General features: G+C 43.0%; 3 protein-coding genes and 2 non-coding genes across 10 annotated transcripts; 2 read left to right on the plus strand and 3 right to left on the minus strand.

Moving 5' to 3' along the window:
- Positions 1–28,738: 28,738 nt before the first annotated feature.
- On the minus strand, positions 28,739–386,441 carry BABAM2 (BRISC and BRCA1 A complex member 2). 2 transcript variants are annotated; one of them, XM_036335009.1, is made up of 12 exons: positions 386,419–386,441; positions 379,294–379,445; positions 357,404–357,480; positions 314,559–314,653; positions 275,249–275,443; positions 265,290–265,364; positions 199,190–199,299; positions 112,698–112,797; positions 109,301–109,371; positions 106,696–106,778; positions 59,115–59,268; positions 28,739–29,061 (listed from the first exon to the last, which is right to left on the minus strand). In XM_036335009.1, the coding sequence occupies exons 2-12, from the start codon at positions 379,419–379,421 to the stop codon at positions 28,998–29,000; spliced, it is 1,152 nt and encodes a 383-aa protein (XP_036190902.1). In that variant the 5' UTR covers positions 379,422–379,445; positions 386,419–386,441; the 3' UTR covers positions 28,739–28,997. The 2 variants fall into 2 exon arrangements, with proteins under 2 accessions (XP_036190902.1, XP_036190901.1); XM_036335008.1 differs by lacking the exon at positions 386,419–386,441 and adding an exon at positions 383,144–383,383.
- Positions 293,070–293,173, minus strand: LOC118669602. The gene has a single exon (XR_004972054.1). It is a non-coding gene; the product is annotated as a U6 spliceosomal RNA (small nuclear RNA).
- RBKS (ribokinase) lies at positions 383,530–457,480 on the plus strand. Of its 5 annotated transcripts, none has more exons than XM_036335012.1 (9): positions 383,530–383,718; positions 401,032–401,164; positions 412,104–412,167; positions 413,261–413,323; positions 418,478–418,642; positions 425,895–425,986; positions 428,861–429,049; positions 429,848–429,915; positions 457,254–457,423. In XM_036335012.1, the coding sequence occupies exons 1-9, from the start codon at positions 383,630–383,632 to the stop codon at positions 457,273–457,275; spliced, it is 885 nt and encodes a 294-aa protein (XP_036190905.1). In that variant the 5' UTR covers positions 383,530–383,629; the 3' UTR covers positions 457,276–457,423. The 5 variants fall into 5 exon arrangements, with proteins under 5 accessions (XP_036190905.1, XP_036190904.1, XP_036190906.1 ...); XM_036335011.1 differs by lacking the exon at positions 457,254–457,423 and adding an exon at positions 432,050–432,841; XM_036335013.1 differs by lacking the exons at positions 429,848–429,915; positions 457,254–457,423 and adding an exon at positions 432,050–432,840 and having other exon boundaries at positions 383,532–383,718.
- On the plus strand, positions 439,416–439,551 carry LOC118669555. Its single transcript, XR_004972023.1, has one exon. It is a non-coding gene; the product is annotated as a small nucleolar RNA SNORA21 (small nucleolar RNA).
- Positions 457,481–459,066: 1,586 nt separating the features above from the next.
- Positions 459,067–468,551, minus strand: MRPL33 (mitochondrial ribosomal protein L33). Its single transcript, XM_036335016.1, has 4 exons — positions 468,441–468,551; positions 467,620–467,638; positions 465,688–465,794; positions 459,067–459,373 (listed from the first exon to the last, which is right to left on the minus strand). The coding sequence occupies exons 1-4, from the start codon at positions 468,460–468,462 to the stop codon at positions 459,324–459,326; spliced, it is 198 nt and encodes a 65-aa protein (XP_036190909.1). The 5' UTR covers positions 468,463–468,551; the 3' UTR covers positions 459,067–459,323.
- Positions 468,552–520,095: the final 51,544 nt, after the last annotated feature.

Raw genomic sequence — 520,095 nt, forward strand, 5'->3', positions numbered from 1 at the left:
TTCCCTTCACCTGTGACGCAGGCAGGGCCAGGAGTGACCTCAGAGGCCTCTGGCTGCCCCTCGCTGCCTGGAGACGCGCTGGGAGGGGTGGCTGCGCTGAGTCCCGGCTGAGCGCCCAGCGGGCAGCCCTGTGCACAGAGCCGCGGCCACGGACTGTGGCCCGAGCTGCGGTCTGCGCTGCGCACGAGGAAGGCTGAGGAGAAGTGGGCTGCTTCCTGGCTCAACCACTGACTGTTGCTTTGAACAACCAGCTTCCTCTCTCGGAGTCTTGCTGTCTCATCTGATAAGAGGGAGTTGCATGGCTTCTCCGGAGGGGCTGAGCCGAGGCCACACAGGCCCTGGGCCGGGAGCCTGCACCGGGGGCCCCTGTTTGGGGCTGGGACATGGGGGCACCGCAGCTCAGGAAAGCTGCCTGGGAGGCAGGGAAGATTCAAGAAAGGAGGTCTTACAGGCTTGGCCAGCCTCCAGACTTGACCCTACATGTGAAGAAATGCACATAAGAAAGGAAGAGAATTTTATAGCACTCAGAGCCTAAAGAGAAGCAATTGAAGTGGTTGGCCACAGCACCCTGGTCTTTTGTCACTGACCTGGACCTACTCAGTGCCAGGCATCGGGCAAGGCCACACCACCAGTCACAGCCAGCCTGACTACATCCGCCAGCCCCTAGTGGTGTTTCCATCATGCCCTGAGCTCCCCCCGCTCCCCCCCTACCCCGGAGCCCCCTTCTAAAGGGCTCCATCAACTCCGACCCTGGGCCACCTGACCGTGCACCCATCTGCCTCGGGACTTGAATGAATGAGTGAGTGAATGAATGTTTTCAACAATGAATGGGTTACTGGGTGCCAGACTCCGAGTTATGCCCTGAGTAGAGTGGGCCCTGTGATGGCCAACCCAGGTCCCTTTTGGTGAAGGGCTTGTGGCCCCAGCTGCTGGGGGCCCAGTCGCTTTTGCCCCTTCAGGGACGGCTGCAGCCCAGGGAGCCTCCTCTCCCAAGATCTCACGTTTCCCGGGCAGCCCAGATGCAGGGACGGGTGGATGGGAACGTGTAGAGGCCCAGCGTGGAGTGGCTCTGGAGAGCAGTTCTTGTTCCAGAGCTCCTGTGGGGCTGGCAGAGGCTGCGGTTGGGCATCCCTGCTGGGGTCCCTCTGCTCAGGCCTGTGCACTTGACGTCTTGTCCAAGAGGCTTGATTGGAAGGCCGCTCCCTAAGGAACGTGCTGCGTGCTAGCCCTGCCTCCGAGCCTGCTTCTGGATCCCAGCCCACGACGCAGACTAAAGAGAGTGGCCCTCGGTCTTGAGAGCACTCAGTCTAGCTGTGAATAGGAACAACATCATCAATAATAGATGACAGCGTTTCCCGCTGGCTGGCCACTGTGTCACGCATCCTACGTCCGTTATCGCTCCGTGAGTCAGGTCTCTCAGCTGAGAGAGGCACAGATTCAGCTGAAGCGGCTTACGTAAAATCGGGGCGGAATTGGCTCATGGAACGAAGTCGACCTCTTGCTTCAGCCAGTGCTGGATCCAAGCGTTGGCGCAGCTCCCAGAGCCCACGTCTGTGGCCCCGATTCCCACAGCGCCGGCTGCCGTCTCAGGCACAGGCTCTCCGCTTGGTGGCTGAATTCGTTTCCTGTGACTGCGTAACAAGTGGCCACAGACTCGGGTGACGGACACCACTGAAACTTCCTCATGCACACGCACAGAGGCCAGAGTCTGCAATCACGGTGCTGGCAGGGCCAGCCCCTCGGCGGCCGCGAGGGAGAAGCGTCCCCGCCTCAGTCCCAGCTCCCCGGGCTGCTGGCAGTGCTCGGGGCTCCTTGGCTTAAGATGCAGCACTCCCACCCCTGCCTCTGTCATCGTGTAGCTTGTTCCCAGGGTGTCTCTGTGTCCAAATTTCCCTCTTTCTAATAAGCCATTGGATTCGGGGCTAACCTGATAGAATGTAGCTTCATCTTAACTGGCTCAACATCTGAAAACATCCTAGTTCCCAATACAATCGCATTTGGAGGGGGTTAGGACTTGAGTGGGGGGAACACACAATTCAACTCCCAACAGCTTTTCTTCTATCAGCCTGGCAACTATGATGGGAAGAAAGTCTCAGTGGCTCTTGCTAAAGTCCCAAGTATGATTTCCACGGGCCTGGCTTGAGTCTCCTGGCCATCCTTGCGACTCTGTGGAATAGTCTCACTGGCCAGGCCTCACACAGATACCAGAGAGTGAGGTCAGCCCCAGCTGGACTGCACAGCCTTCAGAAACCCCAGGTGATATCATCACCAAAAAGATGAATGGACACGGGGGAGGCCAAACCAACAGATGGCCCTCAGCCTCCAGCTCTCCAGGCACCTGCAGGGAGGGCTGATTCCCATGGACTGAGCGGGAGGCAGAAGCTCAGAAAAGGGACTTGCAACTAACCCGGGAGACACTAACCCGGGCTTATCTGGCTCCAAAATTGGGTTCTTTCCCAACAAATGAAGGCCAATGTTCAGAGAATGTCCTAGGACAGAACAAACTTTTTGACTCGAGGGCCACAATGGGTTCTTAAACTGGACCGGAGGGCCGGAACAAAAGCATGGATGGAGTGTTTGTGTGAACTAATATAAATTCAAAGTAAACATCATTACATAAAAGGGTACGGTCTTTTTTTCTTAGTTTTATTCATTTCAAATGGGCCAGATCCGGCCCTCGGGCTGTAGTTTGCCCACGGCTGTCCTAGGACCTAGGTCGTGATGGGGCAGTCGGCAAAGCCCTGAGGAGGAGGTGGGATTTGGGCTGTGCCTTAAAGGGAGGTAGAGGCCTGGGGCCCAAGAGCCCAGGCACAGCGCAGTCGAAGCCGCGGTAGGGAATGTCCGGTCCGCGGGCCGTACAAGGCCCGTGAAACCATTTGGTCTGGCCCTGCCGAGGCAATAAGGGTGAGTTAATTGTTTGAGCAAACGTAGCAGCTAATTCTTCAGTTGATACTTTTGTATGGCCCGGGATGATGTTATAAACATCCAAATAGCCCCTGGCAGAAAAAGGGCTCCCCACGTTGGCTGAGCAACCCTTCAGGAAGCAACGTGGCACAGGCAGGAGGATTGATAGGAGGGCGAGGCCTGGGCAGGGAGGCCTGCGAGGAGGCGATGGCCACGGTCCAGGTAAGAGGTGACAAGGACTAAGTGGGGCTGGAGAGGGGGGGCTGGCAACTCCACCTACCACCCCTGTCCCAACTCAGGCCCCTCCATTGCTTCCTGCCTTGGTCCAAGCAGGTCCAAGAACCGGCTGGGACTTCCCCCTCACTCTCATCTGGCATCAGACTTCCATGTCGGGGATCGTCACACCCTGGCCGGTTGCATTCTGCTGCCAGAGGCACTTCCCAACCCAGCAGGGGCGCTCTGGGGCTGGTTCCTTTGCTGCCCGCAGCTGACTCGGGAGCAGGGTGGGGGTGATGGGGGGAGCTAAATCGAGGAGCAGGGACAGAGTGATGGGGGGCACCGGCACCCCAGGGCCCCAGTGACCGGTGGACCTAGGAGTGGGAGCACATGGCAGTGGCCTCCTCTCCTGCTCTCTGCAGTGAGGAACACAGGCTGGGGTCCCTCCCTCCTCACCAAGGCCACAGCTAAGGAAGGGGGCCCATGGACTGCTGGGAAAACCCCCGGGACCCTGGATTAGGCAGGGAGTCAGGGGGTCGCTCAGGTGGAATCCTCAAGCTAAGAGGCGAGCGTGACTTGGGGACTCGTGAGTCTTACAAAAATGAGGAAAATGAGGCAGAGCCTCCCAGGAAAACAAAGAGGTTCCCATTGTCCCTGAACTGGGCGGTGGCGGCAGCCAGTGATCCCAGGCCACCCCTCGAACCACATCCCGTCAGGGGTCCTGGAGGATAGAATGAGACCCCCCAGACCCCTGATCTTCCTAGTGACTCGGTGCAGGCGCCTCCTCGCTCTCCCTGGCCATGAAGGGATCCTCCTGCGCTGAGAAGGGGAAGTGTGTGGGCAGTGCTGGGATTCCAGTGGCTGTCGCGGGCCCCTCCGGGGCATTTGCTTTGTGAGATGCTGGGAAGCAGCCCTGCGAGGAGCTGACTGCATCAGTGGGAAGGCCCCACGAGGCGAGCGGAGTCTCAGTGACTCGACTTTTCCCAGACTTCCCACTGGCGCTGGAAGCTGCCAGCTCTGTCTGCACCTTCTCCTGGGACCAGCTGAGGGCGTTGCTTTGGGGCAGCAGTCTGGCTCCCCAGTCCTGTCCTCTAGGGTGGGGAGCGGAGAAGGATGAAGAGGAGACCCGAGCTCCTCAGGGGTTGGCCGAGAAAGATGAGAGCAGGGAGGTGAGGGGGAGGCCCTGCCCCCTGCATTGTCTAATGTCATGGAACCGTTTGAGCCACAGAATTGTGCATTGTCCTTCCTGAAAGGTGGTCGCTTCCTTTGAGCAGAAAAGGAGGCCTGATACCAACCGCACTGCCTCTGGACACAACCGTCTCCTCCTCAAGCCTAGCCTTGTATTCTTTTTATTTTTTAAAAAATTAAATCTTTATTGTAGAAAGTATTACATCTGCCCCCCTTTTACCTCCCATGGACACCTTCTAGCCCACCCCCACCCCCTGCCCCAGGCCTCACCACCCTGTTGTCTGTGTCCATGGGTGACGCATACATGTTCTCTGGTGGATCACTTCCCACACACCCCGACCTCCCTCTGAGATTCCAGTCTGTTCCATGCGTCCATGTCTCTGGGTCCACTTGGTCCAACCGTTTATTTAGTTCATTAGATTCCACATCTGAGTGAGATCATGTGATACGTGTCTTTCTCTGACTTAGCCTTGTGTTCTCTTAGCCTTACTTTACGGGCCATCGTATTGTTTTCCACTGTGAGTCACAGCCAGTCTTTTTGGAAACGGGCAGGATAGAATGAGTGAATGAGTGAATGAGTGAGTGAGTGAGTGAGTGAGTGAGTGAGTGAGTGAATGAGTGAGTGAGTGAGTGAGTGAGTGAGTGAATGAGTGAGTGAGTGAGTGAATGAGTGAGTGAGTGAATGAGTGAATGAGTGAGTGAGTGAGTGAGTGAGTGAATGAGTGAGTGAGTGAGTGAGTGAGTGAATGAGTGAGTGAGTGAGTGAATGAGTGAGTGAATGAGTGAGTGAGTGAGTGAGTGAGTGAATGAGTGAGTGAGTGAGTGAATGAGTGAGTGAATGAGTGAGTGAGTGAGTGAATGAGTGAGTGAATGAGTGAGTGAGTGAGTGAGTGATGAGTGAGTGAGTGAGTGAATGAGTGAGTGAATGAGTGAGTGAGTGAGTGAATGAGTGAGTGAATGAGTGAGTGAGTGAGTGAGTGAGTGAGTGAATGAGTGAGTGAATGAGTGAGTGAGTGAGTGAGTGAATGAGTGAGTGAGTGAGTGAATGAGTGAGTGAATGAGTGAGTGAGTGAGTGAATGAGTGAGTGAGTGAGTGAGTGAGTGAGTGAGTGAGTGAGTGAGTGAATGAGTGAGTGAATGAGTGAGTGAGTGAGTGAATGAGTGAGTGAATGAGTGAGTGAGTGAGTGAATGAGTGAGTGAATGAGTGAGTGAGTGAGTGAGTGAGTGAATGAGTGAGTGAGTGAGTGAATGAGTGAGTGAATGAGTGAGTGAGTGAGTGAAGTGAGTGAGTGAATGAGTGAGTGAGTGAGTGAGTGAATGAGTGAGTGAGTGAATGAGTGAGTGAATGAGTGAGTGAGTGAGTGAATGAGTGAGTGAATGAGTGAGTGAGTGAGTGAGTGAATGAGTGAGTGAGTGAATGAGTGAGTGAATGAGTGAGTGAGTGAGTGAATGAGTGAGTGAATGAGTGAGTGAGTGAATGAGTGAGTGAGTGAATGAGTGAGTGAGTGAGTGAGTAGTGAGTGAATGAGTGAGTGAGTGAGTGAGTGAGTGAGTGAGTGAGTGAGTGAATGAGTGAGTGAGTGAATGAGTGAGGATGAGTGAAGGAGTGAGTGAGTGAGTGAGTGAATGAGTGAGTGAGTGAGTGAATGAGTGAGTGAGTGAATGAGTGAGTGAGTGAATGAGTGAGTGAGTGAATGAGTGACTGAGTGAGTGAATGAGTGAGTGAATGAGTGAATGAGTGAGTGAGTGAGTGAGTGAGTGAGTGAGTGAATGAGTGAGTGAGTGAGTGAGTGAGTGAGTGAATGAGTGAGTGAATGTAGCCTTTACTCACTATGTGCCAGGCCTGCTCTCAGCCCTTCCCAGGATAGACTCCCTTCAGCCTCCCAACAACCTTATGAGACGACATTACCAGCCATTTTACAGCCACGGGAGGAAGCAGGTGAGAACAGGCAGGCAGGCTGTCTGGATCCAGCATCCTCCTTCTCACGGGCCGACGCTGCCTCTGAAGACGGGGAGTGGGAAAGGCCGCCCAACACCGAGGAGGAGGGACGAGCGAGCCGATGCCGATGCTGAGGCACTGGGGCCTCCCGCCGGCTGTCGCCAGCGCTCCCAGGCGGCTGATCCGGTTGCTGTGGCCGTGGGTATGGTCCTTGTCCTCCCCTGGCCTCACTCTGTTCACTGGGAGACAGTGGGATGCAGGATCTGGGAGGCCTTTCAGTGTAGACACGTGGTGGCTCTTCTTTCTGCCTGAGCCTGGCCCCAGTGAGCCCACGGGCAGGAGAGGGCAGGTGGGGGGCTCCAGGCGCTGGCAGCTCTTGGGGCTCGAAGCGGGCACAGGCCTCCAGCCCAAACGACCCTGTCCTCCCGAGAACCGCTGAGGCAGAACCCGGCTCTCAGAGCTGGGGAGAAACCGAGACACCGTCTGACCTGACCTTTCACTTTACAGACATTTTACACCCCCCTTCCGGCCCCCGGCTGGCCCCCGGCACATGCAGGGCTGGAGCCGGGCGCCTCACAGCCTGACCTTCCACTGCCCGCGGCTCTCTTTCCTTAAAGTCCCAGCCGTCAGGCAAAGGGGCTGCAGGCAAGAGAGACCCCAGAGAATCCGGCGCCATCGGGGTCTCTGCCTGGTCCCACAGGGCTTTCCGTGTCCTGGGCCATGAGTCAGAAACGCATCACTGGGGCACCTACTCCGTGAACTATGCCTTTTGGGGTCACACAGCCGCATGACTAATTCTCACACACAAGGTGCTGAGTGGGCCCTGGGAAAGTGGCGAGAGGTTAGGTCAGTGGTCGGCAAACTCATTAGTGAACAGAGCCAACGATCAACAGTACAACGATTGACATTTCTCTGGAGAGCCAAATTTTTTAAACTTAAACTATATAGGTAGGTACGTTGTTATTAACTTAATTAGGGTACTCCTAAGGCTTAGGAAGAGCCACACTCAAGGGGCCAAAGAGCCGCATGTGGCTCGCGAGCCGCAGTTTGCCAACCACTGGGTCAGGTCTTTCGTGGCAGCTGGCCCTGGACCTGGGCTGCTCACCCGCCCACCTGCCCCTCCCCCCCGGGCTGCCCTCTGCTCGCAGCTGGTGGCATCTTGGAAAGGGTCCGATGGGCAATTCCTATTAGACTGACAGCTGTGCCGGGGCGGGCAAACCCTCTGAGGCAGGACCCCTGGCTTCCTGCTCCTCACGGCCACCAGCTCGGGGTGCCGTCGGGACAAATGCTCGCCCTCCTCCGTGAGGGGAGAGGTTGGTGCTGGTGTCTGTGCATCCCTCTCGGAGGGGCTGTCGCCCCCTTGGGGGACTGACACGATAAAGGAAAAGAGCTGAAAAGGCTGGGCCTCAGCCAAGCAGCTGGAGGGGAGGCGCGGGGCCAACTCTCCCACTGCGGCCTCTGTTCCCTCCCTGCGGCGCGTCCCTGCAGGCTCTCGGGGCCGCTCAGAGCCGGACTTGAGGCCCTGCTGTGCAGGAGCAGGCCCTGGGAAAGGTGGGTGCACATGCCAGTCGTGGCCATAAAATCAGGGATCTCCCCCTTCCCCGTGGGCAGCACACCTACCCTTACACTCGCACCAGACGCCCCAGACACACTGAGAGCTTCCTGTAGGCACCCCCCGCCCCATTCAGCCCTGCAGTGTGAGGGCCCTGAGAAGAGCGAGGCCCCTCCTGGTCTCCCCAGACAGCTCTCTCCCCCTCAAGCTGCCCATGGCCCCCACCCCACCCACTGTCCACCAGGACCACTGCCAGGCCGATGCAATGAAGCCACTTTCTCCAGAGAAACCTGCTCACAGCACAACAAGGAACGATATAAGAACAGGCTCACTGTATGGTTCTCTCCTGTGAGGCAGGATGCTGGACGAGAAACCTGCTCACAGAGGGGAACACGACGGGGGGCTGGGCTTGAACCTGGGGGCCCTGCACCCAGGCCTCGAGGCGGCGGACACCCAGCCTGTCGGGGAAACAGCGTGTGGGTCTGAGGCTGAGGCACATGCCGAGGCCCCACAACCTGCTGCCACCCACCTGTGCGTGGATCCTGCCCACCCCACAGCGCCCGACCTCATGGGCCTGCCGAGAGCTAACAGGACGCACATGAACGGTACCTATTGTCAATGTCAGTGTTGCTATCGGCACTCACGGGGCCACCACAGTAACCACACCCCAGCACCTCAGGAGCCAAGGCCGGGACCTTGGGAGCCACCAGCACAGAGGCCCGCTCAGCGGGGCCCCCCAACGCCCCCAGGAAGCTCCCCCCCCCCCCCCCCCCCCGGCCTCTGACGTCCGTCCTCTCTGGCGGCCTCTCCTTTCCTGTGGTTCCAGGTTTGAAAATCTCCCTCGCCTTCCCAGCCTCCTCTGCCCAGAACGCCTCGGGCTCCCGGCCCCTCCGTGCACACGAGTGACTGTTGCTGGAAAGCAAACATCACGGGGACACCCAGCCTCGTGGTTTCAGGCCGTGCGGTTTACCTCATGACGTCACGTTCCTTCCTCCCTTCCTCCAGATAAACCAGAAGAGGCTCACAGCCGAGTTCCAGCTGGTCCCGGGAAGGCACCCGCACCGACTTCTCAGCGAGGACAGCGGGTGGGGGGCTGGCAGGGGGCGTCCCGGCTCAGCCGAGGGCAGGCTGACCTGGGATGGCTGGCGGGGTTCTCTGTCCCGAGGACGCAGGCAGCAAGGCTCGGCCAGGGCTCCCTAAGTGTGGAAATCATCACAGGCTGGGGCTGCGGCCTCCTCTGGGCGTCCCTCCCCACCCTTTCCCCGGGGCCGACCTCCTGGGCCGCAGGTGATGGGGGGGGGGCGGCGGCCTTGAGCCACCTTCCAGGCAGCACAGGGAGACCCCGCCTCAGGCCAGGGTGCCCCCTCCCCCGCTCTCCTTGCTGCCAGCCAGACAAGGATGGGGTTTGCCAGGGAAGGGGCGGGGAAGAGGCGGCTGACATCGCTGAACACCCACCTGATCCCAGGTTCTACCATCGTCTCATTGAATGTCCCCACGACCCTTTGAAGTGGCTGATTTACAGAGTGCTCAGCGCACAAATGACAGACCCACGGCTCAGAGAGCTTCAGGGCTTGCCCATGGCCCAGCTCGCAAAGGGCCTGGAACATGGACACGGTCAGCACTCAGGAATGTTGGCTGCCATGGGAGGAGCCAAGATGCTACCTCTCTTCAGAGACACAGAGGACTCACAGGGCTCACCACTTCCCTCCTGGACCCACTGGGCTGGCGGCCGGTCCGGGGCCTCCTAGGAAGGAGCTGGCTGTCAGGCGGGAGCCGGGTGGCAGCGGAACAGTTACCGGTTCACACCGTCCCCGGCCGGGAGCATGATGCCCGCAGAGCCCCGTTTCCTTCCACTGGACACAAATTCTGATTGGGCCCCGGCCCGGAGCCAGTCCCGCGCACCCTGCAGGGCCTGTGGGAAAGGAGACCCCTCAGGGCACCCACACTCTGTTCAGGGATAAGGACAGGAGCCGTGCTCACAGCCACGGCATTTCCCCAGCATCACCGCATGCCAGCCCCAGACAAAGTGTGTCACACACATGGCTGACTCGATCCCTGTGAGAAAACAACCTGTGGAGTGGCCATTATTCCCATTTTATAGATGAGGCCACTGAGCTCAGCCTCTTGCCCACGGTCACCAGGTGGGAGGTGGCAGACTGGGACTGGAATCTGGGACCGTTGGGCTGGAGGACCGCAGTCCTGACCCCAGCACGCCAACACTCAGGCTCAAGGCAGAAGAACCCGTTCCAGGAAGATGTGCTGTGTGTGCACGGGCGGGGGCTCGGGTGCCAGCCTTGGACGGGCAGGCGTGAGGGCGGGGCCTCCCAGGAGGCTCCTGGTGCGGGTGTGAGGGGCAGCAGAGAGCCCTGGGACGGAGACAGGCTGGGAAGGAAGTGTTGCTACAGGGAAAACGGGTGCTGGTGTCAGCCCCACCCTGGTTCAGGCCAGGGCTCCTCCCAGCAGGCTGTGTCCTCCAGGTCAAAGGCCAGTCCAGGTGGGAGCTCCTCCTCCCCCTCCTCCTCTCAGCATCACCCTCCTGAATCCCTCCCCGAGGTCCAGAGGCCTTCCCGGGGCAGCTGTGGGAGAAAGCAGTCCCAGAGGGGAAGGCTGACAGCTCGGGGAGGCGGGTCTGTGGGCTGAGTGGAGATCTGGAGGCTGAGACTAACAGGAGCTGATACCCCTGTGTGGGTGGTCTCTGGGAGCCTGGGAGGGAGCCAGGCAGGGCAGCTCTGTCTGTGGCCTGGGCTCCTGGAGCTCAGCTGGAACAGGAGTGGTGGCCGCGCCGTCGGCTGGGCTGGCTGCAGGGCCCCCAGACCCCGACACTGGCCCCAAGGTCACGGCTAGGCATCAGGCGTCACTCCTCGGTGGCCCCAGCTGCCGGCCTGCCTGCTCTGCTGGGGCTCCCAGAAGTGGGGCAAGGGAGACCTTCCTGCACTCCTGGGCATCCCCTCGGTGCCCCGGGCCCTCGGCCACCCTCTTCTCTAGTCACCCGTCCTCTGCTCCTTTATTAGAAGGAGTTGGGCCTTAGCTAAGTGGCTCTTTGGGTGGACGGCAGGTCCAAGGGCGCCTGGAGGTGGAGAAGGGGAGGATCAAAGGCAGCAGTCCTGAGCCAAAGCTGTCTGAGCCCTGCTCTCCCTGCTCACGCTCCTGGCAGGAGGCCCGGCTGGGAGCTGGCCTCACAGGCAGATTCGTGACTAAGGAGCTGCCCCCTGGGCCCTGCTCCGCGTGGGAGGGGCCTGGGAAAGTCAAGGCGCTGGGCCTCCTCGCCCGTGGGGCCGGCCAGGCTGTGGGTGGCGGCTGGGAGGCATGCAGAGCCGTTTTCTCCACGAAGCATCTGGTGGTTGAAGGGAACGGCAGGAATGCTTTTCCAATTACCCAGACTTGGGCGGGCAGCTGGGCCCAGGACAAGCCCCTTCAGCCCTTAGAGCAGTGCCTCTCAACCTTCCAAATGCCGCGACCCTTTAATACCGTTCCTCATGTTGTGGTGACCCCCCCAACCATAAAATTATTTTCGTTGCTACTTCATAACTGTAATTTTGCTGCTGTTATGAATCGTAATGTAAATATCTGATATGCAGGATGTATTTCCATTGTTACAAATTGAACATAATTAAAGCATAGTGATTAATCACAAAAACAATATGTAGTTATATATGTGTTTTCCGATGGTCTTAGGTGACCCCTGTGAAAGGGTCGTTGGACCCCCACGTTGAGAGCCGCTGCCTTAGAGGCTCCTGCTCTCCCTCCTGCTGGAAGTGAACTGAGACTGCTGGGCGGCGGCGGTGGCAGCATTTTCCCATCCTGCCCTGCCATCAGGGGCGCAGCCCTTGACCCTGGAACCCAGGAGGGGCAAGGCCCACAGGACACAGCTGCCGTCCCCACAGGGGGCTGGGTGATGCCCGCACACGGGCCAAGCTGGGGTGACACGGGCAACGCCCAGCCTCTGGGCTCCTGGAAGCCACCCCGCCCAGTGCCCTGCACCTCGGCAGGACTGCCGCTCAAGATCTGCCCTCAGAGCACAGTGCCAGGCGGGCCCCGGCCCGGGCACAGCTCTCTGCCGCAGCGTCCCCCTCCCGTCCTGGGAGCTGGAGCCTGGGCCTTGTCGTCACCTCATCGGCCTCCCCACAGTCGGGCTGAGTGTCCATTTGCTGACCTATTGCCCCCGCCTGCTGTGTGGCCTGGCACAGACCGGGGTAGAGTGGGCAGTGCAGGGACTGATGGGGCAGAGGGTGACCCAGGAGTCCATGCGGGAGCTGCTGGGCCAGTGAGGTGAGCAAGACAGGACTGAATGGGGTCAGAGAGGTTGGGGCTGCAGGCCAGTGGCTGGCAAACCACGGCTCGCGAGCCACATGCGGCTCTTTGGCCCCTTGTGTGTGGCTCTTCCACAAAATACCACATGCAGGTACGCATATACAGTGTGACTGAAACTTCATGGCCCATGCGCAGAAGTCGGTTTTCGGAAAGGAGATAGGCGAAACAAGTATACAAGACGAGTGTGGATGGGAGAGTTGGAAGGGGTCGACCTCAGCGAACGTACCTCAATCATATTGAGGACGTTTTTAGCAAAGGCCAGCTTAGGAGGACCCTCATTAAGTCAATAACAACGTACCTACCTATATAGTTTAAGATTAAAAAATTTGGCTCTCCAAAGGAATATCAATCGTTGTACTGTTGATATTTGGCTCTGTTGACTAATGACTTTGCCGACCACTGCTCTAGGCGGATGTGAGAGAGATTTGGGAGGTAGGATAAACAGGACCAGGGACTGGTCAGATGTGGAGAGTCCAGAGAGTGGGAATTTGGGGTGCCGTGTGCCCTCCTCCCGACTCCAGAGGGCCCCAACCCGTCCAGCTCCTATGTGGTGAGTGAGTCTGTCTGCCCAGCACAATCGCTCCAGGTCAGTGATGGAGAAACTCACACCTGCCACTAAAACCATGGAGAAGCCCCCACCACACACACACACACACACACACAGGGGAGAAAGGAGTACAGGGCCCGTCAGCCTGCCCATCAGTCTCCTCCTAAGGCTTCGCCCTGAGTCAGGGGCCCGTCCACAGGGGACAGGGACAGGCTCTGCCCCCACGGACACCGACATGGACCTTGCTCAGGGCACTTCCCTGTGGCCACTGCCAGGAGAGGAGTCCCCCAGACCAGCCTGGGTCCGGGAGGACACGAAGTCCCCTCCCGCCTCCCAGATCCCCAGGATCAACCTACGGCCGTGGTCAGCAAACCACGGCTCGCGAGCCACATGCGGCTCTCTGGCCCCTTGAGTGTGGCTCTTCCACAAAATACCACATGCGGGCGCGCACGTACAGTGCAATTGAAACTTCGTGGCCCATGCGCAGAAGTCGGTATTTTGTGGAAGAGCCACACTCAAGGGGTCAAGAGCCGCATGTGGCTCGCGAGCCACGGTTTGCCGAGCCGCAGTTTGCCGACCACTGACCTACGGGGCTGGGAGGCCCTTTAATGGGCCATGTCTCCCTCGGGCCCCTTGGTCGCCATGTGCTGCCCTCGGTGTGCCTGCTGGAGCAACCAGACCTGTTCCCTGCCCTGAAACACCCCTTCCCCCTCCCTTCAGGGCTGCACATCCCCTCCTCTGGGCAGCCCTCCCTGACCAGCCTGGGGTCACGCCTGTTCCCCAGCATGACCCCCTGGCCCTGTCACAGATGACCATCGGTATGTCGGGGGCTTTCTGAAGGGCAGGGCTGTGTCTGTCCTCGGCCAGCCTCCGCATCGGGGACGTTCTGTGTGTTGGCTGTACGACTCTGGGTGCAAATCGAGGAGGGAATTCGTGGGAGACGGGTCAGTGGGGGAGCCTGTGGGGATGGGGAAGGCGCTGCAAGAGTCCACCCATCTTCAGAAACTGAAACCAGATGGAACCAGCGAAAGTGCTGGGATGCTTCTCTCCTGGCGGGAAGGGGGGCTTCTGCCCCTTCCCATCAGCTCGGGCCCGACCTGTCCAGTGCCTGTGTCGGGGCCTGTCTGAACCCCAGGGCGGTCTCCCGCCCAGAAGCAGGCTGGGAGCAGGCCTGGGGAACTCGGCCCATGCCCAGACCCCGCGCCTGCTGCTGGGGCCTGTGTGCACAGGGTCATCTGGTTTCAATACAGTGAAATCTTAAAACTTTCCACGGGAACATCTTCTCCCTTAAATGCCTCCCGATGGGCCGGGCAAAGTCAGCCAGGAAGGCTGTTACTCCTGGACGGTTGCTGGGGGACTTGCCACCTCCCCTCCTGCCTCGGCCCACAATCAGGGGTGCGACCCAGACCTCACTGGATTATATGTGATACTGGGATATGCATTATATTCCCTTTCTAAAAAAGCAATAACAAACTCGTGTTGGCCAAAGGTTTCAGATAAGAAACTATGGGTCTGTGATAACCAGCACTTAGTACAGGCCTTGCGATAGCAGGAGCAGGCGGGGCGGGGACTCCGGGCCCCAGGCCCAGCTCCGCCTCGGATTTGCTGGATGACCCTGAGTAAGTCCCCTCGTCCTCCTGGGTACCGTCTCCTCCTCTATACAGTGGAGGGTGAAGAGCAAGAAGTCAGGCTGTCTGGGTTCAAATCCAGACACCACCCCTTAGTTAACTCCACGACTTTGGCAAAGTTCCTCAACCTCCTGGGCTTTAAGTTTTTCATCTATAAAATGGAAGTGAGTTGATTTGTTGAGATTACAGTTGGCAACTCCATACCTGCAGGTTTCACATCTGTGGATTCAACCAACTGCAAACTAAAAATAAAATAAAAATCTTAGAACGTTCCATAAAGCAAAACTTGAATGTGCCCTGTTCTGAGCTTTATGATGAATCCATGCAAATAATAAGATGTATAGGCACACCCAGCTGCAGCCCATATGCAAATATGGATTATATGCAAATACTATGTCATTTACATAAGGGACGTGAGCTGCAGATTTGGGTATCTGCTGGGTTCCTAGGACCCGCCCCCCTGGGGGTGCGTTCCCCTGTGGGGCACAACTGTACAGGACACAGTGCCTGTGAAGGGCTGAGCAGAGGGCCTGGGCTATCCCACTAAGTGCTGGTTATCACAGATCCATAGTTTCTCATCTGGAACCTTTGGCCATAGTGTTGCAGAGTTTGTTATTGCTTTTACAGGAAGGGATACTATGCATATCCCAGTATCGCATATAACCCAGGGGGGTCTGGGTCGCATCCCGCGATCACACACATGAGCATTTCCTCATTAACGCCTGGGCCTGTTCACCCCGGGTGGGAAATGAAGGTTGTAGGCAGCTGCCCATTTGGTGAAGCCAGGTGTTGCTGCCAAATAAGTTATTAGAAAAACTTTGGGTTTTCAGGGCTTTGGGGAGTTTGGGGAACTTGATGCTGAGATGTTTTCCATTGCTCTGGGGTGGCGTGGGCAGAAGGCAAGGCAAGCAGATGGTGGGCCGGTGGCTGGGCACCTCCTGGCGTGGGAGCAGGCGGGTGTCCAGTGGACACCAGGGACCGACCTGGGTAGGAATTAGGATGAAGCGCCCCTCCCTGAAGACAGCAACCTCGTGCAGAGGAAGGCAGCCCTTCCCTGGGTAGGCCAGCCCCACACCAGCAAAGCACAGCCTGACCGGCGGCCCCGCAGCCATGGGCCCGGTGGGACGGAGCACCCTCACCCCGTGTGGACTCGCTCTGAAGACCCGCCTGTGTCCGAAGGGTCATGAATAACAGGCTGTCCCTGGGTGGAGCTCTGGAAGAGGCCCTGCAGGCCAGGCCATCTGCCCAGGGGCCCCCGAGGCTGACTTCTAACCCATCTCCCTCCACCCTCCGCTCTGCCACTGGGACCTCAGGGCGCGGGCGCAGGCTGTGGGGAGGAGGAGAGGAGCTCTCTTCATCTCAGAATCCAAGTGAGAACTCTAGGCTGGCGTCCCCACAGGGTCCCCTCTTCCAACCCCTCCTGCAGGCAGGTGCGATGCCCAATGCCCAGATGCCAGGCCAGTTACACAGAACATTAGCCCTTACAGAGCACCTGAGACGCTGATGTGATATTCATGGGAGTCTCTACCCTCGCCCACCCCATTGCATGTCTCAATAAAACCAGGTTCAGAGGCAGAGACTGGCCCAAGGCCACACGGCTGTGGTCGGCAGAGCGCAGCTTCCCACCCCCCTTTAATGTTCTCTTCACCCCGCAGCTCCCTCGCCTCTGGGTCCACCGCCTCTCAGCTCGCCCTGCACTGCCGTGGTGCTGCAGACGGACACCTGGCCAGAGACAGGTCACGGGGAGGAGAGGGGTCCTCCTCCGCCCGCCCCACGGCTGGCTCGGGGAACTCCCCCGGGACGGTGCCTCCACTTATAACAAAATACAGAGCAAACAAGACAACAGCGGTGGGGCAGGAGATGCATGCCCTCAGCTTATAACAAAATACAGAGCCAACAAGACAACAGCGGTGGGGCAGGAGATACGTGCTTATAAGTGTCTGGGGCCCTGGAAGAAAGGAGACACCACGAACAAAGCTGCACCCCCCAGCCTCAGGCCATGGTCAGGTGGCCCTGAGCCTCTTCGGCCTCATAGCGTCCACACTCATGGTCCTGGGAGGAAGGGGAGGACGAACGGAGGGGGTGGGGGTTGGGGAGGTGGGGAAAGGACTCGGCACCACCAGGACTGGAGGGGATGGTTGTACCCCAGGTCACGGGGTCTGAAAGGCGGAGGCAGGTGAGAAAGCACTGAACTCCCAGCCACCTGTGGCCCGTGGATGTGGGGCTGGGACACGACGCACGCACACAGCATGGTGGGGAGACTGCCAGCCCCTGGGGCCACAGCCCACTGTGGCTGAAGAGGGTGGACCCACACAGAGAGTAAGGGCAGCCCCACAGGCTCTGTGTGGGCCAGGGGCCAGGGTGGGAAGAGGCCGGGCCCCAAAGCAGGTGGCCGTGGCCCCAGCAGGAATGGACACACTGTGAGGAGACCGTCCCCAGGGCCAGACCAGCCTCTGAAAGCAGAAGCCAGATCTCAGCTCCCAGGCTGGGCAGGAGGAATGAGGAGATCGGCCCAGGCCAGCGTGGCTGCCATGGCCCTTCCTGTCTTCCCAGGGGCGGAGGGCTCCTGCTGCGAACACTTTGCCCAGACGGGGCAGGTGATGCAAGTGAGGGGCCGCGGGCTCTACAGGGCCTGCAGGCCAATTGGAAAAAGGTGGGCCCCTGGGCAGGTGCGGCCCAGGCTGGTGTTGCTAAGTGGATGGGGGCTGGGGCTATGCTTTCATCTCCCCTCCGCAGCCCCCACAGGGTACGGTGCCTGTCCCCCTCCTCACTGTGCGAGGTGGGCCTGACCCCGAATGTCTCCTGCAGACCCAGGACCGCCCAGCCTTCAGGGGGCCTCTCCTCCTCACCCCACGCGCCACCCCCACGGCGACGGGCCACCCTGCCTGGTCCCTGCCTCCAGGGCAGAGGCAGGTGAGAAAGCACTGAACTCCCAGGCGCATGGGGTTTAACCTTGGGTCTGAGACCTGCCCCTTTATGCCTCAGTTTGCCCACCTGTGTTATTGTTGGACCAGTGGCCTTGGTGGCCCTTGGAGGCCCAGACACTGGGTGACCCGTTGGACAGTGCCAGAAGGAGGCTGCCCACTGACCTGGCTGAGGCTCCCTGGGCCTGCCTTTCCCACAGACTGAGGCCCGGGGAACCCAGCATGGTCAGGAGAGGCAGGGGGGCTCAGGGGGTGGGGAGCAGGGGGAGGGCTCCAGGCTTCCCCTGCACCCTGGCCTGCATCTCCTTGGTCCCAGGAAGATGCCTCAGAAGGGACTCGTGCTGGGGACACCGTGGCCTGTCCAGAGTAGACAAGGACCCTGGGTTGTGTGTGTGCGTGCCCCCTCACCACCCCCCATCCCACTCCCCGGCTCAGGCCCAGCCCCTCACACAGGCCCAGCCCAGCATCACGAAGCTCAGGGCTGCTGACCGAGTCCCAGCCCTGGCAATGCCTGCTATGAACAGTGTGGTCATTCTCTGGGGTCTCTGTGGTCTTATCTGTAAAATGGGACTATCCTTTTAGGGTCGTTGTGAGATACCAGATGACATGGGTCAGAGTCTTGGCCCAGGGCTGGCACAGGCTGGAATGCTCAACAGATGCAACAATTGAGCGCCATCAGCCGCCACTGGGCCAGGTACCACCCCCAACGGGCCCAGGCTCCCACAGTCAGAGCCCCCATGGCAGCAAGTGCCCCTCCCCAGTTACATTTGCTGATCGCCCATTTCAAGAGCCCCTTGTACCTTCGCCATCTTGTACCCTCTTCCCGACATCCTCGGACTGTGGGCCCCGGGGCAGGCCAGGTCCGCTGTCTCTGGAGGTGGTTTCTCAGTGCCTGGCACACAGCCTGGCACACAGTGGGCGTTCTAGGAGAGAGTGTGGAATGCCCGGCACTGAGGCCGCCGCTGGGGCCTGCGCAGGGCAGCCCAGGGAAGCCTCGGCAATGTGGTGGGCGTGGGGATGGTGCCCTGGCCCTGAGCGAGCCAGGCCTGCCGCCTCCCCAGCCGGCCAGGTGGGCCTAAGCTTCTTAATCACTAACAATGGTAACAGCTCCCATCCCCTGCTCCTCATTACGTCCATTATCTCGCCCCAAAGGCACACCAGCCTGTTAGGTATGTGCCATTATCATCCCATTTTATAGACAAAGAAATCGAGGTGTGGAGAGGTGAAGGTCAGGTAGCCTGTGACTGGCTTAGAGAGGATTTTCATTTCCTTGGCTCCGGACCTGGGCTCAGAACCCTGACTGCCTCCTGCCTTCCTCCAGCCTGGGGGCCTGGGTCAGGCCGAGCCCTCTGTGCCTCCCTCCGCCCTGGCTGGCAGACGAGGGCAGCCCCACCGTTCTCCGAGACTCGAAACCGTCCCCTCCCACCTTCATGCCCACACCTGTCTGCACAGACCCAGGTCTCAGGCCTGCCCCCATGTCAACTCTCCTGCGGCTTCCATTCCCTGGGTCTTGCAGACTCCCCCCACCCTGCTCCCCGCTCCCTGCTGCATCCTTTGGGGAGGGGGGAGGGTGAGCGGCCAGCTCCTGCTCTGTGCCCACTGGTCTCAAGGCTTGAGGAAGCGTCTTCAAATGTTTTCTCACTTCCATCTCTTCCTGTTCACTCCCTTCTAGTACCTTCTTCTGTCCAGGGGCCCCGCCCGCCCCACCTCAAGCTGTGGTTCCTTCGGAAGTTGCCAGCCTAGGTTCCCTCTGCCTTTGCTGGCGGGCCTCAGCCACCACACTGGTGAGCCGTCCTTACTCCTCACTCTGGTCCTGTCCCTCCCCTCAGGGCTCCCCATTTCCTCCTGCAGCAGCGAGGCCTTGGCCTTCGTAAGCCAACGTTTTCACTTCTCCTCCCTCCCCACCCGCAGCTCAGCCTGGAAGTGCAACACCCTCTCATTGTGTCACTGAAGACACCCACCTCAGTGCTTCCTCCACCGCCGGCCGAATATTCCAGCACATTCTCCCCTTTCCCCTGCTCCGAAGTCTGAGGCATGACCTGCACCTGCCCACACGCTCATCTTCCCTGCTGTTTGCTGAGTGACTGCCTTGTCTCTGTCTTGCCCAAGGGCCACTCCTAAGTAGGTTATAAGAAATTATTTAGAGCACCGATTCTCAACCTTGGCTGCACAGTACAATCACCTGGGACTCTTTAAAATCCTGATTTCTGGGCCTCATCCTCTGGAAATTCTGTGTCTTTGTTATGGGGTGGGGCCACAACATTAGTAACAAACAGAATTTCTGGAGGATGAGGCCCAGAAATCAGGATTTTAAAAAGAGTCCCAGGTGATTCTAATGTGCAGCCAAGGTTGAGAACCACTGATTCAGGGATTTATTTGTAATAGGGAAAATCAAGAAATGATTCCAATGGCCAAATAGAAGAGCAGTGGTGTGTGAACAATGAGGAAACATGAGGTGCTTCTCTAGACTAGCCTGATGGCAAACCCAGTGACCTGGTGTCAGTGAAACCCGTTCGGAGGACGGGTCGTGGGGCAGTTCTGTTCCCTGCTCCTTTCCCGGTGGGAAGACGCCACTGGTAACAGTTTTGATGGGAGTGACGTGGGAGGCTGGGCAACTAGTTCTGGCTGTGACCTCTGTCCAGGTGCCCACCTTCCAGGTCCCGCCCACCTGGGCTGACCAGGACCCCCAAAACAGCTTTCAGGCAGCACCCACTGCGGGCCCTGCTCAGGCCCCATCGGCCGCCTCAGGCTCTCTAGGGCTGAGTGAGAGGAGAGGTGGCCGCCACGGGCACACCTGCTCCCTGTTCTCCCCTCCTCCTGGCAGGTCGGTGCCAGGGCAGCTCCAGGGGCGGGCTGGGCCGGGGAGCGCAGGCAGGATGGGCGTCAGCACCCACGTTTCCTTTGCAGTTCGCGGTATTTTCACCGCGTCCTCAGGGCACCTCCACCAGGCCCTGCCCTGGCTGCAGGGACTCTGGGCTAAGTGGTGGCAGTGGCAATCTGCCTGGGTGGCTGTGACATTTCACGGTTCCCAGCGCATCCCCAAGCCTGATCTGCCTTATTCTCACCACTGGCCTGTGAACAGGGCTCATTACAGATGAGGGACCCGAGGGAGGCTCAGAGAGTTAGCGTCCCGTGGTCAGCGAGTGGCAGCCAGGACTTGGCCCAGTCTTCCTGCTTCTCTCTGGGTGTCTGGATTCAGGGGCTGACTCACTGGGTGGGTTCCTGGGTGGGGGAGGAGGCAAGCCCACACGGGGGCCTCGAGGTGGGGCAGGTTTGGGGAGGAGGAGGCACCGCCCTGGTCACCCTGGTTAAAAGTGCATGCTCCCCGCTCCCTGCTTTGTTTTTCTTCTCCGTCCTTACCTTCTCATGCACTGTGCACCTGGCTACGCATCTCGTCCCTGCTCTCTCCCCCAATGGGAATGGAGGCTCCACAAGGGCAGGACTTGCTATGCTTTATTCGCTGCTTTATGTCCAGTGTCTAGAGCAGTGCCTGGCACCGAGTAGATGCTCAATAAATACTGGGATCCATGAGAACGAGGCCTCACGTGCTCCTCAGCCCAGTGAGAGGCCTTCAGGAAGCCACACACTACAATGAGGCCAAGGGTAGAACATGGTGGGACAGGAGGCTGGCTCTGTGCCCAGCTGGCCCCTCCCCAGGAAGCCCTACCTACCTCCCGGGCCCCCTCCGTTAGCCAGGGTGTGTGCCCATTTTATCCGCCTGCTTCTCCGGGGCAGGGCTATCATCTGCACACCCCCAGGGCCAGGAACAGAGGGGCGCTCCCCAGCTGTCTGTCAAATGCATTAATGGGATTCCATTTCTGCTTCTCCCTGGAAGCAGCTCCCACCCCCAAGCACAGAGAAAGTGCTCGATAAATTCGCATAGGCTGAATGAAGGCCTGCCTGGCTCCTCGCTGCTTTTCTCTTCTTTATGTCTGTTCAGTCCATCCTAACCCATCTGAGCCCCGACTCGTAGGCTCACCCGTGTCCTGCCCACGCGTGTGCTGTTCACCCGTGTCTGTTCGCCCATGTCCTGCTCACCTGTGTCCTGCCCACCTGTGTCCTGCCCACCCGTGTCCTGCCCACCTGTGTCCTGCCCACCCGTGTCCTGCTCACCTGTGTCCTGCCCACCCGTGTCCTGCCCACCTGTGTCCTGCCCACCTGTGTCCTGCTCACCCGTGTCCTGCCCACGCATGTCCTGCCCACCCGTGTCCTGCCCACCTGTGTCCTGCTCACCCGTGTCCTGCCCACGCGTGTCCTGCCCACGCGTGTCCTGCCCACGCGTGTCCTGCTCACCCGTGTGCTGTTCACCCGTGTCTGTTCGCCCATGTCCTGCCCACCTGTGTCCTGTTCACCTGTGTCCTCCTTCCCCGAGGCCCCTCTCAGTCAAGGCCGCTGGCTCCAGGACGGCCCTAGCACCATCTCTACAGCCCCTGAGGGACTGGCCGCCGATCCCTGGGTGTGGGCACTCCTCAAGGTTTCCGATGGTTTTCTCCTGCCCTGGGAACCTGATTGTGTCAGGACCAGCACAGCTGTTGCTGAGTGGGGAGGGTGCTGGAGGCTCTTGTCTCCGGCAGCTGCGGTGGTCAGGCTGCTATTTCCGGCTTCTCCAGGCTGTGGGCCCGGCGGGGCCGACCAGGCTTTCCAACCAGAGTTTGGGGTCTGGGAGGCAGTCAGGGCCCGGGACTGCCAGGCGAGAGTGGAAGGAGGGCTGATGCTTGCTGTGTGTTTACCAGGGAGAAGGCCCCGGCTAATAGAGTGTTCTAGTTTTGGCTGGAGCCTTGCCACCCAGTGAGGTAACTTCCAGTCTTCAGCACTCACTGGAGTCCCTAGCAAGCAAGCATGCAGTCTCTGGTTAAAGGGGAGAAATAAATGCTTACTTACACATACAGTTCAATAACCCAAACTTTTGAAACCAGGCACCGAGCAGCTTGAGGGAAGTGAGGAGTTGGGAGCCCCAGGCCACGCTGTTCTGCACAGGCTCACGGAGGGACTCGGGGGGATGGGGTCGCATTGTAAGAGGACTGGCATCTGCATGATGCTAAGGCAGGGCCAAAAGAGAGGTTTTTTGTTCAGTTGAAGCTTAAGGGCAGGAACACGAAACGTAAGGGAGGAATAAAAGGGGGCGAGGGGCAAGCTGTGAAAAAAGCAAGGCAAGAACACGGCGGAGCCTTTCGAGGACTGACTATGTGCTCACAGTGGCTGACTACGTGTCAGCGCCGCTCTAAGCGTTCCACAGGTCCCAGCTGCCCGTGCCCTCCTGCAGCAGAGGGTAGGCAGCGAGCCATTTCTCAGAAGAGGAAACAGGACAGGTGACTTGCTCAAGTTCACACCGCTATTAAGTGGTGGAGGTGGGGCTTGACTCGGGCGGGCTGGCTCCGGAACCCACGGGCCTCAGCTTCCACAACAAGCCAGGCGAGGCTTCACGGGGGAGTGGACCCCGTCTGGACTCAGTTCTGTGAAGGGGTTGCTCCCTGGGGCCACTGATGGGTGAAAGAGGGAGGGCCACCGAGCCTGGGTGGCTGGGCAACAGCAGGTGAGGCAGAGGAGGTGCCCCAGAGGGCAGCCGGGGTGTCGCTGCGGGTGGGAGAAGGCAGGGGAGACAGGTGGAGGCGGCCGGCTGGGTGGTGCAACCCAGCAGCCCACGCAGGCCCAGAGCCCGAGGGTGGGGTCAGGGGAGGAGTCCGTCTGACCCTGGGCCTGAGCGGGAATCCTGGGAGAGGGCACTGAGGCAGGACAGGCCATCAGTCACCTGGAGCCCGGGTGTGGGTGGTGTGTGAGTGCGGGTGTGGTGCGCTCAGGGAAGGAATGACCTTTGAGGAGTCACACCCCGCCCCTCAGGGCACTCTGGCCATGGTAGGCTGACCCTTGGCCCAGACCTCAGGTCCCCAGACACCAGCACCCAGCTGGGCTATGAAATGAGTCCAAGGTAAAAATCTGTCCACAACCTCCTTGAATTTATGCACCCAAACGACTACTTCAAAGTCGTCCCGGGGAGGTGACACTTATCCTGCCGACAGTGTCTTACGCAGATGGCGTTTGGCCTACAGTCCTGATACCTTCCTTCGGCTCCAGTGGTGGCCTGTGCCAGTTCTCTGAGGACCAAGAAGGCAATGGATGCCAGGGACTGGGCACAGGGCCTGGCATGCACGGTGCTGCAGGGCGGCCGTCACTAACACCCACCCTCCACCTCATTTCCAGAGGCACCTGGCGCTCTCCTGCTTCCACTCCGGTGCACCTGTCCAAACAGCCAAAGGTCAGCAGGAGCTGGGAGCTCCATATCGATGCACAAGTGTGATCCTGGAGTTGAAAGGGACGGGTTTTCCTGGGTGGTTTCTAAACTGTCCTGAAGGGTATGCTCCAAACAGGGTCTCTGGAATGAGGAGACCTCTGTGAAGTGGGGGAGGGGGGGCTGCTTGGGGGGGGACGGGTGTCTGTCACATGCTGTCCCAAGTGGTGCAGAGGCAGCTGGCCCGCAGCAGGGTCGGTCATGCTGGCCGTTCCTGGGTTGCTGTGGGGCTTTTATTGCCATGATTGGTCATGATTTCTCATGACCCCAAGCATGACCTCTCAGGCTTGTAAAGTGTGGTTCTTCCAGAGGAATCTGAGAAGAATGAAGGCGCCAATGTGGGAACCCTGGAGGACAGCCTGAGCTCGGTTAGGAAACAACCCTCGGGGCTATTTCATATTTAACCTGGAGCCCGTTCCTGGGGCCTGCTGTTGTTATTAAAACCTTGGTCATTTTCTTTCATAATTGCAACTATTTTCATCTTGTTTTCCTCAGATAATGGGCTATTATTTCAACCAAATGTGATATGGACTTTAACCTGAGAATACGACACAAGCTTTGAAGTCAGACTTTTTCTAACTGTGGGCTGGTCCTGGCTCAACCATCTGAAAAGCAGTCCGTATTTATATCTATTTGCATAGCCATATAGGAGACATCTGCATACACCAGGCTGCTTCAAAGCTGGTCTTCGTGGGTGCAGGTGGGCACACGAAGCCCCTGTGGTGAGGTCTGGCCTTGGGCCCAGCACACACACCTGGGCCTGCCTCCCGCTGACACCTGGTCTCAGCCAGGCCCAACCATTGCAAGACCCTCTCCTCCCGTGGAGATAACACAAGCAGGCAGAAGTCTCACTCAGGGCCCTGCGCGCAGGACACGCTCCAGAGCCGCCTCTTCACCTGGGAAGCAGGGCAAGGCCAGTGCGAGGAACACAGGACCTGCCTCCACTTCCTTCATGTAATAAAGATGGGGGGGGAGGGGGCGGGGAGGAGGGGAGGAGGGAGGAAGAAGGGAGAGAATAGATGAAGAAGTAAGTAAACGCCCGCTGCAGGCCTCCGGTAAGTTATCTAACCTCTTTATCTCAGGTTCTTTATCTGTAAAAGGGGGATGATAACACTCACCCTCACCCTGGCTGGGGCACATACACAATCAACCAATGAATGCATAAATAAGTGAAACAACAAATTGATGTTTCTTCTTCTCTCCCTCTTCCCCTTCCTCTCTCTCGAATAGCAATAATAAAAAAGAGATAACACCTGCCCTCATTTAGTTGTTTTTGAGCAGGGGTCCTCAAACTACGGCCCACGGGCCACATGCAAATACAAATATTGTATTTGTTCCCGTTTTGTTTTTTTTACTTCAAAATAAGATATGTGCAGTGTGCATAGGAATTTGTTCATAGTTTTTTTTAAACTACAGTCCGGCCCTCCAACGGTCTGAGGGACAGTGAACTGGCCCCCTGTTTAAAAAGCTTGAGGACCCCTGTTTTTGAGGATAAAAAAGACAACACATACACGGACAGCAGCTAGTATGGAACATCCTTCCTTCATAGCTTAATGAGAGCAGCACTCACCAATACCACCCGCCCACCTCCCTCTTTCCATTTGACATCTGGTCCCCTCTCCGAACGTGTACTCTACTGGCACTGTACGCAGCCCCATAGATGCATAAACAACGTGGACGTTCCTTCTCGTTTTCACTTTAAAAAGCACCAATGAATTAATTATGATGCCATTAATAGAATCCAATGCCATCTTACCATGCTAAGAATGGTGGGACCAGCCTGTCCCTAGGAACTGGGTCAGGATTGGGGCTAGTTCTATTTATAGGCCCAGGCAAGAGGCACTCTGAATGTGGTTGTTTCCCTGGCAAGGCTGTGACCCCAAAACAAGAGTTTGTAGCCACCAGGAACTGAAACTGAGTCAGAAGCAAAAGTGACCTGCACTGCTCTGGTTGTCCTGCCGTGGGAAAGCACGGGCCGGGTGAACAAGCAGGTCAGTGGGTTGTTTGTTCTGAGTGTTAGAGCAGGACCAGGGTGTGTGTGTGGCAGGGGGGCGCGGGGGGGGAGGGTCTGGGAACTCCCACAGACACGTCTAATCTCTCATTCGCTAACATCACGATGACTCATCGTTTTGTCTTCCTAGTAATCCAGAAAGGGTCACTGGCAGGACTTTCTAACAGGGGCATTCTGACTTTTTAGATGAAGGCCAAAGTCAACATCAGAAAATCCTTTTTCTGGTCTGCAGTGACAGCCACTGCTCAGCCAGCATTTCTGTGTGCAAGCACCCTGCTTGGCGCTTTATGTACTTTCCTTGCATGCATAAAGCAGCATTATTGGCTCCCATTTTATCGGTGAGGAAAACAACACTCAGGTTCAGGAAAGACCCACACTGGAGCCCACTCACCCGGCGAGGCCGCCTGCGTCCGGCGACCTCACACTCCGGGCCCCAGTCGGCACGGTGGGAGTGTTTACACTTGGGGAATTGCCAAACAGTACAAATCAGGGCCCTCCTGCATAAACTGCTCAGGAACTGCTTGTGAAGTATTTACCAGGCACGGAATGGGCAGAGGCAGGATTCAAACAGAAGCTCTCTCCTCCTCACGCGCATCCTCTTCCCAGCTGTGCCGCCGCCGCCGCCCCCGCCCCGATGGGCCTCTCTAATCAGCACGCCTGCCTGCAGGTGGTGGGTCCCCAGGAAGCCAGCTGAGCGGCAGGGAGCAGGCTGACCTCGGGCCACCAGGGCTCCTGTGCCTCCTGCCCCGGGCCCAGGAGATGCCCTGGTCACTCGGGGTATTATTAGTAAACATATCCGAGTCCTTTTCCTGGTCTGTGTGAGCTAAAGATTCGCTGAGATGAGAGGGCTAGGTAAGTCGCAGGCAGGATTTAGGTGGTAATAATAATGCGCTCTCCTATACCGCACTTTTCATCTTCAAAGCACGTTGTAGCCGTTTGCTAATTAGTCCTGGGCTGCGCCCCGTGCGCAGTGCAACGCTCTGTGACAGGCCGGACTAGAAAGAAGTGTTTAAACAGATACAGGTGGCTGTCACCCATTTACAAGCGCCACCTGCTTCTGTTGCTGGGGGTGGGGGAAGAGATAAAATCTCGTAAGTGCTGGTTTGAATCCCAGGCGCTGGAAATACGAAGTTGCTATTATCACCTCCTGCTGTTTGGTTCCCCGAACCCTCCCCCTGTGCTTCGGGGGCGGAAAGTCTTTTTAAAAATCGCATTGTATCCACACTCAAGCTTATCCGTAGTACACCCTCCGTTACTGGGAAAGATAAAATAAGCCTCGGTTTACTAGAGAGTCGTGGACGTAGGTGAAAAATGACTGGATCGCCAGCCAGGAAGGAGCCTGGGTTGAGTCTGACCTGGCAGGGCTGGCTGGGGGTCGTGGGTAACTCACTCAACCTCTCTGCGCCGTTTCCTCCCCGGCTGCCTCACAGGTCGGCCGTGGGGCTGTGCTGAGATGCAGTGAGCGGCAGCACTTCCGAGTGAGGATGTGCGCGCTTGGCAGACGTGCTGGCGTCATTAACAACAGGCCAGCCTGAGCTTCCGTGGACCCCCGAGGCTGGCAGGGGTTGGAGGGCCACTCCCAGATCACACTGCCCACTGCTGACTGCTGTTGCAACTGACTGGCAATTGAAATGCAAGGGGCCAGGCTGCCCACCTCCCACCGCTGCCTCTGCAGATCTGGAGTGGGACCCCTCCTGGGTCCGAGGAAACCCTGACTCAGCTCTCGGCTCTGCGGGCAGTGAGCCCCTCCAAGCCCCGCCACGTGGGGAGGGCGGCCCCAGCAAACCTAAGTGTTATGGAGCAGAGAGAGGGGAGCTTGGCACACAGATGCGCTGCAGTAGAGGGACAGTCCGCTGGCTGAGGGGTCATGACCCTAACTCAGCACCATCGCCTGGGAGTGCTATCAAATCCAGGGGCCTGGGCCTGGAGAGCGAGCTCCCATTCCGCACCCTGCGGGGGCCCAGAGCAAGTCTCTAAAGGCTCCCGGGCGAGTCGGGTGAGCTGAGTCCTTGTAGAACAGGGAGAAGGGACTTCCTTAAGGTCACCCAGCCAGCTAATGGCAGAGTGGGGGGTGGACCCTGGACTCTTCTGTCATGGGAATTCCCGAGGTTTCAGGGCCGGGGCAAAGTACGCAGTAAAGGATCCAAGCCGGGCAGCTGTCCAGCTGGTGGCCGAGCCGGAGTCTGTCAGCTCCGCTCCGGCCTCTGAGAACATTCCTGGTGCCGAGAATCCAGGAGGGAGAGCCAGTCCCCACCGAGGACTGCGTTGATCCCGTGCAGGCTCCCGGGGAAGCTGGGCTCCCAGGTAAAAGCACATGCAGCCTGCACAGGTGGGGCCGCTTCACCTCCCCCCCGGGAGGCAGGTGGTGTAAGGAAGAGCCGGGGAGCCGGGCAGCGCTTGTCCCTCGCCTCTGTGTGCAGGTCCTGCTTCCTTTCGTGAGAGCCTTCGGGCGGAAGAATGCTCTGCTGAGCTGCGACTCTTGTAAAGCTGCCAAGCGGGCTGTAGTCAGCTGGTGTGAGGAGGGGAGCTGTGACGAGTAGTGAGGCCTGGCTCCCAGCTCCCAGCTCTGCTGCTGATCTGGGAGACTCTCCACAGCTCGGGGCTCAGTTCTCTGCTCTGTACACTAGGGAGCCGCAGGGGGAGGGCCTGGGGTGCAAACAAGATGATTCCTGAGACCCTGTCCTGCTCCGATAAGTCACACACTTAGGACAGATGGTCCTTGGCTCTGCTCCTGGACAGTGCAGAGCTGCCAGGTCTGAGCCCGGGTCACAGACCTGCCAGAGGTAACCCCCGAGACCCCACTTTCAGGTTTAATTCCCACAGTGCTACAGGTGCCCCAAGAGCTCTCCCATCAGCTGAGGGAGGCGGGGGGAGAGGGACACACTCATCACACATTCAGCAAACTTGAACCACAGCCTCGGGGTCAGGAGGGGCTGTGCACACGGAGCTGTAGGGGTGGGGAGGGTGTTGGTGCTGGACCCAGTGGCTCTGAGCTGCAGCCTGGGCCTGGCTGAGTGGACGGCTGAAACCGTGCAGGCTGGTCAGTTTGGTTCGGGCAGCGCCTCTTCCAGTGGAGGACTGCCCCAGTGGGAAATGGTGGGAAATGTAAACCACACACACGCACGCACACACACACGGTTTAATCTTAACACTTACAAGAGGTCTTAGGGACAAAGAATAAGGGTGTGTGCATTTATGATGTCTTACTTTCCCTGGAAAAATATTGCATCATGATTTTTGTGACTTTATTTCTTCCAAGTCAGGACTACACTGAAGGAAACAAAGAGAGAAGCGAGGGGGGAATGGGTGGTGGCTCGAGGAGCTCACCGCAGCCAGCCCCAGCGTGGGCTCCAGGCGGGCTCGCGAAGCTGCTATGTGGGGTGAAAACGCTGCCTGAAGACGGTCCAAGTGGCTTCCAGGAAGCAGCACATGTGCTGACACGCATGTGGACAGAGCAGTCTGGCTGGCCACCGCTCCAGACTGGTGTTTCCTAGAGCTTTCCATTGGCAAACGCTGCCTCCTGGAACTGAGGGACAAAGGTTCTGAAATAAGCCCTGGTGGGAAAGAGGGGAGAGGAGCTGTGTTAGCACAAACAACTCGGCAAAGGGCAACGCGGAGCTCCCCACCTAACGCAGGACAGTTGTTATTTATTGTTCAGGCATCTTGGGCTGGATTTTCCTTCCGATGCAAAGCCTCTGGCTTTTTCCTAGGGAGCTGCATGCACTTCACGATTGTTCTGTCTGCACGGAAAATAAAGGGCCTGGGCACAGACCTCCTATGAGACATCAGTACTCAGGTCTGTCTGCCGTTTCCCAGCCCAAAGGCAAGGCCTGTCCAAGCGACAAGCCAGAGACTGACCACCCAACCACCCGCCTTTCTCGTCGTCTGAAACATAAAGAGGTTGCACTTTTCACTCAGTTGGACCATTAACTTCATGCAGACAGAGGGTCTAATTAAAAGGATTTCTAAGTCATCCCGGTCTCCACTTATTCCCAACCATATATATAGCTTGGTCTCCTGGAAATAAAGCCAGGCTGGGCATCAAGAGGACCCTCCCTCCCTGTCAGTCAAAGCCTCCTGCCTGGAGGGGCACACCTTCTGCCGTTGCCTCTCTGGCACCCAGATTGGAATCTGTAGAAACGGGCCTATGCTGTACATCAGGCATGGGCACTGGAGTTGTGAGATGACACAGATATGGCACCTGCCACACAGGAGGTCTCAGTGTAGAGGAGACAGACACATAGGTAACACCAACTGAGGTGGGAAGGGCCCTTGTGGAGGTGCCAGGAGGCACCCACCTGGGGTGATCAGTGCCGGCGGAGGGGGAGCAGGCATTACAGGGGTGCCCGGGAAAGACAGCAGGGGCAGTGGCTTAGGGGCAGGGGACGACTTGCTGCGAGCTGGGAACCAAACGCAGTAAGTGGAGGGAGAGGAAGCTAGACAGGTTGGGTGGGCACCCCATGCTTGGTCACCCAGGCTTGCCTCCTACCTCTCTCTCCCACCCCTCACTCTTGTATGAGCAGAGAAGTCACGCCGTACTTATCCGGAAGTGGCTCTCCCAGAACTGCAGTGTGAACTAGAGAGAGCCACCAAGCAGACTCGGCACCAGGACTGCAGAGGCCTCATGCACCTCCCCTATGGGAGCCCGCAGTCCATTTATTTAGGGTGCAGTTCTAACCCACGTGGCACTGCAGATCCCAGAAAAACTCAGGGATCCTCCTGCAGGGGCGGGGCCCTCCCTGATCACAGCCCAGTGCAGTTATGGGTGGCCCCTGCCTGCCCCCCAGCACCAAGTCAACCCAAGCCCTCTGCAATGTCACGGCTTTGCTCTGCCCTCAGTGCCACCTCCGTAGCCTCTGCAGCACTTAACCAGTGGACCCCCCCGCTCCCCCCACCACCTCTTTCTCTCTTTCGAGGAGGCATTAGCACCACAGAGCTCCCACTCCCAGACCAGCTCTCCCCTGGGGTCTCCTCCATCCTGGCCTGCTTTCCATGCCCCAGGCTCTGCCTGCCGACACCACCGGCAGCAGAGACCCACCCAGTCTGGGTCTCCAGCCCCATTCCTTGCCCAAACTGCCAGTCCCGGGGCCTGCTGTCTCTCTGCCATTCAGCGTGTTTGTCCCCAAAGAAGTGCTCCCCATGCTTTGGTACTTGAAAGTGCTCTGGCCCATTTGCACTTCTGTTCCCACCTCTCCCCAGGCCCTGGGGTGGACTCACCCTGCAGGTCCTCCCTCTTCCTCCCGAATGTCCCCTCCTTCCTGATACCCTCTGGCTCTCGGTCTTGTTACCTTTCAACAAAACCACTGCAGGAGCGGTTTCTCGCTGGACACAGGCCTCCCTCCCCTCTGTCACCACCGACCGACAATCTTCACGCCCCAAACTCCCAGCCGCACTCAATGGTTTCCACTCTGGCTCCACAACACTCTAAAGAAGGTCCCCCCGACCTCCGTTACAGTTTTGGGATCTTGTCCGCCGCCGCCGCCCTCCCCCCCCCCCCCCCCCCCCCCCCCCCCGAGAAGCTAAGAAAGCTAAGGGTCCTCTCCCAGAAAAGCTGCAGGTGAGTCTCCCCACTGTGATGTCTCATGTAGCTGGGGATACCGGGCCCTGGGAAGCCCATCACAGTCCTGGGTGTGACCTCCGCACTCCCACCCAGCCATTGCTCTCCCCTCACATGGGGCATTTTCCACAGGCCAAAGGCCCTGCTCCCAGCAAGTCCTCCCCCTGCACGTGGACACTGTGCCTCTCCCAGGGCGTCAGTCACCTGCGCGCACGTCTCACCTGCTGGGCTGCCTGCCAGCCCTAGGAAGCGAGAGCACGTCCCTTCCCGGTGACCCCACACCTGCCACTGCGCGCTCAGCAGGCCCGTGGTGGCTGTCGTTAAGGTGACGACTGAGGGCCGCCCATTTGCAAGCAGTTCAGGCGTGTCCACTACATGCTGTTTAAGAAGGTGAGAGACGGCCCCCAGAAGCACATGAATGTTAATACTCAGGTACTGAAGAAGAAAATGTCGTCCACTCTCCACCTTGAAACTGCCAGCAATTGGTGAGAAAGAAAGATCAAGCCCCTCCTTCATCCTCATCTTGCTAACACGGTCCGAACAGTCACCTTCTCTGAGACTTCAGACCCTACGCGCTTACCCACCCCTGCACACGCCTCTCCTGGTCCTCAGGGGGGCCGGGATGAAGCAGAGGAGACGCCCCCTGGTGAGGAGGGGACAGGCCAAGAGACAGCGTGGAGGAGGAAAGAGCAGCCCTGGTTTTCTTGGGGAACTTCTGGGGGAAGGGGCTGCTCCTTGTGGTCAAGAGGGAGCACGCCTGACAGCAAGCTCCTTCCTGCTTCAGACAGCTCTGCAGGCTCCTGTTCTGCCCCGGGCTTTCCCGCAGCCCTACTGCGTGCCCTGGAGGGAAGAGCCTGGAGAAGGTTACTCACAGGCACGAGACCACCAGCTTGCAGTGCCGCTCGCTCAGCGACCGTGAGGTCGGTTACGGGCGGGGAAATGACAACGGCTCCCAGCCACAGATAGATTTTTTTAAAGCACTGTTTTCATTTATTTCACGTTTTTATTGGAGAAAATGGAGAGCTGCCAAGTATATATTGCTATCAGCACTAGTTATGTGTCACCTTTAAAAACCTCTTTAACCCAGAGACAAAGTGTACGGCAAGCTCTGAAAGTGCTGCAGGGTCAGCAGGGCAGGCCTCGCCTCCCCATCGGTGGCAGAGACTGCAGGCAGGAAAGGGACTCGGGCCCTCGTTCTCCTCACACTGGAGTTTATTTTTAGATGAACTGGAGCTCAACATGCCTTAGGACGAGGGAAGGTTCTGATCCTTTGTTTATCCCAGGCCCTTTGCACCCGGTTTTACAAAATCAGAACTCAGTGCAAGGCCAGGGTCTGAGGCTAGGAGAGTAAATGGAGGGTTTTCCAGGATTTGGAGCAGGTCTGGCTCCTGGCTCAGGTCTCAGCTCGCAGGCACAGCAGGGGCCGAGCAGACAGGCTGTGGAGCAGGGGTCGGGGAACTGAGATGCTCAGAGGGTCTACTCTTCTGAATCTTGGGTCCAGGGTTAAAGCTCTTCTCTGGGCTCATCTACAAAGCAGGGAGCCGAGCCTGGTGACCTCCGGGGCCCTGCGGATGGCAGGCTGTGATGGACGGGCAGTGTGTGTGGGCTCTGGAGCCCGCCACACCTGCTCCTTACTGGCAGAACCTCTTGGGCAAGAGACCCCCCTTTTCAGTTTTAGTTTCATTTCCTACAAAAGAGAGGGATAATGCCCACCTTAAAGGGCAATGCTCAGGGGGAGTGAGGCCTAGCCTGGTGCTGTCATAACAGATGGTCAATAGATGCCAACTGTTACCGAGGGACCGAGCTGGGTCTGAGAGGAAGAGGCCGTGCGTCTGTGGGGACAGTCGGACCCTGTGTGGTGAGGTCCCAGGGTCACTGCCCTCAGCTCGTCATTCCCTGCACTGTTCACTGTCACACCGGGCTGGCAGGTGGAGGCATGGAGATGGCGGCCTCAGGGTGAACATCCAGCAGAGTCGCTGGGACACTGCATCTCCAATCCAGTGCAGAGCTGCTGGTGACACACGTGGCTTCTCAGGATTAGCCCTGCAGTGGAGGCGTCTGCTGGCCCTGCTGGCTCCTGCCACCCTGCTGGGTGCGCCTGTGAGGGGCTCTGGTCAAAGGCTTGGCCAGGGGGAATTGACACTGTGGACTGGAAGGCGTTTAAGAATCATGGGGCTCTGACTGCCCATGGTGGGGGCATCGAAGCTGGCCTCCAATTGACCGTTTTCTGGTCAGGATAGTATGCATCACGAAGGGGAGACAGTGGGGAAGTGGAAAAAGCACTGAACCACAAGGCAGAAGACATGGGTTCTGGTCCCCACCCCGGCTTGTTGGTCACTGGAAACTGGGACTCACTTTCTTCAGCTGTAACAAGATTTGTACTTGATGGTCTCTACGTGCCCTCCAGCTGTGGCTCTAGGACAGTGGTCGGCAAACCGCGGCTCGCGAGCCACATGCGGCTCTTTGGCCCCTCGTGTGTGGCTCTTCCACAAAATACCACGTCCGGGCGCGCACGTACAGTGCGATTGAAACTTCGTGGCCCATGCGCAGAAGTCGGTTTTCGGAAAGGAGATAGACGAAACAAGTATACAAAATGAGTGTGGATGGGAGAGTTGGAAGGGGTCGACCTCAGCGAACGTACCTCAGTCAGATTGAGGATGTTTTTAGCAAAGGCCAGCTTAGGAGTACCCTAATTAAGTTAATAACAATGTATATACCTATGTAGTTTAAGTTTAAAAAACTTGGCTCTCAAAAGAAATTTCAATCGTTGTACTGTTGATATTTGGCTCTGTTGACTAATGAGTTTGCCGACCACTGCTCTAGGATATCCACGTGACCTTGTGTAAGCCACGTGACCTCACTGTGTCTTGATTCTTCCTCTGTTAAATCAGGGCACTAGCCAAGCCCAGGGTCCGATGTGTCGTAAGTGGTGGCCGTGTGCGCGGTGGGGTGGTGGTTATCGCCATCATCAGGGATACTTCTGCACAAATGGGGCGGGGTTAGTGATGGGCACTGCAGAGCCCTGAGCAGAAGGTGGTGGTACCCCAGGCAGTTCCTGTGAGGGATGGAAGGCCTGGGCCAGCCCACTGCCCTCCCATGAGAGGAGGCCTGGAGTGAGGAAACCGGAGTGAGTTGATAGGGGAAACAACGCATAAGACAGTCAATAGTCCCCGTGTCTGGGGAAGGCGCTCTGGGCCCCTACAGAGAGTTACAGGGAGCCGCCAGGAGCATCCTCAGAGACCTTGGGGGAGGCAGTTAGGAATTTTTGTTCAACAAGGTCTCAGCAGCAGGGTTTTCCCTACTGTAGTTAGTTTTTAATTTTTTAAATGAACCTTTTCAAAAGAACAAAAGTCCATGAAGTCAACATCTGAAAATCTGAATCAGTACAGCTTTAAGGAAGTGAAAATAAAAACAGGCTATAAAGCCCAAGGAGGTGGACTCTGGGAAGGGAAGGAGCCGCAGGAAGCGGCTGCGCGGGCCCGGCTGCCACTCACACCAGCTCCCACCTGCCAGTGGGAAACAAGCTTAGCAGGTTCGCCGAGATGCCTGCCCGATGCCACTCCGACCCCAGGGCCCCCCCGAGCACCTCTCAAAGGAGCACGGCCACGTGGAGGGTGCTGTGGTCTTGCCGCCTTTAGCCTCGCTCACATAGGACCTGTTATTCTGCAAGGGCCTAAACAATTGCCTTCTTCCAAAACAGGACCAAAAGTAGACTCTCTGGAAATCAAAAACACTTTTCTCTGGACAATCATAGATGAGCCGTATGATGTTGGCCAGAGTCGGGTCAATGTGGTGGCGGGGCAGGCAGGAGGAGTGGTTCGGGAACACGACCCTCATTGTCAGGAAACCAAGAACATATTAATCAAGTCAGAATTCATTTTGGCAAACAGAGGCAAGTTCCCAAACATCCAAGGCTCATTTCTTTTTCCAGTTTTCTTCTGCAGCGGTGACTTAACTGGCACATGTTTTCAATCAGTCATATGAAGACTGATTGCGGTCTGCAAATCAAAGCAGTCCTGTAAATAGTGAATGACAAGTCCCGCTAATCATGTCTCGTGGTCTAGTCCTCATTGTCATGAATGGCCACTGCAAATACTGACTCACTTGGGGTTCCTCTCCCCATGTCAAAAGGGGTCATCCTTATAACAGGTCTCTACAGAGAGATTGGTTCTACTTCAGGGCCCTTCACCCCAAACCCCCCGAAAGGCCCTTGTGCAGACTGCCCACCACCTCTGGGCGGCCTGGTGAGCCAGTGCCTGGCGCAATGGGCGCTTTTTTGCAGCCATGCCCTGGGCGATGTCAGCCTGGTACTGTAGTGTGGGCTTGAGGAACAAACAAGTGCTTGTAATGAGCACATGCCCACAGCCTCCCTAAATGTGCCAACCTCTGAGCAGGCCGGGTTCATGTTCAGGGTCCAAACTTTCAAATCAAGAACATGGACACGCAACGCAAAGGCTTGGTCTCATACTGAGGAGAAAATACCCCAAGCTCGGGGTCCGGCGGTGCCCTGGTCCTGAGCTGGAACCGACCTCCCCTCTGCTGGATTCCAGGCACGTGGCCCCCAACCTCAGCCCAGACGGTCTGCTCTGACCTGAGAAGTAGAGACTGGTGTCTAGACTACGTCTTATGCAGCTCGGGCTCCTCGCCGGCCATATGGCTGCGACTGAAGTCTCAGTATGTGTTGAATTAAATCAAGAGCTGTTTAGGAGAACTTCAATAAACAACCAACTGGGATCCAATCTAGACATCAAAGAATTGGGATGAAATCTGGCTCCTTCTAAATCATAGGGTATTTTTAAATGCTTTTCTAAACTGGTCAGATTACCCAGTAGTTCTCTCTCCTGAGGCACTCCACGGAGTCTCCCGAGCCCAGCCAGTTCCTTGGGATACAGCAGCCTGCGCCCACTTCCTCAGCAGCAGGGCCAGGCCTCGCTCCCGGGCATCCCTGGTGCAGTGTAAGAGCAGGAGAGGAGGGCAGAGAGGGCCAGCCGGCCACGGGACAGCGAGGGGCAGGGGAGTCCTCCTCTCAGGCTCCTGAGCCTCCCCCAGCCACGGGGCTGCTCCTTGCTGTGGGCTCCGTCTCTGTGCACACGTCTGCCATCCCAACCATTCTCCCACACCCAGGAGAAGCTCCCTGATGGCAAGACCGTGTCATATCCATCCATCTTTGCACCCCAGCTTCACGAATACTACCCAACACACAACCGCTCAATAACTATTTCTCAAACGAACGTAAACATTTGGATCATTTAAAGACGAATGTAGAATTATAGAATTTTGTAAAAAAAAAAAGAAAACTCAGAGTTCATATTGTCCAATCAGTACAGGGAAGGGAAAACTGAATATGGCTCGTAACAGTGACAGCTGTTAGCACAGGTCCCCTCGTGGGCACCTGAGGCAGAGTGTGGGGCCGATTCAGCCTTGGAGCCCCATGCTCACCTTCCTTAGGGCTTCCCAGCAGGTGAATGTCAATTTGGTGTATGAATGAATGAATGGATAAATGAACGAATGTCCCAGGGCTGACTGAAGGCCCCAGAGCTAGTAGGCACAGTCTGAGCCAGTCCTCTAGTCTCCTGACTTTCAGGCTGATGCTGTTTCCATCAAGAACCTACCAGATGAGAGGCTGAGAGGAGGGGGTGACAATGTGGCCACTGAGAAAGGTTGGACCTGGATGTGTGTGTGGGGGGGTCAGCTAAGATGATGGCATGCACCTGGCTGGGCTGAGGCCAGGTAGTGGGTACAGGGGACTAAGGAACATGGTCATGCTGCCTGGGTCAGGGAACCCAGAGCAGAGGGGCAGCCTATGCTCATTTTGTCTCCCCATCTGCGCCTCCCAGGTGTGCCTCCAGTGGCAGGTAGGTTGGCAGTGGGCACCTCAAGTCCTCTGCTCAGTCTTCCCAGGGCTGTACGAGCAGGAGCTCAGCATAGGTTCCTGCTGACGGCCACACATATGCCCGGGCAGGATGCCTGGTCACTGCACAGGCCTGGCCGGGAGAAGGGCTCCTCCGCAGGCCACCTGTGCTGGACCGTGAGGGAGAAGCTGCCGCCTGTCCAGTGGTGGTGAGTCACGGCCACGATCACAAATTACCCTTGCCGTCTTAGTCAGCAACAGGGGAAAAACCAAAGGATGAGCCTCAAAGAGGAAGTGTTAGGGTCCCAGCAGAGCTGACCATGCAGAGTGTGAGTCCCGACCACTGTGGGGTCCAGGGCCCAAGTCACACTCTGGCGGGAGGTGCCCAAGGCCTCTGCTCAGTCTTGCCAGGCACCTGCCTCCACGGAAGGGCCAGGCCCCCCAAGGGCTGATGGAACACGGAGGAGACCATCTCTTCGGGGCACGAAACCACCCTCTCCTTCCCTGAGAGCCTCTCTGGCTTCTGTGTTGTTTGCTGGCTGTCCCTTGGTCTCTCCCCTGGACTCTCAGCATCCAGAGGCTGTAGCTCATGCCGCCCGCAGCGCCTCGGGCCCCACCTGCGGTCTTTTGGGCACAGCGTTTGGTCACTCCAGCACTCTGGGTACTCGCCCTCCTAGCTGGGTGCTCACAGATACCCTGAAGGTCTCAGGGAGGGGCACAGGATGGCATGGTCCCTCTTCTTTTCACTGTAATCCCCCGCCTGGCAGCTGAAACAACCTCTCCAGATGCCTGGCTCTGGGGCTTACAGGTGGAAAAGCAGCAACTCCAGATAAAGAAACTGCCAGCGGCTGCCCTCCCTGCTGGCGTCCCGGCCCCTGGGGGCCGGCTGGGTGGTGTTCCACGGCAGGCTGGCAGGAGGGCAGGACTTGGGCAGGTGGAGGGCCCGTATGCCAGTTACAGAGAGAGGGGGCAGGAAGGAAGGACAGAAAGGAAAGGAGGATCATACATCCACGATGGGAAAGTGATATCTGCACCTGGTATCAACCAGGCCTGTGCAAATGACGGGTGTAACCCACAAGTGCTGTGAAATCGACTTAGTGGGTCCTGAACAGCATTGAAATCGAGTCAAACAGGAGCAGAGTACATCACATGTGGCAAGGAGAAATGTTTTTGTGTGAAATGTTTGTTTCCGTTATAGAAAATAAATGTCTTACTGTGGATCGTGGTAAAAGTCTGGATGCTGGGAGCATAAAGGAGGGGAGGTGCCTGCTACTCACCAGCTGTCGCTGCCACCAGTGAGGTATTACTGGCTTTCTTTTTGCCAAGGAGCAATCTGTGATTCAGAGATGCAGGTAACTCGGCGAGGGTCGCACACCGGGTGGTGGCAGTGCTATCTGTGACCCAGCGCTGCTGGGCTTAACGCGCACCTCCCTCCTCACAGCCAGGATCTCCATGGAGGGAGCTCGGGAGTGAGCGGGATCCACACGGAATCACGCCGCTGCTTGCGCATCCGCACAAGGGAGGGACGGACATAGGTGGTATCTAATTTTTTTTTATTTGGTGACCCTCCCCCTCCCAAACAACATCTTAGCTTGTTTTTAGTTTCCTCTATTAGATCTGGAATTACCAACAGCCTGGGAGTGAATTTCGAGAGCTGTTTACTGTCAACTCCTGTTACACCCACACTTGCTCTTACAACCCCTTCTACATGGTCCTCCCTCTTGTAGGTTTGCGTGTCGGAAGTGGTGACGGGTGTCTTGATCCCTCTCTAGGAACCTGGGTTGGGTGGCTTTTCAGTAGAATTACGACTGTAGTAACAATGGACCAAAGGGATGAACCTGACTCCCTCTCTCTCGCTTGCCCATCTGGTTCCAGAGGCACTAAGGCACCTGGAAGAATGAGCCTCCGAGGGCCGGGGACAGGGGAGAAAGAGCAGGACAGGCAGCGCAATTCACCGGCGCACGGAGGCACCGTGTGTGCCCTCCAAATGCTGGGCCCCAGAAGGTCCTTTACATGGAGTCATGTGGCATCGCAAGACTCTCCAGGTTGCTGAGCTCTACTACATCGTCAAGTGCTTTAAAATAAAAGGTACTGTTATCCCACGGCACTGAGCTGTGGCCTAGAACTGGGGGGGGCCTGACTTGTGCTTCTGGCCCACTTGTTACCCCTATGTGACCTGGTGAGTATTCACCTCGCCGTGTCCCAGAGGGATGGCTCCCTAGGTCACTGCCAGGTCTAATATACTATTATCCTTATTCTAATTATTGCTGTGGTATCAATCCAACCACTTTAGCCAGAGACAGTTCCTAAGTGGAAGCAATAATTAATAATGACCTCTTCGCTGTGCTTTGCTAAAGGTGTTCCCTCAAGAGTGTTAATAAGCATCGTCAAAGACATTGCACTTGTGTGAGGTTTCCATCCCTCTCCCCTTTGTCTCCAGATAGGACCCCAAGAATAGATGGCCAACATCCATCCTGGCCATTTTCCTTCCACCCTTCAGACCAGCGACAACCACTCACTCACTCATTCATGCTTAGCTCCTGTGCCAGTAAAGGGCTGGCTCCTGCAGGGGCCAAGGAGTGAACCCAAGCAGGGCCTGCCCTCAGAGGACACATACGCCTGACTCCCAGATCAGGAAGCTCCTGCTAACCCTGGCCAGGAGTCGGGGGTTCACTTTCAGTCATGGGCCAGCCCCTCGCCAGCTCCTTCTCACCACCATTGCTCTGAAAACCAGAGCAAACTTTCTGCCCGGGGTTCACTTTCTTTTCTGCTCAGAGCTAAACCAGGGCATTATCCAGCAGGCCAGACGTCTAGCACCTTTAATGACAATAATAATAATTTGCATTTATACAAGGCCTTTCATCGGGGGATCTTAACATGCATCACAAACAATAATTAATTCCCTTTTGCAACTTGGGGAACCAGCTAAGTAGGAGTCCCTTCACTTTGCAGGTAAAGGGTACTTTCCTGAACCATGCAACATGCTGGGGGGCTCCCTACCTACCCCAAACCTACCCACCCTCACGGCCTGGCAGGAGCGCAGCAGGCCCTCCACAGAGCCTGCCAACCCCAGCCCGCAGTCCTTTGTCCTGCCTCTGAAGCTCCATGGCGTGACCTGCTGAGCCACTCATTTTGTACGAATGGGAGACCTCACCGTGAGAAGAGATCTCAGGACCTTGTCCAGGACAGGACTTGCCCCAACAGCACTGCTGAGGGGACCTCCGGCCTCTGCCTGTGGATCCTTTGTAAGGGACAGCTCATTACTCACAGGCATTTCTAGGTTATAAAGTTCTTCCTTCTCCTGAACTGAAACCTGTTCCCCGGAAACCCCCACCCATGGGCCTCCCTTTGCCTTCTTGAACAAACAATCCTACCTAAATTGCCTGCGGTTGCTGGTCCATTTCTCTTGTATACACACTGTTGACTTCTGCGATCAGCCTTGGGCGGAGGTTCGGTGGGGCCCTGTGAACTGAATGTGTGTGGGGGCAGCTGGGCCTCCATCACATGCTCTGGGCTCCAAGGCCAGGCTGCCTCCGAGCCATGGGCAGGTGCTCACCGAGTGCTGCTGCTCTGGGCCCCTGGAGCCCAGCGTTGAATGTAGTTCAGTAGATTCCAGAGGCTTCTGTGTTCCTCTCTGGGGGCTGCACCTCAGCACCACAGCAATCCCCCAATTTTCTGCTGATGGACTGACTAAATGAATAACTAACCTTCTTTCTTTCCTAAATCTGTTCTTAACCAGGCAATGACTGGTTGCAGGGGCCCGTTTTGGCGGCTAAGCCAGACATAACTTCTTCGGTTCTTTTTTCTTTTTGTACCCTTTATTAGGATAAATTCTTGGTGCTAAGCCTCAGAGGGATGCATTGATGCTGAGCCGAGAACCAACATGAGGACAAGAGCTCCATGATCTTCTCCAAGGAGCTAGAGGCAATGGAGGCCTCGGGATTGGGGCAGGCCAGAGGACAAATGAAATCCTTTGTACTTTTATTTCAAAAAGCCAGATCTCTTGAGGAAACCAACAACTCCTTGAATGAGTCTGGGTCCTTGCTAGTGGCTTTATGCCTCTGAAAGACACCGCCCTCCCTCTGCCAGGAGTCCTTGGTTCGGGAGAGACTTTTCTCAAGTGGCTGACCTTGGAAGGAATTCCCAGTGTGCACGAGAGGCTAATGTCTTCCTAAACCTTGTGCCTTGGGAGCATGGGGTCTGGCTTGCTTTGATTTCACATGATTCCTGCTTTCTGGCTTAGAATCAGGAGTGATCATTTTTGGCTTAGATTTGGTCTGGATCATTGATCTTGGGGATCCTTGGGAGGAGAAAGATAGAGTAGAGAGGGAGCCTGCCGGGGGTCATTCTGTGGCAAGGAGAACGCCCTGCAACCATTCCCACCCAATTCCGAGGGAGGGGCATGACTTTGGAGTCCGAGAGAACTGAATTCCAGTTCGGCTCTGTCACTTACGACCTGTGTGTCCTGGAAAGTTGCTCCCTGAGTCTCCATATGTTCCTCTCCAATGGATCCAGAGGACCCATGGGGTATTTATGGTGAGGCAACAGGCCAGGCACATGGTAAGAACTCAAACCACATTCGTTTCCTTTCCTCCCATCTGCCACTCCCGCCTCATAGCTACATCAGCACACTCTGAGGAACTCCCACGTCACATTAACTCAGCGAACATCTATATGATACCTCCTGTTTACGAGGGAGGCCTGGGACACTGGGACCACTGCCTGACCCAGTGCCTGTACCTAGTAAGCATTCAGTAGTTGTTGAATGAGTAAATGAATTAACTTCATACTTCGTATTTCATAATATGCTTTTAAAATTACCTCGTTTTAATTCAAGCAACAATCTTTCTATGAAAGAGGCATGTGGTAAAGGCCGAGTGGGGCCTGGATCCGAGCTAGTGCCCAGCGATAGCACATGTCTGCCCTGAAGGGTCTTCTATGCCTTCTGTGGCCACAGGCTTGGAGCAGAAAGGGCTTGGCTCTGGGGTTCCCATGTTCCACTAGAAGGGCCCTGGGACCCCCACATTCCACTAGAAGGGCTCTGGGGCCCCCACATTCCACTAGAAGGGCTCTGGGGCCCCCATGTTCTACTAGAAGGGCTCTGGGGCCCCTATGTTCTACTAGAAGGGCTCTGGGGCCCTCACATTCCACTAGAAGGGCTCTGGGGCCCCCATGTTCCACTAGAAGGGCCCTGGGGCACCCATGTTCTACTAGAAGGGCCCTGCTGAGTCCTGCTCCTAACCCCCTGTTAGGCTGTAGCATCTGTAGCTAAAAGTGAGGGGCATATTATGAGTTTGGTGACTCAGAATGGTAAGTTTTTAAAATAGAAAACATATGCTAACCGGGGGATTTCTTTTCCTCAGGCCTGGGCCCCTGGTGCCCCGCTAGTGTTCAGGGCTAATCCCCATGTGGACTCCACTGGGCTCCCACCAGCTTTCCCCACACGGTGCAGCTGCACTGATGCCTACATCCCACCCTCCAGCCTCCCTCTCCTATCTTTTAGGGCACAGCGAGAAGTGCTTTTGTCCATAGGACTCTCACTGCTCCTTAGCATGATGCCTGCACATAAATTTTAGGGGCTCAAAGCCATGGCAAACTACATTCCCTCTTGTTCCCTGTAGCCTTTCAGAACCAAGAAAGGGGACTGGAAGCAATGTTGACTCCTTGGCTCCCATGGGCTCCCAGCCTCTCTTTCTTCCCAATTCTCCAGCCTCTGAACTGCTGGGAACCGCTGATAGATGCAGAATGAAAAGGGTTGGTTTAGGAGTCTTTCAAAATGTGCCCACATGGCTGGCCCCAGTACAGTTTCCAATGTGATTTGAAAGGTGGAAATCAGATCTGACCACAAAGCCATCTCACCCACGGAGAGTTCATAACAGCCTTCTCAAAACCGCTCTGACAACACAGCCTGCCGAGCGGGGTGTCCCGGCAGAATGTCGTCACTGCACACGCTGGGCAGCGGGTAACCCAATGCCTCAGAAGTGAGGTCAGTCCCACCACTGTGAGCTTGTCTATTCTGGACCTCTTAAAACATAGTTCTTTGTGCTGCTAGCATGTCACCTTTGAGATATAACTGTGTGGAAAATCATGTGCACTCCTTAAGCTGAGCCAGTTTGAGGTCAGAAGTTGGCAGAGGAAAGCCAGGCCCTAAGCTAGATCAGGGCCCATGGTGACTGCTGGGAGAGGCCCAAGTCTCTGTGATCCCGGCCATGGGCACTGCCTTCCAGCCCGAGACTCTGAGCCAACCTCCTGCTGCCGCGCTACCGAGGGGGACCAGCCCAGGCGGCCGTGGTCTCAAAACCCAAGGCCAAGCAGCGTTAACCTGCTGTTGGCCAGCAAGGCCCCTGTGAGAAGACCCACAGGCTTCCGGGATCCGAGGGGTCGGGAGTAGCTGCTGCATTTGGGGGTGCAGCTGCTGCTCCGAGAACTAGCCCTGCTCCACTCGCTAAGCTTGTGCTCTCCCAGGGCTGTGTGCCCATCGGAAGAGACAGGGTGTTCTTACCCAAGATACCAGTGGAACTCTGCACCAACTACAGGGGCGCCTTGTACTAGTTTGCACAAATGCTCGCTATAGGCCAGGGTGCCCTGATAAGAGGACTGTTCAAGTCTGCACTCCAGCTTCCCTCTAAGTATCTGCAATGTGGGTCTGGGATGCCTGTAGCTGGGATGCACATTTTATAAATTAGAAGATTAGAAAGATTAGTTCTTTCCTAGTCTGTGTTTCTAAGGCATCTTCAGGACCCCTTCTTGCATTTCTTTTTTAAATATATTTTAACTGATTTCAGAGAGGAAGGGAGAGTGAGAGACAGAAACATCAATGATGAGAGCAAATCATTGATCAGCTGCCTCCTGCACGCCCCACACTGGGGATCGAGCCCACAACCCAGGCATGGGATTTGGGCAGCCATACAAGTTCTCAAGGCAGCATTTCCTGTCATGGGCAACAAGCAGACAAATGAGCGCTTTCTTCCATGTAGATACAAATGTCCCACCCTGAACCATGCCACTGAATGCAGTAAGACCTACACAGCCGGGCGCCTTTTTTCAAAACTGGCAGACACCACGGATACAGTCATCAGGCCAATAAACAAATACAGACATGCAGCAAAACAAGCCCCCACCCTTCATGGATTCCTACAATCTGAAAGCATGCTTGGATTGTAACTGCCACGAGGAAGAGAGCACCCCTTTTATTTGGCCCCTTAGTCACTTCAGGAGCTCTGGTGGTAAAAGAACTGCCACAGGTCACAGAAAGCTGGCTTTGAAAACACCAAAGATTCTCTAATCCAGGGATCAGCAAACTTTCCGTAGAGAACCAGATCATAGGCATTTCTAGCTTATTGTCAGAGCGATTTCGAGAAGGCCGTATACTGCCTCTACAATTCTCCCTTGTAGTGATAGCAGCCATGCTCCATAAGTAAGAGAACAGGTGTGGCCATGCTCCAATAAAACTTTATTTATAAAAACAGGCAGCTGGTTATATGTCCTTAGGCTACTGTTCACCAATTCTATCTTGTCCAACCCTCTATTTGCAGAGGAGTGAGGTGATCCCTTCACTTCAGGATGCAGCCAAGACCATCCGAGACCAAGCCCTGCATGGCTGGGCAGGAGCAGCAGAGAAGCTGCGGGGGGCTGGAGCCTCAGTGCGGAAGGTCAGCCCAGCCACGGGCTCACTGCAGGTGGAAAACCTCAGGCTAACACCCCACAGGATCGGGAAAGACAACCACCGAGACGCAGCCATGGGTGACATCCTCCTCAGTATGTGCTGCTGCCGCTCACTCACCAGTCAGACCAGACAGTCTTACCATGTCCCTGCGGAGGCTGGGGCAAGGGAAGCGAGGCCTGGGAAGCGCTGGCACCTGCCTTGAACAGTGTGAGAAGAAACAGCACATTCATTCTTTCCGGTCAGCAGCCAGCCAAACCCCGAACAGTGCATGAGCGGTCAGAGAGGACGCGTGCTCTCATCCAGGTTGAGAACAGGTTGTTTTGGCTATCCAGCATTTCCAAAACAAGTTTTCTTGGTCTCATGACAGGTTGTGGCAAGAACAAGAAAATAAAGAGTGGAAGATCCCATGATCGCTGCTCCGGGCTCCCACGTGGCTGGCGCTGCTGCGCAGCAGGCTTGCCTTCAGAGTGTGCAGATAAAGCCGGTCTTAGGGCTGATGCCTCTTCGCTAGTGATACCATTCACAAAGTGATTCCCCCAAGAATAATCATTCTAGTCTGGGAGGAATAGGTCAAAGTCACTCTTAAGCCCAGGGGCGCCATTCTGCTCACACTTACACCCTGCTTTGTTTTCATTTTCACCTCATGTAATGTGGCCAATTATGCCTCTGAAACGGAGGTTACAAGCCATCTGCTCTGAAGTGGATTTTTCCATCTCAACCACTGAACGCTGGGTCAGGTTGAGGCAGAGATCAGCAAGGAAGCACTGGGGAGGACCAGGATCAAGCTGCCTTAGAAAGTGCCCTGAAGCCCCGCTGCAGTGATCGCGCCCTCGGGGGCTTAACCAACTCTGCCTGCAGGAGAGGAGGAGTCAAGCACAAACTGCACGTGGCAGTGCCAAGGACACGCAGGCAAGTGGAGATCTGGAAACCACGGCTACACGTAATCCAGAGAAAAGGTTCAGAATCACCCGAACAAGTGTGCTGGGAATTCTCAGACACGCCAAATTATTCCCGAAAACCCAGACTCAAGTTCAGACTCGAATTCTGAATCGCTGTGTGACCTTGGGCACAGACATTCCTTCTTTGCGTCTTTGTTTTCATTTCCAAAGTGAGGCTGCGGGACTGTCCTTCTAGCTCCAATACTGTGATCCTCAGACTCACCAGAGCAGAGAGCATTTGGTCAGCTACCTTCATGCCTCTGTGGCTGTTGCAAGTCACTCCCACCACAAGGGGCAGTTGAAGAAACCCTATGAGAGGGGCCTTGCTCTTATTCCATGACACAAGTCATCCTCAGACCCCGAAGCATGTCTCCATTCTGCCACCTGTCTGAATGCTCTGAAGAAAGAGGGCCAGGAATACGTGACCACTGGTAAGAAACATCCAACGCCTCTTTCCCTGCCCCAACACACACATGGATGGGTCCCATCCGCATTTAATGTCGCTACCCAGGAAGTGACCCGAAGGCACTGCTGGAGTCTGCTATCAGGCCTTCACACCTGAGAGAGAGGCTAGGAAATGAATGAGTCTCCCTTCCCTGTACAGTCAGACAGACTGTCCTACTGATTCTAGAACTGCTCTCCGTGCCGGATGTCACCTTAAACTTCAGATAAACAACAACTGATGTTTCAGTATAAGTATGTCCTAAACACTGCATGAGATATGCTTATACTAAATTATTGGTTGTTTATCTGAAATTTAATACAACCGGGCATCTGGTATTTTTAATTCCTAAAACTGGCAATCCTAGCTCTGGAGAACAGAGTGGGTTCTTAAAGTGCAGGGCACTGAGGTGGCAAAAAAGGGGAAAGGGCCCAGGACAAACATTCTTTGATAGAGTTCTACAGGCGTGACCAGAGAACTCAGTTTTTACTGCCTTTTTTAATATTTCCAACGCCAAGAGGACCTGTTATGATTTATGTATCTCCACCAAGGCAGATCACTGTATCAACACATAATTTGTTAAGAAAAACCTTATTGTCTCCATTTAAAAAAAGGATAGAATCTCTTAGCGTGGCAGTTAATAACAATAGTTACTGTTAATTGAACACCAACAAACTGCCAGGCATTTTAGAATCATTTTTGCATCTAACACCCACAACCCCTATGAGAGAGGACTGTTACTAGCGTCTATGAGGTAACAAACTACTACTAGAAAGTGGTAGGACCTGGGCGGAGTTCTGGCTGGTTTGATCCAGAGCATGTTCCCTCTACTCTTCAGTGTATCCCGGCCTCAAGGCCCTCTGATCTCCTGGGCAGGAGTCTCCTCCCTCCATTGCTGCACATCAAATCCAACCCATCCTCCATGTCAGCTTCCTTCATTTCAGAAACAGACATCATCTCCTTCCCTCAGGACTTCTATGTGCTTCACCCGCACTTTGCACACACTGCTGCCTTAAGAAAGAGAGTTACTTAACAGAATCTTCATCCCACCTGTGCTGCAGCGAAGGCAGGGACTATGTCCAAGACATCACTGAGCATGGCCCTAATGCCTTCTATGAATTCCAGAAGCATCTGCTTCATGAAAGAATGAATGAATGGGAAAGCGCTGTGACCTGGGCAGAGACTAATCAGATCCACACCGGAGCACACCGAACCCAAGTGTCAGCCGAGGCAGGGAGCCCAGAAACTCCAGCTCTAAACAGACAGCTGGGCTCAAGGGCTGGCGAATTTGGGATAACTTCCTCAATCTGAGGAAGAGAGGGCATTATGAGAGCAGAATGCCAGTCTAAAGGTTAGGAAACCCGATGTGTATTCTCAGTTCCTGTGCTGAGTTACTCTGTGATGTGGACATGCCACTTCACTCTGGGGGCCTCAGCTTCATAATGTAAAATCGGTGGACGGCAGGACCTATTTCATGGGCTGTTGTGAGGATCCCAGGAGGTAAACCATGTGTAGCATTTACAGCCGTGCTGGTGCAGTATAAGTGCACTATTATTTTTTATTACCATCTGTAAGAAGGTCAGGAGGGACTGGCCAGGATGCTCCATTATCATTTATTTTGAGAAAAACAACATAATCTTGCCTTTACATGTATGTTTCCACAAATGTCATTATCTGGACAATTGGAAAAATGACAGGTTAAGGATGATCAGATCCCTAAGGTAATCAATAATGGAAACTTCTGGTTTTCTACCTTTTGATTTTGGGGTTAGAAGAGTCACAGAGCTTCCTGCTCTGCAACTGACTTGCACTCAGTGGGCGGAGTAGTTAATGCTGTGGTCTCTCCACCAGGATGGACCATCCAAAGTCAATCACAGCCTTTGCAGGGGGGCTCTTCAAAACGAGTGGGTGTTAGCACCTGGAGGGCAGCGACCGCGGTGTGTGCGCGTCTGTGCGTGTCTGTGTGTGTGTGGTGGTTCCCAGTGCTTTACACATACTTTGTACACAGTGTATATCACTCTAACATGTTTGCAGAATGAATTACTAGCAATAACAGCACTGCAGACACCACTGTCACAACTGATTCCTATAATCACGACTGTCCTCAACCCTCTTCTCCCAGTGGCCACGGCATCTGCTGGCGGCTCAGCCCTGACCAGCAGGGCACACGAGCAGATCACGCTTCTCCCCAGAGGTGACTGGATTAATGACTACCCTAGACCTGTCCAGCCTCACTTCTGCTTTCTTGGCTTCCATTTTCCATTAGGCGTGACTAAGTGCCAGGACTCTGTCTGTCTGGGCACAGGAGTCACTGGAATATTTTGTCCTCTTCTCCGTGTGAGCCTCCCTGCTGGTGTGGCGCAGCTGGGAGCAGCATCTTTCTTCTGGTTGCTTCACTACAACACCCTTTCTTCCTCTGCCCACCGATTCTAGCAATAAGTCCCCACAGGAATGCTCACCTTCCCGTAAAGGTATTCAGGGCCAGGTCTTTATTCTCTCAGAAGGGCTATTTCTGTTCAAGAATACCCTGGGCTTTCCCCATGGCCGCAGCAGCCACCAGAAAGAAGGCTCCCAGGCCAGGCCCCTCCATGGGTAGGGGGATTGGTGTGTGCAAGCAGAAATGCCAACCTCCAGCCCTGCCTCCACTGTGCTGATCCGTGAGCAAAGGAGCAGGAAACAGGCTTAATGAAAGGAAGAGGTCAGAGGGAGCTTGGGCTGGGCCCTGGACCAGTGATCAGGTACTGACTGTCTGGCCTTGGACAGGTCTTCCAGGAAATGAAAATGATGAATGGAGTGTCAAGTCTGTGCTAATCATGATACGAAGGGTTTCATGCCAAGCACTCCATTAAATGTGCACCACACGGTTAATGCTCAGCATACTCAGTCTTGCTGCACTAGACAATCTGTACGGTCCTTCATGTTCCATGTCCTGAAGTGGGCCCTCAGTGTCACACTTACACTCTAGATGCGTTCCTGCTTGGCCATCCAACTCAGCTCTGTGTTGGCTGTGGACTTTGTAGGTTACTTCTGGTTGTGCTCACCTCTATAAAGCTTCTATTTTAAAAAGTCATGAATTCACCTCATTTTCACAGGTGGCCCCTGTGCTGAGTGATCTGACCACAGACAAGACAGAATCCCACTTCGGCAGAGCAAGGCCTCTAGCTGCACAGTGATGTGCACAGAATGGATGGTCTTGATTGTTCTCTGATGCTTCCTTTTTATATCTAGAACTCATGCCTTAATGCGAAGAGATAGAAACAGACACGTGGCCCTTCTGTCTTGGCTGGACTCCATGTCACACATGGCAGCCCCGGCAGCCCTGGCTGCACCTGTCAGAACCCAGCACACACATCGGAACAGTCAGGCCTAATTCCCGAGAAGCTGTTTTAACTTGACATCTGAAAATGTATTACATCCAGAATGATTTTACTGGGTGTGTGCTCAGGGCATATGTGTGCATGTTCCGCAACTGGAGTGTTCTATAAATATCAGACACGGGTTGTTCAAAAAGGCATCACGTACATAGTGTACTTAATTCCATTTAGTGATGTTTTCAATTTGTGTCTGACCTCTGGCAACAGAGATGGAATTTTCTCAACATGAATAAAAAAAGTATGCTAAGCTATCTTAAACACAATTTTCTCTTAAAATGTCAGAAATAAATCAGAACGTAGTGATCACCCGCTAATAGCCCAGTGCTTTCAGATGAGAGCACTGAGGCCCAGAAAGGTCAAGAGTCTTTCCCAAGATCACAGAGGAAATTAGTATCGGGCCCAGACGAGACCCAGGTCTCCTAAACCCAGGCCACCATTCTTAGGACTTTCTTTATTTACTGTTTGCTTCTTCTTCCAACAGTTCAAAGGCATCTCTGGTTCCTTTAATAAGGGATGTGTCTACTTTGGGAAATTATCAAAATCCAACTCCTCTACCCTTTCCTTTCTGACTCTCGAAGATGTCTATTTTTCCAACAAAGAAAATAGATGACCATAACTCACAAACAAGGAAGTGGCCACACTTAGTTATCACACATTTTTCCAGTGGCAGAGGAGTAATCGGAGCCCGCGGCTCAGCTGAGCTAATTTCCCTACAAAGGTGGGCTGGCTTTCCAGTTATTCCTTCCATGTGCAGCTTCTTCTGGTTCCAGGACCGAGACAGTGACCCTAGCCTTGTGTCTCACTGAGAAAGCGTGATGGACAGAGGCGGGGTTGTCCTTAAAACAGGCCTCAGAGGGGCCAAGGAAAGAACTCAAAGGACGCCAGGAACACAGCCGAGGGGCCGGGACCAGGTCTGGGGGTCCTGCCAGGGGGCGAGGAGGCCGGGCGGGCTGTGGACGCGCTCTGTGCCTGGTACAGCCTGAAGGGACAGTGTGCAGCTCAGCCTGGGATAAGGGCTGTGTGAGCATAATTGATGGCCGTGCTTTTCAGTGGAGCTTATCTCACAGCAACAGATGTCAGGTTCTAATAAATAACATGTTCTCTCTGACCTACGCAGTTGGGAGAGGATGCCTGGACGCCAGGCAGATCTGGATTCCTCCCCATCTCTGTTACCCTCTCTTCTGAAAGGAAAAATAAACCAATTCCTTGAAGATACTTTTCAAAGGATTTTCTTTGAGAGTTCAAGGATCACCAAATGCCACGCAATTGATTTGCTTCATTTCTCTCTTCACAGTTTCTGTATTTCCAAACCTCAGGAGGGTGGGTGAGCTGCCCATGCAGGAGCCCCGGGCATGCAGGTGAATGGAAGGCTTTGGTGACCTTGACCTTCCTCAGTTCCTCGGTACTCCTGATCTCCCAGGGTCTGCTGGCCTGGGCCTGGAAAATTCCCTCTTCTCTCCTGAGGGGAGTTTAGCTAAGATGAAGTTGGGATTTTTTTAAAAAGGAACTATTCCTTGGTAACTCAAGGCAAAACAAAAGACAAAAGAAAACCCATGAATCATAGCAGCAGTTGAGCCTGGAGTTTCTGTCACTAAGGTGACCCCGATGGGCCCTGTGGCAGAGCTTGCTGGGAGCCCAGCCCTGGTGGCTCTGTCTCCCTCGGCACTGTCCCTGCTGCGTTCCCCCTCCTGCCCAGAGCAGCTCAGATTCGCAGCTGCTCCCCCTTGCAGAGGGTGTGTGGGCACGGGCAGTCACAATGACCACAGTCTCACCTTCCTGGTCATCCCCGACCCTTGGTGCCAGAAATAGAGATATAAAGGGGACAGATGCTGGGGGGGAGGGGAGGGGGACGGGTAGCTGTCCAGGGCGAGGGAGAGGGTTGTTGCAAAGTTCCCACCTGGGTTTTCCTGACACTGAGTGTGGTCTGGATACCCGCTGGCCAGCTTACCAAGCACAGGGACTGCCTGATCTGGCAACTAAACCTCCACAGAAACAAAGCACAGTTCGAGCTTCCTTAAGGAGCTGCCAACAAAGGAGTGGAGAAGTGAGACACTAATTTCTAGAGAAACAAACACATAAATAGGCTCACATTAAAACCACTTACACTTCATGAACACCCCTCCCCAGCCCAACCCAGTTCCCAAAGAACTGCCGGGCCTCAGGGCTCCTGTGGCTGCACTGGGAAGTACCCGCTTGGAACTACCATTCCACACTGGCGCTCTAGAGGTCCAGAGGGCTCAGAGGCCACACAAAGGGGTGGGGAGGGGTGCAAACCAAGTGGGGACATTTACCTCCCCCGGAATCAAGGAGAAATCTATTTTTTGTTGTTGTTGTTGTTAATCCTCACCTGAGGATATTTTTCCATTAATTTTTAGAAAGAGTGGATGGAAAGGGAGAGACAGAGAGAAACATTGATATGAGAGAGACACATTGATTGGTTGCCTCCCACACGCACCCCAACCAAGGCCACAGATCGAGCTTGCAACCCAGGTACGTGCCTTTAACCAGAATCGAACCCGGGACCCTCAGTCTGCAGGCCGACGCTCTATCCACTGAGCCAAACTGGCTAGGGTGAGAGATATATTTTTATTTGTTTTATTTAGAGGACTGGATTGGAGCTTTTGACAGCTAATGAGAAGTTTGAAGAAAACAGTATCTTTGAGAATACTAAGGTATCAACAATGAAACATAATTGAAATAGTTCAGAATATACCATTAAAAAGCTTATTGAAAGAGAAAGTTATTCTGCAAAGACAATTGGCTGACAAATAGTACAAGCACACATGGTGAAGAGCACATATAGGCCACCATGGACAGCTTGGCAACACTAGGATAGGTTTCTAAATCAGAAAATAATATCTTTCTGACCTTGGGGCAAGGAGGGAAACAACATGTGATTTTAGGAGGTAAATGATGAATTACGCCCATGTGTTGACTGAGAAGATATTTTTCAAATATTCTTTAGTAATTCTATTTATGTCATGAATTTAATGTGTGACAAGCCATTGAGTGGGTGGTTTCCCCAAATTAAATTAAATTCTATTCTACGAAATGACTTAGTTCTTTAGGATCGACCTGTACTTTGTATGATGAAATTCATGGAAAACTTACTCTGTGTATCCATTGATTTATCAGAGTACAAAGAATTACAAAACATCACCGATTCATTCTTCTAGATATAGCTAAAGCTATATACAAGTTAGCAAGTAGGTAACTAGTGGGTTCATTTTTTTAAAGTGATAGTTGGGTTTATGTGGATTAAATAACTGAAGGATAGATTTTTCTCACTTCCAAGCTGGCTGTGCTGCCACCATTAGTTACGATCACAGGGAACAGCAGCCATGGATGGGCAGCCTAGAACATAAGAATCCCTGGCCAAGTCACTGAGGCTGGAGGATTGTTTACTGGGCGCCTGTGAAAACAGCCATGTTGGCTCTGTTACCTTTTTATAAAAAGATAGCAGCATTCCCCCAGGCATGCTGCTGCTGAGAGTTAACATTACTGAATGCTCACCATGCCAGACCCTAGGCTGGGCAATTCGCCTACATATTGCCATGTACTAGGCAGAATTCCAAGATACCCCTCAAGATTCAGCACCCTTGGTTTACACTCCCTGTATAATCTCCAGGGCTGTGACAGTGATGGACTTCATTTCTGGAGCCCTCAGGGGATGTCCGACTGATGGCTTAGCATGGGGAGCGGGCCTAAGCCATCAGTTGGACATCCTTAGCGCTGTCATGGAGGCAGGAGAGGCTCCTGCCACTGCTGCTGCGTTCACCAGCCGTGAGCCCAGCTCAGGGCTTCTGGCTGAGCAGTGCTCCCCCTGTGGGAGCGCACTGACCACCAGGGGGAAGCTCCTGCATTGAGCATCTGCTCCCTGGTGGTCAGTGCACATCCTAGCAAGTGGTTGAGTGGCCTTAGCATATCATTAGCATATTATGCTTTGATTGGTTGAACAGCCAACTGGATGACCTGACACTTAGCATATTAGGCTTTTATTACATAGAATTATATAGGATGGGACAGATGTCTTTAAGAAAGGCAGGTTAACTGGCAGGCCTGACCTTATCAAAGGAACCCTTTAAATCTGGGTGCAGAGGTCAGAGACAGAGAAGTCAGAAACATGAGAAAGATCTGAGCACCACTCACTGCTGACTTGACAACAGTGGGGACCACATGGCAAGGAATGGCTTCCAGTTGACAGCCAGCAAGAAAACAGGGACCTCAGTCCTATAACTATAAGAAACTGAATGCTGCCAACAACCTGAATGAGCGGGTTGAGGCCCTAAGCCTCAGATGAGGCTTGATTTTAGTCATAGGAGACCCTGAACAGAGAACCCAGGCATGCTGTCCTGGACTCCTGACCACAGAAACTGAAAGATAATAACTTGTGCTATTTCAGCTGTTAAATTTGTGGCAATTTCTTAACCAAAAACAGAAATCACCCCCATTTGATACTCATAAGAGCCCTCCAAACTAGCTTCACCATTTTATAAGCAGACAGCCTCAGGGAAATTAGAAGTTAGCTGTGTGCCCTTAGGTAAGTCATTTAGTCACTCTGTGAAGGGCAGACAGTTTCTGCACTGTACCCCTCAGGGCTGCAGGGATGATCCCGTGACAGGATGGTAGGGCCACCGTAAAAGGTGAAGTCCATAGGGAAGGCAGAGGGGCCTGGGTGTCATGTAAATACAGTGTTCTTTTCTTAATGGTGAGTCTGTGTCCTCTGTATATAGGTTGAACATAGTCTCTTTGAAGGCTTGCTCCAAAGTAGATTTTTAAAAATAAGAGGGTTTTCTTTTTTTTTGGGGGGGGGGGGGGGGTTGGGGGGGAGGGGAAGGAAATGATTCTCCATTATCTTTATTTGAAATTACAAAATAAAATGGAATGCATTTTTTTCTTTCATTCCTTAAAGTCTTTATAAATTAACTGAATATTAAAAGCCAAAGTAATAACAATGTATTGTGGGACTCATAAAATATGTATAAGTGAAATATATAAGAGCACAAAGGATAGTAGTAGAAAATATAAGGAGAATTATACTGTTTCAGGTTTTCATATTATACTTGAAGTGTTATATTAATTCATACTATACTATGATATAAGGAAGTATTTTAGTGTATTAATAACTAAAATATGATATAAAGAGCTATACATAAAAAGACAACAGAAGAGAGAATGGTATACTAAAAAATATTCAAATAAATCAAAGGGAAAATTTGGAAGGAAAGAACAAAGAAATAAATAATAAATACATAAATAAATAAAACAAATAGTAAATTGTTAGACATAAACTGAATCAGCTCATTAATTATATGAAATGTAAATAAACCAAATACTCCAATTAAAAGGCAAAGATTACCAGACTAGATTAAAAAAATTTACAATATAAAGGCATACATAGGATGAAACAAAAGGATATACCATGTAAAAAATAAGCATAAGAAAGCAAATGCAACTATATAAATATCTGACAAAGATTTCAGGTCAATAAATGTTATCAGAAATGGTCATTTCATAATGATAGAAAGGCCAATTGATCAAGACATAACAATTCTAAATATGTGGGTACCTAAACAGCAAAAATTTAAAATATGAAAAGCATAAATTGACAGAACTAAAAGAAGAAATACACAAATCTAAAATCACAAGTGGAAAATTTTACACCTTGTTTCAGTAGTTGATATAATAATAATCATAAAAAATAACAGTAATGATACAGAAGCTTTGAATAACACTAACAAGTAATTTGGCTAAATATGTATATATAATATTAAATGTGTGCCCTTATTATACTCAAAATACTATGCTATACCTCAAAACTGTTGAACACACATTCTTTTCAATTTCACATGAACTAATTACCAAGATGGATCATATGTTGAGCCATAAAACAAATCTCAACAGATTTCAAAGGATTAAAATTTTACAGATTATGATCTCTGACAAAAACAGAAATCAATAAGATATCTAGAAAAATCCTCAAAGACTTAAAGTTCAAGGAGCACAATTATAAATAACCCATGACTCAAAAAGAAATCACAAGGGAATTTAGAAAATATTTCTAACAAAATAATAATGAAAACATATCAAAATTTGTGGGATGCAGTTAAAGCAAACTGTAGAAAGTTTTAAATCTTAAAGGCTTATATCAACAAGGTCAAAGTTGCTTCTTTGAAAAGATCAGTAAAACTGATAACCCCCCAGCTAGATTGTTTAAAAAAACAAAAAAGGAGAGAAAAAGAAATACAAATTTTCACTATAAGGAATGAAAGAGGTTATATCACTATTGTTCTATGGATAGTAAAAGAAAAAATGAGGAAATATTACAAACAATTATGCAAAAACTTAGGATAGATAAATTCCTTAAAAAAGCAAACACACACGTCCAGCTGGCTGGCGTGGCTCAGTGGTTGAATGTATTACCCTGTGAACCAGGATGTCGGGGTTTGATTCCCGGTCAGGGCACAGTGTGGGGCATGCAGGAGGCAGCCAATTAATGATTCTCTCTCATCACTGATGCTTCTCTCTCTCCCTCTCCCTTCCTCTCTCTGAAATTGATAAAAATATATTTTAAAAAATATACACAACTTGCTAAAATGAACACAAGAAGACATTTTAAAAATCTGGACTCTCTATATTTAATAAAGACATTAAATTTCTTCCCACAAATAAAACTCAATAAAACACTTAGAAAAAAATAGCACCCAACCTACACAAACTCCTTCAGAGAAGAGAGGATGAAGGAAAACAATTCATTTTACAAAACTAGCATTGTGCTGTTATCAAAATATGACAAGCACAAGACAAAGAAAATAAATTTCAGACTAGTATCATTAATGAACATAGACATAAAAATCTTGACACAATTTTAGCAAATCAAATCTAATAATATAAGAAAGGATAAAATCTCTGACTGAGAAAGGTTTGTTTATCCTTGGGATGCATGGTTGGTCTAACATCCAAAAACTAATTAATGCAATTCAGTTTAACAGCATAAAGAAAAACCATAGGATCATGTCAACAGATGCAGGAAAAACATTCTACAGAATTCAACACCCATTTGTGATAAACACTCTTAGCAAAGTAGGAAAAGGGAATTTATTCAATGTGATAAAGACATCTATGTAAAACCTACTGCTAACATCAGCCTTAATGTGTAAATACAAGGCCAGATGTCTGCTCTCATCATTGTATACAACATCGTCCTGGAGGTCCCAGTTAGTTCAAGTAAGAAAAAGAAACTTAAAAAATATAGAGTATAGAGATTAGAAAGAAAGAAGTAATGCTGTTAACGGATGATATAACTGTCTATGTGAAAAAATGCTAAGAAAAGGGGAAATAGCTGCCATAAGGAAGAAGGTTGAATAAGGAGTAGATTTGAAGGGGCAGAAAGAGGGTGGGAGCAAAGGAGTGAGCAAAGACAAAGCACAAGCTAAACTCAGGGGTCCCTCATAGGTTCTCTCATTGATTGACCCTTCATTTCAAGCCCCCCCCCCCCAGCCCCCACCACCACTAGAGAGGAATACAGACTGAAATAGAGAGGAATTACAGACTTGCTTCACAGAATGGAGTTCAAGAGGTAAACAGCCCTGCCCAGGCTATGGAGCACATGGGACTGGACCTCACGAGAGGAACTGGGCATGCATGGCCTCAAAGCCTGTGCTCACCCGACAGAGGGGATTTCACTTGTGAGGACAGCATTTGCTGGACCACCATGAGCAAGAAGCACAAGTCATGGGAAAAGCCCTAGTCAATGCCAACAAGTTTCCTTTCTGAGTTCGCATGTTTAGAATTTGCTCTATAGGAGGGAATAAACAGCCGACTCCACTCAAAGGCTCTACTGTTGTTCAGAAACTGTGAGAGTGTTTATGTCACGGGCAGAGCTCGCAAAGTGAATTATGGCCTTTTATGCACTGTGTACATACAATATTTTCACAGGACAAAGAACCAGGGTGTGGAGGGAGTGCTGTGGTTGACCTTTCCTCCTGTCCTTTCTCTCCAACCTCCACCAGTCTCAAGTCTGTACTGCAGGACAGTGCCCTGGTTGTGTTTATTCATTGCCCAGCCTCCTGTAGCCCCAGGGAAGCCACTCTGTTCGATTCAGGAAGGCGCTTTTACTCTATGTCTTCTTCCGAACATGAGCTGCTGACTTTTTCCTTTATTACACTTAAAATGGATCCTCCTAACTACAGTAGAAAGCAGATTTTTTTCAACATTACTTCACATGTTTTCTTTAGACTGGTGTTAACATAAAGCAAATGTCTCTTGCAACTCTGTGTACTGATCTGTTAAGATAAACAAGCTTCACTTACAATATTCCCATACTGAAATCATAGGCTTGTGGTCCGCAACTCCTTAAAGACTCAATTCATATACATGCTAAATGGCTACTTAACACACACACACACACACACACACACACACACACACACACACACACCAAGATAGCTTTGCCATGGAAACCACAAAGACACATCTGGTTCAGACTCCACAGCACATACCACAAATAACAGCCCATCTTCTAGGGGCAGATCCTATGTATATACAGGGAAAGCCCAGAGAATTAAACAATTGCAATGCCTCAAACATGAAAACTTACTTTATAATCCCCTTTCGAGTCTGTTTCAAGGTATGCAAGTCTTAATCACTGTTATAAGTTACATTTGCATATGCTTGTCTTTTACCTTAAATAGAATTTCAGACTTGGGTATCACGGTAAAAAGGGCCACTACAGGGAGAAAGGGCACACTGACGTTTCAGATAACAGCAGCTCTAGATTCCTCAGGTGAGTCTGGGGAGGTCTGGATTCCCAGAGGAAGCCACTCTATCATTACTTAAGAGTCCCGATCCATCCTGCTGGAAGTGAAGGCCTTGTGCTAGAGAAAGTATAGGAGATGCCAACAGGTACCCTGGGAGGAAGCGAGGTCTCGGGGAGGGGGTGGCATGAGCAAGGAGTCCTGCTAACCAAGAGCATTCTAGGTCTGGAAGGCCAGGTTTTGTCAGCAGGAACCTGAAAGCTGTTAGAAGTGTGGTGTGATGGAGGCTTTGATCTCTCTTGCTGGGCTATAGATCCCCAGAGGACATGGACAATTGCTTATCACTGTACCCCAGCACGGAGCACACGGTATGGAACATGGTAGTTGCTCAGTAAATATTGAGTGAGCAAATGAAGAAGACACCTAATAGATAATTCTTCATTTGTGTGATTCAAAGTGATAAGGTGCTAACCATCTGCCACTGAATCAAATTGCCAACCGACATCCATAGGGATTTTAATAGTTCTAAGCTACTTGTGTAGCTACTTATTTAATCAAGGAAAATGCAGCCCTACTTGAAGCTGCAGAAAGTATTTTTAAAAAAATGAAAGCAGCTGTCAACATTTCCATCATTGACACCATTTATCCACAACTCTAATATCTATCTAGTACTTCTCTAAGTAGAGAGGTAGATTTCTGATACATCCCATAATCCATTAAAAACAACAACATGGTCATCTGATGAGGTTAGACAAGGGGTTGGCAAGCTTTTTCTGTATAGGGCCAAACAGCAATTTTTGGCTTTTCAGGCTATATTCTGTCTGTTTCCAAGACAAACTCTGCCACTGTAGCATGGGAATAGCCAGAGAGAATAAGTAAAGATATGGGTGTGGCTGTATGTCAATAAACCTTTATTTACAAAAACAGGCACAGGGCAGGCTTTGGCCTGTGGGCAACAGCTTGCCAACCCCTAAACTAGATAACACGTTCTCACCTGTGGGAAATAACAATGGATTCACTTACTTTGCTCTTTTGGCCATTTCATTTCCATCCCATCTGGGGCTGTATGGGTAATTTTTTTGGGCCTGGGAATAAAGCTGTCCACTGTTGGTAAAGTGGTAGACGGACTGAAATGTCAGAGTCGGCTGGTCTCGAGGGAAAAACAGGGGCAGGTCAACTGCAAACACAGTAAAAAGGAAAAGAAAGTTAGGGTTAAGTGCATCTTAATTACAATTTTTTGGATAAATCTGAATGTTGGGTACAAAACTCGATTTACACCATAAATACAGGTTGAGGCTTAGGTAAAAAGTGTGGAGAGAGGGACCAAGAAATACGAGGTGCCCTTCCTGCCTTCCAGGAGTTTACAATCTAGGTAGAGGCAAATCACACGAAAATGAAACTTGAACCGATCTGAGGCATGGTGTGTAGGTGCTGAAGGAATGCCATCTGAACTCTCCTGTGGCTCATGCCTTGCCCAGTATTCTACGGAGCTGGTTGTACGCCTATTTTAAGTCTCTGTTATACCATAAACTCTTCACAGGTTGGCAGTGTCTTCCTCACCTACAATCTGATGGGGTGGAGGGTGTCCTTCGATAATGAATTCAGAAAGGGGATCACCAAGAGGGCGGACGATAATCTTTCTGTCTTAAAGGACATGGCAGCTGGAACCCCAGAAAAAATAAAGTTACCCCTTTATTTCCAGCCAAGCAGGATACTCAGCAGTTCCAAGCTTTTCTGTCTGCTTTACTACATCCATCCCCTAAGCCACGGGTCCTCAAACTTTTTAAACAGGGGGCCAGTTCACTGTCCCTCAGACCGTTGGAGGGCCGGACTATAGTTTACAAAAAAAAACTATGAACAAATTCCTATGCACACTGCACATATCTTATTTTGAAGTAAAAAAACAAAACGGGAACAAATACAATATTTGTATTTGCATGTGGTCCGCGGGCCGTAGTTTGAGGACCCCTGCCCTAAGCCGTGGGAGCTCCTGAATGGAATGCAACAGGAGCAGATCTGAGCGCCACATGTGTCTACTGTTGCAGTGCACAATGAGTCTAATCTTTGTTGTTAACATCATCTGCTCAATTGGAGTTCTTTAACTCCCTTTTTAAAAAGAAAATGACACTGTTTTTAGTTGAGGCAAACCATCATTAAAAAATACAGACTGTTTCAATAGCACAGTCCTCAAGGTATATAATGTATATTTGTGTGAACGTTATCCACTTCCAGGACAAAGAACAGGCACATTAATACATCAAAAACAACAAGAAAAATGTGTACTTTACAGAGTACTTCTACATACTTCATCTAATTTGAAAGATATAACTACATGAAGCAGACGCTGTTTTTGCCGCCTGCCTTTAACAGACGAAAAAACTTGAGCCTCCAACAGGTTTACTACCTCGCTCATGCCATAGCTGGGCAGGGGCAGGACTCAGATCTCGTCTCATGATTTAAATCCGAAGCTCCTTCCAGGGGCCGCGCTGCCTTCTGCTCTCATGGATGTTGGCATGACCTGCTCACCACACGCTCCCTATGTCACAATTACTATTCAGTAAGTTCAAGTGTCTGCTATGAAGGATATACAAGGTTCATCTTTTTGGTGACATAAGACAAATATGTGAAAAAAAGAAACCCCACATACTCTATTGTTATGCCAGTTTAGGCTGACATTTGACTTGGACTAGGTCCTCTTAGGACCCACTATGATTTCTTGAAAAAAAAATTAGGTCTGCAAGAAACTTAAACACACACACACACACACACACACACAAACAAAACAAAAAAACAAGAAATATAATAAGAGGCCCAGTGGTTAGGCCTCTTAGCGCCCGGAGTGGACCTGCCTCTGACTCAGGGTGTGGGGCTTTCTGCCTCTGAATCACACCACAACCAAAGAAGAGTGGCGAGAGTCTGCATGTCCACTCTTTAGTCACATTTTCCGCCTCAGTGCAGTCTCAATGTCCATTTGTGCCAATGCAGAGATTTAGTAACATATAGGAACAATACCAAATAGGAAAAACAGACTGATTCAAATTATAAATAATTCGATCCAGAAAGCCCCTTTGAGTCCCTTATATTACAAAGCATGATCAGTAACATCTTCAGTCATTTTGAATAAAAACTGCTTTCTAAAATAAGTTAATGTTTTTCCTAATTACTCATTTTATTTCTTCAGATTAATTTTAGAAACGATGCCTATTCACATGTTACTTAAATTAGGTTTACATTATGGATAAGTTTCCAAATATAAAACAAGATTTGGATTAACCCTGAAAACAATCACCAATAGCATGGTTGAAAAGTACACGTAGTAATCTCCCATTCAAAAAAGCCAGTTTTAAATAATGGAATTCAATGGCAAGAATGGACTAATTTAAAGCATAACACTGTCACCATTCAGTATCAAAGTAATACAGATAATACCATAGGCTTCATGATTCTCAAGCAATCCATTTTTTTGGACTATGGAATGCATCATAATTTTTGTTCCTTTTTTTTTTTGTTGTTTTGTTGTTGTTGTTGAAAATGAATTGCTGGTATTTTGATATGCTGAAAAAAATGATTTTCCCACCTAGTTTTGAACCATCTACTCTGTTCCCCTAAATGCCCAATTAGCATCAGAAATAATTCAAAATGTGAATGTAAATGTATTTACTTAAGGAAGTGAGTTGTTCTGATTTTTTTTTTTTAAATTGCTATCCAGCTATATGCTAATAGGTACCATGATCCCACAAAAGCATTGGTTACATGATTATTTCTCCATGGAGATTTTTTTCTAAAAAAGTATAGTTGAAGCCAACATTAAAATCTGAACACAAGGGCTAGACTGTTAGGGGGCAGGAATGGTCAGAGTATTTCAGAGAGAAAATCAGTAATCCACATACTAATTCACGGAGGAGAAAATTAGAAAAATATCTGGCTCTACCTGGCTAACTTGTATCCTGCAGTCAATAAAGGACTGGCTTCTTTAAAAATGTTCTCAGCATATAAAGGAGTTAATGAAAATATTTATGAGAAATACTTTGCATTCTTCTTGTAAGAATGATTTGAATGGTACAAATTAGTCAGAACTAAAGAAAAACAAAACCTGTTTTCCTTATCCCTGATGCTCGTGTCTCTTACCATTTGCCTATAGGCTACCTCATGACTTTCTGATGCGCAGTAAATTGTGACTCTACACCAGTGGTTCCCAATGTGGGGCACATGCCCCACAGGGGGGCAACTTGATTTTAAGGGGGGGGGGGCAATTCGAGAATGAGTTATTAACAGTGGATTTTTGGTATTTCTTATGGTTCTAAGGGCCTCCTATACAGTATATAAATATATGTTGTGACATATTTATGCATTTCAGTTCTCTATTATGTTTTGAAACTTTATTTGCTATTTTTTCATATTCATATTATTATTATTTTTTAACAATTTATTAGTGATTTCTTCCTCAGTACTTCAACTGTCCTTTTGTTCTTTAATTTTTCTCTTCCATGGACACCATGTCCTTTGGAAGCTTGTTTAGACCAAGTTAACGGCCTTTTAGGCTTCCTCCGCGTGAATAGGAGCTCACTTTTTCAATAATAAGAATTACATGTCACCGGGGGACATCAGGAGTTTAGAGATGCTTAGGTGGGGCACGGCCAACAAGAGCTGGGAACCACTGCTCTCGGCCCTCATTCACACAGCTGACTGGCTCTGAAGGAACGCCCAGCTTCTAAGGAGCTTGAGCACAGAGTTTCAGCTTTATCAAAATTAAACACTTTAACCATTTGTTTCCTCAGCACCCACCCCCCACCCACTGGCTCATGTCTGATTCCCGGAGCAGAATCATTCCATTTGGGTCAGTTACTCACTGTCAGGGTTATTTTGACAACTGCTTTCTATTTCCTTCTTCCTGTACACAGAGACTGGGTTTTGGTCAGCTCTCTGTCCACAGAAGGGATGGTCCTCACTTGCTCAGTATAATCCCAGTAACCATTTTCAAAGCATAACTTTCTTCAAGAGCCTGTTGAAACAAGTCACACCCCCACACTCTAACTCTGCACCGCCTGGAGCTCACAGGGCTCCGTCCCGGACCGCTAGTCCCATCCGGGAGCCCAGAGTGCCCAGAGCCACTGGCCAGCCGCGCTGAGAGGGAGCCAAGTGCACAGCTGCCTCTCAGCCATGCTGCGTTCAGATGGACAGACGGACGCAGCCTCGCCTTCTCTATAAACAAGCTTACCTGCCCCAAAGATTCCTCCTCTCACCAAGCAGTATGGAGGTGCACAAGGCTCTCTAGAAACCTCACTACTCCAAAACCTCAACAATGGAAATGACCCTGAACCACCAAAAGAAACCAGACAGTGTGTGTCTGATCCACAGGACAGCTATCAGATACTCAGAACATTTCAGACGTAATTCTAACAAGTTTGAGGATATGGTTTTTCCAGAAAAAAATCTCCTTATGGCAAGATGAGGGCAAGGCACTTGAATAGTGAGTAGTGATAACTAGCAGTCTGAGGAAGGAGAGAGAATAAATCAAAGCAGACTTAGGAAATAAAAAAGGACCCAATCTGGGGCCACTTAGTGTAGGAATAAAAAGCTCAATGATCTGTCCAGTTACAGCCACACAGTACGTGATGTTCACCCCCGTCCTGGAAACCACGGCACACTCCTGGGTGCCTACCCACAGCCACTCGCCATCCTTCCTTAGGCAGCTCCCCCCACCGCCCGCCCCCACTCCAAAGGCCCAAGAGCTGGCTATCCACTCTCTCCACCTTCCCAGGAGCCAGGCAGGGAATGGTGACTCAGTCCCACTGACGGGACCCAGGGGAAGTCGGCTGGGGGTCTTCTGAGAAATATTTCCCTCTCTGATTGAAGACACGCGTAAGGAGAAGCCCTCATCCTGTTCGGCCTTAGATCTTGGCGTGTGAGATGCTGAGGCCGGGAGCTGCGCACCCATCTCGTGACCACGGGAGTCAGCTGATACCACTGAGGCACCGACTTCGTCACCCTTGGAATTGCCAGCTCTGAGGGTTTTCTTATGTGAGGCAATTACAAGTCCTAACTGCTTAAACCTCTTTGAATCAGGTCTTCTCAGACTTTCAATCAAAGGCATCTCAGGAAATGTTATTTCTTGCAGCTCCTGTTCAAGAAGGCAGGATAATTGTATAATCTATTTCAGAAATATTTCCACCAAGCATGGTTAAAAAACACTCAGGGCACATAAATAGGAAAGTTTTAGCTGTCTGGAAAATTCAGTTATGTGGGGCAGTTCAATCCTTGAAAATGCCAAACAAATGAGGGGTTAACCATAATTGCTTCCCTGGGAGTCACATCATCACATATTTTCATCATTATTCACCAGTCGGCCATTATTTCATTTCTCCAGCCCTCACACTGTACATTCCCCTGCTTCCTCCCTGTGCTCTCGGTTAGTAGGGAGGACACTTGGTGGTGGTTATGGTTATGCTCCCATTTCCAGGCCTTAGGTTCCTTGAAGCCTCGGAGGAGACAGTTTTAGCCCCAGGGGCTTGCTGTACCACCACCACCAACCCCCCAACACCCCCCCCACCCCCCCCCCCCGCCCCGTGTCTTCCCGAGCAGTATGTACAGCTGATTTCAGGCTACCACTCATGGGTACACAACCATTAGGGGAGTCGGCCACCTCCTTAATAACCACCCCATCCTTCTAACGCTAACCCTTTGAGACACATGGGGTCTCACATAGAAAGTTAAAGGCCACGTATCCAAAATACTCGCCTACAAGAAATACAAAGTTTCCAGTTCAGAAGTAGCCCTAATCAAGACACCAAACATCTCCTTTTACCAGCACCACTGCCTTTCGTTAAGGAGACTGGAGACTAAATATTAACCAGGTTTTGTTAAAGTGGTTTCAAACTTTCACTATCTGTTGTGTGATTTAATTGTGTAAACAGGTTACCTTTGGGGTTTTACTATCATCAAACTGAAGCCTGGAGTTTCTTGAATTTTGCTCTAAATTCTAAAGTGGGAGGAGACAGCACGGTATAGTGGGTAAATGTACAGCCTTCGGAGTCAGATAAAAAGGGTTCAAATCCCAGCACCATCGTCTATGAATCTTGATGTTCTCATCTGCAACATGAGGGTGAGAACTCTTACCTGGTTGTGTTGTTGAAAGGACTGAACAAAAACCGAGCAGGTACTAAATAGATATGCGTCCCCTTTTCTTTAGTTTCTCTTCTTAATAGGCTTTATAAGTGAAATTTCAGATGTGTGAAATTTCTGAAAATGAGAGCATAAGCTTTCATGGTGCTTAAATTTTAAGTATTTTGATGGAGATCTTTCCAAACTTGGAACATACCTGCACATCTCAGTAAATATTCTGGAAAAAAGCTAACCTTCTCAATGATGGAGAACACACCACCCAGTGTTAAGGGAGACTGAGCCTGCCCTTCCACAAACATCCCCTAAGAGCCGCACTCCCACGCTGTCCACTGATCTGAGCTGATGTACCTTCAGTGTGAAACCTTGAGGTCCCAGGGTTCATGGGGAGTGACAGGCTGTTTGTCCCGACCACACATATTCTCTACTTTATTCTGTTTTCTGTTTCTACCCAGCTTCTTCTTCCTTCGTCACTTGTCACCAAGGCCAACTCTGTCTCAAAATCCTCTCTTTTTCTGCCTCTTCTCTTTTCTTTTGTCTGTCACCGACATGTCTCAGCTCCTGCAGTCAGGGACGCTGACTGTCCATCTAGACCAGAGCCTGGCACGGAGCAGGTGCTGCGCCAACGTGAAGAGATGCAGTGTGAGCTCTGGGCTGTTGTCCTCAGTTCAGTGACCGACCCCTCCAACCCCTACCCCTCTTCCAACCCTTCTCTTTCCCCTCCTCCTCCTTTGGTGGTTGTTTGCTGTTTCCTTCCAGGTTTATAGCTGTCCCAGATAGTTGAAATTGTAGGAAACCAGCCCCTGCTTGTATTTTGTTTAGCAATTGCTTTTGAGGTACTTTATAGACACAAATTAATCATTCCAACACCCAGTAAGCCATTCACATAAAAATGCAAGAAGAGCCTGTAATGAAAGGCAAGCCACCGAGGTGGCCCAGGAAGAGCAGGTGTCTCTCCCTGCCACACAAACAGACTGGATCAGCTAGGCTTCTCCTCCCATGCGATCAGAGGTTCTCAACAGGGGTGAGCATCAGCATGGCCATGGAATGAACATGCAGACGCCTGGCCCCACCTCAGACCTCTGACCTCTGCAAATGCACCTTAGGAGCTCAGATATGCCTCCCAGGTACGACTTGCTGTGAAGACTGTGAGCTCCTAGGGTAGGGACCATAAATTAGTTATTTTAATATGTCTACTATTCATATAGTACAGGACACATGAGAAATAATAAATGCTTATTGAACTAAATAAAGAAAAGAGAAGACAAATGCAAACTAAAACCTTAATGAGATTCAATTTCATATCCATTAGATTGACAAACATTTATAAACCCAGCAATACTCATGTTGTCAAGGCTGTAGAATGTGTGTGTGTGTGTGTGTGTGTGTGTATTTCAAATAAATATTACTTTTAAAAATGAGAGCATTTATAAAACTAAGCGGGTCAGGGAAGCTGAATGGTCTTCATGAAAAAAAAAAATACACACACCGAAGTTGTGAAGAGAATAAAAAGGTGCATGAAACCTGGAATACAGGTGCCTAAAAGAGGTATGTTTTCTCCTGAGAATACTCAGTTTGGCAAAATCAGCTGGTCAGATGGGTCCCTCCTGTCTGTCCCTTCTTTTCCTCCCAAATTTACCAACTGGAAGAGAGAGTGCCAAGAAGAATGAAGGTGGACACGCCCTTGAGCTCATGGGCTGGAGGAGGAAACCTGAAATGGCGAGTAAGCGATTCCAGTTCAGCGTTAATGTGACGGATGAAGTGCATACATGGTGTACATGCTTGAGGAGAGCTCTGCAAAGGAGATGAGCTCTGAGTTGGTTCCAGAAGGTTAAAAGCTGAATCAGAATTGGAGTCTGGGGAATAGTCCATACAGAGGGAAGAAGTCAATAAACTTTGTGCAAACATAATTTTCTACTTTTTACTTGGCTCTTTTGTTATATTCAATTCAGAAAAGCCACAAACTGTCTATTTTACAACCCCCTTATCCCCCCTCACTGCCACTCCTTGCACACGAGGAGAGCAATGGGTGGCACAGAGGAGGCGGAAGCCGATGCTGCTCTGGGAAGCTCCCGGCCAAGCTGCTCTCCCGCCTGGAGGGCCCTTTCTCTTCCTGGTTTCTCTCATCAAGACTCCGTTTGTACCAGGAAATGCCTCTGTCCTAGAACTCTGCTTGCTTCCAACTCCTACTCCCAAACACGGCCCCCAGGCGGGTCCTCAGGATCAAAGCAGGGTACTAGAGGCAGAGCCTGGACCACAGGAACCCTGCCTCGCCCCAACTTCTCTGTCTGCATCCCATGGTTCATCGCCCCCTCCCACGTTCAGTGAGCATATTCCTAGTGGCAGGCCCTATGCTAGAGCTGAGGACCCACATCCTAGAGGCGGATGCCTGTGGCTCTCTGCACTTCCCGCCTTGCGATGGGCTGTGTCCTCTGGGGGTGCTTCCCGTCTGGATCCTGGCATTTCCTCGGGCCTGGCTCCTTGCTCTGTCCCTGCAACCTGCTCTTGTTTCTGGGACCTGGTCCCAGCCCCACCTTCTTCCAGGAAGGCCTTCGTGCCTGCTCTGTCACTCAGGGATTTCCTCGTCCTCCGTGTCCACATAATCCAGTCCTGGCTGGACTGCTAACAAGAGTACTTGTCGTTACTATATTCTCGCCTGTGTTCCACTGGATGGGACGCACAGCAGGTGGCCATGTGTGTAGTGATGACTGGCACAGACCATCCAAGTGAGGACATACTGACTACACTAGGCATGTGAAAAAGGAGACAGGCTTTAGGAGATGCAGAAAGGAACACAGCAGGAGAGAACACCATAAATAGCATTTAGTACTGTTTCAACTTCTATCTTTAACATAATTTAGTCACAGTAAATAAACTCCTAGCCTGGAGAGATTAAAAAAGAAATCTGGCTAAATTAGGGAATAATTTTATTAAAAGAACCCTTAAATAAGTTAAAATATATTCAAATGCAAAAATTTTTGGCACTTAAAAACTGGGCCACGTCTTTAAAGAGTCATAAGCTTTTAATTTAACAAATCCATGGACAGTGTACCAAATGCAGATGGTTAGAAGAAAAGAACAAGTTTAAAATCGTTAAGTAGGGGACTGGCACTGGTCCGTTTGAATTCGTCTTGAGAAACTAGAACATCCTGCCAGGTACAAATGTGCAACTATCCTGACTCCTCCGAAGTGAAGGATGACTAACGTGGCTTTCGGAAGGAAAAGTCTGTAACTCATCTGGTTGTTGTTGTTTTCAAGGAGTTGGTGATGAGCTTTATGTTTTAGAGAAAACAGCAACAAATATGCAATTTGACAAACATTCGTGGCGCGCTACGAGCCGCTCCAGGGAAGCGAGCCGGCAGCCCTGTGCTCCTCCTCACGGTGCAGCATGAGCTTGGCCTGCCCTCCTTCCACGGGAGAGGATGGTGAGGTGGTAGCAGAGCCAGTACCCGCAGGGGCACAGGGTAGAAAGACAATCCACCCAAGGGCTTCCAGGAGGCTTGCTGGACAAGCAGGGTCTTAGGATTCTGACAGGCGGCTAAGTGGAAGGTTATGGCTGGGAAGGGAGGGAGGAAGGTGAGGGAATTCCAGGCAGAGGAACGGCATTGACAACCACAGGAGAAGAGTGAGGACTGCCAGTGACCAGGGTGCAAGGGACACAGGCCAAGGGGTTGGGATGCTGGTGCAGAGGGGCTCTGGATAAGGAGGCCAAACTGTGGAGAGTTGTGAACACAAAGCAAAGGAGCATGGACATTTCTATGTGAGCGGTGTTATCCTTAAACGTTTCTAGGGGAAACGTCCCATTCCATCCACTCTGGAGGGCAGACATGTTCCCACAATTTAAATATCCTCTAAATTCTCTAGAATGGAGGATGTTTGGGAAGTATGATGCACAAATCAAAACTAAGTTATTTATTATTAAAGGAGAGCAGACATTCACTTCTCAGTGTGGAAACTGATTCCTCTTACAAAACATCTCCAACAGCTCCAACTTCCTATGTGGACCAGCCATATAGAAGGGTCTGGGATTTGGGTTTAGGGGTAAGATTGGGGTGGGGCATCATTTAAGCCTAACCTCGGGCAGTGTCTGGAATCCGTACCCCTCCAGGGTGACAGGACAGGGTTAGGAGCCCGGGTCACCATGCATTCCCCTATGCAGAAACCTTTATTTTTTTATTTGTGGATGATACTGTCCAAGCATTCTCCATTCTAGGTTTATACTGCTCTGGGGTATTAACATTATAGGGAACTCTCTGACTCACTAGATTAGGAGGTATGGGATATTTTCCTTGGGAACATTCAAAGATAAGCACTCCATTCTCTGGTTACTTTGGGTTAAGTTCCGTCAGGGGAGGCAGACAGGAAGTAGCTGGTCTGGTGACGCTGAATGTTTGAGTGGTGACGTGTGCTACGGAGGTGGTAACCCAGGATCTACTGAGCGGCTGTCTAACTTTGGTGATTAACTGACCTCTCTGAGCCTCTTTTCTTATCCATAAAGTAGAAAAACTCTAGCCTCCAGGTTGAAAATAAAGCATGGGGACAGTGTCTGGTGCATAGCAAGTGCCAGATAGACACAGTGAAGGCCTATGGGAATGTACGAGCAGGATGGTGCTGTGGAAAAAAACATGATCTGTGGACTTGACGGATCTGGGCTTGAGTCCCACTCTGCCAGTTACTACCTGGGTGACCTCAGGCAATTTACTGAACTCTCTGAGTCTAGGTTTTCTCATCTTTAAAATGGGATAATTCCTACCTTGCGAGGCTATTGAGTGGTTCACATGATATAATGAATATCTGTACAACACTTGGCACATAGGAAACATCCATAAGGATACCTATTATTATCCGCTTTTCTCTTAGAAGCAATTAAATACATAAACCTGAGGCTATATTATTTCTTCTCCCAACCTGACTTCCAGCTCAGAAAATACAGGCCATAGTCAGAAAGTAACTATGTTCTTTTTTTTTTTTTTTTTTTTTTTTATAATACAAACCTCTTTTTTATTATTTTTTAAATATTTTTATTGATTTTTTACAGAGAGGAAGGGAGAAGGATAGAGAGTTAGAAAGAGAAACATCGATCAGCTGCCTCTTGCACTCCCCCCACTGGGGATGTGCCCGCAACCAAGGTACATGCCCTTGACTGGAATCGAACCTGGGACCTTTCAGTCCGCAGGCCACCGCTCTATCCACTGAGCCAAACCAGTCAGGGCAAAAAGTAACTATGTTCTTTCAATTAAGCTTCCAACTTAGTTTCGCTCGTTTTAGAATTTGAGGCCAATGTCTTCACTTTTAATTCTACAATCTTCTTCCCTTAAAAAAATCACAGCTCTGGAGACGCCAAGATCAAACGAGGTTTTGCAGCAAAGGCTGACCACAGACCAGGAAGCATGTGAACAGAGGAACCTGATGAAAACTTGGCCGGCTATTTTCTTTTGTGCTTGTGTACCGCGATATTCTCCCCATTCTCACACGTGTCTCCTTTAAGGCAAAGGCTTTACGTTTTTTGCTAAACTACTTATTTGTGAATGATTTTGTTCTTTGAAACAAGAAGACCAGAAGTGTAATCAATCTTTGTATATCTAAAGATGAGCTAGTTGGTGGGTGAACTATCCAAGTTTCTGTCTGGTTATTACTGCTTGTTTGGCCAGCTCCTTGGTCATTATTTCTTCTATGAGCATCGGCGGGAGACGCAGTCGGGAAATGGACATTAATTCATGGTCTTCTTTGACAGAAATTTCAATTTGAAATCTTATTTGAATGAAGGTAGGATTGCTCTCTAAAATGATGTTTTTAAATAGTCATATTCTCGTATTTAAGAAACTGGAATTAAAGAGCATAAACTGTGTAAACAGAAGGTGATCATGTTGAGGCAAGCCCTTGACCTAAATGAGCTGTTGGATTTGCACATCCAAATTCAAAAGAATAAGACCATGTTCAAGCAAAGGTACTGGGTCCGTGTTACCCAACAAAGCATATTCACACCCAAAACTGAGGATCTGTTCTGGGAAGCTCCAAAACTATTTTTCTTTTTGTTGTTTTTGATAGAAATCTTTCTACAGTGAACTTCCTACTTATTTCTAAATGACTCAAAGTCAAAATGACAAATATTGCCCTAACCGGTTTGGCTCAGTGGATAAAGCATCGACTTGCCAACTCAAGGGTCCCAGGTTCGATTCCAGTCAAGGGCATGGTGTGCAGGAGGCAGCTGATCGATGTTTCTCTCTCATCAATGTTTCTAATTCTCTATCCCTCTCCCTTCCTCTCTGTAAAAAATCAATAATATATATATTTTTAAATGACAAATATTAATTTAGAGTGGGCCACACAGTCATGGCACTGGTGAGGCCTGCCAGCCCTACACTGGTCGGCATCTGTGGCCTGTAGTTTCCAGGTCACCCTCACCCCCAGCTACCAGCCCAGGCTGTTGGGTCGGCACACCTGTCTACTGCAGACCTGCTCTGGGGCGTCGAGCTGCTTGGGACTTGGGAACTAGTGCACCAAGCTTATTGTTCGGGTCAGGCCTGGAGGGCTCCACGCAGACTCTGTGACCCTCCTTCATCAACTCCCTTCCTTTTGGCTGAGTTTTGACAGGTGTGCTTATAGGGCTGGGCTGGGCTGAGCTGAGCTGCACATAGGAGAGATATTTCCTTAAAAATCTCCATGTCTGGTCACAACGGAGGACACGCCTAAACCACAGTTCAGAAAGGGCCTTGGAGATCGTGTGCCACTTGGTAATGAGGAGCCTGTGGCAGGAGGTGTGCTGCCTGGGCCGTGCACAGAGAGCCCCAGGCCCTGGCCCCAGCCTGTGAGGACACCGCCCGCTGCCGTCACCCAGCAAGTCTCCCTGCAGCAGCAGCCACCACAGCCACCACCGCTGCTGTCGCTTAGTGAGTGTGGTTCTTCATCCACCCAAACCTGAAAACCTCTGATTACAGACAGAGCGAGGATGGATTTCTGGCTTTGTGCTTCATTCTAATAAATCATGTTTTTAAATGCTAAGAAAAAGAAAGAAAATTAATATTTATTAACATCTACAAAGTGCGGGGTGCTTTCTGCAACACGAGTGTCTCTTACCCCTTTCTATTAGGGAACGTGCCTTCCCAGGGAAGCCCGACACCGTCCTTGCAGCCCTGAAGGAGACAGACCAGGATCAGCCTGCCCACTTGGGGCCGGAGCCCCTGTGCTTTTCACGCAGGTGCTACGATTTAGATGATGGCTTGTTTCTGACCTTCTGGAAGGAGCTCTGCTCAGGGACATTTTGGCTCGTCTGCCACCTGAGCCAGGGCTGCTATGGGCAGGCAGTTCTCTGTCATTGATGAAGAAAGTGCACAAAAGTCTGAGACAGACACGTACAGTCCTAACCGACGGGAAGGAGGCCTGTAATGTTTGTCTTTCAGATCTTGTAAGTTACACTCAAGGGTACAATGATCCCAGACTTTTAAGAATTTTTATTTTTGATGTTTCAATTTCCTCGTTTTCTTACTTTTGATTTGGAAAGTATTTTATGGCCATATCTACGGGGTTTTAATGGCATTTGACACTGTTGCTCACTCCTGCTCTTCTCCCATGGTTTCCATAACACTGTATTGATCTGCTGCTTCCTTTTCTTTTAAAATGTTTACTGCCTTCTTTCCTCCATCTGATTAACAGCCTCTCTCCTCAAAGCTCAGTTGAGGGACTTATTAACCCGGAAGGCTTGGCCCTCAGCTTTCCTCCTGTAGAAAGTCCCATCTATCAATATCCTGCAATGACTCCATAGCCTCCCTGACTATCTACCTGGCTTCAGCCTGATAATTCCAGAGGCCTGGTGACTGTCATTCACATAAGTTTATGGCTTAAAAATGCTCTCCCATATACTGTTTCACCTGTAATTTTCTAGGTGGGCATGTCACCCCATTTACAGGCAAGAACACTGGATCTCAAGGCAGGGAAGCAGCTCGTTTAGACTTACAGTTGTACGACAGAGCTGGGCCTACACACTACCACCAGCCTAACTACCTTAGTTCTACCTCTTGTCCTAATCCACAGGGCCAACCCAGGTCTCCCGGATCAAGGAGAGTGCTGAAACACTGGGCAGCTCTGGGGAGGCCCTTCTAGCGTTCCTTCCACAGAAGGTGTGGCACAGCCCATCTGTCTCCAGAGAAAAGGCTAAGACTTAAATGCTGAAGTCCAAGTTCACATACAGAGTGCATTCAAGGGCAGATGAAAAAAATCAGATTAGGAGTTAAAAAGAGAAGGAAGTCCCAAAGGGCTTTAAAATAAAGTACCTAAACCAGGTCACACCTCTGCAGAGCCTGCTGTGGACTCAGCACTGAATCTTCTCATTCAGCCTGCACGCCGCTCTCCACCAAACAGCGGTTCTCCCTGCTCCACCTCGTGCATGACCTGCCAATACTCTCTGTGACGAAAACCTTTATTTCTATAAGCTTCAACAGTTCACTTCCGGTAGATCATTAATTGGTTCCACGGAAAAACAGGTTTGATTCTTTAAATGTTCAACTTGCTAAGTCATCACTCAACCTTAGGTCAAGGAGAGGTGTAGAAACCCCAGGTCTACAGAAAGGTGTTACCAAGTGGGTCCCCTATTTTATATGCATACATACACCTGTGTGTGTGTGTGTGTGTGTGTGTATTTGGCTTAAGGAGCAGAGAAGACAGACTTGTACAAAAAGAGAAGAGAGAGCTGCCTGTCTGAAACTCAAGGGTGGCCATGAGCATTCCTGACCAGGGACTCTTGACGGTGAGAATGAAGGCTTCTTTCAGCATCACACAGAATGGCCTCTGGGGTTTTACCTATTGAAAATCAGTTATGATTTGGTAGGACAGTAGGGCCAAATGCATTATTAGAAGTCAAGTGAGAAAAGAGTATGTGAGTTGTAGATTCGTCCTCTGAGCTGCCCTACCTGCACTAACCCCCTGCTAAGGGTCGGGGATTTTGAGATGAAGCAAAATGAACTCTGCCCTAAGGGCTCATCATTGGGGAGTGTCAGTAATCAGAATAATCACAATGCAGGGTGAGAAGGACAAAAGCAGGAGGCACACTGGATGGACTGAGGCTCAGAGGAGAGCCCGACTGGCTGCTGTGCAGCGTTTTTTCCTTCTGCTCTGCTTCCTAATGTGCCCTTTTCTTTGCACACAATAACAAGTAGACAGTAAGACCCAGGCCTTGCTCTGTCCTTAGATTCCTGGCTGACTAAGCCTTGGCCCAGGGGCAGCTCTACTCTGCCTCCCACGCTGCCTGTGCACCTGGTGGTAGCATTCAAAGCGCCCACTGCACGGTGTCCACAGCGGCTCCGGTGGCCGCTCAGGGCAGCCCGTCAGTGACACTAGCTGAGGGTCCATGCTCTTCCATGGTTTGCTCACGAGGGGCTGAACTCGGTGGCCAGGGAACACTGGTTGGACAGACTGTGAGCGTCGCAGGGGCCACAAGACAGAGCAGGTGACAGGCCACTGGGCCGGCTCTGAGGAGCAGGTGTTTCCATGTCAAGGCCTCAGGCTGAGGGCTTGTAAACTGTGAGGCGAAGGACCAGTTTTGTTTTGTTTTGATTCCCAATCTGCCACTGACTTTAAAGTAAAACTGAATGACTGAAACCCCTGTTATGTGCTTAAGCTGCCCTAGCAGCAGCAAACTGCTATAGTATTTCTGGGTGTTTACTCTCAATTTCTGTGTGTGTCTCTCATAGGCAGGTAACAGGCAACACTCTGCAGCCCACAGACTGAGGAGCACTGAAGAACAGTTATGGTCAGCGTAGCTGCGAGATGTGCCTGGTGGATCTGGAGCCAGGATAGTCCAGGCCTCTGGAGTCCTCTCCCAGACCACGTGCGTTTGTTGGGGAGGTGCGGGGCAACCTGACCGCCAGGCTCACTGTACTTTCTGAGCTCTGTAACAGGTTTCCCAGCAGGACTCTCTGTTGCGAGAGCTGCCTTCTTGCCCACTGCCTCTGTGCAGACCCTTAGAGACCTCTTTCCGCACCACCGCCTTCCTCCCTAATCAGTCTCTCATGTCAGTGAGGCTCATCTTCCATCTCTACACACATCTGTCCTCCTGACTCTTCCCAATGCCCTCCGTCACTTGGGCTCCCCTCAGGACAAACACCTAGTAACACCCCCCCCCCCCCCCCCCCGGCTGCCTCTGCTCCTATTCCAGTAGCCGCCTTCCCCTTCTCCTCAGAATGCCACCTCCTTGTCTCAGGTGAAACCCGGCTTTCTCCCTAGGCCACCCCCCTGAGTAGAAGCCACTTATTTCACTTATTTCCCCAGACCTGCCTACACCTTCACACTTGCCCCTGCAAAGAAAGTATCTCATTGACGCTCAGACCATTTGGCTAGGTCACCTCTGTTGGTCATTTTCGCGGTCATCTACTCAGCCTCCTGGTTGCACACTAATGTTCTTGAGAACATCCACACCTGCTTCAGGTCTTCGTCTCCATCCTGACTTCTCGGCATTTACAAGGCAACCCATCCAGCACCCACTTCCCTGTGGCCACACCCTGAACCTTCTCATCATCTACTCACGCCCCAGCTGGAAAACAGTGTCTCCTAAAATCCTCCTCTCTGACAATTTTAAAATCCATTCATTCAGAGACATTTTTGAGTGCTGACTATACTCCAGGCACTGTCAGGTGCTGGTAACAGAGAGATAATTAAACAATTGAAATTTTGTTCACACTGATGACTATTCCAAAACTTCCCATCTCTTTACAATTCCTAAATCCATCCTGACACCTTCACTCAGGAAACAATCCTGCTTCTAACTTCTTAGGGAAAATGGACGCTCAAGGGCAAATATCTCCATTTCCTGGCCCTCCCTCTCCACACCTCTTATCACTCTCTGTCTGCACCCTCTCTTCCTGTCTCAGAGGAGGCCGAGTTCCTCGTGTTAAAACTTCCTCCTTGACCTGCAGCCCAGCTTCCACACTAGGCCTCCTCCAGGATTTGCTCTCTCCATGATCTCCCTCTTTTCCCTCTAAAGTTCGTCCCCCTCCCGACTGGTTCCTTCTCACCATGCTGGAGAACCTCTTATCCCTCCAAGGACCCGTCTGGACCACCCCTCTATTAGCCACAACTCATTCACTTTTCCTTCAATCCCCAACTCTTGAAAGAAGACTGGCTCATGCCCTCACCAGTTTGGCTCAGTGGATAGAGCTTCCGCCTGCGGACTGAAAGGTCCCAGGTTCGATTCCGGCCAAGGGCATGTACCTTGGTTGCGGGCACATCCCCCAGTACGGGGCGTGCAGGAGGCAGCTGATTGATGTTTCTCTCTCATTGATGTTTCTAACTCTCTATCCCTCTCCCTTCCTCTCTGTGAAAATCAATAAAAATATATTAAAAAAAAAAAAAGATTGGCTCAGCTTCTTCTCTGTCAATCAATGTGTCACCCATGAACACCTGGCTCCCACCAGAATGCAGGGATGTTTCTTTCACTCCTCCAATGCGCACACAATGACCATTAATTACCAACACAAATGCCTTTCCTTTTCACCTCCCTTCCCACTCCTGCCTTCCGGTGTGCCCCTCTCTCCTGGATCTCATCTTACCTCTGCCGCTTATTAGCCACCCTCCAGGACCAGCTGTTGCCCTCCCTGGAGTTGTTTCCAGGGCTCTCACATTACAGGCAAGTCCTGTGCTGTCCCACCAGCCCCACGCTATGTGCTCTGTGGATCACAATCTGCATCAATCAGGATGGTTCTTCTAAGCTCAGTGTCACATTTCTGGCCACTTACTGAATACCTCCACCAGCGTATCACATAAACTCCTCAAACTCAGTATGTTCAAACTCATTATCTTTTCCCCCAATTCCGGTCCCCTTCTTAAATTTCTGCTCTCTACTCACCCATCCCAGTAATCTGCAATTCCTCCCTCTTCCCCCGGCTCCTCATCTGAATAGGCTCGAAGGCCTGCTGATTCCACCTTCTCAGGATTTCTAGAATCTGTCCCACCCCTCCCACTGTTTTAGCACCTTGTATTATTTTTTCTGGACCAATTAGTTACCCCAAATGGTTTTCCTACCCCTGCCTTCTTCCCACGTGAATTCAACCTCAGCCCTGCCATCAGATGTATGACATAAGGGAGATAATGTCACCGTCCTGTTTAAAATCTTCCCATGGCTTCCCATCAGTACGAGGACATACTTTAAACTCCCTACATATAAAACTCTTTATAACCAGGCCCATTTCTTTCCTGCCTCATCTTCTAGTACTCCCTTCACTCATGTATCCTAAAGATTCCATTTTATGAATTATTCCCAATCTTCTAAATTGCACCATATCAGTTCATGAGCACACGGTTCTCTCTGTCTGGGACATCCTTTCCTAGTTATCTACACAGCACATTTCTATTTGCACTTAAAGACCCAACCCTAAGACATCTTTATAAACCCCGTAGAAGCTGACCTAACACACCTGTGTTATACATCTGAACTATAGCATTTCCAACACAGTAGCCCTGCATGTACCTGCATATTTGCCCCCCCCCCCCCCCGAACTCCTTAGAGCACCGACTGTTTCTGTGAGCACAGGGCCTATCTCAGGGCTCAGTCCGCCGAGCTGACTTGTCTACACAGGACAGCAGACCTCTGACAGCAGACCAAGTGCTTAGCCTCTGCGGGTCCTGACCTTCTCAGCAATGGTGCCAGACACAGCAGGTGAGGAAGAAAATAGTAACAGGTAAATGCCAGTCGCAGAAGTGGTTAAAAGTGACTGACGATGGGCAGGCATGGGGCCGAGTACTTTTGCTTTTCATATTTCTTTCAGAGATATTTGCCTTTGTAACCAAGTCATGTTTCCTTGATAGAAACAGTAAATCTAAAATTCCTGGTTGGTTATGAGTAATCTATTGATATGTCTACAAACTGCAAAGGGCCATTTTCGGTATATTTCAAAGGACAGGTCATGTCCTGGGAGCTTAACTGAACGGGCTGTGTAGTCAGCGTGTGTCCACCACAAGTCGAGCATGAGGCTGCACCTCCAGGCCACACGGCCAGCAGAGCTGCGCCTGACGACAAAGTGGCATCTTGTAGAGACGTTGGCTTTGACAAGTGGGCCTATGTATAGAGAGTAGTCTTATCAATGTGTGCACATTAAACACATTTTTTAAAACACAAGAATATGTTTTACAAATATATTACTTTATTTCTCTAATCTTTGACATGGGCACAGTGTGGAGGGAAGCAGATTTGAAAACTAGAATTTTAATGTGTCCGGCTGGAGATTTTCTCACACACACACACACACACACACACACACACTGGGTTAAAGAAAGGAAGAAAGTGGGCCCCTGAGGCTGAGCTTTTCACTGCGGACAGATGGGCACTAGGGTCGAAGACCCACACATGAGAAGGGGCGCTGTGAGATACAGTAGCAGACTGGGCACAGTAGCCAGCATGGGTCACAAACAGATCTGTCCAGAGGTCAGAGATGAAGATAACTTCATCCTGGCTAAAATCATCTGATGGCTGCATGGTACAAAGGCATATTTTGCTCTGGTACATAATTTCCTCAGGACCTGACTACAAAAGTGTATCAGAATTGAATTCTAGTGCTCGTTCTAATGGGAGCTGAGTCACCGGTACCTCAGTGCTGTGTCTGCAATCTAAAGTGGGTGACTCACGCCCGTAAAATTCTGAGAGAAAGTACCAACAGACCCGCTGCTTAGTCATCTTTTGCATGGATGCTGGGTTCATGAGCTCTGTAAACTATAATGAGCCACCTAGCCTTTTGCCATCTCTTTATTCTTTTCTAAACAGTACAAATTACATCTCTAAAAATAACTTCATCTACGCAAGTGAGTCACCTTGACCTGACAAGCTTCCACAAGCTACCCAGCTCAACTGTAATATTTACCTGTGAAGGTACAAATCTCAGTCATATTAGCTCCATTTTTTTAAAATCAAAATTTGGAAAACTTGGGGAAGGAAGGAGGGTTTCATCAGATGTTTTCATGAAACTATGGTTTACTCCTAACCTTCGACATGGGCGGAGGTTTGGAATGGGGATGAGGGAAGAAATCCTCTGAAAGCTATCTCTAAGACCTTAAGAAAACTGGAATTGTAATATCTCAGGTTAAAGATTAATGAAAACTCTGCCCTTTTCTTTGGTTAGGGCTGCTTATTGGCTGTTGAAAGAGAAATACCAATAAGCTTATTTACATTAAAATCCTGAACTGTGAGGTTATCACATTTTTGACAAAAGACCCGGCCACGCCAATAAAGGCACATGTATTTAACGCTGATCTTGGCTCTCCAATAGCTGATCCCCTCACCACACCCTGGATTCTTTAGCCACACAACCAAGCTCTGAACTCCACCCGTTTGCTGGGTAGTGGTCAGCCCTTCGGCCTCCTGCCTTTCTGAGCCTGGAGTGCCAGCTCTCTCTCACCAGCCTCACCCAGGCCCGTCCCATTTGGGCAATCTGTACAATGAATTCATCGGGAGGCAGGGCAGGTTACCCACAAGGAGCTTACACCTTCATACATTAGGCAGCGACACTGGAATATCAAAGCTCTGTTGATCTACACTCTGGCTGAAGCCAGAGGAGAATGAGTTTCTCATCAGTGTCTGTTCAGAAAATTACCGATGCCTCTGGCCTAGGACGTTGCCACTGCTGTTCAGGCTTCTACCTAAGAGATCAGACCGCTTGGCCTGATTGGATGGCCACGTGAGCAATATCACCCAGGGCCCGGGGTGCTAAAGAACAGAAAGATGAAATCAACTGGTCCATTTGAAAATTCCGCAGGAAGTGGCTTGCAAGGCCACTGCCTGGCTCCAGCGAGGGGAGAGGCTGAATCCCTCCTGACCCTGGTTCACCTGGCTTGTCCTAAGGAGGCCCACAGAGCTCCTGGGCCCCGTTCTTCCCCTGGAGAGCAGCCGCCCTGCTGTGGTGCCTACGGCAGCAGGTCAGGGCTGGTTGCTTTTGCTGGGTCCTCAGGAATTCAGCCTCAGTCCCAAGACCCCCACCTTGGCCTGTGTACTGCCTGCATTTCACCCCACCAATGGGCTCTGCCACACTCTGCTCCTCTAGGACACAGTGCCCCATCTCCCTTTCATTCCTGTACCTTTGATGTTACTTAACCTTTCTAGGCCTCTCTTTTCTCATTTGCAAAATGGGGAGAATAGCCATCTACCTCTCAAGTTGACTGTGAGAAGATACCCTTTCAATTGAAGTGCTTTCTAGACTGCTGATGTGCTCTGACCCGCCCCCAACACGTGGTTGGTGAACCCCTGCTGTGTGCCTAACACTGTGCATAATTCTATCATAATTGAAAATATCACATTAATCAGAATAATCAAGCAAATACACAAGGCAAGTAAAGAATCATCCGAGACAATATAGGTTAAAGTCTCAGAATTACGTTAGCAAGGACTATGAGATGCGGGTGATCAGATTAGAGAGAAAACTGGAGACAGGTTTTAAATAGTGAGAAAGGAAGGTCAAGGAGAGGAGCAAGGATGGCAACCAGGCAGCCAAGGCCGAGTGAGAGAGCAAGCCTCCAGGCAAGGTGACCTGCTGAGGGAGGCCGTGGGCGCTTCCACGCAGTAAAGAAACAAAATGAAAAGTGGGGCTCCTACGCCAGTACTGTGGTGGCGGGCACAGGGGTGGCAGACAAACCAGTTGGCCAACGGAGTATTCCTGGAGTGACTGATATATACAAACTGGGGTGACCACCTTACATTTCTACAGCACATCATGGTTTCAATGTGCTGTCCTGTGATTCAGTCCTCATAAGCCCCTGTGCAGTGGCAGGGTAAGCATCGTTCCCATTTCACAGATGAGAAGTTCGGGCCAGTGTGTGATGATGCCGGGAGCCTGACCCAGGTTTTCTGGCCTTGAGGTGAGTGTTTTTCCTCCTGTCTGTGTAGTTCTCAAGACTAGCTACACAGCAGACCTACCTATGATGCTGTTTTAAAAATATGTGAGTTCAGCAACCAGCCCCACCCCCAGTTCTGCTGCAGTGATGGAGGGAGGGCAGGGAGGGCAGGAGGCAGGCGGGTGTTCAGGCGCCAGACCTTTCCAGGTGTTGAGGGGTCTGGGGGAGGCTGCAGGCACAATATACTGTGCTGTGCACGTGGGCCAGAGAGACAGAGGGGCTCAGAGAAGGAGACGGCCAGCACTCCAAGGCCGAGCCTCCTTCACATGTTCAGTCCAGGGAATCCGGTAAAACCGGTCTCCTAGGCTGGGATGTCCTGTCGGCTCCAGGTGCCTGGATTCACTCCTCTCCTATCTGTTCTATCTTCACCAGCCGGAGTGAAAAAAGTCCACAGCATTCCAGACTGGCTGAGGGCAGCGGCTGAGGAGACACGTTCCTGTGACGAGGGGTTACATTCCCCGCCTGGAGCGGGAACTGGTGCTGCGGGCCCTCCGGTCTCCCCTCTCCACAGCTCTCAGCCACTTCAGCCTGTGGCCCCCTCACACGGTGCCTCTGTGCAGCCTTCCCCAGCTTCCTCAGAATCGTCTTCGGTTCCACAAAACTCTGGAAGTCCCTGTCCCACTGTGGGCTCTCTTGGTGTCAGACTTTCCTTAGACAATGAGTAACTGAAGGGCAGCCACCACCTCACATGGCCTGTGCCTCTGACCTGGGAGAGGCTCAGAAACTGTTTCCTCTGTGTGGTGTCCACTGAATCTGTCCAATAAGCCTCGGCCCAGTTTCCAGCTTCTGCTACCCCTACAGCCCCCCTGGAACACATGTCAACTTCTATCAAACCACAGCTTCATCTGACTGTTCTAACAAACACTTGATTTGGGCCAACCTGGCCCCCCCTTCTCTTTGAGCCTTTGCCGAAGCAATAGGTTGGCCCTTTTATTGTATGGGGTTCATCTTCCACTCTCTTTCCCTCCCCAAAGCTACAAGTTTTAAAAGGTTTTGCCTTAATGACTATTTCCCCAGGAGATATCCACATTACTAAACCAAGCTGACACAATTCTAAACCAAGCAAAAAAACTTGATACTTCATTTAGCTGGTACAACTTTCGCCTGGATAGGGATCTGGTTTTTACCAGGCTTTTTGATTTGCATCTCTGAACATAGTTCAATCATGGACCTCCATTGCTGCCTCTGTGAATAGTAAACTGAAAGACGCTTTGTCTCCTGTTTATCATACCTCCTTACCCCACCTTCAAAGTAGAATCGTAAACCTCTTGGATGCTTTCTCAAAAGAATTCTCCCAACTGTGTAGCAGCTAACATACCCCTCTCTCCTCCCCACCTCTTAGCATGTATTTGTATCCATCGTACCTGGCCTCTCTCTCTCCACACGTTGCCTGTGAATGCCCCGACAGTAGGAACCACCTCTAAGGTCTATGTGCCCAGAACTAGATGAGTGGTCATCTGAAATTGTTACATGTTACTTATTAGCATAAATGGCATAAGCTAGGCATCATTACCAAGCTTGAGCACACAGTTGTGAAACTTGAAAACCCATTTTAAACCTACCATTTTCAAGCTGATAGGCAGAGTCTTCCAATATTATATCATACAGTGAAGCTGCATGCCTGGCCCTTTGATCTGGGGTGACACATGCTTTCTGTATTTATCTGAAACCCTTTCTGGTACCATGGGATTGCCTCCGTTTCTATATGCAAATGGACCCCTTGCTGTAAAGGGCAGACTTTTACCATGCTACCCAAAGTGGTCTACGGCTACAATGCAATTCCCATTGAAATCCCAACAGCATTCTTTACAGACATTTTTTTAATTCTAAAATTCATATGAAGTAAATAAAAAAGACACTGAATAGCCAAAGCAATCTTGAGTAAGAAGAACAGAGCTGGAGGCATCACATTTCCTGGCTTCAAAATATGTTAAAATGCTACAGCAATCTAATCAGTATGATACTGGCATAACTGGACATATAGACCAATGAAACAGAAAAGAGAACCCAGAAGTATATCCATGCATTTACGGACAACTGATCTGTGACAAAGTTACCAAGGACACACAGTGGAAAAGGGACTGTTTCTTCAATAAATGATGCTGGGAAAACTGGATATCCAAATGCAGAAGAATAAAATCGGACCCTTATCTCACACCATATACACAATTCACACATTAAAGACTTGGAGGTGAGGCTGTAAAACTACTAAAAGAAAACATAAAAAAAGCTTTCTGATATTGGTCTAGGCCAGTGGCCGGCAAACTGCGGCTCGCGAGCTGTGGTTTGCCGACCATGGGTACAGGCAATAATATTTTTGAATATGATACCAAAAGCACAGGTAACAAAAGCAAAAAACAAGTGTGGTTGCTTACACTAAAAAGCTGCATAGCCAAGGAAGCAATCAAGAGAATAAAAAGGCAACCTATGAAATGGGAGAAATATCTACAAACCATATATCTGATAAGGCCTTAATATCCTAAAGAACTCACACAACAATCAGTGGCCAAAACCCAAATAACCCAATTAAAAAATGGCCAAGGACTTGAACAGACATTTTTCCAAAGAAGACATACAAATGGCCAACAGGTACATAAAAAGGTACTCAACATTGCTAATCATCAGGGAAATGCAAATCGAAACTACATTGAGGTATGATCTCATACCAATTAAGATGAATATCATCAAAAGACAAGACATAAGTGTTGGCAAGGATGTGGAGAAAAGGGAACCCTCATGCACTGTTGGTGGGAATGTAAACTGGTACAGCTACTATGGAAAACAGTACGGCGGTACCTCAAAAAATTAAAATGGAACTACCATATGACCCAGCAATCCCACTTCTGGGCATTAATCAGAAGGAAATGAAATCAGTATCTTGAAGAGATAGCTGCACTCCCGTGTTCATTGCAGCCTTATTCACAATAGCCAAGATATGGGAACAATCTAAGGGTCCGTCAGTGGATAAATGAATCAAGAAAATGTGGTATGTATGTACAAAGGAATATTATTCCATCTTTAAATAGAAGGAAATCCTGCCATTTGTGATAAAATGGATGAACATGGAGGACATTTTGCTAAGTGAAATAAGCCAGCCACAGAAAGACAAATACTGCATAATCTTACTTATATGTGGAATTTAAAACAGTCAAACTCATAGAGGCAGAGAGGAGAATGGTTGCCAGAGTCTGGGGAGGGGGAAGTTAGGAGATAAGTCAAAGGGCACAAAGTTTCAGTTATGCAAGATGAATAGGTCTGAGATGTAATATACAGCATGGTGACTACAGTCAACAAGACTGTATTGTATACTTGACATTTGCTAAGAGGTAGATTTTTTTAAAACATATTTTTATTGATTTTAGAGAGGAAAGGACAGGGGGAGAGAGATAGAAACAGCAATGATAAGAATCATTAATCAGCTGTTTCCTACACACCCCCTACTAGGGATCGAGCCCACAACCTGGATGTGTGCCCTTGCCCGGAATCAAAACCGGGACCCTTCAGTCCACAGACCAACGCTCTATCCACTGAGCCAAACCAGCTAGGGCAGAGGTAGCTCTTAAGTGTTCTCACACACACACACACACACACACACACACACACACACACACACGAGGCAACTATGTGAGGTAATGGATATGTTAATTAGCTTGACGGTGATCATTTCATAGTACATACATCAAGTTGGACCCACCAGTGTTGTCAGTGATTAAGCATCGACCTATGAACCAGGAGGTCATGGTTCAATTCTTGGTCAGGGCACATGCCTAGGTTTTGGGCTCGCCCAATCAATTTTTCTCGTCATTGATGTTTCTATCTGTCTCTTCCTCTCTAAAATCAATAAAGATATATTTTTGAAAAACAACAACAATAACAAAACCCATCAAGTTGTATACCTCACATAAAGATGAAAAAAAGGGACATGGACAATTAAGAGGCTTGTTTCCTTCAGAATGTGTTGACAGATTGGCATCTCAAAATTTCTTTCTTTGAAGAAGAAACCCAGGAACTATTTGGAGACTGGCCGAGTCATGTCACTGCGGCGGCAGCACATGGCTGTGAGGGCACCTGTTGCAAGGAGAGGAGGTCAAGCTGGTTCACTACCTGGGTGGTGAGACCTTGGAGGAACAATTCCCGGTGCAGCAGGAAGCGGCCCTGGTGGCAGGTGGTGGCCCTGGTCCAGCTTGAGGCCCAACCAAATCAAACACACACAACCAACTTGCATTTACAAAACCCTCCTCTGTATGGCTGATGTGGGTGAAAACGCTAAGACCCTGGTCTGCGCTCTGAAGAATTCCCCACATTTGAAGCAGCTACCTCCTTTGATCCCTAACACTGCCAGATGAATAAAAAATGCCACTCAGATCTAGCTGTGTGTTTGTGGACAGCCATCTTCTAAACTGGGAAAACCAAATAAGACACGTCCGAGGTTCTGGAACACAACCTGCATGTGTCAATCTGGTGCTCAGGAACCCCCTGCATAACTAACTCCCGACTCCCACGGAAATGGAGCAAGATCACGTCACTGTAAGAATCGAGGAATAACAGCACTGCATTGTTGAGTGCACAAGGCAGAGCTGGAAAGACTAAGAATGAATATGGACTTTTGGGACCTGACTTACATCGTTCTGCATTTACCTGTCAGTTTTTAGGCAAATTTACAGAGCCTCTCTGCTTTCTATCTTTCCATTTGTAGAAGAGCAACTGTGATTTCTATCCTGCAGGACTACTGTAAGGCTACACGCCATAATGCACGTACTGTATCTAGCACAGTTACAGTAAATGTTTTGTAAGTGACAACTATTCATGTGATTTGGATCGAGGGCTGAGACACTTTCTCCTCCATAGAAGTAACAGAATTCAACAGACTGAAGGGATGGCCATGCCACATGGTTACCCTTGGTTCAGGCGTGAGAAGGAGAAGGTGGTATCTGGTTCAGGTGTAATCAAATACATGACAGTAGCAGCAGTGGCCCAAACCCTCTCTAAAGCATCAAGGCCAAGAAGTGGGACTGTAGGTACCAGACACCACCACACAGAGAGCTTTTCACAAATCTGGTCCTTTTTTCTTAAGAGTCAATGTTAGTATTATTTTCTAAAACTATAGGATATAGCCCTGGCCAGTTTGGCTCAGTGGATAGAGTGTCGGCCTGGGGACTCAAGGGTCCCGGGTTTGATTCTGGCCAAGGGCATGTACCTTGGTTGCGGGCACATCCCCAGTAGGGAGTGTGCAGGAGGCAGCTGATTGATGTTTCTCTCTCATCGATGTTTCTGACTCTCTGTCTCTCTCCCTTCCTCTCTGTAAAAAATCAATAAAAAATATATTAAAAAATAAAAAAATAAAACTATAGGATATAATGATGATTTTCTGATTTTAAATTCCATGAGGGATCATATCTTTATTTATTTTTTTTTTTTATTTTGTTTTACTTACAAAAATTTAATGTTTGAGGATTTTCATCAAAGAGCAAATGACAAAAATTAGGAAAGCAAACAAATAGATAATTTGTAGCAAAGGAAAGAAAATTAGTACACATGGCAACAATACTCACCCCACAGGTTATTTACACAATACTAGTTAAATAACAATGAAGTGCCATTTTATAACTAGTAAGTTATAAGTATTAAAATTAACAGCCTTGCTGACTAGGCTGTGGCCAACAGGTATACTATATTGTGACAGTGTAAACTGTTTTGGCAAATAATTTGCAATGCATTTGAGAGAAAATAAAAATTTTCTCATGTCTGTTCTATGTGATATTGGGCTTCCTGTAACTCAGCATTTACTAGTACTCCCCTAGCCTCCCACAGTAGTCAGGACTAATTCCAGATTCAATCCTTTTCAAGGTATCCCATAATATCAGTTACCTGAGTGCTATCTGACATCCTCACATATGTATAAAAATGAAGAATGAAAAATATTAAACCCATGACCAAGAAGTATCAGCATATATTAGGGAAAGGAAAAACAAAGGAATTAGAACTGAAATATGAAGGGATGTGGGATCAAAATAATATACCCAAGATCAGATGAGATCATGTCAGAGATTTCAAGATTCAGAGTTTGGAGACACTGGTGATAATATACCTATAGACACTAAGAAACAATCAAATTTTGAGTTCTTTTGGTTAAACAGATGGATCTAATTTACTTACAAATATCTTAGACTGAAGAAAAAGGTAAATTTTATTTGGTATGTTGGCTTCTACATTCACACCCAACAACAGATTGTTATTGATTAGATTGACAGAAGTATTGGGAGACTTCAGATAAACTTGCACCAGAGAGCAGCAAGCAACATACCTTTCTCCTAAACTCCTACAGAAATATTTATAAATTTTTTAAAAATGTACGCATGTACAGATCAATTACTGAGCATCTAGAAACATGATATTCAAACATCACAAAATGGGAAATAGGTCTTGATTTCTGTCATTTGAGTCTGAATCAGGGATCTAGCATTGTGTTCTCAAGATACTAACCACAAATAACTCAGAATGTGCCTAACACCTTGCTCTGTGTTCCTGTTGTTGGTCCAGCTCCTTGCTTTTTTATTCTTCCTTACCTAATGACTTTATTAGCAATAGAAAATACATTAATATTATCTTAGGAATTAAACTAAAAGCTGATTATCAGCTATATTTATCCCATAATCTAATTTTACCTGTTTCTTTGTATTTTTGCTTTTACAAACGGAATTTCCCACCAAACAGGTATCTCAGGCTCCCTACTCTACAAGACTTGTGTAAGAAAAATAATTGATGACATGCATAAAATCACAATCACAGTAATTGGGCCATAGTTAAACTAAGAAAAGAGAAATCATATTCATTTATAAGTGATTATATAAGGGAAGAGAAAATATGGATCAAGTAATAAAAAACATTAAATCTTTATATAAACAAATGAGATAAATCTCAGGTTCTTTAAAAGTCTGTTTAAAAAGCAGGTCAAGGTGAAGAAGTAAATTCATACTTTAAACTTCCACATGTGATCACTTGGGTCCTTTTGCCTTGGCCTTGGTTTCCTTTGGGACCTTTCCATTCTGACACTGAGTAAATCTGGCTACTGTAGAAACACCATCCACAAACTTGGTTTTGAAAAGGACGTTTGCATTGTTGAACATACCTTCCTTTAGGGACACCACAATGAACTGAGAATGTGTGAAATGAGTACGCAGCATCTGCCCAATGTTCTGGGTGTGAGAAAGATCCAGGGCTGCATCGACCTCATCCAGGATGTAAATTGGAGCAGGTTTGAAGAGGAGCATGGACAATATTAATGACAAAGCCACCAATGACCTCTGACCACCACTAAGTTCAGTTAGGTTTTCTTTCCAAGTATTTCCTAAGGCAACCTTGAACTCCAGACCATCCAACACGGTTTGCCCCAATGAGGGATCATATCTTATTCATGTATCTGATACAGTGCCTGGCCCAGAAGAGGGGTTCAACAAATAATGTTAATGTTTTTATTGATTTTAGAGAGAGGGAAGGGAGAGGGAGAGAGAGATAGAAACATCAATGATGAGAGAGAATCACTGATCGGCATCTCCTGCACACTCCACACTGGGGATGGAGCCCACAGCCTGGCATGCGCCCTCACTAGGAATCAAACCAGCGACCTCCTGGTTCATGGGTCAATGCTCAAACCTCTGAGCCACACCAGTTGGGCCAACAAATAATTTTTAACTGAATTATAATAATGGACCAAACCCTGTTTCCCAGGGCAGAATAATAGGAAATAGCACACGTGCCATAAACATGCCACGGCCACTTTCTTTCCACTATTTACCTAACATGTATACAGTTAGCCAAGTATTGCTAAGTACTACTAGTCAAGTACTATTTGAGCCTCTGATGTGATCTTGTCAAAAAAAGACAAGAACAAAATCCAAAATCTCTAAAGGGGTATTCTTATGGAAGAGCCTGGGTTTGGTTTTAATCTTTCCACAGTCCTTGTTCACATCTGTGGCCTCCCTTTATGGGCTCTGGAGCTATAAATCTAAAAGAAGACAGATAAGGTAGAAACCTTGTTAAACAAAATCCCCACCAAAATGACAAACATTCACACAGGAGTGGCCGCCTTTATCTCATCACCACCCTGTTTTTGACGGAGCCTGTTTCCTTTTTACAAAGGGTTGGCTGTCTGAGAAACGAACATTTTACCCCAGGAACCAGTCACTCCCCAGCTAGGTATTTCCCAAAGGAGCTGGACTGCGTGCTCCAGAGCAAGGCTGCGGAGCTGACTCCCTGGGTGGCTGTAAATGCTTTGATTTTTATCTATGGTGGACAGATCGGGTTTTCTGATAACTTCAGTCCATTTTCCTGGAAATGCGGGGATGTAGCCACATGCTGACTCACTCCAGGCCGGGCGCAGAGAGCGCAGGATGCCCCAGGAGGGTGGAGACTACAAAGGCTAAGGCTTGGGATAAAGAGGAGAATGGGCAGGAGTGGGAAGGAGACAATGAGACCATGGAGGACTGTGCTGGATTGATTATTCACAGACAGTTTGCCTGCACCAGATAAGAGAGGGATCCTGGCTGGCAACTATTACTGGGGTGCTTCCTTTAGGTCTTTCACTTTAAGATAAAGAGGATCTTACTTGTGTATTAAGTGATTTGGTTGCCCTGGAAGTTGGGCACGTACATACCCATGGTGATAACTGTATAGTAATTGCTCCTGTTTGTTACAAGTCTCAGCTTTTGTTTGCTGAAATGCTAGATGTGGTTGTATCTTTCTAGGTATGATATGCCTTTAAAGGGACTGTATTTCGTAAATGTAGATGTATAAAATGTAAATGTAAATGTAGATTTATAAAACTCGCCTTTCATTGGGAAGGATCACAACATAATTCTGCAGGGAACAATCTCTACAGTAGAGTACGCAGAGGACAGGTCACTGGCTGCGGGGGACTGAGAGAATGCACGGGAAACTCAGGAAAACCGCAGAGAACCAGACAGGCTTGTGACCAGAGCACCGGGCTGGTCAAAACAAGGGGGCCAGCAACGCTGTGCACGTAGGTGGACCCAGCCCCCAGTGGGTCACTGTCCCACATCAGCAACACCAATTAATACGTCACCTCTTCCAGTGACGGCCTGCTCCTGGTCACATTCTTGTAACTAATATTTATTGTTACTATTACTAATTGTAGTGTTTCAGTTCATTCTTTTAAAAATTACTGCAATATGTGATACACATCAAAGAATACTTGTAACACACAACTCAGTCCTGTAACACAGCGAACTACACTCCCTCTCAGAACAAAGACACCGCCCACCCCCCTGGGCCCCTCGATAGGAATCTTCCTGCCTCTCTCCTCGAAAAGAACCACTTTCTCAAATACCCATCAATCATTCTTTTGTTTCTTTAAAAACATGGTTTTAATACCTGTTCTGGCATCTCTAAATAACATAATGCCTTGTTCTGTTTTGTTTTTGGGCTTTTTATATAAAAATTCTCCCGTGACTTGCATTTTTCAGTCAACATTAGGTTTTTCAAAATATTTCTTTTTTTTAAATATATTTTTTATTGTTGATGGTATTATAGATATCTCCCATTTTCCCCCTTAAAATATTTCATCTTTATTGTTTGTAGATAGAGGTTTGTCATTTTCACAACTGCATAATATTCCATGGGGCGAATTTAACACTTTGTTTATCATTCCCTCAGCAGTAAGCATTTGGTTTTCCCCTAGTTTTTCCCACAACTAACAATACTACCATGACTAGTCTTGTTTACGTGCTCTTCAAACGCTTTTCCTCCGGGTACAGCCAAACAGATGGCTCAGCTTTCCTGCAGCAAGATGCAGCCGAACGACTGCATCCTGGCCAATGGGCTATGGATGGGAGGAGTAAATGTGTCATCCAGGCCTGGCCCTCCCAACCTCTGACCTGCTGGCCTGGGCAGCAGGTGCAGGGGAGGCTGCTGAGCCCACAGGGGATGTAGAGAGGAAGAAGCCAGGTCCTAGAATGCCTCAGGGAGCAGAGCTTTCCTCCCACTGGTGGCCACCACTGAACTGATTTCGCAAAAAATAAACCCTCGCTGTGTTCGCTTCAGAGACTGGGGTTGCTTGTCACAGCAATGTGTCCATGTCAGCATCCTGGCTGTTGACATTGTACTATACGATGTAACCACTGGAGGAAACAGGATCTCTCTGCTTATACTTACATGTGAATATACAATTATCTCAAGAAGTTTTTTAAAAACCATGAAAGACTGTATGGTAAATATGGAGAAGTATGAACAAAACTACGGGAGGCAGTCTCCCCCCGTTTTTGGAAAACAAAAGTAAAGTGGCATTAGGTACGGAGGACAGACCTTAGACCCAGATGAGTGACCCAACCCAAAACCCTTCACCCCCGATTTCATCACCTGAGAAACAAGGACAATGCCTGCCTTTCTAACCTCAGGGGAGCTTTGGAGATTCAATGAAATGAGGTGATAAGTGGGAAAGTACTCTGAACCACTGGAAAGCCTTATACTGGAGACTGAAGAGACATTTCTAATAACAACCTGGAATGACGGAGCATAACGTAAGTCCCACCTGCATTTATACGAGCTGGGAAGCTGCAGGTCTGAGCCCTTGATTAACTCAGTAACCAAGATAAGGAGAGGTTAGGAATTGCACATCCATAGTAACAAGGCGTCAAAAATACTTGCTCCAGGCACTGATAGGGTGTATACTATGCTACTTTTCTCCTAAGAAATGAGAAAATGAAGAATATGTACTTGTATTAGTTTTATACACATAAAGAAACTGTTGGCTGAATTTTAAAAAAACTAATCAAAGTGACAAGAAGAGGAACAGGGTGGACCAAGTGGGGCTGAGCATGAGACTTTTCAGAGTGTATTTTTCAAGCTAGATGAATACACTGCCTATTCAATAAATAAAATAAAATAAAATAAAATATTAAAGGAACATTTCTTAGGGAGGGTTCCTGTGTGTGTGTGTGTGTGTGAGTGTGTTGGGGGAGGAACAGTTACCCTTTGTTTTTCTCAAAGCCTGAGATTCTAGGAGTGTGCAGTTAGCTAAGTGTTATCGCTGAGGGGTGTGTGTGTGTGTGTGTGTGTGTGTGTGAGAGAGAGAGAGAGAGAGAGAGAGAGAGAGAGAGAGAGAGAGAGAGAGAGAGAGAAAGAACAAGCCTGCACATGCTGGAGAATTCTGGCCAAGCCCTACCTCCTCTCTGTCCCTCCAAATTGAAATACTCATGGAAGGAGGATGGGGGGGGGGGGGGGCTTGCTGTAGCAGCTATCCCTGCTTTTCCATTTTCTGCCCCTTAGTTTACTTTAAGAATATCAATGGATTCAATTGTATCATTGCCTTAAACTGAGGCTGACCTAACTCACCTGACAGGACAAAATGAGATTGGAAATAGAAGCTGAGGTCTTTACTCCCACTTCTGCGCTATAACCACTAGTCTGTACCTCTTTGGGTCATACATGGCTTAAAAAATGAGTGCTCTCAGGGTCCCAAAGTTAAACCTGGGTTGCTTCAAAGGACTTTCAAGTTGTTAAAAGAATCTAACTTGCAAGGCTGAAATCGAGAAGCAGTTCTGACCATGGTTTTCTGCAGCCCCAGGATCTCCGGAACAGCGAACACAATGCACGATGTTGGCATAAACTGTCTTTGAACATCAGAGTGAGTCTCTTTCTGTTTACCCTTTGTGGAGTCCACTGAGCCTGCAATCCCGGCTGTTCACCTCCCAGAAGAATGGGTCTTTTAACGTAGTCTGTCTGTCCTCTTGGTTCGAGGCCAACTGCACATGTTTCATCTTCTTATAAACACAGTGTTCAAGCCCTGTCCCATTCAGATGGTTCTGCCTCCTTGTTGACTGACTGTGGTGGAACAGTTTGGACTAGGGTTTGGGCCCACTCCATTCTTCCAACATAAAATAAAGCTATGCCATTTGGAGATGCTTTCTTGAGACCACATTTCATTTCTGAGGCCCCAATCAAACAAGAGCTTAAGGATAAACTCTGTAAATTATTTTAATTTGTCTGACACAGGAGACAGTTTACAATACATATGAGGTTTCCAAGCTACAGCCAAATGAAAACTAAGAAATATTAGCATAGCCAAAGAGATTTACAACAAGAGGACAGCGTTCATTGGTGAAAGCCTCAGGGAATCTGAGTATAACATAGCGTGTGTTCCTCTGGAAAAGGAACATGTCCCAGTCAGCCCCGTGTCTTTAGCATTCAGTATAATGCCTGGCACAAAGAATGGGCTTAAATGTTCATGGAGTTAAATTCACATGCGACCTGGGAGTACATAAAAGTAAACCCCATTTCTACAAATCTTTAGGTTTATGAAGCTAAATAAGACTCCATGTCTAACCGGAAAGACTAACTGGGAAAATGCATGAAACTAAACTTGTATCTTTATTGGGAAACAGATTGAGTAGAGACAAGGTTTCACTCCGAGATTGCTGGGTGGTTGGCATTTAAAATGTGAATGTAATCACTAGTTCCCTCACCTCAATCACACTGATAGAGTCCCCTTTGCAATTATCTTCACTAGGCTCACCTGCATGCAAAGTTTGCTGATCAATGGCAGGTACTATGGTTTCCTTGGAGACAGGGAACCCTTAATCCACCTTTTCAACACTGAGGAGAGTTCAAAAGACTCAGAGTACAAAGAAACAGATTCATAGCTGGGGCATCATAAGTAATCCTGGGGAACCCTGTGGACCTCATCTGCAGAAAGGAAACCCATCATAGAGACTGGGGTTGGGACTCTCTTGACCATGTACATATCTAGGGTCCTCCAATAATTATAGAACAGGCAATATTGTGTTGTACTGCACTCCCCTGCCTCTTTCAAATTATGGCATGTACTCAGAAAAATGGTATGATTTCATGGCACACTGGGAAAATGTGTGAAGCTAGCAGAAGTCACTGACCATGGGGTCCAGCTCCCCTAAGGACTGAAGTCAGCAGTAGCCTATCTGTAGCCTACCCCTAACCTATGGTGTGCCCAGCACATAGATTGGGAAGCTTTAGTGAACTGCTGAGAGAAAGAGTTCTGGAATCTAAAGGTCTTAGTTCAAATGCTGTTTCTTTCAACTACTAGCTATGGGAGTTCTGGAAAGTTACTGCATTGCTAAGTGTTCTAGTTTCCACTAAAGTAAAGCGGGGTAAGTAGCCAGAATATAGGACTATTGAGACAATTACATGGAATTATGAATGTAATGTACTTAGCACAGTACTTGCATATAGTTAGCACTCAATAAATGATATTATTTATACAAAACAATGGCATCACTGGAGATCACTTCTTATCCCCTCCAATCCAACCTCTGATTGAAAGTGGATTAGAGCACTGGCCAATGTGGCTCAGCTGGCTGTAGCATTGTCCCATACACCAAGCGGTGGCAGACTCAATCTCCAGTCAGGGCGTGTGTGGGAGGCAAGCAATCAGTGTTTCGTTCTCTTTCTCCTTTCCTCTTTCTAAAAAAATCAACAAAAATTTTTTTTAAAAAAAATGGATTAGAGAAAAAATATCAGGATGACTGAGACTGAAGAAAGTGGGTCAATATAAGGACTGCCTACTAACGAATTATTTTTTAATTATTTCATTTTCAAAGTTGTGGTAAAATATACATAACACATAACCATTTTAAGTGTACAGTTCAGAGGCAGTAAGTACATTCGCCACCATCAACCTCCGGAACACTGTGCAGCATCCCAAACTGGTGAAGCTGTCCCTGTCAAACAACCCCTCCCTCCCACTCCTGGCCTCCCTGGTTCCTGGGAACCTCTATTCTACTCTGTCTCTATGAATTTGACTACTCGAGGAACCTCAGATAAGTGGAGTCAGACAGTACTGCCATTTTATGAGATGACTTGTGTTTTGACATTCCCTTCACCCTCAGCTGCCTGAAGGCAAGGGTTACATTTAGCCAAGGGTCATTCTCAGTCCAGAGGTTACTCCCAATAGCCTCTTTCCCTACACCCCATCTCAAGAATTGGACCATTTCTTTGGGAGGAAGTATTTTCAACAAGGTTTCAAGTTTTAACCAGATCCTGTCCAGTGGGAAGTATGACTGAATCCTGTTGTCAAGGCTTTAGTCAGGCCAAATAGTTCTGAATCATCCAAACTGGGGATGACCAGGGGTTTCAAGGCTGGAATGAAGTCCAGGCTACGCTGGTCAGAGCCTCCACCACACACCTGTTATGTGTGAATGTTCACACATTCACTCTCCACCTGGATTATCCAGCGGCTCATACAAGTCAACATATCCCAAACTGGGCTCAACATTTCCACATCTGCTCCTCCTAACAGAATCCCTGCTTCAGATGTGGGCATCTTCAGCTACCTAGATGCCTAAGAAAGAAACCTGTGAATCATCCCAAGTTCTTCTTAGTCTTTTACCTTATTGGGATCAATCAGCAAGTTCTGCATGTTTCATTTCCAAAATTGTCGTGCAACGTTTTCTTCTCCTCCATCCCTAATATGGCTGCTCTAGTTCAGGGCTAATCATCTCTTTAGGTTTCCTGGTTCCATTACAAATCATTTTCTATGTAATACCAAACAGTCACTTTTTGAAAAGCAACTATATGCCACTTCTCTACTGAGCCCTCTGCAGTGAGTCCTTGCTGTCCTCAGAATGAAGTCCATATTCATCAGCCCATATAATGCTGAGTTCTGGGCTCTGGCTGCCTCTTTAGCTCACCCTCTCACCACTCCTCAGGGCCCACTATGCATTTAAGAAATTCTAAACTTATAATTCCTGGCACGTATTCTGTTTCTCCCCTAGTGCCTTTGTTTGTACTAGCCTCTCTACCTGATAAGCTCTTACGGCCCTCCCATCCTACTGGGTCCATTTTTAAACAATTTCACTCTGCATTTTCTGAACTCAATTTTGTGGAAGGAAAATGGGTGGCAATAACCATTATTTGGGTCCACATCTCTTCTACAAAAAGATTTTCAACATTCATGTGTCCTGAATTGCTTGGATTCTGATTTGAACAAACCAACTATAAAAAAAAAATGTTTGCGATAAATAGGTAAATTTGAACAAATACTGGTATCACATGATATTAAAGAATTAGATGTAATGATGTTATATTGGATACATCTTTTGTTAAATCCTTATCTGTCAGAGATACACACTGAAGTATTTATAGGTAAAATAAAATTTCACATTTGCTTCAAAATATTACAGATGATTTTTAAAAATTAAATTAACAAGGAGGGAGGGATTGATGAAATAAGGTAGACAAAACTGCAATAGGGGTGATATGGGGGTTCATTATATTTTTCTCTCTACTTCTGTATTTGTTTGAAATTTTTATAACATAAAGTGTTTTGTTTTTTAAAAAAGATTCATGGGCCATCAGGACAGATCCAGCCCACAGAAATGTTTGGATTATACTGTTTGCTGTTGTTTTAAATCAAAACCATGTAAAGGGGCATGCAGTTTGCCACAGTTCCTACCACTCCCTCTTGTCCTAGAACCTGGGGTACTCTTGCATCTGCACTGCCCAGTTGGCTCAGGTAGCATTTGATTTTGTAAGTCTGCATGCACTTGTATAATGAATCATTACGTCTAAACAGGTTCAGTCTAGTTTTTGATCATCAGTAGCTAGTTATTTTTTTAATTAAGCCACTTAGTTTTGCTCTTCCTATGGTCACAGAGTAATCCCCACAAGAGCCAATATTTTTGTGCTACAGGGTGGGAATTAGAGCTGGACAGCCTGTCCCCACCACTGAAAAATGAGGCCAGCTCCATGCTTGCTGCCTTCAGATCAGCAATGTCTTTAGAGATGTCCACTCTGTTCCTGAGAGATGAGACAGTCTGCACGTATCTCCGATTGCTAGTGTCAGATGCAGTCTATGGGTATGTTTACAAGGAGTACATTAATATAGGATAAGATAATTGTTTTTCTTAAAACAAAAAACAAGTAGAGGGACACTGACCCTCTACTTTTGTTCCTGGGGCTCCCAGGCTCTCTGAAGCTCCAAAGACTTTCCACACTGATCACGCACCAGGGTGGGGGGGCGAAGGGGGGGATACCACCCACTGTGATGTGAGGAGCGCAGTAACGTAGGGAAGCACAGGGCTCTGGAATCAGTTCCTCACTGAACCAAGCTCTGTCACAGTGACTATATGCACTCTTTCTAAGCCAAAGTTTTGTCATTTGTTAATGGGGCACTACTAGGAATTACCCTAAGAAGGATGTTTTGAGGATTAAATAACACAAATACATGCAAAGTACTGAGAGCAGTGTCTGGAGCATGGTGTTTACCAATACCCATTAGCTGTTACTACTATAACTATTATCTTCAACAACAGCAAAATTTTGCGCCAAAATAATGCCTATGTTTCACCAATGTAAACAATACTTCAAAGTTAATTTTAAGAAAAGGTTAGACTGAATAGATCAATACTATACAAGTTACTTTCTTTCACTGAGTTAGATGCCGTCTTGGGTTACAATTTATTAGTTTTCATGCAGCTGCATAAACTTTTAAGTTAAAATCACGGAGTTTTCATGCCATTTCTTTGATCAGATAAACTGTTTTAGCAATTACTTTAATCCACTGATTACAGCTGAAAAGAATCATATAACAAACATAAAAGGTACAGGGAGAAATCATCACATGGTAACGTGCATCTGACCTACAGCCTCTTCCCTCACAAGAAGTCCTATAAGGTCATTACAAAGGTGTCACATAAATCCAAGGTATTAGAATGAGGAGAATATTCTCAGTGAAGATGAATGAAATAAATTCTCAAATCAGTATCAGAAGTTACAAAAAAAAAAAAAAAGGCTTTCTGGAAATAGACTCTAAAGAGAAAACCCAAGTTTCAATCTGAGTCAAATGGTGACAGTGGCTGCCGAGGGACCAGGTCTGAGCTGTGAACTGTGGAAGGGTGTGTTGGTCGTGTGTTTGCTGGAAAGATGAACATCGCTGTGCGAGCAGAGCTAACAGCCCCTTCCAAGGAAGTCCAGGATAAACATTAACCAAAATGCTTACAGCATCTAAAGGACCCAATGGGTCTCATAATCAAAGCAAAAGGCTTTTACTAAGTAAATTTTCTCTTATCTTTTCCCGTATCCTTTTATCATTTGGAACAATATAGAGAACTGGTTGGTTTCACTTTTTTGTTCATAATCAATTTTAGTTCCAACTACTCTGATAGCTATTATTATTAACAGGAATAATAAAATTAAACCACAAACGTTTATATTTGCCTAATCTGAGGTAAACACATTAATTCTAAAATAATGTTACACTTTTTATAGATTTGATTTGAAATGAATTCTAATACATAACATTATCGTCTCAAATTTTAATCAGTTTATCAACTCTGACTTGTGCTTCAAATCTATTTCTAGAAAAATATGATATGTACCCCAAAGAATGCAAGTTTTGAGAAACCCTGCAGTGTTGGTTTATCTGAATGATCTTGCAGCCATCTTGCTTGTGGCTGCTTATTATCTCACAGGCCATTGTTTCTGTGGCAATGAGATAAGTCCACACCACTTGCTCAGGAACTGAGTGGCTACTCCTAAGACAGCTTTGCCTCTGAGTGGTCAAATGATAGTGCTTCATCAATGCAAATCATTTCCATGGTTATACCAGCAATCTTATGGCTAAGAAAATCAGAGCATGGAAGGGGCATTCGTCATAATACACAGAAGCCCCTGATTTTCACTTAAAATTTCAAAAGCTGCCCTAATTTCTAACTTATTGGCCTTGATTACAGACTTATGAAGAATCATTTAAATGACTAACAGATTAGTCTGCAATTGTCAATTTCCTCTAGCTTAGGGAAACCGAGCTTTCCTAAAAAATGAAGTAACTGTTTTCTGGACTTAATCTAAGCATAAAACTAATGAACAAATGAATGAATGAATGAACGAATGAATGAATGAATGAAAAGATAATGACAATACCAAAAGAGAAATATGAATAAATCTAAATTTAAAATACAGAAAAAAAAGAATAAAAAACTCATCATCCACTAGACAAAATAAACCCCTCCCTCTGCATCCACTTTAACAACTATGAAATGCAGGAACAGAGCAACCAACATCCTGAGTATTAACATGCCCATTCCAAAGACACTCTGGACATAATGGACAGAGAAAATACAAAGAGCTGGGGCAGACTGGGAAGTGTAGTTCTCTAGCTCATAGTTTTTTTATTCTTTTAATTTATTTTGAAAGTATAAGATTGTTTATAGCAAAAATAGCAAAAGCTATATTGTTGTGTTTACATTATAACATGTAGGTGTAATAAATGACAATAATAGCACAAAGGAGGTGGAAAAAAGGAGCAAAGTTGTTATATTTTATCAGAATTAAGTCACTAGTAATCTGAAGTAGGCTGTGTTAAACTGAACATGCATATTGCAATCTCTAAACAAGTCATTAAGAAAATAACTCAAAAAAGTAGCTAAAAATATCAACAGAGGAATTAAAGTGGCACATTAAAATCATCCATCTGACATAAAGTAAGGTAATCAAAAAGGAACAAAAATGGAACTGGAAAAACAGAAAACAACTATCAAAATGACAAGCCCAAATCCAATCATATCAATAATTAAACTCTCTAATAATAAACAGAAGAATTGTTAAAATGTCGACAAAAGCAAAGCCCAACCATGTGCTGTCTACAAGAGACACACTTTAAAGAAAGAAAGAAGAAAAAAAGCAGCAGATGGAAAAAGATACACCAAGAAAACATAAGAGAACTGGGATGAGTATATCAACACCAGATGCAATAGACTTTAAGAGAAGAAATATCACTAGCTCCATTACTCTACTGAAGGCCCCCCTGACCTCCTGCCAGGAAACCCTTTCCTGCAGCTACAGTTACAGCTCTTTCCAGCTTCCGGTAACCATGCTCTCCTCGCACCCAAGCAGGCCTAGAGAAGGTAATGACTCCCTGTCCACACCTTTGAACACAGTCCTGCCACTGAATTCTCCTTAGTTAGTATGTGATGTGTCATCTGTTTCCTGATGGGACCTTGACCTAGACAAAGTCCACACTCCTTGCCTTGGTTTGAAAGAGACTAGTAGTTGCTTATTAAATATCCATTCTCTTTCACTCAAAGAACTTCCATTTTTAGTTGGGCATTTGCTGCCCAAGCTAAAGAACTACACTTCCCAGTCTGCCTAGCTCATATGCTGAGGCCACATGAACTACTAGGTGTACTAGATAATAATGCGGATTTTTTTCAATAGATGGAGTTACACATATGTTTATATATATGCAATTTGATATGTATGCTATTTTGTTGTATTGACAGCAGGCTTCAAAACTTCATATGTCAAATTTGCTGATGGTGTTAACATAGATATTTTTACGCTTAAAAATGTCGAATTTTGTGCCAAAAAAAACATTTGCAGGAAGTTTTAATTCATTACTTTATTTTGAAGAACAGCGCTGCTGAAAGTTATTGTATACTTCGGGAAGCTTATGGTGAACATGCTCCATCTCAAGATACTTGTGAACGCTGGTTTAAACGCTTTAAAAGTGATGATTTCTATGTGAAAGACAAAGAACGTCCAGGTCAACCAAAAAAGTTTGAAGACCAACAATTACAAGCATTATTGGATGAAGATGCGTGTCAAACTCAAAAACAACTTGCAGAAAGATTAAACGTTGCTCAGCAAACAATTGCCGATCATTTACAAGCAATGGGAAAGATTTTAAAGGAAGGAAAATGGGTGCCATATCAACTGAACGAAAGACAAATGAAAAACCGAAAAGTCATCAGTAAAATGTTGCTTCAACGGCATGAAAAAAAGTATTTTTTGCATTGAATGTGACTGGCGATGAAAAGTGGATTTAGTTTGAGAATCCCACACACAAAAAATCATGGGTTGACCTATGTCAACCATCAACATTGACTGCAAAGCCAAATCGCTTCAGAAAGAAGACAATGCTCTGCGTTTGGTTGGACAAGGAAGGTGTGGTGTATTATGAGCTACTAAAACCAAGTGAAACCGTCAATACTGATCGCTATCAACAACAAATAATCAATTTGAACCATGCTTTGATCGTGAAATGACCAGAATGTGTCAGAAGACACGGCAAAGTAATTTTGCTTCATGATAACACACCATCACACACTTCAAAACTAGTTAAAGACACGTTAAAAGATCTTGCCTGGGAAGTATTAACCCACCCACCGTATTCACCAGATCTTGCTCCTTCAGATTACCACTTGTTCTGATTAATGGCACACACACTTTCTGAGCAGCACTTCAAAATGTACGAAGAAGTAGAAAAGTGGGTCTCTGAATGGTTTGCCTCAAAACAAGAATAGTTCTATTGGGACGGTACCCACAAATTACCTGAAAGATGGCTAGTGATGGACATTACTTTGAATAAAACACTTTTGATGTTTCTCTTAAAATTATTGTGTTTTCTTTGATTACAAAATCCACCACTATTAATCAGTACACTTAGTAAGTTCTGGAGCAATGAGATGTAATTGGAAGTGGTGCATGAGACTTCTTCGAAGTCTTAGTAAATGAAGTTTGTACCCTTCTTCCAGCTTTTTTCTATTCTGTTACTCAATGTGTGAATGGGATGGCTAGAGCTCCAATAGCTTTCTTGGACTGTAAGCAAGAAAGCCACACCCAAAGGATGGTGGAGTAAAAAGCTGGAAGGAACCTGGGTCCAATGTGACCTTTGGATCTGTCATTTCAGCCCTAGACTGCCTACCTATAGAGAAGTGAGAAATAAACTTCTACTTGCTTTAAATCATCGTTTTTCAATGTTTATTACTACTTAATCCTAACTGATACACATGTCCTATGAGGTCCTAGTTGATCTTGCTCTGACTTCCGTTTTAACCTCACAATTCTTTCCTTGCTCACTGAACTCCAGCCACACTCACTCATGCAGACTGCTTTGCTGCCTTCAGCAGCTCTTCACACAGCTGACTTCTTTCCCTGGAACTCCTCCCTTGACTCTCTAGGCTGCTCATTAAGGTCTCAGCGGAAATGTCACCTCTTCTGAGCGGTCTTCCCTGACCACCCTAAAAGTAACCCCCTCCTCAGTCTCTTTCCTTCAGAGCGCTCTGCTTTGTCTCATCATCGTATTTGTCATTTGAAATCTATATATTTGTTAGTTTATTTCTTTTTTGTCTGTATCTCATTAGGCGTCATTAAGGAGGGTCTCTCTCCCTCTCTTCCTCCCTCTCATGAGAGTATATCATATAAAGTCATCTCTGCCATATATCACTTTGTGCCTTGCATATAGTAGGCAGGCTCACAAAATATTTGTTTAAAAAATACACACCATTGTACTTCACTTTTATCCGACCTCTTTTCTCATCAATTAAACCAGGGCCTTGGCAAGTTTTTTTGTAAAAGGTCAAAGAGTAAATATTTTAGGCTTTACCATCCCTGTTACATAGTTTTTGTCCTTGTATTTTTTTTTTTCTAACAATCCTTTAAAAACATAAAATCCAGCTTAGCTCAAGGGCCATATGAAAACCGGCTGAGGATGGGATTTGGCCCACAGGCGGCAATCTGCCAACCCTTGGCCCAGACTCCAAGTGTCTTAAGATCAAGCCTGAGTTATCTACATATATATAAAAGGCTAAATTGACTCGCGCATGCGCGATACATATAAAGCTCTCGCTGGCGCCAATCGCACGCGTGTGTTTCGATCTGTCATTGTTGATTGTGAATTTGGTTGACACTTCTATTATAGAGAAAGGGCGAATAGCAATATTAAAATATTTCTTCTAATTAATTTCCTTTCAATGTGCATGAATCTGTGCACGGGGACACTAGTTTTCTTATATCCCCGGGGTCCCTGGCACAGTACTGAGCACACAGTAAGTTCTCAGTAAACTCAGAACTCTGCTAAGTTAATCAGGGTAGGGGCAGAGAAGAGGAAAAATGAAATGGAACAGACAAAATGGTCAAATAGGTATTTTACCAGGGGAATATGGTCAATGGTCCAGGTTGGATGTCACAAAGGGACATTTACCACAAACTTACAGGTAACTACAGAAGATAGCCCCTCACATCGTCACAGACTCTCCTGCATAAGAAGTCACAGATCTCAAAACCCCTCCTTTCTAAGAGCACTATTGCCTTAGGCAGCTCCCCTTGTATATGGTGCAGCTGCTAATGTTACCCAGTGGTTGCCTTTGTTGTTTCTGTGCCTTGCTGCCTGGTTCTCTCGTCACCCAGCATTCTGAAAAGCTGCTGGCTTACAGAAACATCTACCTCTAGAGGAGAAACAGCACAGCAAATTCAGAATTATTACATAACTGATACCAATAGGTCTTACGTGAGGGCCAGGAACCCGTCCGGAAAACTGTTTCTGGATGGAGCAAGTCCCTGATCCCACTGTGGCTCCAAGTCCTGTGATCCACTGATAATGGATGGAAGAAGGAATAATAAATGGCTAAAAAGGCTCCACGGCCATAATCACAGCCACAGACCCTGCTCCTGGAATCACGGGATGCCAGGACATTGCAGAATCTCCTGAGAGACCCAAGTAAGCATCCTGTTTCCCTGAGCGCATGGCTGCTTCCACACACTCTGGGGTCCGAGCCGCCTCTCTCTGGAGAGCAGAACCTCTTTCCTCACCATTCACATCTCCAAATTATTGCCAGCACCTGCCCTCTTGACAGCACTCTTCCAGGGCCTGGGTGGAATGGGGTAAAGGAGGAGCAGGGCTGTTATCTGGGGTCCTGCCAGGTCTCCAACCTCACGGAGTAGTGGAGCCAGCCACTTCCTTCTTCCTTTGCACATTCTTGAGCTCTCAGAATAACTCCCTGCATAGACTGTTCTATCATTACGTCTCTGCCACCCCATATTCACATCCCCATCATCATGGAAAAAAACGGGAACAAGTGGTCCCTAGGGTGTTGTAACCAAACAAGCAGATGCTTCCAAAGGAAGGTAAGTGTCAGATGCCTAACTGCATGACTGAATTAAACACACTATCCAACTGAGCTTCGCTTGGATTAGCAAGTCCTGGTGTAAGAAAGAAGCAAAAAGGAGGAAACAAGTTATTTAAAGACAGGCTGTGAGTTAATGATGGAGCAGGAGCAGCATCCACGTCCCCTGATTCAGAGATGAGGTCTCATCTGCCCGAAGAGCCCAACATGGGCAGTGACGCCGAGACGAGAAGTGAACGCCGGGGAGGGAGGGACTGCAGTCTCAGGAAGCACTTGGTGAAGTCAACTAAACGAATCCAAGGTCCCTGTCGCTGCTCTCATGAGCGCCTGGGGGTTCTATGTTTCTGAATAAGAGAATCAATACTTAGTGAAAATATGACCGTGGGACTTGATTTTGCATAGACGTCTGACTTGGAGAAGCTAAGGCAGGGAGGCGGAGAGGAACTGGGAGAAGTACTGGACAGATGGCACCACAGGGAAATGCTCTGGGAAAAGAGCTTCCGAAGGAAGGGAAGGAGTGGTGACCCTGGAGGCTCAGAGAGAAAGCTGGCAGGAGGTGAGCGATGCATGCTCTTTCCTCCCTGAACTCCACTCGTGCTGGACGCCCCTGAGCTGCGTGTAAAAAACACAGGTTAGAGCAAGCAATGCCAAGGACATCTTTTTCCCTTATATCTGATATAATCTGACATCCAATTCTTTGAAAGTAGAACCATAGATAGGAACCAGGGAAGAATTGAGATTTCATGCCACTTTGGGATAAAGAAACTAGCTGAAGCATCCATCTCATTTAATGTTTGTGGCTGTCCTTCCCCGTGTCCCTCTCCCACAGCCACTCTGCGAGAACTGGACTGTTGCCACCACCATTGGATGCAGGGTACAGACCCCTCTTGCTGAGCTGGACGAGGGGAATCACACCAGACTGATCACCCAGGCAACCATCCAGAGTCATGAGAGACTAACTGAGGATGCAAACAGGATCTGGGGCTGGGTTAACAGACTAGAAACAGAATCACTGGGATCAGATGGCGGGGTGAGTGGATATGGCAAATAGGAAGTGAGATCTCACCAAGGAATCATTGCTCAGAAGGCAAATCAAAGCAGGGACACAGAGGCAGAATCAAACGTGGGGCTGGACGTGCCCGTACGGCTACGGAAGATGGTGAGCAAAGGGGTGACTGCAGGAGGCGTGGACTGTGAGGCTCTCTCTCCCACAGGGCCCTGCGTGGTAGGTTAAGCTTTAAATGCCGACGTCTCCACAGGACTGAACAACCAGATCCCCAGTGTCTGTATGGGAAAGCGAAAGTAGAGGGAGGCTCGTCCGAGTGCTTTGAAAGTCATGTAATAAATTGGAGGTAGACCCGAGATTAAAATCCTCACCCCTCCAACTCTGTTTATCTGTGCACATTATGAACACAAAGTGGCAACGCTGACATTCTCCAGGTGCGTGGAAAAGGTGGTCCCCGTGCGTGGCTAGCTATAGGCAGGAGCTCCATGCAGAGCGCTGCGCAGCAAGGTGGTTACCCTGGCAAACGCTCAAAGGCAGGGAGAACCCACTCCTGACAACCACAGCCAATTCTCAGTCATCTTCCAGGCTTTCCTCCCTCCGCCCTACAGACATTTTAGTGCTTCTTCCCTTACTATCTGTCGGTGTGAAGTCAGGTGAGACAAACTAGTTTAAGAACCATTTCAGCCTAAGCAAATCAAACCAGAAGGTCAATCTGCTGGGGAAGGAACATCTCCCCAACCCAGTATCTTTATACGATCAGAGGGCCTGGCTACATAGGACCAAGCTTTTTTCTTCCTGAGAGTTTACTAAGGTGTAGGGCAGTTGTAGCTACTGAGTGAAGTCAACCCAAACCCACTGCTGTTCTATAACTTGACTTGAAAGAGCTGGAACTTATTTGCCTTGAGCTTAAAGACTGAGCGGTTTGCACACCAAATTAATAAAGAATAAAGGTCTTGATTACTTGCAACTTGAACCTGGCACCGTGGGTCACTGGTTCTTATAAAACAAAGAAATAAACAAAAGAGACTCCAAATTATCCATCAAGAGAAAGTTCGACCAACACTTACTGACTAGCTGATTAATGTAATACAACAAACACTGAAATACACCTACTCTGTGCAATAAAACTGAAAAGCAAGGTTGGGACTACATTAAAACATTGTTTCACCTTTAAGATATGTATTATATATTATCCAAGTTGTAGACTCTTAACTCAATAAGGATGATAACCAAATGATCAAAGCAAGTGTGTTCTGAGTAATCCTGAAAGATGTGAGGCCTGATACTGGAAAGATTCTGTGAAACAGAAATCTGTCTTGGGAAGAGTTGCTTAAATTCAGCACTATTGATATTTTGCACACAATGATTTTTTGGGGGTTGTTTTTTAGGTGTGGGAGAACTGCCCTGTGCATTGTAGGATGTTTAGCAATATCCTTTACCTCTATCATCTAAAGGCCAGTAGCAACAACAACCTCCCCCGACACCCCTCTCCCAAATCATGACAATCCAAAATGTCTTCAGAAAAATGTCTCCTAAGGGGATAATTACATCTGGTTGAGAACCGCCGGTCTAGAGATATTTCTCTTTCAAACCATGCAGTGAATATACTAAAGTAAAAGAAACCAGATCAGGACACTAAAGGTTCTCACACTCATTACTGCATGTGGTTAAGCACATTTTCAAATGCATGCTGACATGCTAATAGCAAAAGTATACTCACTGTGTACAAGAAAACAAAAATCTTTCCACATCAGCAGCAGGGTGAGTTTTGTAAAGCCTTCTGCATCATATTCCACGACACCTCTAAGTAATAAAAAACATACACACACACACAAACAAAAACTCTTATAAAAATAAGGTATAAAAGAAAATAGAACCAAGTAAAGAACATATTCATGAAGTCAGGGTTACTGAATCTGAGATGCATTAGGGTGAGTGAGTGCTACCATGGAAGGATGCAGATTTGGAATGACAGCAGCCTGTTTAAGTGACAGCTTTGCCATTGATTATCTATTATGATTGCAGGCAAATCACTTAACCTTTGGAGCCTCAGTTTCCTCATCTGTAAAACAAACATAAGAATATTTCCAAAGTTCTTTGCAGGGCTGTGAAAACCAAACAAGCTAAACCATAGAGTGCTATGCAAATGTCTGTTGCTAGTGGTGAGTTAAGGACAGACTGGGATCAGGGCAGGAGGAACACCACCGTCCTACAGTGGTCGTGAGTCCCACTTCCACCTAGGCACTGAGCAGCAGTGAGCAATGGCAGTGCTACTCCGTTCAGGGTTATAGGTCATTTTCTTCCAAGGCACTTGGAATCCTTCACTTGTGCCCCTGCCCTCCTCACCGGGCGCAGGACAAAGTGGCAATGCTGGCTGGGTAGACACTGGGCTCAGGTGGGAGAGCAGCTCCTGACTGCGGAGGGTCCTGGCAGGGTTTGGTGGGCTCACCTGGCCATTTCCTCCAGAGCTGAGAGCGTGGGGAATGTCACACCATGACAGCACTACCCACACACCCAGACAGGATCGATGTTCTCTCCCACACACAGAAGGCCTCTGCTGTCCTCAGAGAAGCCTTTTCCTGGCTGAGTCAGGCCAATCAGACCATTAATACTGATGGCCGCCCCGTCTAAGTACAAACATGAAGGAACAGCTGCACCCACTGTAAAGCTAAAGGAACTCAGACACTGAAGGCTATGTGATGAGCTCAAAGACCATGTGCCTATCATTCAGATTTTCTGACTTAATCAACAATCTTATTCACCAGTTTATACTTTTTTTCATGAACTTATAACTACTCATTATGTTACAACACTGATATTTAAACTTTTTAGGTCCTACATCCCGTAAGCAAAAACCAACAGAGACGCCTCTTCATCATGTAACATGGTGGGGCAAAAGTAGGTTTATAGTTGTTCATATGGAAAATAATACAAAAATTAATACATAATAATAAAGAACAAATTCTGTGTTTCATGTACTCACAACTGTAAATCTACCTTTTCACCACCCTATATAGTCCAGTATTACAGTAAAATCTATATGTAATTTAGTAGTTTTATACAAGTATTACTGTATTATATGCATAATAAAACATATGCAAAAATGTACATTTAAAAGGATAAGATTTAAAAACAAATGTAAATGCAATTTTCATATTTTTCTTGTACAACAATGGAGTGAGGTGGGGCATGCAACCTGGGACACGTGCACTTTAGAGGTCTGTGCTGGCTTCTACATTTTCAATTATATATACTAAAGATGATCTTACTCACAAACCAATAGTCATTTATTAACTACTGTTTGTATCATAAGTACTTTCTCAAAATCCTCACAAATAAAGTTGAAAAAAATCTTAAGAATTAAAGACTCATGGGATGGCCAACCTTATTTCATTTACTCTTTCCTATTCCCACTTCCCTTTTGTCCCAGTTTCTTCATTTACTTGTTTAAAATTTTAATTTTGTGCTACTGTATTTTCATGTATTTATAAACCTTCTCTGGAATATGGTGGGCTGTACCCAGACTAGGAAACTCTAGCGCTCCATCTCCCCCAAATGGGTAGAACGAGGCATCGTCAGAGCATGCAGGGACGCAGATGACGGAGCTGCACAGCACACGGCCCCCGGGCCATGAAGGAAGGAAGGGGTGAACACAGGGCAGCAGCGGGACAGGCCCGCCCTGTCCCTGCAGTTCCATGCTGCCCCTCTGCCCTCCAGTGCCTTCTTCTGACTCTAACCCCAAGTGGGAGTCAGCCGTGTGGCACGGTCGGGAGTGGGGTCCTGCCGGGAGACACGACCCTGAGAAGCCGGGTCCCACCCTGGGTCTCTCCCGCTGTGTGACTCCTGCTGGGTTGCTAGACTTCTCAGAGCTGCAGGGTTTATCAGTAAGATGTGTCACTCCCCCTGCCCGGTTCGCCTCCTCACGCCCATGAGCTGAGGGAGGTGACAGTGCTCTGCAAGCTGGAAAGGGCTCTGCAGGAGCGTGTAGGCTGCACCCTTCCTGCTGTGTGCGGGGCTGGCCCTGCTGCTGCGTCAGGGAAGATATTTCATTTTGTTATCTGCTAAAGACGCTAAAAAAATCTTCCTGGAAGTTTTAGTGGAAGCAACATACCAAAAAAGAATAAAATATATGAGCAATTTCTTTTAATAGCCGTGTGCTGGTTAATTTAAACTGAAAAGGAAATCTCCATGAAAGTTCTGGAAATTATTTCTGGATTGACGTTGTGTCTTAGCTCTTAGAGCAGTGATTTTTGACTGCAGCTCACATCAGGGCCATCAGAACACGAGGGCACTGCTGACATAGGGTGCAACAAAGGAGGACTCACGTGCCGAAGTGGCTGAGGAAAGCAGCAATATATTCTCTTCTCTTGTGGTATCCCTGGATCACATACTGCACCTGGAAAAGGAACCCAAAGCTGACACACTGTACTGCTTTATTAGGAAAAGTCTCAAAGATTCAGAGAAGTAAAAAAATAGTGAAATGAACACCCATAGTCCCGCCACATATATTCAGCAACTGTGAATATTTTGTCTTCTTGCTTCATCTAGCCATCTACCTGCCTATCAATCTATCAATCAATGTTGCTGAAACATTTCAAAGAAAATTAGAAACAGCATGATAGTTCGCCATAATACTTCAACATGCATCTCTAAAAGACAAGACATTTTCCTGCATAACCACAATATCATTATCATACCCAACAAATTCAGCAATCATTCTTTGAATTCATGTGGAATCCTGTCCATCTTCAAAAGTTCCCAGTTGTCCCCAAAACATTTTGTTAAAGCCGGGAATCAGTTGATTTAAAAAGGCTTTTCATTTAGAATAGTGCCTGCTAGGGGTGCGGCCATGTGTCGTGTGTGTGTACCTACACATGCATACTAGTATATGACAATGGCTTTCCAAAGCGATTGGGCAAGTTGTGTTGTAGAACATTCTGCATTCTAGATTCTCTAGTTCTTTCCTTTTCCCACTACCCTCTGTATTTCCTATAAATTGAAAGTTAGAGCTAGCCCTAGCCAGTTTGGCTCAGTAGATAGAGCGTTGGCCTGCGGACTGAAGGATCCCAGGTTCGATTCCGTCCAAGGGCATATGCCCAGGTTGCGGGCTCGATCCCCACTAGGGGGTGTGCAGGAGGCAGCCAATCAATGATTCTCTCTCATCATTGATGTTTCTATCTCTATCTCCCTCTCCTTTCCTCTCTAAAATCAATTAAGATACATATTTTTTTAAAAAAAGAAAGTTAGAGCTAAAGATGTGATTAGATTCAGGTTAAATATTTTTGGCAAGAAAATTAATACTGGGTTTGATCACTGGTTCAGGTGATGACAGCCAGATTATCACAGTGAGTAATCTATGGGTATACCTCTTGAAGCTTGTGAAGATCTAGTTCCCCATAACTTTTCACTCATGGTTTCAGTATCTGTTGGAGATGCTAATCTGAATCAATTCTTTCATTAGGGCCTGAAAAAATGGTGATTTTTGAATTCTGTCATTTCTTCTGCATTTTATCAGCTGGAACTCTCAGTTTCTTACCAAATAAAATAATTTGGTTATCCTGAACTATACCTCCTATTGAAAAGGCAGGATAATGCTTAATTCTTTTTTTTTAAATCCTAATATCCAGAATAAGGAATTTATTTTACCTTTTCATTTTTCCTTGTTATCCCCAGATGACAGTTTCTATTAAAAATTGTGATAAACCAAAGAAATTACACACTTATATGCACAGCTCATGGACACAGGCAATAAGGTAGTGAAGACCCGGGGGGGGGGGGGGGAGGTAAGGGGAAATGGGAGATATCTGTAATACTATCAACAATAAAAAATATATTTAAAAAATGAAAAACAAAACAAAACCACACCTGTGAACTCAGAAAGCTAGGCATCTATCTGAAAGTTAATTATTTACCCATAAGCTTCTAACACAAAAATACGTTCCCTCTAATGGCTGCAAGAAACAGTGGGAGAAAGGGACCCCCCAAATTGTTTATACTGGCTGTGGCCACAATGTGTTTCCATGGCTCACAAAAGCTTGAGATAAAGTGCTTGAAATAACCTTGACACAATTGGTACTGATAGCCATGTTGTACCCTTTAAAAGTAAAACAGTTCTATTTATATAATGGGGGTTTATGTCAATTTATAAAAACAGTGCTTACTCTGCAGGATCAGAAATGTTATTTTGGGAAAAGAAAAACAGATGATAAGTTTGCTTAAGTGGCTTTGTTTAGAAAGGGGATGAAAACAGTTCTGTACACTTGATTTTAAAAACAGAAAACCATTTTAACAGAAACCCACAACAAAACTGGCTATAAAGATAGATTCCAACGTAATTATGGAAATTCATTAGAAGAGATTGTTTCTAAAAGCAGCCATGCTGTCCTCGTTAGTAGCAGGCAGAAGAACATCAATTTTAAAAGACAAGTAAAATTAATGAAAGGAAACCAAATAAGAAAAACAAACTGATTCTTGTATTTCTGGGGAAATGTATTATATTTTTTTTTTTTTTGAGAAAAATGTATGACTAGAAATTAATCTCAATTGGAGAGCTTTAAAAAGGCTTTCTACTCAGTTTGGAAGACCAAGTTTGCATTCTTCTCCGTAATCCTGGGACACAGGTTGGGAGGCAGTGCAAAGTCCCACAGTGTAAGTAAGAAGGCTGTCTGCTGATCAGCTCCATAGGAGGGTAGAGGCTGGGAATTTGGTCCAATGAAAAGCAGCCACTCAATGAGAGTTAAATACCCTGGAATCCGTGCCAAGCCCACAGACTGCAGAGTTGCCAGGTTTTCATTTCTCTGACATTTAAAAAATAATATTGAAGCCTTTGAAATATTATGTACTACTCTTAAGATATTTTCTATGTAGAGATGAGCTTTTTTCTTTTTTTAGCTGAGTTATCTTTTGAATGAAAGACAAACAAGAGATTTATTTTTCAAGGCAATGTGAACCAACCAATAGGAGCAAAGAAAACAACACTTTGGGAATTAAGCAAACGGAGTCAGTCCACGTAGGGGGAGAAAGTCAGTATTCCTTGTGGATTAACATCTCCAGTTTTTAGCTACATACACTGGCTGGACATACTTCCTGAAGATATCTGACAACAACCATTAATGCAAACACAGCTACTTGTAATGGCTCATTAATGCAGCTAACAGAAAGCTTTAGATAATCTGATGAGCCTGGCCACAGCCCAGCTGACCTGAAAACCTTGCCTCTAGGATCAGGAATCTGGCAAATGGCTCTGAGACATGACAGGGAGAATCAAGAACTGGCTATGAACATGTGAAGTACAGAAAAGCAGCAGGAGATGAAGGCAGCTCCATAGAATTACCCAAATATTAACCGGTGACAAACACACACACAAATACATACTCACATGCACGCATGGACTACAAGAAAATGAAGGAGTTCAACAATTTTAAGCCATTGAGGAGGTGTGGATTTAGCAAATAATTAGGACATAAAGGAAATTCAAGAAAGGGGAGATACAAATTTAAAAGCTAAAGAGTGGAACAGGAGGTCAGAATCCCTAGAAAAGGAAGAAAGGGGGTAAAGAAATAGTGAGAGAAACCAATAAATCGTAACTCAAAGTAGGAAAGGCCGCTGTTAGATGGAGGTGGAAATTAAGAAGATGGGGTGAAGAGGGTGGTGCCTGCTCAGTGGGATGGTGCTGGGTGCGGGCTACCCTGGAGGAGGGCCTCACAAGGGGGTTACCTTTACCTTGTTGGTGAGCAGGTGGCATACTTGAGGGACGTAATCAATGAGACATCCTCCTCCTGGAAAAGCTGGAATGTGAAGAGCTGAGGAGCCTCCAAGTGCACTGAAAGGATAAGAGCACAGTGGGCACTCTTTTTAGGGCTCAAGCCATTGAAGAAGTGATACCCCAAACAGACTTGGCTTCTCTTATCAAGGTCTGCCCACCAACTGCCTGAATTAACGATGGTGGGAATACGGGCTTTGTTTTATGATTGCACTAGAGGCCCGACGCACGAAATTCGTGCAAGGGGCTCGGCCCCTGCAGTCCTGGCTTCGTCAGGAAGGTCGTCCGGACAGTCATTCCGCTGTTTGGCTGTCCAGTCTAATTAGCATATTATGTTTTTTTTATTATAGATTTGTATCTCAATCCATTTTGTTAAATCAGCATGCTCATGTTATACATGACTAAAACTAATGATTAATAACAACTAATGATCCTATCACACAACAGTAAGAATTAGCAAATTTTAATTGGCATGGATAAATGTCTTACCAACATTAATGGGTTGAACCCATTACTGAAACATAGACTTTTATACTCTTCATTATGCCTAATTCAGTGCTGGGCAAAGGTAAGTCATCCATTAAACACCTGAAGGGCACTAAACTGAACTAATGCAACATCATGACACTGCACTGAAGGCGCCGATTCTGCGGTGACCAGCTTTGTTGCCTTGGGCAGCCTCATTTGGGCTTTACTTTCCTCATTTTTAGTGTGAGGCAGGCGGTCTAGGGCAGGCGATGCAAACTCCAGGGTCTACCCAGCCCAGGCAGCAGATGTAAGTGAGTGGAAAGGGCTCTCTACCACTCAACTCCAGCTGATCTCAGACATGTAGGAACATGAGCCTGGTCTGACCATATCCTAATTTTTCAAGTGAAGCCAGCAATCCAGATGATTTAATCTCTCAATTTGTGCCAACTAATTAAACATTTTCTGAAATACTGTGCTACCTGGTCCCATGTCTGTGGGCCAACAAGGGTAGGAAGTTTGCAACTAGTTCAAATAAATGTTGATATTCAATTCATCTATACAAGAAGGTACAATTAAAACATCACCTATCTAAAAAAAGAAAAACAAAACAATAACAAACAGAGAAAAATCACTGATCTAAGAACTAAGACCCAGCGGTGATCCAGTAATAGTTCCCATGGACTTTCATGAAGATTCCTTTCCAGTTTAAATTAACCAGCATACGATGATTAAAAAAAAAATTGTTCAGAGCCTTACAGCATGCATTTCATATAGCCTTCACCTTGATTTCATCTTTCCTACTCTTACTTTCCTTTGGTCTTAATTTGTTTTTCTTATTTGAATTTTATTTTAATGTACTATATGTTTCTATAACCCCTAAACCCTCTCTATAATACTATGGAATACAAAAAGACCCCTAAAATCCCTTCATGCTGTGATTATTCATTACTCAGGTCCCCACAACTACAAGATTGTAAATGAGCCCAGCTGGTGTGGTTCAGTGGTTGAGCATCAACCTATGAACCAGGAGGTGGGGGTTCAATTCCTGGTCAGGGCACATGCCCAGGTTGTAGGTTTAATCCCCAGTGTGGGATGCAGGAGGCAGCCAATCAATGATTCTCTCTCATCATTGATGTTTCTATCTCTCTTTCCCTCTCCCTTCTTCTCTGAAATACATTATTAAAAAATGATTGCAAGTGGAAGCAAAACAGTTCACAGTAACAGTCTAGAACAGTGGTTCTCAACCTTCTGGACCTTTAAATACAGTTCCTCATGTTGTGACCCAACGAATTGTTTTCGTTGCTACTTCATAACTGTAATGTTGCTACTGTTATGAATCCTAATGTAAATATCTGGTATGCAGGATGGTCTTAGGCGACCCCTTTGAAAGGGTCGTTGGACCGCCAAAGGGGTCGAGACCCACAGGTTGAGAACTGCTGGTCTAGAAACTTGTCCCTATGTAGTCTGGAGCCGACAGGCTCAGTCTAGAGTTTATGACACCGGAAACAATCCACATAACTACTGAAAGGGCTCCAGACCAGCTTGTCTTCCGGCTGACTACAAACTTCTGAAATTAATCTTTCTGGTAAAAATGAGCATTATTTTTGTTTGTTTATGGGGATGAAAACCCACAAACACATAAAATTCCAGGTGATGTGAGGAGTCAAGATGGAGTAGAACCATCCGCCATCGCCTTTTTCTACTCAGATGATACCTGAAAAGCACAACTCTGACAACTGAGGGAGCGATGACAGCACTGGACTAAGTGTGACATTAATGAGTCACCCACTCTGCCACTGCACAGAACCAGTAAGAGCATCGCTCCCATTTGCCTCTCGCAGAGGAGACACTGGGTAAGGTTTAGCCTAGACTCTGACGAGGGCAGGAAGACTCCTGTGACTTCTTGAGGATTGGAAAAAAGGCTTTGTAGCCTGTCTTTTGCATTAAAAAGTACACAGAGGGCACACATGTAACCAGGGATGAAAAACCAATTAAGAAGAAAATTCTATAGAACAAGAAAAAGAAATTCAATATTTACATCCTATAGTTACTGGTGAAATATTTGTATGACATAGAGAATACCAAGACCCAGGCTTCTTGCAGTTTACTCAGAGCAACAATCCTGAACAAACTAAAATTCCAAGAAAATAAAAAACTTGGACAATTCCCTAGAATTAATTGTGATGGACTTTGACCTGCATAAAATATTACAGGATAAGTTCTTAAGTACTCATTAAACTGAGTATACAAGTAAGGATTGAAATAGTCTGTAGGTAATCCTCAAAACGGGAAACTCTCTCTGCTTTGGAAATACAGCCATTAACCAAACATGACCTGTAATGACAGACAGAAGCAGAGGTGCAGAGAAGCCCCGAGACCAGGCCCATCTCTCTGTAGTCCGCTTTTGTGATGATCAAGATTAACACTTGTTCCTAGGTGCTTTCCATAATCTAATTTAATCCTCCCCACAATTCAATGACACAGGAATTATCACTATAATTTTATAGGTAAAGATATCGAGGCTCAGCGAGCAGAAGAAATTCCCCTGGGTTCGCACAACTAGAACATGGTAAGCTGAGATCTGAACCCAGGCCTGCCTGTTGCCAGGGTCACGCTGTGACTGCCGAATCACCTGCCTCCCCGAGAGCGAGGGAGTTTTCATCTACAAAGGGCCACAGTGAGCTGGGCTGGGATCCCAATGAGACTACGGGCTTCCAGCAGCCCTCGGACCATCACTAGCGCAGGCACTGTGATGGGCAGCCCATCTCCCCTGTTTTCCAGAGGGCAGCAGAGCAAGCTTTCCTCTCCCATTCGTTCAGCTCTGCAACCCAACCATCAAACCACTGGATCCACCGAATCTTGGATGTGAGGGACCAACCGCTCTGTCCTGTCTAGCTCTGATGAGTGACTGTGAATGACTTTGATGGCTATGCAGGGTAAACCTCAATGTGTGAAGCGCTTTAGATACTGTAAAGCAAGCGTGACAAACTCGCGGTCCTCAGATATTTTTGTGGCCCAGCCAATAGAACAGTATGTAAGAAACGTTTTAATAAAATTTTGTAACTTAATTTTTACAATATCCTGTTATACATAATTATTAATAACAAACTACATTCGCTAATAATGACTGATTGCTATAATCGTGTTGCATTCACTTCCCTTACACATCTTAACGCAGGTGCACATTTCTCTCCACTAATACTAGCAGCAAATATTTTAGTAGCCAATTGCCACGTCATTAGTCTTGGACTGACTTGTTTGGTGTGCACAACAGGAAATATTTCGCTTTCAGAGAACAAGAAAAATAGGTTTATTTGCTTTACGCTTATTAATTTGTGCAGTTATTCAGTGCCTGGTAAGTAAATGTTCAAGAAAAAAATATTAATTTTTATTAAAATGGGCACAAGCGTCCACTAGCCCCCAAGTAACATAATTTTATGTTAACGATTACTCGTTTATTTTAGCCTTTTGTATTCAGCATGTCTCTATTGAAATAAACCTATGTTTCTATGAAAATTGAAGCTTTTGTTTTTTTGTGGCCCACATACACTTAAACCGTGTTTATTTGTCCCATGTTAGCCTTTGAGTTTGACATGCTTGCTGTAAAGGATATTTTAAGCGAAAGTGTCTTTTTAAAGGACACCTTTTGCCCTGTATGGAACTCGGTGCGGTAGTTCCTTGGCTTGTGAGGGTATTGAACCTGACTTCCAGCGTCACACGCTGATAACTGCTGCTGATTCATGTATAAATATCCGCCTCGCGGGTAAATATTTAACAGCTCGCTACAGCCTGGATGCTGCCCTGATCACGCTGAATAAACAGAGTTAAGTGCCATAAAATAAAGGAGCTATTATGTTTTTAAAGGGTACAAGATGGAGGTGAGACCTTGTGATCTCTAATTATTCAATATTCGTGCATCAAAATACATGGGGCTGAGCATGTACAACTGACGACTCTCTCCGAGCAGAGATTCCGGGTTCACTGGGCTATCCCCAGGAAGCAGGGCTGATCCTGACTTACCCATCAGGGGCTGGCCTGGGGCTGGGGAGGGGCAGGAGGAGATGAAAGGGACCACTTGCTCTAGATTCCTCTGATCTCTAGAGCGGTGCAGTGGGAAAGCGGGTAAAGGTGAGGAAAAGTCCATTGGTGTGGCAGTCGCAGGCTGAACTTGGGAGGAGAAAGTGGGGAAAAGGGTTGTTTTGAGAAAGTACTATCTCTTTCTGGACTGAAATGAAATAGGAAATTAGCTGATAATCCTTGGAACTGAAACTGTAGCTATGCATCAGAAGGACAAAGCCAGAGTTTGAGAAGCCTTTCCAACAGTGGGGTTAAATAGACCAAAAGGTAACCAGAAAAACACTCCCCGTCTCATTGGCTCTAAAAGCCAAATATAAGAACTGTCTGTTATACAGCGAACGCAGCCCTTTGTGAACCTTGCTCTGTTTGCAAATAGAGCATCTCTGATACTGAAGACGCCTTGGCTGCAGTGAGGCAGCAGAAAGGAAATGTTTTTTTAGCATTTGGACATGAAAACGACATGGAGTCAGCCTGTCTGAAAGCCTGACTTGGGACAACGGGGTTTTGATTTTGACAGCAATTCTCTCCTCCCTGAGCGGGGTTCTAACCTTGCTGGCCAAATCAAGCAAACCAGAGTTGGCAAACCTGAGGGCAGTGATTCTCAATTACAGTTCTTGCTTCTGCCAAGTGTGCCCTTTGGTTCTACTCAACTTTCTTGTCAGGGCAGTAGGGATAACACCATTCTCAAAGACCCATCTCTCTTAGGGGGTTAAAGGGTTAGAGTAACAGTTAGAGTCACATTAGTATTCAAATAGCACCAGCACTCGGAGCGAGCCTTTACTCTAACATGCCTCTGGTTTGAGTGCTCCACGTCAAGGGTGATGTGAAGGCGCTGTCAGAGACACTGACCAGCCTTAGTGTCCTGCTTGGCCTCAGAATCGGGTCTGAGTTGTCTCCTCCACAGTATGACTCAGGGGAGTGTTGGAGGCTGAAGCATGGGAACAGGGAAATTCCAGGTGGTAGACGGGCACAAGCGTCCACTAGCCCCCAAGTTAAGAGAAATCCTAAGGAAAAGCGAGCCTTCAATTCAACAAGCGCTAACTGCATGCCTAATTCTGTTTAAGGTCTCGAGTTTCCCAGTCTGAACTAGGGCACCACTGTTAATTCCCCGCAAGGCAGAAGAATGCCAGGCCTTCAAGAATCTGGGCAACTCTACAACGTCAGCGTGTGCTTCCTGGTGGCCTGCCAGGAGAGCCATTACAGTAAAACAAAAGTCACTGTTAATTTATTGAGGATCCACTTTGCCAGGCACTCTAATGGGCATTTCATTATTTCTAAACCTCATAACAACTCTGCCAAATAGACTTAATTAGCCCAATTTACAGATGAAGAAACTGAGGTTCTAAGAATCTAAGTATCTTTTCCAAGATTACTCAACAAGTTGCAGGGATGGGACTGAATCACTGTCTTTCTGGTTCCAAAGCCTCTGTCCTTTTCCAAGTGAAACTCGACGAGAGGTTCCCTGAAGCATGGATGTAGGCCTGGCTATATTAGGTCTGTATTTCTACTAAACATACTCATGGCACAGGCCACGTCTTCGGTTAGAGTGGTCTACCACCAGGTCTACTCGGCAGTGGAGTACTGTATTCATGTCTTGTTTCCAGTTTTTAGAGGGACATATAAATATGAAAATGTTCTGAGACAACAATAAATATGATTAAACACTCAGAAAATGTTCCTCTGGAACAAAGTCTAAAGAAGTTGAAATTGCTAAGTTAAATTACTTACAAGGTCATGGAATTATTAAATAGAGTAATTTAAAAATGTGAATGCATACTATATGAATAATTCAAATCTTCTCTTTGCTTAGGCACAATATACATGAAAAGAGTTTAAAAGACAATATGAGGAATTTAGCTGGAAAATGACATTCCCACAGAACGGAGCAGTGAATAATGGCTCCATTTTCAGAGCACTATGGACAGCCACTGTACTAGGTGCTTTGCCTATACAATATCATCTCTTCTTCACACACATCTATGAGAAAGGTGTGGACCCATTTTACAGATGAGAAGGCCGGAGCTTAGAGAAACAACACAACCTCCCTAAGGTCACGTAGGTGGTAAATGGTGGAGAGGCATCAAAATCCAGGTCTCTCTGACCTAAATCTACCCACTGTCAGGTCTTCAGTTACACTTTTGTGACTTCTGAGTCCTGGTCAGGCCCTGCCATCTGGTCCCACATGTACCAATTCATCCGTCTCCTTCCAGCTTGGGTGTTTCAGGCAGATGCCTGGGCTGACTGAGCGCCCGAGGCTGCCTCCAGAAACATTTATTCAACTTATTTAGGTACCTGAACTGAATGATTGGAGCCTTTTTCATTCCAGGCAAGTGAACCACTGGAAACCTGGAAGAACCCTGAGGGCCAGAGGACCACGTTCCAACAGAGAGGAAGTGGAATGAAAGCAAGGAAGCTACACTGAAAGCAATTCACAAGATGGGAATATTGTAATTGCAAACAGAATACATCTAATGACACGAACACTAACCAAGCTTTTGCTCAGATATGTGTATTTTAAGTTTGTTAACATCTCAAAAAAGCCTTTAAGGGACAGTATTCTTAACAGATGTCCACCAGCAGAATTGTTAGCATGTGGAAAGCATTTAAAGTAAGCTCCCTAAAACAACAATCTTAGCAGATGTTCTACTAGGATTTGGTATTAACTATTTATAATGGTACCCGGCCACGCAAGATGAACAGGCTAAGAAAGAAAAAAGCCTTTTTCCTCTTGTTGTATTAAAAAAATTTTTTTAAATTTATTTCAGAGAGAGAGAGTGAGAGAGAGGGATGGAGAGAGAGAGAGAGAGAGAGAGAGAGAGAGAGAGAGAGAGAGAGAGAACGAACAACTGATTTGTTGCTCCATATTTATACATGCATCGGTTGTTTCCTGTATGTGCCCTTACTGGGGATTGAACCCACAACCTTGGGAAGGAGGTCCCCAGCAGGGCCCTTCTTGTTGCATTTTGATCCTTGGCCTATTACTTAAAGTTGATTCCATCACAACTTCTTTAAGAAGTGGAACTATTTCAAAACCAGTCAAGGCTGAGGCTCCAAATGAATGACTTCACTGCTCTGCTATTAACATGTAGAGGTTACTTTTCCTAGGAATTACCTTTAAAACATGTTTACTGAAAACGATCAACACATACATATATCAAATCATCAGGCACATTTTTTTTTTAAATATATTTTATTGATTTTTTTACAGAGAGGAAGGGAGAGAGATAGAGAGTTAGAAACATCGATGAGAGAGAAACATCGATCAGCTGCCTCCTGCACATCTCCCACTGGGGATATGCCCGCAACCCAGGTACATGCCCTTGACCGGAATCGAACCTGGGACCTCTCAGTCCGCAGGCCAACGCTCTATCCACTGAGCCAAACCGGTTTCGGCAATCAGGCACATTTTAAATATCCTACAATTTTGTAAATTTTACTTCAATAAAGCTGGAACAAAACAATGCCTATAATAGTTACCAGACTAAACCCATAAGCATTTTTCTAACTTCTGTCTCCTCATTGCACACAGGTTTTAATGGTGGTCAAAGGAAGATGCAGAGAATTGGAAACATCCCTCAGCCTGACTAGTACAGAGAAGGGTACCCACCTGATTCCTGCTCACTGATACCACTGACATTACTGTCTAATGCTGTTTATGGTCTCTCTGCTCAATGAGCTAATACGTAGGGAGCTGGAGCTGGGCTTGCACGCATGCATGTGTACACACACACACACACACACACACACACAGAGGATGTACTGGTACACAGGACTTGACAATTTGTTTCCAAAGTGCTATTCAGTTGGCTTTTTATAATAGCCTTACAAAGTAGGTAGCAGGTGTCAATATACTCATTGTAGAGATGAGAAGACTGAGGCCTGAGATTGATAACTTCCCCAAGGTTTTAAAACTAGAAACAGTAAAACTGGGATTGTAAATTATTTTCTGCATTAGCAGTTTTCACGATTGCATAAGAATAATCTAGGGGGACTGGGAATGAGGGAGGGTGTGTTTAAAGCAAATGTTTCCCATCCCAAAGGCATTAGGTCACTGACTATTTGAGAGGGATTATGGACAACAGGAAGGTAAAAAAACCCCAAAAAAACCAATGCTCTTCAGGAGTCTAATTCCTAGTATGGGACATTTATGGAAACAACCAGAAAAAAGGGTGACCACTGCTAAGTGTAGACATGGACAGAAGGAAGTACACAGTTACATGCTGGTAACCAGAAGGCAGGGCAAAGAAACTGTTAAGTCAACATGGGCTGGAGTGAGGGGGACACAGAGACTACTTAACAGGCCCAGCACTGGATCAACTGTTGGGAACTCGATGAACAGCAGACCAATGATAAAAGCGCATTTCATACTCCACGCTGCCCAAGATATCTTTTCTGAAATAGTCACTGTGAAAAGGAAGGTTTTAAGGGTGTAGAATAGGAGTTGGGAAAACTTTTTCAGTAAAGAGCCAGGTAGTAAGTGTTGCTGGCTTTATGGCCATAAGGTCTGTCGCAACTGCTCTGATGCTATAGCACAAAAACTGCCACAGACAACATCTAAACAAATGAGCACATCTGTGTTTCAATAAAATTTTATTATGAACACTGAAATATGAATTTCACATAATTTTTACGAGTCACAAAGTATTATTCTTTATATGTTTTTCTAATTGTATAAAAATGTGGAAAGCAGCCTGGCCAGCATGGCTCAGTGGGTGAGTGTCAACCCATGAACTAGGAGGTCATAGTTCAATTCCCGGTTAGGGCACATGCCCAGGTTGCGGGCTCGATCCCCAGTGGGGGCATACAGGAGGCAGTGGATCGATGATTCTCTCATCATTATGTTGCTTTCTGTGTCTCTCTCCCTCTCCCTTTCTCTCTCTGAAATCAATAAAAACACATTTTTAAAAATGTGAAAAGCATTCTTAGCTTGCAGGACACACGAAGCAGGCTGTAGCTGATTGGGCTACCATGCTGTAGTTTGCTGACTTGATCTAGGATGATAGGATCAGTTCTACAGATGCTGAAGGTAGGGGAAAATACCCAGTGAGAAACATGGGTACAAAGGCCTACATTAGTTAACAAAAATGAAAAGCAGGTAGGTTGAGGTGAATAGGAGGCAATCTCACGGACTGACTGTGGGAGATCGCGTAACACAGGATTGGAACTCCAAGAAAGAGCTATTTATATGATTTCGAATGAAGCTTAAGGCATATTCTGGTGCTTTCTACTTCTATGTTAGGTGAAAAAGCTGCCTACAAAAGTCTTCCTCCCACCCAAAATACTAGCTGCTAGCTAGTGACTGATCCTCAGAAATATTAAGATGAATCATATATGCTCTTTTCACAGTGCAAAAAAATATCATTTTAAAACTCCGAAAATGTCACTTTGGGTAGTCACCAACCGCACAACAGGAAAGCTGGCCAGCCTGAAAATTGTAAATAAATCCAAGCCTGTACCCGCACGGAAACCTTCTTCCTCATTTAGATTCCAATGCTCCTTTGAGGACTCCAAGGTTGGCTGGTGTTAAAACGTGTTGGGCCCCATAATCTGACGGTGGAAGGCAACCTTCATTCTCCGCCCCTTTGCCCTGGGGCCCTGGCTGTTCTTGGTGACCCCCAGGCTCAGCCTTGCTGTTCTCTGGCAGCTGCTGGAGCCACCTCAGGCAGCTGTGGCCTCCCTGCCTGTGAGCGCAGCCTGCCTGTTGGCCTGCAAGGGCCGGCTGGTGGCAGGCTCAGGCTTTACCCGGCACAGCACCACAGCACGGGGGAGAGGAGCCCTGTGTCTACTTCTTCCTGCCTGCAGAAACAGGTACCTTTGTCTTTGATCCTTAAGCTCTGTTTTCTTTCTCTTGTTACTAAACAGTTCACTCCCTATCTCCCCCTGGCCCATCCCTCCCCCCTTTTTGCAACTTCATCATTTTTCCACATTGCACCGTTTGGCACAGGAGAAGGAGGGAACCACATCAAATAAAGGAATGTAACCACAAAAGCTGCCTTGAGAAGCAAGGCCCCCAGGATTTTTTTTTTTTTTTTTTTTTTTTGTCAATTTACCGTTTTTAGATGTGCTCTCCCATAATCAAATCCTCCCTATCATGTTAACAATGTGGTGGTGTGTCAATACATTGGAATTCTGCTTCAATCAGCAATCCAGAGTTTAATAGGAAAATTAAGCAACAAAATGTTGGTCTTACTGTTAACCTTGAATTAGGCCTGTACTTAGGGTGGGATGCTGACTTCTAGATGGTTTGCAGGCCAAGCCTTCAGAGTTTTGTGGGAGCTCAGGGCTGTCAGCAGAGGCCTAAAGTGGGGTCTCCAGCATTACGCACGTCTGCCACTGCAAGAGGGACCACCACTCCAAGTAGCACAGACTGAAGCACCCCCATTTTAGTAAGCCAGAGAAAGTTTAGATTGAATTCGCTTTCAGAAACATAAAGTTCACATTCAGCTCACTTACTGGCAGCAGTTCCCGGGTTTGGCTCTGTGACACCCAAGTTATCACAAAAGGGCTGCGTAAAGTTCAAGTGGGTTTTGAAAAATTAAAAACATGTGTCAACATATAAACCATTTAGGGACAACAATAAGGTGCCACAATTCCAACCGTAGGGAAGTCACCCTCCGTGTCCTCGGGATATGTGTTATAGTTAATGTTTAACAACAGCTGGCTAATATTCATCGCAGATGAAAACACCAGTTAGAGGGCGAGCCCTTTTGATGTTGTGATTTTATCTTTTGTGACTAACCTGGAAGTATTTTTGTTGTTGTTTGGGTTTGGTTCACATGGAGCAGTCACATGCCTTTCTGGCTAATGATGGAAATCCGCGTGCTGTTGAACAGCATCTATAGCCGATATAAGCAGTCACCACACAGCCACTAGGCAGTGCTTCCCCACCTCCATCTGCCCCAGCAGACCCAAGGAACATGGTATCTCTCCCAAGAGTCTCAGGGAGAAGGGGAGGGAGAGAAAAAGAAATATCTCTTTTCCCATCCCCGTTCTAGGGTAGCGTGTTAGAATCTCAAGATAGAGAAATGTGCGATTTGGGGGGAAAAAATGAAAAACCAAAACCCAATAGCTGGTTGTGATATGAACCATCAGGATAGATTTTGCAACTGCCCCCACCCCAGCATGAGAATCACTGTGTCAAACATACAGAAGGAGTCTTGTATCCTAGAGGTCGAAGCCCTTCTCAACACCCTAATAGGAAACTGCTGTCAGTTTTGGCAATATTCCGCCTGCCCGAGCTCCACCTCTCAGGTTAATCACCTGTGTCCAGTTGCCCATTGGTCTTCCTGCCCCTGTTCAGGCTCCTCCTCCCTGCCCCTCACCACAGCAGCCCAACAGGACAGGGTGTGATGCAGGCAAGGCAGCGGGCGATGAGGGGAAGTGGGACTGCAGGCAGGAGCTTGCTTAGAGGCACTCCCGCTCTTCTTTCTGCCGATAGAGCTGAGCTGCCTGGCCCTGCCGCAGCTACTGCCCCAGGAAACGTCCACAAATGTGCGCACAGGACGTCAGCAGTCTACAGATCAGGACCCCAATACTGATGGGGGTGCAGCTCCCATCACATACCACCAGCCATCCAGGTAGTAAGCTCCCAACGCCCCCTGAACAGGAGCATGAAGGGGAGAGGGGACTTGGTGAGGAAAAGGATGTCTGGAGCTCTGAAGAGGTGAGGGATGGAGGAGGCTATCTGCACAATCAGAATTTTTAAAAAATGCCATGGATTCAGTAGATCCCTGTCATTTAAAAACATTATCTTACTAAATAAACTGTTTACTTACTAATGGAGAAAGTGGAGCTCAGTTCTGTTAATACCCATCTGTTCGAAATTGGGAGCCTGTATCTAAACAGCATAATTTATTTACCTGTATCTTTTATTTAAAAAAAAATCCATAGATTTAAATACTATTTTTATCAAATTCTCTAAAATAGATGATTCAAAACAGTCATGACAGTAAGCGAGGGCCAGGGCGACCTGCGGAGAAGCAGCAGGAGGCCCCGTCGCCCAGGAGGAGTGGAGGGTCGGCAGCTCAGGGGAACCTGTGTTAGTGGGGAACTTGATAATCCAGAAGTCAGAGGTGCTTGTTTTCTATAACCCAGTGGCACGGATGCAACAGAAGAAGAAAGGTTTAGTCAGGAAGGGATCAGGTTCTGTAAACGTAGTCAAGACAATGCCAATTGAACGGGCTAACTGTAATTGAGGTTGGCTTAAAACCACACTTTCTTAGTTGCCCCAGAATTTTGATTTTCTTAAGCTTTCAAAACCAAAACACTCAAAATTTATTAACAGAGCAACATAAACGGCACAGAGAGGAATGGGAACACAATCTACTGAAAAAGCTGCCTGGCTGCTGACTGCTGACTGCAGTGTGAATGCGTCAATACCGCATCAGCGGCACCGATGGACCTGCAGTAAGTAATCTCACCCACGCTCACGCACAGGAACAGGCTGCAGGGACCTCTTGGTGTAAGATTCGGTGCAAGACACTCTTAACGCTCAGAAATGCTGGTACTCCCCCAAAACAATCCCAGAGAAGTCCAGGTGGATATTTAGTCTTTGAGGAGAAAGGCAGGGAGGGACCCACAATTTCTGGGCCACCTGGCAAACCCTGAGCAAAGGTGCAGGGCCCAGTCATCCACCAAAGAGCTTCTGGCCCTCAGGAGTGCCCCGGGCTCCTGTCAGTACCTCTCTTTTCCAATCAACCAAGACTGCTCAACATGGCTGCAGTGAACCCAGGGAAATTCACATTTCTGGGTGCTAACTCATTTCTCTACGAACCGACCCCAGATCAGGGTTACTTCAGAGCAGGGGGAGCCCTTAAGCTCACTTACATCACATCCTTGAACTATTAAGCTACAGCCATGTTCATAGCCTGAGCAGAACCACACCAACTGACCCCTACACTCAACATACAGATCAGGCGTATTCTAGAGAGGGGAACCACCTCAGAAGGGTGAGGACTGACACCAAATGCTAGACAGATAAATGGCAAGCTCATACGGGTAGGACCAAAAGACAAATGTAAACAAATTTCAAACAACTGAAATAGCTGCTGATTGAAGAGTGGAATCCACTAGAGTGGAACCTCCCAATGGAGGATCATGCAGCCAAGAGAAAGAACGAGAGTGACCTATAGGTCCTGATTTAGAATAATGCAGAGAGAAAAAGAGAGTTGCAGAATAGTATGTAATATATCATACCATTTTTATGGTAAAAACCCAAACTGGGTGAACAGGGACAACACTGTGAAAACGCTAAATCTACATACCCGGCATTTGCAGCAAATCATACTTCCCCTGCCTTCTCATGGAGGTGAAGACTTGAGGCTTCTTGTGCTGAGGAAGAGGGTGTACCACCCAAGTCAGAGAAGCCCCAGCACAGGAAAGAAAGATACGGCACAGAAGAGCACCCTGCCCCCAAAGGAATGGAAACAAACTGGCAGAAGGGGGAGATCCAGAGAGAACAGGGCTGCCTGGGTGTCTCACAGACCTTCCGTGCGCCTCAGTGGAGGGAGGGAGATAGGCAGGTAGACATGCAGTGGTGGTGAAAGGATAGTTCTAGATTATCTGAGGAAAATCCAAATGGAGAGGGGTTTTAATTCCCACTTGCAATGAAGAGACCATGTTGTGGAATAACTTCTAGAGTTAGAGGGAGCATCAGTAACACAAAAGGATGGCATTTTACCTTGTACACTCTGCTCTTTGGTGGTACTGGAATTGGGGTGGGTACAATGAGCACATACTACTTTTGTAGGAGAGGCATAAGTGAATGCAAAGAACAGAAGGTGCTGAACTTGGTGAGTGAAGGCGTAATGGAAAGGGCAATGACCAAATGAAGGAAGTGCCTGAGCGATGTGCAGACTATTTTATAGTTTGGTTTGGTTCTGCGGTTGGGAACCTAAAATTCCCACGGGTTTTGGGATTCCATATTACTGATCTGAATTCTACTATTTAGAAGACCAGTAACAACAGTTAACACATATCGAACACTTTCTATGAGCCAGGCATTGTATCGAAAGCTTTCACTTATTAGCTATGATCAATCCTTACAAAAGCTCTGTGAGGTTGAGATATTTTACAGATAAACAATAAGGCTTGGCAGGTTAAGTAACGGACTCAATGAATTCATCCGGTAAATGATGGACACTGGGTTGAACCAGGCCACTGAATTCCAGAAGCCACGTGTTTCACCACCGCTCCACACCCTGCCCCTGCCACAACATCTGGCTGTGGGGACTTTAGCACCCAATTAGCTTTTCTGGTGTCCAGTTTCCTTATGTGCACAATGAGGATGGGACCAAGTAACTCTCAAGTATATTTTAGTTCCATCATTCTACTCTGGCCTAATGCAGTACTGTGGACAGGAAGGTAGCTATTTGGATTCTGAAAGCCAAGAGTATATTTTATTAAAGAAAGCCTTAAAAGAACTCCTATAACAATGTACACACTTTTCTAGCACAATGTAACAATCTTAATGTACACACTTTCCTAGCACAAAGTTAAGAACCGGTGGGTAGTGGTGAAAGCATATTATTCAGAAGCAGAGGTCTAGGTGCTGGGAAAGGGAGGGTACGAAATTCGGGGAAAAGCAGGAACACAGCCAGGACTGTCCAGTGTGATTTTTCTCATCAGCCCTGGATGCACGGAAGTCCCTGCTGCCAGTAGCAACAGAGTTTCATTTTGTAACAGGGGCACTTGGTCATTAAGCCCTTCATGCTTGCTTAGCTCCTCAACAGGTTGCCCAGCCCTTCAGCACTGTCGTCCATCCTGTTACTACTACATACCCTTCTTAGCCCTCCTCTTGACCACAAGCCTTTTCCATTTAGCTAAACATGACACCATCTCTCACTGAATGGTTTCTTTGCTTGCAATCCTCTGCCTGTCTTCTCTGATTAAATAAAGGTAAGCTCCCCGCAAATGACTTATCAATTACAAAGACAGAATTAGTAATGTCATTGTAAAGAAACCTCATGGACACCGCTAAACCAAGTGCTCCTGGTTGGCATCCTCAATCCTGGGACAAACTGCCAGCCTGGGCCCCTTGGTCTGATGCCCTCAGTACACACAGCATGTCTGCAGCACTGCTGCCCCAAACTCATCACCTGAATCTCAACACGAGGGAGCATCAAGTGAACCCCAACCAAGGAACACAATAACTGATCTGTGTGCTTCAAAACTATCAAGATCAAGAAAGAGGAAGAAACATGGAGAAACTGTTCCAGACTAAAAAAATAAAATAAAGAGACATGATGACTAAAGACAATGTGTGATCCTGGACCGGATCCTGGACCAGGGTGAAAATAGCTAAAAGGGTATTATTGGAACAACCGACAATCAGAGCACAGACTGTGGATGAGCTGACAGTACTGCCAAGGATACGTTTCCTGATTTGATAGCTGCACTGTGGCTAGGTAACAGAATGTCCGGGTGCTTAGGAAACATTCTGAAGCATTTAGGGTAAAGGGCATCATGTCCCCAACTTTCTCTCACATGGCTGAGTTAAAAGATAATCATAATATCCTATCTAATAAAAGAGAAACATGGTAATTAGCCGTACCTCCACTACCCTTCCCATTGGCTAATCAGGGCGATATGCAAATTAACTGCCAGCCAAGATGGCGGCCAGCAGCCAGGCAGCTTGAAGCAAACATGAGGCTTGCTTGCTTCAGTGACAGAGGACTCCAACATTCCCCGCCTGCTGCTGCCGGCCTCTGAGCTTGCAGTTTGAAACATTGTTACAAATACAGAAGCTAAACAAAACCCCAGAAACCTGCTTTCAGGTGGCCAGGATCTCAGAGCTGGAGTCGCAACAAAGTTTCAAATACAGAAGGTAAACAAAGTCCAGAAACCTGCTTTCAGCAGCCGAGGCCTCAGAGCTGGAGCCAAGCCTCAGAGCTAAAGCTGGCCCAGAATAAAAGAAGAAGAAAAAAAGGAGCAGTTGGGAGCTTCAGTCACCCGCCAGCCTGAAAACAGCCCTCAGCCCCTCACCCAGACTGGCCAGGCACCCCAGTGGGGACCCCCACCCTGAAGGGGGTGTGACCAGCTGCAAACAGCCATCATCCCCTCACCCAGGCTGGCCAGGCACCCAAGCGGGACCCCCACCCTGATCCAGGACACCCTTCAGGGCAAACCAGCCGGCCCCCACCCGTGCACCAGGCCTCTATCCTATATAGTAAAAGGGTAATATGCCTCCCAGCACCGGGATCAGCGAAGCTGAGAGGCCTCCCGGCACCGGGATCAGCGTGACAGGGGGCAGCGCCCAAACCCCCTGATCGCCCTGCGGCTTTGTGTGTGACAGGGGACGGGGCCACAACCTCCCTATCCGCACTGCTCTGTTCGTGACAGGGGAAGGCGCCCCAACCCCCTGATCAGCCCTGCTCTGTGCCTGATAGGGGGGAGCTCCCCAACCCCCTGATCGCCCTGCGGCTCTGTGTGTGACAGGGTGCGGCGCCCCAAACTCCCCCCCCCCCCCCCCCGCCACGGGCCCTGCTCTGGGTGTGACGGGGTAGAGCCATAACCTCCCCATCGGCCCTGCCCTGAGTGTGACAGTGGCAGCGCCCCAACCCCCTGATCCACCCTGCTCTGTGTGTGACAGGGGGCAGTGCCCCAACTCCCCTATCGGCCCTACTCTGTGAGTGACAGGGGGGAGCTCCTCAACCCCCTGATCGGCCCTGCTCTGTGTGTGACGGGGGGAGCTCCCCAACCCCCTGATCGACCCTGCTCTGTGCGTGACAGGGTACGGAGCCCCAACCCCCCTGATGGGCCCGGCTCTGTGAGAGACAGGGGGCAGCGCCCCAACCCGATTGGCCCTGCTCTGTGCGTGACAGGGGGTGGCGCCGCAACCTCCCCATTGACCCTGCCTTGAATGTGACGGGGGCGGTGCCCCAACCCCCCAATCGGCCCTACCCTGAGCATGACTGAGGGTGGCATCGCAACCTCCCAATCCGCCCTGCTCTGTTCGTGACAGGGGGCGGCGCCCCAACTCCCCAATCAGCCCTTTTCTGAGCCCGACCAGGGGCTGCACCTAGGGATTGGGCCTGTCCTCTTCCACCCGGGAGCAGGCCTAAGCCAGCAGGTCGTTATCTCCCGAGGGGTCCCAGACTGCGAGAGGGCACAAGCCGGGCTGAGGGACCCTCCCCTCCCACCCCACCCCACCCTCGAGTGCACAAATTTTTGTGCACCAGGCCTCTAGTAGAAATATAAATACATAGGAGGCTAAGGTGAATGGGACAAATATAAACAACTGGTGAAACTGGATAAAAGATATAAGGCAGCTCCTCATTCTCTTCTTGTAACTTTTTCTCTTAAGTTTAAATATGGACAGAAAAAAAATCATCCCCAAAAGAACCTATACATTATCTTTCAATTCTCATACTTATATTAGATCCACTGTTATATGAAACACAAAGAGAATATTATTGGGGGGAAGAAAACATAAGTTCAATGAGGTTAATTTCTTCTAATATAAATGCAATATACAGCTGGTTAGGTGCTTTTCAACGCATGCTGCTAATATGTGATATAATACCTTGAATATAGTAAGTTAGCAATAAGTATCTGTGGGCTGAGCATCAAGCAATTTATTTTTAGAAGGAAAGTCAGCATTCCAAGTAAAAGCATGAAGATACATAACATGATATGAAATAAGAACTTTAAACAAAAAAGCTTAAAGTATAAACAACCCATAAAAATGAGGGGTTAGGAGCCCTTGCTCTGGAATGAGACGGGCTACGAGGATCTGAAATCCACTTTGGCCACGTAGTATATTGACCATGGGGCAAGTTGTTTCAAACTTCCCTGAGCCTCAGTTTGCTCACTTGTGAAATGGGGATAATAAAGATCACAGGGCTACTGTCAAAATGAATTAAAGATTCATAGAAGGTATTCAACGAGTACCTCACTCATAGTTTTAAATGTTGTTATTATCATTGAGTTCTAACACTCAGGTACCTTTGTTTCTTTTAAAAAAGAATCAACATTTAAACCAAAGTAAAAAAATTAATTCATTTAGTGGGTATCTACTAAAATGCTTGAAAAAACACACACTTTTAATGAACTTAAGAAATCAATGCTCTGGAGGAAAGTGCAGCTAAAGGGTTCCTTCTAAATTTTCTAGGTCACTAGTGTAATGGGCCCCTCCTTCTCCCTCCCCCACCCAAGACTCCACAACTTTAGTCATGTTTCCTCAAATAGAGACTTGCTTAAGCACGTAAGGCTTCCTGCTTCCCCTACTGTAGGCCCACTGTCTATTTTCTAGCATGGCCACCTGTATCTTTCTGGTCAAACTAAACCTGTTTCTTTAAGATTCTAAATTCCATCTATCCAGCCTCATTCTTGCTCACACTACAGTTCAGCTGGGCATGAAAAAGGCTCTGACTGAACAAAGGATTATTGACCTCCACATAGCACTTTTGAATATAGATCATTTCTCACACATAAAATGCCTTCTGGCCATTATCTCTGCCCAACCATCTCCATCTCTATCATCTTTTCCAAAATACTTACATGGGTGCCAGTACATGAAGCCTTTTTTTTCCTCCTCATTTTAATCACTTTTTTTCCAGTAATACATTTATTTTTTTTTGGCCTTGTTAGAGAACTGCACAATAAGCAAGTGATTTGCTATTAATCTATTTAAAATAGACAAGGATAATTGAAAAGAAATTATGATCTATCAATTGCTGAGCACCAAAGCTGACCTGAAGCCTTTCTTGATCACTATAAAATTTATCACTCTTTTCTTCATTCATTCCAGAAATAATAATAGGCATGGTAGAGAACGAGATTATGTAAGACACAACACAATAATAAAATAATACTAAAAATGACAGAAGAGAATAGAAAGCACTAAGAAGAAAATAAAATATAATGTCAAAGAGCATAACTGTATGCGGGAAGGTATTGGGAGGGAGCTTCAGGGAACGCCTCCCAGGAAATTAATTTAAACAGACCAAATGATAAAGTGGAACGAAACAAGTAAACATCTGGGGGAAAAGAGTCTTTCTGGAAGTGGGAACAGTAAGTGCAAAAGCCTAAAGGTGGCAATGGGCCCAGAGTGCTTGAAGCACAGAACGAGGCCAATGTAGCCACAGCAGAGGGCACCAGGGGGGCATGGAGGAGAAGGTCACATGTGCTGTTAGGGGCTGGATCATGAAAGTGATGGTACGATGTTTGGGTTTTATCCTTAATCCTTGAGAGGGTTTCATATTGCTTCTCTATTCTTATGGTAGACTAGAGGCCCGGTGCACGAAATTTGTGCACAGGTAGGGTCCCCAGGCCTGGCCTGCAATCAGGGCCGATTGGGGGCTTCCTTCGTTCTGCGCTGCCCCCTGGTGGTCAGCACACATCATAGTGAGCAATCGAACTCCCAGTCTCCGGGTCGAAATCCCGAGGGGACACTTTGCATATTAGCCTTTTATATATATATAGTTTATGGGTTTATATAAGTGCTTCACATAAAAGTAGGTGCTTAATAGATGCTTGTTGGGGCATCAATTGGAAAAGAAGCTAGGAGAAAAATGGAGCCAATGCTGTAAGATCTTAGATGACAGGTTTCTGTCACCAACACGTACATGTGCTTCATCAACCTTAACTTGAGGTCAATAGGTCTGTTATATCGCATGAAAACAGAGTTGTCATGGCAACTCTAATTAGATGGTTTTCTTTCCAAGGAGGATGAACCAAATACCGTACTTACAGGCTGGTTTGGTTCTCTAAAATACCTGCAAGGGCTGCAATCCTCTACAAGTTGAAACATTTAGTACAGGGAGCGCCCCATTACCAACAGAGTAGGTTCCCAGAGCTGGCTTGTTTGTGAGGAGTTTAGGGAATGCATTTTCCTTTAGAAACAATGTTGTCAAGGAGGCTAGACTCTTAGGCCAATCCACTAAAGCTTTTAAAAATTCACAAAGTGGCAGATATACTGTAAATCTGCATTGAGAAAATAACAGAAATGCATTCTTTTGAAATGAAGCAATTAAACAAAAATTAAGCTGGTGCTTTTAATTTCTCTTGATGCTGTTATCTGAGGAAAAGGAGGTTTAATTAGAATAAAATGAGAAGATAAGTGGAATATTTAGTGGAGATTCTATTAAGGAATTCTGGGCACCATCAAGGCTTTTAGAGGTTAATGTCACTAATTTTTTTTATTATTATGACTTTTAATTCAGGTGACTCTCATATAGCTTAGTCATGATCATAATAGCTTTAGGCTCATAAGTACTTGAGTACATCATTAGGAAAGGCTGTCCTGAGGTTGCTGGCCTGTGCTGAGGTTGTCTATGGAAGTAGAAGATATTAAAGAGAAAGATGGCTTGAAACAGAATTAGGAGACCTATGAGAAACTGAAAAAGTAAAATGAAAGAAAGAGAAAGAGGAAATGCATTCAAGAGCAGGCAAGATTGGTGGGGTAGAAACTGGTTCACCTAGGACAGCTGGATTGTTACCAAAAAACTGGAAGGAAACGAGAAGAGAGAGGAAAGAGGGAGGGAGGGAGGGAGGGAGGGAGGAAGGGAGGACCAGAGACTGACTGGTCTTGGATGGGTAGAAGTTTCCATTCATTTATTAAAACACTAGAAGCCCGGTGCACAAAATTCGTGCACAGGGGGCGGGTGGGGGTGTCCCTCAGCCCGGTCTGCACCCTCTCCAATCCGGTACCCCTCGGGGGACATGCCTATCACAATCTGGGACTGCTGGCTCTTAACTGTTCATCTGCCTGCCTGCCTGCCTGACTGCCCCTAACCCCTCTGTCTGCCTGCCTGACCACTCCTAACCACCTCTGCCTGCCTGATCGCCCCTAAGCACCTCTGCCTGCTTGCTTGATTGCCCCTAACCACCTCTGCCTTGGCCCCGCACCCGGGACCCAGGATTCCCTCCCTCTGGCTGGCTGCAGGCACCCAGGACCTGGGCTGGCTTTGCCCAGGCCGGTCACAGCCGCGGGGCGGGTGGCTTTTCTCCCTCTCCCCAGCTACAGCCGCAGGCACTGGCGCCTGGGACCGCAGGGCAGGCAGCTTTTCTTCCTCTCCCGGACCATAGCCGCTGCCGCCTGGGACCACAGGTGGGCAGCTTCTCTCGGGCTCGGCTTTTTCAGGAAGGAGGTCTGGATGATCATCCGGAAGACGTCTGATCTAATTAGCATATTACCCTTTTATTAGTATAGATATGGGATGTTTGAAAATTAAACGGCACCCTTCTAACATTGAATCTGCACTTCATATAATTCTGTCTCATTCCAAATGCTCAGCACAGCGCTTAAAATATGAGTTTAATAACTTATCGTGAAATATGTGAATGCTGCAACAAGAATAGCTAACACTTATTAAATGCCTAAAATGTGTTAAGCATTATATATATTAACTCATTTAATCCTCACAACATGAGATAATTATTAGCCCCATGCATAGATAAGGAAACTGAGGCTTAGACAGGTAGTTTGCTTGAAGAAACACATAGCTAGAAAATGATGAAGGCCACATTAGAACAAAGTCTGAGTCCAAAAATGCCTGCTCTTAACCTCTCTGCTCTATATCTACCTCAAAGGCCAGGCATTCAGCAAGTATCTGGTCAATTCCTCTTGACATATATCAATGGAGAATTAGTAGTAACATGAATATTCCAAATTGCTTTCTCTGGAATCTTCCTTTTTTTTAGGTTACCATATATACATTTTTTAAAACATTCATAATCTGGTCATGACGACTCAAAGTTCAAGCTCTTTTATATATATTTTATTGATTTCAGAGAATACTCATTGTTCAGCTGCCTCCTGCACGCCCCCAACTGGGGACTGACCCCACAACTCGGGCGTGTGTCCTGGCAAGGAATGGAACCGTGACCTCCTGGTTCATAAGTCAACGCTAAATAACTGAGCCACACCGTCCAGGCTAGGTTGCCATATTTCACTATTGGCAATATGAAGCCTGCAATGAGCACTTGGGGAAAGCAGCAGTTACAGGATAGATTTAATTTGCCTTTCACTTGCCAAATTATATAAGCAAATCAGTAAATGCAGACAAAACATTTGACTCATGATAAAGACTATCCAGCAAACTAGGAATAAAGGAGAACTTCCTCAAATTGATAAAGAACATCTACAAAAATCCTATAGCAAACATTGTATTTAATGGTAAAAGCCTGAATGCTGCCCCACCTAGGATCAGGAAAAAGGCAAAATGTCTGCATGCACTACTCTTATTCAACATAGCACTGGAAGTCCTAGCCAATGCAATAGGGCACAAAGATAAAATGAAAGGCATACAGATCAAAAAGGAAAGATAAAATTGTCCTTATTTGCAGATGACATGATTATATATGTAGAAAATCCCAAGGAATCTGCAAAAAGCTCACAGAACTAATGCACAAATTCAGCAAAGTTGTAGGATACAAGATCACCACACAAAAATTAATCATACTACTATATACTTGCAATGAATATTGAAATCAAGATTAAAAGCACAATTTATAATTGCTCTCCAAAATTAAATCAATACATAAATACATACCTACCTAAGTGTAATGCTAATACAAAACGCACAAAAGAGTTCTTTTGTGGTGATGTAACAGCTCTAGGTCATGACTGTCATAATGGTCACATAAAACTATACATCAGATAAAGTTGCATACACACACAAATGAATGCAGGGTAAAAAGATGATGAAGAGAGGATAGATGGAGGAAATTATGACAAAAATGTTAAATATGGAGGATGACTATCTGGAGTCCATATTATGTTCTCTGGTTTTGTGTATGCTTGAAAACTTTCTTTAAAAAATTGTTTTTAAGTTCCAACCTAATTCAGCATAAAGATAGTGGTTGATCTCTTGAAGTTCTCCAAACCAACCTTATTACTATCTTTTTTTGTGACCACAGGAAATTCAGATAACATTAGAATGAAATTCTGTAGTACCCTCTGAAAGTTTTGGCCACTATTTGCTCAGGAAATACAAACTCATTTTATTATCAATCCAAGAAAAGTATGGTAAACCTGGAGAACCAAATCATATAGATTTCATTCTTAAAACAGATTTAAAATATTTGAATTGTCTTTACTACCATTGTCCTTCATTTGCATAATAAATTAAGGGTTAATACTGAGATGAAATCACTTTATATCTCTCTCTCCAAAATGTTCTGCTTAAATGTTTAAAACGTTGTGTTTAGGAGAAATATAATCATTTTAAGAAATCTGCTCTGAGAAAGTACTATATTATCTATCATTTTTGGAGATTCCTTTTTAAGGGATGGCCAAAAGTATTTAATGACTAAGCTTTGCTACTGTACTTCAGTTTCATGGAACACCTAACCCAGGAGCTTCAGTTGACACTATTAGGAGGAGGGATGCTTGCTTGCCCTTGCTTTTCCTTTCTCTTACATTTTATAATGCTCTAATGGTAAAAACAGAAAATCCTTTTTCATTGAAAAAAAAAGTCACTAGAGCAGATGCTTTTAGCATCTTTCTCTTTTCTCAAGCTACAAAGGTAAAACTATCTTCTGCTACCACCTTTGCTGCCTGGCAAATTCCAAGGCCTTCTTTAATACCTAGCTCAAATCATCATCAAGTCTCATGCTTCCCCACAATCTGACCCTGTAGTTATTATAATACTAGAGGCCCAGTGCACAAATTTGTGCACAGGTGGGGTCCAGCAGGCCCGCCCTGGTGGGGGCCAATCCGGCCAGGCTGGCGGGGATGAGGGGCGATCTGAGGTTGGCCAGCTGGTCCCGCCCACGATTGGGGGGGGGGGGGGCGATAGGGCCTGGGCTGGCTGGGGGAGGGGCCACAGAAGGTTGGGAGGGGGGACTGATTGGGGCCCCGATCAGGCTGGTTGGCTGCCACAGTGCACGTCATAGTGACTGGTCGTTCCGGTCGTTCTGGTCATTCCATTGTTCTGGTCGCTTGGCTTTTATATATATAGATTATTGACTATATCCCCTAACTAGCACTCTCTTTTATTCTTCTAGTGTTCTTTGTTCATAACTCAAAACATAGCACTTTCTACAGCGTAGCATAATTTACTATTTCAAATGTTGTTCTCCCTCCCTAGGCTCTGAGTACCTCAAGGGTGGAAACACATATTTCTTATTTATCTTTGTAACTACAGGACCTGGCTCCATTCCAGACATAAAATAGGCACTGAATACCTTATAAATGAATGAAAGGCAGGAAATTGGGGGAGGAAAACCAGAAAAGAGAGGCTCTCTCCTCCCCAACTCCCCCTGCAAGCTTTTCTCAAGAGGGTGAAGTGTTAAAGAGATGAAAGGACATAATGGGAAGCCACGGAGCCAGTGCCATGTATAAGCCCAGAGACGACCACATGTAAGGACGAAGTGTAAGAACAGAATGGAAAGTTCCTCTTTTAGATACTATGGAAACAGGACCTCCTGATTAACAATTAAAACAGTGAAACCTATGTAAATAAGGTACTTAATTTATCTAGACTTCTGTTTTCTTTTGCATTTCTCTCTGTATCAATTACTTTAAAATACAGATAACCAGCCTTGAAGTTTAAAGTTATTTTAAGAAACAATTTTATGTCTAAAAAGGAAAATCACATTAGAATCTCAGGTAAATCATGTTTATATTTTGATCCCTAGATTAATTGATTATGTAAATGATTTTAAAACACTACCTCCTAATGGCAGGAAACCCTAACTGCAGGTCAAATGTCTAAGAAAAAAACATTCCTCAGTACTGGCCCTGAAGAATAATGAGCCCTCAGTGGCTGGACAAATATCTGACACATGGCTGTTCAATTAATGTATGCTGAGTGAGTAATGTGTCAACAATAACACAATTACAGCACATACATCACCTTCGACTAATCTGGCAGGCCTTCTCTCTTCTCTCTCAGTTGGCAATCCTTATAATTCAGTCTAGAAACTTAAAACTTTTTCCTGTTTCTTATCAAGGTAACCATTTTCCCTCAGGCACACCTTTTACAGGGAATCTGAAGATCAGGCTAAAGTCCAAAGTTTCTATTATTAGCAAAGTCCCCACCCCTACTTTGTGGGATGCCAATCCTAGCTGATTGCTAATAGGTAATCAGAACCTTCTCCACCCAGTGCAGCTACTTACAGAAAACAACTCTGCCTCGAGAGATAAAGTAGTCATCACCCCAACTCCACCTCCTCCCGAAGGAAGAATCAGGAGAGACAGCTGTTGACTTCCTGCTATGGACACACACAGCCAGGGTCCCCACAGTTAGCCAGTAGAGGATTATTGATCTGTGGAAATAGGATGTGACAGCAACTACGACCAACTCAGTTGGCTGTAAATATTGAAGCTTATTATTGAAAATAATTTATCAGGGAACCTCAGACCTAATTTAGCCTGATTTGTACATTTCAGGAAAGCGAGAGCTAGACACATTAAAAGACTGAGAACACAGAGCCGGAGAAGGCAGAGTTGTGACTAGAACCACTGCCCATGTACCAAAGAGCACAGAAGAAAGAAGAATGAAACCTAGAACCAGTTCATTGGGAACTGATGTACTAGACACGCTTTGTTAGAGGTTGCTGTCCCATCACCCCACCTGTCAACTCCAGAGCCCTGCTCACCAGGTACATTTGCCAAATGCTATGCAAATACTTGACACATGGATAAAACTGTTAATAGGACATTAACTTCTTAGGAAATTACAGAATGGTCTGAAAAGGGTGAGTACACGAACACATATGCAAAAAAAAGAAACCAAAATTGTATGAAAGGAACAATGAAAGAAGAATGTGTTTAGACGACAGTGCCTCAGGGGGCCCCTCTTGGACATCACAAAGAAAGTCCCACCAGGCCAGGTTCTGATTCTTAGTTGTGCAGATTGGTGTTGGAAAGGGGGGCATTCCTGCTAACTTGAAATTTCCTACTGAGTGACAATTCAGACAGAGAGAATATAAGGACCATCCCTGCACTCACCCGGGCATTTGAAAGGACCCTGCTCCTTAGTCGGCTAAGAGAAGACACTGCAGAGAGCCAGTTCGATCCCACAGCTGGCTCAAGCATGCGCACACTGGGGTGACTGTTGAGCCTCCCGTGTTTTTGTCTCTGGAAAGTTCTGAGGAAATGCACTCTGCACACTGCTGCAGCTCAGAGGTCAAAGTGGTTTTTGAATTCTCTAAGGTCTTGGCCTAAACACCCTAATTTTCAGACCCTCTACTGCAAATCTCTAATTCAATGCAGATAAAAAATACATTTTCCCCAGAAAGGTACAAAAATTTAAGCAGAATAAAAAAGGATTTCCATTCAAGGATGAACCTAACAGGCAAAATGAACAGATAGGCAACTCACGGGAAGAAGGTAATGGCAAAGGCTAAAACAAGGCATCAATATCTAAAAGATATAAGGAACTCCAGTAAATAAGAATGTTAAAGTGGGCAAAAATATGAATAGGTGTTTCACAGAAGGGGAAACTTAACATGGGTAAAGCAAATAAACTGATCAACATACTAGTAATCAGAGAAATAAAAAATTTAAAGCCAGATGTCATAAAGAATGGCAAAAATTATAAATTGTAAATTCATGTCCTACTAAGTGTGGGGTGGGTGTGAGAAAGCGAGCACCCTCAAGCACTGCTGGGGAGATGCTAAAGGGGAACAGCCTTTCAGGAAGGATGATCGGGAAGGGCCTTTCACACGGACGCCATGCACCTGAGCTGGCTATCACTAAGGGGATGGGAAGAAAAATGTGGTGGGTGCCTGGGACAGACCTTACATGGCAATCAGGTTCAACCACCTAAACATTTAAGGAAACACCTTAAAAGCATAAAGCCTGGTGAGTGTAAGAAGTAGAATGGGAACCTTAGTGTACCACCCATGAAATAAAACGCATCACTCATGGGAAGTCCACAAAACAACACTGTATGTTTTTAAGGGCATACCAAGAACATTATTTTGTTGTTGTTAATCCTCACCCGAGGATATTTTTCCATTGACTCTTTTTTTTGGAGAAAAAGAGCAAGTGGAAGAAGGGAGGAGAGATAGAGAGAGAGAAACATCAATGTGAGAGAAATACATTGATTGGTTGCCTCCCACAAGCACCCTTACCAGGGTTGGGGATCAAGCCTGCAACTCAGGTATGTTCCCTTGACTGAAATTGAACCTCAGACCCTACAGTCTGTGGGCCAATGCTCTATCCACTGAGCAAAACTGGCTAGAGCATATCAATAACATTACTAATGGGAATGGAAATAGAATGGAGATGAAGGTGGGGGGGGGAGTGATCAAGTAAAAAAAAAAAAAAAATAGCAAAAGCAAGGCCTTGCACATGCTGGTGGTGCTGACAATACTAACTAACCAGTACAATGAATTCAACTCTCTACCCTGAGGTTCCATCGATACTCACACCCACACAAAAAAGTAGAAAATCATTGGCAGGCATTAGTTGATACTCATCCATGATGTTTGGCCTAAAATTACTGATTGATGTATGTAGATAACTGGAATAAAATAGACTATGGGGTGATGAGGATCTGAATAGAAAAGAATTTAACACAAATAAAAAATACTGATGTTGTTACTTGCTTTTTAACTGCTAGAGTGAATCAAAATTGTTTCACAGCAGCCTTCACAAGTGAGCCCCTTTCTTTCAAAAAAATGTTTTGCAACGAGAAACCCAGATCCTAAGATATAAGGTCCCTAGTGGGATATAAATGTCCCTAGTGGAACATTTTCACAGAGGCTTAAATAAAGTGAATTCATTATAAAGGTCAAAGTACAACCTGTCACCTTAGCTCACTCTGACACTCATTTTTCCCTCCCTAATTCTGGTATGTGTTAATTTTGGCACATCATTAGCCTATATAGGAGTCAGGAAGCGTCCACAATGATTCATCAATAACAATGTATTCTTTCTGTGGGGGTGTGTAAGGACACAGGTGAGGCCAAGGTACAAAATACATGCTGATACTTTGCTATAATCAACTACACTGAAAAATGGGAGGAATTTTTTTCCCATGTTTGAAGCACTAAAGGTATATATATTGTTTTATAGGCTTTACTTTGTATTACCTGTTAAAAATTTTTATTATATTTGTCTTTTTTTTTTTTTACTTTTTTCTTGTATTTTCCCTCCCTCAGTCTCTTTTGTTATATCTAAAAAAAGAACAGAATTTTGATTATTTGTACTCAGAGGTTCAATTTTTTTTGGCATACTTAAAGATAATGTTATGGACAAGTTATATAATGCCATGCCTTACTCTTCCCCAGCTGCATGTATTCAATTAACAAAAGCCCCAAAATAAAATGTCCCTATCACATAAGCCAGAGAACATGACTAAGTCCAGCTTTGGCAAATCCAGTTCACCCTACTATCTCTGAAGAACTAGATGCTGGACTTAAAGTAGAATTTCTATCCTCTGAGGAACTGCTTACTCAATATTGATAAAGCTACTGAAAGAAAAGCTACATCTTAAATCAGAGGAGGAGATGGGACAGAGACAGAAAGGGGGAAAGAAAGGGAAGAAGGGGGGCAAAAAGGGAAAGGAAGGAGGGAGCAGGAAGCGAGGAATGGTGGGGTGAGTGAAGAGACAGGGAGGGGGACAGGAGGGTCAAAGTTGAGGCAGACGAACAGAGCTCCAACATGAGGAACACAGTTAAGTAGCCTGGTCACAAATTGTACTCCATAAAGGAGTACTTAACCAAATCTTTCTGGCATCTTCCCCAGGATTTATCTTCATTCTCTGACCCAGGAGTGCCTTTGCAGTGGGTCTCACACTGCTTATCAGATGGGGGTGTGAACTGCACCTGGAGGTGGTTCCGAGACCTTTGAGCACTCTCGGCTCTAAAGGCTTTTACTTCCTCTGGCAAAGGATGCCTCTGGCCTGCTGCTCTCAGTCGCTCCCTGGCTCACCCCACAAGCTCCCCAAATGCAGGAACAGCCCCTCTCTGCATCTGGAGGGTGACCACAGTGATCTTGCACCACTCGGACTGTAGCCCCGTCTGTGGCCTGGCCTCCGGAATCCTCTGCTTCTTGCCAGGGGCTTTGTCTTCATTTTGCAACCTGTTCCTGCTGATGCACTGCAGTTTCTTGCCAGCGTCTCCGTAAGTATCAAGACTTAAGAAATCCCTGGCAAGAAGCTGTGGAGGATTAGTTGAGGCTACAAAATAGAGATGAAACTCCTGAGAGAGCCAAATCCTAAGAGTTTGGCCACACTTGTTCTTGATTTTTTTCCCCTTCCCTTCACATTAAAAATCTGCCTAAATACAATAGAAGAGCTTTTAAGCAAAATTAACCGTAGTCTCTTAGTGACAACCAAAGTCACGAACCAAAGGCTGCTCCTTGCGCACACGAGATTTAGAGCCTCACGGAACACCTAGGCCAGCATCACATCCTCTCTGAGTGGGCACTGGCTTCCTCAGAAATATCATCTCTCTTGGCATCCCACTCGGAGCTCCATATATATAAAAAGAAATATAAATGAAAATGTGTGCATAAGGCAGCAAACAAATGTTGAGGAGATTGGGTCCACATTAGCCATATGGTATTTTTGGGTAAAAACAACCATTATGTGATATTAGAACCAAAGAATATGAAATTCAAATTCATCTCTAAAATCTGGCATCTTGCTTATTTCTGCTATCATGTTGTATACTAGGAACTCTTTCCTTATAGTTAAATCCTCAACAACAACAACAACAACAAAGGACACTATGTACAGAACAGCATACTGCTTTTTAAAATGGAATACAGGCCATAGCTCCTTAGTTTTTACTGAAACTTACTACCACTCCTCCCTGTCCTGCCCTCCCCCCACTATGGAAAACACAGAAAAACTTGGTAAACTTGTAAGTAGCCTAGAGTTTTTAACAACAAAAGACAAATTTTGTAGTTTCCGTCTATTTTTGGAAAGGTCAATGATGCTATCTATTCTTTGAGTTTCATTGGCTGTTCAGTCAAGTGAGCAAGAAGAAGAAGTTATTTAAACTATTATTTATAGATGATGAGGTCAATTAATTGCTTCAGCAAACTCCCAGCTGTCTACTAATATGCACTTGACCCGTCTGGCTAATTGAGTGTGTGCATAGTATGGTTGTAAATGGATAGCCTATGGTCCTTTCTTCCATCTGAAATGATATACTGCTTTTATTAACAGGGAGTGAAGAAGAGGGTTAGTATCTATAGATAACATTATATTTCACTTGCTTCTCGAACAAATTAGCCTTTGTAGCCTTCCATTAGTAGAGGATAATAAGGTACAAACATACTCAACAGAGAGACACTTGGACTTCCTGAGAGGCAAATTGCAAACGATGATCCGTGAAAAATGAATACAGGAGACTCAGCAATGACTAATGAGGGAAAGGAATTTGGTGAGAAGATCCAGTCTTTGTCCTGCCATCTTCTTTTAGTGTTGTTCACTGTCAATAGCCTAACAGATAGGACAGGTTGCTTGGAAAGTACATTCTAAATCAACTATGACAAAGGTAAACAAAGGTGAAACATGTATTTCCCTAGAAGGCACATTTCACACATTTAGTAGAGAAGAAACAGTGCTAACTGTGATTAGCAGTGCACCTTTATTAACACATACAGAATGAACAGGGATTTCCTAATATTTACTTTACAAAACAACAGGGTGTTAAGTTAAACTGCCCAGCTCTACCCATACTCTTATTTAGCTCTTATTATCCGGGGTATTTTGTCCTATTCTGGCTGACAATGGCTCCCAAATTTTGTCCAGACACCCACCTGCCTGCAGGCTCTTCAACTGTTGCACACCGCCACCTTCCTGGAACCCGATCTGGTAACTCTGACCCAGAACACTGGTTGGTTCTCTACACCATACCTGCCTTATTGCCAACTACAGGGACAGCACAACTCCTGAAGTCTTCTTCAGCCTGGCTTAGGACACTAGTACCCAGCCAATCTTACCTCCTTCATCTCAGTTTTACCTTCTGGACTTTCACTGCCGTCTAACAAAATAATAATTCATTCAAAAAACTGACTAAGTGCTTACTATTTGCCATGCAGAATTCTAGGAGTTGGTGCATAGACATGAACAAAGTCACTTGTGACTTTTCAAAATTTAGAAGCAAAGACTGTAATCTGCTAGAAAACCCCACAGCCACAAAACAGCCAATACAGGCTGGGGACAGGAAGAGCTGAAGCCCTGACCTGTGCCCGTGGAGCCAAGAAGATGCACGTAAAACACGCAGCTTGCTGCAAGCCCGTAATGAAAGAGCAGAGGCTGTGTGTGAGCCAAGAAGTCAATTCGGCGTGTAATGTAACACATGCCACCTTGCTTCTGGGATTACACCAACTGGCACAATACTGCTAACATCCATTGTGTGCCCTCAATGCTGACCCAGCAAAGGGATTAGCACTGCACTGTAAGAACATCCAAGAAACACAAAAGCAAGGAAGGCACTAAAAGATATGCTGGGACAGAACCATGGTAACAGATATACAAATTCAAGCCAACAAGCCCCAAATTCTACCTTTGAAAATTCTTACCTAAACAGTAGGTAGTCCTGAGCCTATATTCCCAGGGTGCTCAGTGCGAGTGGCCCTGTGGGGACCCCAAGGCCCAGGCACCTACTTTCTCCTGGTCAGAATGCTCCCTCGCTTTCCTGTTGCCAAAATTACCACACTCGTAACCCTTACCCCCTGGCCTCTATCCCTAAAGCTCACAAAGCACCTCCTTTAGAGTTGTTCGGGGGTTGGGAGGGGTTTGTTATTGTTAGAAATGATTTCTAATATAGTTAGAGCATAAAAGAGCTCTCTTCATTTCTATCTTTTCCCCCCTTCCCACTTGTATCCTTCAGGGCAAAACCAAAGACTGTGAATGCCACTGAGGCTCTCTGCTTACCTAAAGGCCTGAGGTAAGATGGATATTAACTAAGAATATTTCAGCCAACTAGAAACTCATATCTAAAGGTCAAAAGAAGACCCAGTCTCATGTTTTCCGGGTATTCAGTTACTGGAGCTAAAGGCAAAGAAGGCAAGGAGGGGCATGTGCTTCGGATATAGAGCAGGAAGGCAGCTTGGCTACCAACAATCGAAAACAACGTTAAAGAATGCTTTTGGTTGAAGGTTTTCAGAACCTCTGACTATAAATTTGGGCTGCAAACTTGTTTGAAGGCTGCCTGTGGTTGTGAATTCTCAGGAGAATTCTATCCAACATCAAGGTCAAGGCTAACATGTTTCCTTGCTGTCCTCTTCTGTAGTACAGGTTCCTGTCTAATTTATCCTTACATGGAGGGTGTTGCACTGTGGGGTTCCGCTTTTATATGGATTCCTCACCTGGAACAAACCTTGGATTTGGCTCATGTCCTCTACATCTAGTGAGTTATCAGGACCTTAGCCCAAGGACATCATCATTAGGTAGATGTCTTAAGGCTGAAAGCCGACTTCAGTGCTAACTCACTCCACTGGATTCCTGCTTAAACATTATTCCTGGCCTTTAAGGTTATGTTACTGTATCTTTAAAAAATTCAGTTTTTACTTTATCTTATTTCATTTCCAGAGTGTTCAGTCAGAGTGTTGTTCAGGTACTTCATCTTACATACTGAGAGAAAAAAAGTTGGAACATCTATTTTTCATCAGAAAGTTCCCCACGTGCTCTTAACAATGGATGCAGTAGACGTAATTCCTGATTCCTTCTAACAAAAGCAGCAATTACCTAGTTGACCTCTTTTACCCCATTTCCCCTCCCATCTAGGTTTAAGGGTAGGACACGTAAACTATAAAGAGGAAATATTCCAATAGGAAAGGGAGAGAAGCACATTCTTCTGTGTGTGTTTATTTTACTTCTTTCCCCTAGTAAGTTAAGCATTACTAGCTGTGTTTTTACCAATAAAAAACCAGGTCAGAGAGGCTAACTAAACTGGTCAAGGACATCTATGCGCTGAAGCTGTGCTTTGAACCAAGAGTCAGTGTGATTCAAAAGGACATTTTCTCCTCTACCCACACCACCTTCTCAGAAGTGTCAAGTACAGTCTCATGTCCTCCGGGACTTTCATTGTCGCTGGTAAACTGGTGTGCCAATTCGGAGGGGAAGAAACCGAGGTTTAAAAACGGCAGTGACGCCCAGCTGGTGTGACTCGGGATAGAATCGGCCTGCGGGCTGAAGGGTCCTGGGTTCAATTCCAGTCAAGGGCATGTGCCTCGGTTGCAGGCATGATTCCTGGCAGGGGCGCATGTGGAAAGCCACGGATCCATGTGTCTCTCTCACACCGATGTTTCTGTCTGTCTCTCCCTTTCCCTTCCACTCTCTCTCAAAAAAAGAAAAAAAAATCAATGGAAAAATGTCCTCGGGTGAGGATTAAAAACAACAACAACAGTCGGTGACAAGCTCACAGACAGAGGTCAGATTAATGGCAGGGTGGGCAGAGTGAGCATGCTTAGCCTTATTTATTTTTATTTTTTATTTTTGTGTGAAAAAGCCTTAACTTTGGGTTAATTGGGCATTACAGTGAAACATACAGCGCTCACTATGGTTGATTCTTGCTCAGAAAGTATGGCAGCTCACAACGTACCCTATTCCAACTTGTGAAGCACCAGGGTACCTCTGGGATTCAGCACAGGATACTGTTTTGGGCTTGCTCAAACTAATATTTTATGTGTGCTTTAGACTTAGCCAAAGCTACTTCCATATTAGACAGACTTGAATTTTCAACTATTTTGTGTGAAAAATGTGTTATGTTCAACTTGGCACTCTTGCTTCTGCCGGAAAGTTGACTAATGGCCTGTGTCAAATATGCTTACTGAGCCCTTGTGTCTAAGGACAGGCACTTGTACAGAGACAAGCCATGTTCACGTCTGGACTGCACTGTACATGTATGTACACGCTCTACATGCATATGTACAGGTGAGGCAAAAGTAGGTTTACAGCTGTGAGTACACGAAACAGAGTTTATTCTTGTATTATTATTGATTATTGTATTATTTTCCATACAAACAACTGCAAACTTACTTTTGCCCCACCCTGTATACAGATACATATCCCAACACCAATATTTTTTTTCAATGATGAGTCACAGGAGTGCCTGAAGGCTCTGGCCTTCGTGATAGACTCCCCACTCCCAAAGGGATGGAAACTACGTTCACTCAGTTGCTGACAGGACCCATGCCTGAAATTGTCATATCACAGGGTTTTTTTCCCCAGGTAGACATCTGAATATTAAAAACAAATAGACAATAAACTATCCTGACACCTGGGGAAAATTCTATAAAGATTATATATTATTATTATCTGTAAGACAGACCAAGGAATCTGAAAAGTATAGTAAGAGACCCTGTCCAAAGAAACCTAAAGCTATGAAATAGAAAGATAGAAGGAAGACCAACACAAGTACAAATAAGCAAAAAGTGAAGGCGCATTCTTCATCATATTCTTGAGGCCGGCAAAAGCACTAAGAGCGCCTTCCCCCGAGGGTTTTAAAATGTCAATGTGACACCTAGGAGAAGTGAAGCAGAAATGAACTGTCCTCCTGTTTAAAACAGTCTCATTGCAGGTGACCTCAGAGAGCTTCCCTGTGTTCAGCTCTCCCCTGGTCTTCTCTGCTGGCGCAGTTTCCTTTCTGGTATAGGATTCCCAAGCAAAATGTCTATGTTGCAACCACAGAATGAATTGTGAGGGAAACATTGAAAAGTATGGTTTTACTAAACAGCATAAGTGATACTCACTGTTTATTTGGAGACGTTTCTGTTTTCTTGGCAGAAAAACAACGTAAACAAAGTCAGTTTGGTCACCATAAGCCAAGTTGTATCCAAGAAAACCTCGCCTAGACAGAGGTCACCAGCTTCTTAATCTTGAGACCACCAACAGGACTCACAAGGAGCATGGGGAGCTGTGAGCAGGAAGCCTACTGCGGAGACAGGGAGCTGCAAATCGTCCCATGTGGCTCTCTGCTGCTCTGACCATGGCTCTCAAGGCCCCCAAATGATCTTTCCCCAGGAAACACCCTCATCCCACCTCCCTCTGGCTCGCCTTCTACACTCATCTCGTCATACGACACCTCTGACATGCTGTCCTTTGACTGGAACACTCTTTCCTATTCTGTGCATGGCTAATCCGTACTTATGCTCAGGTCTCAATTTAGAGCTCCCTTCCCCTGACTCCCAAATCTGGGCCATGGGTCCTCCCAGGTACTCTGAGCACCCCCAATTTTCCCTCTCCTAGCACTTATCAAACTGCACCACAACTTCCCACTGGAATGCAGCTTCTCAAAGGCAGTGACTCATGTGTTTTCGTCCTTGACTTATTTCAACTGCCTACAGGACCTGACACCTGGCAGGTGCTTAGAAAACACCTGTTGACTGACTGAATGAAGCAAAATGAGGAAGAAGAGGAGGGAAGAGAAAAATGGGAAGCGAGAGCGCTGCTTTTGAAGGAGCAGGGTGGAGTGTCCATGGCAACAGTAACATACGTTTTAGTGACATCATCTGTTTCTAAAAAGAACTTAAATCATGACATAGCCTTCGTTTCCTTTTTGTAAACTGCAAAGATTGCATACCTTTGTTTTCTTGAGCAATGGATAAGCACCTGCAACAACGGATGAATCTCTAAATAATCACGCTGGTAAGATAACAACAGAAGTAACACTAACCCATTGCTTCAGCTTTTAAAAAGTGGTCATATGACTCATGTCCATTCTGGGAGGCAGGCAGAACAGGTGTTATTATTACTCTCATTTTACATGTGAGGAAACTGGGGCTCTGCGACACATGACTTGCCAATCCCATGCATCTATTAAGTGGCAAAGCCTCAGCCCGAGACCAGGCCTCGGAATCCTGTTCAGGGTTGACTTGGGTCCACTGATCACAATGTATATTTCCAGCATCTTGCCTGGCACCAGAGGAACAGGGGCTCAAGTGTAGAATTATTAGCATCTATCTAGAGCAAATTAAAATCTAATCAAAATTTAATTTTATAATTTGCCTAGTTTATTCTCTATAGGTACTGTAAACAGAACTATCGTTCAAGAGCAGTTTCTTTGAAATAAATGCAAACACAAGCTAAAAACAGGAGATAGAAGCCCAGCCAAGTTAATACAGCCCCACAAATTGTGATTGCTTTAGCTTTCCTACCTGGCTTAATGTATAATCTCCTGCCAACACCAATGGGACACTGAGTTCCTGTTAAAAATATCTTTTTGATTGAATATCAAATGAAAATGACCATATTAAGCAATCAGTTTTGTGTGTTTTTTTACAGCTCTGAGGAGTAACTGGCACACAATAAATTTCCAAGTTTACAATGTTAATGACTTTTGACATATGTATGCACCCAAGAAATCATCACCACAATCAAGATAATGAGCATATCCATCATCCCCCAAAAGTTTCCCCTTGTACTGTGTAATCTCTCTCCCGCAACTACACCACTCCTATCCCCAGGCAACCACTGACCTGCTTTCTGTCACTATAGATTAGTTTGCATTCTCTAGAATGTTATATATATGGAGTCATACAATATGTACTCTCCTTTGCCTACTTTCTTTCACTCAGCATGATTATTTAGAGATTCATCCCCTGTTGCAGGTATCAACAGTACATTCATTTTTTTGCTGAGTAGTAGTCCACTGTTTCTGTACCCCACAAGTTACTTATCCAATCACCTATTATTTGGGTTGTTTCCACCTTTTGGCTATGATAAATCTGCTATGAAAATTCATCTGCAAAATTTGTGTGTATACATGTTTTCATTTCTTTTGGCCAAGTACCTGGGAGTAGAATGACTGGGTCACATGGTAGGTGTGTGTTTAAGTTTGTCAGAAGCTGCCAAACTGCTTTTCCAAAGTAGATACTCCATTTTATATGCCCATGGAAGTTCCAGTTCCTCCATCCTTGCTCACACTTGGTTGGGTCAGTCTGTTTAATTTTTACCCATCATAGTGGGTGTATTGTGTTATCTCATTGCGGTTTTAACTTGCATTTCCCTAATGACTGTGTTATCTGTTCAAATCTTCTTTGTCTATATTTTACTGAGCTGTTTGTCTTCTTATTCATATGTTGTAGGAGTTCTTTGTGTACATGAATAAAGTTCTTTGTCAGATATATATTTTGAATTTTTTTCTCCAGTCAGTTGGCCTGCCATTTTATTTTCATAACTATGCCTTTGAAAAGCAAACATTTTATTTTGATGAAGTCCAATTTATTGATTTTTTTAATCTTTCATGTTCTTTTGTGTACCATACTTAACAAATCTTTGCCAAACCCAAAATCACTTAGATTTTTTCCTTATTTTTTCTTCTAGATGTTTTGTCTAGTTTTAGCTCTTACATTTAGGTCTATAATACATTTATATATGGGTTGAGGAAAAAACTGAAGTTCATCTTTTTGCTTATGGCCCAATTGTTCCAACATCATTTATTAAAATTATTATCCTTTCATTGTTGAATTACCTTAGCACCTTTGTAAAAAATCAATTGCCCATATATGCTTGGGTCTGCTTCTGACTGAATGTTCTGCTTCATTTAGCTATTTTTAACTTTTTATATCAATATCACACTATCGTGGTTATTATAACATTATAGTAAATCTTGAAATCAGGTAGTGTAAGTCTTTCCTCTGACTATGCTCTTCTTTTTTTAAAAATTAGAATGGCTATTCCTGGTCCTTTGCATTTACATACACATTTTAGGACCAGCTTGTCAATTCCTACAAAAAGCCTGCTGAGATTTTGACTGGGATTGCTTTGATTCTCCAGATCAATTTGAGAAGAAATGATATTTTAATATTAACCTTATGATCCATGGACAGTATATTTTATTTTCCACTTATTTAGGTCTTCTTTAATTTCTCTTTTACAGTTTTCAGTATATAGGCTTTGTACCTCTTTTGTCAAATTTATCCCTGAGTGCTTCCTGTTTGGGATGCTATTGTAATAATTTTTAGCAAAAACAATTTTTTTGCAAAGGAAAGATGTAAACTTTTCCTTCTGTTCTGCCTATCTCTACTCTCCCGTCCTTTTGTTTAACCAGTATTTTCTGGGTAACCCCATGAGCCACGATCTGAAGACTCTGGCCCATGCTGACCTCTCCGCTTTTGCTCTCACTGCCTGTAATACTTAATCAGCACACTTACTCTAATTGCATCGCACAACTTGACATTGTTATCAGTGCTGTGGTGCTCTTCTATAGATTCTTGTACGTGTCTTCTCTGCCCAATGAAATTGCAAGCTCCTTAGAAGTAAAAACTAAAATTTATACTTATTTGTAAATCCACAATGCCTGGAATATATTTTTATAAGCAAACAGGAAGTAAGTCCTTTTTCAATGAAAGTACAGAGTTCAGGAAAACAAAATTTGTCTGAAACTCTAGTTTATCAGTATTCAATAATAACACAATTAAACAGATAAAAAACCAAATATTTAATATGTATTTCTTGTGCTCAAGTGTAGCCTAGGGACCGAGGGTTTAAGGAACTGTGGGCTCACTTCCTTGTCCTTAGGGAGCTCACAAGGAAGGGCCGCGCTGCAGAGACCATGCTGCGCACGTCAGACGCAGTTCTCACAGGGCCCAGGGCCTGCTGATGGGGGACGCCTTGTTCCATGATGGCTTCTGTCCACTTTCCATTTCAGCCCGTGGTATGTGCAATTCTGACAAATAGCTGTTAGCATCTGACTAAATCTGTTTACAAGATACAGACAGCTGTTTATAAGACACGGGCCAAATTCTACCCTTCAATATCCAAGAATCAGTTTCAGTGATTACAGGCCCATTATTGGATTCTGGCCCGAACTGTTTCTCAATATAGTTTAAGGTTGCAACCGACTTTTCAAGCCCTTGATCTGGAGGGTTTCTGCTCTCCCCCAGCAGAAAATCAGGTTCAAGCTTATTCACTACAAAGGATATGAGACAGTTTAAGTCAATAGTGTTTTTTAAGAGGTAAGCCAGTTAGATGGTTGGGACGGTTTGCCACTGTCACACACATGAATGTGTAGGTCAAATGAAGAAAGAGATATATGCCCAAAAATGATAGCATGAGAGGCATCAGAAACAAATATATGAGATAGGCATTGTTGTAGATATACAATCACCTATGTCTCAGGGTTTACCTAGTTCAGAGATCAAAACATCAAAAGTGCAAATAATATACTTAGGGTCTAGTCTATGTTTACAATTTATCATCTTCGCAAGTTCAACTTTTCTGAGTTTCTCCATGTCAATCATCTCACCCACATTATAAACTACAAGGAACAGAGAAGGTGTAAGCCAGTGTTCTCAGCCTTCCCAATGCCGCGACCCTTTACTACAGTTCCTCATGTTGTGGTGACCCCCAACCATAAAATTATTTTCATTGCTACTTCATAACGGTAATTTTGCTACTGTTATGAATCGTAATGTAAATATCTGATATGCAAGATGTATTTTCATTGTTACAAATTGAACATAATTAAAGCATAGTGATTAATCACAAAAACAATATGTAATCATATATGTGTTTTCCGATGGTCTTAGGCGACCCCTGTGAAAGGGTCATCCGACCCCCAAAGGGGTCGCAACCCACAGGTTGGTGACCCACAGGTTGAGAACCGCTGGTGTAAGTGAATGACTGTGGCAGTCACATGCAACACTGTATTGGACATATAGCTGCTTAACCCAAACTCATTACAGAGAGTACTAGGGGAGTCCCATCCAGTATTATCTTAAAAATGAAAACAGAAACAGTGACAGACACGTGTGAATGGGAAAAATAAAGTGTTACTATGGCACGGTTAATTAACAAACATTAGTTCAAAAATCCACCACACCTCATTATAAAATCGTTGTTAAGGACCCAACAACATGGTTTTAGATTGCACTTTATTTCTGATACCAAGCAACCCTCTCAGGTTCAATCCCAAAGAATTCATACATATCTACTGTCTGGACTGGGGGTAGGGGTAGGAGGAAGCATTATTTTTAAATTTCAAATGTAGCAAAGAAGCAGCTTTTAAAAATCCCAATGGTCAGATTATAGAAGAATGATCATAACCATATGATATGAGTGTGTTCCAATTCTGTTGGTAAAAGCCAGCTGTTATAATCAAGATTTTTTTTTTTTAGATTTCCTATAGACAAGTAAATAGCTAAAATAACTTTTTACACTAAAAGACTTAAAACACCAAGAATCCCATGAACTGTTCCTGTAGCTCCGCCCTGTCTCTAATGCACTGGGCTGGGAACTGTCTGTGAAAGGGGCTCTACAATTCCTCCTCCATTTCCTGGAGGGAGAGCTGTACAGATGGAAGGATGCAGTCACTCACACATGTTTCCAGGCACGTGGACGTCACAGCAGTGCTCCCCAAAGCAGCCATGCGCCTGCCTTCAAGAGGCTTGGTTTATTAGCGCCACTCCATGCAGGTCTCCAGGAGGTTAATGTCTTGCTGCCACCACTTTAAAAGGCAAAACTCTGAGCTGTAAAAGTGATCTCCACAGGTAGGTGCACTTACCAAAACAGTCAGCAATCAAGGCTCACCTGCCTCAGAGTAAGTGACACTCACAATCAAAACCCATTTTGCTATTATTAAAAATGCTGAATTCCTGCCCTGGCGGGCATGGCTAGGTTGGTTGGAGCGTCGTCCTGAACACCAAGGGGTGGCAGGTTCGATTCCCGGGCAGGACACATACCCTGGTTTTGGGTGTGATTCCAGATTGGGGACCATATAAGAGGCAACCAATAGATGTTTTTCTCTCTCTCCCTTCCTCTCTCTCTCAAATCAATAAAAAACACAGCCTCAGGTGAGGATTAAAAAAAAATTAAAATGTTGAATTCCTTACGATCCACAATGTTATAACAAACAGTGCCAAATTACGGAATCGGCTGCTATCCTTCCTCACTCCTGTTTCTATTTGACTTCCCTTCCCCTTTCCCTTAGAACATGCTCTCATCTCATCCCTTTTGCTCTCCATGTGTGTGACAGTAATGGTAACATCCTCTAAAACGCCCCCATAAAAGACAAAAGTTCTTACCGATGCTTTTGTATTTGTTTTAAAATAATCCAGTGGGTGAGGTGAGGGGGAGGGGGAGAGTAGCTGGGCTGGGAAGTAAGTGGGGAAAGACCACAGATGAATGAAGCAGGGTGATGGGTACCTGAGGTTCATTACCCCTTCCTACTTTGAGATATTTTTGAAGTTACCCATAAAAAGGTTAAGACAAAATAAATCATTTTCAAAAACCTTATCATTATCACATCCACATTTTCTGATAGGGTGGTGGGCTAAGGTAAGAATTAACATAGGTTTGCAGACATGATGGAAATGCATTGCATTTGCGTTCATGAGTAACTGTCTTTCAAGTAAGGAAGCCTGTTCAACTCTCTCTCTCACTTCTCTTTGCCATTTCCCACATTAAACCCTACCTTTGGGGATTTGCCCACTTTTAAGGAAAGAAATCGGTGATGTTCCACTTTAGACCAACTTTCTTAGCAGCAGGCACTTTAAACTGTCAGGTTTTAGAATAACTTTCATGAAAAAGACATGCTTATAAAGACAGAAGAATTTCAAACACTTAAGATAAATATGGAAAATAAAAGAAATGCAGTGATCAGGTAATGTGCTCCCTTTCTCAGTAGCTGGTCCCGCTCTTTCCTTTGCAGTAACTGGGAAGACCTCTGCCCTGCCCCTGCCCAGGGGTGACTGGTGAGCCCACACACACTCAACAAAAGCCTCAGGTGTAACACTGGAACTCGAGACCGACTATATTTTCAATGTAACTAAAGTTTAACATTACAGGAGCTCAGTCAGTTCCAAAATTATGCCCCACAATGTTTCTGGCAGACGTGCATTCTGGATCGTCCATGGAGCTATTTAAAATTGCTTGACAGGTAACCACGACAGATTTTAAAGATCAAAACACAGGTGTGTATCAGGGTTGCACAATCCTGCAGTGAGGACAGAACATGAGATCATTCCACCTAGAAACAGACCAAACACAAACACCCACCTGGGGCTCAGGTGTACGGCTCTGTCGGCAGGCAGATGAATTCATCTCTGGAGTTTTGTTCTAATATAATTATGCTCTGATAAGAAATGAGGTTTTGCTATATTAACATTCAACTGGGTGGGTCTTCTTAGCTGGCAAGCATCTTATACACTTGCCTATATGTTCTTTTTAACCTATTCAAAGGCCCATTTCTCAATCTAAATGAACTATAGTTTCCCATAATTTAAATAGCCTTTTTTTATTCTTTTCAGCCTCAATAAACATGAGTAGCACAGAAGTTTCAGGACAATAGAAGCCATAAATGTTTTCCATCTCACTATGAACCAAGAAAGAAAATTATCAAGATAAAGTCTTAAGAAAATAAGTAACTTAAATAAAGCCATTTCACAGAGTAGTGTGTGTACTTCATCCAATGATCCATTTCATATTAAATTATCTCCTATATGTAAGGCATGTAAGGCACTACACACTAATTGTTTCATGAGTTTTAAAACTACTGGGGGTAGTGGGAGGGGTAGCTGAATAGAGGCAGTCTAGGTAATGTTCGCAAGTCCTGGTCCCGGATCTTTGTTAAGGTTCACCTAAGCCAGAGGTTGAGCTCATGTGCAAAAGAAGGCTAACAATAGCCAAGGCATTGCTGATCCAACTGAACACTCACTCCTGTGCCCAAATGCAAAGTTCACTGCGCAACAGACCAGGAGCTGAGTTTTGCGTGAATAAGAACAGGAAGGAGAGTTATGTGTGCATCCTTGTGAACAAATAACTATCCTGTTCCTCTGATATTAGGCTTTCCCAAGAGAAAGAAATCCTTCCTTAAAAAAGAAAATAAAGAAAAGGAAAAACACAAACATAAACAGGAGATGCATTTTGTACACCATCACCATTTGGCTAACAGATGTTGGCATCTGCCCTCAGCTCTCACAAATAAATCAATGCACTTTGTTTTTGTGTAGCATCTTCTATCCGAGAGTAACATGAAAGCTGTGTGGCTGGTCTGACAGTGCGTCTGCAGACTCTGAGTAAGAATTATAACGGAGCAAACACCTGTCAGGCTTGTTTGGATGCTGTCGCAGTGATTGGCTCCGTGATAAGGTGGCTGCTGGGTGGAGAAATGTTCAGTCTTTTCTAAAGTAAATCTAAGCACTGGCATTTGTCACAATGTGCTACTGCTTGCTTAATTCATGCCTCATTATTATATGACCTTCACTCATATTGAGGCAAGAAGAATACTTTGTGTATTGTTCTGATTCCCAGGGATGTTTTGGATTAGTGGGAACCATAAAAATCAAACTTTAAAAAACAACAATAAAAACAACACTCACTTCTGGGTCCAACAGAACCAGGACATAGTTCCTACCTTATCACTGACAATCTCCCCAAGGCTAAGGCAATCACATATCTCCTCTGGAGTTCAGAGTCCTAGCCTGTAAAGTTGGAGGGTTGGACTAGATTTGTGTTTCCCGATCTTCTCAGGAGTGAGGGATGTTTTAACACATCAAAGCCTCCCTTAGACTAATCAAATGACAGCAATTACACTTTAAGAATTTGTGCAGTTAGAAAACATATAATGATAAAAAGATACTTTTGATACAGTTACCACTGGAAATAAAATTCCAATTTCTTAATCGCAGCAGAGTCTGCACACAATGTTTAAAGTAACAGTATGCAGATGTTGGACATTATTTATTTAGTCTGAAAACATTGGTTTACATAGGAATTTGCAGTCTTTGCAGTAACTCCATAGCAGATCTTCCCACCCCAACACTGTCTTCTGTGTAAAGGCTGGGAACCCTAAACAATACAGATGCTCCACATCCTTTCTGACATGGACCTTCCATAATTCTAGTCCTACCACCACCATTTCCAAGGCCATGATGAACATGGTCGTCAGCTCTGACACACTGCCTGCCATCCAACGCATTCCATCTCACAGCACCGAAAAGCAGAGAGAGAGAGGTTCTGGGAGAGCAACTTCTTTGAATCTGAGACAAAACCTGGGGACACTCACACTTGGCTTCCTCCAGAAAACCTGTGGCTATGGGTAAAACAAAAAGCTGAATGGAGGAGAGAGGAAGCTGCTACACACCCCAATGCAGGTTTGCAATAGCTTTCTGCAACAGTTCAGAAGAGGTTCTTAGGTTCCCAGAATCACTGAATAGTTTGAGGCCCTAAAATAATGAGGCTAAAAGGAAATGCCCAGATCTACTTCACAGTCCTTGGGAATTTCATTATTAGCATCAGTTTATCTAGATACTGTCCATATATGCATATTTATTGCTTAGGTAAGCACTATGTAGTGATAAAATCAGTTATGTAGAGCCATTTTAATGAACTAATTTCTCAAAAATGACATGAGACAAAGCTGCACAATCTACAAATCCTGATCTTTGCCTTTGGTTAACTTTTACTACTCAACTTTTGTTACTATAACTCAAAGTTCTTTAGATGGTTACAAGGTTCTCCTATATATCAGTGACAATTCTTTGGAAGTACTTTCCTAATCCCACCCACCAAACCAACCAACCAACCAACCAATAGATAATTACACAAACAACTCAAATTAAAAAATGGATCAAAGACGTTAACAAAAATCTCACCAAAGAAGATATGCAGATAGCAAGTAAGCTTATGAAAGATGTTCCACGTCATATGTCATCAGAGAAAGAGATACCACTACAAACCTATTAGAATGCCTCAAATCTACAAAACTGGCAGTACCAAATGCTGATGAAGATGTGGAGCAACAAGAACTCCCACTCGTTGCTGGTGGCAATGCAAAATGGTACAGACACTTTGGAAGACAGTTTGATGGTTTCTTATAGAGCTAAACACTGTTACCTTACATCCCAGCAATTGTGCTCCTTAGTATTTACCCAAAAGAGTTGAACATTTATGCCCACATAAAAACCTGCACCCACATGTTTATAGCAGGCTTATTCATAATTGCCAAAACTTGGAAACAGCCAAGATGTCCTTCATTAGGTGGATGGATAAAAACTGGGACATCCAGACAATGGCCTATTATTCAGTGCTAAAAAGAAATGACCTATCATGCCATGAAAAGACATAAATGCATATTACCTTACCTAACCCTAAATGCACATTTTACATAACACATTACCTTAAGTGCATACTACTAAGTGAACAGATACTTATTATCAAGAGAACTCAATGCCATGTATTCATGCCTTTGTCCCCAAATTATAACATGCACACGTCACCCCCAAATTGTAGAAATAATCTTAAAAAAAACAAAATCAAAAGGAAACAAACATCTTTCTAAATAGTTATCCCATGAACTATCTTGGGTTAAATATTTAATAATATTTACCATCAAAAATTATTACTTTTATGCAATCCAAATCTCTCCTGCTACAAATTTGCCTCTTTTTCTGTAACTGACCTCTGTTGATTACTCATCTTCACATCTCCAGTAATTTTTATGTAATTCTCCTCATCTAAGTGAGTTAAAAAGTAATAAGGCACCAAACAAAGTAAATCTTAAAATTAGGACTTCTCTAGATCAGGCCAAACCAATTTAATAAAGTGTAACATGATAGCCTGGCGCTCTAATCAGAAGGGATTCCTGGAACAGAAGAAAGTCCTCCAGCCTCAGGAAGAAAGGAAGACGGAAAGTCTTGGCATGAAGACAAGTGTGGGGATGTAGCAGGGTCAACATATCATGCTCACCAGCCAAATCCAGTTTGCAGCCTGCTTTTGTGAAGTTTCCCTGGACACAGCCATGTTTATTAGTTTATGTATTGCCTATGGTTGCTGTTTCATTCTACTGGCAGAGATGAATACTTGGCCCACAAAGCATAAACCATTTACTATATGGCCCTTTACAGAAAAAGTCTGCTGACCCCTGACTTAGACATCCATCTTTACCCTGGACTAATTCATGTTGGAGCTCCAGGGTTCAAATTGGGTCTTCTCCTTTCCATCTGACTCTTGCTTACTTCATGAGCTCATCTAGTTTCAAGACTTTCGAAGCCACCTAGCCACCACCAACTCCTAAATATGTATCTCCAGGCCAGACCTCTCCCTGAGCTCCAGATTCATATCCAACTGTCTAGTGGACCTATCCATGGGAGAGCTAATAGACAATTCCAAACCTAATTCCTGTTCCCCGCCCTCCGCCTTCTTTACCATGGTGTTTTTTTATTTCAGTAGAAGACAACTCCATTCTTCTAGTTGAACCAATAAAAACCTGCCAAACAAAAACCCTGGAATTACCCTAATTCCACTCTCACTCCACATCTACCTACCAGCAAATCCTCAATATATTCAGAAACCTGCCACTAATCACTTCTATTGCCATCACTCTGCTCAAAGCTACCATCACCCCTCACCTAAATTCTTGCAGGAGCCCCTTATCTGGTTTCTACCCTGTCCCTTTCATCTATTGGCAAGTCAGTTGACAGAGTGACCTCGTTAATATCATTCCTCTTCCCCACGCCACCTTCCCCTCCCACTCTGCTCCAGACCAATGGGATCCTTGTTGATCCTTGATCATTCTCAGTGAGCTCCCACCCCTAGACCATGGTGCTTGTTGATTTCTCCTCCCTGGAGCACTCCTCCCCCAGATATTTGCATGGCTCACTCTTGTTCTGCTCAAATGGCTAAACCTTTGGGAAGGCCTATGCACCCATTCATTCATTCATGAAACAAATATTTATTGGGCACTTACTGTGTATCAGGCACTCACTTTCTCAGTGAGGCTTTTCCATGACCACTTGCTCCAAAATAACAATTTCATCTTGCAACCCCACCCCACTCACATACTCTATTCCTTCTTCCCTGCTTTATTTTTCTCCACTTTTCTTGTTTATTTTATTGTCTGTCTCCACCAGTTAGAGTGTAATTCCACGAGGTCAGGAATTTTTGTCTGTTCTACTCACTGCTGTATCCTCAGTGCCTAAAACAGTGCCTGATACACAGTAAGTGCCCAATAAATATTTGTTTCATGAATGAATGAATGGGTGCATAGGCCTTCCCAAAGGTTTAGAACACCGTCCTATGGAAAACATTTCTGATTTTATTATGAAGATTAATGGGAAAATTACAACTCCTCAATAAAAAGTGCTTCACAGACAAATTGGCTGGAAAGCAAGGGATCCTGTACCTCAATAATTTTTTTGTTTGTCTTTCACTTGAATACTTATATACTAAAGGAGTTTATGGTTAATCTTTACTTTTCTTTTCAGCCTCCTAATTCTCTTAACTTTATAAATCCTATTTCTCAATCTTGTCTTCTTTTCTTTCTCCTGGATTACATCCAAGGCTTTCAACCCCAAAAGTCATGTGCCAACGTGTACCACCGAATGCTTTCAGCTGCTGTCATTGATTTCTTGGCAGTATATCACCAAACAATGCATTGATAAGTCAAACAGAAATGACAATATCACACCAATCTACAAACTACACCTGACTGAGCTAAAAGTCTAAAAATAGCAAGGGAAGATCAGGGACGCTGTAGTCCTAGCATGAAGCCAGGCTGCACACATTAAAGCCACACTCAGCATGACCCAGAAGCCTTGCCCCCTGCTGGGTCACAGAGTTGTGCTGGGTCATTGCAGTTGCTTTTAATGACTTCAAGTACACCCTGGTACTCTGCACGCTAGGACATCCCAGAGAACTAGCTATAAAAATCCCCGCCTTAGCCCTCCCGGTGTCACTTGGATTTAGGGGATCTGGCAGACCACGTAGTCCTCATCTGAAGAATTATGAGACCTAGAGCCTTGGACTGCATGGTGAATTGTATGCACCAAAGGGGAAAAAATAAATACAGTCAATTATTTGTATATCAGTAATCAGTTTTTGCTCAATTAGGATCTTGTCAAAAGTAAACAGTAACCTATACCAGGGCAAACCCCTCTAAGCTAACGCAAGCAAGAACTGAATGTTTATATCCCCCTCAAATTCACATGCTGATGCTCTAATTCTCAATGCGACGGTGGTGTTTGGAGAAGGGACCTTTGGGAGGTATATTAGGGTGAGATGAAGTCATGTAGGCAAGGTCCTGGTCCAATGGAGTTAGTGCCTTTATAGGAAGAGTCATGGAGAGATTGCTCTCTCTGACAGATGAGAGACATCTGCAAGTCAGAAACAGAGCCTCACCAGAAACTGACCAGATTGGATACCTTGAACTTGGATGGCCCAGCCTCCAGAACTGTGAGAAATAACAGTTGGATATTTCTGTTGGTTAAGCCACCCATTCTATGGTATTTTGTTAATTCTCACCAGAGGATATTTTTTCCATTCTTCTTCCTTTTTTTTTTTTTGGAGGGAGGGAGGGAGAGAGAGAGAGAAACATCAATGTGAGATACACATTGATTGGTTGCCTTCACACACACCCCAACAGGGGCCAGGGAATGAAGCTGCAACCCAGCTATGTGCCCTTGACTGGGAATCAAGCCCACAACCTTTCGGTGCAGGGTCGATGCTCTAACCATTGACCACACTTGCTAGAGTTCTTTGATATTTTGTTATGACCATCCCTACACACACACACACACACACACACACACACACACACACACACACACTGCTCTGAGAGCAGCCACATCTTGCTAAGACAAGGTTTTCTTTTTCTTTGCAGGGAAGTATAAATTGGTAGAAAGAGCAGTTCCAGGATGTCCTGGGGGAAAGGAAAGTCAGGGCAGAGTCCCACGGCCCTGGACTTCTGGTCCAGTCCCCTTCCAGTATTCTTCTTGTCCAAAGGAGCCACTGAAACTATGGGTGTAAAACACAGCTGCATTTTCCCTGCTTTGTAATCATTCGGAGAAGATCCTTCAAACTCTTATAAGAACCTCTTCTTGTCTTTTTAATGAGAAAAATTAACACAATATCAAACAACTAGAAATAGGGAGAACAAACCCACATATATTATCAAAGCTGTTCTCCAGAGCCCTAAACAAATGCACTCATCTGACCATGCTAAGTGCCAGGAAAAAGGAATGGTCAATTCTGTTAAGGAGAATATGCTGAGTAACATTAACACACACACACACACACACACACACACACACACACACACACACACACCTCAAGGCAAAACAAAATAAACCACACAGCAGGTAGGTAATCTTTAGCATGGTCACATTTCCTAAGTCCTCTGACTTCTCCGTTCCCTTTTGATCACATCCTTGAACTAAACTTTGAGAAGCATATAACACATTAACAAAGTCCTTTGTTCTACAAATATACATACAACAAAATCAGTAGTCATTGTTTCTAAGTTAACTGAAGAAAATCAAATTAATTTTAAAATCTGAAGAAAATAAAATCTTAATTTATGACCTCCTTTGACACACATCTGTTAAAAATCACTAAACATTCCAGGTGCTACTCATACCCTGGGAAAGCCAGCTCTGATGTTGATTCACATGGATTTGTGAGGTACCCCGAGCAAGGGGTAAATGAAATTCTCAACCACAATCATCCAATTAAAAATGTGCATAGGGCACTAAACATAAAAAACAATTAGAATACAGTAAGATTTCCCTCCTTCTTTCCATCTTCAGTTATTATTTGTAAGAAAAAACACCAACTGTTAAAAAAAAAAAGTTTTTATCAAAGCAATAATGGACCACCTCACTTCTCCCCTCCCTAGCCAGAAGGCACCCCCAACCATCAAATGAATGATTCTCTCCACCTAACAACCTTGTAAATGCACCGGATGGCCAACCATCTCCAGCACTAAAGAACTAACCATTTCTGAAGGCAAAACAAATGAGGCAAATAAGGTAATATATGGGAAAAGCTTTGAAACGACCAAGTACTACAGAAATATGAGAATCCCACCAGCATCTCTAGTCGTTTAACAGATGTGACTGCTATAACAGTCCTCAGCGTATGTACAAAGATATTCATTGTTAGTTATAGTAGCGAAAGACTGAAAAAGAACACTTATATGTCATTCAATGAGGATTTGGTTAAATAAATTACCTTACAATCATTCAGTGGACCTATCCGGCTTAATATGGAACAATCTCCACACTACACTTTTAAGTTAAGAAAAAAAGAAGTCTGCAGCATACTGTGTATGGTATGACGCCATAAAAGTGACAGAAAGGTTACATTCGTATACACTTGCATATTTGTGAAAGACACACAGGCTTGTAACTGGCTATCTTTGGGGGGAACTGGAAGTCTAGGGATTCTGGGGTTGTACGAAATGTACTTTGCAATGTATATCCTTTTATATTCTTTACTTTAAATTTTTATATCTTTTTATGGATATACTGTTTAATTTTTCTTTAATAATGTTTTAAAATGTGAGGGAAACGGAAAAATGCTCAAAGTCACTAATCATCAGAGAAATGCAAATTAAAACCACAATGAGATATCACCTCACACCTGTCAGAATGGCTACCACCAATAACCATAAACAACAAGTGCTGGCGAGGATGTGGAGAAAACGGAATGCTAGTGCACTGCTGGTGGGAATGCAGACTGGTACAGCCACTATGGAAAAGAGAATAAAGTTGCCTCAAAAAATTAAAAATGGAACTTCCGTTTGACCCAGTGATCCCACTTCTGGGAATATATATCCTAAAAACCCTGAAACATCAAACAGAAAGAATCTATGCACCCCTGTTTCACAGCAGTGTTATTTACAATAGCTAAGATCTGAAACAGCCCAAGTGCCCATCAGTAGATGAACAGATAAAAAAGCTGTGGTACATTTACACAATGGAATCTAGGCAGCTGTAAAAAAGAAGGGTCTCTTGCCCTTTGAGACAGCATGGATGGACCTGGAGAGTATTACGCTAAGTGAAAGACAAATATCACGTGATCTCACTTATTTGTGGAATCTAATGAACAAAATGTATTGACTGTTGCAACAAAATAAGTCCCTAGGCATGAAAGGCATGGAGCAGACTGACATATCTCAGGGGAGGAGGGAAGTGAGGAAAAGAGATAAATCAAAGAACTTATATGCACAGCCCATGGACACAGACAATAGTGTGGTGAAGGCTGGGGGGGTAGGGGCTGGGCAGAGGGGGATGAAAGAGGGAAAATAGGGGACATCTGTAATACTGTCAACAATACAAATATATATATATATGTATATATATTTTTTTAAAAATATATAAAAGTTTTTAAATTTGAGGGAGAAATTAATTTCTTGCTAAGTTAAATTTTTCTTTTCCTTTATGCTTATGAATCTATTTAATGTCTTAGAACCATAAAATACAAGACAATAATAAAAAGTCCTCTAACCTCTGACAGTTACATGATTCTGTTATATTTCAAAATATCTAAAAATAACTTAAAACTGTGACACTATCAATCAATTGTATAGAAGTAGCATAACTTTTAGCTACTTTAGGAAGAAATATTTCTTATATTTTAATTTTTCTCTTTTCATCATTAATATCTAAGTTAATTACTTTAATGGGAATTGGGTGGAGTTAATATTCCTAGCTTTTTAAAAATACTACTTGTGATACTTTAGGTATAAGAGAAATAAAAACAATTGGCTGTATTGTTTAGAGTATTCAAATAACATTTTTCTGAATAGAAAGAAGTGCATGTTCACTGTAGAACACTTGGAAAATAGTGAAAAGCACAGAAGAAAATTAAAACAATTCATTATCCCACCACACCAGAGAAAACCACTATTAATTCTGATGTACAGTCTTCCTGTTTTATTTCCAATGCATGGGAATATATTTATTCTACATAACTGGAGTCAAACTGCACACATATTGTTTAAAAAGTCTACTTTAATAAATCATCACCCCTACTTATCTTCTGTTTTATAACTTTTGTGCTTAAGATTATAAAATATACATTACTTGGAATATTTCAAAGATACAATTTTAATTTCAAATCTTTTGTTCCAGTGCCTCTGATAAATGTTAACTGAAAAAATTAATTACCCAAAATTCACAGTGAAATAAGATAAATTTAAATAATTAAAAAATTTTAATAATTTTTTTAATTGAAGCATTCATACTTCTGAAGTTATTAAAGCTTAAAACTGAACTAAGACTTTTGAAATGCCCTGTATTACACATGCATTTCCATGCCATTACTTATTTTTTAAAATGGCTAATGGGACTTTGTTATACTGATATGTCATAATATACTAATCCAGGGGTGGGCAAACTTTTTGACTCGAGGGCCACAATGGGTTCTTAAACTAGACCAGAGGGCCGGAACAAAAGCATGGATGGAGTGTTTGTGTGAACTAATATAAATTCAAAGTAAACATCATTACATAAAAGGGTATGGTCTTTTTTTTTTTTTTTAGTTTTATTCATTTCAAACAGGCCGGATCTGGCCCGCGGGCCGTAGTTTGCCCACGGCTGTACTAATCCAACCCCTTATTACTGGATATTTGGATTGTTTCTTTGAAGAGGTCATGAAGAACATCTTTATAGGTAAATAAATGCTTGTAAGCTACAAAGGCCCCATCCAGGTTAGAATTATATCAATATATTGAAATCCTGAAAAAATAGGAATGTACCTTAAAAAATGTTTAACAATTATCATCAAGTTATCTTCCAGAATGGGTAATAGGCAACAATGTTATCCATATTGGGCTTACTTACAGTAAAATAATAATTTCTTTTAAAATGTAAGTGGGGTTTTTTCCCCCTTAACCAAAGACACCTACCTGTAACAATAATTAAAGTAACATGTTTCAGGCTTACTTTGTTACTACAGCTTGAAATAAAATTCCAATATATGGCTTAAGGGCTCTTAAAAACTGACCCACAACGCTTACTGGGGTTTACAAAGAGGCAAAGTTTTAAATACAGTTAGCCAGGCTAAGATAAGAAGCCCGCATATTGGAGCCCAGCTAAATTTTTCATCCATTTTCTCAGAAGCCCACCACACCATGTAGAAGTATAAAAGAGGCCATTAGTGTCAAACCAATAAACGACTGAGCAATAAGACTGAACTCAAACCTACAGTGTTGCTGTATTTCTGAAAGTTTGGTTGAATTTACTGATTTGGGGAGCAAAAGGGAAAATAACTATCCTGGACCATAGGGGAAGTTACCAGATCAGGGCCTGGACAGGACACAAAGAAAAAAAAAGTGAGGATGCTAATCCATTTAAGACACAAGTTTCAGAAATTAGAAAATTGCTCAGAACTAAGTTTCTTGTCCTCTAAGAATCATAAATATGATAACTTTCAACAGTGCATTGAATGAAATAGGTAATAAGGACCTTGGACCATCAACCATTTCATTTTTACATGCCCCTAACTTTCAAAACCTCAAAAAGGGGAATTTGGAATAAATAAAGGAAAAATATTCATAGCCACTAGGCATAATCATCGCCCATACAAAGCATATTGGTAAACTGCCATGATACCACACCAAGCCACATACACTTCCAGAAGTAGCAGCCTGTGGCTTATAAAAGTACCAAATGTACTGATTATAGCACAGGAGCCTGGGAGCAATGGCCTCCCAAGGAAATCAGATTCTGACTAAATTATTTAATTTGGTACAAAGGATACAACTTTTATACCAGCCAAAGATAGAAAGGATATATGTTATCCCTCCTACACAGGTAACCTGAACCTTTATGATAAAACTAGAGGCCTGGTGCACGAAATTCATGTGGGGGGTGGGGGGGTAGGGGGGTGTCCCTCAGCCCAGCCTGCACCCTCTCCAATCTGGGACCCTCAGGGAATGTCCCTGCAGGATCAGGCCTAAACCAGCAGTCAGACATCCCTCTTACAATCCGGGACTGCTGGCTCCTAACCACTCGCCTGTCTGCCTGGCTGATTGACCCTAAACACTTCTGCCTGCCAGCCTGATCAGCCCTAACCACTCCCCTGCCAGCCTGATCGCCCCCAACAGCCCTCCCCTGCCAGCCCGATCGCCCCCAACTGCCCTCCCCTGCTGGCCATCTTGTGGTGGCCATCTTGTAGAGGCCATCTTGTGATGACGTGGGGACGGCCATCCTGTGATGATGTTGAGGGCACAAGGGCCACCTAGGCTTTTACTAGTATATATGGCTCAGTGCCAGGCTGGACCTTCTCTCAAGATATCTTCCAAGTCTAGACCACAGAAACACCTTTTAGGTCAAAGTGGGTTCGTTACTTTTGGTTCCATGAGGGCTTCTGTAACAAAACACCCTTGGATGGAGTCCAAGAAAGTCTTTCCAAGTATTACTGAAAACCCTCATTTATTCAGATAAATAGAAGAATTTGGCCCTGACATTTACTAGTTATATGGTCTTGGGAAAATTGTTAACTTCTCTAAGCCTCTGTTTCATCATCAGTAATAATGAAGATATCAATGGCACCCACCCTTGGGTAGAAATGCAGATTAAGTAAGCCAGTTCAGGAAAAACACTTAGTATCTGAACATTATTATTATTTCCATTTTATAGGTTAACTACTTTGGAATATATAGAGTAACTGAATCTCAACCAATCAAGTGTCAGCTCTCAAAGAGACTGAGCAAACTGCTTTAACACATAGATTAAAATGACCTGTCATTAAGTATTGATTGCTTATAAATAAATATATTCCTGAAATCCTTAAAGATACTTAAAAATGTTCTCCTTTGTTAACCCACTTAAACATTCCCTTTGAAACTCTTTCTCTAGTTACTGACTAAAACAACAAAACTTTATTTCCTCACAGTTCTAGAGGCTACAAGTCCAAGATCAAAGTGCTGACAGAGCTGGTTTGGCTCTGAGGCCTCGCTCCCTGACTTAGAGATGGCCTTCGTCCCCCTGTGTTTTTACATGGCCTTCCTCTGTATATACCTGTGCCCTCATTTCTATGTGTAAGGACACAAGTCATATTGGATTAGGGCCCACCCTCATTTTAACTAATTACCTTTTTAAAAACCCCATGTCCAAATACAGCTGCATTCTGACATACTGGAGGTCACGACTTCAAATATGACTGGGGAAACACAATCAGCCCATAGCACTGAGCGGGATTTTCTCTGCATAAGAGCCTTCACTGCCCACTTTTCGGTAAGACACATTCTAGATTTTTAAACGTGGCATGCAGAACAACCTTCACTGGCTGCCATCTTACTTTTCCAGCTTCATTTCCTCAATCTCCCATTTTTGCACCGAGATTCCAACCCCATTGAAACAATGGCCATTTTCTACACACACTACCACCTCCTTGTCTCTGGATACACTGTTCTCTGTCTAGCATACCTTCAGACAGGTACTCTGTGAAGTGATGCTGATGGCTGGGGCAGAGCCAGTTATACTCTTCCCACTCCTCAAATAGCCTTGAACGCCCTAGCAAGCATCACGCTGAACTGCAATAAACTCTTACATGTCTTCCTCCGACTATACTGGGAGTTCCTTGAAGGCAAAGGCCATGTCTAGTTTTGCTCATTACTGATTCCTCTGCACCTGGCGCAGACCTGGTACACAGTAGAAGCTAAAAAATATATTTCTTGAATGAAGGAAATGAATAATAAATGAAAGCATAAACAAACTAATGAATGAGAAAAGGGTTTAATTTCTCTCTTTAATGCCGAGTACAGGGTATGGTATTCACAAAACTTATATGTGCTTAGTAAGTGCCCGCTGAATAAAATACTAACTAAACCGTAGGATAAAACCCCCAAAAGTGAAGGGGTCTGCAGTCATTTACTTTTAGAAAAGTTATGGAGGCTGACCATCTTTGGGATAAAAAGAAAACGGATTTTAAAAAGTCCATAAACTGCAGGGAAGAAACGCCAAGATACACGTGACAAGGCAATCTGAGCTCCGCTCGGCTCCAAGAACAAAGGGTTCCTGGGTAAGCTATGGAAGAGTCTGTTCCAGAAAGCAGCTGGGCAGAATTTCCTTGCACGAACAGTGCTTAATGTATGGAAAAAAGAAAGGAGCAAAACAAAACAAGCAGAGGCAGCAAAAGGGAATAATTAGTATAAACGTGTTTTTTTAAGTGCATTGGACAAACCCCAAGAAGAAAAATGTTGTGGGATAAACATCTGTTCATTCGGAACAGGACAGAGCCCCTGACAGGCTCTGTGGCCTGCGTGTCCTCATGTGCCCGAGGCTTGTATTTGTGCTTCCCACTGCTCGGGCGGCCCAGACACTGGCCCAGAAAGAAGCCTATTCTAGGCCAGGACGCACTCCACTAACTTCAGTTGGGGCTGTCGGGGAGTAACTCTCACTCAGTTGTGCTTTACATGACAAAAACCACATCGAAGAGAAGAACAAATACCAACTATAGGTACATGCGGAACGGCCTTGCTCTATTTGCACAGGTTTCCACCATTATGTTTTAACTGCTGTCATCAAAGTGGCCAGCCCTTTCGCAGTTAGAGGGATTAGCATCTGTTTTCCATTCCTATGATCCATGCTATCAAGAAATTCAGTACAATAAGTTGAAAGAGTTTGTTCGATGTGCCCATTGCAATCAGTCACTGAGTCTAGTTCTGTTAAGGAGAGATCCCCATGGGAAAATTCTTCTCCAGTCTCCAGTATCACCTGGTAGTTTCTGCCTCCCCCACCAAGTAGAGGTAGCAGCTGTGGGATTAACGATGAAGCTTGATGGGAACAATCTAGCCATTTTCAGTGGGCAGTTTCCAAGGGGCGGGTGGTCTTAATTCCCCTTCTCATGACACTAGATCCTCTCACTTGACAGGACTGGGCCACGTGGTCTACTTCTGAGCTCTCTGACCCGGTCCATCAGCTCAGCCCACCTTACACAAGTTTCACTCCTTGGGGTACACTGAGTTAAGATGGAGGCAGACTTTGCCTCAGCCCTCATCTTTCTTTCTGGCTGTGGTCAAAACTTTTCTCGCTCTGCCATCCTATTTACTCCCCTTTTCTTTCTCGAAGGCCCAGTGATCTCAGTTTTTCATTATTCTCATGGCATTGAATCTAAATCTGGCATTTTATTAAACACCAGGTAAGGTGACTGTCTCGTGCATCTTCCCTGAACCTCTGTTTCTAGCTCCGTGGGCTCTATACAAGGAGGTAAAGGCATGATGACCATAGCACCCTGATCATCAAAGTCATATTAGGTGTTTTTTCAGACATACATTTTGTGTGACCTGCCTCAAGTGCAGAAAAATGCCCCTGACCCCCAGACAGATAGCTCTCCACATGTCTACACAAGAAGCCACATTTAACAAAATTATTTTGAGAGTGGCCAGTGCGGCTGTTAGGAAGCTAATTATACGTATTCTGGTCCACCTACTGAGTTGGCTGGAACAAGTACCAGCACTTAGAGCTTCACATTCAGAAGGTCACCGAGGAAGCAGGGTGACTGCAGGCGGGAAGGCGTGTGGGGAAGAGCAAGGACTTCACCAGGGGAAATGCCATAGGCTGGCCCCAAAGCACAGTTCCAACACCTTTCCTTTGAGACACCCCACTCTATCTGTCCACATATTCACAATAAAAAGGTTTACAAATAAAGATCTTTGGTACCAATTTTGATTTTCTACCGAATTGTGATTGAACAAATGATTTAGTCGTATGGATTGAATGGTTACTTCAGTTTAATTTTATCTGAAGGGGAAAAAGAAGCTGACATCTAGCAGTTAAGCAAGTCTTTGTCACCAAAGGCCTGTGACACAAATCTCAATGATATTTCATGGGAACATGTATAGCTTTTCTTAATTTGTGGCTATAATTGCTGCTGGAGAAGCCCCAATGTGTAAAGGTTGATGCTTCTGAAAGTGCTGAAAGATGCTGGAACTGAAGCATGTACTGACAGCTATCAAAATGTCACCGATGCAGTGCCATACTCAGTCAAGATGCTTAAAAATTCAAATGTTCCACTAACACTGTTCTAACCATGGAAGAAAGAGGACTACCTGGCTGGTTGGTGGGAAATGAAATGAGGCAACATGCGTAACAGCCCTCCTAGAAGGAGCCTGGCCCGGAGCAGGGAGCTCCGATCACTGGGTGCTGCCTAAGTGTAGTGGCGTGTGCCAGGCCCTACCCTCAGAGCTTTACAACATTCAACCCCCACTAGTCCTCACAACTAGCCTTATGTCCAGTTCACAAGTGACAACCTGACACACAGAGAGGTTAAGGAACTTGTCCAGTATTACTCAGCGAGTAAGTATTGGATCCAAGCACAGGGCTGCCTGACTCTGGGGTTGTACTTGAACCATCATGCCAATTCTTGCCTCTCACAGTGCCTCCTGCAGAAAGCAGAGCACATTTCAGGTGCCTTTTATCTTCCCTGCCCCGGTGTGAGTCTCACACTCAGAGCACAAAGAGGGCACTTTCTTTTCTTGGCCTAAACACTTACAGGAGGGAGCAGAGAAAAAGAAAAAGTATATTTCAAATTTCTAAATAATTTCTGCTTAAATGATTGCAACTCCTAGTCACTTGATCATAAATTCAAAAGACTTCATTTGAAACCACTAGTATTCATTTTAGGAATTAGTGACTTTTCTGAAGAGAGGGTTGCAATAGCTAAAATTTAAACAGTTGCTAATTGAGGGTGCAGGAAACAGTACAGTCAAGTGAACTGTATTTGAAATTGAAAGCAAACAATAAGACGTCCAAATATTTGGTCCTAGATCTATCAGTCGATTTCTGGCTTTAAATAAAATAATTAAAGATCCCATTCCTTAGTTTACTCCAATTGCAAAATGGAACTAGTACCTCACTCAACGCATGAGTGGTTAAATGAGCTGCAGCTGTGCCAGCTTGGCATTGAGTAACTGCTGTGCAAGAGTCTTTGACCGCAAAAGAGCAAACTGGAGGGGGACCAGTGCCAATAAGGACACGCCCGCTGTGTTCCCTTTCAGACGCTGAATGCAGGGCTCAGCACTGCTTCAGGGGGTTCAGGGTAAGATCCCGGGCAGCTCTGCCACAGAGCTCTGCCTAACCCTTGCTTAAAAAGTGGAAGGCGAGTGTGGGTTCTAAGGAGTTCCAGAATAAAATGAGGAAGGACCTTTGAGATACTTTGGGAGAGTGGACTAAATCAGAGACTCTTTGAAAATGGAAAAATAAACTGGCAGATCTTTACCCAATCGTTATCAAATACCTGCTTTCCACTACTCCCAGCCCAACTCGTGTCCCCATCACTATGCCCAAGCTCTGCACTAGAAACCTGCTCGGTAAATTGGATCACTGGCTTCCTCCAGCTCCAACCTGGATCCTGGAGCCACTACAAGAACTGTAGGGGTCACAGGGCAGCCCTGGGGTGTTTACCACTCAAAACAAGAATGTGCCAACCACTGTCCCTCCCCAGAAGGGGCAATGGTTAGACATGTGCTCTTTGCTCTGCAACAGCATTTTTCAAATGCTTTATAAGCCACTTAAAAAGAAAACTGCCTACCCATAATTCCCTGACAATGTCTGGCTGGTTTAAATAATTCCTCAGTTATGAGCCTTTCCAAGGGGAATCTATTGGGAAGCTGGCTCTTCACAGCTAGAAAACTTGGGATCATTGCGATTATAAACCACCATTAATAAATCCAGCGTACCACAACTAATAGTTTTAACTTTGCAGAAGTCTCCAGAAATTTGACTAAGTTACATTAAATTAGAAAGGGGGAATAAAAGCATGAGTAGTAGAAATCTGTCAGGTACCAGATTCTCACAACTCTTAGACCACACGTTTCTGGACTTCCCAAACTATCCTCTTCATCACTTTCTAACAGCCACCAAATCACATCTTTTGCTATTAGCCCACACTATTTCATTACAATGCCTCACAGACATACTCTATTTTTTAAAAACAATTTATTGAGTCCCTCTCCATGTTCTCTGGATAAATGTGTATGTACTATTTGTATGTGCCAGATTCTAGTGCTTGTGCCAAAAAAAAAGCCACCAAATATTTAGAAAGTACTTTCCAAGGGCTCAACTTTTTATTAAGAATGATGGAAGGGAATACAAAGAAGCATATTTCTGTGACTGTGCGTGTGGTGATTGTGCGTACATGATTGGGTGGGGCTCCTCTAAACTGCTGCCTCTGCAGCCCAACACTGTGGCTGAGTGAGAGGGAAATGCCGTCGCCCTAATGTGGGAAGAGACAGTCACACAGCTGGCTGGTGTTCACACAGCCAGCCAGTGGCTGAGGGACCTGGAGGGGCACTGGCTACAGCCTAAACACACAGTAAGCTCTGACCATAGGACCAGCAGAAAAAGAACACACTGAACACCCACAATTTTCTGAGGGTTTTTTTGTGTGTTTTTGAGGATGTGAAACCCTTCTGGATCATTACCCTTTACCTAACTAATGACTGCGCTATGGTCAGGACCACTCAGGATTAAACATCCATACTGGTCAGGCGTATGCTTGCCTCTGGTCTAGTTCACATGTCCCTCTGTTGGGGATGCCCATCCTCTCCTTCACGTGCTGGAAAAACTCGATTCTTTCTTCAGTGTCCTAGTCAGAAGCCGCCCCTTCAGGGGGTCCTTGGCCCTCAAGCAGACAGAATTCAGAGAGCGCAGGCTGGCTGGGTGCATGCCTCCAGCACAGACACACTGGTACATCATCACACTGTTCCAGCGCGTCGCTGGAGTGCTGGGCTCTCCGAGTAGACCACATTCTTCTCATGGCTGGCCATCTGCATCCTCACTCTACACCCTGGGACAGTGGTAGCAGAGTGCCTGGCATGGGAAAGGCACCTAAATATGTTCGTTAAAAAAATGAAGAGCTATACATGTTTCTTACAAAACAAATAGACATTCCTGAAATGCTTTTACATAGATCAATTCATGCAGAATGTAGGAATTTCAGATCAAATGTTTTTCTCCCTCAGCCATTCAAATGAAGAGAATCTTGTTGATGATGTTAAAGCTCCCAAAATGCTTTCCATACCAGTAAAATTTTCAGGCATGAACTAAACAGCAGAATTGAGGCTGTCACACAGCTTAAACCACTGTTGATCACTTGAAACAGAGAAAGAAAGGACAATGGCATTAATGAGAATAAGCAAAATTATCCTACTCTGCCAACTTTAAATTTTTTCTATTTAAAAAACCTTCCACAGAAACCTAACCTGTAAATCATGCACTCATAACAATAATGAGGCAAAAGGAACAGTAGGATCAAGAAAAAGGGTAGAAGTCTCAAGCTACATTCTACTGCTTTTTATAATGTTGAAAGATTAAGAATTTGGCTTACAAATAATGAACCAGACAGAGAGCAGAAAGATCCAACAAATGGGGAATACAAAACCAGTGGGAATATTGCTAACCCTAAGAGATCACACTACTGGAAACTTAGGGAGATCCAGGTGGTGACCAGGAGTCCCCTACCTGAAACCACCTTCACTACCTATAGCTTTAGGGCCACTGTGAAGCATAAAGTGGCAGCTGCCTTAGTAAGAGAATGTTATACAAACAGTCATTTGTGTTTTTCCTCTGGATCTGTCTTTTCTCCCTATGTGAGTTTCTTCATTTAGAATTTATTTGTAAAGTTTTACCATCCTCATGAGTTAAGCCTTATGCAAGTATTTTGTTGTTTTTATGTCGAATCCTTGGATCATTAGGTGAGGGTGAACATTGTTCCATATTCATTAATTTCCTTATTTTGTTTTTTCAAAACTGAATAACATTATTCTTTATCCCTTTACGACGAGATTTTCTGATCAATTTATACAGAAAGGATGTTAACTTGTCATACTTGTGAGAGATACCTTTCCATTTGTTTGTTTTCATGATATTTCTGACATGGAAGAAAAGCCCACTTTAAATACTTGGTGAATTACTCATGATTATATCGTTGTATCTGAGATCAGAAGCCAGGCCTGTCTGAGCCCACAGTTCATACCCTTAAATAGTTTGCCAAACAGAATTAATGCATTTTGGTACCAATTCTATTGATGATGTAGAGCCATCACTGAGGATGTCAGTTAATATATTGTATTTTTGTTTTTTTCCTACTTTCTATAGCTGTCTTTTTTTGCTGTTATCAAAGCATGTCTATCCATAGGAGCCTACCTATTCTTAATCTGTTGTTTTATATACGCCAGGGGTGTTAAGATAGGCGAACCAAATAGGTCAGTATAAAACAAGATAGCGGGGTACGTTTTAAAAATAGGCTCTTTAGCTCCACAGATGCCCTGCCTCTATGTCCAGTGACCACGGCTCTTTTCCAGGGGCTTGCCAGGAGTCTCACCTTTGGGTGAGTGGGGTTTTTCCAAGGGACTGGGAACATGACCTTCCCATCGCAGGCACTTGATAAATGTTTGCTAAAGATGATGAAATACTTTTCTTTAGTTTTCTAAATTGCCCTGGAGAAACTTTTCCAGTCAAGATTAGAGAAATGGAAATTTTCCATACACAGGAGATCATTGGGATATCATTTTTATAAGGGAAAAAAAAAGTCTTTCCATTTTCTTTAAGTTAAAGCACTTACTATTTTCATTCTCACAGAAGCCTAAGAATTATAGACCAATACATTTATTTTCTAAAGAGAAATACATAATCCTCTTTAAAGAAAAGTTGGCCAGGGGAAAGATTTCTATCAAGTGAACTGAATGGAGTGAATCATATTTCCCATTAAATTCCACTTAAAATTTGTAATATAGAATCAAATTTGGCCTAGACTACTTAAACTCATTTAAGCAAAAGGTCTATATTGTTTCAATTAAAGTAAGAAATAAATGTATTCCAAATAAGCCACAGAGTTAAAATTTCAAATAAGTCTTAAAATTCCATACGTCTGCTGTACTGGGAGTAGACCTAAGGTAAAATAAGATAAACTTTATATATTGCATGGTCCTTGGAACTAATCCTCTAACCCTTTCACTGTTAAGATAAATACTACTTTCTAAAAGTCTTCTAAAATCACTTATTTTGTAAGCTGACTCCTGATAGTTTATTTGTAATCCTGGGGAAGACTGCTTAGTTACTAACTTAATGTTCTGTAAATAGTCTATGAAAAACTGTAATTCAAAAATATTTAAGAATTGTTTATTCTATGAGTGCTCAGTTTTGTACTCAGCAGTGGGTATCTATACATATAAAACCCTAATATGCAAATAGACCACATGGCAGAACAATCGAACAACCAGTCGCTATGACGTGCGCTGACCCCCAGGGGGTGTGTGCGGAACATGGTGGGCATCGGCCGTGGTGGGACGGTGGAATAGGTGAGCGGGGGCGCCAGAACAAGGCAGGGTGCCAGTCGCTGCCATCAGGGTGAGCCTCTGGTGGTTACTGAAAATTCTTTGCTCCCACGCACCACAGTCCTGCCTAGTGCTCACACCCGCTGCCGGCACCCACCCCACTCACACCCGCTACCAGCACCAGAGCCGCTGCTTGCACTCGAAGCCAGTGCCAGAGCCGCCACTCACACCTGCTGCTGGCACCCGGTGCTGGTCTCAATCACTTGGCGCCATCAGCAGGTCTGAGCGGCAATTTCCAGCCCCGATCGGCTTGTACCTGCTGACAGCACTGGCCTTGCTTGCACCCGCTGCTGGCGCCAGCCCCAATCACTCTGCACTGTCAGCGGGTGCAAGCAGGGCCAGTGCCGTCAGCACATGGGAACGGTGATGGAACTGGGGGCTGTGAGAGGGGGCGGGCAGGGGTGCGGAGGATGGGCTGAGACCTGCCCCTGTGCCCTCCACAGCCTCGCAGCCCACAGTTCCTTTCAAGGAGCACAAATTTGTGCACTGGGCCCCTAGTCTATAATAATAAAAGCATTATATGCTAATTAGACTGGACGACCTTCCAGATGAAGCCAGGGCTGTGAGGGCCAAGGCAAGCCACCGTGGCTGCAAGAGCCTAGCCCCTTGCACGAATTTCATGCATCGGGCCCCTAGTCTAAATATATAAAAGCCTAAGCGACCATTACAACTGGTCGACCGAACGACCGGTCACTATGATGCGCACTGACCATCAGGGGGCACTCAATTCAGGAACTGCCCCCTGGTGATCAGTGTGCTCCCACAGCTACCTCTCATGGCTGGCCAATCTCCAGCGGTCCCTCCCCCCTCACCCCGTTGGTGGTTCCGATTTGTCCCGATCTCTGACCAGGCCAAGGGACCCCACCCATGCACAAATTCATGCACTGGGCCTCTAGTAGAAATATAAATAATATATAGTTTCAAGAATCTTCTAATTAGTGGCAGAGATATATAGGTAAAAAAAGCTAGTAACTCAATGAGATAAGAACTATAGAGAATAAATAGCCATGTAAGCATAGAAAAGAGAGCATTCTTAATTCTGTCTGGTAGAAGGGTGCCAAGAAAGGTTTTGGAGAAGAGGTAACATTTGAGCTGAATTTTGAAGAATTAGAAATTAACTAGGAAGGCAAGATTATAGACAGAGAAAATAAGAAATAACTTTTCTTATGATCTCTCTTACCTCTGGTACATGCTCAGATAAATGTATCTGTACTTGCCCCAAAATAAATATGTAAGCATCAGAAAGCTAATAACTAGCATTATTTTATTAAAAATTCTAATCAAATTACTCTAATTTTCTTCTCAGAAGAAGGGGTAAAAACAGCAGTGACCTATAGAATATAGGTAAATATTTTGCCTAACATAGAGGTACCTTGTATTAATGAATTACCCATATATACAACAATTAGTTTCACACTTCTTCTACCCCCTACTATCCAGCAGGAAATCAGGTGAACAGCCACTGAGCTGCCTATGGCTGATAGCCCCACCTGGTGGTTAGTATGGGGAACTACGTGTTTAGTGTTTCTGTGCCTCCAACATACTTTTTCTTCCCCACAGGGAAGAACGAATATACTAAGTCCCTCACTGTTTCTACCTTTCCCCTATAGCACCTGGTCCTTAGTACACAGGTATTTGTTTTTTAGATTCCCAATAAATCTTTAAAGAACTGAGTTGTTTTGATTAAGGAATTACTAATACCAGGATTTTGTATGGGCCTTTCCATTTTTCTCAAGTTCTTGTACACTTGCTGAGTACCCTTAGCTCGGTCATCTTAGTATGAAGATGAAGAACAACGTTGTATGAATCCCCAGGATTCTCATCAGCTTGCATTAAAATACAGTGTAGTACTCTATAAAGAGACGATCGTCTCTATCAATCAATTATTTGATGAATAAATGAATAAATTTCCCATCCTCTTCTTTTCAAATTCTTAACCTGTTGTGTTAGAAACTGTTCATTTTATTTGTAAGGTAAAAGTCACCACAAATCACCCATAAGAGCAATACTAGTTATGCATACACCTGCAGCTGAACAAATGTAAGTGGAAGATGGTGATAATAAAGAATTACCTATTTCCACAGCTGTTGAAGTGTTAAAAAACAAACAAACTCAAATATTCCATAAGTCCCCCAGTACTTTTTTCTTTATCCTTTAATTAAATCTGCTTTTTCTAAAGTGTTGGTCTTCAGGATTTTGAAAAACATCTTCAATTTTATTTTTCTGGGATATTTAATTATGTTGCAAGAGAATTAGTTCATAAAAGCAAAAGAGAGAGAAAGATTATAAGAAGAATGCATAAAAAGCAAATGGAAGAAAATTTAAGGTGGTAATACAAGGAAACACCACAGGATCAAAAGTGAGATGAAAGAAGGAAAAATGGCGATAATTAAATAGGGTCTCGGAAAGACCTGAAGTGATTCTCAACTCTAAACTGTATTCATTTAATACATACTCCAACTCATGTGAGGAAAGATATATAATAAAGCTCACACATAGAACTCACAGAAACAGCAGAAAAGTGGTAGGCAGGGTCTGAGGGATGGGGGCAGCAAGGGAAAATCGGTAAAAGAATACGGACATGCTATAAGATGAGTAGGTTCTGAGGATCTAATGTGCAACAGTGACCACAGCTGATTACACCGTACGGGTAAATGAAATCTGCTGAGAGTGAACTTCTTATCTGCCATACCCAAAGGTTCCAGGCCATTTGGGTGAGTCTTTTACTTAACCTTTTCTAGTCTAAAGTATTTTGTTCTAAAAACCACAGAGGCCTGATGATATGCTCTTTAAGGTCCTTTCTATAAAGTTCTTCTCCTTTTTTTTTTTAAAAAAAACAAACAAACATTCTCTGACTTTATAAATAATCAAAAAATAAAGAAGGCCAGGAAAGGGCAAGGCAGATAAAGAATCCAGAGGAATATGGGATTTGCAGCACAGAAATGCTAATAAGAAAAATGCTGGTGCTTTCCAGCTAAACTTCTCTAGCCATTAAAGGCATTAGTTAAAGTAACCAAAAAATTAGTTAAAGTTCTTTTTCCGCTCAGAATATACCCTAAAATGCCAAAATAGCTACCACCCTACCACCACTCTTGCACCCCCTAAAAAATCACAAATGTCTCCTTTTAAATATTCCCGTTTCTCCAAGTTGGAGATGTCATTATCCAAGAGAAGTGTCTAAGCTAAACTTTCGTCTTCAACTTCAGGTTTTAAATCTATAAAACGAGGAATTTAACACTGACCTCTCTTGCCAAGGTGTTGCATACTGTTTAATAAGGCACTTTAAGGCTTTCAGTTTAAAGACACTTGAGAAATACAAAGTATCATTATGTTAATTACTATTATTATAAGGCTCCAGAATTCAGACTAGCTAGAGTTTGATGTATAATGTACTAAGCCAGCGGTCGCCAACCGGTGGTCCGTGAGGTCCGAAAGGTTGGTGACTGCTGCGCTAAGCAGTCCTCTCTGACCCAGGTGATTTCCAAGCATCATGAGTAGGCCCGGTACCCTGGTCTACCTCCAAAGTGCCACACACACTAGGTCTAAGAGGGCCCAGTGACGGGCTTGGTAACGTTGTTGGAGTCTAACCTCTGAAACTCTCCTGAATATCAGGGAAAGTATGACCCAACTCATTGCAAAGAGTACCCTTCACTGAATTCAAACCAAAGATAGACCAAAGGCCAAAACTCAGTCATGCTTGTCCTGGAAAAATTTAGGTAGTAAATTCCAAATAAATAAGTGGTGAGCCTACTTCAAGGCAGAGGTTCTCAAATGTTTTGTACATACAACCACCCATGAAGCTTTTAAAAACCCAGATGTCTGAGCCCTCAAAAGTCTGACTTGTAGGTATAGAGTGGATTCAAGGCATCTATACTATTAGGTCCAAGGCTGGTGCAGGTGATCTGCTGACCACACTTTCGAGAAGAACTGTTCTGAAGTTCCAGAAAGCCATCGACTAAAACAGCAAGATTCTGAGTCAATGCCTTCCACAAAGATTTAGAGGTCTCAAAATGGCAACACGAAGTGGGACATATTATTTTTTAATTTCAATTAGGCAGCAACTTAAGTGGCTAGGATTTAGACTATTCATTCTAAAGTCAACAACAGCAACAAAATTGCAATGTGCCCATGAATTGAGAAACTCTCAAAAATACAATATCAAAATGTATAGGAACAGAATGAGGCAGAAGAAAGGCCTTTTAGATAGCAAAAATGATTGTTGTGCACTTTTTGTTTTCAAATGCACCACCTAGCAGCTCAGAGAACAGGTGTGACAAACAACGGGCCAACTGAATGCCCACAAAAAGAAAAAGTCTAAGCAAAGAACCCATTTGTGAATAAGCCTCTGTGAGGAGGAGCATCCAAGAAACAGGATCCAAAATTTTAATGTGTCTTTACATTCTTAAATGCTAAAGTCATGGGGGAGAAAAAAAGAACTCCAAGTGAAATGTTATGAGGTGTTAATGTATCAAAGTGTTAACCACTAAGAATAACACACAAAACTGCTCAAGTTTTATTACAAAGACAAGTCGAGGTGGAAGAGAGGTAGCTGAAGCAGAGAATGGCTCTGCAGAGCAACAGATCACACTCCCGCCCTCCAACAACTAAATGACATACTGCACTACTGGCCAGGATTAAGTAGCACATAGGCGTGATGTAAAACTCCTGGTGTGGCCGAAAAACTGGATCTGTGATTAGAGCTCTAGTCTCAGTGGTTGGGGACCATCCTTTAAGATTGCTCCAGTAGCACCTCTCCCGTGAGGCCTTCCCTTCCCTGTCCCAGCCAGAGAAACTTACTAGCGATTACAATACAGGCTTTGGAGATCCTGGAATTAAACTATTTTCACAACCCGGTATTTCTTTTGGCGCAACAGCATGATTGTAGAGTGGGTGAGCCGCTCCACTCATCCTGGGCTCGCGCCAGTGGTTGGTTCTCCAATTCTTCCCCAGTGCCTATTGCTGCCTTCCCAACCACTTGCTTCCGGCACCTTCACTGTAAAGCAGATGAAGTCCCCCAGGCTTTGCAATGCTCCCCTCCCCACACCTAATCCAAACAAGGCCCAGGCTAGACTTGGAGAAAGGGCAAGACCCCCTGAGCTGGGGAAGGACTGGCCTGGAGGGAAATCAAAGCCTGTATGGAGGCCAATGGCCAGAGCTGAGAGGTACCGAATGTACCAGGGTCAGGGGTCGGGTGGGAGTCCTAAAAGCCCCACTGAGGGAAGCACTTGAAAGGTGGCAAGAAAGTTCCACTGCCCTGTGGCATATGACGTGGCGGTTCCTGGAAGCCAGGGCAGAGGGGCTGGGGTCAAAGCCACCAGGGGTCCATGGATCCTCATTCTAAATTGTTCACATGAGTTTAAATCTCAAAGAGGTAGGTTGCTACATGTTAAGTGTGGATCTTTTGAGGATGCAAAGGAGTGATGCTGTGGGCAGTGTGTTCTAGTTAAAATGACTCAGAAAAACATTCCTAATCACAAAATTTACTCTTATATATTCTAACATGATGGATTCATTTGGATTACATCTTCTAATTTCATTGTTTAAAAATAAAAACAGCGCCTGGAAGGCTTCAGTTTGTCACTTATTTACAGTGCTATACAAAGAACCTGGTGGCCACACCAGGCCAACCTGCCCACTCTCTGCTGAGGTGTTCAGTGCCCTTGACAATGAGGAAATCTGTGTGAAGACCCCTGACACCAAAAGGCCTGGAAGCTCTTCACTTCAGGGAAAGATGCAAACTGAATTTTCTACTTAGGGAAATCCCCAGGCAGATTAAGGGAAGTAACAAATGGTATAAAAGTATTCTGAACCATCTGGCTCTAAATTATAGTTTTTCTCATATTTATTACATAAATATTAGTTATTGGTTATTAGTTTCAGCTCACTATTTAAGTACTGTTGTAGAAAAATCTAACTATACCATAACTAGTCCTTGCCTGAAAAGCAGCCTGGAGCACGTGGGTGAACAAGGCATCACAGTTACCCAGTGTCAGTGGAAGGAGATGCGACATAGTGTCCGAGAGAATTTCAAAACCTCATACATGTTTACTTTAGATCCAAGAGAGTAAGAACAAAAGTCACAGGTACATTTAAAGACCCTCAACACTATCCCCTAATCAGATTAGAACATGACCTTCGGTGGCCCCTATTTTCCTTAAAAAGAGTCAGACCTCTAGAAGCTGTTAACATTAGGTTCTTAACTGGCAAGGTCCTTAAGTACCAAGACGTTTGCCATCATTCTCACGGCGCTGTTTTCTAAAGATGCTTTTCCTATAACATGATAAAGACATTTCTATGAATGATAATAAAACTGCGGTTGCTGGGAGGGTCATTCCATTCCCATGTTTTCTGGTGGGAGAGCTGGAACCAACCCAAGGTCACATGGCTAGAGGTGAAAACGGGCCAGAACACAGTGCCCCTGCCCCTGGGCTGGTGCTCGCTCCTGGCCTCCCTGCCTTCCCAGGAGAGAATGGCTCTTTCCAAGGAGCTTTACACCTGCTCACATGGGCGATGTCTATGAACAGGCCCGCTCTTAACAGCCACTACAACACAGACCACTCTTAGTTCACCTCAGTGCAATTAAGTTACAAGTTCAAACTTATATCAGAGCACTTGTCAACAGATCCAAGATCTTTAGATGAAAGAGCAAGGCTTGAGTTAGCTCCTTCGTGGTGGGGGTCAGGAAAAAGAAATGGCTGTACTGCAGCTCTCCTCCTTCCCCACCTATCACTGTGTCCAAGGCAGTCTTCTGTTTGTTATTATAAGCCCTGAAAATGGCGCTCTCTGTGAGAGGAGGGTGCAGGATAGTAGACAGAACATAAGCCTTGGACTCAGAGAAGGCAAGATTTTAATATTCCCTCTACCTTTTCCTTGGAGTGTAAGTCACTCAGCTTGTCTGAACTACCGTTTCTTCACCTGTAAAACATAAAACATCATCTACTACATAAGATTCTTGCAATTAAATGAGGTCATATATTTAAAGCACTAATACAATGTCTGGTTCATATAAACTCAAAGAAATTACTTCTTTCTCCCCTCTTCTGCTCTGATTGTTGAGATTTCAGACAAGTAATTTAACTAGTTAACTTCCCCAATACTAGTATAATGGCAGATAATATATGCTTCTGATGAAATGACACTATAGGAAAATATGATTATTAACCATCAAGATTAATACTTGAAAGCATTCATTCACTTTGTAAAATATGCAAAGGTACCAATTCACTGATAAATATGCTATGGCGGGAGCTAGTCCTAAGGTGCCAATTTGCTGAAGTAAGAGGGCTGCCGAGGCCAAAGCGCCAAGAACACTGACTAGAGCAGCCCAAGAGGGATGCTGAGTTCTCTACTGGAAACGTTTAGCCCTGAAGTAAAAATCTGAAGAGATGGCAATCCGAACAGCAAGGAATGAGCAGAGCTGAAGGAGGCAGCAACAGCACAGCGTCCGCAGTGCAAAGAGCATGAGGAGACAGGCCCAGAAACCCTATGTCCAGCTCAGATCTGCAGGAGAGGCTGTGAGAGCTCAGCAAGTCCTTTAAATATGGATTTTAACCATAGAAAACAGATGACAATACCTGTCCTATCTAGCTTGCAAATATAATAGTGGAGAATGCACTTCTAAAGTAGGAAGTGCAATCTCTATATATAAAAGGCTAATATGCTAAGTGTCCAACTGTCAGACCAGCTGCTATGATGCACACTGACCACCAGGGGACAGATGCTCAATGCAGGAGCTGCTGTGATGTGCACTGGCCATTTACAGAGAAATGGCACTGTGGACCTGGCGCCCACAAAGCAACACTCGGCTTCCCCCAAGTGGGACACAGGCCCCACCACCACCCCAGAGCGAAAGCCACCAAATCACAGCCAATGCTGCCAAGACCCCATGGCATAAAATGTGGCCCACAGCTCAGCCCAGCCTGGAAACGGGCACTGTGGGCGCTGGGTAATGACATCATATAGCAATGTCTGGCTTCCTCTCCCTAGCGACTAGCCCCCTTGGAGTTTCTTCAGCCGAGGAACACAACTTGCTTTATAGCCAGTGGAAACATTTTACACTTTAACCAAATATCTATGAAGTGTTTTCACATGCCTCATCTCATTTGATTCTCACAGAAGTTCTGGAGTAGCTAGATAGGAAACTCGGTGGAATCCTATTTTCTTTTCATTAGCCGGAAAACGGAGATTTAGAAAGCTTAGAAACTTGACCCAACTGAAAAGAAGTAAGAAATGGTGGACCTTGAAAATGACTTCAGGTTTTCTCACTGCGCAGAATATGGTCAAACACTCCTGCAGTTACATATTTTACCCTTTGTTCTCCCTGCGTGATCTACAATAATAATCTGCTTTGTGTTGATATTTACTGCTGTGTGGCTGACAATTACCTGAAAGAGAAGTTGGGGTGCTTCATTGGGCTGGAAGAAGTTTAGCTACATCAGAAAAAAAGTCTAATTAAGCAAGTTTATATATACATAAAGCTCTCACTGGCGCCAATCACACACGTGTTTTTCTATCTGTCATTGTTGACTGTGAATTTGGTTGACACTTCTATTATAGAGAAAGGGCAAATAGAGATATTAAAATATTTCTTCTAATTAATTTCCTTTCAATGTGCATGAATTCGTGCACCAGGCCACTAGTATAAACATAAAGTTAAATTATTGTTACTAAGCCAGCATACAAAGACAGGCAATAAATAAAATTATGAAGCCCTGAAGGGTGATGACAAGACAGGAGGACAGAAACCACCACCTACGCCCAGCTGGCATGGCTCAGTGGTTGAGTTCAACCTAAAAACTTGGAGGCCACGGTTCTATTCCCGGTCAGGGCATATGCCTAGGTTGCGGGTTTGATCCCCAGTGTGGGGCGTACAGGAGGCAGCCAATCAATGATTCTCTCTCATCATTGACGTTTCTATCTCTCTCTCCCTCTCCCTCCCTCTCTGAAATCAATAAAAATATATTTAGTTAAAAAAACATCACCTAACCAGGAGGACACCAAAAGAAGATTCCAAGGAACCATTGCAGGAGGGCTCAGCACTCTGTACCCAGTGCTCAGCTGGCTACCATGCCAAGGGATAGGGTACGTGACAACAGGCACAATAAACATTTAAGTTATACTCTGCTTAATTTCAAGAAAGACTATAAAAACACAACAATAATGCTGTTACCACTCCTGTCTCTGAACAGTACACTGGGCCTAGTGTTCACTAGATCGTGGGGTAATGAGCTTTTGTGGACAGGCCCCACGTCCAGTTTCAGCTGGGTGGCTTTCTCTGGGTGACACAGGGTCCACACAGACTTCCAGAGATGATCCTTCATTGCAAGGACACTGGCACCTGCTCTGCGCTCACTCAGGCTTCCCCTCTGGCTCTGGGATGTCAAGTGGGTTTCATGGGCAGGAGGGGCAAGATGCTCAGCACTGTTCCAAATACCAATCCAGAGCTGAGTGGCAGCTCAGCTGTTGTTTGCCCTGCCCTATACTTTGTACAGAGAAGATGCCTGGGTGTCGGGGTCTCTTGGTATATGCACTTCTGCTGGGTGAACTGAGCCTGCCCATCTGCCAGGGCTGGATCACGGCTGGCTCCCTGCCATCCCCCAGCACGCAGGCTGCACAACCAACAGCCACTGCAGAAAAAGGAAAAGGCCTGGTTCTGTCTTTCCAAGTGTAATACATATCCGGCAGGCACTATGACTTGATGGAATCCTTCAGTACATCCAGTTTCCTTGGAAACCTGACTATGTACTGAATGGTTTCCATGGCAAAACATATCCCAGAGTCCAAACAATCAACATACACGTACAGTTTGAAATGTAACTTATTAGAGGGGAGCTGCCCACACTTGAAAAAACTAGTAAGCTTACAAAAGTCCTGATAACCTTCTTGTGGCACCAAAGCAGATGTCTCGGTGAAGCCCGATTCAAGAGGCACCACCATCAGGGAAGGGCCAGCGAAAGAGAGAGTCACACCTACAGTGTGTCAGCCTGAGCCACGTTAGTTTCCTCATGTCCTATGTTCTAAGACACAAGATTCTGATCTGAAATAGGCCAGACAACCACAGAATATGAGAAAAGCACTTCTGGGATTCCTAGAAATCTCTTCAAAGAATAGGAGTAAGATTCTCAAACAGCCTAACAAAGTGTTCGGTTTGTAACCTGGAACTCAGAGGAAAGGCAGTTATGACTTTCTTCCCCAACTGGGGTGACAGCATCCCCTCAGGTGGCACATGGAAATGTAGGGGGACATAGTAAGTGGCTTTGATTACTGAGGGCTCTTCATACAGCAGACAGGAGCAAGGCTGCTAAATGCCATGCTCTGCACAGGACAGTCCCACAAACAAAATGAGGATGAAATGTGTCACATTACCAAAAGAATTTTCTAATGGAACAATGATCAATTTTTGATGAATTTCTTGCCGTTTTGTTTCTTCTTTAAAAACAAAAGATAAAAAGGGAGGGGTAAAAAAATCTAAGTAATATTTTTAAAGTTCTAATCTATTTAATAAGGGTGTTAATCACAGAGATGTGAACTCAAGCACAGGTTCCCAAACCCACTCCCAGACCTTAGATTCAGAATGTGTCTGTGGCCTTAGGAATTCAGTTTCAACCACACCCCAAGCTCACACTGATGCAGATGTTCTGAGGACCACACTCTGACACAGAGCACCGTTCTCAGTGATCTGTGCACACCATCACCACCACCACCCTACCACCACCACCGTCCCTCTCCATGTAAGAGCAAAGGCTTTGGAAGATAATGGATCTGGGTTTGAAACCCATTGCTGCCACATATTCATTGTTGACCTTTGGCAGTTAACCCTTCTTGCCTCGACATCCCCATGTGTAACTGAGAGTCAGTGGTTCCTGTTGTGCAGATTGAATACAATAGCATTTGTAAAGTGTGCCCTTGACCAGAACCGAACCCAGGACCCTTCAGTCCATGGGCCGACGCTCTCTTCACTGAGCCAAATCAGTCAGGGCTTATTTTTTTTTTTTTTACATTTGCTCTTTTTCTTCAGCTTAGAAATATTTCCATGTGAGTACACAGAAATTACCTAGTTCTTGACTGCTTCATTTTATGCCAAAGTATTTTGTAATTTCCCTCCTAAGGACCATTTCAGTTATTTCTACCATTTGGACTCTTAACACTAAATTCTCTACTTACTGAGACTAAACAGGGCCAATTAAGTTTCTCTGTATTTTTAAGAAAGAATTTGTAAAAAGTAGATGGACAGTTAGTCATTGGTGAATAACCCTAACAGAGTGGAAATCGTAACTAAAACAAATAATATCTACAAATAAATATTTTGAAGGATTTCTTTATAGTATAAACAGAAAAATCTAAAATTTAAAAATAATAATATACTCCATTATCTGTTTTTAAGAAATCATATATGATATTATAGTTAATGAATCCTTAAAAGCTTTCAAGATAATTTTCTTTGGCTTTAACAACAGATTGGTTATGTTAAATTCTGACAAAGTTGAAATTAGAAAAACATACTAGGTCAGAGGAGAACATGAAAACATGAAAGTGTTATCACCCTTTGGTCATAAACTCCTTTTCTCAGAGAAACATGGCTATAAAAATCTGTTCCAGGATGAAAACTTGGCACAAAACGACCCAATCTTACATCATACTTTTTAAAGATTGGGGTAGAATAGGGAGGCAGGGAGGGATTACAAAGTTGGAGGGGAAGGTTCTTGCTTGAAAGGGGGGAGGAGGGAAGTGAAATTAATTTTCCACTCATGTATAACTTTTTCAACTTAATGATTTGGTTTAGCTGAAATTTGGCAAGGTAGCAGGTTTTAATCTTTTTCAAGAATGGCCTCCCTGTTGTTGAAGCTGTCCATGCAAGATGATGTTCATCAACAGGATGTTCATTCCCTGTTATGGTCCTATCTAGCATATTATGTTAACTCATCATTTGTTTGTTTTAAACTAAAGGCTTCTCCATTCATTACACTCATAATGCTGCTAGTGAAAGAGAGAGTTCTACATTTTAACAAATATAGAAAAACTCCAATATACTTATTAGCCCTGTATTATAGGAATCAAAATCAGACACATCAGAATCAAATTACATGCTCTTTAATACAAGTTCACACAGTACAATCTGACAACACTGGTGTTAGGCCTTTCCTCCAACAACAGTGGAAGGGTTCCACTTTACCCATGGAGAGCCTTAGTCATGACCTCCTTACACCAAACACCTGCAATCAAGAGCCAGGCCATTACTTTGGGATAAATAATTACTCTCTCAAACCATGCTGTGGACATAACAAACCATATACTTTTTTAGGGAGAAGATGAGGTACAACGACTTTATTTTTAAAACCCAACTGACGTATCTGCCTATCCACAACCACACTCTGCTCTGAAAACGAATTAAAAGATATTATATTTATGTACCAGACCAATTCACAGGTCACTGTGTAGACAGAAACACACTGAGAAACATGAAAAGCTAATGGCACATCTGCGCGCCAGGAGCCTGGAAAAGGAAGTGCTTGCTGTGAAGCACAGGAGCGAGCTTCGCGGAGGTCAAGGCCCAAGCACAAGGGGAAAGCTTCGCAGTGTTAGTTTCGACACCCCAGGTCCCTCTCTCTCTGGAGTTCCTCTGCCCGCCCCCCACCCCAGCTCCCCCAGGAGCTAAGTTAAGAAACCTGCGTGTTTGGGTTGGGCAGAGAGGAGGCAGAGTGGCCGAGCTCTTCATGGGCCTGCCTTTCCACCATGAGACAAAACAAGAAGGTCAAACTGCTTCCTAACATAGTAATTACGTTAGCTATTTTGAGAGCAAGAAAGTTAAAATGTGCTCTTATTTAAGCAAATATCAATAAATATAAACAACAGAATTCTTGGGAAAATGGTCATTCATTATACATCCCTTGTAACAAATGTTCCCAATCTGTTGGTTTCATGGCACTATGGGGCCTTAGACTTGATATAACAGGTTTACCGATTTATTAGACACCAAGCATCTAAAGCCTGAATAAATGTGTCATATCACATGTATAAAATATGTAAATGCACGTGTACACACACGTGCACATCTAAATGTGTATAGATACATATATACACACATATCCAAATATGTACAGCACATAAAAGTGTATATATTTATCCATTTTTCAAATATATATATTTGAAATGAATGTAAGTTCATTTAAAAGGAATTTGATTCATCTTTTTTTTTTTTTGTTAATCCTTATCCAAGGATATTTTTCCATTGATTTTTAGAGAGTGGGAGGGAGAGGGAGAGACAGAGAGAAACATCAATGTGAGAGAGACACATCAATTGATTGCCTCCTGCAAGAGCCCTGACCAGGGCCAGGGAACCTGCAACCAAGGTATGTGCCCTTGACCGGAAATGAACCCGGGACCCTTCAGTCCAAGACCAATGCTTAGCCACTGAGGCAAACTGGCTAGGGTCGATTCATCAATTATTAACATGAAATGTTAAAACGTATCACTTCTGTTTTGGTCTGTGAAAGGTTTTTTAAATTTATTTCTACCACAGTAAAATAAACTCTTTGTGCTGTACAGTTCTCAGGGTTCTGACAAGTGTGTGAAGTTGAGTAGCCACCACCACAGTCATGATGATACAGAACAGTGGCATCATCCTAAAAAGTTCCCTGTGCTGCCTTTTTATGGTGAAACCCCCACTTCCACCCTCATGTAAAAGGTTTTGACATTAAAGACAGGTCCTCACACTTGAAAGGAGCTGGGAGTAACTGCTTATAGTGCTGACAACCATCTTTTCCATAAACTTATGCCCCACTTTTTACACACTAGCTTCACTTCTACCCAGTGTTTGACAAAAAGGATTAAAGGGGAAGGTACCTGAATCTATAGGCAAGGAAAAAATAAAGACTTGGAGGAGTGCAGACTTCAAGATGGTATGAAGAAAAAAAAATGATAAAACTTGATAATAAGCTAGATATAAGTAGTTTAAAATAATAAATATGCCTGGGAGATACAGGGAAAAGCTTCGAGTTGGATAAAGCTGACAAGTGATAATTTATGAGGAACAATAATGAACTTTGTTTTGAAGCAAGACAATGAGGAGGTCAGATTTGTTTTAGAAAGTCCATTCTGCCTGCAGTGTGGCAATTAGATAGAAGTGGGGAGAGAATGGATGCAGAGACTGGCTAGAGTATTTCAATGACCAACTGAGAGAGTACAGTATCTCAGTCATCTCAAAGAAGAGAGGTTTCCAAAAACCACAGAGGAAGAACAAAAAGAGTCTCACCAGCTACACAGCAGATTATCACTGGAACGCCATTTGGAGCCCATCTACAATCTCAGGCACTCCCTGCAGGAAAGTGGATCAAGACAGTGCAACATCTCGCAGCACAGCCCACGAGATAGTCTACAGTCCTCCTCCACAAAACACCTACAAATGGTGGGCAAGAAATGTCAAACAAGTATAGCTACACTTCTAAAAATAAAGAAAATACCTATCCCTGGTTCTACCAGCTGTGGTTCAGGTGTCTGGGATACACAGTATACTGGTGAGGAAGGGAGGCTGTGAGTGTGGTGGGCACTGAGGCTCCTCAGACAGGTCAGTGTAACATGCATTTTTCTCGTCTGTCCAATAAAGAGGCATTTAGAGAGTTTAAGCAAGGGAGTAACATGGATAGAACTCTGCTTTCCAAATATTAATGTGGCAAAGAGTAAGATGCACGGAGGCTTAAAACAGGGTTAGGGGAAAGGGTGAGGAGATGGATCTGAGATTCAATGGCCGCTGTTTGAATATGGGAAACAATGGCGAGAGGAAGGTCAAAAATAGGACTCCCAGGTTTCATGGCTGCAGTCCTTGGGGTGACAAAGTCATCAATGAACTAAAAGAGCCTTGGAGAAGAGTGGACTTGGGGGAAGAGGGGACGGCAGTGCTGGATGATAATTTGTACTTTACATATTAATTTGAAGCCTCAGTGGTTATTCCAGCATGAGATAGTACAGAAGGCTAAAAATGCAGGAGCAAAATCTAAAACAAGAATCCTTAAATGCGATTTAATGAATTGGCTTCAGGGGAGGGTGTGTTACAAAACTGTATATAAACTTTTATGTCTGTACATTCTTCTCAGGGTAAATTTGTGTCTCTCATCACATTTTCAAAGAGGTCTGTCTTGAATTTCTATTCCTTTAAACATAATGTGTCAATTTGGGGTACACTTAATCTTTGGTGTTCTGCAGTCTCAGATGATGTGTCTAGGTGTCAATTGTTATTTAGCCTGCCTGAGATTCACTGTACTTCCTGTTTCTGACGACAGGTACCTTCCATCAGTTCTGGAACATTCTAGGCCATTTTCTCTTCCACTTTATTTCTCTGCTTCCACCTATGACACAGCCTAATGTTTCTGTTAACTAGCACTCTTCATTTCAGACCTTTCATTGAGGAATATTTTCCTACTTGTGGATAAACATAAATGAAACTGCATAAAACAGGAATGCTCAGTGTTCACAGCTTGGCTGCTGAGATATAGTGTTGCACTGAAAATCATGAATTTCTCATCTTCCTTACAGAAAAAAACTGCACAAAGCCCTTGAGATGTTTAACAGAAAGGTGCTAGGCCTGACTTCTAAAATGAAAACACACCTTTTTAAGCTAATCATTATGCTGTAGAGAAGAGAGCAGCATTTAAGAGAAACAAGGCACAGAGCTGCCCACAGACACAAAATAAATCTAAAAGCTTAAGGCTCAAACAAGTTTAAGAAACATGTACCAGTGAGATCTGAGTTATCACAGACATACATACATCTTTCTAAATGTATATTTTCTGCCTAAAAAGAAAGCAGGATAAAAAAAACATCAACATATCACTAGCTTAGGCGACTGGGGAGGTGGGAGTTCTATACCAGAATGTCTCAAAAAATATGGTATTTGGGGGCTGATTGATTTTTCCCCTCAACTAAATTCCGTTCTGGTTCTTTTTTGTAATGTTTCAAAGTGCAGGCTGAGCTCTTAATCTTTTGGGAGGCACAGGCAAGACAAAACGCCAAACTCACTAATGAAAACTTGCTGAACTTACTTTTCAGAATTCCACTCTAAGTCACGAAGAACCCCTTTGGCGCTGTTCCCAGACTAGTAAAACGAACATGTCAAGTCCCAGGAGGCTAATACAGCTCACTCCACTAAAACCAATACACATCGTCTCCTGATAGCTGGTTGTATCAGCATACTCAGAAGTGTATATTTATCAAAGGGGGTACCCTCCAGGACACAATATTTATTATAAGATTATCTCAGAGACTCAAGTAAATATGAGTGGAGCTAAATTAAGCCATGTTGACTATGATGTTCTATTAGTTAAATTCTAACACAAAATCACTCCAGGAGATCTAGTGTCTCATTTCTTGAGACAACTGATGTAGGTTTAAAAAAAAAGGGGAGGGAAGAATTATCTTTTTCTTTAAATCTATCTGCATTTAGCTATACAACTTTTCTAATTATTCTAAAAAAATCTTTGAGCATCTAAAATGAAAAATTTCCATCCTGTTCAGATGCTGAATTCAGTATTAAATGTAAATAAAATCACAAAAGATTGAATTTGTTCATTGTTTTAAAAATATATTTTATCTTATTTATCTGGATTTAATAGCTATGATCTCATTAATTCTAAGTAGCACTATTTTCATTTGCAGCTTCCCCTACCCTTTCCCTAGGCCTTTTACTCATGTTTCAGTTTATCCTGCCTTTGTGGATTACAGGCTGCCCAAATATTCTAAGTGACCATGTCTGTGACCGTGTAAGTGACCATGTCTGTGGGTTGGAAAGGAAGGCTGGAGAGGCCACAACAGGAGTATATGAGCGGTCACATGAGGTCAAGACCCTATTTATCACGTCCAGGATTCAGCTGATAAACCACACCTATGACATAAAGCTCCATCTCTCAGCAACAACCAGAGTCCACATGGAAACAAGCCTGCTGGCCAGCCACAGGGCACAGCAATGAGGAAGGGCTCTGGAGACCACCTGCCTTTGCGGGCACAGGACCCAGCAGATTCAAAGCTTCCTGCCACACTGGGGAGTCCAATCAGTGGGGGCTGTGGCTGAGCTCAGGCAGGGCCCAAGGGCAGGGCCGGCTTGGGGAGAGATGGGCTGTGGCTCACCAGCCCTCAGCTGATGGAACAGTGGCCCACCCTAACGCGCCCAGGGAAACAATATGACAACAGAGACACAGACACAGGAGGGGAAAGTCAGTCTTGCTGGGGAGGCAGGTGGCAGTAGTCAGGAAAAGTTCTATGGAGGATATAGGACTGAGAAGATCAGAGAGGACAGACAGCGCTCTGACAGATCCTATGGGAGAGGGAAATAAAGTCAATGTTCTAGAAGCAGCCACACAAAGGTATGGAAGTGAAAAAGACATAAGGTGTGTTCACAGGAAATCACGAAAAACCTCAGTGTGGCTGAACAACAGGAAACATACAGAACCCAGAATGGAGTGGAAAGGTCGGTTAGGACTGCGACAGAAAATACTTTGAATGCCAGATTGAGAGATGTGCGCCAATTCAGCTGGTGATGGGAGGCGCTGATGATTCTGAGCGAGGAAAGGCCATTACGTGACCAGGACCTACTTCAGGAAGATAGTGACAGTCTGTGCCGGACACACTAAACTAGGAACAGAGACAAAAGGCCATCAGGAGACATGGCAGAACTAGGGAATAACAAGAATGAGAGATACCGTGGAGAGAGGATTTCCAGTACAAAACGACAGGTTGGCTAATGCCTTTGAGATGTGGCACCTGGGCACCTAGGATAGTGAGAGTGTCATGAAAAACGGGTTGTGAAGAAGAAACATTCATTTGCTGGAGAAATAATGAGTTTGGTTTCAGACACTGTGAACCTGCAGTGTCACCTGAACACACAGACAGACCTATCTATCAGGCGGCTAGAAAAGCAGATCTGCAAACTGGGAAAACGGGATTCAAAATGGGGATCTGGGGTCATCCACAAAGAAGTAAGGCCACAAAAGGGCTCCAGGGATGGAATCATGGGAAATATCATTTCGTATAACTTAATGGGTTGGAAAAAAAAAAGTAGAGGCAGCAAAGAAGACCAGGAAAGGTCTTAGAATTCGAGGTTATCGAGGAAAAAAGACACACCATGAAACATGTGCTAGGAATATATGAGGATCAGGTGGGACAGTAAAGTGAAAGGCAGTTGGACATTTTAAAGTACTAAACAAATGCATTGTTATTGTGGTTACAGTAGTGCATGCTCAATCTCTAGAAAAGTAACATTACATTGGAAGAGCCAGACTTTTCCAAGTTCTTCCGAAGTCCCCTCTCCGCCAATCAAATGGAAATACGATCTCCTCCTCCCTTGAACCTTACAGTCCCTAGTGACTCTTTTCTCAGGCATTTATGTAATTCCTGTTGTACTAACTGAGCATCGCCCATGTGCCACACACCCCAGAGGGCCGTGGGAACTCCCCCTTGGCAGAGATGACAATGAAATTAAAGATTTACCCCCCTTTACAGAAGAGGCTCAAGAAGGTTAGTATCTGAGTGAGACTGCCAGCCAATGAGGGCAGGGACAGGGGCTTCTGCTGCCAAGTCTCACTGTGCCTTTTCCACTAAGACATAAGCTGGAACTTGCCATACTGTTCGTATCCCCTCACTGTACCATCAGCAAGGCAAGGGCACAGCCTGCCTCATGCATCATGCTGCCCTCTGAAGCACCCAGCAGAGGCCTTTACTCACCCTGGTTGGTGCTGTTTTTGTTGCCTGAAAGGATGAGTGCACAGATTTGCAGGCCCATGGGCCTTGCTATCGGTTTTGTGGGCTGGGAAGACTGGAGTACGTATTTCTAAGGCAGACTGTAACTTCACAGAAAGTTCTAAAAACAAAGGCTGTACTTGTGAAAGATACCACCTGGCCACTCAGGGGCTGAAGTCCTCTTTTTATACACCGAGTGGGAGCAGCACAGGCAGTGCGGAGCTGCTTTTCTTCAAACCACTCCCACAGCCCGGCTCACGCCAAGAAAAGGCCTACACTGTCCGGGGAAGGGAGCTGTGCAGCCCAACTAACCTCTGGTGTTCCTGCTGGGGCTGCCAACAGTCTGGGGAGGAGGGTGTGCTTAGTGCCAGCTCTGATGACGTAACCTTACAATTCCAGCTTTTCGGCCCAGAAGAAAAAGGCAACTGGTTTGCGAACTAGATTCTCCCCCTCTTCCAATATTCAACCAATGTCAGTTTTGCAAAATTGACCACTAGGTGTTGTTTGCATACCTCACTGGTTTAAAAAAAAAAAAAAAATGAATAGCCCTAGCCGGTTTGGCTCAGTGGATAGAGCATTGGCCTATGGCCTGAAGTGTCCCGAGTTCGATTCCGGTCAAGGGCACATGCGAGGGTTTCAGGCTCAACCCCAGTAGGGGGTGTGCAGGAGGCAGCTGATCAATGATTCTCTCTCATAATTGATGTTTCTATCTCTCCCTCTCCCGTCCTCTCTGAAATCAATAAAAAGATTTAAAAAAATAAATAGTAACTAATTCAATGGGCAGATTGGGGTCCGTTGGAAAATGAATGTCTAGAGCCTGGAATGTGTGTGTGTCATGAATGTCCCTGTGTGCGAGCAGGAAGTCCTCAGAAGCGTTTACTTTACAAGCCGCATGCAGGCCCAGTGGGAGACCAGGAAACAACAGGCGTTAAACACCACGAAGGCATGCAGCCATGTGCTCCAGCGCTGCCAGAAATACCAGACAAGGATCCACGACCCGGGGAAGCAGACTTCTGAAGTGGGACTGCATTTCAGGGCTTCAAGAAGAATAACGCACTGGGGACTTTCCTGCCCAGTGTCGCTGACAGATGTTCCTTCTTGTGGGGACTGTCTAATTTGGAGACTTTTGGTATCCATGTCCCTACAAATCTTTAGGGTACAACAAATTGATCCCTTTCCCTACATGTGAAGGCAAAAGTCCAAAGTAGCCTTTTCCTATTTCTGAGACTAGTTACTGTGAGCATAATATCCTTGTCCATTGAATGGGCAAACCGGGACAGCGATTAGCCAGACTTAAATGGGGTATCTCCCAGGCTCAAGATATCTTTCCATGCCTACAGAGAACAGATGGTGAGAATGCAAATCTTCACTTGTCAATTTTTACCTAATATTGGATCAGGCTATTGGTCTCACTTCGGCCTCTGCCTGTCAAATCCACTGTATGGGGCTTAGGACTTCCTAGAAAGAGCCACAGCAGAAGCCAAAAAGAGAGCAAGCCTCAGCGAGGGCAAGCATCTGGCATCGGCTTTGGGCAGGTCCACATGGGATGCTTTTCCTATGACTCTTGAAGGAACTCCCCAAGGCTGAGTCTAAATCAATGCGTGGATAGCTAAGAGTTGACAGGAGAGTATGAAACACAAACAATAAATGAGAGCTTAGCACAGTTACCAACCCTCTTCACTTAGTTCCTGACCTTGCTTATGACCTTTGCCTTACTGAAATGGCATTACTTCTGTTCTGTACTCTGACCTCTGCAAGAGGGAACCAAAGATATTAATAACTAGCAAATATGTAAGCCCTTAGAAAGTCATGCCACAATTTGACCACTTTCCATTTTAACCTTTCTCTAAAACCTCATTTGTACAACTTCTACGTAAGGGTGTAAAATGTTTTTTGTTGTTTTTGCTTTGTTTTTTTGGTATTACAAATACAGTTCTATTATGTGAATTTTTACTAACCAGGAATAATGTAATAGCTCTCAGGGCAGCATTTTAAAATCTTCCTGTGAGAATTACTTACCGACCTAGAATACTGCCAATCAGGCTACTAAAGGAGCAAAAAGACTTGTTCCGTACCCTTGAGTAGCTTGCAATTTAATAGAAGAAAAAAAAATGCACATCACTAACTAAATCTATGCAGAGCAGATGATAACAGTGATGAATTCAGTATTATAAGTGTTCAGGGAAAGGCTAGACTAATTGTGTTCATGGAAAATCGTTGGTAGAGATGGCATTTAAATAAGGCCTTAGAAAATGTGTAACTTCAAGGGCATTTTAGAGAAGAGCATTTTACATGGCTGTAACAGCTTTAGCGAAAGGACGGAAGCAAGAGGATACAGGGGAATTAAGAAAACTTCAAGGGAGAGAGCCTGGGTGCAGGACAGGCCACAGGAGAAAAAAGAAGAAACCGATCTGGAAAGGCACTTGGTGGCCAGTTCTTAACCTAACATAGATGTGGAGGGGAATGTAGAAAATTAGATTTTAGAAGCAGGAAGTAACTTTTAAAATATACCTTACATTAATCATTTTTCACATCACAACTTGGATTTTTAGAGGGAGAAATATTTTATTATTCCATTTGCAAACTAGATGGGGATAACTTCAAAGAAAAATACTGTGGAAGCTGGGAAAATTGTTTCTCAGAGCTGGCAAATTCTTGACTGCAGCTTCAGTAACGTATTCTTCTTAGCAAACTCTTGAGATTGTCTCATTAATGTCTCTCTTTCCGCAACCCCAAAATACCTTCTGAACTCATTATAGACATACTGAGTGGCTACTCTGCAACTAGTACTTGCCCACTTTTTTACCCATCCTCTCTTTTCTGCCCCACTTGTCCTGGGGCTAACCACTCACTCATTCATTCTTATCTTATGAACTGTATCAATCATAATAACATTAATAGCTAGTACTTGCTATAATGCCAGGCCCTGAAATAAATTAATGCTTTATGAGCAGTATTTAATATAATTCTCAAAACAGCACTATGAAATAGGTATTATTATCCCTGTTTTATGGATGAGAAAACAACTTCAAAGATGTTAAATACTTTGCCAACTGGTAAGTGCAGAACCAGGTTTAAGCCAGATGTGCTTGTTACAGAACCTTACTTGTTACCACTTCATCATACTGCCTCCAACACCCTTTGACCTCTTACTGAAATGGCATTACTTCTGTTCTGTACTCTTACTGATATGGGTTAGTATTTTAAGTTAAAAATTAAAATATTCATGGAGTGCCTGTTACTATTAACTGCTGTCCTAGGTGCTGTCAGAGGTATGTAAATAAAAGAGAGCATGTCTATAGATTATTGATGCTCATAATCTTCCATATTTGAGTATAAACAGTGTGTAAGATGGTATGCCCACGATTCATGAACTAGAGCAACTAAGGTCAGAAGGAGTGAAAATGGCTTTGTATATGAATGTTGAATGGTGACCACATATCACAGACAGAAACCGGCCAACCCTGACTGTGACTTTCAGAGAATTTTAATTATACACTTCAATCAGAGTCTGTAAAAACTCTTTGCTGATGAAAACTCTGTCCTGTCAGAAGTTCCCAAGCAAATCTGGTTACAATCTATTTTCAATGAACTTCAGCTTCCTTTGAAGTCAAATAAGCTACTAAAGCATTTTAGCCAACAATAGCTAATTGTGAGGCTAGTCCTTGTAAAATTCATTACTGATGAGTAAAATTATTGGGTTAAAACAAATGTGATATCAAACTACTTGTACCATGCAGCCAGAATGTTGTGTAAAATTATATAGAACTATTTAGACACAGAAAAATAATTCAAACATGTCATTTTTTAAGCTATCTGCTTAAATACTGCCTTTACTAACTTCTGAATAAGCTTTTGCTTAATATTTTCAGGAGACTAGTTACATTTTACAAATAACTATAATATTTACAAATACATAAGAAACTGGGTGGGATGATCAGCAGTCCCCTCTAAGCTGTAACCATGCAGCCCAAGGAGAATTTGGGAGGAGTCACAAGTTCAGATTCTGTCTGCCTACTCATCTCTCTCTGCAAAGGTACAGTGTTCACATCACAACATACACAACCAAGACGCAAAGACTGCAGTGGCAAATATTCACTGCATTTACTCTGCAATCTAAACTCCTAATCCAATTCATTTTAAGAAAACAAAAGTCAATAAGAAAAATCCTTTTAAGACTTCAAGAGTGGCAAAATAATTAGCACGACACATTTAGTTAATAAGGAGAAGCACCAGTCTACAGAAAATTAATGACACTGAGACTTACTGTTCAATTCGGGGTGACAGGTACAGCTTGGGGTACACCTGAGTGGCTTCGGTATCCTCAAAACTGACAGAAAGGAGGGCGACATCTTCTCCAGGGTCTTCATTTACATCCTTAAACAGAAAGTGAAAAACACAGTGTCATCAGCACCTGCTCTTGTAACATCTTTTTGGTGCTGAGCTCACAGTCCACTGTCATTTAGGCTATGAGGCTTGAGTTACCTGGATTTGAATTTAGCAGCTCTGTACATCCTTTGCCACATACCTAGCCACTCCCATAGGGTGATGGCTTCCAAACTTTCTGACCACAGCCTACCACGGTGAGGAAAAGACCCTCACCTATCTACTTGTTCCCACATTCCAATAGGGGAAATGTGAATCTGATGATAACAAAGAATTAGACAAAAATACAGTTAACAAAATACAGTAAACATACAAATATATTGCTGGCAATATGTACAATGGCTCGTAATTTATATATGTATAAATGACTTCTAATTTACTTTTTATAGAAAGAATATGAGTTAAAAATAAGATTTATATCATAAGACAACAACAAAACTTAAAATACCCAGTAATTTTATTATACATACCTTGATAGTATGTTGCAAGTTAAATAAATAGAAAAAATTGCCAAGAAACATATCACTTTGAAGTGTGCCACCATATAAGCAAATGGCAGGGGGTTACATATTAGTATGCATGTACTTTAGCAAAATGATCATGGATGATTCATATATGAACCTCATGACATACATTTCTTAAAGTTTAGTTATAAGAATATTATAAGACAAAAACACTGCTGATCCAAGTATGTATTAAGAAACACTGAGAGGTTAACCAAACAACCAACAATAAATTAAGCTGATAATGATAAAGCTAAAATGTAATTTACTATTAAAAAGCAAGAATGGCAGCAATTGAATATCATAACCAACTCAAGCCAACACTGATGCTACACTGAAGTGTCCTCAATCAAAACTGTGAGACCTACAACTGTGTGTATGCTTTACAGTTACTGCCAAGCACCAAGTTTCTGCCAGACTTCTGAACAGAATACTGAATTAGAATAAATTATTGCACCATGTGATTTTAATTTGTGAATACCAAACCTTAGTAACCCTCAGTAATTTATTTTTGGTGGGCAGTGGCTCCAAGTCAAATATAAATATTAAAAAACTTAATAGAGTGCACATCTTTCACCCAGAGTGACTAATAAGAACTTACCTAGATTAGTTCATAGTTCCCTGGAGGGCTCAGCAGCCATCCTATGAGGGTCCCAACCTAGACTTTAAGAATCACTGGGTGTGAATATTGAGAACTTCAGATATGATGCCCTTCTGTCTGTCTAAAGCTAACCTCACCCCTTCTTTCCTGGCATTCTGAGAAGCTGTCATCACACTCGTCCTGCTCAGCATTAGCATCGTCAGTCTCCTTGCTCTGCCTTCTACTGTGCCAACAGGATGCACAAGTGTGGCACGTTTACAAAGGGACAAAGACCAGAGTGAGTATCTCCCGTCTTAAGAAATAAAAATAAAAATAAAACCATACTTGTCTCTATATAATTCCCTGGATTTTTCTCTCATTTCTCTCCTCCTCTTTAGACTGCTTAAAAGAATTGTCTACATGTGATATTTATCTTTCTCCAACTGGCTTATTTCACTTAGCATAATGCTCTCCAGTTCCATCCATGTTGTTGCAAATGGTAAAAGTTCCTTCTTTTTTATAGTGGCATAGTATTCCATTGTGTAGATGTACCACAGTTTTTTAATCCCCTCATCCCCCCTCCCCCAGGTCAGTTGGGGGAAAAGGAGACATATGCAAAACTTTAGACAATAAATTTTTAAAAAAAGAAATCTCTATTAACAATTCCAACTTTTTTAAGATGGGGGCGGGGGGGGAAATAGTATAAATAAAATAAAATAAAAAGAATTGTCTACATCCCCATCTCTCCTCCCACCTGTCCCTTAGCCCAGCATATAGACCTTCTGACCCTCCTAGTTCATCAAGACTGCTCCACTGAGGGCATACACTGAACACAGCCAATGCTTCTCTATCCTTATTTTACTTGCTCTCTAGACAGTATTTGACATGGATGATCTCACTCCTCTGGAAATCCTCTCTTTTCCTGCTTCTAACAATACTCTCCTGGTCTTCTCATGTCTCTTCCTCCTCCCTTTTTACTCTTTGTTTCTTAACTTCTCAATTGTTTTTTTGGTTTTACATTATAAAAGTTAGGCAGTTAGGCTTGTTGTAACAAGTCAAATCATACAGAAGTTTATAAAGAAAAAAATCTTCCACCCTCACTTTTCAAGGTAACCAATATTAACTGTGTGTGTGTAGCCTCAAATGGCTTTTCCCATGCTCATAAAAACATATACACATATAAACACACTTGCATATAGATAGCTCTTTAACCTTTCTATTTTGTTTTCCCTAATGAAATCATATTATACACATCACTCCACTAATCCTATCTAATAATAGAGAAACATGGTAATTAACCATAACTTTGCTACCCTTCCCATTGGCTAATCAGCGAGATATGCAAATTAACTGCCAGCCAAGATGGCGGCCGGCAGCCACGCAGCTGAAGTGAACATGAGGCTTGCTTGCTCCAGTGACGGGGGAAGCCAAGGTTCCCCACCTGCTGCAGCCCAGCTCTGAGCTCCAGATGCAACAATGTAGCAATTATAGAAGCTAAACAAACTCCAGAAACCTGCTTTCAGCCGGCAGCAGGCTCAGAGCTTAGAGCACCAGTGATGGTAACAGAGTTTCAATTATAGAATCTAAACAAACCCAGATACCTGCTTTCAGCCAGCCACAGCCTCAGAGCTGGAGCCGGCTCTCAGTTCCAGTGACAGCCACAGAAGGTAAATAAATCCCAGAATAAAAAAAAAAGAAAAGAAAAAAAGAGGCTGGGAGCTTCAGTCACCCGCCAGCCTGAAAACGGCCCTCAGCCCCTCACCCAGACTGGCCAGGCACCCCAGTGGGGACCCCCACCCTGAAGGGGGTGTGACCAGCTGCAAACAGCCATCAGCCCATCATCCAGGCTGGCCAGGCACCCCAGTGGGGACCCCCACCCTGATCCAGGACACCCTTCAGAGCAAACCAGCCAGCCCCCTCCCATGTACCAGGCCTCTATCCTATATAGTAAAAGGGTAATATGCAAACTAACCCTAACAGCAGAAAGACTGGGAATGACTGGTCACTATGATACACACTGACCACCAGGGGGCAGATGCTCAATGCAGGAGCTGCCCTCTGGTGGTCAGTGCGCTCTCACTGGGGGGAGCTCTGCTCAGCCACAAGCCAGGCTGATGGCTGCCAGTACAGCGGTGGTGGTGGGAGCCTCTCCTGCCTCCTCAGCAGCCCTAAGGATGTCCGACTGCAGCTTAGTCCTGCTCCCCGCTGGCAAGTGGACATCCCCTGAGGGCTGCCGGGCTGCCAGAGGGATGTCTGATTGCCATCTTAGGCACAATCCCCCAGGGAGCAGGCCTAAGCCAGCAAGTGGTCACCCCCGAGGGGTCCCAGACTGTGAGAGGGCACAGGCCGGGCTGAGGGACTCCCTACCCCCGAGTGCACAAATTTTTGTGCACCGGGCCTCTAGTTGCTTTATAAATAACCACATAATAATACTCCATGGCATGGATTTATTTTTCACTAAATCATTCCCCTAGCCACAGACATTCAGGTTGTTTGTAGTTCTTAGCCACTTCATAGTATTATAATAAATACCCAACTATAGCCATTACTAGTGGGACTGATATTTCTTAATAAACTAGAACTGAGCTTATCAGGTCAAAGTTTATGAACATTTTACCTTTTAATGGAGTTTAAAAAATTACTTTTCTGAAAATTTATAGCAATTCACATTTGGACCCATGAATTTTCATCAGTATGAGAGTCTGTTTCTGCTCATCCTGAATAACTAAATAACAGTGCTGTTGTCACTCTAATTTAATGTTGGCAATCTGACAGCTGGAAAATGGTGTCTCCATTTAGATTCAATAAATAAAGCTGAGCAGCTTTTCACTTGGTTTACTGGTCATTTACATTTCTTCTGCAAATATTCTGATCAAATCCATTGCCCATTTTACTTTCAGGTTCTTAGACTTTTTTAAATTGCTGTTTACTAGGCTTAATTTATTAACCCTTGTCTATTCATGTGTTATACATATTTTCTCTCAGTCTAGATTTTTTAAAAATGTGTATATTTTTATTGATTTCAGAGAGGAAGGGAGAGGGAGAGAGAGAGAGATAGAAATATCAATGATGACAGAGAATCATTAATCGGCTGCCTCCTGCATGCCCCACACTGAGGATCGAGCCCCCAACCCGGACATGTGCCCTGACCAGAAATCAAACCATGAACTCCTGGTTCACAGGTCAATGCTCAACCACTGAGCCACGCCAGCCGGGCACTCTCAGTCTAGCTTTGATGTTTTACTTTGTTGGGGGAATTTTCTGGTATCACAGAAAATTTAGATTTATATAAAGTTAAATCTGGTCAAAATAACCGAGGCTATGTAACTTTTTCCCTAGTTTTTCATCTAATATTGTTATAACTTTATTTTTTCATGTACATTTGAATAGCTCCGTAATATACTTTTAGGTAATATGATAAAGAAGTGTGTAAAAGGAAGGCCTTAGTACAGTACCTAGAACATGGAAACTACTCAATGTTGGCTGAATGAATGAATTAGTGACCAAATTAATGTTAATTCCTAGCCTTTATCTCCACACCTAGTTATTTTCAGGAGCCTGCTTTACAAAAGCTGCTGTCATCAGTGATGTCTAAAAACAGAGTACTGGCTCCTTGCTCCTGCCCCCATAAAACACCAAGTTCCCTGGAATCAGTGGTTTTAAAAAAAGCCACGATTGAAAGTCTGAATTTGCCTACGGCTTTTTTCTCTTTTACAGATGATAACATATTCATCCTTGAGTATTCTTTTCTGTAAAATGACAATGGATAATTTAAATTTTTTCTATTTTAAAAATATGGCCTTAACAGATAGAAACTACATAATTATATGACTCAAACTCATAAAATAGTTGAAACTAAGGTTGAAGCTCAGCTTGAAAAAATTCACATTTATAGGAACAAATTTATTTTATGACCTAAGTTTAAAGTAGTCCTCATTAGTGTTGGATTGATCACCTTAAGAAAGACAATAAACAAAAAAAGAACTAATACTGATGGCTGAGTCTCCTTGTTAAAGGTCAAGGCTCTGACTACGAAACCCTGTTAAACAAACAAACAAACAAACAAAAACAAAAAACAAACAAAGAAAACCTCACCACCACTGCATAAACTAGGGGGCACTGAAAACTTTTTATTACATACACCTGTAATTTATTATTTTTTTTCTGCTTTTTTGCTTGTCATTTCACTACTCTTTAAGTAAAAAACAGAAATGCTTAGGGACAGTCCTCCAAAGAAATGGAGTGACCTTGGTTTCTATAGTCAGCATTTACCATGGCATCCTACAAAGAGTACATGAAACATCAGTCAATATAAAAATGGTTGTTTCCAGGAGTTCCTTTTACAAACTACTTTAACCTGACTTATTCCCCGTGGAGTGGCATAAGAGTTTTCCCCGAATTGGGATGTGATTCCTAATGGCTATCTAAGTTTGACTCTGAGTGCTTAAATAAGCCCAAATAGTTCCGAAAGTACAAATCCACACAGTACTGTTTCCAGTTTCTGCAACTCTAACAGGCTTGCACATGTGTTCCTCCCCATCTGGGAAGTTATAAAAGAAGCTCTTGTACCATGGTTCTTAGAAGCTAACATTACGGATGATTATTTTAACCACTAATGGCAGCATTTGGAAAACAGAAGGCAGTTACACTGTAGTAGGGGACATTTAAAAATGTACAAATGTACATTTTCAGGGTTTTCTATCTGCACCATTTGAAATTGCTAAAATGGAGGAAAAGATGCCGAATCTGCTGAAGCAATACACACACACACACACACACACACACACACACACACACACACTCTAGAGGCCCGGTACACGAAATTTTTGCACAGGGGTGGGGGAAGGGGTGTCCCCCAGCCCGGCCTGCACCCTCTCGCAATCCGGGACCACTGACTCCTAACCGCTCACCTGCCTGCCTGCCTCATCGCCCCTAACCACTCGCCTGCCTGATCGTCCCTAACCATTCTGCATGACTGCCTGATTGCTCCTAACTCTTCTGCCTGTCTGCCTGATCACCCCTAACCACTCTGCCTGCCTGCCTGCCTGATGCCTCTAACTGCTCGCCTGCCTGCCTCATCACCCCTCACCACTCTGCCTGCCTGCCTCATCGCCCCTAACCATTCTGCCTGTCTGCCTGATGCCCCTAACTGCTCACCTGCCTGCCTGATTGCCTCTAACTGCTTGCCTGCCTGACTGATCACCCCTAACCGCCTCTGCCTTGGCCCCTGCCGCCTTGGCTTCGTCCAGAATAATGTCCGGAAGGTTGTTCGGCTGTCCAGTCTAATTAGCATATTACACTTTTATTATTATAGATATGTATATGGCCGATTACCTTTATGAAAGTGTGTCAGGCACTGACATACACATAGTGAGGCGATAATGGCCAAGATATATTGTTGCAATTTCACAGTGGATTTGGCTCAGCACTTGACTGTAGCAGAAAAGGTTCCTATGGCTTATAGTGAGCAACTAGAAGGTGAGTTCCTTTCAGGCTGGAAGCTTTTCCTTTTCATTTTTGCATCCCCCGGGTTTGAGACATTATACATACATAGCAAATCAACTGGAATAAAATGAATTAATGTAGGAATGACTGTAAGAATTAGTTAAATAAAAAAGTCTTTCAGTTAGAAAAATTTCCAATATTTATCTCTTAGCTCCTTCAATCTATGACTACTTAAGGCTTTATTAAAGCAAACCAAATCTGAACCATATATAAGCAAAGGACACACCTACTAATAAGAGTTACCATTTTGCTTACGTCATGATGATTTAGTTATATAACTATTCTCAATTGGGGCTCTTTTATATATCAAAAGGATACAGGAGCCCTGCGGCTTAGTTCAGTAGTTGAGCGAGGACCTATGAACCAGGAGATCATGGTTCAATTTCACGTTGGGGCACATGTCCGGGCTGCAGGCTCGATCCCCAGTGTGGGGGGTGCAGGAGGCAGCCAATCAGTGATCCTCTCTCATTATTGGTGTTTTCTCTCTCTCTCTCTCTCTCTCTCTCTCTCTTTCTCTCCCACCCTTTCCTCTCTGAAATCAATATATATATATATATATATATATATATATATATATATATTTTTTTTTTTTTAAAGGGTGAAGGGAAAACCCCCAACAATTAGCCTTGGAAATGAAAGCTAAGCACAAGTACAGTTTCTCATTATGCTGTACCCCTTTGATATGTTAATTTTCCAAGAGAAGACAGCCATTAAACAAGCCCCTATATGCTGACTATCAATATAGGTACAAACTACCAATTAACTAATTGCTGATAGACATTAGCTGAACAATAAATATTACAAACCACAAATCATATGAGAAGACTGTAAAAAAGCCATTCAAAAAGGCTTATAACAAAGCTATAACCATTACTAGCAAAACCAGTTTATAGACACAAGAATGATAAAGAGGCTGTTATACAATATGTCAAAAATCAAGAAAGAACCATTTTGAGTTACATTTAAAATGGTATTAAACTAGACCCAGGATTAATCATGATCCTAAAGTGACTAAAAATTAGGTCTGGCCCTAGCCAGTTTGGCTCAGTGGATAAGCATCAGCCCAAGGACTGAAGGGTCCTGGGTTCGATTCCAGCCAAGGGCACGTACCTTGGTTGCGGGTTCCCCAGCCCTGGTCGGGGTGCATGCAGGAGGCAACCAATCAATGTGTCTCTCTCACATAGATGTTTCTTTCTGTCTCTCCCCCTCCCTTCCACTCTCTCTAAAAAAATCAATGGGAAAATATCCTCAGGTGAGGATTAACAAAAACAAACAACAAAACAAAACTAGGTCTGGTAAGCATCTCATTATATAAAGGCTATGAGGTTTTTTTTTAAGCTGTAGGCAAATTTAAAATTTCCAAAACATAATTTTTAAAAAATTATGCTAAGTGTGGCTTGTACTTATTTTGATATCATACTACATAAACTTAAAAATTTTCAGTCAAGGTTTTTTTTCAAGAGAACAAGACTCTCATGGTGCTACCATTCATTTGTGCATTTAACAAAGTATGTTATAAGTGTTATGGAGGGAGGAATGGAAGTTTAAAGAGGGTGGACAAGATGGTGACTCAGTAGTAGCTTCTCACCATGTAAGACAGGATCCTTGACTCACTGTGTTATATATCAACACTAGAGGCCTGGTGCATGAAATTCGTGCACTCGGGGGTGGGGGGTCCCTCAGCCCGGCCTGCGCCCTCTCTCAGTCCCAGAGCCCCACGATCAATCACCCCAAAGAGATAGGCCCCGCCCACCCGGCCAGAGCTCCACGATGGATCGCCCTCGCAGAAGGAGGCCCTGCCCACTGGCCACAGCCCACCGGTCAGTGGCCTGGGCCTCCCTCTTTGGGGAGATCATGGAGTCCCCCGATTGATTGATCGCCCCAGCGGCCAGTAGCATGGGCCTCCCTCTGCAGGGTGATCATGGGGCGATAACCGGGCCCCCAACCAATCACATCACACCCACTTTGGCTGGCCTGGCACCAGTGGGTGTATAGAGTGGTCGTCAGGACGGTTGTTCCACTGTTCAGCCATTCGGTCAGTTTGCATATTACACTTTTATTATTATAGATAAGCAGCCCCAATCAAAAGTTGAGTTTGGATTCTATTGGCATTAAGGCATGTCAATGAATATTCTAGGAATGGGATTAAATCTAAGGAGAAGAAATAATGAAGAAAAAGGGAAATGATGTATAAGAAACAAGACCTTAGTCTTATTGTTAAGGCATGTCTGCTCAATAATGACACTGGGGTCGTTTTGGAAATCAGGTCATTTCCTCTTCACCCAAGTGCTAGGAAATTTACAAGTGCCAGGGAAAGCAGTATAGTCAGGAAGCAAAGCAAATGAGAGAGTGAAGAAGCTGAGCCACACAGCTAAGGAAGAGGCATAAATGGGGCCTGAGTCTGGCTCTTTTGTCTGATGACGTGGCTCCCAATCTAAGCCTCCTCCATCCCAGGCAGCAGGGAGTTGTAGCACTGGGCAGAGGTCCTGAAGGCCTAGGTACAGCCTATCTCCACACAAACTGTGTTCTTGCTAAAAATTCCTTTGACATTTGATATCTCTTATGGAGACAGCATTTAAGAGAGTTACTTCTGATTTGGTTTCCCCAAATGGAAATGAGGAAAAAGATTCTCCCTGCCTAGTCCAGACAAATTGAGCCACTCCCTTGTCTTTTACTAGATCTTGACCAAACATGTCTACACTTTCCATTCCCCTTATCAAGAAGCTCTTTCTCTCCTTTTCCTAATTGATGTGGTTTTTATTTCTTTAACTGTGATTATAAATTCACTTGTTCTACTAAGATTCCTATGAGATCTATGTCTGCCCTTGGTAGCTTTCACCATGTTGCTTCATGAATTCCCCAAGCTGTTTCAGCAGTATATGTTATATTCCAAATAGATTGTGGCTTTCCTGAGGGCAGAGTGGAGATCTCATACTTCCTATTATGTCTAATAATAACAGCTGACATAATAACAGTGCTTACTCAATAGTCACTTTGCCTGGTGCATTATATGCATTATCTCACACAGTCATCACAACAACCTTATAAGGTAGGTACTATTATTATACATTCCCAGTTGAAGAAACAGAGCCTCAGAGAGATTAAATGGTGAAGATGAGTTTTGGACCCATGTATGCTGGCTCAGAACCTGACTCTTACTCACGAATGCCATCCCCCCAGCATGCTGTTGGGCACAGAGAAGACTCAGTATCGATGCTCAGAGAAAAGTATAAAAACCTTGGAAAGCCACAATGCAAAAAAGGTAGCAGAGATTTACTATACATTTACTTGTTCTCCATTTAGTGTCTAAATCTCCAAAAAGCCATGAGCAACTTAAGAAACCATTTCTTATTCCCTTTTTACCCAAAATAGACTATCCTACCTGCACCGACACATAATGAGTATTCAAAAGAAACGGAGAAGTATATGCATTATGTGTTTTAATATTTACTTTTAGAAACTATGGAGCAAGAAATTAAAACTCTTAAGGGGATACGGACTAGAAGCTATAAAGGCCACTCTGCCAAATAAAATGGATTCATCTGACATCTTTACACAGACTCAGTTAAGGAAGGAGATGGCTTCTCAGAGAACACTGGGGAGGACTATGGAATTCTAAGGCACAAATCAACTTTCCTTCAACTACATATGGCTGGGCACATTCTGTGATTAACTACCCTCAGAGAAATAAGAAGAGCTGACTGTCAGGTCAGGAAGGATAACTGCAATGTTCTTGAAATAGCTAGGGTGAGCCCAGGACACCGGGATAGAGCTGTTGTCACCTACCCATGTTTTCTTTTCCAAAAGGAACATCTTGAGTTCATTACTACTAGATGTCATGATACAGTATGTGTTAGGGTTTTTTCAAATTTATATCTTGCTTATTATTTTTATAAACAAAGACCACTTCACTGCTCTCGTTTGTGCAGTATGAAGCTAAATTGAAACACATGTTGTGCAAATAAACTTTGGCAGGGGGGCGGGGGGATCCTGGCTCTTTTAAAATAATGGTGATCAAGATTTCGCTGGTCAGACCAGCCAGTGTGGCTCCGTGATTGAGCGTCAACCTAGGAACCAGGAGGTTATGGTTTGATTCCTAGTCAGGGCACATGCCCGGGTTGCGGGCTCAGTCCCTACTGTGGGGTGTGCAGGAAAGAGGCAGCCAATCAATGACTCTCTCATCATTGATGTTTCTATCTCTCTCTCCCTCTCCCTTCCTCTCTGAAATCAATAAAAATATATTACCCAAAGAAAAATGTCACTGGTCAAATACTGTCCCATCAGGGATTATGCCTAACAGACAGAGCCTGGAGAAGCACCGGGTTTCTGGGAATAGCCGCAGGATTACTGTGAAGGTGTGTGGAATGGAGCCTTCTCCACAGGAGGCCTGAACGGGGATGGACAGGAGAGCCTTTGCAGTACAGCCAGGGTCCCCACTGGAAGCAAATGAGGTTTTCTTGCTTCCACCACCTTCTCTAAAAACTCGCCAAGGTTTTTAGAGAAAGAATCCGGGGTGTGAGGATTCCTCTGTTGCCCCAACATCATGTTCTTAATGAGTCCAATAAGAGGCAGAGTTTAGTTAAATAAGCACCCATTTTTGCAACTGTTTAACAAATCATGCTGAACCACATCTTCAGACATCTCTGAGTTGTGATTTTACACACATCTACTGACACAAGCCCTTGCCAGACTTTTATCCTAGAGCCCAACACAAGTGAAAATAATGGTGAGCTTTATTCAAGCCCAAACAGAATAAATATGAACACCATCTACCACACCTCCAGTGTGTCCCCATAATATAAAGAAAAGGTAGATAAAGCTTTTACATAAATAATTTATATAGCAGAGGCAGTATTGGTGGCTGATACCGCGAGCGTGGCGATACTACTTGCCTGCTACCCTCTCTTCTCCTGGGAAGCTCCTCTCTCTAGGCCCCACCGCCAGGACCCGATCCTTATAGCCCTGACCAAGCTGCCTGTTCCTACAGCCTGGGAACAGCTGATGAGTCCAGGGAGAGGCTGATTTTTACCCCCTCAAGGTTTGTGAACTCCTATAGGCCAGTCCCTTTTCAGAGGCAGAAGAAAGTGCCAGCAGCCATGTTCCTCACACATGGAAGAGGCGAGGCTGTAATGTGGAGTATAAAGCCAACAGGCCGACAGAAGCAGAGATGAGAAAAGGGAGCCCTGGCACCATTCGCACCCCTAGTCCCCGTGGTTCCCAGTCCAACTGTGTCCGGCTCCTCTTGTGGTCTGGCAAGCCAGCCTTCTTCTGGCTCTGAAAAGCAAATAAATTGCCCATATGCTTAGGTTGGTTTGAAGTGGTTTTCCTTCACTTATAACCAACATTTTCTCTTGTAAATTGTTAAACGAATATAGATGAAAACCATGGCAAATCAAAATCTTCAGAATTCCATGCTAAAGAGACTTTCCTCCCCGGGTTATCTGAATACTTGTTACATACTACTCAGTGCCAGGCCCTACTCAGAACCTAGAAAGGGTGCTGGGGTAGAGATGATCCCTGCACAGTGAAGCAAGCTTGGCTGAAGTAATCTGCTGCTGCTCCAGCTCTGGCTGCAGCGAGACTCTATCCCCTCCAAACCGTACCCAGTGAAGGAAAAGGTAGTACAGGTGCCAATGCTACAAGCAGAAAAATCTACAGCAGCGTGCCACATGAATACATGAAATGTTTTGCAAATTCGTAATGCAACTTAAAAACTGCACAGAAATGGTACACTCCTATCTATAGAAATAATTTTTTTTGCAGAGTTTACATGTTTTTGGTTTTTCCATATGATATGCTAAACATGGGCCTATGGAAAGCAACAGGTTTGCACAGCTTTGGTGAGTGAAAGTGCTGAGCACAGAACCAGGCAGAAGAAAGTGCTCAATAAATGTTAGTTTCTCCTCTCTTACTCGTTCTGGACTCTCGGTCTGACACCGTTTCCATTACCATGCTTTTCTGCCTACTATTAAAGCTACATCCTATTCTTCCCTCTCCAGGGTGCTTTGCATTATGGGGCTTAGAAATTCTTTCCAGGTGGTTCTGTGTGTGAGGCAGAAAGGAGAGGCACCCTAGAAGCGCATAACACCTTTGCACCCACCCACCACCCACCAGCAAGTCACTTGGCTCAAAATGCCTGGTGCCCATGGCAACGAGGCAATTGGTTACTTCCAAGTTCTTTCAGCCACCTGGCACCACATTCTCATTAACTGGAAACTCTCACAAACCACAGGTGCTACCACAGAGACTGGCGCCTACTAGAGACTCTCTCCTTGAAGTACACAGGGACCTTTGATTTGCATAGTTATGTGATCTGCAGCTAGGAGCTCTGGAAAAAACAAGAGGCTTGGACTCATATCCTTCTGGAACTGGCTGGAGGGATGGTTCCCGTGTAGAAAATGAGCTCTGAGAAGCCGAGTGCATCCTGCATCTTTCTCCCAGCCTCAAAAGCCCTTCCCTGTCTACAGTGGCCTGGTAGTCAAGCCCCTCCAAGGTATCTTTACAACCTCATCTTTCCACTACCCAGGTTGACACACCCTAACTGCAGCAGGCACCCACTTAATCCTGTCACTCCATCATGGTGACTCTGCCACTCAGTCCTGAATGCTCTATTCCAACCCCGCCTCCCCCAAACCCACAACTCCCAATTCTACCTGTTCTTTAAGGTCCCCATCAGATGCCGTGTCCTCTCGCAAGTCTTCCTTGATCTCACCCACTGATGTAATGGTTTCTCTTCTGAAATCTATGGGTCTTTAGCTACACCTTTTATATGGTAGCATGTCATTGTTTCTTCTGTGCTTTAAAGTTATTTACACATATGCTCTTATCATTTATCTGACTGAGTTCCTTAAGAGCAGTGACTGTGTTTAATTCATTTGTGTACTCCCAGTGCCCAGTATGGTGCCTACCACAAAAATAGGCACTCAATAAATGTTTGATGAGCAATGTATGACTATCCTTATGAAAGAATGACTATATATGCCTGCCAGTAAATGACTGATCCAAAAGTGGTTCCACAAACAGACTTCCCTAGTAGAAACAACAGAGGTCTATGTAAATTAGTAACCTGACTTCCAATATAAATCAGACAGTGCAAATTTGGGCAGAATAAACCATTATCCCCTGGTTTCAGACCATCTCCTGGAATAAAAGGCGGGGAGAGAGGGTCTGGCCTTCCCAGCCTGCATGATGTCAAATAACAAGCTTTGGAATTGTCCAATGAAGACAGTTCTACCTCTTCCATATTTCAGATGATCTAGTTCAAAATGCATAGACAGAGGACCAATACCACATCAAAAGTGCAGGTGTGGCATAACCCTTGTGAATAGCAGGTAGCTACAGCCTGAATGAATGGAGCCTTGATATTCAGACCAACTACAGCAGGTTCACCTGGGGGATACGCAATGTGATTTGTATGCACATTAAAGTTTGAGAAGCACTTACAGAATTGGCACTTAAGAAAAAGAAAATGGATCCAAAGGTGAAGAGAGACCTGGAAAGCAGTGGACTGAGATATCCATCCTGTGATTAAACAAGAGGAGAACACAGATGAACTGTGATGTTTCCACTGGATGAGGAGAGGACAAGGTATCTTAGACCAAGTTTATGATTTAAAAATAAGTATCTATGGCATATTCAAAAATGAAGGAAAGAATCATGGTAGAAGTTGAAAAGTACAATAAGGTACTTCTCAAATATTCTCACAACTGGCCACATCAGTATGCTATGGAGAAGCCAGAGCAGGGGGGCAGGTGGAAAGAGCTGGCATTGCTGACACTATTCCCATTTGGGTCAATGATACCAGTGAAAATGTGGCATAGTTATAATAACCTATATGAGAGTAAATAAAATCAGAGACTGTTAAAGGTAAAAAGGACCCCTCAGAGATCTGATCCAGTGGTCGTTCCCTGTGTTCCAAGGAGAAATAAAAATCATGTGTACCTTAAGAGTATGTGTCTTAAGAGCAGCTACTATTCTGATTTGTATACTAGGCACCAGCAGAAAGATTTTATTCATATAAAGGTTTCCAGTATAATTGCTTCCAAAACCCACACTTCACAGGTTTACAGATGGAAAGACTGAGATACAGGAAGTGATTTGTCTAATGTGTACAGCTAATTAGTCACAGGGCTGAAACCAAAACCCATGACTACTGATTCCTACATCAATGCCTGTTTTCACTACATCATTCTGCTAGAGCCAAATTTGCTTTGAAAACTCTTTGTCACATACTAAATGAGGTCTGTGTGAATCAAACAGGAAATGTAAGTTCCAAAGAGGAGGGAGTTATGAAGAGTAGGAAGAGTCATATGAGAAAGCACATATTATATTAAAAGCTCCAAAAATGAAAAACTATAAATGTTGGACTTAGCATAACCGTTGAGTGGGTGGCTTTGTTATTTAGAACTTTACTAAGTATAGAAGTGCTGATGACCAGATTTAGAAGAACTATAAACAGAGTTAGACTTTATCATTGACTTAGGTTAGCGAATAGCTCTTTAATTCCTAAACCAATAACAGATTTAAGATAGGCTAATGACGAACATTTGCCGTTTTGTGCTTGTGAACAGAAATTGTGACATTTCACGATGCATAAATGATGATGAAAGTATGAAGCCTCCTAGCAAGTTGCAATTCTCCAGGGAAACTATTAACAGCTTAACATTTCTAGTTCATATTGGAATGTGGATTCAACTTATTGAAAAAAGTTTATACTAAGTAAGCATGAAAGCATGTAATTAAGATAGCAAACAAGGAGAGAGCCCTTTAGCTTCTTGGGTTTCCTGGGTCTATTACTGAATCAAATGTTGGAAAGTGTACAAGAAACCTGTATAACAATCCAAAACAGGTTTAAAAACTATGTTAAAAAAACAAACAATGCTTGAAAATATAACAGCAAAAAACTTTCCCAACAAACTAAATTGGGCTTTTCCCCCAGATAAACCAAGGCTGGATTCATGATTGCCCATGCATATGTTGCATATTTTTAAAATTTTCTTCTCCCTTCAGTTACTCCAATTCTGAAGTATATCTATAGTGGCTGACCTCAGGATTCAATTGTTCATTGATTCTACAAACATGTAAAGCTATGTGTTAGACACTATGAAGAAGGCACTAGAGATACAAGCCCTCAAAACTTTCACAGTCAAGTAGGAAAAATAAACACATAGACTGACCATTAGTTGAGGTTAAAACTGCAGTGATTAGGTTTGAATAAAGGTATGTTATAGGGGACATGTGCAACTATGGCAGGACAAAGGAAGGGTACTAAAGAGAAGACAAAACTGGTTGTCACATATGGCTTTTCAAAAAGAAGACAATGTTTTTAGTTGGGACAAATCCAAATGTTCTAAGGGAATAAAAAGTAGAAGGAAGAGAGAACAGCACATGGAAAGACAAGGAAGCAGAGAGGCACATGGCACACTTAGGGCTCTGTTCAGGAAGCAGAAACAGTGGGTGCCAGAGAGGGACAGTAAAAGATGGAGCTGGACAATCATAAACAACCTTGATGCATTTAAGCTAAAGAGCTTGTTTCATTTTAAGGACAATGTGAAAAGGAATTATAAATAGGGTAATGACATGATCAGATTGTTTCAGATCAGACTGTAACAGTTTAGTTGGGAAGGATGGATTGAAGAAGGGCAAGGCTGGGGGAGGGAGGTCTACAGAGATCCAGAGCAGAGTGAGGATGTCCCCACAGAAAGGCAACTTGGTGCAGATATCAGAGCCCAGGAAGAGTGAGGAGGGTGCTACATGAGGGAGGGGCCACAGCAACAATAGAGATTAGTTACAAATAGGGGGATGGACACACACTTTGAATAATTATAAAGGCAGTGTTTATTAAAATACATTTCATTTTCAAAATGTACTAGAATCTACAGACATTGTGTGTATGCATTTTGGGGATACTCTGTATATTTTGCATTATATTATATTATATTAAGGATAATGGAACCAGATTGATCACCTTCAAATAAGGAATCTACAAATATGTATAAAGAGAAAAATAGAACCAACACGGCACACTGAATTGGAATTAGAGTATCAGTATGAACATGGTTATTCAATATACACAGACAGACACAGAAATAATATTGAGCATCAAAATAAATGATGATAGTAACTGACTATAATCCATTAAATAACATGGAAGTCATGAGTCCATACTGCTATAAATAAATAAATTTGACGTTTGATGAAAAAATGGGACATTTATATAGTTTCAAAGGACCTCCCCACAAAATACCTACCAATTACAAAGGGAAAAAAGTGACTTTGTGGTGGATAGCCTTAAAACAGGTGATCACACAAATCAGTAATAAGTCCAACAGGCTGGGCCACTTGAGAAGGACAATACAGAAAAACCTGAGGAACTATTGCAGATTGAAGAGGCTTAACAACTGAATGTAACACACAATTCCAAATGAAATTCTTCTGCTTTAAGAAAATCATTAGGCCAGATGGTAAAATTTGAATGGGGTCTTAGAATTGGGTGGTATTATAACAATGTTAATTCCCTGATTTTCATGACTATATTATAATTATGTAGGAGAATGTACTTATTAAGAAACTAGAACCTGGTGCATGGATTCATGCACGGGTGGGGTCCCTCCCGGCTGATCGCGGCTGTCTCGCCCAGTCCCGATCGGGGTTGATTGGGGCCAATTGGGGCCAGCCAGGGGGAGGGACTGCGGCGGGAGGTTGGCTGTGGGAGTGCACTGACCACCAGGGGGCATCTCCCGCATTGAGCGTCTGTCCCCCTGGTGGTAAGTGTGCATCATAGCTACCAGCCAGTCATCCGGTTGTCCAGTCGTAATGGTCGCTTAGGCTTTTACATATATAGATACACTTATAGTATTTGGAGATGAAGGGCATCACATGAGAAACTTACTCTTAAAATGTTTTAAAAAGTGTTCTGTACTATTCTTACATTTATTCCTATTATACATTTGTGATTGTTTCAAATTTTTTTAAAAAAGAATTAAAAGATGATAAAATCTGGGCCAGACAATACAAAGATGCTGTAGAGAAGCTGAAATTTTAAATCATAAATCCATTGCACGTGCTTAAAAGTTTTATGGTACATATTTACACTTAATTGCATAATAAAATATTTATGCTTCTCATGGGTTTAGTCATTTCCCCTGATATTGCTATTTTCCCCAGATTACGGAATCTTGCCAGGTTTGGTTACAGCTATCTCCCTGGAATGCTGACCTCTGCCTGATCCCAGCATCAGGATTTGATGCCCTAACGTCAAACCTAGGTTAGTAGTGCTTCTTACAGACAATTGTTTAATATGGCTTATCTCTGTCTGGGTGCTACATAGCACTCCTAAATTTATATCAACAACAACCCTTTAAGATAAAACTGTTATTTGTCTCTATTTTGCAGATTTAAATTTTCTAAAAGAAATGATGCAAAATGCCCAAAGTCTTCAACTAGGAAATAGAGCATCAATAAATAAAGTCAATCTTCTCTAACTCACAGCCATGCTTGCCCCACTGTTATGCAGTAGATTGCTACATACATGGGAGTGACAAAAATGAATGACACGTGTCCTCAGAGAACTATTTCTACCTTCTCCCCTTCAGGCTGTAGCCACAATCTTCTGCCTCTTACCTTTTGCCATGACTCTCCCACATCCCAGTTTTGATCAGAGGGTGAATTCAGGGACATTATTTCTTCTACCTTTTCCATCACTGAAGAGATGCTAAAGCAATTCTGAAGATTTAAAAATGTGCCCTAGACTATGTGCTGCGACATGAGTTTACTGAGTATATATAATGACCACCTAATAAGCTCAAAAGGGAAAGAACAAATGACACAGGAGTATAAGTAAAATCGTATTACTTCTGAATAATTTAATGTTGGATAAGAAAGGCATAGACCAACCCAAGAGATGTTAGTTCTGGATGAGTGGAGTGAAGTGCTGACTCCCAAACTTCCAATGTTTCACGTGACCAAAGACATCCCCTAAGCAGCTCTCAGAAATCAGAGCCAGCCCACGACTAGAGGAGATGGGACTGAAGAAGCAATGGAATCTTAAATTGTTCAATTATCTTTGTGACGATGATGGTATTGTTCTAACAGTGATAATTAAGAAGAAACTAACCGCTAGATAAAAGCAGAGGGAGGGAAATAAGATGCCACTTTACTAAGTCAAAAATGAATTCCCTCAACCAAGCTCATAGTACAAAATATGACCCTCTTAGTATAATTTCTGTAATTCTGACTTAGCCATCTGGAACACTGGATATAAGGTCTTGGTAGAATTTTGAAAAGCTTATATATATTAAGTTTTCCCATAAAACAAATGTTCTAAAATTCAAGATATCATATATGGAACCATATAATAACTTTAAAAGTTTTCTGGAAAAGGCAAAAGAAAACCCTCCCCATAAAAACAAAAATAAACTTATTTATAGATTATTCAAATCAATAAATTACTTTATCATAGGAACGTATAGGAAAACTCAATGTTGTTATGTTTCTTGTCATTAGTACTGTGTCAGGGAGGTCAGTGGCTTTGGTTTACCTCCAATTGGTCTCTTAAAACACCACTGACCGAGTCTATTCCTGGAATTGCTCTAACCTCCCCTAGCACTTCATCCTTTCACATCCTTTCGCAGTAATGTGCAGAGAACAGTGGTAATATGTGAAACAAGTTCAAAGATCCCAAAGTGGAAGACATTGTTTTCCTGCATCTACCTACTGTAACTGAAAACTGGGAATTTACTGGAATTGAGGATTTATTATGAGTCAGATGGTTGATAGCCTTTCCAACCAAAACATCTGCTCTACAAAGGCACAACTGCTACAGTCCATTTCCTCTTGGATCTGGAGAATGACCAAATTGTAGCTTAGCCCTTTCCTTAAAGACACAGGGACTTGAAATGAGAAATGAAATAAAAGCAGATCTCTACATCACCTTCCAACTTTCACTATTTTCTTTGATGGTATTAAAGGTACAATAAAGTATGAGAATTAACAAAATTTTTGAACATTAAAAAATTACAATTAGCTCAATGGAATAACCAAGGACTTTATCAGATCATGCTAAGTCACAGCAGCACAGCTGAAACCAATTCTTTCTTTAGTATCTGAGGAAAGAAGGGACATGTATGATACAAACACAGTGGGAAAAAGGTTTCATCATTTATTCATTCATTCAACAAATATTTACTGAGCACTTCTACTAGTATGTGTCAAGCTCTATTCTAGGAACAAATGGTGAACAAGCTAGCTAATGGCCCACCCTCTTGGAGCTTACTTTTCAACAGGAGATAACAAACAAACAAGTACGCCAATTCATAAACAGTCGTCAAAGCACTACAGGTTTCCTGTTTGTTATAATTGGCACCAAGGTTTTTCTAGCAACTATAAGTATTAAGACAGTTTTTAGGGACCATACCTTGGAGCAGTGGTTCAAATTTTGGTGCTTGTTAAAAATCACATTCCTGAACCCTACCATTGGAGATTACAATTCAGAAAGTATGGGCAGGCCAAGGAAATTTGATTTTTTTTTTAACTTACCCGGAGATTAAACTGCCCAACCAGGTTTGTGGTCTATTGCCCAAGAGTACTGACCTCCAAACATTTAAAATAATATCCCATCAGTAAAAAAAAATGTTTGAACTTCACATCAATAAATCTATATGTATTTATTTACAAGGTATATACATGAACTGAGAAACTAATACATTGTGAACATCATAAAAATAAACAAGTAGCAGAAATTCTAAGAGGGTGAGTTAAAAATAAATACAGTATAAACAAAAGGTTTTTTTTCCCCAACCTGGGTGGCTGCCTGCATAGACTATGCCCTACTACTTACTACATGGGGCACACCAGGAGGCCTACAGGCTCCTCAGATGGACCAGGGCCTTGCAGGACACCGCCCTATTCAAAATGTCCACAGAGACGGTTGGTCCAAGCCAAAACATCCTTGAAACTTGGTCCTGTTCAAAACACCTACGCTTAGAAAATGTCCCTGTGTTCAAATAGCCCATAATGCTTATTTCTACTTTTGGTTTACAATATTAATACATCAAAAATACTATCATGTTTTATTGTTCCAACAATTGTACTGTGGCTGTATTGCCAATAATAACCTGCTTGGCCTCAGTAGCCTAGCTGGTAAGAACACATAGGTTAGGTAGATGGGTCAGGGTTTGGATTTTGCAAAAGAAAGAGATTTATATTATTAACTATGGATCAAATATTTCTATGGATGTTTTAGACAAGACCAAGTATCACGGATCTTTTCGAGTGAACCAAATGTCTCCAAGGACATTTTGGACACGACCAAATAAATGTCCACTAGTTGGACCAGGGAGAAGGACAACCACAGAGGAGGCCCTGTGATTCACAGCCTGGGAAGACAGACTATCCCAGCTCTCACTCCGTTCCACACACTTACAAAAATATCACTTCTAGCCCAGGGGAGAGGTTTAGCAGAGGAGCATTAGATTATAGTCATCCCAGTGACAAGTACGTGGGAGATCCTGCCTCACTCTACCTGCCATTATGTACCAACTAGCTCTTGTTAGCTTACACTAAGTAAAGTATGGAAAACTCAGACCTGAAAAAAATATAAACTCCGTCCTAGGTTTAGCAGCTGTAACTTATTGTGTTAATTGTTTGAATCACGTGAATGTATCCACACACGTTAGAACCCAGGCAATGTGGTGTAGTAGAAAGAACACAGGCTTTGAATTTATGCAGATCAGTGAGAATCATGGCTCTACTGCTGCTTGCTTGCTGTGTCAACCTGGCTGGGTAACTGATTTAAAACCTGGATCAGCCTCTGTTTCCTCAACTGTAAAATGGAAAGAGTAATAAAACTGTTGTATCAGAAGCAATAAGTATAAAGGATAGCCACTAGTATGGCCACCATCATTGTCATTGTTATCCCAGGTCCCTTGGAATATCTGACCCACGTGTTCTCTGCTATATGCACACAATGAGTCTCTAGCTCATTTCCCTGGAATAATACCTGATGCCTTCTTTGGCAAGTGCTGGCCTATCTGTGCAGAATCAGTTTCTTATTTGATTCTGATTCTTGTTTGAGTGGCACCACAACTGGTGATATTAGAAGCCATGCCCTACTTTTCCAGACCTACACACAGCCCCTTGACTTTGGAATTCAGTGTTCAGCCTTCATCTGCCCTTTCATTTGGCACCTAACTTCCTGGTTGTTATCTCAGCAGGTAATAGCTTTTCTAGTTATAGGCTCTGCTCTAGTGTCTTCTTGTTTGTACTTCCTACTGTTAGTATCCAAAGAGTTACATGTAGTGAAACCATTTGAGTTCGAGGATTAAAAGGCAATACTCAGATTATCTACTCACAACTGCAGGAATAGCCATATACATATACCCATAGAGCATTTCAACTAACAGGACTTAAAAAGCCAGGCAGCCATCCTAGGCAAAATCAGGCCTCTTAAAGATTTTCCAATTGTCTAGAGTACTAAGGAAAAAAAAATAAAAACAATTAGGAATCTATCTAAAAGAATTAAGAAAAAGAGCAAAGAAGCAATACCAAACTAAAATTAGGAAAGGAAAAAAATAAAACTAAGAACAGGAAAAAAAATAGCAAACAAGTTAAATACCTGCAGTCAATACAAAAGAGAGAAAAATTCATATTATTAAATCAAGACTATTAGTTTTTATTTTAAATTAGGGCAATACATTTTAGTTATATACTAATAAATTTAGTAATTAAATGGAAGTGAATAAAAATTCAAAATTAAAAGAGGATATAAAGAGAGGTATTGGGAAATAGCAAACTTGAATGAACAATTTACAATAAAAAGAAATGCTATTAAAAAAATTACTGTTTTAAAAGATACTTATCGCCAGTGAGTTTGTTGTAAGAACAAGCATGTCAAACTCGCGGCCCACAATGAATTATTTTTGCAGCCCCGACAATATAATGATATATAAGAAACATTTTAATAAAAATTTCATAACTTAATTTTTACAATATCCTGTTATACATAATCCTATATAATAAAGAGCTAATATGCTAATTAGACCGGACGGCGGAATGACCTTCCAGAATGACCAGTGGGAAGGGCCGCGGGGCAGCCGGGCTGCAAGGACCAAGGCAGCCGGGGCTGCGAGGGCCAAGCCCCTTACACAAATCCGTGCATCAGACCTCTAGTTATTTATAACAAACTACAACGTTTGCTAATGACTGATTACTATAATCGTGTTGCGTTCATTTCCTTTACGCGCCTTATGCACAGGTACACCATTTCTCTCCACTAATACTAGCAGCGAATATTTTAGCAGCTGATTGCCACTTTTAGCAGCAGTCATTAGTCTTGTACTGACTTGTTTAGTGTGCACAACAGGAAAGATTTTGCTTTCAGAGAACAAGAAAGATAGGTTTATTTGTGTTATGCTTATTAATTTGTGCAGTTATTTAGTGTCTGGTTAAGTTAATGTTCAAGAAAAAATATTAATTTTTATCAAAATGTTCTATTATTTTATGTTAACAATTACTCATTTATTTCAGCCCTTTGTATTCGCATGTGTCTATTGAAATAAACCTATATTTCTATGAAAATTGAAGCTTTTGTTTTCTTGTGGTCCACATAAACTTAAACCTTGTTTATCTGGCCCGTGTTAGCCTTTGAGTTTGACATGCTTGTTGTAGAATGTTTCTAAACTTTCTAGATAAGAATAGTTATGCTTTTCAATCTACTTCATAAGGCAAATATACTTTTATTTTCCATAAACAGACAAGATATTCACAATGGTTTTTTATGAACAGAGCTCTGATAACTAAATGAAAATCTTAATAAAATATAAGACCACATTAAAATAACATCCCACTAGGAGCAAACAGAATTTATACTTGTGATGCCAGAGGAATTAATGGGCCCAATTTCCCAGGCAAGAGTGGGAGTGAGGTGGAGGTTCTTGGGGTGCTGCTGAAATAAGCATTTTCAGAAGCCCCACGGGAGGATGGGATATTGAAGATTTCATTAGCATGGAGTTACATTTCTCAGGTTGCAATGTCCCATTTCCCTCAAGCCAGCTGGGAGTTTAGCAAAGAGGGACAGCTGAGAGTTTAGCAAAGCCAGAAACAAGGCCAGTGTCCAGAGTTTCCCGTCCATGTTGCAGCCAAGTGTAGTTCAGCATCCAAACTAATTAAAATCCATTAGTCCATGTGTGGAGTTCAAAATGGCCGTGCACCAAGTGGGCACAGGTGAGAGCATCCCCCTGACACAGGAGGAGAAAGGGGAGGGGGGAGCGAGAGGGAGGGAGGGAGAGAAAGAGAGGGAAAAGACTTTCTTTGTTTGATATATTTAGATTTCACACACTTAGAGTGGCCACGCCCATCCTGGCTACTGACTTGCTTTAGGGTGCAAGCATCTTCCAAGTCATTCAGACCTTTACTGGGGATTTGTCTAAACTGCCTTTGTCCGGTCCCTTACCCCATTAAACAGCAGGGAAGAGATTTGGAGAGTGTTAAATTCAGCTTTTTGGCAAAGCTGTGTAAATGGCATGCCTATATTATCTGGCCTCCCCTGTCACTCCTTTCCTGTTAAACAATAACAGGTTATTAAAATGGCATCACTTGGACTGCATGGCTGGACACAGGAAAACAATATAATTTGTCACATGAGAGGGGAAATAAGAATCATATCATTATTGCAATAAATGCTCACAGAAAACTAAAATAGCCATTCAGCCCTGTAGCAATACAAATACTACAGCCAGGCTGTCAGTCTCTCTCCAAGAGGCCTCAGGAGTGCAGTTTCTGTTCCTCGTAAGCCTTCTGGGCTCAGAAACTCAGTTTTGTTGCACACCTACTGCAGAGCCAACACCCAAGGGTAGGTGATGTAGAACCATTCGTTTATTATGGGAAATTAACTAGGTATTAAAATATTCTAAGTTCATTCTTTCCCCATAATGTCAGTCTATTACTTTGTAAATAACAGTCACATGCCCCTAAGATCAATACTCTCTAATGCAAACATGTCAAACTCAAAGGCTAACACGGGCCAAACAAATGAAGCATGCAGCCTGCAAGCCGCGAGTTTGACACGCTTGCTCTAATGGGAAGATTCATGTGGCTTGCTAGGTGAGCAAAAAGTCAGAAAAAGGGGAAATAGAGGAACTGCATTTTAACAAAGCCTGATACACTAATCTCACCCTCGGGATAGCGCTGTCATTGGGCCAACGGGACACCTGAAGTCGGTGACCCATTCTCCTGCGCCCACCTCCACTCTCGCATTATTCAAAATCACCGACTAACCCATCCTTAATGCTGGAATAGTTACTGTCAAAATTTGCCTCTGTAACATTCCTTCTTCCTTATTCTTTCCCTAGTTTTGGTTTGATACATTATTTCTTCAGATACATGAACACGTTTAAACTGGTTTAATACTGCTCTTCATCCCCCACACAGAATATCACACGTTAATATCTTTATCCATTTATGTTCTGGCTGCAATTTACACAGGGTATCCCAATCCCCTTATTTTTTAGTTCTTAGGGAAGCAAGGGTAGTTACTTCACTGAATGAGCAATTACTTATTAGAAAGGAAAATAATTTAAAAAGTATAAACATAGGGAGGATTGAAAAAATATGTTTTATGTATGAAATCATTCCATATCATTGTTATAAAGTTATACAAATACACAGGATGGGACAAAAGTAGATTTACAGTTGTGAGTACAAGAAATAGAGTTTAGGAGCAACTAAGATGGCGGCATAGGTAAACACCGGGAAATTATTGCCTCACACAACAATTGAAAATTACCCCAAAGGACTGAGCAAACATCATCCAGAACAACAGGAAGGCTGGCTGAGTGTAAAGTCCACAACTAGAAGGAAAGAAAAGCACGCTGAGAGCCAGAGGCGCTGTGGAGGTGAAGTGCAGAGGTACGGCGGCGCGCGCGCGCGCGCGCGCGCGCGCGCGGGGGCGCCTGAGGACGCGGCTGTCTTTTTGAATCACAAACTCCTGACGGCTCTGAACTCCGGTTCCGGGAAGTCTCTGGGGACCCAGGTCTCACACGGGGAGAAGCTGGTCTGTCCGGCAGCGAGCGAACTTGAGGGCGGCTTTCCCTCAGAGGTGCTTGCAGCCGTTACCGGAACATTGAGACGCGCGACTCCGGGCGGAGAATCGGCCATGGCCGCTTTCTCCGCCCTCTGACTCCCTGAGACCCCGCCCCACCCAGGCTGCGGCAGAGGCTTTTGCATGTGAATGTACCTAACTGCAGCCGAACCAGGCAGACCTGGAACTTCCAAGAGAAGGCCCAAGGCCCCGCAGCGGCTTGCATTGCTTCACAGCTGAGCCTCTTCGTGGCTCCTGCTGTGTGGCCTCAGGCAGAGGCTGAATTAGCACCTCCTTAGATCCAGGAGCCACTGTACCCAGTGGTCAGAGGGGGTCCATCCAGACTGCAACTCCTCAGATCCATAAGGGACGCACTCAGGGAGCAGACTCAGTGAGCACCAAAGCCCCACTGAAGCAAGTCTTGCCCCAGAAGGGTGTCTTCAGCACAGAAGTTCTCCCACTTTAGACACAGCTGATTCTCACAGCCAATTGGCCTGGAGGTCAATTCCTCCCAGTGATTCTACAACAACCAAGGCACCAAGAGTGCACCAAGAGTGTCCACCCCAGGTAACTGGGGAGGCTGAGCTACTGGGCCCTACAGGACACCTGGCGCACAGGGCCACTCTATCAACACAGGGAAGCTGCCAAAATGCGGAGACAAAGAAACAGGTCACAAATGGCAGAAATGGAGGAAAGCAAACGATTGGATATAGAGTTTAAGGCCACGGTTATAAGGTTTTTCAAGAATTTTATGGAAACCGCCGATAAATTTAATGAATCCCTCAATAAGTATAGGGAGACCATGGAGGACATGAAAAAGGACCAACTAGAAATTAAGCATACACTGACTGAAATAAAGAATAATTTACAGAGATCCAGCAGCAGAAAAGAGGATCCCAAGAATCAAGTCAAAGATTTGAAATACAAAGAAACAAAAAATACCCAACCGAAAAAGAAAAAAGAAAAGAGATTCCAAAAATATGAAGATAGTGTAAGGAACCTCTGGGACAACTTCAAGCGTACCAACATCAGAATTATAGGGGTACCAGAAGGAGAGAGAGGGCAAGATATTGAAAACCTTTTTGAAGAAATAATGACAGAAAACTTCCCCTACCTGGTGAAAGAAATGGACTTACAAGTCCAGGAAGCGCAGAGAACCCCAAATAAAAGGAATCCAAGGAGGACCACACCAAGACACATCATAATTAAAATGCCAAGAGCAGCCGAAACCGGTTTGGCTCAGTGGATAGAGCGTTGGCCTGCGGACTGAAAGGTCCCAGGTTCAATTCCGGTCAAGGGCATGTACCTGGGTTGCGGGCATATCCCCAGCGGGGGATGTGCAGGAGGCAGCTGATCGATGTTTCTCTCTCATCGATGTTTCTAACTCTCTATCTCTCTCCCTTCCTCTCTGTAAAAAATCAATAAAATATATTTAAAAAAATAAAATAAAATAAAATAAAATGCCAAGAGCAAAAGATAAAGAGAGAATCTTAAAAGCAGCAAGAGAAAGACAGTCAGTTACCTACAAGGGAGTACCCATACGACTGTCAGCTGATTTCTCAACAGAAACCATGCAGGCCAGAAGAGACTGGCAAGAAATATTCAAAGTGATGAATAGCAAGAACCTGCAACCAAGATTACTTTATCCAGCAAAGCTATCATTCAGAATAGAAGGTCAGATAAAGAGCTTCACGGATAAGAAAAAGCTAAAGGAGTTCATCACCACCAAACCAGCATTATATGAAATGCTGAAAGGTATTCTTTAAGAAGAGGAAGAAGAAAAAGGAACTCTTACCATTTGCCACAGCATGGATGGAACTTGAGAGCGGATAAATACCACAGGATCTCACTCATTTGTGGAATATAATGAACAACATAAGCTGATGAACAAGGACTGATCCAGAGACAGAGAGGCATTGATTGGACTGTCGGGACTTGGAGGGAAGGTAGGGGAGGGTGGGGGTAAGGGGGAAAGATCAACCAAAGGACTTATATGCAGGCATATAGGCCTAACCAATGGACATGGACAACGGGGGGGTGAGGGCATGAGCGGGGGTGGGGGGGGTGGGGGGTAGAGGGTAACGTGGGGACAAGGACACATATGTAATATCTTAATCAATAAAAAATATATTAAAAAAAAATAAAAATAAAAATAAAAACCAAACCAAGCCAAAAAAAAAAAAAAAAAAAGAAATAGAGTTTACTCTTGTATTATTATTTATTAATTGTTGTATTATTTTCCATATGAACAACAGAAATAGAGTTTACTTTTGTATTGTTATTTATTAATTATTGTATTATTTTCCATAGCTCAAAATCAATATAAAATAACAAGTGTTAACAAATTATTTCCGCAAAGTTGCAGAATAAAAATCCATTTGAAACTACTACAAGCCTATGTACCATGGGCCACAGCTAGAAAATGCATGGAAGGGATCCCACTTATAATGCTAACAGAAAATTCAATAAGTGAGTATTAATTTAAATCAGAAAATTAGAGGCTTATTCAAAGATGACATAAAGTCTGATGGAAGAATTAAAGGAATATGAATAAATGGAGAAACATAATTTGCTCCATGCTGGGAAAACTAAATATAGTAAAGATGACAACATTCCCTAAATTATTATGTAGATTAAATAAAATACTGATTTTACAGATCTTCTTATTGGTACTAAGATGCATGTGTTTGAAAATAGAATATCAAAAGAAAAACACTGAGGTTATGATAGTGGTTTCAAACTATCAATTGTTAATTTGTTACAAAATATTTATTTTTTTAAAAAGATATGGTATTAGTTGAAATAGAAAAAACTCGAAATAGAATTCATAAATAAATGTAAAAGGTTAGTATGTGATAAGCCAGAAGCGTGAGCGAAAGAGATGCAGAGAGCTAAGTCAGAGCTTTAAGCTCCTGTCATCTGTGCAGGATGACGAGTGGAAATATATGTAGAAGAAAACAGAACAGCATATTTATTCCAACTGTGAAAAAGAGAGAACTTTATAACTGCCAACAAGGTAAAATATTATCAGAGACAAAATACTTTCAAATATAAAGAAAATTTCTATCCCCCAAATATATCGACTATCAAATACATCATTACAACGTAACATTGAATATCTAAAGGACAGAGAGAGCAAAATAGCTAAATGTGACAAATGTGACATAAGATTATTATCCATGGCATAGAAATAGTCAATAACAAGATTTTACTTGAAAAAGTGGCCCAAGAACATGAACCATGGAAAAATGTACAACTTGTCAAGGCAATGAAAGGTTATTTAAGGTATCATTATATAACTATTAACTTAGCAAAAACAAATAAAAATGACAGAAATCCAATTTGGCCTGGGTTAGTGTATACAAAGCTTTGCCTCTGTTCTCATGTCTCCACCCATCACCCTATCTAGAAAATCCCCAGATTTTCCGGTTATGTTTGTGGGTTTTGCCTGGTTACATATGGTCAAGAACTTACTGTCTCCACACTCCAGTAAATGAATCTAAGTTTTACCTTCCTGTCCCTGGGAGCTGTGCTGACACCACAGACCCTACAGCTATGGCCCCATCTGGCTCTTGCCCATGCTCTTGGGGACTGAAATTAAATAATTAATATAACTGGTCTATTTTTTTTTGTGGGCTTCAGTGACCTACCATTATCTGGTACTATTTACCCTCCAAAATTGACCACCCTAACCAATGGATTGGTTTAGTTTGTAAGCCAGGGTTGTGAGCCTAACCCATCCCACAGAAAACTGAGTCTTAATTAATAATGAAGATAATTTTCACTTTGTTGGGAATACTATAAATTGTTTTAATCTCTCCTGAATTCGACCTGGAAATATGTAACAAACTGTGCTTATCCTCTGACCCTATAATTCTATATAAGGAAATTATTCCAAGGAAATAACCCAAAAGAAAGTACCAGAAAAAACACTACAAGATATTCATGGCAGCACTTTTAGAAATAAGAGGGAAAGTGAGGGAGGAAGGAAGGGGGGGAAGCAGAGAGGGAGGAGGAAAGATGGGTGGATCGGAGAAGAAGAAGGGAGAAAGGTAATAGAATTTGAATATATAATGATATGAGGAGAATGATACAACTATGAAATATTAACATAATTGCGTGTTCAATAACTACTTAAAATGGCAACTGTGTAAACCATAGATGCATGGAAACATTGGTGGGGGGACTCAGTGATATTAGAAGTGAAAGGATTTAGGAATTATCTATCTGAACTCCCATCTTCACCCCAAGCCTTTTATGATTTCACAAGGTGGTATATTTACTTTGGGACTCAATAATATTGAGTTAAAATCTGCAAATCTGTATGTTTGAATTTTAGTTTCAGGTCTCCCCATGAAACTGCAGAGAAAAATCCTCTGTTCTATATGACACCCTTGAAAATATCTGGAAACAGGACATCTTCCTTAAGTTGTCTTCTTTCCTTCATAAACAGCCCTAGTTCTTTAATACTTGGTAGAAATCCATGTCCTTCCTTATCATACTCACCTTCACTGTTAGTCCTCCTCTCCACTGTGCATTTTAGGATGTGGCACCCAGAATGACAGTCTGCCCGAGACAGCTTTTGCAACTATCACCTCCTTTGTTCTGGAAACAGCACTTCCATTAATGAAGTCTATACCGCATGAGATTTTTGGCAGCTGATTCCCAAATCCTTTTTATATGAGTCCTAAATACCCTAAATCTCTTTCACATGAACTGTTCTAAATATTTCTCCCTATAGTCTGCATTTATTTTTTGTAGTTAACATGTTGTTGTTGTTTTTAAGTTGAGTGTAAGAGTATAAAATAGAATGATCAGAAGACCTAACTTGTTTCAACCATTTATTCATTCATTCAACAAGTATTTATTGAGCGCCCACTCTGTGCCAGGCTCTGTGCTAGGTCTCAGAGTTATAATGATGAACATATAGACAGGACAGGTAAATAAACCAAAAAGGTTATAATCAATATGTGTGATAAGGCTTTGTTATGGGAGGCAACCGGTATTATGGGAGCATGGAGGAAATGCACCTATCCCAGACTTATCTAGAAAGGCTTCCTAGAGTTATATATCCTGGCTTTGCTACTCCTAATGGGTGACTTAACTCCCAAAGCCTTAGTTTGTTCACCTATAAAATGGAGAAAACTTGGCAATGCCCATCAGAATTACAAATGCATTTATCCTTTGACCTGGCAACACTACCTCTGTGAATTTGTCCTACAAATATATCAGATATACAGGACATAATGCATATTCAAAATAATTCAGAAGCAGCACCAGTATAAAATAGCCAAATTGAAACAACCCAAGAGTCTATAGAAGATAATTAAGGAAGTTTTGATATATCCACCTAATAAACTACTAGGCAACTGTGAAAAAAATAGAAAAGAAAGCAGGAGTTACATAGCAGCATGAAAACATTGTCAAAAAAATAGAAAAGAACGCAGGAGTTACATAGCAGCATGAAAAAATAAAGAAAATGTAGAATAGTATGTACAGTATGCCACCTTCTGCATAAGAGGATAAGTAAGAATGTGTGTGTGTTTGCATCTGGATAAAGAAAACCCTAAAAAGATATAAGAAACTAATAAAAGTAATTATCTACAGGGGACTGTCAGGAAATGAGATGATACATGGAGATGGGATGGGAGTTGTTTTTTTCAATGTGTACCTGTCATGTAAATGTATTACCTACTTATTTACATTAATTTTAAGGTTGGATTTCTAAAGCTCTTCTACTCTTAACATTCTATAATTATATGAGTTAACCTACATTTAACTTGTAATAATATAGTCAAGTATTCATGAGATTCTTTGGTTATTTGTAAGGAGGCTTAGGTTTATAATTTTTAAAATTGATTCCTAGGTCAGACCAACATGAGTATCTTAAAACACTGAATTCTGAGGCTAACACAATCTTGTCTTTCTATCTATATTTAAATTCTTTAAATGCCTCTATATTTATTGAAATTTAATAAAGATTTATTCAGTGCCTACCCTGGGGGACAGGAGGGGTACTTACCTATGCAAGTTCAACAGAAAACACTGAAACCCTGAGCCAGTAACATCTAAGTATTAGGTATCCATTTGGTTAAAGGACTCTATTTAAGGAGCTAGTATTTTTTCACATCATTTATTTGTTTGTTTTGTTAATTCTCATCCATATCCATGTGAGAGAGACACATCGATTGGTTGCATCTGCACTCACACAAGGGTGGAGAATGAACCTGCAACGCACGTACATGCCCTTGATCAGAAATCAAACCCGAGATCCTTCTGCATGGCCAATGCTCTACCACTGAATCATATCAGCCAGGGGTTTTACATTATTTTTAGTATGTTTTTTATTGATTTCAGGGAGAGGAAGGGAATGGGAGAGAAACATCAATGATGAGAACGAATCATCAATCAGTTGACTCCTGAACGCCTCCTAGTGGGGATCAAACCAGAAACCTGGGCACATGCCCCAAGCAGGAATAGAACCGTGACCTCCTGGTTCAGGGGTCGACGCTCAACCATTGAGCCACACAGGCCAGGCTTCACATTATTTTTAATCAAAGCAAGGTCCTGACTGACATAAGGCCCCATTTTAATTGTTTAAGAGCTGAAAAACAAAAGGTTCTAACAGATATTAGAGCTAATATGAAAACAAATTAACTTTTCCTGTCTTTATATAAAAACTGAACTTAAAAAGTAAATTTATAAGGATAATATAACAAAAGGAAAATATATATTAAGGTCCAGGAATGATGAAAATAATATCATCATAGCAGATGAGAAAAACACTGATATCCAGTATTTATATAGCACTTGACAATATGTTTTCACTGATGGCAGCCATTCTGGGAGGTGTGAGGTGATATCTCACTGTGGTTTTAATTTGCAACTCTCTGATGATTAGTGATGTTGAGCATTTTTTCATATGTCTGTAAGAGAGAGTGGGGAACTGGATAAAAGAAGGTGAAGGGATTAACCAAAGAACATATCGCATAACCCATAGACACAGACAACAGTGTGGTGATAGCTGAGGAAACGGGGGCTGGGGGGTGGGAGATGGTGGACAAAGTGGGGAATGGGGACATCTGTAATAGTGTCAACAATAAAAAAAAAAAAGTAAAAAAAAAAGAGTATGTTTTCACATACTTCATTTGATTCTTCCAAAACCCAGGAAAACAGGAAGATAAATAGTATTATCCTAATTTTCATGGTGAGAAAATAGGTTCAGAAGCTGAGTAACTTGCTCAAGCTTATGCTAAATAGCAAATGGCCAATCTGGGCTTTAACTCTTGTTCTCTAATTCCAGATAACAAAATCACCCTACTCATGTCATGGGCCCTTTGGTTGGCTATACAAAATTTACACATGAATATGTCCAGAGGTAAACCAAAAGGTAATTATTGAAAGAATAGAGATCTGAAAGAAGTACAAACCCCATGGAGTAACCCTGAACTAGAAGCACACCTATCTATTTCAAGTCCAAAATTAAATACTCTGACAGGTGACATCTATAGGAAAGACAATAAGGACATGAAATCAACAGCTAGAAGAGAAACTACAAGAGATACTAATAATTTACTTTTCTCAAGGACCTAAGTTCTTTGTGCCAGATGCAAGCACTCTGTCATTTGGCCATCTCTTGATTACTATCTTTTACTCATGTATTAGGAGTTAAGAAGTTGTAAATATAATTCCTGCTAACAAAGACAAGTAAAAATTATTCCAATATTAATACTGAACACTGGGGGACTGAAAATCCTTGCCTTCTGTGTTATAGCTGTGGCTCTACCAACTCATCACAGGGCCCTTCAAATCCCCAAATCTTTCTGTAAAATAATGCTAACTCATTAAACACAAACACACCAAAAACAAAATAAAACAAAACAAATACCTCAAAACTACAAGGTAATTTCAAAACAAATATGAATGGCACTGAAACTGATTTACTGTGACTAAATTTTTTAACAGTTTTTAACTTTGCTGCACTAAGCACAAAATCAAACCAAATCAGCCATTACTTAACAATTGAAATATTAAGACTTCTTACTCATAGGATTTGAAGTCAGAGGGACTAGACTGAAGTCCCAGCTGAGCTACTTACTACTGGTTATTACTCAGAGTGCATTAAAAGTGCTTCCTCTTTTGTAAAATAAGGATAATAAAAACCATTTATTTTCCTCATCAGGTTTTTATTGTAAACTTCAAGTGTAATTATGGATTTCCTCATCTATTATAATACCTAGAAATCTATCACTTGGACTCGGGCCCAAAATCTGATTGTGAAGAAAAAATGAAAATTAGGCCCTAAGGTTGTATTTTAAAATTACTCAGCAATATCAAGGAATTTGATAAATTCATATCAGGGCCTCCTGCATTTAGAATAGCGATTGGAGGATAATATGGCCAAGACATACTTGTTAAATAAACAAATGAATCTGTTCACAGTAATTCTCACTTTTCTATTGAGATATTTGTAATTTCTCCATAGGTTTGAGTCTCCAAGCTTTATTTCTTTCTTGGAACAATAGCCGAGGTGTGGGTCTGATCACAGCCATCACAGCCCAGTGCAAACCACAAATGAACACAGAATGAATTAAGTTTTGGTAACCTACTAGGACAGACACTGTTTTAGACACCTGGATACAAAAGAAAGAAGTTGCCTTTCCTCTTAGTGCTTAGGATTTGTCACATCATGGCAGATCCACACACATGTGAGCATGGCCGGTACGTCAAAGGTCATAAAGTGGCTGCAGAATCCCACAGGTGGTGCTGAGATTATAGTGAGCGCAGAGATTATTTTTCCAGGTTGGCCCTGAAGACCCAGAGGGCGACTTAAGAATGAAAACATGTCACCATTTCCTTTAGAGCAGTGGCTCTCAACGTTAGCTGCACATTGAAATGATCTGGAGAGTTTTAAAAACTATAGATGCCTGGGTCTCCTCCATAGAGATTCTGATTTAGTGCGTCAGGAATGCAACCTAGGCATTGGGAGTTTTTAAAGCTTCCCGGGTACAACTGAGGTTGAGCACTCCTACCATAGAGCAGCTCAGGATTCCCTAGGAACTGAATAACCACCTGTCCTACAAAAGTCTCCTCACCTGGGAGAACAGAATAATTGCAGGAAGCCCAATCAGAGGGGATCCTAACAGTGAGTTTTAAGGCAATCACCAGGGTCCTGCTATAAAGAACTACTGCTGCATAGTCCTATGAACCAGGAGGTCACAGTTTGATTCCCCCTCAGGGCACATGCTCAGGTTGTGGGCTTAATCCCCAGTAGGGGGCATGCGGGAGGCAGATCAATGATTTTATCATTGATGCTTCTATCTCTCTCCTTCTCCCTTCCTCTCTGAAATCAATAAAAACATATTTTAAAAAAAGAACTACTGCCGTCTTTACCTTCTACACCCCAATGGCAAGTTTCAGTGGAGGACTAGTCATTTATCATCCTAAACATGTAGATGAGAATAAGTTGGAAGAAAACAAACTGAAAAAAGAATCTTTTAAGCACTAGTGAATAATTACAGGTACATATTTCTGAAAACTCAAACATTTTTATTTGTAACATTATAGAAACATTAGAAAATACAAATAGAAGAAAATCATCCACAATACATAACTTATATGTATGTAAATCATACTGTTTTCCTATTCTATGTTATATACCATGCATTATTTTGTATAAAAGGCTATTTTCAATGAATAATATTTTGTGATGAGACTTCCAGTTAAGATGACAGATTAAACTGCAGAATACAATATTGATGAGAAGTAAATTTCCACTTGCTATTTTACATTGAGAAATACCTAAAAGGCAAGATAGAGGTTGTATGTTCTGTGGAAGCTTAGGTCAGAGGCAATCAATATTGATTCAAAGTCTGCAGAAGCTTGTAAAAGTGTGAGAACCCTCCTATGATTTATGTGGCCCCAGAAACATGCTCTCAGCTTCCAGCAATGCATCAAAATTTTAGTTTAATCTTCCTACAGGCATCGACTTCTGTCTTAGGTAAGCAAATGCTTACATCCTGGTCTCCTTCCAGATTCTGAGATGCCATTTGTTCAGGGACCTTAGTTCTTTGATGGTTTCACAAAAATCTGTCTGCCCAGTGTTTTTCTTGGGGTAAGGATGGGACTTAATGTTGTCATTCCAGCTCTTTATATCAAGGAACTGAAACCAACAATCCACTCCTGGAATGTCAGGAGCCGCGCTAATATGATCTAACACCCCACCTTCATCCCTGGGCAAGAGATCAAAAAATTATTCTCTGGAGAAAAGACCTACTCATGCTGGCAGCTGAGGGTCTCCCAATGAGAAAGACAGCTCACTGCCTGATCTTCCCACAGTTAAGTGCTCAATTAACAAGCCCCCCTACACACATGCACAAACACACATTATCTATTCCCCCAAAAACACACACACACACACACACACACACACACACACACACACACACACAGCTTCTATTCAGTCTTTTAGTATCCTTTTAAATATAAAAGAACCACCAGGCTTTTGAGGAAAGCCACCAATACAAAAAGGAAGAAACTTAAGAGAAAACAGAAAAACTGAAACAAAAACCCAAAATATCCTAAAATGTGATAGCAAAATTTAAAAATTTAATGGAAAACTGAAGATAAAGTCAAAGAAGTCTCCATAAAAGCAGAATCAAAAAAGCAAAGAGAACCAAGGGAAACATAAGGAAATGAAAGAAAAAATAAAATAAAATCTTGGAGTCCAAATATCCAACAATGTGGGCCTCTAGAGAAAAAGATCAAAGAAAATGGAATGGAAAAAATTTTCAAAGGAAAAATATAATTTCCAAGAACTGAAAGACAGGAGCCTCAATATAGAAAGGGTCCAACAGTTACCTTCTATTTATCCATACTAAAGAAGGAAAAAAATGAATGGGCAGATAGACTATAATGAATTACATGAATAAGATTTTTTTCTTTAAACAGCAGGGTTGCTTCCCTGCTAATTAAGATTTGCTTAAACTATTAATATTAATTTCTTGAAACAAAAATATATCAGGAGGTTGCTAAAATATGGTGGCGGAACAGAAGAAAACCAAGTCAAGGGAAATGATTTTTCCTAGTTTAGAAGGTAGGTGATTCAAAGTTGACTTACTATGGCCCTGGCTGGTGTGGCTAGGTGGTTACAGCATCAGTTCACGCACAGAAGGGTCACAGGTTCGATTCCTGGTCAAAGGCATGTACCTGGTTGCAGGTTGGATCAGGGTGGGAACAAGAGGCAATTGATCGATGTGTCTCTCTCATATTGATATTTCTCTCTCTCCCATCTCCATCCATCCCTTCCAGTCTCTCTAAAGGGGGTCAGTGGGGGAAGGGGGACATATGTAATACTTTCAGCAATAAAGATAAATAAATAAAAAATATTTTTTAAAAGTCAATGGACAAATATCCTGAGTAAAGATTAAGAAAAAAATTTTTTTAATAAAAGTTGAATTCATACAAAGCCATTAGAAACTCTGAAGCCATTCAAGAAACTATGTCAGAATCAAGGAATAATCATTTATTGGAAATTCATAGGAGCATTTTTGTGCTTATCATAAGAACTCTACTGAAATTATTAATCTGAAGAGGGGAAAAGTACACCTTAAGCTCTTATATTGCTATTTTATGTGTAAGTGAAGTTTTACAGTAGCTAATTAACAACCATAGGACTAGAAAAAATAGACTAAGACTCTTGAAAACATATTTCAACATTCTCCTTCCTTCAGGAAAACACACACATATACACAAACACCTCAATTGGCCTCAAAAGTAACTATTTGCCATGTTAAACCTAAAAAAAAAAAAATTAACCCTGAATCAGGGACCCACATACATTAAGCCAGAATTTATAGATAAACTTGTCCACCTGCAAAGCAAAACTGTCAGATTCCTCAAAGGTGGCAGCATGCTTACTTCAGGGTCTAAATTAACTGTGGTTAATAAATAACATGAAACTAACATAACTAGGAAGAAAAACAAACTATTTTATGAACTAAAAAGGGCTGTGTTAGGACACTCCCTGGGTCATACACAAACCAGCCTCTTCTCGGATATAAGCTTTACACAGATGTATTCAAAAGTCTTTCTTGCCAAACCGGTTTGGCTCAGTGTATAGAGCGTCAGCCTGCGGACTGAAGGTTCCCAGGTTTGATTCCAGTCAAGGGCATGTACCTTGGTTGCGGGCACATCCCCAGTAGGAGGTGTGCAGGAGGCAGCTAGTTGATGTTTCTCTCTCATCGATGTTTCTAGCTCTCTATCCCTCTCCCTTCTTCTCTGTAAAAAATCAATAAAATATACTTTTAAAAAAAGTATTTCTTCTATTTGTCTAAGCTCTAAATCTTTTTTTTTCTTTTGCACTTGGGCATATCCTATCTACAATTTACAGATGGACAAGCTCGTTTGAAAATTGACTAATTAAAATATATTGATCATAAAATATGTACTGTTATCTTTTTTCCTTAACACATCCTAAAGCTAATCTTAGTTGAAAATGTATATGTACGGCACATGACAAGAATATAATTCAATGAAACCTTTACAAAATGTCAGATTAATTACATTTTTTCAGTGCAGATGGATTTAAGGAAATCATCTCTGAAAACAGTATTTCATTTAAAGTAAAATAAAGACATAATCTTCCCCGATAAGTCAATGTGTAGGAAATGCCAAAATATTATAACTGCCACATATTACAGATGCTAGGGTATGAATTTTTAAAAGCAAATACAAGTAGTTTGTGATGATCCTGAGGCAATGTCCTAGAAACACTAAGGTTCTCTGGGCAGCCCAACAGGAAGGATCTACAACACGATACACAGGAAATAAACTTCCAGGCATTGGGGCTAAAAATGCAGAATTTTAGAAAAATCATCAATACCTAACTCAGGTAATAAGTTAAATATTCATTAATTTACTTAGTATTTATTAAGTATATGCAATGTGTAAGTTTTCAACTATATCTGTGACCCTGAAAGTAAAGCTGGAATAAAGTTAATTGTACCAGAAACTTTACCTCTCCCTCAACACAGGTCAGCATGACATTTCTCTAAAATGACGTCTTTATGAGGTTTTGAAATTCAGTGCCATAAAAGTCAGACGCATAAATCACTTCTAAAGAATACATTTATAACGTCCCTTACACTGTGTAATGACTTCATGTTTTGGTGGACTTAAAAGGTTTACTGTTACTTGAGTTAAACATTAACAGAGACAAAATATCTCTTTGCCCAATAAAGCTTAATATGCACCTTAAAACAACTTATATTTATGTATTTGTTAACACAATACAAGTAATGTTTTATTCATCCCAAACTGAAATTTGGTACTTAAAGCATTCCCTATGTTATGCCTGACTATAAATGACATTTAAAAGCAATATTCAAGTTGGGAAATGCCCTTAAGTAGAGAGGCTGAAAAGTGTTCTTTCTTGTAAAATGTATTGATGCTTTCCTTTTATTGTTTCTAGTACTATTATGCTTCATTCTGTAACAGGAATCATTTTTTATCTTTTTAAAATAAAAGTAAAGAAGAAATTCATTTCATTTGCCTCTATACTACACTAAGTAAAATGACACTGAGCCTGCCTGAATACAGTCTGCTTTTTAAAATATTACACAGGACTGGGGACGTGTCAAAAATGGGGACACCTAAGGTTTCCTTAGGTTTCCTCTCTGTATCAGGTTTCTGAACAGACTATGAGAAGGGAGAAGGGCTTCTAAGGCCAACTTTTAAAGGACCAAGGACCATGGTCTCTAAACTACTGCCCAGACCTGTAAGAGTCCACACCTTGCTCCCTGGATTCCTCCAGTGAATCAATCTCTAGTCTAGGATACTCTCTCCAGCAACAGGTTAAAATGCCGACAGCACACGTGTAAGCATGAACACTATGTTTTCAGGTAACTACCCAAAATGAAGACACCCAAGGGCACTTGCATGATAAAAACCTTTCCTTCCACATACCCTTGGCTCTCTCGAGACCTATAATTCTACAAAGGAAAGGCACTGCCTGACCCATAGATCCCATGGTTCTACTTTTAAATAAAAGTAAACACAGAAACACTGATAGGCAAATTCTATCTACAAACTCCTACCTTTTCCTCCAGAGAAATGCCTATCTGCCTCATCTTATCAGAGCAGAGACCCGCTCTCAGGCTGTCCCAGCCTAGATCGCCACTCTCCTCCCTGAGACGTCCTTTGCACTGTAACCACCTCATCACAGGACACCTCTCCCTCCCAAGCCTGGCTCTGCTTTCCCTCTTAACATACCCTACAGAGGCCTCTCCAGGTCCCCTATTCTCATCAATTTGGTAGTTCCTACTATTTTTCTGCCTCCGGACCCCCTCCGAGTCTTCAGCGCAGGTATAAACATTCTGCATGGTTGCAGCTGTGTCTCTTATCACTCAGGTGTATAATAACAGCGATCCAAAGGAAAAGACAGCCATGCTACCCATGGAGTTGCAACTTGCTCCACCCAGCACCCAAGAAAAGGCCGGATACCTTTAAGGTTAGAACGAAGTGCATAATAATGAAGGTTTATATACAATAGGTAGGTTTGCCTTTATCATTATCAAGTCAGAGAAAGGAAGGGTGGGCTGTGTGTTCTATTCTTTCTTTCTAATTTTCCTTACTACCCACCTAACAGAGGGCACTGTGCTCAATAAGCACAGGTCGGCAAATGACCGAATATATACATACAAGTAAAGAAACTTCATGTATTTCAAAGATAGCCACCTTCCAAAGCTCGGACACAGATGAGAGTTAGATACCTGGTTACTTAAAGGCTTAGACCTCAGAGACCCAATTACAAAACTTACTCTTTTACAAAAAGGGAGTGTAATATTTTGTTCATCAGTCTCCCAGAGACAATGCAAGTACATGCACAACAGCAAAAAACATCAATAATCTTAGGAAAATAAGAGGCAAGATCATCTCACAAGAGGAAGAGAGGGCTAGTTAGGATTGGACACACAGGGAGAACTGAAAATATTTATTAGTCATTAAAGAAAATGCACTAAAGAATTTATAAGAAATTACTGTCAAGCTAGAATAAAAGCCCAAAATAAAATTATAATCACAAATTTGTAGTGGGCCAAATCAGTACGGTTCTGGATATTTCTGCTAAAATATTCTTGCATCAGATTACACAAAGAGGAAAAACAGGCAGTGACTCTCACAGTAGACCGAACACAAGGTTAGGAGGCCACAGAAGTGGCAGGTCTTTGGGACAAGACTGGGCAAGAGCAAATGGCTCAAGGCAAACACCCATCTCCACAGATCAGGACGGAAGAGGCAGCAGTTCAGGGCTTTGCAAACAGAGGAGAGTAGTAAGATCTTCGAAGCAGAACGGTGAAGATGAAGTACAAGACAGAGCAAAAAGGAGAGGTGGCGAGTAGAGATGGAGGCAAAAAGAATCTAGCAGGCTGAAGAAAAATGAGTAGATCATCATCTCGCATGTAAAAATCGGTATAGAGGACAGCAGAGGATGGAGAAAAGACATGACCCGAGTGCTGAGGTCGTCCAGCAAAGTGGGAATGAGTCCTACAGTGGGCAGTCAGCAATGATTATGCGAACACAATAGTGCAGGTGGACAAAAGATTATGTTTTAATACTTTCTCAATGGATCAGAAGAAGTGGTAAAAGGTGAGGCCTCCACAGAGGAGGAAAAAATCCATTTCACTTAGGACAAGAAGGGAAGCTACATAAAGGAAGAAAGAAATGACTTAAGAATGAAGAGGTTTGTCTCCAGGTAAAGAACGTTTCTATCACTGTAATGCTTACTGGATTAATCAACCATAGAGTCTATAATATATTCTGAAAGCCTTTGAGCTGAAGTGCCACAAAATAAAACTGTCAAACTCTTATTTTCTGAGAACTTAAATGCTAGGCACTATACGAAAAATCATCAATATCTAACTCAGGTAATAAGTTAAATATTCATTCATTTACTTAGTATTTATTAAGTATATGCAATGTATAAGTTTTCAACTATATCTGTGAAGTGATACATGCATCATTTCATCTCATCCTTACATTTAGACCATGAGGTAGGTATTACACTCATTTTAGAGAAGAGGATACAAAGGCACAAGTAAGTTAAATAGCTTGCCCCAGGTCGGAGTCGGTGACAAAGCTGGGACTGGAACCCAGGGGTGACTTGACAGCCCTTGCTGTTCTTAACCACTAATAGAATTCAGATGACATAAAGTATTCCTCTTCCCAGAGTTCTGCTCATCCTTCTTTTATCTTTAAAGCATTTCTTTTGAAGCTATGCAATACCAATTCTCAACCACATCAGAGAACCAACACCACATACTTATTTGCATTGTACTGAGAGAGCACCGAGTGTCTTCTCAGGAATGCAATGCTTTTAACCTAAAACTCAAAAAATACATTATGCTGCGGAGCAATTGCTCTTCACTTTCAAAGCATTGCCATCACAGTAAATGGCTTGGGTTTTTCCCTACATAGCAATATGCCATGGTCACATCACCCCAAAATCTGAAGCAGCTCTTACTGTTTAGTCTCAGTATTTATTTCCTCTCCTCCAAAGAAATTAAACAATTCTAGGTTTGTCTCCACTTTCTTACCATTCACTCATTACTAAAAAGCACAAAACACAGACCTGGCCAGGTAGCTCAGTTGGTTGGAGCGTCATCCCTATATGACAAAGTTGCAGGTTCAATGCTCAGTCAGGGCACATACAGGAGTCAACCAATGAATGCATAAATAACAAATCAACGTCTCTATATCTCTCCCTCTCTCTAAAACCGATAAATCTAAAAAATAAAATAGAAAGCACAAAACATATTATATATTGTTACCTTAATTCTTTTTTTTTTAATTAAATCTTTATTGTTCAGATTATTACAGTTGTTCCTCATTTTTCCCCCCATAGCTCCCCTCCACCCGGTTCCCACCCCACCCTCTGCCCTTATCCCCCACCACTGTCCTCATCCATAGGTGTACGATTTTTGTCCAGTCTCTTCCTGCACCCCCCACACTTCCCCCCAGAATAGTCAGTCCACTCCCTTTCTATGCCCCTGATTCTATTATATTCACGTTTATTCTGTTCATCAGATTATTTATTCACTTGATTTTTTTAGATTCACTTGATAGATGTGTATTTGTTGTTCATAATTTGTATCTTTACCTTTTTCTTCTTCCTCTTCTTAAAGGATACCTTTCAGCATTTCATATAATACTGATTTGGTGGTGATGAACTCCTTTAGCTTTTTCTTGTCTGTGAAGCTCTTTATCTGACCTTCAATTCTGAATGATAGCTTTGCTGGATAAAGTAATCTTGGTTGTAGGTTCTTGGTATTCATCACTTTGAATATTTCTTGCCACTCCCTTCTGACCTGCAAAGTTTCTGTTGAGAAATCCACTGACAGTCGTAAGGGTATTCCCTTGTAGGTAACTGAGTTTCTTTCTCTTGCTGCTTTTAAGATTCTCTCTTTGTCTTTTGCTCTTGGCATTTTAATTATGATGTGTTTTGGTGTGGTCCTCTTTGGATTCCTTTTGTTTGGGGTTCTCTACACTTCCTGGACTTGTAAGTCTATTTCTTTCACCAGGTAGGGGAAGTTTTCTGTCATTATTTCTTCAAATAGGTTTTCAATATCTTGCTCTCTCTCTTCCTCTGGCACCCCCATAATTCGGATGTTGGTACGCTTGAAGTTGTCCCAGAGGCTCCTTACACTATCTTCATATTTTTGGATTCTGTTTTCTTTTTGTTTTTCCGGTTGGGTGTTTTTTGCTTCTTCGTATTTCAAATCTTTGACTTGGTTCTTGTGATCCTCTAGTCTGCTGTTGTAACTCTGTATAATATTCTTTATTTCAGTCAGTGTATGCTTAATTTTTAGTTGGTCCTTTTTCATAACCTCGAGGGTCTCACTAGATTTCTTGAGGGTCTCACTAAATTTATCGGTTTCTAGACAATTCTTGAAAAACCTTGTAAGTGTGGTTTTGAACTCTATATCCAGTAGTTTGCTTTCCTCCATTTCTGTCATTTGTGACCTGTTTCTTTGTCTCTGCATTTTTTATGATTCCCTGTGTTGATAGAGTGGCTTTGTGTGCTAGGTGTCCTATAGGGCCCAGTGGCTCAGCCTCCCCAATTACCTGAGGTGGACACTCTTGGTGCACCCCTTTGTGGGCTTTGTGCACAGTCTTATTGTAGTTAAGCCTTGATTGTTATAGGTATCACTGGGAGGAATTGACCTCCAGGCCAATTGGCTGTGAGAATCAGCTGTGTCTGCAGTGGGAGAACTTCTGTGCTGGAGACACTCTTCTGGGTCAAGACTTGCTTCAGTGGGGCTTTGGTGCTCACTGAGTCTGTCCCCTGAGTTTGTCCCTTTATGGATCTGTGGAGTTGTAATCCGCATGGTCCCACTCTGACCACTGGGTACACTGGCTCTTGGGTCGCTAAGGAGGTGCTAATTTAGCCTCTGCCTGAGGCTACCCAGGAGCTATGGAGAGATCTGCAGATTCCTCTTCTTTGTTTGGGGTTTGGAGGTGCCCAGATAAGGCCCAGCTGTGAAATAATGCAAGCTGCTGTGGGGCCTTGGGCCTTCTTTTGGAAGTTCTGGGTCTCTCTGACCCAGCTGCAGTTTGTTAGGTAATTTTCAGATTGCAAAGGGCCAGGCCTTTCATATGCAAAAGCCTCTGCATACAGCTTGGGTGGGGCGGGGCCTCAGGGGATCAACAGGGCGGAGCAAGCAGCTATGGCTGCTCCTCAGTCCTACCTAAGAGGCCCCAGGTCTCAGTGTCCCGGTAATCGCTGCAAGCACCTCTGAGAGAAAGCCGCCCTCGAGTTCCAACCGATGCCAGACAGTCCAGTTTCTCCCTGTATGAGTCTGGGTCCCCAGGACTCGCCCGAACTGGAGTTCACAGCAGTCGGGAGCTTGAGACTCCCTCCCAATTGAAAAAGACAACCATGTCCCCAGTTGCCAGCCCTTTCCACGTGCATCTCCGTACCTCTGCACTTTACTTCTGTACCTCCTCTGAGTCTCAGTGTGCTTTTCTCTTTCCTTCTAGTTGTAGAATTTCCACTCAGCCAGACTTCCTGTGGTTCTGGATGATTTCCGTTTTGTCTTTTAGTAGTATTTTTGAAGTGGTTGTGTAAGGCAGCAATTTCCGGTGTTTACCTATGCCGCCATCTTGGTTTCTCCCCATTACCTTAATTCTTATACATAACATAATTGGTTAAAAAATAAACCTTTGGCCCTGACCGGTTTGGCTCAGTGGATAGAGTGTTGGCCTGGGGACTCAAGAGTCCCAGGTTCGATTCCAGTCAAGGGCATGTACCTTGGTTGTGGGCACATCCCCAGTAGGGAGTGTGCAGGAGGCAGCTGATATATGTTTCTCTCTCATCGATGTTTCTAACTCTCTATCCCTCTCCCTTCCTCTCTGTAAAAAATCAATGAACTATATTTAAAAAAATAATAATAATAAATAAACCTTAAGTTGGTTGAGCTTCATTCCATGCACCAAAGGTCACCAGTTCGATTCCCAGTCAGGCCACATATCCAGATTTCAGGTTTGATCCCCAGCCAGGGTGTGTACAGGAAGCAAACAATCAATGTCTCTCTCTCTCTCTCTCTCTCTCTCTCTCCCCCTTTCTCTCTCTCTAAAATCAAGTTTTTTAAAATATATATATTTTTTAAATCTTAAGAAAATTTCTTAAAATTATAAAAAATAAACCACATGTAAAAATGTATTTAGAAGAGCATTTGATAAAATATATTCCTGTACCTTTTTGGTTGCTGCATCATTTCCACAACCAGAGAATGAGGCAGGTTTGCTTTCCTGAAACTAAAGAAACCATGGGTCTCTTCTAATTTGGCTTAAAAAGAGGGTCATAGTCCTGTCTACACTTAAGCTTAGTCAAAAGGCTGAGAAGCGAATCATGGTCATTTCTTTTCAGCAACCTAAATTCTTTTAGGGATGAAATGAGGGAAATTGTAGAAAAAGAAGAGTCGTGCAGCATTAAAAATGTGTGAGAGCCCAATGTAAATTAGGCTGGGAGAAAATGTGGGTTAAGATGTGCTGAAGTATAACAAGCACTCTCAGCAGCTCTCCAATCCATCGTTCAGGTGCATCAAGCTTACTTAGTAATGCTGGTCTATAATGTTTAAGTTACCACTGGGTACACTAAAAGCAACAATTCCTGTTCTGAGTAATTTGCCTCAACACAATGGATACTCCTCTGGTCTTAGCCACAGATTGGCAATTAGGGAAGTGTGGCTTTAGCCTGTCTGCACCACTTATCTGCACCACAGACGTTGACAAGTTCCTCTTCTAGAAGAGAGGAAGTGACTACTGCCTTGCCTGCCTTAGAGGGCTGTAAGAAGAGGTGCATCAAGGAGCCTTGCCCAGGGGCAAGTGCTGGCAGAGATGTAGAAGTACCCCTGGCTGGAGTCAGCGTCCTCACCGGCCTTCCAGCCTGTGTGACTGCACTGTTTGCCTGCCTTCCTCTCCCACTACTACATAAGATTGTTTTTCAGGCTCATTATTGCTTCACACACTGCTAGGAAGGAAATATTTCTATGCAATAAAAATTCTTTTGGTGTTTTTTACTCCCTTCTCATCCATGCAAAACAGGAAAGCAGACACGTTGCCTTTTATGGTTATGAAAGATCCAGACCAAGGTTCTTAATGTTCTTAGACAATTGTGTTCACAATATTATCCCAACACTTTCCTAACTGAATACTGTTTAAAGAGAAAAAGATGCCTTACATACTCCAAGCTTTATTTACATCTCCAGAAAAGACATATCCTAACAAATGTTTACTAACTCAGATCACTAGTTCATCAAATAGGGAGTTCAATGATACAAAGGAATTAATATGCTTGTAGAAGATTACTTAAAGTGAGAATGCCAAGGGAATTTTACATGGTGTTAAAAGCAATTTTATTTCTATTTAAACCAATGTGTTCCATAGGCACTGAAAACTTAAGGGCCCAGATTTGTCTCTCATAATATGATTACTTGTTTTGTTCACTGTTCTTCAACAACCATCACCATAAAGAGTTCTGGGAGCCCAGCCGGTATGACTCATTGGTTGAGCGTCTACCCATGAACCAGGAGCTCACAGTTCCATTCCAGGTCAGGGCACATGTCCCACTTGCATGCTCTATCCCCAGTGTGGTGTGTACAGGAGGCAGCTGATCAGTGATTCTCTCTCATCATTGATGTTTCTATCTCTCTCTCCCTCTCCCTTCCTCTCTGAGATCAATTAAAAAAATAAAATAAAAGCCATGCTCTGACGGATAGCTAATCTATAGCAGTACCATTTCTTCCATAATTTCTGGAGATTTCCTTTCCCCTTAGGTTGAGCCATGTGATCTGTGAATTCTTCTGCTTCATCCAAGTGGTCTGCCCAATAGACAAATCTACATTATTGGGATCAAACCCACTCCTTTTTTCACCAGTGCTCTAACACTGCCTTTATTTAAGGATACAAGAGTCATTAATAATTTTTTAAATGCTGTATAGTACAGTTATTTTTAAATGAGTATAATACGGTTTTAAGGCTGAACCTCAGAGATTATCTAGTCTAATTCTGGGATTATAGATAAGAAGGCTGAAACTCAGAGGTTTAACTTCCCCAGAGTCGTACCATTAATGAAGGACAAATATGATAAAGGGTAACCCAAGTTAACTATCTTGAAAAATCTAATCTAAAAATTTAAACTTAGAAAAAATTACTCATTTTATAAAGGGACTAGCTGAAGAATTTTTTAAATAATGAGCTTCTGTAGCTTCTTTTTAGGAATTTACTATGCAAGATAATTGTACACTAAGTCTGTACAAATGTATCTATAGAATAAAGTTAACTATGAGCCTACATTCAAGATTGATTTTTAGGTGACATAAAAATGTTTTTATGTTTGTAAAATATTTTTTCAATTTGTAAAACAATGTAAAATAACTTTTACTGTTTATGCCACCATCATTAAAACAGAATTTCTGTCTTCTTCAAACAGGGTTCATTTGAGAAAAAAGAGTGAACAGTTTACTTTTTAATGTCTGTAACACTGTTTCAATCAATAAAATAAAATTTGCCCACCCTTAATTCATATTAAAGGTAATGCTTACATTTACAGAGTATTATACTCCTTAATAAGAACTGTGAATCCAAATAATGTAATGAAACTCTGAATTTCCCATGAAAAGAATTAAGAAGGAAGGATACCTGACCAAGGACCTAGAGCTCAAAGTTTTATCTGAAAACATATACAATGGTGCTATTTTATCAACAATAAAATAATGTACTTATTTATTTACTACTAGAGGACTAGTGCACAAAAACTCATGCACTTGGGGGAGTCCTTCAGCCTGGCCTGTGCCCTTTCGAAGTCCGGGAGCCAACAGGGGATGTCCCACTGAAGCCTTAGGCCTGCTCCCTGCTTGTGGCTGAGCGGCACTCCCCCGTGGGAGCACACTGACTACCAGGGAGACAGCTCCAGCCCCATCACCCCACCACCGCCACCGATGCCTCCCTCTGCGGGAGGCGACTGGCAGGCTGACCGGCAGGCCAACCGGGAGACTGTGCCAGCCAGCGAGTGGCCGGCCTTGCCCCCCATCGTCCCTCTGCCACCTCCGCCACCGGCTGCCGCAGTGCCCCCCCCCTCCACCCCCAATCACCGTTCCTTCCCTCTGCCCACTGGCATCTGCCTTGGCTGGCCTGGCACCACTCACTAGCCAGCCCCACCCCCTGCCAACGGGTCGTTCCACCATTTGGTTGATTTACATATTAGTCTTTTATTATATAGGATATAGAATAAATTTTAAATAAATAAAATAATACTAGAATTCTATAATTAAGCATAAAACTTTTCCTTATTAACCTACATATCCTAATTCAGGAAGCAAAGAGCTTTATTTCACCTGTTTCCAATTCTTGTCTTACTTTTGTACAATAACATAAAGAAAATGAAGAAACATTGGAGTCATCAGGATGGAGGGCAGCAAAGGGGCAAAAAATAGGGGACATCTGTAAATAGTGTCAACAATAAGAAAGTTATAAAGATACGTGCACTTTTTTTTCCTAAATGACACTGATATATATCCAGACACTACTAAGATGTGTGCACATTACTTATTCCTAAATGATATGAATATATATTCAGACACTGATATAATTAATATCAATCTACCAAGCAGATAAAGAAACACATTAAATACAACAGAATTGTGGGTATATTCCCTACCCTCTTACCCCAACTTACCACCCAATTATCCACTATCCTGAAATTTCTGTTTTGAAACCATTTTTGGCACACTTAGTGGCTTTTTAAGAAATGGTTTTTATTGCCATGTTTTTCCTCTCTGCAAATTTCTCCATATTAAACTTAGAATGTAAGTTGCTGAAGAAGTTGGTATCAGTATTCCCCAATTTGTTTGAAAGTATCTGTTAATTTTTATTTCAAAATTGACATCAAAATAAATGGAAATGGTTTGTGCTATAAATATGAATAACTTTAAAATCTAAGTAGAGATAACCACTTGTTTAATAAATAATTACAAATGAACAAGTAAATGAATAACAAGGAAGCTAGCCACCATACTGTTAAAAGTATTGTCCTCTTAATCAGTGATTAGCAGCATTAGACACAGCTGACCATGCTCTCTCCTGGAACATCGATTGGCTTCGGCAGTGCTACTTTCTCCTGGTTTTCCTGCTATTTCAATAACCATCCTTATGAGTCTTCTTTATTAACAGCTTTTCCCCAAAATAACCTCTAAAAATCCCTCAGGACAGTGGGGCTCTTCTCTCTCTACCTTCTCGCCAGGTGACTTCCAGCATTCCAATGGATATAAGTAATGTCTTCATGCCAATCACCTCCAAGTTCGTATTTCCTCTTCAACCTCTCTTCTAAACTCTAACCTTACATATCCTATCTTTGGACATCTCCACTTAGATGTGTAATAGGCAATTCCAAATTAACATGTCCAAACTGGAATTCTTGATCAATGCCTCAACCTGCTCACCCACCCCAAACCTGTACCTCTCTCTAGACCTCTCCTCTCCACCTAAGCAAACCGCACCAGCATCCACCTAATAACTCAAGCCAGAAACCTAGCTGTCATCCTTGATGCCTCTCTGTTAGTATTTAATTTCCGTGCAATGGTAACAAATTTCATGAAAACTACATTTAACATTGTCCTACCTTCACAAGATAATGGCACTCTACAGAACTAAAGAAAAGAAGTCTGATAACATGATGTGGTGTCTTTGTTGTATTTCCTGAGCATTTTCTTTGGGGTGGGATTGAGGGAGTGGAAGAGGGGTTAGGAAAGGAATTGAAGCAATATGATCAAATAGCATTGCTAGACATTCTGGGTGTTCACAACAAAAGATGCTGAAATATATTTGTTCTTCAAAACCAAAGACAGTGTCCTTAATAAAAACTTAATCATTCTCTGAAATAATATTTATTTAGCTTTAAATTACCTCAAAAAGAAAAGTCTTTATTTAGAAAGTAAGTTCTAGAATCTTATGTGAAATTTTTTTGTGAGATAAATAGCTCTTCCATACCCTATTCTGAAGTCTGTAATCAAGGATAATTATACTGTGGAATAAAAGCCAAAAAGTCACTACAACTTTAATAGCATCTTATACACCCTATAAAAATATTTTAAATTCATAAAACATATAGGAAAAGAGAGCAGCAGTCTTCTCTTACAACTAGCCCTTAAAGAGGAAAATCTTTACTTACACATGCTATAAGATACTTAAGACAGAAAGGTGTGCTTTGTTGTTACATTTATGTAATTTTATAACTAACCAGGCTCTCCACCTCCATTAATTATATTTAACTAGAGGCCCTGTGCATGAAACTCATGCTCTGGGGGAGAGGGGGTTCCCCTCAGCCTGACTTGCACCCTCTGGCAGTCCGGGACCCCTCTCTCCTTACCACCCACCTGCTCACTGCTCCTCACCGCTCGTCTCACTGCTCCTTAGCACTGCCGTGGAGGCAGGAAAGGCTCCCGCCACCGCCGGCTACACTCACCAGCCATGAGCCCAGCTTCTGGTTGAGTGGCGCTCCCCCTGTAAGAGCACATTAACCACCAGGGGCAGCTCCAGCGTTGAGCATCTGCCCCCTGGTGGTCAGTGCACATTATAGCAACTGGTTGTTCCGCCATTTGGTCTATTTGCATATTAGGCTTTTATTATATAGGATTCCATTGTCAGTAAGTAGGCAAAGCTCCGGGTAATTTTATTGTTGTCTCCAAAACCTAAAGCTTGAAACGTCTGCTCAGTCTCTTACAATGAAAGACCATAGCATCTGAGAGAATATTTATAAATTTTCTAAGTCATTCACTCCCACAGTCAATTTCCAAGTAATGAAAGAATATGTTGAGTTGATAAACATTGCTGATCACCTAAATTAGGTATTTATGATACAAAGAGAAATAAGGCACTTTGGTTGTCTTTGAAGAGCTCATGGTACAAAAATAACTTCACACAAATTAAGAAAAAAATTGAAATGATACAATTCTCTATTAAAAATGTTTAAGTGGTAAAATTTAAATGATCTCAAACTGTATGTTAAATTACTGAAACAAGAGTTATTCTCACAAATATTTTTAATCTAAAATTTTACAAACACAGGGATAAAATGTTCCCTTTCAAAATTTTTACGTTAAATCTGATCATTTACAATATATAATTTATGCAATATAAAATATATAATGTAAACAATAAGTGAGGAAAAATAAATGAGATAATATGGAAGTAGAGAGTCTTATTAAAATAAAGTGAAAATAGTGATTCTATTGCATTCAAAGTGGTTTTATTTGTGACTCCATGAACCACTCAGAAATCCTTTGTATTTCTGACTATTTCACTCAAACTTTGCATCTGAAAGTTTGAAGAAATTACTTTAAATAAAAATATTTTTATAAAGACAAAAAAATAATTAATCTATTACAGTTATAGGAAACATACATGTTAAATACTCCACTTGAGTTGGCTGCCTACTGCAATGACCTCTGAAGTACAAGTAGCAATCATTGCATATTGCATTTGAAAATTAGTTTAAATGATTTTCCCTTGGTGTCAAAACTGTAGACCACAAAGACTTGTATGACAAACAAAAGCAGGTAAAGGCCCCTAAAAGGGACACCTGCATACATACTGCACACACACACACAGAGTCTTTGTTTTCATAATGGCTATATTTTGAAATGGTAATAAGACATTGTAATGTTCTTTCACATTTAACCTTACTTTCATCCTTTTTTAACTAAGTAGAAATTTCCTTGGCTAAAAGGGAATGCCATTATATACCAGGAAGTCACCCTTTTACTACAGGGGTGGAGGCCCAGGCTGTACAGCCCCATCACTAATTTGTTAGGAGCCTGAAGGCCAAGTTAATCTGCATTTGAGAGAGAAAGAAGTCCTCTCAGCTTTTCAAGAGAGGCTGATCCAATCCAGACAATTGTGTGTCCCTGCATACTCTCCTAGATTCAAAAAGTTTTGTTGTGACCAGAAAAAGGCTTGCATGTTAGAACTTGTATTAGTTTTATTGGGTGTACTTTGTATTAACATGGGAGCAGGCAAAGGCAACACTGACTTCTTAGGTCAGTAGCATAGAAAATCTTCAGAGTTAAATGCAGATGTGTCCCAAGGATCCGTGAGCTGGGAAAATCTGTGACTAGCTTAGGCCTGTTCTGGGGGGGAACTCCTTCAAAAACTGCCTTCCTTTTTCCTAGTCTGTATCAAATCTCCCATTCTCAAAATATCTTGGCAGAAGAATGGCCTCAAACATCTATTTAGTTAAATGTACACTAAAAGTGTAAAAAAAATAAAAATTTAAAAAAAATAAAAGTGTAAACTTTACTATTCTCAAGGAAAATTTATATCTCAAGCAAGAGCTTGAAAAACCCAAATTTATCCAACTCAATGGAGAGTCTCTGGGTGGTGAACAGGTACCTTCCACTGAGCTTCGCCTGATGGGGTGAGCATTCCCAAAACTAAGTAAGTACTCCACACCTTCCCTTAACCCTCCTCATGCCATGAAGGGCATATAATTCAAAAGAGAATGCAAAAGTCCACAGACAGGGAAATAGGTCTACTAAAGATTTACCAATTGTATAATGGCAAGACTTAGGGAAATAAAAATTATTTATCATTAATAAACACACTTAATTTGACAAAGGGCTAAATTTGGGTTTGCTCTATAAGTGTTGGTCCTGCCCCTTCTCTCAGAGTGAAGGTACTCTGTTGAAGAGATATAAGTACCAGTGGCATCTGAATATGAGATTAGAAAGAACTCAGTATAGCCCTATGAGATGCTAACCTGAACAACAAAAACTTCTGAATTTGAGTTTTCATACAAAGAAAGAAAAAGGGAGATTTCGAAGCACAGCACACTACAAGTTTTCTTGAAGTGCAAGGAAGAACCTGAAGGTCAAGTGGGCTTGGCCATCTGGGAATATGACCTTATTGGAGGGGGACAGCATTTCACCCACTTCAAGCACCTCCCAAATTTGTAACTGGCTATTCATGAAAAAATGCATCTGCAATACTAAATCTCAGGTAGGAACTGAGCTGAAGTAGCGCCTCAAGTCCTTGAAAGTAAATCAGGGTCAAAGAAGGACTTGTTTTCATGGCTTCTGTCACAAAAAGTAAAGTTGTGGACATGATAATCCTTATTTCTTTACATACCACTGCAACTAGATTTAAAAAGTAACGCTGAGAAAATGCAGTCTGCTCTACAACAGTCCAGATCTGGTCTCTATCAACTTTGCCAGTTTCAAGTCATATATGCAATTTTTTAGGTGAAATAAAATTCCAAGATTATGATCTTTGGCTTCCTTTGGGATTTGGGGGAGGGGAGGTATTAAACAATTAAGTGAAATCATGGTCAGATAAAGCAGCAGCAAAGGGCCCCGACTGTCAGAGTAACACTTGGGTCCTCCGACTCACTATAGAAGACAAAGGGAGGGCAGCGGACATGGACAGTCAGCATCACACAGACAAAGCAGGGACAGACACAGCAGGACAACAGTGCCTGTTTAAAGAACATGTCAGGTTGAGAGTTGTAAATTACCATACTTCATAAACAATTTTTCAACATATTCATGTTTTCCACAAATTTTCTTTATTGTTAAAGGAATAAAGCAAGAACATCTATGGTTTTACCAAAGGAACTAAACCCAGACTGTTTTCTCCTCAAACTATTGTAAGATGTGTAAGAAAATACTTCTTAACTACTTTTCAGGAATGTAATCATTATGTAAATTTGTATGCAGAGACTAAGAATTAAATTTTACAAACAGACTTGCATTATAGAAACAAAAATGGGGGAAATTCAATGGTCTTCAACATGGGAGATGTTACCCTACAGGGGACATCTGGCAATGTTTAGAGATATCTTCTGTTATCACAAGTGGGGGGCAGGTGAGAGTTCAACTGGCATCTAAAGGGTAGAGGCCAAGGACACTATTAAATACCCTTCAATGCACAGAACCACCCCTCAAAAAGAGACTTCTTATCTGGACAAAAATGTCAGTAGTGCTGAGGTTGAAAAATCCTGAATGGCAATCTGTGAATTCTGTCACAGATAAATGTGTGTGCTTTACCAGTTGTCTACAACTCTAAGAGTCCCAGCAATTTGCTCCCAAGTGTAACCAAGCCTTAAAGCACCAATCATAAAAATTAGAGGAAATGTAAACTGATACAATCTTTCAGAAGAAAAAAAAATATATATCATATATTCTTTTATAACATCACAAAAAGAGTGACAACCAGACATTTGTATGTCTCTTGATAAAAGAACTCACCACACCCGTAGTCTTGCCAAAGCAATTAAACCCAGATCTGATAACGCCTTTAATTCAGCTGCCAACTTGAGGGAAATATACAGAAACATGCTGAACTGCACAATGAATCTACATCAGCAAAATCTAGACAATGGGAAACTCTATAAGTGACTGACCTGAGTTCTTCAACAACAACAACATTGTAAGGAAAAGAGAAGAATAAAGGATGAACCTGTAGATGAAAAGAGACTTTAGAAACATATGGAATTTAAAACAATAGGTAAGACTCAGCTCTAGTTGAAGGACCATACTTGGATGGTGAAACCATCAAGAGTCTCACGGGTTCCTTTCTAAAGTTAGGGCAGTGATTACTTTTGGAGAGAGGAAGTGGTTGGATTGGGAATAGAGCACATGGAGTCAAAGGAAAACTCTCTACCAACATGACATTTGGGACAGATATTACTATTCTCATTTTATAATTCAGGAAACTGAAGCTTAGGAGGTTTGAGTAATTTGCCAAGGTTACACAGTAAGTGGCAGGTATGTAGTTTTAGTTCAAACACAGGTGACCTGACAAGCTGCAACTCTTGCACAGGGATTAACTGAGATTTAACACACCTTTTTAAAGAGGTATAATTGTCAAAAACTAAAGTGCACAAATCTTGAGTGTACTTTTACTTGAAAGTAAAGTGCAATGAACTTTACATATGAAACACTGTTTTGTTCTGATGGTTTTAAATGTCCTTATCAAGAGAGGAGCGCATAACCTCTTTAAGAAAATACCTCAAAGCCAAGTTGTTGACAATTTAAGGTTGATAAGGCACTGCAGAACTTCTGTAGTAGCGAGTTTTTCCTATAACTAGGGGTAGGACAGTCAGGATGATGCATCTTACGTGATCCAATGTTTTAGTTTTCTTTTTTACTGATCAAAATAAACACTTTCCTGGGGATTTTTGAATAGAACCAAGGTATGTTACTACATGTGGGAGGTGACAAAGTAGCTTCCCTCCATAGAAAAAGAGACATGCAGCCCTAACTGGTTTGGCTCAGTGAATAGAGTGTCAGCCTGTGGACTGAAAGGTCCAAGGTTCGATTCCGGTCAAGGGCATGTACCTTGGTTGCAGGCACATCCCCAGTGGGAGGTGTGTGGGAGGCAGCTGATCAATGTTTCTCTCTCATTGATGTTTCTAACTCTCTGTCCCTCTCCCTTCCTCTCTGTAGAAAATCAATAAAATATATATTTTTTTAAAAAGAGACATGCATGGGACATTTGAAAAGGAGCTCTCAAAGATTTAAAAAACAACAACAACAACAAACCTTGTCATGTTAGCTAACAAAGGGGAAGGTTTACATAGCACCACAGAGCAGGTGGGAAAAAACACTAGAAAGCTTTGTGGGAATTTCAAGATTTTCTGAAAGCAATAAAGAAAAAGTAATTTGACTATAGTGAGGTTTAAAGAAGCTATTTGGAACTGTCCATTAAAGTAGGTTTAACTCTTTTAAATTAATTCCATGTAACAAAGTTAATTCATACATAAGGGCCCACGAAATGAGGGCCAGCCTATGTCACAATCTAAACACGTCAGCCAGCTCTTACAGGAAACACCTGTCAAGGAAACCTACCTAACATACACCGATCACAACCCTCCAACTCAGCTTAAGCCAGCTCAGCTTACTCGAGAAAATAAGACTTGCTGGCCTAGGAAACCCCTACCTATGTCCTGTTACCTCTCCTAACATTTTATAACTTACTCTTGCCCAATATCCCACAGGAAGAATGTTCCATGTGTGTGAGGACATCAACGCCATACTTGTTTGTTTCAGCTTTGTTACCTGACACATGTAACATTTAGGTCTGGACGTGTTGTAAATAACAATAATAGATAACATTTTTAGAGTGTTCTGTGGTAGTCACTGAATTAACCAGTTAAATGTATTAACTCAATCTTCACGACCACTTTCGCAAGTAGCTAGTTATATTCTCATATATACTAGTGTGTGTGTGTGTGTGTGTGTGTGTGTGTGTGTATTTTAGATGAAGAAATCAAGTCACACAACTAAGCAAGCAGCAGAGCTGGAATACTGATCTTTTTGTGTGTGTGCGTTTATCCATGGCTCTGCAGTTACTTGGCAGTTAATTTTCCTGTTCGCCTAACGCCACTCTAAATTAGCACCACAACTCCTGTGGTGGGCACTCCTAATAGAATTAGGAGAAACTAAGTGTTCTCTAGAGGGAATACCTATCTGAATCAGTTCCAACCTGAGGAAGGAAACATTGGAAGTAGACTTAACCTAAAACTTAACTAGCTGTAACTCTGACCCATTATATTCCAAACACATGGAATATTCAAAACTCGTGTGTTCTGGAAATTCATCAGACAAGATTCATCCCTTAAACTACAGATTTCTCTAGTTGGTTGGCACATAGCAGGCACTCAACACTGACTGAATAAAAGTGAATGTGAACACATGAGGTAACAACCACAGCACATGCATAATCTAATACCAAGAAATTAAACCAGATCATCTCTAGTGGCCCCTTTTAAAAATATATTTTTTATTGATTTCAGAGAGATATATATACACTGAGTGGCCAGATTATTATGACCATGCCATCAGTACTTCGTTGGGCCACCTTTTGCCTTCAATACTGTGGCTATTCTTCTTGGCATTGACGCCACGAGATGTTGAAAGGTGATGCGAGGAATCTGACACCAAGCCTGATGAATAGCACTGTCTAGTTCTATGAGATTTGATGGTTGTGGAACCAGCTGCCTGATGGCTCTTTTAACTTCATCCCACAAATACTCAATTGGATTGAGATCTGGTGATTGTGGGGGCCACCTAAGCAAGGTAAAGTCTCCCTCATGTTCTTGAAACCACTCCTGCACAATACGAGAATCGTGGCATGGCGCATTGTCTTGTTGGAAGAAGCCATCTCCATTGGGATACGCCATCAACATGATAGGATGAACTTGGTCAGCAACGATACTTAGGTATGTTGTGCTATTCAGACGCTTATAATGACCTGGCCCTCTAGCAACTTCAGCAGGAAATTATAGCTAATTTGCCTACAAACGTCAGGTGGTCATAATAATCTGGCCACTCAGTGTATAGAAACATCAACGATGAGAAAGAATAATTGATCGGCTGCCTCCTGCACACCCCCTACTGGGAATCGAGTCTGCAATCCAGGCATGTGCCCTGACCAGGAATCGAACCATGACCTCCTGGTTCATAGGTCTATGCACAACCACTGAGCCAGACAGGAGGGGCTGCCCCTTTCTTTTTAAGTAGTAGTTGAAAGGCTGAACTACGTAACTGAGAAAACCAATGATGATAACATGACAAATTTTCTTACTAATGTATAAATTTACATGGGTATTTGCCTTTATTTTCAGTTTGCTAGGAGTCTCTATTATCATGAAAGGTAAAAATATAATTAATATGCATCCCTTCATCACTCTCATACACAGACACATACACACACCATTAAATACATCCTTTGAAATAAAAGTGGAGGAAAAAATCAGTAAACATTTTTAAATTCACACATTCTTTTGGGGGGGGCAGGGGGTGTTAACCCAGTTTTTTGGCTTGTTATTCACTAAAAACTATAAGATATGTCAGTGTCAAGACCATGTGTTGAGAGTCTATGGGATCCTTTTTCTTTAGCATTCTCTCTTTTATTGGCAGGTTTTCCTAGATCTGTCATCTGGAAGAGCTCATTCGGCACAGCTGCTGATTTTCCATAGGTTATGTTTTCAGGCTGAATCACAGTCTTTTGTAGCCATAATCTGCTGAAGTTCTCGTCACATTCATATAGTATTTAAAACATTTTTCAAAATGTAATATATGAGATTTTTCCCAACTTCAGAATTAAACCAATATCAAAATGTCTTGAAAGAATTAATTATGGGGCAGGGGATAATTAAACTTTAGAACTTAGAACCCTAAATCTACCACAGAGTTGTAAACCTAGTGTTTTATGTATTCTTACTATAGGTTATCTGCATCAGCCAAGCAGGTTTGCCAATGCTGAGTGAGTTGATTCTGATTTATAGTTAAGATTGTTAAAACTTGTATTCTGTGCCCTTGCTACACATGTACATTGTAAATATTGCATAAGAAGACTGGAATGCAATAGCCATAAAAATAATTGTGGGCTATTACATAATCAGGAGTCTGTTTCTATTCTTTATTAGGCTAGTCTCATCATATCAAGTAAAATATATGTATTGAATAAAAATAGAATGAGTTCGAGAATTATATTTCCTTTTATGTTTTCTTTAGATTTTCAGATTTTATTACTATAATTGTGGATCATAATATTTCTTTTTTTACAAAAGTAGAGTTCACTTGAATAATATAAGAACTCATCTACATCATCATTAAATCATTTTATATATACTATATACACATACATACATTTTTTTCTTTAAAAGCAAATTCTTCCTGAGTATATATTGTGTTCAGGGCACTGTGCCCAGAATACAGGGAAATACAAAGGTGAATTAGACTAAATTTTCCATAAGGAGCTTAAAACTCATAAATATCAGCCCTTCCCTCTCATTTGTACAGCTACTAGTGTATCACTTCACTTCTAGGCTGTTCAAGGAAGCAGTCCTAGATAATGTGCTACTGAGGTAAATAAATTAAGTTGAACTTTTAGCTATGTGCCATCAAGTACAAACTTTTTACTATAATTACGATTGCCTGGGTATCCCACCATAAAACCTCAGCCTTACTCATGTTAATTCTCAACATATGTGTTTATGGTAATTTGTTAAAATGGATCGACTATCAAATGAACACTAGAGTATAATAATAACTCAAAAGGATGATTCTGAGAAACAGAAAAGAATAGCCTCATGTTGATTTCCAAGTTTTTTCAACATCAGTTACAGCAACTAGAAAAGGCTGAATCATTCTAAAATTATTATGAGAACTTGCTTAACTTGGTTCAGGGTGGAAAACAGATCCTACATAGCCTTAACAGGGATCATCAGTCTTGCTCTTGAATGACGCAATTGTTTAGAGGCGCTAATACAGTTTCCTGGACAGGCTACAGTATTTCAAAGGAAACAAGGTTGGATTACTGCACCAGTCTACAAGGCAGCATGTGTGCAACCACAGGACTGAAGCAGGTTCTATTCACTGCCAACTGCCTTGCTGAAATCATTTTTTAGAAAGGGGTGGAGGTGAAATGTGTTAACAGGACTGTTATGTGTTTCCACCAGAAAGTTCCTGTCAAAAAAAGTATTTTCATAATTACATCATATCAGAGGCTACAAAGAACTAGACTGGGCACTGAATGTGCAAGAATAAAGTTCCACCCCTTTATGCAGAGAAAGGGCCTGCTCTGGAACTAGCTTCCATGGGCAATCTCTTGAGTGAGGCGAACCTGTGCTCTGCCATACACAGCTACCATAACCCTGGCCAGCCCGCTTAACTGCTCTCAGCTTAAGTTTCCTCGCCTACAAGAAATGCAGATAATAATGCCTTCCTGTATGAGTCAAGATTTTTCTGATTATAAATGACAGAAGCCTAAATCATACTTCAGAAAAATAAAAAAAATAATCTATTGGAAAACTATGGGAGAGGCTCAGAGACTCCAAAAGATAGCTAGTTATAGAAGCTAAAACCAAGACAGCTCCTCCAACGTGAAGAACTGAACCCCAAAGTCTCACCACTGATGGTATTCTTTCTCTCTAAATCTCTCTCTTCTGTACTTCTTTTCCCATGTTTCTTATCTGTACTTATTTTTCCATCCTTACTTCTTCACTCCCACAGATTAGAGCTGCATTCTTGAATGTGGTAGCCATTAACCAATGTGGTGATCGAGCATTTGGAACATGACTAATCCAAATTGAGAGATGATAAAAAATTAAATATACACCAAATTTCAAAGACTTTGTATAAAATCCTATCTAATAAAAGAGGTAATATGCAAATTGACCATCACTCCAACACACAAGATGGCCGCCCCCAAGTGGTCAAAGATGGCTGCCCCCATGTGGTCACAAGATAGCCACCACAAAATGGCTGGCAGGGGAGGGCAGTTGGGGATGACCAGGCCTGCAGGGGAGGGCAGCTGGGGGGGACCAGGCCTGCAGGGGAGGGCAGTTAGGGGCAATAGGCCGGCAGGGGAGCAGTTAGGCGTCGATCAGGCTGGCAGGGGAGTGGTTAGGGGCAATCAGGCAGGCAGGCAGGCGAGCGGTTGGGAGCCAGCAGTCCCAGATTGTGAGAGGGATGTCCGACTGCCCGTTTAGGCCCGATCCCAGTGGGACATCCCTCGTGGGGTCCCAGATTGGAGAGGGTGCAGGCTGGGCAAAGGACACCCCCCCCCCCGCACAAATTTCATGCACTGAGCCTCTAGTATATATATTAAATATCTCATAATAATTCTAACTTTGATTACATATTAAAATAATATATTGAATGTGTTAAATAAAACATATTATTAAACTAATTTCACCTGTTTCTTCTTAGTTCTTTAATGTGGCTACTAGAAATTACATGTGTGGCTCACACTTATGGCTTGCATTATATTTCCACTGGACTGTGCTGATCTACAGGCTTTTCCCACACAGTGAGGAACATGACCACCTGTAGTCCTGGACTCAATTCATGTGAGCTTAAAAACATCATAGCAAAGAAAATGTTTTCCTCTTCCTGCTTCAATTTTCAAATGTTCTTCTAGGAAAAACTCTGGGGCAGCTTGGATGATGTATCCAGCCCTTGGACTAATCGCTTCCAGGCAGAAGAGGAACTGTAATGTACAGCACTCTCAGAATCACAGTTAGGGAAACTAAGACATGGAAGAGAATTTAGTAAATTACATATTACCAACAGATTATTTAAAAATGAGAGAGAAGATGGAATAAAAAGGGAAGAAAACAGAAAAAAAAAAAAGTAAAAGAGAAACGGAGAATTCACCCAAGTTGAAGGTGTAAGTAAAATATCAGCTAAGAGAGCATGGTATTAAAATCCACCCATGCTCATTAAACCAGATCCCTTCACTGATCTTTCTATGCCGCCCCAGGTGCAGTTGTGAAGAAACATTCTTCTCCATAATCTAAAAGAGATGGGCAAACAATTGCCCACATGCCAAATCCAGCCCAGTGCCTGTTTGTGAAAATAAAGTTTTATTGGAACCCAGCCACAAGGGTTCATTTACATATTGTGTATGGCTGCTTTCATGCTATGACAGCAGAGCTGAGTAGTTGTGACAGAGACCATCTGGCCTGCAAACCTAAAATTTTACAATCTTGCCCTTTAGAGAAGACATTCAGGCGCTCTGATCTGGAGTGTATTTCCCTCCAAAGACCTGCTTCTCTCTCTAGAGAAAGGAGAGAGAACAAGAACAATAAAATGAGAGCACCTGGCTGGTGTGGCTCAGCAGAAGAGTGTCGAAAATGAGAGGTCACTGGTTCAATTCCCCATCAGGGCACTGCCCGGATTGTGGGCTTGAGCCCCAGTGGGGGCTGGGGAGAGCTGCAGGAGGCAACCAATTGGTCAAGGTTGTTTCTCTCTATCCCTCTCACTTTCTTTCTCTCTAAAAATCAATGAAAACATATTATAAATAAATAAATAAATAAATAAATAAACTGAGAGCAGTCATGGGTCCCCTACTTCATGAAAGAATAAAACGAAGTTCCCTGCAGAATACATTTTTAGACAATCTTACAACTTCCCTTGTGATTAAGTCTCAAATGCAAATTTTGGCTCAAATTTAGCCATGATAAATCAGACTTACTGCAGGAATAAACAGTGCCCTACTTTTACGGCACTCTCTTCCAGGTACACATTCCTACTTGTATAAAAGTATGCCCACTCCTATTTGGTTAGACAGAAACTATTTCCTTTAAGATAAGATGAGGGTTCTCTGTGAATCCTTTATGGTCTCTCAAGAAACAGACAACTGTTTTGCTTTAATACCAGATTTCACAAGAATGCGTTAAAGCAGTCTTTATTTCTAAAAGCTACTTATTAAGTGTAACTTTATTGGATCCAAAAATTCTATCAACTAAACGGTCTCAAATTTTGAAGCATCATTTAATCTGTGGTTTAGAGAAAAATCTTTGTGAGGTCAGCTTTTGAATTTATATTCATTTATCAGGATCAGGGAGCTTTTAATGTCTGCTATCTTATGCTCGCTGAGAAACAACTATCAATACATGTCACAGTAAAAGCTTGCTGGATTTTAAACAAAGAGAGTATTTGGTGGAAATTACCAGTTTCCTCCATAGTAACTGTATAAAACTAAATGAACTTTCAAACAGTCCCAATAATAAAGGACAATGCAAGAATCCCTCCAAAAAGAAATTCTAGGGAGATAAATTAGCCTAATTCTCTTCTTCTGGGTACACAGAATGCCAAACCCTCCCCTTTCCTATAGAAGGTGAGAAGAATGAAACATTTCAAAACTGCAAATGTACTAAGACTCAATCTTTAGTGACAAGTCATACACATGTTTAACTCATCCCATGACCTATTCTCCCTAACTATATGAAAGAATGATAGGACCGACCACTGAAATGCTTTTTTCCCCAGCAACATTTCCTTTAAACTTTTCAAAAACAGAGCATCAGTAAGATTATTGCATTCAAGTATATCATGAATTAAAGCTATTTCTTGAAAAGCCAGGATTACTTTGGCTAGTATGCTATCACTTTAGTTGTTTCTTAACAATTTCACTTGATAGGTTCAGTTTTTCAAGTTTCCATACCATTTCTACAACTCATTTTGTCTATTAGTGGATAAAATAGGTACATTTGGACATATAAACTTATGATGACTTTCACAGTGCAGTAAAATTTCACTATAGCAAATCAGTAGGGTGTGTAGTCAAGCTCCATGCTATCTCAATGTTAGAAGTCTACTTAACCTTTCATTTATTTGGGATGTCAAGGTAAAACTATACTGATGCTGATAAAGAGTATCCTAACCCTAGAAATTTGAAGAGTTTATTTTAGGATTTAGACTATCAGTCATAAGCCTAATGATTAAAAATTAGAAGCATCCAAATGTAAATAATATGTAAAGCAGCTTCTAATGCAAACTTTGTTTTTAAGAGTACAGCCAAATATTCCAAGGTTATGATTCAACAACTTCCGGAACTTAGATCTTAAAACCCTCAACAGATATTCTGGGTTACTTCTGGAATGCCAGTTGGTGGTGGTGGTTGTTGTTGTTTTTATTGTGTTGGGATTATTGAAGCACTCGATAAGATGACAAAAATCACAAAGAGCTTGTAATTTTTAAAAAATATTTTTAAATTGAATTTATTGGGGTGATATTCATTAATAAAATTGTATAGGTTTAAATAGGGTTTTTGTTGTGGGTTTTTGGGGGTTTTTTGCTACTATTTTGTGTGATATAAATATTTCTTTTTTGGTCCTTGTTGTTTTACTCTCTTTGCATGAACAACAGATCCAGAAAGACATCAGTGCTTCAATGTACCCATTTCACCTACAGGAGAAAAATCATTTCATAGTACTTTTATTTGGGTAAAGGAAAGAAGCTTTCTAATTTGCCAAATAGATTCCACTTTTCTCCTATTTGACTAGCAAAAAAAAAGTAAGGGCATCATAATATAAATTTAGAAGTCTTGGAAAAGAAAATGGGAAAATTTGATTTTGAAAAGAAAATTTAAGACAGATTATGATTCAAGGAACATTTTTTTTCCTTTGACCTTCAAGAACAGGAGCAGAGGCAACATCAAGTTCAAATGAACAAGACAACCAATCAAACTGATAAGGCCCCAAAAATCAAACCAAAGATACTGTAATTGTAAATTATGGAGTAAAGTGATTATATAAATAAGGTACTTTCATATATTACTGCATCTGGTTTTAAATAGTCTGAAATAGAGTTTTAACTGGAATATATGGAGGTCAATGAGTCTGTGATCTAAGAGTTTCCAAGGAAACTGCTTGCTACTCTAATGGAGCACAGTAAATGCTGAAACCGAATTAGTTATGCTTAATAATGACAGCTCTAATACACATATTTTCTACAACAGGAGTGAGGAGAAACTAATGTAAATTGCTCACTTCCATTCTCACTTGGACTTCACAACTCCTGGATACAGAGTAGAAAACTAGTCTAATAGAAACTAAAAATGAAAGTGTAATGAAGCACAAAAATCCAATGTTTTACTTAATGAAACATGAAAATTAAAAAAGTGTTCCTTAATCTTTTCTATTGCCTATAATTTATATTCCATAAGACCACACTTCCAATCATTATTAAGATTAATATCTAATATTATTTATTCACTACAATATGCACGAAAACTTGCACAGGATTCTGTCTTCTCTTTAAACTGTTATAAACACTGCTAACTCTTTAAACAACATCAAATTAGGAACGTAGAGATTTTTCTTACATTAGACTAAAGCTATATAGCCCCAGGTTGAAATATGGAACTGAGGGCAGTCACAACCAAAACCCGCATCTAGCGATGAACATAGGCCTTTGTCTTAGGCTTCCAGTTCAGAACTTTCTCCCTGGTCCATTTAGTTTCTTTCACCCTAACCACAGCCTACCACTTGCATTCTATCTTTCTCTGCAAAGCATCTGCAGATCCCTCCCCAAACCACAGCTTGCCTGCATTCATTTTAAAGAATGTCATGGCCCGGCCAGTGTGGCTCAATGGTTGAGCATTGACCTATGAACCAGGAGGTCACAGTTTGATCCCCAGTCAGGGCACAAGACCAGGTTGCCGGCTTAATCCCCAGTAGGGGGTGCGCGGGAGGCAGCAGTGATTTGCTCTCATCATTGATGTCTCTATCTCCCTCTCCCTTCCTCTCTGAAATCAATAAAAATATATTAAATATTTTAAAAAATAAAAATGAAAAATGCCATGTACACTGGCCTAATTCGATTCTCATTCTCTTCAGGTCAGGCCAACTATGAGGTGCCTGAGATTAACTGCTAACATAAGTACGGAAAATAAAATGCCCTTTAACAAGGCATAATTAGTATGCAATCTGACTTAAAGATAGAATGCATATTAGATAATTTCTAACAGATCTTTCATCCAAGAAGGTTATTTTATCTTATAATTAAACATTATTTCAAAATTACTTTTAGGGCTACTCTTTCAGTTTTTAGGTAACAAAGGAACTTAATGGATCTAATGCAATTAATCTATATATATAAAAGCCCAGCAAACTGAACAGTGGACCAACCAGAACAACTGGTGGCTATGACGCGCACTGCAGCATGACGCGCACTGCAGCAGCCAACCGACCTGATCTGGCCCCTGATTGGTCCCCAACACCCCAATCGGGGGTGTGGCCAGCTGGCCAACCGCCTGTAGCCCCTCCCCCCTGCCAGTCCAGCCCAATGGGTCCCCATTGTGGCGGGCCAGCCAGACCTCACCCATGCACGAATTCGTGCACCAGTCCTCTAGTATTTTAATAGAATTAATCATCCAAACAAATGCTGGTAAATCAATCGCATACATATTCAGAGTAATATAATTACTTTAAAAATTCATTTATAGTCTCATATTGACAACTATATATTTTTACCTTGAGAAGGTATGTGGGAATATTACTGAAATCCACTGGCAACTTCAAAAGGAAACGAGCTGAAAATTCACCAGTCTGTAGAAAGAAAAGTATAAAAATAAGATTAAAAATGAAAAAATAGGTTGTGACATGACAATTACAGCCAAAATCACAAGTTCAACCTGTTCAAAATATAGGCATCTTGAGTTTGGGTAAAACAACATGAAACAAACAGACAAAAAAAAAAAAAAGGATGAAAAAGTACAGGAAGATCAAAAAAAGTATTAAATTATTAGTTACTAAAAAGTACAATTAAAACTTTTAAAATGTTTTATAAATGCAATAAAATTATAATGTAGTAGTATTACCTTTGTTTATTTTTAAGTATAGAAAGAACTCCTTAATGTATGGTTTCTTAAAAACATGAACAATAGAGACAGACCTGCCCCTTTGATTCCTTTGCTTTTACTGAAGCATTCAGACCACTTCACTTATACAGGGGTGGGCAAAAGATTAATAATAATGAATAATATAATAATTAATAAATACATAATAATATAAGAATAAACTCTGTGTTTCACGCTCTCACAAGCATAAACCTACTTTTGCCCCTCCCTGAATTTATAACCCACAGGCTCAGGACATATATCATCAGCCTTCATAATTTGTCTAGAAGTGCACACAAGGTCAAACTTCTACCCATATAAAACAATTCATCAATGGATATGCCAAATAAGATTTAATTCCCTGAAAATCTGTTAACATTATCATCAACTAATATTTTTCAGTGATTCTATCTGTAAACCAGTCTTCATAGGAAAGATATACAGAGGTTTGGCAATTTAGGACATTTAACTAAGCTATCAATAATTTTATTTTTTAAAAGAGAAAACTCACATTAGAGAAAAAAATTCAATTTTTATGATGGGAAAGGCTAAGGAATCCCATTTTTTATATGTTTTTATTGATTTCAGAGAGAGGAAGGGAAAGGGAGGGAGAGAAAAAACCATCAATGATGAGAGAGAATGATCAATCGCCTGTTTCCTGCATGCCTCCTACTGGAAATCGAGCCCACAACCCAGGCACGTGCCCTGACCAGGAATGAAACCATGAGGTCCTGCTTCATGAGTCGCCGCTCAACCACTGAACCACACCAGCCGGGCTACGGAATCACATTTTTTAAAATCTTTGTCATAGTCTAGAGGAGGGGTTTTCCAATTGGGTTGTACAGACACCTAGGGGGTTCCAAGGGAAGTCTTGCAAATGCAACAAAGATGGGTGCTGAGCTGATGGGATTCTGGGTCTTCCAGCCTCTCTTGATGCAAGCCTGCAGCTCAGCTTGGGATTTTGACATGTTGGGTTTCACTGTTACATGTTGTCCGGACAAAGAACTTCAGGGATAATCTAGAACCACTCTAAAGAGTTTATTTCTAGCTTTTCATATTGTGACTACTATAGAGCTCCCAATATCTCCACTCCCTTCCTCCCTTATGAAAACAAACACCTCAAACTCCCCAAAACATATCTTTAAACACAGTACGCACTTACAGGTTTTTAATGGATGAGTGGATGAGCACACACAGTACACATGCACACTTTTAAAAAATATATATATTTTATTGATTTTTTACAGAGAGGAAGGGAGAGGGATAGAGAGCCAGAAACATCAATCATCTACCAGCTGCCTCCTGCACACTCCCCATGGGAGATGTGCCCGCAAGCAAGGTACATGCCCTTGACCGGAATCGAAGCTGGGACCCCTGAGTCCGCAGGCCGACGCTCTATCCACTGAGCCAAACCGGTTAGGGCACACATGCACACTTCTTACATTTGATCCACAACATGCATCATTCTTTTCTACAAACACCCTAGCAACTGGCTCCAAAGTCTTGGCCCTAATTTTAAAACTCTAACCTAAAGCCTTAAAAATTCAAACAGAAATATAAACCTTGAGCTCAAAAAGATCACAATGATAACCACCATCTGCACAATTGTTTGCTGTTGGTTTTACTGCTTACAACATCTTTTAATTTACATCAACTCTGGCTAAGGACAGAGCACTTCTTCCTTACCACAAGCCTAATCCTGAGACAGAAAAGGCAGAATGAGAGAAATGAATGAACAGAATCAAAGCTGAGGCAGCCAGATAGAGTCACAGCAGGCACTGTGCCACCAGGAATCCAAAGGTGAGAATGAGGATTAAACCTGAGAGCTGAGAGCTGCACTCAGTATAAAACATCAATACATTCACTCTACTCAAAACCCAACATCTGAGAGGATAGTTAAGAACCACTTGAAGATGTATAAACAACTCATCATAGTGGGTGGAAGGAGGTCTCTGAAAGATCCTAATAAACTCTTACCTTCTGTTATGGTCCAAGACTACTAAAAGGTGTGGTTTTGGTGCTATGTTAAGCTTTTAGAACTAACATATCCTGTTAAATGTGATTCTTTGGACCTAAGAGAGTCTGTTTTTAAGTATACTTTAAAAGGAGTAAGTATAGGGACAACATAAAAAAAGTACAGAGGTACAGAGTTAAATAGGAGCTTATAAGAGGGGCACCTAGCCCAATGGGAGTTTGGTGAGGGATATTGGAACACAAACAGAAAAGTCTTCCTTATCTAATGAAAATAAACAAACTAACAGAATAGAAACAGACTCAGAGATACAGAGAACAAACTCACAGCTGTCAGAGGGGAGGGGAGTTGGGGTCAGTGTTACTGGAGTGGACAAGCACTGATACTGATCTGAGGTCACCCAGAAACTCCCTTCTCCGTAGGTGAGCTATTTTCAAGCCCCTGTGGGATGTGCAACAATCATTCATAAAATCAGTGAACACCAAAATGGCTACTACATGTACGTGGGACATTTGTTAAGTCAATCCTGTGGAGGTTGACACCGGTTTTTAAAATGTACCAAGGAATTAGAAGAGGTTGGTTGGACAGACAATAGTAAGTCAGACTCCATTCATTTTTTATTCATTTTCAAATTTTAGGGTCAAACAACCTACCAATTTGTAAGTAGCCATTTCTACCCACTAGTCTAAAATGTCAATCTGTAAGTTAAAATGGCAATCTCAAAACTTTGAATTTCTTAGACTCAATGGGTCTTATATTTTTAAATAACAAAAGGAATGAAATGTGGGATTTAAAAAATTAAAAGAACTCTTGTACATATAAGGTAATCAGGAAAATAATTGCATATTTAGCACTTGGACTCATTTGAACTGCTAGTTATTTTAGTACATGCACAGAACTTTAGCTCTTTTGCCCTTTTTTAGTTTGTACAATATGTTTTTATTCTACCAGCTATTTCAGACCAACATTCTTTTAAAAATGCTCAGATGAGCCTGGCCGGCGTGGCTCAGTGGTAGAGTGTCATCCTATGAACCAGGAGGTGATGGTTTGTTTCCAGTCAGGGTACATGCCTGGGTTGCAGGCTCGATCCCCAAAGCGGGATGTGCCGGAGGCAGCGGATCAATGATTCTCTCTCATCACTGATATTCCCATCTCTCCTTCCTTCTCCCTTACTCTCAAAAATCAATAAAAATATATTTTTTTGAAAAATGCTCAGATGATCCCTACATTATCCCTTCTCAAAATGTTGATCCTAGAACTAGTATAAATGTATGTTTATTGGCAAAAGACTGATTTATACAACTAAATTCATAATAAATGAATCTTAATGCTGTGAAGAGAATTTGATCTAATAGAAACCATAAAGAGTACTTTATCTCCAACTTTCAAGCCTACTATACATTCTTTATTTTGCCGTTGAGAGACTAAATAAAACAGCACTTGTTTCTAATAGCATTAGAAACGTCAGAAACTAGGCAAGAATTCCGTTTTCAGTTTTACACTGATTTTCCTTGTGAGCTGTAAGCTAATCTTCCTCTGCAAAATTGAGTAAACAGTGATTTAAAGCATATCTTACTATAAAAGTTGAGCTATAAACATGATATGAGGAGCAAAACCTAAGTCAGAAATCCTTTCTGAGTTCTATCTCCAACAATGACTTTTCCCGTGTTTTTATATTTGAAGTTCCAAGTTATTCAAGCAATTTATGGTCACTCTGTGGTAATGTCAAAGACTGCTTCCATAGCAATCTTTCCTGTAAGCTGAAAATGAGACATTTAGATGCAGCCAAGTGAACAGAATAATTTGATTTTTTTTTTCAATCCTTGGTCAAATCCTCTCTTGGATAGATGTAGAAAATTATCTGACCTATGACTGTTAAAATGTCAGCCATTCTGCCAACTGCCTTAATGGCAATTTCCCCAGCATTAGCAATAAATACGTGCATCCTTCCTTCTTTCAAGTTATAGTACATTGGCAAGTAACAAACTAACAACACTGAGTTTGGGCAATGTATTAGGTCTAAGCTTTTCTTCTGGTAATAGCAGCTGTGTCAGAGTTCTCTCCCCGTTTTGGAAGTGACAGGTAGGCATCTTATGCTGACTGGATTCCACACCCAGGTTGCTCTGTAAAGGGAAATTTTACTTTCTTAGAGACTGTTCCCTGTCAAGCTTTCATCTGAAATTAACTGCTCTTACCACTTAGATAGCTAAAAGCTAAGAAATACCTGGCTTTAATACTTAGCCACAAGAGTGGCTATAATTTTAGCTGGGTGACAGCCTGGTAAGGGTGATTCTTCCAGTGGACTCTGACAACCAATAGGCTAAGTCTGCAGGTTGTTCCCTGGCAAATGCATAATTATCTACTGCATGTAAAAAGGAAAGCCAAAGTTAGGCTAATTAGAACATCTCATACTTTACAAAATGGTGTTCTAAGATTGTTCTAAGTTCTAATACTGTTTAATTATTCCCCAAACCCTGTTCAGTAGATCTAATTCATTTATACCTATTTTAGAAATGAGAAAATTGAGGCTTAGAATAGTCAAAAAACTTGCCTACAATAATTGAGAGAATAATAGAGTCAGAGCTCAACCTAAGGCTCAAGATGTATTCATCCATTCATTGCTATAGGTTAAGAGCCTAAAATGTGTCAGGACCTATAAAGGCACTGCAAATATTATGAGTAAAATAGAAATGATACAGTCAACATGATGAAAGGGAAAATGCCTATAATCAAGAATACTCTATCTGGCAAGGTTATCATTCAGAACTGAAGGAGATCAAGAATTTCCCAAATATAAGAATAACCAATGGACGCAAGATACTGGGGGGTAGGGGAGGCCGGGGGAAGGTCAATGGGGAAAAAAGGAAACATATGTACTACTCTTTGTAATACTTTAAGCAATAAAATAAAATAAAGTAAAATAAAATAAAATAAAATAATCTGCCAAAAAGAATTTCCCAGACAAGCAAAAGCTAAAGTTTGTCACCACTATATCAGCATCACAAGAAATGTTATGCCCAGCTAGTGTGGCTTAGTGGTTGAGCGTCGACCTATGAACCAGGAGGTCACAGTTCAATTCCGGTGAGGGCACATGCTGGAGTTACAGGCTCAATCCCCAGTAGGGGGCGTGCAGGAGACAGCCAATCAATGATGTTCCTCTCTCATCAATGTTTCTATCTCTCTATCCCTCTCCCTTCCTTTCTTAAGTCAATAAAAATATATTTATTTTAAAAAGAAATGTTAAAGGAAATTCTTTAAGTGGAAAAAAAAGGCCAAACTAGAAATAAGAAAATATATGAAAGAAAAACTCTCACTAGTAAAGGCAAACATATCGAAAAAGTAGTAGACCAAACATTCATAAAACTATTATGAAAACAATAAAAATGGCAATAAGTACATGCCTATCAATAAACACTTTTTTAATATTTTTATTGATTTCAGAGAGGAAGGGAGTAGGAGAGATAGAAACATCAATGATGAGAGAGAATCACTGATTGTCTGCCTCCTGCATGCCCCTCCACTGGGAACTGAGCTTGCAACCTGGACATGTACCCTTACCGGGAATTGAACCGTGACGTCCTGGTTCATAAGTCGACATCAACCACTAAACCACGCCAGCCGGGCTCAACAAATACTTTAGATGTAAACGGACTAAGTGCTCCATTCAAAAGACATAGATAGGATGGCTGAATGGATTAAAAACAACAAAAAAGACCATTACATATTCTACCCACATGAGACTCATTTCAGAACAAAAGACACACACTGACTGAAAGTAAATGGATGGAAAAAGATATTTCATGAAAATGAAAAATTTTTTAAAAGCTGGGATAGCAATACTTATAGGCAAAATAACCTTTAAAACAAAGGTTATAACAAAAGACAAAGGAACTAGAAATTCCACTACTGGGTGCTTAGCCAAAGAGAGTGAAACATGAATTCAAAAAGATATATGCACCCCTATATTCAATGCAGCATTATTTACTGTAACCAAGATATGGAAGCCAACTAGGTATCCATTGATAGATGAATAGATAGAGGAGTAGTTCTATATGTATGTATACACATACACACACACACACACACACACACACACAGGAATATTATTCAGCCATGAAAATGAATAAAATCTTGCCATTTGTGACAATATGGATTGATCCAGAATGTGGACTTACTTATGCTAAGTAAAATAAGTCAGAGAAAGACAAACACTCTATCATTTCACTTATATGTGGAATCTAAAAAACTAAACAAATGAACAAAGAGAACAAACAGACTCATAGCAGAGAACTGATAGCTGCCAGAGGGTTGGGCAGGGGAGGACTGGGTAAAAAGATGAAAGCAATTAAGAGGTACAAACTTACAGTTTTGATATAAATAGTTAAGAGGGTAAATTTAATTTTATATATCTTGTACCACAATAAAATAAACAAAATATATTTTTTTAAAAAAACAAAAAACCTTGAACTGAATAAACAAGATGATTTGTAACAAGAATAAATTTTAATCCTACTAGTTCAAAGCATTAATCATGTATAAGACCCTGGAAACTATGTCCTTTTAAGAAAAAGCTGAAGAATAAGACAGAGGAGGCATATTTAACGTAAGTAAAGGAAGACTAAGTGAAACCTAAAAGAATTAGCACAGAGAAGGGAAGTTAAACTTATTCTGTGCTTAACTAGACTAGAGAGTTTATTAATGTACTTATTCAACTAATGTTGACAGAGAGTAAACAATGTGGCAGACACTATTCTGGGTGTTTTTCATATAGGACGAACAGAACAAAGATCCCTGCCTCCATGGAATTTATATCCCAGTGTAAGGGATAGACAAGCAATAGACATAAGTAAGTGTGTAGGCTGCTTCTAGGTGGCTTCCGATAGTCCCGGGTAGTCACACTCTTATGTCATTCCTCCCTGTGTGTAGACTGGACTTAACAAACAAAATACAGCAAAGATGATGAGATGTCTCTTCTGAGATTAGGTTAGAAAGAATATGACTCTGTCTTGCCCACACTCTCGCTCTCCTGACTGATTGATCGCTCTGATGTAGCCAGCTGCCATGCTATGAGCTGCCATGGGGAGAGGCCCTGTGAAGAGGCAAGGAGCTGAAGGCAGCCTCTAGCCAACAGCCAGCAGTGAACTGAAAGGTACCAACAGCCTTATGAATGAGCTGAGAATGGATTCATCTCCAGGTGAGTCTTAAGATGACTGCAGCCCTGGCCAATACCTTGAGTGCAGCTTGTGAGTCTAAGCAGAGAGTCTACACAGACTATTGACAAATAAAAACTATGATAATCTAGGTTGTTTTATCTCAGAGGGAAGGGGGAGGGGCGGGCAGAGATTAACCAAAGAATTTATATGCATATATGCATATCCCATGAACACAGACAATAGTGCAGTGAAGGCGTGGGAGGAAGGGGGGTTCACTGGTGGGAAAAAGGGGACATCTGTAATACTTTGAACAATAAGAATAAATTTAAAAATAATAAATAATAATATACTAACATGCAAAAAATAAAAATAAATGTTTTAAACCACTAATTTCTAGAATAATTATCTAATGCAGCAACATATAACTAATGCAATATATTAATCATATGGTATGTTAAAAGAGATGCAAAAAACGTAGAGCAGGGTACAGGTGGAGGGATGCGAATTATCCTTTTAAAAAGAGGTGTTACAAAGACTTGCAAGTGAATGTTTACAGCATTATTCTTAACAGTTAAAACATGGAAACCCAAATGTCCATCGTTGGTGGATGGATAAACAAAATGTGGTATGTCTATCCAATGGAGTATTAGTCAACCACAAAAAGAAATAAGACATGCTACAACATGGATGAACCGCAAATGTATTAAGAGAAAGAAGCCAGTTAGAAAGACTACATATTATATGATTCTATTACATGAATGTTCAGGAAAGAACATCTATATAGCAGAAACTAGTTAATGGTTACCCAGGTCTGGAGATAGGGATAGAATTAACTGTAAATGGCATGAGGAACCTTACTGGGTGATGAGATCATTAAAAAACGGGATTGTGTTTGTGGTTGCTCAACTCAGCAAATGTGTTAAAAATCATTGCATTATACACTTAACACAGGTGAATTTATGATATGTAAACTATACCTCAAAAAAGTTGTTTAAGAAAACCATGCGCGTTAACACAGGCATGGCTGAGACTATGACAAATGAGTAAAAACTATAAGGAAGGGCATTAGGCATGCAAGTAGTTAGCGGAACTACACCATACAACAGCATAAGCACACCTGGTGTGTCTGCAGCACAGCAAAGGTGTGGCTAGAGCTGAATATTTTTAGATAGGAAGGTAGGAGATGAAGTGAGGGAATTAGTGAAGAATAAAGGATGGTGGTGATAGAAATCATGTAGAGCATTTTATGCCACTGGCTTTTACCATGAGAGTCAAAGAGAGGTATATGAAAGTTCTAGGCTGAGGAGTGATATGATCCAACTTGCATTTCAAAAGGATTATACAAGCATGGCCAGTGTGGTTCAGTGGTTAAGTGTTCATCCATGAACCAGGAGTCATGGTTCAATTCCTGGTCAGGGCATATGCCTGGGTTGTGAGCTTGATTCCCCAGTAGGGGGCGTACAGGAGGCAACCAATCGATGATTCTCTCTCATCACTGATGTTTCTATCTCTCCCTCTCCCTTCCTCTCTCTGAAATCAATAAAAATATTTTTTTAAAGAAAGAATCATGTAACTTAAAGAAACTATAAAAAGAAATTATAAAAGGCTCCATATAAACTAGCTACCTCCAGAGTTAACCTCACATATCTGACTGGGATACTAAAAGAGGTCTGGACACAGACAATAGGGTTGTGAAGGCCAGTGGGGGCGTGGCCTGGAAGAGATAAATGGAGGGGGGGAAAGGGAATATATGTAATACTTTCAACAATAAAGATGTTAAAAAATAAAAAAAGGGAAACTTGCCAGTGTCTCAAAATGTGGCCTATGAACCACCTGCATCAAAACCTGGTTTCAGAATACTTGGGGCTGGGGATGTGAGACTCCAAATTTTACAAATTTCCCAGGTGATAACTCTGAGAAACACAATGAACTAGATAAACATCAAGGTCCCTTTAAACTCTAAATTATGAGAACATATGTAGGCAACCTGAACCATGTCTATCTAAGAAAATGGCTAGGGCTTATTATAACTAGACTAGAGGCCCGGTGCACGAATTCGTATACGGGTGGGATCCAGCCGGCGCACCCCAATCAGGGCCAATTGGGGACAGACGGGGGAGGGGCCGTAGGAGGTTGGCTGGCTGGCCCCACCCCCATTGGGGTGGCGGTGGCCAATCGGGGGCAGGGTTGGCCGATAGGAGGGGCTGCAGAGGTTAATCAGCCAGTCCCACCCCAATCAGGGTGTGAGGGGCTGATGAGGGGCAGGGCTGGCCGGGGGTAGGAGCCGTGGGAGGTTGGCTGGCTGGCCCCACCCCCTTTGGGCCGGTTGGCCAGCCTTAGTGTGTGTCATAGTGACCGGTTGTTCTGGTCATTCCAGTCTCTTGGCTTTTATATATATAGATATCTGAATTGATTATTTTATTTTATTACAGATAAAGTGCATTTTTTCCCCATTTCCAAAAACCTTACCCAGTTATTTTTTTTCCCAGCATAAATTTCCATGTTCTCTCCATATTGGGGCTCTTCCAGCAATGTCTGGTATTCGAACATGAGGCGGGAGCTCTCACGGAGACGGCTGCATTGAAATTGGTGATATTGTTGCACAAGTTCCTTCACCACAAGTAAGAGACATTCGGGATTTGAGGGATTCCAGGAGGCAAGGTTCTGTAGAAGCCATAAATAAAAGGCCAGTTAAAAATGAATTCTCATACAAATCCAGCATACAGTAGCACATCGATATAGAGGGAAAGAATGATGAAATTCTAAGAGGAGCATACTCCTCCTCTTAGTGATAAACTCAGAGCTGAAGTTAGAAAATTCTTTTCAGCTTGGCGATTTCTCCTGCCTTCTAAAAACCCTCACAGAAAATCAAGAGAAATTCCATCATGAGTAGCCAGAAACAGTAAAGTGTAAAGCAGGGTAGTAATAAACAATAAACCTAAATATCCTAGAAGACTATAATTTTAGCTCTGGAAGACTTAATTTGTTTCTTACTCATTTATAATTTTATTTTTTTAATCTGCACCTAAATTCAGCATTATATGCTAATGGTATCAACTCAGATCCACAGACCATCTGTGATACCAGATATAAATAAATGTTCTGGTAAACACTAGAGCCCCACAGAAATATAAGCATAATGCTGATGGCTCAGCCTGAAAAGGAATGGAGCAGAGATGAGGGAAAATACAATTTGCAAATGCAAGATTCAGAGAAAAAAGAGGAAGAAAATGGCTTTGAGAGCTTTTGACCAGGAAAGGGGCTAGAAATGAGAGAAGAACTGAAAAGTATATACTATTTTTAAGCTCACTTTCATTCATTCAACAACTATTTACCAAGTGCCTATTATGTATGCGCCACTGCTCTTGGCAGAGATGAGAACAAGCCAAACCCTTGCTCTCAAGGAGCTTACATTTTAGTGGCCAAAATAAACAATAAACAAACAAGGAAATATGTCAGATGGTGATAAATGCTACTCAGAAAAATAGAGCATGCATCCCAGAAGCCTAATGAAGGAAGTATGTCAAGGAGAAAGAAGCGATCAGACTGGGTCAAATGATGTTGATAAGTAAGATGAGACCTGAGAACTGACTGCTGGTTCTAGCGACACTCAGGTCAATCCTGTCCTCAACAAGTGCTACTTGATGAAGTAGAGCTTGATTTCCGAGGGTTTAAGAGAGAATGGGCAGAATGCAACAGCGAACAGCTACACCGACAATGCAATCTGGTAACTAGAGGGGGTGTGGGGTTTAAGGGAAAGTTTTGCTCAGATATTTGTAGCCTAATGGAATGTTGGTGTGGAGAGGGGGTAAACGTGATGATGCAAGGTGGGGAAGCAGAATTCCAGGAAAGAACATAGTAAATAGGCAGCTAACCCTGGGATCTCATAGAGTGTTGGCCTTGGCAATAAGCAGAGAATCCATCCAAAGGGAAAGGAGAAAAGTCAAACTAGATAAGTGGGAATGCAGGCAGGCCCTTCCATGTGGTGAGAGGAGCTGGTGGCGGTTCTCTCCAGAGAGCTGATATTATCTCCTGCAGCAGGAAGGAAGGTCATCAGCTGAGAGTGAGAAAGGAGGAGCGAATATTAGAAGTTTGAGAAGAAGTGTGAAATAGTCATTTAGAAGAGTCATTCAGAAAAATAAATGGACTGAGGAAATTAAGAGGAATTCCACATAGTGCTAAAAGCTCCACTGAGGTTGGAGGTATGATTATTAAGTGAGACCAATTAGTATAAATTCCACTGTCTGGGTGCAATGTGGAATGGGAGGAATTTAAATTTAACAAAGGCTGAGGTTTTGCCAGACAAGTACAATAGACAGAAAGAGGGACAAGAGATCTTAGAAAGTTTGCAAAACAATTATTGTAATTATGAACCATGCACTTTAAGTCAGGAAAAAGCCAAGTAAGTTCATAATGGAAGTGAGAGTTAGTGAAAAAGTGGTAGGACCTATAGTCCTGGTGAGCTGAAAAAAATTGTTGGAGTTGAGATACTAAAAAGAATGAATTGGAAAGACAGGAGGTGTGGTCAGAAAATAGGACGTTTGAAACTGAGATGATGGAGGTGATCTGTAACTGGTATTAACAAGGTCTGGCTAAGAGTGTGCCTGGCTAAGGTAGAAAGGAGGACAAGATCACTGAAGGAAAGGAAGTCAGGGACTGACTGAGAGGCCAGGGTGTTGAAAGGGTTATTTATATGAACATTAAATCACCTGAAACCATGGCAAGGGTAATAATGCAGAGTAACAACAAGCCATGTGCTAAAATCTTCAATGAAGGTCTATAGATAACAATAACAAGGAAGGATTGGTGGGTCCTATAGTCTGAAGGCATGAATTTCAAAGCTGGGGCTGGGGGATTAGAGAAAACGAACTGACATTTTCCTTGCTAGCAGCATGGAAGAACACCTCCATATATTATTATATCATTTTATAGATGAAGAAAGTGAGGCAAAAAGTAGTTCAATATCTTATCCAAGGTCACAAAGAGATCAAACAATAATGCTGGGTTTCTGACAAGCAATTTGACTCCATGTTCCTCTTTAAGCACTACACCAGATGTTCTTACACAGTTTTGTCTCAGGTACCTTTGACAGTATTAAAAAGTATTAAGGTCCTGGCTTCTGTATATGTGAATTATATAATTAAATTTACTATAATAAAATGAAAACTGAGAAATTAAAAACAATTATTAATTCATTTCTAAATTACAATCCTACATGTTAATATAAAAACATTTTAATGAGATAACTATATTTCCTGAAAAAATAGTGAGAAACATGACATTGTTTTATATTCTTGCAAATCTCTATGTCTGGCTTTTTAAAAAGCTGGACTTCCCTATATGCTTTTACAAAATTCAATGTTGCAATATGTTGTTTTGGCCGAAGTATATAAAGAAAATCCAGCCTCACCTAACAGTACATTGAAAGAGAGGAGTACTTTTAATAGCCTTTCAAATAATTCCGGATATTCTTCTTTGATACTGCACCAAAACTCAACAGTGGTAGTTTCTTAAAGGTTAGCTGCAATGTGAAATCTGAAGGTATATTAATAAACATTTCATGTTCTTACATTAAATTCCATTTGTCTATCCTGCACTTTTAAAATTTATCAATTACAGTTGACATACAATATTGTATTAGTTTCCGTTGTACACCATAGTGATCAGACATTTACATAACTTCCAAAGCAATCAACCCGACAAGTCTAGTACCTATCTGACACCATACATAATTATTACTATACTAGTGGCCTGGTGCATGAAATTTGTGCACAGAGGAGGGGGTTCCCTCAGCCCAGCCTTCACCCTCTCCAATCGGACATCCCTCTCGCAATCTGGGACCACTGGCTCCTAACCGCTCACCTGCCTGTCTGCCTGATCGCCCCTAACCTCTCTACCTGCCTGCCTGCCTGCCTGATTGCCCCTAACTGCCCTCCTCAGCCAGCCTGCTCTCGCCCCCAACTGCCCTCCCCTGCCAGCCTGATCTTGCCCCCAAAGGCCCTGCCCTGCTGGTCTGATCTCACCCCCAACTGCCCCCTCTGCCTCAGCCCCCACCACCATGGTTTTGTCCGGAAAGAAGTCAGACATCCGGAAGATGGCCAGTTGACCGGGTCTAATTAGCATATTACCCTTTTATTAGTATAGATTATTGAATATATATTCCCTATGCTTTATTTTACATTCCCATGACTGTTTTTATAGCTAGCAATTTGTACTTCTTAATCTTTTCATTTTTTTCCACCCATCCCCCATTTGCAACCATCAGTTTGTTCTCTGTGTTTCTGAGTTTATTTTGTATTTTAGATAGATTCCATATATAAGTGAAATTATGTTATATTTGTCTTTCTCTGTCTGACTTATTTCATGTAGACTTTAAATGGATTTTACTCTTGTATGATTCTGTACCATCATGCATTGTTATTTAGATAATACTGATTCACTGAGTTATGCAGATCTTCCAAATGTTGACATGTTTCATTTACACAATATCAAAAAATCACATTCATTAATATCATTGACCAATCTCACCAGAAAAGTCTTCTATCAAAAGAAGACAAAAGTTAAAGAAATGCATCCTTTAAAGGGGTAATAATTACTCTGCTCTACAGAGTGTATGGATTTATAGGGACTAAATGGCAATGAGAAAATCATGAAATGTTCTTTTATTTATAGGAAGGATAGGTTTAAAGGGATGTTTAAATTAAGACTTGATGAACAGAGAAAAACTTAGAGCTTCAGCATCATACAGTGATTGAAAGAGGCCTCTTGCTATGAAGTAATTTGATAGAGTACAAAGTCCTGTCCTCACTTTTGAGCTCCTCAAAATATAAATAGGATAAGAACAACATAGTATAAAACAAAATGATCATTATGTAGTTTGGGATGCATTTTCTTCAGCGATCAATCAAACATTAATAAATAGAATACACAGCATTCCATTTCTTGATTAAGTATTCCTTTTAAGTCCTTGTTCCAGTAGAGAAACAAAAAGCTTTAGTTGCTTCATTAAAAAAAAAAAAAAAAAAAAAGCCTTTGTAATTCAATCATTTCTCTTTAGCTCTTTGCAAATTAAAGGCTATAATCTATACACACATACCAAAATATATATATGTGAAAGCATATAAGCTGGCAAACATCTCTTACCAATTTGAATTCATTTCAATTGATTCAACCTAATTGTTAAATGCATAGTAAAGACAGGCCAGCCAGTCCCTTTCCATTAAAATACAATCTCCCAATACATGAAAATGCATCTGACCTCTTTGGCCATTAAATGCACACTTCCCTAAGAACTGACTTAGCTGAAAAACATCCCCATCAAGGGAGATACAGATCTGCTCAGTAAGATCAAATGTCCTCTACTATTGCTGCTACATGACTACTTTTACTTATTAGGTCATTTGTGGTTTGAACCACTTTGCCTAGAAGAAGAGACCACAAAAGATATACTAGATTTTGGTCACTTCCTAAGCCTAGAACACATTTTAAAAACAGGTCTAGCAATGCAGTATATTAGAGCTTTCACTATCTTGAGTAGGAGAGAGAGAAAAATGCCCAAAGTTTCTTCAGAAAAAGGGAGCAGGAGCATAAATTAAGTGTGAAAAACAGAAAAATAAGTATTTCTCTATTCACAAAGCTCTTACTGTACTTTTTGGTACTGCATGAAAGAAGAAATTTGAAATGAGAATGGCCGTGAAGTATGCATAGGGTTCATAATATATTAACAAAGAGAATAGAAAAGAGATTTCAATAATGAGTAATGAAAAATACATTAAGAGAAAGTGATAGTCCTGGCCAGTTTGGCTCAGTGGATATAGCATTGGCCTACAGACTGAAGGGTTCCAGGTTTGATTCCGGTCAAGGGCACGTATCTTGGTTGCAAGCTCAAACCCCGGCCCTGGTCAGGGCACGCGCAGAAGGAAACCAATCGATGTGACTCTTTCACATCAATATTTCTCTCTCTCTGTCTCTCCCTCTCCCTTCCACTCTCTTTAAAAAAAAAAAATTATATATATATACACACACACATATATATATATATATCGATATATCAATATATCAATATATTAATATATATATATATGTATATATGGAAAAATATCCACAGGTAAGGATTAACAAAAAAAAAAGAAAGTGGTAAAATAGACAAAAACAAAAGAATTAACTATTCTTATGAAACCTTATCCAGTCTCACTAAACACCTATGAAGCAGTTCAGGAAAGGTATTATGCCAATTCTTTTTAAAGACTGCTTAACCAGAGGTAGAATAACTGCTGAGGGTTGTCTACATGACAACTGACAATGTAGAATGTAGACCTGCCAACCCTCTCCGCATTCAGTTTACTGAAGTATCGTTTTGTAACCAAAGAATTGGCACCAGCCTCTGTACAGTTACAACCTATCTCACGTCTCGTGATCATTCTGACTCCCACTTTGGCTTTCCTGTCCAGGATGCCTGACTTGAGGGATGCTCCTCTTCATGCGACCCCTAACCTTCCCACATTTCTCTCTCTTAAATACACTCCACCACACATTTTATATCCCCTAATTAATAACCCCACGAACTTTAAAAAGCCCAACCAATTCTCAACTCCTTTTTGAGCTTCCTTATTGTCAGCAACATAGAGAGGGATAATGTTCTCAGACGCCTAGCTCACCCCAATTCAAATCTCACTTATTCAAAACATGGCTTCTCAGCCATGCTGAAGCAAATTCATGTTCAAGGACACCAATAAATGAAAATGCTGGGAAACATGTGCTAGGTTCATATCTATGGGGTGATGAAGAAGGAAAATAAGCAACTTAACAAATGAGTCCTAGAACTATCACTGCCTAATACTGGAGGGGAAATCTTCTACAGGATAAATAAGTTCTTCTAAAAAATTAAAGCTTATAGCCCGACTAGTGTTGCTCAGTGGTTGAGCATCAACCTATGAACCAGGAGGTCACAGTTCCATTCCCAGTCAGTGCACATGCCTGGGTTGCAGGCTTGATCCCCAGTGTGGAGGCAGCTGATCAATGATTCTCTCTCATCACTGATCCCTCTCCCTTCCTCTCTGAAATCAATAAAAAAAAATTTTTTAATTAAAGTTTATATAAGAGTTTTTAATTAATTAAAGGATAAAGTACAGAAATAAATTAGAAATATTACTAAAAATTATATGGTAATAATTTCCCAATATATACATGTATTAAATCAAAAGTGTACATCCTTATGGGGATGACAAGAGGGAAAGGGGTGGGGGAGGTAGGAGAGGGTGGAAGGGAAGGAAACTTGACTTTGGATACATGCACAGATGATGTATTATAGAAATGTACATATGAAACCAAATAAATTCAATACAATTTTTTTAAAAAAATGTGTACATCCTAAACTAATATAATGTCAATCATATCTTAGGTGATCAGGGCCTGCTGGCTGGGGGGGAAGAGCTAACCGCCACAACAGCAGGTTGTGGGCGGGCCAACTGGGGCCTGCCGGACGGGAGGGGGGGGGGGGGGGGGAAGGGACCCTGAGGTTGGCTGCCACCCCAAAGAGGGAGCCAGCCCTTGGCCTCCCTGGGAAAAGGGCCGCATCTTCTGCCACCCACCCCCAGTTTCACATCCCAGCCCGGGGGCCCAGCCCCAATCAGGCAATGGGGGCCTGTCGGCTTGGGGGAAAGACCGAGAGGTTGGCTGGCAGGTCCCATTGGCGATTGGGGCCTGCGGACTGAGGGCAGCTCCTGCATTGAGTGCCTGCCCCCTGGTCGTCAGTGCACGTCATAGCAACCAGTTGTTCTGGTCATTCCTTCATAACGGTAGCTTAGGCTTTTATATATATAGGTGTGTTTTTTTTAAGGATCCTTTTTTCAAAAATCATTCTCAATATCCCCTAGAAATCCTATTTCTAGAACTCTAAGAAAACAACAAAAATAAGGGGGGCTCACAGACAAAATATATACAAACAGTCATTTATAATGAAATCCAAATAACCTAAATACCTGATAAGAAATAGTTGGAAAAACTATTAAGTCACTTAAAAAAATAATATGGAGCCAATATGTTTACAAATACTGTGTAATAGTGTAGAAAGTACTTTTGTTAAAATATTAAATGAAGGCAGATAAAAAAGCAACTGTATGATCTTAACTTTGATTATCCCCATCCCTTCCCAACCCTCCACAACATAAATCATCTATGCATAGAAAAATTACTAGAAGAAATGTTAACAACTGATGTCTATGATTGAGAGTTATTTAAAAGAGGTTTTTCCCTTCTATATTTTCTCTTTTTTCCAAAATTTCCAAGTATATGTTTATACATACATATGCATAAGTGTATATGTGCACATATATAGGCACATACTTTCATAATGGAAAATATAAATTTTTAAAAATAGAATAGCATACTTCAGATACTTCATTTCAAATTATTTCTCAATCTCCAAGTTTAAGAAATTCCACTTGCCATTTACATATTTTATGAAGTCAGACTTCAATTGTGTCTTCAGATCAACAAAATGTTAGCCAATTCCACAGCCTTCTGGAGAACAAATCTTGCATCATTTAATCCTAAGTAAATATGCTTCAAGTAACCTTGAACTCACTGTTTCTTAAATTCCAAGCTTCACAGAACATTTCCAGAAAGCTAATGCAATATGCTAGAATGTAATGGTCACAGTTGTAGGAACTTACTATGTTTTTCTCAACCAAAACTCTTTTGTGTTACAGTCCTCTGAATGGAAATCTTAGGAAAAGACCACTGGCATTTTACACTTCTAGCAGAACTGTAACTAGACAACATGGATTTTTTTTTTATAGCATGAATTTTTTAAATGTCACTTCATCTGAAGAATACAAAAGATAACAAAAGTCAATTTGCTATTTGTCATATTTGTAAGAGGACCAAGTATTAATAGAAATTTACACTCTAGGGCAGAGTTGTATATGTATAACTCCTCTAATATATCATCTAAAATAATTTAAGTGAAATTATCTTAAACATTTTTCATATTTCCTTAAAATATAGCACCTTCTTACCTTTTTAAAATACAGTTAATATCACATGAATTTGGAGGTAGATGAGAGGAAAGTTAGATTAGGAGAAACTAACTTTGGGACTACACAGAGCAAATCTACTCCCACCTCCATATAAATATATATGGAAATATATATGTATATATATATATATATGTATATATATATATATATATGTATATATATATATATACATATATATATATAAATTGAAGATATATATAAAACACAGCACTCCCTATAGCATAAAGATAAGTATAAATAGCATATCCTTTATAGTTATAGTTAACTTATAGTTAATGTTTGGGGATTTTATTTTTGAGAAGATTCAACTATTTTTTAAAATGGGGTACATGGAAGGGGAGAGAACATTATAGTTGTATTCTGCTTCACAACAATTTGTAGGGTACTCTTAGAAGTAAATTTTGGTAGGGCAAAAAATTAAATAGGGTCCTTTTGTAATCCTCAGTGGCTTTTTTGTTGTTGTTGTTGTTAATCCTCACCCAAGGATACTTTTCCATTAATTTTTAGAGAGAATGGAAGGGAGAGGGAGAGACAGAAAGAGAGAAACATTAATGTGAGAGAAACACATCTATTGGTTGCTTCCCATACATGCCCCAATCAGGGCCGGGGATCAAGCCTGCAACCTAGGTATGCGCCCTTGATCAGAATCGAACCCAGGACCCTTCAGTCCTTGGGCCGATATTCTGTCCATTACGCCAAACCAGCTAGGACCTCGGGGGCTTTATTTAAAATATTCTAATAATTTTCTTCATCTTTATAAGCAGAGCCTACTGTTGCAATGATGTTTGAATTTGTTAATTTCAATGTTTGAACACTCAGTGGATTCTGGGAAACTCAAAAGCTAATTCAAAGCTAATTCTGACAGCCAAAAGAATAACTTAGGAGACAACCATTCAAGGTCATTTCTGGGATTAATATGAGCTAGTAAAGGTATACCTACTTAGGAACTGTGTCTGACAAGTAAACTGAATGTACTCTGATGAAATGTGGTATTTTGTGACCTGTGCTCAGTGGCTACTGCTGGTGCCTGGAGTAATCTGAGTAGAAGTCACTCCAGACCTCTTAAACCTGCTTTAACTACAACACCTCTGCCACTCTTTGTTTTGGTTTGGTTTGGTCTGGCCTGGATCTTGGTTTTGTTGAAGTTTTATCTAAGATGTCATTTGAAAAAAAATTTTTTTTGAACAAATATATGTCTAATACAAAGTGAATACTTCAGTGAAATCTTATGCTCCTTCTGTCCTTCCAATTTGTGACCATCTTCACCTTGATATCAGAAGCTATGCTAAGAAAAATCCAGAATCATAAAATAGCCTGGAGGGCCTTTAAGATGTGCTGAAATTTTTTCTAGTTTTTAAGACATTTGCCCCAAGTCACCAAATTAGTCTACAAATGCACAGTACATGTTTTTGAGTAAAGGGATTTATCTCCTTAAATCATACATATCTTGTCAATAAGTAAAGTGGAACTGGCATCTCCTCAAAAAACCTAGTGTGTGTGGGGCAGCCATGGAAGCTTCTGACTGTGGTTCTGCCACAGCTTTCTCTAGAGCTCTCCAAGGTTCTGAGCTGCCTGTCAACCAGCCAACTTCCCTGGATTTTGTAAAGAATTGTTGCAACCTAGGATCTTTCTAAAAGGACTTTATTATTGCCTTGCCAGGATACTGGTTACTAATGGCAATATGATCCTGATTCTATATCAATACAGAGATGAGAAGTACATATCCTTGAGAAGAATAAAGGTAATGTCTTGGGAAAAATATGCAAATACCGTCTGGCCGGTGTGGCTCAGTGGTTGAGCATTGACCTATGAACCAGGAGGTCACAGAACAATTCCTGATCAGGGCACATGTCCAGGTTTCAAGCTTGATCCCACGGTGTGCAAGCGGCAGCCAATCCATGATTCTCTCTCATCATTGATGTTTTTCTATCTCTCTCTCCCTCTCCCTTCCTCTCTCTGAAATCAATTAAAATACACACACACACACACACACACCTCAGTAGCTGAAAAAATCACTTTTCCATGTGATTTTATGATAGAAGTGACAGACTCATAACATATATAAAGCAAAATAGGGAACCTTAAATCTGAATTTTTTGAAATGCCATTCAGTAGGCAACCTCACCCACAGTTGCTAGGTAAACAAAACTTCCAATTAACAGAGGAGTTCTGGGGAATCTTCAAATACCTACCAAAAGATGACCTACTGGGGCATCACCCCAGAATTTCTCTATCGTCCCAGTTTTGTGCTAGGGTTTCAGAATCATTGGAATTGGTGTCAGAATCATTGGAATTGGTACACTTAACTTATTTAATTTCTTCCACAGGAGGTATACTTTCAAAAAAATATATTTGTATTATTGATATTACAGGTATCTCCAACTTCCCCCCTCTCTCCGCCCCCCGCTTCTTAGCCCCCAGGTCTTCACTACCCTATTACCCATGTCCATGGGCTATGCATATAAATATTTAAGTTCTTTGGTTTATCTCTTCTTATCCCCCCAACCCCACATTGAGGTATGTCAGTCTGTTCTTAATCTAAAATATACAAAAATATCTCCAAATTATGCCTTTGGCTCCATTTTAAAAAATCAAAAAATTGTATTATCCCATCTTCAGAAGTGGCTGTAAGATTACCTTTCAGTTCCTCTTAAAGTGAAAAGCACACAGCTAGCTCCATGTCATGTTGAACTGCCACTTTAAATAGGTCTCAAGGATCACACAGCATGCTCACTTCCACTTCTTTCTTTGGAATTAGGGGTAAGTAGATGGGAGGAAACAAGGTGGGAGGAAGCAAGGGAAGGAAGGAACCTCAAACCACACCTCTTGGTCCAGCCTTCCTTGCTTATTAAGGGGGAAGAAAGACAGCAGATACCTCTCTATCTTGGAAACCTCTCAAGTGGACCAAGTCTGAGAAGAAAGGAAATGCGCTCCACAGAACATTTCTAGTCTTTCTTCTCTTAACAGTATAACTAACCTCTTGGAGAATAGAAATGATATTTTTCCACAACGTGTATAAAATAACTAAGACTGGGAACACTAAAATCACTTAATATAAGCATGAATATAGAAGAAAAAGGTGGATTTAGTTATTATTCAATAGTATTATTCAACTCTTTGGAGAATGCTAAATTAGAGAATGCTAATTTGAATAACTAAATCCACTCTATTTCTCTTGTATAATGTGATCTTTATCCACACAACTTTAAGATACTATCTATTTTTTAAAAAATCAAATCTATTTGAGGTTAAAATGCTTATATTTTATACCTATTATTTCTCAGAAAAAAATAAATATTACTATTTTGGATAAAATGCCAGAGTAGACTAAAATTTTATTTAAAACCACTATACAGCCCTGGCCAATGTTGCTCAGTAGATCAAGTACTGGCCCGTGCACCGAAGGGTTTGATTTCCAATCAAGGGCATGTACCTGGGTTGCAGGTTCAAAAAGAAATGGGAATCTACCCTGAGATCTGGTCCTGATCTGGTCCTGCAAGAGGCAACCAATTGATGTGTCTTTCTCACATCGATGTTTCTTTCTCCTTCTCTCTCTTCTCTCTCCCTTCCACTCTCTCTAAAAATCAATGGAAAAATATCCTCAGGTGAGAATAGCAACAACAAAATAAAAGCCCTATACATTAAAAGGTTAATTCTGCCTATACAACAAAGTGTTTTTTTAAAAATTGAAACTGAAACTTAAATTCCTTTAAGCTGACCATGCATTGAATTTACCAAGATCCCAACAATTACCCCCCCAAAAAAATCCTTTTGTGGTTCCAGATTAGATGTGGCTCCAAAAACAGTTGCTGCTATTTATCTGAATCATTGATGCCACACACCTTCTCAATCAATGCTACTCAACCTCTGAGAATAAAAAGCAACGTTGCAATGGCAGAAAAGAAATTAGTAGCCCGCTGGCATGGCTCGGTGATTGAGCGTTGACCTATGAACCAGGAGGTCAGGGTTCGATTCCCAGTCAGGGCCCATGCCCGGATTCAGGCTGGATCCCCAGTGTGGGGTGTGCAGGAGGCAGCCAATAAATAATTCTCTTTTATCATTGATGCTTCTATCTTTCTCTCCCTCTCCTTCCTCTCTGAAATCAATAAAGATGTTTTTAAAAAGAAATTAGCAAATATGATTTCTAATTTAATTCAAATTGTTTTTCCTGTGGATGTATTTAAATTGTCCAGGTTGCTCGAATATTACCCAGGGACGTGATTTTGAAGGAGACAGCTTGTTACTGGCTTTTCTGGCTGTACTACAAGAAACAAGTGTGAGCTTATTTTAAGCTAATGTGTGCTTCTGTGTTTCTTTACAAGATATTGACTGCAATCGTTCAGTTAAAGCAAACACTTTGTTCAGGCCTGACTTGTCATAAAAAATGTCTTTAAAACTTAGAAGGTTAAGAGTCCCAATTTCTGCCTATAGACTTTTAAGCTTTGAGCAAATTATTTAAATAGGATGAAAGATAGTTCTCATTTAGTGATCTCTGCTACCAGCAGAGTGTTTTTCAGCTACAGGTGTGTCACATCAAAAGAGTCCTATCCATTCTCCTATATCAAACGAACAACTTTCTTCCTGCCTCAGTCAGGCCCACATCTCAGGGTAGATGCTCATTTCTTCTCGACTACCAAAATCAAAAAGAGACCCATAGAAACAAGACAGAGAACAAGAGCTCCAACCAAGTTGTTAGTTTTAAATAGAGAAACACCTATTTAAAACTACTCTGACACCTGGTTTCTGATCCCTGCCCTAAATGATTTCCCTAGCTAGACTTGGCCCCTGGGCCACCTGCACAACTGCTTCTCCTTACCTTAACTTTGCTAGACCTTCTTTTTAGTCAATATGCCAGTCTTGGGCCTTCCTGGCCAGTGATCTTAAAGCCACCAATGTTTTAGTAACACAATTTGTGTATAAATAATTAGAAGAAACTCCAACTGAAAAGGAAGCTACCCCAAGCTCTTCCTGTTATACCAGCCACATGCAGCTACAAGAGCAAGAAAGAAAAGCCACACAAAGTGGGCCATCAACTAAAGCAGGGGTTCTCAACCTTCTGGCCCTTTAAATACAGTTCCTCATGTTGTGACCCAACCATAAAATTATTTTCGTTGCTACTTCCTAACTGTAATGTTGCTACTGTTATGAATCGTAATGTAAATATCTGATATGTAGGATGGTCTTAGGCGACCCCTGTGAAAGGGTCGCTCGACCGCCAAAGGGGTCGTGACCCACAGGTTGAGAACCGCTGACTAAAGGAAAGGACAGACACAAAATTCTGGAATAGTAAGAGCTTTCAGTGTCCCTATCGCTCCCCATAAAAACTCTACCTCCCACTCCTTGGGCAAAGGAAACAAAAGAAAAAATGAACAAATTGACTATATCAAGCTAAAAAGTTTTTGTACAGCATAGGAAACCATCAACAAAATGAAGAGACAACCCACTGAATGGGAGAACATATTTGCCGATACATCTGATAAGGGGTTAGTATCCAAATTTTATAAAGAACTTATAAAACTCAACACCAAAAATAAATAAATAAACAATCCAATTTAAAAATGGGCAAAGGACCTGAATAGACACTTCTCCAAAAAGGACATACAGATGGCCAACAGACATATGAAAAGATGCTCAATGTTACTAATCATCAGAGAAATTCTAATTAAAACCACAATGAGATTTCACCTCACAGCTATCAGATTGGCAATCAGCAATAAACCAACAAACAATAAGTGTTGGCGAGGATATAGAGAAAAGGGAACCTTCATGCACTGTTAGTGGGAATGCTGATTGGTGCAGCTACTGTGGAAAGCAGAATGGAGATACCTCAAAAATTAAAAATGGAACTACCTTATGACCCAGCGATTCCACTTCTGGGAATTTATCCAAAGAAACCCAAAACATTAGTTCCAAAGAATATATGCACCTCTACATTCATTGCAGTGTTATTTACAATAGCCAAGATTTGGAAGCAGCCCAAGCGTCCATCAGTAGATATGTGGATAAAAACAACTATGGTACATTTACAGAATTGACTACTACTCGGCCGTAATAAAAGAAGAAAAATTTACCCTTTGTGACAGCATGGATGGACCTAGAGAACATTATGCTAAGTGAAATAAGCCAATCAGAGAAAGACAAGTACCATGTAATTCCATTCATATGTGGAATCTAATGAACAAAGTGAACTAGCAAGCAAGATAGAGACAGACTCATAGATAGAGAGCAGGCAGCGAGCAGTGGCTGTGAGGGTGGAGGGATTGAGCAAAAAAAAAAGAGAGAAAGAACTCATGGGCATGGACAACAGTGATTGCAGGGGGAAAAGAGGGAGTAGAGGTGGAGAAGGGTATGGGGGGGAATAAGCGGTGACAGGGAAAAATAAAATAAAGATGAGAAAAAACAAACTCTACCCCCCAGGCCCAGGTCCATATAATGGTCTTGGCCTAAACCCACATTTAGTACATGTATGGTTTGATGTCCACTTTCCTCCTCTGGAACACAAACCCAGAATTCCTTGGGAAAACCACCTTTCCCCAGTCTCAGGCATAGGTTTGGGCTAAAAACTTCCCTTCAAGCTCCTTAGGTTCTGACTGCCTAAACGCAGTGGTCGGCAAACTGCGGCTCACAAGCCACATGCGGCTCTTTGGCCCCTTGAGTGTGGCTCTTCCACAAAATACCGACTTCTGCACATGGGCCACGAAGTTTCAATCGCACTGTACATGCACGCCCGCACGTGGTATTTTGTGGAAGAGTCACACTCAAGGGGCCCAAGAGCCACATGTGGCTCGCGAGCCGCAGTTTGCCGACCACTGGAAACCATCAACATTATGCACCTATCATGGATGACTGATTCAACACATTCCTAATCAAACCCAATGAGATAAATGAAAACATCAGTGGGACTTCTGAGAAATAAAAGTGCTCTTTCTTCTCAACATAGGAGAATATAAAAGTCTGAATGGGAGTAACAATTCCACATTCACAAGGGAAGGGGCTTGAGCTGCTGGGCGAATAGGGAGACTAAGAGCAAAGTCAACACAGTGGGAGGCTGAGCAAAGAAGAAATAGAAACTAGGTCCCTAATGACATTATTTCAGCCACTGGACCAACCCTTATCTGAACCCCTTTTAAATTCTGTAAGCCAAAGAATTCCCCTTATTGTTTGAGCCAGTTTCAATCAGGTTTTCTATCACTTTAAAAAAAAAAAAAAGGAAAGGGAAGGGGGGAAAGTAGGAGGAAGCGGAGGGAGGGAGGGAGGGAGGGACCGAGGGAGGGGAGGGAGGGAGGAGAAACAATAAAAGAGGGCTGATACTATACCACCATTTTACCTCCTCTAAGAGAAATATAGTGGGAGAGGTGCATGAACTCTAGATTTGGTTTGGAACCTTATGTTTTCTGCCAGATAAAAAAGTTAAGTAGCTTCTTACATTATATGCAGAGAAATCTAAATAGAGGATTAACCTATTCCCACTAATCCAACAATGGTTACAATCATTTCTCTTAAGGAAAAAGAAGGAAAGATGGAAGACTATACCCTTGTGTATTAAAACTCACTCAATGAACTTAAGTTAAATGGATCTGAAATAGGTATGCAAGATGTTCCCCATCCCAGAGCTTTTTAAACACCAGTAAGTGCTATTTGATTCAGTGGGAGTTCTGCTAAAGAATGGAAAGGAAAAAAGCAAGCAACTGTTCCAAACCAGAAAGGACACTTTGATTACTGGCATGTGTCTTGGGGCTATACAATAAGCAGCACCACCTTCATAGCACTGAGCTGAGAGAGGAGGCTTCACTGGCTCATGGCCTGTAAACAGAAGATATTTTTAACTCTCTTGCACCTGACTGGAACACAGTCAGCACATACAAATTGTGCTGTGGTGTCATGAATGCTAGCCCCATGCCAAACCTGAAATGAGTACTTTGACCAGTAAATCTTTTACGGTTTTAGCACATTCTCTCTCCAGAGAGACTGTAAATTGGGCCCCCACAAAGTAGCCAGAGCAACTGCCTTCGAAGTATTTGTCAATTTAGCAATACATAGTGATTACACAATTTCATCCATTTTCACTTCCTTAAACACCATCCCTCTCCAGCCCCCAAAGCTATTCCTCAACAGTTATTTTAACTGTGGTGCTCCTCACAGTTAATTTTTTTAAAGTATGTTCCAAATTGTACCATCCAAACAGCCTTCCCTGGATCTCAGGATAAATAATCATGACCAGAGACCCCTCCTATGAAATGCTTCATGCACCTTAACAAAGCCCTAAAAGAATGAGGGTCTTTCTATTAATAAACACCACTTTTGCTTTTTAATCTCGTAATAGAAAGCTATCAATACACCATCTCCCATGACTAAGGAAGCCTACTATCTTCAGTAAGTGCGTGAAACCTTTTCCATTTACAGCTACAGTTCCCTTCCTGGCTATCAGCAGCATAGCTGGGAAAGCATCTTTAAAAGACAGGTTCTCAGGTCCTACCTTCTGAGGCACTGATTCTGTGATACCTACTCCTTGGCCCTAGAGAATCTCTTTTGTGATTTTGTTGGCAAGGCAGAAATCCAGAAAATTTGACCATCTTCCTGATGAATGTTCTCATTGTAATCAAAGGCCCAAATAATTTCACATAAACTCATTAGGTCTTCACAGAAAATCCACTGTCTAAATGATGGCTAAAGGCTCTATGACAGTGGTTCTCAACCTTGGCTGCACATTAGAATCACCTGGGAATCTTTTTAAAATCCTGATTTCTGGGCCTCATCCTCTGGAAATTCTGTTTCTTTGTTACTAATGTTGTGGCCCCACTCCATAACAAAGAAACAGAATTTCCAGAGGATGAGGCCCAGAAATCAGGATTTTAAAAAGATTCCCAGGTGATTCTAATGTGCAGCCAAGGTTGAGAACCACTGCTCTATGAGTTTTCCATTAGAGCTGCCCCCACAGAATGTGTCTCCAGACCTCTGATCTACTTCTAATAATAATTAACACCTGGAATCCAGGGCTACACAGACCCAGAAAAAAAAAAAATACTTCAAGATGAGAAGAGATTTGAAGATAGTGGCATAGGTAAATGCCTGCATCGCCACAACCACAACAAAATTACAACTAAAATACAGAACAACCATCATCCAAAACCACTAGAAAGTTGGCTAAATGGAAGTCCTACAACTAGAGGAGTAAAGAAGAAAGAAAGCTCACTGAGGTGCAGACGTGAGGAATGGGCTGGTCCAGTACCCATGTGTGTGCTTTTTTTTTTTTTAATATGGAACACTTCATGAATTTGCATGTCATCCTTGCGCAGGGGCCATGCTAATATTCTCTGTATCATTCCAATTTTAGTATATGTGCTGCCAAAGCCACTTTATTAATCAGAAGGGAGATTGTCTCTACAGAGGCCGCCTGTGAGGAGCAAGGGATCCCAACCCCACACCAGAGCCTCAGCCCAGGCTCCCAGAGCTAGGAAAAGAAGTCCCCATAATGATGGGCTGTAAAAACCTGTATAGATTGGGACTCAGTGACACAGAGGCTGCTGGACCCAGCTGTTTCTCTTAAAAAGCCGGCACCACAAACTGAACTTGCAAGGTCCTGCTTCCTCTGAGCTCCAGCACCAGGGGGAGGCTTCGGGGAACACAGACACACACAAGGAGAAACTGGATTGTCTAGCATCAGGCTAGGAACTCAGGAGCAGCTTTCTCCCAGAAGGAGGTGCTCGCAGGGATCATTGTTCCTATGCTGGGACCTTCCTGGTCACAGGGCTGACTTGGCAGCTATTTCTGGTTCGCTCTGCCCTGGTGATTCCTTAAGACCCGCCTCATCCAATTTACAATCCCACCCAAGCTGTGTGCAGCAGCTTTTGCATATGAATGGCCTGTCCTTGCTCAGGTTAAACTCTCTCAAACAAGCTGTAGCTGGGTCAGGGAGCCCCAAACTTATCAATAAAACGCCCAAGACCCAGCACCAGCCTACCTTGCTCCATACCTGGGCCTCATCTGGGCACTTCCAAACCTGATACAAAAAGGAATAATCTGCAGATCTCTCTGTAGTTCCTGCTGGGTGGCCCCAGGCAGTGGCTGACCTTGCACCTCCCTGGAGACCCAAGAGCCAATGTAATCCAGTGGTCAGTATCAGACAATACCAGATTACAACTCTACACATCCATAAGTGACACCCTCAACGAGCAGACTCAATGAGCACCAAAGCCCCACTGAAATAAGTCCTACTCCATTGGGGTGTCTCCTACACAGCAGCTCTCCCACTGAAGCTGCAGCTGGTCCTCACAGCCAACTGGCCTGGAAGTCAATTCCTCCCAGTGACACCAATAGCAATCAAGTCTCAACTACAACAAAACTTTGCTCACAGCCAACAAAGGGGTGCACCTAGAGCTCCCAGCTCAGATGACTAGGGAGTCTGAGCCACTGGGTCCTATAGAACACCTACTACACAAGGCCACTCTACCAACTCAAGGAGACATAGCAGCTCTACCCAATATATAGAAACAAACACAGGGAAGCAGCCAAAATGCAGAGACAAAGAAATATAATCACAAATGAAAGTAATGGAAGAAAGCAAACTATTGGATATAGAGTTCAAAACCACAGTTATAAGGTTACTCAAGAATCTATGTATAAAAGGCTAATATGCTAAGTGTCTGACCGTCTGACCAGTCGCTATGACATGCACTGGCCACCACAGGGCAGATGCTCAACGCAGGAGCTGCCATGACATGCACTGGCCATTTACAGAGAAATGGCAACACGGACCTGGCGCCCAAAGAGCAACACTCAGCTTCCCCCAAGCGGGACACAGGCCCCACCACCACCCTGGAGCAACAGCCCACCAAATTGCAGCTGACGCTGCCAAGACCCCATGGTATAAAATGTGGCCCACAGCCCAGCCCAGCCTGGAAACAGTCACTGTGGTAGCCAGGTAATGACATCACGTAGCAATGCCCGGTTTCCTCTCCCTAGCGACTAGCCTCCTTAGAGTTTCTTCAGCCCAGGAACACAATGTGCTTTATAGCCAGGTGCAAACATTTTACACTTTAACCAAATGTCTGTGAAGTGTTTTCCCATGCCTCATCTCATTTGATTCTCACAGAAGTCCTGGAGTAGGTAGAGAGGGGACTTGATGGAATCCTATTTTCTTTTTATTAGCCGGAAAATGGAGATTTAGAAAGCTTAGAAACTTGACCTGACTGAAAAGAAGTAAGAAATGGTGGAACTTGAAAATGACTTCAGGTTTTCTCACTGCCCAGAATATAGTCAAACACTCCTGCAGTTAAATATTTTACCCTTTGTTCTCCCTGCGTGATCTACAATAATAATCTGCTTTGTGTTGATATTTACTGCTGTGTTGCTGACAATTACCTGAAAGAGAAGTTGGGGTGCTTCACTGGGCTGGAAGAAGTTTAGCTACATCAGAAAGCAGGTCTAATTAAGCAAGTTTATATATATATATACACACATACACACACACACATACACACGGCTCTTGCTGGCGCCAATTGCACGCATGTGTTTCAATCTGTCATTGTCAAACTTGAATTTGGTTGGCACTTCTATTATACAGAAACAGTGAATAGCAATATTAAAATATTTCTTCTAATTAATTTCCTTTCAATGTACACAAATTCATGCACCAGGCCACTAGTCATCTATAAACCTCCAAAAAAAAATGAAAAAGGACCAGTCAGAAATTAAGCATACACTGAAATTAAAAATAATATAGAGGGATTCAACAGTAGAGGATTCTGAGAATTAAATCAATGATTTGAAATATGAGGAAGCAAAGAACACCCAACCAGAAGAGCAAAAAGAAAAAAGAATCCAAAAACATGAAGATAGTGTAAGGAGCCTCTGGGACAACTTCAAGCAGACCAATATTCACATTATGGGGGTGCCAGAAGAAGATACAGAGCAAGATATTGAAAATCTAGTTGAAGAAATAATGACAGAAAACTTCCCCTACCTAATAAAAGAGAGTTACAAGTCCAGGAAGCACAGAGTCCCAAACAAGAGGAACCCAAAGAGGACCATACCAAGACACATCATAATTAAAATGCCAAGGGCTAAAGACAAACAGAGAATCTTAAAAATAGCAAGAGAAAAGCAGTTACCTACAAGGGAATGCTCATACAACTGTCAGCTGATTTCTCAACAGAAACTATGCAGGCCAGAAGGGCAAGAAATATTCAAAGTGATGAATAGCAAAGACCTACAACTAAGATATTCTACCCAGCAAAGCTATCATTTAGAATTGAAGGTCAGATAAAGAGCTTCACAAACCAGAAAAAGCTAAAGGAGTTCATTACCACCAAACCAGTATTATATGAAATGTTGAAGGGTATTCTTTAAGAAGAGGAAGAAGAAAAAGATAAAAAAAACATGACCAATATAATGCCAAAAATACATACCTATCAACAACTGAATCAAAATAAACAAATAAGAAATCTAATGAATAGAATAAACTGGTGAATAAAATAGAATCAGAGGCATGGAAATGGAACAGACTAATGATTCTCAAAGGGAAGGGAGGTGGGATTGCGGGAAGAGATTAAACAACTGTCTTATATGCATATCTGCATTACCTATGGTGGAGAGGGGAGGGGGGGGGAGGGACATCTATAATAATCTCAACAATCAAGATTAAAAAAAAACAAAAAACTTCAAGATGCCCAGTGATGTGGCTCAGTGGTTGAGCGTCAACCTAGGAACCAGGAAGTCATGGTTCAATTCCTGGTCAGGGCACATGCCTGGGTTGTGGGCTTGATCCCCAGTGGGGGATATGCAGGAGGCAGCCGATCATGATTCTCTCTTATCATTGATGTTTCTATCTTTCTCTCCCTCTCTCCCTTCCTCTCTGAAATCAATAAAAATTAAAAATAAATAAATAAAACTTAAAAATAGAGAACTAACTTCCTTCTTGCTAATTCCTATTTCTCCTACAGTAATGGATTCTACAAATTTGATCTCCTCATCTGACTAGATCCATAATACTAATATCTTCCAGACTCCTCCTGGGATCCCATCATCCTTAATGTATTTTTTTTTCCATCATTCTTAATTTAAATGTCACCTATGCCCCAGGGAAAAAAAGCCCCAAATCGCTTACTAAATGGTGTAAACATTCTTAAATTGGATTACTTATTTGAGTTTAATTTTAAATCACCGTTCGTGTTTTTTCTCTCAAATGTTGTTGTGATGGGTTCATTAATATTAAGAAAGTATGGAGGGGTCCCAAATTGGCAGCCTCAGCCTGTAGTCATGCTTACTTTGACCCACATAAAAAATTTTATTTGAAAATCTTTAGACAAAACATACACACTTCAGTAGGTCACAATCTCTACCAATTACTACTGTTTCATGCCTGTCCTTTCCACTCATTTGTACTACCTGGCTGGCTCCTTCAGGCAACTGAGTTTGCAACCCAAATTAATATTTCAGGGGGCACTCAAATTAATATTTCAGGGCAGTTCCTACAGATACGTTTTAGTTCCTTCCATGTTTCTTTCACTTACGGTAGAGACATAAGGTGTTTTTTAGTGTCACATAAGCAAAATGCAGCAGAACAAATGGCTAAAGTTCCTCAGGCATTGAAAATGAAAAATGAAAAGAAAGTTCTATTCAGTGTACCCACTAATTTTCATAAAGAATGATATAGTTACTTCATATTATCATTCCTCTATTAACTATAAATTACCTGAGAACAGGGACAGTGTCTTGTTCATCTTTGAGGAAGGGCTGCGCTAGACATCATGGGCTATTCAAAGGGGACACTCAAATTATTTGTCAAGTGAATGATCACTACTATTCAATTCATTATAAACTAAGTTAAATATATTAAAGGATCCAAATTTTTTCCAGGGTCGGTAGAAATGCTGGCTACTAGAAGCCAAACTAATCTGTAGATAAGAGCAGAAGTAGACAAAAGAAAACTGGACAGCAATTCTGAAAATATATTGCAATATGACTAATTATAACCAATAATTAAAAGAGACTTTACTTTGATGGTGAATGCAGTACAGTATGCAAATGATGTTATTGAGGTGTACACTTGAAACCTATATGGGTTTATTAGCGAATGTCACCCCAATAAATCCAATTAAAACTAAATAAAAGTAAAATAAAATGCTAAAAAAGTTTGAAGTCTAAAAGATATTAGCTTAAAGGCATTTTAAGACATAATTTCTTTTCAAGCCTAGCACAGTTAAAATAAGAATGTAAAAGAAAAGAATCATACAAACAAAATCAAATTATCATGGCTCAATAGAAAGGTCAAGAGGTACAAAATAGCACATTAAATCAGTTCTCAGTTCAAAAAAAATGCATGAAATGTTGATCTTCCTGTTTTTCATAAACCATATAATTGTGCTTCCAGAAAACCACCAAGCATCTGCCTCTATGTAGCTATTTCTTTTCATCTTGGAGCTCTCACAAGGAAATAGGGAGTATACTGTGCCAGGATCACTATCTTCTCCAGCCAAAATCATTATGCCTTGGAGCCAATTTCCTCTTGGTAAATTTTGATCAAATTCTTTCAATTTGCAGCTTCCTTAGCGCTAGTAAATGGCTGCACATGTCACAAGGTGGTATACATGTGTATATGCTTAACAATACACACTATAAATTTAACAGTAATGTATACACATCTGCACACAAGTAAACATATATCTATGTATGCAGCTGCATATATATATACCCATGCATATCAGTTCTTATAAGTCTCTGTTTGACTCGCTTATGAATACCACAGTCACGAAACCCATTTGGGCTTTCTTAATCCAGAGATAAGTCTCTGACAACTAACAGTACTTTGGGACACTGCATTAATCAACTCTACCATGCAGCTACAATTTAATATTGATTAAGGTTAATACCAATAACTCTGTAAAGTTGTACACCTAAAATTTACATAATGTTATTAGCCAATTTTACCCCAATAAATTTAATTTTTATTTAAAAAAACAATAATTCTGAAGCAACAAACAGTCCCTCAAAAGTTTGAATCATCAAAGAAAGATCAAATTATGTTCTACTTTTGGTGTAAAAGGTATTTTATAAAAAAATCAATTATTTTAAAAGAACTAGTGATCTATATAGAGTTTATACAATAAATTTTGTCTGAATATTTGATTAACCAGTATACCTTATCTCCCAGTTATTCACATAAAGAAAAATTTTATATGATTCCTCTCTTTTATATATACATATTACATATATTATTAGCAGGGATTTCAGATTAACCACAATACCATATTTTACAAGTATGATGTATAATTTCTCAATCCTTTAAGGGCCAAATTGTTGGCTCTCTAGCTCAGAGGTGGGGAAACTTTTTGACTCGAGGGCCACAATGGGTTCTTAAACTGGACCGGAGGGCCGGAACAAAAGCATGGATGGAGTGTTTGTGTGAACTAATATAAATTCAAAGTAAACATCATTACATAAAAGGGTATAGTCTTTTTTTTTTCAATAGTTTTATTCATTTCAAACGGGCCAGATCCGGCCTGTGGGCCGTAGTTTGCCCACGGCTGCTCTAGCTGTTGTTGTGATTCTTTAAAATAATCCATATTAAATCTAATTCACCTTTCCTGGTGAATCAAGGTCATTATTATGAGAACACTAGAGGCCCAGCACACAAAAATTTGTGCACTGGTGGGGGGGGGGGGGGGGAGTCCCTCAGCCCGACCTGTGCCCTCTCACAGTCTGGGACCACTCAGGAGATAACCACCTGCTGGCTTAGGCCCGCTCCCAGGTGGCAGATGGCAGGCCCGGACGGTGGCCAGATGGGCGGTGGATGGCGCTGTCCCCCCCCCCGCCCCCCGCCGCCCTGGGTTGCACACAGCAGGCCCGGATGGCGGCCGGCCGGGCGGCGGATGGCGCTGCCCCGCCCCGCCTGCAGTATGCAAATTTAACGGCCATCTTTGTTGGGTTAATTTGCATACTCTTCTGATTGGCTGATGGGCGAAGCAAAGGTAAGGTCAATTAGCATATTTGTCTTTTATTAGTGTAGATATTATTCTGTCAATTTTTAAAAACAGTGATATCATTAGGGGATTTTAAGTGAACAGGGCTGTCTGTCCTTAAAATGAATGACTCCAGGATACTGTATCTTTATAATCCTTCTATGGCTTTTGATAGTCTTTTTCCTTACTATACACTTACTATACACACATTTGTCTCATTTTACTATAACCAATGTTGTAAATTCAGTCATGCATTATACACAATTATCCAAATAAAAACTAAAGATGCCTCTATATCTCACATATAAAATAAAGCATATAGTCCCTATGACAGCTACCACAAAATTCAGAACCTCTTTTATAGAGGGAGTGAAGATTGTTATTGGTTTTTTACTATATACCAGGTGGTTGAGGGTGCACAAAATCTGGGACATATATCCATCTATAAATTTACAGAAAATGCAGAGAAATAAAGTAACTTGTGAAACTATGCCATGGGGATATAATCAGCAGAATCCAGTCTGTGGTAATTTTATAAGATAAATAACTCGCCCTGATTCTTCAAATGTAAATTGTAAATGGTGGGAAAGAGGGATGAGAAGAAAGCGGATAAGTTAAAAAGGACTGAAAAGACCTAACAATCACAATGCATAGATTATGATTCAGACAGTTTGAAATGTAAACACTGACTGGTTATTTTATCATGCTAGGGAATTAATTTTTTAGATAAAATAATGGTATTTTGTTTATGCTTTTAAAAATATTTATCTTTTTTAGGAACATACCAAAATATTTACAGATTAAAATATAATGCACAGGATTTGCCTCAAAATAATATACTAAGAGGTAAATGGATGATGGTACAGATAAAACAAGATTGGTGATGAGTTGACAATTATTGAAGGGATGGTGATAGCCCCATGAAGATTCATTATACAATACTTTCTACTTTTGCATATATTTTAAAGTCTCCATAATACAGAGTGCTTTAAAATTAGGCAATTCTGGCATTTGATTTCTAAAAATTAGATCTAAGAATTATACTTTGATTTCTAAAAATGGCTAGTTACAAATTTATAGTCACAAAATAATGCTAAAAGTTAAAGAAGCCATATCATTAAACTTATCTCAATTCTTTAATCTGGCTAAAGGAGTTTCTCACGTTTCAAAACCTTCACTAACACTTCAACATAAATATTACAAACATCTTATATTGCATTATTTTCTTAGAAAACAAAAATTCTCCCAAGGCATGTTGTAAAACAGCACAAAAAGAGCCCAATTTTAATAGTTATAAATTAAAGTAAAAAAAAAAAAATAACGAAAAAGTAAGAAATAGTTCTTAGGCTTTCTTTTTTTTTTAATATATTTTATTAATTTTTACAGAGAGGAAGGGAGAGGGATAAAGAGTCAGAAACATCGATGAGAGAGAAACATCGATCAGCTGCCCCCTGCAAACTCCCCACTGGGGATGTGCCCGCAACCAAGGTACATGCCCCTGACCAGACTCGAACCCGGGACCCTTGAGTCCGAAGGCCGACACTCTATCCACTAAGCCAAATCAGTCAGGGCTTAGGCTTTCTTCAGGAAGTTAAAGTCATTAGGTTAATGGATAGGACTTCAATTGTTTGTTTTTAGTCTTAAGAGTTTGAAGTCACTATTACAGATTTTCTGATTCGGTAAAATATTATTAAGGTTGCCGAAACCAGTTTGGCTCGGTGGATAGAGCGTCGGCTTGCGGAGTGAAGGGTCCCAGGTTCGATTCCGGTCAAGGGCGTGTGCCTGGGTTGCGGGCACATCCCCAGTAGGAGATGTGCAGGAGGCAGCTGATCGATGTTCCTCTCTCATCGATGTTTCTAACTCTCTATCTCTCTCCCTTCCTCTCTGTAAAAAATCAATAAAATATATTTAAAAATATATATATTATTAAGGTTGCCTATTTTCTTCACTATGACCTAGATATACTTAAAACATAAATCTATAACTAATCTCAAAATTATTTCTATTCAATTCTATTCATATATCAATACAAACTCAAATGTTTGAAATAGCTATTTCATCTTTTCTTGACTCTATTGTTCTGACTTCTAAAATGTTCTCAACCCCTAGTTAGGCACTACTCCTAAACCCAAGTTCATTAAATCCAGGATAGGTAGGAGTTGAAAGTAAACAAATGGTTAACTTAGACTTTTAAGATAATAAATTAATTTTTTATTTAAATCAAGCTTCACTGGGACAAATTCTGCCTTTTTTAAAAATAATTCCCATAGGGGCTGACTGAGCTAAAGTTCATGTTAACATTGCAAACATCTCCAAATTTAAAAAATAATATATGCTTTTAAAATACACCTTTAAACACCCAAATTATATGTAATCTATTTTTACCAGTTAATTTTTTCAACTCCTAAAGGGCTCCTTTGATTTAAAAACAGGACTGATGCTCACTGGTAGATTATATCTGATACTATAAGTAATTAGTTGCCCTTCTTTTAAAAAAATGTATAATAATCCAGACTTTTTACTTTTCAATCTGGCTTCTTCATAAATGTTCCTGAAACTTATTCAAGAAATTACATTAAATGTGTTGAGTGCTTTACTTACAACAATATTGTGCTTCTATGGCATTTTCATCATTCCAACAACTTAAAAACATGGTCTAAATGTATACAAGGTCTCCTGAGCCACTGTTAATTCAAGGCTACAAACCATTGTGTGGCTAAATGACTACATCGGACCAGCATAAAGGTTGAGCTGGCACTTCACTTTGCAGGTTTAAATATCTTGGCTCTCCAAAGCTTGTGTGGGGGCTGCAACCTGGCATAAAATTCTCAGCAGGATGCAGATAATTTTTCTGAAAAATGTTTTTAAATGGCTAAGGTTTTTTGCTTTTTAAAAATGTTGAAAAAAGCATACATTAGAACCAGGTTCAAAATATACAAGACTTTTTCCTTTTTATTTTTTTTTAACTGATTTTTTTCTTTTTAGAGAGAGAGGAAGGGAGAGGGAGATGGAAACATTGATGAGAGAAAAAAACAATCGATGGGTTGCCTCCTGCAGGCCCACTACTGGGGATACAGCCTGCAACCCAGGCATGTGCCCTGACCGTAATTGAACCATGACCTTCTGGTTCATGGGTCGATCCATGCATGACCTTCCGGTTCATGGGTCGATGCTCAATCACGGATACACACTAACCAAGTGAGACTTTTTCCTTTTTACTGTGCCTATCCTTTTAGATAAACCAAGAACAGCAAAATAATCCCAAACGTATAGACTTTCAATAAGTACCAAAACCTCTCCTATATGAAATTAAATGTGAATGTGCTGCTTCAAATCATAAAGGGAGCTAGAGGACTGCTTTGAAAACATAAACACTTCCTAAACCCTCTGTAGTTATAATTATAGAATGACCTTGTCATTTTGGCTTCCACACCTCCAGTTTCATTTCCATTTGTCCATTCAAATGTTACTTTTTTTATTCCTTATAACAGCCTTGTGAGATAAGTACTAATATTAGCAGTTTTATCAATAAGTAAATGTATAAATGTTAGGTACCTTAGACAACATAATCTGCCTTGTAATCAATAGAGCTGAGACCAGAATTCAGATCGATCTCACCCATACTCGTTTTCAGTACCTATGGTCTCAGCCCTGGTTATACACTAGAATTGGCTTTCTAAAACCACTGATGCCGAGGCTCTACCTAAATGACAAAATTAGAACCTTTAAGAGATAGGACCCAGACTCAGGATATTTCCAGTTGTCCCCAAGAAAGAACCACAGCATTACACAAAGCACTACAAGATCGGAAGACGAGAAAGAAGGATGGCAGACATGGTTATTATGAAGTTATCTATTTGCAAAGCCATGTTCAATGTCATTTTCTTTAGTACCTTACAGGTAACCATTCCCCACTCCCAAATCAGTAAAAATCAAGAAAAAGTCACTTAATTTTAATATTTGTCTAGATAACGTGCATTGGGAACATAAATCCAAACACCCACCAAAATGTATAAGATAATTCCAGTTCAAACACCCTCTGGATGATTCACAGTTTTATAACCTCTTTACTGTTCTCTCCCATTCATTTCTGCATCACTGGCCTTCGAAAAGAGATTTTTTTTTTTCCTTCTCCCAAAAGAATTAGTAAAGTTAAGTTTTAAATGGTCATTGTTTTCATTCATCACATTAAAGATATTATTAAAATGTCTTCTATTTTCCCTTGTTGCTATAAACAGTCAGCTAACAGTCTACCGATCACTGTTTTGTTTTCTCTGGCTGTTTTTAAGTTTTTCTCATTGTGTTTGGTTTCCTGTAATTTTGCCATGATATATCTAGAAGTGTATTTCTTTCAATATACCTGCTTAGAGTTCATTGGACTTCCTGAATCTGAGGAATTACATTGATTAATTTTTGTATGCTGGATACATTCAGTTCTTTCAAAACAATCTATATCCTATCTAATAAAAGACAAAAAGGGTAATTAACCGTACCTCCGCTACGTTTCCCATTGGCTAATCAGCGAGATATGCAAATTAACTGCCAACAAAGATGGCGGCCAGCAGCCACGCAGCTGAAGTGAGCAGGAGGCTTGCTTGCTCCAGTGATGGAGGAAGCCAAGGTTCCTCGCCTGCCGCAGCCTGGCTCTGAGCTCTGAAAGCAACAAAGTTTTAATTATAGAAGCTAAACAAACCCCAGATACCTGCTTTCAGCCAGCCGCGGCCTCAGAGCTGGAGCGAGCAGGATGGCAACAAAGTTTCAATTATAGAAGCCAAACAAACCCCAGATACCTGCTTTCAGCCAGCCGCGGCCTCAGAGCTGGAGCGAGCAGGATGGCAACAAAGTTTCAATTATAGAAGCCAAACAAACCCCAGATACCTGCTTTCAGCCAGCCACGGCCTCAGAGCTGGGAGCGCCAGTGACAACATCAAAGTTTCAATTATAGAAGGTAAATAAATCCCAGAATAAAGAAAAAAGATAAAAAGGAGAAGCTGGGAGCTTCAGTTGCCGGCCAGCCTGAAAAGGGCCCTCAGCCCCTCACCCAGACTGGCCAGGGACCCCAGTGGGAACCCCCACCCTGAAGGGGGTGTGACCAGCTGCAAACAGCCATCAGCCCCTCACCCAGGCTGGCCAGGTACCCAAGCAGGACCCCTACCCTGATCCGGGAGACCCTTCAGGGCAAACCAGCCAGCCCCCACCCGTGCACCAGGCCTCTATCCTATATAGTAAAAGGGTAACATGCAAACTGACCCTAACAGCAGAAAGACTGGGAATGACTGGTCACTATGACACACACTGACCACCAGGGGGCAGACGCTCAATGCAGGAGCTGCCCTCTGGTGGTCAGTGTGCTCCCACATGGGGGAGCTCTGCTCAGCCACAAGCCAGGCTGATGGCTGCCAGTACAGCGGTGGTGGTGGGAGCCTCTCCTGCCTCCTCAGCAGTGCTAAGGATGTCCGACTGCAGCTTAGGTCTGCTCCCCGCTGGCAAGTGGACATCCCCCGAGGGCTGCCGGGCTGCCAGAGGGATGTCTGATTGCCAGCTTAGGCCCAATCCCCCGGAGAGCAGGCCTAAACCAGCAGGTGGTCACCCCCTGAGGGGTCCCAGACTGCAAGAGGGCACAGACCGGGCTGAGGGGCCCCAATTTTTGTGCACCGGGCCTTTAGTATATATATAAAAAGCCTAAGCGATAGTCTGACTATTCTCCTGGTAGCTACGACACGCAATGACCACCAGGGGGGAGATGCTCCAACCAGTAGAGGAGAGAGCCCAATTCCTCATGGAATCGGCATGAGTTAGGTTGCTGCTGGGGCACTGTTGGCTCCAAATCTGTTTCACCTGCAACCCGGACTCAGAGATCAGTATCTACCTGATCCCCACAGGCCAGGCTGAGGGACCCCACCAGGCCTCTAGTTTTACTATAAATATAACAAATATAGAGACGGCTTCACAAAGCCAAAATGTATAGCTCAATATTAAAAAAAAAACCAACACTCTAAGTTAACCAGTGCATTCTATCTCCCAGAATAATATCCAGCGCATTCATTGTCCAAGTGAAGCTAACAAGTCTAATTCTAAGACTTTCACTCATGATGTCAGACTTTCTCTTCTTCTAGTGTTCTGACACTGGTTGGAGGTATTGAGAAACACTAGGGAGACCTGAGAACAATGCCAGCAGAGCAGAAGGCAAAGCAAAGTACTGATGACATCGTTTGAGCCCTAAAACCAGTCATCCTCCAAGCTATCTTTACCCGTGGTCTTTTTGGTTATGTGACTCAATAAATTCTCTTTTTACTTAAGCCAGTGTGGTTACATTTTCTGTCACCTGAATGCTACCAGGTTCTAACTGCTGCAATTCATCATGTGGTTTCCCTTCTTAAAGTATTTCTCCTTCATCCAAATTGTGTTACGTTTCCTTTGGATCGGCCTTTGAAACAGGTGGAGAATGTGAAATAACTTAGAGATCCTGAGGGAGTATAATCAACAATCAACTGTATATTTTAAAATGTATAATAAAAATTTGACTCCCCTAAAAAATGAATATATATACATGAAGTTTATAACTATTTCCAGAAGTGTACTTAATAGCAGGTGGCTAAAAAGTAAAAGCTTCAAACATTTCTGGAATCCTCAATACCAAAGGGGGAGAAAAACATCTTCAGATCATAAACATCTCACAAAAGCTTCAATGTCTTTGTAAACCATGTATTTTTAAAAAAGAAAAGAACAAAACCTAAGGCTGAAGCAATTTCTTAAAATCACAGCCTAATCTATTAATGAACAATATCTAGCTCTATATTCTAAATCGATGACCACGTTGCCTCAATCTACGTCTGTATTTTCTACTATTGGCCAATGCAAACTCTCCTCCAAGAAAACTGGTTCACTCAGTGCTTCCATATGCCATCCTTGGTCTGTGATGATTCTCTGTAGCTGTCTTTGTGCCCACAGTGCCACCCCCTCCGTTCATCTTCTGAAGCCTCCTCCTGCTTAACGACCTTCCTCCTCCAGCAACCCTCAGATCACCACAGGCTTAAGCATCACTACTTCATCAGAACCCCTGTACCATTAATGTGGTATTTGGCATAGTCATTCATTAAAAAACAAAAACAAAAAAAACCTTAGCGTGTACTTACTAAGTGCCTGTACCACAAATAATAATAAAAATACATAAAAACCCAACTCTTTGAGGAGAGTGGAAAGGATAGGAAGCAATAAGGGATGACAATGAGAGATGACCAACCAAAACCAAATAATTTTGAAAGCGGATCATTAAATGACTCCTCTAGATAACCAAACTCTTGAGCTACCATGCTTCACACTCAACCCAGTACCTCATTTTCCCAAAAGCATTTTTACATTTTCAATCTAGTAAATCAAAACTAGCAACATCTGCTGAACGTTATATTTGCCATTGGATTTCAAAAATAACTTGGGTTGCCTTTTTTTTCATTTGTCTTATGAGAGTGAACATTTTGAATGTACCTTGTTTGTACTTTCAAGATGTTCTGTTTTTCTACAACTGTGCTTTTAAAGCCTTGTTTATAACACAAGTCTTCAAAATTATATGTGTATATATTAATACTCCTTTCCTTAATCCAAAATTGATCATAATAGCAACACCTTTGGAAAAATAGATTAAATCATAAATCACCATTTTTAAATCAGGTCACTTCCACTGTCTCCCTGTAGGAAGTACATTTTACAAAGAATAATGACACCAATATTCTTCCTTCTTCATAAAATGTTTCCATGGCTGAGGAGTAAAAACAGATCATGGTAGAAGTACAAGTAGAGTTTTTAATTCATTGGTACATAAACAAATTTTGCATTGAAATTTCTGGTAAGTTTCTCATATTCACAGACAACCGTATAGTGATAACCAGAGGGAAAAGGGATGGAGGGCGGGGAAGAAGGTATAGGGGGATAAATGGTGATGGACAGAGACTTGACTTGGAGTGGTGAACACACAATACAATATATAAATGATGAATTACAGAATTGTACACCTAAAACCTATACAATTTTATTAATCAATGTCACCCCAGTAAATTCAATTAAAAAGAAAAAATAAACTACCTCTGAAAAGCAGAGTGGAGCTATCAGCAATCTTACAAGACAAAATTTAGAATTTGAGATCCATCAGGGCAAAGATCCACACTGTCTGGGTGATTTAATGTTTGAGAAATTATGACATTCTATCTTAAAATATTTTAAAGATTAAGGCACTTAAAAGTGTCTAGGAATTGCCTGGCTAGTGTTTCTCAGTGGTTAAGCATTGACCCATGCACTAAAAGGTCACCAGTTCGATTCCTGGTCAAGGCACATGCCTGGGTTATTGGCTTGATCCCCTGTTGGGGTGTGCAGGAGGTAGCCAATCCATGTTTCTCTCTCATCGATTTTCCTCTCTCTCTCCCATCCTCTCTCTCTATAAAATCAATAAAAACATATTTTTTTTTAAAAAGTATCTAGGAACACTGACCGCTCCAGACTCTTGGATGAAAACCCTAAAGAGCTCTACCTCAGGAACAGCAGTGAGCCAGAGGGAGCCAGACCCTGACCAAAGCTACAAACCAGCCAAACTCAGCAGGGTGCCCATCTGGATTAGGGTGATCTGCCAACATCTATATGCCTGTGAGAAGGGACAATGAACCCTCTCTCTAGAATAAGAGAGCATCATTTGGAGCCTCTATAGCTTTTTTAAAAATATTTTTTTATTGATTTCAGAGAATGGATGGGAGAATGAGAGAGGGAAAGAGGGATAGAAACATCAATGATGAGAGAGAACCATTGATTGGCTGCCTTCTGCACCCTCAATCACCTACTGGGGACTGAGTATACAAACCAGATATGAGCCCTGACTGGGAATCAAACCGTGACCTCCTGGTTCATGGGTCGATGCTCCACACTGGCCAGGTGGAGCCTCTATGTTTTTAACTGAACTGTCTGATGTTCATTCAAAACTATTAGAAATACCAAATACAGTACCACATGGTTGATAACCAAAGAAAAAAGCAGGCAAAACAAATAGACCCAATAATATTCCAAATACTAGAACTGACTCATACGGACTTAGAAATAAGTATAATCAGCATGTGCAAGAAAATGGAGAAAATTATAGATGAAAAGACAAATTCACCAAAGAGTTTATGGAAAATAATCAAACAGAATTGAAAAAGATTTTACCTAAAGTTAAGAACTCATTAGAGGGGTTTCATAGCAGATTAGACATGGCAGAAAACAATACACTAAGATAAGTTAGGCATTATCTACTTGTGCTAGTTATTCATTTATTGCCTCTCATCTCCCAAATCTACTTTTCTTTGTCCTATTTATGAAACGGGGGTTGGATCTTGTAAACATTTTTTTCCTTTACCAGCTGGTGTTTAGCTTGTCAATGAAAGTGATGAAGGGACAGTACGAGGCATAACAGAAGAGAAGCTTCTTATCCTAGTTCTGGTGAACTTTCTATAGCTGCGCCTATAGTACAGCTGCCAGAGGCATGTAGGAGACCAGTCGTGCTCACCCTTCCGCCTATTTAACTGCACCCAGCCCATTTCTACTCTCCAGCCCTGGCCAACCAGAACCCAGTGGGCCACACACCAGTGAAGGTCTCCACCATCCATGGGCTACAGCCACACCCTCTCCAGTCCAGAGGTCAGAGTCTCAGCATTAGTGGTAGGGGGAGATGTGAGGGAGGATCTTCCAAGTTTGTTCCTTCTTGGGTGTCCTCCCTCAGCCCTGGGGTAGCTACTCTATACAATCGCTATTCTTACATTCTTTAGAATTCTCTTTTGCTCCTTTAAATTGTTAATAATTCTCTATATTCAATTTTCCTATTCAAATTACTAGTACGGTTTCTGTCTCCTACCTGGAATCCAATTGATAAACTTTTTAAGTTTCATTTTAATTTTAACTTGTTTGTTCTTTCAAGATGTTGTTTTTCCACAATTGTGCTTTTAAAGCCTTGTTTATAGCACATGCCTTCAAAATTATATGTGTATGCATATGTATATATATGAATAGTCCTCTCCTTAATTCTCTATACATGTGACCCAATAAGTCCACTCTTCAGCAAATACCCACCGGAAATGCACACATACTAGTATATTCACTGAGATATGTACCACTTACAGGAGCACTATTCACAACAGCAAGAAACTAAAATAATCCAGATGGTGATCAATAACAATGGATAAAGAAACTGTGATATGTTCAGTTTATATAGTTTATATATTCAGTTTACATTGCTCAATACTATGAGCAATGAGCATACAACAACAACAAATTGTATAGGTGAAGTTCACAAATAAATGTTGAGTGAAAAAAGTCAGACATATAAGTCCATACTTGATTCCATTTGTAGAAAGACTGAAAAGAGACAAAACTAATCATGGTAGTGTAAGTCAGCAAAATGTTTACCCTTGGCAAAAATGGTCACAGTGACGGAGGGGGCATGAGTAGGGCCTCTGGACACTGGGAGTGTTCTGTTTCTTGATCTAGGTACTGGTTACGTGGTGTGTTTACTTTCTAAAATTCACCACGCTATACACTTGTGATTTGTACACTCTTCTGTAGTATATTATTCTTCAATAAGTTACACCAAAATATCAAGTACTTATAACCAATCAAATAATGTTTCTAACTCCCTGGCACCTCCCAAATGTGGATCTGATAACTGCTCCTCCTACACAGCCCCACAGCACCCTGTGCATATACCTCTACCCAGCACGTATCACCCATGGCTGCAATTCTATGCACTTATCTGTCTTGAGCGCTATGTCCAGCTTGAAGGCTAACGATGAAACTTTTATAGGTCTCAAATGAAGCATTAATAGATATCTGAACAATGACGGAGCACTCTATTATAAAGATATTACAGGCCATGGACATGGAAGTGTCTAGGACTAGGAGCACCACATATCTGGGCAGCATTTTTCAACAGTGGGCCATGCACTCCATACCAGCTTCACACATTCTTTGCATCTATTTCGTGTCTACAGGGCATGAGCACTAGTTTGCAAGGACACATTCAAAAGATGTCTTTCTGCAAGTAGTACAGTGAAGAGCAGGGGAAGAGAAGTGACAAAGCATTAGTACAATACTTTTTTCTATGCTAACATTCCACGCTAGCAGAAGAGTCAAGAATTATACAACATGGGCAGTGCCTGCAGTAGCAGTAGCTCCCCCAACCTGAAGATGATTGTCTCAAAGACAAAACTGCCCTCACCTTCTTCAAATTAGGACAGTGATTCTCAACCTTGGTTGCACATTAGAATCACATGGGAATCTTTTTAAAATCCTGATTTCTGGGCCTCATCCTCTGGAAATTCTGTTTCTTTGTTATGGGGTGGGGCCACAACATTAGTAACAAAGAAACAGAATTGCCAGAGGATGAGGCCCAGAAATCAGGATTTTAAAAAGATTCCCAGGTGATTCTAATCTGCAGCCAAGGTTGAGAACCACTGAACTAGGAAGTTAGATATCAGTGGTTCCCAATATTGCCATGATTACAACATGTTCTTCTCATTTAATTTTGTGATCCACCCTTCCTCCTTTATGCAATTTTATTTTAAATTGAAATGAATTATCATTATTATTTTCAGGGGAAATAATTTCACAATACCCTTTGAGGTAGCTGAATATACCACAGGGTGTTGCAAAAGCCAGGCTGAAAATCACTGCTTCAGAGCTTCTGTTAACTGATTTTTATGCCCCAAACTTCTCTAAAACTGAATCTTTTTCTTCTATTTTGAAATTATCATTGAAAACATATTTTCTAGTTTCAGAAACCAACAAGTCCCTTAAGGAATACAAAATCTTAAAGCAACCTACTCCCCTAACAAACACAAATGTAGAGGTATATATATTTGTATACCTCTACACACCAGGTGCTCTTCTAGGTACTAGCAGCGAACAAAACTAACTCCATTCTCTCATGCAGCTTCCACTCCAGTGAAATGATGCAAAATATCATTATAATGCACAGCCATCCGGGAAATGCAACCCAAGACACAGTGAGATACCACTTCCTACCCACTAGGATTGCTATAATCATAAAGACAGATAATAACAAACATTGGTGAGGAATTAGAGAAACTGGAACACAGTTGGAGAAAAAGGAACACTCGTGCACTGCTGGTGGGAATGCAGACTGGTGCAGCCACTATGGAAGACTCAAAAAACTGAAAATGGAACTCCCATTTGACCCCGTGACCCCACTTCTAGGAATATATCCCAAGAAACCAGAAACACCAATCAGAAAGGATATATGCACCCCTATGTTCATAGCAGCACAATTCACCATAGCTAAGATCTGGAAACAGCCTAAGTGCCCATCAGTAGATGAATGGATTAGAAAACTGTGGTACATCTACACGATGGAATACTATGCTGCTCTAAAAAGGAAGGAACTCTTACCATTTGCAACGTCATGGATGGAACTGGAGAGCATTATGCTAAGTGAAATAAGCCAGTCAATGAAGGAAAAATATCACATGATCTCACTCATTCATGGATAATAGAGACCATTATAAACTTTTGAACAATAATAGATACAGAGGCAGAGCTGCCTCAAACAGATTGTCAAACTGTAGCGGGAAGGCCAGGGAGGGTTGGGGGGCAGGAGGTAGGGGAGTAAGAGATCAAAAAACAAAAAACAAAAAACAAAAAAAAACAAAAAAAATAAATAAAAAGCTTAAAAAAATAACAGTATGCTCACAGAAAATCAGTCACAAAAAAAACACATATTGTATAATTCCATGTATAAGAAATGTCCAAAATAGGCAAATCCATATAGACATAATATAGATTAGTTATTGCCTAGAAGGAACAAGAGTTTCTTTTAGGGGTGATGACAATGTTCTAAATTTGACTGGTGATGGTTGCACAATTCAATGAATACACTAAAAACCATTCAATTACACACTTTAAATGGGTAAATTGCATGACATATAAATTATGTCTCAATAAAGCTGTCATTTAAAAAAATTAGAGCTGTCCCCAAACTGGAAAATGACCCTTCATTGGAAATAATGTGAGGCAAAGGCAGATTGGTTTCTGCTGGGAATATTACTGTAAAAGATTAATTCAATTAGTGCTTCCCAATAGCAATTCAGACTAATACATAAAAATTACTCAGAAAATGTAATTACTCTGGCTTCCTAAAGTATCTAACTCAGTATGCTCACTGGGTTCAGGAATCTGTATTTTTAACAAGCTCCCTAAATTATTCTTATGTATATCAAAAGTGGGAACCACTAGACTACTAAGATTCTAACTCAGTGATTTATGATTCTCTGGTATCTGTGAGAGATCTATCTCTATATCTGGTATCTATCTAGTATTTTCATTCATCTAAGAATTTCAAAGTCCTTAATGGCACTCATTTCCCTGAGTTACAAAGGTCTGAGTTTAGAAAGAGGTGGCTTCATCTGATGGATTAGAACACCACATATTTATATTAACCTTATGTGTATCCTTTATTTAAGCCAGTGGTTCTCAACCTTCTGGCCCTTTAAATACAGGTCCTCATGTTGTGACCCAACCACAAAATTATTTTCATTGCTACTTCACAACTGTAATGTTGCTACTTTATGAATCGTAATGTAAATATCTGATATGCAGGTTGGTCTTAGGTGACCCCTGTTAAAGGGTCATTTGACCGCCAAAGGGGTCGAAACCCACAGGTTGAGAACCGCTGCTAATTCACTTTCTTCAGATAAGCCCTTCAGCTCAATATGGGATGAATAGATAACACACAGCATCTACAGGGGCCATACCTAAACTACAAATTTTTAAAAACCAGCCAAAGTAACAGTTTTTTGGTAATTATTAGAAATTTAGCAACAAAACCATCCTACTCCTGCCAACCATATTTTTACAACTGTGTTATAAAATTTAAGATAATTCTTTAAGTTTGGGTTAAAACTTCCTATTTAATACTTCCCTTTTTAAAAAGGGAGGGGACAAGATTTCTGAGTAAGTCATCAAAACTCTAAATTACAAAACTTAAATGAGACAAAAAATTCCAAAATCCAAAACTAAGAACATTGTTTTGAACAACAATAAAACTTCTTATAGTAGAGGCACCATAGCAAAATCGAACTTGGTAAGGAAAGAGACATTTTTTCTAGTCAGACTTTTTTTTAACAAAATGGCACATTTTCTCCACCAGCCACGCAAAGCACACCATGTTTATATAAACCTCATGTGCTCTGACAAGTCCCACCACCCCCTTCTTGCCTTCATTCCAGAGACATCTTACTTCAACTGCGAAGCTTTGGGTCTTGTAGACTTAATCTGGTCTTTACCCTTCTGATAATAATACTGAGATAATAAGGATTCAAGTCCAAATTTGACACTTTCACTTACATTACAAAAAATAAAAAGGCCTCTCAGCCAAAAAACACTCCTCTAACAAGCCCTGTGATGAAGTGTTAGTAAAGATTAGAAAATTGATTGCAGGCATGAAATATTAAGTTAAAACAAAGAAAATGTTTTCAACATGTCTCAAGCTGGAGAAAAAATATTTTAACCAATATGCTAGAGAATTTCATTAATTCAAAATAGTCTGAAAGTAAAGCTGCAATGAAAAAATAAAAACACCTCTTACTTAAATTCTTTTAGCACATTAAGAGTTGTACTTATTTCACAAAACAGAGAAAAAAGTGGTGGGAAAAGTCCACGTTTGGCAAATTTAACTATTAAGCAACTGTCAAAAGCTAATTTTATTTTCTTTCAACAAATGAAGAATATCCAAATGAGCCTGCAGTTACTCACATGCAGAGCCGAGGGGTCTGGCAGGAATTCAGCATCTTCTCCAAAGATAAAATCAGGGGGCAGCTCTGGGTATTGGGCATTGAAAATTATATCCCCTGAAATAAAAGAAAATGTCAGACCCTTCTCATTTCCTTGTTAAGATATAACATTCTGAGGAATGCACCAGAAAAAGTTCTGGAAGATGTTTATGTTAGACAAAAAAAAAAAATTGAAAAACACTTTCTGAATGATTAATTCTCCAAACAAAAGAACTGATATCCTCTTTTAAATTAACATCCACAACACGCAATCAAAAATTTTAATCTCCTAACACACTATAAATGTAAATAAACAGTAGGAAGGTATAAAAAGCCACATACAAAATACATGGAGATATTTTTGTTACAGTCCAGGCACTGCCTGCTAATTAACAGGCCTTGAATGAGGACTGATGCTCTAAAAATATAGTGATTTCCTGGAAGAAATTAAACATGTAGACCTTCGGTACAATGGAAAGAACACTGGCTTGGAGTAAAAAAAGTCAGGTGTATAGCCATAGGTCTCCTAATTATTTAGTATTCAAATCATCTTGGGCAAGTTGTAACTTCTTTACACTTCAGTTTCCTCATCAGTAAAAGTGGGATATAAGATCACTAACTTCACAGATTTGTTCATAAAGTTATTTGTTCGTATAAAATTTATAAAGTTAATAAAGAGACCAACCACATGTGAGGATAAAAGACCACCATGCACTAGCACAGTGTCTGGTATATAGCAAGCACTCAATAACTGATAAGGGAATACTAGTGTTGTTATTACTAGTATTATTTTGAAACATGACAAATTACAAAGCCTCCTTAGCAAATCTGTGTTGTAAATTCTCCTACCTCTCTTTTCCTTTCCTGTCTCCCTCTTTAGCTCCCTTTTTATTCCCTCCATTCACCCCAAGAATCAGTCCTCACCATTCTGCTAATACAAATAAGCAGATTAGTACACCATAATCTAACACACATACACTGGGTTCTAGTATATAGGAGTATGTATACTAGTGTACTTGCATACCATATATCCATACACACACATACAGTTATATCAGTCCAATCATTTTTACTGCTTAAACAATATCTTCATGGTGATATCCAAATTTAAACATTCAGACTTCAGTTCTCATTTGAGCCTTTCTACCCCTATGTACTAGGTATTTCAATGTCAAACTCAACAAATCTAAAAACATGCTCATACCCTGACTGGTTTGGCTCAGTAGATAGAGCGTCGGCCTGCGGACTCAAGGTTCCCGGGTTCGATTCCAGTCAAGGGCATGTACCTTGGTTGCAGGCACATCCCCGGTGGGGGGTATGCAGGAGGCAGCTATTTGATATTTCTCTCTAATCAATGTTTCTAACTCTCTATCCCTCTCCCTTCCTCTCTGTAAAAAATCAATAAAATATATTTTTTAAAAAAATAAATAAAAATAAAAAAAATAAAACCATGCTCGTCACTGTCTCTTTTCTCACCCCTCTCTTCCCCTAGCTGACTTCCCTATTTCTAGGGATGGCACTGTTATTCCTTAATCATCATGCTGAAGCTTTGGTACCATCTTCAACCCTACCTGTACCCTTTATACTCACAGAAAACAAAATGTTTCTCATATGGATATGTCCCACTGCTCACAGCTCTATCCAGGCCCAGATGACCTAGTCCAGTGATGGCGAACCTTTTGAGCTCGGCGTGTCAGCATTTTGAAAAACCCTAACTTAACTCTGGTGCCGTGTCACATATAGAAATTTTTGGATATTTGCAACCATAGTAAAACAAAGACTTATATTTTTGATATTTATTTTATATATTTAAATGCCATTTAACAAAGAAAAATCAACCAAAGAAATGAGTTCGCATGTCACGTCTAACACGCGTGTCAGAGGTTCGCCATCACTGACCTAGTCCATACATTCATGCATCCAATGAACAAACATTTAAACTCGGCTCTAGGCTCTATGCTAAGCACTAAAGACCAAGCAAAGAACTCTGCTCTTGAAGAGCTGGCAGGACTAGAAGAATTCAGTTATGACCATATCCTCTTAAATGATCTCCTAACACCAGTTTCCCTCCAGCCCATAATACATACTGTCACAAAGTAAATCTTCTTGAAGTACTGCTTTGCCCCAAAACTTCCTAGCTAAAAAATATCTAAATGATTCTCTAATGTCAAATGGAGTGAGGGCAAGCTTTTCCAACTGGCATTAAGGCTTCCAGAATACAATGTTCCTATTTATTTTTCCATTCTTCTCTCTATCTACAAGCCAATACCAATTTTCTATTCCAGTTGATATGATCCACTCACTCTCTGACCTTCAAATACTATGACATGTAGTTGAAATGCTCTTACCCCTTCTTCAGTTCTTAGCCATCCTGTATGAGCCCGCTTAATTATCTTTTCTTGCATAAAGGCTTCCCTAATAAATTCAGAACTGATCATTGTTCTTTATGAAATTCAACAATACTATTTGGTTATGTCATTCACTTGAGTATTGAAATGTAGTCATATTATTTTTATTGTTTCATTAATTTTTAAAATTCATAATAAACACACCTTATAATGTGAGCACTGTGATACACACTGCGTCAATACAAAGATGGTTATCCTCTAGGAGCCTACATTTTGTGAGAGAGACAAGACATAAACTTGATCTTCCTAAATATCTTGTAAGCATTCAGAAAACAAGCATGCTCTTATATTTATTTCATATCTCTGACAAAGCAAAATGCAACACATACAGAATAGATTCAAGAAATACTCAATATATGAAAGAAATTCTATTCTCTACATTGAATATCTAAGTACTGACAAAAATCTACAGTAAAGAATAAAGTATAGAAGAGTTATTACTTCTACCACTTTCTGTAAGGAATAAATTTGAGCAAGAATATATCCTTTAGAAGTTGGGCTTAGAATTAAATTATCAAAAGTTAGTACCAAAAAAAAAAGTTGGTACAGCCCTGACTAGTGTTGCTCAATAGTTAAAGCATGGACCCACCCACCAAAGGGTGGCAGGTTCGCTTCCCAGTCAAGGGCATATACCTGGATTGCAGGTTCAACCCCCAACCCCAGTCAAGGTGTTTGCAGGAGGCAACCAATTGATGTGTGTCTGTCTCACATCAATGTTTCTCTCTCCTCTCTCCTCTCTCCTCTCTCCTCTCTCCTCTCTCCTCTCTCCTCTCCCTCTCCTTCTCCCTCTCCCTCTCTCCTCCTCCCTCCTTCCCGCCCTTCCTTCCACTCTCTCTAAAATAAAAATCAATGGAAAAAATATATTTGGGTGAGGCTTAACAAAAAATAAAATAAAATAAATAAAAGTTACTACAATCCGTCCCTTCATCCAACCCACAATCTGGTTGTCAACTATATCTATTATGAGTTATAAAATTTCTTCAAATCTGCCAACTATAAAGCATTAATCCAAGCCAAGATGAAAAAGAACTGGTGAAAACAATACGAATGCCCTGATTACTCATTCTTATTCAACTACACCCAGCATGAACAATTCCTTAGGAGGACATGTACATTAGAGCTACGTTTTCAAAAGCTCTATGGCTGGCTTACTTTAGTGACCTTTAGAAAAAAAAATCATAAAGTTAATAAAGCAAAGGCATTAAAGTTTTGGAAAAAGCCAAGCTAGAATCCATTGTGCCTCAATGCTCAAAAAATAAATAGCATGCTAAATTCCAATAGAAGCAATTTTATTATTTTTGTTTCTACTGAAGACACAAAGCTTGCTTTTCAAATTCTCAAAGGAGCATTGTCAGTAATACATCGTATTTCCAAACCACCAAACATTAAAAATCTGATCCAAGGATATTCACTCTTGCCAATCCTATTCAGCATTGTACTGCAACTTCTAGCCAGGGCACTTAGGCAAGAAAAATGAATAAATGGCATCTAGATTGGCTATAAAATCCAAAAGAAATAAAAAATAAACTATGGGAACCAATAAGTTCAGCAAGGTTGCAAAATACAAGGTAAATGTATAAAATCAATTGCATTTCTATACATTATCAATGAACAATCTAAAATGAAATTAAGAAAGCAATTTCACTTACAACAGCATAAATAAGAATAAAATACTTAGGAATAAACTTAACAAAAGAAATGTAAGATTGTACACTTAAAAACTACAGTCATTGGTGAAAAATGTTAAAGAAGGCCTACATAAATGGGAGACATCGCATGTCCATGAATCAGAAGACTTAATATTGTTCAGATGACAATACTACCTAAATCAAACTACAGATTTCATATAATCCTTATCAAAATCCCTGACATATTTATTGCAGAAATTGACAAACCAATCCTAAAAGTCATATGTATATGCAAGGGATCCAGAATGGCCAAAAAGCAATCTTGAAAACGCAAGGTTGTAGGACTTACACTTGCCAACTGAAAATTTATTCCCAATTCAAAACCACAGTAATCAAAACAGTGTGGTACTGGCATAAGCAGAGACATTCTGATCAATGGAATAGAATTCAGAGTCTAGCAATAAACTTTCACATTTATAGTCAATTGATTTTGACAAAGGCACTAAGACAATTCAATGGGGCAAAGAGAAAATACTGAGTGTTGGCGAGGCTGTGGAAAAACTGGAACCCTTGTGAGCCACGGGTGGGAATGCAAACTGGTGTAGCCACTATGGAAAACAATATGGCGGCTCCTCAAAAATTTTTAAATGGAATTACCATGTAATTCAGCAATTCTACCAAAACAAGTGAAATCGGTGTTTCAAAGAGATATTTGTACACTATTATTCCCAATATAGTAGTCTAACTAAAGCAATTGCCCATTGACAGTTAAAAAGATGAACATACACAATGGAACATTAAATTTAACCTTAAAAAGGACATTCTGGCACATGCTATTACATGAATAAAGCTTGAGAATGTTATGGTAAGCAAAATAAGCCAGTCACAAAAAGACAAGAACTATGTGATTCTACTTATATGAAGTATCTCTGTCAAATTCATAGAGACAGAAAGAAGAATGGTGGTTGGCAAGGGCTAGGGGAAAAGGAAATTGGGAGTTGTTTAATGGATATAAATAGTTTGTTTTACAAAATGAAAAGAGTTATGGAGATTGGATGCACAACAATATGAATGTACTTAACACTACCGAAATGTACACTTAAAAATTATTAAGATGCTAAATTTTATGTTATGCATATTTTACCACAATTAAAAAAAAAAATTTAGCCCAGCCGGCATGGCTCAGTGGTTGAACATCAACCTATACATTGTCAGACTAAACCAGAAGGTCACGTTTCGATTCCTGGGCAGGGCATATGCCAGGGTTGCAAGGCTTGATCCCCAGTGGGGGGGCGTGCAGGAGGCAGCTGATCAATGATTCTCTCTCATCATTGATGTTTCGATCTCTCTCTCCCTCTCCCTTCCTCTCTGAAATCAATAAAAATATATATTTTTTAAAAAAATTTTAATAAAAGGGTCTGCTATGGAGTGAATGTTTGTATCCCCTTAAAATTCACATGTGGAGCACCGGCATGGCTCAGTGATTGAGCACTGACCTATGAGCAGAAGGTCATGGTTTGATTCCCAGTCAGGGCACATGCCACATGCCCAGGTTACCGGCTGGATCCCCAGCAGGGGGCATGCAGGAGGCAGCTGGTCAATGATTCTCATCATTGATGTTTCTATCTCTCCCTCTCCCTTCTTCTCGGAAATCAATTTACACACACACACACACACACACACACACACACATATGAAATTCATATGTGGAAACCTAATCCCCAATGTGATAATATTTAGAGGTAAGGCCTTTGGGAGGTGATTAGGTCATAAGGGCAGGGACCTCAAGAATGGGATTAGTGCCCTTAAAAAAAGACCCAACAGAGCTCTTTTGTGCCCTTCTGTCGTGTGAGGTTACAATGAAAAAACAGACTGAACCAGGAACAAGACCCTAACCAGACACTGAATCTGCCAGTATCTTGCTCTCAGACTTCCCAGCCTCCAGAACTGTGAAAAGTAAATGTTTGCCCTAGCTGGTTTGGCTCAGTGGATAGAGCAAAGACCTGCGGACTCAAGGGTCCCGAGTTCAATTCCAGTCAAGGGCACATGCCTGGGTTGTGGGCTCAATCCCCAGTGGTGGGCGTTCAGGAGGCAGCCGATCAATGTTTCTCTTTCATCATTGATGTTTCTATATCTCTCTCCCTCTCCCTTCCTCTCTGAAATCAACAAAAATATATTTAGAAAGAAAAGAATAAAGATCTTAATTTTAAAAAAAAGTAAATTTTTGTTGCTTAAGCCATTCAACGTCTAATATGTTGCTATAGCAGCCCAAACAAACTAAGAGTCTTTTCAACAAATAGTGTTGGGACAATGGGATATCCTCATGCTAACCAATCAAAGTTGAGTCCCTAAACTATACCAAAATTACCTCAAAATGGATCAAAGATCTAAGTGTAAGAGAGAAAATTATAGAACTCTTTGAGGAAAACATAAAAGTATATCTTTATTATTAGGCAGTGTTTTCTTACATATGAAATCAAAAGCACAAGCAACAAAAGAAAAACTAAGTAAATTGGATGTCATAAAAATGTTACATTTTTGTCCTTCAAGGACACTATCTAGAAAGTGAAAAGACAACTCATAGGAGAAAATACATGATTTGGCACATCATATGTATGATAAAGAACTTGAACCCAGAATATATAAGGCACACTTATATATAAGACACCTCAATAATAAAAAGACAACCCAATTTAAAAATGGACAAAGGGTTTAAATAGCTATTTCTCTAAAGTAGATATGGAAATGGCCAACAAGTATATGAAAAAATCCTCAACATCATTAATCATCCTATATAATAAAAGGGTAATATGCAAATTGACCCTAATGGCAAAAGAACCTGGAACAACCGGTTCCCTATGATGTGCACTGACCACCAGGGGGCAGACACTCAACCCAGGAGCTGCCCCCTGATGGTCAGTGCGCTTCCACAGGGGGAGCACCGGACAGCCAGAAGCTGGCTCATGGATGGCCAGCGCAGCGGCGGTGGCGGGAGCCTCTCCCACCTCCAAGGCAGCAATAAGGATGTCTGACTAATGGGCTCCTGGGCTACCAGAGGGATATCTGACTGCCAGCTTAGGCCCAATCCCCCAAGGAGCGGGCCTAAGCCAGCAGGTGGACATCCCCCAAGGGCTCCTGGACTGTGAGAGAGCAAAGGCCAGACTGAGGGACCCCCCTGCCCGGTGCATGAATTTTCATGCACCGGGCCTCTAGTTAATAAAATAAAAATAAAAACCACAATGAGATACCACTTCACACCTACTATGATGGCTACAATCAAAACGACATAGAATAATAGGTCTTGGTGAGTATGTGGAGAAACTGGAACCCTCATACACTGCTGGTGGGAATTGAAAATGGTACCACCACTTTGGAAAACAGTTTGTCAGTTCCTCAAAATATTAAACACAGAGTTACCTTATGACCCACCAATTCCACTCACAGGTATATACTCAAGAAAAATGAAAACATGTTCACACAAAAACTTGCACATGAGTGTTTATAGCAGCACTATTCACATTGACAAAAAGTAGAAAAAAAAACAATGTCCATCAACTGAAGAATGGATAAATAAAATGTGAGATATGTATATCATTCAGTTATTTAAAAAAGGTACTGTTACATGCTACAATGTAGATGAACCTTGAAAACTTTATGCTAAGTGAAAACAGTCAGACACAAAAGGCCACATATATTGTATGATTATTGTATAATTTCATTTACATGAAATGTCTAGAATGTAAATCCATAGAGACAGAAAGTAGATTAATGGTTGCCAGGGTCAGGAAAAGGAGGAAATGGGGAGTGACTGCTAATAAGTACAAGGTTTTTTTTATGGAGATGAAAATGTTGTGGAATAGTGCTGAAGGTTGCACAACTTTGTGAATGCATTAAAACCACTGAATTGTACACTTCAAAGAGAGAATTGCATGGTATGTAAATAAATTTCAATAAAGCTGTTATTTTTTAGTGTGATACAAAAATGTGTCCTACTTTAATCTTAACTTAAATAAATGAACTAGAAAGTATTTACTCAATGGTTCTGAATAAATTTATTTTTTATAAATAAAATCATCTTGAAAATGCAATTAGGGAGTTCTCCCATTTTTAAAACTCTGCAATGAGCTCTTTTTAAAAACAAAGACTATTTTGATAATCTCTGAATACTTACAAAGATCTTTCATTTTCAAGAAGCTCCCACATGGATCCTTTTAAACAACAGTACTGGGGAAGTTAATTTCTTTTTTTTTTCTTACTTTAGTTGATATTTTTACATTTTAAAGCAGCTCAAAGTATTTGACTATACAATATTTTTTAAATAAAAGCTATATACCAAATTATCACACCCTCAACTGGGAGGATCTTTTTAGAGAGACGTTACTATAATATATATAATAAAAACATTATACAAGTATTTTTCAAAACAAGTAAATTTAAATACCTTTCAGAATCTCACCCTCACATTTCAGAATTTCTCAAACTCTTACCTTCAACCTCTAAGATCTCCTGAAACACTGTGTTCAACATCTATAGTCTCTTTGCAATAAAATGCGTCATTGTTTTCTTGCTATGGAGAACAGTCAGTAAATCAGTCAAGAACATTATTAAAAACCTCGATGCACAGATGCACATATTGGACACCTGGGGAGTGATATGGGAAGGAGAAAACACAGCACCTGACCTCAAGGCGGAGATGGTGGAGAAAAGACCAAAACAAATCATACAGGAGAGCAATAGCCTCGCATTTCCTTTATTTCACCCTGGAGAAGATGACAGGAACACAAAGTACAGACTACTCAGATACTGCTTATTTCAACTTTCCAGAAAAAAGAAGAGTAGGCAGGAGGACGAAGAAATAAAAGTAGGATAGAGGGTGACATAAGGTGAGGTTAAAAAAAAAAGTAAAGACACAAAACACCTAGAATGGCTAACAGTTGTGATCAACTAAAAACAAAATGGTAGTTTCAAGTTTTATTTTTTATCACAACCTGAAAATGTCTGGGCTACAATACTGGGACCAATGCTTCATAATATGACACATTCATGAAATCACAGAAATTCCAAAATGAAGAGTTGTTATGTGTATTAACGTATTTTAAGGTAGTTTTAATTTACACACCTGTGCCTTAGAATCTGACAATTTTAATATATTCTTTTTTATTTCATAGAAGAAGGGAGATAAAGAGAGAGAGATAGAAACATCAATGATGACAGAGAATCATTGATCAGCTGGCTCGTGCACATCCCACACTGGGGATCAAGTCCACAACCTGAGCATGTGTCCTGACTGGGAATCGAACCGTACCTCCTGGTTCATAGGTTGACGCTCAACCACTAAGCCACGCCAACTGAGCTAGAAGCTGCCAATCTTGAGGATATCAACATCATCTCAGGAAGGCCTCGTCCCAGATTGCAGAGTGAGCCATCATCCTGATCCCAGTCATAGAAGGACCACAGCTTGTCCACAGGCTCCTTTCCCTATTCTTACCACTGAAATAGTATCTACCTTAAAGTGTGCGTGTGTGTGTGTGTGTGTGTGTGTGTGTGTGAATCCTCACCCGAGGATATTTTTCCATTGATTTTTAGGGAGAGTGGGAGAAAGGCAAAGACAGAGAGAAACATCAATGTGAGAGAAACATATCAATTGATTGCCTCCTGCACAAGCCCCGACCAGGGCCTGGGCCGGGGAGGAGCCTGCAACCAAGGTACGTGCCCTTAACCAGAATCGAACCTGGGACCCTTTGTTCCACAGGCTGGCATTCTATCCACTGAGCCAAACCAGCTAAGGAGAACCTTAAAGTTTAAATAACTGCCAGGAAATACAGTTTCAAAGAAATAACTCAAGCAGTAAATAACTGGAGTTTTGCCAATAATGGAAGAATTATTCCTCAGTTGCTACATAAAATGGTTATTTACTGAAACTCCAAGTATGGAAAGTAAGCATCAGATGAGAACCTTGTGGAAATGCCAGCTGAAGGAGATTCTCAATGGGAAGGTAGATTCAAGCAATAATTTGACAAAAGACTTTAGAGAGGTGACTCATTGCCAAGAGTTCTCTTTTTTTTTTTTTTTATTGCTTAAAGTATTACAAAGGGTATTACATATGTGTCCATTTTATCCCCCCGCCCTAGACAGTCCCCTAGCCTCCCCTATCCCCCAATGTCTTATGTCCACTGATTATGCTTATATGCATGCATACAAGTCCTTTAGTTGATCTCTTACCCCCCTACCTCCTGCCCCCCAACCCTCCCCGGCCTTCCTGCTGCAGTTTGACAATCTGTTTGAGGCAGCTCTGCCTCTGTATCTATTATTGTTCAAAAGTTTATAATGGTCTCTATTATCCATGAATGAGTGAGATCATGTGGTATTTTTTCTTCATTTACTGGCTTATTTCACTTAGCATAATGCTCTCCAGTTCCATCCATGACGTTGCAAATGGTAAGAGTTCCTTCCTTTTTAGAGCAGCATAGTATTCCATCATGTAGATGTACCACAGTTTTCTAATCCATTCATCTACTGATGGGCACTTAGGCTGTTTCCAGATCTTAGCTATGGTGAATTGTGCTGCTATGAACATAGAGGTGCATATATCCTTTCTGATTGGTGTTTCTGGTTTCTTGGGATATATTCCTAGAAGTGGGATCACAGGGTCAAATGGGAGTTCCATTTTCAGTTTTTTAAGGAAACTCCATACTGTTCTCCACAGTGGCTGCACCAGTCTGCATTCCCACCAGCAGTGCACAAGTGTTCCTTTTTCGCCACATCCTCTCCAGCACTTGTCGTTTGTTGATTTGTTGATGATAGCCAGTCTGACAGGTGTGAGATGGTACCTCATTGTTGTTTTGATTTGCATCTCTCGGATGATTAGTGACTTTGAGCATGTTTTCATATGTCTGCCAAGAGTTCTAACTCTTGATAGTGTTTCCTTATACTGAAGTTTAATCTCTCTTTCTCTTAAAATTTCATCCACTACTTCTTAGGAATTTATGGAACAATTCTAGTTTCATTTTAATATCACAGACCTTCTACTCCCTTTACAGGCAGCTCTTGTGACCTCTCTTTCAATCCCACCATGAGTCACATTTTGACGAGGCTAAATACCCCAGTTTCTTTCACTATTCCTCATATGACTTGGTCTCAATTTATTTTATCATCCATTCCTCTCTTCTCTGCAGGTGTACCAGTTTGTGTAAATCCTCTTAGAGGATAATACCCAAAACTAACCATAATCTAAAGAGCACAGAATCAAGTTCAAAAATCCATGCCTTCATTTTCGATACTAACCTTCTATTTAAAAAATACCACTGAAAATTGAAATAGCTTTCTTTGGCAGACACATCAGTGTTGACTAGTATTATGCTTCCTATCAATTAAGAGTCCCAAGACTTTTATATACATACTAGAGGCCCGGTGCATGAAAATTCGTGCACTCGGGGGGGGGGGGGGTCCCCTCAGCCCAGCCTGTGCCTTCTCACAGTCCAGGACCCCTCAGGGGATGTCCACCTGCCAGCTTAGGCCTGCTCCCCAGGGGATCGGGCCTAAGCTGGCAGTCAGACATACCACTGGCAGCCTGGGAGCCCTAGTTGGACATCCTTAGTGCTGCCAAGGAAGTGGGAGAGGCTCCCGCCACCGCCGCTGCGCTCGCAGCCGTCAGCCCAGCTTGTGGTCGAGTGGAGCTCCCCCTGTGGGAGCACACTGACCACCAGGGGGCAGCTCCTGCGTTGAGAGTCTTCCCCCTAGTGGTCAGTGCACGCCCTTAGGGTCAATTTGTGTATTACTCTTTTATTATATAGGATACACTGTTGTTAAGTCACATAGTCTTCATTTTTCTTTTTTCTTTTTTTTTAGTCTTTATTCTTAATTTGGACAGCAAAACTTCAGAATGTACTTCAGGGTTTTAAATTTGTCCCTATTATATATTTCAATCTTGTTAGATTTACCTCTCTGTTTACAGCTCAGCATAGTATTCTTAGATTCTATGCCAATTTTGGGTTGGCGCTCCCGGTTTCAAGTTATAAACAGACAGGCTGAACATCCTTCTGGAAAATTCTCTCTCTCTGGCAGACTGAGTTCAATTAATCAGTACCTCATGGGTGCAATCATATAAACAATATTTACCCAAGAATACTACAAACCTAGAACATTCATTACAAGAATACCACAAAGAAACTTATCAAGTACCTCAAAGATATATTCTGCTTTCCTACAAATTCAGAGATAGTGCCAATGATTCCATTGTATAGCACGCTTTATGTCTTGAGAGGTAGAATTTCTTTTCCTATATCAAGGAAAAGAATTATGGTATCTGGGAGTTGAGATAATTTGTATGACACAGGCCCTCAAGAAATATCTGTTTAAAAAAAAAAAAAAAGGATGATCCTGGCCAGTGTGACTCAGTGGTTGAATGCTGACCAATGAACCAGGAGATCATAGTTCGATTCCGGTCAAGAGCATATGCCCAGGTTGTGGGCTCAATCCCCAGTGGGGGCCATGCAGGAGGCAGCGATCGATGATTCTCTCTCATCATTGATGTATCTATCACTCTCTCCCTCTCCCTTCCTCTCTGAAGTCAATTAAAAAATACATTTTTTAAATATGAAAGTGGGGGAGATTAAATGTAAGTCATTTACATTGGCCTCCTTTCCACATAAGACTTCCTTCTATCAGACCCCTATCTCTAGACTGAGACCACATTTAATTCTTCTTTGCATTTCTAGTATCTGAGGCTATGCTGTACAATGGAAATATATTTCACACACATAATTTAAAAGTTACTAGTGGCCACATGAAAAGAGTAAAAGAAAAGGGTGAAATTAAGTTTCTAACTATTTTTTAAATTTATACAGTAAAATTCACCTTTTTGGAGTACAGTTATGAATTTTATCACATGCATAGATTTGCATACATAGATTTATATAAACAACATCAAAATTAGGATACAGAACAATTCTATCATCCTCCCAAATTTCCTCTTTCTATCCCTTTGTAGTTAAACTTTCCCACCACCCCTCATTCCCAGCAGCATCTGATACGTACTCTCTCACTTCAGTTTCACCTTTTCCAGAATGTCATATTGAGATAGGCTAGTAAGCCAGGACAATGGAATAGGGAAACTGAAACAGACAGTTAAACAGTCAAGCAATTTATTGCCATCTAGTAAATCGAAAATTCCCATATTCTGAAACCAAGGACATTAAGAGTAAATGGTTTACATTTCTCTTCTCCAAGCAGAGGGTAAATAGCTTACATCACCCTACTCAAGGAAGACAGAGAGCAGAAATCCAATTAGAACCATTTGCCAACCACACCCAAGAACAGATAAAGTTAAGGGTTCGGTGCATCAGCATAAAGCTGATTATAATGATATCTACCCCAAAACCTCCCCGAAAACCCCAGCCTTTAAAAACCACCAAAATGAAGATCCCAACATGTGCTTTCCCTCCTACAAGCATGCCTGAACCTTTCCCCTCTTCTTCCCCCACAGGCATGCATCTCCTAAACTCTAAGGTTCCCAAAAGACTTGCAACCAGGGGAGCAGTTGGGCAGCGGCAGCTCATTCCAGCCTAACACCCTGAACCTGTCTCTGACTTTTCACTCTGAGTTCAATTAATCAGTACCTCACTCAACCACTGAGTCAAGGCCCTGCTCTTATATTTTCTTTGCCCATTGTTTTTATTGAGTTGGTTCTTTTCTTATTGCTGACTTTTGAGAGCTCTTTATGTGTTCTGGAAATCTGTCCTCTCTAAGATTTGTTATTTGTATTTCCAGTAACAATATAAATGGAACCATATAGTATGTAACCTTTTGAAACTGGCTTCTTTCACTTAGCATATGGTATTTAAGAGTTAGCCAAATATATTGATACATTTAAGTACATGTATCAATCGTTTGTTCCTTTTTATATCTGACTAGTATTCCATTGTATGGATGTAGCACAATTCCTTTATCCATTTACCCCAATGAAGGATATCTGAGTTAGTTCTGTTTTTTTATTATGAATAATGCTGTTACAAACATCCATGTACTGTATATGCTGTGTGAATATAAAAGTTTCGTTTCTAGAAAAATAATTATCATTTCTAGATAAATACTTAAGAGTGGAATCACTAGGTCATATGAAGAAGTATATATCTTTAACCTTAAAACAAACTGCTAAACTGTTTTCCAGAATAGCTGTTCCATTTAACAGTCAAACAAATAATGCATGAGAGTTCCAATTGCTACACATTCTCACCAACACTTGATATGGTCCATTTGCTGTTGTTATTGTCCTTATTATTTTTAGTCCTTCTAAGAGGTGTGTCATGACATCTCATTCTGGTTTTAATTTCTATTTCCCTAATGACTAATGAAGTTAAGCATCTTTTCATATGCTTATTTGCTATCTGTATATCTTCTCTGGTGGAGTGTGTTCAAATCTATTGCCCATTGGTGTTTTTTTTTCAGTTGTTTCTTTTCTTATTGTTAACTTTTTTTTTAATCCTCACCTGAGGATTTAATCAATTTTTTCATTGATTTTGAGAGAGAGAGGAAGAGAGAGGGAAAGACAGAGAGAAATATTGATGTGAGAGGAACACACCTATTGGTTGCCTCCTGCACTCACCCAGACCAGGGCCTGGGCCAGGGAAGAGCCTGCAACTGAGGTTCGTGCCCTTTTCCGCATTGAACCCAGAACCCTTCAGTCCACATGTCGACACTCTATCCACTGAGCCAAATCAGCTTGGGGTTATTGTTGACTTTTGAGAGCTCTTTTTATGTTCTGGAAATCTGTCCTCTGTCAGATATGTTATTTGGAAGTATTTTCTCCCACTGTGCTTTATCTTTTCATTCTCTTAACAGTATCTTCAGCAGAGCAAGTTTCTAAATTGGTGAAATCCGATTGACTTTTTTCTTTGATGAGTTGTTTTTCATGTTGTATCTGAGAATTCATTGCCTAACTAAAGTCACAAAGACTCCCTTCTATGTTTTCTTCTCAGAGTTTTATAGTTTGAAATTTTATATTTCAGAATGTGATTTATTTGGGTTATATTTTGTACATGGTTTAAGATCAAGATTTTTTTTGCATACAGATGCCCGATTGTTCTAGCACCATTTGCCAAGAAGACTATCCTTTTTCCATCAAAGTGTCTTTCCATTGTGAAAAATCAATTAATCATATGTACATGGTTCTATTATTTACCTTTCAATTTAGTTTTACTGATCTGTGTCTATTCTTTTGCCCATACTGCACTGCCCTTGAAAATTAGTCTTAAAATTAAGTAGTCTGACTTATGCAACTTCGTTCTTCTTTTCAAAATTCATTTGCTTTTCTAAGTTCTTTGCCTTTCCAAATAAATTTTAAAACCATCTTGTCAATACCTGTAAAATCCTGCTGGGATTCTGATGGGTATTACACTAAAACTATAGATTAACTAAGGGAAAATTGACTTAACTATATTCAGTCTTCTAATCCATGAATACATCTGTCCATTTATTGAAGTTTTTTATTCCATATATCTGATATAGATCCTGAACATATCTTACTAGATTTATAACTAAATTTTTCTTTCTGTTGTTTTTTTTTTAGAGGGTAGCTATTTTAAAGGCATTGTTTGTAAATTTTTTTTCCAAATGTTCTTGCTAGTATAAAAATAAAAAGGCTGATTTTCCTATATTTACTCGTATCCTAAAATCCTGGAAAACTCACTTATTAATTCTAGAATTTCTTTTTTAATTTCTTGGAATTTTCTACATATACAATCATGTCATATGTGAATAGAGGCAATTTTATTTATTTATTTCCAATCTGTATGCCTTTTATTTCTTTTTCTTGATTTATACAGTGCCTATGACTTTCAGTATAATGTTATATCAGAGTTGAGAAAATGAACACCCTTGCCTTGTTCTCAATCTTAGGAAGAAAGCATATAGTCTTTCACCATTTATTTATGATGTTAGTTGTAACTTTTGTGTAGATATCCTCTATAAGGTTCAGATTGAGAAAAGTCTCTTCTATTCCTATACCACTAAGTTTTTATCATGAACATATTTTGAATTTTGTTCAGTGTTTTTTTCTGCATCTATTGATATGATCATATGGTTTCTCTTGTATTAGTCCATAAATATGGAGAATAACATTGATGACTTTCAAATATTGAATCTGTTGTGTATTCCCAGGATAAAACCCACATGGGCATGATATGATGCATTTTATATTTTTTTTCCGGCTGGATTCTATCTATATATCCTATCTAATAATAGAGAAACATAGTAATTAACCATAACTTCGCTACCCTTCCCATTGGCTAATCAGCGAGATATGCAAATTAACTGCCAACCAAGATGGTGGTCAGCAGCCAGGCAGCTGAAGTGAACAGGAGGCTTGCTTGCTCCAGTGATAGAGGAAGCCAAGGTTCCCCGCCTGCCGATGCTGGCCTCTGAGCTTGCACTCTAAGAAACAATGTTGCAATTATAGAACCTAAACAAACCCAATAGGGGGTGGAGCCAGCCAGCCAAGCTCCTGCAGCCCCTCCCCCCGCTGACCCCACCACAGATCAGCCCCCCCCACCCCGATCAGGGGCAGGGCCAAGCAGCCAACTGCCTGAAGCCCCTCCCCACAGCCAGTCCCACCCCCAATGAGCCCCTACCACCCTGGTCAGTCCGCAGGCCCTCCCCCCAGCCCGCTCCGTCCCTGATCAGCACCCCCACGCGGATCAGGGGCAGGGCTGGCCGGCCAACCTCCCATGGCCCTGCCCAAGCCTCTGACCCCCAATCGGCCCCCCACACCCTATCTGGGGGTGGAGCCAGCTGGCCCACCACCCACAGCCCCTCCCCATGGCCACCCCTGTCCCCAATCACCCCCCACCCTAATTGGGGGCGGGGCCAACCTCTCACTGTCTCCTCCTCTGGACAGGCCCAGCTCTGATCTGCCCCCATAGGGGCTGGGCCGGCTGGACCCCACCCATGCACGAATTCGTGCACTGGGCCTCTAATTTGCTAATAATGTTTTTAAAGTTTTGCTTTTCTCTTCAAATAAGGGATGTTGGTCTATAGTTTGTTTTGTTTTCCTTGTACTTTCTTTGACTGATTTTGGTATCAGGAGAATGCTGGCCTTATAAGATGAGCTGGGAAATTTTAATTTTTGAGAGAAATTGTGTAGAATTGGTGGTATTTATTCCTTAAATGTTTGATAGAATTCACTTGAAGCAATCTGGGCCTGGAGTTTTACTTTTGAAAGGTGTTGTTTTGTTTTGTTTTTAACTATGAATTCAATTGTTTTAACAGATGTAGGGCTATTCAGAATATCTATTTCTCCTTGAGTAAGTTTTGAAGTCTTCCAAGGAATTTCATTTCATTTAAGCTTCCAAATGAATTGGCATAACATTAGGTTCAAAATGAAAATGCTAGACCATCTTCTGTGAACTTGGTTCAAATGTCAGTACAGTTTTCAAAGCCTGATAATGCTATTCTGGTTTTCCCCACATGTGTTACTGAGAAACCAGTCTGGAATCTGGCCACTGAACTACAATACAGTTCAATTCTCAAAGCCTTTGCTATATTCATTCTGCCCAGTTCCATACATGTGCAGCTCAAGAATAAGCCTGGCCCTAGCCACTTTGTCTCAATGGATAGATATCAGCCCGCAGGCTGAAAGGTCCTGGGTTCAATTCAGGTAAAGAGTAGGTACCTTGGTTTCAGGCTCCATCCCCAGCCCTGGTTGGGGCACCAGCGGGAGGCAACCAACTATGTGTCTCTCTCACATCAATGTTTCTATGTCTCTCCCTCTCCCTTCTACTTCCTTTAAAAAAAAAAAAATCAATGGATAAATTTCCTTAAGTGAGGATTAACAAAAAAAAAAAAAAAAAGAATACACCTGAGACTTCATACATAAATTAAGGATCCTGTCCTCCTCTCTGTGATTCCCTCCTGTACTGTCTTGCTCCTAGGCTAGCCATACTTCAAGTACTCCATAGCCACTGTGGCTAGTAGCAACCATGTTGAACAGCAGAGATCTAGAGGATAAAATGAAAAGAAAGAAAAGAACAAAGGGAAGGGAAAAAGCTCATCCATTTTTCCGTGACCATTTCTAGGTAAAATGTGCCCACTACTTCATTAGGCAGCACATTCTATTGCTGGGCAGTTATTAGCTGCTGGAAAACGTTATTTCTTATATCTGAAAAACATATATGTGGTTAAAATCACTTTTAGTTATTAATGCTAGTTGTACCTTAAGCATTATTCTACATGGTATTGTTCTACAAAGGACCCCTTCTGTTAGTCTTCCCTTCTCCAAGTTAAGCGTGCCCAGTCATTTACAGTTGTTTACAACAAAAGACAGTTCTCAGAAACCTGAGCTACATGATTCTTAGGTATATCATAGGGAATCTGCTATGTTGCCAACTCTTAGAAAGTTAAACTAATTAGGATAGGGGTATCATGTCCTATCTTCAGATGTTATATTATGTTTTAAATGAACCTTTAACCTCATACTTCTGTATATTTATTTCAGTGCATAAAATAACAATATTTTAAGCCAAGTGCTATGAATTAGCATTACTTTATTGAGTAATAAGCATTCTACTGTAGAAATTTTTAGTCTTAATAATTTTCTAATGCATATTCATAAAACTGTTTCATTAATACAATTTATTACCAATTCTTTTTAAATTATTACAATGCATCTGACCCCATAAAAAGAAAGTAAGCTTTCTCAACCTTTCTATGATTTTGTTTGTGGTTTTTTTAAGTAGCTGGAAATGAAATATAATTTTAAAAATATATCAGTAATGATGATATCATGAAATAGTAAAAAACTGAGAAAATAACAAACTTAGCATGTAAGCTTGATTTTTATAGATATACACAAACCATTAATTTAAATGGTTTAATACCTCAAAAAATATTATAGTGTCAGTAACAAAAAAATGAATTAAAAGATTCTGCCCCAATACGTCAGAATGAAGCAGCTCTGATTGGCTGGTAAAGAAGCTGGTGGGGGTACAGCTGTATAGCTCCGACTGAATGAAGATTCCAGGCACTCCTTTATAAGGACTGGCTCGGTGGCAGGGACACAGTGCAGGCAGGCAGTTCAGTGCAGGGGGCAGATGGCTTAGTGCAGGCTTCTCCCTGAAGTGCAGTTTGCATGAGAGGCCCCTGTATAAAGATGGCTACTAATCTGTTGTTGTTGTTGTTGGGGTGGTGGGGGGTTAAATATAATTTTATTCATTTCAGAGAGAAAGGGAGAGGAAGAGAGAGACAGAAACATCGATGATGAGAAAGAATCACTGTTTGGCTGCCTCCTGCATGCCCCAGGCAAGTGCCCTGACCAGGAGTTGAATCGTGACCTCCTGGTTCGTAGGTCGACGCTCAACCACTGAGCAACACCAGCGGGCTAAGATCTATTTTTCTAAATTTGAGCCCAGTTAGCCACCAGGAGCCTTTCTCAGTAGGTGTCTTCTTCTTCAGGGTCCACAATACTCACTTACCAAGGCACCACTAAAGAAACTGCTACAATGGGTAGCAGATTAGATGACATCCAAGGGTCTTTAGCTCTAAAAATAAAGTTCTTCCACTCCAGTTAATTATTAGAATGACATAACTTCTGGCAAATCCATGTCTCTCTTTATTTTTTTATTTTTATTTTTTTTTTTGATTTCTCCATTGATTTTTAGAGAGAGTGGAAGAGAAAGAGAAACATCAATGTGAGAGAAACTCATCGATTGGGTTGCCTACTGCATGGGCCCTGACCAAGACCCAGGCCGGGGAGGAGCCTGCAACCGAGATATATGCCCTTGACCAAAATCGAACCCAGGACCCTTTGCTCCACAGACCGATGCTCTATCCACTGAGCCAAACCAGCTAGGGCTCCATGTCTCTTAAGAGGAACTGTAGCAAGACTTATAGGTTGAGGTTGAGGAGAGACTCTTCTACTTGAATTAAATTTGGTTTTGATAATATCTAATTTCTTTCAGATTCTTTTCAATCCTAAAGTAAAATAAAACTGAGTACTTAACATTTACATCATTTGCTAAGGTTAAAGTATTTTGACAATTGTATTTCTAAATAAATTTTAAGTATATTTTAAGATAAAAAAACAATTTTTTTCATTCACAGTTGCCCAGAATTTAGCTATACATATCCGGTCCATCTTTTTTTTTTTAATGTATTTTATTGATTTTTTACAGAGAGGAAGGGAGAGGGGTAGAGAGTTAGAAACATCGATGAGAGAGAAACATCGATCAGCTGCCTCCTGCACACCCCCACTGGGGATGTGCCTGCAACCAAAGTACATGCCCTTGACCAGAATCAAACCTGGGACCCTTGAGTCCGCAGGCTGACGCTCTATCCACTGAGCCAAACCGGTCAGGGCATCCGGTCCATCTTATTATCTGGACCTTTCAGTTATATTGACCTTTAAGTTTTCTCCATCTTTCCCACATTAAAAAAAAAGACCCAATTGATTTTAGAAAGTAGTTCAAAACTGTTTTAATTTACCATCTGATTGCGAATTAAACCAGTTTTTAGTATATCAAAAAGATATAATTAAGACAATTAAAGATATATCAGGACAGATAATAGACATGAATCATAAAGCCATGTTACTAGATCAAGGTCCAAATGATAAGATCATAGCCCCAGCTGGTTTGGCTCAGTGGATAGAGTGTCGGCCTGCAGACTGAAGGGTCCCAGGTTTGATTCCAGTCAAGGGCACATGCCTGGCTTGATCCCCAGTAGGGGGTGTGCAGGAGGCAGCCGATCAATGATTCTCTCTCATCATTGATGTTTCTATCTCTCTCTCTCTCTTCTCCCTCTCTGAAATCAATAAAAAATTGTATTTTAAAAAAATAATAAGATCACAGGCTGAGTCTTAAAGACACATACAGTAAAATACATTTAAGACTATTCTCTACATCTCAAGGCTGAAACTGAGCCTTTCTCTCATAAACCTGATTAACTTCTCACCTTATTTGCAGCAAATTCTACTTGTGATTTCTACCCTCAAAAACAAGCAAAACAAAAATAACCAACTACAAGTTATTACTCTTCAAGGGTCCAAAAGAGTTCCACACAAAAGTAGAAGTTTGTCCATTAATTTCCCAATCAACTATTGGTCAACTGACCACACCTTTCCTAGCTGATAGATGCAGAAGTCATCAGCATTTGATGCTGTGTTTACCTAGTCAGGAATGTCATGGCTTGTTCGTATTTCTTGTATAACTCTCTCACCATGAGCACCTGATTATTCACCTTGATTTGTTCTTGAAGCACATTGTTACTGTGTGATAATAAAAGTGGTATTTCTTTCCCAGCATGTTACAGTGGGGAAAGCATCAAGCCTGTACGTGGAACCTTGGATTTGAGTTCTGGATCCCTGACCTCGTTAGTGACGTCAGGCTAGTCACTTAGACTGTATAAGTCCCCCCACCCCACCCCCACTCCCCGTACACATAAGGCCGGATAACTGGCCTCCCAAAGCTGTTGGGAAATTAGAGCAAGATCAGTTAAGTAAAAATACTTTGGAAAATATGGAATGCTATACAATTGTAAATATTTCTTTCTAAATCCTAGCTGAATTAAACAAAGCAGAAATTTAAGGCTGATGTGGCAAAGCTTGACACAAACAAGCAACACTTGCCAGAAAATCAGGAGAATTAACCACAGAATACTAGATGGTGAGGGAGCAACGCACCAATCTTTCTTTGAATCCTGAGGTCATTGTGTAACAATGTCTTTTGCTGAGCGCATCCGCAGGCACAAACCACAACTCTAGCAGCAGAATCAAACTAGCACACAAAGAACAGTATCAGGCTGGACCTTGTATTCAGCTCCCACAAAACAGTGCTTGGAGGATCGTGCAAAACCCACCCATAAACTCTCAGAAACACTGTGAAAACTAAGCAGTAGCCTCTGGAATTCATGGAGAGAAAAAAAACCAAATAACACTTTCTACTGTCAAATAATTCTGAAATGCCCAGCAACTGGACCAAGAAAGATGTAAAAAAAACTAGTATGAAGGGTCCTTTGAGTTCACACACGACAGAGCTAAACAACAAGTCTAACAATGAACAAAAGCCAGTCCAGTAATTCACGAAAGCTAACGTGGGGGAATCTATGGAAATTAATGAAAATTTAGGATGCTGAAAAATAAGGATGAATAAATTAAAATTCTTCAAAAGTAGATATAAGAATATGCTTTTCAGAAACAATGAATAAAATAAAACTACTACCAGAGTAAAAACAGTTAAAGCTACACAAGCACTAGCCAACATTCACTGAAAAAAGGAAAAAAATCAAAAATAATCAAGCAACAGAAAATGAGCAGTCTTTTAAAAGTCATGGTATCACGATGACAACTTTTCTGTTTGATAATTTAAATTTAAGTTGATGAAAACAAAGCAAAAAGACAGTCATGCTCCTGCCAGGAAAATTATGCAAGTCAGAAAGAAGTCAAACAGGGTCTGTAAGAGCAAGTTATCTACATGTGCCACGATTTTCAGGGAAGAGATGGAGAAATAAGCAAAACACAAATCACATCTCAGATACACCAAAGTCACTCCAACACAGGCGTCAGAGGGATTAAGAAATGGTGAAATGAAAGCATCTAACAGAGACCAACTGAAATATAGTGAAGTCCCTGATAACACAAGGGCAAATTCTATCTTCTAACTATTACACATGAAGTAAAGGTTTGATACATCAGGGCTACCCTGTCATAAAAGTAATGTTCTTTTACCCAGTATTAGCATTTCAGTAAGGTTCTACAGCATCTCTCTTTCTACAACCTTAATTAAAAGATTTCAACAACAAATTAGATATTTACTAAGGAAAACTACAACTTGAAGGATTCTCGGAGTCAAGAGTACATTTAGATATGCAGTATGTCAACCTTCACAGAAACAAACTGACTTGCATGTGGCTGGTGGCCAGATTGCTGCATGCTACAGAAAACGAGAATCAATTCTGCCATTCAATTAACACTTGCTGAGTCCTCAATGTGGACAAAAGCCCTCTGAAGCTCCAGAACTGAAACTAGATTTGTTCCCTCTCCTCTCAAGAAAGCTGCTACTTAAAGTCCCCACTTTACAGGTAGGCTTCCTTTCATTTCCTAAAACCACAGCAGCTTTGGGTCATTCGAAATTCTAAAGAGCCATGTTGCGGTTCAGAACTTATAAATGGAGCCACAGAGGTACAAGGCTTTCTTCTGGAGAGAATCACCTTTCTTCTTCTGAAGGGCTGGAGTACTTCACACCTACATATTCACTACACACAAAACTCTCTTGAGGAAAGCAGACCAGAATGATCAAATGCCAAGCCTCTGTCTTTCCTCACATGAGTATTTATTTGTTAAAGACCAGGAGCTCGACCTGGCGGCCAGGCCCTCGCTAGACCTACCTCTTGCTAAGCATCTCCAACTCCACCTTTATTCAAATATAAACATAACAAAATATACATATATTTATATAGTGAATTACCCACACTTTCTCCTCAAAATCTACCCATTTCTTTCCTGATTCTTTTGTCTTTTCCTGAACCTCTCTATCCCTGCTCCTAGTCGCATCTCTTCCACCCTCCTCCAGGCTCCTGTTCTGCTCCTGTTCTTCAGTCTCTCTGTTCCAATTACTAATGCTACCTAACAAACTACTCCAAAACTCAGAGGCTTAAAACAACAACCATTTTGTTATGCTCACAGATTCTGTGGGTTAGAAACATGAGCAGAATGTAGTCAGTGAGTCTTTAGCTCCGACAGTGTGGAAAGAGGCCTCTCAGTGGTATTCAGCTGGTATATAGGCTGGTCTGAAGGGTCCAATATGGTTCCACTCACATATCTGGTGCCCAGGGCTGGGATAACTCCAAGACAAGAACTGCCAACTGCAGTACCAACATGTGGCATGTGGCCTCTTCATGTGGCTTGGTTACCTGACAGTAGAGCAACCTTAAAGCAGTCAGGTTTCATAGGTAGTGGCGCAGGGCCCCAAGCACAAGTGTTCCTGCTAATGAGAATGAAGCTATACTGCCATTTATAACCCAGCCTCATTAGTCATACAACTTATTTTAATCATATTTTATTGGTCAAAATAGTCAAAAATCCACTCAAATTCAAGAGAAGAAAACTTATACTCGAATTCTTGAAGTGGAAGGGGGGTGCCAAGGTCACACACAGTATAACAGATCATGTGGGACAAGAGATACTGTTGTGGCCGTCTTTGGACAATCTGCCTCAGTCTCCTACTTCACTGACTAGTCCCTTTTAGTCTGAAGTCAGGCTCAGTCTAATCAATTCTTTTTTTAAATGTCAAAAAATATAAATAAATAAATAAGTATCTACTCTTAGTGCTGTTCATAATGGGCTTAGATAAAAACTAAGAAATATAAGATGGTAATTATAGGCAAGGGTAAAAGAATTAGCAAAATTTAAGGAGTAGAAAACAAATTATGTGCCCCTTAGAATAGACAACACTAGTAGAAACAAGATATTCAAAGGGAGAGCAACTGTAGAGTTGAAAATGAAAGCGGGGACAGACCATCAAAACAACTGGGTTTAGTAGAGAAGTGGGTAAAGAGAAGAGAGAATGTTGGAAAGGTTATGATGGTCCCAAACAATGGAGGCCCTCAAAGACTGTGCTTCAGAATTTGGACTGAGTAGGTGCTCAGTAATGACTAGATAATGGTCGGGTGAAAGTTCTGAGATTTGTGGATTCTTCCTTTCCTTTCTAGAGGAGATGGTCAACCCTGCCAAAGTAGGTAAAAAGTCTGATGTTTGAGTGTGACCAGCTGGAACTTTTCTTACCCAATTGTAGTGAAATTACACTTAGAAAAACAGAAAAAGGAGAAACAGAAAGAGCAGTACAAAATAAAATTAAATTAACTGGAGAAGAAACAATTTTGCAATTTGCTCTATATTAAAATGACCAATTATCTTATTTCAACATTAAGCAGCATTCATTCTTTAATCATGACAGACTCTAGGCATACTGTCAAGCAACATATTTTATGTCTAACTAATCATTTCATGATCTGCTTATCAGATCCATCCCAAGGACAGAATCAAAGGCCATGATACTCTGGGGATAAATTCAACTTATTCTTTTCTTCCCAATGTACCATACACATCATTCTGTAATAAGAGTTCAACCTATTAACAGTTATTCTTTACAAAGTAAAATTAGTCCTATTCTAGCCCAAGTGTTGCAAATTACTTCTGCTAGTCTTTTCCTAGGTTCTTTCTAAATATGCATTTAGAAACCAGTTAGATCTATATAACCTTTCATAGTTCCTAGCCCTTTCTTCGATGAAGAAACTATGCTGCTCTTTCTCAAATCTTTAGATACCCCTTATCCCACTTAAAGGTCCCAAAGATTAGTTTCCTTCCAATTAAGACCTTCCACATAAGATATACTCTTTTAGTGCCCTGGTTTCACTCATTTAATAAACAAACATTTCTTGATCAGCTACTCTGTAAGCCATGTAAACCTTAAAGATCACAGAGGTTCCTATCCCTGGAGTTTAACAACATATTATTTCAGGAACTACAGATTTGATTTGCTATAAATAATCTAGATATCAAACACAAAATTTCTTCCTTCATGCCATCCTTAGTGAATTATCAGGAGTTGGGCTATTTCTATGATGATACTGACTGGTGTCCATACATCTGACATAAAATCCACCTTCAGAAAGTTCACTTTTTTCTGTAAAACAACACAATTTCTCTTTCCTTTCTCTTCATTCATCTTAAGAACCAGAACACACACACCAAAAAAAAAAAAAAAAAAAAAAAACCAGGAGATATACTAATGATGTTGTTGAACCTTACAAAAGATGGGAATTTTTTTCTTTTAAAAGATGAAGTTTTGGAGAACCAAGATGGCGGCATAGGTTAACGACGGAGTTTGCTGCCTTGAACAACTACTTCAAAAGTGAAACTAAAAAACGGAACGGACATCACCCAGAACCACAGGAACGCTGGCTGAGTGGAAGTCCTACAACTAGGAGGAAAGAGAAACGCATACGGACACTCAGAGGAGGCGCAGTGCTGAAGTCAAATTCTGAGGTGCAGAGTGCGCGGAGCGGGCTGCGGTTGGCATTTTCAATCGGGAGGGAGTCGCAGACTCTGAGCTCCAGATCCAGGCGAGTCTTGAGGGACCCAGACTCAAATGGGAGAAGCGGGACTGTCTGGCCTCGGTCAGAGCGAGTGCAGCTTTCTCTCCAAGGTTTGCAGCGGGTGCTGGGACTCAGAGAGGCAGAGCCCCTGGGGACAGGACTGAGAGCCGCCATAACTGCTCTCTCCGGCCCACCCTGTTGATCCTGTGCAACCCGCCCCGCCCAAAGGCATTTGCCGGATAGCCTCAGGCAAAGGCTAGATTAGCACCTCCCTAGAGGACAGAAGTTCTCTCACTGCTGACACAGCTGATTCTCATAGCCACTTGGCCTGGAGGTCAAACCCTCCCTGGTATTAGCTACAACAATCAAGGTTTAACTATAAGACTGCGCACAAAGACCACTAGGGGGTGCACCAAGGAAGCATAACAAAATGCGGAGACAAAGAAACAGGACAAAATTGTCAATGGAAGATATAGAGTTCAGAACCACACTTTTAAGGTCTCTCAAGAACTGTTTAGAAGCCGCCGATAAACTTAATGAGATCTACAAGAAAACTAATGAGACCCTCGATGTTATATTGGGGAACCAACTAGAAATTAAGCATACACGGACTGAAATAACGAATATTATACAGACTCCCGACAGCAGACCAGAGGAGCGCAAGAATCAAGTCAATGATTTGAAATGCGAGGAAGCAAAAAACACCCAACCGGAAAAGCAAAATGAAAAAAGAATCCAAAAATGCGAGGATAGTGTAAGGAGCCTCTGGGACAGCTTCAAGCGTACCAACATCAGAATTATAGGGGTGCCAGAAGATGAGAGAGAGCAAGATATTGAAAACCTATTTGAAGAAATAATGACAGAAAACTTCCCCCACCTGGTGAAAGAAATGGACTTACAGGTCCAAGAAGCGCGGAGAACCCCAAACAAAAGGAATCCAAAGAGGACCACACCAAGACACATCATAACTAAAATGCCAAGAGCAAAAGATAAAGAGAGAATCTTAAAAACAGCAAGAGAAAGAAACTCAGTTACCTACAAGGGAATACCCATACGACTGTAGCTGATTTCTCAACAGAAACTTTGCAGGCCAGAAGGGAGTGGCAAGAAATATTCAAAGTGATGAATACCAAGAACCTACAACCAAGATTACTTTATCCAGCAAAGCTATCATTCAGAATTGAAGGTCAGATAAAGAGCTTCACAGATAAGGAAAAGCTAAAGGAGTTCATCACCACCAAACCAGGATTATAGGAAATGCTGAAAGGTATCCTTTAAGAAGAGGAAGAGGAAGAAAAAGGTAAAGATACAAATTATGAACAACAAATATGCATCTATCAACAAGTGAATCTAAGAATCAAGTGAATAAATAATCTGATGAACAGAATGAACTGGTGATTATAATAGAATCAGGGACATAGAAAGGGAATGGACTGACTATTCTTGGGGGGGAAAGGGGTGTGGGAGATGCGGGAAGAGACTGGACAAAAATCGTGCACCTATGGATGAGGACAGTGGGTGGGGAGTGAGGGCGGAGGGTGGGGCAGGAACTGGGAGGAGGGGAGTTATGGGGGGGAAAAAAGAGGAACAAATGTAATAATCTGAACAATAAAGATTTAATTAAAAAAAATAAAAATAAAAATAAAAAATAAAATAAAAAGATGAAGTTTTTATAAAGATGAAAAGAAGAATCAGAAATAGAAATGATCTGTGCCACAATCGATTGTAAGAATACTATTTAAGCCCTAGCTAGTGTGCTTCAGTGGATAGAGTACCGGCCTGTGGAACAAAGGGTCCCGGTTTCAATTCAGGTCAAGGGCACGTACCTTGGTTGCAGGCTCCTCCCCAGCCCAGGCCCTGGCCAGGGCTCATGCAGGAGGCAACCAATCAATGTGTTTCTCTCCGTCTTTCCCTCTTTCCCCCGCCGCCCCCCCAAAAAATCAATGCAAAAATATCCTCAGGTGAGAATTTAAAAAATATAAAAAGAATACTATTTAAGATTGACCCCTGTCAGAGGGGAGAGGGTAAGGGAACTGGGTGAAAAAAGTGAAGGGATTAAGCAAAAAACAAACAAACAAAAAACCTTATAGATAGACAAAGTGGTGATTCAGAAGGAATGGGGTGAGGTAGGAGAGGGTAAAAGGGGATAAATGATGGAAGGAAACTTCATTTGGGGTGGTGAACACACAATACAATATACAGTTGATATATTATAGAACTGTACCCCTGAAACCTATATAATTGTATTAAGCAATATAACCCAAACATTTCAATAAAAAGAGAATATTATTTAAAATAACTCATGTGCCCTAGCCGGTTTGGCTCAGTGGATAGAGCATCGGCCTGTGAACTGAAGGGTCCCAGGTTCGATTCCGGTCAAGAACACATGCCCAGAGGCAGCCAATCAATGATTCCCTCTCATCGTTGGTGTTTCTATCTCTCTCTCCCTTCCTCCCTGAAATCAATAAAAATATATATAAGAAATAATAACTCATGCATGAGTTTGTATTCTCTTTAGAAATAGGTTCTTCTCTTACATGAACTGGGCTAAAGGTGATTCCTATTTTACATAAATAAAATCAAGTTGCTAAAATGAGACTTCTGAGTCATAAGACAGGAGGAACATTGCTCACTTTTCTAAATTCCCAACATAGTTTACCCATTATGGTATGATAAATTGGAACAACTCAAACAATACATTTATCTTAACATTAAATAGTAAAGACATGTGCTTTAAATATCTCTGTGTTCCACAGAGTTTGAAAATCCAATGCAAATACTTAAGTCATATCCAAAGTGAATAGTCTTGATAGACGCTGGAACAGGAAAAAAATCAAACTGTAAAGGGAAAGAAACAGAAACAAAAAACAAACAAAAAAACAATAACTGGGCAATAACATGGCCTAAGTAATTAGACTATTGTTGAAAAATCAAAGCCCAAAACAAAACATCTTAATGTGACTGATGACCTAAGCATGACTTCATTTGCAGTGAGTAGGGTAAAGGTGTCTACCACTAACGCACATACATGTATTATGGAAAAAGACAAGATTTCAAAGGATGTCAAAGATCACTCAAGTTTTTGCCCTAGATTAACAAAATGGAAAGGGTAATTTCAAACTTCTACCCAGCACTTTTTGAATTTGCCAAAGTTTGAAGATTTTTGTTCTTTCAAAGGAAGAAAGCAGTGATGAGTAACAATAGTGTGCTTCCTGGCCTTAGGAAGGAGGAGACGGGAGCTACCACTGCACTTCCTAGAAAAGTAGACCAGCTGCCTTCTGCAAACTGAGATCAAATTGCCAAGAATGTACAGGATAGGAGTTGTGACAGATGACCTAAAATACTGATCTGTTGCAAAGAGGATGTAGTGCAAACCACACAGGAACTGACAGGAAACCAGCCCTCAGGCTGGCACTTACACATTCAAGAAGGCTAGGAATCCTGGACCTTTGACAGCCAAATTTCATCATCTTCCTCTGTAAGCAGAGTTATCCTTCAGAGAGAACAGTCAGGAAAATCGTGTACAAAGACCTGGTGCCTATTCCTATTTTATAACACTGGGCCCTGCCTGAACCAGTGGTTTCCTCATGTGTTAAAAGTCCACCCAAGGCCCTACAGCACTACTTAACCAAAAATCACGTTTGCTGGCACACACCTTCATTCTCTCAGCCATGAGCCCACTGAATGCCATAAATGATTCACAGACTGTGATGATGGTAAGAAGAAAAACTAATAATTGGAGTTCACCAAATAATGAGTCATACTCTGGGAGAAAATAAATCATTATTGTCAGTCTAATGGCATGAAATTTTAAAAATTGTTTTTAACATTAATATTCATTCCATAAATTTGGCAAAAGGAAAACAATTGAGAAACATGTGATATTTGGTTTGCTTATGCCTTACAAAAGTCCAGTTCATGCTCCAAGAAAAAAGAATGAGTAGGATATCTATTACCTATTCCTAGACTTGCCTTCTGGACTCACTGCTGCCAAGTTACTCATTCTCCCACACAACACTTTTCATACTAATTTTGACCCTTAAGAATCAAAAAGAAGTCTTGCCTTCTTTGCGCCCAAATGCCAAAATGGAATCTTTTAGTATTTCACCTTTATAAAGGGAATGTTTGAAAACAGGCCTCTTTGGCTGTGACATCAGTGCGTTACGGAGGCCTCCAAGGGCCGGAGGAAACGTTCCCAGTCCCTCGCAGTGCTGCGGCACTCCTACGGTGCAATCTGGCAATGGCCAGGGACCAAGTCTTTAAAGCTGTTTTATGGTATTTAACATATGGTCATAAATTGCTCAGTGCTCTAAAGAGGGGCTAAATTTGCCACCCCTATTGATGAGAAATGTTCTTATTTATTTAAATTTAGTAGCAAATTGGCACTTCTCCAGATGGAGAGGTTTGGGCATAAGTACAAAGGAAGAAATAACTAGAGATGAGTTGTAACTTTTCTAGACACTGAATGCAACCACATCCTCTTAGGCTTCCAGCACCACTATCAAACAGGATTATCATATAGAACAACAATAATATGAAAAGATTCTAGTTTCTAAGGCACAATGAAAGGGAAAACATAATTTTTATTGAAAATGCAGAAGAACTTTAAAAAAAGAAACATCCTCTTGCCTGGCTGACATAGCTCAGTGGTTGAGCACAGATCTATGAACCAGGAGGTCACGGTTCAATTCTGGTCAGGGCATATACCTGGGTTGCCGGCTTGAGTTCCAATAGGGGGAATGCAGGAGGCAGCCAATCAATGATTCTCTCTCATCATTTATGTTTCTCTCTCTCCCTTACCCTTCCTCTCTCTGAAATCAATAAAAATATTTTTTAATCATTCCTCTTAATCTTCAAGCTAACTCTATTCCCATTCATCTCTCTCCCCTTGTCACTTCATTCCTCCCACAAGTTATATGTGTCTGGTCTTCATCTGAAATCCTGTATCAACAAAACTCCCTGCAATTTCCTAAATCTTCTAGCATCCACTTTTCTATTTTGTTGTATTTTTTGTTAAACTGTTTATTTGTTTAATGGCTCTAATGCCCCATCACTAATGATGACCCTACTAAAACATTTTGTTCCCTTCCTTTTACAACCTAGCCCTGTAGCCAAAGGCAGAAGAAAAACAAGGATTTATTTTTTTGTTGGCGTTGTTACTAAGGATCTTAGTGTGAATGGTATCAAAAGGGAAATGTGAAGGGTAAAGCCACTGCTGGTTTTCTTTTTTATATGCTGACACAGAACTGGCTGAAGAAGAATCCAAAGATGATTATCTTTCCTGACTCTGGAAACATGAATAAAGATTTCAATAAATTAGAGGTTTGATAGCAGCCTGGGAACAGTATTAAAAGAACAGTTCTATGAAGAATTAGTAGTCTGGTTATAGCAGACAGAGGTCTTACTTTTTAATTTCAACAGAAATGGAGATCTGTATCTAGCACATAAATAAATACATATAAAAAGATAAATTTATTAAGAATCAATATATACAAGTTAATATGAATGATGTCATATACTAGAAATTAAGACATGGTTCATATCTTTTGGGGGAATGGAAATAAGAAATCTCAATTATTTCCCCTAAAGCAGACTAATGATCCAGTGAAAATCAAGGGAGATCAACTATCAGAGAATGCCACGTAAAGCCTGCCATGCAAGAACCTGAAGGGTCTGGAGTGCCTGTGCCATCTGGAATTACCATCAAATGTCTCAAAGGTCATTTGCCAACTTCTGTCTGAAATATCCTAGAGATGAGGGCAATTCAATGCCCTCACAGGCCAAAATAATAAAAAATAGGGACTAGTTCAAAACAAACAGAAGCACATCTGGGCCCTCCATATACTTCCATAAAGAACCTAGTGTCCTAAGTGCCCTTCATTCTTAAGTCAGACCAGAATTTTTAAAACTCTATTTTGCCTCCTCTGAAAAAGTATGAGTCTTTCTTTTCTGATCTGAAGGCACTATTGCCCGTGCCATAATCTTGCAAATAAATGGGTTGCGGGAAACCATCCTGAAATACAAAGATAATTAATAGAAATGTAGGCATTTGTTGGCACCAACTTTTTACCCTCAACAAGATGCTGTACACTTACTAAAATAGTCCATATTTTAGGCCATAAAAAAAGTCTCACTACATTTAAAAGGATCTAAGTTATACAAAGTATGTCCTTGGATCATAATGGAATTAAATTCAAAATCAATTACAGAAAGATATCTGAAAAATCTAGAAAATTCTGGAAACTAAACGTCACATTTCCAAATAACTCGTGGATTAAAAAAGAAATCAAAAGGGAAATTAAAAATATATAATGAATTAAAATGAAAACACAACATATCCAGACCAGTGGGATACAGCTAAAGCAGTTGTTAGAAATTTATAGCACTAGACACCAATTTTAGAAAAGAAGAAAAATCTCAAATCAATAACCTAGGTCAGAGGTGGGGAACCTTTTTCCTGCCAAGGGTCATTTGGATATTTATGACATCATTCGAAGGCCATATGAAATTATCAACTTAAAAATTAGCCTGCTATATTTGGTCAAACATTTAATTAACTCACCTCTAATGCCTTGACAGGGCCAGACCAAATTATTTCTCGGCCTTATATAGCCCTCAGGCCTGACATTCCCTACCCCTGTCCTAGATGAATAAAATTGAAAAATTAGCCAACTGTTAAATTGGACTTCACCAATATTAAAAACTTCTGCTCTTGTAAAAATACCATAAGAAAATGAAAAGGGAAGACACAGAGTGGGAGAAAATAGTGACAAACAACTTCTTTCTACATTATATAAAGAACACATAACTCAACAAAAAGACCAACAATCTAATCAAAACATTGAGCAAAAGATTTCAACAGACACTTCACAACAAAAGATATATGAATAGCCAATAAGCACATAAAAATGAAAAGTCAAAACCATAATGAGATACACCACTATACCACTATACATCCACTAGAATGGATATAATGTAAAAGACCAACAATACTAAATGTTGGCAAGTATATGGGATAACTAGCCTGCTCATAAATTACTAGTCCTATATAATAAAAGCATAGTATGCAAATCATCCCCTCGACTGGGAGTTCATCCAGGAATTCTACCAGGGGTCGGGGCCGGCCGGAAAAAGGGAGGGAGTACCCGGCTGGCAGCCATCAGCCACTAAGGGACCCTACCAGTGCATGAATTTCATGCACTGGGCCTCTAGTCCTATATAATAAAAGCCTAATATACTAAGTGTCCGGTCATCCGTTCAACCAATCAAAGCGTAATATGCTAATGATATGCTAAGGCTGCTCAACCATTCACTATGACATGCACTGACCACCAGGGGGCAGACAGTCAATGGGTTGACCAGTCGTTATGACATTCACTGATCACCAGGAGGCAGGTCTTCGACCAGTAGGTCAGCTTCCTGCTGGGGTCTGGCCAATCGGGACTGAGTGAGACAGGCAGGACATGCCCTAGAGCCTTCCCACAGTCCCTCCCTGGCTGGCCAACCTTCCACGTCCCTCCCTGGCCCCGACTGTGCACTGGTGCAGTCCCCTGGCCTGGCCTGTGCCCTCTCGCAATCTGGGACCCCTCAGGGGGTGTCAGAGAGCCAGTTTTGGCCCGATCCCACAAGCCAGGACAAGAGACCCCACTGGTGCATGAATTCATGCACCGGGCCTCTAGTAGTTATATAAATAGTATAACCACTTTGAAAAACAGTTTAGAAATAACATACTTATAAAGTTAAACATACACTTAGTTTACAACATAGCAATTCTACTCCTAGGTATTACCCAAGAAAATGAAAACACAAAAAGACATATAAAAATGTAACAGCAGCTTTATTCATAATAGCCAAAAACTGGAAACAACTCAAATGTCCTTTAATAGAAGAATGAATTAAAAAACGGTGGCCTATTCATACAATGTTATACTAGTCAGCAATAAAAAGTACTAATATAAGGGATAATATGGACGGATCTCAAAAACATCATGCTGAAAGAAGACATACACAAAAACTACCTAGTATATAAATCCATTTATATGAAATTCTAAAATAGGAAAACCTGTTTTATAGTTTCAGAGAGACTAAAAGCTCGGGGAGTGGGGAGATGGTGGCAGAGAACTGACTTTTATCTTTGGGGGATGAAAATGTTATATATATTGACTATGGTGAAGTAATTGATTATAGGTATTTACAACAGCCAAAATTTATGTAACTGTACATCTAAAATAGGTACATTTTAATATATGTAAATTATACTTCAATAAAGTTAATTATTAAAAAGTAGGCTATAAATATATATCTCAGAATTATTGTGTGATTAAAGGAGATAATGTGTTGCCCTAACCAGTTTGGCTCAGTGGATAGAGTGTCGGCCTGCGGACTGAAGGGTCCCAGGTTCAATTCCGGTCAAGGGCATGTACCTTGGTTGCAGGCACATCCCCAGTGGGGGGCGTGCAGGAGGCAGCCGATCAATGTTTCTCTCTCATAGATGTTTCTGACTCTCTATCTCTCTCTCTCTGCCTTTCTGTAAAAAATCAATACAGTATATTTAAAAACAAAAAAAATAAAATAAAATAAAATAAAGGAGATAATGTGTTTAAGTAAACCTAACTCTTTATAAAATAAATGCTCAGTAAGTTAGTTTAGCAATTTATCAGCCACATTTAATAAACTATAATCAGCATCAAAGCCAAATTTATTTATTTGTATATATTTAGCTATAACTAAGCTGACTTTAAAAATATAAGTTAATATTCATTACTATTCTTAAAATTTTTTAAACATTCCATGAATTCAAAAAAAAAATTCTGAAATACCAGAACAAAGGAGAAATAATGTCTAATCCACAAAATTAGCACTTACTTGCCTTTCATGAGCATTTTAGAACATTTACTAAATCAAAGGTGACCTGCCTCCCTAATTAGCCTCTAAAAATACCTTGAATGCTAGATAATAATCTTTAAGTAAATGAATCCTTTGAAAAGATAAAAATAAAGTAAAATTAACTATGCTACCAAGGAAAATTATAATGCCTCTCAGCATGATGCAAAATACTAAATCCACTTACACAGTATCCAACTTTTTACTCAGCTCAACTGTTACAAGTCATAGTAAAAATGGTTAACTCCTACTCTCCTTGCAGGTGATCTTGGAGACTATGTTTGGCTGCACGAACACACACATATCAGCCAAACCACTTTATATAGGATCAAAATGAAATTGATTTCAATATTCAGTAAGGCAGAAGTTCTAGAACACTATTTGCAATGTGTCTATTAAAATCTTTGTATATGTTTGACTACTGTTTGACAATTAAATGGTGCATTCCATTTAAATCGCAGTTCGAAGACTGGCTTAATTTCATTGTAATTATTCTCCAAAAAATACAAACTTACATTCAGTGATGTGTTATGGAAGCCTCAGAAATGAATGGTAATTTTAAACTGCTCCTCTGAGAACATGGGAGAGAATGTATTATCCAAATCATAATCATTTCTTTTTTTTTTTCTTTTTTTTTCAGTTTTTCCTCTGGAATAGTCAACTTCAAAATCTTTGGAGATAATTTTCTGGCATGACTTCTTCACTGTCACAAATGGCTTTGAAATAATCATCATTCCTCTCAGATGATAAATGATAGTATTGCTTCTATTGTTAAAGATAAAGTGGAAAATGTCTACAGTTTCATTTGGAAGCTCTTTAGAAAGAATTCCTGAGACAGTGCAACAGATGCCCTCTCAGAGTACCTGCCCAAGCCCTTGCTGACCTTGTGCCAAACTGGCCTCTAGTAACCAGGCTGAGAATACATGACCCAGAACTCTTGGCTAAATGACTGGATCATGAGTGGACACCCAGCTCAAGCTGCCAATCAGACCCTCTCTCCCAGGAATTTAGATTCCAAGACCATAGGCAACCTCTGGTCTTGAATTGAGTCACCACTTAAGAGGCTCAGAAAGTGGTTTCTATTCTGTGTGAAGAGAAACAGAAATCTAGGGGAGTCGGGGGGGGGCGGGGGGTGATAAAATGACAATAGAGTATGATGTGGGAGAAAGACACAGACAAAGACACAGATGCTGACTGGCAACTATGGTGTCTACCATCTTTCTGGAGTCCCTGGTACCAGTGCCTATGAGGAGTGGCTACACTTCCCACCCTTGGACACCATGGAATTCACTTAATTTCTTATAGAGACAAACAAAAAAGTCTCTTTAATTTTTGTTTATTCTAATGGGTTTCTTATAACCAAACAGTCCCTGATTAAAGTAAATTGTTAGTATGGAAAATCATTTTTTTTTAAAAGATAATTTCAAATTTGAAACCAGTCAGCAAACCATTTGCTTTACCAGCCACAGACTTGAATGATATTACAGTATTTCAATCATCTCTCTTTATAGATACATAGTGTTATTTAACCAACTTGTAAAATTGAAAATACTTAAGAGTTCTGTCACTTCCTCATCAAACCTCATCACTGCCAGATCCAAAGAATGGACATGGTTCATTCATTCCACTAACACTTACTGAGCACCTCTAAATGTCAGGCAATACACCAGAGAGTGGAAATAAAATATGATCAAAACAGCCTATTCTCTGGCTTATTTAAATAGGGTACACAAAACACAAACATAATCTCTTCAAGAATTAAGTGCTGTAGATCATGACTAGGGTGGCTATTTTTTACAAATATGCATTTATATGAAGCTCATTGAACTTCCTCTGTGAATTTTACTACAACTGATAAATTTTCACTCATTTTAGTGGCACCATCATAGACTTTAACATGTATTTTATTTAAATCAACCACTGGAAGATGCACTTTTACAATACTCTTTAAGTACCAGCTGTCTCTTCTACAATAATGAAATTCCAGGATTTCTCTTAAGTTCAGATAGCCTTTGATATTTCCCATAAGAATCTTACACAACGTGGTAACTCTTTCACTGTCCCAACATTGAAGAGCTGTCTCTTCACATTAATAGAGCTGAGGAAACAGTAACATCATTCCTAATGTACTGCAATCTGCAGGTCCTTTGTGTTTCAATTACTTCATTTTGAATGTGGGTAATTCTTGTAGGAATCAATTCATGAATTCATGGGTAGAAATATACCCTCCTCTTTGTCTTTCATTCTCAATATCCTTAACTGCACAAAATTTCCTTTACTCACAGATAAACATTTACAGGAAACTGTTTTCTAATATCTAAAATATAAAATTTAGTTGTACTAGTATGCTATTTTCACTGATCTGCTTTGAGAAAGTAAAATATATAAAGACAAAATTGACACAGACTCCAGATCTGCAAAGTACTGTATGTCCTTTCTGTTTTCTGTACTGTTAAGAGCAATGTTCCAGTTACAAATTCCTTGTATAATAAATAACTTCTAAAAACTGAATTTATGTTGGTAAAAGATAGATACAACAGAATGTCACATTCTCTATAACACCAGACTTCAAACAACAAAAATCTGAAAACAAAGATTAATTTATGCATAAATTCATTTCGTCAACAAATACTTAATTGAATATCTTTACTGTGCCAGAGGCTAAAGATATAGCTTAATAAATAATACCATCTCCATCTCAAACTTCATTGAGTTTAAAGTTATGAAATAAAATTACCATAAGCTTAGACAGTTTGATTCAGCCTTGGTTAAAATTACACTTTAAGTCACACATCATAAGTTTTCAATGGGATTTAATGAAAAACTTCAGATAAAGTTGTATACTATGATCAGTACAAGACCCACCCTGCCATTAAATGATAGTGAAGAAAGAGTAAGATAAAAATCCAAAACAGGAGAGGGAAGAGGAAGAAGAAAGAGTAGCAATCGGTAGATGAGATATTTCAACAAATTCCTAGAAGGCAGAATGCAGATGGAAGAGTAGTACTTGATGAAGCAGGGCAGAGAAAACTCTGGCTGCAGTAACATGAGAAAGAGGCTACTGATGAGCAGGAAGCCATCTGTCCTGGTAAATCCATAAAAACTTGCGGTCAACCAGTGTAAGGAGAGGTAAGAATGAGACATGGGGCTAAGAACAGGGAGATTTACAATTAAAAGCTCCACAGGGAGCGCGGCCGGTATAGCTCAGTGGTTGAGCATCAACCTATGAACCAGGAGGTTATGGTTCGATTCCCGGTCAGGGCACATGCCCAGGTTGCAGGCTCATCCCCAGTAAGAAGTGTAAAGGAAGCAGCCGATCGATGATTCGCTCTCATCATGATGTATCTGTCTCGTTCTCCCTCTCCCTTCTTTCCTTAAATCAATAAAAATATATAGTTTTTTTTAAAAGTTTCACAGGGAATATTTACTGTCACGGTAAGAAATGTCCAAAGCTGTAGAAGATTTTTATAAGAGTTTATTTGAGTGAAACTGACAACATATGCCAGGGAGTAAGATCTCAAATGCTCCCACAGAACAACAGTTTTGCAGCTTCTTTTATGCACTTGAAATTAAGGAAGGGATATAAGAAAGACTGGAGAAAGCAAGGAGGGGATAGGATTACAGAATAGTTAACAAGATTATGTGTTCTCTTGAAGGTTACGCCCCCTTAGAGGTATTTCAAAGATGTGTTAACCTAGACGCACAAGCACAATGGAGAGGCTGGTTTAAAATACTTCACTCTATAAGTTATAGGCCTAAATGACACTTTAGACCAGATTAACTTAATTGATATTTTTAAAGCATCTCATCCCAAAGCAGCAGAATATATATTCCTTTCAAGTCACATGGGCCCAGCATTATTTACAAAAGTCAAGATATGGAAGCAACCTAAGTGCCCATCAATGGACGATTGGATAAAGAAGAAGTTATACATATATATCTCGGCCATGAAAAAGAATGGAATCTAACCATTTGTGACAACATGGATGGGCCTAGAGGGTATTATGCTAAGTGAAATAAGTCAGAGACACACAAATACCATATGATTTTACTTATACGTGAAATCTAAAGAAAATAACTGAACAAACAAAATAGAAACAGACTCATAGATATGTAGAACAGACTGATGGTTGCCAGAGGGCTGGGTGAAAAAGGTGAAGGGATTAAGAAGTACAAGTTGGTAGTTACAAAACAGTCGTAGGAATATAAAGTACAGCATACAAAAGATCAATAATGTTGTAGTAAATGTCTAACCACTATTCCATACCCCTAAAACTAATATAAAATAATATTGTATGTCAATTATAATTGAAAAATAAATAAAATAACGTTATAGGCCTGGGCATGACTATCCACCACGACCTGCTCAGTTAGGGATTTATAATCAGACTAGAGGCCCGGTGCACAAAAATTTGTGCACTCGGCGGGGGGGCGTCCCTCAGCCCGGCTTGTGCCCTCTCGCAGTCTGGGACCCCTCGGGAGATAATGACCTGCTGGCTTAGGCCTGCTCCTGGGTGGCAGAGGGCAGGCCCAATCCCTAGGTGCAGCCCCTGGTCGGGGTCAGAGCAGGGCCGATTGGGGAGTTGGGGCACCGCCCCCTGTCATGCACAGAGCAGGGCAGATCGGGAGGTTGCGATGCCACCCTCAGTCACGCTCAGGGTAGGGCCGATTGGGGGGTTGGGGCATCGCCCCGTTACACTCAAGGCAGGGTCGATGGGGAGGTTGCGGCGCCACCCCGTCACGCACAGAGCAGGGCGGATCAGAGGGTTGGGGCGCTGCCCCCTGTCACTCACAGAGCAGGGCCCATCAGGGGGGTTGGGGCTCCGTACCCTGTCTCGCACAGAGCAGGGTCGATCAGGGGGTTGGGGAGCTCCCCCCTGTCACGCATGGAGCAGGGCACATCAGGGGGTTGGGGAGCTCCCCCCTGTCACTCACAGAGTAGGGCCGATAGGGGAGTTGGGGCACCGCCCCCTGTCACACACAGAGCAGGGCGGATCAGGGGGTTGGGGTGCCGCACCCTGTCACACTCAGGGCAGGGCCGATGGGGAGGTTATGGCTCTACCCCGTCACACAGAGAGCAGGGCCCATGGGGGGCGGTTGGGGCATTGCCCTCTATCACCCACAGAGCAGGGCCGATCAGGGGGTTGGGGCGCCACCACTGTCACACTCAGGGCAGGGCCGATGGGGAGGTTATGGCTCTACCCCGTCACACACAGAGCAGGGCCCGTGGTGGGGGGTGGGTTGGGGCGCCGCACCCTGTCACACACAGAGCAGGGCCAATCAGGGGGTTGGGGCACCGCAGCCTGTCACACACAGAGCTGCAGGGCAATCAGGGTGTTGGGGAGCTCCCCCCTATCAGGCACAGAGCAGGGCTGATCGGGGGGTTGGGGCGCCTTCCCCTGTCACGAACAGAGCAGGGCCGATAGGGAGGTTGTGACCCCGCCCCCTGTCACACATAGAGCCACAGGGCGATCAGGGGGTTTGGGCGATGCCCCCTGTCACACTGATCCCGGTGCTAGGAGGCATATTACCCTTTTACTATATAGGATAGAGGCCTGGTGCACGGGTGGGGGCCGGCTGGTTTGCCCTGAAGGGTGTCCTGGATCAGGGTGGGGGTCCCCACTGGGGTGCCTGGCCAGCCTGGGTGAGGGGATGATGGCTGTTTGCAGCTGGTCACACACCCTTCAGGGTAGGGGTCCCCACTGGGGTGCCTGGCCAGTCTGGGTGAGGGGCTGAGGGCTGTTTTCAGGCTGGGGATGCCTGAAGCTCCCAACAACTCCTTTTTTTCTTTTCTTTTCTTTTTTATTCTGGGCCAGCTTTAGCTTTGAGGCTTGGCTCCAGCTCTTAGGCCTCCGCTGCTGAAAGCAGGTTTCTGGCCTTTGTTTACCTTCTGTATTTGAAACAATGTTGCGATCCTGCTGGCTGAAGCCCAGCGACTAAAGCAGGTTTCTGGGGTTTTGTTTTGCTTCTATATTTGTAACATAGTTGCTTAGAGCTGCAGCTTAGAGGCCAGCAGCGGCAGGCGGGGAACGTTGGATTCCTCCGTCACTGAAGCAAGCAAGCCTCATGTTCGCTTCCAGCTGCCTGGCTGCCGGCCGCCATCTTGGCTGGCAGTTAATTTGCATATTGCCCTGATTAGCCAATGGGAAGGGTAGCGGAGGTATGGCTACTTACCATGTTTCTCTTTTATTAGATAGGATCACCCTATAAGGTTACCCATAGAACCCCACTTTTCATCCACAATACGAACCCTCTCAAAAAATGTCATGGTGGCCAGATATGTAACTCCAGAAAAAATATGCAAGGAATTTTCTAAAGAAATAGAACAAATAATTTAAGGGAGAGTTATAACAATTAAACTCTAAAATATGACATGTAGGAGTTCCTCATACTAACAGCTAGCCCACCATTAATCCACACACTCAGTGAGCCCGGCCTACACAGAAGTCCCAAAGTTTTATTGTCTGTCTTAAATATAATTGGACAATCAAAAATCACCTTTTATTTTAGGAAAGACTATAGAATAACAGAGGGAGAAAACATATGATAAACAAATAAAAATATAATCCCGGGGGGGGGGGGGGGAATTAAGATAATTCAGAAAACTTAAAAAAAAACTTCTATATCCTTTCAAAAATATTTTTTTAAATTGATTTTAGAGAAAGGAAGGGAAAGAGGGGGAGGGGGAGGGGGAGGGGAGGGGAGGGGAGGGGAGAGGGAGAGGGAGGGGAGGGGGAGGGGGAGAGGGAGAGAAACATCAATCAGTTGCCTCCTGCTGGTGCCCTGATCAGGCATTAAACCCTCAACCTGGGTATGTGTCCTGAGTGGGAATCGAACACACCACCATATGGACGATCTTCAACCAACCCATACTGGCCAAGGCTGAAAACTTTTAAGATACTGTATTCATAAAATAAGAACAAGACGTTGTGAAAGAAACAGAGAGCAAGAGTGAGAAAGAGCTCTTAAAAATTAAAATACCTAATTATGACTGTGGTAATAAAAAATCATCAGAAGAGCTCTACAGGAAAAGTGGAAGGGTGGAGGGAGACAGGAATCCGAGCAAATTATTTGAGACTTTGTTCCAGCAAGATAAAGGGGTAACCTGTTTACCAAGATATAATTATACAAAACAGATTTCTCAATACATAGATTCTACAAAAAAAGGTCAAATCCAAGAGAACAACAAAGGTAAATCCCATGTGACAACTGTGCAGGAGCAGGCCTGCAGAGCAATCATTCAAGCAATTTATAGACAGAGACCAGAGACAATTACAGATATAGAGTAAATCATGTTATCAATCTTGACAATGCAAAAGGAAAATAATAGAAAACAAAAGTTGGGAGGTAAAGGGCAGGGGCTATTATCTTCATCTTATAAGGTGGGGAGCCAAAAACACTGTGGTTAATGCGAAACTAAATAAAAGCATACCACGTGCTCATTGTCACTGTAGAGAGACTGTGCTTAAGTAATAACAGTGCTAACTCTGTGCCAGGCACTTACTAAGAATTTTTACAGGCTGTTCATTTAACTGTACAATACAATGCTTTAAATAATCCTTTAAAAATGTCACCAACACAGGAACCAATACTGATGATATAATCACATTAAAGAGGAGGAGAAAGGAGAGATAAAGGGTGAAGTGAAAACAGGCTGATGCTTCACATCTCAGAGGAGGAAGTCAAAAGATAATAATACCTAAAATTGGTAAATCAAGAAACAGAGCACCAGCATATTATTTGACTATATAGATCATCCCCAGAAGAACTGAACCCTAAAACAATTTCTGTAATCTACATTTTTAGTAAAACAGTCATCACTGACTTACATTTTAATGTCTCTCCAGCATATGGTATATGCAGTTTAAATCGGTCACAATTGGGTCCAGGAGTCAGTGACGTGCAGCTTTTAAAAAAAGAAAAAGAAAATATTTTTTAAAACCCCACATATTTAAGATATTTAACAAAGTAAATAAAAAGTGATTTATAAATAAAAGATTAATACAATGGCTTACAGAACAAAATAAAAGCCCACAGTGGTCATGGAGGCCAAGACAGTAAGACTTGCCCTAAAACAAATAATTCATTTATCTCACAATAAAATATATATGTCTTCTAACAATAAACACCAACACTGCTTCACTTATTTCTCTCAAAGAAATGTATCCTTCTTCTAATATAGGTATATGGTCCAAAAGAGATCTGTAGTCTTTGATGCCAAGAATTATAACATAAGAGTAACTTTATGGTCACATTTTAGATACAGATGCTTAGCTTTCACTCAGCACTAAAAAGAGCCCAGGCTCAGCTGGTGTGGCTCAGCGGTTGAGTGCTGACCTATGAACCAGGAGTCCCGTTTGATTCCTGGTCAGGGCACATGCCTAGGGTGCAGGCTCAATCCATCCCCAGTGTGGGGCGTGCAGGAGGCAGCCGATCAATGCTTCTCTCTCATCATTAATGTTTCTATCTCTCACTCCCTCCCTTCCTCTCTGAAATCAATATTTTTTTTAAAAAAGGGGAAACTTAGTGAAAAATGTGAATTATGATTTTTTTCAACAAATGCTTCTTTATTAAGTACCTATAATAATGAAAAGTAAAAGCTGATGAAACACTGCCTAAAAGAGTGTTCTACCACACGTGTTTTAATGAAAATTATTTTCTCAGTAATAAGTATAAGAACTGTATACACGTACATCAATGACATAAAAGAGGGAACAAAGCTCTCATAACTTGATTAAATAGGCTCTACAATGTGACACTATTGATTTATTTAGCAAACTCTTTAAGTAAATAAACTCTTTAAATAAATAGTGAAAGGTAAATTTGGATTTGAATCCTCTAAGTCATTACTAGGTCCTAGTTACGGAGATCATTAAAGACCCACTATAAAGAGGAAAAGTTGGCAATTTCAGTGCACTTTATATGGTTATAGTGACAGCTGAGAATTAATCTGGATTAACACAGCTAAAACAAGATATAATATAACCCTTTAAGACGCTAGCATTTTTAAGACAATGCAAAACATAAGCAAAATAAATGCTTTCTAATTTAATGCTAAACCTATTATTTCGCATATTTTCTGGAGAAAATAATGATTTAAACCATATGTATGCTTCAATCCATCTAAAAAGAACAAAGTAGATGGGTCCAGGGTTCCTTCCCTGAGTCTACGTCAGCTTCCTTTCCCCAGACTATTAATTTACCATTTGGCATGTTCTCCTACACAGCTTCCTGTTTTCTTGGTAATGACGTTTGTGCTTAACAATATTCAACATCAGCTGAGAAGGAAGTCTTCAGCTTTGGCAACCTAAAATAACAGGTGACCGTGAAATAAAATAGGCTCAGAGACCAATAACTGCCTGTTAAATAACTATTAAGTCATAAATTAGAGTGAATTATTGTTAGCTGATGTTCACCACATTTTCATTTTACAGAATTAATTTATTTTCTCTATCATCAATGATTCGACTCAGACTAAATCAGTTTTAGAATTATCAGTTTCTACACTGAAACACAACAGTAAAGAAGCTAGAAGACTGATATGGGCTATCTTAACAGCTATCAAAATAATCTATAAAACAAAATTGCACTAAGGTAGATTTTTTACAAGGTCCTCTAGCAGAATGGAACTATCCACTTGATGACAAATGGTGTTCCTAATACACCAAGTATATCCTCTATATCTCTAGAGCCTGCAATCTATTTCTAGGCTCGACTAGAAAATGATGGATTCAATTCTTAGCATAAGATTTCAAAATGCCATTACCAAAATAAGTGACTCAGCCCAGAATGCTTTTAAAATTATGAAAATAAACTATTTTTTAAATGTGTTTGTCAGTTCATGTGGCGTCAAGTGTTATTCCCAGTTTCTATGCTATATCTCCATTTATGGATGATAGCTTTCCAATCTACTTTAGGGAGTATTTTTAAATGTTAGTAAGTACTCCTATAACAGAATTGAGGTTTAGATTAAGTGTTATTTGAGTAGGTATAATGGGCTCAAATATTATTTTTAACAGTTAACTAGGAGAGGGAAAATCTTTTAATTGTTTTAGATGCTTAGGTTATTAATATTTAAGCTTTCTTCTCTAATATGAGTATTTACTTCATTGTTAACAGAAGAGAAAATTAATAGAAAACTGCAAGATAAAATTACACAGCCATTCATGATTTTTAAAACTCTTTGCAAACAAGGATAAAAAAGGAACTTCTTTAATATGATAAAGGCCGCCTACAACATCATACTTAATAACAAAATGTTAAATTTTTTCCCTTTGAGATAAAAAAAAAATGAGACAAGGATACTGTGGACCCTGAAAAAGAAGATACCTACTAAGAAGGGCTCCTGGTGGTTAAATGGGCTCAAATTTTCAAAAACAGAGCCCAGCAGCCATTTCTACACAGGGGTCTCTCTTGCAAACTGCACTTCACAGAGAAGTCTGTACTTAACCGTCTGCCTGAACTGTGTTTCTGCCATCTGAGCCAGCCCTTATAAAGGAGTTTCTGGAATCCTATTTCAACCAATAGGACTAAAGCTTTCACCATCCAATCAGAGCTGTGCAGCTATGTCCCACCCCACCCCCCCATCAACAGCTTCACCCACCAATCAGAGCAGCTCCATTATGACCAATCAAGAAGTACCCCTTGGATGAATCAAACTGGGAGGATTTAGAGTCCTCATTTGCATGAGGACAGACCAATCAGGGACCACGGGGTGGGCAGCTCTGTCTATATAACCCTGTAGCTTAGAAGCATACTTTCCCTTTCCAGTGGGGAGCAGAGCTGTCTAGCCAGAGAGGGTCCTAGTCCCAGGGCTGCCCCACAACCATGCTGTATCACAATTGAGATGTTTTACACTTAATAAAGTTTCCTTCTTCACCTCACCCCAAATTGGGGTTAATGTTGGTATTGAATTGGTGCCAACAACCATGGTTGACAATACCTACCTGTTCTTATCACTTTTATTCAACACTGTGCTGGAGGTCCTAGCAAATAAGTAGCATGGGAAAATAAGGATGTAAATACTGAAAAGGAAGAAATAAGACTATATTTTTTTGCAGATAATATGACTGTGCATGTAGAAGTTTTAAAATCTTCATATGCATTACTGGAAATAATATGTTTAGCAAAGTTGCTAGACAAAGAACATACTCAAAAATCCACAGTATACTGCATAAAGCTATATACCAGTGATGGTGAACCTATGACACATGTGTCAGAGGTGACACGCAAACTCATTTTTTTGGTTGATTTTTCTTTGTTAAATAGCATTTAAATATATAAAATAAATATCAAAAATATAAGTCTTTGTTTTACTATGATTGCAAATATCAAAAAATTTCTATATGTGACACGGCACCAGAGTTAAGTTAGGGTTTTTCAAAATGCTGACACGCCGAGCTCAAAAAGTTCGCCATCACTGCTATATACCATCAACAATCACCTAAAAGATTAAAAACTTTTAGAAAGATGCCATTGAAAATAACATCATGATCAAATCTATAGAAATAAATGTCACCAAAAAAGTGTAAGGTATCTATTTAGAAAGCAATTTTTAAGAAGAAAATAAAGAAAAATAAATAAATGAACACAGACATATGTACATAGATTAAATTAATCTGGAACCTCAAAGGCAGATTCATACAATGTTAATAACAGCAGCATACTTTAAAATAGCCCCAAACTGAGCAATTAAAATGTAATTTCAAACTGGATCCCCAAATATCCATCAGCTATAGGATAGGGAAATAAATTAAGATACAACCATAAAATGAAATATATAGCAATGGAATAAATAAATTACACCTAAATCCAACAATATAGATTAATCCCATAAACATTGATGAATGAAAGAATAAATACTGTATGATTCCATTTGTTTAAAGCTCAAAACCAGAAAAAGCTACAGTGCTTGTGTACTGATAACAATTTATAGAGCCGCGGGAAAGTGATGACTGTAAGTCAGAACAGTGGCTTATCTATGGGGAAAGAAGAGAGTGGGACTGGGAGAAGACACATAGGGGCTCTGGGGGCACTGCCAACATTTGATTTCTTAATCTAGGTAGCGATAACACAGATGTTCAGGTTTTGGTCTTTATTAAGATGTAAGAATATGATTTCCACTACCCGTGTTTCCACAAGCCCTCCAAGTGACTCTGATTCACACTCAAGTTTGAGAGCCACTGCTTTAAATATGGACTATGTCCTGGGCTTAGTAATAATCACAGTAATTAATGCCAGTGGATCAAGGTAGCCACCTGTATATGCAAGTTCACATTTTCCTTTCATGAGGGGTTGATAGTGGTTCTCTCAATTATTCAGTTACCTTCAGCATACTGTGATATCCTACATGAATGTAAGAAATCTACTGCCTAGTTTTAACTATACTAAAGGATTTAAGAAATGAATAAGTGGCTTAAATTGAATCTGTGGCTAGAAAATAATACCAACAAGTACAGACAAATCTTAAGGTGGGGGTGGGGTTGAAAACTAGTCTCATGGCATAGCGCATGCAGCCAATGTTGCATTTCTTTCATTAGTATTTATATATTTTTAGAGATTTCTTTTTCAGCTATGACAGGTGAAAATACCATATTATAAGTAACATTACTAGTACGGTGTTGCTTTTTTCATCTTATATCATTCTTCTTAACTTATATTTTATATATGTAAATACACATATTTTATAATTAAATAAATATAATATGCATGTATTGGGGGTTCATTAGCAAATTATTTGAGGTGCATAATCAAAAAAGTTCAGAGTGCTGCTCTGAGTTAAAGAAAGCAGCCCATTCTCAGGAAACTGTAATCAAAAAACAAAAATCAAACTTATGAAAGTCAAACAAGGCACAATTTAAATAACGATTCAAGACAACAATAGATACAAGTCACAAAGCAATTAACATGATTAATTGACAAATTAGTGGTTAAAGAAAATAAGCACAATAGAAGCTGAGAGAGCAGAGAAACCACTTTTAGCCGGAGAAATCAAGGAAGTGTCACTGAATAGGACTGGCCTCTAAGAATGAGTTGGATCTGAACAGGCTAGGAGAAAGAAAACTATTTACCCGCAATTGTCCTTAGATAAGGGTAAATGCAAGGTGACGGAGATATTCTGCTCTATAATTAAACAGAGTTAATTAAACTTAGAATCCCTTAGTGCCCAGCAGCATACCTGCTGGACCACAGGAAGCACCTGATAACTTTAATAGCACAGGTGAGCAAGTGGAACTGGAGAGGACAAGCACACTCCAAGGTCATGTCAAAGTCAAAGCAAATTACATAAATGCCCTGGACTGATTCCTGTTCCAACTGTGGGACTGCTGGTAATTCTTACATTAATAAACACTATAAGAAATCCCCAGGGCTCTAGCCGGTTTGGCTCAGTGGATAGAGCATTGGCCTGCAGACTGAAGGGTCCCGGATTCGATTCCAGTCAAGAGCACATGCCCAGGTTACAGGCCCAGAAGGGGAGGTGCAAGAGGCAGCTAATCAATGATTCTCTCTCATCATTGAAGTTTCTCTCTCTCTTTCCCTTCCTCTCTGAAATCAATAAAAATATATTTTAAGAAAAAGAAATCTCCAGAGACAAGGCCAACTTACACACTATTTCTATTCATTTAATGTACAACATCATTTTATAAAAGTAATTTTACACTAAACACTTAATTTGTTCAATAAAAATATTCATGTAACCTTTTTAGGCCACCATTTTCATTCCTTGACCTGAAACATGTACGAAATGGATGTATCCTTAGCCTCTGAATTCTGGGGCTTTATATTTCATATCATTTGTATACAGTTGACCCCTGAACAACACAGGTTTGAATTACATGGATTTTTTTCAACCAATACTATAAATGTATTTTCTCTTCCTTATGATTTTCTTAATAACATTTTCTTTTCTCTAGCTTACTTTAGTGTATGAATATAGTATATAATACATATAACATACAAAATATGTGTTAATCAACTGTTTATGGTACCAGTAAGGCTTCCAGGCAACATAGAAACAAACACAGGGAAGCAGCCAAAATGCGAGACAAAGAAACATACCATAAATGAAAGAAATGGAAGAAAGCAAACTACTGGATATAGAGTTCAAAACCATGGTTATAAAGTTACTCAAGAATCTTCTGGAAACCTCCAAAAAAATAGAAAAGGACTAGTCAGAAATTAAGCATACATTGACTGAAATAAAGAACAATATACAGGGATTCAACAGTAGAGTAGAGGATTCTGAAAATCAAATCAATGACTTGAAATCGGAGGAAGCAAAAAAACACCCAACCAGAAGAACAAAAAGAAAAAAGAATCCAAATATATGAAGGTAGTGTAAGGAGCCTCTGGGACAACACAAGCATACTAACATTCACATTATGGGGGTGCCAGAAGAGAAAGAACAAGATATTGAAAACCTATTTGAAGAAATAATGACAGAAAAGTACCTGGTGAAAGAAATAGACTTACAAGTCCAGGAAGTCCAAACAAGTGGAACCCAAAGAGGACCACACCAAGACACATCATAATTAACACATTGCGTACCGCATAGAAATCTCGAAGACATACGCCAGGGACCGCACGTTTTTTGACAAGCTGCACGTTATTTGAATCATCATAATGCGCTTTAGGTGTTGTTTTTCAATAATTATAACATTTTTATTTACAAAAACAATTAAACAATTAAAGTTCCTAGTACTTTTTTAAAGTATAGTACTGCGTAAAACATTTTCCTCTATGAAGAGGGACCAAACAAAATTTACATAAGCATCTAGATTCGCTCCTTTTTCCATGGGCGTGAAAAACGGGAACACTCGTGAGCAGTCCTTAACAGATGGCGCGTGAAACACGAGAAAACTCCTGAGCGGTACTAATGTGTTAAAATGCCAAGGGCTATAGACAGAGAATCTTAAAAGCAGCAAGAGAAAAGCAGTTAGTTACCTACAAGCGAATGCCCATACGACTGTCAGCTGATTTCTCAACAGAAACTATGCAGGCTAGTAGGGAGTGGCAAGAGATATTCAAAGTGATGAATAGCAAGGACCTACAACCAAGATTATTCTGCTCAGCAAAGCTATCATTTAGAATTGAAGGTCAGATAAAGAGCTTCACAGACCAGAAAAAGCTAAAGGAGTCTATCACCACCAAACCAGTATTATATGAAATGTTGAAGGGTATTCTTTAAGAAGAGGAAGAAGAAGAAAAAGATAAAAAATATGAACAAAATGGCAACAAATACATACCTATCAACAATTGAATCTAAAAATCAAGATAAACGAATAAGAAATCTAATGAATAGAATAAACGGGTGAATAAAATAGAATCAGAGGCATGGAAATGGAATAGACTGATGATTCTCAGAGGGAAGGGGTTTAGGGGAGGGAAGAGATTGAACAAAGATCTTATATGCATACTAGAGGCCTGTGCACTGGAAATTCGTGCACTGGAAGAGGCGTCCCTCAGCCCAGCCTGCACCCTCTTGCAGTCCAGGACCCCTTGGGGGATGTCTGCCTGCTGGCTTAGGCCTGCTCCTGCGTTGAGCGTCTGCCCCCTGGTAGTCAGTGCGCATCATAGCAACCAGTCATTCTGGTCATTCCGCCATAACAGTTACTTAGGCTTTTATTATATAGACTAGAGGCCTGTTGCACGAAGAGATTCGTGCAATAGGCCTTCCCTTCTCCTGGCTGCTGACACCGGTTTCCCTCCGGCACACGGGACCCAGGCCTTTGCTCCAGCTGTAGCCGCCTTCTACCCTCCATCTTCACGGCCCCTGCCCAGCCAGAGCCGCCTTCCGTCCTTCGTCTTTTTTTTTATTTAATTAAATCTTTATTGTTCAGATTATTACAGTTGCTCCTCTTTTTTACCCCCATAACTCCCCTCCACCCAGTTCCCACTCCACCCTCTGCCCTCACTCCAGACCCACTGTCCTCATCCATAGGTGCACAATTTTGTCCAGTCTCTTCCCACACCCCCAAAACCCCTTTCCCCCCCAAGAATAGTCAGTCCATTCCCTTTCTATGCCCATGATTCTATTATAATCACCAGTTCATCAGATTCTTTATTCACTTGATTTTTAGATTCACTTGTTGATAGATGTGTATTTGTTGTTCATAATTTGTATCTTTACCTTTTTCTTCTTCTTCCTCGTCTTAAAGGATACCTTTCAGCATTTCATATAATACTGGTTTGGTGGTTATAGACTCCTTTAGCTTTTTCTTATCTATGAAGCTCTTTATCTGACCTTCAATTCTGAATGATAACTTTGCTGGATAAAATAATCTTGGGTGTAGGTTCTTGGTATTCATCACTTTGAATATTTCTTGCCACTCCCTTCTGGCCTGCAAAGTTTCTTTTGAGAAATCAGCTGACAGTCATATGGGTACTCCCTTGTAGATAACTGCCTTTCTTTCTCTTGCTGCTTTTAAGATTCTCTGTCTTTTGCTCTTGGCATTTTAATTATGATGTGTCTTGGTGTGGTCCTCTGGATTCCTTTTGTTTGGGGTTCTCTGCACTTCCTGGACTGGTAAGTCTATTTCTTTCACCAGGTAGGGGAAGTTTTCTATCATTATTTCTTCAAGTAGGTTTTCAATATCTTGCTCTCTCTCTTCTTCTGGCACCCCTATAATTCGGAAGTTGGTACGCTTGAAGCTGTCCCAGAGGCTCCTTACACTATCTTCGTATTTTTGGATTCTTTTTTCATTTTGCTTTCCCGGTTGGGTGTTTTTTGCTTCTTCGTATTTCAAATCTTTGACTTGATTCTGGCAATCCTCTAGTCTGCTGTTGGGAGTCTGTATAATATCCTCTATTTCAGTCAGTGTATGCTTAATTTCCAGTTGGTCCTTTATCATAACCTCGAGGGTCTGACTAGACTTCTTGAGGATCTCACTACATTTATCGGCGGTCTCACCACTCTTTTCGAGGGTCTTACTAAATTTATCAGCGGCTTCTAGAAAGTTCTTGAAAAACCTTAATAGTGTGGTTTTGAACTCTATATCCAGTCGTTTGCTTTCCTCCATTTCTGTCATTTGTGTCCTGTTTCTTTGTCTCCGCATTTTTTTATGCTTCCCTGTGCTGATAAAGTGGTTTTCTGTGCTAAGTGTCCTCTAGGGCCCAGTGGTTCAGCCTCCCCAATTACCTGAGGAGGACACTCTTGGTGCACCCCCTTCTGGTCTTTGTGCACAGTCTTGCTGTAGTTAAGCCTTGATTGTTGTAGCTATCACTGGGAGGAATTGACTTCCAGGCCAATTGGCTGTGAGAACCAGCTGTGTCTGCAGTGGGAGAACTTCTGTGCTGGAGACACCCGTCCGGGGCAAGACTTGCTTCAATGGGGCTTTGGTGCTCACTGAGTCTGCCCCCTGAGTGTGTCCTTTAAAGGTCCGAGGAGGTGCAAACTGGATAGTCCCACTCTGACCACTGGGCACACTCGCTCCTGGTTCTCTAGGGAGGTGCTAATCTAGCCTTTGCCTGAGGCTACCCAGCAAAAGCCTCTGTGCAGGGCTTGGGCGGGGCGGGTCCCACGGGATCAACAGGGCGGGGCTAGCAGTTATGGCTGCTCTCAGTCCTGCCATCAGAGGCTCCGCTTCTCAATGTCCCGGTCATCGCTGCAAGCACCTCCGAGAGAAAGCTGCCTTCGAGTTCCGACCAATGCCAGACAGTCCCACTTCTCCCGTATGAATCTGGGTCCCCAAAGACTCGCCCGGAACTGGAGCTCAGAGCCTGAGACTCCCTCCCGATTGCAAAAGACAACCGCGCCCTCAGCCGCCAGCCCGCTCCGTGTGCGCCTCTGTACCTTAGTATTTTACTTCCGTACCACTCCTCCTCTGAGCCTCGGTAAGCTTTTCTCTTTCCTTCTAGTTGTAGAATTTCCACTCAGCCAGCCTTCCTGTGGTTCTGGATGATGTCTGTTCCGTCTTTTAGTTGTATTTTTGAAGTTGTTGTGTGAGACAGCAAACTCTGGTGTTTACCTATGCCGCCATCTTGGTTTCTCCCACCGTCCTCCATCTTCGCGGCCCCAGCTGGAGCCGCCTTCCATGTTCCATCTTCGCGGCTCCGTCTCGCCTTCAGTCTTCGCTCCGCCGCTTGGAGCCTACATATACAAATTAACTGCCATCTTTGTTGGCAGTTAATTTGCATATCGTGCTGATAAGCCAATGGGAGGCGTAGCGAAGGTATGATCAATTACCCTGTTTGTCAATTATTAGATAGGACTAGAGGCCCGGTGCACGAATTCGTGCATAGGTGGGGTCCCTCGACCTGGCTGGCAATCAGGCTGATCTGGGCCACAGGAGGTTGGCCAGGGGGAGGGGCCATGGGAGGTTGGCTTTGGGAGCACACTGACCACCAGCGGGCAGCTCCTGCATTGAGCGTCTGCCCCCTGGTGGTCAGTGCACATCATAGCTACCAGTCATTTGGTCACTTAGGCTTTTATATATGTAGATATGCATTATCTATGAACACAGACAATAGGATGGTGAAGGCCTGGGGTAGGGAGTTAACCGGATGGAGGGGAGCAACATGGGGGGAAAAAGAGGGACATCTGTAATAATCTCAACAATAAAGATTAAAAAACTAAAAATTAATTAAAATGTGCATGAATAAAAGTGTTTACAAAATGAGACTGTATTGTAAACATTTCTCCTTACTCAAAAGCCATGTGTACTAAGTACAGCACAAGAAACAGAGTCAATAATATTATAATTTGTGTATATGAAATCAGGTGCGTATTAGACTTATGGGGTATCTCCTCATAAGTTATATAAATGTCTAACTACTATGCTATATGCCTGAAACTAATGTAATATTGAATGTCAACCATAACTAAAATAAAAATATAAATAAGTAAAAGTCATGCTTCCTTGATATATGTGCAGAAAACATAAAGTAATAGTGCTCTCTGAGTTTTTACTGATCCAACTAACTGAAAATTTTCGTAATTTCGAGAGAAGTCTCATTCTTATAACCATCTATCATATTTGTTCTACTATATTTATTTTAGAAGAAAAAAAACAGTATTTCGGATTATCCAAAGTGTAGTTAGGAATTACTTATTACTAATGTACTACTGTCTAAACTCTGAGACAGAATTCTAAAAAGGTCAACTCCTCTAGACTGTTAGAATGCAGAAACCCTTCTAGAACAGTGCAACTCAAAGTGGGGTCCATGGACCAGTGCTGGACTATAAACTGTTACTATCCACAATGAGATAAACACAGAAATTGAGAACAAGAATTTAGAAACTTTTATAGCAATTTGTAAGAGTAGCTTTAAGTCTTATGAATCCAATATTTAAAGCTCAGCTTTGTATTCCATGTATTTTTAATTTCATTTTTCCAGTAATTCATTTTTATTGTATTTTACAAAAATATCACTTGGTGACAAATTGGAAATTTTTTAAATTACTTTTAGAGAGACAGAGTCAGACAGAGACAGAGACAGAGGGGCCATCAATTTGTTGTTCCATTTATTTATGCATTCATTGGTGGGTTCTTGTATGTGCCCTAACAGGGGATCGAACCTACAACCTTGGCATATGGGGACCACGCTGTAACCTACGGAGCAGCCCAGCCAGGGCCTAAAAAAAATTTTTTTTAATCCTCACCTAAGGATATGTTTCTACAGATTTTGAGAGAAGAGAAGGGGGAGGGGAGGGAGGGAGGGAGGGAGGGAGGAGGGAGGGAGGAGGGAGAGAGAGAGAGAGAGAGAGAGAGAGAGAGAGAGAGAGATGAGAGGAAAACATTGTTCAGTCGCGCCCCCTCCCCCACCCCCCGTACACTCCTGACCGGGGATCAAACCTGCAACCCCCATATATGCCCTAATGGGAAACTGAACCCACAACCTTTTGGAGCACGGGATGACACTCCAACCAACTGAGCTACCCAGCCTGGGCTGAAAATTTTTTTAAACATTTATGTAACTTTGGTCTTTCACCAGAGTTTTAGAACACTTCTCTAAAGATCCTTTAAATGCTGAATGTCCTTGAATATGAAGATAAGCTGTTTTACTTTGCTGTCCTCCAATCTCCCTATTCACCTTGGTTTCCCACTGTGATAACAAACACTATTAATTTATTCCTTTCCAAGTGTTCTTTTGATATCTCTGCTAAGTTGACAATAATATCAATATAGTTCACTGCTTAGCATTTATCATCAGCTTATCTGTCTGGTTGCTCATAATTTATAACACTACTTCATTTGCATTCAGATGTAGCTCCAACAAATTCTTGAATTCATTCCTTATAAGAAGATATTAGTTAATTTGATGATCCAGTCTGGCGGGGTCACCCAATCTTCCACATGACTGCTGCCATAATCCATGGCAGTAAATCATAGAATTTTTTAGACAGTCTAAAGATAATACAGTTCAGTTTTAAATCCATGTCCCCATGCCTAAAGCAAGGGCCTGCAGAATCCTGAACTCATGCTTAAAGACTTGTTATCTCTGCAATTTTGCCCATGTCCCCGGATTCTCAATTCTCCATTTGAACTATTTTGGTTCCCAGAATCCTTTTCTGACTTACATATTCTTTTATTCCTTATGTAAATATATCCAAAGATTAATTTAATAAATATATAACACGAGCTTTTCCCATATATTTTCTTCTAAGAGCATTAAAATTTTAGCTCTTGTGGTGCAGTCTTTGATTCATTTTAAATTTTGTGTACAGTGTATGATAAGGGTCCAATTTCATGTGGATATCCAGTTTTCCCAACACTGTGGAAAAGACAGTCTTTTCTCCATTAAATGATTTTGGCAGCCTTAGCCATATATCTGAGGGTTTACTAGTATTTCTGTGCTCTCTATTCTCTTCACAATTAGTCTTTATGTCTTTCTTTATGCTAGTACCATGTTCTTTTTTAAAAATATTTTGTGTTTTTATTGATTTCAGAGAGAGGAAAGAAGAGGGAGAGAGAGATAGAAACATCAATGATGAGAGAGAATCATCAATTGGCTCCTCCTGGGGATTGAGCCTGCAACCCAGGCATGTGCCCTGAACTAGGAATTGAACCATGACCTCCTGGTTCATGGGTTGACGCTCAACTACTGAGCAACACTGGCCGGGCAGTACCATGATCTTTTGATTACCATAGCTTTGCAGTAAATTTTGAAATCAGGAAGCGCAAGACCTCCAACTTTGGGTTTTTTTTTGGTTTTTTTTTTGGCTATTCAGCATCTCTTGAGCTGCCGTATGAATTTTAGTATGCTTTTTTTATTTCTGAAAAAAAAATCATTGAGATTTTTATAGGGATGGCATGGAATCTATGAATTTCTTTGTTTAGTACTGACATCTTAATATTAAGTCTTCAGTGAACGCAGGATGTCTTTCCATTATCTGTGCCTTCTTTAATTACTTTCAGCAATATTTTGTGATTTTTTGAGTATTTAAGAGTCTTTTGGCTTCTTGATTAAGTTTATTCCTAAGCAGTTTATTCTTTCTGTTTTTTATCGAAGCTCAATCACTGAGCCACACCAACTGGGCATGAAATAATGGGTCTTTTTATTTGTTTGTTTTTGTTTTTTTTGTTAATCCTCACCCGAGGGCATTTTTCCATTGATTTTTAGAGAGAGTGGAAGGGAGGGGGAGAGACAGAGAGAAATATCGATGTAAGAGAGACACATTAATTGGTTGCCTCCTGCACATACCCCACACGCCAGGGAACAAGCCTGCAACCAACGTATGTGTCCCTGACTAGAATTGATCCCTGGACCCTTCAGTCCACAGGCCAACGTTCTATCCACTGAGCCAAACCAGCTAGGGCTGAAATGATGTTTTTTAAATGAAAAGAGTCTTAGGAGTCCATATATGAAAAAAACAATTGTTCTAAGGGCTTCATACCTACTTAACAGTGGAACATCAAATTGTTCTCCAAAACTTCCACTTGATTCAAGATTTCTTATCAATAAGTTAGCAAGAGCAAAGGTTGAGATAAAAACCTTTTCAGAAAACAAAAAGGATATATTTTTCAAAAAGTCAAGAGAAACAAGGTTAATGGGAAAAACTACTTTCATAACAAGCCATTAGAAAGATAACCAAATTACTCAGGAAACGTGGCCCTGAAAAGGAAGATTACAAAATTATTTCTCAAGAACACGGCACCAAAAAACAAGATTAGTCAAGTAACATGGATGCTAAAAAGGAAGCTGATCTACATGGATATAAGGCATACATGGGCATTTTAACAGTGACGGTATAGGAATAATTAATTTGGAATACATGTATGTGCCTGTTAACATGTACTAAAAGAGCCTCACTTATCTTCTAATCCTAAAGAACTTGGCAAATGTTTTGTTCTAATAAAACAAAACATTTTACTCTACTAAAAGAAAACAAAAAATACTACCTTAAAATTGCACAGAATAGAGGGGACAAAGATAAAAGTAGGAATGAGTTCTTGTTTTCTTGAACAATGCAAAGCAGAGGTAGGAAAAGACTAATCTCCTATCCCCTTTCGTTTACACATTAGACTGGCTACTTCCCTTCACCTCTTCCCTAACCTCCATACCAAATGAAGCCACTCTGAAATGAAGTCACTGCAAGATATGAAACGCCCAAAATTCACAACCACCTAAAACTCCAGATCCAAATTTATTCTAGCACTTACCATCCCAGACTCTGTGGAAAGAATGTGGAATCCTAGCAAAACTTCCCAAAGTCGGTGATTTCAGAGTTCACTGGGACAAGGCCAATATTACCACTTTGACTTTTTCCCCAAAAAATACTAAGTACAAAATATAAAATAAATAAAATCTGACAGCACTTTGAAATGTTAAAATATTGCTGAACTATTTAATCAACTGTCTTACACTATTATAATTAAAAGAAGGCTGAACAGGCAGCTACTCAGGTTAAAGATCTAAAAGTAGAAAAGAGTATGAGCCGAGGCATGAGGACTAGGGAAATTTTGTTTCTTCTGGTTAAAAAAAAAGCCCAAGAAATAATTCCTGAAGAACAACCTAGACTCAGTAATAGCACTCAAAATATCAACACCACACACGTGTTCACTGGGTTTCTAGATGCTCTGGCTTCTAGACAAGCACTCCAGATCCTAGCAAAAATTCTGCCCTGTAACATCCACTGATTGGTTGTTGCCAGGGCAGGGGATTATTAGTCAATGTAGCTGGTCCTCAGGCAGCCATTGTGCTACTTGTCTGGTTTTGCTGCTTTTTCTGGGCCTGGAGCTGAAATACAACTGAGGCCTAGATGTTATCTTTAGGAAGGAAAAGATTAGGGGATATAAACCGCCTGACCAGTGATATGAAAGATCAGGAGACCAAACTGCATGACCAGTGATATGCTAGGGGAGGATAGGTTACACTGAGGGCAATGTTCTTGTTTTCCCAGTTTTGCCCCTTGCTAGGCATCCAGGGCTTTCTGCTCATGTCTAACATTTTCCATCTCCTGAATTAGCAAATAATCTTTAAAAATTTATAATACTGATATTATCAAACTGGAGAGGAACTGGCATCCTCATATACTGCTAGTGGAAGTGGAAGCTGATAATACATTTCTTGAAAGAAATATGTATGTTTATGTATCCTTACATATAAATATACCAACATATTAAATAGATCAAAAGTCTTAAAATTTACATACTCTTTGGCTCCAAAATTAAAATTTTGCTGACAGATAGGAATATATGCATTCATTTAGGCACTTTTATTTTTTATAGACCCAGAGAAGATCTCCTGATAATGAATCTGACAATCTATACTAATAAAAGGGTAATATGCTAATTAGACCAGGTCAACCGAACATCTTCCGGTCGTCCTGCCTTCCTTCTGGACAAAGCCATGGTGGCGGGGGTCGAGGCAGAGCTGGCTAGGGGCAATCAGGCCGGCAGGGGGGAGCAGTTAAGGGCGATCAGGCTGGCAGGGAAGGGCCGTTGGGGGCAATCAGGCTGGCAGGGGAGGGCAGTTAGGCAGTGATCAGGCAGGCAGGCAGGCGAGCAGTTAGGAGCCAGCAGTCCCGGATTGTGAGAGGGATGTCCAATTGCTGGCAGTCAGACATCCACAGAGGGGTCCCGGATTGAAGAGGGTGCAGGCTGGGCTGAGGGACCACCCCCCATGCACAAATTTCATGCACCAGGCCTCTAGTCACCTAATAAAAGGCCAGGTAGCTGATCACATTGCCTGAGGCTCAGTGATTGGAAAGCCCACCTACACACAAAGAGCTTCAATTCACATTTTAATGCCTTTCTCTTTAATAGACATGGACAGCCAAGAATCATCAGTTTGAAGAAAGCCATCAACATGAAAGATAATTCAAGGTACAGAGAAAAAGATGTTTGTGGAGGTTTTTTTTAATCCTCACCCAAGAATATGTTTATTGATTTGAGAGAGAGAGAAACATCAATGTGAGAAACACTGATGGGTTGTCTTTCATATGCGCCCAGGAATCAAACCTGCAAACTTTTTGGTGTATGAAGACAATACTCCAACCAACTGAGCCTCCCAGCTGTAGTAAAAAAAATATTTTTTTAAAACTGTAACTAATCAATTGTACCTCAATTTTTACAAAAACTATAATTACTATCCTTACAGAAAAGAGAAGGTACTGCATCCATGAAACTACAACAATATGTGTGTTAAAGGTCTCCACAATTACAGATCAAGGCCTCCAAGATTTGAAGGGAAGATAATTTGCAACCTAGACTTCTGTACCTGCCCAAAGTATCAATCAAGTTTAAAAGTAGAATTAAAGACATTTTCAGACCTCCAGGAACTCAAAAAACAAACCTCCTCCTCTCCCTTTCATGGGCTGCTATTGGAGTACATGCTCCAACAAAACAAGAGGACACAAGAAAGTAAGATATGAGATTCAACACAGGACAGAGGCAAAGGGAAACCCACAATGATAGCTGTATGACACATCTAGACAACAATCAATTCAGATTAAAGCAGTTCCTCCACCAATCTTCCCATCTCAACAGATGGAATGACCATCTACCAACTTGCTCAAGCTCTCTCACACGCCAAATTGAACATCCTCAGGATTGTACCTTCTAAACAGCTTACAATCCCTTCTTTCAGCCTCCAATGCCACTTCCATATTCTAAGACTCTGTCATCTCTCACCTGGTCTACTGTAACGGACAGCTAACTAGTCTACCTTATCCCATACAATCTATTTTCCATATAACAACGAGTGATTTTTTTTTAATACAAATAAGATCCTGTCACGCTGATTAAAATCCTCTAATAGCTTCTCATTCCACCCAGAATAAAACTCAAGTTTCCAAATACAGCCCACCAACCTCTGCATAATCTGGCCCCTGACTATCTTTAGAATCTCATCTCATTTCCCTCTCACCCTCTCTCACTACATTCCAACCACAGTGGCCTTGTAGGTTCTTGAATATGTGAAGTTTTATCTTGCATTTGACATGGTATTGGCCTTTTACATCAAATTCCCCAGCTCTTCACATTGAATTATTCTCATCTTTCATGATTCAACTTAAATGTAATTTCCTCAGAGCTTTCCTGACCATCAAGTCTCAATTAGCCCCTCACCAGGTCAGTTTCCCTTCATTTCATTTCCTCAGTGAGTTAAAATGAGGGAGTTTTGTCAACTGAATTATGGCATGTCCTAGTAGAACAGTATGCAACTATTTAAATGAGGTTATCAAAAAGTATTTATATAAAGTGGCTCAGCAAGACAATTTTTAAGAATTAGAAAAAGATGGATAAGGAGAATGTTTCCTACCAGTTATCACTGACATTCTATAAAGTTGTAATTGTTAAGACAGTATAGAACTGGCAGAAGAAAAATGAGACTGACATATCAGTACAAAAAGTCTAGAAACAGATTTGTGACATAAACTTGACCTAACAAAGGTAGCACTGCAGATCCATAGGCAAAGGATGGCCTTCTCAATAAATGATGCTGGGATAACCAATTATCCATATGGTGGAAGGGGGAATATATCCCTCTCACAACATATTATATAGAAAAAAGTAAATTTCTATTTAAAGACCAAAAAAGGAAAAAGGTAAACTTTAAAATCCGTAAAAGATGATTTATGATTTTTGGGTAGGACAGAGTTTCTTGAAATGCTCCCTTTCTCTTACACTTACACTTACACACACACACACACACAGGCACAAATCTAAAAAGGAAAATATTAATAAACTAGAAGCCCAGTACACAAATTCGTGCACCAGTGGGGTCCCTAAGCCTGGCCTGCGGGATCGGGCTGAAACTGGCTCTCCAACATACCCCAAAGGGTCCCAAATTGCAAGAAAGCACAGGCCAGGCTGAGGGACCCCACTGGTGCATGATCGGGGCTGGGGAGGGGCCGCAGGAGGGCTCCAGGGCATGTCCAGCCTGTCTCACTCAGTCCTGATCGGCCAGACCCCAGCAGCAAGCTAACCTACTGGTCAGAGAGTCTGTCCCCTGGTGGTCAGTACATGTCATAGCAACTGGTCGACCCATCAACTGTCTGCCCCCTGGTGATCAGTGCACATCATAGCAAGCAGCTGAGTGGCCTTAGCATATCATTAGCATATTACGCTTTGATTGGTTGAACAGCCGACCAGACAACCAGACAGTTAGCATATTATGCTTTTATTATATAGGATGTGACTTAATTAAAATTAAAAAGACTTCTGGACATCAGTAGCACAAATTAGGAATATAAACCACAAATTGAATGCAGATATTTGTAATACATGTAACTGCCAAAAGATAAGTATCCAAAATGCTTAAGGAATGTTTTAAAATCTATACAAAAATACAATCACTAAAAAGATGAGCAAAGGATAGTCCCCCAAAAAAGAAATCTGAATTGGCAATAAGGATATGAAAAGATATTTCATTACACTAGTAATCCTGGAACACAAATTAAAATCATAATATATTATTTTATACCCATCAACTTGTAAAAAATTTAAATCTGACACCACAGAATATTTTTGAGGCTATAAAATAAAGAAAACGCTTATTTCTGATGGAAAGAAATTGATACAATCTGATAATATCTAATAAGATAGAACATGCATATACTCTAAGAGCCAGCAATTCTATTCCTAGAACTATATACTCTAGAGAGATACCTTTCAAACATTTTTTTTTTTGAGAGAGAGAGAGAGAGAGAGAGAGAGAGAGAGAGAGAGAGAGAAAGAGAAGAAGGGAGAGGGAGAGATAGAAACATTGATGAGAGAGAGACATCTTCAATTGGCTGCCTCCTGCACACTCCCCACCAGGGTTCAAGCCCACAACCTGGACATGTGTCTTAACTGGGAATGGAACTGGCAACCTCTTGGTTCATGGGTCGACGCTCAACCACTGAGCCACACCAACCAAACCCTCTCACACTTTTTTGATCATCACAAACATATTTTACCTTGTGACCCAATGCACACATACTTATTTAACTGAAACAAACATTCACAAAGCAGAGTTTATTCTTAATATGCGTCACATATTCTGATAGTTTCCATTCTTTTTATTAATGTTTCAATGTTGGAATGACTCACTCACTTGATTTTAGAACCACTAATGGGTAAACACACCCAGTTCAGAAAACTTCTTCTTGTGCAAAGGTAAGAGCATGTTTATTATGACATTCTTTGTCAAAATAAATTTAGAACATAAAAGTCTATCAGTAGAAGAGTGAATAAAAAATTGAAGGCATATTCATACAATGGAATTGGATATAACAGTGCAAACAGAAGAACTTAAGTATCGATAACGATAAATATCATGAACTTAAGATACTTAGCAAAACAAGCAAGTTGCAGAAGAATACATATAGTATATCATTTGTATGAACCTTTTAAATGTGCAAAACAAGAGTATACGGTACATTGTTTAGAAACACATTTTTACATAATGCATATATAGCATATAAAGATATGCACAGGGAAAAAGAAAATAGATCCCAGAGAAGTACAGAAAAGAGAGTGAAATGAAAAAGCCAAGTGAACATTAAGAAACTAGATCGTTAAAAGTTGCCCATCTTGCCCAGCCAGCATGGCTCAGGAGGTCACGGTTCGATTCTTGGTCAGGGCACATACCCGGTTTGCAGGCTCCATCCCCAGTGGCAGGCCCGTGCAAGAGGCAGCTGATCAATGATTCTTTGTCATCACTGATGTTTCTGTCTCTCCCTCTCAATTCCTCTCCGAAATCAATAAAAATATTTTTTTTTAAAGTTGCCCATCTTAAAATTAAAATTGCCTCCTTTCCAAGCACCAGACTAATAAAGAAAAGTTTGCCTGTCTGGTGTGGCTCAGTGGTTGAGTGTCAACCTATAAACTAGGAGGTCACGGTTTGATTCCCAGCCAGAGCACATGCCTGGGTTGTGGGCTTGGTCCCCAGGAGTGGACATGCAGGAGGCAGCCAATCAATGATTCTCTCTCATCATTGATGTTTCTATTTCTCTCTCCCTCTCCTTCCTGCTTGAAATCAATAAAAATATATATGTTTTAAAAGGCTCAACTGCCAGCTAGAAAGAGTAATACAGTCAAATTGAGATCAGTCTTCAAACACATTTTTTTAAAATTTTTCTATTAAGTAATCAAGTACACTGAGTATCTATTTTTAACTAACTAATGAGATCCAGAACATGGACAAAAAATACAACAGGTACTTGTGGGTGGATGAGATGTCACAGCAGATGCCCCAAACACAGCCATGTGCCAACCAGGTTGAGTAACTGTGATATGCTGAAAAAAGATATTAAAGCTCAGCTGCCACAGGTTGCAGTGAGCACTCCCTGCTTTCCTCTCTGTTATATTTGCCAGACATCATTCCAGAATGCTGAATACTCAGACATCTTCAAGAATAGTAAATCACTAAAAATGACAAAATGTGGCATCTTACAAATAGCATATGCTTATGATCAAATTAACACAGCAGATAGCCAATAAATATTCAGTGGGCTCATGGAATAATTCCCTAAAATTAAAATGTTGGCCCTTCTAGGTTTCAATATATATGACATCCAGAAGATTAAACCCAATGCTATAATACCCTTTGCTGTAATTTCAAAAATGTCAATCCACTTGTCAGAGAATGTCATTTAAAAGAATCATGTGTAACAGAATTTAAGCAATAAACTACCAGATCAGTAAGCATGCCTCCAAGCCACAAGTTCAAACCACTCTGATCCCCAAACCAAGCAACTTCTCTGGGAAAACATCTCACCCATTCATTCAGTCAACCCATATTTATTACACTACATGTCAAAGGTACCACAGTAGACCTTAAGGAAGCATCATGTTAATTTTCTATAAACTTGTTGTCAATTTTCTGTAAATCTAAATTTATTTCAAAATAAAAAGTTGAGTATTTTGTAGGCATGAGATCTTACCATTTCAACCACGTTATGAAAATGACTCATTTGGATTAGCTATTATAATTTTCTTATTAGGAGAGATTATTCAATGATGTCAAATTCAGAATCTCAAAACCCAACTCTTACTGAATTACAGAAGACATAACTAGAAAACGAGTCAGTGACTGAAAAGTACACTTGCGAAACACGACATGGTAGTCTGTTAGCAAAGATATATACTCCCAAAAAGACATAAAGCAATGATCATAAAGCAATGGCCCACGACACAAATAAAACGACTGAAAACATAAAATGTCAAGAACTGGACAAAACCAACTGAATCAATATGCAATAAAATTATGACTTGATGAATGTCTGTGGCCAATTTTTATGAATCTGGCAAAAAGACTTTCATTAGGTAAAAGTTGGATTGGTTGAGTTACATACCCAGATTTCAAGTCAGTTATCCTCAAACAGTTTGTAGCATCCAGTCCCACTTTTCCATTGCGGACCACACTAGATATAAATGGGGAGAGCATTGGAGAAATTCGGTTCAAGGCCACTTCTGGGGACATTTTAACTTGACTTGCAAATCACCACTGAAAGCAGAAGGAAAGAACGGTGGTCAGAGTATCTAAAAGAACGACATACACCAAGCTCCCTGAAAACCGGCACAGCACACACAAGTTTCTCTTGCATGAATAAATACCTCATTTTCCTGTCTTAAGCAGCCTCTCCCAATGAAACCATCTCCCCGCTACTCACCTACTTAGGACAGAGACTACACCACTGCTTTCCAGGAACAGAAGCAACCCTTGAAATCCAATTCCCTCCTCTTTTCCAAAGTTGATTTCTACAACGCTACACTCCACTTAAAACTCTCCCATTCAGCTTGCAACTGGCCGGTTCTACTTTAGTTGAGGCCTTAAGAAGCCTTCGCTGACAATCCTCTCCCCCTTAACACACAAACCCCACACACCAGTAGGTTAGGAATCCTCGCTTTGTGAATAAGAACTTGGCTGATAATACTATCTAAAAACCTAGAACAAGCATAACCTGCTTGCAAGTCACTTACTAGAAATTATTTTCTTCTGATATACTTCTCTACATAGTTTTCATAACTGTTACTGCACAGTGTATTATAACCATTGGAGAGAGATCACAAACTAAACACTCAATAAGCATTTTTAAATAAATAAATAAGGAGACAAAAGCTAGAGAAATATTCAGGTATATCGAGAAGATAATATGCCCTCAAACACTTGGTAGAGGATAGCATATCTAAGGAATAGATGCAGCAAAAATCTACTTAACAATTAAATCATGAAAACATATAACTGTCCAGATATTCAGCAACCCAAACTAACGTGGATCTAAAAGTCTTTGACTGTACTGTAAGGTGCTTAAGAAGTCCTTAAACTTGAAAATACAAAAGTAACACCAATAAATCATACCTAAACTACTTAGAAACCCATGGGGCTGGGGGAGGGAGTACATGAATTCCTTTTAATAGATCTCTAAGTGAAAGCCTCTACTTTCAGAGGTGAATAAGTCAACTTAAATGATCATTTTCTTTCTCAATCTGAAAGGATAATCCCACATCTAAAGCAATTAATTACCCGCAAGTTACAAGTAAATGATGTTTTGCTTCTAGTTTTCATATATTATACCATATGAGGACTTACGTGTTCCTGCTAAAATAAATGTTGAAAACTAGTACCTGTTTTAATAATTTCAGACAGTAACAAAGGTAAGAACTACAGTGATCTTTCAAAAGATAATAATACTGTGACCCTTCTGGGTGAGGACACTCAGAAGTATCTTGGGCATGTACCTTGGTTGCAGGCTCCTCCTCAGCCCGGGCCCTGGTCAGGGGGCGTGCAGGAGGCAACCAATCAATGTGTTTTGACATTTCTCTCTGTCTTTCCCTTTCTCTTCCACTCTCTCTAAAAATCAATGGAAAAATACCCTTGGGTGAGGATTTAAAAAAAAAAAAGAGCTTCCATATACATTATTGCAGTTGATCTTTATACCCCTGGGTAGTAAGGAATTCCCATTTTAAAGATGGCACAGATAACTTTTATAATGCCTTTGAAAAGTATACTAATCTATAGTATCATTTTGAAACCTATTTTTTTCTATTCTACAGTGTTTCCACTTTTTTTTTTCTAATCACTGATGTCACAGTTCTTGAAAGGATGATTACCTAAATCATATGCAAATACAAAAATACTTATCCAGGAAAAAAAACTGAAGGACCTCACCTACATTACAAAATTACTCTTCCTCTCCCTGGTCTGTGTTTCTTAGTGGTTAGAGCGTTGGCCTGAGAACTGAAGGGTTTCAGGAAGGATCTCGGGTTTGATTCTTGGTGGAGGGCATGTACCTGGGTTGCAGGTTCATCTCCAGCCCCTGGTGAGTGCATGCAGGAGGCAACCAATCGCTGTGTCTCTCTTACACTGATGCTTCTCTCTCCCCGACCCTCCCACCTCCTTTCCACTCTCTCTGAAAATCAATGGGGAAAAAATATCCTTGGGTGAGCATTAAAAAAAAAATTATCCTTGTTTTTCCATAATTTTAATTATGGGACATATCTACTGTAATTGTATCTCTCATTTCTATGAAAAATGAAAATAGAACATTCTGAACATCTATTCGGTATCAAGCACTGTCCTACCCACTTCAATCTGTAATCTCATTTACTTCCCCTGAACAATCCTGTCCTCTGTTTAATATTAGTTTCCACTTCATTAGTGGATAAGAAAACTAATACTCAACAAGACTAACTTGTTCAAAGTCCCCAACCTAGCAAGCAGAAGGATCAGAATTCAAATCCAGATCCCCCTCAAAGTCCACTATTCTCATTTTCCTCTCAAATAAACATAACTTCAATCACCAAAGAGAAAAGCATAGAAGTGAATTTTTTTAAGTATACATCTCTTAAAATGTGGACAAAATGGCATGAATTTAGATTCATGGTTGCTTTACAACTAGAAACAACTACTGTTTGCCTACTGCTGAAATTGGCCTGACTGACTGCACCAATCAAATGCTAGAGGGAGAAGAGATAAACCAAATAACTTATATGCATAGCCCATGCACAGGGGCAATAGGGTAGTGAAGACCTGAGAGGGAGGATGGGGGGGGGGGGGGAGATATCCGTAATAATTTCAATAAAAATACATTTAAAAATGCTAAAGGGAATAAACCTACTCCAGAAACCAAACTATACTTAAGGGTGACAACAACCCATTCCATTTCAGCAACTGTCATGACCTTAGAATGACACCTGAAGGAATGAATTTGTCTTTGTTTCCAGAACAGCCAAAATACTATTTTCTGACAGTTCAAGGTTTCATGCAGTGTTAAAATCTGTTTCAAGCGTGAGGTGCTGTGACTGCTCTAAAGGAGAGGGGAAACTACTCCAAAATCAGAGGTCACAGAATGATGGGTCTTTTGGTGTGGTCCTGTTGAGCCAGGGGCATGGCTGCGGGGATCACCCCCCCACACACCCCTCCCTCTACCCCCCAACCCACCCCCAACCCCACCCCCAACCCCCAACCCCAGCAGCTTTTACACATCTCAGCATTGTAACAGATCGCAGGCAGGCAAAACTTCACGGTGGCCAGCCTCCCCTGAATGCTAGTTAGGCCATTTGTATTTCCTGATTTTGACATATTACAGAAGGAAAATGCAGCAATACAGTTTTTACAGGTGTCTGCTGCCTCAGACTGAGGTCACATCAGGTCCTTTGATCGGCCACCTGGGGAATACAAAGACTTCTAAAGCGTTGTCCAGTTTCTTGCCATTAAGATGGGATGACAAACACGGAAACATGTGCCCTGCTGACGTCACGGAACGGAAAGGGGTAGCGTCCAGCTGCGTCACGTCAACGTCATGGGCGCACGAGGCAAGTTACACGGGGGGGAGTCATTTCTCCGAGGGACAGCACTCAAGAAAAACAAGCCGGCTACGACCCACAGAATGATCACCCCAATTTAGGAGCCATTTAAGAGGGGCACTCTCCCTTCTCCCAAATTGTATGACCCCCTCATCACGCGGGAAAGAGGGAGAAGTCAGGTTAATCGGGGACCAGGGGCAGTATAGACGAGGAGAAAGAGTAACGCCTGGCCTGGAGGATGCCGTTCTTGAGGGGACCGGCGTGACGGGGACGAGCAGGGCATCTCTGGAGCCGGGCCTTCTCTACAGGAAGGGGAGGCGAGCTCTGGGCACGGCCCTTGGCACCACCTGTGCGACTCGGGGTCCAACCTCCCCACACCAGCCCCAGTCTAGGTACCTGGAACTTAGTCCGTTCGGTAACCGGCGACTACGTGGGGTACAGGTTACCCGAGCGCGCCCCCGACCGACGCACCGCGCTGCGCGCGCACCGCGGGCCTCTGCGTGCTCGTGCCCGGATGTCCGCCCCGCCCCCTCTGCGGCCCCGCCGGGCGGCGTGCGCGCCGGACGCCCCTAGCCGGGCTCTCGGAGAGGCGTCCCCGCGGTGCCTGAAAGTTCCCTGTTCGGTGCTTTCCCCGCTGCGGCGAGCGGCGCGGGGCCGGGGACTATCAGCCGGGCCTGAGGCGGGAGGCGGGGCCGGGAGACAATTCCTGGAAGCACTGGGGGCAGCGGGTGGGCGGGGCGACTTCGGGCATTCAGGTGGGCGACCCGCCTCGGCCTCCGGAAGGCCCGGGGAGTTAGGGAGGGTCAGCGCGGCGTCTCTGGCAACGGGGTCGGGCAAAGGGTAAAGGGCAGCTTCCTGGTTGGAGAGCACCTCGCTGGGGCCATGGCCGCGCGGGGGGAACCCGGGCGGCAGAGGCAGGAGGCGGTGGCGGCCGTGGTGGTGGTGGGCTCCTGCATGACCGACCTGGTCAGGTTTGTCCGGGGCCAGTACGCGGAGTCCGGCTGGCGGGGCGGGGGGCGTGTGCACTTCCCTGCGGAGGCGCGGGGGCCGTGCAGGTGAGCTGTGCTGGCTTTTGGTGTGAGCTGCGGGTTCCCCCAGCCCGCAGGGTGCCTGATGGGCTGCAGGCGGTAGGGTTAGTGTGTCAGGCGAGGGGCCATTGTGGCCAGGGCGTCGTGAACGCGCTAATGGTCCTGGAAGCGCCTCCAAAGCCCTCCTCCTGGTTTCCTGGCCAGGCTGCTGAGCCTCCCCACCCCCCACCCCCCACCCCCCACCCCTGCCAGCAGCCGAGTGAGTTTGGCCAAGTCATTTTACCCCCAAGAACGTGATGCGCCTCCCTGAGCTGTTGGGAGGACTAAAGGAAGTAAAGGGTTTTGCCCGGAACCCCATCCAAGCTGGGTATTCTTGTCTGAGCGTCTGCAAAATGAGTGGAGCCAGAGGTCAAAAAGGCGCAGTCACCTTTAGCCATATTGATTGTTGGCATCCCTGCAGCATTACATATTTACAACTTATTTTACAGTATCTAGTAACCATGGGTGGCAACGCGAGTGTGCGTCAAATAAAACCCGGTAAACAATATTTAATCCATTTTTTAAAATATTTGTTTGTTTTAAATATATTTTTATCGATTTCAGAGGAAGGGGGGCGGGGGGAGAGAGAGAGAGAGATGGAAACATCAAAGATGAGAGACAATCGGCTGCCTCCTGCACACCCACACTGAGTATGGAGCCCTCAACCCAGCCATGTGCCTTGACTGGGAACCCATCAATGACCTACTGGTTCATAGGTCGATGCTCAACCACGGAGTCACACCGGCAGGGCTACATCCATTTTTTCAAGTGATCAAATCATGGCCCTAAGCTGGTTTGGCTCAGTGGACAGAGCCTCGGCCTCCTTTGGGTCGAGGGCACATGCCCGCGTTCAGGGCTCCATCCCCAGTGGGAGGCAGCCAATCAATGATTCTCTCATCACTTATGTTTCTATCTCTCTCTCTCTCCCCTCTCCCTTCCACTCTGAAATCAATAAAATATATATATATTTTTAAAGTGATCAAATCATGAAAGAGTGGTTGATGAGATTAGATAGGGAGAGCCTTTCAATTTATCTTTTTTTTATGAAAATGGCTTTTTTTATTATAGAAGTAGTATTCATTGTTTAAAAAAAAAAAGTAAAAGGGTCAGGTATTCCAAGAAAATCGTACCACCCAGATTGCTTCAGTTTAATATTTGGTGAATAGCTTTTCAGATATAATGCCATTTTTATATTATAAAAATAAAAAATGATCAGGCATTACTACAGTAAGACCTCATCTGTCCTGCAACCTTGCTTTTCCAAAAGATAGCAGAGAACCTAGAAATAAATAAAAAGACCTTGGGATAATCAAAACAAGTCACCAAATCCCAGCACCAAGCCACCTTTGTTGTTGTTGTTTTTAACCTGGAAAATAGTTCCAAGGTTTTCACATAACCAGTTTAATCTTATATAGCTTAAAATGTTTATAAGCTCTAATTTCCAGGCCAAAATTAGAAAAAAATGGAGAGTAAAGGGGAGAGACTGCTAGGGGTAGATAATAGCGATTGCCCGAAACCTGAAAGTGAATGGGAGAGTGTAACAGCCAACAAGAGAATTTTAAATGCCAGTAGCCTTTGTTTTCCCACAAATATTTGAGCCACCTTGTCAGACACTGTGCCAACATAGATGTCCTTCCTTTGGTGACAGCGCATAACATTCAGCCTAGTTGTGAAGAGGCCTACACATCTTTTTGTAGAGCAAGAGTCAGCAAACCTTTCTGTAAAGAGCCATATAGTAAGTATATAAGGTCTATTCTTAAAAAACAAACAAACAAAAAAACTCAAAATGTAAAAACTATTCCTATCCCCCAGGTCTTGTAAAAACAGCCTTCAGGCCATAGTTTGCTGACTGTTCTCTAGAGCATCACTGTCTTACAGCCCACTCTAGTATGATGTTAGTCATATGACTCTTTTCAAGAGAAGACAATATGGTACCCGTTAAATTTTATATAAAAGTAGGGCATGTGTTTTTTAGAAGCCGTCCCATCAAATATATTGAAAGCTTGTTACGTAAAGAAATAAATCTTCAATAAACCTTCAGACATCTAAAGTAATAGATTACTTAGAAAATCCATCTGGTGAAATTTTTACCATAGGTGAAGTTGCAGAAGAGTAAGAAAGCTAAACAAGTTTCCCAAGTAACCTACCTAAAAGTGTCAGGGTTAAAATTCAGAGCCACTTTCTTGTTACACTACATAGGGGCTTTCTGTGAAGCTTGACCCTCAGACATTAAAGATAAATTACAGTACTTTCTAAAGTGAATACTCTTAACGTTGGGGATTTATAATTCTCAGGTCTAAAGATAGAAATAAAATAAGGAATAGTACTGAAGATACTAAGTTTAACTGTACACCCATGCCTATATTGTAGAATCACTAGAAATAAAACTACTTCAGCAGCTAAGCCCTCTTGGATGGCATCCAAGTCCAACTCACTTTATACATTACATTACTGTGTGCCAGACACAGCTAATTCCATCAGTGAGCTACTTTTAATTCATTTCTAATTTTAGTCCTCTATGAAGAGTAAGTCCTGCAGTAATAATTTTTTAAAAATCATTAGCTCATCTAACATGGCCAATAGTGAATATTATTTAATACCTACCTGTATTTATCATTCTTCTCTTCCTTCTTGAACACTCTTCTCTGAAGTTCCACATTGCTAACTCAAGCCTCTTCTTGTGGAAAATTAAGTCCGTTCTTCCAAAGACAGATTACCATGAAAAACCAATAACACATGACTTTTTTAGGCATGAGGCTCACAGGTCTTGGCTAATCATGCTTTCACTAATAATCTTTATTTCTTATGACATGTATCACACATTTTTTCAATTATTCATTCAACAGATATTTTACACTATGTGCCAAGCACTTTCCTAGCTGCAGAGGACACAACAATGAAAAACACAGCCAGAAACCCCTGCCTCGTGGAGCTTACATCCTAGTGGGAGAGACAGGATCAGTGGAAATAAGTAAAATGCGTAGAATGTAGATAAATGCTGAGGAGGAAAATAAAGCACAAAGGCAGGGCGGAAGTACTAATTTCAGATCATTGGCCAAAAGCCTCGCGGCGAAGCTGATTTTGAGTAAAGACCTAAAGGAGGAAAGGAAGCAAACCATACAGATACCTGGGGCTTCCCATTGGCAAAGACCCGGAGGCGGGATCATGCCTCTTATGATCAGTGAACAAGGAGCTCCGTGTAGCTTAAGAGAAAGTGGATGATTAAAAGACATTGGCTCGTATCCTGAATGAAATGAAAACCCATTGGCAAATCTGAGCAGAGGAGTGACATAATGTGACTTATATTTTAATATAATCACCTGGGAGCTATGTGAGAATGGACAGGAGGAAGGCAAGGGCAGAAGCAGGGAGGCCAGTTCAGGGCCGTTCACAACAATCTAGGCAAGAAATGATGGTAGCTTGAACGCAGTGCAAGTGGAGATAAATGAGCATCTTTTGATTGTATTTTTTTTTAAAAAAATATATATTTTATTGATTTTTTACAGAGAGGAAGGGAGAGAGATAGACAGTCAGAAACATCGATGAGAGAGAAACATCGATCAGCTGCCTCCTGCACATCTCCTACTGGGGATGTGCCCGCAACCCAGGTACATGCCCTTGACCGGAATCAAACCTGGGACCTTTCAGTCCGCAGGCCGACGCTCTATCCACTGAGCCAAACCAGTTTCGGCTTTTGATTGTATTTTGAATGTAGAGCTGACAGGTTTTGCGGAGGAGTACATAGGTCAAGGTCCGTGGCCAAGTTCTATGGCCTCTGCCAGCAGAAAGGGAAGTACCTTTGCTGAGATACAGAAGACGGTGAGCAGAGCAAGTTGGGCAGGGAGAAGGCAATATCAGGCGCTTAGGAGGGACATCTGAGATTTGAGATGTCTATTGGACATCCAACTGAAGACCGCTAGCTATAGGAGTTCAGATTTTAGAAGAGAGGCCCAGCTGGAGATGTAAATTTGAGAGTTGTCAGTGTATATAGATGGTATTTAAAGCCATAAGCAGGATGAGATCACCAAGGGTCTGAGTTTCTAGGGCACTCTAACCTTCAGAGGATACATTTTTTATACAATTTATCTCCTGTCTCCAGGTCTCTACCACTAAAACTTGCTTTGAGACAAGTCTAATAGAAACCCATGTTTACATTTCCATGGCAATAGACTATGATGTCAGCTAAAACCCTATGTTACATGTTCCAATTAAAAGTGATGGCTTGGGAGATAAGGCTCATGTTCAGCCAAGCATCCACATTTAATCCCTGGCAACTCAGGAAATGATTGCTCAGTTCTCAAGAGATTTTAATTGGATAGTGGAATAAGTGAATCAAGAAGCTTTTAGATCCAAAGTTGGATGAAACATTGGACCTGCATTACTAACAAATTTAAAAAAAAACAGAAAAGAAAAAAAAATCAGCTAAAATGTTACATAGACTGTGTAACATGTACATAGAACGTGTTTGACATGTTACAGTGACCCTCTAACCTGCATTGCACCAGAAGCCCCTTGACTTGTGATATCTAGAACATCAAAATCTTTTGCAGTCACAATTTCAGAGAAGCAAAAGCCAAAGGAATATTGGTCCAAAAAGTATTATGCTTTCCCAACATTAGAGGAATATAATATCCTATCTTATTCTTTCTGCCCCTTAAATTGTCTTGCAAGTTGCTTAGCAGTTACCAATCAACATTTACATTAGTATTTTGTTAAACATGTTTCTGTTAACTGAATTCCCCTAACATCAGAAGAAATCACTTATGGGAAACTTGCTAATTTGGAGCCCTTCCAAGAAAATATGTTAAAAAGTAAATTACATATGACCAAGAGCCACATACTGTGTGGTCCCTTTATAAACCATTCCTTTGCCAGCTCTTTTTGCCATAGTGTCTATATTCTTGGGAGAGCACGGGAAGGAGGGCTTTGTGATGGAAGTTGCTCCGGTATTTTGATTACTTGTACATAATGAAATACCGGCACTGCACTACGTTCTAGGATACCGCAATTAGTAAAACATGGTCATTGTTCTTGAGGAACTTACAGTCCAAGGAAGAGGCCCATAGAAAAATAGATCATTGTAGTACGATGTTGTAAATACTTGCAGGTCCTGTGGGAACACAGGAAAAAGTTCCTGGGTGAAATGCCTCCCGAGTCAAGTCTTGACAAATAAGCAGGTGCTAGCCCAACAAAAAAAGAGCAGGGAGTCACAGATGTGGGTGTGCATGGGGTGTGCCAGGGACAGCAACCGCTGGGTCTGTAGCACATCAGATGTAAGGTGTTGACGAAGGCCCTTATTGCCCAGGCTAAGGTGCTTGGGTTTTATTCTGCAGACCCTGGGAGCCAGGGATAAGCTCCAAGTACAGGAATGATGTGGTCAGGTTTGTATTTCACATAGCTCACTCAGTGCCAAGGGCAGATTTAAAAGGTGGCAATGTTTTGAAGGTATCAAAGGCATTCTTCTTGAAGACTGGGAGACTTATTTAAAAGGTAAAGCAATAGTCTTCACAACAGATGATGAAGGCCTGAACTAGGACAGTAGTGATGGGGATAAAGAAGTGGGAAAAAGTTAAAAGAAATATTTAGGGGATAAAATAGTTGAAAACATCTGTTAAGTAAAATCTGTTAGGTAAAACGCATGAATCAAGCATTCGTTTTCTGGTCCTTTCTGAGCAAGCCCTGATGCTGACAGTTAGCTTTCCCAGATTGACAAGATCTAGAAAGTGGAGTTCTTGGAAAGAGTCTCATCTTATGGAACAAAAGAATTCTATGCTTCATGCTTGTTTGGGGAAGACCACTGTATTGTAATTTAGTTTTCACTATTCCTCTTTATATTAAATTTATTGGGGTGACATTGGTTAATAGGATCATATAGGAGTCAAGTGTACATTACTATGATACATGATCTGTATATTGCATTGCTTACCCACCACTCAAAGTCAGTCATTTTCCATCACCATATATTTGGCACCTTTTACCCTCTACCACTCCTCCAACCCCTTCCCTGTAGAAACCACCAAACTGTTGCCTATGTCTCTGAGTTTCAGTTTTCTAAATATTGTTAAGTGAAATAAGTCAGAAAAAGCAAAGGATCATATGATTTCACTCATGTGGGGTATAAAACAAACTCAGTTTTTACTACTTCTTAAATAACATTATTATGTCCTCTTTGATCCATCAGTTATTTAGAAACATTTTAAAAATCTCTTTACTCTAGAGGCCCGGTGCATGAAATTCCTACACGGTTAGGGTCCCTAGGCCTGGCCAGTGATCAGGGTCGATAGGGGCCTTCAGGCTGCCAACCAGGGCCTTCCTTCAACCGGGAGACCAGAGTTCCACGCCGCTCCCTTGTGGTCAGCGCACGTCATAGCGAGCAATCAAACTCTGGTCTCCCGGTTGAACACCTGAGGAGACACTTTGCACATTAGCCTTTCATATAAAGAGATATGGAACTTTTTAATTTATCTTTATTATTAACTTCTAACTTAACCTGTTAAGGCCAGAAAATATTTTCTAAAGAGACTATTCTTTGAAATTTGAAGAGATTTTATAGCCTGGTACCTGGTTGATTTTTGTAAATGTTCAATGTATACATTAGGAAAATTATGATTTAATAGGTGTTAGCCATGGTGTTTTATATGTGTTCTATGGCCAGCCTGACCTTTTCTCTGATTGATCTATCAATCACTTAAGGAATTATGTTAAAATTACCAACCATGATGGTAAGTGTTTGTCAATTTCTCATAGTGTGTGTGTGTGTGTGTGTGTATTATACATACATATATATACTATTTTATTGGTTGCATTAGAATTAGAACCTTTTGCTGCTCAATTTAATCTTTTAGTTAAAGTTTACCTCCTCTTTATCTTTTTGTACTCTAAGCTTTTACTTTGGATGACTTTGGTAAAGCTATCCAGTTTTATTTTAGTTGCTATTTGCCATATTTTACCTTTTCCCATATTTTAAACTTTCTCAGTTCTTATGTTTGAGATGAATGTCTTTACAAAGAGCACATAGCTGGATTTAGTCTTTCTGTTGGCTCGTTCTGTTATATTTCTTTTTTATGACTTTATTTTTTGTGTGTTTTACCTGGAGAATATAATCCATTCACATTTAATGTGAGTTCTGATGTATTTTGAATTATTTCAAACATGTTATTTTATAATAAACTACTCTTTGGAATAGTTTATCAAGCTCATTAAGGTTGTAGAGCACAAGGAAGTCATGATGCTTTTTGTGTATTACCATAAAATATTAAGCTTAAGTTAACTATATTCATATTTCACATGAAATTACATTTTCTCTTCTATTAAATTATAATTTACACAGAGTAGTGAGCCCAAGGGTTGAAGAAGAAAAGTTAAATTTGAGAACATTCTGTTCATCAACCTAATTCCTTCTGAACTCTAGGGAAAGGAGCACCTTATTTGGTCTTCCATCTTCGCATCTTGGTTCAGCTTGCACAACTCCAGTATTCTTCAGAAGCATAGCTACCAGAAATTACACAAGAAATTACAAAAACATGAAATATAGATGGGTCCAAGGAGCTTTAAGGACATTTGTGAATAATATATTTTAATGGGTTTTGGAGTCAGACCAACCTTGGTTTGAAACCTGGCTCTGCCATCTTCTACTGGGTGAACTTGGGTATGTTTTTTAATCTAATTTTCATTCTCCTTATCTGTAAAATGGAGATCAAAATAAGAACAATTTTTTCATGGGATGATTGTAAGGATTAAGTGATTTTGTGGTCATAAAGTGCTTAGTGCAGTATTTATCTTGATAACCACTCAAGAAATGGTATCTGGCACAATTAATGTATTATATATTTTAATAAATGTTTATTGGGCACATGATGTGAATAGGCACAGTCTTAGGCCATAGTGATACAGAAACGAATGTGATACAGCTATGAGAAGAACATGCATAGATTGCTGGAATGCAGAGGCAAGGCAACCACCCACACTGTTACATTCAGACTCCCAGAGGAGTAACATCTGAGTTGAATTTTAAAGGATGCATATGGATAAGATCAGCACAGAAACAGGGAAAGAACTTTCCAGGCATAGGGAATCGGCTATGAAAAGAGGTTTGAAATACTAATAAGATTTTAAAGAATGAGCACTAATCTATTATGACATTTAGTGGACGCTGCCACTCTCTCCCTTGTAACATCACTTAGTATCACAGCCAAAGAAGCAGAGGAATGGAATGAATTATATAGGTCATTTTTAATACAGAGTTTGCTCATATTAATAATGATAAATATTTATCTGTTATATCTACTGGCTGTCCAACATTATAGTCAAAATTGAGAGGAAAAAAATCCAAAATATATAAAGAATTAATACAACTCAATAGCAAAAAAAAAAAATGCAAACAATCTGATTTAAAAATGGGCAGACAATCTGAAGAGACATTTTTCCAAAGAAGACATACAGATGGCCAAAAGGTACATGAAAAGATGCCAACATCAATAATCATCGGGGGAATGTAAATCAAAACCACAATGTGGTATTATGCCAGACCTGTTAGAATGATTATCAGAAAGACAAAATATAGTATGTATTGGTGAGGATGTGGAGAAAAGGGACCCTGTGCACTGTTGGTGGGAATGTAAATTGGTGCAGCCACTGTGGAAAACAATATGGAGGTTCCTCAAAAAATTAAAAGTAGAACTACCGTATTTCCAGCAATTCCTCTCTGGGTATTTATCCAAAGAAAACAAAAACACTAACTGAAAAGATACCTTCACCCTTATGTTCATTGAAACATTACTTACAATAACCAAGATATGAAAACAACCTAAGCATCCATGAATGGGTGGATGGGTGGATGGACAGATAGATGGATAAGGAAAATGCGATGCACACACACAAAGGAGTATTATTATAAAAAGGAAATCTTGCCATTTGCAATAACATGGTGGACTTTGAGGGCATTATGATAAGTGAAATACGTCAGACAGAGAAAGACTAATAACATGATCTCACTTATATGGGAATCTAAACAAAACAAGGTCATTGACATAGAGAACAGATTGGTGGTTGCCAGAGACAGGTGGTGGGAAGGTGGGCAAAATAGGTAAGAGGGGGTCAAAAGGTACTACTTTATAACTTCCAGTAAGTGTCATGGGATGTAATGTACTGTACTGCAAGGTGACTAGAGTTAGTAATACTGTATTGCATATTTGAAAGTTGCTAAGAAGGTAGATCATTTTAAAAAGTTGAGAGAAAGCTGATTGTCAAAGCCAAGTAGCATAGTATGGTTTAAAAGACCATAGCAATGGAATCTATTAGACCTGAATTAAAATTAGACAACCTAACAGATACGTGCATTTTGATAAACCATTACTATTTTGAATTCTCACTTTCTCCCTAAAACAGAGATGATAAGACTTACGCTAACACATCTTACAAATGTTTTGTGAAGCTCAAATATAATATAATCAGTTCTTGATATTCACGATGATGGGAATGCAAAAGAAGCATAAACACCAAAACCCAAAAATAGTAGATAAATTAAAATTTGTATTAATTGGTTCCAGGAAACATTTTTGTATGCTGATTTATCCTTCTAATTTTATTTTACTTAGGATAAAATTAATTCCATTTGTATTTCTTTACCCTGTACCAACAGATGGCAGGAAGAAGTAGCCTAGATAATTACAGCATGGTGACAGAAGTCATTTTGGAATTTAAAAATTACTAAAATTAATTGGCAAAACAGAAAATAAAATATCAATTTTGTAGTTGTCGCTTCATACTTTGCTTGTCTTCAATGAATTAAAAGGTTGTTTTCATCAGAACTTCAATAAATGCTTTAGTCTCACCAATCCCCTTTCTGCTCTATTTTTCTGCATCCTGATTTTTCCACATACCTTATATGCCATCCTGTAGTTGTCCAGTCCTCACTCCCTGAACTCCCATATACACACATATATTTCTCCTACCCTCTCCTTTTGTAGCTTCTGGTTCCAAAATTAGCTCCTCTGTACCTTCCTTCCAAGTTTCTATTTTTTCTTGGGACTTTTCTCAGCTGGGAGTAAATTTTTTTTTTTTTCCAAAAAATTATATAAAGGTATATTTTCATTTTTAAATATATCTTTAATATTTTGACCTATAAGCCTCTCCTGATGCCTTCTGTACTCAATCCTTTATCCCACATATTAAGAATGAAGAAAGATGTGGACACTTATTGTCCCCATTATTCTGACCATATTCATGTTTAATAACTGGTTTACTTTTCTCCTTGGGCTATAGTTGCCCTGCCTCACCTCACCATATGACTTATGTACATTGGCATCTATCATCCCAACTATCTATATGAGTGTCTTTTGAAGTATAGACCATTCATTCAAACAATATTTAATTCTTAACCATGTTGGAGTAACTAGTACCAGACCTACCTTCCCACCATAAACAACTAGAAAATGGGACATATATGAAACAAAATATATGAAGCAGCCATTTCATCTATTGAACAACTCATATGTTATCCAGAAGAGAAAGAAAACAATTAAGATGGTTCCAGGAGGCTCATAATTGGCCCTTCCTCAATTATTCCCCATTATTGAGGAAGAACTCAAGGAAATCATGGCAGTATCCGTGAGTTGAGGAAACTAAGTTTATAGCTTAGGGAGACTCAGGTGGCTAGAATTTATGGGAACGTGTGCTGGAGAGGAAGGAGCTAATCAGGGAAAGGTCCAGAAGTCTGCAAAGGAGTCCCCTTAAGTCTGTTACTAAATACTAAATGGAATACATAGGGAGAGACTCCACAAAGCTGGGCAGCTACTGGAGAGTTCTAAGCTGAACATTTCCCAGAAATCATACAGGAATGGGAGGTGCTGAGTTCTAACTAGCCAGAGAGCCTTCCGTAAAAATCCCAGAATATCCACAACTTAATAGAAGGGTGAACTGCCCTAAAGGCTACCCTAAACTCACCTTAACAAATCTCAAAACTATCCTCAGAAGAATCAGACAGATCTTCAAATTACTTAACTGCCTGGAAAAAAAAAAAAAGTCCTACCTTTTGGAAAAACACAAATTAAGATATTCAATGATGTAATAGTTGCAATATTCAGCATCCAATAAAAAAAAAAGCATTAGTCATGCAAAAAAAATCAGGAAAATGTGGTCCATAACCATAATTTACAAACCTCAGAAGTCAGAGGCCTGGAGAGATTTAGAGATTTCTCCCCTGGACACATTTATTTACATTCTAGAGGTTGTAAACCTAGAGACCTGCCCCACCTCCTGAGAAGATTTCATTATATTACAAAGCAAACCTCTTCACCCTCCCTCCCTCCTCCCCCTGCCCCTTCCCAGTGGAAAGGAGGAGCAGCAGCTGTGTCAGCTGTCCTATATAAACTCCAAAAATTCATTATTTTGAGGTTTCTCTCATCGTGTTACCCTGTTGGGATTGGGACAGAGAAGTAATTAATGCAATTATGAATAAAAGGTTGTCTCTGATCCAGAAACCTAGTGTTTCTTGCCATAATGAATGAATACATACTTAACAGAAATTAAAATAGGAACCCGGAGGTCACAGTTCTAGTCAGGTCAGGGCACATGCCCAGGTTGCAGGCTCAATCCCCAGTGGAGGGCATACAGGAGGCAGCCAATCAATGATTCTCTCATCATTAATGTTTCTCTCTCTCCCCACCCTCCCTCCCCTTCCTCTCTGGAATCAATTTTTAAAACGTTGAAAAGGATAAAATAGAAAGGAGGTATCGCCTATATGGTAGCTGGGAAGGCCTCTCTGAGGAGGTAACATTTGAGCCGAGATGTGAATGAAAGTAAGCCATAGAAGACCATACCCTGGGAGAAGACCATACATAACATACTCATCTTGTTGGCTCTCCTAAGTGCCTAGCCCAGTTATTCACACAGAAGCAGAATTGAGATAAATAAATAAGGGTCAAGTGGCATTCTGAAAGGCTGGCCACTTCTGGCTAGAGGATTGTTTTTCTATTCTATAAATTCAAGAGTAGCTACATCTTCAGGCAAATTACTTTTTAGCCATAGACTTGTTAGCTAGGAAAAGATCGGCTAGAAATCAAACTTCAGTTAACAACTGTTTTAAGCATAATTCATGTTTTACTTCCTTGAATAAATCATATATATGTCCGCAAATTTAGGGTTAGGAAGCACGGCATGAAGTTTCAGTTGGGCGGCTAAGTTCTTTTTACAGAGGTGGAAAGAGATACTAACTTGGTTTGGAAAGTACTCTCCTCCTTGTAAATGTGGCATACACAAAGACTGAGAAGAGCAGGTAGGGCTGGAGAGCACAGGCAGGAGGAATAATAAGTGAGCGCAATGAATTTTAATTGGGTCATAACTAATAGTACGATCCTTATGCTAGTTGTACAGTGTGTCAGAAGCTTGTAGCCAGAAGAAGAAAGGATGGAATGCAAAAGGCAGCATAGCCCCGGACTCTGGGCCGAACCAGTTATTAGTGTGACCTTTTTGGTCGAAACCCTTCTCATCTCTATTTCACCAGGTCATTCCTTTCTCTGCTATGAATCATCTCGGAGAATCTGTAACAAGCACATCATTGTCAAGAAGTTAAAAGCAATGATAAGTTGTTCTGTTAACACCTGTCAGTGAAATAACTCAGAGCACAAAACCCGGGCAATTGAAGGAGTTGACAAGTATTATTAAACCTGTTTTGCAAGAGAAGAAGCTGGTTCAAAGAGGGAAAAGCTGTCAAAGGCAATACAGTCAGTAAGAAGCTCAGGCCTCCTGCCTTCAACAACCAGGCTGACCCCGCGGCCTCTTGTGGCCCAGGAAACCGGAGGGCCATCCATGAACAATTACCCAACTTTAAAATGCCGTGACCTTTTTAAAGCTACGAATAGGTCTTAAAATTCAAGCATAATCCTTATGACTGGTTTTCTCTGTTTGGGTTTTCTCCCTCATTCAGAAATTTATACTATGTTAAATTATTAAATGCTAGCAGTGCATTTCTCCCAGTACCGCTTCCTTTTTATTTCTTCTTTGTGCACGTCGCTTGTCTGTCTTTGGCACCTTGCTAAACCTCATGTTTGAATTGAGGTGAATCACAGTAATGCTTTCATCCTGGGGATGAGGCTTTGTGCCGTTCCTTCCTTGAACCTGAACTTAATTCCATGATTTCATTAAAGAAAAAAGATAGGAAAGCCTGATTTAAAGTAAATTAGGATTTATAATTCGGAAATGCTTCTGCCTTTTTCGTAACTAACTTTTTAGTTGCTCTCCACTCCACTCTATTTACTTCTACAAAAAATAAATAAACAAGGAATAAACGGTGTTAGTGTGGGTTCAACAGAAAGCAGAGCATAAGACAAACGCTTAAGCACAAATACTCTATTCAGGACTCGGACCCAGGGAGCAAGAGCCAGGGATGGACAGGGAAAGTGAAGCAGAGGAGTGGGAAGAGCCTTACAAAAATGCCTGACATGTTCAAGTTGGCTACCCCTATGCACAACTAGTTGCTCAATCCTGCAGGACGGCCTGAGGAACCAGAAACCCAGGACTGGACAGGGTGGCACTGTTAGGCTGCACCTGCAAGAAGCCAGCTGGATCCCAGGAAGAACCAGTGGCTGGAAGCAGATGCAGGCAGGACAGATGACTGAGGTAGTAAGAATTGGTCTCCCGTAACACACAACTCTATTCTCGTTGCTTCCACTTCCGCGCATGAGGATATAAAGGAAACATGAGCTCTTCTTGCTCCGCACCCCCACCCTTCTCATGGATACTTGTCATTAACATTTCATTGTCTATGCTTTTACATATCATCTGAGACCATATACGTGTATCTTTTTTCCTTTTAAAAATATGAATTGGGCCGAAACCGGTTTGGCTCAGTGGATAGAGCGTCGGCCTGCGGACTGAAGGTCCCAGGTTCGATTCCGGTCAAGGGCATGTACCTTGGTTGCGGGCACATCCCCAGTGGGAGATGTGTAGGAGGCAGCTGATCGATGTTTCTTTCTCATCGATGTTTCTGACTCTCTATCTCTCTCCCTTCCTCTCTGTAAAAAATCAATAAAATATATTTTAAAAAAAAAGAAAAAGAAAAAGAAAAAAAAAATATGAATTGGATCATACTAATCTTGTTCTGTGACCTGTTTTTTCAACTCCTGTGTTACTTGCATCATGGTTAGCTTTTTCCTCATCATCGGCAAGTTGATTATGCCCTATAGGAAGTAGACTGGAAAACACTGAGTTTGCATTTTGGAGTTAGTGCATTAGGGAAGGAATGATAGTATGAGTTCCAGTTAGAGTTCTTGCTTGTAGAAGAGGAACGCTGCTGATACTGGGCATGCAGTGGGCATGGTCTGGTAAAAACATGGAATTGTCATCCATGCCAGACAACTGGTCATCCCTGCCAATCTCCTCCTCCTTCCCATTCATCAGCACCTCCACAGCCTCAATTCAGAAGTAAGAATGGAGACTACACAAAGGAGACACAGAGAAGATATGTAGGAGAGGAAAGATAATTTTCTCTCCACCCTTCTGAGTTCTTTGACCGAGACCCATGTAATAGACCAACAAGAGAAAAACAGAAGTTTATTAACATGTGTCCCTCATTATACATGGGGGAAACCCAGGAAAAAATGAGTAACTCCCCAAGGTGACTTCAAATTCAGGATTAAGTAGCATTTTAATAGGGGAGGGGAGGGGGGATAGAGCTTTTAAGAAAGGTGAATGAACCTTTGGAAGAAATGGGAGGTACGACTGATAGGCAGAGAAGGGAAGTTCAGGGAAAGCTTCTCCCTGCATTTGCTGTTTCTCAAGTGCCTACAGCTCAGAATTATATACCAAAGTGGCATGTTTTGGGTGTGTCCTGAACTCCTACAGTCATATTTTGGGGTGGCATATTCTGCTACCCTTGAGAGATAAGGGGAGCCACAAAGATCTGTTCAATCAGCAAATATATTAACCCCATATAAGTGACAGGCACTAGAAATAAAGTGGGGAACAGACTGTCCTCAGGCAGAGAAAGTACAATTGGGAAAAGAAAGAGAAGAGTACGGCAAAGACGCAGAAGATAAAGAAAAAAGAATTCCCAAGGAGTGAGGAATGCCAGTAGTGGCCACACCGGTTCAGTGCTTGTGTTAATATACATTGTTTAAATCCCAGCCATCTGCTCCCACATCAAACACACACACACACTGTACCTGATTTCACTTCTCCCCCACATACATGCATATCCCAATAATAATGTGGTGATATGTTTTTTCATGGTTTCCCACAGTTGATCATAAATACACTTGATTCAAACCAGTGGCTTGTGACCCAGATCTAAGTATAAATATAGTGGAAGTCATACATTTCTTTAGTGACAGTCTTACTAATTAAATTATTTGGTCTGTTTTTTGCCACATTGGATAGTTTTTAAAGTTGTTAGGAATGTTGTTTATAGCAGCATCAATAAGCCAAGAATTCACATAGTTACTCAATCACACAGATTACTCATCATTGCCTGTTCATAACAGAATCCTAAAATGTTTAAGATTTCTGATGCAAATCAAAATCTCATCATCACTTGTCATTGCTAAATTAAATGACAGGATAATAACGTTACATTAAAACCATTTTTCCCTTGATTGAGTGCCTTTTTCAGAAGTGAACCTTGTAGATGTATATTTTTTTCATCGGTACTATAAATGCGTTTAGAATCCGAGATAAAAATAGAATTGAAAAGGGGAGGAGTGGAGTGGGATGTTTTCAAATTATTGATGAATCTCTTGAATCTCAAATAACCATATTTGACAGTGCAATGCTAGGGAATGGAGTAGCTCAGTTCAGTTTGAGACTTTTAGAGCTACAGAAAGGAGGTTCACAGGTTGGACTTGGTCTTTATTGACACAATCATGCGTTCCTGCCAGTAGTCATATGGCATCCCATTGCAAACAGGCTGTCAGTGACCTGTAGGAACTGGCATTGTTTCGTGACTCTTATACAAAAAGATACTGGTTTTGGATAGACCACAGTCTCTATTGGAAATGAACATAAATGTCTAACCTAAAACAAAGTGGGTTCTCGGTTGACTTACCATGGTAAACTCCTCTCCTGGCCTTTCTTTCCTGCCTAAAGCTAATTAACCTTTTTGGTCAGATGTGCCACCTCCCCATCTGCTCCATCTGGCCCTTGGCCCACTTCTTTGTGGCCAGTCAACCAGTCCTCGTGCCGCTGAGCCCATCTTCTTCACTTGCCCCTCCACCCAGGACTCCTTTTCCATTTTAAAGTCTTCTGTCCTTCAAAGACTTTGTTTCCTCACATCTTCCACCTGGACTGTTAGGAAAACCATATACTGGAGCAAACTTTTTACTTGTACTTTTTGCCTCATTTAATGCTACCTTTAAGCAGTAATGTGTCCGTAATAACCTGTTAGTAAAAATCCTTAGTTCTTGAAGTTGATGAAGGTGTAGACTGAAACAACATTGGCTAACAGTTGACAATAGTTGAATCTGGGTGATGGGTATAGGGAAAATCAATATACTATTTTCTCTAGTTTTATGTGTTTGGATTTTTCTGTAGTAAAATGTAAAACTAAACTTAGCTCTAATCCACTTTTTTTAAAACAGATGCTCTTTTTTAGTCAGTGCACGAAATGGGTAATATAAAGGATGGATTAGGATGAAACCCTGAACTGCCATCCAAATACCCCACTCCTATCCCACCCTCCAGGAAACAAGTAAGATTCTTTAGCGCCTGGAATTGCAGCTTCTCTCTTCTCCTGAAGTCCTGAGCATGATTACCAAAGTCCTAGTTCCTTCCTGCTATTAAAGCAACCAGATAAGTCTGGGCAGAAGCACACATTACCTCGGCCCCATTTATTAAGTCCCTCTGTGAGTAAATCTCTGTGCTGGGCATTGAGAAGGAATATGAAGTTCCTTCCCTCTGAGAGTTCCCCGAGATGTAAAGCAGGCTCCCCTGAACGGCCCTGATGCAGTACAGACCCCAGGAGCTGTCATCTGAAGTGGGGCTATGGGAGCACAGGGCAGTGGGGGAGAGGAATCCTGTCAGGCAGATGCATTCTCAAAAGTGATGCAAACTACTGAAGGTTGTCCAAAAGGAAAGGTCCTCTCCCTCCCCTGCTTCTGCCTGCGGTTCTGACTGCTTAGAGCTCCACCCCACAGCCTTCCCTCTCTCTGCTGAAGAACTTAAAACTGACTGCAGTTACCAATGTGTGTGTGTTTTTTTTTTCCTTTTCCTTTTAACTTATGACAGTCTTACTTCTCGTTTGCCAAAAACCGGAGAAACCATCCATGGACATAAGTTTTTTATTGGCTTTGGAGGGAAAGGTGCCAACCAGTGTGTCCAAGCTGCTAGGCTTGGAGCAAAGACGGCCATGGTGTGCAAGGTAAGTGCCAAGCCCAATGGAGAGTATTCTAAAGGCAAGAATATGGTTTTAGGGTTTGAGTTCACTGGTTTTATTTTTTTTTAACTATTTTAAAATGAACAATTCAGTGGCATTTAGTATAATCGCCGTGTCGTTCAACCACCATATCTATCTAGTTCCAGAACATTTCCATCATTCCAAAAGAAAGCTCCTTACATTAAGCAGTCGCTCCCCATTCCCTCCTCCCCGTGGCCCCTGGCAACCACCAATCTACATCCTGTCTCTATGGGTTTATCTATTTCTGACGATTTCCTATAAATGGAATCATGTGAAATGTGACATTTTGTGTCTGGCATATTTCACTTAGCATAATGTTTTTAAGGTTCATCTACCTTATAGCAAGGATCAGTACTCCGTTCCTTCTGTGGCTGAATAGTACTCCATTGGCTATGCCACAATCTGTGTATCCATTTATCTGTCGGTGGACCCTGGGGCTGTTTCCACCTTTTGGCTCTTGTGAGCACTGCTGCTATTAACACTCATGGACATGTACTTGTTCGAATGCCTGCTTAATTCTTTTAGAAGTTCATTGGTTATAAATTTTTAAACAGGAGAGAGTAATCTTCCTTGTTTTTTATATTCATTTCTACCTCACTGGATCCTCTGGGAAGTAGCAGTCCTCAAATAACACTGCATTCCCTGTAATGAAAGAGTTTCTAACTAGAGTGTGAGGCGAGGAGAATTAGTCTACTCTGACGGGTTTATCTAGTTCAGGTTCTAAACAACAGCATGAGTCCTACTGTTGTTAGCAGGGTTTTCTCCTTAAATATTTTTAATAAGATTTTTTTTATTGATTTCAGAGAGGAAGGGAGAGGGAGAAAGGGATAGAAAGATCAATGATGAGAATCATTGATGGCTGCCTCCTGCACACCCCCTACTGTGCCCTGACCAGGAATGGAGCCATGACCTCCTGGTTCATAGATGGATACTTAACCACCGAGCCACACCATCCAGCTGTTTTTAGCAGGTTTTACCACGGCAACACAGCTTTTGGAAACTTGGATTAATAACGGTGATTTACTCATCTCTGAGTTTTTTCCCTCTAATGCTATATCTTGGGTCAGAAAGGAATCTGGGCCTTACTGAACTGTACATCACTGATCTTTAGGTGTAGTTTTGTGTTCGGGTATTTAAAGAAAACTAAAATACGTATTCCTATTTCCATCATCCACTAAGGTGATCTCAAAAGTAAATCAAACAGAATTGACTGCCAAAGGTTCAACTTTTGCATCTTTAATGAAATTTTAAGATGCTATCATTACTGGTATAACAGGAAAGCTAGACTGGGTCTGCATAGTGGAGGATAAGAAAAATATGAGAAATTTAAAAGAATGAGCTCTCTGCTGTGAACTGGGTAGATTTTACCAAAATGTCTCTGAAATATCACTTCCCATTACATACAGCACTTTCTTCTCCAAGGGAGTCTTTAAATGATGCATAAGCTATACAATTATCACTTCATCTACTAATGAACTGCAGCTTTATTTCTAATTGATGATTAACATGACATAATTCTCATCTGGCTATTTGATCAAAAACATCTCTTGAAGCACAAGAAACCCTCATTTGCTAAGGTTGAGCTCCTGATAGATTTAAAATATCAATTAGTCAGCAATTAATTATTGACGACCAATATTATGTGCTAGGAATTACGGGGCTTAGAGAGGGAGCCAATTAAAAATGTTAGGCTTGATCCATCCTCTACCTGAATAGAAATGAAGGGTTTGGGGAGAAATAAGACGGTGCTGACGGAAGGGGCTTGGAAACTAGAAAGAGGATATCATTTCCAGGCTGGGAAAACCTGGAGAGAGACTTGGGGTTGGAACAAGGTACTGAGAATAGCCATGGAGAGATGGGAGTTCCCTAGAGCTGGAGCTGTTAAAGGAGAGAGATTAGAGAGCCCCCTCTTGCAAGTTTTATAAAAGCGATTCATTTAGCCATTAAAGTCCAAATTGAATGTCCCCTAGGATCTCATCCAACTCAAAGGTTTGCAGATTGGTTTTATTTTAGGTCAATTTGAGGCAGAGAGAGAAATGCAAAATAGAAATATTTGAATTGTGGGACTGACCTTGGGATATGAATGGTGAAACCATAGAAGTGGGTCTGAGGGGAACAGAAGGCAGAAGGCTGAGTTTGGGGAAATGTTCTCATTAGGAGGCTGGTTAAAGCAAAGGTGCTGTTTATTTTCTGGTGTGTGAATGATGGTTTATGTTAGCACCTGCCCAGTTTTGAAAGTTCTTTATATCTAACATGTCCTTGACTTTGTCATCTAGTGTGTAGCCCTGTGGTGGAATTTACCTGGGGATCTGTACAGAGAGGTTAGCTAAAACCTATACAGGATTACTTTGCTTGGACAACTTGAGACATTTAGATATGCAATTAGATTAAATAAATCCATAATATTCTTAGACTTTTTTTTCCCAAAAAAATATTTTATTGATTTTAGAGAGGAAGGGAGATGGAGAAAGAGATAGAAACATCAATGATGAGAGAATCATTGGCCGACTGCCTCCTGCACATCCCCTACTGGGGATCGAGCCCCCAACCTAGGCATGTGCCCCTGACCAGAATCAAACCCAGGACTCTTCACTCTGTAGGCCAACGCTCAATCCACTGAGCCAAACCAGCTAGGGCTATGCTTAGACTTCTTCACAAAAAAATAAAATCTCTTTTCTAGTAGAAGTTATTGTTACCCATTAATCATGCTATTTCTTCCCACTGTGAAATATATTTTAATTGAGCAAATTAGCCAAACTGCTTTATGGCAGTTTTTTAAATATGGCAATTCCAAGTAGAACCCAAAATCATTAAATTACTCAAGATAAAAATGAACAGATGGAACAAAAGAAAAACAGAAATTTTTGTATGGCTTTCTTAGCAACATTAACTTACCTATTACTGCCCTGCAAAAAAAAATAAAATAAAATTCAAACTCTAATGAAGTAAGACTGTTTGATGGCTTGTGCAAAACATCTTATACTGAGCTAAGGAGAAATATTCATCAAGATACTGTGGCAAGGACCATTAAGCAGGAGTCCATCAATATGGGTACGGTGAAATGTGTACAATGGAACACCAAGTAGTTAAGAGTTGTATAGTCAGTATTTAACTGAGTCATGGGCTAAGGCGACAGTCCAAGGGTAACTGAAGATGTTTTGAGATTAAAATCCAGGAAAATGAAAGTCTTCTTCGCAGGGCAAAGAACCTGCTAGGACACCTTTCCTAGAGCTACACCCGATTTAAGTGTTTCCTCCTCCTCCCTTCCACTGAAGCCAAACGTAAGAAAGGACGACGATATCTCTAACCATCAAAACCTGGCAGCTCAGGAGGCCCCTGGTAGAATACAGAGCTCAAGGTGCAGTGGCCCAGCATGAGCCCAGAGACCCGGCTTCCTGTGTAGATGGAAGGAAGCCACAAGCAGGCATGGACCCACGCGGCCCAGATCGGAAGTCAGCAAGCAAGGGCCTTCAAGAAATTACCTGGTTTTGTTTCTTCAATCGTGAGACTAGAGTAGACTCTCTAATATAAGTAGTGTTTTCCATTCAGAATGGCCAGGAATGAAATCCTGTGACAGAGGCATTACATTAGAGCAGTGCCACCTACTCACAGGCTGCAGACTGTCACTGGACTGGACAGTACAGAAATTGAGCATAAACATAAATATTTAGAGCAATTTGACAGAGTAACTTTATAGCTGGTGAATAGAATATACATAATATTATAATATAAATTAGGCCTTGTATTTTGTATGACTGTTTCATTTCATTGTTATTATATTTTGCAAAATTATTAGTCTGCATAGATTGAAAATGAGAAAACAGGCTTCACAAGTCAGCTTGAAAAGCAGTGTATTTGAGTACCCATCATCTTAGTCAAAAATTACCTTCTATGTTAAGATTACAGTGGGACAATCAACTAATCATGCATTGAGATTTTAATTTTCAAAGATCAAAAATTGGGCACCAGTCTTTCCAGGTAACATTCAATGAAGTGCAATTTGTCCTTTCCTGACATCCACTGAAAGACAACTGGCTAACGCTAGTTGGCTACGTTGATTGGACCCTAACCAAATACATAAAATATGCCTCATTTTAAAAGAATGGAAGAAATCATTGGATTATCACAAACCCACTCCCACACTCAGATAAGCAGGCCTGATAATGGTGATGGTAAGGTTACCTTTGTATATTAAAGGCCATTATTAAGGTAAACACCATTTACCTGGGATTTAAACAACCAGCAAGCTTAAAAAGCTGGGATTTTATGTATTTTTCTTTCATCTTTTATGATAAAGCCACAAATGGCAAGGTAAAAGTTAATATGTGGGATTTATTTTTAAAGCAACTGCTGCGTTTTGTTTCACAACAGCAAATTCAGCTTAATCGTCTAAACCTGCTGCTCATTTTAACCCTCAGCCACTGAAAGTCACAAAATATCTTTTTTTGTTTGTTTGTTTGTTTTGGTTTTTTTGTTTTGTTTTTTTTTAGAAATTAAATTAGATTTTAATTGAATTATAATTAAATAGTAACATTCACTGACCCAACTGCAGCTGCACTTCCCATACAAACATGGGATTACTGATTGGCCAGTGGGAGGATATTTCTTTTTTTTTTTTTTTTATTATTATTATTAGTAAAAGGGACAGACACAAAATATCTTGAATCACAGCCTAGTTCAGCCGTGGGCAAACTACGGCCCGCGGGCCGGATCTGGCCCGTTTGAAATGAATAAAACTATTGGAAAAAAAGACCGTACCCTTTTATGTAATGATGTTTACTTTGAATTTATATTAGTTCACACAAACACTCCATCCATGCTTTTGTTCCGGCCCTCCGGTCCAGTTTAAGAACCCATTATGGCCCTCAAGTCAAAAAGTTTCCCCACCCTGGCCTAGTTTCAGCATTGATTATATTTTCCCGTATTCTAACTTTGAAAATCAGTAACCTGTTTTAATATATGTGATAACATTTTTTAACAGAATATTTAATTTCTATGACCTCGGGTAAGAACTGTTGGTCCTCTATGTTTTGACATCAATTATATGTTGATGGGTGGAATCACTCGATGTTTTCTGCCACTCAAGGACTCCAAACAGCCCATTCCTCCGCCATTTGAAATACAGGTGTTTATTATGATCATGCTAACTGAAGTCCCCTCCTCGGTGTTAGGCCGTTGTTCTGGCCCATGGAAGCCACTGACTGGCTCTCCCTCGATGCAAAGAGAGTGAAGGAAGCACCTCAGTACCTTTAGCTGGAGGAAGTGCTGCTGATAAACGCAGCCCTTTTGCTTTCCATGGTCCTCATCCACATCCCTCTACAGCGGCATTGTCCAATATAGTATCACTACCCACATGTGGCCATTTAGATTGAAGTGTAATTAAAATAAAACTGAAAGTTGAGTTCCTCAATCACACTGCTCCATTTAAGTGTCTGCATTGCACAGCTCAGATAACAGAACATTTCATCATTGCAGGAAGTTCTACTCAATGGCGCAACTCTAATCTCAGCATTGCCCTGAGCCTGGGGTTGCCTGAGAGCACCTGGGGTTCTGCGAGTTCCCTTAGTTTAAGTGTGAGGGGTTGTCCACAGTTGCTGACGACCTGGACTCTTTCACCTGAATGGATACTCACAGACCACCTCAGACTCTGAAGTTCCCCAGAATCTTTCTGCCCAAAAGCACTGGCTACGCTGTTGCAGCTGAATGTACTGGATGGAGGGACTTCACACGGGCTATTAGGAGCAACACCTTGGAGAAAACCTTTCTGCAGCCACAACTAGAACAGTGCGGGTGCTATACAGTCGTGTCCCTTTCTGAACGATAAACAGGCCCAAGGAAAACGAACAGATAGGCACCTAAGATGATCAAATACTCACACGACAACTTTAATGCACAGGCTTAAGGACGGATAAATGTATGCTAAGCTAGGGTCGCCAATAAGCTTCTAGGAAGACTAGACTTTAAGGAAGATTATTTAGGCAAACGATATAAGATGGTATTCAATTAAATGCTTAATTACATAGCATCCATGAAGAAGGCCATAGGAATTCTGGAAATAAGAGTAACAAGGGGTAAATAGGAAAGGTAGGCCTTAAGCTGATGCTTGAAAAAACAAGTGAGGTTTGATGAAGTGGAGGAGAGAGGAAAGGACTTCTAAGTTCTCAGAAGTGAAGGCAAGGATACAGTCGTGAATATATTGTATTCACATAATGTTTTAACACAGTCAGATGATAATGTCATCTTAATAGCACCTCTACCAAACACTCTGAGAAACATAAACCCAACTAGTTTTGCCAAATATGAGCTTTAACAGTGGTTCTCAACCTTCTCTCCCTTTAAATACAGTTCCTCATGTTGTGACCCAACCATAAAATTATTTTCATTGCTACTTCATCACTGTAATGTTGCTACTGTTATGAATCATACTGTAAATATCTGATATGCAGGATGGTCTTCGGCGACCCCAGTGAAAGGGTCGTTCGACCGCCAAAGGGGTCGTGACCCACAGGTTGAGAACCGCTGCTTTAGAAGGATAGAGGTGGAAGAAGCCTGGGCCACGTCAAAATGAGACTAGTCAGCAAACACAAGCCAAGGAAATCTCTCGGGCTTCACAATACCTTGATCCCAATGTTGGACCCTGATGGGCTCCTCGCCCCCAGCAGATTCTGCAGGTCACACTTCCCCGTGCTCCCACTTAGGGGTCTTACCAACCTAGTGCCAGGCAGGACTGTGCTCTCTCTTCACTTCTTCTGTGCACACAAGCCTCTACAGACACCTCCCACTTTAATCCTGCAATCAGCGGTCCAACCCTCAACTGGAGTTCACACATGGTAATCACCTGGGGAGCGTGCCCGGTCCCACCTGCAGAGGCCTGATTCAACTGGTCTGGGGTGTACCCTGGGCATCAGGATGTTTCCAAGCTTCTCAGGAGATACTGATGAGCAGCTAAGGCTGAGAATTATTGGTTTCCTTCCTGCCAGAGATAACTCACCCCAACCAGTCCCACCCTACAGCCTGGCTCAGATGGAACAATTTGCCCCAAACAGTAGGAAAGAATTTTAATTAGCTTGGTAACAGCAGAACTGAAATTAGATTCCAGGTTTCCTGACTTCCATATGCACCATTCTGCCTCGTGGCCAAGATTCTTAAAGTTTTCATATCAACTTGATAGCCAACGTGTGACCAGGAAAACAGGGAAGCCTCCAAAGATCCCCATGAAGCGTCCTTTGGTCCTGGTTCTGTCCAGGTTCTTTCATTCGTATCACTCACTGTGCTTTTCAAGACACTTGCACTCGCTCTCAATGGCAGACTGTGAACAACACCCTTGCTTGGGTTCTGCTCCTCTGGCTCTGGTTATCAATTTCCAGTTACTGGGGAAGAGGCTTAAATTAGAGTCAGAAGCAAGCAAATGGGACTGGACGGTGTTTACTTCTCACAACCTTTTTAAAAATAAATCCGGAAAAATACATGAATGTGTGAGAGGTTTTGAGGGTGGGGACACAGGGAAGGTGGCATTCTTTTAGTACAAATTGCACATGTCATCTGTGCAACTCTATAATGCAAAAGAAAAAGAGGATCCTTTTAAATAGGACTCGGATCCCCATTGCTTTTTGTCCGCATTTTGATATGTAATTTAGATCTACTTAAAGCTTAACTATTACTCCCAAGGCAGAGATACCCTCCCAGTTGGCAATATTATTCTCAGGAAAGTAGCGGGATACATTGAACAGCATTCGCTGCACCAAACCATTAACGGAGATGTTATGTTTTTATTAGAACAATAAGAGTAATAAATACAGTCTCATTTTAAAAATTATTTAATGTACCCACATGCTTGCTTCCATGATCAAATGCTCCCCTGTTTGAAAATAAGAAGCCACAGGAAGAACTGAAGCATCACGGAGAACAAGATGGACATGAAAGTAGTTTATGAGACTGAATCCAAGCAGCGGGAGCCCCTTCCCCCAAGAGAAGCAGCCTGATGATGATGATGATAATGACGAAGGCACCAAGCCCAAAACGGAATTTTATGTATTTTTCTTTCATCTTTTATGATAATCCTTTACAGCTCTAAACAGACTTTTATGCACATTATTTTACTTTATCTTGACAGCAAACTTGCTGTGGCTTTCCAGATAAGAACACTGAGCCTACAGAGAATTAAAGCGGCTCGCCCAAAACCACACAGCTAGCGTGAGGGGCTTCCATGACACAGAGGAAATACTGTCTTCCCATTCTCAGGCTTTTCATCACTTCTTTCACTTTGTAATGACCTGGGTGATGCAAAGTTAACGGAGCTTCAGTTGACTTCTCTTAATCCTCAGCAGTCTTGTTACTTTTCCATTATTTTTTAGTTACCAGATTTTTATTTTTTGACAAGAGAATATCAAAGAAGGCAAAAACACAGTATTTTGTCCCATGTCTCACATAGAGTTTAGAAGACCAGCCAACAGGTTTGCCAGGAAATCACTATTAGAATAAAGCTGGAACCATAACCATCACCCAGGGATGTAGCCAATCAGACGGTGCACTGAGCAGGAAGAAGACAGGCAGCTGCCGCAAACTCTAAAATACAACTACAGCAAGTCTGCAAAATGCAATTACCTGAGCATGAAATCCTTCCCAATTATGCCTCTGATGCGCATGCTGTTCCACCTGGTCTGTCTGATTTCCCTCCAATAGTATCAGTTTCTCGAGGGCAACGAAACAATTCCTCCTAACCCCTGCACTTGCTAATGTTTATATCATCACCACCATTTATTACCTGCCCTTGATAGTCACCTTCAACAGACCTTTCCCATATAAAACTGATAGGAAAGGGAAGAGAAATTTCTTTGCTTTAGTTTGCATCACGCCCCACATGCCTAGGGATGGCCTATTCTCAACCCCAGAACATTCTTATAATGATACTTTCCCAACTATATAATACCCTGATTGCCCATGGGAAAGAGTTAAATAATGTAAAAAAAAGATGAGAGAACTTGGCTCAGCTCTCAAGAGTCTTCTGGTATGAACCTTTGACCTAGGAAATAGGATGCTTTGGCACTTACTTGCCAGACAAGGGAACAGCCAGCTTTCCGGGAAGGAAACTCTTGATAGATGGCCTCCTTCCACAGGGAACTCTCCCCACAGCAACACTGGAGTGGACACTCTTCATTATAAAGACAGAGATTCTGCTAGGGAGAAGTTACTACATATTGTTTGAGATTATTGCCTAATCAGCATTTGAGCCAGAAAGGAGCACAAGGAAAGGTGTTCTTTTGCAGAATAAGGTATCAAAAGTGGCATTTAAATCAGGGGTCAGCAAACATGATCCATGGGGCAGATCTTGCCCACTACATATTTTTGTATATAAAGTTTTATTGGAATACAGCCACATCCCTTTGTTGACATATTATCTTTGGCCGCCAACTCTACAATGGCAGGGGTAAATTGTTGTATAAGAGGCAATATGGCCCGCAAAGTCTAAAATATTAACTATTTGAAAATAAAGGATAAATAAATAAATAAAATATTACCTATTTAATCCTTCACAGTAAAAAATAGTGGCTAGCCCTAACCAGTTTGGCTCAGTGGATAGAGCGTCGGCCTGCAGACTGAAAGGCCCCAGGTTCGATTCTGGTCATGGGCATGTACCTTGGTTGTAGGCACATCTCCGTAGGAGGTGTGCAGGAGGCAGCTGATCAATGTTTCTCTCTCATTGATGTTTCTAGCTTTCTATCCCTCTACCTTCCTCTCTGTAAAAAATCAATAAAATATATTTTTTAAAAAATAGTGTCTAATCCCTGATCTAGACAGTCCACATGCTCACCAGGAAATTTTATTGTCACTCATTGCAGATCTTGACTCAAGTAAATGTCTAGGTTTCTTTCTGTTGATATATCCAGAGAGGAACAATTTTCTGTGGGCAAGCAGAACACACCAGGAGGGGCTGAGACCTGGACAGAGATATAATCCATTGCTGTAGTGCTCACCTGCAGGACAGAAAAATAGAAGTATAGTTCAGGAATGATTCCAACTATATGACACTCTGAAAAAGATAAAATGATAGAGACAGTAAAAAAGGTCAGTGGTTGCCAGGGGCTGGGGGGTAGACAGCGATGAATAGGCAGAGCAGAGAGGATTTTTAGGGCAGTGAAGCCAATGTAGTTTTTAGAATATTTAGAAACTACATCTGTATGAGAATATAATCATGGATACTTGTCTATACATTTGTCAAAACCCATAGAATGTACAACACCAGAGGGAACCCTAATGTAAACTATGGAGTTTAGGGAGTTTGGTTGATGTGTCAACATAGGTTCATTTATTTTATCACTGTGCCCCTCTGATCACGTTGCCTATGAGTGAACGAGGAATGCATGTCTAAAGGAAAAACTGAAGTATCATTACCAGAATGGATGCAAGGATGCAAAAACAAAGAAATTCCATTATACTAAGGTAGCAAAGGCTTTTTAAATTCCCTCCTGCGCTCCATGTCAGGGTCCAGGGAGAAGATATGAAGATTCTAAGACACCAGGCAAGTCATTACAAAGATCCTGTCATTTATAGTGAAGTATGAACAACTGAGACTCTTCATAAATATTGAGGATAGTTGGGGGTGGACAGTCCTGTCTCAGTGGGAATTTCCACATGATCAGATCAAAATGAGAGTGAACCTATATAACTGGTAAGCATCATTAAAATGCTTCACATTTTAAGAAGGCTATAAGTGGAACATTAGTATATAACAATTCTTTGGGCTGAAACCAAGTCTAGCAACATACATTAAGAAGATTAATTAGTTAATGTTTATAAAGTACTGTGCAGATATGCCCTTTCGAAATGCTAAATATTCTAAAAACTACATTGTAGCATTTTACTAAATGCAAAAGATCTAATGTTCATCATTTCTTTGGTACAGGTTGGCAAAGATTCTTTTGGCAATGATTACATAGAAAACTTTAAACAGAATGATATTTCTACAGGTAAAATTTCATCTTTTTTAAAGTTGGTTTTTATAACTTTCTTCTGTGATCTGATTACAAGAAAAGCTGAATATAGAATAGAATTATTAGATCCTCCCCTGGTGGCCAGGGAATTTTTATGCATAGCTTTGTCTAGTATTGCTTAAATAGCCTATGGTTAATTCTTTTATGTACATTCCTCCAGACAACAGGTTACAAACCTTCAATTCATGGAAATGTTTCAAAAGCAGGTGACAAGAGAAAATAGGTGCTACATTCACAGAAGATATTTTAAGAAAAATCATTAAGTATCATAGCTGGAAATGATCTTAGAAACCATTGAGGTCTGATACTATCTATAATAATAAAAATGTAATATGCTAATTAGACCAGACATCCTTCCGGAAGACCTTCCTGACAAAGCCGGGGCTGTGAGGGAAGCCCGGGTCCCGGGTGCCAGAGGGAAGCTGATGCAGGCAACTGGGGGAAGGAAGGCCTACTCTTGCACGAATTTCGTGCATCAGGCCTCTAGTTATTTCATAAGAGAGAACACCGAAGGCCAGAGAGGTTATGAATTTGTCCAAGAGCACAGCTAGCTGTAGCTACAGCCAGGACCAGAATGCAGGTCTTTGGCCCCAGTTCAAGGCTCTTTGCTGCTGCCGAAGATGGCTTGGTCAACATCACCATTTACATGCCAGGCCATAATTCTTGATGAGATGCAAAGCTTATGAGAATGAAGAAAAACAAACAGGTTGATTTTATAGGTTTAACCTTTAGTATTTCACTCAAGTTTGTCATTTCTTTCACTGAATATGGTAGTGCAGGGGAATGCATATGCATACAACTATGAATAATTTGGGGGAATTGGAAGCAGGGTGGTTTGTTAGATTGTTACTAATGTAAAAAAAAGGTGCAACTAAGTATAAAGATTTGTATTTTCCTCATTGTATAGGTGATGAGTATAAATTAGCACTAATTACTTATTTCTTTTTTATCATTCCAGATGATTAAAAAGATTAAAAAGTTTTCTAAGGCTTAGTGGTGCATTGAAGTTGTTAAAATAAATTATCCAAGCCAGGCTGTGTATACATGATTGTAATTTTTTTTCCTTTAGAATTTACATATCAAACTAAAGATGCTGCTACAGGAACTGCTTCTATAATTGTCAATAAAGAAGGTATGTGTTTTGCATATTGAAGTGTCGTTTCATAAAACAGTGCATTTCCAGAACTAGAACAGAAGCATCAGTTTTTATCCTAATCTTATGGATCTCTTACCATACCCACCAAGCCTACAGCATGGTCTTTCCAGCCTAAATATAAATGTTTCCCTTACTTATACATCCCAGGCTGCTCATTCAAATATAAAATTGTCCATCCTATACATATGAAGCATTATATAGTTGCCTCAAAATAATCTTTATATCCTGTAACACCCCATTACCCTTCATGTGAACTCAGAATTGATATTTGTCTCTAAAAGCAGTTAAGTATTCATCTGTCATTTCAGTTACACCAGGTAAATAAATGTAAATAGATAGGTGCAAAAGAAAGTTGATGAATCATATTTATAGAATATTTACTGAGCAAATGGCAGCAACTAATTACTTCTAACATGTCGTTAGTGTTCAATTTTGTCTGCTCTTTAAACAGCAATCAAATCTCAAAAGTCTATATATACAACTGTGTCTGTCACAAGGCCTTGCAATAGTGAGACATTTGTCTTTGAAAAGAGTAACTTCCCTTTGCCCTCAAGTAAAGTGTTTATGATTTCTGCCAACTATTTTTAGTATAAAAACACCACCACACAATTTTAAAAATCAGAATTAATATTTAGAATGGCCAAGCATTTTATGGGGCACCTAGGACAGAACCTAGAGCATTATGGGCAGTCAGCGTGCATTGTGTTAGCTTAGGATTTGTCACAATATGTTTTTAACTTATACTGCAGTTTCACAAGATCATTTCTCACAGAAGACACCATATTTTTACCTTTAGTGATCCCAGAGTTGCAGTGTCCTACTTAAAGACAGTCAATAAAAGTTTTCATTCTAACAATAGTCTGTGTTCATTACTGTAAGCTACCTCTTAAGTGATTATTGCTGCCAACAGCAGCTCATTCCCTGCCTTAAACCTCTTTTTTGTGTTCTAGGGATATCTTTGAGTTATGTTTCTTCCTTGTCTGGGTACAAAATACTGCATTTTTATGCAAAGATATAATTTAAATTTTGTATCAAGTGCCTATTATGTCTGTTTATAGTGTCTGGTAATGCCCTTAAGAGTATAGGTGGTGCCCAGCGGGCATGGTGTGGCACGGTTGAGCGTCAACCTATGAACCAGGAAGTCATGGCTAAATTTCCAGTCGGGGCACATACCCGAGTCACTGGCTTGATCCCCAGTTGGGGGCATGCAGCAGTCAGCTGATCAATGATTCTCTCTCATCATTGATGCTTCGATCTCTCTCCCTCTCTCTTCCTCTCTTAAATCAATAATAAAAAAAAATTTTTTTTTAAGAGTATAGGTGGTAGTAGAAGAGCTAATCCAAATACTCAGAGCAGCTTCTTTAAATGAGTGAGTAGCCAGATCAAGCAGAGAATTCAGTTTTCATACGTTAAAGCGGAGGCATGGGTGAGCCAGCCACACGGCAGTGCCCACCCTCCAGCGGTGTGTTGGGCTTGTTGCTCATCAGCCAGGGCCAGTCCAGAAATGCAGACTCAGGAGTCAGCAACACCGAAGCAGCAGCTGACTCCAGCAGAGTGAGGTCACTGAGGGGAAAGGGAAGGAGGTAAGCTGTCTTTCAGTGTGTGGTACTTTGAATTTTTCCAGCACTGAGATTGGGTTTACGCTGAACCCATCCCCACTTTATTAAATCCTCCTTGTGGCCAACAAACACATCTGTGGTAAGATGATAGGCTAGCATGTGTTCTGTGTTCGGAGGTAATTTTAGGTCATGTCTGTACAAGAGCAGCACGAGCAGCCTGCGGCACCAAAAGTACTCCTGCAATTCATCCCACTAGATCAACACTGTCCAACAGAAACACAATGCAAGCTACATGCGCAAGTTTAAGTTTTCCATTAGCCACACTTAAAAAAGTAAACAGAAGCAGGTAAAATTCATCCTAATATATTCCCTTAACCCAATATATCCAAAACATTATCCTTTCAACATGAAATCAAAAAGTTCTTAAAAATTAATGAGATATTTTACCTTTTCTTTGTACTCAGTCAGCCCTTAAAATCTTCTGTGTGTTGTAAAATTAAAGCGAATCTCAATTTGAACTAATTCATTCAAACGCTTAGTAGCCACATGTGGCTTGTGCTTCTGACTGTCATATCGGGCAGCACAGCTCTTGAGAGTTCACCTAACAGATGAAACGTACCACCACACCTCCCGCATTTAGGTCCAAGTGATGGGTATACAGGGTAGGGCAAAAGTCCTTTTAAAGCTGATCGTATGCAAAATAATACCTAATAAATAATAATACAAGAATAAACTCTGTGTTTCATATACTGACAACTCTAAACCTACTTTGGCCCTGCCTGTATAAGATTCCTGAGTCCTGCTGCTATTTGATCTGGTACAGACTAGGCCAAATATCCTTCTCTCTACCTTAAGTTATTTTTTTTTTTAATTAAATCTTTATTGTTCAGATTATTACATTTGTTTCTCTTTTTTTTCCCCCCATTAACTCCCCTCCTCCCAGTTCCCGCCCCACCCTCCGCCCTCACTCCCCACCCACTGTCCTCATCCATAGGTGCACGATTTTTGTCCAGTCTCTTCCCGCATCTCCCACACCCCTTTCCCCCCCAGGAATAGTCAGTCCATTCCCTTTCTATGTCCCTGATTCTATTATAATCACCAGTTCATTCTGTTCAGATTATTTATTCACTTGATTCTTAGATTCACTTGTTGATAGATGCATATTTGTTGTTCATAATTTGTATCTTTACCTTTTTCTTCCTCTTCCTCTTCTTAAAGGATACCTTTCAGCATTTCCTATAATCCTGGTTTGGTGGTGATGAACTCCTTTAGCTTTTCCTTATCTGTGAAGCTCTTTATCTGACCTTCAATTCTGAATGATAGCTTTGCTGGATAAAGTAATCTTGGTTGTAGGTTCTTGGTATTCATCACTTTGAATATTTCTTGCCACTCCCTTCTGGCCTGCAAAGTTTCTGTTGAGAAATCAGCTGACAGTCGTATGGGTATTCCCTTGTAGGTAACTGAGTTTCTTTCTCTTGCTGTTTTTAAGATTCTCTCTTTATCTTTTGCTCTTGGCATTTTAATTATGATGTGTCTTGGTGTGGTCCTCTTTGGATTCCTTTTGTTTGGGGTTCTCCGCGCTTCTTGGACCTGTAAGTCCATTTCTTTCACCAGGTGGGGGAAGTTTTCTGTCATTATTTCTTCAAATAGGTTTTCAATATCTTGCTCTCTCTCATCTTCTGGCACCCCTATAATTCTGATGTTGGTATGCTTGAAGCTGTCCCAGAGGCTCCTTACACTATCCTCGCATTTTTGGATTCTTTTTTCATTTTGCTTTTCCGGTTGGGTGTTTTTTGCTTCCTCGCATTTCAAATCATTGACTTGATTCTTGCGCTCCTCTGGTCTGCTGTCGGGAGTCTGTATAATATTCGTTATTTCAGTCCGTGTATGCTTAATTTCTAGTTGGTTCCCCAATATAACATCGAGGGTCTCATTAGTTTTCTTGTAGATCTCATTAAGTTTATCGGCGGCTTCTAAACAGTTCTTGAGAGACCTTAAAAGTGTGGTTCTGAACTCTATATCTTCCATTGACAATTTTGTCCTGTTTCTTTGTCTCCGCATTTTGTTATGCTTCCTTGGTGCACCCCCTAGTGGTCTTTGTTCGCAGTCTTATAGTTAAATCTTGATTGTTGTAGCTAATTCCAGGGAGGGTTTGACCTCCAGACCAAGTGGCTATGAGAATCAGCTGTGTCAGCAGTGAGAGAACTTCTGTCCTCTAGGGAGGTGCTAATCTAGCCTTTGCCTGAGGCTATCCGGCAAATGCCTGTGTGCAGGGCTTGGGCGGGGCGGGTCGCACAGGATCAACAGGGTGGGCCGGAGAGAGCAGTTATGGCGGCTCTCAGTCCTGTCCCCAGGGGCTCTGCCTCTCTGAGTCCCAGCACCCGCTGCAAAGCTCAGAGAGAAAGCTGCACTCGCTCTGACCGAAGCCAGACAGTCCCGCTTCTCCCGTTTGAGTCTGGGTCCCTAAAGACTCGCCCGGATCTGGAGCTCAGAGTCTGCGACTCCCTCCCGATTGAAAACGCCAACCGCGCCCTCCGCCGCCAGCCCGCTCCGCGCACTCCGCACCTCAGAATTTGACTTCAGCACTGCGCCTCCTCTGAGTGTCCGTATGCGTTTCTCTTTCCTCCTAGTTGTAGGACTTCCACTCAGCCAGCGTTCCTGTGGTTCTGGGTGATGTCCCTTCCGTTTTTTGGTTTCACTTTTGAAGTAGTTGTTCAAAGCAGCAAACTCCAGCGTTAACCTATGCCGCCATCTTGGTTCTCTAGGGGGTAGATGATCTCTACCTTAAGTTATTTAGTGCAATTTTTCATCTGCTAGATATTGCAGAATATGGTTTGATTTACAAAATCACTTTCAGAATACCATAGGGTCCACCTCAAACTTTTTGCATACAACAGAGCATTAGTTTTTAGCATTAGGCGAGTTTCTTCCTGTTTATACTCATCATTATGACACTGTCATTTAGGATTAAGAATCTTTTGTTGTTGCTGTTGTTGATCCTCACCAGAGGATATTTTTCCATTGATTTTTAGAGAGAGTGGAACGGAGTGGAAGAGACACGGAGAGAGAAACATTGATGTGAGAGAGACACATCCATTGGTTGCCTCCCACACACGCCCTGACCAGGGCTGGGGATAGAGCCTGCAACCGAGGTACATGCCCTTGAACAGAATCGAACCTGGGACCCTTTAGTCCTCGGCCGATACTCTATCTACTGAGCCAAACTGGCTATGGCAGGATTAAGGGTCTTTACCACATACATTGTACCAGCCATTTCCCATAAAAGAAAATTTGGTGTATGTTATATATCATTTCTCAGCTAATAGTCTTTGTATATAAGAATACTGATAAAGGAAGTCATTTTTAGATTTTGCTCAAAATGATTAGAATATGAATCATTTACATAAATATTGTAAAATACATTAGGAATTTGAAAATTAACCTAGAAATGTTAAAATTCATAAAACACTTTTCATGTAATGACTTTGTAAGAGTGACTGGAACATTGCAGAATATCACTGCTTGGCTTTCCTGTATTTTAACATAATATTAATATAGAAATTCTTTATAGGCCAGAATATCATCGTGATAGTGGCTGGAGCAAATTTACTTTTGAATACTGAAGACCTGAGAGAAGCAGCCAATGCCATTAGCAGCGCCAAAGTAATGATCTGCCAGCTAGAAGTAACTCCAGCAATTTCTTTGGAAGCCCTAACAATGGCCCACAGCAGTGGAGGTAATTTTACCTGCTTGTCATTCTTTCTATAAAAGCTTTTCTCTCTGTCTCAATTAAAGTTAACCTTTTAAGCAAAGCAATACTTTTCAGTAGTAAAATATTCTTTCTCCCATCTGTAAGATTCACTGTCTTCTAATTCTTGATAACGTTAGAAAACCTTACAAATAGGGTAAAAGTAACATGAGTAACATTTCTGATATATCCCACAATATAAATCTTCAATCTAGTTAGCAGAAATAATACAGGTAGTAACTAGAATCTCTGAAGCAGCTCCCTGTCCAAGATACAGCCCAGGGAGTGGACCGATTCCCGTTCTGAGAAGCAGAGGTTAAGCTGCATGTCATGTGTAATCACTGCCCAGGTACATTTTGATAAACTTCTCTAGGAATTAAAGGTTAGTTCTTCCTCCTTTTGTAAAACTTTACCATCTTTTCTATGAACAACAAAAGATTATTTATATGTAATATTTGCTATGTTGTCAACATCCTTTAAGCAGCTCTTTTGTTTGGTTTGACCTTTGATTTTGGACATTTTTGAGAATGCAGAAGCAGGCAGAATTGTATAATGAAACCCATCACCCAGCTTCAACAATTATCTACCCTTGGCTAATCTTGGGTTATCTGCTCTCCCTCCCAGACCTCCTCTCTCACCCCCAGCAAATAACTGACTTTTAGAAATCCAGATAGTTTCCTTCTGTTTGTTGCTTTTTTCTTATTGCTTTTCTCATTATCTCTTGTGAGCCTTGTGGTCTTTGCAGGATTATCTGATTTTGCTGAGCTTTGTCTGTTAAGTGCATATAAAAATACTCCCCCCAAATAAAAAATATATAAATAAAAATATTCCCCTACAGAATTGTTCTAAGAATGGAATAAAAGTAGTAAGTTTCAGTAAATCCAAATTTTCTTCTCTCTTTTAATTAAAATTTGTACAATAGCCTGATCAGCACCATTTGGTCAAAAAAATCAAAATAAAAACTAGCCACTCTAAGACAATGCTTCTTCATATTATGGCAATAGTTCTATATATATTAAGAATAGATAGAAAGAACCACATTGGCTTTTCCAGATAAAGCTTTCTCATCAAGTTACAATAAAAAAAGAAAAAGAACAGTGTGTGTGTGTGTGTGTGTGTGTGTGTGTGTGTGTGATTTCTCCCAAACATTTTTAAATGTTTGACCTGATTTAACAATTTTTTTTTATGGCAAAACAACATGCCATGGCAAATTCTCACTGACATTTAATGTATTTTTAATGGACTCGAAGCTGCCAGGAAGAATTCTGAGCCAGAAGCCACTCGGTTACGTTTTCTCAGGGTCCCAGATCAAGTGTGAGGCTGTGGTGAGCCTTCGCTGCACTGCACTCATTGACTCGGGGGATGCAGGCACAGCATGCCACTTCACGCGTGCTCCTCTCTTTCCTGGTACAGATCAGAGCATCTTCTCGTGTGTCTTCTCTCCCCTTCCTGCTACCCCTTGCTCCTCAGAGGTCACTGTTTCCTCTGCCCTAGTCTAGTTTCCTGTCACCTACCCAGCTTGTGGAGGAGAGACAGGTAGAGTACCCATAGCAGAGGATCCAAACTCCCACAGGTGAGGCTGGCGTTATCCAGATGAGCAAGCAGCCCGACCTGGGCCATTTGGGTGGGGTCCCGAATGCTTCTTCCATCGCCTGCCAGGCAGCTCTTCCAGTTGAGGAGCTACAGGACCAGAAAGGGGGACAGGGAGTGGTGAGCCAAAGACCACTTAGCCTGCTTCACATTTTGCTAAAGAGCTAATATGCCTAAGCATTAATCCTGCATTATCTGATGTAATCACACCAGAAGTAGCAAGCCTTGCATTTGTATGTGCTTTACAGCTTATAAAGTACTTTTATAAAATCCATCCTCAGAAAAACCTTATGGCAAAGATATGGCAGGTGTTATTCTCCTGGAGACTGAGACGTGGGGAGGTTAAGTAATTTCTCAGCCAAGGTCATACTTTCAGTCAGTGTAGAAACCAGGACTCCAGACTCCAGGACCCAAGTTCTGTGTCCTAGACCACAGTTTCAAGCAACTTCACAATCCCCTTGATTCTAGCAACTGAGCCTTTACGAAGAGTAGCTCTAGAAAAGTAGAATCTGTGAATTGTAACACTGCCCAACATGGAGCCTAAACTTTGAGTGTCTTGCTGCTCAAGTCACAGAGAAGGGACGCTAGAGTGTTTTCAGCAATGTGTCCCCACCCTCCCCATTACATGCACACATGCACACATGTTCCTCTGACCAGGAGGAGCACTGGTTTGGGAGTCATGAAGCATCAGAATCAATCACTTAGCAAATGGGGGACATCAGGAAGTCAGTCAGGTCCCTGTTCTGGGCCCCCGTTTCTTCTGTGAAATGAGAACTGAGCTAACATGGCGATGTGTGGGTGGACTGGTCACAGAGCAGAGCAGCGAAGCTTAAAGATCTGTTGTGAGCACTCACTGTCCTCCCCATTGCCCCATGAGGCTGTATATGTGCTAATCAGCGTTATTCCATTCACAAGAAAGATGGTACAGCCATCATCATCTGTGGGTTTATCACAGCTCTTATCTGTACTCACTAGTAATGGACTTTGAATTAAACACACTGTATAAGTAGATTACACATCAGTTGTTAACATACAGAGGAAGCCCTAGCCGGTTTGGCTCAATAAATAGAGCATCCGCCCGTGGACTGAAGGGTTGCAGGTTCAATTCTGGTCAAGGGCACGTACCTCTGTCGCAGGCTCCACCCCTGGGCCTGCTCAGGGAGCATGCGGGAGGCAACAGATCAATATGTCCCCCTCGCATCGATGTTTCTCTTTCTGGGTCTCTCCCTCTCGCTTCCACTCTCTGTAAAAATCAAGGGGAAAATGTTCTCAGGTGAAGATTAACAACAACAAAATACAGAGGAAGAAGGCCCCTCCATCTTTGTATAGACTGTCTCAGGATTCTCTTGCTATCTTTACCAAAACGAAAGCAGTGATTTTAAAGAGACAGCACCTACAACATAAAAAAACGCAGTGGTCGCCCTCTGGAGCCCCCTCCTCTCTAGGTCACCACGCTGTGAGGTGGCCCCAGACCAGAGCTGGTGCTGCAGCTGCTTGTGATGAAATTGTGCATGTTGGTTCTGGTCTTTATATCCATTTCAAAGCAAATGAAACATTACAGGAACAATTATAAATAATTGAGATTGTAAAATTGCCAAAATTAAATTCTAGGTAGGGCACAAAATACCTTTTAATGCCACTTTAGTCCTTTTCCATTCGGCAAACAAAACTCCTTGGCTGGCTACCTGGACTTTCACAATGACGCAGTCTAGCACGTGGCCCAAGCTGTGAGGGTTCACTGCTCAAGTGGCTGAACAGTACTCCTCGAGTGAGAGGCTGTCAAGCCAGGGTTTGGGGCACTCCAAACCCCCACGGTTTCTCTGCGTAGGGCGACCGTCTTCCTCTCTTTCTCTGAGCTAGTGGTGAGGGCCTTCCTTACTGCCCAGCCGCCACCCTCCAGGGTGGCATCATGAAGACCTTCTGCCTCATGTTCCTGTCTTGGCCCCAAACAGCTTCCTCCCTAGGCCTCCCAGGTCCTCACTGACGTTCTTGTGCCAGCCACGGACATGCTGTTAGGGCAGCCGGGGTTTTAGTCCGTCTGACGTTGTAATGAGTAATAATTGCTGTTGTGCGCTATCAGTCACCTCTCAGCCCCGCTTCTCCATCGTACATCCTGTGTTCTCCATTTCTCATGGTTCCAGGATGACATCAGGGTTTTTTCCACCTTGTCTCTTATAAACTTGCATTCTTCTTTGAGTAAATATATCTTCTCTTTTTTTTCATCATGGTGAAGCATTTATGCTTATTTATGGTAGCATGAGCCAAAGAGAGGCCTTTCTTTATGGCATTTTCACTTTTTCCCTCAATTTAGTTACTAGCAGACTCTAAGGCTATACAGCCAGTTATTATTGGTAAGAATGTTTTCCCTTAGTAAAACACAACCAAATAAGATTGGATTAATTTTTATACAATATTTATGGTCAAATTAAATTACAGAATTCCTTACTCCAGTAATTATTGCTTAAAAGCCAATGCATGTGTGTGTGTGTGGGGGGGGGTTGTTGGGGGGGTTAGGGGGGGATAAGGACACATATGTAATACCTTAATCAATAAAGAATTTTTTTGAAAAGCCAATGTAATTTTTTAAAATTTGTTTTGTGGAAAATTTTAAATATATACGGACATATAGAGAATAGTATGGTAAATCGACATATAGTATCATTTAGCTTCAACAGTTATCAGCACTTGACCAATCTTGTTTCATCTATACCCTAACTCTCCACCCCCAGCTGCGACCTTGGATTATTTTGAAGCCAAACCCAGACATGATATCATTTCATTCACAGTGTACCTATTTTTGATGTGAGATATTTTATGTTTTAAGAATGATGTCTTTGCATGGTGTACAGCGGGTAATCTGGTCAGATTTTTTTCCCATTAGTCCTTTGTAATTAATCATGTATTAATTTAATGATTAATCTCTCAAGACTTTTTTCTCATCTGTGTAAGTGTATGAATATAAATACACATATAGTTATATTTTATTTGTTTTGTTAAAAATAAAGACGGGTGTCATATACTCTGGATTTTATTACAAAACTGCCTTCTTCACTATAAATTATAGAAATCTTTCTGTGACAAATCAGGGACCTGCTCCATTCTTTTTAATAGCAGCAGAGTGTTTCACCGGGGTCTTTTGAGATCAAACGGAACTTTTGTAAGAGTGGCTTCCCCGGTGTTCCGCATGGGTAGTTTGCTCTAACCTCGGCTCACATGCTGCTGTGTGCAGATCTGAGAACCGTGTAGGTGAGTAATGGTGGCTCAACATAATGCTTAACGAAAATAGGGAACAATATATTTGTTCTGAAACCGAAAAAGTAAATGGGTGTGTTAGAACGCTGGGCAATGAGTGTCTTTATGCATCATTGGCATCACTAAAACCTCGCAAAAGCAGGAAAACCAATGAGAGAGATTGTTGCCAGGCTAAAACTCCAACAGAAGGCAGAAGAGATGGGTGGACAGGCGGGGGTGTCGGGCTGTGTGTAAAGGACAATATAATAACAGTAATAATCCCTTACATTTGCACACTTCACAGTTTACACAGGACTTTTATATCCATTTCTAATTTAAGCTACACAATAACCCTGAGCAGCCAAAAATATGCTATAGAATTCCCCATGGGTGGACATTCTAAAATAATGAAAGTGTGGGAATAGCATTATCCTGAAGGCACTGGACAAGGTCCACGGACTGAACCAAAATGTTAAGACCAAGGAAGGTGTAGAAGCAGACTCCAGCCTCACCACGCAGAAGCAGCTGACGGTCTCCTTTAGCCACATGCTGATAAGCATCTCCCCAAGAATGGGGAATGGGTTGGTGCCAAGATAGCTACCGAAGAGCCACTTGGAGAACTGGTCCATGTGCACATCCCCTGACCCTACCCCAAAAGAGTCTGATTCAGTGGCTTCGAGATGGAGCCCAGAAGTCATGCATTCATTAAGCTCTCCTAGTGATGTTGACGTGCAGCCAAGTGTTTGAACCATTGTTCTGGAGGAGTCTCGGAGGGTTTTATTGTATGGGTCCATGGTAAATTGGACTTACTAAACCCATAAGTCAGTGGACATGGGTAGAGGAAAGAAGGCCAACCAATCTAGCCAGGTAATCTGGTGGACAGAGTGTTTGGCAAGGGGGGAGCTTCCTTTGGGTGTAATTTCTAAAGACTTTCCAAAAATATTTACAAAGTTCCACACCAAATGCTGTTTTAAAATGAGGTAGGAGCGGGGTAGAGGGTGTCAATGGGGGGGGGGGGGGGGGAGGCATCTGTAATACTTTCAACAATAAAAATAAATTGAAAGGAAGGAAGGGAGGGAGGGAGGGAGGGGAGAGAGAGAGAGAGAGAGAGAGAGAGAGAGAGAGAGAGAGAGAGAGAGAGAGAGAGGAAGAAGAAGAAGAAGAAGAAGAAGAAGAAGAAGAAGAAGAAGAAGAAGAAGAAAAGAAAAGAAAAGAAAAGAAAAGAAAAGAAAAGAAAAGAAAAGAAAAGAAAAGAAAAGAAAAGAAAAGAAAGAAGAAGGAAGGAAGGAAGGAAGGAAGGAAGGAAGGAAGGAAGGGAAAGGAAGGAAGAAAGAAAAGAATTGTAATTTGGGGCCATGTTGCTATAGACAGTCCTGGCCTAGAAGATGCAACTATTTTAGAGATGATCAAACCCTGGACGTAAAGCTGGAGGACCCCTGGTAGGGATCCAGTTTACCCAAGGCCCAGTGATGACCTTAGGCTGTGACCTCATCTCTCTGAGCCTCGCTTTCCTCCTCTGGGAAATGTCAGAGCTGTGCCATTCCCATGCATCCTCCTCCTGCAGCCTCCTAGCCCGAGCTAGCTCCCAGCCTCTGATTGAATTTCTCCTTTCCCAGTTTCCTTGGTTCTCAGATTGCTCACAGGAATGTAAGCTTTTGTGTAAGTGTATATGTTCGCATGAATAATTCTGATATATTTGGAAGACATACATACTAGTAGGTGTCCAAAATATACATATGTACATAAACTTCCTAACTTACTAGTCTCACCAGGAAAATTCCTAGCTTTTCATTGTTTCTTTTCTATCATGTCTTTTTTCTTTCCTGGAAAATGGATTTATGAACTAGACTTGCAACTGAGTGTTTAAGTGAACCCACAAAAATGTTCACCAGCCCAAATGTTCACGTGCATGTCCTTTCACGCCACGTTTAAAATCTTCTCTACTCCTCCTGTTGCCCTTTGCCATAACTTTGTAATCACCTTGGTTGTAAACACTGATGCTTACCCTTGACGCTGAAGTGTTGTAAAGTGAAAAATAGAGCAAAAGAGATAAACCAAAGAACTTATATACGTATATGCAGAGCCCATGGACACGGACAATAGGGTAGTGAAGACCTAGGGGGGGAAGGGAGAAGGGGTAGGTGTTGGAAGGGAGGGGGTAAGGGGGGGAAATGGGAGATATCTATAATATTACCAACAATAAAAAATATATTTTAAAAAAAAAATTTTTTTAAATAGTAGAGCAAATGGAAATAAGGAGTATGTACTAGGCTATCATGGGGATTGAGGTTCCTTATAACTAAGTTGATTTTTCATCTAATGAGGAAATGGTTTTAGTTGGGGATTTCCCTTATAGAGTATCTGTAAATGCAGCACATTAAAATGATAACCACTGAAACCCTCTTCCATTCCTTTGTAGTGAAAACACTGTTCAACCCAGCTCCCGCCACTGCTGACCTGGACCCCCGGTTCTACACCCTCTCAGATGTGTTCTGCTGCAATGAAACTGAGGTAAGGCTGGACGGTCTGCGCATTCCAGGAGAAACCAAAGACTTCCATGCTAGTGAATGAAGCAAAGAAGCAGGACTAACCACATCAATGTGATTGCATGTGAATTGGGCCCCGTAAAAACAGTCTTTTCAGTTGATGGGTGTGGAGAAAGGAAATTAGTGAGTCCTGTGGGATGGGGGAACGGAGGGGGACTCCCTGAGTCATCACCATAATCTGACACTGATCAAACCTCAGTTGACCTTAGTGCCCTCCCTGCCGTTTTCCTTTTTAATTATTCCATATTCTACGGACTAATTTGTATTAGAGTTGCCTGATTCAGCAGATAAAAATATAGGATGCCCAGTTAAGTTTGAATTTCAGAGAAGCAACAATATACTAAATGTATTTACACTTTAAAATTATTTGTTGTTTCTCTGAAATTCAAATTTAACTGGCATCTAACAACCCTAACAATAGGTAACCCCTGGTGTGTTTGCTGCATTCTATTGTGAAGATCCTGTGACTACACTGGTGGGCAGACAGGCTTTCCATCGATACCTTGGGGCCACTCCATTAGGGGAGCACCCTCTCAGAACAGCTGAGGGCCATAACTTATAGCTCTGCAATAAATATCTATCAATATATTCATATTATGCCACTCATTCTAAAGCATTGTAGGAAGATAATTTTAATATTTCTACCTTTTATAGCTAAATAGTTTTAGACTAGAGCTCTCTACCACCATTGGGAGGCAGGACATATCATACAAGGCAACATGCAGAGAGACAAAGTTTGAAACTAATAAACTATACTGTAATTTTCCATTTGGTTTGAAGGCTAAATGACGGTTTCTAGGATTTGCCTTTTTGTTAATTCTTAGAATATAAAGTAAACAAGAAAGAAGACTGCCACAGGAGACTAATTTTAACAACCACAATATACTACGCAATATTTTTGAGCAACCACCACAGCCAGGCGTTGTACTAGGTAAAAAGAATTGTGGGAGATAGTGGCCATTGCACAATAAGAGGTTACATTACCCTCAACTGCCAAACTGCCTTCGAGTTCCCAGCTAGATACTTACAGAGCACTGTGTTCTTCAAACACTAATCACAGCTCGAATTACTAGACACTTATGTCTTCTCTAAAATTATTAGTCCTGTGAGGACAGGAATACCTGTCTTATTCACTGTTGTATCCCCAGTGGCTATCTCTATGTGTACAGTTATCTATTGCTGCAGAATAAATTATCCCAAAATTTAGTAGTTTACAACAACAGTAATTATTTATTGTCCCTCACGGATCCTGTGCACCAGGAACTGGCACAGGGCACAGCACGGCTTGTCTCTCCTCCACAATGTATGGGGCATGGAAGACTCAGAGCCGAGAGCTAGAATCATCTGAAGCCTCCTTCACTCACACGCTTGTAGTCTGATGCTGGCTCTTGGCCAGAGCACGCACACATGGCTTCTCCCTGTGGCCTGGGCTTCCTCACAATATAGAAGCTGGGTTTCAAGATGGGGGGTCGGTGGGGGGGCGGGGATTGGAGGGAGAGGGAGAGGGCCAGGTGAAGGTCAATGAAAACCTCATAAAAACCAAAAAGAAAGTGGCCTCCGAACATAACCGAGTCAGACTGAAAGGGCCTGTTGAAAAAGATGGTAAGGGAGGACGTGTTCACGGTAATGAGGCCTGTGCTGCTAGGAACATGAGCCCAGAATGGACAGACACTGCGGGGTGATTGGCAGGCAACAAAAAGGGTTAATCTGGGCATAACTAGAGCAAGCACCGGAAGGGACAGAACCGTCCTTAGGAAGAGGCAGCACCTGGTTAAAGTATAATACAGAGAGACAGAATTTGGTTACAGACTGTTTGAGTCAAAAAGCATCCTATAATCCAGTGATTTTCGACCACCTATTTAGAGATGCTGGAAGGGTGCCTGGGCGGTGAGGAAACAGGGCTCAGCCCTTCACACCGACTGTGGCCAGGGACCTTTTTATATCAGAGAGAGGTACTGATCAGTTTATGAAACCCCTCCTTTTATAAATCGTGCATGACTGGGAAAGGTCAGAGCTAGAAAGTAGCGGAGACCTGAATGTCATGGCGTTGCTTTTTTGGGCTGCATAGCAACGCCTCTCCTACTCTGCCTCCATCTTCTCCAGCAAAAACAAAGAAATGGGTGGTGCGTAAGGATGGAAGGCTGTAACTAGTCAGATGAGAAAGGCATAGGGCCCAAGAGAGGCCCAGAGGAATCACGTCCTTACGTGTGAAATTTGCAGGTATGATTTACATCATCAAAATCATTGGCACTGGCCCCTGCCTTTCTCCTCTCCCCCTCCCCCTTTCCTTTCTTTGTTTTGTAGGATTCTTTGTTCCCCTACCTCTTTATTATGAAAATTCCTGTACATACACACAGAAAAGCCAAAAGCTTTGATACAGTGAATACTCATATACTCTTCACCTAAAGTTTAGGTCCTAAACCAGTGATGGCGAACCTTCTGAGCTCGGCGTGTCAGCATTTTGAAAAACCCTAACGTAACTCTGGTGCCGTGTCACATATAGAAATTTTTTTATATTTGCAACCATAGTAAAACAAAGACTGATATTTTTGATATTTATTTTATATATTTAAATGCCATTTAACAAAGAAAAATCAACCAAAAAAATGAGTTTGCGTGTCACCTCTGACACGCGTGTCATAGGTTCGCCATCACCGTCCTAAACAGTTGTTTCACGTTTTGCTATATTTATTTTTCTGAGCCAGAATCTATCAGAGTTCTCCACTGCAGTGGTTGTTATGCAAAATAAGGGAGACAGATTCTAGAAAAACAAATCTCACGTGGAAGTGGGCCCAGTCTACTTTTCTCACCACTGTCTCTCTCACTGCGTGTATTCCAGGCGGAGATTCTCACCAGCCTGGCGGTCAGCAGCCCCGCGGACGCGGGGAAGGCCGCGCTGGTGCTCCTGGAAAGGGGCTGCCGCGTGGTGATCATCACCTTGGGCGCGGCAGGGTGCGTGCTGCTGTCTCAGGCAGAGCCTGTTCCAAAGTACATTCCCACGGAGAAGGTCAAGGCTGTGGATACCACGGTAGGTTCTACGTTTCAGAATCATTTTTGGCCTTGAGAACACATTTGGTCACTAACGTACTGCACTGCACTTTCTGTATCAGAAGGTAACGGCCCCAGGAGGTGATATGGTAGAAAAGAAAAACAACCAGGCAGGAGAACCATATCCCAATCCCTTTCTAACCAACTATAGAACTTTCGACAAGTCACTTAAGCTCTCTGAGCCTCAGTTTTCTCATCCATAAAATTGGAATATCAGTAAAGTTATACCTGTATTACCTATATTCGTTTATGTTTTCAATAAGTATTTATTGAATATCTATTATATGCCAGTACAATTAGGCACCAGGGCTACAGTGATGAACATGACAGTCTGTGCCATCAGGGGCTTGGATTTTAGACAATGAATCACCAGGTCTTACAAGCTTTATGTGGAATGAGACAGCAAGGAGCACTGGCCAGCAGAACTCATTCCTTCAGCCAACAAGTAGTAACAGCCATCACATACCGCATGCTTCTGTGTCTCTCTTGCATACATCTCATTTAATCTTTGCAAGAATTATATGAGGTAGGTATGGCCATGCTCCTCATTTCACAGATTTAAAAATGTGCTCAGGATCATAATGCTGGGAAGTAACAGAGCTGGGGGTTCCACACTAGGCCTGTGGGGACTCCACTACACTTTGTGTGCACGGCGCTGTGGTAAGGACAGGCGGGGTAAGTGGACAGGTCACGGCTAGCTAACTACAGGGCAGGGGTGAAAAGAAACAAGTTGGAAAAAGGGCTCAGGGTTCCGCTAAAGCCTCTCTTTATGGCCTAGAATTCAGAAGAGCTGACTAGAAAAGTAAGCACATGTCAGGAGCATGAAATGAGAGGACGAAGAAAAAGGTTAGAATTTTTATTTATAAGAAACTGCTGTGTAATTATTCACAAAACATGTTTTGGGTTTTATACTTTAAAATATGGGTCATTTATTAAAAAAGAAGCCTGAGAGGATCTGATGGCGTTTTAGGTAGAACATGCTTTGAAAACTAGTCAGTGCAAGGCATGCCTTTACAACGTGAAATTACACTGTCACTGTCGTTCAAAATGTGCTCCATCGCGTATTTGACAGGCTGTCCGTGGCAGTCATGCTCTTCCTGTTTAATCATTTGTGAATCCATTAGCTTTTTTTTCTGTTTTGTCAAGATGGACAGGGAAGGTTTCTTACTAGTTCTGAAATTGATCCTGCAGTAGACTACAACTATTCCAGGTCCCGAGCTAAAGCAGAAGCGTGTCTTCCTCTCTTGCTGAGCGTGAAATGAAGGGGCCCAGCAGTGGCTCAGCCTCAGCCTCAGCGGCTGTGTCAGTCAGGACTCCTTTTGCTCACCGGCACCAGAAGCACAGCTCAGATGGGCCTACACAGAAAAGGGGACTTACTGGGTGCACATAATTAGAAAGTTCCAGAGTATGGCAGAATGCAGAGGCTTACCCGAGTCCTGTCAGCTCTGCTTGCCTGGCAGTGGGCTTTGAGCTCAGGCAGGCCCCCTCCGGTGAGGGTCCCTGGAAGCTTCCTGCCCACACTGTGCCCAACATCACATCCCACCTCTGGTGTCACATAAAAATCAAAGAACTCTTATCAGAGGATAGGAAGTGGGTGCTGGTCAGACAAAAACCACCCGGCTAACACAGAACACTCATATGGAAATGCACTGTTTGGGCTGAGACTAAATGACGAAGAAACCACCCTGGGAAATGTTCAGATTCAAATCAATAGTAATAGCCCTCAGAGTAATTTCCTGTTGAAGGATGGGATTGCATAGATCACGACAGACGACAACTTTGAGCATCTTAAATACAGTGATGGGCACAAAGGAAGTTTTTGCTTTGTTTTGTGGTTTCTAAGCATTCCCAGTTAATTTTTAGGCTTTGGAAAGGTGAAACAGTGAGAGTTCAAAGGTGAAAACAGGGAAAGTTCAGAGGAGGAACATATTGCTTAATGCTTGGAGGCAGGAGATAGAAAACAGGATCAGGAAGGTCAGGGCACTGGATCAGGATCAGCAAGTCTTTCCTATAAAGGGCGAGATAGTAAATTGAAGGTTTCACAGGCACATACATACGTGCTCTGTCTCAATTACACAACTTTCATGCCTTGGTAGCATGAAACTATCCAAAAACAACTCTGTATGCTATTGGAATTAGGTTGGTATCTATATATATAAAAGCCTACTGTTCGACCGGTAGCTATGATACGCACTGACCTTCAGGAGACAGACGCTCAATGCACAGGCATGGAAACATGGAACAGACTGATGAATCTCAGAGGAAAGGGAGTAGGGTGGGAAGAGATTAACCAAAGATCTTATATGCATACTAGAGACCCAGTGCACGATTCGTGCACCGGTGGGGGTCCCTCAACCTGGCCTGCAGGGATCGGGCCAAAACCAGCAGTCCAACATCTCCCGAGGGGTCCTGGATTGCCAAAGGGCGCAGGCCAGGCCTAGGGACCCACCAGTGCATGAATCTGTGCACTGGGCCTCTAGTTTAGTTATAACTGGATTATTTTAAGTCAAGGTGTTAATTGGAATCACCAATGCAATCACTAGGACAAGAACTAAAAAAAAACCAAAAAACAAAAACACACTAAAATAAATAAGAAAATTAAAACAGTACATTAGAAAATGTCTAACACAAAAGACGCAGTAAAGCAGAAACAGGAATGAAGAAGCTACTGGAAGATAAGCTATTGTAAACTGAAGGATAAAACTAAGAGTAAAAGACATGGGATCTAGAAACAGGCGATGCAACATAGGAGAGGAGTGCAGTCAAGGAAAGTGAAGGGAAGTTCCAGGAAGCAGCTGTGCAGCGAGCTCAGAGCCATTCGGTCCAGATGAGGGCCTTAGGAGGAATGTGTCCCAGAAAAAAAAAGGGGGGGGAGAAATAGTGAAATATCCATATATCTGAATATGTCCATAATTTGAGGATGAACTCGCAAATTACTGTGTAGAAAACTGAGGAAATTTTTTTTTAATTTTTCCTCTAGGTCATCTGGAGTCCAAGGGGAAAAGTATGATTAAGCAAATCTTAGTACACCACATGATTATGAATTTATAGTCATAACAGTATAAGTTCCAATTATTGATTTAACTAAAAATGGAGATTATAATCATAATTTGTGAAGACTGAAAGAAAAAGTGAGTGTGTGTTTGTGTGCACATGGGGGAAGATAAGAGAACTAAATGCTCATCTTCCATAGTTGGAATTCAAGCGATAATATCAAAAACTGATTTTCAAAATAGCGGTATAATGCACATTACCAGAAATAGGAGATAAACAGCAGAAGAAACCGCTAAAAGAATTTAAAGTATTTGCCTAGTGGAAATGGTTGTGGAGAGAGATGGAGCATTTATACTCTGAGTCCTGTCTTTTTAAATTGCGCATATGGAGGGCTCTGATTCTTTTTTAAGTGACAAAACACAATGAGATGCCATGCCACACCCACTGGGATGGCTGTAATCAAAAATAGATAATAACAAGTGCTGACTAGTCTGTGGAGAAATTGGAACCCTCGAGCAAATGCTGGTAGGAATGTAAAATGGTGTAGCCGCTATGGAAGACAGTCTGGAAAAGCTTCACGAAGTTAAATTTAGAGTTAGTTGCAATATGACCCAGCAATTCTACTCCTAGCTATATACCCAAGAGAAATGAAAACATATGCCCACACAAGAACTTATACACGAACATTCATAGCAGCATTATTCATAACAGCCCAAACCTGGAAACAACCCAAATTTTCATCAACAGATGAATGAATAAACAAATTGTGGAATATACTGTGGGGGAGTAAGAGAATTTCTTTTACCCTTCTAGGTTCTTCTGGCTGGTCTAATAATTAAATCAACATGAGACAGAGTAACAAGAGAAAATAACCAAAATTAATTACACATGTATGGGAACCCCCCATACATGAGAGGTTCTGAGACAGAGGTTCTGAGGTACACATGAGCTAAGAATGAGGGGGCACCTTGGGGCTTCAGAGGGGAGGAAGGCCATTTGCAGGAGGATAAGAAGAGCAATATGTTCAGTAATGAGAGGCTTGTCCAAATACCAAAGTTATTTTTGGCAACAACTCTTATTACGGGCAAGGCCCCAAATTTAAATTCGTTAAGGAAGAGTAAAATTTTCTCATGAGCCCACAGAGTCTTGATTGTCTTCGGGTCAAAAAATAATATGCCTGCCAAAGTGGCACATCTTGAGGAGGCCTATTCTGAACCCCTTCAATACATATAATAGAATGTTATTCAGCCATAGAAAGGAACACTGATGCGTGCTATAGCACAGATGAACATCCAAGACTATACTAAGTAAACAAAGCCAGTCAAAAAGGGCCACATAGTATATGCTTCTATTTACATGAAATATCCAGAATAGGTAAATCTACGGAAACAAAGTAGGTTGACGGTTGGCAGTATCTGGGGAGAGGGGATAATGGGAAGTGATGCTAATGAGTACAGGGTTCCTCTTTGGGGTGATGAAAATGTCCTGGAATGGTGATAGTTGCACAATCTTGTGGATATACTAAAAACCACTGAATTGTGTACTTTTAAAGGGTGACTTTTATGGTATGTGAATGATATCTCAATTCAGAAAACAAAGGTCAAAAAAGTAACAACAGGATCCATCTCTCCATCTAGGCACCTCAGTAAAGAATGGGTGCTCTTGTGCTGAGGAATCTCCCATGTAATGGCTCTACTGAACCTACCAGAATGGGTGCTCAACGTCCCCCAAGTAGAGCGGAGGTGACACAGGAACCAAGGGTAGTTATTTTCTGGGTGTGGAATCTCCCTCAGCGTTTTTATGCTATCTTTGTCCTCTCATCCGGCACTCTCATTATTGAAATTCTTGCCTGTGCTGCACACAACTGTTCAGCCTCTTCATAAGTCTGAAAAAGAGGAGATAATTGACGTGGTGAGGTGCGAACTCCCAGGGAGGCATTTTCTTCTGAACAAATGGGCTCCTTCACTTTCCTGTCAGGAGGGTGTTACCTGCTCTCAGTCGGTTTGTAACCTTTTCGCTTTTCCCCTCCTCCTAATCCAGGGGTGGGCAAACTTTTTGACTAGAGGGCCACAATGTGTTCTTAAACTGGACCGGAGGGCCGGAACAAAAGCATGGATGGAGTGTTTGTGTGAACTAATATAAATTCAAAGTAAACATCATTACATAAAAGGGTACGGTCTTTTTTTTTTTTAGTTTTATTCATTTCAAACGGGCCAGATCCGGCCCGCGGGCCGTAGTTTGCCCACGGCTGTCCTAATCCCTTGTCATACACACTTTTGTAAAAATCATGTTGTGCAGCCTAAATAGATACAATTTTTTAAAAATATTTTTATTGATTTCAGAGATAAAGGGAGAGGGAAAGAGAGAGAGAAACATCAATGATGAGAGAGAATCATTGACCCGCTGCCTCCTGCACGCCTCGTACTGGGATTGAGACCGCAACCCAGGCATGTGCATCCTCCTGGTTCTAACCAGCAACCTCCTGGTTCATAGGTAAACACTCAGCCACGGAGCCATGCCGGCCAGGCAATTTTTATTTGCCAATCATAACCTCAGCAAAGCTGGAAAACATTAAATAAATAAGTCCATCAGGATGGGATGGATGGTGGGAACATCTGGTTGGCACCCTGTCCACTTGAGACCGACGGCCTGTCCCAGGAGCCATTTCCCGTTCTCCGTCGGTGCTTCTGCGGACTGCTTGCTGTACTCAGTGTGCCTCAGTGTTAATAGTTGGATGCATCACTTCTATTTTTATGTTTCCCGTGTACTAGAGTGAGATGGTGGCAGTAGCTGCAGATGTCCTCAGCTCGGTTTGGAAGATATGACAGATGTGTCTCTTCCCATCTCTACGTTGTCTGAATCTCAGCCTCAAAATGACATGGTAGTCATGTCACTCCAGTCCTTCCAACCTGAAGGGTGGTGGCTTTGACATCTTGTATTCACGGTTGCACAGAATAATCACTTCATAGTCAGAGCTACACATTTAAGCATGGTAATATTTTAAGATCATTGTGCTAGTGTGATATAATATGCTGTAACATTAATTATCCTTGGCCGATAGGCTCTGTAATATTTCTTATATATAAACTAGAGGCCCAGTGCACAAAATTCATGCACTGGCGGGGGTGGGGTCCCTCAGCCCATCCCAGCCTCAGAGAGCCCTCAGGGAATGTCCAACTGCAGCGGAGGCAGGAGAGGCTCCTGTCACCATGAGTCCAGCTTCTGGCTGAGCAGTGCTCCCCCTGTGGGAGTGCACTGACCACCAGGAGGCAGCTCCTGCATTGAGCGTCCGCCCCCTGACACTCAGCATCAGTGAGTGTTATAGCAACTGGTCATTCCACCATTTGGTCCATTTGCATATTAGCCTTTTATTATATAGGCTTGCTTTCCTACATGTAAATGGTTATGTCCTAGAATATACAGAGGTACTCTGATTTTAAGAATTTTTCCCACAGGCTAAATCTGCCTTCTCAAGAATCACTCGCTTTGTAATAAATCATCATAATTTACAGTATATAAGTAAGCTGAGAATAATCAAAAACCAGGGGCATGGGGGATTCTCTTACTTATTCTTTATTTCCCTTTCTTTCTATTATATTTGAGTCCTGTAGTATTCACAGTTGCTGGTGAGGCACTAGCTGCAGAGATGCCCCCCAAGGGACAACTCGGGGCTTGAGACTCAGCTCTCAAGTGGAGATTGCGCCAGTAGGAAGTGGAAACAGTTTCTGTTAAGTTTGCATGGAAGCACTCATGAGGGTGGTGATTGCTGGGACTGATGGATTACCCAGTGCTTTCCAAGGTCACTTCTCCTGTATTCCCTTCATCCTGAGGTCTGGCCTGCAGCCATCAGAGCTGCTGTCAAGGATAGGTTCCTGTTAACCCACCTGCAGGCCTGGAGAAGGGGCCTCAGAATGAAACCTGCCTTGTCGGCACCTTGATCTTGGACTTGTAGCCTCCAGAACTGTGAGAAATACAGTTCTGTTGTTTAAGCCACCCAGTCTGTGGTATTTTGTTATGGTGGCTCAATCAGGCTAACATACACAAGAAACAAATAAATGTGTTTCCAAAGTGACCTAAAGTGAATACTGAAACATCAGCTGTTCTGCAGGAGAAAATGATCTGACGTGAACTAACAGGATCAGCCTAAACCACCTTTTGGTGAAATATTCTGAGAGTTTTGCGTGTGGTTTAACTGAAATCATCGGTCCCAGTGGGCAAGGGCAGGTGACGGCCTGAGTTCTCACCCTGACTTAGCCATAACTAGCAGGCTGCTGTCGGCAAGCACTCAGTATGCTTGGGGCTCAGACTGTGCACCCAAACGTGATGTGTCTAGAATGGGTGATCTCTGAGCATCTTTGACCTCTAAAAGTCCTGGTTCTGACAGACTCTTGGAAATGAGGACCCTCTGGCTAATAATGAAAAGCAGGCACTATTCTGTGCCCGGCACTAGGCTGGACTCTATGCATTATCTCACATGTTCATAACAACCCAGCAAGATGGGGTTCGTACCCATTTAAGAGAGGAGGAAACAGTACCCCCAAAGGTAAATAACCTGCACAGAGTCATACAGCTGGAAAGTAGGCAGAGCCAGGAATTGATTTTAGATCTGTCTGTCTGTATGCCCCACTTTAACACCCCTATACCCTCCACCACACCACTCTGCCTCTTGATTTGGTGGCAATCTGCCTGGCCTTCAATCTCTCCTGGTATTTGGGCTTCCTGCACTGACTTGCCTTGTCACTTGTCATGATAGAGGCTTTTATAATTGCTTCATTTATCTCGATCTTCAGAAGCTGCCAGATCTGGCAAAGGCATTGCTTGCTTTGTGCAATACAGTGCAGCCTCACTTAAATGCAATAACCCATGCATAGCCCTAAAAACAGTGGTTGGCCCACATAAGCACTCGGTACATGTTATTTCTCATTAGTAGGTCCCTATGTGTCTGATTGTTCACTTTCCCTGGATCACTTGGGAGTACCAGGCAGCATGTACCAGGAGCTTGCATCACTCACCATTGAGTAGAGTGGATATGACTTTCCTCACTGTACCTCACTGGAGGGAAACCCAGGTCCCACTCCTGTCCAACTCCCACATCTTCCTATATAGGGCAAGGAGCTGAACTGTGTGGATAGCAGTGTGGCAGGATCGTACCAGCCCAGATATCACAGGGTCTGGCAAAGATGACGCTCATTCATTCTTGTCACTGAATGGCCAAACCTAGAGGAGAGGTACATCACCCTTAGAGACTACAGCCAAATCGTCTTTTCATTAAACTTCTTTAACTAGGTGCCTGACATGCTAACTACAGAGGCTAAGGGAAAGGTAATTCCTCTTTTCTTCGCGTCCCCAAACTATCTCTGTAGTTTAAGGAGAAAAAAAAACACTCCTCTTCCCTGCCTCTCAAACTCCTAGCCATCCCCAGGGTCCAGCTCAAAGTTCTCTGGGGGCACCCCCAATGATTAATACAATGCTGGGCATATAGTAACAGGCCCTCCTGAAAAAATGACAGCGTTCTAGTTCCCTCTGAGAAAGTTAACTAGTGTGTGTGTGTGTGTGTGTGTGTGTGTGTGTGTGTGTGTGAGTTCCTCAGCCTCACTGTGAGCCCATGTTCTCCAGGGACTAGAGGACCCACAGGACTCCTCATATTCCTGAAATTCTACATTGCATATGCCAAGGGAAAGAATAAAGCTCAGGGGAAAATGCTCTTTTTTAATGATTTGAAAATAAAATAATTACCCACTTTCCCGTTTCAAAAACCTATCAGATTATTTTGCCTGCAGTCATAGAAAGGCCAGGCCAATAATAATAATAATAATAATAAAGTTACAGAGGGAAAATGACATCTCTGAAGTTGGCATCATGAAATAAAGTAAACCCCAATGAGGCTCTGAAATAGCCCTCTTAACCTTAGGAATTATGTCAATAAATGGATGAGACATCTGCAAACTCTGCTGACCCTACTGCCAGAAAAGATGAAGATGACAAAATGTTCTCTGGCTAGAAAGAAAGGACAGAGGACAAGGTAATTGCTAGAGAGACTGATGGACAAGGTGCAGGGCACCTGTCATGCCCCGGGGGGTTGGGGGGCAGATTAGCTCTATTGCATTACTTCCACCTCAGCACATCACCTCATTTACTAGCTAATCAGGCAGAATTAAATATTTTACATTATCTTTCTTAATCCTGCATGGGAGCAGTTGAAAACCCAGGGCTCTAAAAATCTAATTGTCACTGCTTACCAGAACTGTCATCCTCACTTTGAGGAACTGAAACAGGGCCAAACACAAAGCTGTTTTTTCCATTTTCCTAAAGTACCGTCCCTCAGCCAGAACCGGACATGCATCTACCCGTGTCCAGGACAGTACATTTTAGGGACGCCCGAGGACACCTGTGATCCCTGCCCTGCCTCGGAACTCAAATATGGCCAGGGACTAACAGAAGAGAAGAGGGGTGGAGGTAGAATGCAGAGAAACAACTCTGAACCATAGCAGAGTCAAGACAGCAAAATCTAAATCTCGATGTGGTGTTCCGTGGGCCTAGATAGCACCTAATTAAAGAGACAGGAAACAGTCCCTCTCCCAGTAAGAAGGGGTGGTAGGGGTTGTGGCAGCTTTTCACCCATCTACAACTAAGACTTCTTTTCCTCTCAGCTCCTGTCCCTAAGCCCCACTCTGCCTAGCCTTCAATCTCTCCTATTAGTGTGATACCCCGGCAGGAGCCGTGGCCGCTTCTGGCCTGCTCCTGGCCGCTGCAGTCACACTCTGGGGAGCAGAGCTGCCGGGACTCTACCGTAGGTCTTCTGTGTGGTTCCCATTGCGTGGCGATATCTCCTGGGTAGACCTGAAATTACGAGGACGTGAAAAACCATCTGGAGAAAACCGTAGAGCCTAGTGAGCAGGAGCCGTGCCCACTGTCCTCAATGCCCATTGGTGATAGAGGTGGACAGGAAATGAGTAAAACGGGTGTCGTTCATAGCTTGGTGAGCATCTGTCTGCCCTCTGTGTGAAAGTATGTGCTGTAAGTTAGTGGTGTGTTATCCGTGTTGACATGCTCCGTGTGACTAAACTGTTAGTGGCATGAATGCCATGTGTTTACGTGTGCATGTGTGTGTGAGTAGAACGTGCTATAGTGGGACAGTGTAAAGAGGCGACTACTCACTCTCACTTTTCCTCCTCCCATTCCTTTAAAAACTAGAGGAGTGCCCTATATTATAGTACAACTCCTGAAAAAGCTGTGTGACTGGGGGAGAGAGGGGCCAAGGGTTAGGTGAATTACATCTCCCCTAAAAGATTCTCTAAAACCTGAAAGTTTTATATCCTTTTCCTTCTTTGGTTAAAATAAACTAAAATTGACCCCTTTTAAAAGCACTCATTGGGCCTTTTGCTAATGACCCACGGAGCCGTCAAGAAAGGGCAAAGTAAAAACACTACTTTTGGGTGAGGCGGCAGCATGTTGTGTTGTTTTGCTTCAATGGGTGGTGTGACAAGGTGTCCTGCCTTGGGGTGGGGGGAAAATAATCTACATATATAAAAGCCTAAGTGACCATCCAACCATTTGACCGCCCGACTAGTAGCTATGACACACCCTGACCACCAGGGGGCAGATGCTCAACACAGGAGCTGCCGAGCGACAGCAACTTTGCAGAGTGCCCTCTCGCACTCCAGGCCAAGGGACCCCACCTGCCGGAGGGACCTCCCTCACTCCCCAGACGCCCTTCAAGCCCCAGCACCACCCCAGGTGAGGCGGCCAGCCGGGGAGGGACCAGGGACTGCGGGAGATTGGCTCCAGGGCGTGTCCGACCTGTCTGGCCCAGTCCCACCCTGCCGGCCACCTTCTAATTAATTTCCTTTCAATGTCTCTAGTAATAAAATAAAATAAACCAAAATTGGGAAAAGGAAAAGCATGGTTACATTTGCTAGATGACTTCCCCATAACTGTTCTGTTCCCAGTTAGGATAATGTTTTTCCCTCCTTAGTCCTCGCTTTAATTTTTAGTTTTAGCACGTGAGATCTAACTGCGTAGATTACTTTGTAAGTGAACAGACTGCATCAAAGATTTAACATTTACGACTTCCCTCAGTAGTCCCAAGGCCAATTGGATTGCCTGCCTTCCTTCCTTCTTTTTAAATTATGAAATGTTTTGATTATACTGAAAAGTATGAAGAATAATATCATGCACACCCATGGATCCACCACCCAGCTTTGTTAATTCTTAACTTTTTGCTATTTTTGCTTCAGGTAGTTTTTCATAAATAAAACATTACAAACACAATATGACCTTTTTGCTTAAGGAGTTTAGTGCTATGAAGATTCAGCCTATATCAGAACCTAGCTTGTAGGACACTTGAACAGAAGAGTAGTATTATTTTGTAAGAATTTCTCTTGGTCTTTGCCATTCTGCAGGTTTACTATAGTGAGTCCAGATCTGAATTTATTCTTATTTATACTGCTCATGACTTTGTTCTTCCTGAATCTCAGTATTTGTGTTTCTCATCAATTTTGAGAAACCTTAACCAAATTATTATTTAACTCCCCCCCCCCCCCCCCGTTTTCTCCATCCTCTCCTGAAAGCCCTACTAGGTATATGCTAGACCTTCTGGAGATTATAAGACGGGAGGCAGGAAGAAGTGTCCATAGGCTGTTGCACTGATCTGGTGAGAGATTATGGCCTGGACTAGAGAGGTGGTAACGGGATGTTGAGAAGTGGGTTGAAGAACTCTTAAGAATTCAGAGGACACAATGGTAGTTCATTTCATTTTTAAAAAGGTGGGTGTTGGGGGCGTAAGTAAGATGTTTATTTCATGGTCAAAACAAATAGATCATTCTACCAGTCTCAGTGGGTCTCAGCATTTTTTTATTTTTTTTGAGCCCCAACTCACCTACTCCCATTAGACCTACTCCCATTAGAAACAGCTCATATCATCAGGGATTCTGCAGATGACACAGGAAGTAATTTACAAAAATAAAATGAAATGAAATAATGGCCAATGCACACCATTGGGTGTCCTGGCTGACTCTTTGGGGAATCACTGATCCATGCAACAGAGAAGCATTTGGAGCAGAAATTTATCCTGCACTTGAAGTCAATAATAACGCGAGTTCTGGTATTTCGCCCTACCACCTGTGCGCAGACACTAGTTTACTCCCAATAGAAGTAACTTCATGTAACTACAGGCTCTCCCCCGATGAAGTGACGAATGAGGCAGTTTGGGATGAATCTGCGTTGTGTAGACAGGAATACCAGGTAGTCCAGCCAAGGCACACACAGTTCATGTGAATCATCCACACCAGCTTTCAGCAGCAAGAGCCACAGGACAATCGCTCAGTTCCTTCATTTTTACTGTGTAGACCTGGCCCAAGACCCAAGAGTAAAGCAGCAACTGTAAGGAAGCAGCACATTATAAATAACCCAGAGAAGCCTTTTATAACAGCAACTGCCTGCTGATTTTGTGGCCTAACAGCTCAAGCAAAAAGGATATAAGTATAATATTGTGCAATGACTAATTACTCAAAATTTTGTGCATCAGCAGAAGTGGAACCTGCGGTTGGTGCTAATATTATCAAATGCCTTTGCCGTGTAATAATCTGGTAGCTCTGGGTTATTTAGCAGGCAATTTTCACAGAGAACAATGATTTTATTTCAAGTGCCTCTCACTGAAATATAAAAAAAAAAAAAGCAGCTGTTAGAAGATGAACATTTGGCAGAAAATATTTCAGCGGAATCATTTGTGAGATACTAAATCATACTGGATTAACTGTTTTCTGTCTAGAATAGTGGAGTCACGAAGAAGAAAGATCGCTGACCACAGAAGACAAGGCCGGTCTTTAGAACCCAGTGAATCACTAACAGACATTTTAGTTTTAAGTGCCATTTATTCACCAATATATAAAGTTATTTATATACAAAGCTCCCATTAATATTGCCTGAAGAATGGGCCTTTTTTATTCCAGTGTTAGCTCATACTCAGGATTCTCCTTCTCTTTCATTAATAATGGAATTCTTTAAATTATAGAATAAATTAGCCCACCACAGACATTTTGGCCAGAATGGGGTTTGTAACCAGTTTTAAGTCTCCGCAGGCCATTCTCTGTGGCCAGCCAGACAGAAGAGCTGTGAGGGTTGTGACTGACAGTGGCGCCTGCTGAGCACGTTAGCCCTGACCCTGAACCTGAAGAGGGGCAAGGGCTGCCCACTGGGCTCTGGGCCCCAGGGTCCCCCCACTCGCAGGTTGCCAGAGCAGGGCCAAATCCCAGGTTGACAACAGACCCTCACCTGCTCTTCAGGCTGGCCAACCCCTGGTCACACTGGAGCGACACTGGAGGCAAAGTGATGTCATGACATGCTGTGGGCACAGCCAGTTTCAGCCGAAGCACATTATGCCAGAGCTGCTTTCATGTGGCCATACTGATTGGGGAACATTTTTTACACTAAGTTATTATAACTGAAACATAAACTTCTCCTCTTTTCCAAACTATCAAGCAATGTACAAAGCGAACAGCTTTACCTTATCGTCGGTTCCCACTCCGGGGTGGAGTGGGAGATGGGTAAACATTTAAAATGGAGAGTTTTCAGAGATGGCTGAGGATCACCACAGGGTGAAGCCCAGGCTGGAACTGAGGATGACATGAGGTGCAGAAATGGGGGGAGTTAAGAGATATCTGTTCTGTATGTTACTTAGTATATTGAGACAATATGTCTACAGCTTCATCAAAATGCCCCATTTCCATACTGGTATGACTGGCCAGCCCAGAACCCATCCAAACCCAGAAGCTGAGAGTGGACCCTGAGACACAAAGTCAGGCCCCAGATGGATCCAACAAATGACCTCTGTCAATAGGGAACATTGCTGACTTGAACCAGGAGCCATTTGTTACCAATAATGGAGCCCCGTCAGTCCGTGGTGCTGACCTGGGAGGCAGAACACCACAACCATCTACATTCATGTGGGTTGGGATGGGAGAAACACGCGGTGGCAAGCTGGTGGGGTTTTTTTGGCTTTGACTCAATTTTAAATCAAATTGAAGTGATACACTTATTATGATCATCTTACTCTTACAAATGATTACTAAATACTTCTGGGCACCAATAACTGGAGAATCTGGCAGTTCTGGGATGAAGTTTAGTAGAGTTTTTCTTATTCTCTTGTAGTTGAATTTTAATTAATATAGTGTGATTTTTTTAATACCACTTGCACTCTTTTTGGGCAGTGAAATGCTGCCCTGAACATCTGTATCTCCCCTCCCCCGCATTGATTTTGTTCTCGACCCCCCATTGACCCCTCTCTGTTTTCATCCATCTAAATGAAAGAAGGCTTTAGCCCCACAAACCTCGTTCCAGATGAAAATGCATAATTCAAGAGAAATACTGATGTCAAAGAAGAGAAGGCACACCAATTTGTGTCAGCAGTTGCTGTAAATTAAAGAGGAGTACAAGGAGAGTTTAATGTAATGTAGATTTGGAAATAAAATTAGAACCAATATTTAGGCAGGCCTCCGCCTCTTTTTTCCCTGCTGTGACAGGAAGGATTGACTCCCAGCTTAAGTACCTAATGTAGTTCATTTTTCTTTTTTGCTGAAACTCTTTTCCCCCGTAAAATGTTGCATGTTTATCTTTGGCATCCAAAATCAGATCTTTTCACCTTCTCCATTCTAATCTCAGCAGAATAGTCAGTAGGAAGAGTCAAAATTTTCCCTTTATCTTCCCCACCCATCATGGTTGCAGCACAGAAAGGACCCCTGCCATACCAGTCTCACTAGCTCAGCTGGGAAATAGCTATTAATTCTTCCTTCATAACTGATTCTCTCTAATGTGGGTGTCACCCCCATGGCTTCTTTTCTTTTTCTAAAGCTGGAAAGTAAAAGGTTGATAATGAACATTTCACACGTGTGCTAAACACTCATGAGAATTCTCCCCTTTAAAAGAGTTATGGTGGGAAGCTTCACATTCAGTCCAATCCAACTGCCATTGTTCAGAACCTTCAGGTGGGTGGGGGTCGTATTTGAATGCCCTTTAGAGCTGGTGTGCGTTTATAGTTGCCCACTATTTTTGCCAATCACGGAATTCCCTAGCTTGATCCACACCTTAATCAATAAACTCAGTTTTAACAGATTCACTCTTTCCAGAAATAAATTCCTAAGCACGTGATTCTCAAAGTGCGCCACGGACCAGCAACATCAGCATCCCCTAGGAACTCATTAGAAACAAGTCCTGGGCCCCACCCCAGGTTTAAGGATCAGAAACTTTGGGGGGTGGAGCCCAACAATCTGCCCTCCAGGCAATTCTGAAACACACTCTAGTTGGAGAATCACTAACTTAGAAGATGAAATAGTGCCTTCGTTGAGGATAGTCAGAGGTGTGCTACAGATCTTAAAGGTATACCAAAACAGAAGTTTCAAGACCTTCGTGAGCAAAGTTGAAGTACATGTATGGCCTCTCCAGGGGGCTGCTTTAGTGGAGACTGGCCTTCAACGGAGGGGGTGTCACTCCTGCCACCTACCCATGAACTTGAGCAAGTTCTTCTCACACTTGGTTTCTCATTTGGAAAATGAAAGGCCCGCCCTATCTACCCCACAGGATTATAATGAGATTCAAAATGAAACACATCTACAGACATGCTCTGTAAACCAGCAAGTACTGTGGAAAAGCGACAATCATGTCATTCTGCCGATAGGATTCTGGCAGTCGGAGCACTGTGTCAGGGCAGAGTTGGAAGAAGGCCTAGCCAGATCCATTTTTTTGACTATATAATGACTGATTCTCCCCTTGGTGGATGTGCCTCAGATTCTGCCATTAAGCCCACCAATTTATCTGGTGTTAAATAGGAAAAACCATTGCCTGGTCAGTGGCTACAAGAGGCTAGAAAAATATGTCCATTTTCAGACATGCTGTTTTCTACGGAAATCTCTAATGATCGCTGAGGGCACATATGTATGTGGGCACTGAAGCTCTTGTGCCCAGAACTTGCCACACACCAGCAGTGAGTCTGTACTGAACCCCCCTCTCAGCCCTGTGCGAGGGAATCATGGCCTTCGAGAAGGAAGCTAAGTGTCCACTGCCACATATTAATCATTGCAAAGAGAACCTAAAAGAAAATACATACAAGGTGTCCCCAAAAAAGTATACACACTTTAACAGCTGATAGCCCAATTTTGAAAATGAAATGTGTTTTAATAAATACTGCATTTGTAATTATTCAAAGTGTGTGTATACATTTTGGGGAGAAACCCTATACATAGCTATGGAAGGAGATTTGGCTTTGGATGGTAAACACACAAAGCAATATACAGATACTGTATTATAGAATTGTTATACTTGAAACCTATATAATTTTATTAACGAGTGTTACTCCAGTAAATTTCATTTTTTTTATTGCTTAAAGTATTACAAAGAGTATTATATAGGTCTCCTTTTTTTTTCTCCCCTTGACATTCCCCTGGGCTCCCCTACCCCCCAGTGTCTTATGTCCATTGGTTAGACTTATATACGTGCATACAAGTCCTTCGGTTGATCTCTTACCCCCCCCCTTCCCGCCCCCAAACCCTCCCCGGCCTTCCTGCTGTAGTTTTGACAGTCTGTTCGATGCTGTTCTGCCTCTGTATCTATTTTTGCTCATCAGTTTATAATGGTCTTTATTATCCATAAATGAGTGAGATCATGTGGTATTTTTCTTTCATTGACTGGCTTATTTCACTTAGCATAATGCTCTCCAGTTCCATCCATGACGTTGCAAATGGTAAGAATTCCTTCCTTTTTTACAGCAGCATAGTATTCCATCGTGTAGATGTACCACAGTTTTCTAATCCATTCATCTGCTGATGGGCACTTAGGCTGTTTCCAGATCTTAACTATGGTGAATTGTGCTGCTATGAACATAGGGGTGCATATATCCTTTCTGATTGGTGTTTGTTTTCTTGGGATATATTCCTAGCAGTGGGATCACTGGGTCAAATGGGAGTTCCATTTTTAACTTTTTGAGGAAACTCCATACTGACTTCCATAGTGGCTGCACCAGTCTGCATTCCCACCAGCAGTGCACGAGTGTTCCTTTTTCTCCACATCTTCTCCAGCACTTTGCCAATGTAATCACTGATAAGGGTTTAATCTCCAACATTTATAGGGAACTCATACAACTTAACAAAAGGAAGATAAACAGTCCAATCAAAAAATGGGCAAAGGACCTAAATAGACACTTTTCAAAAGAGGAGATTCAGAAAGCCAAGAGACATATGAAAACATGCTCAAAGTCACTAGTCATCCAAGAGATGCAAATCAAAACAACAATGAGGTACCATCTCACACCTGTCAGAATGGCTATCATCAACAAATCCAGTAAATTTCATTCAAAAATATTTTTTAAAAAGAAAATCCCTCAAGCAAACCAAATCCATAGAAACCATGATTTACGAGCCAGAACAGTTCATGTGTCTGTGCTTGAGAAGAATGTAGGGTTCTACCTTAAAGGTTAGCCTTTACTAACAACGTCACCAAAGAAATTCTTAAACAGCAAGCGTTTGGTGCATTTATCATTTAACTTAAAAACTTCAAAGAGTAGAGGGAGAAACCAAGATGGCGGCATAGGTTAACGCCGGAGATCGCTGCCTCAAACAACCACTTCAGAGATATAACTAAAGGACAGAAGGGACATCACCCAGAACCACAGGAAGGCTGGCTGAGTGGAAATTCTACAACTAGGAGGAAAGAGAATATCATACCCAGACTCAGAGGAGGCGCAGTGCTGAAATGAAATACTCAGGTGCAGAGTGCGCGGAGCAGGCTGGCGGCGGAGGGCGCGGTTGTTGTTTTCAATCGGGAGGGAGTTTCAGACTCTGAGCTCCAGATCCGGGCGAGTCTCTGGGGACCGAGACTCAAACGGGAGAAGCGGGACTGTCTGGCTTCGGTCGGAACTCGAAGGCAGCTTTCTCTCCGAGGTTTGCAGCCATTGCTGGGGCTCTGAGAGGCAGAGCCCCTGGGGAAGGAACTGAGAGTCGCCATAACTGCTCCTTCCGCCCGCCCTGTAGATCCCCGGGGACCCGCCCCGCCCAAGCCCTGCACAGAGCCATTTGCCGGATAGCCTCAGGCAAACGCTAGATTAGCACCGCCCTAGAGATCCAGCACAGAAGCCCTCCCACTACAGACACAGCAGACTCTCATAGCCAGTTAGCCTGGAGGTCAAATCACCCCGGTATTGCCGACATCAATCAAGGCTTAAAGGCAACAAGACTGCGGACAAAGACCACTAGGGGGTGCACCAAGAAAGCATAAAAAATGCGGAGACAAAGAAACAGGACAAAACTGTCAATGGAGGATATTGAGTTCAGAACCACACTTTTAAGGTCTCTTAAGAACTGTCTAGAAGCTGCCGATAAACTTAGTAAGGCCCTCGAAAAGACTGGTGAGACCGCCGATAAATGTAGTGAGATCCTCAAGAAATCTAATGAGACCCTCGATGTTGTGATAAAGAACCAACTAGAAATTAAGCATACACTGACTGAAATAAAGAATATTATACAGACACCCAACAGCAGACCAGAGGAGCGCAAGAATCAAGTCAAAGATTCAAAATGCGAAGAAGCAAAAAACACCCAACTGGAAAAGCAAAATGAAAAAAAGAATCCGAAAATATGAAGATAGTGTAAGGAGCCTCTGGGACAGCTTCAAGCGCACCAACATCAGAATTATAGGGGTGCCAGAGGATGAGAGAGAGCAAGATATTGAAAACCTATTTAAAGAAATAATGACAGAAAACTTCCCCCACCTGGTGAAAGAAATAGACCTACAGGTCCAGGAAGCGCAGAGAACCCCAAACAAAAGGAATCCAAAGAGGACCACACCAAGACACATCATAATTAAAATGCCAAGAGCAAAAGACAAAGAGAGAATCTTAAAAGCAGCAAGAGAAAGAAACCCAGTTACCTACAAGGGAATACCCATACGACTGTCGGCTGATTTCTCAACAGAAACTTTGCAGGCCAGAAGGGAATGGCAAGAAATATTCAAAGTGATGAATACCAAGGACCTACAACCAAGATTACTTTATCCAGCAAAGCTATCATTCAGAGCGGAAGGTCAGATAAAGAGCTTCACAGATAAGGAAAAGCTAAAGGAGTTCATCACCACCAAACCAGTATTATATGAAATGCTGAAAGGTATCCTTTAAGAAGAGGAAGAAGAAAAAAAAAGGTAAAGATACAAATTATGAACAACAAATATGCATCTATCAACAAGTGAATCTAAGAATCAAGTGAATAAATAATCTGGTGATCATAATAGAATCAGGGACATAGAAAGGGAATGGACTGACTATTCTTGGGGGGGAAAGGGGTGTGGGAGATGCGGGAAGAGACTGGACAAAAATCGTGCACCTATGGAAGAGGACAGCGGGTGGGGAGTGAGGGCGGAGGGTGGGGCGGGAGCTGGGAGGAGGGGAGTTATGGGGGGAAAAAAAGAGGAACAAATGTAATAATCTGAACAATAAAGATTTAATTAAAAAAAAAAAAAAACTTCAAAGAGTACTTCAGTGAGCATATCTGGGCAGGAAGAAAGCTAAATCTGTTGCCTCAGTGATTATTGGGAATGCAGTTTTAGTAATGAAATAGTTCCCACCAGGCCAACATGAATTTCACTTTTCACAAAAAGTGCCAGCTAAAATCAAGCGATAGCTATGAATCTAATTAGTTAATTATGATTCAATTATTGGTTAATTATGGAATTAGACTATAAAATGATTTTTCTCAAAAAATGTGTGCATATTTAACAAATCTATATACACAGAAAGCAGATTAGTGGTTCCTAGACATGGGGGTAGAATATGAATGAGGAGTGACTGTTAGCAGGTACAAGGTATCTTTTGGTGGGGGATAAAATTTTCTAAAATTAGACTGTGAGATGGTTGTTCAACCCTGTGAATGTAGTCAAGAACACTGAATTTTATACTTTAAATAGGCACATTATACAGTATGTGAGTTATATTTCATTAAAGCTGTTTTTTAATCAAATGGCTAATAAATTGTAGAGCCAAGGAAAATATTGTGCCTACTTAAAAGACAGAAATAAAAAGCACATCAAGCACATCAAAACTTCCCTGCATGTGGTTTCATACTCAATTAATATGAAATATAAGGCAGAAAATATCTGCTCTTTCTTTTAATCACAAGAGTACTTTAAAAGAGACAATCTCAGCCTAATAATTGAGATTTAAATGTAATAAATTAAAGTGGCTAGTGGTAAAAGCCAAAGTCATTGACATTTATGACATAGTGATTTGTCATGTTCCCTACAGATTTATTTAGAATAAAAATCAGCAGCACTTACACAATAATGATAAGAAAACAAGGTTCTCATGTCCATCATGATGTTCCTAAAAGGATCTGTTTAGGGAAGGTTGAGGTTGGGAAGGATGTGATCTCATCCTGATGATGCAAGTATGTGCTGATAAGAGGAAACAGAAATGTTCAGATCTGAGCTGTGAAACAGCTTTCGTCTTGTGTGAGCAGCACGTAGCTCATGTATGTGTATCGGACAGACCACTCAGTCTTGTCTGCCTAGGAGAGGACCTTTGCACTTTCCTGCCTTGGGAAGAAGACAGGCTAAGCCACATAGTTCTAATCTCCTTGTAAAAGCCCTCATTCCAGGGTGTGGGTTTGCCCATCGCTTACTGGTGGCCATGGAGACCTTAGAGCAGTGGTTCTCAACCTTCCTAATGCCGCGACCCTTTAATACAGTTCCTCGTGTTGTGGTGACCCCCAACCATAAAATCATTTTCATTGCTACTTCATAACTGTAATTTTGCTACTGTTATGAATCATGATGTAAATATCTGATATGCTATATGTGTTTTCCGATGGTCGCGACCCACAGGTTGAGAACCGCTGCCTTAGAGGGAGGTAAACAAGAGAGGAACAGGGTGGGAGATGTAGGAATTTCTGGCTCAGTGGAAACAAAGCAGGGAGCTACCAACCCCTGGCCAGTGTGCTTTACAATTGAGAGGTTGCTGGTTAGGGCTTTGTAACTCACCAGAAGCCCCGGATACTGGCAGTTCTTTGGGACAAGAGGCTCTACTTCTCTGTTCCTCAACCTTTATTTCATAGTCACCACTCAACCCAAGGAGCATTTTAGGATTTTTTTTTCCCTAATTGTCCTCTTCTCCCATGAAACTTTAATGTTCTATCTATTTCTCCATCTATCTATATCTGTTTATGTACCATGGCCCTTTGGAAAGCTACAAATCATTGTATCAAAGATTTTTTTCACCACTACCCTCTACCTCCTGCAAGAATGAATTTTCACCCCTGTGGGGAGGTATGCCCCAATTGAGAATGCATACACTGGATAGAACGAAGGGTCTAAGCAGGGTCTTTCTCTTTCTATTCATACTTGAGTGAGTAGTGAAGTCAGTCACACGGAGAAGGTAAATCAGGTGACTCAATGTCCATCACTAACTAGGATAAGCGCCAACTTCAGGCTCCAACACCTGAAGAAATGTTCTTCAAGATCACACTGTCCCCACATCATCTGTTCAGTCTGCCTGCCACCCTCCAGACTCCGCCACCACCTCCTCTCCCTGGGCAGCGCACAGGTCACCCTCTTCCCATGCTGTCCTCCAGCCCCTCCCAGCTCTAGGCCTCTCCCAGAAGCCTCACTCGTTGTTCTCCCTGTTCCTTCTCCTATGCCCCCTCCACACCCCTCCCACCATGAGAGCCTGAGATTTACCAGGCTCTGAACCTTTATACTCTTCTCTTACATTTCTCTAATGTCCTCCTGATAACATCATAAAGTACCTCCCCTACCCCCTGAGAGGAATGGGTCACAGACCCTGGCACGTACAGATGGCCACTGCTAGAACTCTGTAGCCTCCCTTGTAATCAAAAGCTACAGGAGCCTGGCTTCTGCCTCTTCCTGGCTGCAAGAGCGTCCCTGGATGCCCTCAACCTTCTACTCTGCTGGGAGCACAAGGCAGGCACAGCATAAACAAAGCCCTCTTCCCTAGGACCCATGGGATCACCTCCTAGAATCTTGACCCTCTTTGTTCCTTAGAACCCTTGTCTGGCCCCTTCTGACCCTGGTCATGGGCTTTCATTTTCAAAAACATTATTAGCTCATTAAAGGGCCTCCAGATGACACCATCTAGTCTAGCTCACCTTTGTTAAACACAGTTCTGCTCCAGGCACTGGGCGAGGCCTTTTCACATACATTATTTAATTCAGTATTTATAATTGCCCTACCTCATAGGTCACAGAGAGGTTGAATAACTTGCCAGAATGGTGAAATCATGGCTCCAACTCAGGTCTGTCTCATTCCAAACCATTTACTGCATTGTCCCCGTTGAGAAAACATGTTCCCCGCTATGTAGAGAGGGGCTTCACTGTAGGTGTAAAGATAATGAATTTATCATTCTTAGAAGATGACACAGCTAAGGAAGAGGGGAGAAGGCAGGATTTTAAGTCAGGTTTGTTTGTTTTCCCTCTGTGCTGCTTCCCTAGGGGTCATGACACCATGTCTCCTCCCAGTCCATGACTAGACCTCCCTGGACAAAGAATTACTTTTACTTTCCCAGGTCCAACCACACATTCATGCCTCAACCTCCTGCAAACAGGAACAAGGCAGAAGCCCCATTCTTAGAACATGGAAGCAAGAGCAAAGCAGGGCTTGCCACCAAGCTGGCCTCAGGGTAAGCCACCTCAGCAGCTGGTGTGGCCCTGCCTGCATGGGGTGGACAGCAGCAGGGACCCTGGTGGGTTTATGTTGTTCTCTCTGCCTTTCCTGAGGCCCTTGCAATATTCTTTTTTTAAGAAGAAATTAGCTTGAGATTTAGTCATGTTTCATCCCATCTGCCTTTTTCCTGGCCTCCAAAGCCACAAGCCTGGCTGAGGAATTCAGGTCCACAGTGTAGGCTTTGGATGGCTTTGTGTAGGGAGAAGTTTTTAAAAGAAAGTGGGATCCACTTGTCAGATGGAATGCGTTAAGACATCGAGGAGGAATGCAAGGGCTTTAACTGTAGGGTCCCTCAGCAGTTTGGGTGATGAATCATCCAGTGTGGGTAGAGATTCCTAACAAATGAGGCCTCCTGATGACATAATTCTTGCAAGATCATCTGAGATCTGTTGTAGCTGCCTGATTTCATCACACGGGGTTTTTTCCCCCCGAACCACACTTAATACTCATCATGCCTTCCAGCTCATCCATTTTTCTATCATCTGGAATTTGACAAACTAAGACTTTCAGAAGTCTGTCTCATTGTCACCCCTCCTCCAGGGCATCTTGACAGCGTGTGCTCCTCACCAAAGGCCAAGGACAGGAGTCTCTAGGAGGGTTCTAACCCGGGCTCCTGGGTTCAAGGGAAACACAGTGTTTTCAATAGAGTGCCAGTCAGCAACTATGTGTTGACCTAGCTGATACCTGAGTTGAGTCAAGGGAGGACTCGAGGCCAAGGTATCTCCGTGAATGAAGACCCAAAGTTCAATACATGAACAGGAAGAAGAGATGAAACTGGAAAAGTGGGCTATGGAGCCTTGTGTGCCATGCTGAGGAGCTAAAATTTTATCCTAAGAAAGATGAGAAACATTCAGAGAGCTTTCTGGAATGGAATGGAAGTGAGATGGCCATATGTACAGCAGTGTCACAAATGGATTGGAAGGGGCCAGACTGGAGGCAGGGAGACTGGTTAGGAAGTTAATGTGGTCCTCTAGAGGTGATGTGACTAGGAAGTAGGGCAATGGGAGTAGGGATGGAGATGAGAGGACAGATTTGAGAAATATATACATGGAAACTTGGCACGTGGAGGTTAATTAGGTATATGGGAGAGAGATATTCAGAAGACCCCCAGATTTTCACTGTGGAGCTGCCACAAACTGAAAAGGTAAGCAGAGGTCTGTGTTCAGGTAGTTATGGATTCAAATCAGGCATGTTGAGTTAGAGTGCATGAGGCTGGTGGAACACACTCACAGGTAGATATATGAATCTGAAGATAGAGAAAAGTCTGCACTATGTATATGGTGAGTATGCTAACAGTTTAAACTATAACTGCACAGTATTAAGTCACTCAAGAAATTATGGGGAATGAGAAGGGAAATGGGCCAGGACAGTACCCAATGGAATACCAGTATCAATGGTGCCAAAGGAGGAAGAGGGACCTGTGATAGAGACAAAGAAGGAAGGTTGGAGAGACACAGGAACCCAGGAGAATCCCTTACTGCTCTGTGCCTCTCCCCTTCCTAAACCTTCTACCTAAGCCCTCTGGCTGTCCTTTTCCTTTAATGCAAGCTCCTTTATATCCTTAACTCCCCATACAGCACTCACAGGCGAAAGCTGCTCCTGATCCCAAAGCTTCCAGCCACCCTCCTCTACTGTCCTATAGAGACTCCTACATCTTTGAGGTTCATGCACTTCAGTTATACAGCCTTGACCTCCCTTCCTGATAATTCTGTTTATCTAAGACTCTGGCATCTACATCACCATTTTTCTCTTCATTCCAATGCTACCATCATGTAGGATGAGCCATCACCAAGTCTCATAGTTCCTAGATGCCCTCACCTACAGTGACTCTTCACTTTCACTCCAGCCTCCCACTCCCATGGTGACTCCCAGGAAATGGTTAATACCTGGTACTACTTCAGTTCTGTGGGAATAAACTTCACATCCTACTCTGACCACAACCAGCTCTCTCACCTCTTTCCCTACACTTGCTCTCACTTTCCTTAGATTCCTCCATTTTCTTCTGACCTGTTGATCCCCTAATGACCTCTCTTTCTTCCTTACCCAGGTTGGACTCTGGCTGTTCATCTGAAGTATTCTTTCCCAAAACCTTTGCTTCCTTTGCACCCCTGTTCTTCCCTCACCCCTGCCCAGGGCAGCTCTCTTCTTTAAAAAATGGGACCCCATACAGAGGGAAATCATTAGAGATTCACGGTCTTCACTCTCTCGTCCCTGTCATTCTTCATCACTACAGAAAACATAAGCCCTTCCCATGGAGAAACAGGGAAATTTAAGCAATAGTCAAAAGCCCAGTCTCTCTCTCCCGAAATAGCTTCTCCATCTGCTCTATTGCTGGATCTCCACAGATGTCCGTGGTACCACTCTTGACTGCCATTTACCACCTTTATCTTCACCTTGGGCAAGTTATTTAACCTCCTTGAGTCCTAGGGAACTGCCTCTACCAGTACCACAGACCAGAACTTCCCAGAACTCAGGAGTGTGAAGGCCCTGGGGAGAGCAGGAACTTCAGAATGCCACATCCATTCTGTAAGAGCAGCTCTTCCTTAAGAGGAAGTCATTGTGAGAACACAATGAATAGTAGCCACATGGGTATTTCTGTTGAAGAAAGAAGAATTATGCCATCACCCCCTTTGGCACAAAAATAATTTTCAGTAAAAGGTTAAAACCATCATGTTGTATCAATGAGAATGATTCCATTATTCCAAGAATGATTGATTGGAAAGTACTTTACTTGCAGGAAAATCATAGTGATACAATACAGCTTCCACTTTTAAAGCACTTTCCATTAAAAAAATTATACCTATGTCTAAAAATAGTTATACTGAAGATGTGAATCAACAGCCAAGTAATTTATTGGCATTTGAAAGCCCTATGGTATAAACAGATTCAATACAATGGGACTATCAAGTAGCTCTGGCTGTGGCAACCTAACCCCCATGTTCATGACAAAAGAAAGTGACTTGCAGTTCAGAGAGCGTCACCTGGCCACCTTGGAAGAGAGCACAATGGAACAGGACCAATTGGTCAGGTCAACGCAAAGCACTGAGTGACACAGTGAGAAAGACAGAGGGGACAGAGATGTGGTGGCTGCCCTTAGTTTTCAAAGTGTCCCTGACTGTATGCAGGCCTGTACACAGGATAGTACAATGTCCCAAGTGTCCTAAGAGGAGTGCAAAGGAAGATGAGCTATTAAAAGGGAGAGAGAGAAACCAAGATGGTGGCATAGGTAAACACCGGAAATTGCTGCTTGGCATAACCACTTCAAAAATACAACTAAAAGACAAAGCAGACATCATCCAGAACCACAGGAAGGCTGGCTGAGTGGAAATTCTATAACTAGAAGGAAAGAGAAAAGCACACTGAGACTCAGAGGAGGCGCAGTGCAGAAGTAAAGTGCAGAGGTACGGAGGCGCAAGTGGAAAGGGCTGGCAATTGAGGACATGGTTGTCTTTTTCAATCGGGAGGGAGTCTCAAGCTCCCAACTGCTCTGAACTCCAGTTCCAGGTGAGTCTCTGGGGACCCAGACTCATACAGAGAGAAACTGGACTGTTTGGCATCGGCTGGAACTCAAGGCGGCTTTCTCTCAGAGGTGCCTGCAGCGATTACCAGGACACTGAGACCCGGCGCCTCTTAGGGTAGGACTGAGGAGCAGCCATGGCTGTTTGCTCCGCCCTGTTGATCCTGAGACCCTGCCCCACCCAAGCTGTGCGCAGAGGCTTTTGTATATGAAAGGCCTGGCCCTTTGCAATCTGAAAATTACCTAACAAACTGCAGCTGGGTCAGAGAGACCCAGAACTTCCAAAAGAAGGCCCAAGGCCCCACAGCAGCTTGCATTTGGCCACAGCTGGGCCTCATTTGGGCACCTCCAAACCCCAAACAAAGAAGAGGAATCTGCAGATCTCTCCATAGCTCCTGCTGGGTAGCCTCAGGCAGAGGCAGTGTTATTGTCATATTTCTTACATTCATATCTAGAATTTAATTTTGTATATGATGTGAGAACTAAAACTTGGAATCTTAGAGTTTGCCATGACTCTTCATATCTTGTGGCATTTTCCATATTTTCATAATACATTCTCCATCAAACTCATAATTTCTCTGGCTCCAGACCTTTCTGTTGTCACACTGCTGTGCTGTAACCTGAGGGAAGGCAGGAACCATGTGTGTCTCTTTCTCTATTGTTTCCTTCAGGAAGGACCAAACAATTGCAGAGCACCTAGCAGTGCCTGACACAGCTTAGACGCTCAGAAAACATTAACGGGAGGAAAGAAAGTGTGGAATTCATACCTGCATTACTATTGCTGCTTGACAAGTTTAATATTGTTTGCATTATGTGTAAACAAGGGAAAATGTCATTTTCCTTAAAGCCATTCACTGTCTCATGAGCTCACTCTGTTCCTTCCTCCTCCTAGGTCTTCTTCCTTCCAGGCTTTCCTTCTCTCTATAAATCTGTCTCATTCCATAAGGACTCCCTTCTTCACAGAGCCCTTCTTCAAAACCTTTCTTAAAATATAAACTCTGCCACACTATTTAGCAGTTAATCCACAATGGGTTATAGTCCTTCTCTAGTACCCATCACTGCGCTGCACCCAGCTCATGAAATACGGCAGCTGCAACCGAAACAGTCTTGCATGCCAAGGCCTCTATTAAGGCTGAAGTATAGCTTCAAGATTTGTAATGAAAGCTCTTGGGTCCAAAAAAAAAAGCCAGCAAACTAGAAAAAACTGGAAAATGGCCCTGAATGCTGTTAAATACCAGAATGATTTTTCAAAGTGAAATTGTGTAATTACATTTCATTTATCTAAAATGCATTTGTTAGCCCTAGCCTGGTGTGGCTCAGTGGTTTAGCATCAACCCAGGAACCAAGAGGTCACTGGTTTGATTCTTGGTCAGGGCACATGCCCAGGTTGTGGGCTTGATTCCCAGTGGGGAAAGCATGCAGGAAGGAGGCAGCCAATTGATGTTTCTCATTGATATTTCTATCTCTCTCCCTTTCTCTCTCTAGTAATCAATAAAAACATATTTTTAAAAAACAACAACAGACAAATCCTAGTTAAGGTACATTCTACAAAATACCTGACCAGTTCTCAAAATGATCAAGGTCATCAAAAATGAAGAATGTCTAAGAAACTGTCACAGCCTACAGGAATCTAAGGAGACGTGATAACTAAGTGTAATATGGGATTCTTGATGAGATCTTAGAACAGAAAAGGACATTAAGCAAAACTAGGGAAATCCAAACAAATATGGAGTTCAGTTAATAATATATCGCTACTATCTCATTAGTTGTGACACGTGTACCACAGTCATGTATTTACAGAACTGGGTGTGAGGTATATGGAAATTCTCTTGTCATATCCTTGTAACTTTCCTGTAAATCTAAATCTATTCTAAACCAAACGTGTACTTAAATACTTTAAAAATACAAGTTTGGGGGAAAGATGACTACATGCTTATCTCCACAACTGTACTTTTAATTGCAGGGTGCTGGCGACAGTTTCGTAGGAGCTTTGGCCTTCTACCTGGCTTACTACCCAAATCTTTCCTTGGAAGAAATGCTCAAGAGATCCAATTTCATCGCAGCAGTCAGCGTCCAGGCTGCAGGGACACAGTCATCCTATCCATACAAGAAAGACCTGCCACTTGACTTGTTTTGATTGCTACTAACTCAAACATAAAAATACCTGGAAATAAAATGTTCTTGAAGGTGGCCAGTCTTAATTAGCAGCTTACTATAAAACGTCCTCTTCTCCTTTCTTTGCAAATATTTCCATTTACTAAGTCATCCTCAAGCTTTCATTTATTTCTTTACAATGATTGATTTCCTTGCTTTTCATGCAAGAGCTAACCAGCAGTAAGAACTCCATGCATGACCAGGACCTGTACAAACATTACTGCTACTTGAGAACTGGCAAACTCTACTGGCAACAGGTCAGGAACACTAGCAGAGGTTGTGGACAAGGGTCAAGTCAGAACAGAAAATGTTAAACAAGGGAATGGGGGGGTTATGGATTGGACCACTCAAGCAGTTCCTAAAAGGGGCAGCTGATATTCAGCTTTGGCTTTAGTGTTGTCAAAGTTTCTGGTTTTGCAAGAGAAGCCAGAAGTTTTGGATGTTTATTGAAATCTTTGAATGTTTAAGTGTCAGCAACATTTTTTTTTTTCTGTAAATACCACCTGTGGGCCACATTCAGCCTACGTGCTGAATAGACAAGTCACTGGTTAAGCCAGTATTTAAGTTTTTGTTTTGTTTTTAAAAATGCAACTCATGCATGTCACAGACCCTTTACCTTGGGCTTAACAAGTAAGATCAGGTGGAAGATTTTTCTTGTAACCCAACACCATTATGTATAGTTCCAATCTAAAAATAGCCAAGATCGCACCTCTTATTGCTTTGAACCAGAGCTTTAACAAAAGGTGCCACAAAAGAGCTATCAGGCCACAAGCCTCCGAGGCTCAGCAAGAAGCCACACCTGATTCCATTTCCAGAGCGCTCCTCCCGCATTTCCTCAGGAGACACAGATTGGGCTGGGGAGGGAACTCCTGTTACTTTGAAACAGTATTGGTTCCTTAATGCTGGTAGTCATGATGGACACTCTCATTCTCCCACATAAATGCTTTAAATGGGGTAGAATCTGAACCAGTAGAGCTCAGAAAATGAGCTGATCCTTACCTTCAGCCAAAAATTCGACAAGTAAAGAAGAAAACTGGGCAATTTTGAAAATCTGTGGGAAACAATAGCTTGAGTGAGAAAGTACATAGCTCTGGGCAGGGCAGGAGTCTTTATCTAAACACTCTCAGTGGAATTTCCAAGCTGGTTAGCTGTGCAGTAACACCAGGCCCCCACAGCCTTCACTCTAGCTTACAGAAATAACATAGAATCTCTTATTTTATATATATATGAAATAAAGGAGTCCAAAGCTGTGCTAGAAAATCATAGATACTGCATTCCTGAGTTTGAGAATACAGACCAACAGTATTTTCCCTAAGTATATAAGCACAAATCAAAAATAGTTCTCAGGGTTTCCTTTGTGTTAGAAGGCTGAGGCTGGCTCCCTTCTTATCACTCCTGCTCACCTCTGCCATCTCTGTTACTGCATGGGAGTTTTTTAAAGATCACGCTGGAGTGTTGACTACCTTTCCTATGAAAATTAAGGAGGAACAGCCTGGAAACTCTTGCACAAGTCTCACTGTGGAAAATGTTCTTTCAATACATGAAACAATGGTTATTTTTTAGTAATGTAGTTGTGTTTTTAATTTCAAATAGTGGGGGAAAACATCACTAAGAGACAATAGTACAGGCTATTTTAATATATTTTATTACGGGCTATAAAAATATCCAGAAAGATAAAGAAATGGGATGCAATGATTTATGTCCTAATATGAAGAACTTTCTTTCACTGCATTGTTTTCTTCACAATGGCCTTCAAATCACAGGAGGCAGAGATGCCGTGTCATTTCCTCTTCTTTTATTACATGCTGCAGAATTTCTGAATCAGTACCCCACCCTCAGTCTTCTCATTTATAAATCAAATGCATTTTCAATCCATTGTTCAGAGGGAGCGTATTTTTTTCTGTTCCACAAAGAGGACTCTTGCTCTCACTACAGGAGGAGAAAAAAGGATTATGGCAGAAAACTAAGTATCATTACCATTTTCTAATAAAAATATATATCAGACCATGAGCCCTCTCTTTTGTTTTACTTTCCTTTGACATGGGGATGGAGTTGACTTGCAAGCTCAGCTCCTTGATCCCAGTGGCCAGAGAAGACCAGAGAAAATGGTAAGGAAAAGAGGAAAGTCCCAGCCAACCAGTGGCATCTTTGGTACCCCAGGACAATGAATGTGAAATATTCAAATTTAAAAACAAAATTATGGGCAAAAGATGGAAAACACTTGATGTCATCACCCAGTTGATATCCACTCTTGTAGGGGGTAAGCAAGGACAGACTAGAGCTGGACTCCAGAAAAAGGGCACTGAGAACTGAGCAGACGGAAGAGAAGTAACATACACATTAAGTTTGTACTTTCCAGAGATGGTTTCCTACCCCAAATATGGATTTTCTAATTTGGTAACAAAATTAACATTATAACCACAATCTCATTATTATAAATATAGGAGAGTGCAGTTCTCTGAAATAAAACCAAAACAAAAATGGTAATGCTCGGATGAAAGATTGAAGACTAGATGCTAGGCAATAAGGTTTTCATAGTTCCTATAATGCCCTATAGTCCTCCATTAACTTCATCTATCTATTTATCTTCTATAGATCTCTTTCTCTCCCTTTTCCCCAACCCCCCCACTCTCATACACATACATACACACACACATACACATACACACATACACACACACACCACCTTATTCTTTGCCAAAAAAAAAACCAAAAAAAACAAAACACAAAACAAAATACACCCAGGAACTCAAACAACTATGATAAAACAATTCACTTGTCCCTACCATACAAAGAGATTTTAGGGTTTTTTTTTTTTTTTGGTTTTTTTTTTTCCTCTTCTATAATCAACACAGACACTCTATATAAGAGATTCCCAAACTGTCTATGATTAAGAGTTAGCTAGGGAGCTTACTGAAATAAATCCCTGCCCTTATTCTGGTTCCTTCGATCTAGGCTAGGACTGGAAGTCTACATTTTTTAAACCCTCATGATTCTAATGAACAGCTGGATAAGAACCATTATTCAGTCCATAGAATTTTATCTATAAAATTAATAAAAATAAAATGTACATATTACATAGGGATATTTTTCATATATTTCAAATCATCTAATATTAAATATAAGTAGGACTGATGCTCCTTCAGAATCCAAGAAAGACTACAAAACATAAAAAGGGAGAAAACAGCCGAGACCGGTTTGGCTCAGTGGATAGAGCGTCGGCCTGCGGACTGAAGGGTCCCGGGTTCGATTCCGGTCAAGGGCATGTACCTGGGTTGCGGGCACGTCCCCAGTGGGGGGTGTGCAGGAGGCAGCTGATCGATGTTTCTCTCTCATCGATGTTTCTAGCTCTCTATCTCTCTCCCTTCCTCTCTATAAAAAATCAATAAAATATATTTTTTAAAAAAAAGGGAGAAAACAAAAGTTTTCTATCAGACAATATTATTCATTCCAAGAAATATTTCCCCATGTTTTTCTACATCGAGCTAAAAAGATAGATAAAAGAAGGAACTTGTCTTCCTGATAACCAATCAGAAGATTATGTAAGTGTGAACAGGAGCAACTGACAAAGATTAACAAAGCAAGGCTTTATTATGAAAATGTTTTGATTCATTCTCTTAATTCAAAGAATAAATACTAACGTCCACAGAACTGTGCTAGACAATGTGGAGTTTACAAAAGTATAAGAAGACTCCTTAGCCCTGCCGGTTTGGCTCCGTTGTTGAGCATCGACCCATGAACCAAGAGGTCACTGGCTGATTCCCAACCAGGGCACATGCCCAGGTTCCGGGCTCAATCCCCCATAGGGGGCATGCAGGAGGCAGCCGATCAATGTTTCCCTCTCATCAATGTTTCTATCTCTCTCTCACTCTCCCTTCCTCTCTCTCTAAAATCAATAAAAACATTTTTTTAAAAAAAGAAGAAAAAGAGTCCTTGGACATCTGGTGTGGAGGAATGGCAGTAAGAGGTAGGAATGACAGTGGGGCTTCATGGCCTTAAATGCTAGACTGACCACAGGGGATGGTCCTGATTAAAAAAAAAGAAAAATCAGGAAGATTTATCTGGCTCCATGTAATAGAAGGAATAGGAGGCCTGGAGTCAGAAAGGCTGGGTTCGCACGCAGGCTCCATCTTTCTCTGCTCTGAGTCCCTGGGCAAATTTCTCAAAATCCTCTATCTTCCCATGAGAGAGAGAACTCCACCTCCCACACAAGGCTGCTGCCAGACACACAGTGAACACTGAGTGTGTGCTGGCTGAGCACCGCTGTCCACAATCATAGACATAAATTTTGTCAAAATATTTGCTGCTTACTACATAGAAAAATGAATCTGTCAAGTTCTTTCCCTACATTGAACCTAAACCCATTCTGCTTCAATTAAAGTCTACATTGTCTTGTTTACTCATCCAAGGAATTAAAACTGACAAGTTTTCATTTTCATGATAGACTTCATATATTTAACAACATTTAATAAGCTTATGCCTCAGCCTTTAATCCTTCCTCCTCAGAAATTTGATCAGTTTTATGTGAGGAAAAGGATTTTAGAAGGACAGAGGCTGCTTCTAGCCATAGAGTCTACCACGAAATGCTTAAACAATTGAGAGTTTCTGTTTCCTTAGCTGATTTTCTTCATAAAGCAGACTCACAAAACATTGCCCTTAAACTAACCATTTATTAAAATATGCTGGGAGACCTGCCCAGCTATTTCGTACCCTAAGCCATGGGCAGGCCCCAAGGCAAAGAGCACGCGAGCCTGCAGGGTGTCAGCAAGTAGACGGGCAGAAAGCCAAGCAGCCTCATGTCCCAGAACATTCTCTCCTTCCGAAAAGACAAAGTGGTGCTGCCAAGGCTCGCACCCCTCCTTACCAGAAAAGTTCTAATCGTCTGTTTAAAATTTATATATGACTCTTTTCTCCCACTTTCAACTTCTGGTCAGAACTGTTCATGGTTGTATCCTTCCCAATCTCAAAACTTAAAACCAATCTAATAAATAAGTTCCTAACACAGAGTCCCCTTGATATCCGGGGGGTTGGTTCTAGGAACATCCTCCCCGCCCACAAATACCAAAATCCACGGATGCTCATGTCCCTCATATAAAATAGGGGGGTGTCTGGATATACCTACATACATCCACCCTTATACTGTATATTAAATCAATTCTAGATTACTAATAATATTTAATACTTTGTAAATGCTATGCAAATAGTTGTTATATTTTACTGTTTAGGGAGTGGGAGAAAATAAAAGTCTGAACATGTTCAGTACAGACACAACCATCACAGGCCTAACTACATAATACACATCAACACATAACTGCCCCCCCCCCCCCAAATATTTTCTCTGCATTGGTTGAATCCACAGATGCAGAACCCACAAGATACAGAGCCAGCTGTACCTCCACACTAAGGATAAAAATTCCAATACATTTTCATACTTAAAATAGTACAGAGGTTATTCAACATTTATTAATGTTGTACAAGTTCCCAAAAAACTCTATAGGAGCTAAAATGTGAGAACATAGGCATGCCTCGCTTAATTGCGCTTTGCTTTACTGCACTTTGTAGATGACTGCATTCTTTACAAATTGAAGGTAAGACCACCCACCAGCAAAAAGATTATAACTCGCTGAACGCACAGATGATGGTTAGCATTTATTTTTTAGCAACAAAATATTTTAAATTATCATGTGTACAATTTTTTTTAGACATAATGCTATTGTATACTTACTAGACTGCAGTACAAACATGACTTTTATATGCACTGGGACACCAAAAAGTTCGTATGACTGACTTTATTGCGATATTGCAGTGGTCTTGAACTGAACCTGGAAGATCTCCAAGGTATGCCTCTACTTTATTGTAAAGCTCATCACTTTAAGTTTACATCAACTGATACAAAGAAATCAGGAGGAGAAAAACACACCAATCCAAAATCATATTGCTATGTATGGTCTGAATACCTGTGTCCCAACCACCCTGAATTCACGTTGAAATCCTCACTCCAAAAAAATGATAGTATTAGGAGGTGGGGCTTTGGGGAGGGGCTTTGGTCACGAGAGTAGAGCCCTTATGAATGGGAGTAAGGTTCTTAGAAAAGAAACCCCACTGACCCTGCTTGCCCTTCCACCAGATGAGGACACAGCCAGAGGGCAGGGGCTATGAACCAAGAGGGCCCTCACTAGAAACGACCACACTGGCACCTTGATCTTGGACTTCCCAAGCCCCAGAACTGTGAGAAATAAATTTCTGTTGTTTATAAGCCACTCAGTCTGAGGTATTTTGTAATAACAACCCAAACGGACTAGGACACATAGTTTCTCATCCTAATAATTTTCCACTATATAAGGTATCGTCCTAAAATTCAGACTCCTAATCATCAGGTACAGCCCTAACTCCCTTTTTATTATAATAAAGAATGACCAGAAATGTTAACACCATAAAAACAGCAGGGAATTTTATTTCTGTTAAAGAATGGAACTCACACACATTTTAAGTTGACAACTTCTTAGAGCCTTTTTTAAATGATTCCTCACATTGGTCCAGCCCTTATTTTTATTGTACTTAGACACTGATGAATGCAGCACAACGAACAGTGGTTGTAAGACCTTCTTAACTGAAGGCATGAATGTAGCTGTCGGCCAGCATTCGCACTAATGCCCGGCCGGAGGTCATGCAGCGGTGAGTAGGTTTTAGCCTCCTGTGAACTCTCTCAATAACAGGTGCTACAGAAAGTGGTTCAGGGCCCGGCCTTTGGAGTCAGATGGTCCTGAATTCAAGTCTTTGTTTTGTCCCATGTTTTAGCTGTGTGTCCTTGATTCAGATTCCTCAACTATAAAAGGATATTCAGATTGCCTGGAGAGTACAGGTGCTTGTGTTATGATGGTTTCATAGCATCTGAAGACATGAAGTCTTGTGCAGGTAAGCAAAGAATATACAACTTTCCATTTTGTCTGGGTATTCACAAGCACTAGTCTGTTTCCTTTCCCCCAGAGATCACTGTCTTTGGTGACCTATACTGTTCTTTTCTTAGTTGTTTCAGGCAGGAAGGTAAATCCGTTCCCTATAACTCCACCTTGACTAGAAGCGAGAGTTTATCAGTTCTTGTTCTTAATGAAAAAGTTGATTAGTAGCTTAAGTGTCTGTCTTTCATTATTGATTAATTTTGGGAAATAAGATTCTGGTACCAATTCTAATTCTGATCACCAACTGGATGTGTCCAGTTAACTTTCTCCTATAATTCAACTCAATTCCGACACTATATACCAGAGAGAGTAACGCAGGAATAGCCAGATGGAAGTGACACAAGGAATGGGAAAGGGGCACAGAGCTTCCACAGCATCTCAGGGCTTGTCACTCTCCCAGAATCTCCATGTGTGCACCAACCCAGAAGCTCCAGTACAGAAGCAATCATAAAGAGGCTATTTAAAAGCAAGGGCAGAAAAATGAAATGAATGGCCCTAAGTTTTCAAATAAGTAATTTGTTTGCTAGTTTATTTGCATAAATCTGCTCATGAAATCCAAAAACAGGACTTCCACCAACAGCAGTCAGGGGCTAACTCTTGTTTGGGAGCAGGCAATCGGGCCTTGGGAACACTTGTCCCTTTTGAGCAAATACTTCTACATAACGAGACCATTAGAGGTACTGTTTATTATGTTATTTTAGCAGATGGTATAAAATAGAAAATGAAATTTCCTGCCCTCCTGCATTAATATATAAAAACGATACTTCTTGAACTAAAACCTGGACCTACTTACTTGCAGATGTTCCCAGACCATTCCCTCTCCTTCTCAAGATATTCAACTCTTTGTTTCCAGGATAATACCCCTACCCTCTTTACATGGCTGGTTTCTCACCTCAGATCTTTGGATAACTATCTCCTACAAGAGAGACTGACCCTGATCTATCCTAGCTAACGCTGAGATCCACCTCTCCACAACTTTATCCTGTATCTCAGCATCCTGCTTGTCTCTCATAGCACTTGGCATAATTTGCATTTTTTTTCTTTCTCTCCCTTCCAAATCAGACTAAGTGCCAAAAGTGCAGGGACTGAGCCTGTCGTGTGTTGTAGTACATCCCAGCAGCTGGAACAGTGACTGGCACAACAGTAAACATTCAATGCACACTGGCTGAATAAATGCTAGTGTCAAAGGGCCAAAAACCTGCCACTGTTCAGCATCAGTCTGGAAAGAGCAACGGGCCTTAAAAGCATGTGACTTTACTGTGGAGGAGCTTTTCTGAATCTTACCAAATGGATCATAATGCAGTAGAGTCAGTTTCTCCCGCAGGCGGCTTCTCTTAGTGTTGAAGGAGAAACCTGTCCCAGCTTGGCTTACCATTCTCACCAGAATGTTCCTGAGATTTAAAAGTAAGCTGTTAGAAGCTGAAGAGATAGATTAAAATCAGTCACAAGGAGATGACACATTTTGAGAACCCTATACCGTAGTGTTATTTGTGGCACAACCCTTGGCCCTCAGAAGGTTCAGTTCTAAGACAGGCTAAGTGTTCTATAAGTCACAACTTCAGTGGTTTTGATTCCCAAAGTTTGTTTTATTACAGAATGCCTTGGTAATGACCTAACCAAAGCAGTAAGAACAAATCAAACCACATTGTAGGAATACTCTCAGACATGCACCTCTAAGAAGGAGCAGAGGTCAGGAGGGGGAAAAAATACACATGTACTGGTAACTGTAGGTGGCCAGTCTGGAAATCATAAAGATAGCTGTTTCAGAAGACCCCTACCTACCAGGGATGAGCAATAAGAGTAAAATCAGGAAGAGACACAATTAAGGGATTAGAACTTTTCTATTGCTAACATCTAACACCTTTTCCCTCTTCATATATTTCATTTAAGTTATAGTCCTCCAAAGCATAAAGTTCATGTTTTGCCTCACTGGACCTTTTAACACATTGTACTGTTACTTTTTCCTATGCCTTGTCTCCCTACATAAAGCAGTTAAAGCTCAAAAAGATTTAACAAAAAGCTATTAAGTGCTTACTCTGTGGAAAGCACTGTGGGAAATGCAAAACTCTATTAAGGCTGCATCAGCACCCTCGAGAAACTAACAGTACAGTATGCAAGGTGAGTGTGTACAGAAGGTCTATAAGGCAACACATATACGACAAATGTCACAAGAAGGATACAAAGAACAGGAGAGGCAGGGAGTACCTCTAAAGAAACTGAAAGCATGAGAGATTCCTACAGAACCTGGAGGAGGGAAATTCTCACATAAATAACTGGATTGTGGGAAAGCTACATGAATCAATAAAAGATACTGGAGTGGAGGGGACACCAATATACATGTTTAACTTTAATCCAAAAAAGAGAACAAAAACCTAGTCTTGAGGATTTGTGACATGTCTTGGGTTGTAAGCAAAGGCTGCGTTAGAATTTTCCTATTTTTAACACACAACAAATCTTCCGTTACTGTCTATAAAATTTATTTTTTAAGATAACAGTTTGGTATTTATAGTCTCTCTGGTACATTATGAATTCTTTAATCTTTGCTTTTTTTGAAATGCTTCTACCATGAATGCAAAGGATTATAAAACTCATTAAGATAGGCTTTATAGTTTAATCAAATCAGACTGTTCTGCTAGACTCCTGTAGTGGGCTCCAGACAGCCACCGGTCCTCAATTTGAGGAAACAAAAATACAATGGTTGTCCAAACAGCGCTGGGCACTCCGATGGCATCTTGGGAACAAGACAGCAAGAGCTCTTCTAAGTAAATTATTTGAATGCTCACTTAAGTAGGTCAATTGGGCAAAAGGAAAAATATTTTTTTGAAAAACTTCAGAGGGCCAAAATAATTCACCATGTAAGTCAGTGGTTCTCAACCTTCCTAATGCCGCGACCCTTTAATGCAGTTCCTCATGTTGTGGTGACCCCCAATTTCATTGTTACAAATAGAACATAATTAAAGCACAGTGATGAATCACAAAAACAATATGTAATTATATGTGTTTTCCGATGGTCTTAGGCGACTCCTGTGAAAGGGTCGTTTGACCCCCAAAGGGGTCGCGACCCACAGGTTGAGAACCGCTGATGTAAGTAGTCCTCAAACCAACTCTTAGAAAATGGAGGCCAAATGCTGTTTAACATAAGGATGTATTGGCAGCAGCTGGACGAAGGAATGTAACACGAACAAGTTAAAAAAAAAAAAAAAAACTTTTACTTACTTTGATTTGCTCTTGGCAACTTTTTGTAGCAGGGACAGGTTGGAAGAGAAAAGAAAAATATCCATTTATTATCTTTCTTATGCAAAGTTCATATAACCGTCATTAATCATCAAAAATATTTAGGTCACGAAGAACGCCAGGGGCTGTCACTCAGGTAACTACTGCCCTGCTACGAGGGGTCTGGTTAGGATTTTCTAACAGAAGATAAAGATCCAGACCCACACGGTTCTGGATGTAATGCTCTGCACACACTCAGGTGGACCGCCTTGCAAACCTTTCTAGAGTGACATCTGCTCCCTTTATCCCCTTTCTAAGGGCAAACGTTTGCACTGGAACAGGGTCTTGTCTGACAAGTTAACCAGGGGGCGGAGGGGACAACCTAGCTGGGCCGTCAGCCTGGGGGGGGGGAAGAGCACTGTCTTGGGAGTCGGCCCCGCTGCACGACCTGCGCAACGCACTGCCCCTCTCGGACGCCGTTTCCTTCTCTTCGGGGTTCGGAACAAATGGACTGGACGTTCTGAGGTTTTCCCAGTCCGAACATCCAGTGGTTCCGCTGACACACCCCTACCGAGGGCGGGAAAGGTCCAGCGAACCATAGCCAGACCCTGAGGCGGCCCGCAGCCGCCGAGGCCCACTCGCCCGCAAGGACGCGCGCGGGGCATGCCGGGAGCTGTAGTCCTCAAGGCCTGGGAGGCCGCAGCCACAGCTGCCCGCCAGCGCGCCCGTCCGCTTTCCCAGGGCCTGCCAGTCGGGGCCTGCCTGTCGCTGCCCCCGCCCTCGCCGCAGGCCTGGCCGCCGCCGCGTCCTCCGGCCCCACTTACAGGAGACAGCCGACAGAAACATGGTGACGGCACCACCACAGCCTCCTTCAGCGGCCCAACGTCCCTCAGCAAACTACTTCCGGGGCACAGGCCTGTTCCGGAAGAGGCGGTCTGAAGTGGCCCGCAGCCACGCCCCTGCGATGTAAACCTGGGGTCGGACCTGCTTCCCACCTGTGCGCTGTACTTGCCAGGTGTCTTGTGTTTGTGGTGAGGGGGGTTGGCGTCCCCTTCCTTTGGATGGAGGCTTTGTTAGCGTTCAGGGCTGGCACGCCAGGCCCTGGCTCACTCCTTCTGGGTCAGAGTTAGGCGCTTTCCATGCAGCTTCTCCCTGAAGTACAGTTGGCATGAGAGGCCCCTGTGTAGACATGGCTGCTGGGGGGGGCGGGGAGGGGGAGGGTGTGTGTGTGTGTGTGTGTGTGTGTGTGTGTGTGTCTTTCTGCTAGGAACATGAATTCTAGTCTTCGTTCTGCCCCTTGGAAACTCATTTCAACTCTTTAGACCTCAGTTTCATGCTCAATGTGGGCATTGGGCCAGTAGTTCTCATCCCTGAGGGGGCATCACTTACCTTTGGTCTTTTAAGAGACCCAGATGCCAGGGATGAGGCTGAGAACCCATAAAATGAGTTTCCCCACCATGATTGTCTATAAAGATGCATTTTAAATATATCAATAAGTCGACAGCATAGTACAGTAAACAAACCATATAACTAATTTAACAAATGTTAATAGTATGTATCTGTATATTGAATTAAATAATGTATAAAATATATTTATAGTGTTTTATACAAACATTAAATATATATAGTGTTTTTCCTAAGCTGTTTGAAAATAAATTGCAGACATAACAACCTTTCAACCCTAAATATTAAGTATCCTTAATTACTTAAGTATGTATCTCTCAAAAATAAGATTATAACTATAATATGTACTATTTTTCATTCCTTAAAAATTAATAATAGTTTCATAATACCCTCACCATATTCAAATTGCCTTTTATACCTGGTTTCAACAAAACAGTATCCAATCAAGGTTCAATAACTACCTTTAGATGTTATAGATCTTTACTCTCTTTCCAATCTAAAACAAAACCCCTTGCTTACTTTTTAATGACACTGAATTTTTAAAGAGACTGAGCTAGTTTCTCGTGGACTCTCCCATATTCTGGATTTGTCTGATTGTTGTTGTTTTTTATGGTGTCATTTTATTTGTTCTTCTATTCTCTGTATTTCCTGTAAATTAGAAGGCAAATCTAAATTCTTGAGTAGATTCCACTTAACACGTTAAGCGCCCAGCCTGTTTTTTCTTCCAGACGGAAAGTATAGTGTCAGTCACCGGTGACTGACTGGGCGCTTAACATGTTAAAATATTTTTGACAAGAGGATGTCATAGGTGATGCTCTAAACTTCATGTTGCAGTATATCAGAAGGTCCAGAATGTCAGCTGCTAGTGCTAACTTGGATGATCTCTAGATCTCTGCATGGTAAAAATAGATATTTTTTTCTCTCTTTGCAGTTTTCTGTAGGGTAATATTTTGGCATATGAAAATATCCTGTTCCCCAACAACCTTTCCTCATGATTTTAGCATCCATTGATCATTTTTCTGACTCAGTAATTACATTTGGGGTACACAATAGCTATTTTCTAACTTATATCACTCCTTCTTCATTTATTAGCTAGTTTTATTCTATAAAGAACAGCTTCCTATCAATTGAGACTGAATTATTGTTCCTCCTAAAAAGGCAGGATACGTATTATCTTTTTCTCTCTAATTAATATTCAAGTAAGAAGAGTCACTTCTGTAAGAGTCACTTCCAAGAGGAAAAAAGAGGTTTTTCCCCTTTCTGTAATTTCATTTAGTATCACTATAATAGATTTTTATTCATTGTTTTTGTAATCAACCATGTTCATTAATGTTTTTGACAGTCAAATTTTCCCAAATCAGCCACATCTCCAAGCTGCTATTGCCTTTGGGAGCCCCTTCAAGCTGGTCCAATGTTCTTGAACACACTCCCTTCCCTGCTTCCTGTCACCAGCTATATCAGGTCAACCTTGTACTTTCCCTGGCCCAGACCTGAAATTAGTCATTTCTCCCCAAATTCTGCTTCCTTTTTGTAGATGATATGTAGAAGCCATAGTCTAATGCACAGCCACTGGATTAGATTTTAGTGGATTTTAAGCTTTATTTTAAATCATGGAATCATCATTCAAATGCAACCTGTATCAGCAGCTCACTGTGTGAAATAAAGCTTCACGTGTTAAGAATGTTCTCAGAGCCTTGGACTCTGCGGGTCACAGAAGGTCTGAACTAAGGAATAGCCACATTCTTCTCCGGCCCCATTGCCTTTATTCAAGTTTGAAGTTTCAAACCCCACCCCCCAAGGCCCTAGAGCTTTCTCCCATACTTCTCGCTATGTCTCAGCCTGCAAAGGCCTGGTCCAGTCAGGAGATAGCCCTGTAGGCACCTTATCAGCAACAGCAGTAACAGGCTAGAGCAGAAAACCATTTAAGGCCTGGACTGCCTCAGAGACAGGAAACAGCATTTCAGAAATAATTCAGAACCAAGGTTATGGAGTATCTGCGTAGACTGAATGTTTGTGTCCCCCCAAAATCCATGTGTTGAGACCTAATCCCCAATGTGATGGTATTTGGAAGGGGGACCTTTTGGAGGTGATTAAGTCATGAGAGCAGAGGCCTCATGAATGGGATTAGTGCCCTTATAAGAGACCCCAGAGAGCTCCCTTACCCGCTCTACCATGTGAAAATACTACAAAAAGTCAGCATCTGCAGTCTGGGGGGAGGGCCTTACCAGAACCTTGGAACATGCTAGCACTCTGACTTCTAGCCTCCAGAACTTTGAAAAATAAGTGCCTGCTGTTTATGAGCCACCCCATTATGGTGTTTTGTTCTAGCAGCCTGCACAGACTAAGACAGTATCTCTCTCTGAGAGTCTGTCATCAAACTTTTGCCTCCTCCCCCACCCTCCATAGAATCCACTCTTGTAAAGCCTCCAGTGACCTCCACGATACCAAACCCATGGTCAGTTCTGGGGCCTCCTTTTACTCTGCATCTATCAATGTCATTTACACAGTTGCTCACTCTCTCCTCCTTGAAATTCTGTCTTCACGTGGTGTCCAAGTGACCACTGTCTTGGGTCTCCTTCTAACTCATCAATGATTCTTTCTCCACCTCACAGACCTCTCAGGAGAGGCACACCCAGGGCTCAGGCCCTGGATCTCTTCTCTGTCCACACTCATTCCCTTGATGGTCACACCTACATTCCTAGTTTTAAAAAAATCTACAGGCTGAAAACTCCTAAATTTATATCTCCAGTTCCAACCTTTCCTCCGAGCTCCAGATCGGTGTACTGAACCACCTATGTGACCTCACATGTCCAAAATCCAATTCCAAATCCTGCTTTGCACCCCCAAGGCTTCCCTCATATCAGTACATGGCAATTCCATTTTTCCAGTTGCTCAAGTAAAAAACCTAGGAGCCAACTTGACACTTCTTTCTCTCACACCCTAAATCTAAGCCATCAGAAAACCCTGTCACTCAAATGCCACCTAACACACACACACACACACACACACACACACACACACAGACCCTGCTTTACGTTTTCCTATAACATTTATCACCATTTCATATTACTCATTGATTTCCTTATTGTCTATCTTTGTTCACCAGAATGTAAACTTTTTAAGATCAAGAACTTGTCCTATTCACCCATTGCTGTATCCTGGTGCCTAGAACAATGCTTGCTACATCTATTAAATATCTGTTGAATACATGAATTGAATTAATGAATGAGTCTAAAATGAGAGGCACCATACAAATGTTAATTTATTACTATTTACATCGAAATGGCAAAGTTAAATATTTGTGTATTGTCGATAGTTTCAGAGTTCAGTAGAATTTACAAGTTTGCTCTTAAGAAGAGATAAGCATATGAACTGTTTCTTTTTTGTTGTTGTTAATCCTCACCAGAGGGTATCTTTCCATTGATTTTCAGGGAGAGTGGAAGAGAGAGGGAAAGACAGAGAGAAACATCGATGTAAGAGAAACACATTGATTGGTTGCCTCCTGCAGGAGCCCTGACCAAGGCCAGAGTCCAGGCTGGGGAGGAGCCTGCAACGAAGGTACATGGCCTTGACCAAAATTGAACCCAGGACCCTTTGCTCCACAGGCTGACACTCAATCCACTGAGCCAGAGTGGCTAGGGCTGAATTGTTTCTTGAAATTCTTGAAGTAGAAATGAAGTAGTGGCTTTCTCGTCTCATTACTTCCGCCTACATCCACCTGTTACTTACACCTAACACATTGTTGGCAGTTTGTAAGTGTTAATTAAAATGTTTATTAATACGGATGTAATTCATAATTTGGAGGGTTTTTCCCCTGAATTTACATAATGAGCCCTTTGCGCCTTATCAAAGTACAGAACAATTACAACAGCCCAAGTTGAAAGGGTGGGGCGGCATCTTCTTTGGGCAGGAGAGGTGCTGAAGGGAGGAAAAGGTACAGCTATCTCACCTGGATTCGCAGCCCAGGAAAGCAGACGGAGGAAGAGCACATTTATTGAATACCTACTCTTGCAGGACTTAAGACACAGGGCCTGTGTTGTATTGGCCAACACTGCATTCCCGGAACTCAGCGCTGGGATTCCAACCCAACGATCTGGAGGCTGTTCTCCTCCTCCGATGTGCTGGGAGGTCCCACTGACCACTGTCCAGCCCACCATCATATCTGTGTCCCACCCGACTGTTCTGGTCTCTAGAGTCCTGATCCTGGCTCCCTGACCTGTCCCACATGGGCAGTGGGAGGGAGGCTGCAGAAGGCTGGGCTCCCTGCAAAAAACTGGCACCTTCAGGAGCTCAGACACCTCCAGGCAGATGGGACCGCTTCAAAAGTGGGTCCTCTGCCTGAACAACTTAGTATGGCAGCAGACTTCCTGCGAGAGCAAGACTGAAAGCTGGAAAGACCAGGGGGCACTAACAGGTTCAACCTGAGTGCAGTAGGTATCCTCAGGTTGGCATTCAATTGCCTTCCACAATCTGACCTCCGCCTCCTATTTCAGCCCCATCTCTCCCCACTGGGCCCTGCTGAGCATGGGTCCCTTTCTGGATGAAATCTCTGCTAGCTTTCCACTCCCCACCCCATCTACCTCCTTCCCACACATTCCTCTCATCGCACCTATTATGCTTCCCTCACTCCTCAGATCATTGGTTGGCCGGCCCCAGGCATCTAGGTCCCTTGAGGGCCAGAGCTTCTGAATCTCACTATATCATCCCCCAGACTTGCCCCAAACAGGAGCTCCTAACACAAGGAGGCTCCCCGCTCACTTTGACAAATATGAACTGAGGCCCTTCTGTCATCTGAGAACCCTGCCTCCAGCCATTCTCTGTCTCTTCAATCCTACCTCCCCTCCCAGGACACTGGAGACAGGGAGAGCAGGAGGAACTGGGGAAAGAATAGAAACAAAGGCACGAAGGAGCCTTAGAAATGAACAGCAAGCATCCTCCTGGGACTAGAGTGTGTGAAGAAATGAGGGGGATTGGCTAGAGGGGACGCTCTGGACTGGGTAAGGAAGGAACCAGATGTTAGAGTTGGGGGCTAGGCCTCGGTTTGATGGGCAGTGGAGGGAGGTAAGGGATGTGATCAGATCTCTGTGGTGGCAGCATCTGAAGTCACACCATTCTCATGGCTAATTGGAAGAGAGGCAGGGACTCTCCCTCCCACCAAACACAGGCTCCCTAAGTCCCCAGCCCTTTCTCTGCTCTGCATGTTAATGCCTATGTATTTAGTTAATACATGTATTTGGTGTTTTCTTAGTAATTGGTAAGCTCTTCAACCAGTCCCCGAACCTGTTTTGAGGGGGAGAAAGGGAAGGAGAAAGGTATCATAGAAGCCTTTGAAAACTGGCTAAAACAGTGGTTCTCAACCTTGGCTACACATTAGAATCACCTGATTTCTGAGCCTCATCCTCCGGAAATTCTGTTTCTTTATTACTAATGTTGTGGCCCCACCCGAGAGGTTCTGGGTTGGCAGGAGGTGCTCACTCTTACACCCCTGTCCTTGGTAGCTTGCTTGCCTGCTGCTGCCCTCGTGGCCCCAACCCATAACAAAGAAACAGAATTTCCGGAGGATGAGGCCCAGAAATCAGGATTTTGAAAAGATTCCCAGGTGATTCTAATGTGCAGCCAAGGTTGAGAACCACTGGGCTGAAAGCTATGGCTCAGCTCTCCCAGGAAATGCGCATCTGCCTATCCAGAAGCAATTTCACCTGCTCTCCAGGGCGCTCAGCCTGGCCGCCCATTGGAATCACCTGGGGAGCTTTAGAACCTACTGATCCCGGCCTCCCACCCCCAGAATTTTCACCTTAATTGATCTGAGTGCAGTCTGGACTTTTTTAAAAACTCCTTAGGAGATTCCAATGTACTCTCAAGTTTGAAAGTATCAGGCTAGAGATTTGTGGACTCCAAGTGAAGACCCCTATCTTAGACCATAAATTCCAGGGATATCCATTTAACTTTGCACTGTGAGCAGCACCTGCCTGGGTAGAGACGGGAGGGGAGAACATGGCCAATTTAGAAGAATGAGGAAGTCTTGAAGCTGTAAATAAAGAGAGTGGAGGCTCACATGCATTCCAGAAGGCTGCAGAACACAGCAAGAGGCGCGGAGACAGAAGACAAAGAGCAGGAAGCTTAACTGCCTTCCTGAAAGATGGATGGAAGTCCAGCAGACAACACCCTTCCCGCCCACATACCTCACCTGCCCAAGGAGAGCCGCACACATTATCAAAAGGCTGACAGAATCAGTCTTTGGGGAAAATCAACCAATTAAACATGTGGTTTGGTTAGTGGGTGACGTGGGTGGGGAGAGGATGGCATTTATGGGTGCCAAAGAAAAGCGTCCATGAGGGCGTGGAGGTTTGCAGGTAATGGACTGAAACTCCAACGGGGGAGGGGAAGATTTGGATCACGGTCAAGGAGAGGCATTCCTGAAACGGGCGGGAAGCTGGGCAGACTGTGGCCCAGGACAGGAGCTGCGGTGGAAGAATCACATGGGCTCTGGAGGCCTGGCTCCGCTGGTTACTAACCACGTGACCCTGGGCAAGCACCTGGCCCGGGTCTCCTATGTGGGACGTGCGTGATAATAACTTTGGAGAATCACACAACCTCAGATAATTGTCATTAGATCATCTCTAAAGCCTCCCCACTGTGAAGCCCCATGACTAGGAAGGGCCCCCCCAAAATGCTCTTTGAGGTTTTTAAACCTGCTATCCACCCCAATTGCCTGGGGCTCTGCCAGCGAATGGGGTTCAGTGGCAAGGCCGGCGGGGGAGAGCCATAGGTGCTTTATATGGTAATTCCGCCCTGGTGCTTCTGATGTTGCCAGTGTCCTGGGGATCTTGTCAAAGGGCAGATTCTGAGCAGGTGCTTCTGGAGAGAGGCCTGCTATTCTGTTTCCCTAACAGAAACGTGCAGGTGGTGAGGATGCTGCTGGCGGCACTTCCTTGCCATTCCAAGTGGAATCCGGGCAGCTTTCCCAGCAGCAGCATTTGGGAGCTTGTTCTGAACCCAGAATCTTGGGCCCCACCCAGACCCACCGAATCAGAACTGCAGTTTAACAAGGTCCCCAGGTGATTTGTAGTCACATTAAAGTTTGAGAAACATTGTTCTAGAAGAAATGACTTACTGATCAGAGAACCAAGGTTGATACTTGGGAATGGGAGGGTGAGACTCAGTTCCGTAACATGAAAAAGTTAGAGAAGGGCAGGTTTTGTGGGTCTGGCACACAGTAGGTGCTCAATAAATATATGACGAGGGAAGCATCCAGTTTCTGGAGCCAGGGCATGAGGCCAACCTGGGGCCAGTAACCTCCCTAACTTGATGCTAACTACTAGGGCCAAGGTCTTTCCAGGCCCCCTCCACCTGGGAGAAGACTGGTTCTGATGCTGACACAGAGCAGAACTCATGGCCATTTGAGGCAGGCGTGTGTTAAGTTTCTCACCTGTGAAGATTAAAAGGCTACATGGAAATGCAACCAAGAAATACAGTGGCCTTCTCAGGTATGTCTTCTACTAGAACCGGGACTGAAACAGCCAATGGGAGGTAGGTGGCCAAAGAAGCCCAGGTTCGGAAATAAGTCATCTGGTCTACAGGAGTGATTCCACGAACCAGGCAGTGCTGGGGAAATGTTAAATCCCACAGAGGACAAGCAGCCTTTGTTATTAACTAGCCTTAGAGGAATGGACCAGTAACTCATGTCCGAAGTGATGGCTATGCTTACTCTTCAGGGATGCCAGTCTAGAACAGAAAATGTTTCAGTTTGTTTTTCCTGTGTGTCGCATTGTCCAGACTTTCTGAATAGAAATCCTGACAATAGATGTTAGGATTTCCGCTCAAATAAATCCATTCTCGTCCTGCCCTAGTAAAAAATTGGGCTGAAGATTACTGACACATTCTTCAAAACTCCAGGCCCTTTTTCTTAATGATTCTCTTAAATACACTGTGAACATGAGAAAATGCCTTCGAAAGCAGTGTCATTGTTCTCGTCGGGCAACTCCATTTGCTTGATTCCCACAAGTGAACTGAGCAAATGTAAGTGTAAATTCCCAAGGACTCATCTACCTTCACCTTGGGCTGAATCCCTCGTTTCAGGAAACGTAAAATGACCATGTTAACGGCCATACCAGTCATGCCAACACACCCATGAGTAACTATTTTCACAGTAATAACCATTTGCATTATTGCTTCCTCCACCCTAGCCTGATCCTCAACCCAATTTCTAACTGTCCCAGAGAGCCTGGTCCCACAGAGGGACACTCCTATGTCTCTGCAATTTCTCCAGAGGCTTCGAAAGATGGTTCCTGTCCAGCACGCAGTCCTACGAGTTGCCAATTGCACATGAGGAGGGAACAAGAGGTCAGACACGTTCCTTACTAGCAACCAGACAAGTGATTTGAACTTCCGGGCTCAGCTGTCCTGCTGTGACTGTGCCATCGCACCCTTCTTAGCTGGTTGAAAGGATTGGCTAATTAACTCCATTGCTTTAGAATGGCACTCAGTGGCCAGTCACCGTAGCCAGGCAGAGTCCCCGTCTTTTGAAGCCATTTTTGAATGAGTCTGTACTTCTTGTTGTTGACTGAGACACTCAGCTGTCATGTGCGGGAGGATGACCTAAGTTGAGCTTCTGTGGTTTGGGATCCTGCCTGCCTGTGTTTCACCCTGTTTGCCTCCAAGGCAGGAGCCTGAGTGCCATCGCCAGGAGATTGCGGTTGGTTTCCTGGCCTTCGACAGAGGTGGGGACACACCTGCACCCCTGAGGGAGGGAGAGCCTGCGGAGGGTCCATGGGCCAAGGCTGAGTCACTCAGCTGGGAGACATGTCAAACGGCATTAGAACGGCATCAGTTTGGCACTTGAGGAGCAAGAACCCACACAAAACCCTTCTGCGTGTTGACAGTGTGGTCCGTTTTCAAACTAAACTGAGGAAAGAAACTGCAGTCTGGTGTCACTGTACTCCAGGAGGGGTTTGCTCTTTATGGGAAATCCCCCCATAAGAAACCTCACTTCAGCCGTGGCTGTGTGGATCCGTTGGTTGGACTGTTGTCCCATCCACCAGAAAGTGGCAGGTTCGGTTCCCGGTCAGGGCGCAAAACCAGGTTGCAGGTTTAATCCCCAGCAGGGGTGCACATGGGAGCCACTGGTTGATGTTTCTCTCTCTCTCATACACATCAATGTTTCTCTCTCCGTCTCTAATATCAACTTTTAAAAAATTAAGTTTACTAATTAATAAAATGAAAAGAAGAAAAAAAAAGAAACCTCCCTTTGCCCACAAATCCAAGGGAGGTAAAAGCCCCCACCTGATGTTTCATCCCAAGGCCCCTCTCTATGACTCCTTACCCTTCACAGGCCTGTTCTAAGACCATGCAAATTCAGAAAACCCCACTGCAAGTCATCACCTTAGATTTTTTTTTACCCAAATTACTTTCTTCTCTCAGAAAATTATTTGAAGTGTAACTTGAATAAACCTGAACCTTCTTTCTCCCTCGTGAAGTCCATCTTCTTGCGAGGTCCTATTAAAAAACAACAACAACAACAAAACGTAAGTTGAACTTCAAGTGCCTTAAAAACAATGTAAATGTTTAATAAGTTTCTTGAAGTAGCCATTTTTCTCACACGAAGTCCCAGTTAACAGCTGTACTCGGCCTATTTTCACAGAGAGTTACTTGGTGGCTTTTCTCATGTAAATTAATTTAACCTGTTCAATTTCCAGCTATCATCCTATTTTTTAAAAAAAAATCAACCACATATTTTTTTCAAGCCACAAGAGATGGAGGAGCCAAGCAGCCCAGGGTCCTCCCACAGAAGGCCAGGAGGGAAGAAGGCTGTAACTACGTGGGCCTCAGGGTCTTGGTTCCGGAAGTGAGAACAGGGAAGGGAAACCGAAGGATGTCTGCAGCGCTGTCCGTACCGAAGGGACCTTCTCCATCCTCGTGATGCAGCCTCCAGAACAGGGATGGTTCCCACGTGGCTGCCCTGATGCTCAGGAGGAGGCGGAAGGTAGGCAGCACAATCCTCAGGACCCCCCCGGGACAACCTTATCCAAACAGGGGGATCATCACAGCAATCTGTATATGTTTGTCTCTCTGTGAAGCAAGAGCTTTTGAAAATTTCAAATTGTTTTAAGTAATATGGGGTTCGGCCATAAAGAAAACCAGGGTCGCCCTGGCGGGTTGGTTGAACATCGTCCTGTGCACCCAATGGTCACTGGTTTGATTCCCAGTCAGGGCACATGCCCAGGTTTCCAGCTCCATCTCCAGTCAAGAGAGGCAGCCAATAGATGTTTCTCTCTCTCTCTCTCTCTCTCTCTCTCTCTCTCTCTCTCTCTCTCTCTCTCTCCTTTTTCTCTCTAAAATCAAACAAAACATATTTTTTTAAAAGAAAGAAAAACTAAATTAAAAGAAAGCCAGGGTCCACAACAAGTTCGATTTCCATTCCAATGAGCCATTTCATATGGAGGCGGCAAAGCCTTTCAAAAGATGCCTTCTATGATTCAGAATAATTGGGTCCATTTTAATTTGGTGCACATCGAAGTTAAAGAGCTACGTGATTGCTTCAAGCATGTTTTGCAGTTCCCAGATTCACCAATTAGCTCCACGACATAAAGGTTAATGAGATAAAACATCTATAAATCAAGTTGATGGCTGATGCGAGAAGAAAGCGCCCAACTCCTGCTCCACCGTGATAACACTGTAATTTCCCTCCTTGGAGTGGTCCATCTGATTAAATTTGATTATGTATAAATAGATATAAACAAATGTATAATTATAAAACTCATACTTAAATTATAAACTACCTTGCCCAAAGCTCCTTTCTAAATTTAGTTACTCAATACCAGGAAGAAAATAAGTCCATCGTTACCTGTCAACAGAATTAATCAAATCGGAATGAACTGCTTTGATGAAAGTTTCAGGAGTGACCCTTCCCAGAGAACAACGCCTCTATGTTATATTCCAAAAATATGTTCCTTAAAAATGTGGACATAAAACAAACTCCAGAAAAATAAAGTTATGGGCTTTATTGACTGAAGTTAGAGTGGGGTTTGGGATTCAGAGAACATTGTGGTGAATCCTCTAAGAGTTTGAAGGATTCTGTTCACTTAACTTCTCTATCTGTATACGTATGTGGGTTTTCCAGACGGTGCTGAGGATAGGCTCTTGAGCCAGGGGAACCAGGTTAGCAACTTGGCTCTATACTTACCAGCTCTGTGTCCTCTGGCAAGTTACTTAAACTTCTCTTTCTACAGCTGTCAAGTGAGGGAGAACATAGTCTATCTCATAGGGTTTTTGTGAGGGTGAAGTGTGATAATTCATGTAAATCATGTAGCATGGGGCCTGGCACATCAAAGGGGAAAGTAAGTAATGGTGATCATTAATGACATGGGGCCTAACTATGTTTAGACTCTCTTCTTTTTTTTCTTTTTTTTAATCCTCACCCCAAGATATTTTTTTAATGTATTTTATTGATTTTTTACAGAGAGGAGGGAAGAGGGACAGAGAGTTAGAAACATCGATGAGAGAGAAACATCGATCAGCTGCCTCCTGCACACTCCTTACTGGGGATGTGCCCTCAACCAAGGTACATGCCCTTGACCGGAATCGAACCTGGGACCCGTCAGTCCACAGACTGACGCTCTATCCACTGAGCCAAACCGGCCAGGTCCCCAAGATATTTTTTCCATTGATTTCTAGAGAGAGTGGAAGGGAGGGAGGAGAAGGAAAGAGAGAGAGAGAGGGAGAAACATGGATGTGAGAGACACACATGGATTGGTTGCCTCCCGCACACACCCCTACCGGGGCTGGGGAAAACCTGCAACCAAGGAAAACCTTGACCGGGAATCAAACCTGAGACCCTTCAGTACACAGGCCAACATGCTAACTACTTAGTAAACTGGCCAGGGCTAGACTTCCTTCTTGAGCTGTCTGCAGGGAACACACAGCCTTGAAGCATGAATTTAGTTAAGACCCAGCTCTTCACAGTGTGTGATGGAGTATAGTTGCTCATTATCAAGCTAGTTTGGGTACAATATCGAGCAATTTTCTTTTTGTCAAGAACATGATGCACCTTCTCTTTTTCCCCCCTCACAGGCTCTTTTTTTAAACTTAAAAGATTAAAAGAGTTATTGTGTTCTAGGCATCCAGATCCCTGTGAGAAAAAGTAGACAGGAGTCTCTTTATATTTGATAGGTGAGGCCTTGAATAGAAATGGCATTCCCTAGGGCAACGGTTCTCAACCTGTGGGTCTCGACGCCTTTGGGGGTCGAACGACCCTTTCACAGGGGTCGCCTAAGACCATCGGAAAACACATATATAATTACATATTGTTTTTATGATTAATCACTATGCTTTAATTATGTTCAATTTGTAACAATGAAATTGGGGGTCACCACAACATGAGGAGCTGTATTAAAGGGTCGCGGCATTAGGAAGGTTGAGAACCACTGCCCTCGGGCATATTTGGAAGCTTTGGCTCTACAGAGGAAATTTCCAAATCTTCTCAGCTTTCTGGAGCTTCTAATTGGATCTATTTCCTCCTGGAAGAGCTTGTGGGAAGTATGGTCTAGTTACAGGGGTGGGCAAACTTTTTGACTCGAGGGCCACAATGGGTTCTTAAACTGGACCGGAGGTCTGGAACAAAAGCATGGATGGAGTGTTTGTGTGAACTAATATAAATTCAAAGTAAACATCATTACATAAAAGGGTACGGTCTTTTTTTCAATAGTTTTATTCATTTCAAACGGGCTGGATCCGGCCCGCGCGCGGGCTGTAGTTTGCCCACGGCTGGCTCTAGTAGAAGCAGATTCTCAGAACAGCCATCTGGTTCTGGGTGTCCTCATTGTGTGTGTGTGTGTGTGTGTGTGTGTGTGTGTGTGTGTATACCTGTGCACACACGCATTCCTAGCAGTCAAGGATATTCTTTTCGGGTCCAGGTTAAAGAGCACCACAAGTAAATGGATGTGGGTTAATCCTCACATAAACTATAAATCACTGCCTCTGATGACAAGAGAGTGAACCCCATTTAAGTAATGAGGACAAGTCAAGGAGAGAAGAGAAAGCTGAAACTCTGCAAAGAGCAGGCCTTACAGCTGCAGCCCGGTTGGCCCAGCCAGCTGACCTATGCTTAGTCCTCGAAGAACAACACAGGCTTGCAAATGCCTATTGCATCAGCTGCTACCCATCTGCCCTTCCCTGCCCCACCCTGGAAAGTGGTTAAGGAGAGTTAAGCAATAGCCTGTGAGGCAACCCTTCAGGCAGGGGGAAGTCTGGAGGAGTTGTCTCGCCGTTTCCAGCCAGGACCCACCCAACAGGTGCTCCTCAAATCCAAGTCCATGAAGGGCAAGTACTCATCTGACTCCAAGTCCTCCCCCCTGTCATGACACTGCATGTACTCCCTTCTACCTCCTACCTGGGCACGTGTGCAGTAATGGACAGGGCCCCTGAGCCTTCTGTTTTGGCCAAGGTAGACTCCAGAGTCTCAGAATGTGAGGGCTAGAAGACCTCAGAGGGCATCTGAAGCAACATTCCCATTTTACAGATAATACAACTGAGGCCCAGAGTAGCAAAATGACTTGCCAAAGGGCCCACAGCTAGATTGCATCAGGTTGTTCAGACTGTAGCCCACATCTCCCCTGCACCACCTCAGGCACAGTTAAAGGACCAAAGTGTTCAGACTTGTCCAATCTTTGGATGGAAGACAGCACTGGAAATGAGTACTCAGCGATCTGTGAAGTCATATAACCTGGAGAGCAGGATGCTTAGGAGATTCTAAGGAGTGAAATTGAAATCCATTCTGAACATATATAGAAGAATCCTGTAATCCAAGTCTTGCAGGCAAGTGAGACAGGAGCAAACTATGGCAGAAGAGAGAGACCCAGTTCCAGGAACCCTAACCTATGCCTGGGTCTTCCCAACCCCTCAAGTCCCCTGGCTCCTGGGAAGTCCCAGGGCCACTGAGGCAGGTCAGCAGGTCCCAAGTTGAACTCAACTACCAGGCCCACAGTGGGAGGCTCAGATGGGCAAAGACAGTGGCCATTAAAAGAAGGTGTTTACATGGATCCAGGGTACCTGTTGCAATAATAACTATTGACAATGTGTTGCTGATGTGAAGGGTATATTAGAAGCTATAACTGCAGGCAAATTCACACCCATATTCTCTTTTTTTAACCCATTTTATTGAAGTGTGATTGACATACAAAAAGCTGGAGATATTTGATGTGTACACTTTGGTGGGTTTGGGATGCACACGTGATGTTTACTGATGTGTAGTTCCACTGATGCTCAGTCTAAGCAGGCAGCCAGCTTCCTGCCCACTGCCGCTGAGAGGCGCAGCCTCCGCGAGCTGCCGCTGACAGTGGCTCTGCTCTTCCTGGGCCTTGCTCCATAACCACTTTCTTTGTCTATGAACCTAAGGCCCACGGGCAACACCGACGTCCTGCATTTTTTCATCTTTTCCTGGGCTCTGGAAACCTCACGCTGAAAGTCTCCCCTGGGTATGATACTGATGTGACAGACACTCGGGCTGTTTATCTGGCTCACGTGGTTTTGAGTATTCGTTGACCAAATATTCTAAAACTATTCACGTTCCCACAGCCCCACCAGGCTTCTCCCGCTGACATCCAGGTCCCAAGTGATTAAAATTCTTCTTCTCACCTTTCTGGTTCAGGGCTCTGCCTTAAAATGCAATTACTTGCCTCGAATTTTATAATAATCTCAAAAGGGACAAAAAAGGTCCTTCCTTCTCTTCAGTCTTATGTGCCCAGGAGATTTTCCAGCTGCCAGTTAAATGCCGGGCCCCACCACGTACCTCATGGGCACAGCCCCACCCACCACTGGGTGGGCTCCAGGGAGAGCCTTCAGGTCCACATGAAACCAGTAGAACCAAGCTTCAGATAGCTGGGGCAAGGATTTAGATCTGGGGCTACCAGTTTCCACGTACGGGGAAAATCCATGAAAAATAAATACCCTCTGTCTTCATTCCATTCCTGGTATAGACAGCATATTACTCCAAAGAAGGAGGGCTAAATAACAGAACATAAAGGGAAATTAGAGGTGAGATCATTCAGTCAACATCCTCATTTTACAGATGAGAAAAGTGAGGCCCGGAGAGGTGCTCAAAATCCTCAGCCAATAATTGTAGAACGGATGGTACTAGAACTCTGGCTCCAAACTCCCAGCCCCTGTGTTCCTTCCCTCCTACCCTCCCTGCTAGGTTCCCATCCCAGCTGCTGACAGTCCAAGGGTGAAAGTTTGCCTTGGAGCGCCCTCCTCTGGCTGGCTCTTGGCAGCCACTGGAGCAGTTGGGCTACAGGCCAGGGCTGTGGAACTTAGAGTGTAACAGGACCACCTGCAGGGCTAGCTAAAACCCATTGTTGGGCCTACGCTTAGAAGTTCTGATTCAGTAGACCTGAGGTGGGGCCCAATAATTTGCATTTCTAACCATTCGCAGGTGATGCTGATCTGCTCATTTAAAGACCACTCATTGAGAAGCTCTGATGTAGGCAGAGGTCGTGAACCTCCCAGTTTTGCCGGGCATGTACTGTAATCCTGAACATAATGTTGCTTAAGCTCTAGTTATCTTAGTCTCCTCATCTTACAATGGTAACTACAATAACCACCCATAGGGCTAACGTGTAAAATAAACCAGTCAGATGTCAAACTACCTGGGGAGTGCGGTACTGGTGTTGTGTAATGCACAAACCCACAGCTATATGACTCTCGTCTGGGAAGACGTCACTGTGGGCCAGGGAGCGTCCATGGTGACAGCAGCATTCTCTTACTGCTACTCAAAATTCCACAAACCCAGCAGAGACGGTGTTCATTCTTACACAAGTATTGCCCGAGGAATCATTAGGGCCTGGCCTCGTTTACAAAGGTGAATGACAGGCCGGGACTGTCAGGAGCAGCGAGGAGGAAGGTAAGCATGCAAATCCTAATAATCACGCTGCTGGGTGCTGAGCCAGGGAAGGAGCCCTGTGCCTTGGAGCACAGAGCAACCAACTCTGCCTGGGGAGTCTGCAAGGCTGTGGCGCGGCGTCTGGCTTCTGAGGAGGGGCTTGAAGGATGAACAGGAGTTCTTTAAGAGAGGCGGCGGCGGGGCACTCAGACGGAGACAACAGCATGTTCAAAGCGGTCACCGGTGTGGGCACGCATAACATGGTCAGGGCAATAGTCGTAGCCCACAGTAGCTAGAGCTCAGTGGGTCTGGGGACCGATAGCAGACGAGGGGGTGGGCAAGGAAGGCAGAGGCAAGATTCCGCAAAATAAAACAAAAAATATAAGATTCTGCAAAATCCTGGATGCCATGATAAGAACTTTGGACCTGACTGTGGGTCTGGTGGGGAGCCTCTGAAAGACAGTCCCACCTCCTCCCTGGAAGATTCCTTGGGAAACCCCTAATGCAGTGGTTCTCAACCTTCTGGCCCTTTAAATACAGTTCCTCATGTTGTGACCCAACCATAAAATTATTTTCGTTGCTACTTCATAACTGTAATGTTGCTACTGTTATGAATCGTAATGTAAATATCTGATATGCAGGATGGTCTTAGGCAACCCCTGTGAAAGGGTCGTTGGACCGCCAAAGGGGTCGCGACCCACAGGTTGAGAACCGCTGCCCTAATGAATCAGAAAGATGAAGACTTAAGAGAACATTCCTTCCCCCCCCCTCCCCCCCCCTCCAGCTTTGCCACCCAGGTACTGTGACCCTGAACATAATGTTCCTTAAGCTCTAGTTATCTTGGTCTCCTCATCTTATGATGGTAACTATAATTACCACCCACAGGGCTAACGTGTAAAATAAACCAATCCGATGTAAAACTACCTGGGGAGCTGCGTGTAATATACAAACTCACAGGTATTTGACCCTTGTTTGGGGAGACGTCACTGTGGGCCAGGGAACGTCCATGGGGACAGCAGCATCCTCTGACTGCTCCTCAAATTTCCACAAACCCAGCAGAAACGGTCCATTCTTACACAATGAGCAGCCTCCTCAGCACCCCCAGTGCCCCGAGCCTCCGCTGCCAGGAAGCCACGCCCAGAGAGGCCTCCTGAACTGGGCGGGGGCCCTGGGAGGCAAGAGGCACACAGAGGCAGCCTCCTACCTCTTACCTTCATCAGATAGGTGGCACTTTCTCGAAGGTTTCCTCATTCCCTCTCCCCTTGGGTGTGGAGTCACAGGGAGAACAAAAGGGTGTTATCTCAAACTAAGGAGGTCGGGCGGGGGAGGAGGCTGGTGTAGGCGCCTGTGGGGGAGGGAGGATGAGTCCTGGCAGCACAGCCGTGATGCAAGCCCGGAAGGAGCCTGTGGAAACAGAACGTACACCTGGGGAGCGAGCCCCTTGCCTCACTGACCCTGAGAGCCATCCACTCCAGGTGCCTCCGTTCAAGATGAAATAATGAACACTCAGAGGTTAGAACTGCCCACGATCCCCGGGCTGGCTGACGCCTGTCCCTCTCTGCCCTGCAAGATGTCAAGTTCTGTGTCCACTGACCTCCCTCCTCCTCCTGGGCCTCTCCCGTGGTCCTGGGCCAGCCAAGCCCCAGGCCCTCTTTCAGCCTCAGCCTCGTTTCCGAGCAGGTGTATGCTGGAGTGTGCAGAAAGCTGTCCCTGCTATTTTTATGAAGACTGCCATGGCGAGGAAAGGGACAAGCTGCTATTCTAAACTGCATGGGTTTGGCCGTTTTCTCCCGGTTCCTCTGTTTCCTGTGGAGGTGGAAGCAAATTGCTCCTGTGGGGATAATCCCTTTTGTTTTTAGGAAAATATTTTAATAGGTCTTTGGGTTATGCAGGGATAAGACTGAAACCTATTCTGGAAAAGAGACCATGCGATTCAGAGCCATGTGAAGCTCCGGGCTCTGGCTGCAATTGTAAAAAGTGGTTTTCTTTCGGAATGAATGGCATCTCTTGGAGTTTCTGGGGAGTTTTGTTAAACGCTGCAGGCTGGCCTTAGCCGTGCTGTGTCTGCAGTGGGAGAGAGCAGGATGGAGCTGGTGACGGCAGGGAGGGCATCCCAGTCTGTGCAGAATCCCCAGGAGTCCTCACAAACATGGCAGGAGGCAACCAAGATAGGGCTGGGCTGGGATGGGCTGTTCCTCTTGTGCTGGGGTTATGGTCTGTTCCTCTCTCTGGCAGGGCTACCTAGAGCATCGAAGCCAGTCCAAACCCACTGAATTCTTTCCAGAAGATGGGCACATCCCCCTGGGCCTTGCCCGCCCACCAGGTTAGCGCACCTGTGTGAGGGCAGAGCCTCGCCCAGCTCTCCACTCTGCTCTGTGAGGAGGCCTGAGGTCAGGTGGGATACAAACAAAACCAGTAGAACCTCTTCGTTCCTAAATGGTTTGCTTTGGATTTTTTCTTTTTCTTACATACTTTACTTTGAAAAGGTAAAATATTTTATTTTGAAAAAATTATTCCAGGAAACTGGATTATCCTGGGATTAAGGATTCATGCCCTGCCGAGCATAGGGAATGGGTTTCAGACAGTAACAAGGGGAGTGATAAAAGGCATGTGGAGTTGGCCGGCGTGGCTCAGCGGTTGAGCATTGACCTATGAACCAGGAGGTCAGGGTTCAATTCCCAGTCAGGGCACATGCCTGGGTTGCAGGCTCGATCCCCAGTGTGGGGCCTGCAGGAGGCAGCTGACCAATGATTATCTCTCATCATTGATGTTTCTATCTCTCGCTCCCTCTTCTTTCCTCTCTGAAATCAATAAAAGTATTTTTTAAAGATATTTTTATCTTTTTAATCTATTATTTATCTATATCCTATATAATAAAACCCTAACATGCAAATCAACCAAATGGTGGAATGACCAGTCCCTATGATGCACACTGACCACCAGGGGGCAGATGCTCAATGCAGGAGCTGCCCCCTGGTGGTCAGTGCACTCCCACAGGGGAAGCACCGCTCACCAGAAGCCAGGCTCACGGCTGATGAACACAGCAGCAGTGGAAGGAGCCTCTCCCACCTCTGCAGCAGCGCTAAGGAGTAGCAAGCTGAGCGGTAAGGAGCGGCGAGCAGGCAGGCGGTAAGGATCGAGGGGTTCCGGACTGCAAGAGGGCGCAGGCTGGGCTGCGGTAACCCCCCCCTCAGTGCATGAACTTTGTGCACCAGGCCTCTAGTGTATATATACAGTGGGGCCTTGACTTACAAGTTTAATTCCTTCCGTGACGGAGCTCGTAACTCAAATTACTCGTATGTCAAATCAAAAAGTGAACGAGTGAGACACGTGATGCTGGGCTGATGTTGTGGCGTTCACTGTGACATTCGCTGCCCCAACTAGCGGTGGAGTATCTGAAGCTGGCTCATAACCCGAATTTTAGCTTGCAACTCAAAGCAAAAAATAGGCCGAGAGACGGCTCATATCTCGAAAAACTCGTTAGTCGGGACACTCATAAGTCAAGGTCCCACTGTGTGTGTGTGTGTGTATGCATACACACACATATAAAAGCCTAAACAACCATTCGACCGGTAGATATGATGCACACTGACCACCAGGGGGCAGATGCTCAACCACAGGCATGGAAACATGGAACAGACTGATGAATCTCGGAGGGAAGGAGGGAGGGAAGGGCGAGAAGAGATTAACCAAAGATCTTATATGCATACTAGAGGCCCTGTACACCGGTGGGGTCCCTTGGCCTGGTCTGCGCCCTCTCACAATCCGGGACCCCTCAGGAGATATCGGACTGCTGGTTTCAGCCCGATCCCCACAGGCCAGGCTGAGGTACCCCACCAGTGCATGAATCCGTGCACCGGGCCTCTAGTATAGTATAAATATATAAATATAGTACCATATATTTATATTACTTTAAAACATAAATATATTATAAAACTATTAAAAGTAATAACTTATAACAGAAATCTGTTAATATGAAAGTAATACTCTACTTTAGATAAACTGTATATATTAAAATATAGTTCATTTTCAAAATTGAGCTACCAGCTATTAAAGTGTGTATACAGCCCTAGCCGGTTTGGCTCAGTGGATAGAGCATCGGCCCGTGGACTGAAGGGTCCCAGGTTCGATTCCAGCCAAGGGCACATGCCCAGGTTGCGGGTTCGATCCCCAGTAGGGGGCATGCAGGAGGCAGCCGATCAATGATTCTCTCTCATTGATGTTTCTCTCTCTCATTCCCCTTTCCTCTCTGAAGTCAATAAAGAAATATATTTTAAAAATAAAAAAAATAAGTAAAAAATAAAGTGTGTATACATTTTGGGGGGACACCCTGTATAATACATAAATGTGTAAACACTATAAATAATCACCAATAATCCTACCACCTAAAATTAATGGATGTTAACATTCATTTGGGGGCACTTCCTTCAGTTCCTCTTTGCGTACAAACAACTAAGCAAACAAATGACTAGGTATGTTGAGCAGCCACCCGCACTTACACTACAACCCAGCACAAGGAGAGCGTGCTTCTTTTCCAACAGTTCTAGCAAGAGCCCCTGGCCAGCTCCCATTCGTCCAGCGTGGGTCATGTACCAAAACGTACAAAAGCCAATTTAACCCATAAGATAGTTTAAATGAACTAAATATATACTTTTTTAAGCTTTTATACTTTATGAAATGAGACCATGGGGAAGTTCTTTGCAAATGTAGGTAGTTCATTAATTATAAGTGTTATTATTATAGCCACCCTTTCCCCTTTGTCTTTCTTCCTGTCCTCTCCTCCTTTGATGTGTTTTTCTGCCTTTCCCTCCCTCCACCATGTCTCCATCCCGTCGGGGTTGAGTGGGCTGTGGTGGACTGTGAGGAGAACAAGTGCTATTTATAGCAGTGTTTTCTTGGGCAGTGTGGTGTGTGGTGATATGGGAACACACCATTTAAGGGATACTTCTATCTCTCTCTGAAGCCAAAGTAGCTTTTGAGAACTTTGCCTACAGTGAGAAAGAATGTAAGGACACACTCCTCTCTCCCAGCAAAGGCAAGCCCTGCCCTTTGCAATGCCTGGGCAAGCATTTAGGGCACAGGTTTTGGTAGAATCGGAGTTTGTCACTCAAGGGAAGCTTGGGATGGACGCATTTTTTTGTCAGTGGACCTCCAGGACTGAGAATCGCAGAAAATAATTCTCATGGATGTGAGAATTCACATTTCAGTTTGGAGAATTGAAGGCTGGAAACAGAGCAGGGACTGTTAGGACTGAGTGACATAAAGTCCTATATGGAATCCTGGACACATGTACTAAGTAGTTTGGGAACAACTAAAATGAATTCCTATTTTAAAAGTAGGTGATTGACAATACATGTATTTATTCTAGAATTGAATAATTAAGTAAATAGATGGCAGATGGTGGGAGCCAGGTTTCTTATAGATATTTACAGATAAATAAGAGATGGGTAGAATGATCCATGTGGCCATGAATTACAGTTGAAGACATTAGTGGGAACTCATATTTAACTTAATACAGATACAGATGGTTACATACGGAAATATTTATAAATATGTGTACATACATGGGTTAGTATACACACATCTATGCTGTCAGCCAAGACATTCCGGTAGCAACAAGCACGCCCAGTGCCCAGATCTTGGTTTCTAATATCATTCTTCAATAAAAAGGACTTGGTCATCTTAGAGAAGTGGTTGGTCCTAGAACTGGGGCAGGAGCCATACAAGAGGATCTAGGAGCATCTTATAGTGCCAGAGAGTAAGGAAGTGATGGGGGGAGAGAACACAAAATTACATGGGACCACATGAAAGAGCTCCCAATAGCCAAAGCTGGAACAATTTGAGCAATAAAAGAAATGATGTATTATCCTATCTAATAAAAGAGAAACATGCAAATTGACCATAACCCTGACACCCTTCCCATTGGCTAATCAGCAGGATATATGCAAATTAACTGCCAACCAAGATGGCGGCCGGCAGCCAGGCAGCTGAAGTGAATAGGAGGCTTGCTTGCTCCAGTGACGGAGGAAGCCAAGGTTCCCTGCCTGCCGCTTCCAGCCTCTGAGCTGCACTCTAAGAAACAATGTTGCAAATATAGAAGCTAAACATTCCCCAGAAACCTGCTTTCAGCCAGCGGGCTTCAGCCAGCAGGATCGCAACAGTGTTACAATTATAGAAGCCAAACAAACCCAGAGACCTGCTTTCAGCAGCAGAGGTCTCAGAGCTGAGCCGAACCTCAGAGCTGAAGCTGGCTCTCAGCTCCAGTGACAGCCATAGAAGGTAAATAAATCCCAGAATTAAATAAAAAGAATAAAAGGAGAGGTTGGGAGCCTCAGTTGCCCACCAGCCTGAAAACAGCCATCATCCCCTCACCCAGACTGGCCAGGCACCCCAGTGGGGACCCCCACCCTGAAGCAACAAGATGGTGGCTAATTTGCATACTGAAGGCAGGCGGCAGCGGGCAAGGCTGTCCGCGGTCCGGGACCGGATCTGTGACCCTGCTGGGCGGGGGGCAGTGCTTGATGCTGTTCGCAGTCCGGGACCGGATCTGTGACCCTGCCAGGCGGGGGGCAGTGCTTGAGGCTGTCCACAGTCCGGACCCGGATCCCTGACCTGGCAGGCAGGGTGCACCACGGGAGGCTGTCCATTGTCCCTAACCCGGATCTGTGACTCTGCCGGGCAGGGGGCAGTGCTTGAGGCTGTCCGTGGTCGGGACCCAGATCCATGTCCTGGCGGGCAGGGGGCAGCACTTGAGGCTGTCCGTGGTCCCGGGACCCGGATCTGTGACCCTGCTGGGTGGGGGGCAGTGCTTGAGGCTGTCCACGGGACCAAGACACGGATCTGTGACCCTGCCAGGCGGGGGGCAGCGCTTGAGGCTGTCCGTGGTCCCAGGACCCGGATCCATGACCCTTCCCGGTGGGGCGGCAGCTCGCACAGTTGCGGATCGGACGGGGTTGGGCAGGGCAGGACGTGGCTTCCGCCCAGCCCCAGTCACTCTGGGCAGGTAGCAGCACAGAGAGCCTCTGGACAGGGGAGGCAGGCCGGCAGAGGGTGGCCTGTACTCCCCACATGGCGGTGGTGACAGCTGTGAGCGCGCCAAGCGGAGCCTGCAGGCTGAGCTGAAGTAGCGCCTGCAGGCCATCAGTGCCCAGGAGTGACTGCATAAGATCCGCCTCCTGGCCCAGAAGGTGCAGGATCGCAGGGACAGCCACCGTGGCGGGCCAGACTGACGTCCTCCTGGCCGCACCACGGGGGTTTGCGGATCTGCAAAGCCAGAGGCCTCCGGTGTGCACATCCCCCCTGCCATGTGAACATCCCCCAGCACACTGTCACCCTCCCGTGCCTGCAACAGTTGCAAACCAAGGCGTGCACAAGTTCCCCCCGCCTCTCCACCGCACTTCCATCAACCCGGCATGCCTAACACCCCCACAGGATGTGCACACATCCCCTCTGATACGCTCATGTCCTTTGGAGAGTGTCTGGGTGTTCTGGGTGCTGAGGGTGGGCACCTGTGAGATGACAGTGAGAGGGCGGAGTGGTGATACTCTGTTCCCACGGAGGCCAGTGCAGCTACAAGATCACCTCTGGGGGGTCAATGCAGGTGCTGAGGCAGGAGCGGGTGCAGACAGACACACCTGGTGGGCACGGGCAGCCCTCGCTGAGGTGCCTTCGGTCAGCGTTCAAGATCAAGAACCCAGAGGTGGAGAGGAATTCCGTCCTCTCAGTGAAACAGTGGGATAGTCGGGGCGACTGTAGAGAAGGAATGTGCACTTTGGGTACCAGCACCCATGAGCAAAGGCTGCCTTGACTGAGCCTTGCTTGCTTGGGGCCTAGCGCACTCCTGCCGGGCAGCGGGTGACAGGACGTGCTTTTCCAAATTAATGAGAGAAAACGTTGATTCTCCTGCTGCCCACGAAGGTGGAAAGTGAAGTGGGGAGACATGGGGGGAGTGAGCAAGGTTCCCTGTCTTGGGGTTCCAAATCTGCTGTTGGTTTCTTTCACCGCTGACTAGAGATATACAGGGTGTCCCCCCAGAATGTATACACACTTTGAATACCTACTAATTCCAATAGTTTTAAGCATAAGAAAGAAACAACAATGGAGCTGTTATCTGTTAAAAGTGTGGGCACAAACAGGTAGTTGGACATTCCCTGAGGGGTCTCAGATTGGAGAGGGTAAAGGCCAGACTGAGGGGCCCCTTCCCCCCAACCCCACCCCAGTGCACGAATTTCATGCACCGGGCTACTAGTTGTATTATAATCAAAAGCATACAATAAAGATCCATGAGTCCATACCAATATGAGTAAATAATTGAATAAATAGGTAAATGAGGGAGAATAGATAAATCTCCCAGACAGAAAAATTCCAAATAATCTTGTGTAGATACTCTGCCTTCAGGGAGAGGGAGCATAACTCCCCAGACCTTAAGTGTGGGCTGCCTATAGTGGCTTCCTTCCAAAGAGTACAGTGTGTGTGTGTGTGTGTGTGTGTGTGTGTCGGGGGGGTAGGGGGGGGTGTAACTTCACAGTGCAGAAACCTGTCAAGTACACCTTAGCCAGGTGACCAAGGTCAATATCAGAAGTAATAAAGTAATAAGTCATGTTGATAACCTTGATATGATGTGATGAGCATGGTGCTTTATCTCTATGGTCTTTCTCCCAAAAATCCATAACCCAAGTCTAATCATGAGAAAACCATCAGACAAATCCCAACTGAGGAACATTCTACAAAATATCCAGCCAGAACGCCTCACCACTCTCAAGGTTATCAAAAACAAGGGAAATCTGAGAAATTGTCACAACCAAGAGGAGTCTAAAGGGGGCATGACAACTAAATAATGTAGTACCCTGGATGAGATCCTAGAACCACAAAAAAAGGACATTGGAGAAAAAAACTAAGAAAATCTGAATAAAGATTAGATTTAGTTAAAAATGTCATGTCAATATTGGTTCATTGTGACTAATGTACCATCCTAACATGCGATGTTATGAATAGAAGGAACTGGGTGTGGAATATATGAGAACTTTGCACCATCATTGTAATTTTCCCACAAATCTAAAACTATTCTAAAATAAAAAGCTTATTTATTACAAAGCGGGTGATTGTATCATACACCAAAATGTTTATGTTGATTATTTCTGGATGGTAGGGTCATAAATGTTTGCTTTAATGCACTGCTCAAATTTTCTATAAAGTATGTGTGATTTATAAAATCTGGCTGCAAATGAGGTGGGGGGAGGGGGAAATTAAGTTAAGGCCACCTGTAACTAGTAGGGCCAGACTCCTTCCGGTATCCCACTCCCAAAAGGGACTGTCAAGTATATGTCCCATGTAGAAGATTGGAAGATCTTCACTGGAAAAAATGTACTAGCTCCAGAAAGAAGTTCTGTAAGTGTCTGTAAAAATCTTTCTCTGCCACCCAATGAAAAGGCTTGTGAGGGAGGCCCACCTCTCAGATCCCTGCCCACACACTCACAACTGCCAATCATGTTGACGCTCACTGTCACGTAGGACTGGACAGCTCAGGATCACCAGGAGTTTGCAGAAAACACCCCCATAAAAGAGAGAGAGGAACGCAAACAGACATTTAAAAAGAAAAAAAAAATGAATTCTGAGGAAATAAGATGTAAGAAGAAAAAATATTTTTTATTTTTATGTATGCATTTGATTAATAGCTTCAGAGATCAAAGAATAGGATGGTGTGAGAAAGAAATAGAGAATGAGCAAGAGTGATTAGAAATGTAAAACTTGACAGCAAAAACAAAAGATTCAACAAAAGAGTGGGGAAATGAAGTTGATGAAATCTCCCAGAAAGTAGAAATGGGTTTCTTATTTCTATGTGGAATTTCATATCCTGCAATGTCCTGTAAATAAAGATTAAATGTCACCATTTTTGTTACTTAAAAAAAAAAAAGATAGATGAAAATTGGGAGAGAAAAGAGTGTTAGAGAATTACTCAAGGAATTCAGCATTTGTAAGCAGTTTCACAAACAGAAAACAAAGGATTGGAAATTATTATTTCATAGTAATAATGTAAGTAGATTTCCCAGAAGTGAAGGACAACATTTCCAAATAGAAAGTACCCACTAAATGTCCAGTAGGATGGAGCGGGAGAAAGCCAAGACAGTAGCTTCGCTTTTTAGAATCCCAGGATAAAAGAAATAACCTCCCTACGTCCACAGAGAAATATCATGTCATGTGAAGGAGTGAGAAGCTGTGGCTTCGGGCATCTCCACAGCAGGATAGGATGGATGCCGGAGGACGGCAGTGTTGGGCACCCAAAGTTCTGAGTGAGAATTATTTTTATCCTAGAATTCTATACTTATCCCCAAAGGGTAAGCGTGGAATGAAGATATTTTCAGATATGTAAGAACTCAAAAGTTCTACCTCCCACACACCTTTTCTTAGGAACATAGTGAGGGATATGATTCAGTGAAACGAAAGACTAACCCAAGAAGGAGGAACAAAGAGACTCCAGAAAACAAAGGAGCAATCCAAAGGAGAAGAAAGATGGAAGGAAGTCCTAAGTTGATACCAGGGCCCCAGGGGTAGCGAGCAATCCTGCTAAATCGCAGCAAGATGACAGAGGATACAGAAGGGGGGGGCGGGGGTGGGGGGGAAATAATGATTTTTTTATACGTTTGGAAATACATTGCCAGATGTGTAATAGATACATAGAGAACATTTTGAAAATATTAGCAATAATTATTAAAAAGAAATTAACCCAAAGAAAAACGATGGCAACTGTTAAATGCAGGAAAAACAGAGTTGGAGGGAATATAACTATGCAATATCATTGTTCAGCAGTAAACAGAAATTGGATAAAAAAGAAGTGGCAAAAGCCCTACAATAAGAATTCTGGGAGAAAATGGAAAAGGTGATATAGTCTGGCCTACGTGATTCAGTGGTTGAACGTCGACCTATGAACCAGGAGGTCACGGTTTGATTCCTGGTCAGGGCATATGCCTGGGTTGTGGGCTTGATCCCCAGTGTGGGGTGTGCAGGAGGCAGCCAATCACTGATTCTCTCTCATCATTGATGTTTCTATCTCTCTCTCCCTCTCTCTTCCTCTCTGAAATCAGTGAAAATATAGTTTTTTAAAAATAAATCAATAAAAATAAAATAAAAGGAACAACAATCAGCCTGATGATAGGCTTCTTATCTACCACAACAGAGACCAAGAGAAAGAAGGACTAGCATCAGTGTCCTCACGGGAAATCATTGTGAACAGCACGTCCACATAGAATGAAGGGGCTCCATGCCAATGTAACAAAGAAAACAGCTACAATATGTGACATTGGCTTTGGAGTTGTTCAGGAGATGGTGAGGGAGGTCTACTGGAGGCTGGAAAAGTGGTGGCCCGCCTGTTGCAGTGGTCACACAAGGTGCAACATTTGGAAAGCTGTCATTGGTGGACATTTAGAGGCTGGAGGACCTAGTGAACTTGCAGATTTCCGTAAAGGGGTTGTGAAACAGGCTGAGTAGAGTGCCTGGGCTACTGCTATGTGCATTTGACGATGTTCTTTCTACAAGACAGAAAAGGGTTTAGAAAAGAACAGGCTGGTTTTAGAGAAGGAATGAGAGGTAAAAAGGAATCCAGAATTTGAGGACTTGCAGGGTTGGACCATCAGTAGGAAATAAAAGAAATGCTATGTGCCATGAGGCCAGTGAAGACACAGCTATGGGGCACAGATTTTTGTTAAAACCACTAAGAAGAAGTAGACCAAGAGTCCACCAGTGAGAATGTGCTGTGGACCCAGCTCCTGGCCTCAGGCCTTTTCCTTCTCTGCTCCAGACTGTTAGCTCCTGAAGGGCCAGGATTAGGCCTTTTTACCACTGGACCCCCAGTCCTTAGCACAGGCCTGACATATGCAGAGGCCCAATAACTGTTTATTAAATAAACAATGGTGGGCAGAGGTAGGAATGATATCGCCTTTATGTTACTGGGGAAGAACAGATGCCCAGACATGGTCAAGATGCAAGTCAGAATCAGATGCAGGTACATTCCCTGAACTCTGGCCTCTTAGCCAGGGCTCTTGCCCCAGGGTCTCACTGACCCATCATGACTGTCTGAAACAAACAACACTGACCATGTCACTCAAGTGTGAAACACAGATGACCTTTGGGAGCTTTATAAATGAAGCAGTGCAAATGGGAGCTTCTTGGAGGTCTGCTTCTGGAAGTGTCAGGCAGACCTGCTCTGGGTGGCCGAGAGCACTCAGGATGGTGGGAGATGAATGAGCCGTGGACACCAGCCCTTGCCACCTGCTTTCTTCTATCCCAGACTGCACACTCAGCAGGAACTCGGGGACCCTGGGGAGAGAGCGGTGCTGCCCACCTCTCTCCACTATGCCTTGCCGAGTGAATGTGGGCTTTCTGGAGCAGAAAGTTCCATCCTGGGGCAGGGAGGTGTAAGGGGGAGGGGCCAGGGCACAAGGGCAGGGGGATAACACATGAGGCTAAATTAATTTTGGAAACCATTAAATCTTTGAAAAGGGAGCGTGTTTTCAGCAGGGACAGTGAATCACTGTGATTTGCAGAAACAGGCACCAAGCAATTAGCCATCTGGATGCTGTGGCTTCCAGCCCCGCAGCGGAAACTGCAAGTAAGCGGAAGGCTGGTCATTACCCAGCCCAGGCCCAGTTCTCCAGGCCCCACAGACAAGTCTGTGCCTCCAGCCAGCTGGGAGCCCAGAGGCCTCGGACAAAGGGCAACTTGGCAAGAGACAGAAAAACGGGCAGGAAACGCACCACCAGCCACAGGGAGCCAGGACTACTTCCTTCTTCCTGGAGCTCCCCTCAGAACCCATTACGGCTGAGTGAGCCATTCATTTGCATGAGAGCATTTGTTAATCACATACTATCTCCCAGGCCTCACAACATGCATAAGGGGAGGTCCACTGGTTGTACAGCTCCAGGGGACCCATCACATGGTATTCGACCTGTATAGCACTATCTGGAGGAACCCTGCCTGGGAGAGACTATTTTGCAATCAATGAGGAAATAAAAGTTAAAATTGATGAAGTGAACTGGCTCAAGGTAAGTAGCAGGTTTGAGAATGGAACTCAAAATTCTTTGCTCTGTCCTAGATAATCCCTATTTGCCAATTGCTGCTCTGTCTGGCTCATAGAGTAGATCAGTTGGTTAGAGCATCGTTCCGATACACCAATGTTGCAGGCTCAAGCCCCAGTCAGGGCACATACAAGAAATGAATGCATAGATAAGTGGAACAACAAATCTATATCTCTCTCCTTTCTCTCTCTCTAAAAATCTCTCTATATAAAAGGCTAATATGCAAAGTGTCCCCATGGGAATTCAACCGGGAGACTAGGAGTTCCATCGCTCACTATGACGTGCGCTGACCACCAGGGGGCGGCACGGAATGAAGGCAGGCCCCAGCTGGCAGCCGGAAGACCCCAATTGGCCCTGATTGTTGGCCAGGCCTAGGGACTCTACCCATGCACAACTTTCGTGTACCGGGCCTCTAGTAATCCATAAATAAAAATTTGTTTTAAAAAATCACACACATGAATGCCATAGACAGCGGAGTTATTCTTAAAAGCAGTTACCCCACTTCTTCTGATACTCTGTGACCCTAGGTGCTGCCCCTCCATTCATTCCCAGAAACTACTAGAGAGCACTGGACAGCCCATCCAGAAGGGTCAGCAAGCCTTGCAGGCGGAGCCGTGCGGCTGACCAGAAAGCGCTTTGCGGGAGGACGATGGGCTGGCTGGCTGTGTGGTGATTTATGGACGATGGTCCTGGCCCTGTTGTGCCACCAGCTTCCACCATGTGCAGAAGGGCCACTGGAGCAAACTGCTAAGGGAGACTGTTCAGTGCAGGGAGAGAAGCCAGGATGGAGGCAGCAGCTGGACGACCAGAGGTCCGTGCCCCATGCCGAGGTGCCCGGGTCCTCTCGCCCCGAGTTTGCTGTGGCACCATGGACCAACCACTCCCTGCTCTGTGCTTTGTGAAGTGTTGCCTCTGCAGAGCCTCAGCCCAGAGTTGTGCGGCCAACTCAGGACTCGGCCGTGGCCTGCGAGGCCCCAGACCTGGACCTGGGCGGCCAGAGGGTTTGCATTTGGCGTCCACACCTGCAGTCTATCCACTGCTGGAGTGTCAGCTCTCTGAGCAGGAAAGGGGGGGCGGAGGGGAGTGCAAAGACCATGGGCCTGGGGGCAGATGGAATGGGTGAGGTTCTAGCTCTGCCTCTCCCAGGCCAGGCCCTGGGCGAGGCTATGGCCCTCTCCCTGCTTTCTTCCTGTATACAGTGGGGTTCGTGTTCCTGGCCTCACAGGGTGGTGGTGAGGCCCGAACAAGATCACAGGTGCCCCAGGGGAACGGGCAGGTAATGGGGCTTGTGAAGAGAGCTTCCACGGGGTGGCCAGGTTTTTTTATTTGTCAAAAGAAACCAGAGCCCTGACCAGTTTGGCTCAGTGGATAGAGCGTCGGCCTGCAGACTGAAAGGTCCCAGGTTCGATTCCAATCAAGGGCATGTACCTTGGTTGCGGGCACATCCCCAGTGGGGGGGGTGGGGGGGGGGTGCAGGAGGCAGCTGATTGGTGTTTCTCTCTCATCAATGTTTCTAACTCTCTATCCCTCTTCCTTCCTCTCTGTAAAAAATCAATAAAATATATTTTTAAAAAAAGAAACGAGAAACCTGGATTTTTATGGGAACTTTTTCAATTTTCAAAAGCCTGTGAGGACAGAACAGGTGTGTCGGCAGGCCGTCCCGTCCGAGCGTGAACTCACGGGGATGTCCCTGCAGGTCTGTCCCCACACTTCCTCCCCTCCCTACAGGCTCCCAGAGACGCTGCCTTTCCCTGGTGGGGTCTGTCACCCACACTGGGTCAACTCAGCCCTGGGGGGGCCTGAACCCAAGGCCCTGGGCTGAGAGAGGGCAGGGTTTCTGGTGCTCTGAGCACAGAAAGGCTGCGTACAGGACTGCCACCCAGCCTCTTCCCCAGGAGGGCGAGGGAAGGGTGAGGAACAGGGATCTTCAGCCACAAAATGAGTGAATGAATGAGTGAATGAATGAATGAGTGAATGAATGAGCACGCGAGCCACTACTGCCTCAGGCGGAACTTTGCTTGGCGGGTGGGACAGGACCTAAGATTCTGGCTTCTCAGTAATGCTGACGGAGCGCCCAGGGGCCTCTTGCAAAGGCTGGTGGGGCCTTTGGCTGGGAGTCCTGGCAGAGCAAACCGGCTCAGGGACCAGTGAAGCAAGACGCCTCCCAACCCCACCCCCAGTGCCTTCCAGAGAATCAGGCCGGGCTGCCGGAAGCGGGAGTGCAGGGCGCAGGGAGGGGTGCAGGAGGTGGGACTTTGCATCAAAATCCTTCCCAGAAAGGGGCAGCTCCTTCCTAGCACGGGCCCTGCGGGTCTCCCCCGCCCGCCCGCCCTTTCCCGGACACCCCAGCGTCTGCTGCAGCCTCCCCAGGCGGAGCGCAGGCTGCTGGAGGCCTCAGGAGCCCGAAGCCACGGGGGAGGCGCTGGGCCCTGGGAGGCACCCACGCGCTCTCAGCGGTTCCCGGAAAGGGTGTGGGAGAAGCCCCCGCAGAGCCTCTTCTGTCTCCTGAGCTTCCCAGGAAGTGCTCCCGCGGGGAGTTTCCACAGCGGCTCCGGCCCTGGGTCCAGGTCTGATTTGGTCCCTTCAGATTCAGAGAATTCCCCTGGGCCCCTCCCCGGAGTGGAAGGGACCCGAGTGTGCGCCCAGCCACGGCTCCCCTTGTCTGCAGCTGCACTTGACCTCAATGCCCACCCAATGGACGATGGGCACTCACCCATCCAAACACCAGAAAAACCTGAGCTGAGGGACACTTGACAAAACAACAGAAAGATAAAGAAGGGCTAAGGACTGTTCCAGACCCGAGGAGACTAAGAGACGGGACAACTAAATGCATTGCATGGTCCTGGATTGCATCTTAGACTGGGGGGGGGGGGGGGGGGGGGTGTATTGCTGTAAAGGACTTAATTGGCAAAAGTTAAATATGGGCTACATCATAGATAGTAATATTATTAAATTTTACTAAATTCCATCATTGGAATGTGGTTATGATAAGGAATGTCCTTGGTTTGTTTTCTCTGAAATCCTATATTATAAAAGGCCTGTGGTTGTGACGCCCTAACAGTGTCAGGACCAAACAACCGGTCAGAGCTGTGCGGTGGAGGCGGGGTCCGAGGCTCCACGCAGAGGATCTGGGTCTCACACGATTTTGCGTGCTGGGCCTCTAGTATTGGAATAAGGGGTATGTCTACAATTTGCTGTTAAATGACTCAGAAATAATAGTAATAATAATAAACACACTATTATTCTCAAGCATTTAAGTATACAGTTATCATATGACCCAGCAATTTCAGTCCTAGATATATGTCCCAGAGAAATGAAAACATATGTCTACACAAAAACTTGTACGCTAATGTTCGTAGCAGCATTATTCATAATAGCCAAAATGTAGAAACAAATCAAATGTCCATCAACTGATAAATAAGTAAGTAAAATGTTATATCTATCTATATACTGGAATGCTATTTGGCTATAAATGCTACATATATGCTATATATGGATGGCCCTTGAAAACATGCCAAGAGAAAGAAGCAGGTCCCAAACATGGCATATTATAAGATTCCTTTTCTCTGTGACGTCCAGAATAGGTAAATCTACAGAGATGGAGAGTAGATTCGTAATTTAGAGCAGGAGTGAGTGGGGGTGGGGGGAGAGCACTAAAGGGTACAGGGTTTCTTTCTGAGACGATGGAATGTTCTAAACTTGTGCTGATCGTTGCACATATTTGTGAAGACACTAAAAACCACCTTAAATGGGTGAATCAAATGGGATGTGAATTATACCTCAATCAAGCTGGTATAATAACATGCATCTATGTCAAGAGAGAGAGAAAGTGAGTGACAAAGCAAATGTGGCAAAACGTTAACGATGCCGAATCTGGGAGAAGGATATCCCACGGTTCATTGTAAAGTTCTCACCTCTCTTCTGAGTTTGAAATTATTTCAGAATTAAAGGTGCTCTTTTAAAAAGAGAGACACATCTACCCATGTTCCATCTAGAGCAGCCGTCACCAACCGGTGGTCCGCAGACCGCTGGTGTTCCGTGAGGTCCGAAAGGTGGGTGACCGCTGATCTAGAGGCTGGTTGCAGGGAGGTTGCAGTACAGGCTCTGGAGTCTGACAAGCTGGGCTCCAAGTTCAACTCCACTATTTCCTAGTGGTGTCACCTTGAATGAGGTATTCGACCGCTCTGGGCCTAGGTCCTCATCTGTAAAATGGCAATGATGCCAAAAGTATCTACCAAAGACAGCTGTTGTGAGGATTCGAGACAGTGCACATAGGGCATTGAATTTTTTATGTGGTGAGTGCTCCATAAGGGTCAGCTATTATTACTCACTCATAAACAATTTTTAAATAATTTATTTTCTCTGTTATATTACAAAAGTAATAAATGTTCATTACTTTAAAAATTTTTTTTTTAATGCAGATATACAAACAAAGAAATAAAAGCCACCTGTAGCCCTCAAAACCTGCGGAAATCACTGCTAACATTCTGGGAAATATCGGGTACATAATAAATGTCTACCTGCTGAGTATTTACCACATACAGGTGCTGGGCTTAGTGCTGAGGATTCGGAAATGAGTAAGACATACACCCAGCCTGTCTGAGAAGCGAATGCTAGAATGAGACTTATTAACCAAGCATTAGAACAATGTAAGAGCCACATTGAAAAAAAATGGAGAAGGTCCTGACTGTCTTGGCCTACAGACATTGGAAAGGCTTTTCAGAGGTTCTCGGTGGATAAAGAAACAATTCAGACAGAGAAATAGGGAGGTGCTGCCTGGGAAGAAGAAAAGGTACATACAGACCAGCGGGGCATGTTCCTGGCAGGGAGGGACAGCGCTGTGGCTAAGGCCAGATCCCAGGGCCCTGAATGCCATGCCAGTGTTTCCGGCCAGAGCAGAGCCTTCAAGGTTAGAATAAACTTCCAACTTCCAACTCTCCTTCTTATTACACAGTATTTAGAGGCGGATTGGCTGAGTTCAAAACCCGGTTGTACAGGTTACCAGCTGTGTGACCTTAGAAAGTTATTTAATCTCTGTGAACCTTGATTTCTCATTTTGATAATGGAAAAATAAACCAAGCTCACTTGATTGTTGTGAGGATTGCATGACTTTACAGTAAACTGCTTCGAGCAATGTCTGGCACGTAGCAACCACTAAGTATGTTATTATTTTTCACCTAACGTCCCCTCAAGCCTCTCTTCTAGCAGTTGATTCTGCACTGATTTAACTGCAAGAAAGTGTAGTAAAGACCAAGGTAGATGCCAGGTTTCTGGGGATCATAGGAGCCTGCTGTTTGCCAAAGCTGGAGGTGGGAGCTCCCTTCCGGCCAAGCCCCGGGAGTGGGGAGAGGTCAAGAAAGGAGCCTTCTCACTCTGAGAGCCCTCATTCATGTCTGATTCTCTCTCAGGAAGTTGGTTCAGGGTCTGGGCCTGGCCCCTCACAGCTGCCTCATCTCTTGAGGGGAAAGCTGTGATGGGAACACTTTTCTCTGGGGAGGAAATGGGCAGGGAATGACATTTGTGTCCCCACCAGTATGCAAATCATCTTGGGAGACAAATGATTTTGCAGGAAAACGCATCCTGTTCCTTCCAGAACATTTCCCTTGATGTCTGGGGGGAGCCAGTTGGTCAAGGTCAGAGCAATTATTCAGGGAGTTCCTGACCACTGACCCACATCCTTCAAGAGCCTGCAGAGTGATGGAGAAGAGAGACCTGTAGGCTGGAAAGCTCCAGGGCTGGCGGCCGAACAGGGGACTGGCCCAGGACCCCTCCCCAGCCAGGTTCTCCCAACCAAGGAAGGGAGAGGAGGTGTGGTGGAGCCGTGTCTAGGGACCAGGAGTCCTGGCTTCTAGGGCTGGCTGAGCTCTGGCCCACTGTGTCACCTGGTCTATAAAATGAGTTTCCTAGTCTATAAAATGAGAAGGTCAAATTAGATCAAGTGTTTGTAACTCGGGGAATATAGACCCTTAAATCATAAATGTTCTTCAGGGGATTGGTGCTGCCCTCAATTGTATGCAAATTTATGTACATGTTGTGTATTTTTCTGGGGGTGTGTGTAAAGTTGTCATCAGGTAACAGAGGGGTCTATTCCCTAGGCAAAAGTTTTGGTAATTGTTATCGCACCAAAAAAATTAAGCTACCTAGGAATAAACTTAACTAAAGAGGTAAAAGACCTCTACTCAGAAAACTACAGGACGTTGAAAAAAGATATAGAGGAAGACATAAACAGATGGAAGAACATACCGTGTTCATGGATTGGTAGAATCAACATCATTAAAATGTCCATACTACCCAAAGCAATCTATAAATTCAATGCACTTCCCATTAAAATACCAACGGCATACTTCAGAGATCTAGAACGAACTCTCCAAAAATTCATCTGGAATAAAAAAAGGCCTCGAATAGCTGCAGCAATCCTGAAAAAGACCAAAGTAGGTGGGATCTCAATACCAGATATCAAGATGTATTACAAAGCCACTGTTCTCAAAACTGCCTGGTACTGGCACAAGAATAGGCATATAGATCAATGGAATAGAATAGAGAGCCCAGAAATCGGCCCGAACCAATATGCTCAATTAATATTTGACAAAGGAGGCAAGAACATACAATGGAGCCAAGATAGTCTCTTCAATAAATGGTGCTGGGAAAATTGGACAGATATATGCAAGAAAATGAAACTAGACCACCAACTTACACCATACACAAAAATAAACTCAAAATGGATAAAGGACTTAAATGTACGACAGGAAACTATAAAAATTCTAGAAGAATCCAAAGGCAACAAAATCTCAGACATATGCCGAAGCAATTTCTTCACTGATACAGCTCCTAGGGCACTTGAAACTAAAGAGAAAATGAACAAATGGGACTACATCAAAATAAAAAGCTTCTGCACAGCAAAAGAAACCATCAACAAAACAACGAGAAAACCCACTGTGTGGGAAAACATATTTGCCAATGTCATATCCGATAAGGGCCTAATCTCCAAAATTTATAGGGAACTCATACAACTTAACAAAAGGAAGATAAACAATCCAATCAAAAAATGGGCAAAGGACCTAAATAGACACCTTTCAAAAGAGGACATTCAGAAAGCCAAGAGACATATGAAAACATGCTCAAAGTCACTAATCATCCGAGAGATGCAAATCAAAACAACAATGAGGTACCATCTCACACCTGTCAGACTGGCTATCATCAACAAATCAACAAACGACAAGTGCTGGAGAGGATGTGGAGAAAAAGGAACACTTGTGCACTGCTGGTGGGAATGCAGACTGGTGCAGCCACTATGGAAGACAGTATGGAGTTTCCTTAAAAAACTGAAAATGGAACTCCCATTTGACCCTGTGATCCCACTTCTAGGAATATATCCCAAGAAACCAGAAACACCAATCAGAAAGGATATATGCACCCCTATGTTCATAGCAGCACAATTCACCATAGCTAAGATCTGGAAACAGCCTAAGTGCCCATCAGTAGATGAATGGATTAGAAAACTGTGGTACATCTACACGATGGAATACTATGCTGCTCTAAAAAGGAAGGAACTCTTACCATTTGCAACGTCATGGATGGAACTGGAGAGCATTATGCTAAGTGAAATAAGCCAGTCAATGAAGGAAAAATACCACATGATCTCACTCATTCATGGATAATAGAGACCATTATAAACTTTTGAACAATAATAGATACAGAGGCAGAGCTGCCTCAAACAGATTGTCAAACTGCAGCAGGAAGGCCGGGGAGGGTTGCGGGGCAGGAGGTAGGGGGGTAAGAGATCAACTAAAGGACTTGTATGCATGCATAGAAGCATAACCAGTGGACATAAGACATTGGGGGATAGGGGAGGCTAGGGGACTGTCTAGGGCGGGGGGATAAAATGGACACATATGTAATACCCTTTGTAATACTTTAAGCAATAAAAAAAAAAAAAAAAAAAAGTTTTGGTAATTGTTGTGCCCAGATTTCATGATTCCCAAGAACCCACAGGGAGCCAGCGAGTCCGATGCAAAAGCAAAGAGTCATTCATTTCAAACCTAGGTTTGGCTCCCCTGCCACACTCACCGATGCAACGGTAAGCTCCAGTGGCCGAGAGAGAGAAAACTGTGTGGAGAGAAGTTTTATAGGGGTGTGGGGTAAGGGGAGGAGAAAGGACTGTGGGCCCTGCCGATTGGCCAGGCGCGAGTACACAGGATGTGGTCATAGTGATGGCGTGCACTTCCCTTGACTATCTTCCGGGAAGAAGCTTGCTGAGCACATGGCCAAGTTAAGATGAAGGGCATAGCCCTTACCCTGGGGCAAGGTGGAGGGCGTAGTCCTCGCCCTTTCATTCCCCCCTTGTCTTGGAACTTCCGGCTCAATCATGAGACGGACTGCATTTCTATTCCACCGTTGCTAGAGGCCCATACTGGGCACACAGAACTATCAACTGAACTATCCCTATAAGCTTAACAAATGGCCCGGTGGAAGGGAAAGAACAACTTCTATTGAAACAGGATTTTTCTTCTTAAAATTCCTCCATGGCTATCAAAAAGCCAAATCAAGATTCCTGATGTTTGCATAAACACAACAAGAATGGTAACTGACTACCTTTGCTGGAATTTCATGGTTGAACCTTAATGTGCCCCGTAGGGCCAGGAAGCCAAGCCATCCAGCTGCCATCAGGCCTGCCTGCAGTATCTGCTGAGTTAGGTGAATCCCTCACCTGTAGTAACTCCACCTGAGCCCACGCTCCAGGCTTTAAGGCCCATCTCAGTAGCCCTCCTACTCGTCGCGGCCCAGAGTGTGTGGGGGTTCTGCAGGGATGCAGAGGCATCTTTACTGCTCCCCTTCTACTCTTACCAACCGCCAGTGATGGTAGGGCATCAGCCTGATGCTCCAGCGCCAGCCATCTTCAGGGCTCCCAAGCAGGATACCAGGCTTTCTTCGTGGCATTTTTACTGGCTTCAAGTCTTTATAGCTCAGATAGGGCTCTTCAAAACATGATACTCCAGTCAAAGTTTTCCGTTAATAAGACCACTATTAGGAATCAGTCTCATTGGATCTATGCAAAGAAACGTACTTATTTAGCATTGCCAGATTTCGGAGGAATTACATAAGGAGAAAAACATACTGATCTTCCTTGCTAATTCCTTTTCATGGATTTAAAACAAAACAGTAACTGTTGGCATAAAACCTTCTTTCTATGCATAACCATGCCTCAGACCTTCTATTCTAAACAGGCTTTTTCCAGCATTACTACCCGACATGGGCATGGTGACTCAGGCCTGCAAGACAGTATTACAGGCTGCCAACTGTTAGCTGTCTCTCAACAGAGACCAAAACCTGATGGGCACCCTTCCCTGCCCAGCTGGGCACCTGCCCTCTTGGCAGCTAGGCACCCTTTACTTTTGGGGGTCACCCCACACAGCTCCCTTCCAGGACAGCCAACATACATTCAAACCTGCAAAAGAATCAAAGGTTAATATAACATATCAATACAATGAAACATAATATTGGCATCATGGCCGCTTTAGGCAGCCAAATCTTCTGCTACCAAACATGTGATCCTATAAATTGTCCTTGTCTCTTTGGAGCCATGTCCATGAAGATGCCGGAATTATCTAAATGTATTACACAGTATTATGGGGGCTCCTGGTGACAGGAGTGATCGCGAGTCATGTTACCGGCATCAGGCAGGTCGAGCACGCCGTAGCTTGAGCTTGAGCGGGTTGCGTTGATCTTGATCGATGCTCCATTTGGTGATGAAGTCTTTCCGGATGGACCCAGGTCGCGATGCCGTCTACCTTGAGAGTGGTGGGGGTCGTCAGCACCACAATGTAGGGACCCTTCCAACGTGGCCCTAGGGTCTCCCAGCGGTGCCTTCTGACGTAGACCCAATCTCCTGGTCTGTGCTGATGAGGAGTTGGGGTTGGGCTGGTCTCATAGATGGCGCGGAGGCACAGCCAAATGTCCTCGTGCACCCTCTGGAGCCCTCTCAAGGAAAGAGATTGTTAAAGAAAAGCCACCCAGTCCTCGCCAGTCTCCGAGTCAGATTCCTCCTCTCTTGGAGAACTTCAAAGTCCTGATGGCTTCTAGGTAACGCTGTTTATCAGCTACAGCTATCTGCTTTTTTTGGCCTTTCTATCAGTTCCCTTTGTGGCAGAGCAGCAACCAGGCCTCATTCAAGGGAGTGCGTTAGAAGTGGGTATCAGCCCCTCCTTTGCTAGCAGCAACAGGTACCACAAACCCTTGCAGTACATTTGACCAGCTTCATTCCTGCTCACCTTTACAGATTCTAAGGCCCATTGTCTTCCTTTAACCAGCAAGCCAAATAACACTGGCCTGTATTATTTAATTCAGCACAGGCAGGGGGAAGGGCCCATGAAATCTCTGCCCTGAGCCCCACCCTTAAATGTCCCAATCGGACTAGAAAAGCCACAAATACTTTTTAAATCTACCCCAGAATTCCAAAATCCCAACCCAGAGCAAATCAAAGTTCCCAGCAAACAAACAGACAGAGATGTTTACTAGTTAGGCGGGCAGATTCCACCTCTGACAGAGAGCAAGCGCTCTTGGGGCAAGCGTGTGCCTTTTTTTTCCCACAGACTTCCACACTTACATGAACAAATAATTATACCCAAGTAGACATACAAACATCAAATAAGTATTTACACTTACACCCTTTCAGTGAACAAGTACCTTTACAGTCTTGGGATCTTGAGCAGATAACAGGAACACCGCCCAAGTCCCCTGATGGGGGCCTGACAGGAACAGATGTGGGGGCCTCCCTTTCCCACATCCCAGAACAGGATTCTTGACCTATGTCTCATCCAGATAGAAACGGTACTCATATTGAACAAGGAAATCAAGATTAAATAGACACGATAACTAGATACATTCCCCATTAAGAACTTCGAGGTGCATGCCACATTTATACCACAAAATACCAACCAACAAATCAGTTTCAGTTGTGTCGAGATACAGAACAAGTCCCTGAACAGAGGCAGTAGAAAACTGCTTAGGAATGCTTCTTTTCTACCTTTTTAAAAGATAGGCCAGATCCGAACCCTTAGCCAGTCCGAGCTTTGACTTCCCTCCGGAAGTCCCAGAGATGGTGAATACCATCTAGAAGCCATTCCTCCAGATACAGGACAAGTACCTTAGAGATTCTTGATAATCTACATCAGTAATCCATTCACACAATCCCCCAAAAGTTAAAGAGGAAGGAAAGAACCATTCAATGTCCTTCAAGAGGATTTCGGCGAAACAACAAAATCGACAGATTTAACACATTGGAAAACCAAGGCCAGAAGTACCCTCAGACGTTTCAGGGGTACCAAGGAAGGAGAAGTTAGGCCACGTCCAGCCCTTTTCACAATCCACCATCAGTGACAAGTCCCAGTTCACTGGTTTACCATTCATTTAATATTTCTTTTTCCTCCTATCATACCAAGGCCATGCTTTCCAGGTAGCTAGAACTTTTAAACCACAGTTTCTACCTGAAATAATTGTACTTTACTTTAGAAATTGGATTACTGCTATCCTGGCATAGCTGCTAAATTTCAAAATGGTCACAGTTTTCCTGCTGGGGAATTCAAGAAGCAAACCCATAACTATTAAGGCCAAAACAGTCTCGGGTTTTTATTCTGTAAACAGCAAAAGGTCAAGTTCAGCTCAAAACTATGCGCACTCGTTTTTAAACTGGCCTTTTCCTTTACATGTGCACAGAAATCCTGGATGCATTTATGAATTTGTAAAAGCTTTTCAATTCTCTATCTACAAGCCCTTTAAGAAATACAAGCTCTATTGTCGGCCCTTATAAAGCCAACTGCTCAAAACATTGGTCTATCATACCACTAAAATTATATTAAGACCGTGATTGCTAATTTAGTATTAAATAAATCTGGGAGGCAGGCACACTTTCTGCCCCATCTGCATTTCCTTAGTAAAACTCCGCCTTAAAACTCCACCCCTGAAATCCCATCCTGCCTCAGTGAGCAGACATTCCTTTTGTGATTGACTAAGTCAGAGGGAGGGGCCTGCTGTTCAAGATGGCGGCCCCCAGGGGCACGGCATGCCATGCGGCCAACATGGCGGCTGCCAAGTCAGGCAGCTCAACATTGTGGCGGTCTAAACTGTTCTCTGACAGAAAAGATGATTTCCTCATTCTCACAATAAACAAGGGAAGAGCAAACCAAAACCCCTAAAAGATAGATGGCCAACATTATATTGCAGAACTTTTTAAAATCTTAGGTAGCAAATTAAATACGCTAGCCCAAAACCCTATCCGAAAACGGACGGTGCGCACATTAGTTTTAAGCCAGCTTTTCTCCTAACACGTGCACAGAAATCCCAGATGCATTTACTTGGGGAGGGGGTGACCTGTTTCCACAGACCCTCACTCAGGCGGCCGCCCGACCGCCACACAAAGGAGGGGGGAGGGCAATCCCCCTCCCTCCACACTCCCACACTTTCACCAGACATTCATTCAGACTTTAAACAATCCATTCAATTCCTAACAACTTCCCAACTCCTGAGGGAGCTCTAAAGCCTCCCCCAATCTCCTTGAAATGATCAATCACAATACCCAAAGGAGCAGTCTGAGTCCATCCCATAACATCCGTCCAGTACAAACACAGAACACTAAACAGGGCCCGAAAATACAGGCTTCCAACTCCATGGAAGCAACTAGACGTTGGCCTTACGCCAAACCGGCAGGAGTGACCTGCCTCGTCTCAAATCTGTGAGGGGCATATCCATCCCTCCTGGGGTGAGGGGCATATCCATCCCTCCTGGGGTGAGGGGCATATCCATCCCTCCTGGGGAGCGGAACGTCTTCCAACTCTCCCCCGCCTGTGGTCGTTCACGGCGCGTCCGCCTAGACCCCTCAGGCAATTACAGATTCCAGAAACGAGCTCACACTGAACAGAACATACAACGACACACACATACTGCGGTCAGTCAGACTCTTCGGATCGGGGGTCCCTCGATGGTCTTGGGAATCCCGGACGAGCCCCCAAATGTTGTGCCCAGATTTCATGATTCTCAAGAACCCACAGGGAGCCAGCGAGTCCGATGCAAAAGCAAAGAGTCATTCATTTCAAACCTAGGTTTGGCTCCCCTGCCACACTCACCGATGCAACGGTAAGCTCCAGTGGCCGAGAGAGAGAAAACTGTGTGGAGAGAAGTTTTATAGGGGTTTGGGGTAAGGGGAGGAGAAAGGACTGTGGGCCCTGCCGATTGGCCAGGCGCGAGTACACAGGATGTGGTCATAGTGATGGCGTGCACTTCCCTTGACTATCTTCCGGGAAGAAGCTTGCTGAGCACATGGCCAAGTTAAGATGAAGGGCATAGCCCTTACCCTGGGGCAAGGTGGAGGGCGTAGTCCTCGCCCTTTCAGTAATATCTTTGGCCCCTTGAACTGGCTGCTGGGTAGGTGGAAGTTTCTTGAAAACAAGGCTGTGTCTTATAAGAAGAACATAACCTAGGATCTGGCACACAGTAGATGCTCAATACATATTCGCTGAATGAATGACATTTTGGGTAATGACCACAGCCAAGGTATTTGCTGGTGCCGAATCTCAGCTGTGGGAGTAGAGGTGGCCAGTGATGACAGGGCTGGTGAGGAGACGGTGGTAGGGAGTGTAGAGAAGGAGTCTGAAAGCTGCATCCTGGAACCCACTCAGTTCATGGGCTGTCTGACTTGGATTTCTAGTCTCCGTCAGCACGTACACCTCTAGCTCCCCTTGGTTCCTTATTGTAGGCTCAGCCAAGCCAAACTCAGCCCATTGTTCTGCAACTACATTGGTTTGGTTGCAACAATGAAAATTATCATTTCTCCAACCAGGAAATCCATCGAACCTGAAGAATGTGGACTCACTGCCTGGGGGGTTGGGGGGGGGGGTGCAGGAATGAGTGCAGGAGTGAGAGTAAAAGCAGAAGGTCATCTGCCTCATCATCCAGCCCTAACCGCCTCCGCACCCTCCCTCTGAACTCGGCTGAACTACTTCACCCGGTAGCATCTTTGAGCATCCTCTCTCCACTCATACCTTCTTTGCCTACAAATATATACTGGCCTCCCCTAGCCTTAATTAAAATACCTTCACAAATTTTTTATTATCTAGAAAAATGTTTGTGGTTTGGTGTTACATGGGGAAAAAAGGGGAGATACGAATTGTTTCTCTTTTGCAATAGTTCTTTCACTGTGGCCCCGTCTCCCGCAGCTGATCTGCAAGGCCATGACACCAGCTAAGGGAGCGATTACTCACTCCAGGAGCCTGGAAAGGAAGCTCCACTTAATCATGAGAGGTGTGAGTGACTGGGCTGAAAAACACACCCCTGCCCAGCCCCACGCCTCACCTGGGTCACTGTCACACTGTCCCAGGTGTGTGACATGGCGACTGGAGTGAGTCCGGAGCTGGCTATTTGACTCCCTCTTCCTTTCTCCCTCCCACCCCTGCTGAGAGCATTGGGAGAAGTTGTCCTTTTGTAGATTCCTATTAAATAACCATAGGCTGTAGTAGTGGTATCTCCATTCAATCAATATCTATTAAGCTGAGCACCTCTTTTCATGGGTTCTGGGGTATAGCAGTGAGCAGAATAAATCCTTCTCCTACAGAACAATAGGAACTATTAAACAAGCTTTTCAGCCTTGGATAGCATATGTATAACCACATTTGCTGGCCCAAATGCTTTCATTAGAGAGGAGATTTATTCTTTGTCTGCCCAGAACAGACCCCTTTTTGGGGGAACTGCTCCTTCCCCACTCTAACATTAATGATGGAAGGAGCTGCCAATCATGTGTATTGCTCACAGGGGTGAGTATGTAACATATGGGGCATGTCATAGAATCCTAGGGGCTCCTTGGCCTCATGGGTTGGGCTAGGAATAGTCATATGAACCAATCAGAATGCTTCCATAGTTTTTCCTTTAAAATTTTAATTCTAAATATATAAATTATACACGAATATGCTTGTAACCACACAGAAGCTCCATTTCTTTAACATGACCTTTTTCTTCAACTTTCTCCTTTCTGTCCTTCCACTCCATTCTTAAATCATTAAGCCCTTAGGACATCAGATTCTGGGTCAGCATCAAACTGCCTTAAAAATAAAGCCTCAGGTCTGTTGACCACAGAAGCAGAGTTGCAGTAGAGCTAAAGATAACATCTTGACTGCAGTTGTGTTCCAGCCCCAGGCCCATGAAAGCAGAAACCAGAGAGAACAATGCCATGGCTGACCTCAGGACGTGATACAATGATCAGCTACTCCCTATCCTGGCCCCCACCAGTCAATAGAGCCCATGACCCAAACTCCTTTAAGAACCATGACTAATGGCTTTCCCCCCATATAACCATTCCCTGGAAGCCAAGGGGAGCCAGGTCTTTGAGCACTAGCTTATCTGTGGCTCCAGACTTGGCACTATTTCCTCAACTAATAAACCCTTACTTTCTTGACTGCAAACTCTTGTTTGAGTTGGATTGGGCTTTGATGTGCGCTAGCAAACGGACCCCTTTACTCCACTAACGTGTTATCATTAAGAAAATTCAAACCTGACAGTCTCCTTCAAACCCCACCCCCAATCTTAGCTGTTCACCAGACCTTTTTCTATACATTTGGATGCATTTAGAAATGTATGTTATAAACACACACAGACATGTCTATGATTATTTCAAGGTTTTGTTTTTGTTTAAGCTTGAGTGATACCATATTGTATGTATCATTTTGAAAAGTACTTTTTTCATTACCAACATGTCTTAGGGCTTATGTCAGTACATAGTCATGCTTTTTAAAACTTTCCATATTTTCACAGCATGAAATATACCATGGTCTAAAGATGGACATTTAAGTTATTTCTAATTTTGTGCTACAAATAACACTTTACATAACATCCTTGCCCATATTTCCTTATACACACGTATAAAAGTTCCTGGTCTGGTTTTGAGAAGTAGCATCACCAAATCAATAGTATCTTTTTTCCGTCCTTACCTGAGGATATGCTTTATTGATTTTAGAGAGAAAGGAAGGGAGAGGAATTGAGCCCACAACCCAGGCATGTGCCCTGACCGGAAATCGAATCGGTGAACTTTTGGTGCATGGGATGATGCTCAACCAACTGAGCCACACCAGCCAGGGCATGCAATACCTGCATTTAGGATCATAATAGGTAGTGCCAAATTTCCCTCCAAAGTGGCTGGGAAGATGGACACCCCCTCCAGCAGTGTATCAGAGCATTAGGGCCCCCATTTTTCCATTCCTTCACCAATAGTTAAGAGCATCAAAGTTTAACATTCTTTAGAAATCTGCAACTAAAAAATGGTATATTGCTGTTTGCTAGAGCCTCTAACTCAGTGGTTCTCAACCTTCCTAATGCCCGACCCTTTAATGCAGTTCCTCATGGTGTGGTGGCCCCCAATTTCATTGTTACAAATTGAACATAATTAAAGCATAGTGACTAATCACAAAAACAATATGTAATTATATATGTGTTTTCCGATGGTCTTAGGCGACCCCTGTGAAAGGGTCTTTCGACCCCCAAAGGGGTCGGGACCCACAGGTTGAGAACCGCTGCTCTAACTGGAGATAGTGGGCAGAGCTCTCTACTGTCGGGCACTGTCCTGCGAGCTGTGGACGAACCAACACCTCGGAGGGAAGGGTGAGTCGCGCCAGCCGTGCCCTTTCTGCTGTCTCCACAGCCAGCTTCTGTGAGCAACCCCTTCCCCTTTGGGGCTCAAGCTAATTAGAGTGGCCTTTCTGTTACTCTCAGCCAAAGGCCTGACTCCTCATTGACATGTGTAAATGACCATTGTCTCTGTGGTCCTTGTCCCTGAGCTCACAGAGTTCACACTGAGGCTGTAGTCTCTCTCACTGCTACTGCTCCCCTCTTTTCTTTTTTTCTCTTTCCTTCTTTTTCTTCTGCCTGGCTCATCTTGGGCCCAGGCACCCTATTCAGAGCTCCAGATGGCACAGAGGTGCTTTAGGGGAGGGGAGGGCAGGGCAGAGCAGTGAGAAAGGCCCCGGGAGTAGGAGTCTCCAGGAGGTAAAAGACACACTAGGGCCCAGTTTCTCTATGTGGCCATGTCAGAGGTGGCCAAGGTCAACCTTACAGACAGATCAGCATCTGTGTTTAAAGAAAAAGAAAAAAGGAAGAAGAGGAAGAGACAGAGCAAGAATGAAAAGACACAGAAGGAGCGGCTCCCCCTTTTTGTGTTTAATGATCAGACTCCCAGCACTGAGTGAAAACTCACTTTGTCAAAAAGGAAAATCTACATAGCAGTTGCCGCTTCTTAGAGACAGACACAACAAAAACACGTAAACACAGGCTGTCTCTGTCCTTCTGATGGTAGCGTGTGTTTGTTTCATTTTATGAACAAAAGAGTGAGAACAAGGTGCTAAATGACATCCCATCCAAAATAAAAGAGGAGCAGCGCAATGGCTCCCATGGGAATCATCTTAGTGGGGAAAACACGGGGGCGGGCCTGCCCCTGGCTGGTCTAACCTGAGAGCAGGGCTGTCGGGGTGTCGCGAGAGGGTCCTGAGGACAGCCCTCTCCAGGTGTAAGCTCATTTCACCCAGGAATATTTTGAGAATTAGAAATGGGACAGGGCCCGGCTGGCATGGCTCAGTGGTTGAGCACTGACCTATGAACCAGGAGGTCATGGTTCCATTCCAGGTCAGGGCACATGCCCGGTTGAGGATTTGATCCCGTGTGGGGCAGGCAGGGGGCAGCCAATCAATGATTCTTTCTCATCACTGATGTTTCTCTCTCTCCCTCTTCCTTCTCTGAAATCAATAAAAGTATTAAGTAAAAAAAAAAAAAAGGAAAGGAAAGAAATAGGATAGGGACTGCATCCCCATGTCAGAAAGAGAATGTCCTTCAAGGCCAAACAGTGAGAGAAGAAGGAGACAAAAGCCTTCCTTCCCAAGATTGAATGTCTAGGAAAAAATTGCTGTAGAAAGTCTGGCCAGGCTAGGAGCTTGGGGTGCGAGGTGGAAGGAAGGAGGTACACCCCCAGGTTGGCTGTAGGGACAAAGGGAGACTCGGCAGAAGGGTCATGTACAGTAAAGATTCACAGAGTGAGAGGCTGGGAGAGAAGCAATGTGGCCTCTCCCCCGACCCAGTAAATCCTCAGTAAAATGAATGCCCTCCACCCACCCACCTTCACCCCAGCCTTCACTCCATGTTTGATGGGAAAGGTTTGGTTTTGTTGTTGTTTTTCTGAAAGCTGGTAAAGGGGCTGGAGTATATTTGCTGGGGTCAAAATAGTCAACTCAAAAGCAAGGGAGGGCAATCTGGGAGGATCTGTGTGTGCATATTTGTTCCATCCTGTGGTATCCCCCGTGTCTGCAATGGTGTCTGGCATATGATGGACATTCAGAAAATATGTGTGGGATAAATATACACAGCTCTTCACATATATAATTTTGGCCACACACACTGCTGTGTTGTCCCCATTCAAGGTCTGGTTCAACATTCAACAGATTCTGCTGTGACCGACCCAGATCCCCACTCACAACACCCAGCACTGAGTCTTGCTTCCCCAGAATCTACCCAAGACCTCCACTGCCCGCTCCAAGTCTGGGCAGTGGTGGAAAGAAGATGTGTCCTGAGGAAGCTCTTCAAGTTCCGCCGGTGAGAACTTCCAGCCTGTCTTTTGGCCTATGTCCAGGGCAGGGCTGTGGACTCCTCTACCTAGTTCTTAAAGCAAAGCCTCAGGTCTGCCCCCTACTGTGTAAATGTGGGAACTCCATCCAGAGCATCATACCCCAGGCTCCTTGGAGTTGCAGAATTTTTATCACTTTTCTCTGTGTTGGTGTTAGGATATATGACTCTGGGCAAAAACTTAACCTCTCTCAACCCTTTTACTCCTCCATGAAGGAGGGTGGGCAGCTGAGAATACCCTCCCTGTTCATCTGACCATATGGTGAGGGTCAAATGAGGTCAGACATGAAACAGTGCCTTGAACTCTGTAAAACCCAGGCCAGGTGGGGCACTGCTTCTTTCTAACAGTAGGTCTCTGAAGACACACATGCACATGCACACACACACACACACCCTCGGTCCCTAGTCCCAAGACAGAGCTTCCATTTCCCTTTTCCTCTAGTCCTTAGCCTCAGCCCCTCAGTGCAAGCTGTCAGCTGGGTGAGGGCTACAGGCTCCTAGGCCACCTACCAGCCTGGATGTGCCACCCTGGCCAGTGCAAGAGAGCCCTGGTCGCCTCATGACCGGAGACAGCAGGTTGTCTGCCCAGATGGGGAGCCATTGGCACGTGGAAGGCCACAGTCGCTTGGGCCTGAGCCAGGAGCTGCAAGGCCATCAGAAACAGGCTTGTCTCCCCAGAGGCCCACGTGAGGCCCCAGGGCAGGCTGACGGATGCAGAGGCTGGGTCTTACCATGGCCTCAGACAAAGGAAAACCCCAAGGCCCGGGAATGCAGGGGCAGTGAGGCACCCCCCAATAGGCTGCGAAATTTAGCAACTAAAAATACAGACAGATACCCAGTGAGACTTGAATTTTCAGATAATCATCAAGTACTTTTTAAATACAAGTATGTCTTATGGAATGTTTGGAATATGCTCATATTAAAAATTATTTTCTGTTGATCTGAAATTCACATTTAACTGGATATTCCATACTTTATCTGGAAACCATACCCCTCCCAGGGAAAGGGCTCAGGGGGCCCCGCCCCTTCCCAGAGCCTGCAGTCATAGCCGCTGGAGGTTCCAGGACTCTCCTAAGAGACCACTTCCTGGCTGCCTGCCACGGCTGTGGCTTCCATTCCTGGCTGGTGACCCATGCAACCAGCACTGGGTGAAAGGAGAGGAACCACAACACAGGGAAGAACCAGAGGTCCCCTCAGGTCATTTCACCCCCGAGCCTCTGTGTCTCCTTCGAAGGGCCTGCGCACAGGATGGAGTCACGGTGGGCGGTGCTTTAACGGTGTGGCGGGGGCCCCCTCCTGTCATGCCACACCTGCCTCTGCTTGGCTCTTAAGTGTGGGTGTGCCTCGGTGTGCATCGTGTCTCTCCCTCTTCCCTGAGCCATCTCACCCACTGCCTGGCTCCAGGCACCATCTAGAGCAGCGGTTCTCAACCTGTGGGTCGCCACCCCTTTGGAAAACACATATATAATTACATACTGTTTTTGTGATTAATCACTATGCTTTAATTATGTTCAATTTGTAACAATGAAAATACATCCTGCATATCAGATATTTACATGACGATTCATAACAGTAGCAAAATTACAGTTATGCAGTAGCAACAAAAATAATTTTATGGTTGGGGGTCACCACAACATGAGGAACTGTATTAAAGGGTCGCGGCATTAGGAAGGTTGAGAACCACTGATCTATAGGAAGCTCTGCCCCCTACAGGGGAATACTCAGGGTTGACACATCCCAGGAGCCATTGCACCGGCAGACCATCTCTCTCATCTGAACTGCGGGGACAGCTTCCCGGCTTGCCCTGCTCCCGTTCCCTGCCACACCACACCCAGGCCCCTGCTGAAACCCTCAGTGGTTTCCAATGGTCTTGGGATAGAGTCAAAACACTTTGTCTGTCTTCTGCCCCCATGCAGCCACATTTCTTGTCATGTCACAGCCAGCACAGCCCCTTTCCCCAGCCCACTGCCCGGCCAAGTGCCTTGCAGTTCCCACAGCTCTGTCCTGCCCAGCCCTCAATGCCTTTCATCAGTCCCTTTACTGGTCCCTTCACTTCTTTGACCTCCCCTGACCTTCCCTACAGAACGGTGATATTCCGCTCTGCCAGGCTTCCTAAGGTCTCACAGAGAATCAACCGAGAAAAGGGATGTAAAACTAATTTGTAAACTGGAAAGTTTTGTGGGAAGTAAAGAACAGAATGAAAGGCAGTTCAGGAGAGTTTTATAAGCCTCCTTATAAGCTGACCTCAGATGCCCACAGGAAGCACAGAGAACAACCAAGTGAAGGAACCAAGGAAATTATAGCAGTTTGGGCAGGGAGGTGTGGGTGGGTGGGAAGTGCCTGGGTGGGAGCCTTTAGAGCAGCCCTGCCCTACACATGAGGTCTGGGACTGCATGGGAACCTCTGGGGAGGCAGGGGTGGTGATGGGGGGTGGCGGAGGGTACAAGATAGAATCGCTTTGGCCTCTTCCTTCCAGCTCAGCAGGGTGAGTCATCCAGGGGTGCTGGCCCAAATCTCTCCCTCCTCCACTCGAGGCTGAGCTGAAATAATCCCGAAGATGTACCCAGAGCTCGGAGATGCAACACAGAGTGAGTCACGAAGCTGAGTCAGAGCCCACTCAGCCCTTCTCAGGGTTCTGACGAAGGCTGCGCCAGCAGCGTGGCATTCTTCCAGCCTTGCCCCTGCACACACACACACACACACACACACACACACACACACACACTTCTCCAGATAAAGAATCACAACATGATTCCCCTGACCGCTATCTAGCCTCACTTATTTCACATGCAAGCATAGCCTGAGCTAATGATGACAAAGCAGGTTCTAGTCTGACCTGTCCACTGTCAGTGTGAAGACTGAAGTTTGGCTTCAAGTCTGTAACAGAAAGAATCACGTGCTTGTATCAGAGAACATACAATACCAGAACGGGGCTGACTTAGAAGTCATCTACTTCTAGTCTGACTGTTTCAATTCTAGAGGTGAAAGCTCAACCCAGAGAGGGGAAAGGAAGCAGGGGCCTTTGATAATTGCGATCTATGCTGCAGTATTTAAACCACATTACAGAAAGAATTTAAAAAACACACACAATGATCCCAACACTAACATAACCATTGATACAACTATACTACCATTTCTTTACAGTTTCTTCTTATGCAATTGTAATTATACGTGCATATAGCTTTGTATATTACTTTTTTCATTCGATTTTACCTTCTAAGCATTTCCATCATGTTACTAGGGTCTTCATAACCATTGTTTTTAATGACAATATAGTCTTTCAGCCCAAAAATGGTCATACTTTTTGCATGACTCATTTAACCATTCCCTCGTTAAAGGACATGTCAGGATGCCCCAATCGTTCCTATTACAACACTAAATATTACTTTTTCATTTACTTATTTCCTGTGTTAGGTTCTCGTAAGTGGAGTGGCTCAAAGGTAAAAAGTGTGAACATTTTTAAGTCTCTTGATACCTGTTAACAAA

Source organism: Myotis myotis, unplaced genomic scaffold, assembly GCF_014108235.1.
Source record: "Myotis myotis isolate mMyoMyo1 unplaced genomic scaffold, mMyoMyo1.p scaffold_m19_p_14, whole genome shotgun sequence".
In the NCBI taxonomy this organism is placed as follows: Eukaryota; Metazoa; Chordata; class Mammalia; order Chiroptera; family Vespertilionidae; genus Myotis; species Myotis myotis.

Coding starts and splice junctions, on each gene's coding strand:
- RBKS (XM_036335010.1), top strand. CDS start 383,630: ATGGCCGCGCGGGGGGAACCCGGGCGGCAGAGGCAGGAGGCGGTGGCG. Junction 401,165..412,103: donor AGACGGCCATGGTGTGCAAG/GTAAGTGCCAAG, acceptor TCTTTGGTACAG/GTTGGCAAAGATTCTTTTGG. Junction 429,050..457,253: donor TCAAGGCTGTGGATACCACG/GTAGGTTCTACG, acceptor TTTTAATTGCAG/GGTGCTGGCGACAGTTTCGT.
- MRPL33 (XM_036335016.1), bottom strand. CDS start 468,462: ATGTTTCTGTCGGCTGTCTCCT. Junction 459,374..465,687: donor ACTGCATTATGATCCATTTG/GTAAGATTCAGA, acceptor CTCCTCCTGTAG/TGAGAGCAAGAGTCCTCTTT.
- BABAM2 (XM_036335009.1), bottom strand. CDS start 379,421: ATGTCCCCAGAAGTGGCCTTGAACCGAATTTCTCCAATGCTCTCCCCA. Junction 265,365..275,248: donor CTGGGAAAAAAAATAACTGG/GTAAGGTTTTTG, acceptor TTCTTTCTACAG/ACTGGTGAATTTTCAGCTCG. Junction 29,062..59,114: donor GAAATGGCCAAAAGAGCAAA/GTAAGTGAATCC, acceptor CTTTCCCACCAG/GGCTTATTTCAGAACCTTTG.